The 576,716-nt window shown below is 36.7% G+C and overlaps 2 protein-coding genes and 2 long non-coding RNA genes across 4 annotated transcripts; 1 reads left to right on the top strand and 3 right to left on the bottom strand.

Moving 5' to 3' along the window:
• Positions 1-42,318: 42,318 nt before the first annotated feature.
• LOC309443297 lies at positions 42,319-63,056 on the bottom strand. Its single transcript, XR_014184780.1, has 3 exons — positions 62,948-63,056; positions 51,260-51,389; positions 42,319-42,608 (listed from the first exon to the last, which is right to left on the bottom strand). It is a non-coding gene; the product is annotated as an uncharacterized lncRNA (long non-coding RNA).
• A 6,706-nt stretch (positions 63,057-69,762) lies between these two features.
• LOC309443298 lies at positions 69,763-74,599 on the bottom strand. The gene is made up of 3 exons (XR_014184781.1): positions 74,529-74,599; positions 71,501-71,701; positions 69,763-69,867 (listed from the first exon to the last, which is right to left on the bottom strand). It is a non-coding gene; the product is annotated as an uncharacterized lncRNA (long non-coding RNA).
• Positions 74,600-139,314: 64,715 nt separating this feature from the next.
• CACNA2D3 (calcium voltage-gated channel auxiliary subunit alpha2delta 3) lies at positions 139,315-572,541 on the bottom strand (the record flags this gene model as incomplete). The annotated part of the gene is made up of 38 exons (XM_082060048.1): positions 139,315-139,723; positions 140,519-140,627; positions 141,243-141,353; positions 157,001-157,112; positions 160,567-160,622; positions 162,220-162,272; positions 163,953-164,028; positions 172,977-173,047; positions 176,689-176,751; positions 182,552-182,596; positions 183,229-183,290; positions 216,529-216,609; positions 217,198-217,319; positions 218,598-218,693; positions 220,353-220,446; positions 221,231-221,352; positions 221,503-221,548; positions 223,279-223,346; positions 225,190-225,251; positions 225,480-225,551; positions 231,185-231,268; positions 244,306-244,380; positions 248,491-248,571; positions 249,301-249,372; positions 261,124-261,141; positions 283,334-283,467; positions 290,157-290,235; positions 349,225-349,338; positions 352,773-352,862; positions 366,472-366,546; positions 371,999-372,149; positions 372,236-372,296; positions 373,460-373,591; positions 402,699-402,861; positions 439,703-439,762; positions 481,136-481,252; positions 571,724-571,805; positions 572,423-572,541. The coding sequence occupies 38 exons, from the start codon at positions 572,539-572,541 to the stop codon at positions 139,631-139,633; spliced, it is 3,321 nt and encodes a 1,106-aa protein (XP_081916174.1). The 3' UTR covers positions 139,315-139,630.
• Positions 201,336-207,573, top strand: LRTM1 (leucine rich repeats and transmembrane domains 1). The gene is made up of 3 exons (XM_082060508.1): positions 201,336-201,545; positions 203,031-203,627; positions 206,530-207,573. The coding sequence occupies exons 1-3, from the start codon at positions 201,539-201,541 to the stop codon at positions 206,964-206,966; spliced, it is 1,041 nt and encodes a 346-aa protein (XP_081916634.1). The 5' UTR covers positions 201,336-201,538; the 3' UTR covers positions 206,967-207,573.
• Positions 572,542-576,716: the final 4,175 nt, after the last annotated feature.

Here is a 576,716-nt window from a genome sequence, read left to right as displayed (position 1 = left end):
TTTTTTTTTTTTTTTTTTTTTTTTTTTAAAATAATGTCAGATATGCTTGTGACTTTGTTTCCCCACCATAATTTTTTCTCCTTTGGTTGTTTTGTCTTTTCCTTCACTCTCCTTTTTTGCCTGCACTTTCTATAAAGTTCTTCAATCATGATTTTACATGCCAAAAATTACCTCTTTCTGCCTTCCCACTCACACATATTGAGAAACATTCCAAACTTTCGATAAATTAGACTGGTAATGTTGCAATGCTCCGCATTTTACCATATTTCTTCAGCTTTAGAAAAACATTCAGACTCTTGGGATTGTGCAGCATGACAGTGACATTGCAGGTGGGGGGGAAAGGAGAAGAGATAGGAGGTGATACATTTTTCTCAAGGACCTGCATGTATATATCTAATTCTCTTCTTTTTCTTGAAGAAACTTTTATCTAAAAAGATAAACTCACCTTGCTGCCTCCAGTAAAAAGGTGATGGGTGGGACTGGAAACTGTTGATTTTTTTTTACCACCAGTTTATGTTTATTTTCTCCAAGTCAAAAAGGCACTTGATTTCTTTTTTCTTTTCCCCCCACAAGAATATCATCTTTCCTACTGTTGTTTAATGTTTTAAAGTTTAATTAAGTTCATTCCATAATTTGAAAACCACAAATAGACATTTTTTCAAACTCAAATAAGATGGTAGCTTAGGATCAAAAAGGCCACCACTAGTGCCACCCAATACCACCCACTACTGTGACCTAAAAGAGACTTGCAACCTGTGCACCTACGGTGCCCCAGCTGCTGAATGATGCCTCTGTTAACTCTTGATTTCCAGATTTTTGAACTTGTGAGATGATTTTCCAAGGAGATGGATTTTCAACACTACCAACTTAAAAAAAACCCCAAACTTAAAAAAAGGATCTGATTACTGGCCAACCCTTTTATAGGCAGGTACTATGTAGAAAGAGAATGAGTTATTTAAATTTGTGCTACCAATTAAGTACACAGGAAAGTTAAAATAAGAACCCTCCACATATTCTCGTCTTTTTGCACGTAGAATAGAGTTCTACAAAGTAATAATAATGAATCCTTGCTTTCCTCTTTTCCTGACCAGCAAAAATGCTTTCTCTCCCCAGGGAGACAGACCAAGACACTTAGCCAAGGGTGTGTTTTATTTCTCTCAGTATTTCTGCTGCTCTTTTTTCTTAAACCAATGTGGTATATACTCATGTTTTTTTTCTAAAGTACAAAATATGTATAAACATAGCTGTGCATAGTTACAGTCTTGTGAAGCCAGGTTTCTTTCCAATAGCTTCTGTTCCTTTCTCTTCCACTCTTCTTTTTATTTTTTAATTTTTGTTGGACAGATTGTTCTTGCTTTATTCTTCTTTCAACACTACATAGTAAAGCTTCCGGCCAATTCTATATTTTGCTGAAGATATGTGCATGAGATTCATACTTACACTAAAGAGACAATTAATCGTGCTGACTTCTTTATACAACCATGTCAATACCTCTTATTTCATATTGGCAATATCCCTTCCATATTATGCTTATTCCTTCACTAAGTAGCTGTAATTTTGCTTATTTGCTAAGCTTGGTGATGTGCACAGATGGAGGTAAACATGAAGCATTGAAGAGTATTTCTACTTGTGGTCAAACTGCAATATTCAGAGCTCTTCTGTGCAAAACTGGAGTACTTTGGGAATAAACTGACCAACCAACCAAACTGAATCTTTGTTGTAGTTTTTGTTTTGTCAGGATTGAAATTAGGACTGGTTTGCCTTTGGGTCTCGCTTAATTTGAACTTGCAACAAGTGGGGTGGAGCAGGGAGAGTTATATGAAAGAAGCCCAACTTCGGCCAATTTCTAGATGAAAAGCAAGTGAATGAACTAATGTTCTGCATCAGCAAGTTCTCATATTATCTTACTTTAGGTTTGTCAAGCGCATTCTCTTCTTTCCTCAAATTTTCTATTTGAATCCTGTATTGTCTTCAACCCACCTCAACAATTATATGCCTGGCAGTAACCCAAAGACAGCGGCAGTCTCTCCCAGGATGGGATGCCAGGATTAGAAAAAAAAAAAAAAAAGAAAATCCAAAGATGCAAAGAAAATATTACTATCTTAATGCATGCTTTTTGCAAGCAAGTAACCAGTATTTACGAACAATACTATCTAGATGCTAATACTTTTGCTCTCTTTTTGAGTTGCTTAATATAATAATAATGATCCTCTTCTGCACAAACTTCCTTTGATATTCAGATTCCATTGCAATGAACTGCTCTTTTCTCAGAGAGAAAAGCTGTAGTACCAGATGGGAATGAATAAATACAAATATATACGAAGGCAGTCCTGAGCTTGATGTAATTTTACTAGCAACAAGTAGGAAGGAACACAATCAAATCAGACAAATCAGTATCACTATAGAAGCACCATTAGAGGGAGCTCTGTTACCTAGTCCAATAGTTTATATTAGACAGGCTTGTAACCCAAGTTGCAGATTTCTGATTTGGAATCGGAAAAAAACGTAGGATTAAAAAAAAATGGTCAGCTTTGGCTGTAAGCACAGACATCAAGAGAGCACTCAGAATGTGGTAATCTTTCTTGCTGAAAAAGCACATTGGTTTCACCCTATTTATTTCAGGCTGCTCCATGTAATATAGTAGTATCTATAAAAACTTTAGAACTGCGTCTGTGTCCTTCTGATCTCTCCTCTTCTCCCCTCCCTCTATCTCCATCAAAGTATTGAGATACTGGCTTTAAAGTAATGAATTCTTTATTCTTTTAGAGATGTGCTGTTTATCCCATTTTTTTGTGCACAATGCATGTATATGTGTATATAAACTTTGATCATAGGAAAAAATGGGGCCTGGGACTTGAAGATTTATTCTATAATGTTATCTCTATAGAATGTAGAGTTGAAAGGAAATGAAAACGTATCTTAGAATTAGCTAGTATTAACAAATATTTATATGTAGAGATAGTAGAAAAGAAATGAGAGAATGTCGCTACTCTCCTACTTTATTTATATCCACTTTACAGTGTATGAAGTATAATTCTGCAATTAATGTGAGGATTTTTTAAGCTGCACGTTCCTCTTTCTTGTCTGAATCCTATAAATGCCTTAAATTGTTTATTAATCATCTAAATACTAATCATGTGGTCCATGAAAAGTTGTTCCAGTTGTTTCTTACCTACAATAGCATTGACTAGAGTTCCCAGCCTTTGCTCTACACAGTACTTAATGCTCCTTCTTGAAGGGGGACTTTTGTGTTTTGACTGTCAGTTTTCCTCCTTTCTCATCCAATGACACTTAAACCAAACTTTGCAGAAAGGGGGAGTTTAAAATAGCTTCCATTTTCACCTATTTTACAAAACCAACCCAGCAGAGAAAAGGGACCTGACCTGTGTCCCTACCAAAGGGCAGGTTGCCATGAACGTTAATCTCTTACTTACTTACAGCACATCCATGCAGCAGTTCGGTATCAGGCACAAATTCTTAGGCAAGCAGGCTTTACTGGCTCTGCCGTTAACAGACCAACTGTTATCTCTCAGGGAATTTGCTTATGAAGATACCCCGAGATGGGATCATTATCAACATTTTAAATTCTTGATCGTAGAAAGCCAATAAATTTCCTCTGTCTAAAAGTAAGAAGACACAAGAAGTAAACAAACACGGGGAAGAAAAACTGTGCTCTGCTTCCTATGTGCATGTCTGAAGAGAGGAGCTAACTTGTTTCTGTGCAAGCTGTGCTGGGGCTCAGCTAGAGAACAGGACTGTGCCCAGCGCATATCATAATACAGCACAGTATTTATGTAGCAGCCAAGGATTGCTGAGTGCTGAGTGCTGGAGGGAGGGAGAGCACTTACTGCCTTCCTCGGTGACTCTGCTTTTTGGTGTCATACATCCCAAACCAGGATATTTATTGGCTTTGAGCACTTGATATGAATCAGTGAACCAATTTATAAAATGGAGCAGCCCCCGACTAGTTGCCACAATTGCAATATTCCTTGAGTTCCTAAATAAATACAGGCTGAATGAAGAACATCAGCCATATCCGAGCAAACAGCCATTAGCACCGGTTTTCTTTTCCTCCTCTTGTGTGGCCTCTCTCCTTACACTTGTGGTAGCTTGTCAGCACTTTCTTTAAAGGTAACACAAAGCCCCCTGAATCTCCAAAACAATGAAAAATGAATTACCATAATGTATAATAAATAAGAATCGCCTCTTAAATCAGTCACTGGCTATGTTTGAGGGATCCCAGAGCCTTTTGCATTTCCAGAGCTGGTGTGTGAGTTAGGTCACAGTATCCCCAGGAAGGGTGGCTGGGCTAGAGGGAAAGGAGAATTTCTTTATATATATGTATATAGATTTTTTTTTTTTTTAATTGGGAAGGGATAGAGCAGAAGCATTCAGAGGAATGAGTCATGAGGAACAACTCTGGAGCTTGTGAATAACAGACAAAGCTGTGAAATAAATTTTAATAATAAACAGTGGTGTCTCAAGCTAATTAGTCTAGACAACCGGGTGGCAACACACTAACACCTTGGCTCACAATGAGAACCCAGAAATGTGTATTTCCACTGAACTGGAGCCCTTCTCCTCTGTTGCTTTATTTCAGTCCCCTCCCAGAAATCTGTGGGACTATCTCTGAAGCCAGATCCCATGCAGTGGTAAGATAGCCAAAGTCTTGCCCTTACGAGAAACTGAAGTATTTCTTCCTGAAAGTCCAAGGAGACATGAAATGTGAGTGCTGGCAAAAGTGGGCAATAGCGGGAAAAAAGTTGGATGAGAATAAGAAATTAGTTAATAATACTGTTATTTACTTTGCCTGAATTTCCTCACCCTCTCTGGCAAACCTCTTCTGCTAAAGCAGCTGGAAGAGAAGCTGGGTAACTCGAGACTTCAGTCACTAATGTCCAATATAGTGGAATATTAGTGGCAGCACATTTGTTGTGGAGGAGAACTGATTGCAGGCAATTGTATTGATCCATTCAGCCACTCATTTCACTTTATTGGAAAATGAATTAATTCTGACAGGCTTTGGCAAGAGGTTATTAGTTTGTAGCTTAATGCTTAATAAACTGTCATCTCTCCTTTAATGGTGTTGGCCCAGTTGCCAGCCAGCCTGGGGACACAGGGAAGATCTGAAGACTTCATTCTTCTCAGAAATTAGATTAATAAAAGGATAATATGGGAGTAAATGAGAAGAAATACATACATGAAATAAGTAAGCAAAGCACCCTCTGCAAATAGGAATAAAAATTCTAAAAAAGATAGAGAGAGGGATTGGAATTTAAACCTAAACCAGAAAATAATTATTTCACTGTGGCAAACCTTGGGACATCACCTCCAAAATTTTATAAATTGAGACTATTTCTGGTGATTTCAATGGTATAATTTGCTGTACTCTAGAAGAAGTTCTTAGCTTGTTAATTATCAAGATTTTGTGAATGTTAGGAAAATTCCATTTAAAAAAACCTCAACAAACGGCCTCCACAAAAAAGCCATATCTGCTACACTCTACTTTGCTAAATGGGTTGGCTTGTTTACCTCAATCTATCTACTTTCAGATCCTGAGCTCAGCCATTACTTTGAACAGTAAAAAAAAATTTCTCAGGCTGTGATAAATGCTTTGAATGCAGCAGGATATTTTTTTAATAATTTTTGTTGCATTTTCAGATGTGATTGTATCATATTACGTATGTTCTTCCAGCAAAGCTCTTCATATTAACTTGATGTGCCATCTAAAAAAAAAGGAATGTATTTATTTTGTTTTCTGTGCTAGATTGATAATTCTGCTTCTACATCTATAGTATTTACTGTGTCAGATATTCTGGCCTTTCTGTGTGTACTCTTAGTTTGTAGAGTCTGAAAGTTTTTGAAGGACCACAGCCACAGTTGCTTCGACTCTGGGTAAAAGTATACAAAAGATGGCCATGGGTGGTACATGAAAGGGTCTTGCACAAACATGTGGAAACCCTGTGAAATCATAACTATTAATGTCTGAAGCAACATTTATCTGTGGCATAGCATGGATTCTCTATGCTAGAAAAGATATGGCATTTTGCTGTTCTGGCAAACCTTCCTAGTGTAGCCACAGCTTATACTGGCAAGCTAGTGTTCTGTCTGTATGTAGTTTATACCAGTTCCCTGAAAGAAATGTATTATACTGGCAGACTCCTTCCCTCTTCCACCCACATACAGCAGCATCTACTCTGGCATTCAATATACAGCAGAAGTTTTGTCTATATATCTATTAGTGTGAGAAAAATCATGCTTGTTGGTAAAACAGAGCCGAAAGGAGGTCATGTAAGAGGAGGTCATGTAAGAGTTGGGTAGAAAGCTGTCTTTGCACTGCAGCTCTATGGGAAAATTGTAAGCTTGTGTGCTTGATAAGACAATTTACCAGTGCCACTGGTGGCAGATCAGTACTCCAAGAATTGTACCTGCACTGGTTTGCTGCTACATTTTCCAGGTGGAGAACCCAGAGGCATTTCTTCTCCTGTGTTGCGTAAGATTAATGGGTGAGAAACTACTGCCATTGTTCAGTTTACTCTCACAAATAACCCTCTTTTCCCTTACAAGCCTTCTCTCCCCCCCTCCCCGCCCCCGCACCTCTTTTCCTGAGGGGATGTGGAGTTTGAAATGCTGATGGCACAGAAGTCCCTGTCTCTGTCATCTCTTTTTTATGGTTCTCTTTGAAGGGGAGAATTTCCCTGCCTGTGGCTGAGATAACAGAGAGATGCTAAGTGGTGGGATTTTTCACAGCACTTGACCATATGCAATAAAAGGTCAATTTGGACACACATCCCAGTGAACTTGGAAACATCTGAGTTTCGCTGGTTTAATGTGGAAATCAAAGTGTTTCAATAGCTCATCCAATTGAGCTATTACCTCTTAATTGCCTTTTTCTTCATTTGCCCCCCACCTCTTAAAAGCACAATGCCTTGCTACTTACTTTTAAGTTTAGAAAATTGTGAGTAGATAGACTGGGATTGATTCTTGCCTGTCTCGAACATGAGAACAAGGGCTGACAGATGATGGCTGTGGGACCCAGGTCCAAACCCCCAAGTTCTCCATGAAATGAGCAGAAGAACCTCTGGATCAAAGACATTTTGGGTATTGGGTGTTCACATGGGCTTCAGCCAAGGCTGGAAAGGACTTATGTGAGAAACCCTCTGAGTGATACTGAGCAAACCAGACTGCGTTTGGGAATCAGTGGAGCTGCAAATATTTGGAGACCGTAAGAATGCTCCCAGTATTGGGTGTTTTCAACACCTTTGCCTTTTTTTTTTTTTTTTTATTTCGCTGTGTGCCAGCTGAGAGACTGCTGCAGACTAGATATGGGTTAGATGCACCCCAGTACAGCTCTTCTTATATTCTTGTGTATATGGGGTTAAATCAGCACAGAATTCAATTTTTTGAGCCAGAATATATTAATCTTGTAATGCTCCTACCATTAAGCAGTAGTTTGTTTTTTGCAGAAACACTCAGAAATTAAGGTTCCTATCCAGGTACCTCCTTGATAAAGAATGCTTGGCACAGTTAAAATGTTCAGGTTTTGAGTAATATATTGTTAGAGCTGGAGAAAGCAGCACACAATAAATTGTTTTTTGGTTTTGGCTTGGCACCTAAAGCCAGCTGACTGAGGCTCGGTAAAAGGAAATTTGGCATTGCTGCTATTTAGGACACTGGTTAAACGTGAGGATATGGAATATAAAAACCAAATCAGATAAATATTTCATCTTTCTAAGGTGGTCCCTAGGCTCAGTCCTGCAGCTTTTGCTCATGCAGAACAAATTTCTTATACAGCTTATTCACATTAGGGGAAAAATATCATGATTGGTCCATTTGCTTGTCAGATTTAAAAACATTTCTCTAGCAGGAAGGGGCCCCGGTGCATCCTTCCTTGCCTGCCTCCTCTGTGCTGTCTGGGCCAGGTGAAGTCACAACAAATTCATCAGCCAGGAGGCACAGAAGGCCGGGCTGCTTGGGAACCATGGGGGAAGCACAGCCAGGGCTCTCCCAAAATATGCCCGAGCCCATGTGTGCGTATAAGCCCTTCTGCTCCAGCCTATGTTCCAGTGCCAGGCTGCCTGTCAGCAGCACAGTTATTCATCAGATTCACTCTCCAGTTTCTGTTGCTTCATTGTTTTATTGATACTTATTTAAACTTTTGTCTCTTTTCTTTGTTCTGCCTTCTCACCCATTCTTCCCTGTCTGTTCCCTCACACCCCCTCCCTTTTGTCTGGTTTTGTGTTTTCCCCTGTCTCAGGCAGGGGACTGGGCTGTGCCAGGGAGGCTGCACAGGGCCAGGCATGGTGCAGGGAGAAGGTGGAAGGGTCCCGGGAACCCCTGGCCTCCTACAGTGAGGGCAGCTGCATTTTGGCTCTTGACTTGCTGCTTCCCGGCCTCAGGGGAGGGAATGGGGCTGGGCGCTTCCTTGCTGCGAGGCTTTTTGTGGCCAACAAGTCCCTTGGGGACAGCACAGCCTCAGTGAATACTGGTCCCCCTCCACCCTCAGCGGGTGGGGAAAGGGCAGGACCTTTGAAAGCCCTTTCAAATGGCAATCAGGACATTTGAGGGGTTGTTCACAAGTGGCCATGATATTCCTGAGTGTTTGTGCTTGGTGGCCACAGTGGTGCTGGGTGGCAGGGGAGCCAAAAGTGAGGGCAGCAGCGCAGGCCTGGCCCCAGCTGGGCAGCCATGTCAGGGCCTTGTGGCTAGGGAGTGATGCAGCTGCAGGGGCTGTGGTGAAGCAAATCGAGTTTCCATTTTGTCAGCACAAATTGTATCACTTCTTTATTTCTGTGCCTCTAAAAATATGGGTTGCCTCAGTTTGGAGGCTACCTTGCCCTCAGCAAGTAAATAAATGCCAACTAAAATAAAAAGGAAGCACAAAACAATAACAAGGCCTGCCACATGCCAGCTTTAGCAGCCCCTTGAGGCTGATGGGAAAGCAGAGGCTAAGGGCCGAATCCTGCGCTCTGCTGCTGGGCTGCTGCGAGGCCTCTCCACCCTGTGGCTGGGTTTGCGTGCTGCGGGGTGGCCATGGCCAGAGGGTCCCACGGGGTATGGCCAGCGAGAGCAGGCACCATCTCCAGAATGGGAGCAAAGGTGCCGTGGCCGTTGGGTGTACATAGGCAGTGGTGGTGGACAAGGATTTGGAAGTAAAAGCTGCTGCACTGCATCACTAACGTGCAGAGAGGGCAGAGGCAGACCAAAGTTAGAATTAGTAAGAATCTAAGATTTTACGTACTAAAATCAGTAAATAAAAGTAAGTAAAAACCATACATACAGTGGTAATCTCATTTAGATCCCCTTTGGCTTGCAAATTGCATATGAATTTGCCTAACTGAAACACCTGAAAACTGAGTGATAGTTTCATTTCTTACCTACCATTATTTTGCAGCATGTTTAAGGGTTTTTCTTTTTTTTTTTTTCCTGTTAATCTGTAAATGAATGTATATATCACAAAAAGAAAAAAATAAATACACCTTACCATTGAGTGACAGGGGAATTTATTGGAAAATTCTCACAAATATATTTTTTTCTAAATAACATATTGCTACTAAAATAAGTTATAGAAAATAAGAATTACTTTTTTTTTTAAGCACACCGCACAGTTAAATATTTAAGTTCCGAGTAAACTGAAGGAGATTCCACTATACATGGAAAGAGCCTGAAAACAACGTTAATGGGACATTTATGTGTGAAAGAGGAGATATGCTTTGCATTAGCCACAGGAACGACACACTTGTTAGGAAAAAAAAAAAAGTATATAGCAGATTTCTTACCTCTGAAAAATTTACTACATGTGCTTTCCCATTAAGATGGTGGTAGGTTAAATGCATAATTTGGTTTTGCGCTATACTCTTTTTCTCTCTGATGTTTCATGCCAAACTGCTGTGGTAAAAGGAAGTCGAATATATTAAAGATATATATTTTAATTAAAAATATTAGAAGAAACATATTAGTGTTCCGTTTTTCTTAATAGCAGATTGTTGGCCAACTAGGCAGCAAAGTTATTTATTTGGAAGAGGTATGTTATGCTGTGGAGTAATACTACATACAAGTAGGGCATTACATCTGATAAGTGGTTCTGTTGGCAACCTGCTTCACTTCTGCTGCATTATGGGAGCACTGGGCAGATCCTCCCCTGGTGCAAACTGGCATTGTCCTGCCAACACTGATAGGGTAGGGCTAGTTTACACCAGACAGGTGTCTGGCCCTTAAGTCAAAGCTATCGGTATGACCACATCTGATGTGAGCAGAAAGAAATCACTTCTGTGATGAACTAATTTAGGACTGTTATCTGTGAAGTGGTCAGAAGAAAATAAGGTAATGACACATCGCACATGCCAGCTTTTTTTCTAGGGTTGAACTAAGAGCTTATTTCCATAAAAGTTGTTTTTCTTGTAACTTTTTAATAGCTTAGGTGACTAAACAAGGCAAGAAAACTAGTGAGTTTGGTCACAATAGTATCAGAGAGTATCAGAGAGAATTATAATAAAAGAGGTATTACCAATACAATCTAGGCTATTTTTATCATTTTCTTCTCTTCTTCCCCATCTTTATCAGTGTGTTTTATGCAAACCTGACACATTTATATATGTGAAACAGATGCAAAATGAAGCAGTTTTGTCTTCAGTTATGACCATATTTTTTCAATCATGGACATGATTTATGGAAATGTTCTTTGCTGTAAAAAAATTCTTTTAAAATCCAAACCACATTAATTATAAATCTAACATCCAATTTCTTTTGATACTTTTGGCAACGTGGGGAAGTAAATTTTAAATGCAAATAAACAGTTTCCTTAAAAAATAAGTATTCATTAAATGTTGAGATGAAACCTGAACAAGACTTCTCAGTGAAACTACTAGAGAATTCAATTAGATGTTGAGAAAATTAGCTCTCTTTTTAGAAAAATATTATGTGTCTCAGATTTCTATCTGCTACGGTATATTTGGCCCTCCTGGGGCCAACCAAACTGTGAAAAGCTATTGATGTTGGCTCCGTGGCTGATCAGCCCATTCAGGGTTGAGCTCAGTTTACTGTGGAATAAACTCTAAACATTTTGGAGTTCAGAAGAGTTGTGCTGAGGTGTAATAACTGCCTGAGACTGAGCAGTATCACCAGTAGAGACCAGGAGAATTTGTAAGGTCAGCAGCTGGAGAGAATGTTTTTCTCCTGGACAAGGCCAAACTATATAATATCCACAGCACTGCCAGCTATGATGACTTTATCACATCTTTTTAAGGCTTAAGGTTTTTCTTCACACCTCAGCATTTGAAGCATGTACAAATCTCAGTTTCCATTTTTTAAATAGCAGGTTTCTAGTGTTTGTGATTACAAGCAGAAGCTTGAAATCTTAACCCTAGCGGCTGAACACCCAGAAAGTAAATAAAACAGTCATATTTGCTTTAAGTGGCACTTTAAAGCCGATCTCATGATTTTGGAGGTCTCATTCATAATTTCTGAGTGTGTAGGTCTGGCTGTACTGAATACGAGGAAGCTAATTCAGTTTTACAGAATTAAAGCCTCCTGACGGAAAGTCTCTGTGGTCTGTGGTGCTCTGGTGGTCTGTGGTGAACGGCTACTTCTTTCCACTCCCTATTTCCACCTGCTATTTCTCATTAAAAGACAGCTAAAAATAGTTGGTGTGTTTTCACTATATTCCTGTTGCTTACAAGCAGTTACAGTGCATTAAGCACTATTCAGCACTGTGGGAGTGGAGATTCACATGTTCATCCTCTCCCTACCCCTTCAATTGTCTTTGGGATATTCTCTCAACTTGTATTTCATGCAATGAAGTATTTTTAAGGCATCTGTCTCAAGATCATTTCCAATGTCAGTATTGTGATGTTAAATTTCTTCATTAAAATGGGAAAGGAAGTGATTTTTGTCCAGTCTTTTCAGAGCAGGGAGTGCCACAGGTCTTTTTGACCTGAGCTGTGTGAATGGCTTGTGCTTGGATTAGCTTTTTATGGAAGTTATTTCCCTAGCTCGCTGGGCTCCGACGGAGATTGGCTCTCTGCTCTCATTATGGCTTCTGTGTAGCTGAAAGCTCTAATAGCCACAGACATGACGGGGAGGACAAGGGAGATTGGTTTCTGTGGAAGAAAAGAAGGAAGCCACAAGTCCTGGTATCTGTGTAAAACAAAAGCAGCATCCTGGAGTCTACAATTGATCCCCCAATAAACCAACTTTGAAAGCCCCGGCTTCCCCTGTTCCCCTCCTCCCTGTCTTCCTTTGATAGGAACAGGAGGTAGGAGCTTCCTAGGAGTGTGAAGATGTCTGGTCTGGGAAACATGAAAGAAGAAAGCTTGTGTTTATGTCAAATGCCATAGATTTTAGGGCTAGAAAACTGCTCTTTTTTTTTTTCCCCCCTTCTAATTAGAAGATAATATCTTGTTAAAAAGTATATGTTTTGAAGCTTTAAAGAGGGGAAAAAACAAACCAAATCCTCCTCTTGGCCCATAAATGCAGTTAGAAAAGCTACAACAATTCATTGAAGTTTACTGTGATAACCTGATTGTGGCCTCAGCCTAGAAGATTTGGGAATTGTAGGAATCTTGAATCTCCCTGGCAGACTGTGAGAGGAGAAGTATGAAAGCGTGGTGCAGTGCTGGCGGGGGGGTATGCAGCATTCCTGCACATCAGCGGTGTCAACGTGTGGACTTTATGACTGCTGTTTCTTTCTCTTCCATCAGTAAACACAATCTCTTCACTCCCTGAAGTTAAATCAAACCACTGTAAAGCAACTCATGAGTAACCAGGGTAAAGTTTCCACTGAATTAATCATATATCTGGTCCAAAATATTTAAGATATAAACAAAAGAGGATAGAATAAGACCAGCCATGCTTGTAAACATTTCCAAAGTGGTTATTTTCCAGATAGTATTTGAGCCACAACTGGTGAAAAACGGTGGTTGCACAAAGCTAGCTTTGAAAGAAATGGATTGTCATCAGTTTACACCAGCTGAGGACATGATCCCACGTATTTTGTGACTGTCTCTTTAAAACGTATCCAAATGTCCCTGGAAAATATTTTTCTGTTGGAAAAAAAAAAAGGGCAAAAACATATCTATGAAAAAGTTGGGCAGACTTCAATAGACGTTCTGATGAAAATGATCACACTATTTTTAAATAAAAGGAAGGGGCTTTAAGTCTGCATCCAGTATCCTTATCTGGCCTTCCATATATATATGAGAACAATAATTTGTATGACAGTTTCCATTTTCTTCTTTGAATGTGTAATAAACATCATAAGGACAAGTATTAATAAATCAGATCAAAACCAGAGCTGTTGAAGAAGCTAAAGACACAGTGATTTGGGAGAGACTAAAATTCCAGACATTTCAGGTGTCATTCAAAATCTTTATGATCCATAGCGGATATAGTGCAAAAGGTGGGGAGGCAGCAGTTCTTACAGCAAAAGGGAAAGTGGGTGACAAGAGACAATAGAGTAGGTCAAGAGTGGAATATTCTAAATCCAAACTTGGGATGGTGTACATTATCTCATTGTATCTAAAATCCGGATGCAGACTTTCTTTGAGAAGTTTGAACTGTATTTTTGCACAGCACCATTTTCTAGCGTTGTGGGACATGAACCCAGACTGAAGTCCCAATGTCTTTCCTGCTTCACACATGGTCACCTAAATTCTGTTCAAATAATGAGCTTCAGATCAGCGGCTAAGAATGTCATTTATTGTTCTCCTACAGCACCTAGAAGAAGAAAGTGCATTTAATATGTTAAAGTTCGAGGTTCTTCCTCAAGGCACCTGTTAAATATTGGTAGTGTGCAACCTGTATTCATATTTATAGAAATATTTGTAAGAGTGGCTACAATCTATAGTTCTTATAAAGTTTTTGTCTGACACAGTTCCTGTAAAAGCTTTGACTGACACAAGGGCTGGGAGACTTTCTGACCTGAGCTTTGGGTGAAGGGAACATATGGAATGGTATAGAATAATGTTTCATGTAAATGACTTTGAAGTATTTGGAAGACAACTACATAGAATACATATTTTCTTGGTTGTATTTTCCTTACCAGTCCATTAGCCATTTTTTGGTTTATTACATGCATTTTTCCCATGGTCCTGCAGGCCAGTTAGGGACTGATTGTTGTGAAGCGTGACTTGTAGTCAAACCAGAAAATCACCAACAGCATTTTTTGGATTAAACACTTTTTGAAAGAGTCTAGAGAGTTGCAAAGGACAATTTATCAATTTTTACTGCAGCCCTGAAAGTTCAGATGAGGTGATAGGGCTGAACTGCTTGGAAAAGTATCTCAAAATTAATTCCCTGCCTCAGGTAGCTTCATTCCCAGTTTTTTTGAAGGGACACGTCTTACACTGATAAGATCTGAAAAAATCCCAAACAAGTAATTTTTCACAGTGTTTCTCTAGCCTAGTAAAATATTTTGCTGATGGAGAACACAAGTGCTCCTATGACCTCTAACCTGCTGGTATGGGTGCTGGATACCAGAACTGAGTCCTTGCTTGGCCTTGGTTCAGAGCCAGGATCTACAAGGCAGTCTTCTGCAAGTCTGGCAAGCATCCTCAGCTACTAGACTATTTGTTATTTCTGGATGTGTCCCTGATTTTCATTTTGTAGCTGTCCTGCTTTGTATTAGCTAACTCTTTGTTAGGCAGGGAGGGAAGCAATAAGAGTTGGACACTCCAACCCTTGGTTTTGTCACTCCCTTGGTACATTAGCCAGAGAAACTCCTAAACACTGGCTTACAAAGTTCCGGATAGCAAAGCTGTAAAGCTCCAGCTGCCAAGATCAGGAATTTGTCTTCTCTCTGTTAACTTCAAAACAATCTCCTGCAGACACAGGACTGAACAGCTTTGTGTAGTTTAGCCCCCAGCTGTTTCCTCTTGGTGAGGTGGTGATACTGCTCACTTCCTGCTGTAGGTTGTTCATGTTACATAAATATATATGTTGGGGAGCAAGTCCTTAAATGCCACCATCAGAAGTTAGTCCAGATTGAGTGTTCACTTCCTTGTGGCTATGGGAGGGGGTGGCGACTGATTTTTAGGCCAGTCTTGGAGCCTGGACTGGGACCTGACTCCAAGTAGTTAGGCAATTATCTGGAGCTATTTTTGCCAGCTTTGTACTTCAAAAGGTAACACTTTGAAGTTTCATTAATTCTTGTTTCATAAGATCATGCCTCATTAGTGCATGCTTAATTAGTTCCTGCTCTTGTAAGCTGATGCTTTGAACCTTTAAAAGCTCATGCCTTTTTTTAAAAATTTTTTTTTACTATGACAACTAACAAGTCTGTTTAATTGATATTGTACATTTTGTCGGTTCCCATGGCATAACAGTTGGTGAAACCTGCAATTTTATTACAAATTCCTGAACTTTTAAAATGTTCCTTCTAGTTAGTTCTCTATTCACATCCTTTGGGCAAAACAAAATGCTTCGGTGTGGTAAATAGCGAACATTTGAGTAAACGTAATGCGCTCGAGGGAGCTGATGCAGTTTTCTATGATGGTTTTAAAGATACCTATGCCAAGTCATACTCAGTTCCATAGGACTAGTGAGTTGTCTCTGGAGATAACGATTGAAATACAGGAGGGGCTGCCTCTGGGGTGGGACGCCCTTTCACCATGAAAAGCTGCCAGTTGGAGTCCTTCAATGTGTCCACTCGGGCAGGAGAGCGGATGTTGTGCACAGCCCTTGTCCTCAGCCTCAGCAGAGCAGAAGGCACCAATCACAAATCACTCCCCTCATATTTGTTTTCACAAAAGACACAGTCTAGCACACTTATATAAGTACCGATAAAAAGGGTGAAGCTAGCAAGTTATGCTTTAAATGACTGGTGTGGAGTAGTTACATATAGAATGATTAATTTTTTTTTAGAGGAGCCAAGGGCTGTCCTTAAGTTTACAAGAGACCTCAGCAGCAGGTGGGAGCAGACAGCAGGTGAAGATTCATATGTCCCTGCAGAGGCTGAGAGCTGTCAGCAGAGCTTTCCGAACATTAGCGTTAAATGAGTATTCTATGCAAATAGTACAATTCCTTCCACCAAGACTTAAGTAATATATCTGGCACACTACCTGCAGATGACAATGACTTGTTTATTTTATTAGATCATGTGCTATGCTCCCAAACTCAAATAAGTTATTCATTTCTGAAGAATGTCAACAGCTAATGAACGCTTGAACAGTTCACAAAAGCTCAGTGCTCTCTGGAAGGCTGGATCTGTTATTACTACAAACTGGTGCATTTAATTTGGTACATAACATATAAAAATAAGGGCTATTTCTGCATCATTCACTTTTGTAATGCTTTTCCTTTGAGCTGGCTATAGTAAAGTATATATCAATTACCATGACCAATGATAAACTTAGTCATATACACTGCAAAATTATTTACTATATTTTTTCAAGGAAGAGAAGTCATTGCAGCCCAGACTTGGTCTGTAGTTTGGATGGCAAGATTGCTTCAAGCTTCTGGCTAAAAATCTCGAGTGGGATTGCTTTGTTCACTTCTAAAGTTTGAGTAATGGATCAATTTAACTAAATCAGACAAAACACTCAAGAAAGATTCTAGGTGCTTTTTAGTTTTGTATTTTCTCTTAGTCTCTTATACACTAATTGGGACTGTGAGTGTTACTTCACCAGATTGCTTCTAATTGTATTTGTTTGGATAACAAATTATCTTTCTGTAGAAAATATTTGCTTTTATGTTCTGAAGCATGGCTCATTTGAACTGTGAAAGCTATGCATAGATTTTATTTTTGTTCTTTTTAATAGGATGAATTTGCCATGTCTGCAAAGTGATTAAACTTACCTAATAAGGACATGAGGACAGAGATAATATTTTTAAAGCTATGAAGCAGTTATTGGAAAAGAGAAATGGTCCTGAGTTTTTCAGCAGCTCTTCTAAAAAAGCTACACAGAAGTCGAGGTTCTCTTTTCTTAAAGGCAGAGTAGTTCTGTGTTTCTATATTTTTTTCCAGTCAATTCTCAAAAGTCCAAAGACAAGCATCTGTGCATCATTGTTCTTACTTGGCAGAGGGGAAGCCTAAGGCAAAGTAGAAGACTTGAAACTTGCCAACAGCTTGCTGTAAAGCCACCAGAGCTGGGAGAAACCAGCAGGGTTTATATTTCTTCTATACATTTCTTATTATATGATAGAACCAAGCAATATCAAGCTGTACACACCCGTTTCAGTAATGTATTCTTATAAAGAATTCAGGTGTCAACTGAAGTATGAAATGGGAGCCTTTCAGGAGAAGTTTTATCCTTTTCTTTCTAAAGATGTTCAGTCGCTGCAGAAGCAATGGATTAATGTTGCCCAACTCTGAAACCACAACAGTCAAGAGAAAGCCCAGTGACAATTCCACACAGAGATGTGATTTATCACTGATTTTGTATCACCATTGCCAAAGGCACAGACGATGGAATAATAAAATTATCCACACATTTCTAGAAATTGTCACTCTGCCAAGTTGCAGCCAAGGTCTGGCTCTGTGTAGTTCAACTTCATGGCAAATATAGTCCTCAGGGTGCCCAGGTATGTTAAGGCATATTTGCTGATCTGTGTATGACCATGTGTTTTTTTTACTACTACATTAGCAAAAACAGTGGTGCCATGCTCTAGGAATTAACTTTAATTCAAGGAAAAAAAAAAAAAAAAAGAGACCTCCATCTGCTTGAAACACAAACTCTTCTTAATTACAAATAACATGTATCTTAGTGTGAAAGGTGTTTGTAAACTAAGTAAACTTCTTCAATGTCCATCATGAAGACAGAAATTACTAAGTGACACTGTTGCTACTTCATATGTGCCTTTAACAGCCTTGTAGAGCTATTTTTTGATCAACCATTTTGACTAAAATTGCCAGAACAACAAAAGAGTTTTTATATATTACAGAGAATTTCTATTTTTCAAGCTCAGTCATTGTTATTCTTTACATGTTCTGCCATGTATGAAATGCTTGTATGAAGCCCTTAGAAAACAAGAGCAAGAACAAAAAAAGCCCCAAAAAGGAAAGGAATGCTAAAAATATTCATGTTTTTGTAACAAAGCAATTTATTGCCAGCTTATCTTCTTGAATATTCAATAATTATCTGCATTAAATACCATGTCAATTGTATTTTCCTCTCTTGGTATAGAATCATATTTCCAACCTATATATAAAGGAAAGCAAATTTTTAAACTGTGTCTTTCTCCTTAACCAAGTTCTTTCATAGATGAGATACTGTTGTCACCAAAGGCTCACAAACAATGGGGTTTTGGTAAGAAAACCGAGGAATGTTCCAAAACTGGTAAATGTCACAAATGTCAGTGTAGACAATGATTAGAATGACTTTTCATCTGCTGTTTGTTCAAGGCTGGATTATGTAAGTTTTCCCTTAAACATCTTTCCCTGTAAAGCACTTCTAAGACAAGTACAGGTAGGTTCCATAGCTTCATAGTTTTGCCAAGAGTGTGTTCAGTAGTAGTTTCAGCAAGAGTTACATATATTGCACATAACGTTGAACAAAAAATATTCTGATTGCAGACAGGTATTTGCTCTAGTACTGCTAAGAGAGTTATGTGGCACTGAAGAACATCCAAACTATTACATTTGGGAGACTCTACTTTGTCATTTTTATTCTATGTGTTCTTGTTATAGAAATGGGTTTAGCATAAACTAAAAAAGTTTTGTAGCTGAAACACAAACCCAATTCTTCCCAGTGCCTACGGCACAGCCATGTTTCAGCCATCGCAGCCTAGTCTTTCAGAAGAAATGCTTTCCAGTGGCAGGAGCAGATGGTGGTGAGAGCTACACAGAAGGCCATTTTGAGAGAGTTGCACTGGTTCATGCAGAAGGTGCTAAGAGCAACTCTTTGTAGGAGAGAGCAAAGTGCCAAGGTGTGCCTGAGGGCTCGTGTAGCCAGCCGGGTCAGCAGGGTGGAAAGATCCCCAGTCATCAGCACAGAACTGCAGCAGTCAATGTGCTCAACATCTGCTGTGTCTCAGTGAATGCAGAACAAAGTGAAGTAGTGCGAAACTGAAAAACAAAAAGACGACATGGCTGTTTGATGTGTTGGGTGGTGCTTCCCTTACACAGGCTGACAGACAGCTACCTCCAATGGTATCAAGGTAAATCAATTATGCAAAGAGAGAAGGTGATCTTTCCAGAGAAGCTGTGTTAGTAAAAAGAGAAAAAAAATGCTAAATTATTGACTGCAGTCCATTGCATGATGTTTTCTGTAGCTCCAGTCATGATATCAGTGGTCCAAGTTTTGTCCTGATCTTGCGGAAGAAGTAGGAGAAATCAGTGAATTGATGCATTCAACCAGTCTTTCTTGCATTCCAGCAGATGTACATACAATTTTTATGGATTTAATACAGCACACAGGGGTAATGAAGGCAGACTAGGGATGACTTGTCCCTTTTAGAACAGGAAGTCTATCAAAGATGGCCAGTGGTCTGCAGAGTTCTGGACTGAGAAAAATTCAGTTGTGTCTACTGCACTGTTACCTCTTCATAAGCAATAGAGGGAAACCTGGACATAGTGTTACTGACAGAAAAAAGGTCAAACCGAAGTCAGCCTTGTATCTCCTTTTGTCCACTGCAAAATTTATATTGCATACATTTATTTCTACCTCAAAGCCTAAGCTCGTGTGTCTAGCTGCATTTATGTGAGCAACGAAAATATTACAGGAGCCCTGGTTTAGCTGAGCTCTGTAGTCCACCTACTACTTGAGCACTGCATTACTGACATCAATAAAAGATTTTGCTATTAGTGTTGAAGAAGGAAGAAGATCTAAATATTAAGTGGCTGCTTGAGACACTAATGTAGTTAAGAATTAATTTAGAAAGAACAGATGGCTCCTAAAGAAAAATTTATCTCAACTGAGGTGTTAAGAGGATTAAGGATTAAGTAAGCACAAGATGAGAGGCTAGACTAAGGCCAAAATAAACAAATCTATTTAGTCAGGTATTAAAAGAGGAGATCAGAAGAAATGAGAGGAATTAGAAGACAGTGATGATGAAGGTGACTCACAGAGAATATTCAAGATACAGAGGTCACAGATGAGAGTTTCTAAACCACAAACTGGAATTCTTAAATCAAAACCAGATGACATGCAGAAAAACAGGCCATGATGACCAGATGGCAAAATTCTGTGAAGAACTGTCTGAGGACAAAAAAACAAAAAAAAAAGGTTAAATAATATTGTTTTGACAGGTGACAGAGAACCATGATGTGAAAAACTGTAACAAAGTTTGCAGTCACAAAAAGTCAAGGGTAGGAAAGCCCTAGGTTCTAGGCAAGGTTCCCAGGTTGAACGTCAGTACTAGGGATGACTTTTTCCAAGTGGGAACACGTAACACTTTGTATTAATACTCATTCCATTACCAAACAAAAATAATGGGAAAACTAGTATAAACAACATGAAACTTTCTATTATTCCATGGGATCGAAATCAATACTGGCAGCTTTTAGAGAAGGTTTTCAGAGAGGTCAGAGCTCCTCAAAATGTTTTGTTTTGGTTTGTTTTTCCCCACAGACAAATTAATAGTTCGATACAGTCTGGGTGGACTGGCCTGAGACACAGTTTCTAACATTTCATACAAATTTATATTTGCCCATCTCTTCACAATCAGTGTTGTTGTCCACCATCAGCTACAAGATGCAAAGTTATATTTACTAACTTCCATCATCATAAAAACAGAATTACATATCGTATGCACCCAAAAGCTGCATTTATCAAAAAGGAAATTCTATCCCCAGCACTCCATATATTGGTTACCACCGTCTTTCAAACTCTGTGCCAGACATCCATGTTTCAGTAAACTTCGTTTTTCCATACTTGTTGCTCCCTCCCTCGTTAGCACTAAACCAGTCACTAACGGGTGTGTAAGGCTCTCTAAATAGACTTAGGCACTTTAACTTGTAGGTCCTGAAAAAATCCCTCTGCAGCTTGTACCTCAGTTTGATTGCGCTCCTACATGAGTACATTTCTAACTGCAAATATCCCTGAACACCTAAAGAGCTGCTTCTGAACATGGGCAGGTCTTGCAGGTCCTGAGAGCCAGAGCACTCACCTCATGGCTGTTCAGAACAGCCCCTGGGAACAGGTGGGTGCATGGCCTGGTCTTGCAGGAAAGGGCCTCACACAGAGCCAGACAAATCTGTGCTGGTGAAACCTCTGGGAAGGGAGGTAAGGAGAGGAGAGAGGTCCTTTCACCATTTGCCCAGAATTCAGATAACTCAGTTTCACTTCCTTAAAAGCATCAGAGAACACAAGCCCACATGCTCATGTTGCAGATGAGCACTTTGCTGGAGGTGCTGTGGGTTTTTGCCATTTCCTTCTCACTTAAAGATGCGAGTGAGTGACAGCTGGTCCCTGAGCTGCTGAGTCACGCTGCCATGGGAAGAAGGTGGGGTTGGGGGCAGATCTCCAAGAGGCGGGTGGTCCAGGCACCAAAGAGCAGGATTCACTACAAACATCCTAAGATAACTATCTGGCTTGTGAGTCAGAACTCAAAGACACCAGGATTAACAAACTTAAAAGCAAAAGACTTAGCCAGACAAAGCTTGTGTATAATCCAGTATATACAGAAACTCCTCTTACACTGCCCAGCCGGTGAGCTGTAGTGCTTGGAGGGGACTTGTTAGTGGGAAGTGACTATTTCTGATGGTTATGAGAGATGAGTTGAAAGAATTGTGTCTATTTTCTTGCTTGTGAAACTTTGCTAGCTGTTTAGAACACATATTTTTAACTTAAGTAAAATGGAAATACATTGAAACACAGAGGCACAGGTCAGGGAAGTATGTCCAGAAAGCACTGGAGCCAATATGAAGTATCTATGCAATAATGCATAATTATGAAATATGTAAGCAGTCAGTGTGTAATCCCAGGCCAAACTATGCTGTCCACTGATGGCAGTTAGTGCAAGATCATATCTTTACATGAGCAATATCCAACTTTTAATAGCGTGTTTTCAGGTAGGGGAGCTTCTTCCTTCTTTCTTAATACACCTGCTCAGAACCCATGAGTTCAATTTCTTGCTGATAATGCAGCATGTTAGGTGATTTTGGTAATTCTAACTTGTAGTTTAAAAAGACGACAGATCTGCTTTGTGAGCTGTGCATTATTTTCTTCTTCTCCAGCTGGGGAAAGAAAAACATGTCTCTTTATCAAAGAGAGAAATGAAGCAGCAATGAAGGATGTACTTGATGGTGAGCTTTTTTTCCTTCAGAGAACTATCCTTTGGATTCAACTTCTTTTCTAAGATAAAGGATTATTTAGATTTCCAAATGCCAACAAACACTACTTTGTTAATTAGAGCTATTTCATGGGTACTTGTGTCACTTTATTTCCTACAGAGAAGTGTCTGGGGGATCATGAGAATTTTCTCTGGCAATTTGCTGTTTTATATGTAATCTGTACTGCTGTTTTTTGCTAAGGAATACCATACATCTACCGAACCTATACCATTTTATTATTTACAGCAAGACTATGCCTATAAGAAGATATTGCATGTGATGAAAATCCTGGGAATCAGGATTTTTCTGGTGCTACATCATATGCTAATTAATTGTTTCTAACTCTTGGCACAAAACAAGAAGAAAATCCTAAAATCAGCATATCTGATTTGTAGCAACCCCAAGGTGTAACTAATATTAGCATAGTATTATGGTTCAAGCAGGGTGGGGAGAAAATAAATTCATAGCTGAGCCTATTTAGGGGGAAAAATTTTCAAATTTAATATACCACCCACAAGGAAGCCAGGAGCCATGTTTGCTGTTGTTAAAAAACAACAAACAAAGAAAACCCAATGCGTGCTCACCCTTTTTGGCACTGCAGATCAGAGCCAAGGGATAACATCATGTTGTCACACTCTGAGTGAGTGAAATCATGTTAGCAAGTGTTTTTATCTGAGTGTTGGTGACACCTAACAGATCTTCCCCGGGGCACTGACAGGTCACGGGTTTGTTAAGACTTAGGGTATTTGCTTTCCTGTAAAACTGTGATTCCTAATGATATGTAGAAAAATGAGTTTTATGAATCATTTTGCTGGTGTTAGGTCACACATACACCATCGTACCTGATCTGCCATTCAGACACTGGGTCCTGTGCTTGCAGGTGTAACTCATAAATCGTAATGTGGGAGTGAAGCATTGCAAGCCCCAGGAGAAGCACAGAGAAGGGTGAGAGGGGCAGGAAGCAGGGCAGCCTGTCACACGAAGTCAAACGGGCAAAATGAGAGTAGGAGAAGGAGAGTGCCCAGATAAGGGGGAAGAGGAAGGAAAGGAAAAGAGAATTAGTGAAGAAATGTTCATCCTGTATCCTGTATCCTCTGATTTCTGTCCTTTGGAAGGGTAATTGCAGTTTTCAGATAAAGTCATGATGACACGGTGCATTCTGAAGCTCATCTGTGGTCCTAGGCCATATCCAAGAAACTGCATAAACCCCCAAATGATCTTGCACTAGTGCTTATTGGCAGAGGAAAGGATCAGTGATGATATTTCTGTCAAGAAATAGGTATGAAGTCTTCATATTGCACTTGATAGCTGTACTCCTGCAGACACAGACTGAGCAGGAATGGAGAGGGGAAGGAAAAGCTTGAGAAGTTGTCTGGCAGGTAATTGTTTGGTGTAAAGAGCTCTATTTAAACTTTCCTTCACTACACTTGGATGCACTATCACATTATATCTATATCTGTCCCTGCTAAGATGTTAGCTCTAGGGCATAACTTTTGAAATGGGTCTCTTTTTGAACTTAGTGGAGCTTCTTCCACGCTTCAGACTAAGCTGGCAGGATTGGAGGCCTGGTGGTGTGACAAATAGCAAAGGACCCCTAAAGAGCTGGAAAGGCCAGATTCCAGCTCTCATCAGAGGGCACCATGTTGCTGCACAGAAATAGAGGAGGGTTTGCACTAATTCTGTGATTTCTCCAGCATGGTTCATGTCTCCTGCCATCCCCAAAAATAATAATTAAAAAAAAAAAAGCAAATGAGGAGAAAACAATAGCAAAGCACATCTCTTACTGTGTTTGGGAAGTGCCAAGCAGATTGCGGAGGCTGCTTGCGAAAAAAACCTAGCAAATGACAGTGATGAGAAGTTAATGAGGATCAGGACACTTGGCAGTAGAGGTTTCTGGGCTGCAGGAGGGAGGGGGGGGCTCTCAGGAGGTCCCGATAAGCATTAGCAGTTTTGGATGCTCAGCCAAAACTTTTGTGGTTTGCCTGTTAGTACTGAATCTCTTTTTTGTTCAGCCGTTACTTTATACTGTGCGGTCTGGCTAGCAGTTGTACAACAGCATTTAAAATATACAACATGCTGTGAGACAGAATGCAGCTACCTTGTCAAAGATGCCAGCATTAAATTACAAAGAGGCTAGTATGCACCATATATAGGATATAGCCATTTTGCCTGTAAAAGACCAGATAGCCAGTTTCTGTTATGGTTGAGTTTAGGATGCAGCAGCTGCCTTGAGTACAGCAAGGGAGGGTGAGGGAAGTACAAGGAAAGGGAAGTGGATGGTCCCAGTAGGGTCTGGCCTGGGAGAGCCAGAAAGAGAAAAAGTTGGTAATCTTGTTTTGGAATGAGTAAAATGGAAATAAAAGTTTTTGTATAATGTTTCCATAGTGCTCATGACATGAAAGTGCTAGGGTTGTTTGTAGGGTGAATGTAGCAGAGACAGTGATTATGCTTTTTGAAGTGAAACAGTGAAGAAGCTCTACCTTTAAGTGTGGGGTTTGACTTTCTGTACATTGAACATTACTGACTTTGAGAGAAAATATATAGAGTAGGGCATTTGAACAACAATATTGCTGTGACACATCATAATCTTTTGTGCTCTGCAATGAGTCCTCCTTTTCTTAGTAGTAAACTCTGTATTAGTGAAAATAAGTTCCATATTCGTAAAGGAGGTCGAACTAAAGATGCAGCTACCCCAGAAGCTGTGTAAGAATTAAAGAGGAAAGCTTAAAAAGATCTCATAAGAAAAAACAAAGACACTGGATTAGCTTTGAACCTGGGAGTTTCCCACACCGCAAATCAAGTGCATTGTCAGAAAAAGCACAGGTGTACACCACATGTACAGGTTAAAATGTGGTCCTGAGTGGTGTGATGACAGTTCTGTGTTCATAATGTATATATCCCAAAGAGTACTTGTGCATCTGTTATAAATTCAGGCAAGATAGATATAGGAAAGTTTCTTTCTAAGTTGCAATATTGTAAATACAGCTTTGCCTATTGGTATCAATGAAATTTTTAATATGTGAATTTGGCCCAGAGGTTTTCATTTTCATTGTAATAATAGTTTTGCAGACACTGGTATTTAAATACTTATGTATCTCCCTCACATTAAGACATGGAGAAAGATTGTCTTGAGAATTTGCTGTGGTTTGATAAGAGCAGTGAGGAATTCTCTGCAGCAGCAGGTTTGTACTATGGTGAGGAAATAAAATAAAAGGGCTGAAAAGCCCTTGGAGGTTTCACAGCTTTCTAAGTGACTAAAACAGCATAAATGGTGGAGGTAGGTTAAAAATAGTCCAGGAGTGTGAAGAAAAAAAACAACAACAACATAAGCTGTTTATGTGACATTGCAAAAAGAAAAATGTTTTTGCATCAGAAACAGGTAATTTTGGTAATTATGGAAAACTGGTGAGTTTTTTGGTTGCAGTTTTGCCTCCCCCCCCCATTTTTGGCTCTGTGGCACAGCTTTAGCAGGGTCCACATTCAAGGTTGGCACATGATCTAGCTTCAAGGGGTGAAGAATTTTGGAGATGCAGGGTGGAGGGGATTGAACCCTTCCAAAAAAAAGCTCTGATGCCTGTGTTTGTGAAATCCACCACCTTGGCTCCTGAAAAGAAAGGGGGAAAATTTAAAGAAGGAGAAGAGGTGCTATGCCAACTCCATAAAAGAATCGCTTTGTTGTTTTTATTCATAGCGTGTACTTAGAAGCCCTGAGTCAGCTCCAGGCCAGTATACTAGGCACTATATTCCACACATAAGAAATAAGGTGACTGCTGTCATCAGGCTCATACTGGCCAAAGAAAGGCTTGCCAAATTGTTCTCCCATAGGAATGCATTTGTTGGCCAGGCTGGAAATGAGAGAGAATTTGATCAAGACCCTAACACAGGTTTTGCATCAGCTCTGGTTAGTCCAAGCAACAATATTACTTTAAAAAAAAAAAAGAAAAGTGAAAAGGATAATGACCATTGTGCTTTAAGCACTTTTGGGAATTAAAATATGTGAAATGGTTGGAAATAAGCTGTGTGAACTTTGCTAAAAACCCAATCAATATTTACATAATTCATGCATCCCACCAAGTGAGAAGCTGGAAGTCAGAATAGCATCACTTCTACACAATACTACTGCAACAGGAAAAGGAAAATATTTTCTACATCCCGAATCAGTTATTTAAGCTGTCTCTACCTCCTTGGGAGTATGACAGAATCGATCAGCCGAACTGAACAACACTGGCACTGCAAACATTTATTCATCCCATCTGGTACAGAGTCAAATCCAAGTAACAAAGGTTTTTACTTTCCCACAAAGGCTGAAGGTTACATAAATGCTACCCACATACTTGTGGCATCCCAACATGTTATTCTCACGTGCTTTAGAGAGATTGACAATTCCCAGACAAGAACAAGACAGCCAGCTACAAAGATTCCTGCGGCACAATTGCTCACTAATACCACTAAATGTACGTTTTAGACCCCTTGAAGAGCATTAAGTTCCCCTTGTTCCTTATTGCACAGATAATATACATGGCCCAACATGACAGGCAACATCTCCAGTGTTTAAATGCAAGTGGAGTAGTGTTGTTTTTTTTTTTTACTTCTCTGGGATGACCACTTACTTGACCTCACTTCTGGCTCTGTTTCATTCAACTGCTCATAAATAAGCTTGGCATACTGAGCTCATGAAAGTAAATACATATTTGATGCCTCACCAGTGTATAGTCAATCTCGCTTTTTTTTTTCATACATTAGGATGCCCACATGAAACTTGTTATCCTTCATCATAACTATAAATATCCTCTGAATGGGTTTAAAGACCTAAATGTTTTTAAGGGGTTATGCAAAAAGAAAAGTTTTGAAAAATACAGACAGCCTTTCAGAAAGTTTAATGATGTGGGGTAACCTGTTTAACAAATTTATTTATTCATAACTTCGATTTCAGAATCTGGTGCACCTTATTTACAGCCTTACAATTAAGACATTTATATGAAACAGCTTCAGGCTTTTAGGGCACAAAGATAAACTGAGATCTGAAACTTTAGTGCATTTGCTCACCTGCTGCTGGTCTCTCCTATTTATAAGATGTTCTAATGAGCCAACTTCTCTAGCAACTCCTGCTCCGTGCAAGGAGGCACATCCTGCAGGCACAAAGCTGCCAAGGAAATTTTATATTTGAGCAGTCAGGAAAAGAGACCTGGTCAGAATTGCTCTTTTCCTGAAGGAAACATTAAAGGAAAATAAAAATAAAAGCAGGAGGAAGGAATTAATATATTTCTTTTCCAAGGGAAAAGAAAACACAGGTAGAAAACTTTTTTTTTTTTTCAGCAAGTAATTGAAGTTTTTGACATGACGAATGGAAGATGTGTTTCTCCAATGCATCATTCATGCTTCTATTTTCATGATGTTTTATTCAGACTGTATTTTCCATGAAAAACACAGAACATGCCCATTCCTTCCTGAGGCATGTGAGACATCCTGAATCCCTCTGAATAGGAGAGCATCAAATAAAATATTATTAGGGAACATTGGCTGCTCCTCTTTGATGGGAACAGGATTTTAACCACAAGGCCGATAGGATCATCTTGATATGGGAACTCTATGCCCTAGCTCTAAACATAAATCAGGGATGTAACATATACCACTGTTTTTTGGGGTTTTTTTTGTGACAAAAAAAAAAAAAAAAAAATCCAAAATGTAATTCCTTATGAAGCTACTGAGATCAGCTGATGGTGGTAACAGAGAAAATGGGAAAATCAGGATGAGATACACTATATCTTTCCAATAATATTTAAAGCTGCTTCTTTTAAAGCTGAGCTGTGGCCACATGTGAAAGCTTTCTATGCAAACCTGGGTTTAAGAAGCTGCTATGGAAATTTCCATTCTTAAAGATCACGCCAAGCTCAGCTCTTGCTGTGTTCAGATGAAGCAAGATCTGCCTCTTTTGGAAAAACTATTAATGTCTCAATTATATGACAGTATTGTCTCTTAGAAAACAACTTAGGAAGACCCAAACCCTGATACTGTCAGAAGCTTCAAGGGCTTATTGAGGAAGAAATCACTGTATATCTGCTCTGCTTATATATTTATTTTCTTTAGCCGGTCAAAGGTAAAACATTATGTTAGGCACGTCTCAGCCACAACCAGAAGCATGCTTAATAGTTTGCGTTTCATAATGGCCCACGGCTTTCTAGGGCAGGTAAGCCTGGGCAGCGCTGGACACTTTATGGATGGTAAGGGCAAATGAGACTTTGACTTTTCTTTTGTACCAACTTTATCTTGATAGAAAACCTCCCACTGTCTCTTAACCATTTTATTATTTAGTCAGTTAAATAATGCAGCTGGCAAAAAAAAATACCTAGTTTATCCTTCTCTAACTGATTCCCAGTCACCTAAGAAAAGAAGCTGTCAAACAGAAAGCCAAATCCTGTGGCACCTACACAACAGAAGAAAGCAATGTGAGTGTTCCCTGGGAGATCAAATAAGGACTCGAGTGTTTGATTTCTATGGCAAGAATAGTGCACAATTTCCAGATGTTTATGACTTTGAAGAAAAACTGGTTTAGAGATAAGGATCTTACAAGAGCTCACACTGAGCGCCAAGTGCTGTGCATATGAGATGTGCGGTACTTCAACTTCTCATCCATGTAATAAAGGACAAGACCTTCATTTAAGGCATCAGACAAGACTGTCTGTTGGGCATGTAACTCAGAAGTGTCTTAATGGCATAGTTTCAGAGTTCTGCCAAGTGGAGAAGAAAAAAAAAAAGCCCAGAAAACACCAGTCCTTTCCACTGCCATTATGAAGCAGCGTGGTCAAAAACTTAGCATTCTTGACCCTACTCCCAGCTTACTCTTCAGGACACCACCAGGTCCTACAACACGTTTCATAAAAATAGAACATTTGGTTTGTGATCGTATACTGAATGAGCTGAAGAAAACCATTCTGATAATTTCAATTGTTTTCTGAAGATGCTGTCAGTAGATAGACTAAGGTTCAGGTATTAGGGAAGACAGCATTGGACAAAGTATCATTATTGCTTTCAATGTTTCTATTACCAAAAAAGAGAAGAGTTTTGCAAGATTGGGATAAGAATGATAAAGAAAAAAGTGTTTTTATTAAAAAAACCCACCTTTTTGTGTAAACAGAAATTGGGGTGGTTTTTTTTTGCCAGAACACTCACAAGCAGGAAATTGATAACTTATCTTTTCAACTATTGTGGCACTTTTTTTTTTTTTTTTTTTTTAATTCTCATTTGCCATATAGATGAATGGTAGGAATGTCGTATTTCCTTGGTACTCGAGCTCTAAACCAGAGGCATCTCCCTCCCTAGGTGGAGAGTTCATAGACAGCACTGCAGAACTAAACTGTAGGATCTGATTTTTTTCAGAATATTTGACTTTTGTGTCTGGAGTTTGATAATATCAGTTAATTATGAAGGAATCTTTTATCGTTTCTCAATCTAATTGACTCTAAATCATGCAGTTAGGCAAGAAAAGAGCAGTTCTCATAGTCTGAAATGAGAAATAAAACTAGTAATCAGATAGAGATTACTATCAGAGAGAACATTTGGATTTAAACTAAATTACTTCATATACTTGTGTTTAAATACCATGAAATGTAGCACACACTTGAGTGAATCGATTATTAATCAGGCCCTTGAAATAGGCCCTCAAAACAGACTTTAAGGGTTATATCCTTTCTTCTCCTAGCAATGGTAAGTGTGTTATTACACTTACTAGACTGAGACCAGCTTCACTAGAATACATGGAGGCTCGTATCTAGTTCACTAGATGTGCAAGTGCCAGGGGCTAAGAAGCTTGTATAGGAGAGAATGAGGCTTGTTGAGTTTCTAATCTGACTGTAACACTTTTGTTCACCAGACTATAGAGCTAATATTTTAAAATATTGAGCTCCTTCTCTCCCTGTAAATCTACAGTTTAAAACAGGCATGACCTTATTCAAAGCTTCTCTAAGAAAGAGATTCTTGTGTTAAACATTTATGTCTCACTGCTAGCTTCAAAAATTACTCATCTTTAATAAAGTTGCCACAAACTGCACAATTTATTTTTGCATGAGTAGTCTATCTTTTTTCTCTTTCCAGAAAGTATATAAAAACAGGTGGCTAGATTTCCTGAGAAAAATCTGTTTTAAATGTTTACCTGTTTTAAGCTATATTTGGAACTTTTAAATACTCTTAAGAAAAGCTTTTTATTAAGTCAATTTTCAGTAGTACTTTTTCTTTTCACCTGCAGTTCTAAAAGTTTGCTAAATCGACATCTTATTTCATGTTTGTGCTGTTTATATATTATATTCAGATTAGGAAAAAAGTTCTTTGAATAGTGGCTGAGGACAACAGCATGCAGTAATGTTTTTCAAGTAGTTTGTTCAGTGGTTACAGTTCATAAGGAATGCCTAAATACATGGTGATATGGCTTATTTTAGTTTTATAATTATTGTAAACAATTGATTCTGGAAACAAATTGCAACATCTGAAAGGCCTCCAGTGGACACTGTAGACAAATGCACTCCAGCCGTTTTTTGAAGTGTGAAAAAGAGAGTGTAATAGGTTTCCAAAGTATTTTCTTGTACTTGCTTGTTTGTTGGTTTGGTTTTGGGGTGGTTTTTGTTTGTTTGTTTGTTTTTTGTTTAAGGATTCTGTATGGTAAAATATGGATCAGATGAAGGGAAGTTTGGTGTATAAAGCAATGAAAGCTTTTGAATCCATATTCTTAGATGATATCATAGTTTCACAAAGAGGTCTTTTTCCTAGTGAACTTCACAAATTAGTTTTTGTTACTGGTTATGTTGCCATTTTTGTTAAGCTAGAGTTTTATGAGCTTTTTTGGCTGAGCAGCCCAATAAATCTGAAATAGCTTTGCCCTCACATTTTACCTCCCTGATACAACCATGGGACAACACAAAACGTTGACAGCAGTGATGGCCTTTTCCATGACAGCTTCCCTGCAGGTGGACGGCCCCATGGTACTGGCAGCAGCTCCCAGGCAGGCAGGGATGAAACAAGATGCTGAACAGCTTCAGCAAGTGCTGAGAGCTCCCGGCGCTGCTGGTTTTGTTGGGATTTGAAGGCATTTAACACCTTTTGGTCAGTCATGTCAGGCATTGTGGGCCCGGATCACCCTGATTGTGGGGACTTCCACTGCCTGAAAGAGCCACTTTTACCTCTTGAGCCTCTTTCTGGTTTATGGATTTAGACAGACAGTCACAGACTTCAGGATGGAGGGATGTTAATCCATGATCCAGCCAGAGTGTTAAGGTTTGCCTGATATTCCTGTTATTGTGTTAGAACCCCTGTTCTCTGCTATTTCATTAGTTGGTGTGTTTATGAGTGCACCATGCCACACTACTACCAGGGGATTTTTCCTTCATCATGTTGCTATTGCAAATAATAATCTACTGAATAGCTGAGAGGTATTTTATTCCTTTTATTCTCATGAAGAAACAAATGATCAGATTTAAATCAGGAAATTCCAGCACAGAACTGAAGTAGTTGTGGATGGGGTGGGAGAAGGTGAAAGGCAGATGAAAATTTATTTCATCTTCTTTATCTGGAAAGATGCCACGAATGTGGACTGCATTTCTACGTAGCAAATTTGGAAGAGTGTTGTGTAACTCGTGTTCAAAATAGTAATTGAAATGTATAGTGTTTATTATATTCTCATATGTTTGTAATCGAGGTATAACTCTAGTGGATGGGAAGCAAAAAGCTATAATTTGCTTCTTAGCATCAGAGCTGTTGCACATTCATTTAAATAGCTTTATTTATCTTCTTCCCCATAAAGAACCTTCCATACTGTAAATTTATTGAATGGTTAATGGCTCAAAAGTATGGGGTTCATTATAAAATGAAGTATTTATTGCAGTGTTAATTAAATAAAAGCATTGTAATCTTTCCAAATTGAACAATTATGCTCATTTGAACATTTTAAACAGAAAATCTTTTATATACTAATTGAGTTGCATAATGAAAAGCACGTGTAATGGAAATTTTAATCAAAACAAATACTGAAATAATTTGAACACTTTTTACAATATAAAATGTCTACCTCAGTTTTTATTAGAAATATTATAACAGCCAGATTAGTTTCAGAACTCATGACCTTTGAGTGCAGTATATTATTTCTGAGCTGATAGGCCACCCTCACATACCAGTTGGCTAACCCCTTAAACATCAAAGTTACTGCTTGGCTACCAGCCTCAAACCATGACAGACTGGCTGCGAGCCCAAAACCTGACAGCCTGGCGCTCGGCCTGTAGCCTGAGTTGACAGCCCTTTCTGCAAGGGGCTGATGAATGATTGCTGGCAACTTGTGCTGCGCTCTGACTGACTGGGAGAATAGCATTCGATCAGAAAAATGTGCACAGAACCTCCATAGGTCTGTCAGAGATGGCACTTTGCCGAATGCCCAGATCAACGGCGTGTTCACACCCAATTTTTTTATTTATTTCTTAAATTTCACCAAGCAACCCTAGAAGATTTGCCACTGCAATTATGTTTCAAATAGCTCAGCTACCTAACATCTAAATTTTATTCAAAATTCAAGACTACTCTTTTGCTTCTCTCTGTTTCCTGTTCTGAACCCTTGTAGGCATAGCTGGCTTTGTTTTTTCATTTGTGGACAAAAGCTGAATGATGCACATTCATTTGTGAGCCTGAATAAAATTCCTGAAAGATGAAATTGCATGCCACAGAGCTGCAGCTGAATTTTTTCTGTTCAGAGGAAGGCATGTAACCCGGTCTCTTTTATTGGGAGTTTTCTTGTTTGTGGGCTGGCATTTTCTAAATTCTATTCCCATTTAAGAATTTTATATTACTAAATCGAGGAAAAAGGAGAGGAATCGTTTAGATAATTTTTGTTGCTTGATATAATTGTACTGTAAGGGGAGTGGTCCATTAGCTGACATCAAGATTTTGCTGGGATTATCAAGAGATTTAAGGAGAAATCATGAGAAATAAACCCCAATGTAATTAAAAGGTATCAGCACTAAGCTGACAGTATATTGATGAAAATGCTTTGGAAGCAAATTCCTACTCACTTTAGCCTTAAAGAGAAAAATTATTTGTAGGAATATGTAATAGTAATCCCTTGCAATGACTGAACATAGAGGTTTCTATAATAAAATGGGCGTAATTGAATACAAGTGAAAAAAATGTGGTATTATTAGGCAAAGGAGCTGTATTTTACATTTGAAATGCAACAAACACTATGGCCATGAAATACATGTACAACAAGGGATTTTAATGGAGGTAAAAGAATATCTCAAATATAAAATCTCAGGTGTGGTGAAACTTTTTGTGATGGTGACCTTTTTTTTTTTTTGTCTAGTGTACACTGACATAGGCACCAGTGTCTACAGATAAAGCATGTTATTGGTAACATGAAAGTCTAAAGCATTAGTATTCTTTTTCCTGTTACACAGTATGTCTTTGTAGCTGTTTGAGCGACAGGTTGCACGTTAACCTGGAGAGGCATTCATGTGATACTAGTAAAGATGAGTGACTGCCAACACATTGTGACACTGATATTTCTAGATTGTTGCTAATGGGATATGACAAACCCTAGTGAAGAGTCAGCTGTAGCGGTCTTCTATATTTCAATATCCATTTTCAACCCTTCTCCCAGAAAGTCTGAGTGAATTAGGAGAGGAACTTCTTGCAGTGAAAACTTGCTCTTATTTTTCTTGTATTAGTGTGGAGTAGATATCCTGCCGTTCAGAGTAGAGAGTCAGTGCAAACACGAGGGAATCTAACTGTAGGCTACCTGCAATTATACTGTCATGATCTAGCAAGCTAGCTGAAAAAAAATTAAAAGCTATAAATGTGAAACAAATATGCAGAAAAATATACAAGCAGATCAGAAAGCCTACTAATTTTTATGCAAAGAGAGGATCAATGCAATGGATGGTTTTTAAAATATTACTGTGTTATTATTTATTATACATAGCCTTTTCCACCTAAGACACTGCAGAAAACTTTCTTCTTGGCTGGGTTGCAGAGAGAACATTTCCATCCCAAAGAGATTTGACTGTTTAAAAATCCAGGTGAGCAAAACTAAAATGATTTAACTGAATAGTTTAACATAACATCCAGAGTATACTTCCTAACTGGGATATCTAAGATTCACTTAAGAAACAAAAAGAAGGGTGTTTTGTTGCCTTTTTTTAAAGCAGGGAAACCATTTGCAGTCTTATTGTAACCATCTGTGAGAGACACCAAGACAAATGCACTCAAGTTAGAAGGAGCAGCAGACAAGACATCACTGTGTGCACCCACCAAAAAGCACTTTTGAGAGTTGAGCAGCTCATAGTTCCATCCAGGGTGCTGGGAGGAGGCAGCAACTGGTGGCCCCTAAGCAGCCTGGGCTGTGGGCAGCCTACAGGGAGGGTGAAAGAGGACAAAGCACAACTGTTGAGAATTGTAGTTTTTGCTGGTGAAGGCCTGTAAAGCATGACAGTGAGGACATCACTCCTGGAAGAAGAAACTCCTCCTTTTCTGAGTAGAAGCTGCTGCTCTGCAAGCTGTGTCCTCCCACAGGGCAGCAACCACCTGGCTTGCCAGCACTGGCATGGTGCAGGTGTCCTGCCTTCTCCAAGGTCTTGGACAGGAAAATAAGATTGTTGCACCCAGGTTGAAATACCAATACACTACTGATGAGCTTTTAGAAGTGCTTTTCATGCAAAACAGAAAAAAAAAAAAAAAAAAAAAAAAAAAAAAGAGCCATTTTTGCCAGTAAGAATGAAAATATTAACTATTTTACTGCTACTAACTACTACAGGACAGTATGGGACCTGCATTTCCATGGACTGTCCATGAGCTCTGGCAGTGGGTCCTGCAGGTGAGACCTGTGCAGGGTTTTCCGACTGCTCCTTTCACCTCCATCCTGTTTGAGCAGCCATCAGCTCCTTCCTCTGCTGGACCATTAGGGCTGGAATCAGATTTGGACTTGCTGGAGCATTTCCTCCTGTCCTTCCATGGTTATTCACAAGCATAGCTTTGTTTTATTGAGAATGAAGAGGTAGCCCACATATTCCTACTCTTTGTTCTTTACTGACTCTGTAGGAAGGTGATGGGATAAAGAGAGGATGCAAACCAGTACTTTATCTGTTAAACTGTTATTTAAATTGTGTTTAAGCCTGATGGAGAGCCGAGACACTGCAAGGACTTTCAGAGTGTTGATAACTCAACTCATGGCTGTAAGAAGAACTATATTTAGTTATAGAAACAACTACAGAAATCTCTCCCCCAAAAGCTGAAGTCCAACAAGATACAGGAAGGAGGAATAAGGGTTACAACATGTATCTCGAACATATTAGCAGGTGTTGAAGGAAACTGAAATTTGCCTTCTTCCAGGGGCTATTTCAGGATTATGAAAAAGTAACATAAAGAAGGGCTTTCTCCTGTGATTATCTCAAATTAATCATTTAAATCTTATTCTTACATGATGTCTCATGTTACTTCGGATCAGGAGGTAAATCTCCCAATTGTTCCCACTAGCCAGTGTGTTTTCAGAGTGCAAACTCCTGGGTGGTGTGCTCCAAAACACCTCTGGGTCTGCTGCTGTCACTATGAGTTCAGGCCACAGGACTGGCCCAGAGCTAATCCCTTTCCCTCCCCTAAAAAAAATGCAATCAGTATTGATTTTGGGTCCACAAAATGACTGCACTGCTTAATTACTGCTATAGATATAGTCCTGGATGTACCAGTACAGAAAGAGTGGGAGCCGCAGCCTCGCAGTCTCCTCTGCCCTCAGCACCTTCAGGTAAAAGGGCTCACATGTGCCTGGGGCTGAGCCGCTCAGTTTCTAGGCAGGAGCAGAGGCTTTTATAGCATCTTCTGTACCTTTTATAGCACAAAGGTGTTAAGTTTAGATACTATTTAGGGGTGTGTCAGAGTCCTGTTGTTTCAGTTTTACCCACCTGCCCCCCCAAATGGGAAAGCCATTTTGCAAGCATTTGTCTTTCAGATACAGAATTGAATACAAAAATGGGAAGTGTTGGCTTTCCACTGGTGCCACTACAATTGCTAGATTTTACCATTTATTTGAATTAGATTAATTCAGTTCAGTAATTCCTGGTCTCAGTCACGATTAAGATCTACACTGCTGAGCTATGTACAGATTGAAAGGCAGGGTTACATCTTAGAGATCTCTTTTTTAAAGTACATGAAAGGAAGTGAGTTGAAGGAGGATAATGTTCTTAGCAGAAGTCAAGTGCAGGGACCTGCATAGTATTTGGGCATCTGGGTGGTAGAATAAATCTCTTGCTTTGTCAAAGCTGTCTAATGTGATTTGTTTCATCAGTCACTTTGGTATGACTCTTTAAAGACATTTAAGACTTAATTCTCATTCATTTTAGTGAGAAACAGGCACTCAGATATTCCTGAAAATCCCACAAGGCATGCATCTAAATTTTTAGCTAATCAGTTATAGTTAAAAAAAGTATTTGCTCTCTGTTAATGGAGAAAATACCATCATGACCGAGAAATTTGAGGTTAAAAAAGACTAGAAGATAGTAAGATTATTGGTTATTGCAATAATGAGAATCAGCTTTAAATACCTAAAATGGATCCAAGGGACACGGGTTCTAATGCTGGACTGCTAGTCACCGGTGTGGTCAAAATGGGCCAAATTCTACAGTCATTACTAAGGCAAAACTCCCATGAAAAATCCATGTGAGGTTTGCCAGGGTAAAGATTTGGACTTACAGTGGGTGATTGCTTAGTCTTTTATCATTTGTTAGATCAGCAAACTCTTCTCAGCATGCAATGTGCACACAGGATATAATTTAGACCACCTACAGAACAGCTTGTCTGATTCCTAACTGCAAGCCATTAAAAACTAGAATGTAAATATGATATTTGAGCCAATAGTGCCATAACATAGAATGGATTTCTGCTTCAAAATCAGAGGCATGTCTTGCCTGACTGGATTTCACAACCACCACTTGCCTGTGAATTGTCTTCTTGAGACTCTGAAGTTAAAAAGACCCCAAGCTGGTAACACATTGCTGATTTAAGAACTATAATTAGATCAGAATATAGCCTGGCTTAGGTTTAGCTGCAAAAGCACAGACAGAGCAAAGTTTTTCTCAGCTGCTTGCTGCTATAGATGAAGAGCAACTCTCCTGACTTCAGTTCCTCAGTGCTGCAGAAGAACATGAACCTGTGCCCACAGTGCCCTACATGAAAGGTTATTTTTCTTTAGTACTAGAATAGGCTTCAGGAGCCAAATAAAATTTAAGCCCCTATTCTCTCAGGAGCTGTACACATACATGCTAGGCCTTCAGAGCTAAATAACCAGAGTGACAGAAGTATAACAACAAACACTTCAGGGGCTGGAGGGAATCGACAGCCAGAGATCTGAAGCAACGTGTGTGTGAGGGCACAGGGGAAGGTGATGATGCACCCGGGAACAGGAGCCCAGGTAGCGATTAATGCCCCACATCAACTGCAACAATCTGCCAGCACTGCCTTGGCTGCTCTCATCCTTGAATGGATGTTGTGTACATTATTCTTATGGTACTCCTGGTAGTTTTAAGCACTCTAGAGTCATAGCCATTTATAGCGTATGGAATTTGAGTGGTGTTTATATTTCCATGTGAAAACCACTGATATGATGACTTAGTCATTTATGTAACATTAGGGGATAGATGAAGATGGGGATCCTGGCCTCTTTCCATCCTAAAACATGTCTTGTGTTTGTAACATTATACCACATTTGCTTGGATGTATTTTTGCTGCATTGATGAATTTGTGATTAATGAGGTTTTATCATAAAAAAAATCTGTACACAACTATAAATTACATGCAATTATATGTGCAGAAACAAAGTAAAAAATATTTGGGTTGGAGTGTACAACTTTGATTTGGCCACATTTACTGGTTACACGCAACTGAATCTAGTAGTTTTCCTTACAAAAACAAAGTAATTAAATAACAGTAATGATACTTTTGCATGCAGACTGAGTGACATAATGTGGCTTCTTAATGAGAACAACAAAGAACAGTGGGATTAAATGTATCCCTGGTGTAACACAGTTGCTAAAAATCAACGTTACCACTCGGACTAATTCAGTCTAAAATGGATTGTTTCCCACAGGATGTTACTATGTGAAATCTTCTTAAATATAAGGAAAAAAAGGAACAATAACCTCACTTTACATTTACTTTCCTTTGTACTTTCCTGTTTCCACTGGTTTCAGTGTGATTGTACAGATAAAATGGGGGCATGGTTTGATCCCACCATGTTAATAGATACAAAATTTAACCTCCTACTGGAAAGACAGAATGCTTTGAATCTACCACTTTTCAAAGAGTTTGCAAACAATATAGCTATAACATATTAGTCTAACTTAAATGTTTCCAGAGGTTGTGTTAAACTGGTGAGCCTTAGACAGGAAACATTTTTATCTGAAGGATAATGAATTGCTGGAAGCTCTGGTTATACCTGGCAGGATGAAATGACTAGGCAGAGTTTTAAAAATAACCCTTATTTCAGATTTCAGAGACAAAAGATGAGCCCAGATGGCCTAATGTCATCCTGATTGTGGTCAGGAAGCAATCTCTGTAGGTACAGGGTAACTGAACAGTCAAACATGCCCATGTTTGGGGCATTAACTGATGCTTGTCATTGAATTAATTGTGAAATACTCACTGAACAGGTTGTTATAATGATTATCAGTGATAAACTTCTTAAATTCAATCTGTTTTGCTTGCAAAAGTGTTGCTGTAATTAAGGCCTAATCCCACAGTCACTGTAAATAATTTAATTCCATTCTGGACAGAAGAGCAATTCTAGTGGCTCAGAATTAATGCAAGAACTCTGTTGATAAAACTCTATGCATGTGTGATACAGGAAAAATAAATTTAGAGAGGAAACCTTTTTCAGCTTTAAATTTCTAACAAGTAACTACAGGCAATAGTGACTAAAAATAAATTTTAAATTATGAAACATAGGTTGATGGTTTCCACTTAACAATTTTAAAAATAAATATATGCATGGGAGAATTAATACAGAACAATGACACTGCACTGTCATGAAGGCTAGAAAATGAAAAAGAATAATACATCAGTGTTATACTGAGACATAATACTCTATACCTTATTTTTTTTTTTTTTTTTTTGTGCAGAATAACATATTTTCCTTGGATAGAACAATTTTGTGTCAGCTCTTAACCATGTTACAGTTTCTTCTGGCTTCCAGACTTGGGAAGCTAACATTTATCTAGTTGGATTATTAGCACCTTGCAGCCCACTCTGAACCTTTCTCTAGTCCCTCTACTAAATAAACTTAACAAAGAGTCTGGGAATCATAGTTTTCTCTTTAAAGATGCCCTTTAACCTTCATGACTGTTCCTAGCTACATATTTATTTACATAAAACATAGTACTTCTGTGAAACACTAGACTGCCTACCTCTACAGTCATTTCCTACAGAGCAGGAAAAAAGCAAGTTTGTCGATATGCTTCAGTTTTCATTTGCCTCAATGTAATCATCTTTTGTGATTGAAAATCTGAGAATATGTTGATCTTGATTGCACTGCTGGTTTAAAGGAATGATAACGTATACACAGCCAGCTTTTGGTGCATGGATTGAAGTAATGTTAATTTTAATCTAAAAGGAATTTAGTGCCCACTGAACAGCTTGAATTACAAACTATTTTAGCTATGGGTGCTGATGATAGTTAGGATGGTGTTCAGGAGAAGCTAAAACTACAGACAGCTTGGCTGACTATTGAGCTGTTATGGTTTTCTTCAGTGTAAAATTAAGTTTGGAAGTGTCTTATACAGGATCTGGACATGGCAGGACTTTTAATGGACAATCCCCCCAACTCTAGATAAGAGGACATTTGTCAGACTCCAACATCCATTTCTAGCAGGCCAGTCATTAGGGCATCAGAGTTTAAGATTACCTACAAGTTTTAAAAAAGTGTTTGAAATACTAATCAGATTTTTAAAAATTCACATACCATTTGGTCCTTGTTGCTTTAACTTCAGCTTACTCGATCTGAGTCTCCTCTTACCCTTATGTATTATCAGATATTGCACTGGTGCTTCCTGACCAGCACTTGCTTGGTCATGGGCTTTCTGAGAGCCTGGAGGTCACCACATGCGAGGGGCTCCGGGGAAGGGCTGTGACCATCCCGTCCTCCTCTGCAGCAGCTGAAGGATGGCTTTCCAGACATGGTACCTTCCCTTTTACAAAAATCTATGTCTGTTTTATCCAAACCACCAGAAATCATAATAACTACCCTCCCCTCCTTTTTTTTTTTTTACACATAAATTTACTATCATTCCTCCTCATACTTGAATGTTCTCCCACCTGTCCTCAATTTAATCCGTGAATGCAAGCACATAAATCTTCATGACATTTTGGCAGAAAGTACCTATTTTCAGATGACTCCTTTAGGAAACTCTGAATCCAGGTGTTTGTTTTTTGCATAGAGTGTTGCAAAAGGGGAATTTTAATGTGACCATACAACCAAAAAACTGGTTACATTTGAAATTCTGTAAAAGGGTGGGCTAGCATGCGTGCAAACTTTGTGTGTCATCTTTTCCACACCCTAAGTTATATTCAGAGAACTAAATTATAATTACTGCACCATCTGCAATGGGAAGGAATATGGGATTTTACTGCTGCAAGCAGGTGATTACATGAACTTTTTTATATGTAATGAACATGAGCTGGATATTTAAAAGTCCTTTATCACATGTGACAAAAAGAGATGAAAAGTGGAATCTTGATCTCAAAACATATTTTTGGGACGGGTGAAAAAAGAAAAAAGAAAAGGGAGATGAAACAGTTGGCTATTTTTCTTTGGCCAGATGGTTTCTAAACAAAGATCAGAATCTACTTGAAAGTCTGATCATAAGGTCCACACTAAATAGTTTTGACATGATCTGAAATTTGAAAAGCCTTTTACCTTTAGTTACTATGGGGTCTGTAGGAACCCTAGCTTATTTAAGGTTGTATGACAAATTACAACAGAAGTGCTCACTGTTTGCTTTCTACCGGCTGTTAGATACTGTGTAGGGAACAGATTTCTTAGTGCATGCTGTTCTCCAACCCTTGGGGAAATAAAGAAAAAAGCAAACCCAAACAAACAAATACAACAACAACAAAAACCAAAACCAACAAAATAAAAAACAAAAGCACAAAGTTACTCTTTAAAAATAATTTAAATTTGTCAACAAACTGACTATGGTCCCCAAATAATTTATCATTAAAAAAAAAAAAATCCTGTGTACCGAAGCACACATGTATGGATATCTTATTAAGAACATATTAAAAAATCCTTTGTTTATAAGGTGATGATGAGAGTGTTGTATTTTGCAGTCCACAAGCTTTTACTTTTCTCCCAAAGGTGAGATTAGCTGGTGTGGGTGTTTTTGATTATTAATGGGACAGATAACTAACTGGAAGAAACTTGAAAAGGGAATGAAAAGAAAATGCTACCAATAAAAAAGAAAGAAAGAAACAAACAAAACAAAAAACAAACAAAAAAAGAAACAAAGAGGAAACTCAGGGAATTAGTTGGGTTTTCTTCCTCTGATATAAAACCTTAGCACAGCCCTCCCCCTTCTCTAAAAAAAGTCCTCCAGCAAAGCAGATCTACCTCTCACACACACCTTTTTCTCTTGAGAGAGGACGGAGGAAGGACCACACAGGACAGCGGTTACGCTGTATCTCTTAGCTCACGCTCCCGGCAGGCAGTCAGGTGTGATGGAGATAAGGGCAGTCAGTACAAGGACTTAGGCAGAGGATAGGAGCATGCATTGTTCCGGTGTTGATATTCCCCACTATAGACAGATGATTTTTTTTTTCTTTAAATCCCATAATCACTTATATTTTGCAGAACAACAAAAAAAACCTTTCTCCTTTTTGCTTCTAATGAATTAATCCTGCAGAAAGGCTTGGCTCTGAATTAATACTTTTCTATAGGGCCACAATCTCTTTGCTAGTGAAAAGGTTAATTCAAAGGCCTTTAGCCCAGGCCGTCGGCCGGGAGTGCTCCTGAGGTGGAGCACAATTGCGGCGCAGGAGGGGAGAGGCAGCTGCGTGCCCACGGCTCAGTACCCGCTCCCTGCGCCCCGGCCTTGCTGGAGTTGGCTGTGGCTCTGGGAGCCAAGATAAGACACCAATGTAAGGAAGATTGATGCATTAATTGTGCTGCGTGAGACCACAGTGTTCAGCTGCTGCCGCTACCTCCTTGTGGGGTTTTTAACACCAGCACCAGTCTCTCAGGGTTTGATAATACAATGGGGAAATGATGCTGTGGTTGGGGGTCCCAAATGAGATGCTCGACATACCTGCTGTCACTTCTGTGGTTCACTCTTGTATCACATCCTTAAAGGTGAGCAAAACCAGCCCCTTGCACTCTGTCTCCTCAGTGTACCTTTAGCGAGAGAGAAAATAGAAACTTGGATGGGCCGGTGGTGTTGGCTGTTGTTACTGCTGCTTTTTTGGCATCATCAGAACAATCCCTTTAAAATCCCAATTTCCCATGAACTTACCCATTCTAATCTGAATTTCGGGTGCAGGGATTCCCGCTGTCCACCCTAATCTCCTGCCTGGGCAAAGGATTCTTTTCATGCTGATGGCACAAAGGACTTCGTGGCAAGTTTTACACAGCATGCGCAAATGAACCAATCTTCTGTTCGCAAGCAGGAGGAGAGCTTTCTTTCTTTCTCTCTCTCTCTTTCTTTCTTTCTGAGAATTCAGTTCATAGAGGTTTGTTCCTTTTATTCACTAAAGCTATCCCATGGTAGAGAGTGAGTTTCTTGCCAAAAAATAGAAGCATATTCCACTTATGGGGTGGAAATAGCTTTACTGTTCAGAAATAGCACTTTACGTTTGCTCAAGCAATCCAGAACAATTTATAGAGAAACATTATGATGCTGATAAAAACAATTTATAAGGTGAAGTTATGCCCCAGGTTCAATGGGACTTGCCCAGTACTTTGCACAGTACTTTGCTGCTGGATACCAATACCAGCTGTAGGAGATATTCCCAAGTAGAAAGTTAGTTGTTACTATTTAAGGTAAAGATAAACTGAACAAGAAGCATTAAAATTAATCTCAAAAAAAGAACAAGAAGAAAAAAATTGCTAAAAATAATATTTTCTTGTAAAGGAAGGGTAGATATTTCTGATGTCCAACTGGGATTGTGTCTTGTAGAGGAGCTGATCTGATGTCTCCTTTGACACCAGAGCTTTTTGTACAAACTTTGATCTCATGATACTGAAGAGAGGACTGTGGGGTTTTGGTGTTAAAGAGTGCATGATTGAAATCACACGTTCTTGGTGCTGAATTCAACTTTTAATTTTCCTGAGTAGAACTGCCAGTAAATGCAAGGGTTTGAGCCCAGTTCAAGCATTTCCTGGGTGAATGTCCCACAGATTCCTTCTTTCATTAGAAAGTTGTGTTTTTTTTAATAATCAATGCTAAAATGCTAGTTGAGGGAGGAGAAAAATACCTAGATTTTTCACAAAATTATTTCATTTTGCACCAATGATTAAGTATTTCAAAATTTCTTACTATAAGAGAGGACATGTTTTGGACAAATGTATTTGTATTTTCTCTAGTGCTTAGCAGCTCCAAGTTTTCTTTCCACTGAAAAAGATGAAAGTTGGGTTTTGCATTTTTAAGATCTCAGAACTGTGTAATACTCACAGGCTGTTTCAGCATAATACTTCAAAACTGCAATGCGGTTTTCATCTTTTTAAGTGCTTTAGGAACTTAAACAGTAGTATTAGCAAGATTTGAAGCATAAAGCAAGTAATTACAGGAGTATAGTCACTATTTCTCACACCAAGAGAAAATTAGCATGGTAATTAAATTCGTGTCTGCTTTGTATTTCAGCTGTATTTTTGCTAATCTAATCTAATAATCGGGGAAGGTTGTAATTACTTGTCTTTTAAATTGCATCTACTAGCTGACATGGTATGGCAAGCACAACTGACATTTGGTTTATTATAATCAGTCGCGTTGGAGTGCAAAGCAAAAAGAATCACCACTGAGGTCAGCTGATGATCCTTGGTGGGCTTTGAGTGGGGTTTCATTTTCAGGAGAAAAGGAGAAGAGGCTCAATTTCTGACGCTGTTGCATCATTACTACATGACTTTGGGCATTCTATTTGCTCTGTTCTGACTTCTTTCATCTCTAGTTAATGTCACTTTAGTTCCTAAGTGGTGATGTACTTGAGAGTAAATTCAGCTGAAGAAAGTTTCCCCATTTCTGAGCCGGACAATATAGGGTTTAGGCAATTCTCCTGTTCACCAAGCTGGTGAGTTTACCTGGTTTTAAACCATTTCTCTGAGAGCCAGTACTGAGTAGCAGCTGACAGGTCTTCCAGTATGTTATTTAGCTGGCCTCTTGACCGAAGTATGGCCATAGGTATCTGTGGACATTTCTGCTGGCTGCTCACTCCTTGCCCAGAGCTGCCTTGGGTCCTGAGTGAATGAGAAAGCCTCATCAGCCCTATTCCTTCTGTTAACCACAGCTGGGGTCCCGTGTACCCTCTGGATACCCAATGCACTTCACCTAACTCTTCTTCTTAGGTCCAGAGGTGTTTTCCAAGATGATTATAAAAATAGCACTGTTGAAAACAGCAGCAGAAAAAGCATATCTTATTTTTATCTATGTTGCAATTGTCTCCTATTTATTAATCAGAATTGATTCCTGTCTTTAGGAATAACATTAACAGTTGCCAAGTGAGTGGCTTTATTGTAACAAAATGAACCTTTTCTGCATATCTCTTGATTTTGCCACCTTGCAAGTATCTGTGCTCTCGTACGTTTGGACTCACACAGAGATGCTATGGTGATTTCCATCCTGAGCACGGTGGGGTCCACTATTTCTCTTGCATTGGAGGGGAGAAATGATAGATGAACCTCCACCGCTCTGCAGTGAGCAGCTCTGTGTAAAAGTGACCTCTGTGGCTGAGGTGGATGAAGTATTTGGAAAGTCTGTTTTACCAAAAAAAAAAAAGTCTATTCAGGTCAATAAAAGCTAGCCAAGCTAGCCAGAACTAAGTTCACTCAGAGAATAAACTAAACCCTAAATACTTCAGCTGGAATGAAATACTTGTCTGGGCCCAAAGAAAGAGCTTTATCGAAGTTAATTCTGGCTTGTTTGGGGGTAGCTGAAAATTCAGTCTAAACATCTGCTCACTCTCATTATTTTCTTGTTTTGCCAGCAAACTGTCTGTCCAGTTCTGCCCACAAATTTTTGTCGTTCTTCAGAAATGTTAAATAAAACCCCAACAACCAACAATAACATCAACCCCCCCAGGATTAATCATCTGGTTTTCCAGTCCTCCACCTCAAACGCCCACTGAAAACAGGTGTTAATAATACCACCTACAGACCTCACCTGTAATCTGGGCTGCTTGAGCCAATGGGTGTGAACTACAAATTTAGGCTTCAGCACATACTTATTTAAATGCTTATTATGTTTTACTGGACAACAGCAGATGTGTTCAGATCGCAGATACGATGCAGTGTGTGGAGGTGTGTAGTCCCGTCCCTGCACCCGAAATGACCACCACTGATCAGAAAAGCAGCTGAAGAATGTCACTGAGAAGCAAAATTCCAGTGTCAGAAATGTCAGTGCAAACTGGAAATGACTCAGCTGAAATCACTCAGATTATTTCAGATATATATGTACCAGAGGGGTGAAATTTGATCTCTTAGTTATTGATAACTTTCATAGCATTTTAGAAAAATCTCATTTGTTTTTCTTTGCCTCTGCAATGGTCAGGCTTCACTGTAGGAGGGGGAAAGCTCTGAATTTCTGAGATGTAGTTTGGGATTTAAAACTCCAACAGCATGATATGCAGTGTTATGCCCATTTGTGCTGTATAAATAAATATCCCAAAATGTTTTCTAGATTCTGCCTTGTCTATTACTGAAAGCAAAAGCATTTGTGCTTCCAAAATGGCCCTCAAAGAGTTGCTTTGCATTTACAGAGATTTTCAGATTGGCAGGGAGCCACTGGACAAATTATTGAAAGCCACCGAAAGCTAGAAGCAATGTCTGGGTTAGACATGGAAGCACAATTTCACAGATATTATAGGGCCAATTCAGATTTCACTTACAGAGGAAAACGAGGGTAACAATAAAAAACACTTCATTTAAAAAATAACCATATTGTTCCAAAAAGATCCCTGTTACTGCTTCTACACCTAATATAATTCTTCCAGATTAAAACAATCCTCGAAAGAAAAAAAACTCAACAATTCTGCTAGTTGTTGAGTACAGCTAACATGAGGAGTGCAAACACCTAGCTATGTGATTCACTTTTGCAGAGGTTAAAGATGAAAGTATGAACTCTGATTAACAAGAAGTTCTTTTTTTATTCTCATATTTAGTTTAAATTAAACAGTCTATTTCTTCAAAATTACTTGCTGCATCTTCAAAATATTGTTTTGCTTTTTGAATAGTATACAACGATTCACTGCAAGGGTTCACTATTCAAATGTCAGAAGTCTCAGCGTGATTGGCTTCTGAAGCAATGTGCTATTGTTTCTGGTTGCTGATCGGGTGATTTATGCAATCCACTGAATTGCAAATTGCAAACATAACAATAGAGAATTAGCACTATCTTTGAAAGTCTGACTCCTCATCCCTGTACACCTCAAATTCTTCATTTATAAGTGGTGATGGTAGCATGCAGCACACTGGAAGGATATATGCTTTTCTGCTGAGATGCTGTGGGGACTGCTGGATGAGATTATGTCTTTGGTGAGAGCCATCAGGGAGAGAGAGTCACATGTTAGGTCTGTGCCCACACCTTGTGCCTGAAGAGGTGCTGCATGCTCCTGTTGGCTCCTGTTCTGAGGGCAGGGGCAGGCAGCATGTGTCCACAGCAGCCCTGCTATGCTGGGGAGCACCAGCTCTGGGGCAGGCACTGTGGTTCCTCGCCATGGCTGCAGGCAGCTGGTGGGGCTGGGCAAACCCCTCACTTGGTCCCAGCAGCTTACTTAGAGGACCATGCAACCCTGTACACCCTGCCTGTACCTGCCACCAGGACACTGCACACTGGTCCCAAACTATCCCTTTTTCTCCTCCTGGCACCTCACTTCTGTTTCTTTATAACCAGAAGCATATGACAGCTCATTAGTTTATCAGCAGAAGTAACATACTTGGGAATCTCATAAATCCTCAAAGATGAAACCATCATTTAAATTCACTTGTTTAGTTCATAATCTCAGCGCCCAGCTGGGAGGTAGGCAAGAGGTGGCTTTGAGAGCAACAGCTGCCCAGAGTCAAACCTTGCAAGTGAAACTGTCATGCTGGTGCAAGGGATATGCTTTCCAAGGACACACATAATTATTTGGGCTCTTTCAAGTAACATATTTTGTAACAATAATTACTCTTTTTCTGAAGCACAGCAGATATGTTTTTTGCGTCAGTGCTTGGCCAGTATATAAGGAAGCAGGTAGAGAGGGGAAAGCACCACCAATTATACTGGATTCTTGGTAATTTTACCATTAGTTCTTAGAGGAAAAAGGTGTCCACATCAAAAAAGGAAGTGGACACAACAACTATATTGGTATACTGAAATGCACAGGACTACATAAGGGACAATTAGTGCAACAAATGCACTTGAAAAATAATTCTACTACAACTGATGAAGCAGTTTCAGTATTAGTATAACTAGATAGAGGTGTTCTAAATAGGGGGCAAATGCTTTCTAAGGACAAACGAACCTCTGACTCTCATATATTACATGTTGTAGATCCAAGAGGTGTGTTCACAACACCTGCCTGAAAGCTGCAGATTGACAGACATGCAGTATGCATGGTGGCTTTCCTGGGACGAGTTTGCTTGTAATCCTCTGGTTTGGCTATGTGACGAGAGTTATGTTTCTGCATTAAACTGAGGACACTAGATTTGCTTGGTCACCAGCATTTTGTGCAGGGAAGACTGTATGCTAAACTGACTTTTGGCAGGGTGTGGAGAGAACAGCTGTACAGGCAATAATTAATTCCATAATTGCTTTAACCTAGACCAAAACTGAGACAAACCGTAGACAGGAACACAGTGCTGCCAATGCTGTGATCAGCTCTCTGTGGAGCCAGGAAATGCTAACAAAATAGCTTCAGTGACATCAAGAAAGAGCTTAGCAGACCTGAACCCCGTAATTAGAAGTAAGATTTCCAACAGGTATCTGCAAAAGTTAGCTCCACATTAACTGAATAAGCCATGTAGGGAAGAGATGCACATTCACAGCTGTGTCCCTCCTGGGAGAAGCTATTTTATTGCCCATCTTTTGCATCTGGAAGCCTAGCAGTGAATATAAACATTATCTTTCCATAGTTTCTGCCTGGATGATTCATTCACTCAGACTGCGTGGATGTTACCAGTCCCTCAAATGAGGCTGAACTTCCTCTGGACAGAGACACACCAAGAAATGGATGCACTTTTTTCAGTATTTCATTGTTTTAGCTATTTCTGCTAAAGTTGTTTCCAAATGAACCGATGTCAGTGGGTGGCATGTGCATGGTTTCTGATCAGCTGTGCAAGTCCTTTGCATTGTCATGAATATCGTAACCCAGCAATGATATCCATAGCCTTTTGCATAAGCCTGGGACACGAGCAGTATTTGTGGGGTCATACCTTCCCCTCTCGATCCAGACCTGCAAGGATGCTCTTGTGCTGCTGCCTCCCAGGGACACTGGCAGACCACACACTTGAGGTAGCTCTTGCTGAGCAGCTCTGGTGTCCCCTTACACCACCTGCTCACCATGGACTATTTTTAAAGTTTTGGGTGGGATTTTTAAACTACATGTTATCAGCACAGTGCAAAGAAAACATATGGCCAAAGCTCCATGCGGTGAACTGAATACACAGCTGATGGTGAGCTGAAGATCTTGAGCTCAGCTATCCTGTCCAGATGAATACTGTTGGTTTAGCTATGCAAGGTTTTCTTATGCAATTCTTTAAATAACTGTATAAATAAAGTAGCTAACATATTTTCTCAATGCCTTTGGGTATCTACCTTGGATTTTAATTTTCTGCCTCATAGAAAATGATGTTTGTATATTACAGTGGTGAAACATCATCAAAATATCTTTACATGATACAGAAAAAGGAAACCATATAGCAGAACAGAGCAAACCATCAGTAACCGCAATACCAACTATACAGCCTTTCATTGCAGCGCTTCTTGCCAGTAACGGTGCCTTGCATGTATAATTGCTAGTTACTAAATGTATTACTGGCTTTCAGGGGGAATTACTACAGAAACAGTCCATAACAATTTTTCTGTATTACATTTGTAGAAGTTCTGCAAGCTTTGCCCTTTCTCTTTGCTGTAAAATCCGAGGAAACTGCTGGTCTCCCACTGAAAAAGTGAAGGCACTCATGACCTGAATCTGAACACTGATTAAAGTGCTGTTTCTGGACAAGCGCTTGGCATGAAAAAAAACCCAACATATAAAATATATTATATAATTTCTAAAAATAAAAATTATCAACAAGTATTTGCAGTCCCTCATTATTGCTGCCAGGTGCACAATACTGCCATGTAAATGCCTGCTGGCTACTGTGGAAAGGGTAGAACCAAAAGCGGAACTGTGACCATATGACAAGATGAAGAAAAATTTCTGCCTTACAATGAGAAGGTGGCATATTTGCTATGGCTGTCTGCCCCATAAGTCAGTCTCTCCTTGGTAAGAATCAATAAAGCTTAGTAAACATGCATTACCTTTTAATTTAAAGTCTATTTAGTGCACTTCAAACATGTAAGCTTGTGAAACCAAGCCTTTGGGTTTTGCCTCTTCTGACTAATTAAATGCATGTTATAATATACTTAAAGGAATTTAAAATACTGTAAACAAAGGGTCGTTCTCTTCTTTGACAGTATGAGTCTAAATGGAGAGTAAGTTTCAGTTTCGTTGACGCTCTTCCCCCTCATAAATAGTATACATGAGCACAGATTCCATCTTTACATGATATAATCCATGAAGTATTGTTAATTCATTATCCAGTGGACTAATGAAGAACAGACATTTAGTTCTTGTTCACTACTACTTTATATTATGTTTCCCAGAAGTGAAACTCTTTATTCTAAACTAGACTTTTGGAATTTATTAGTTTTTCTTCTTGTTTCTGATGACCACAATTATTTTTCATAAGCAGCCCCATTTCTTTACTTTGAGCCAGCTATGGAGAAAGGATAATGGAGGGAAAACAAATCACAAATATGACAATGGTAATAGCTGGCATGAATGTCCTTTTCCAAACTACTGCTTTTAGTTCTTCCATTTTTTGCAAAAAGTGCAGGTGTAATACTTCACTGGAACAGGTCACAGCAAAATTTGCTATCTAGTAAAAGATGAGAGACATCTCAGAACAGAAATGTTAGTAGCACGACTACTACTACTGTTGGAATACAACGATAGCTTTGTACTGCTAATTCAGCAATTGAAGTCCCTGTGCCCTGGGAACTGCACACAAAAAGTTTTGGTCCCTAACTTCTATTCCTTTCATATCCTTTCTATTTAAAGGGATCTTTTGCAAACAGAAATATAACCATTTTATACTCTGCGTGGGCTAACCATACCAAGGGAAACATCACCTCCAGTCACCACTGAAGGGATTGAACATTGTCAACCACCTTCTCCCAAACACCTCTTTTTTACCCAGTGAGGGCTGTTAACAGAGTTAATAACATGGTTACTCACTGCAAGCAAGCTTAAAATTCAGTGTTGGAAATTTGTTACCGCACCTAGTTTGGTTTTCATGTTTCTGTAAGATACAGTATGACTAACACATTCGTAGTGCTTCTCGTGTGTTTTTTATCCAGATGCATGATTTGGGCTGAGTAAATATTTGTATTTCCCTTGCTTTTCCTGTTAACTGCTTTTAGACTAACTTGTTTAAAACAAATTAGTAAAAATGAAATCTCATTAATGAAACAGATGGGACAGGACATGCTTATATTGAGATTCGTGTCTGCTTGCATAAAGAAGAAAAAAAGTCTAGCTACAGTTTTACACCAACTCAAATCTGGAGAGACTGCAGCTTCAGTTTCGACTCACCTCAATGATACTGGCATGGAAGGCAGAGTCCGAATCATGTCCTTGTGCTTCCTGTGAAACATTTGGGTTTCACCAGCTCCAAGTTAGGGTCCAGTCCTGAGCTTTTTCTCCAGGGGGATTCCCATCACACCTGTGAGACAATTAAGCTAAATGAGTGAACTGCACAGTTAGCATATTTATTGATTTTTTTTTTTTTTTTTTGTTTTTTTTACTAAAGAAAGCAGTAGGCAGATGTCTATAAACACGTCCAGGCTTAATCTAGTTGGCCACTGGATGTCACTGATGGCCTCAGAAATACAATGGTAGCATGTAAAAAAAATATGAACAGGTATTAAAAGAAAACCCTCTACATCATCTATACATTTGAAGTGGAGATTAACAGTGTCTCATTAGCTTTGAAAGACATTACTACTGGAGTTTTTAAGTCCTCGGTGTAAATGTGTGCAAAACTTTCTCACTGTGGTAAAAGAAAAATGGTGTCTTCATATAGTAGCAGAATAAAATACCTACCATTTCCATAAGCTGATGCAGAAACTCATTATGATCACAGATAGCCAAACTGGTAAGAGATGAATTGTATCTGAAAGAAAGCCTGGTCAAGGTCAAACATTCTGAGTAGTTTAAAATGCCTATTTTTTTATTTTTATTTACTTCTTTTCTTCCTGCTTGTATAGTTCCCCTTTAACTCTGAATGGGAACAGCCCATCAGTCAAAAAGAAAGATCACATCTGAGCAATTACTGAGCCAGTGTGAAGCAGGAGGTGCCAAAGGTCTGGTTTTGTTGGCTTGGGAGGTTGGGTAAGTCGGAAAATTCTCTGGCATTTTGGATGCTCATCCATGCTGAAAGGAACTCCTGCATTTGGGGACATTTGCTAGTCATCACTGCCTTTAGCTAATGTACCCTAAACTGACAGGAAAGAAAATAGTTGTTTTTTTTTTTTTTTTTTGGTAGGTGAAAATGTGTCTAATGCCTTAGTCCTCTAGTGAGGGCAAAGAAACTCCCCATGAAATCAAGCGTTGCTAAACATCTGTTGGGCCTGTTAGTAACTAAAACTCATTTCTGGAAAGAACAAATATGATTGTTATTTCCCTACATTTTCTTGGGATAAAAGCTGAATGAGGTTGCATGAGGCTGAGAGCAGAGTTACTGCTATGAAGTGCCTCAGCAAAAAGAAGTGACAATTGCTAATGGTGAGTATGTGAAAAATATCTTCATTAAACATTTGAACAAATCCAGTGTTGGCCAAGTTTTTTTCCAGAAGACAAAACAGCCATAGGCTGAGCTGAGTTCCTAGCAATACTGGGAAGACAAGGCTCCTGAGTGCATACTGAACAGCTAGAAGGCTGTTGAAACCAAAAATTCAGGGGTTAATTTTTGTACTAAGCTCACATTTAGAAAAACATGAAACAGATGTTCATATCAAAATCTGGTATTTTTCCGTAAGAGCCAAACATGAAAAAGAAGTGAAGTGAAAGCATGCATGCTAATAGCTCCTTTCAAATAGTTTAGTCTTTTTCAAATGCAGAGATGTTCAGAAAATCTCAGTCTAAGCAATTCTGGGTAACGTAAAAAAAGTCTCTACTGGCTTAACCTAACAGAGTTGCTGCATTATCTCAACAGGAAAGAACTTTTCTCTTGGGGTCTTCTGTCTCACCATCAAATTCTTGCACTAAATTAACTTATTAATCGGCATGTACATATGTCTCTATGTAAAAGGATAACATGTGGCAAACAGGCAACCTGCACAGGGAAATACTGACTGCACTGAGGCTGCTCACAGAAAGAACGATGCAAAGCATAGTTAGAATGGTCCTTCTATGATCAAAGCTATAGCAATAGTCAGACATGACACCATAAATGAGAAATGTAGCACAAATAATACAGAATCAATGATATATTGTACTCAACATTTTTCCAGCAATTTGCTGTATTAGTACTTTGGTCACCTGACACCAGGGGCAGCCCCTGGGTCATTGTAGGCTCCACAGCTGCTGTGTTCACTGTAGCCCACCAGACTTTCGATGCAGCTCAGGTGGCTGCATGTGTGAATCCCTATATGTACATCTAGCTAACTTTGGAAAGACACTGTAGAAGTTTGGATCTGGTGCTGCTATTTTTGTAGATCTAGAGAATAATTAAAAGTAGAAAAATGCATAATTATTTTGATTAAAGTCAGCTTCACACTAGCAGCTCAGTGAATGATACCGAAGATACTGCTTGTGTAAGCAAGCACATTCTTGACAATGTCCACTAAGAACTGCTCTAGTTTAATCTAACCACACTTCACCACTTCTACTGGCTGCAATTCTTTCTCCAGAACATTTTCTACAACTGTGTTGACTGTCTCTTTCAGAGACTGTGAATATTTTCTCTCCGTTTACTTCTTCCTACTTGGCCTGTTCTTTAGGCTTCCTTCCAGATATTCAAGGCCATACAGATCTAGCTTCATGAAGGATTTACACATGAAAAACCCCAACAGGCAAAGACTGACCAGAGGTCCATCAAGAGCTGCATTGTGTCTCTCATGTTGCTGATACTCTGCAACACTGACTGGTTTTTGGTACCCTTTTCTGCACCTTTTCTGGTTCTACTGTTTTCAAAATGTAGAACACCAGGATTGTACCTGGTATTCAAAATATAGGTATAGAGTGATCCTTAGTTTTGTTTTTCTTTCCTGATAATTCCTTATGGTTTATATTGTCTGTGAACTGATGTTCTCCTAAACACATCTATTATGGTTCCAGATCTCATTCCTTGGGAGTGCTAGTAAGTACTTCAGGAGTACGCCTTCCCATGGTTATGAAGCCATTGTGTTTTTAAGCGACTCAGGCTGAACAACCTAACTCAAGATGCTCCAAGATCTGTACCAGGACATGCTTTTGATACATTACAAAGACACTAGTCCAAAATTCATGGCATTGGGTTCTGGCAGGAGCAGCCAAGACAATGTGCAGCTCAGTTCAGGTTTGCTGCAGAGACATTACCCAAGCTTAAACTGCAGTGTGGGCGTTTGCTAGGCACAGGGAAAGAGGCCATGCATTGGCACAGTAAAAGTAGTGAAGTCACAGGACTTGCGCACACACAGGTTGGGAAAATTACTAAAGATGGGCAAGGGGTAAGGAGAAAGGACAAGGGACAGTCTCTGGAAGGACTAGGTTGACGTTGAGAGCTGCTTCCTTCATTTTATACTGTAAATTGATATTACTAACACGGGACTAAAGCACATCTCATTTACTTTGCTGTGGAAGTTAAGACTAAAGCAAGCAATTGAAAATCTATTTATAAAGTGACTTTTTTTTTTTTTCCTACTGGAGAAAAAAAGAAGGAAAAAACAGCTGATGGTGTCTCACACCAGCTAGCACTCTTTTAAGAGACCTATTAGTGTTATGGAAGAATGCAATGCTGTCCAAAGTAACTGAGCTTGCTCTGAAAGAGTAAGGCTGGGTGCCAGAAACACCACAATTGTTTTGGAATAGCTCTCAGTCTGGCCAGGGCACCTTTGCTTGCCCGTGTCATCTTCCATATGCACATCACTATTCCTAATCTCCTGAATGAAATATCAAGCCAAGTGCCTTAATCTAAATAAGACTGTTAATAAGAATAGTAATAAGCAGGTTAGAGGTCCCAGTCCTGGACTTAGGCCAGGCTTCCACTACAAACTGCAATATCAGTCAAAGAGTATTATCCCTTCTTATGTCAGCAAAAGTCCCTGCTGTCGACTGTGTTATGACAAAACTGTGTATTCACCAGGGTAGCTTATTTCACCCATATTACGCAGCAAAAGTGTAGTTTTGCCAGAATAAACATGCTTACGCCAAGTGCTAGGACAGTTCTCTAGAAATAGCTGCACTGGGAAAGCTCTCTGCTGTGGCCCAGGTTTAGGCACAGGGAGATTGTAGGATTCTGCCCTAGCACAGATAAGACTACAAGGTCAGACAGTGAGAGACTGGGAAATGTCCCAATTCCTAACGTTACTGTCTCCTCGCCTTTGTAGCAATGAGATATTGGCAACTCGAGACAAGCTGCCTCATGCAGAGCAGCTACAGGCCAAAGGAAGCTAACTATTTCTGTCTTGTTGAATTTGTCCACTTAAACAGTTAATCCCTTTGCAATGTCATTTCTTGGCATAGATACCACATCTGTCTATTTCTGAAAAGATCTTTTTACTAATGCAGGTTTTTAATATATGAAACAGTTTGCATCAGATTACAGTGCCTTAGCAGTAGCAGACCACTGTCTGTAGGCATGCATACAGACAGACAGATGGACATATGCATCCACACATGCACATTACCTCTAAACATCTCTGCTCTGCCCACCTCCTGGTTCTTCTCTGTGATCTTCGTTTTCCCTCTTTGCTCCCAATCAGAAACAATGAAGAACATGCCCCAGGCAAATTGTATTCCTGTGTGCTAAGGCTTCATGTACAAAATCCAGGGTGTAATAGGTTATCTTTGATATTTTTTAATTTGCTCATCTTTTTTATCTTCTGCTTCACTGACGATGTTGCTGCCTTATTCAAGCATGCTCTGTTTTGCTTTAAATCCACTCTTACTTGCAAATTCTGGGCATACTGGCGAGAGATGGGCAAAGGGCCATGAAGATGAAGAAGGGACTGGAGCATGTCTCATATGATGAAAGGATGAGAGAGCTGGGACTGTGCTTATTTAGAGCAGGGAGCACTCATGGGAGACCTCATCAGTGCATATAAATACCTGAAGGGAGGGTGTAAAGAAGATGAAGACAGGCTCCTTTCAGTGGTGCCCAGCGAGAGGACAAGAGGCAATGGGCTCAAACTGAAACACAGGAGGGTCTGTCTGAACATCAGGAAAAATTTTTAACTGTGAGGGTGACCCAGTACTAGCACAGGTTGACCAGAGAGGTTGTAGAGTCTCCATCCCTGGAGCAGTTCAAAAGCCACCTGGACACGGTCTGGGACAACTGGCCCTAGATTGCCCCACTTGAGCAGGGGGATTGGACCAGATGATCTCCAGAGCTCCCTTCCGACCTCAACTGTTCTGTGATCCTGTGAAACAGGATAGTTGATTAGTGTTTGTGTTAGGTTCAACATGATGTTTATCCAGCAAATGAGCTTTTCTTCTTATTTTGTAAAAAGTTTGTGACAACTGCAGGGCACACTGAAATAATTTAAACTTCTGCAGAAACAGCCACTGGAGTAGCCGGTATATAAGAAAATGACTTACATAATTAATATCAACATGCACAATCCTGATGCTGATGAAGCAGCATCTGTAACTAGAAAACCAGACAAGAACAGCAGTGGATTTCTCTTCCATGATTCTTCTATTTATCCTTGCATGAAAGTGATGAAATGTCAAATGTTTTTACATGTGTGAAAAGATCTTGCACAGAGGACTCATGTCTAAAATGTGCACGTGGTGTTTTTACAACAAAAATAATGTTGGTTTGCAATGCCTAGGTATATAGTATTTTTACTAGAGCAGTGAGAGTTTTAAAAAAAACAGCTGAGAAGACATGCATGTGTGTGTATTTTTTCTCCCTTCTCTTCTAAATAATTTAATTTTAATCCATTCAGAAATAAGGAGAAAAAGAGGAATGAAAACTGAGCATAATATAAATAGGAAAACAGAATTTTACCTGCACCTTGGAGTTATTGTGTAAAGACTTGTGTTTCCAACAAACTGTTGTTTTGTTTTGCTTTTTTAAGCACATACAAATAATGGGCCATGGGAAGGTTATGGAGTAACAGAGTAGCTAGAGTCAGCTGAAAAGACATTTAATTTGGAGCTTGCCAGATACGCTTCTGGTAACTTAATATTAAGGTTTTTATGTACTGTGGGGTATATCTGGCTCCCTGGGTCAAATTTGGGTGCATTTTTTTGGTGGAATGCATTCTGTAGCAACTGAGACATACTCTGGCTATGACTTTTGAAAGTAAAAGAATTGGGCAAGAAAGGTGTTTTGAGATAAAATTTGAATGGAGATATTGGGCTTTAGACAGTGAATATGGAAACACATTTTCAAGGGTTATAGAAGACAACTTAAAACAACTAATCTGCAAGGCAGAAAAAAATGAAAACTGTTATTAAATTATTATCAAACTGTTATTGTAACAGAAAACTGTTATTAAACTTACACTAGTCAATTTACTTTCTAAAAAAATGTATGTAAACATTTCAGTATATTTTGTGTTCCCAACTCCAATGCCAGACTGAGTATTTATATGTACATTATAAACCAGGTGTATTTGATATGTCATTCACTAGTCTGTGTTGATTTATTGTTTGGGGTCTAGTAATAAAAAGATAAATTCCTTACAGTTTGACTTCAGTTATTCTATTCTGGGCTTGTTAATATGTTAGCTGTGTATTCTGATTCCAATGACTTAATAGTTTCTATTAAATGCTGAATAAAAACCCCTTTAGGGAAGCCAGCTAGAAATGCATGACTTATTCAGTGTGAGGTATCTGCAGATGATTGACTAAAAAAAAAAAACCCCAAAACTAAGCAGTTTTGGACTGAGGCAGAATTTTAAATCAGTTTCGTCTCCAAACATACAGTTGAAAACCCATTGGATTATTTTAGACATCAGTGAAAATGTTTGTATGTGAAACTAACTTTGTCTTTATTACACATTTGTATCATAAATTAGAAAAAAGATCTAAGGTAAATGTTCAGCTCATCTGGTTTGTAACAGAAACCATGACTATGGTGGATAGGGTACAAAGATGAGCTCATTCAAGAATTCTTCTGAAACAGCAATGTATCATCTAGGTAATTTTAAAGGTCCCTCATGTCATTGCAAGGGTGGTAGAAGTAAGCCTTTTAAAAAAATATTCTTTGTAGTACCCTATTAAGCCAATGCCTAAAATTGAGATTTCACTAATGAAAGACTTCCCATCTTGTAAATATTGGGTACAAATTTTCCGTATAAAAATCTGGACTGAAATGGATCACAGAAAATTGTCTCTTCTTCCACTAAACAGAGATGACTTACAGTATCATTAGCAACTGTTCCCAAGAAGATTCTGTTTTGTATTATTTTATATATACAATGGGAATTTATTTGAGGTTTCCCAAGTTTACTAGTTCCATTCCCATGAGCTAACAGACAGTAGATCAAGTGCTTAACAGTCAAGTATTCCCATGGCAAATATCCACCAACGTCCCTTTCATCTGATGCAATGGCATAGTGCCCATTCTTCTGCTTCATCATTCTCCTTCAGTGCGCATAGTGTTCCAGGAAAGGGCCATATCATGTATTAGACTATGTGGGAGACATTAAGCCTAATCTTTAGAACCTTATGGTTCTGTTTCGTTTTTTGCTGACCACTGGAAACAATTACGGCACAGACAACACATGAGAATGCCTGACAGCTTCTTCAGTCCCTTTGCACTCAATCACTTAGGAGTCTTTAGGTTTTAATTTATTATAATCACAGTCCAAATCCTATGTTTGCATCAATATCCTGAAAGTGAGCAAGAACCAGGCAACTGGTGATCAAGGTGACTGTCATTAGATATTGATCAAATAGGTAAAATACACTTTTAAACAGACATTTTCTTATTTCTGTCGTTATGCCAGGCAATACATTAACAGCTCCTGATACCCATTTATCTGCATTTTTTGTGCTTGCCATTGCTGAAAGCTCGTAGCCTTCATACTGATTATATTCATCATAACTGATAGCTGCTACTGGGATTTTTTTTTTCATAATCTTTGCTTTGCCTAACAGTTTTCAAAACAAGATTTGGGCATCCATAGAAAGTAGATGGAAAATAGATGGAGTTGGTGACATTATATGCAAGACTTCCAATGGGCACCATGCATTTCAGTCTAGAGAAGCAGAGTCTCTACGGAAGATGCCTTCACCAGAATGTACAAATGCCTTAAGAGAAGTTGTTAGGTTCAGAGAATTCATGAGCTTTGGAAGTACAGTTTGAAGATGAAAGGCTAGAGGTTGTGGAAGTGAGAGAGATGACAACTGAACAGTACAGAAAGAGGATTGGAAAATAAAACAGCCAATCTGGAAATCAAAGCTGATTGAGAGACAATCAATTTGCAGGTGATTTCTTGTAGGAAAAGGGAAAATGATAAATTAGGACAGTATTTACTTTGCAGACTGGTTCCAAACCCTGACTAGATACTAGATATTATTGGAGATTGTCTCACCTACAAGCTACTGAAACTGTCACCAAGAAGTGTACTGCTGTTGGCAGAGCTCAGGAATAAAGCTTATGAGGGCTGGATGCTTTTAGATGTATGCCATTGGCTGGAGAAATTCTTGTCAATGGAAAAGAGAAAAATCCCAAAACCCTCAGATCTTCAGACACCTTTCTTAATTTTTCTCCACTGAAAAAGGGTAAGAAACCATAGCAGCATGTTTATTGTTGACCAACACATCAAAACTAATGAAGATGATAAAGGGATGGAGCTAACTAAATTTTTTAAATTGAGCATACAGTGAGCAGATATTATAATTCTACCTAAAATAAGACACAAACAAGACTCACGTCTAACTGTTTCCTTAAGTTACAATATGTATGTGCCCCTAAATTTTCCCATAATCTTTCTCTTGCCCTGGATACTGGGGATGCTTTACATCTCTTGTGAGACTGGCAGGATGGCATCAAATGAGGCCAGCCATGTGGTGGCTAAACATGATAAATGCTGAACAGAAAAGTAGTCTCCAAATTTAGTAACAGGGATAGTTGTAAATGTACTTATAGTGTGCTTTTCAAAGGTTTGGTCTCTGTTTATTTTTAAATAAACAGCCTAAAACGTCACTACTTGCTGAGACTTTTGCAAACATCTTTGTTCTAAAGTGACATGGAATGCAAAGAAAACTCAGATGTTCTGCAGACGTTATTATTGATGGCTCTACTTTAGGCTTTGACCCCATATATATTTTATGCAATAGTTCTGTCCCACTCTAATTGACATATAAAAAGGCAAAATCAAAGAAACATTAAAACCCCTGAATTTCTTAAATTATAAAAAAATATTGGATTTCATTTGAACCTTTTGTTCAAAGGTAGTTTGGTTTTCATGTTCCCTGAATCAAAGAAAATTTCTTTTCGGATGCATTTTTTAAAAATTAGTTTAATCAGACTGTATTCTATATTCTATACCCTTGATCTGATGTGCCTGTGTCTGCTTTCTTGAAATACCTCATATATAGAAGCCTTTTGATGCTTTGAGAATTTTACTTGAAATAACAAACATATACAGCTAAATTAATGTGAAATCCTGTTCTCTTTGAGCATGGACATTGAATGAGACAAATAAAAGGTCTGCTATGTCTGTAAATAGTATTTCCAGAATGATTCAAAAAACCACTACCTTGCTATAGTTGCCCAAGACCGTCCTTGTATTATTTCTTTATAAATATAGCAGATTTTTGCAAAAATAAGCAGCAATGTTCACCCAGTCTCTTAACATTCCTTTCTACCTAAGGTTCCAGGTAGTCCTATTACACTCAGCAGCAGAATGGGCCAACTCTAGAAGTAATTTAATGTTTCTTTTGCATATGTGAATGATGATCCATTCTTGGCTCGAGAATAATACAAATACACATTCCTCAGAGGAGAGATGAAGGATTGACGTGGATTTTTCAAGGATATTTTTTAAAGAGGACATCTTGTTGAAAATGACTGAAATAAATTACAGTAGGTAGGTGTGTATTCTGTTTCTATCATTCAAATGTCTGAATAGTGACTGCTGTGAGTAGGAGAAAGAAGATGGCAGTTTTTCAGGCACTGAATTCATATGCTGTTTTTAATTACTCACACACTGTAGTTCTTAAGAATAAATTATGACAGTAGAGGTTACCATCATGCAAAAATAAAAGCACACTAAGCACCACACATATATAGCAATCACTATTTTGCAAAAACTTATTTTACTACAAATTAAGAAGGACTCACTCATGTCTCTTATTGGTCTTCAACAATTCACAGATTGTTCATGCTTAACTACATACTCCCAGGACTGGTGCTGCCATACCGCAGTGTTTGGACTGTACATTCATACTCCATTAGGATGCCTGGATGGCATGGCATTTTTTTTTTTTCCCATGGCTCCAGGCTGTTCAGTCTGGTTATGGCAAAATTATTTTATAATTTGGATAGTGCAAGAAATGCAATGAGAAATGCAAAATCAGAAGTCAGCTGAATGTATTTCATTCCTGTGATTTCTTTACTTCACTTGGAACATCCTTGGGTTTAGGAAACCAAAATGCTTCCTCTCTTCTGGTCCACACAAAGCTTCTCCTTCAGAGCCTGGCATCAGCCCTTACCTTGAGGCTTTGCCTCCTGCTTCACTATTTGTCTCCTGTCATACCAACCTTTCTGTTTCTCTTTTTTTAAAGGTGGTGAGAGACTGTGTCATTCTGAACTGCCTCAGCCCCTCGGTGAAAAGATCAAAGCTTCCCACTTTGCTCCGTCTCCCTTTGCTCCTTTGCGTCCCCTACTTCTTTCTACCCTTCTGCTCTTTTAGAGTTCAGAGATGAAAAAAACGGTTTTCTCCTAAGTGGAGCAATCTCTTTGCATAAGGAAATTCTCTTCAAATGGTAGATTCACAAAGTTGAATGGCCCTCAAGTTTTAATCCTATACCAAGCATCAGAATTTCTTCTGTCACCAACTTCATAGCTTAATTCAAAGCAAAAACAAATACAAATGATTCACTAATAATGTCCTAGTCTCTGAGCGGAACATTTGATCTGACATTAATGTAATACAAAACAGAATGCTTAAATTGTACATGGAAAGATATAGTAAATCATCAGACACATGAGGTTTTTAAGCCCTGTGGATCTTTTCACCTGCATCTTTCCTGCATGTTGGTACATCATTTACTGCCTTTTTTTTTCTTTCTTTCCTGGTGTGTGGAAGTGGGATAGCATATTTTACCCAAAAGTGATCTTAACAGAAAACATAACTGCATTTACATGGGATTTCCAGTAAGAATTCAGACATTCCTTAGCTAATAAACTTATTTACCACAAGTGGTAATGTGCAGGTGTGCATTCTTAAACAAGCAAACATCAGTTCAAAATGGGTTACACAAATCCTGTGAATACAAGATGAATCTTGCATACTGTGAACTTTCATATTTCTCTCTTTTATTGTTCTGTGTGTCTCCGTGAGTGGAAAGGAATTATAGGTGGTTGTTTGTCTACTGTACCTAAACTGTATTTTGCATTTGTACCTTCTTCTTCTGTTTGGCTTTTTAAAAAGAGGTGGGTGCCTTTTGATACCTATTTTTGGACACCAACTGACTGGAGACCAAAGCCATTTACCTGGCCCAAACATCATACCATGAGAAACCCAGTGATGACAGCTAATGCACAGAAGAGACCACAATGCAGCAGGGGTGCTGTTAAGGGGGTAACAGGTATTCACAGCTCTACTCTCCTCCTTCTGTTGGTTCAGCAATTCTGTCCTGGATATATGGGCTGCAATGCCATATATCAGTAATGGTTTGCCCTGTCACTCCCTTCCCAAAGCAACTCAGGTTCAGAAGGCCTTAGCAGTGTCTTCACCAAATCAAACCTGGGATCCCTTGGGTAAGACTAGACTGAGCTACATGGCCCTGAACTTCTGTTACCTACCCTTGAATCTATGAAAAGCTGTGCTGAAGGAAGCATGGTGGTTGTGTGCTCTCTTTTATAACTAACACATTTCTCTTACGTACAGGACTTACCTTCACTCTAATGTCCCAATCTTGGCCAAACCTGTATGAATACGGATGTGAGGCCAGGAGGAACGCAGCTTATCCTGCAGTAGGGTGCGGCTCCCCACGGGTCCCCATGCCCAGCTGCTTCTGTGGTCCTCAGTCCCACGGCAATTCTCCAGCAGGCAGCACAGAGGCAGACCTTCCAGGTGGCAGCATCTTCCTCTTGTAATTCCACTTTCTGTTTGAGAACATGCAACATCCTGGCTTAACAGTGTGCATGGAAGTCAACAGGAAATAAACTAATGGATAAACTTACCACAGAGGGTAGCAAACGATCACAAACACAGGTCTGCTTGCAGGCCCCAAGCTATATCACAGCTTGGCATTCTTTGATCATCAGTGGGAGATCTGACAAATGTTAAAGGAAAAAAAGGGTTGGTTAAATACTTGTGAGAGATTTCATTTCTCTGGAACCTGTTTATCTAAACCAAAGCAAACATTATCTTCAGTGACTTATGCTTGTGACTTATTTCCCATACACACCATAGATTAGTAAAGCATGTTTTTAGATTTGTTGACATTTAATAAAAGCTAAACACTCCAGGGGAAATGAAATAGTTTTTATTTTGTAGCCATAGCTGAATTTCCTTTTGGTTGGAATCTTAGCTGGGTGCTCCTAGCATTTATATTCAATTAGAATCAAACACAGCCAATATAATTTAAATCAAGAAGCATGTTTGTATCTGTGTATGGAGACCATCATTCTGTCATATTCTCACATGCATTAGGAGAAGAAAATACATTCCTGTTAATTTTACTTGTATTACAGTCTTAAGGAAACCTGGCAAAAATATAGATTTGCATGAGTAATCAGAACAGTCATTTGGAGGTTTAGAAACTGAATCATTGACTTAATCCATATGTTTCGGCTTGGATCTCTGAAATGTACCATGCTTGTTCTGAGATGAAAATAGAGCAGTTTTAAGAAAGTCACCTGGAAAAAAATATAACTATGTCAAGCTTCAAACCATCTGATAATAAAATATGAAACAAAATACATTATGTTTATTAGTGACATTTGAAAGACAAGGTATGTATTGTGAGGTTATGCTAATGCTATTCTCTTGAAATTTTATTTTGCACTTCATAAGACTGAAACCGTTGGATCTAAATGTACAAAATTATTGATGGAAGACTATCACAACAAGCATCACCATTCCACTTGTCTTTGCATTCAGCATTGTAAGGGTTTTAAAAAAATGACACTTAAGAAAGCTGTAATACTCATCAGCAAGTCCTTCCACAGCTTTCAGGTCTGGCCAAACAGAAGTGTTAAAACACATTTTCACCTAAGATCATTGAAGTTAATCACTTAAATGCAATGGGAGGGATCGGAGAGGGGATTAAAGTATTGTAAAGTATGACTTAAAAATGTAAAGAATTATCAGCATTTAGTACAAGAATATGTACATACATGCACACACACTTATAAACTTTCTGTATTTAATGTTAATTTCAGAAACACTGAGTAGAAAATATCTTCCCCTTTAAGTGGTTTATAAGGTTCATGTGCCAAATAATATTTAAAGTATGCCTATTAAACTGAGAATGTATGCTACAACTTATTTGAATTAGAGTTGCTAGTGTTACTTCTTGCTTTACCAAAACTTGAGAACTTATCTCAGATTTCTATTCTATTTTACTCATAAGGCTTTTTTTTTTCATTTGCATTATCCTGTGAGCTGCTGCAAACAACAAACTGCACTTACTACTGCTAAAATAGGCTCCCTGTTACATGAAAAGACAGTGCTGGTAGTGAACTAGATATGAAAGGTTTGTTCTAGTAATAAAAAACCTTTTTCTCAGGACCATTTCTCCTTCTGTCTCACAGTGATGGGAAGATCAAACACTGTCTTAAACAGAATGGTTCTATGCTTCGTCAACAAAATGCTACTTTATTATGTAGAACCAATAAGAAAATGAGTCTGTTGTTTAACAGTCTCTCTGAAAATGATTTGGCTTCTTCTCTCATCTCTGTGTATAATGAACTCCAAATCTATGCCCTATTACTTTGCAAACACAGCCTCCCCCACACATCTTCCCACCATCAGACAGTTGGAGGTCCCAGGCTAACAGCAGATCCCCAGTGGTAGTACATATTTCCCTGAGATTTGGAAAAAGCCTTAAATAGATTTTCATTGGTTTTAAAAACAAGGTTATTTTGTGTTAATAATGGGCATATATTAGGCTTTAGATAATTGCTTTATGTAACTTCAAGTTTTGCCTTTCAGCTAAATAAACACTGTATGTGTTCACAGGTGTATTGTCCTCAAGGGCATTCTGCTTTTCAGGGTGGCAGCTGCTGCCAAGGTGTTGCTGATACAGCTCTGTGTATAATTTATTGGAAACAGGTGCCTGCTTATGATGAAGATAGACAGGAAACTAAAGCAGACAACATGTTTAACCACCATTTAAAAAGTTCAGGTTCAAAAAGACAATGTGTCTGAGATGTTTGGTTGATGTTGCCAGCATCTTAGTGAGAGTTTACAAGCTCCCAAAAATCACCATAAGGAACAGATTGTCCAGGAACTGCAGGAATTGCATTCTAACGAGCATTGCATGCGATGGCGCCAGTGCTCATTGATTACACAAATCCTGTCATTTGTAACTAACACAAATTACAGTATGTAGTCCTGGGCTGATGTTATAAATGACTCTGAAAAAAGGTTAGTTTCTAAAAGACCTCAGGCTGAGTGATGCTGTGTGGTACATAACACCGTTACGTGCACAGGCACACTGGGACATTTGAACATTTTAAGGATTCTACAAGTTTCCTCTTATATTTTACTGTATGAGAACTCCAATGAATAACTGGTAAGCACCAATAGGTCAAGGCAAAAGTGGAAATCTGATTCCAAATTACAGAGGAAGGATGGACACACCAGAGGAGAGTTCCTCTGCCACCCGTAACTTACCCCAAACCCACGCAATGCGTACAGCAGACTAGTGGGTCAGTGTGTTCTGTGAGCTCCTGCAGCCCATCAGCACAGCGCAGTGAGGGAGCAACAGAGCAGAGACCAGACCCAGTGCACATGGCAATTGGTGGAAAGCCTTCTTTTGACCTCAGTGGGCTTTGGATTAGATCCCAGGAGAACAAAATGAACTTCTTTATTTTCCGTGGCCAAGTCAAACCATTAAACTGACTTAAACATTGCTTTTTCCTCCCCCCTTATTACTTCCTTTTGCTTTTATTGTAGTTTTAAAGAACTTTTTTAAAATACAAAACTTTCAATAGGAGTTCATGAGGATGTTTATTCATGGACAGCAGTTTGCATATTTTAGTGAGTAATCTCCAGTTTAATCTCTAGTCTCTATAAGATACATATGTAGTAAATATGCATACTAAATATTTTTAAAAGAAGTTGTTAAAGTGTGTGCACAGTTCTTAAACCTCAAACCTTAAATATCTCAATGATTTACATTTAAAAAAATACCCAAAGGCATTAGACCACATTATGGACTAAGAGCCTGCCAAAACTCGTTTTTTTGGGGATGTTTGAGTTACAATATATGAGTGTAAAAAGGCAACTGAAACAACAAAATTTGGTCAAGAAAATATTGACCCCAGGCTGAGATCTTGTATGCCAAAAATGTTGACAAAACTTTATACCAACCCTAGCAGGCATGTCATGTTTAATATTGGCAGTATATGGGAAAAATATTTGGCAATTTAATGCTTGTATTAATTTGAAAAACTTTTATGCAGAGGATATAAGCTTTTACATTACCATTCCTAATTTATACCAGCCTTCCTTTTCTTTCTCAAAGGATAAATGATCTACAGTAGGGAGAGAGGGACATGGAGAGAAATCCCCCAAACATATAAACAAACGAAGCTGTTTGCTGTACCCCACCCAAACCCACATACCTGACTTGCAGTGATCACCCCTTCCATCTGATGGATAATTCAATTTTCATGCCATTTACACTTCTGGATTATTTTTTCACATATTTTTTTCATAGGAAAGCAAATAGTTGAAATAAAAATAAATCTTTTTAAAGAAATACATGTAGAAAATCTTTATTTATATTGAAACCTCTTCAAATAAATATTCTGTTAACAAACTTGTGTAAAGAATGATAATGTTTCATACCCTACCAAGTGATGAAATACAATGCCACAAAACAAGTGGAGAAATTTGATGATTGATTATTAGACTTCTTAAGCAAATAAATGTGCACTAGTTAACGATAGTTCTTTGTGATGGGAGTTTCACTGCATCAGTGCTCCATAAGGAAGTAAATGAATGGCAGCAATTGATCAACTCTCTAACCTAATGCTTTGTATTTTAGAGATCTACTCTCTACCAAAAAAAAATTCTGATAAATGTGGTGGCTCAAGCTCACACATTGTTGTACACCAGTAATTAAACTGTGGTGATCAATCTGCAAGTGCAGCATGAAACAAGGGGTGAACATGCCCTCCTAGGTTATGCTGTGATCATGCTTTTTATAGTCAGTAGGAAGGAATTGTGGTGAAGCCGTGTGTCATGACCACATGTGAACAAGTTATGCCCTGATGATTAAAGAATGACTAAAAAGGCCCCTGCTTGTTTACTAAAACAAAACCAAACAAGCCCCACAGGATCAACACTGTGGCAGCTGAGAAGGGGCAAGGCAGCCCTTTTCCCAGTGTTAGATTTGATCATTTCAAAACACGTATCCCTAGTTACATACCTAGGTGATGTTCTAGACGGGTACCAGAAATAATAATAATTTTTAAAAAAAGGATAATGCAGCCATTAAATAACTGCAGCAAACTTCTACTTTATGCCCATCATTCATAATTTTATATTCAAGACATGAAATCTGCATGCTCCCTGCACACTTTCATGCCACTGGTATGTAAAATTCAAAGCCTTCAGTCCCAGTAGAATGAATGAAGGCAGCTACTTTCTTTCTTTCTTTCCTTTGTTAAACAGGAAGATGGTACATGTAAAAAGATAAAAAAAGATTGGAAACCTGTTAAGGAATCACTGAAGTTCTATAAAGCCAGGCGCAAAAGGTAAAGTTTTTCAATTATTTTAGACAGGGACAGTGGAGTGTGGCAGAATTAGAAGGGTGACTTGTGTTATCTCAGTGAAAATGTGCAATATCTTCCTCCTCCTCAGACCTGGTGGAATTTGTGCCAATGGTCACAAGGCCTGACTGTGACAAACCTCCGAAGGCATTTCTGAAGAGTGAGAAAATAGTCATGCCTGGAAATGAGTGGAAAAGTCAGTCACTCCCAGTTGCACTTTGAAAATCTGACAGCAGACAAAGAACAGGCTTTGAACAACACAAAGCAAGAGGTATGGACTTCAGACTTCCTGGAATTTAAATAAGGTTACTGAATAATACATGTTTATCTTAGAGATCATTCTTAATTTGCCTGATTCAAACCTTTTTGTTCCATTCCCTGCCCTGAACTGCTACAGAAGCCGGGAACCCCCCTCAGAAGCATGGGTGGCTTTTCATGATGTGTCAAGCAAATGAGGAATACTGGAAGAGCGCTTTGCTTCACATATCAGCGAGTGCTGTGCAGAAGATAAATGGGAATAAACAAATTTGCAGTAGGCAAACGTAACAACCAGCATATTGTCTCCTTTCACAGGGACTGAAGACACAAAGGGATTTTTAATAATGTTAAGGCTGCCTTAAATAAAAAATTTCATTCATTCATCTCACTAGTAAATGTTGACATTGCCATTTTCCTCAAGGCAGTTCTGGTATCTTAGAGGTGACTGCTTGTCTTTTGTGGTTGAGATTTGCAAATGAACTGCTTCAAATACCTACACTACATTTGCGACTGAATTCAGAAAAGTGCTCTAGGTCTCTGAAGAATAAAATCATAGGAGAAAATTAATTAAAAGATGCATTTCTAATGAAAATTATAATCACTGTTAAGATTTATATATTTTAACAACTATTTCTTGCAGAAAGGAAAGTGTGTTGCCATTCTCCATCATAACAGAAATCCACCAATTCACCCTCATATCTCTTATGGCCATGGAAATTATAAAATGCTACCTCTGTATTTCAATAGCAAAAAAAGCATTTTGCACTGCACAGTGAAGTATGAAAAATATTTACTTCTTGATTTGTGCGTACACAGTAAGTAGCTACATGTTTGCAATAGTTCATTTGCCTTAACATGTCTGCAATGTGAAACTCGTGAATTATGCATATCACAGGTGCCAGCAGTCTTAAAAAGTGATTAAAATTCTGAAGTTTATGTCTCTAGAAACACGACTGTCTCTAGAAGACCTGCAGAAGAGGCTTAAATCTGAAGATTATTTCAGATCTACTGGATTAAATTATTCTGGACCAAATTCAGTGATGGCATAAACAATGCGAATCTTTTTTGAAGGCAATGGACCTGCTTATCCTACAGCTCGACTTACTTCTCTGTGCTTAAGATGCTTGAAGAGGAATTCACATTTGCACAAACACTGATGATCCTTGTAATTTTAGTGTCTTACTTTCATGAATCTGAACACATGACAGACATCTTGATACCTAATTGGAATAGTTTACTGTTTTGCATAATGACCAAAACACAATTCCCTCCACTTCTCCCATCCCTCCCAAGGAATTTGTGTCTATTTAAGACAGGGATAAAAACTTCGGTACTTCCCGTGGATATCTTATACATTAGACACAATCCTCCTAATGATTTTCGTCAGTCTACCTTGTTGGCATTCTAGAATATAAATATAAAAGCAGTTTTAATTTTTTGCCTCCTACCTGGAGGTATGAAAAGAAGTACTTATAACATTTAAAGAGTAAAGATAATTGAATACATACCAACTCCATTTTGTGCTAAGAAGGATGACAGCATTCCATAAGTCTCAGTTCATTTTGTCCATACAGAAGTTATGGTGTGTACTCCATGAGTGCTTATTTATCTGGAAGTAAAAAAGGTCAGACTTTTCAGAGGATCTGTCCAGATAAACACATTATGTTTTAAGCACTTGTAAGACTTACTTTGTGAAACAGAATAATTTCTTAGAAAAGTGACAGAATAAGTTGTCTAATTGTGCACCTATCACATACAGCATGTGAAAGGATAGAAATTCCTATATTATCCTGAGTTCATATCAAGTGAGTTTTCCTTATGTTACCTTTTTATTATCTTATTTTACTGATGGAGGCTGGGCCAAAAGGACCAAAAAGGAGGGCAGTAGAAAGTGGGAGAAGGTGGCTTAATTCATGGTCCACCAAATTTTCAGGCAGATCTCTGAGCCCTTCTCTTTCCATTGCAATGGATGTGTGAATGATTTACTCAGCTTTTTTGTTCAGGTAGGAACAGTAAGGCGAAGTCCATGTTCATCTGTTTTGTAGCAAATGAAGCATAACTCCATACAATCAAGTCTTTGATATTTTGAATCCGAGAAGAGTGGAGCAGAAGGTGGTACCAGGGTCCAGAGAGGCAGTGCCAAGGTTGGAGCCTCAGCATTTCTGACATACAGATACATCACCAGCACAACGGACACTTGCAATTGTCTCATACTGAGGACATGCCCAGGGAAGTTCAGAGCTGTACTGACTACCTCATGCTCTCAACAGCTTAATAACAATCCCTAGTTCTTGATTCATGCTGATCTACAAAGCTGCACGCCTCCTGTCCTTATTAGTGGCTAAGATATTTCCTGGAAAAACCTATCTTCAGTGTTCAGAACAGGACTCTCCTGTCTGGAAACCTACTTTTTGGGTAGAGTCCACAGAGGTGGCAAAAGCTGCTTTAAAACACCTCTCTGATGTCTCATCTGGAGATGCACTGGGTCTTTTCTGGTTGATTTGGCAATAGCAAAGAGAGAACCAACCTGAAATTACACCAGCAGGAACAAAATTCTCCAGGGACTATTCTGCTGACAGATCTGTTTTGAAATACTGCAAATTCTGGCTGTGTCCCATCACTCTCCAAAAGCTAAAAAGAACAGATGTCCTGAAGTGGCTAAGCAGCACGATGACTCCTCTATACCGCAGGATCACCAGATGTCCTCTGCAGGCAGCTTAAAGATCACTTCTCAATGCTGGGCCAGAGGAAAGAGCTGAGGATCGGGCATGGCTTTAGAAATAATTTTCCTCATAAGTGTATCCTGTGGTTTTTCTTTTCTCCAAAACCAGAGTCCTGTTTGAAAATAAAGCCTTTAAAGTATACAGGCAGAGATGAGTGTGCAGCCTCCCTTTATTTCAACAATTTCCAGGGCTGATCCTTCTGCAAAGCCAACAAATTTGGTCCCTAAACTGGAAAGATCCAGTTTTCTCTTTGCTGTCTGACCCAAATGTCATTAATTCTAGCTAAAAGTGCAAAGACCTTGGAGGAAGGAAGACAACAATACCTCTAAGCAACACAGTCCTGGAAAACGAAAAGAGGGCGGGGAACCGGCTTCAAAGGGATTACAACACAAAGTGAAAAAAGAGTTGAGACAAAGAAGCTGTAAGACATTATCCTTGTGAGACAGTGAGAAATGGAGGAGAAACTTAGCTCATTCTCAACAGATGTTGCTCCAAAAGCCCTGAGAAACCTTGCCATACCTGGACTCCTGGGCCTGGACCTTTCTGTCAGGTAGGCGGCAGCTGCCCCGCTCCCGCTGCTCTGCAGCCTGGGCTGACGCAGAGCAACACACACCATGAGGAAATCAACCCTGAAGTTTTCTTTCCAAACACTGTCCTGTCACGTCCGTCCATCTTCCCCACATGTCAAACATTATGTGTAAAGTACTGAAAGAAAGCAACCTGTGAAAATAATGAAATCCATGAAACTGTGACTGATAACACAAAAATACAGCATTAGCTGTGACTGTCCACAATTAAATTTTCAAAGGCTTGACTGCTGACTGAAAATATTATCCACTCATCTTCTCCCAGTTTTGTTTGGAGTGGATTTGACAATTAGCGGTGATATGCCTTTGTCAAAATAAGCCTTTTGTTAAGTATTTAACAGGCGCTCTAGGTATTGTGGCAAAGTCCTAATGTTTTATACAGTTTATCTGAAGTAGAAACCTACATTTTATCAGATGATGCTGTAAACTGAGATGAGAAAAAAATTTACTCTAGATTTTTCTTTTGTTTTCCTGATTCAAGAAAACGGTGAATGTACACACATTATAAAGTGAATCTAAACAGAGAAAAAGGCTTAAAAATTCAGATTAATGCTAGAAAAAGGTTATAAATATACATATTTAAATACATGTGTGTATACACCCCAGTAGGGTTTTTTTTAATTGTTTACAAATCCTACAACATTTACACATTACTACATAGAAGATTCATATACCTATATTACAACAGAGTTCAAAGACACACAGGACAGCATCTCATGCTGACTATGGAAGTAGGAAGAAGCTGGAGGCTGGTCCTTCTGCAAAGCCCACCATACCACAGCATTTCAAAAGTATACTACGCAAACAAACCCAACATAGACTTGTAACTTTGGAGTGGAAATCTGCTTAGGGTAGAGATGAGCATGGCCAGCCTGTCAACTCATTTGGTTCCTTCTGGATCTTCAAGTGCTTCGGCAGTACCATGTGACATGGCTTTCACGCCGATATTTTTTCACAATGTCAGTTTCCCCAGAAACATTAAAATATGGCTACTCTCTGGAGCACAACCACCTCCAAAGTAAAAAAAAATAAATCCAATGGGAGCTCCACCTCTGCCTTATACATGGTACAGTAAATGAGTGGCTGTTCTTGTCAAAAGGGGAACACAAGTAGCCCTGAAATCTTTATAGTGAATCAGTTTCTCAAAAAATTAGTTTTAAAACCTGTAATTACAGACTCATTTAACATTCAGTTAAAGCAAAAGGTACTTTGTAAACATAGTTCTGATGCACAAGATCATCACAGGAACTATATGACTGCTAATGATTATTTTAAAGACAGCAGACCTGTTCTTGGCGTAATAACAGGGCACCATGTATAAATAACCCATAACTTAATTTCTGCAAAATATACTAAGAAGGTCAAAGTAATATTTTTTCCTCTCTGTGAATTGAGTTTGGATAGGCATCTAAATGAAATAAAAACTTCCCAGCAGTCAAAGACACTCTTTTTTCTTTTATTTTACTTGATCCACCCAAGAAGAAATATGGAAAAAAAAAAATCTTAAAGCAGTTGTCACTTTGAAATTTTCCAATGTTTTAATTAAGTTACAGAGTCTGGCAAAATTTGTCAAACTCTCCCTTTGAAACTAAAGGCAGGTTTAACCTTCAAGGCAATTTCCCTAGTTTTCTTAATACAGCTCTAACCCAAAGTTGTGTCAAGTAGAGAGGTAAGACTGGGTGTGCTTCACATCCTTTTGAAGTTGGTGGAAAGACTCTTATGGTCTTCAGTGGGCTTTGACTCAAACTCATCATCCTAAAATTAAGCTCATTTATAACTGTCCCTTTCCCTCCACTAACTGCTCCATACTCCATAAGTAACTTTTTGTTTGTTTGTTTTTAATCAGAAGACACAAAGGGAAGTATTACACTCCTTTCATTTATAATCATGATTAGTTCAGGAAAAACACCTTTTCACCACCTTTTGGGTAAGACTACTTATTTTCATTAGAAGAATGAGAAAAAGGCCAGGGGCAAACAAAAGCTGAAATAAAGCTGCAGAGGGGACTTACTGGCTGATGCAAAGGGAGAGGACATACACTGGGACAAAGACAGAATGAAAGACAACAGAAATGGCAGCACAAAGGAAAATAGGTCAAAATTCAGAATTTCATTTCCTTAGAACATTATTGAAGTCAACAGTCTTGCACTAGACTTAAATTAGCATAAAAAAGGGCAGAATCTGACTAAGATTGAGACTGGCACACTGAATTGTTAGTCTAGCCCTAAACTGTGTCTTCTGTGGAGTTTTAAGACTAAATCCCTCTTGGTTTTGACAGTCCTTATTCAGGAGTAAGAGATGAGCCACAAGCTCAGGAACTGGTTTATTCTGCAGAATCTAGTGGGAACATTCTGTGGCTGTTATTTCTGGAGATTTGCTTTCTTAACAAAGGTTCTCTTTTAAGAATAATACTTGAACAGGTCTGATGTCCTAAGAAAAATTGCCATTAAAAAGTTGATGTTGTGTTTTATTTTGATGCAACTTTCAAGGTGAGATCTACATTACACCACGTGAGGACAATAGCCCAATCCAGGTTTCTAATGTGATTTGGTGATGCAAAGCTGCATATCAAGACTTTACTTCTTGGCTGCACATGCATTATTACACCCAGTGTCCTGAATGAGGAAACAACTGTGATGGGTTTGGCATATAGAGGTTAGAAAGCCCAAGTGACTGGAGATTCCATAGATAAACCTACATCATCTACAAAGGGAAAGCCTTTGGCATGCTAGATAATATTTGAGATTAATTAACAGTTTATTTAATAAAGTTGCAGCCAGACACCTTTAATCCAAACACTTTTGTAGAGTACATTTATATGCAGAGCTGTGGGCAATTACCAAAAGTATTATTCCATAATAAGAAAACAAAACTCATTTATGAAATAATATACATGTGTTAATACATGAAAACAAAGAATAATATACGCTTACATATAACATAAAAATAACTGTACATACCAGACTCCTTTGACAAGATCTCCTGGACACTTAAGAAGCACAATAAACATCTGTTTCATATCTGAATGCCAAACCTTAAAAAAAACCCAATCTTTTGTTAAAAGTCGAGCTCCTTATTTTAACTAAATTACCAGGTGTTTATAAAATAGCATTCTCTTGTGAAGCTACAGTAAACAGGAGAGATACAAAAACCAGTAATCAAGAATGCGGGCTTCAGTTGCCAAGATGTCATTGGTAAGCTTCAAACTGCTATGTTGGTATGCATTTGTGCAGTGATGTAAGTGTACTGACTATTTGAAGCAAAAGTGAATAAGTTTCAGAGAATAAGTAGAATTTCCAAACAACTCATGTTTAAGCAAAGGAAAAACAAACAAACAAAGGACAATGGAAAAGGAAACAAAGAGGAACTTGAGTTGAAGGTGTCTTATGATCTTTACTGAAACATACTAGAATAAATGCTTTGGGCTGTAAAATAACACTGGCACAGAATGGATTAAATTAATTCTGAACAATTTTCTGATCATTTCATTACATATGAGCAGTGTCAGTGATTATGTCTCTTTTTTAATTTTTGGCAGAAAAAACCAAAACCTAACATGACATTGCTGCATAAAATGGAAAACCTTTTCTAGCTTGTATATAAGAACATACACATATATCAAATTAGTCAGTGGTCTTCATAAATTAACAATGAAAAAAATATAGAAATATGATAAAGAAAGTTAAGAAAATACACGTTGTTAGGAACAATAAGAAGGTTTTTCAGGACTATACTTCTCTGCTGGAATTCCTTAAAACAGTATGAACACATTACTGATGTGCTTAAATCAACAGTATTGTTCATAACACAGATAAGACAGCAATAATATATACTGTATATAGACATATGCAAACACACACACACTTTCCACTGTTTAGTATCTGAAGAGAAAAAAGATGATACATTCATATGACACAATGGTGATAAACCCCCTTGCAACACATTGCCCAGGAAGTCACTGTTAAAATATTTTAATTAGAGATTAATATTTTTATATCAAGGAGCCCGTACACTATAAATCCAAAGGTTGCTAGAGAACAGTAGAAACACGTAATGTTGCCAAAAGCTGAAGAGAGGAAGCAGAATGATCACAGTAATTACAGGTCAGTTAGTCTGGCATCAGTCCCAAGCAGAGTCATGGAAAAGCTGATAAGGGATTCAATTAGTATAAAATTGAAGGATGACAGTATAATTGGTGCTAGTCAAGACAGTTTTATGAAAAAATAAGCCTTTTCAAACAATTTGATGAAGGTAACTACACAGATGTAAGACTTGTAGAAGACTTAATACCTCGCTATAGCCTGACTAAAGCATTAGCTCTAAGTCAAATAGTTAATGGGAAGAGTGGAGGATAAGGGTAACACCTGCCTGTGGGAGCACATGCCAGTTTCCCGCCTGATGTTGCTCTTGCTGACTGTGTGGGGTCAGGCTATCCATTGTCAGGTGGAGCAAGCAGGAAAGGACATGAGAAACAGTCTGTCACCAGAGGACAACGGCAAGAAAAAAGCAAGAATCAGGAATGAAATCCTGAAGGCAATGCCAAAGCCCCACTAAATTCAAGAGGGATAGTTTCTCATATAAGGTTTGTAAAGAAACGAAAACCTAGGAAACTTCTGCAGAGTTAGTCTTCAAGTAGAATATGTGTTATGAGACATGTACTTAAAATCTGGATGCAGATCAGAGTGTCCCGAAATCTGAAGTTCAGTCCAGAGTAACGGACAGGTTCAACTCCATTACAGAAATACCGTTTCAGGGATTTGTGGCAAAATATATAGACCGATTCCTTAAAGTTACAACAGGAGATCTGAATCATAGTGCATTCCAAGTCCTACTGAACAATTAAGTCTAGTCCCAACAGATTTGTGTATGTACATCATGACACAGATGCTTTCATGTCTCAAGACTCTTGAGAACACTGTATGTCTTGTCTGCTTTGTTTCTTAATGATTTGCAAACTTTTGAAACTTGGCTGTGTAGCTGCTTTGCTTGTGGGTTCAAGAAAAGAAGAATCCACAAACCTTTGATCCACATGCTACAAATGTACTAGGAAAAAAGGAAAAGAACAGAAAGCACAGTGCTGTCAACAGGAAGATATAGTGATTGGTTTGTATGAATAAAGAAAATTAGTTCCAAGATACATGATATGGGATTTTTAAAATTTTCTTACTGGAAAATATATTTCTTTGTTAGAAAAAAATTTTATGTCAAGTATTTTAGAGAACATTTTATATCAGATTAAATCACAAATATACTTTTTCTGGTCTCACCACAAAACACATAAATGATGTTGAATTTCATGGTTAGCTGCAGGAAAGAATTTTTTTTAAAAAGCAATTAATGTTTTCATTAGCCGTAGATTTATTAATCTAAATGATATTAGATCTCTTAACAACTACATTTTAAATTATCGTATTTCAGAAGGTATGGGCTATGATTTTTGTACATCTCACTATAAGGAACTCAGCCTGCTCACATGAAAAATAGAAAAGTTGCACACAGAGGCAGCTCTATTTTAAGAGAGAAGTTTACCCAGCAGAACACGCTATTGTGCAACAGAGAGCTGCAAAACCAGCTGGCCAGCCAAAGGGTGGGAAGTGACTATCTGAGGATGGCACTTTTCCTTCACCTCATCTGGATGCCTTAGAATTTAATTCTAAATAAAACCTGGGCTTGTGGTCCAAGCCAGTTGTCTTGGCTCCCTCTGTAGATGAAGGAAATAAACAGGCACTTCTGGATGGCAACTGATCTCGTCAATACCAGCCATCTTTCTTTGGTGGAATGACACATCTTGATCCCTGATGACTAAAGAGGGAACCTCAATGAGCAGCTCAGACTAGAACTCAAACCTTCAACCGTCAGCACCAGGTGAGATAAATTATAATGAGTTGTACAACTGATACATATATTTAAATCCAAAGTATAACTGTGCCCATTAATTTAGTCATGTGGTTCACATTTCAAAAATCCAGATAAGCACTTGAGATTTGACTAAAGCTCTATAAATATCCATTTCATATTTGAGTCAAATGTAGCTATAAACTGAAATGTGAGAACCTTATACATAAAGAGGAGTATTATGAAAATCACAAGCTGAGAGGGCAAAATGAGGTGGGTGCTTTATAGCTTTCCCTTGACTCCATGGAGTGAGCTTGCAGTTTGCATTTTGTCTACAGCCCTCTCCAAGAAAATGGGAGGATGGTTGTTCTCAGTTGTCCAGCTTTTGTGCAGGGTCTGTGCAAACTATAATTTGGAAGTAATTGTGGTAATTGCTGTAACTACAAAAGTTAACACACACAAGCTTAATTTCGTTCACATAAAGCTGTGTCACCATTCATCATTTTCTGTTAAAACAGTAACAGGTGTTAATCTCCACCCAGCAATGGGTGCAAGGCGAGTGAGCAATAAGCAAAGTGCCAACAAAGAAAAACCACTGTCAAAGTTCTCTGTCACAGAAAAACAATTTCTAATAATATCTCTGTAACTGGACTCAACTGAAGAGTGAAGAATTATTTGACTTTACAGTGACAGGGATTGTTAATGAACCCAATTTTTCTCTGCCACCTTGATTAGCTTTCTGTGGGAAGATCCATTTGAGCTCTGTACGATGTAGTCTGGAGTAACAGAGACCCAGCAGCTGTAATCTTGTCAGTCCTCCCACACTTACATAAGAGTAATTTTTTTTTTTCCTAATTTTCTCTTTTCTTGATAGGCTGCTGAACTATCACTAGGTTTTCAAATATAATGGAAAACAGGGCAGAGTAGAATTTAAATAGGACTTCAAAAGCAATTTTGCTATATTTCTACTTTTAATAGCAACCTTATCAGATTTTTAAATGCCTTGCACATCCTGTCCTTGTGGGCACATAACGAGGGTTCTGGATGTTACTTGTGGGAGACCTTTGGCACTGTATTGTTGGGTCTTCTCCTCACTGCCATACAATGCCTCCTTCCAGAGCAGGAGGACAGCCAAAATCTCCGGTGTGTTTTGATTGTGTAAACTAGTTCATTCAGCAGCACTCAGTTTATCTACACAGCTCATTTCAAGCATGCAGCAAAGCATTTCCCATTACGTGTCCACACAATCAGACTGGTGTACTGCACTGCTAGTTCACGCCATGTAGTTGAGAAAATTCAAGAGGTAATGCCAAGTGCCTCTGCCTGGTTTTCCCTGAGTAAATGAGTGCGTTTGTGCTTCCCAATGCCCACACTCCTGTTACCAAAGGCGTGCTTCTAAGTGTGCACAGCCAAGGGACATTTTGATTCTCAGTGCAGCCCATGATCCTGACCTCATCTGTCCTATGGCACACAATGCAAGAGCATTTGGGAAAGAACAAAGTCAGCCAGATGCTCTGCCTCTGGCTCCAGCTGAAGGGGGTACTTACAGCCCTGTCTGGAGAAGCTGTGTCAGGTGAATGCAAGCATGATACATACTCGTCAGAAAGATGAGGTGAAATGGTGAAGAGTTTTGCAGGCTGGTAGAAGCCTCAAGGTATGGCAGCTGAGTCAGCTTTTGGGTAGCTTCATGCTTCTGAGAGAGAGCCTGGTCCTAGAGGACTCGGTGAATAAAAATAAAAATAATAAAAATAAAAATAGCGTGAAAAGAAAGACCAGAACACAGAACAATCTTTCATAATCATCATAAGTCGATCTCAAAGTACTTTAAATGGAAGACCTGTCTTTCGCCCTTTTTCAAAAAAGAGAAAATTAAGCACAAAGGATATGAATGTATGTATAAAACATGAACTAAATTCTTCAAATTAAAAAAAAAAAAAAAAATCCTCCTAATATTGATGTTGTGCTTTCTACAGCTGATCAGAAATCAGAACTTCCAACTCAATGACTCTTCCGGAATAAAAAATAAATTATTGCAAGGCATGAAATTAATGAAACATTAACATTGACATGAGATTGAAAGGTGCAAAACATTGTTACAGCCACTGAAATATTGTATTTTGAGTGTTCTTCATCACTGTGTTATGTTACAATGTTAAACAGATATAATTAGTAATATGGTATAAAAATGAAATAAGTTTAATTAAAATGATGAAACGTTTCTTATTGTAACATATTTCTTACTAAAATGATATTAAACTAACAGCATAGTTTTTTCTCCATTGACATTTTTGTTTATACAAGCATGTTTCTGCAAAATAATGTGAAACACTGTTTTTTTTTCATTGAAAAAGGTTCTGTTTAAACTTTGTCTTAAGTCTTGTGTGTGTTGATATTACACTGGGTGAGTTTTGTGCTGTGGAATTGCTGTCATGTCCAGTGACATCAGCATAGACCATGTCATTAATTTAAGGGTTCACCACTCAACCACATGTTTAACTTTCTGGGTTGAAGGGCTGGAGAAATTTATTCATCATGCTAACACAGGACAAATGGAGATTTAGGCTGTTGAAGCGTAAGTGCTGTTTGGAAAAGATGTGCTATTTACATTATACACAAAACTATCTGATATACAGACATACGAATGAATGACTATGTATGCATCTGATATAAATACACCTCATTTAAATGTTGCATGCTCCGTACGTACTTGTCAAAATGAGATCTTGTAAGACAAAATTTTGGGTAACAATTATACACAAATGCTCTAACCAAGCAGTGTGCTTTGAAGAATAGATTTTGTCTTAGGTGGCAAAAGGAAGATGGCTCTTAAGAGAGGAGCTATCATTTAACTGAAGTTGCTGGAGGACAAACTAAGCCACATACTTGCTGTCAACTACTTTGGTGTCAAAAACACATGAAGTGATGCAGAAGCAGAAGGGAGAATCACAGGTGGCTCCAGCACAGCTGGTACATCCCTGAGAACCAAAACTCCCCCCCCGACCACACAAAGCTCCTGGTGCTAGAGAGGACAGAGTACACAGTGCGAAAGGCTGGTAGCTACTTATCAGCAAATGAGTTAGGGATATAAGATATTTACACATATAATTACATTTTCTTAATTCCCAAAGCACAGGCTGCTGGTGCACAGAGATCTCTTGGAGAATTGGGAAGGAATTGTGTGGACTTTCCAACTGTAGGATGATAAAGCTGACGGTCACAATTATGATGTTTGAAAAAAAAAATCACAAATATGGCATATAGTTTGGGAAAAGTCTGATAGAAAATTTAAGAAAGGAAAAAGAAAGTATTGAGGTGGAAACCCATTTTTGGAGCAGAGGTTAATTAACAAATATACCCAGTTCTCTCAGTTTGTATTAATGCATGTCTCCTAGCCATACCTAGGGATTGTCTTCAACACACCTAGGGATACAATTGGACGTATTATTACAGAATCTCAGAAACACAGACTGGGTGGCGTTGGAAGGGACCTCTGGGGATCATCTAGTCCAACCATCCTGCAAAAGCAAGTTCACCCAGAGCAGATAATTATTATCAATGAACCTACTGACATACAAAATATATGTCTAACGTGTTTCAGTTATCAAGATTTCTGTGTATTGAGAAATGGAGACATTTTAAAAATATCAGTTAAACCAACCTCTGTACAGCATTGCTTCTGGTGTGAAGTGATGTGACTGTGCCGGTGCCAGTGAAGGTTTGCCCGTGAGGAGCAGCTGCCAGGTCTAACCTTCATGCATGGTCTCCCCTTGATTTCATTGGATTTGGGATCAGCTGCAGAGAGCATATGTATTTGGAGAATGGATCAGCCTCATTTGAAATTTCAGGCTTTGAGAAAGACCAGCAGCTGAGCAGCACACCTGGAAACTTTAGCAGGAAACAAAATCTTTTGCAACACAGAGAAAAAAATGTGCATGGGTTATGTTTTCATATGAATATAATTTGATATTGTTGATATTCCTCCACCTCATTGGCTGATTCTTATAGATTAATCAATGAGTGAAGGTTTTACCAACTGATCCTGTGCCTTTATTTATTTATTTATTTATTTATATTTAAAAGAACTCTGCACTGTAAAATCAACCCACATCTTCCTTTAATCATAGATCTTATTTAAAACCTCTTATAAATACTGGATATTCTAAAAGGAAAAAAAAAAAAAAAACCAAAAAAAAATAAAGAGTTTCTTATTCTGTTTGAGATAATAATTAAATGTAAAAAAAATAAATCATGGAGATGACCTTAGTGCTGACAAACAGAAAAAACCCAGGAAATTTAAATGTGAAATCCACATTCCTTGTCAAGAAAGGAAACCCAGAAAAGAAAAGAAGAAGGGATCGTTTTCCCCCCAATACTCTATTAATAGAATTGCCCACCTGTGAGATAGTGGAAGGATGCATTTAGAGTGGTAGCACATTATCATATGCGCTCAACTTTTATCTTCATAATTATTTTTAATAAAATAGCTTTGAAATACCTGTAATTTTAGCTGTTTATTTCACAGTTTGCCTACTTTTTCTTCTGCTTTTCAACTGTTGAATTTATTCTGCCAAATTTTTTTTTTAATAATAGGTTTCTATGCACAAATAGATTAAATAAAAGAAATTATGTGTGGGATGTGAGCTTTCATTGTAGAAAATGTTTCTATCCCTCTGGCTTTAGAGATAACTTTCCGAACATAAATTGCTTCAGTAATTAGTTTTCCTGAATATATTACATAATATTGCATAAATTTCTGGGGAGTTGTATTGTCTAAAACACAGAAAACTTATACAGAGAGTCCTAGGATAAACAGAAACGTTTAGTTCAACTTAAAAACCAAACCCAGAAAACTAAAATAATTTGTTATAGTTATGAAGCTTTTTGATTAGCATATGTTTTAATGCTGTACTTGTTTTACAAGGCTCTTTAAGTAATCTTTAAATTAAAAATAATTAAGCATTACTTACATATTTCTTTATGCTGCTGTAGTTTACCTCCTCAAATAGGGTAGTTCTAATTCAATAACTAATACGGTACTGACTTTCCTTTACATGTCTCAGGACATAAACACAATTTTACTTCATTTCTCCTTTTACCATTTGCAGCTCTTTGGTGGACCTGAAACTAATGAAATTAACAATAAAATTCTCTACATTATACTCCGATTAATTTTCAGATGTTTAGTTATCAAATGCACATGCCATATACATGGAAACATTTTTTTTTTCCTTTTATTTTGATCACTGCACCATTGGTTTTGGCAGAGTGATTTTTAAAGCTCGACCTAGAGGACGTCTGGTGCCACGTGGCTGGTTGCAGCAGCGTGCAAAAGAGCAGTTGCCCATAGGGCAGTAACCAGCTGTGGAGCCCCATGTTGGAAACTCTGCTCTGCCTCAATGTTTCAAAAAAGAAATCAATAAACTGAGATAGAGTTACAGATAATTTGGTGATATGAAGGAGGAGGTCACTAGATGAAGAAATTTGAGATAGGAAATGGAGTAATAGTGAGGATCCTTATTTAGCCTTTTTGTGTCAAACGGTGACCCTATAAAAATTCATAGTATCTCTTCCACAGCCTTGCGTGGGGCCTGGATTTCATCTTCTACAGCCATACACAGCAAATATTTTTGTCCGTGAGGATAGAAAAGAAAGAAAAAAATGCAAGAATTCCTAGCACACACAGTGAATGAGTTAACGCCATTAAATCCTTTAGAATATAATGAAGTCCTGTATTTTTATTTTTGAAAACAGTGCAATCATTCGTTGATATGTGCAGCTACGGCTTTTTTTTTTTCTTTTAATATTACATGATGACATCACTTAACGCTGCATCACTTCTCAGGGATTCTGCACAGAATCTTAATGTTTACACTAACAAAGTAATTTAAGAATGTATCTTATGTAAATCCTTGAATCTCCTAGGGTCTAGGAATGAAATGTAATGCTAATTTGATTTAGTAATTTGTTCTCTCTCCTCAGAAACACACAATTGCTGCTTTTGAAAGACTTTTTTATTTTTCCATCACGCTAGGACTAAATTGAAAGTTGAGTCGGCAGCAAAGCCCGGGCTGGGAACGCAGCAAATCTCTGCTACTCAGCCTGTTACCAGCCAGACCATACAGTGCAGAGAGATTTATTTCTGAAAACGGAATGTTCATTATCTCTTTTTTTTTTTTCTTCTTACAAAAAATGGAAACAAAATAAGCCTTCTTGAAATTCTGTACTAATGCTCTAAATGTGAAATGTGAGCTGAAAATAACATGGCTGTCCATGTGTCTAGAAGAAGGAGCGGTTGTAGCTGTGTGCGTGTCTGTTTGCAGGAGCAAAGGGGGAGGTTGTGGATGTGTGTGTGTGTGCAGTAGTGTAGAAATAGTTCATCAAATGAGTGGTTTCCTGTCCTGATCTGTAGATTTTCTTTTTTCCATGAAAGGAAATGGAAATAATTGATCTTACTTCCATCAGCACATAAAAAAAAATGGTTGGCAATTTGTTTTCTGCAGGGCTACTTAAATATCTGGTGACACAGCAAGCAGAAAAGATCACCCACAAATTTCTGCAGCAATCACAAAGACATGGTGGGCACACCCAGGGGACTGATACATTCTGTCATTTGCAAAGTATGACTTTTCTTTCTCTCTCCCTTTTTTTTTCTCCTTTAAGGATACACGATGTCCCTCCAGGTTCTGCAGTCTGGGTTTGATTAAATAATTATAAACTTCAAGCAGCAGATCTATCATTTACATTCCTGAACATGCCAACATGTGCCTTTTGTGGGGATGCCAACCAATACCAAAGCTTCTCTCATTATTGTCATTGAAAATACAGTGGTTCAATGTTTGTGCTATTTCCTGGATTTTGGCGATATAATGTTGCCCAGCAATTTGCTGTCAATGCCAACAACACTAAAGAACTTCATAATAAATCCTTTCTATATTTACTCAGTCCACCACTGTGTCACTGAAATTAGCATTTTATGATCTTATGCTCCAAAGCACCTATTTTCTCTCTTTTAACTCCATGCTATTATGAATCCTAACAGAAAATCCATCAAAGCATGGTTTGCTTCAGCTTTTCTGTATAATGATTGTTGTCAGTCATGTTTGTTTTCTGAAAGGATGTGGAGCTTGCAGCTCCATGGTAGATGATCCTAAAGATAAATGAAAGTAACAAACAAGACAGAGTGTTTAATTTAGAGATGTTACAAAGAGATTGGTTTTAAATGTCAGATGCCACGACTTCAGGCAGGCTAAAATACAGAAGACAAAATTTATTAATAGAGAAAGATACTACAAAGTAACAGGATCATATCCTGCTCTGAGGTCCAGATTGGCCAGCTCTGCTTATCTGAGTGACAGGCAGAGTAAAGAGAGAGGGTTTGACTCCACTGAATGAAAATATCATGCTAATGGAAGCAAATAATAATCAGTGCAGAGACTTCAGCAAAGGTCTGTTCTCAGGGATACTCCAGCCAACTCGTCACAAAAACTGTGAGACAATTTGAGCTCAAATACTGTTGTATATGGGTAATCCAGCCTTTTGCTTAAAATGATGTGTAGGAGGACAAAACAGTGCTTTTTGCACTGAAATCCTCAGAGGGGCACTCCTGGGAACCCTGGGTTTGGGGTCCTGGCCAGGTGGTTGATACAGGGCCAAATTCCACTCAGTTGTGTTCTTACCAATGGATGGTGAGACTGTGGGCTCTGCGCACTGGGAAAAGGAGTAGGGTGGTCCATGCAGGGGAGCAGCTGGTATTAAAAATGTTGAGGGGAAAACGAGAAGCAAGGATTTTATAGGAAAAGGAAGAACAGATTACATAGAGCAGAGGGAGATAGCTTTGTTTTTGCAGTGGGGGAAGTGAAACCAATGCTTTCTAGAAAGAAGAGGATGACTGGAGAAGAGGAGGCTTGTGAAGAGACACACTGTGGGACCCACAGTAGTTTTATTTGTTTCTTACTGAAATAGATGGCAGTTGGAAATTCTTTACTAAGAGTAAGAGCATCTTTCCTATCCTCTCATAACCTCTGCAAAGCTCAAAAGATTTTGCTGAATGTTCTGGCATAAAGCAAGTCCACCAAAAAAAGCTTCATCACCCAGAACAGAGTATTTTGGAAATGTGCATGTACGTGCATATGGAATCACAAGGCTGGGGAGAAAACTGCTCTGTAATCTTAGCCCTCATGGCAAAAACAGCTCCCACAGCTCCGTGTGATGTGGCTGCACACAAGCAGAGTTACACACTTTCGTGGACACAACCTACTGTTAGGAAAATCTCACAGCAGAAGCCATTTAACCTGTCCTGTCATGCCCCATTACAGTGGTACGAATGCCATGGTTGCACCAGTGACTGTCAAGCCCACTGTATAGGCTCACAAGAAGAGGACAAGCTTTGTAGGATCTGCTCAAGCATTTTCATTAATCATAAGGCATTTTGGATAACAAGGACACTTGCAAGGAAAATAAGCTACTGCATGGCAAGAAAAAAAAAAAAGAAAAAAGTACTATCTGACTATCTGATTTACAAAATGAAAATAAGGGTTATTTGGCTCAGCAGCTTACAGTACCTACAGACCCCCCTTTTCTCAAGGCCAGACCCGTGGGATTTGCAGCAGGATATCAGCCACCAGAGGACACTCTCATTTCTCCAGGAAAACTGCTGTGGGCAGCACAGAATTATGAACAGGCAACCAAGCCGAGAGGCTTATAAAGCTGAAAACCAATCTGATCTTCAGCAATTTTGTAAAAAACTTCCAAAGCATAATCTATGTTTTGCTTTTCATGAGAAGGGCTACAAAACAGGATTTTCTTATATTGGATTGTATAGCCTTGGACAAAGCCACTTATTAAGCTGTTTGCTTAAGCGTGATAATGAGACAGGCACATCTGATTACATGGAGAAAATGTTCCAGCTCCTTGAATTTTTAGGGCAGTAACCCAGCTTTTTCTCTGTTTTGGAGATTTGTTGCATTCATGCAGCAGTAGTGCTTATCATAACTTTGTTTTAAGCCCCCACAGGTGATGGAATGGTGTGGACAACATTAATAAACACAGAAAACAAAAATGTTCATGTAATGCTGCTTGCATACATAGATAGCTGTGTAGATGCATATGTGGTTAGCTGTATTTCAAATGTCATACATGCAACAGTTGAAAACATGGGACCAGGTATCTAAAAGTACCCAGTTTATGCCTCTGCTGGGGCCTCTTCCCTTGGTGGAGACATTCAAACTTCTAGAAACTCTGGGAGCTTAGCATACAAAACAGTAAAATGAAATAGAAAAGAATCTAAACAACAAAAACCACCCTGATTTTATGTTTCTGATTTTTCTACTCTAGATGTATTGTTCAAATTCTTTCCTGGTTTAAATCTGTTGAGTTCAGTGGGTCAGTGCTAGAATTTGCATGGAAAGGCATTTCTGTTATCATTATAAAACACATCAATTTCTGGAATAAAGAAATCCCTTCCAACATGACACACTATCGTGGCTGTATTCTGCTTACAGAAGGATGCATCAGCTCCTTCCTGTCAGCACTGAGGACGCAGGTACAAAAAAGCGGAATATGGATTGTACATCTGGTTAGAAGTAACCCAGGTGAAGGGGCTGGCACAGCTTCCAGCTCATCAGAGCAACTCCACTGAACTGAGCGATGAGCCTACATATTTTATGAGTTTAAACAGTAAGTAGAGACTGAGCCCTAATTCTCTAGACTTGTGGTGTGACCAGAAACCACCTCTTTTTCTGCTTCTGATTTTCCTCAGTAGTAAGGAAAACTGAGCTACAAGAACAATATTTCACCAACAATTTCTTCTAAAAGTATTCTAATAAAACCATCCTGAAACTAGCATTCAGCTACTTCCTTTTAAAAATTCTTTTTTTTTTTTTTTTTCTGAGTTTTAAGATGGTGGTTTAAACCAGTGGTTATAATCTTAAAGAGCACAAAACAGAGTAAAAATTGTTACTGAAAATAATAAAGAAAAAGTTTTGCCATCTGACTTATGATTAAATTACTAGCTCAATTAGTTACTGAAGTTATAGTAGTCCTTCCCTCAATTTGTCATTAAATGTCAGGGAAAATATCTATTTTAGGCTTTTAAAAATCTGAATGTAAGCAATTGGAAAAAAAAAAAATGAGTGACTTTTCAGAGCCTCCGAGATACTGGGGAATACAGCAGATATCAACATTGTTTTAATTTATTTTGTCTGCTTCCATCTGTGCACACTGCACTGTTGGTTTGTTGTGATGCCTGATTTGTTATTTTATACCTCTGTGTATGAAGGTCACTTACTCTACTTATGTTTTCACTTATGGGGCCTCATTCATTTCACAAACCACTACTGCTAGGATGATGGAAAAGTCTGTTGAAAGATATGAAATCCCTGTGATACAAAGGTGGCAGTGATTATTCTCACACTGTGACCACTGGGATGAAATTTCCCTGGGTTGATTCTGGACACTGTGCTCCTGGATTGGCATTTCTGGTAGATTAGCAGTGATACAGGTTGCACTCTACAAAAAGACCTTTGTTAACAGTGTGCAAATACATTTTTAAGTCATGGGATTTCTCTTTCCATCACCTTTGATGATACTCAAGCATTCCTATGTACTTGTATGCTAAAAAGGGAAGCAATGGCACCAATAGACGTTATTAAAAGCAACATCAAAAGGAAGCAGTAGCACCAGTAGACATTATTTTCAGTTAATTTCAGTCTTTGGGAATTGGATCTGTCTCACGCCATTCTCTGCCACATAATATCCAGATGCCATACTGTCACCATGGGCCCCTGGCTTAGTGCAGTGCAATCCTGATAGGAAGTCCACTCACATAGCTCAGTTATGCAACCCAAGGACAGCTGGGCAGAAGAGTGTTGCCTATTTCTTAACTATAATCCCTTATGTACCTGTCTTCACTAATCTATCCATAGTGCCAATTACTATGTCCCTATTTTCCACTTCTAGCACCTCCTGAATCCTTGTGTTCATGCTTCATTACTGGCATAACTTTCTAGTCTGATTCTCCAAGTCCCTTCTTCCAAATTGCTCTTTTAGAATCATAATCTCAAGACTGGCTCTAATAAGTGAATTAGGCAACTGTTACTATAAAAATATAGTTACCCTCTTAGAACTGCTTGTATCTTACCCTAGATATTCATGAGCAGAAAATAGTGCAAGTTCTTTTCAACTTACATGCCTGTCCTTAGCCATGTTAGTCAGCTCGCATCTGAAAGTGAAGCAGAGATGCATTAGAGGCCCTGACCTTTGCTTTTCCAGTTGTTCTCCTGAGCATTTAGTGCTCCACTGTTGCTTTTTTAAAAAGGGCTTAAAATGAATGCAAGATTTAACAGGACATTTTTAAAAAAAAACAAAAAAAACCAAAAAAAAACAACAGGACTTTTTTTTTTTCCCAAGTGTCAAGCAAGAGTCTGTTTGACACTAGGAATTACTTCTGCCATGATCATCATTAATTTATATTGCTGCAAGCAAAAAATTACATTGTGCAAACCAGTTAAAAACAAAACAAGCCCTTTCAATCCCTTAGAGTTCTTCCCACAATGTTTTCTCCAAATTCATATGCTCGTGCTTCAGGAAAGTACTGTAAAAATCTGGTTTGCTGGGTGGGTGGGGTCTTTACTGGCACTGTGCCAGGCCATGCATATGGGATTTTGCTGTGTTTGCTCTTTTTTTTTTAATCAGGTAAAGAAAGGAAAAAGTGGAAGGCAAGAGTAAATGCCATCCTACAAAATAATCAAACTCCTTTCCATCATTAACCTTAAGAAAGACAACTGGATGTAAGAAGAAGGCAGCAGTGAAATAGATCACAAAGTATCTGTGATTAAAAACATCGCATGCAAGAACATATGCAGTCTAAGAGCCATTAGAAGTCTCAGTCTACTGATGGATGCAGCACACAGTATTTGTGGGCGTAAGTGGAGAAAAAATACAAGTTATGTTGCAATTCACTGATTTACAGGAAAACATCTGTTCAGTATCACAGTATGTTTGGGATTGGAAGGGACCTCAAAAGATCATCTAGTCCTGCTGGAGCAGGAATGCCTAGGTGAGGTCGCACAGGAACATGTCCAGGCGGGTTTTGAATGTCTCCAGAGAAGGAGACTCCACAACCCCCCTGGGCAGCCTGTTCCAGTGCTCTGTCACACTTACTGAGAAGAAGTTTTTTCTCAAATTTAAGTGGAACCTCTTGTGTTCCAGCTTGATCCCATTACCCCTTGTCCTATCATTGTTTGCCACTGAGAAGAGCCTGGCTCCATCCTCGTGGCACTCACCCTTTATATATTTATAAACATTAATAAGGTCACCCCTCAGTCTCCTCTTCTCCAAACTAAAGAGACCCAGCTCCCTCAGCCTTTCTTCATATGGGAGATGCTCCACTCCCTTAATCATCTTTGTTGCCCTGCGCTGGACTCTCTCCAGCAGTTCCCTGTCCTTCTTGAACTGAGGGGCCCAGAACTGGACACAATATTCCAGATGTGGTCTCACCAGGGCAGAGTAGAGGGGAAGGAGAACCTCTCTGACCTACTGACCACCCCCCTTCTAATACACCCCAGGATGCCATTTGCCTTCCTGACCACAAGGGCACAGTGCTGGCTCATGGTCATCCTGTTGTCCACCAGGACCCCCAGGTCCCTTTCCCCTACACTGCTCTCTAATATGTAATTTCCCAACCTATACTGGAACCTGTTTTACCACATTGCTCAATAATTACATTGATTCACCTGAAATACTAGTTTTATACCTTTATTTTTCAACTATGCCAATGAGGGCACCAGGATAGATTAGAGATGTGCCACTGTATAGCCTCAACACTCTTTAAGGCACACAGGGCTGTAAAAAAGTGCCAAGTGTGGCTTCCCTCACCATGTGGCTTTGGAAAATGTTTTCTTCTGAAACCACCTAGTCCAATGGAAGAGTCTATTACCTGCAAGTACTCATGGTAACTTGGCTGTTAGCACTTGCTGTACACTTTAACATGGGCTTTCTAACCTGTTTCTGCCTGGTTTAAATGAATTTTCAGAGACCTACTACGTAAAGTATTTCAATGTACCTGGCTTATTTTAGGACTATCAGAATACAAGGCTGAAACAGTACATTAGGTCTTAAAGTCCAGTCACCTGAGACTACAGCAATAAGTGTCTTGCACACAAGAGCCTGACGAGTATTTGTCTACAGAGTCCATCCACTGTAGACTGCAGTGGTTTCTCAACACCTGCTAGAAAACCCAAGAGGTAAAAGACCAAAGTTATTATGAACTTGATTAAGATGTCAAGCAATCAATGACATCACCAAAGACCTACCTCCCCATGACAGCAGAGAGTTTGTTAAATGCATATCCAAGATCTTTTCAGAAATGGCTTGTATACCATATCACAGAAGAGATATTTTTTAAACGAAGCACAGCTCCCAAATGTACAGCCTTGCCTGCCTGCCATGGAGGGGAAACTTTCCCCCTAACTCCAAGTGAGGAGGCTGGTTCATGCCCCAGCTGAAGGCACCAGTCAGGTACTGGGGAGTCTTGTGTGCCTGAGTTGCTTGCTGGTAGTTACCAACCTCCTCAGTACCACCGGGTACAGACAGCAAACCCCAAAACATTTGTGAGAAGCCACATAACTCATGAAGACCCCTGTAGGTGACCAGCATAAGCATCATTATCCCACAACCTCAGAGGCAAGCAGAGTGCAACGCAAGCACATGCCAGCAAGAAGGATCCAACACCTGACCCTGCACCAGCCCAGCTGGTGAGGATGAGGCACCGCTCTCCGACAAGCAGGCATGTAGGAAGGCAAGGCTGAAACATGATGTGTTCCAGTAATTTGGGTTGACAGGGGAGACATTGCAGGTTATTACATCTAGCACACATTGGAACTTTGTTTTGTCTAACTTGTGCAATATTCTGGGGCTCAGTGCTCTCACCCCAAACTCTAGGAGGAAGCATGGGGGGAGAATAAAAAGGTATCAAGAAAGAACAAAACTACTACTATACTCACACTGGCCCAACATAGAGACTAGGCCACATTTGGGACTAATTTAGAAAACTATTTGGCAGCATCTGTGGAAAAATAGAAGATCAAATGACACCTTTCTCTAAGTAATTTCTACAAGTTCAATATGAAGCACCCCAATCAGCTACAATGGTAACCCTTCTACTGTTGATCCCTTATTGTCTCTGTTTGTGCATGTGGTGGTATACATCCATATCTAATTTTGGCCAGTTGGTAGGGCCTCAATAATTTCAATATAAAAATCCTGGCTAGAAAATGTGAACCTATAAAAAAAGGTGGGACATTTTAGGTATTTCTGGAGGCCCACTAGTGCTAGTCATTGGCACCGCTGTCTCACCATAAGCACCTGAAAAATAATTGGGTTAGAAAAAGGATATCAGACTTGACACCCAAGTTAGACATGAAACACCGCTAAGCTCTTTGGTAGGACTGAGCAGGACATCAGTGGAAGAAAGACTGTTCCTTGAGATACTATTCCTCAAATACCATTCATTTACTCCTGTTGTGGTGACTTCAAGTGAATATTCTGAGACAATTGTTCTGATATTGAAAGAATACAGGACAGAGAGGTATTGCTGTCCCAGTGCAGGACAGGGCTTTAGCCCATGTGTTTTTATTAGAGTTGAGAGATTTTTTAAAAACAGCCCTGTAACATGCATGTCCCCCTGGTGAGTGTATGCATGCTCTCACAGCTCTAATAAAAACATACGATGAAGGTAAATTAGGGCAGATGACTGCTTCTGTCAACACTGAGCAAACAGCATCTTTAAGGTTTATGTGTGACTTAGAATTCAAGAATGCAGACTTTGTGTTTCATTGATGGGCTTGTTAAATAACATACTTTGATAGTTCCAGAGGAAAAAGAAATTATAGAGAAATGTGAAGAGATTAAAGCAAAGAAAGAACCTTGACATCAGACGGGAGCTTGTTTGATTAGGTCACCCTATAGACTAGAAATAATTAAAAATAAAGAAGACAGATGGAGGATGTCAGGTGCTTAAAACAACATCTCGAGTTTACCAGTGCTTGTGGTTGTGCGAGCCAAGACTTCAGGCTTCACAGATGTCGAGCGTGTCTTTTGGCTGAGGATCGCAGGAGGATGAGGAGAGGCATCAGAATTTAGCATGAGCAAAATAGCGATTGTGCAAGTCTGACAGCAAAGAACATTTGCTGCTATGAACAAGCAGAGTAGGAGTTTCCCATCACTGTTCTGGAGCAAGCAGACAAGCTTGCCCTCTAGTCTCATTCCCTGTCTTTTGCTCCTCACCTGCTGCTAATTGCTCAGTCTGCCTTTGAATTAATGAAGGCTGTTTGCCTTAAGGAGCAACTTGTTCTAGTCCCAGGGGAATGGCTCCCGCCTGTTTGGTGGCTGCGGCAGCAATGCCAGCAGCCTGGCAGGTGGTGGCAGATCAAAAAGAAATACTCCCACAGAGCTTCTGGGGATTTCCTCACTAATATACTGATACATACATTAGTTGACTGACTGACACTGCCTAAATATTTGCCCTTTACTGCTATGTTTGGCCATGGTTTTATAGCAACTTTGGTGGTTTGCAACTTAGCCCACTTTATGCGTGAGCTCCTTTGACTTTTGCTTGTTGCCCAGCTGCTGATCACCACTGCAGGATTAGAACAGTTGACATCAGGCTATTTTTGTCTTTTGCAGTGAGTTTTGTCTTTTGCAGTGAGAAATGAATGAGTTTTCACCTCTCACCTAAGTGCTGCAGACAATAATGGTACATTAATGGACTTCGACAGAAACTAAGGAAGTCTATTCTCATATAGTTACCTTGCACAACACTACATACATAGTCCAGAAGCAGGAAGGAATTCTCAGTGTCTGGACATGCCTCCAGAAGGTATCTGCATGTTTTCTAAATTCCCATTGAACGAGGAAGCCTGGAAGTGGCACAGATATGCTACTGTTTCCCAGCCAGCACCAGGTTCACCTGCAGCCAGAGCCGAGGGTTGCTCCAAAAAAGACCAAGATAGCCCAAGACTGTTAAGGGGAACCAAACCAGAAATATCTTTCTTTTCACTGTAGACACTTGGAAACTTGATGCTTGACCAGGAGAGAAAAACAGGTAGCATGACTGTTCAGGTGAAATACACATCATTTAAGTATCTTCCCCAATCTCACATTATTTAGAACAGATACCACTTGTCCTACTATGTAAAATGAAATAGGTACTTTCCTTTTTCTTAAAGTCAAATCAATAGGATCAGGCACGGTATTTAACTGCAGTGATAAATACATATGGTTTAGGAATTCAATTATATTTAAGTTCTTCTCTAATAAAGCTGGAACAGCTGGCTGCCAGATCCTCGGAGTGCTTCAACTTTGTCAGGAGCATCCAGCATATTTTAAAACCATCTCTTGACCCTACAGAGGAGGTCAATGTTTCTCCTGGCAGCCTGCTAGTTATTTTTTAAGTGTCTTGATTTTTTTCTGTGGCGTAATGCAATTTTACTCATTATCACTACAGATGTCAGACCAAGACTAGCAAGATTACAGCAGTAGCTGGAGCATATGGTTGAGTCATATGAATAATAATCATAAATCCTTTTTGACATTGGCCCATTATTACATCCTGATCATGTCCCCTTGGAATCTCTTGTTTGGTGTAATGTTTAAGTCATTATAAGGTATCTCTGGAGGTCTAGATTTATAGAGATCTCTATTGGAGAAACACAGTATTAGCAGTATGTTTATACAAACATAAAACACATGAATATTATATACCAATATATCTACATGAATTGTTTATGGAGACATATGGGAGAAGCAATTAATGATTGACAATCACTAAAAGAAATGTTTCTGATGACATCTTAAAATCACAGTGCAAGTCAGGATAACAGTGACATTGCCTCAACTGACATTAAAAAAAAAAGCATATTCATATAAAGAAAATTTAAAAAGAGAGTCTTGAGAGAGAGTTTTTATAGCTTTAAATGGCAACAGTTTTCTAGCTTTTACCTTTTACTTTGGGAGAAAGAAGGGTGGAACAAGCTGTGAAGGTAGCAATAGGAGTAGGGTTCTTCACATCTCACTCAAAAATGTTTGCTCTTTTCAAAAGGATTTTACAATTAGAGGCCGCCAATTACTTGGCCATCTGCAGCAGGCAGCAGTGATTGGATCACAAAATCCTTGATATGAGAAGTCCAAATTATGGGGGAGTTTTGATCCAGATTTGAATACTGAAGTATCTATAATGACCTGACAAAATATGCTATATCAAATCCCCCAGGGTTTTAAAAAATCCTGAAGTTAAGTATCATAATTACAAAACTCAAGTCACAGTAATGTGACAAATACTGAGAAACTTTCCTAGGGATGAATTCTTGTGGTAGGAACCACTGCCACAGCTACAGTGAAAAGAGGCTCATTTAAGATTAGTGTTAAAGCAGCCTCCAGCAACCCCTGTCTGATGTAACAAGGATACCCTAAAACTGAGCCTTTTAAGAAAGGAAGAGTCTCCTCTGAGATACCGTGTCATGGGCTGTCCAAATATTTACATGCTAAACCTGTAATAGCAACATTGGCTAGCACTGTTGACTAAAATGTGTTGAAAATTACCTTGTTTTTGGTAAATGACATTTTCTCAGTCACAGCAGGTTTCTTTTTACCAATGCCCACCACTCTGCTGTTCCCTCTGTATTTGAAAAGCCATGGTAGCTGCAGAGCTGGTCTCACCCGATGTCTGGGGTGATACCCAGCGATACCAGCCAGCACTTGGATGTGCACTCAATTTGTTTTCTCTCCCATTGTCTCCTTTCTGCCCCTCTCTTCTGCTGCTGTTCTGTTTTTAAAGAAGGGAAATGTGTACAGGAAATTTGTAGTGTTCAAAAATTATTCAGCCTTATTTTGCAGTGACTCCCCCTTTTTTTCACTTAACCCACCGTGCTAAGCATACCAGCAGGCAGCTGCAGCATTCATTTATTTTCAGCTGTACCTCAAGTGCCTGTTACACCAAATTTTGATGCAGACCTGTAGTTTTCTCCACAAGACTAAAACCCAGCTCGCTCCCTGCCCAGGTGTGTGCTGCCTGCACTCAGCACCCACCTGCATCTGTCCCGCACAGCCCCGGGGAAGGACTGCTCAGACAGGTTTGGTCCCTCCTGCAGAGGAAGCCTGGTGGGATGGTGGCCTCAGCAATGGGAGAGGTAGCCTACGTCTCAATTCAAAAGGGCTTTATTTGGGAAGGACCCCTTTTTTTTGTTCCAAGTACAAACGCAATAAACAGAATAAAATGAATCTAAACACTACAATGTAATAAAAGTTGATCTCCAGGCCTGACCAGCTGTCCTGACCTTAAGTGGAAGATAAACCAACTTGGTACAGCTGTGATCATTAAACACACCAAGGCAAAGACCTGAGTGCTTGAAATGATGCAACATATTTGTGTTGAAAAAAACAGCCCTGCTCTTGGATTAAGTGCAACAGTGTTGTGGTTTTTTTTCCTTTTTCGTGTCGTGGGTTTTTTTTTTTTTTCTTTCTTTCTTTTTAATAGAATACTTCTTATTTTTGGGAACTGATTCCCAACAGCCAGCATGCTCTATTTTTGTTTCTTGCAAATAAGTGAAATATTTTGGTATTTTCCAATTAATAGGGCTTTTGAAACTGTTTCCTATTTGAAGAAATGAAGCAGATTGTGCTATACAGAAGTTATCCAAGAGGATACTTTAGACAGATGCACCAGAGATGACATCTTTCTTGTCATCAGCAAAATGATACAGAGCATATTGCTAAGTTATTCAGCAATTTCCAAAGAATCCTCTTTAATGCACAATAAGAAACAGATCTTGCTTGTCTTTTCATGGATGTCAGACTTAAACAAAAACACAGAATGCACTTGCAACCATTGGTGTGAAAGGGTACTTTCAAGTACAGGCCTATTAACTGAAACATTCTGCTATAAGATATCAAAAGACTGCCTATTTGCCACAAACTGCACAAAGTTATACTCATTTTTCTTAGTGGCAGTAAGTGGTTTTAATGTAAGTAATGGAATTTAAAACCAGAAAGTCCTTATTACAATTCAGAGTGCCCTTTGTCCTTCGATAATGAACACCACATTAGTGTCTTGAAGAAAAACCAAAACCTTAAAACAGGATATGTTGTTTCAGCATTTTGAACTAAGTGACCAAAATTTTACTGCTCGATGTTGATTGCATTTAGTTGCACATAGACAAAAATCTAAATACAAGTTCCAAACTCTCAGTCATGCCAAAAATTAGGAAAAAAAGGGAAAAAAAAAATGGACTAACATATTATAAATTAGAAAAATATGCCAGAAAGGGACAACCTTTGCCAAAAAAAGCCATGTGATATTTGGTGAAAAACAATAGTATTTGCTGTACTAGAAAAAGACAATGGGGAAAGGAAGTGAGGAAAAGGCAAGGCCAGGCAAAGAAGGGGCTTGCATTGCATGAAATGCATCCCAAGAGGCTGCTGGAACCAAATGTGTTGCAATTTTAAATATTCTTACCATAAAACTCACTTGTATAAAAAATAAAAGTAAAATGTCAAACTTAAAAAATATTTCAGCTGTAGATGCAGAACAGGGAAATTCCATTTTTGGTATGGGTAAAACTGATTATCATACTTAAACACAACAGTATTTATTTCTATAGTGTGTATAGTGTTTAAAAAAGGCTTATGAAATTCTAGTTCAATATTTTGTTGCTGTAACTTGCTTGATAAAATCTCAGCAAGAAAAAATATTCTAGAATGAACAAATTTTCACTAAGATTTTTTCTTAACCTCAGAATATTTTGAAATTTCATGTATAATCTCAGTTCTTCAGGCAGAGATTTGAATAATGCTCTTTTCTTAATTTTGAGTTTCTGGCAAGTGAGCAGAAGTATGCAGTGTACAAAGTCCTGATGCCTAATGACACAAAGTAATCACAATCGCTGGCTGCTCCTTAGCATGGACTAAAATACATTACACAAGGATCAAGGGTGAAAAGGAAGACATGAACCTGAATTCCACTAGTCCTTTTAGCAGTCTTAGGACTACTTTAAGGGGTTTGCAAAAGATGAGAAATTGGAGCAAACTCATTACCTGCTGCTGCATTTACTGCTCTTTAACTTTTCCAGCACAGCTCTGTTGAGTTTAGGACCCTCGTTAACCTCTCAGCACCGCTCTGCTCTGGACCATGCAGACACACCAGTCACTGTGAAGCTTCTCCTGCTGATGTAAAGTGCTCTCAGGGGTAGTTAAGGTATAACCACTGTGAATGGAAGGAAGATAAGAAGTGTTTAATCAAATGAGCACTTTTTTTTCCTTAATTTTAAATGAGCAGACCATACTGATCAGATTACTATTACTACTGTTGTTGACATATCACAAACTAGGAATAAAACTGGCTTATAACAGCAAATATGTTGCAAAATTATAAACATGCCCAAAGATTGAGAACATGTTGCATAATTCTGGAATAAAAATGCTGGGGAAAACTCTTTTATTTCCAGAATTTTGGTTGTATATAACATTTCAAATTTTGATTGTATATAAAATTTCAAAAATTCTGTGTTTTTATTTCAGGTCAGAATGGGTTAACCTTTGTTAAGAATTGGGCATTTTGAATATTAAACATTTCTTAAAAAAAAACTGGAAACTGTGAGTACTGGTTCACTTAAGAAATGGAAAATGTGAACCGTTACCCACTGAAACTAGTTTCAGATGAAAAGTCTGAGGCAGGATTATTCTTGAAAGTATATTCTCCTTTGTTTTGTCTACTTCACTCATAAATCAGTGAAGCAAAAACCTACTCAGCCCATCTATTTCCAGATCATTGCAGTGTTGCATCATCTCACCAAATTGGAAAACTTCCCCTCACTTTATTTCTTACTGCTCTCCTGATTGAATTCATCACCAAAACATCCATCTCCCAAAAAGCTGTTTACCAAAGGCTGCCAGAGGTGCATGGAGGGATGGGGATGAAGGTGAAATGCCACTGCAGCACACAAAACCTCCTCACAGGGAGTGTTGCCATAGTCTTTGCCACTGTTTTCTAAAGGACTAAAGCTGCTAAGGAGAAACAAAGTGATTTGGGGAACGAAATTCCAACTATTAATAGCTGTGATGAAATCTCATTTCAATGGTCCCCAGATCATATTTAGGTTTCCCCGAAGCAATACCCTGCTGTGGAGGATGACAGAGTTACAGGGAATAAATGTCACAGTTCCCTCAGGTTATCTCTGTGACATAACCCTGCTTGACTGCCAGGAGTTAAATCAAAGGAGGCTGCTGAAGCAGAGATCAAATGAACACACTCACACACACCCAGCACACCACAGCACAGATGCTGCTACAGTTTGAGGACACTCTCTAAGTCACATTAACCGGTTGCTACCATGGTTGTCAGAAGAAATAGTGACTGCAGGTGAACCTTTTGCACAAATATGAATAGCAAATTATTGGTGACAATCTGGAAAAAATGGGCATAAGAATAAGGGGAAACAAGCCAAGTTATTGCATCAGCTATAACATCAGCAGTGAGAAGAGAACTAGATGCAGCTTCCTGTGAAATGCCCAAAGCTGTTATATGTTTAATAAAATGATATTTACTGGAAGATTACATTCTTCTACCACCATCTGGATTAATGAAAATAATGTGTGTTTGAAGATTTACAATTAAGTGATAAAACAATGTTTTTCTATGAATTAAACCTTACCTTTGATTCTCCTAGCAAGATGATGCCATCTTACCATGGCAAGATTTTCAAGTGATCATATAATTTTCATTATTATCCATATGGACAATGTGTACAAGATCTCTGAGAAGAGTATAGTATATATAACCAATGGGCAGTACTATTACCTGTAGGAACTAATATATCTTTAATAGCAGTTGAAATATTTATTGCTAATCAGCTATATATGACTTTATACTAACTTGAAAGACAAGCCAACTTTGTACAGACACCACTAAAGGTACTAGACAGCTTTCTTGTCATCAGCAAAATGATATAAAGCGAACTATTGAATAATTCAACTAGAAATGCTCAGAGATCACCTTTACAAAATATGAAACAGAACCCCAAGTCTTTCTTTGATGTTAAGATTTTACAGAGCAACAATAATGCACTCCGGATGAAGAAGGACATCGCTTTGATAAAATATATGATATTCAGTCCTACATACCTTTTTGGCCATGTAACACTGCATTCTCTTTACAAGGCTATTTTTTTTTTAGTACTATAGACACTTCAGAAGAGTAAAAATGTGATGTGTAATAAAGTTGTGACACACAGCAGAGTAGTAAAAGACTAGTCTATATTTCCTGGCCCCAGGCAACTGACAGGGTTAAAAAGGTTAATACCCTGACACAGGACACCAGCGGCTACTGTTATATGGGAAAATCTTTTATTTTTTATGTTACTTGTCATAAGAAAAGGCAAAGAATATCTCAAAGTTCTTTACAACAAGCCAAGCATTATCAAATAAACAAATCAAAAAAGACCCAGATCTAACGGAATTATTTATTTCTCTGTGTAGTTTAGAGCTCACTGTTCATTGAAAATAATGTTCTAAAACTACTGTAAGCTATTCTTGTACATGATACTTGATGGTAACATGTTAGACTTTGGACTTTCTTTTTATGGAGTTTTAGATAGCAGATTTGTTTTCATACACATACTGAGGAACGATGGTTTGCATATTCATTTTTTACCTTTTAATTAAGAAAAAGTTGAAGAAATTTGAAAAAATCTGAAGAAGTTCAGATTTAAATGAATTATAAATAATCAATATAAAAATTTATATTTATGGTCCTAACTTCCATTTAATTCCATAGGATTTAGATGCATGAATAATGTCAAAAATCTTGAAGGGACTTACATGTCCTTAAGCATAAAAACTTCAAATTATTTACACAGAAAGTAGCTTTTTTCTTTTTTTAACATTATGTAATATTAACTTTACATAAAGTTTGAAAGATGCTAGTTACTAAGATTTGCCATTTGTATGGAATATTCAGTAAAATTTTCACTGGAAGTTATGAGCGTTTGGCTTCAGAGACATAGCATTTACAAGGATTCCTTTTCTAAGAGAAATTCCAGCCATTGGTCTGGTAATGATATAGCCTTTATCTCAAAAAACAGACTAAGAATATTTATGTTTGAGGAAAAGACCTTCCTGTGTAAAGGAACATTCAGTTTTTCTGTATTCACATTTATAGGATCTCTTGAAAGATACTCTGGAATGTATTATTGGAGCTGGAAATAGAGCCATCAGAGCTGAGCCTGCTTAACCCTCCTCACTGCAGAAACATCATTTAGAATTAAATCCATCCACAGAATCCTAGAAAGTGCTTTTTGGTGTTTTTATTTTTTTAATCAGTCTTAAGGCATCTGCGTTATCTGAATAAAAATCTTTATATTTGGACAGTATTTTATAGAAGGTATTTTTAACTTCTAATTCAGGTTTCTATTTACAAGGGAAAATCTTTTGTCAAATATGTTTAGATGATATGAACTTCTAATGCATGTTCTTGCACATATTTTATATGTAAGTGCAAGCATTCATATTATGACTGAGATCACTGGTATGTGAGTAACAACAGGTTGTGCCATATACAATAAGGCATAAAGCCTTCCAAAATGCTGTACCGTGATCTACACATCAGCTGAATGTGATCATCTAATCCTGCTGTGGCTCTATCACCCTTACCAAAGAGACATGTGTGACAAGCAGGATAGTCACCTCTCCGGTAATTTACTATTCATGAGCTACATTGTTTCTTTCTCCAATAATAAAGCAATAATTGTTAATAATTATTTTATCCTTTATTGGATTTCCATAGGGGGTTGGAAGAAAATCTCCAAAGAGTAAAATCACAGAGAATCCAACCCAAAATTGCCAAGAATTGCAAAGAAAGAATTGCAAAAATGGCAAAGTATTGCATTGCAAAGAAAGTGTTCCTGCCCGGGCCAGGGCTAACTTGACCCGGATATACCAATATTAGGGTTAAACTCAAAAGCCAACTGAGAAGTGGGGGCAACACGGGCCACCCCGAGCTGCTCGCAAGAGCGGGCTGCGCTCCGCACGGACGGTCCGCACCCGGGTGGGACTCGGTCACCCAGAGGCAGCGCCGGGACCCGTCGGACAGCCCGGGTGCCGGAGCACGGCGCAGCAGCGGGTCCCGCGCACCCAGCCCGCCCCCGGGAGGGAGTTCGGGAGTGCGGGGGCGGGAGCCGAGGCGGGTGGCGGGTGGGACTCCAGCGCCGAGCGCGTCCCTCCCGCTGCGAGGACGCGGGGCTGAGCTGACCCCGCAGCCCGGCCCGGGGGGGCAGAAGAGCCCTGTTTGCACGGTATCTCGGTTAAGAAATCTGCCAGATTCAAGTGCTCAGCGTCCATGGCAAAGATAATCCTTAGACCAAATAAGAGACCATGGCTAATTGAGATTTGACAATGCAGCATTATTCACTTGAAGTATAAACACCGTATATTTATTCTGACTTGTACCTTTAGCATAGTTCAAGATATTGAGATCCTGGGAGTAGCTTCTGTGTGACTGAACTAACTATAGTTAGCTTGTCCTTGTTAATGATGCATAAACCAACCTGAAAAAAATCAAGAACTGCTTAAACCTTAAACTGACACTCCAGCCAAGCCAAATATTTTCAAGTATATGTAGCTACATCGCTGCTCTGAACTTTTTTTTTTTCTTTTTTTTTGTCTATGCTGCATCTTTCTGCAGTCCTAGAACTAAGGCCAGTTTATGAGTCAAGGTAACTGTTGCAGGTGAGGTATGAAGACATCTGTTTTGCTCTCTGCCATACACTTTGTTTCTTTGCTTGCTGCTGTTAATGTTTGGTTCTTTACCAGTCTAATTTTGAAGTCACAGACAGCGTAAATCTGAGGTTGGATGGTTTTAGTATGGAAAAATATGGAGATATATATATAAAGTTCACTTTGGTGATAGTCTTCCAGGAAAAATGTATTTCAAATAACAGACTATTTTTTCTAAAATCTAGTTTTGTCTGTTTTTATAATCAGCAAGGAATATAACACATCTAATACACATTTGCTTAAATAAAAGCAGCAGTAAATGCTAACAAAAACTAGATCTAGCAACAATTACTCAAAGTTTCCTCCAGTACCATAAGTTTATGGGGATTTTATTTCCCAGGTCTGCCAATACTTCTTTTGCATCTCTTGGACCTGAGAGACCGTAATTTGTAAATATGTTGTGGATGTGAAATGAAATGGTGCTTCTGCAGCCTTGTAAGCACTGACCTGATTTATGGGGAGAGGAAAACAATGCTCTCTCCCCAAAACAGATTTTGGATGCTCCAGCCACTGATTTTTGATCAGTCTCTTTAAATCTGAATGATCAAAATAGAAAACTAGAAAAAAGGCGAGTGGGATACTCCAGGCCTGGTGGAAATGGCAAAACTTCTGCTTTAGTAGAACAGAAGATCTTAAAGTAGAAAACTGTAAAAAGGGTTAAAAAGCCAGATGCCCCATGCTTGCTGGAGTTTGGCACAGCAAAGGCAGGAGTGGTAGACAGAGCTCCTTTTAAAATTACTTTTCATTCGATAACAGTTTAAAATAATCCTTGTAAATTTTATGCAGGTGAAAATCCCCAGCTCATTGCCAATGCCTCTGGAATCAGTCACTGTCACAGCAAATTAGGAAGGGAAGGTGAAATGGTGACTTACCCCAGGGGCATGGTGCACGCGACCCCACACAGCATGCAGGAGCAGGACCGGCACGAAGAGCTCCAGAGTTTGGAGACTAAGGAACCGATTCCAGAAACCGATTTTTTACTATGTCGAAGTGACCCTGTGTGTATGTATTTAACAGTCACGGAAGCCAAAGCAAGCAAATTGAAGAGTTAATGTGAAGCCAGACATAAAGCAAGCAGCAATGTACCATTACAGTTATTCAGGCTCCCTGCAGATTATTGCCACGCAGAGAAACTATGTCTTGTGGTTTCCTGACGAGTTTTTTAGTGCATGATCAGGCTCCAAATGACTCCAGCCATCATGATGCCAAAAGCAAACCCTCTAGAATACACGGCAACCTCCAAAAGGCTGTTAGTGCCTAAGGAACCCACCAGCCTTGCACAAACACACTAACGCACCCTGGAAAACAACAGCCCTTAAACAATCTGCAGATTCAGATGATCCTTTGGGTTTCCATCACAGACTATCCCTTCCCAGGTTTCCTCAGCTTGAAAGTCCTGAGCCCCTGTACAGGATGGTGTGGGCCCAGCTCATCCCGATTGCTGTAAAGGAGGAAGATTGCGCAGGGTGACAAGTGTTTTTTCTCTTCTTTCTCCCAATATTTCTGTCATCTTTAGCAACACTTCACACTGTTATATAACACAGTAGGAAAGAATATTTTAATGATTTTTTTATCCCATCAGGAAGGTTTTATTCTGATCCTCCTTGTTTTATAGACTAGTTACAATAAAGCACAGTGAAGGAAGATCTAATGGCAATACAATGTAGGAGGAGCCCTTGCCTTTCTAGCAGGTAGGAATGAGGAAGGGCTGCTGGCAGGTGTGGCTGCTCCCCCTCCTTGCAAATACTCACTCAGAAGCACGCAAGGAAAGCCCTTGCCAGCCGCCCAGCAACAGCATCTGTGGGCTGCAGATCAGACCGTTCCCATGAAGGTAAACACGGAGATTTCTCCACCAGAAGGTGATGTTGCAACTGCTCCCTGGCATACCCACTGACACTTCAGCGTCTGGCCATCGCATCTGCATTCATGCTGCTGGGCTGAGTTCTTCTGAGAAAAGGGGACCGTGCACCTGCCCGTCACCTTGGAACCCAGAATCACTAAAAACACATTGATTCCCCTGACTTGACAATAATTAAGTAGATGGCTACAGGTGGCTTATGTTACTTGATAATTAGTTTCACTAGAACTGAATTGAATGGATTTGACTTTTTTCTTTTTTTTTTTTTTCTTTTCCTCCTCCTTTTTGTTAAAGATGTTCTCCTCAGGGGACATTGTGATTACACCTGCACTAGGGGGACAGGAGAATCTGGGGCAGGAAAAACAGAGAATGACAAAGAGGCCAGGACATTCTTGGCTCTTTCTGGCAGTCATACTGCTCCATCACCTCAAGAGGTTCCCCTGCAGAAGGCCCTTGGTAGAGACTATGCACTCTGGGGATATATTTTGCTTTAAAGCAAAATTGTGGTATTTATCCATGTCCCAATATTGAGATCGTTGTGCAAATCTGCTCATTGCACTAAAAAAAAAAAAAAACAACAAAAAAAAAAAAAAAACCAAACAACATTTGGTTTCTTTCACAGCCTCTGCAAGGCTCCATGCTCAACCCGCAGGATGCTAAAGCTACACTATCGTATGGATCTGTAGTAAAAGTGCAAATTACCCCTGAAAGTGGTAGATACTTCAGTGCTCAGAACCACAACTCCAGGTGAGGCCATGCTGCCTGGGACCAGAGTGGGAACCTGGACAGTGCTAGTCTTGCTATAGCACAAAATGAGAAAGAAGAATGAGGAAAGAAAGATTCCACAAACATATACCCTGTATATTCCACAAACATATGGCCTGTTAGATGAAATCCCACAGAAAAATGAAGAAATCATTATACTGTTATGAAACAGTTCTGGAATTGGTATGTATGGACTTCACTTAATACTGTCCAGTTGGAATGAGAAGAAAATGGCTTCTGCAAAATTAATATGTAAAATAAAGTTTTACAGTTTCAGTGTATTAATGTTACTACAAAAACTAACAAAACCACAAGGTTCCTGACATATCACCCATATTACTCCTAGCGTAGCAGAAAAAAGTTGCCCTAGAATAAAGTTATATGGCTTTCCAGCTGTAAGACCTGCATTTTGTGGGCTAGTACTATTCAAATGTGTTATTTCTTTTTAATTACCTTGCCAAGAATAATATTTCTTCCATTATATAACATGCTCTTGCCCAGGGAAGGAAGAATTCTTTGTTACATGTGTATTTACTTTCTCACACATACTGAACACATTTAAGCTCAGCAAAATTCATAGGAAAGTGCTTAGAAGGACATGCTTTTTGAAATCTATGGTCTGCTTCATGGTTTTTACCGGGGAGTGACACACATCAGCAGGAGAATAAAGCATGTCATGAAGGCACTACCTGAAAAATACAAATAGGTGGTCATTCTTGGAATACAAAATTAAGGGGAAGGTTAAAGAGGATTATATGAAAATTCCTCTGTAGAAATCAATCTTGTGTGTATTAGAACTTTAAAAAAAACCATCAAAACTAGACCTTGGCTAGTTATCCAGGTCTGATATTTTGTATGACAGTCACAGCCCCTTTCTTGTTAGCAAACTGTTTCAAAGTCAATGGGCAATATTTCAAACTCTGTGTGATAATTACTGTGCACCTGAGCCTCATGCTATCACGCCTTCCCAGACTGCAAAGTACCTAATTCAGATACAGCATCCAAGATAAACAGACATAGAATTGTCGTCTAAGTATTGTGTCTATACATATTTAGAGCCTTTATTCTTACTATCTCTATGCCCACAAACGATAATAATTTTAAAATTCCTTTTATCAAATTTTAAAGAAAGTAAATGAAGTAGTTGCAAATACCAAAATAAACCAACAGAATTACTCAAATCCTCTCTCAGGCAGTATTAACTCTGCTTTATTTAAAGAGTGTACAAAGAGGAAAATGCATTTTGACCAAAGTAATCTACACCAGAAATTAGAGAATAAGTCATCCACTGAAAAGAGGAGTAGAGGCATAAAAGCTAGTAAAAACAATTACTGTAGCAGGAAAGGGAGAAAAAAGATGACTGACACTGAAGGATGACTCCTACCATGAGTGATGGCTCCTACCTTTTCTGATGAGCAGTGAACATGGCAGCATGACCCAGGTGCTCTTGGATCTCTCTGACTTCTGGACTGGGTCTAGTAGCACCGGCACTGCTGTGCTGAGATGTCCCTTTGTGTATGACAACAGTTTTGAGGAAAGCATTGCTATTTAAAAGGGAAGATTTTAAAAAATATGTTAAGACAAATGACATATTTCATTTGTAAGGCTGATGGGGGCACACCTTGAAGCTTCTCAAGCAGGATAGCAGGATCCAGAGGTGCCCCGACAGCAGGAGGCTGCAATGCTGCAGCTGTGATTCTGTACAGCCTGGGGAAAGCAGTCACAAGTTGTCATCAGCTTTGAAGAGGCAACCCTTGAGAGATGCAAACATTAAGGCAACGTGTGACCTGCTGACAATGCAATGAGGCGATCACAGCGAGGCTTTGGAAAACAGGGTCTTTAGTACCTGTCTGTGCCTGTGGATATCTCTTGCTGTCGGGTGATCTAACAGTGTCTCCAGGAGTAACAGCAGGGCACAGGGAGGCAAAGGCAGAAATGGAGCCATGTCCGTCATCAAGGACACTTACATGTACAGAAAAAGCACTGTCTAAGGCAGCTCCTGCAGTGCCAGTGTCAGCTGGTGCTGGGGAGCCACCGTATTTCCTCAGAATATTTCTAATGGCTCCTGCTGCTCCATGCAGTAGACATACAGGATATTAACTTGTCCACAAAATGTTGGGTTACTCTTGGGTAGCTGAATACTCATGCACAGCAATTTCCTTCCCCAAAGCCTCTTTCTGTCATATGTCCTCCTCCTAGGAGTAACTGATGACTCTGAAAGTTATTATCATTTTAATACTTAGAAAAATATACAGTCTTAAGTGATCTATGTTTTTGTTTGTTCTTTGGGGTTTTTTTCAGGCTCATTCAGGAAACTCTGAAATAGGTAGGAGTTAAACATTTTTAACCCTAATAAAATTTGAAAACAGTACATCTTCCAGAGAACCCATAAAAGTAAGTAGAAATTAGAAGGGATTTAGCATTCTCTAAAGATATAATTTCTTTTAATAACTTTATATATTTTAGCAGTAATCCAAAAGGACTAGAAAAAAACAAGTGGCAACGTAATACTACAACATAAAATGAAAACACAGAATAATACCAGAAAGCTACAGACTGGTCCTACTGAGATTGTGTGAGGAAGTCTTTGAAACTATTTTCAGTGTCTCCAGCTTTTTTAATTTATGGGAAGTACTTGGAAGCTGACATTGAAAATAAGTTTTGCAAATTCTCAAATACAGAATCTACAAGAGCAGTAAATAAAGAAAAATGTTGTGAGATTAGAATCAACAACAAATCCCCCAAACTTTTGATCTTTAACATACATTGACTAATGGATGAGAAAGTGACTTGCAGTTTAGATAACATGAGCCAGCTCTTTGGATCAAATAAATGCACAAAAGGAAAACCAGAGCCCTGTCACTAGCTTGCAAGAGACAACAATAAAACTCAACTAACTGCAAAGGGGAAGGAATGTACCCTTGAAATAGGCAACAGCAGAAAAAACAAAGGCTTCTCAAATAATGAAAAAACAGTAACTTGACTGTTAGGTTGCATTGCTGTCAAAATACAGAGTATAGAGAGAAATAGGAACTGAAAATGTTGCCTGCAGAAAAATCACAGTTCTTGTAATGGTGCTTAAGTAGCAAGAACAGAGTCACTTTCTAAATTGTCAAAAAGATAATCAATATAAACAATTAAATCGCTCACTCAAAAACTCAGTTAATGCACTCTGCAATTTTAAAACTTACCAATGAATTAAAAGACTGGCACACTTGAGCAGAGTGCTTACAGTAACCACAGAGATAGTAATAGGCACCTTCCTCAGCTTTGCTTCATTATTCAAACACTTTTTTTTTTTTTTCAACACAACAATCCTTAGTTGTCTTCTGCCTTTGTTCATGGTATCTTTCTGTCACCAAAAGCAGCACAGACATAGATTTTTAAGGCCAAAAAGAGCCATGACAACAATTTCCTTTATACTTCTATAACACGGGCCGTACATTTCATTCAGTAGTTCATGCTTCTAGGGCAGAAACTTGTAGATTGAACCCGAACTCATACTTTGGAAAGTCATCCAAATTTGATGATAACACTCTCAGTGGTATAAAACCTATGACAGTCCTTTCGTAGTCTGTTCCAAATGCCATTTGTTACTATTCCACGTGCATGATCCCTACATTTGCAAAGAATATTTAAAAATAATATAAGAAGAATTTTATAGTTATGTGCTTGCATCTCAGACAGAATAAGGCCTGCTTATTGGCAGCAAGAGCACCTCTTCCTATTAGCATAACTAACCTGAGGTTACAGGCCTGCAAAACATCTTCACAGTGATAAATGAACACCTGAGAAAACACGGGCTTGTTAAAAAATGAAGGTGTATGGCTCTGTGGCCTTGTGCCAACAATATGGAAAAGCAACTCCCAGCACCTGCACATGCATGTACAAGTTTTGATTTTAGCAGATAAGTGAGAGTGCATGCCAGCTATTAAAGTACTAGAGAAAAGCTTTCATCCCATTGACATCTTATATATATGTGTGCATGTGTGCATATGTGTACTTACTATATAAATTAAAAGGTGTTTTAATAATTGATGTAGGAACCTTCTTTAAGATGCCATTTTCTTTCCTCAAGATTTTTGTGTTTGTCACTTACTGATACGTAGGATGACTGAGAAGTTAAGAAAGAGGAAGGGTTTGTAATTTTATATGCTTTATTGAGCAAAGCACCTGGAATGAAATGCTTGCTCTATCAAAATCAGTGCCAAAACTTCCACCCATTTCAGCAGGGCCAGAATTTCAAACCCAAGTCAAAAGGTCAGCTCAGGTGCTGAAAGTTAAACATCTGCTTAAGCAGAAAAGAAAGTTCCTTCACTGTTGGCTCAGATGTGTGGACAAGACAAGTTAAGACACAGCAGATGAGGCTACATAGCAGGGTGAAGGTTTATTTGTCACTGTTAGAAATACAACTATAATGAACACAATACAATGTCCAGGGAGTGACTGAATATATGGTTATAAGAGACAGCAGAATCTCTAAATAATTATTTTTTAAATATAAAGGTTTATGTTAATTGAACCAATGGATCTGAAGGTCGTCTTTGCCTCCAGCATTTACTTCACCTCCACAGCTCCTGACCTGCTGCAGCCTGGTCTGCGATGCAGAACCAGCCAGCCCCCAGAGCTGCACTGAACCCATCTCCAGAGGTTTTAAATAAACTGACTTCTTTTGCACTGTGGAATATTAAGCAGATACTCTTTCTACTTTAGCTTCCCTTCTATGCTAAGAAGATGAGGGGCTAGGGGGAAGAAGGTTCAGCTTTTACCAGTCTTGGCAAAACTGTTACTACAGATACCTTAATGTTCAAAGCTTGATTACACCCTTTAATGGTGAGAACACCGGTCTCCAGTGATCACTCTCACCACAGAAGTGGGGTTCCTTCAGTGGGTTATGACCTCTGTGATCTTCTGCTTGCCTCTGCATGTCAGTTCCTGCCTGGAATAGGAGGAGAATCATTGATTTGAGAACAACTCAGCCAAATGCCCCAGCTAGCACCAGAGAACGGAGCAACTCAGAAATGACTCCTACAGAATCTCTTTTATTTATCTGTTAGCTGCATATCCATCCTCTACACTATGTTTCCAAAAGCTTAAGTCATTAAACTTTTAAGTGTCTCAAGCAGAAAGGCTTCCACAATGAGTTTCCATACTCTCAGCTCCTCCTTTTAGTTTTTGTTCCAGAAGCGCTAATGCAGCTCCTCAATTTCAAGCAATCTGCCTGGAGAGCAGAAAAAACAGAATTCTTTGTCAGGGAAGACTTAACATTTAAAGTAAGAAGGAGAAATATTTTCTTTTTAGGGGTACGACTTTTTTTTTTTTTTTTTTCTTCTCTATGTAGTTAATTTCAGGGATTAACACAGTGTATCTCCAAGTAGATTATATAAAAAAAGGCAAGAAACAGAGTCCGCTTTTCTTGCATAGCCCATTGCTTCAGGTACTTAGGCTCTGATTCAGCCAGCGAAGCAAGCCAGCTTCTCTATGTAAATTTAGTCCCTCACATCCAGTAAACTCAGAATTTTAAATTTTAAAGCCCTGATGAGGCTACCCCTTTGGGCAGTCTCTAAACTACTCTCTTTGACCTGAACATGCAACGGGGATGCTTTCTTATCTCTTTCTTACCTCTTTCAGATGTCTATTGCACAAGCACTCAGGTACACAGTGCATAGGTACTTTGGGAATGGACTTGTTGTTTCTTTGCTGCCCTGTGTAGCAGGGGCTGGCTGGCCTTCTCCCTGTCTCTAGACTTATCCCAGCTAATGAATTCCCCATGAAGTTGGTTCAAAAGTCAAACTCTACAGTTCTCCTTTTCAGAGACACTTGATACTAGATGGAAATTAACCAGCTTCACAAAGTAGTACAAGATCTCACCTCAGCAACAAAAATATGTACACATTTTATCCTTCAAGATCCCTGACCGTTTTCAAGCAATTTTTGCTTAAGCTGGAGTTTTAGTCCCTTTCCACACAGTGCTCTCTCATCAGACACCTGTGGCAAATCAAACCAAACTTCTTTCTCACTGTCTTTATTTAATCCCATATTTAAAAGAAATTTCAGGTCCAAGATTTCAGCATTTTTTCCACCTCTGAACGTACCTTCAATTCCTTGAAATTCTCAGTATTTCAGACTATATTTTCCTCCTCCTTTCCAATGATTTTTCCATCCTTCAGATTTGCTATGAACAGGTGATATGAGATGTGGCCATTCCTTTACTCTAAGGAGCTCACACCTGGATGGAATTTGGGAAGGTTTAATGTGTTTCATGATTTCCAGTGTGGGAAGATCATGTGTCATGGAGCCTTTGCTGCAGTCACTCAATTCTGTTATTCAGTTTAGAGGCTAAATGCTGTAGTTTCAAAAATGTAAGATTCCTTGGGACATGTTGTTGGGACAGTGATAAAGCTGCGCAGGTGACACTGAGAGAGACTTCAGGAGGCACTCTTGCTGGTGAGAAGGACAAAACTATAATCTTGTCTATCTTAAGACCAGTCTAAAGTTGGATAATTGGAAGAGTTTTGTCCATTTGTAGGAGGAAGAGTACAATTTCATGGATGCATATAATTTTTTTGTGATATTGAAGCAATACTTGTAAAGAGAGGACACAAAGCAAATTTATCAACCTTGATTTCAGAAAGACGTAGTGCAGTATTTTTTCAGACTATCGAAGACCAACTGTTGAACTGTTATTCACTGTAAATATGTATCTGAATATGTATCTTCAGAGCTGGAAGAAAGGTTCATGGCCAAAAGAACATTTAAGTCAAAAGAACTTCCTTTTACCCTAAGTAAACTTAGTCAAAATATCTAGATTACATTCACTAAATTCTGACCTCATTTAAAGTCAGAACTGAGAAATTAATAATTCATTTCCACCGTCAGGTTTTCACTGCTTTTAAATGTACTTGCTGTACCTCCATAGTTTTCAGTTTGAAGAAAAACAGGGGAAACACTGTCATCTGAAAGTGGTTAGAACTACTGTTTTCTTCCAATTGAAAGTTGACTTTTTCCCACAAAAAGACCATATACCTTTCATTCAATATATATTCAAGGCCAGCATAAAATATGAGCAAGACAGTGCATTTCAGAATTGGGATGTTGGGCTCGGAATATCTCAGTATATAATTTCCTGCTTCTGTGCTTTTTTTAAAACCAGAAAATCAAGGTACATGAAAACTAGAGGAACTATTTTGTCTTTTTGTCCTTTTACAGATACTGCTTTTCCCTATGCCCTTCAATCATTTTTGTCTACAATTTCTTTACCTCTTGAATGAATTGATTTCGTCACTCTTAGTGGACCTTTCTTTAAATCTGTTCAATATGTGTATTTCCCTTTGGATGAAATACAGTAGTTTAATGTTAAGTTCCTGTCTGCTCCTAATTTCCTAGGATGTACATTACATCATCTTGTTTTTGTGTTTTTGCCAGTGGGAAAAATTTGTCTAGGTCAATTTAGTCAGTCTTCTGCATATGAGGAAAAGCATCAGTTAGATTAGTGTAATGTCTCCCTTTCCCTAGTGACAACAACCTTATTTTCCTCAACCACTGCTCGTTACATAAATCTTCCTGTTTTGCAAGTGCCATGGGTTTTAACATTTGATACAGAGATTTAGATCTCATCACAAAGTCACATGGAAAATTTCAATTTGTAGATAGCAGCAAGAACTTCAAAACTCATTTAAGCAGCACACAATTCTTTGACAACAACTGGTAACTTTTGCTCCCAAAACAGGATTAGTAATTTTCCTATCTTGAATTTCATTGAAATATCATGTAGAGATTCTTGAGGTAAATACAATTAATCTACGATCATATTGTAGTTTGAAAAGTAACACATTAAGTGGTACTGGGGGTTGCCATGTTTACTGCCTCTCTGTGGCTTCCAGATTAAATTTGGGCAGGCAATGAGATTAACGAGCTTCCTAACCATGTCCATTGCAGGTTTTCTCTCTGAAATTAAGGCTCTAGCTGTAATAACGGTCTCATAATTACCAATATATATAAAACTAAAAAAAGAAAGCAAAAAAAAAAAAAAAAAGAAAAAGTGTCAAAGGGAAAAGGGCAGTTCCATGATCCACATTTGCAATGAGAAAAATGCCATTCAGCATCTCTTGAAAGACAATGAAATCAGGAGAAAGACATCTTGAAGAAATGGAAACAGGAAATACAGAATGGATTTTTCTACTCAGGAAGAATTTATTTTTCTCTTCCACTGGCCAGCTGAAGAAAAAAGAGAGACAATATATTTGGCATCCTTTTCCGTTAGTAATTATGATATTTGCCTCAGTGTTGTGGCCCTGTTTAAGTACATCTTACACAGAAGGATGCATCCTTCTTAGCTGCTTTCCAAGCTTGTAGGATATGAGCTGGCTGGTACAAAAGCTGTGTAGCTGCATTAACCTGGCACTGATCCCAGGCTCGTCAACCCTTCTGTTTGCACTTCTCAAGTGTGTTAAATTTCTACTAATATTCTGCAGAAAGAGACTTCTAGCAGAAAGATTTGCTGATACAGCTTTCAGAAATGACCACTGTGGTATTGAACCTTAATGCTGCACTCTCAAGTATTTCCAATAGCACTTGCGTACCAAATACCATGCTCACGCACCCCATCAATAAGAACTGACTGCATAACCTCTGTATCATGGGCTGTGCAAAATTTAACTAGAACCAAACTGGCAATTATGTGTGCATTTATTTTAAATAGCAAAGCTATTTGATCACATAAGCTGTCCAGTACGTTAATGGCATAGTAATATTTCTGATGTAACTTCAGGAACTTCATCTGGGATAACAGCAAAAAGAAGACTTAAGAAGCTCAAAAATTCAGAAGAACTATGAACATGTTCTTATTTAGTAACAGTATCAAAAATTACTCTGTTCTTGGATTGACTCTGTATCTAGCTTGGAGTTGAATTCTTTCTGTAGATCACTACTATTATAATTTTCTTATGTGAGATTCACTCACTATTGACATATTCCTCTGTCCCTGATAGATTCACATGTACATTTATGTATATTTTATCTACCACGGGCATTATTTTTATCTACCCTGATACCATCCACAAAACTAAAGTCAGCTAATATATTGCCTCTTTCTAACTTTCTTTAACTATGGTTAAAGGATTTTCACTTGTCTGAATGTTTCCTTACTTTTGTAAGGCTCCCCATTATATTAGTGAAATGTTCTGATTTGTAATATCCGTGCGCTCTCAGATGGGCTTTAAAAACAGAATAGCAATAGCCACTTTGCAGACTGAATGTACTTTCCTCAAGATAAGCAACAGTGAGTGTAAAATTACGATTCTTTTAAAGCTTTTGTAGTGTACATATGGTGCACTGGGGGAACACAAAGCTCCCCATTCACATTTATTGCCTTCTCTGTGTCATTTCTCACTTACCAGGGCACTTCTTGGTGCATTTTGACAAGCTCTGTGAATTTAAGCATTTTTAAGAATTCGTTCATCTGCAAAGCAGTAGTTTATCTCTTATTTTCATTCTCTCAAATTGAATTTTCATTAATCTCTCTCATTTTTCTAGGTTAATGCTTGTATTCAGAGGCAAAAATGCCAGGGTTTGTTTGATGAGTTAAATAGTCTCACTGCATGACAGATCTGTTTGATGAAAGTCACCTTCCTTCCTGCCCATGCAATACTTTTCCATATTCAGGAAGCATTTTTAAGAGGAGACAGCACTGAGGTAATTCTGCCCCTACTTAAATCCCGTGACACCCATATCCGAAACTTAATACACGTAGAGCTGAAACTAAGAGCTCTTTAAAAAAAAAAACTTCAAAAATTACACACAGGCAGCATTTAGCCCTTTTGCTTGCATTTTTGTCCTTCTCCTACCACATGCAGCAGACAACTCTTTTCTCTTTACTCTGAGCAATGAAGTGAATGATATAGCACTAGAAGTATGCATAACACTTTTTCACTGTTCCTTTTTTTTGGTGTGAGAAAACAGACAGTAACCCTGACACATACAAATAGAAAGCTGTAGTTTTGAGCTGTACAGACAATAACCTGCCAGATAGTTATGATACAAATATCAAGGAAGAATGAAAAAAGACAGATATATGTGAAATTCTGGCTCCGTTGAAGCGGATGGGAATTTTGCCATTGATTTGAATGGAACCAGGATTTCATTGCAGAAGCATTGTTCAGCAGTAAGAGCTGTCACTTTTAAGTCTGTAGACCCTTGTGCAACCAGTCCCAAACTCCTGATGAAAGAATTTGTAATTTTTCATATTGCCCAAATATTTCTTTTAACATCTGACCCTTTCTCTTACTTAAACACAACCTCCTTCTCCAAGATACGTATTGAATGCTTTTGTTGATTTTAATATGACTTTTAGCAACTTTCCCACATTCCAGCAAAGCCTACTTGAGCTATTTGCTTCCACTCAGTTCCTCTTCTTGTTCTTTTCACTTGTATTATAATCACTGCGAACACAACTGAAACTAACCAAAAATAATACAGAACTTGGTTGGACTGTGGCTTCCTGATAGCAGCAATATCATTTTGTCTGCTTTTGATCTTGGCAACACATTTAGATAAACTACTTATCTACTGCTGTTATCTTTATTATGCCAAACACTTAAGTTACAAACATAGAGGTGGATGTTTGGGGAACTTTTATGTGGTTGTTTCATTGGGGAAACTTTTTGCTTGCTATCTATACGGTCAGTGCATCTGTCTACCCTCATGCTTGACTTTTGGAGTTCTAATTCCAATGTGGTTCAAAGAGGAGAAAGTAGAGGGCAATTATTTTATATTATATTTAATATAAAATATTCAGTGATGTAACTTGCAATAATGTAACATCATGTGACTTACACGAACCATTAAGAGTTCATAGAAGAAAATGCTATTACGTTATTCAGGACTACATATTATCTGATAAAAATAAATAAATTACCCAAACCAAGCAAAAATAACCTTAGACAAAATAGCAAACATACAAGCAAAATATTAGTACAGCAACAGTGAAGAGAGCTTGATCCTGGGCAGATGTTGTGGGTCAGAGAGCATGTGGTGCAGCTGTGAGAACACCAGCAGCAGTGCCCTCACCCACTGACAGCCGCTGCTCTCCCTGCAGGACTGAGTGACCTGGGATGGTTTCCCTTTATGTGCCAGACAAAGAAAACTCTCATCCACATGAAAATGATAATCATTTGCCCCACTTGGACACTGAGCCAGCACATAGTAGAGGAGCAAAGTGTCCACCTAATATGAGGAAGAAAGCAAGCATCTGTGCTGTGTGTTTCCTGCAGGCAGAATGGGTTTGGTGGGTTTTAAATGGCTGCATAAACCAGCACTGAGACCCAAGAGCAGCCAGCTTTTGGCCGTACCTGCACTTCCAGGATCTGCACCACATTTTGCTGTACCTTAACACTACAGCACTGATTTGATCATGCAAGGCCTTGCAGGACCCAGCTCCCAGTGCTTGCTGAGAAGCATTCTTGTACAGATGTCGGAAAGCTGGCGGCAGCCACCAGGTCCCATTTACCCCAGCAGGTGAGAGGAAATAGAGAGGTTTAAGGGTTCCTCCTCCCACCACTCTGGCAAGCAGGAGCTGTGCCCAGCAGTGGGTTTGCAGCCCCAGGGCTGTGTCCTCCAGCCCCCAGCGCCTCTGAGATGAAGCAATGCAGCTACTGCCCAGTCTGCTGCTGCGACTGAAGGCTGAAGGCAGTTTTGCCAGTGAGACGCTCAAAGGGAAAGCTGTAAGAGTATGCTTCCTAGCTATATCCAACAGAAACCTACACTGAGAGAAGGTCACGTGAGTTTAATAAACACATCCTTTAAATAGTTAACACTCCTACTGAAAATCTTCCAGTTATCCTAGCCTGATGGAAGTCTCATTGGGGGTACACCTACAGCTGTCAGGTTTGCAATATAAAATCAAGCTAATCTGCTTCAAATCAAATTTGAGGAGAAAGAGGGTAAAAATTTAACACAATTGCTTTAGAATGAAATGGCTACTTTGTAGTTCTTGACCCTTTTATTTATAGTAAATATTTGGCTTGCCTTGGAGTAATTTTTATTTTGAATGTCTGTAATTAATGACATGGTTCATTAGTTGTAGGCAAGCTAATGTAGCTCTGCTATACAGTAGTTCACATAATTGTGGGAGGTAACTCATTCCACATGCTTGAACATTGTAATTTCAAAATATTTTCCTAATAGTTCTCAAATAGAAATATTTCTAAGTGTACATTGAAAACTGCCTATATCCAAGTAACGTTAACAGAACATAGTTTAAGCATAACATGCCAAGAAGTATTATTTTTGGCTGTAACATAATTGGTATCACATGCTGTTGCTATTTTATATACCCTTTTCCTTTTTGACTTAACTTCTATTAATTTATATGGGCACAGGTATTACCTGAGGGTTACTTTGCATAATAAAATATAGGTGCATACTAGGAACTGGAATTTTAGTGATTTCATTTTCTTGTTTCAAGCTCCAACAAATATATGAAGCAGTGAAAGAAACTCATCTAGCAAATATTTGCCCTTACACTTGGCAGAATAAGCAATTTTAATATGGTAATTTAAAAATTAATTTAGATAGGAAAGTGAAGCACAAGGTCTAGAATAAGACTGAACCTGGGAAAAAAACGAACACACTGAACACTCCTATAATTCTCACTTCTATGTAGAATTATTTGACTTTCATTTTTTCAACACTTTTGTCCCTCTTACCTGTAAGACCTTTGGAAGCCTGCTAACTTGCAATGTATATCCCAGTGGCCAGAGAGGTCCTTACTCAGTCTTTAGGACACATCAAACACTCATCTTCCACCCTGTAAAACTTTTTATATGTGTTTCCACTTAAGGTCCAGTCAGTCAATGGGGTTCTCGATAGTGTGTGCCCAAGCTGAAATGCAACTAAGAAAAATCCCAATAGTGAAACAGATACAGGAGATTATTCCTGTTCAATCCTGCAGCTTTTTAATGGGGGAGCTAGGGAGAGAGTAGATATGGCACAACTAGAAATGTGAAATATTTACCTATGTTTACTGTCACCAACATTACATAGATGCGATAATGTAGATGTAATAATACTGCTGTGGTGATAGTGGATACCACTGGTTTCATGGGTACACAAAAGAAACTTGATATGCATTTCTTTTTAAAGTAACAGTTTTTAAAGATTTTTAGGATACGCTTCCAAGTTTTAAAATGCTCTCTAGCTACTGAATCAGAATTATTTGCTTCCAACCCTCCTAATTAAATAAAATAATCATGTGACCTGATCAGCTTATGTTTTAGTCTTCCATGATCATGCAACAAATGCATTAACCACACAAACTGACTCAAGATTCAATGATTGCCACACTTAGAATATTTAACATTTATGTAAGTAACCAAACCTGAACTCCATACTTCAGGTGCAGGTCTAAATCTCTATAAAGTCTATAGGAACATACCCATTGGTTGCAACAGCATTTGGGTCGACATTTTCTGGCTGATGGCAGAGTGTATTAAGTGAGTCCTGAGCTCAGGCATTTTCCTGGCTGTGACCCAACTACAGAGATGAAGACAACCTGGTGTCCTTGGGATGGAGCTGAGGCACGTGGGTCAGGCAGGGATCTGGGCACTTGTTGAGATTTCATGGTCTGGCCAAGTGGGCGACCAAGACAGAGATTGGTACCTCAGGGGTTACCTGCCCTGCCATGTATACGTGGCCTCTGGAAAGAAGAGCATATTCACAAACCTGAAGAAGTAGCAATATGCTAAAATACTTTAAATTCACATTTTATATACACGGTTTCATTCTGGAAAACTTAATATAGAAGTGCTAAGTGTGGCTCATGATAAGCAGGTGTGTTATGTAGGCAATGCCATTTTTCAGGAAACAGGACTGGGAGAAAAACTATGAAGAAGTAAGAAGTGTTTGTCCACTTGAGGAAAAAAACAATCAGTTATTTCACTATTTTTAGGTCTTAGCTATATGTCAATAGGATGGAATTGTCATGCTTAATGCTGAGGATCTGTAGTGATCCTTCCTGTGGAGCTCTGTTTCTACTTACTTGTTTGCACATTCTTATTACATCCTACCTAAAATATTATGGCATGTTTTTCACATTGGGTTTTGATTTCAGTAAGTATTCATAGGCAAGTTTAATTCTGCAAAAGGGAAAAATATTTAGATCTTAAGTAGCCATATGCAAAACAAAAAATCAGTGCTATTTGCAATGCAGACTTACTAATCAGAAAATTAGCCAAAATGTTTTTATTTTTATAAACTCAGAAGTTAAATATAAAATTTTCTTTTCACATTGGTGTGGAGTACAAATTTATTCCTAAGGGCATTTTAAAACATGTATAACTAACAAGAAAAATCCCAAAATCAATATTCTTTTTTTTGTAGTAGTAGCAAAATAGTGATATTTAAATTAGAAAATAACAGGGAAATACAAACTATTGAACTGGTCATTACTGAGAGCCTCCTCTCCAAAAGCTTGTTATCAAGATTAGTTTCATGATAGGAATTACTGCTATTGTGATTTCTTTATACGATCCCCAGCCAAAAGCTTACTTGCTAGTATGAGGTACTAGAGAAGTTTTTTAAAAAAATGAATAGTCAAAGCTGCAAATATTGCCTCGGTTTTGCCATCGCCATTTGTGCCACAAGGGAGGGTGCTAATTACATATCCTGGGAAACACCCCTACATTTTACACCTGCATCAGCAAATTAAGGAAAAGCATAACTCACATGACATTTACACTAGTAAGTGCTAGTGCACTTACACTAGCATTTTTCAAGGATTGTGTACATACCTGTCTAAGCGACTCCCTCACTTGGCTGGGCTTCACACTGTGAAGCTGTGGAGGAATCCAAGGTCTGGATGAACCTGAACTGGAAGATGTGTTCCAGAAGCCCCAGTTGCTGTTGATGCGTGATCTACCCAAGGGATTGGGCTAAAACTTGCCTGGAGTTAAAACTCCTGGCTTTATCCATATGTTGGGATGTCAGATACTCTGCAGTAGCTGAATCATCTTCCAGACTTTCTCTTGCTGAACACATAGCTTGCTAATGTAGGTACAGTGTATGTTTTTCAGACATAAATGATATAGTTTAACTAATTACCCGTAATCTGTTTCCAGAAAGTAATGTATTTCAGCTTCTACAATGCCTGGTAAAGGGAGTACTTGATTCAGTAAGAGACCTATTTTTGTCATGATGATGGAATTTATTTGTCCTACATTTGCCATAATACATTTTTAGGTGCTCTAAATAGCACTATTAAAAAAAAAATAATCAAAAAACCCCAAACTCCCTCAAAAAATTGAGATGGAAAGACGGTATTTACAATGGAGGAAAGAGAAGCCTAGCTAGATTATGCCTAATTCACCATGATTTTTGGTTGCAACCAAAACCCTTTGATATCAGAAACAAAAGTTGTAGTACTTATATCTGTTTTGGATTGGGACTTTTATTACTTAAAAGGAGAGTGCTAAACCATGGTGTTTCCTAACTCATTTAAATCAAAGGGTTTTTATTATTTACCATATTTGAATCGGCAGTGGTGAAGTTAATGGAACTTTGTCCTTGTGCTCCATGTGAGCTGCTTCAATGGTTACCATTAAAAATGTCAATATAAACCCACAGATACTTCATAAGTAGTAACAGGGATTTGGGACTTCTATCCTAAGTCATACATAAAAAAGCATATGAAGTTCAGAGATAGCATTGTTCAACCATTGGGAAAAGATTTATACATATATGCTCGTTTGTTGTTTTTGTTTTTTTTTTTCCTAATGGAAGTCACTGTGTAGGACATCCAAAAAGTTGTCTTCTTCTTATCCATATTTATGAAGGAAATTATCCATTTTAAAGTTCCTGCTAGAATCCAACCATTTGAGCTAATTTTAATTTCAGAATGGATTAGGCCTGAAAACTTAGCTGGCTATGCCAGAAGAACAGACTTCCTTGTATTTCCCCCACACCCTCCCAGATTTGGATGTATTGAACATAAAGCAAGACAGGCAGACAGTCATATTTACTCGTAGCAGAGACACTGCCAAGTTTATAGAAACAACCTTTATCAAAAGTTTTTTTGTCCATTATATTTCTCTTCCAGATACATTTTGAATTTTCATTTCTTTTCATATTCCCTTAGATACATTGTTGATTTTTCTGTCTTGGCAACACAGTCTATCATTATATCTTGTTTTAAAATGTGTTGAGTGATTAGAGAGGAGTCAGTGCAAAAATAGCAACAGCCGTGACTGCCTGTGCCTGACTGAAAATACCCAACCCTGTGCACTTTCAGACATATTGGGCTGGTGAGGCCACCCTATGGTGGTAATGTCCACTCAGAATTAGGGTCACCAAAAGCTGTATAACAACAATAACAGAGCATTAGGCAAATTAGGTTTTCTGTCTCTCCTTATTCATTTCTCTTGGGACAAAATATATCTATTTACTCAGCCTGGGTAAACTACACGTGACAAATGCAGGTCTTTCTTCTATTCTCTTCCTCTAAGCCTCTATTCCCAATAAAAAAAAAAAAAAAAAAAAAAAATGGCAAGCTCTTGAATCTCTTGTAGCTAACTTTGTCTCATACATATTTCCTATAGCATATGTAACCACCACCCTTCTTGTGGTTTTGGTTTTGATTTTTCTTTCAGAGCAGAGATGGTGTGTTTCATTTTTTCACAGAATGACTCGTCATCTGGAGACTTACTCTCACTCTTAAACCATCATCAAAATAATTAATAAACACCTATCCATCTGCACTCTGATATTTTCACAGTTTGAACTGGTTGAATACCTTTCCCTCAAACAAACCCCACCAAAACCAAACCAAAAAACCCTGCACAAAACAAACAAACCAACCAAACAGAAAACAACAAATCCCAAAACCCAACACAATCACAACTGGGCTTTTCCCACCAAAGCCACTATGACATACAGGGAGCATTTACTTCACATGTGTATAAGCTATCAGTCATAACTTCATTCCCACCCTCATGCCCGCAATCTACTACCTTTTCTGCCTTTAAGCGTATTTGCTGATTTTGTTTTATTCATCATTTTGTGTCCCTTTCACATAATGGAATTCCTGTCATGGTCTTTTTACAGATTTTCATGATAAAAGCAAACCAACTACCATATTTTCTTGTGGACAAAGCTTTGTGTCTTGGCCAAAAAACATTTATAGAAGGAATACATCAGTTGGAGGTCTTCCTCTCCAGTCTAAATGAGAAATTGCTCCTTATGTTGTCTTTCATCTTTTAAATATGTTCCAATCTGATCTGAGCAGCTATGTTAGATTTATTCCTTTGCTTGTTCACTGATGTTCCCCTCTACGCTAATCAGTCTTCCTTTGTACATCTTGAACATTATCTTCTTAATCAAGTTTATTTTCAGACCCCATTTCTTGGCTTTCATGATCCAGTTCCTTCATTAATTCTTGTAGATTGAGTTTTTAGACCAGCATGATATCTGACAATCTGATTTATTTAATATTTTTTTTAATGCTGGGTGTTAATTTCTCTCATTCTAGGCATTTCTTATACAAAATTGCTATAGAATATCTGCTAACAGCTTTAAAACAGTAATGTCACATAGTTTCATTTCTCTCTCTCTTTCCTTACAAATACACACACACACACTCAAATAATCCCACACAATTTAAACACACAGTCGATATTTCACGTTACTTTGTGCTTCCTGTAGACACAAAACACTGTAAAATTTTTATGCGCTTAAGCTTTTCAAAGCTCTGACTTTTGAGTTTTTCTCCAGGCCATCAGCTATGCTCATGCGCTTCATGAACGCCATACAGAATAAGAGTTAGGTCTATACTTGTTCTCCAGTAACTCATTAATCATTTGAGTATCATCCGTTACAAAGCACTCAGAACAAAGCCCATCTGTTTTCATTGTTTAACCAGTCACTATAGTGTGGCAATTTCTGTAGGAAGTATCTTTACACATTTAATTTATGAAAGGCTCCCAGCCCCATCAAGCTTAACAGCTTCTGGTCCAAGGCATCATTGAAACTGTTTGCAGTCCACCACGACTTCAAGTTTTAGGGCTTTTTTTTGCTACCTGATTCCTTGCTGGTTCTGCTTCATCTTTGGGATTATAGAAAATGCCTGTAATGATCACACAAGGGAAGTCACTAAGACACCAAAGGGACTCCCCAAAGCAGCAGGCAACTACTTCATTCACTCAACTGCAAGGCTGAGGGTGCCTAAATAACCATTCCTCCTGCGTCTCATGCCAAGTTGAAAGGACTACAACCAAAGAATCAAGATGGTAGTTTGCCTTGCTTCATCCTTCCGCCAGCACCATTTTTCCCAGAAGAAATAATCTTCCTGTTGTCTATCCGCTCTCTCAGGCAAAATTTCTGTAAGATTTTAGGCAGGGGAGAGGATGGCCAATGGTGCCCTCCCCTCCACCTCAGCTCCACACCCAGATTTGACCAAAGGTGTTCCTGCTAAAGGGATGCAGATAGTATAGCACGGTAAGCTTACACTTTCTCCCTACAGTGCTGAATCCTTGTTGCCAAAATTTCCAGATTCTGAGAACAGGCTTTACCTACTGAGCAGCTCTGTTGCAAAATTATGTGATAGTACAGGCTCACTGAGCAACTCCTCTCAGGCCACCATTTACTACTTTCTCCGTACTTCTATCTTCATTCAGGCACTCTGCCTCTTTCCCCAGACACTTTAATTCAATGGAAATTGTGAGGGAAATTTGTCTCTATGCCCAGGACCCACAAAGGTCCCATAAACCATTTTAATTTTATTGCCTAATCCTGATTATTGAGTGTTTTGCCACTTACCTGTAGTTTGCCAGGGTTTTGGTCCAAACTCAAGGCTTAAAGAGTATATCAGGCCTTGGAATGGAAATGAGCTTCTCCTTTTCTTTACTGAAAGTCCTGACTGCTGCCACTAATGCCTGTCACTCCCCTGACATAAATGTGCAGTTCATAAAAAATTCTTATCTTCCAGCAAGACCATGCAAGTCACTGCTTTTATAAGGGTACTGAACTACATGATGCTATAACAGAGACCTCCAAAGTATCTTAAAATAAAAAAAAAAAAAGAACAGGCTTTGTGACAGCTACAAGCCAAACTCAGTGGGTGGCTTTCACCTATTCTGCTCTAATGCCACAACAGGATTTATGGCTGATTCCCTTAATGGCTGCAGCTCAAGGTGCTGTTCTCCACTTTCACAGCCTGGGAGCTGTGTGCTTTGACATTACCAGCCTGCATTCTCCTTTGATCTGTGATTCCAGATCAGAGAGGGTATACAAAGCACAGGGGTGTCTGTCTGAGCAGATTAGCTGAAAGCACACCCAGCACCAACACTCAGTTTCTTACATGAACCAATAGCATGATGGTCAAAGCCTGGTCCATGCCCACTTGCTTCCTTTATGGGGAGAGTGTTGGAGATATCCATGTAAAAGGGGACTTTGTTTGCCTCCATTGAACAGCATGGGGAAACACATGTTAATGCTGAAGTTCCATTGTATTTTATTGTGGGCTTGCTTTGGTAGTGTTCAATTACACATGTGAAAAATAAATAAAACCACACAAACACATGTCTGTTACAGCTCAGGCCAGCTAGTGTCAGGTCCCTTGTTTATTTTTTTTTTAATTGAAGATGCTTAGGCATTTAATAGTTTGAGACAGAACAAGGTCCCTCTGTTGGCTCGTGTTCACATCCACATTTTGGAACAAAGAACCCAAAATGAGCACATATTTAAGTCAAGAGATGCATCAGTCACTGAGCATGGCTCTGGAACATATTGTGCATATAATCTCACAGAACTTGGTTTGTAAAGCACTGTGCTTCAAGGGGGTAAAGTCTCTCTCTAAGTCAGGCTCTGCTCCAGCAGGCATTTATGGACGTGCTTAATTTTTAGCAAAAAAGCTGTTTTACCACAGCTGATGGAGCTGTGCATGAGTCTGAACAAACCTTCTAGTTTAGTGCATGTTGGATCAGGGCCACTGACTGTTAGAGTGTGATATGAAGGGGAAAACATATTGAACAGAGATACCATTTGCTTTTAGGAAAGTGTCTCATTCTTCATCTGCTTTTCCCAAAATTAACAATCAGACAGATCTGAATTATATTCCTATTCAAACATGTTCCTATTTATATACACTTAAAATTTTATGTAGTTTTTCAGCTCTCAAGTTAAAAAAAAAAGGAAGAGGTAGTCAACAAGATAATATTTGCCATTCTAATTAACATTTTGACATTAAATTCAAAATTGCACACTTCCAGTGGAACAGAAACTGTTCACTTTGTTTCATAATATCAGGTTAAAGTAAACATTTTTTTAATTTTTTTTTTTTAAGAAAATAATTTGTGGGTTTTTTTTCCCCCAAAAGGAAAAAATATTTTCCATGGAAAGAAAAAGTTACAGCAAAACCGTACTAAAACATTTTGTCCAAAAATGTTGACCATGATTTAATTCAACTTAACAGTTAAATGTCTTGTTGTACAACTGCCATCACTTATTTCTGTGGCATGCAGTCTTTCCTCAAAATCTATCATGTCTTTTATCTGTAATGTGTGTAAATGATCTCTTAAGAAGTAATGCACAGTGACAATTGCCAAAATACAAGAGTATTTAATATGCCATGACCTTTAAAAAGACTACAACCATTTCTTAGTGAGGTACTGTAATTGTTTTTCAGAATGAAACAGGAAATATAATGTCAAATGTATTATACATAATTGGTCAAACATCAAAATGACCAAATAAGTTCAGGACTCACCCTGTGCGTTAAACACATTAAAGGAAGTGGCATAAATTAACTAAGCTTCTGTATTTTATTTTCATTTCAAACCATATTACCAGAGCTGTTAGAGCTTGGGAAAGAAGAGTCTGGCAGTACACACTTCTTTAAGGAGTTCTTCAAGCTGTAGAGCCTTGGGACAACTTCATTAAAGCACCTCGCTATTGCTTTTACATATGCCTCTGACTTTGCTTCAGGAATACTTGCCTCTCTATGCCAAAAGTCGAAGCAGGCATTTTTAAATGAACAGTTAAAAACATAATAATTGGAAATTACATAGCACATCTCATCCCAAAGGATCCTGAACACTTTACAAAGCTATCAGACTAACTCCACTATTCTCTCACATCAGCCAAATTTCTCCTACCTTCAACTGCAGATTTCCCTCTGCAAAGACATTTAGAATTAGGCCCCACAATCGAGTGAGGAAAGATGGAAGTATGAGAAACTATTATAACTAAACTTGTAGCTGAGGAATGAAACAAAGTTCATTGCTCCCTGCAGAACAGCACCAGGTATCCCAAACAGTGGAAAATTTCTCGTTGTAGAAACGATACACAGACACTGATCATCAACTACCCAGACATTTCTCAGTTAAAGTGTTACTGGGAAAAGCAATAGAGTCAAATTAAAGCATTTGCATAAACCTCTGTAATTCCTCAATTGTGTGTCTCTCCTCTCCGAATCAGCAGAAGATGTGTGCCTGATTTATCAGCTGTAGATTTGATCTAAAAATGTTGCTACAGTTTTTATCTGATTTCTCCAATTCATTACTTACTGTCTGCAGCACTAGCTGAAATGTGATTGCAAATCCTTCCCTTCTAAATCTGTTAAACAATTTAGAGGATTTATTCATTTTTTTTAGTGTCTTGGAGAGCTGCAAAGCTATTTTCAGTGGCCAAAGTCTAATATTAGAAAAACAAGGTTAGAGTTCCAAAAATACACAAGTCCTCTAGAATTTTTTCCCATGCTCAGTACAATGCTTGCTCTTGAACACAGATTGATTTGTTACTATGAAAAAAAATCAAAGGGTTTCCCATAACAGCTAGCTCTCTAAGTGTATATAATTTCTATATACAGTTCCTTAAACTATTCTACCTACAACTAAAACATAACCAATTCTGAGTTCAAAGGTTATCAGTGCATCTGACAGTATATGTTTAAATATTTATAGAAATTGTCACAAAGAATGAGCACTTACCCAAAATCTTTCTGTACCTTTTAAACCACCCAGACAAGATTTAGATATTCACATCCTTCCTTAACAACCATTGGGATTAAGCCTGTGCCAAACTCCCCCACCTTCTATCCCTTACAGAGCTTCAATTTCCATCACAACACATAGACTCCAAAATTCATAGAAAAGGATCTATTTTGCAAAATACCCTGAAGATCGATCAGCACACTGAGGTTTTTGTAGTAAAGGATAACATTAACAAAGGATTTATAGACACCTGCCTCCTCTCTTCAGAGTGAAAGGGGATGCCTTTGCTATTTTTAACTACACAAGTATGGTGCTGGAAAGTTATTCTCTCATATAGGACAGTTCAAAGCTGTTTGGAAGTTTCTAAATCAAAACTAGTGTCTTAAATTCAGTCTGGGAGCTAATACCCGTAGATGACAAAGCAGCAGGACTCTCTGTTCTCACAACATCATCTATTAGGCAGGCGACATCCTTCTTTATCAGCGTGCTCTCCAGGAGTTATGCTCTAATCAAAGATGCACTGCAGCAGCCTCATCTGGCAGTGTCAAAGGCTGCTGGTTCACACCAGAAAGAAACAGTGAAGCTCTTTGCCAGGCACAAATCTGACCCAATAAGAACCCTGACCAAGCATCCCTAAAAAAAGGTGGGAAATGCCAGAATGGTCTCATTGCCTTTCTCACTCCCTCTCCCTCCATATCTACAGCTATACTTTCAGTTATATTAGAAACAGGTTTCAGCCCATAAAGGTCCCCCTTAACATCAGACTTATCCTGCACTGAATGAGGCACAAAACGCCGTGGCTGAACTGGACAGAGTGTTGTTTTAAAGCTGGGTGGCATTAGCCAAGTGAAAACCTTTTAGCCTATACCTCCTAATTAAGGGCTTCTCTACACTGGAAATTTACCAGTATAGTTATAGAGGCTTAATTATAACTGTTATAATTGGGATATAAATATAACTCTCCATTTGGACTTTCATATAAGGACTATGAGTGCTTATCTCTGGTTTAGCTTATGTCACTTTGAAAGCTGCTTAAGGAGAAAAAGATATCTTTATTCAATACTAAATATATCCAAAGGAGGAGTTACACTGGCCAGACTGGTGTAATTACAACTGGTATAATTACAGCACTATAACCAAGTCAACAAATATTCTCCTGCAGACAGTCCTTCCTGGTAGACTCACATGCATGTTAAGAGGATGAGAAAGCAGAAGGAAGCCTGTGGAGTCCCACCTGACAGTCTTCTCGGGAAGGAAGTGCCCTTCAACACTCGCTGAGATTGTGCAGCAGGCGATAAAGACTGACAACTGAGCACCATCTACAAATACTTCAACTTGGCAATTTTGTTTGTGCAAAGTGGCACCATTCAGAAGTGATCAAGAGCTCTAATCACTGAATGGTGAAGCAGTAGCACCTGTAATAGCTGACCAGCACTGGCTGGGATGAGGGAAGCATGCCAGCTGCTCAGTGCTCCCTGAGAGACCCTCATGCAAAAACATAAGCTTATACAGTGTACTTCAGAAGCAGCTCTAATATGCTACTTCCTCTAGTTAGGAATAATCTACAGTGTTAATCTGGCATTTCTATCACTTGTTTCATTAATAAGCTCCTGACATGTCAGATTCTTACACGCAGACACGGGCATTCAAATATTCATTCCAATTTTTAAAGAAACATGCTTAAACTAACATTTCACTGGGCATTATCCCACAGAAAACCAATCAGAAATAATTGCAGTAATAGTTCTAAGTGAATTCAGAAGAATGTGCATTTGTCTTTATAAAAAAAATGATATACACTTATAATATGCCTTACACAAGAAAAAAAAATCATTTGCTGTCAGTTAGCGAGATAGCTTTAGCTCTTTGAATGTTTCTTGTTATCCCGCTGGACCAAACAGATCTCACCTGGTAGAGAGCTGTCTTCTACAGACAGAAGATCAGCTAGACTATGTTTTCTCAGCAGTAGATCTTCTGAATCACTTTAACAGTTCTGTTCAAAAGCCTTTTGCTTATATTTGCATAATCTCAGTTGCTTTTGATTGCTAAAATTTAAGAACTCCAACTTAAAGCAAATGAATCAACCAGACAGAAACCAATTCCACATGGAACAGGGATAAGGAGCCCATGGCACGGGTGAAGATAGAATGACATATTGCTAACTTTGGAAATCCAGGAAATCATCTCCTGAAAACTCAGGAAGATTTACGCCTTTCTAATCCAATCATAATTCACTTCCACAAAACATGGAATGAAATCCACAGAGAATCATCCAGGGAAATTCTTTGAGCAGACATATGGGGAAATTCCTCAGTAAAGGTAAAAGGTCATATATTAACCTGAGACAACTGAATAAAAAAAGAATAATCATGATCTCCAATCCTTATAAGAACAGTCATTTTCTGAGAAATGTGTAGGTGAAAGAAAAGGGGGAAAACACAGCAGCACCACAAGTATAAATAGCATTTCTTCTTGCAATTGTGTTGTCCAATAGGTTAAATTCGCTGTGGTTGAAGGAGTTCACACAGGAGTGAGCTTGAACTGGAAGTTCTTAAGAACAGCCAGGAAGACAACACAATCTAAAACTCTACTAAGAAAAATAAACTGTAAGTTGCAGAAGCCCAGAAACAGGAAAGTTCCAGTTGCCAGTGGATACCTCAAAACACCCATATGCACTTTTTCTTCCTGCTGAAATTGCTGTAAATAGGTGTCATAGGTCCTCTTCAATAAAGCTTCCAGGAAACTCAGTGGAAGCAGAAGGAAAAGCAGCATTTTGTAACAGTCAAGCCTCAAGATAAATCCAGAGTATTTTCTTTCCCTGAAACTAAAGGAAAGATGAATTGACAGGTAAATCTTAAAGCACTATACTCAATATTGCATTTCAGAACATGATTTTAAAGTGCACCGTGGAATTCATTTACCTTTGAATGTGGTTCTGACGAACCACTTCAAGTGGGGCACAAGTGCTAGAAAACACATTATGTGACCATATAAATAGGAACGGAAATGAATTCTCTCCAACAAATTCATGAAAAACAAGTGAAAGCAAACAGAACTGAAAAAAATACTGTCATCTGAGGTTTCTCAATAGATGTTCTTTCCTAATTCTCCTCCCCTGGCCCATACATTAGACACTTTAGAGACAGTGCATGTAGGGAGGACAGATGGAATAAAGCGTAGGGAGTACAACTGTAGCTGTGCAGTGCATGGATAGAGGGAATGTTGCCGTACTCTTCAAATTCATCGGGGAGGGAAAGGAGACGAGGATTTAAATTCTCTGTTGAAGACTGGACCAGGAGACTGTGAAAGAGTTATGCTGTCACTTGAGAAGCCAGCTTGAAATATATGTGCCCCATAATATTCCATGAATTATTGCACTCCGGTGCACAGGTACAGACTAGGTTAAGAGGGTGTAATGAGAACCAGACAGTAAGGATGTTCTAGGATGACATGTTGCTTATCAGTATCCGCATAAGTAAAACAATGCTCTTTACAACATAACTTTTTTCCAGAACTATAATGTATACAAGTATACATACATGTATACATACATACATGCAGAGATACATACACACACACATGTATTCGCTATAGTACCATGAAACCGATCATTCTGGTTCTAATGGTAGCAGTCTACATGAAAAACTCCAAAAAGATTAATTGAGCTCTTTATCTTTGATGCTAGGGCCAGTGTTTTGTAGAGTGTTTTAGGATTTTTTTCAGAACTCATGGAAAAAAAGTAAGTAGAAATAGAAACACAAAATGGAAGAATTTAAAAGGACCGAGAGCCCTATAACCTAATAGCAAAAAAAGATCCATCATGATAAAACTATGGAGAAGAAACAGATGTGGAGTAGAGCAGTCTCTAAAGACTGGAACAAAGAATGATAGGTCAATTTTATATCCATTTGCTTTCTCTTTTCTTCTTCATGAATGCTGTGATTGTGATTCTTCAGTGATTATTCGGTTCTTAAAAAAAAATAAACCAAACACAAAACTTGAACTACTGATATGGTAAAGCATTGTCTGTTTGATAAGCACCTGTTTTTTCATTTATGTGAGAGGCAAATCTCATCCAGAAGACAGTGCAGGTAATAGAAACTCATGTTTCTAGAAGTCCAGCTATGTTAAGCTATGTTAAGTCTTTAAGAACAGCTTAATAATCTCTTCTTCTAGAAAGTAGACTTTTTAGGATATTACATTTCAGGTCTTATAGGCATTATTCAAGATTTCTCTCTGAGAGAAAATGGGACTTCTGATAAGCATTATAAATGTGATATACTCTAAGACCTGTTTTTCAAGTCAGCTTATTTGTTTCTAGCACTCATCTTAAGATAACAGATATTTTAGATAAAAGACACTATATGCTCCAAGCCCAATTTCACAAAAGATATAGGAAAGATACCTGCCACTATATCCCTGTTATTTCTATTAAAAAATGGATAACACTTCACTAGCATTTACAACATATATTAGATTTTTCACTTGAATTTTTATACTCTGTTCATTTAAAAGATCAGTCTACCTTATCTCAGGACACTGCAGTTTAATAGGCTGAACATGAAACTGGTAGGTAAAACTCTTTGGGGCATTATCTTTATCCCGCTTGCACACAACTTACTGAATGACAAGGCTCCTCAATTTTAATTCCTGATTTGACCAATGTAGCATTTCTGGGGCAAACTATTTACAGCCCAGTCAAGTCAAGCGCTAGACTACTCGTACTTCTTGACTGAAATACAAATGCAAAATTCTCAAGGGATTCACATCCTGAGCTCTCTGCTTTCCCACTTCTCCGACTATAAAATGAGGACAACACGAAAAAAGAATTCAAGAGGAACCCTCTGCTGAACCAAGACCAAACCTAGCTCCGTGGGTAGCTTGTCGTTCTGTTTTTCTATTTTTCAGAATATACTCGGAGCAAACTTCCTTCCCCTGCTCATCTTCAGCTGCTTCAGCTTTGAGTCTGTGCTGTCCTTGCTTGTGCTCATTCTTCGATAGCAAATGAAGCTTCGCATAAGATGCATTGTTCATCACAAATACAAGCATGCACCAAGTTGCCTTTTCTGCAAGCTGTCACTGACACACTGCCACTAACAATACATGGCTGTGTCCTGCATAAAAACTGCTTTATACTAAAGCCATGAAAATGCTATCTAAACAAAATTTTGTTTTGTTCTCTAACACCTAAAAACATGACTTTTATATGCTGTACCTGTTCATGAGTAGTTTTACCAGTAGGGTCTGCATAAAAGCAATAATATTGCCAAGAACGTGGTGCATGGGTATTTCTATTGACTGTTACAACAGGACAGAAGGAAAAATGTGTCATTCTTCCCTTTCAAGAGGCCATAATCTTTCCTTTCTACTCCTGCCATGCACAAGGGATTTTTCTTGTGTAAGACTGAGGCAAAAGCTGGAAAGGCAGGGAAAGCAGTATAAAGCACAGATGGTTTTTTCCTGTTTATTTTGCTCATAGAGCATTTCATTTTTTTTGCATTAGGGTATCCTTCACTAATCTTAAATCTGTCAGATGCTAATGAAGATAGGGTTGCTGTATTTGGAAGGGAATGGGCAGGACAAATTTCCAGGTTTTCTGCCATGAATATCAGAAGGATAAAGCCGCCTTCTCTCAAGTGAAACAGTTAAGAAATTCATGGTTTGTCCTAATCTGAAACAGCATTGCCTAAAGGTCCCAAATGTAGAGCTGAAAATACGCAACAATCCTTGGTGCATTAGGAATTGTAGATCGTTTACATGCTTGGCGAGACAGTTTAAGATCATTGTTTACTGTTAAGAAGTTCTCAAGTGTTTATTGAAATATATGTTAAATGTGAAATAACTTCTATTAGAAAAAAATATTTCAAGATAGACAGATGCAAATATATAATGACTGCCATATGTCAAAAGGATTTCACGGTTAAAAAATTGACTTAAACAATGCTTCTCTAAGTTCTCATAAACCCAAGTTTTAAAAGTTTTTTCTTTTAAATAAAATCTGGAGGTCTTCTGCCAAGAAAAGTTTTATCAGTGGAAAATAACAATTCTTGACCTCCCTATATCTCACAGAAAATTTATCTTCCTACGGAGATCTCTGCTTATATCATTACTAGTGGACCTAAAGGATATTAACGAGACATCCCTTATTGAGTCCATACTTGTATGCATTACATTAACTTCAGGTTCTAAGCTGAATTCAAATACTCTTTGTTCACCAGTTATCCAGAGGATATATTTCCTGGGAGTTCTTGAAATTATCTGAGTTCGGACTTTAAAAGACTGAAGAAGAATAAGCAGGAAGAATGTCTGCTTTTAAAACCAAATGCCTTTCTCAAACCCACAAAGATCTCATGACGGGAAGTCACAGTCTCCATTAGGGTCTTTATCACTAGGTTTTGTGTCCTGCTTTTTAAAGTCTGTTAGAGATAATGAAATTACAAATTAATTGTGGCTCTGTTTTGGTTTTGATGCTTAGAAACTAGCATTGTAAGTAGATTTTTTTTTTTCCCTAAATGTTTCATTCACATCTGTAGACATGAAACAGATGTACCTAAACAGCCTCATTAAATATAATGGATAATAAAATATTGACAGGAACTTGGGATTCTATCTTAAGTATTGCACATATCACAATAATGTCTCAGAGGTGGTATTCGAAGATGCAGGAATGCAGCTGGCTGCTCACAAATTAATTCTACCTATTTTTTTCCCCACAAACAACCTGGGCAAATGAAAAATAATCTTTCATTTTCTAGCTAAACCCAACTGACCAGTGCCAAAACACCAATAAAGAAATGAAACAAAACAATTCTTTATTTCCTGTCTCAGGAGCCATCTGCACATTTGCATGTCTGCCAAAAGCATTCTTGATTAGTTCAGCTATCCCAACTAGTCACAACTAGCTTTCTCTACTAAACATTTAGCACTCTTCCTAAGACATTTAAATAGCTGATTCAAAACACTCCTTGCTATGAACTGAAATCTGATCTTCCCTTTCTCCTGGAAGTGAAATACCCAGCGTGTTAAAGCTGCAAATGAAATCCTAACATAGTCAAACAAACCCAGCATTAACCACTTGAACTTCTGGTGTTAAGGTTCAAATTTGACTCAGAATTGTCAAGTGTAACCTTTTCTTACAAGGCTGCTTTAAACACATGTAAGTGCAGTTCAAGACCGCATCTGGAACAAAACCGGCAGCTTTTGAGTTTGATCTTAGAGAGGCCCTACTAGCTGTCGACTCCTTATAACCTTTCGATAAAAGAATTCAAGGAAGAGCTAACCAAACTCTGCACTACTTGAATGAAATAGAGCTCACCTCTTCAACAAGCATCTTGGATTCTGCAGCACTCTAACATGATAAACAGAAAATTCAGTCTCAACTGCACTTAACATAAAGATAGCAAAGGGCTTTCAATTAATAATGGAAATATCACAGGGAACACAGTAGCTTTTGTGCCACCTACCTTGATACTGCACTGTTGTGGTTTTTTATTCTTCAATAGTATTTTGTCAGTTTGGGGTGAACTACCTACAAATGTCTGCATAGACAAGGTGCCCCATTTGCTGCCAGAAACTGTTAGCAGCAGAGCAGAGAACAAATGCAAGCTTTTAACACCTGGTGAGGTGTTAGAGGGTAGCTTGACATAACGCAATTACCTGGTTATTTCTGCCACAGTGATGAGCAATCAAATCTGTTAAAGCTGTTGAAACTGAAATTGTCTTTTTAAGGTTTCAGTATCTCATCACTTGGATGGGTGGTTCAATTCACAGTTCTACCAGCTACTCACAAGTAAGGCCACCTTCAGTCTTCGGAGAAAATAATAAAAAAAAAAATTAGTTACCGCCCTTTAATTATTTTGTCTGCTTAATTAAGGGTGCCACTTAAAAAAATACAGAACCAAAGTAAGCCTCAGTAATTAGATATTTAACATATCCGTACATGGTAGTACAACGCTTTCATAATGAAAGTCCATGCCTTGTTTACACTCATTGCAGTTTCAGTTTTGTTAATATTAGATACTGAAGGGCAATATAGCTTTGTTTTGCCATCTGCAACCTGGATCTAACTCAACCATAATGAAAAAGTGCCTCTTGTTCCAACTCTAGTCCAATGAAAGTCAATAGGTTCTTCCTAGATGAACAATATGCTTCAAAATTCTTCAAAGCATCTGCTAGGCAGAACTGGACTTTAAAATAATTTGTACTGAAATTCCAAACAATAAAATAACATTTGCTTAGTTGACCACAGTTACTATGGGAAGAAGAAGGAAAAAAAGTCTGAAATCAGTTGGAACATATCCTCCCACTCACAGCATTATAAGAATCCACTATGACTTGGTATATCCAAGTTATAACATCCAGCTCCAAAAATATAATATTCTTGGGAAGAAACATAGGACTGAGTCTTGAAGATGAGGTAAATCCTCCCAAGGAGCTATTGCAATAATAATATTATATTGGAAGAAATATGATCTAAGCCCAATAGCCAAAGGCTAAAAATGAGAGAGAAGAAAATTGCCTTCAGACTGGATTGTGATAAAGTCCAGTGAGATCTTCTGAAGATTCTGTATATGGGAACTGTATCTCTCTCAGAAGATACATGGGAGATGCACCTGTCAGAGGGACTACAAGTCAGCTAAATATATACTGGAAACCTTCAGAACCATGGGGAAGAACTTGGACAAGAAGTAAGAAACATACTAATAGAAGTATCTTGGACAGCTCAGGGAAAAGAATAATCAAGTAGGAAAATTAAATATTTTCACAGATGCAAGATTTTGATGCACTCTTCTGCAGAAAACTTACACTTTGTGAATGCTTATTTACATTAAAGTTGCACTAGTTTGAATTTCTGAGGCACAGAAAGTCCCAAGATGTGAAAGCCCTTGGAGGCCATAAAGGGCTCAGGAGACAAACGGAAATAACTGGTGTCTTCCAGCCACAAACCTTCTGAGCCAGATTTCTGTCTTGCCTTCTGAACCCAAAGGGCTAAACAGGCCATTGCCTTGTTCTGAGGCTCTTGCTATCAGAAGAAAACTGAAACAGTCTCTTGAAGCCATTTAAGTAATGAAACAATCACTGCTGCTTTTAATATCTTCTTGCCCTAGGCAACCACCTGTTTCGTCTAGCATATATATTGCAGAATTGGCCCTGGCAGCAAAATGCAATGGGTCAGGCAGTCTCGGTGTCACAAAAACAATGAGAGGAGATAGCACAGCTGCAGAAACCTGCCTGAGGCTCTCTGGCTTACAGGATTTTAAAGGAGTGTTTGCAGCACTGACAGTTATGGGCAGACAGTTTTCCCACACAAAGCCATTAGAAAATGGTGTGTCCATGGCCAGTCCTGAGCCCCCAAACAGCTTTTGCTGTATCAAGATTAAAGAAAGACGAGGCAGCTGGGGCTAATAAGTTGAAAATCAATGCCATTAACAAAGAGAGTAAAAAAGAAATAAAAAAAATTCAAGCCCTGCTGAATCTGAAACTTCTAGCTAGGCCTCTGGCTGTGTGGAAACAGATTGCACAGTTGTCCTGATTCTGCTTGGAATTGGCCTCAGATTTAGGAAGATAAAAAATACAGATGATGTACAAATTTTCTGTTTATTAAAAATGCATATAGTTTACATATATGCAGCTGTATGTATGTAAATGTGTACATCTATGTTTTTCTATTGACTACTTTGGGCTTCAGATCAGACCTTGTGTGTTATTTTTAGGATTTGAGAGGATTAGCACCTATGATTAGTGAGGTTATGAAATTTAATTACACCTTCCATGGCCTGCCACACGTTATGGTATGACAGCACAGACCCACTTCACAGTATCTTTGCACCTTCTCAGTGTTTCAGGGCTAATGATGACATACAGAATTATAAACTTCACAACAGTCAGGAACATTCCTATGCATTGGAATGAGATCAGCTTTTCTGTAAAACTGTTTCAAATAGCCCTTGGCATGCTTTCAGTCTGTGTCAGCTAGCTCTGTCCCATAGAATTCATAATCATCATTTCTATTTGGACGTAGGCTGCTCGCATTGCAGTTACTCTGTTTTGGGGACTGAGCGATCTTACTGGCACATATACATGCCACTCTGAGCCAGTTGGCCTCGGTGCCAAGAAATGTTTCCAGACACACTCACTTTACTAGTATAGATGCACCCAATTAGTTCAAATAAATAGAGATCTCACAGCATTATCACTGGCCTACTGTTGATCTGTTTCATGCACTCATGATTGATGTCTGTAACTCAGAAAAAGGAACATGAATGTCAACAGCTGAACGTACTCAACCGAATATGAGGACCAGCATAGGCAAAGATCCACAAATCTGAACCCAAGGCAACATCTCCATTTGTCCTAAACTACTAGATTTATGAACCTGTATTCAAACTGCATAAATACAAAATCAGAAAGACATCTTCATTTGCAAAGAAATGGCAATTCATAAAAAAGATTTTTACACTTAGCAACATACCTGGATTATTCCGTTTTACATAGTAACTTGTTTGTGTACACCGATATGTTCTGCTTTATAATTTAGTCTTAATGTGTGAAAATGAACTGTCACATTTCTCTGAGCGATATTAATTTACATACCCATATTTTAATATTTTTCACAATATTAATTTAGACTGTAATATTTTAATCTCTCTTGTCACTCCCTGGGCTCCTTTCTAATTTCAAAACTGTCCACCTCTTTCCAAAATTAACAACGAATTGTTATTAGGCATTTTCATTTTGTTTCAGTGGAAATACATTTTCTCCTTTAATGTATTTCTTTTCTTTGTAAGAGCAATGATGATTTATACAGCAGACAGGACAGGCATTTGTTTGCATAGCTTTTCAATGGCTCTAATGAGAAAGATATTTCTTTGAATTTTTTGCTGACAAGGAAAAAACACCTGGCCTGCGTTGCTTCATGAATATTTTCTATTTAATATGCACTGAGAAAGAACAAGCATCAGATATACAAGAGCATTACGAGGCTGCAGTGTTGTGCGTTCTGGAAACTTATAAGGAAAAACAGAAATTAAAATGTTTTATTTATAAATTATTGAGATTAAGTTTAGAGAGAATGATGAAGGTTAAGGGGAAATAATGCTCAGAGAAAAACGAAGCAAAGAACTGCAGGATATCTGTGTTAGTCCAAGTGTAGAAAATGCCTTGAATTCCCAATTAGCTTAGTAACTGGAGCATGTTGCTAGGACAACAGATTCACTGAATGTCAGCTGAAAAATTATTCCCATAGTGAGTGATTTTGAGACCAACAAGGAAGGACAGAGAAGTTTGCAGGAAAACACAAAAAAAAAGTGAGGAAAAGAAAATCGTGAGTCCAGACAAAGATCTGTATGGTTTCAGAACTAGAGGAAGTATCAGTGCATTTGAACCCCTTAAAGCATTGAAGTGGAAATTTTATTTTACCAGCTCTTCCTCTTACAAGCTGGATAGCATTCCTTAAAACAAAGCTCCTCTCAGTGGCTTAGCTCCCCATTCTCACCAAGGATACACAGAAAATCTGCTTAGCATTTATCTAATGCTAAAAGCATACTTACTCCCAACCAGGAAAGCGCAATCTTCAAGCACCAGATTTAGAACAGTGGCATTTTATTTTCCATTTGATGTATTATATTGTTAGAAGGTCACATTATTCTCTTGATAGCATTCTACTTTGCATAAAACTCCAAAGATAAACTGAGAGATTAACATACTTCAAAGACCAAGATCTTCAGCAAACATCCACAGCAGGGACATTCCTACCAATGACCACAGGAATATACTCATTATACTAGGGGTAGGGTAAATATCTCTCTTAGTATATGGTTTTAAAAGACTCAAAAATCTTAAATTGTCTTCTAATTTCCCTTACAAAGAAGAACGTATGGTCTAGAATAAAAAAAAAATGGTCTTGATCTTTGCCCACTGAGGGTGAGCCTCAATGAATTCTCAGTGAAAACCATGAGTTCTGCTGTTGCAGATGTGTTGTAAGTCAAACTTTCTCTGCTTATGCATTTCCTCCTAATGAGCTTCTCCAAGCTGACATGACATCTATAGGGGAGAACACTAACAGAAGAGTATCATTCTTTTATATAGGTTATCATACATACCTTCCCACACAGTACAACAGATGAGAAGTATTTAATTTTGCCATCCACAAACAAATCAATCTAAAGCTTGCCTAAGTTAGGAAAAAGGCTTTAATCAGGCTTTGGCTCACTTTCTAAATGTGGCCAAGATGTTTTATAGCTATTTCCAGAAACCAAACCTTCACTATAAATCAGCACAACGTATTACCTGCTCAGCTTCATACATGCACATGTGTTTCCTTGACTTGTTAATGAAAACTCTTCTGCCTTATTCTAAAAGTTAATTCCACATTTTCTTCTCTGAATATTTTCAGAAATTGCCTAACAGCACAATAAAACATCTCCCACTTATTTTATTCTCTCCACATCATTAATTAATGGAATATATCATACTTAAAACACACTCTGAAACTGTGATTTTAATATACTTTATTGAAAAAGTACACAGTTTTAAATTGTTTTCAATGGGAAAAAGCAATGGTCACCTCTATCCACCAAGTCCTTTTTTGATGAATCATGACTACCATATGCCAAATTCACATCTGCATGACTTGCAAAGTAAAAAGATAAATCTTTTTTCAACACATCTATAAGAACTTATATCACCAACAGTTTAAAATCATGAAATGCTGATGCTCTGACTATATTTCATGTCCTCTTTGTTGCACCATTTCCCAGATCACAGTTTATCCATGTATTAGCATGCCAATTGAACACATCAGTCAATGTCACCTTGAGAAAATCATCAATAGCAGAGGAAGGAGAACAAGAGGAGGTTTAGCACTAAGGCCTGAGACACCACCACATTCTCGTGCATTTTCCTAAAAAAAAAAATTAAAAAAAAAAAAAAAAGAAAAGGAAAATAAATACAAGCCATAAGACTCAATTATGATAAATGGTCATTTACCAAAATACACACGCAGAAGAGGACTGGTGCAAACAACAAAACCCATGAACTAAATACACTCAGGAAGTAATACAGGTACACATTTTCATTTGAACACAGGTTTAAATTGTAGACTGAAAGTGTGCATGATCAAAAAGCATTAAACATTCCCTCCATGCCATATAATAGGTCTCATTCTGCATTGCATTACACCAATTACACCATCGAAGGTATGTTACTCCAGAGTAAAATGGTGTCCATGAACATATACTGTACAAGTCACTGTAATCACTTTCCCAGTCTCTATCAGATCTCCTTGGCACCATGCAAATAAGAGTACTATGCAGAACACAGAGTAGTAAATATGTGTAGTGGTCCCTCCCAAGCAATACTATGTGTAAACATAATGACTAGAGCATGACAGTTGAGATACTGAAGCTAGTTACTGAAAAAAACATTAACAGTACCAAGTTCGCAACCATCTCTAATGAGGAATCTTGTGGTCAGTGCTTGAGCCAGACTAATTTCTCAGATATTCCTTTGTATCTTCTAAGATACAAAACAGCCTACAAAATCAGCAAGTCAAGACATCGAGTACAGGTACAATATTCTGACTGTTCAGAATATTTCCTGATGTTTCACTTCAGAAGTTTTGTGTTTTTTTTTTTTTTTTTAAGAAATAAAACATCTATCGGAGTCTAAAAGCAAGGAAAAGTAGGAAGAAACTTACCTCAGGGTGAAATCCATGACAAGATTCTGGGCGTCTTCTTATCTTCTGAGATTTTAAACGTTCACATTTAAGCGATTCATTATGTACAAGGCAGTTAAGGAGAGATCTTCTGAGCACTGAATTTAATGTTCTGAGTTTATATGAGTGTTTTGAAATGAATATAGTGAAAATCTTTCATCTCCTTCAGTTCCTCTCCATCACAAACCCAATGTGGTCAACACAAGAAAAAGAAGGTAACCCTAGTGCTTTCTCCTCAGTGATCCATAGTTTGGACAGTATCATTTACACTTACACTGCTCATCTGTCTTTCCATAATAAGTCTACAATAAAAGCACAATTCAGGCTACTTTTGATAACTTCCAACTTATGTGAAAAAACAAATCTGAACTACAGAACAGTGCCACACTAAAAGTGGGGTAACTAAGAATCAAGTGATATATTTTTATATTTTTGGAAAGCAGGATTCTGAAACATTTTTCAATACTCCAGTCCAACATTAAAATAAAAAGATTTCTATATTGTTAGGAGTTTTACATGTTTCAAAAAAAGGAGAAATCTCCTTGAAAATAACTAAGAATGCATTCTCAGCTGGCTTAATTTCAAGTAGCCCCAGCACTTTATAATAGGTAACAATGTGTTCATAAGTCATGGTACATAATAGGAAATTTTTCAATAGCTACATCTTGAATATCTTTCTGACAACTTTGCAAATAAAAGGATATACCTTATTTCTATTGGTGCCATGGTAATTGGTGGGATAGAATCACAGAAGCATTCATTATCTACTACCACCATGAAGAGATTGCTGCTTGGGATTTGCTGGATAACAAAAGACCTGCAAATTAAAAAGAAATCAAATAATGGTGAGATTATCTGCATTTCCGAGCAAGAGGTTCTGTTAGGGTTTTTTTTTTAACTTGACAACAACACCTCTACTATAGCCACAAATATCACTGACTTCATATACCATAATGTATCTCCACAGCCTGTAGAAGTACAGGGCCTTGAGCAATGCCTCCCTCAGTTCACAGAATATGGTTGTCCATGGCAAGATGTACATGATGCTGAGAGGTACCCAGATGAAGCAGAATGGACAGGCTCACACTGCTGATGCATTAATGCAGAGACTGAGACACGAGTGAATTACCACAGTTTATCAGATTTCTCTTTTTCAGATTTCACTACTGAATCTCTGCTCTATTAGGAATATCTAGCTATGTATTTATGATCTGGAATTCTTAAGTATATGTGAAATCAATCTGTAAAAATAATGAAGGTTCTTCTACAGCCACAATGTGATAACTCGCAGTTCCAAACTTTAGCCTCTACAATCACATTAAGGCATTTATTCACTCTGGGTCTTGCATGAAGCAACAAGAACTACTGAGAAAGATCTCAGCTTTCATCTGTCCTCTTGAGAGTAATTTTATTACTGAGCCAACAAAACAGAGATTAAGCTTCAAAATCTTCCTAAGCGAGGAGATTTATTTTAGAATAATGATGACTATATGGTGCAAATATGGTTATAACTCAGCACCACATTCAAATTAAGACAAAGCAGGCAACTCAAAAGGAGAGTGAGAAATAAAGACGTTGCTTATAAGAAGGAAAGCACCCAGGGGAGACCAGGGAAGGAGCCTGTGGACACTATTGAATGATCCACATAGTTACAATGAGCTGAACTCCTAAGCACATACCAAGTAGAAAGGGGGGAGGAGGCATAGCCAAACAGGCACTGTTTAGCCTTTTCTTGGAAATTCAGGCCACAATACAAAGAAACGCTTTAAGGCTCAGACCCAATTCTTAATAAATTTTTAAAATAAACTGTCAGAATGTATATATCATATCAACAGAATATCTACCATATTGAATATCATCAAAATCTGGCAATTCCAGGAATTAGGTGTTTTTCAGTGTGGTATGCTGGTAGATGTACAGGACATTAAGTGAGGGTTTGAACACCAAAATGATGTGGAGAGAAACATATTTTTCCTTAGACATCTTTATTTGAAATACATATTGTCTTACTAAAATAACTCTCTGCTTTTTCCAAAGATTACAAAAGACGAAATAGTGGAGGGGGCAGGGAATAATCGAACCTAGCCTCAAAAAAAAAAAAAAAAACAACCTTTGGAAAACTTACTATAAAAATGTTGCCAACGGAAAGATTAAACACTTTCAGTATTTTTTAAACTCACTGAACCTCCATTAAAATTACACTTGGAGTGATCTGCAATATGTTAGCTTTATGTTTATACATGAAATATACATTTATGGCATAATGTAAAAGGCTGAACTTTATAAATGTACCTAGCAAACAGCTGGAGCATGTAGCAAGACTGACATCATTGTAATGGAGCATCTGTGGCTTTGTGGATTTGTGTGTGGGAGAAATGGGGCCAATAATAAAAGGAAAGGAGGGAAAATCTTTAACAGACAATAACACCAAAATTGTACTGCATGAATTTCTAAAAACAGTTATGAATAAATCAAAGCCTGAAGGACAGGAAAAAAAAATATTACTTTTATTCCCAGAAACTGGCACTATTTGAGTTTTGTGCATCTGAAACTTACATTTATTTTATCTTTAAAACTAGCTCAGAAAAGGACCTGAAGGGCATAAAATGTAGCGATTAACTAGATGCTAAATGATTCACTTCTCTTTCTGATGAGAATCCAGTAATGACTCTTCTGTTGTACATCTGGTGTACCTTTTGTGATGGGTCCTTTTCACAGAACCCAGGTGAATACCCAAGCCCCTGAGAAACCATGTGCCACATATCCAGGTTTAAAGGTGCCATTTCATGAAAGATGGGCACATTTCCCATTTCATTTCCTCTTTCATTCACTTCTCTGCGGTGGTATAAGGGCTGGACAGTATAGGCTATTACTTCCTCGAAGAACAGAGAGGGAGAAAAAAAAACGGGAGCTTTTTCTACCACTTCATCTAGCTGGAATGAAAAAAAGGAAAGTTTGAACCAGAAGAAAGCTTCCATTACAGAACTATGATACTGAGCAAATTACCACATAGCTTCTCTGACAAAATAGCCAAAAAATATGAAGGTTTGTAGAAACTGATACAGAAAATCTTGCTAGATCTGGTAATGTGGGGAATACAATACATACACAGATTGATGGAAATAATGGATTAAAGGAACTGCAAAGAGCAATATATTAGGTTAAGTCAAAAGATCTTTCTACTTTAGGGATTATGTTATAGATGTCGACGAATAACACTGGTTCAGTTTAGCGAACTGAATATTCATATAAATCTACAGTCTGTTTATCTAATTCAGATGTTTGTTAAGTGTATAACCTTATGGTGACTGCCACAGAACATGTGACTATCATCTAAAAAGCCATAAAAAGATGAAACTTTTGTCTAACTGCAGCGTTTTTCTCCATAGTGCACAATAATAATATCTTAACTAATATACTGCCAAATGGAATAACTAGCTTTTCATTCACCATACTAGAGGTAGATTCAGAAGAAAACTTTATCTTCCTCAAGCAGTAAATGAATGTTTTCCCTTTCATAATTGTCAAACAATCCTGAAATGAAGTTGTAAAGCCAAGTGCCTGTCCTCAACAGTCATTGCCTTGTGAGGTCACAGGCAAAGGATTAACATATCAACAAGTGAAGATAGAGGACTGAAGACAGAGATTGAGTTGAGCAAATAATTAAGGGCAAAAAAATATTCATGTCCAATTTAGCTTTCCTGTCTATTAATAGAATGAGCACAAGCAAATTAGACTTCTTTCAGCTGCTGTAATTTAAGATCATTTTGCAGTCATGAGGTATTCTTACCCTCCCTCGATCAATAGCAAATTAGTTTCTGCCAGTCATGACCACTGCAGTTGTTCTGTGACTATCTGGATAATTCACGTGGCACTGCTTCTGTGCTTAAACTGGATAAAGCAGACAATCATCCCAGCAGCAGGTCTTCTGTGTGAATTCAGCTTTCAGTTTCCATGGTGACATGGACACGCATCTTTGAAATTCATTTTGAGTGAACGTTCATGCCAGTAAGTCTCAGGAACTGAACATTCACAGAAAACAAAAGGTGCATAAACACAATCAGAACAAAGGCTTTCAAATACTGAAATATTCCACAAAAATGTTTCATTGCATATGCTAAGATTCAGTTGCAAGGGAGAAAAATCTCTAGCAAAACAGCTTCCATGACTGCAGTGGGAAAAGTTGCTGACAAAGTAATGAAAATGGTCTTGTCTTTTGAGTGAGCTCCACTGTGAGTCTCTAAAGTTTATATTACAATAAGCATTTCTGAACACCTGCTGGCTTAGGCTGTCATTCGTGTCACTAGCAGTATGGGAGCCAACTCCCAGTGACACAGGAACAGTTTTTATTGAACTTAATTGCTGGTGTGACAATCAAAAGAATGTTTAATAGCCTATGTTTAATATTTATGGAGAATGTTTCATGTTTAAAGGGTAAATATCTTTTTCTGTTAAGTAATGAAAATCTTTTGATTTGAACCTTTTCCCTTTACACCACTATCATCACCATCATTCGACAGCAACAGCACAGAAAAAGCCTTGCATATGTCTCCATACATAAAATGTAATAAACTGTTGGGGTTCCTGTTAAGTTGAAGCCACATTGAGTCAATAAGAGCCTTATTAATCATTTCTTCTCCATCTTTCATCCACTGAGGAACTCGTTTGGTTTATTTGATGTGCAGGTTCAGAGCTTTAAAACAGACGTGAACACAAACCTCTTCTTCACTTTGCAGGGAAGGAGAGGAAGGAAGAAATTTAATATTTGAAAGGGGTAGAGAGAAAAGGAAGAAGAAAATTTAGTCATGCATAACTATTTTGTTAATGAAGAAAAAATAAGAACAGAGAGTAAATCTGCAAGAAAGTCTTCGAGTCAGAGCATTACACAACACTTTTCTCATGTTGCACATACTCTATCTGTTCCTTTCTTACCTATTTCTGTATTGGCCCAGATAAAAACAGCTGCACAAATATCATACAAATTAACCTTGAAAAAAAATCAAGAGCTTTGTGTTTTACTTGGAAATAGTAAATATTTGCTCAAAAATGCAAGTATTTATTAGTATGTTGCTTGAAAATTATTTTTTCGTTGTGGAATAAAACAGGAAAAGACTGAGAATTCAAGTATTTCTGCATTCATAATTATACTTGCTACAGTCATGCTTATGAAGGCATGATGGGAAAGCACACTTTTAATGTGTGTCTGGTGGCTAAATTATTCTTCCAACAGACAACCAGTTCTTTCTAATTTCTTAAGATAACATGATTTGGAAAGCATCATAATAGGATTGTAATGCAAATCTTGGAGGGTAGTCACACCAGCTGCCTTCACACATGTAACTCAGGTTACATGACCTCCACTAAGATGGAGGGAAAGGTCAGGGAGGAGAGGACAAGCTGTGTTGGTGGGCTGTGGGAAAGGGGCAGAGGGAAGAAGGTTATCAGTTGCTGCAGCAGGTGGCTTTGTTGTGGGGCCTCTGAAGTCTGTCCACTTTGGGATTTCAGAACATGTCCCACATTGATTAAAACAGGAACAACTGTAGCAAGGCAGAGCTAGACCCTTTTTCTTCCTGGCTGCTGTAGTCATGAAGCTGCTCTATCTCCTGAGGTAAGACCACCAGTTCACTGGCCAACTTGAAGATTGCACCCTTCTGTAAGTCACTTATTTCCTTGTCTAATGCAGGTCATCGCTTCACTGCAACTACCTGAATCATAAGGTGCAAACTCTGTCTGTGGTAGACTTAACATCTTGTCTCTGAAATGCTGCTGGCTTCAGCTTTCCTAACACGGCTGGATCAATAACAGGCCAAGCTGAGGTAATTCCATTTCAAACATGCAAGAGACGTGTCCTTTCCAGTTAAGCAAACTTAACCTTTAAGTTGTTTACTCTCTACTATTTGACGATAATGTCTGCTATTAAAGGAAATTGATACTAGTGTTAAAGAGTTTAGTCTCTGTGTTTCCACACAGGAGAAGTAATCTATTTTTCCTGTCCATCGATGTCAATTTTTGGACAGGATGCAAACTGACCACAGACCTGAGGCTTTCCTACTAATAAGCAGCCACTTAAATAGTCCCAGACACAACCAATGTTAAGGAAACATATTGATAATATACATTCTAATCATAACAGCATTCAGAAATCTCTGATTTTCAGATTGATTTCCCCCTTCTTTCTTCAGACAGTTGCAAAGATTGGAAAGTGTTGGAGGGAACAAAATAAACGACAAGCAACATGGAACTTTGAAGATACTCACAGGATAAGACTACGTGTAAGGAGTAAAAAAATTTAGAGAAAATATCTTCCCATTATCCTGCAGAATTGAAGATATTTGTAATTTGGGGGTCATTTGCGTACAGCGCCAACACTAAAAGCAATTCCACTCATTTAAGAGCAATGCTGTGTGTTAAAACTTAATTTTTTAATCACAGAAATACTGTATTATTTTGCTCTTTTTAAACCACGCTTATTAGTAAGTATTATTGATCTATGTGGTGTATTTCACAATATTTTTTATTTTAAAAAAATTTTACAAAAATGTGCTGCGATTATATCTGAGCACACGTCAACAGATGCTATGCAGAAGAGTATGTGGTCATGACAAGCACATTGCTTAGCTGGGATTTTAATGTTATAAGCATTTAAATGGCTGTTCAGATTCAACTTTAATTTCATGTTCAAGAGCCTGATTCGAGGGGAAAAAACTCCGCATGTGTATTTTTTCATTTGTTTCCGTAATGACCATAGGAACACTTTAATGTTTAATTTTAATGTTTTCTTTAATATTATAGTGATGACTGTAGCACTCACATTATATCTAGAATAATATTTCACGGTTTTATTAGCGTATGGCACTCCCATACATAATTATATCAATAATTTTAAGGGGGCAATAGAAAAGATCTGTTTAGCTACCAGTTGTTTTGCCCATGCAGATGAATCCTACAAATCATGGAATAATTTAACTGTGAGTAGTTTGAACTGAAATAAACCGAGGGTGATATTTTAAAATTGTCAACCTAACACATGCACAAAGATGTGAAAAATTAGTCTGAATTTCCATGGTACCCAACTCAGCCCCCACTGGGCGCTCTGATGCTTGTGCATCTCTGTAAATTCAACCATTTGCCTCCAGGAGTTTCAACATATTTTTTGAGCGCAAACTTGCATTAATAAAGTTTGAGTATTTTGGATTAAGATTAGTCATTACTTTGAGATTACATTTCAAATCTGTCAAATTTGATCTTTCCCTATTTTTCTGAGAGAGAAAAAACATGCCAGCACCAGGGTACAGTAAACGGAAAATATTGTGCATTCTGCACTCAAATATGTGTTACTCACATAACTGTTGGTTGCAAATGTTCAACCTTAATGGTCTGGAACGAACTTTGAGCATTCAGCTGAAGTGCAGATATCCGCTGTGCTGTTTCCCAAGTCCTATCATGTGTTTTCCAGGCTGCTGGATACATTTTCAACCCACATTTCTCTTACTTATCACATTTTTTAAATGAGTGAATGAAATGTTTATATCACAGTCAAATTAGGCTACTTGGGTTTTTTTTTCAAATAAATGATGATTAGAGAATGGAGTATCTTTAATGCAATTTATAAAAATAACATATATGCCAATAACAATATTTCTGAGAGCTGGAGCAAAAAGAAAAAGCAGCTAGTGGTTCTCTCGTATGAAAAGAGACAGATACACACTCAGCCTCAGGCCTGCAATCTGACCCCATGCTAGCAAAATATTGCTACCACATATAGCCTGACTGAACTTCAGCACAATTTGGTGTCAGTATAAACATACCTACTCAAAGCAAAGTTTAGAAAGAAGGATTTAAATGAATAATATCATCCTCACTGTTCCTGTGTCTGCTAAGGCTTGCAACCCTGGAGAACTGTGGCATGGTTGGTAACCACTTTATTCCAGATAGGAAAGCCCAGAAGTGCCTTTCCTTTTTCATTAGCAATCAGGGGATGCTTTCTCAGATAACTGATGCTCAGATAAGGTTACCTTACCAACTGCATATTAGAAATGCTTCAAACATTGTTCCTGTATACTCAAACAGGTTTGAGTATACAGAATTTAGGACGAAAAAAGAACTTTGTGTAATGAGGAATTTGACAATGCTCCTAAGCTTTCTAGTCCAGCTGCCCACTCTTATGAGGATGTTAAGATAATGGAGAGTTCTAGATTGATAGGTTTAAAATAGACTGCAATTTTTTTTGCAAAGAAAACAAGCTCTAAAATCCCACAAACTTTAAATATGAGTCAAAGTTCATACCCTAAACAAACTTGAGTTGAGAATGTAGCATAAGTGGGTCTTCATAGGCAGAGTGGGTACCTAATTCTAGGACAAACTGCTCACTATGAACAACAGAGGACACACAGAGGACACAAAGGAAATCACATCAGAGGCCTCCTAAAGCTTGGACTTTGCTTTTTGACAGTAGCTCATGGTTAGCAAAATGATGATCAGGAGGTCAGAGAAGTTATCCAGACTGGAAAATGAAGTTCTACTACAGCATGACAGCCAACATGTGTTTTTAGCAGAGTTTTTTCAGCCCTTCTTAAGTAGCTGTAGGTTGTATTGACAGACATCCTAGACAATTATTTTAAAATATTAGATGATGTCCAAACAAGATTCTAAATATAATTTAAAGATTAAAAAGCCAGTTGGTTTCCTCTGATTTAGGAAAGCTCACAAATACCACTTGACACTGTAAAAGTAACTTTGAATTTCATGATTTGGTAACTGCTCTTTTCCACAGATTTAGGTCTAGTGTACTCTACAAAGGTGATATGGCTCTAGTAAAGACCTATGCAACACAAACTGGAGTATAAAAAGGAGGGATGATCAGAAGAGTCACATCAGAAATGTAATAGATCCTAGAACTGAAATGGTCATTGAATGTGCCCTCAGTTTGCTTTGCAAGGATGTTGTTAATTTATTTCTGTAAATATAAACTTCAGCAATGATCGAGAAGACCACATCTGAAAGAATTAAGTACACTGCATGTTATCTTCTACATAGCTGGTTAAAACAGTGTAATATTTTAGGTAATACATAAATATTCCCTGTGTGGCACTCAAACCTGAAGAATCATGTTCTTCCAAGTTAGACGTTATTAAATATCTATTAAGCTCTCAAATAATTTACAAAGTGAAGTGCTAAATGTACAGATGCCTAAGTCATGTTTGCATTGTTTCTGATCAATAGTAATATAATATAACATGAACATATTATAAAATAAAATGAATTGCCTAGTGATAGCAATTCTTCACAAGTGTGCCCAGCTTTGAAAATTCACTGCATTGTTTTCCAAATTTAACAATTTTTTTATTCCAAGCCTTCTTTGATATATATTCATATTTCAAGTGAGCTCAAGATTTTATGGCATTCATATAGCTTCTTAAATCTCCTGTCATTACAAAGCATCCTTTCATTGTGTCAGCTACTATCTATCATTTGGTTAATATTTGTGACAGCTTGTTTAAAATGTAAAATTACATTAACTTTTAAGTAATGGTAATATTTACATTTTATAGCACTACTGAGTTTAACTATGAACAGTGGATGGGTGGAGATCACCACCTTCTCATGCAGAACGTTTATTTATAAACTTCTCAAGAAGCTCAGCTCTAGGCTGATTTGAAAGACATAAGTAGGGAAGTGGGTAGTTAAGAGACAGCACATCCTGTTCTAGAAAAAATCTACAGAGAAACTAATGACAACATTAATATACCGAATTGCTAGGCAGCTGACCCATGGATCTCCAGTACTTACAGATGGAACATATGGTCAGTACTATGAAGTCTCCTAATGAAAAATTTTCACACATCTGTCAGGAAAAGACCATTCTATATTTCCTCATCTTTTACACAGGCCCCCTCTCCATCGATATATATTTCTTGCCATTAAAAATGCCCTTTGAAAAAGATCACTATGGTCAGAATGGTTTTTTACATTAAATACACATTTTCTTCTTTGATCCATTGTGATTCTTACATTCTCTAGCATTTTTATGATGATTACAGTGCCAAGTAAATTGAGAGACAGAACCTGAATACAGATTTGCATGGTTTTGCCAACTAAATAAACCAATTCCAAGGTTTTGATTTTTTGGGGAACACTCTGACATAGAAACTGAGAATAATAATTAAAGACTATTTTCAGTGTAACAGGGCATTCTGTGTATAAGCATCTATCACACTCCTGAATTCAACAAGCACACTAAAAAAGTTCTGAAAAAAAATACTATATAGAAAATCTTCGTATATTTAAAAGAAAAAAAAAAAGGGGGGGAGGATGGTGGTGGCAAACAAAAAAACCCACTTGAAAACTGCCCAAAGGATTGTTAAGCTAATAATTGACAGGCACAGACCTGCCTGGTAACTTATATATGTCTTGCCCTGTTATTTCATATACCTATTTCCATAAATGAAAATAGTAATTTACAGCGTTTCCTGAACTTGTCATTCAAAATATACATTATCAAAAGGTAGAATTAAATTACCCATACAGTGACTTTAAATTGCACCTGCATGACAAACATTATAATCATTGTTGTCTTTGGAGTGAAGAGGAAGTTACTCAGCATACAATTGGAGATGTGTGGGTAACACACAATATAGGATTTCAAACTAAGTATGAAGACTTTTAACAAATAATTCTAGCAGTTTAAATTGCATAATTTGATACTTTTTACAAGGAACGAGAAGGGGAAAAATCTTTTGGAATCTTCCAGAGTTTTGGGGTTTTGGCTACTGTAAGTTTCTACCAATACTGCTGTTGCTACAAATATAAGTGTTGCCACACTCATAAATGTTCTGCAAACCTGGAAGATCCAGTTTTCAAAACAGAGATGCAAGATGACTCTATAGACTAAGATTTTGATTCTTGAGACTTCAAAAATTAACTCCTGGGTACACAAAACACGGAGTTTCTCTTCAAAGTGCTCCTCGACTTGCACGCACATCTGAACAAGCTCTCAGCGATCAAGTGTTCAACACCACCCAGGCCAGCAGTGAGCAGTTTGACTGTAGCCTGTGACTCAACATGGGCATGGGCCAAACCATTTATATGCACAGTATCAGATGGGTACTTAGCATGGTTGCTGAAAAAACAAGCATGTACAAACACACAGTCCAAGCAAAATATGCTGAAATACATAGAATATTTGGTTTTCTTCAGGGTCCTATAAGATGGATACAGTAAAATGAATTCAACCTAAAATGTCTTCTAGGAGACCGACTGTAATTTACTGCCCAAATTACTCCAGAAAATCTACAGGGGTATTCTGATGTACATAGATAGAGCTCCAAATGAGAAGAAATCGGGCCTTCATGCTTTGCTTGTTTTATGTGGCAAGCTGATTTGTTTAGAAGTAAACTAACTGCATCTGAAAAGGCAAATGATTATTTATTTCATGGGAAATTGAACTGTGTATTTATTTACACATTTTAAACATGAACAAGTACAGCAGTTTGGCAAGCTTCTACTGAGAAAGAAATGCAGAAATATTTTAGCAAATGGTGGTATGTCTCAAGATTAAGCGATTTTAAAAACCATTACCATTTTAATGTCTGCAGATTGCACTGTTCCTGACACTAATATACTCATACCCTGAACAATCTGAATCTAATTTGGATTGTTATTTATCTGTTACTGCCAAATAAATCCATTCAGTGGACAAGTCTGAACTTTGTCTTTATAAATCCACATGAAGGGTTCAGTGTCATCCTGGACTATAATTCCACTGCCATTAACCTTTTTTTATTGACAATGAACAGTACTCCATGCCCAGTCTATAAGAAAGCAAGAGAAGGCATTTGGTTTATGGATGATTTTCCCTGTTAAGTAATTGTCTGGTTACTAACACTCCAACGGGCCAAGTATATAACATATTAGACAGTGTTCAATCAAATCAGTAGTTCCTATCAATTTAACAGGTAATTTGCATGTGATGTACAAGAAAATAAAGGGAACACTTACTTTCATCTTGCATAATTAAAAGACGCACATAAGTCTTTCCCAGGGTTAGGATGATTGTAGCTACGTACTTCCTTGCTTCCCTAGTGAAAACATGGCTCTCTCATATTTACTTTTCTTTTTATTTTGTGTCTTAAGACTGTGCACAAAGAAGCAACTGGGAACAAAACAATTTCTTTGGGTTTTTGGTATTGACCTTGTGGACCCATGAGTACTGCAATTAAAAGAAAAGGGGGCTTTTCTCCCTGGGTCACTGGAAGTAAGGCCAGATTTTGATCTGTGTCCAAGTCCAGTATGTCATCACACATGAGCAGGAGAGGTTAAAAGGGCAGATTTTTAAGCATTTGACTGTGCAACTGCTGCCTGACTTGTACACCTACAGTTTCTACAGTTGAACATGCAAATTTGGCAACTATGCACTCAAACAGTTACTTTGAAATTTAAAAATATATAATTAATACAAAAATAGCCAGATGAATATACCCATAGTCAGAATATCTATACCCACACTCACAGCAGCCCGAATTAAGGCTGAAATTAATGGAATTTTCCTAAATGAAGATAAATGAAAACACCCAATTTTTTTGGGCAAAACCAAGTTCTGCAATTAGAGATGTTTTGTTTATTTGTTCTATAAACAGATGAGTGGTCAAATATCATAACAGCCATTATCCTTTCTAACAAATTTGTCTTTCTAAAGATGCTTTTCTTAGGCATTTTTAGTGCTTTTTAAGTATCAGCAATTAAACTTTGCAATGTTGAGATCACCAGAAAAAAAACCTGGTAATGTAACCAGTGAGAACTGCTGAAGAACTTTGGTTGACATACTTACTTGTATTAAAAATTGGCCAACATATTGGGGCAATACCTCACAAAACTGCAAGCAGCATTGAGATGCTTATTTAGCTGAAGACTTCAAATTTAATGTCTAATCAAAAACACATCTCCGAGCAGCACAAGACCTTTCAAACCCATACCAAGTGCATTTGGCATTAGTCTAGTTCTGAGTCAACAGGAGTGTCAGTCAACATTGACAAAAAAATGTTTCTCTTTAGCAATTAACTATTTCCAACATTGAAGCTACCATAGAACTTCTCACAATTTACCATCTCAGTTTGCAGAATTGCTGATGCCTTTTTCCCCCCCCCCCCCCAGTTTTTGGCTATAAAAGGGAAGAGCTTACTGGAAAATATGAAAACATTTCAGATTTTTTAAAAATCCCAGTTTTTCTCTCTTGTTGACAGTGCTTAAAAATGTGGGTTGACTTGTTTTTGATTGCTGTTTAAATAACAGATTAATATAATAATCGTTGGGATATTGAATAACAACAAATTATGGAGTGGGACAGCCAAACCCTAACCCTAATGACATTCTTATGTTAATTCTTACTTTCTTTTAGGCTCCTGCTTTCTTAATAAAACCTATATTTTTGAAAGTTGTTTTTAAACATTGCAAATTATCCCAAAGTAGCATTTAATTTTTGAAAGCAAAAGATAAGTTTACATACAGAGAGTGTATTTTGTATGGCTCTATACATTTACCATCTGACTCAAAGTCTGCTTAAATGTACAGGTGCCATACCATTGATTAAGTTTTTGGAGGTGGTTGAAAAGCTGAGCCAGATATTTAAAAAAATAATTAGCATGTAGTCCTTTCTGCTGTGTGAGTTATTTGTGAGGATACTTTGATTTGAATCCAAGCACCCATGATTAAAAATTATGATTGGAATGATTTTTGAGAACAAGTCTTAGTTTTCATAACTACAGTTAATAACTGTTCCCCTTGCTAACCACGAAGTGTGGAGTGTTTCTCTAAGGCCAGTAACAGCACACCCAGTATGGAATAAGACTGAGACTGTCGCTCTGTGACCTTGTTGACTACAACTGTGACTTCGTTAGCAATAAAACAGTATTTGTGATCCAAAATGTCTTATCTAAGTAACATTATATGGTTTCAATTAACATCAGTCATCATTTTTGCTTCTACTAAGAGACTGCTTTTAGTCTCCTTTTCCTGACAAGGGCTCTAGAGTAGTGCTTGACACTGTGGGAACAAAAGACAGGGGCTTAAATGAGTAAGTCGGGACACAAATTTTCTTGCAGTAGAGTATTTGCAAAACTTGTTTGCAAACGTGTTCACAATATACTGAATTTTCCACTGTCTTTCAAATAAGATTGCAATAATAGAATGGATGCATATTCAGCTAAATATTTATAAATATATTTTTCTATTTGTAATCAAGATTTGCAAGTATATATCCCAAACAGATTAATCTATAACTGGATCCAAGATGGACACAAAATAATCCCACTGACTCAATGCGATCTGAATCAAAAGCCCAGTATGCAACAGATGCCATGCAGATTTAAGACTGAACATAGCGTCATAGCGTCCGTTCAAAACTCACTGCATATAAGGTTGAACCTTAATTCTGTCTGCTTGAGCCCATCATTCTTAAATTACAAGTATTAAGCAATACACTTGCTTGTAAAAATATTTATTGGTACTGAGGCCATGAAACAGAAAACTGGGTCAGAAGATGTAGGTCTACAAAGGACTTTGGGTCAAATTCCTTAGCTGTTCTGCGGGAAAGTGTCCTGGGTTATAACAAAAATATTTGGAATCCAGTGCAGTCTGCAATCTTAGATGCAATTTGTAGATTGCTAATGACAGTGGGTAAACGGTATAACGAAGAACTTTCCCATGAGAATCTAATAGTTCTTCTGGATTATTTCTTTAGGTTTTGCCATTGCTTGTGGAGAAAAATAATGGGTGCCTTGAGATCAGTTTGCAACTTAGAGGGTTTTCTTTTATTTTTTTGTTCCACTGCGGAACACAAAATGTTTTTTCTATGAAAAAGATCTTAGCGCATTATTTTTGAAATACTATAATTTTCGCTAAACTCAGTTTCCAACTCAGCGCTGTCCAAGTATTGCAGAATTGTGTTATTTTTGAAAGCTATTTCCTTTGACCTGAAGTTACCTAAGAAGACAGACTCAAATCTTCATTCCTTTGAGAAAACCTGGTCCTGTTAAATTAATCTTTTCATGGAATCATGCCTGCTTGCAATATTTAAACATAAGAGATGTATGATAATTTGTTGCACAACTTGTCAGCAACCTTCTGTGAAATGATCAAAAAGTAAGGCTGCTTGAATTCTACAGTGCTGGCATGAAGCACTCATAGCAATGTAACATAGATTGTATTTGATATGTCAAGTGGAAAAGTCATGGCTTGATTTTGTCAAGTTTGTACTTTTGAGGCAGTGGGACCTATTGTTACACTTAAAGGGCTCCTTAGAATTGATTTACAAAGCACTTTCATACTTCTATCCCACAAAGCAATATAAAAACAATTATTCATACTAGACACAAATACATTCCTTATAATGAAAAGTTAGTCAACAGCAAATTAAAGGTGTATATTAGTATGCAAAATAAATCTCCAGTGTATTTACTCCTATTTCCTGTTTTAAAACAATTAAGATATCAAGGGGAAAATTCAGAAGCAAGTCCAGAAGCACAACTATTGACTTCAAAGAGAAGTCACCTTTATTTGCTAATCACGTATTGATTTAGCCTGGAAAGGGAGAGTTGTAACAATTTTTGTTTGATTTATACATTCTTCTTGTCATTTATATCAATAGATAAATTATTACTGTAAATACTCATCTCCTTTGTGATGATGACTTCTCAGCATAAAGGACAGCCAATTAAGAGACTGAAGTACAGAAATGTGCATAAACACCACCTATGTAATTCTTCAATTACAGTGTACCATAACTATAATAAAAACATCACTGCACATACACACTAAATGCAGAGAAAATACATTTTCAGTATGAAGGAGGAAAGCTAGACTGATGTTTTTCTCTTCCTTTAACCCCAAGAGGGACAACTTACAGTAGCACTGGTAGAACTGACACAGTTGCAGCACTGACATGTGAGGTTCGTTACTACAAACCCAGCTTCCCAACGCTGAAAGTTTGCAGGACAGATTTAATCCTCTCACACACTTTCAGCCTCACAATTCTAAGAAGGAAACACTGTTTGGCATTCAAGTAAAACAACCGAATCTCACGGTACCACAAGGGAACTTCTAACCTATCCAGCAGGATTTCACTCTGGTATAGGAGAGCTAGCAGCACTAACATTTTTGTATCTAAATCTTTACCGAATATTCCATTAGAATGCTGCCTGTGTCCAGGAAAAGTCTTAAAATATTCACTATTATTTGAAGTTAGCATAAAACTCTACTGGTTTTACATTTTTTGGTAGAAAATAATAGACACTACTTTAATTTAAGAGTATCGAACTTTTAAAGGATCTCTGTAAGAAGAGAAATGACACCCTGACAGAGGTCATTACATAAGATATAACAGACTTGTACATTTTTCAACATAACCTTGAATAAATCAGTTTTACTGCTTTGTCACAAACAGTTGTATAAAAAAAAATTGAAAGGGCTTACTTGAAACAGTCATCGCAAGCAATATTCCCCGTGGTCTCCTTTATAGTGCGTTCGGAAACAAAAGCTGGATATTCAGTATCACAGGGCTCTAGGGTTTGTTTCAACCTCTGCGCTATAGGCACAAGAAAAAATATCTTGATGTTAACATGGGAAGAATAGCATGCAAAATTCTGAACAACATGAGATGCTGCATTATAGAGCTCTCAGAAAACGGAAACATTACTCAGCTTCTGCCACCCTGTGAGATTTCCTAGGCAGTGCATAACACTATTTTTTCAATTAAAAAAAAAAAAAGTTTATCCATGGAATGTAATTTTGGAAGACATAACTTTTAAAGTAGTTATTCATGGTTTAGCCATTACCAACCTACTTTACATCTATGCACAAGCTTGTATTTTTTTCTCTGCAAATTCAAAACGGACTTACTGTTTTGATTTCAGCGATGCTGTGCACCTCTAATGATTATATATGGGGGGTTACATTTATTTGACAAATAATTTGTGGTACATTTTACTGAAGCCGAAACAGCTTTTTGGGATTACAGCTTGGGGATCTTTGCAGAATTTCATCAGTTAGAATTACTCTGTGGGTGAGGGGCAGAAGTGTTACTTGGCCCAGAACTAATGCTTGCTGTCTGCTCCTAAAACAGTAAAGATTAAGACTGCATAACACTTTTAATCAGAAGCCCTTGCAGTGCAAGGGAAAAGAAAGCATCACTATTTACATCTTAAAGACTGGGAAACTGAGGTACCAGGGAGCAGTGAGACTGGTTCAAGGTCAAACTACAGGACAGCAGCAAAGCTGGGAACTGAAGGCAGTTGATGACTTTCACACTGATGTATCTGTTGGATGATGTCTCTCCCTCATTCCCCTTCTTTTTCCTCCCCACCCCTTCATTCTTCCTTAACACAAAGGAACACTTGCACATCAGCATGAATGTTAAGCCTATCTTAAACTAATTGCTAAGTGAGAAAACAAGACGAGGCATGACAAAAATAGATTACACTGAACAGGCTCTTGGACTCGACAGATCTTCCATTCAAGATAATCTGTTTCAGAGCCGGTGGAGTATCTATTGCACAGTGCCAGGGGAATAAGCAAAACTGCATTCACAATCACTCACTAGAATATGCATTTCTGAACTGTTAATAATTTTTTTATATAATTTTAAAATATTTCCTGAAATGCACAGATCTCAAGGAAGATACTAAAGTTGGGTCAGAAAAGTTCTGTTACTTCTGATATTTTCACTGTAGTTGTGACATATTTTACAACTTAGCATTTTCTTAAGAATTGTCTGACTAGCTCTACTGCACCTTCACCCTTTCTCTTCTGTTCTCCTTATCTGTTGCCAAGAATGACTGAAATTTATCACATGTATTCTGGGTCTACCCTCACTTTTATCAACATATGGCTTGTGTAACAAAAACACTGCCAGAGATCCACGGGTCTCAGATTTCCAGCACCTTGATAGAGTCCAGAAGATGATGGGGTTGCCCAAGGTTTAGGACAACAGTTTCTTCTCTCTCATTTACAATGTGATTGAGATTTTTGGTAAATTGGCAGGTATGTGGGGACCCTCTAGGATCTCTGTAATATGTGGTGTTCTATTAATGTCACAATTAGAGCAACAAGCAATTTCTCCATTAGAAGAGATGAGTGTTTTTTCTGAGCTTCATTAAGCATTGTTAAGTAAAAAAAAAAAAAAAAAACAAAGGTGCAAGATCATTATTTTTAATTTAGTGAAGTGCAGTCATAATTATTACAACTCTTAGTGGTAATGTCACATCTACAGAAAAACATACCTAGGAACTTGCTTTTCACTCTTGTGAAATCTCAATTGCTTTTGTTTTACTAACACACGTTGGTTTCTAAACAACTGTACCTAACCAATTTTGAACTGGGCAAGCAATACCAAAGAAATGATGACATTCAAATGAGCATGATGAGGGAGTATTTTCAACACTCTTACTCATCAGAGAAATGGAGCAAGTGAATTATGTAGTTAAAACTTCAGCTAAAACATGAATGAAAATCCCTCAGTCACAGTTGTCTGTCATAGTGCTGTAATGATAGTTTTGTCTTCAAGAAAATAAAGGTTGCAAGGTATTAATTCCTATCTTCTGTAGTTAGTACATGTTTAAAATACAAAACAGACATTCATTTTCATGCGATGAAGGAGAAATGCTGTCTGTAAAGGATAGTTTCCCTGATATGCAATGCAAGTACCACTGGCTGTTTCATGTCATGTAACAAAAGAATTGCCTTTAGTGTTGCGATGCAATGTACCCTTTAAATTAGCATGGGAAAGGCTATCCACCTAAATCTCCAGAAGGTTCTTATCAAATCTTCACTTCCAGCAGACACTCATCTCAGCCTCCCCTTGACCCTACGCAGCATTTACAACACGTTAGGCAGTAGCCTGATGTGCTTGGCCACTGACTGTCGTACTTTCCAGTTGCTCCAAGATAGACCCTTCTGCTAGAAGAGCTCCAGTATCTTCTTACTACAGAGGATGTTGGAATATTCGAGGGCATCAGTACATTCCATTTTCCTGATACCTTTAACTTCAGACAATATTATTTTGGCATAAAGACAGCCTAGTATCCAGGCAATGCAAATATAAACAGAAGCCTAAAGCAGCAATTTTAACCCCTGCTTTGCTAAGGAATATACAAATCTGCAAATATGAGACTGAAGAATGCAGTTTAAACCATTATACCATAAACGACATGCAGCACACTTCGCCTATGAAACAGCCAATTGAGGAGCACTGCTTTTGTAAGTTAGCTTTTTACTTTTGAGCAACACTTCTGAAATGCCATAAAAAGTCTGCTAAAATACAAGAGACACTTGACACAGAAAACTTCAAATTGTTATGGAAATTGTTAAAATTTCATCATTATTTCAAATGAAGCATCCACATTTCAAAAAATCATTTTGATATAAATTTAGTTTTAATTCATCTAGATTTTATTACTTTAAAAAAAAAAGTCTTGTTTAAAAATAAATGCATAAAAATTACTATTTAAAGTCTTAAAAATATTTTTATAGGAAATTATATTGAAACTACCACATTCCTGTGAACTTCTGTTGAAATGGCATTTTCCAGTACAATAACCCCCTACATATTACAGGTGCATTAGAAAAAATGTAGTATATGCAGAAACAGACTAGTATAATTGCCTTATTCACAAAGACTGTGTTGGTATGAAGGTGAATATTAAAAACAAAACAAACAAAAAAACCCCAACCCACCCCCACAACAACAACAAAAAAAGGGCAAACAAAACCAAACAAAGCACCACAGATTTAAACACTGTCTACTATTTTAGCTTTTCCATGTGTACTGTATTCCTAGAGTACACACAAGCACTATTCATAGAAGATCTTAATTATCTCATGTTTTGGGAAACATTAACAAAGACGTGGATGTTGACATGGTGAACATTGTTATCAGACACCTATTACTTAATCTAAAACATTTTATACACATTTGAATTTCAAAAATCCAATTTAATCTCGCCATTTCTAGCATTATAGTCAGGAAAAAAAAATACACTTACCTTTTGCTGTTAGATCAGAGTGCCACCAACTGCATAGATTAAATTCCACAAGGAACCTATAGAAATCATTAGAATTTTCATATTATCCCACAGAATGTTTTCAAAACACTAAGCTGGCAGTAGCTTGATACCATTAAGCCTATTTTAAACAAAAGCTAACACAGAACTGATATTCATGTTACTAGCATAACTCTGGGATTATCAACTACTCCTATTGTCATATTTTCACTGAGTAGTATTTTGCCACTGAGAATTCGTTCTGAAAATAACCTCATGAATAATTAATAGATTTACCTGTAATTAACTTAAATTATTGATCTTATTTGAACTGTCCATTAAAATTCTCAACGCATGGCAGCATACAGTATTTTTTCTGTTGAAGATTATTGAACTTTATTACTTCATTACGCAGGGTATTTTGACTCTAGTAAAGTACCATTGAATGATAACTGTCCTGGCTACAGTACAGAAGTACACATAAAATACTTACATTACATTCTGGAACTAAAATAATAAAACTAATTTATTTCTAGGAGAAGAAAATATTGATTAACCAGTGTCTAATCTGTTCTAATTAGATGTGTAGATAATGCATTCTCCCACTAACATTAACTGCAATTTACCTTGAAGAATGGACCGAAATGTGGCAGTGTGTCAGTTATTGTAAGTGTAAAGAATGTGAAACCAACATCCAGGTTATCATAAGGACATGACACTACAATACTTAAAAACCAGAAAGTTTCTGGAAAATTTTCAAGCTGTTATAGCTAGCATCAAAGTCATATTTTAACATGATTTCTTTTCCTGATATTTACTTTGAAAGCTGCATTTAAGATCAATCTCTGCCTTCTGGCAACAGCCACTCTGTTAATTCTTCTTAAGTCTTATTCCAAACTTTGATGAAAGCTCATATAATTTGCAATTAAAACAAAATTACTACAAGAAAAAATCAGTTGTATTGCAATAAAGATAAAATTCAGTTAAATCTGCAATTCTGCTCTCTGATAAGAGCAATAATAAAACATATAGGTTAATAATATAAGATACATTTAAAGGTTTCCTATTCTCCATATGGTATTTCTTTGTGATTTCTTAGGCAATCTCTCTTAAGGAAATACTCATTATTTATTAACTTGAAACGTTAGAAGAATTAGGCCACGTGAAAAAATTCAGCAACATCCAGAGTATACGTTATCTGGCATATTCTGTAAAAGGTCCGTCTTATAGAAATTCATGAAGTGGCAGACAATACAGTGAATCACTAGAACAACTTGCTATATTGACAACTGCCCACCCAAGCAGCTTTACAAACAGCCAGACATTTCTGTAAAATTTAACAGTAACCACAACAATAAATTTGGTTTGTATATTGCGATCTGCCAGACTGACTAAGCAAAGACATACGAATAGAAGTGAAGACCATGAGTAATGTAAAAAGTACAACCATGCAATCATAAAGCCAAAACTTTCTCAGATTTTAACAATGAAAAATTTGAAAGAAAAAAATAATAAATATTACTATAATAAAAATTATATAATAGAAGCAGCACAATGTATGTAAAAGGCAAAAAGTACAAACATATATTCAGTATTCAAAAGTAAAAATATTCATTAATCCATACAAATATTAAGTTCTTGATAAAATTTACTTACAAGACAAGCTCAGTCATAATCCATTTTATTGCAGCAAAGAAGGCATTATAAGGCTGAAGAGAAGCAACTAATTTAATAAAAAGGCAAAACGTACAGTATTTATATCTTAACAGAACTCTTCATGTAAAGACAATATTATGGATATTCAAATACATGGGTAGCATGAGAAAAAGAACAATTTCTTTTGCTTATGAAGAAGTAAATATTACTATATTGAATATTAAAATATACAGTAATGAAATTTCCTTTTAATGTGGTTGATCATAAACACAGATTACCAGTTGGAAAAGGAAAGTTTTGCAAATGATTCTTAAATCTTTAACCTCTAGGGGTTCCTATTTCCCAGGCTATTGCTGGAGAAACAGCTCTGGTAGATAATATGAGCTGTTCTTAGGCTGCAATTGACAGGCTTGCCCCTCTATAATGTAAATCTCTATTCATTACTTCAGTCTAATTAGACTAGGAAAAGCTTCTGGAGTTTGAATTTACCTAAATTATCTGTGACATATTGAAAGCTTAGTTGTCAGCACTTCAGTAGCTTGTAAGATTCTTCCCTCCTCCCTCCATTTTTCTGGATCACAACAAATATACAGCAAATATTTAGAAAATCCTGTGTTTATAGTACTTCCACTACATTGCGAATATTTTATTTTTGAAAAGAATAGCAATAGGAGTATTCTTTTATGAAGGTATCTCAGGCAGAACAGTTAGTTTCCAGAAATTTGTAGCGGAATCTGTCCTTGTCTAACTCATTTGTGTTAGGGTCTCCTAGTAGCACAACATTTTGCAGACTACTTAGATTCCATATCAACAGAGTATTTTAGCACATGTAAGAAATCACATTGACTTTAAGAGAACTACTTGGATTTCTAAAACCATGCTTAGCCATCCTGAATCAGGACCTCAGTGAAGCAGTGCCCTTTGCCACAGCAGTAAATGGCCATTTAAAGTTTGCAGAGGTCACAAAGATTATTTCTGGACAGGGCTGATAATGCATAGAGCCAATGAACGAGTGTCAGTCCATAGCATGCAGGCTGAAATAGCAAGCCGGCAGAATGCATAATGCCTGAGAGAGTAAAGATTTTTGCCTATTAAGGACTGTCTTATAAAAAAAGATAAAAAGCTACAAGTCTTTCCTAGAGATGAAAGGAAAGCAAAATTTCACCCCAAAACTTCAGACTCGACTAGGCCTTGCAAAGGGTCAGGATTTGTATTCAGATCTGAAAACAAGAGTTTAAATGCATTGAAATTCTACTTTAAGAGACAACTTCCTTGAATACTAAGGAAAAAAAATGTGTTAAAATCACTGATGTGTATGCCTTGCCAATTAATCAATTTATATATATATATGTAAAATTCTCCATTTTTACTTTGAATTACATTTCTGCATGTATGTGTTTACACACAAAAAAGGCATTTGTGATTCCAGTCCCCCAAATAAAGCACAATCTATTGCCAAATTTACAAAGTCCTAAGAAGGAGGATTCATATGGTGCAAAGAATATTCTGACAGAACCTCAGAAATCGTGGGTCACCAATAAAAAAGACTGTGTAAGTATTTGAGCTTTAAAATGTTTAACACTTTGCATTTTTTTATAATGAACCATTCCTTGTATGCAAGAGCTGTAAGCATTCCAAATCAAAATAATGTGCTTACAATGGCCATGAGATATTTGCAACAATTTTCTTTGATGATTGCATGGAAAGGTGCTCAGAAAATTCACTATACTTACGTCCAGTAAGCTCTGAGCACTGTCGCTACTCTCTTTGTTTGTTCTACACATGGCCTGGTAGTCATAAAGTGTAATTCTACAGAGAAGAACAGAAAACTGCTTGACTAAAAGAAGAAAACACAGTGGAATAATAATGACAAAGTGGAAGAGTCTGCCCACAAAGTAGACAGGAAAATAAAAACTGTAGCAGCAGCAGGGAAAAGAGGGAAAGGGGTCATTAAAATACACTTTACACAAAGGAGAATAAAGGTAAGAAACACTGAAAAAATTGTAAGGATTTTATCAGACTACAGAACAAAGGAAAAGCATAACTGGGAGAAAGCAGGGAAGATAGACATACAGTGTAACACACAATGATATAAACAATGCGAGGAGAATACACATTCATCAGGATGCTTAAACAATTGGTTCTGGACTAAGATTGGCACATTTAGCCCCAGAAAGCAAAAGAGCCTATGCATTTGAGAGGCTTCTCACAACAGACCACTCTTGAGCTCCAGTAAAAGCAGAAAGACACTTCTACAGTTCCAGCATCTCAGTTGTCATTGCCAACTAATTTGTAAAAAAAACGTGTTGCTTCCAAAGAAGAGAGAGGTGGAATTGCAGTGTATTCACAGTACAGATAATTGAAGCAGGATGCTTTATTTTTCGTTCTTTTCATGAGGGCAAAATATTCCATGTCAGGTACCTGCTGTAATAAAAACAGGCTAGAAGCCTCCTCAGATGCATAGTAAACAGGGAAATTTCTTTCTGCTTGTGATTTTACTCATCATTGATACACTTCAGAGATCTAAATGTAAAATCCAGAACTCAGAGATAGCATGTGGAATTGTGATTACTTCTCTAAATCTGTCTGTCCAAAGAACAATTAATTAACCATATTCATCCACATAAAAAACATATAACATCTATAGCAGATGTAAAGAATCTTTAGCTGATAAGTTGCAAAAAGTGTAAATATAAAAGTTACTAGTATTGTTTGAACATATCCATTTGACTTTTGCATCATCAGAGAGACAAAGGAACACAATTGGACATAGATGGTTTATAGATGTATGAGAAGGGACTTCAACATTTTGCATTGTGTGCCTTGCTTCTAAGCGAAGAGAAAGGAGAGCACACAAATTCAGCTACAGAAAGGATGTCCCAGAAGCTGCCAAAAACAGGTCATGAAATGCATTCAGCATCACCATGAGGCATTCTGCACTGCATGCCATGAAACACTGCAACCTGTAGCAATAATATGTTGTAATCCACTGTGGTAGAAGCTGTTTATAATTTTTCTGATCTAATTTTGTGACAGCAACCATCACTAAAAGCCTCTTCATTATGCCTACATTTTCTTTTTGGTTTACAGGCAAAATATCTAATACATTTGATCTCGCAGCTTCAACTAAACATTCAGCACATAGTCATACCACTTACATCATTAATTTTCTCTTATATTCAGAATAGAAATGGCTAGGAAGCCCTTGTTTTGTGGACTGGCAGATAGAGTCACATGGTAGACAAACGCATAACTAGAGACCTAAACATGGGTGTAAGTTGACCACTGACCATATTTGGCAGAATCACGCCCACAGCCAGATCCGCGCACACAGATCTGCCAAGACAAACAGAGCAGTACATGGTGTAAGCCGTGCTGCCTGTATGGCATGCAGTAATACACCACTTTCCCTAGCTTTTTATTTCCTTTGTTTTTTCCCCCTTTAACAATGGTCAGAATCCAGCCCTTGCAAGATAATCTCTACAGCTCAGCCTTTCCAGTCTTGTTGGCTTGACTATTTTATTCCTCTAAGGACCACGTTACACATCGAATTGGACCTCCTAGTGATAGTGGCAAGTAATAAGTGCAGACAAGGGCAGCTTACAGATGTTAATGTGCTCTCTGCAGAGTAGTCAAGGAATTCTACACAGATGAAATGGTCCCATCCTGCTTCATTCAATATCTAGCGTTACAAGTAGAATAGCATTCAGTTTTGTCTTTCTTCTTTGCAAATAGCTTTTTTTTGTGTGTTTGAAAGTGCAATAAGTTTCTCAAGTTTCAATTTTGTATTCTAGAACTGTTTGGAAAATCTGTGGACTTCGTTATTCTGCCAAGAATTCTTAATTAAATACTATTATATCATGTCACGTGGAACATCTGTTATAATTTGAACTTCACTTCAAATTTTCAAAGAAGCCTTTCCCCTCTAAGTATTTGTACTTGTATTACATTTCTCATGTAATTATTACATTGTACTAGATGTACTAGATTCTTTAAATGCTCAAAGATAAAAAGGCACTAAAAGCTGAAAGATGTACTCACAAATAATCTGAAATATAATTAGTATTTTGCCATGACATGCTACATTTTACTTTTTGTAGATTGTTGTATTGTACAGGGTACACAACAATCTAAGATTACACTATGAGCAAATATTAACATTTATGTAGTTAAAAACTCCCTTCATTTAACAGGCAAAGAAATACTAAACTTTAGAGTAATGGCAGAGGGGAAGAGTTGTAATAAGCAACCTCAAAATCATTGTGGAACACTGCAAAATTGTTTTTTGGAAATGCTTGAATATCATCCATGGATGATATCATGATGAGTTTCGTCTTACTAAATATATTTGACGTAGATTTCTCAACAAAATCTGGAGCGTGTTCTGGTTTTTTGAACAACACATTTCCATCTCATTAACTTTCAAAGTTGGCAGGTTTGACACCTATCTGAAAGTTTCTAATGATGATTCAAACAACTACCACACACACAGGACGTGCCAAACATAGCAGCTAAAGCATTACTGCCAAATGAGCTTAAAAGCCCTGATTCTTCTGCACTAAGAACAAATGGGAATTTTGCAAGACACTTCAAAGATCAGTGGATGAAGCCCATAACCACATTGAAATCTGTGCTGCTTCTGTGTCCAGGTATAATTTCCAGAGCATTATTTTATTGCTAATGTCTTCATGAGATTTTAGAAAATAATCTTTTTCTTACAAAGACAGACATAATTCAGTGTTGCAGAAAGAAAAGGCTTCCGGATTGCCATTTTTGAAGTGATTGTACTACACTTTTAAATAACTACATCTAACTGTATCCTGTTGAACTGACTATAGCTAGTGAACATAACTGCCTGTTTCCCATGATCTAATTTTAAGTCCATCTAGATGCCCAAGTCCATGCTATGCATGACAGCTCCTCACAGGAGAGCTTTGCTCTTGCTACAGATAATGTGCTTGATACTTTATGACATTACCCTGCTGTTAACTGCCCATATTTCCACACCTGGTCACTGAAGTCTACAGAGCATTTGTTTTTAACATCAGTCATAGAACAAACATTAACAATGTGCAATCATCTTTAACAAATGGAAAGTAACTTACCAAAAACTAAGTGTGCACCTCCATCATATATAACTTCTGGGGCCAAACACATTTTAGTGAAAATTTTCTGCTATAGTAAATTCCAGTCTTGTACTTTGCAATCTACATATAACTGAGTATGAATCTGGTTCAAGAAAATTAAACTTTTAAGATCTACCAGCAGCACAGGCTACAAAACCAGAAACTCTGTTGCTTTCAGATAGATTTTCAGCACACCGATGGATTTCTACTTGGTAGCGTAAAATAGAATCACTGACAATTATAACAGCTGAAAGAACTTCAATGCATAAAATTTCAAATGTTTTGTCACCAGTTCAAGATTTGGGGGTTTTCATATAATGTGTGGGAATAATAAGCTTGTAACTATGGAATCACAGAACGTCCTGAGTTGGAAGGGAGCCACAAGGATCATCGAGTCCAGCTCCTGTCCCTGCATATGATAACTCCACAGTTCACACCATGTGTCTGAGGGCATTGTCTTGTCTCTTCTTGAATACTGACAGGCTTGGGATTGTGACTATCTCCCTGGGGAGCTTGTTCGAGTAGAGTAAATGTCAAGTCGATAGAAAGAAAAGAAAAGGAAGAAGTGCTCCAAAGAACCAAGCAAAGGAAATCAATAACACAGGAAGCCCTAATTATGGAAACTATTCTTTACTCAGCAGTCTACATAAAAATTAATGGTGACTACAGCTCTCTTTTGGTGGAAAGATGTTTGTTAACTCAGACACAAGATATGCAGCCTGTCTTACATTCTCACAAGGAAGGTAAGGAGGGACAGTGTTGAATGGTATGAAGAGGAAACTAGTGTCTAAAGTCTAGAAAGGGTCCTTGTGAGGACATAGCAGGACACTGTAAGAAATCTCATGCTGTTGCTGCTCTGGTTCTGTCACCTTCATTGTCAGACAGATTATTAGTATCAGAAGCTGTCAGACTAATTCCTTTCACCACTAAGAAAATCAATGAAAAGCATAAAAATAAATTACAGCATTTTGACAAAATAAACTTGTCACCACATATCTTTGCATTTATTATTCAGCTATTCCCAATTGCCAAGGTGATCCAAAGCATAACATGTATACAAACAATAACTCAACCTGTACTTCTATCTTACAGAATGACAACTGATTTCCATAGCATACATGCCCGTGTTTCCTCTTAAGCAGGCAAAACGTTTCCCATATACTAATACACTGCATTAAATTAGTGGTAATATCTACAGATATATAAACTCTAACAATGTCCATGCTCAGTTTTAAGACATTAATTTTAGATGTCACATGGACAAAAGATGAGCAGAAAACATACCACGCAGCAGTGCGGGAGTTTTAGAGCACAGGTACCAGATATACATCTGGTAAATGAAAATGAACCAAACCAAACCAACCAACCAACCAAACAAACAAAAAAAACCCCAACAAACCAAACAAAAAAAAAACCCACAAAAAACTACACAAAAGTAAACAAAAAACAACACAGCAGAACATGGCTCTTCTTGTTGGTCATGACAAGGAAGAAGTGACATATTATTTGGTTCTTTTGTACCTAGTTCTAAACCCGTACTAGACAGTCTGCTATAATATTGCCTTTCTGACAGATCTTTTTTTGAAGAAAATGGAATATCATTCTCCAGGGAAGTACAATTACATACTATTCATTTAGAAATTCAAGATCAAGGGTGCAGGCCTCATACATGCTCTGCAGTGCACATGACAGCTAATATAGAAGATAATTATTGGAAACAGTCTGCTCATTTCCCTACCTTGAATGTCTTCTGCCTGCCCATACAAAACATGCCTATTCATCTACCTGACTATTTTTGTGGCATTTATGCTACCCTATTTTGAGCTTACTTTTTCTTTTACTAAATAAATCATCACTAAAGACAGCAAAACTCTTTATAATATAAGAACTGCTACATCACAGTTGCATTTGTCCAGTTGCAAATTCCACTAACTCCAGTTCGAATTGTTCCTTCAGTCTGTCACTGATCTTCTCCAAAGTGCACATCTACATTCAGAAACACTGCCAAATTAATAGAAGGTCAAACCAATGACTGTAAAAATCCACATGAAAGTAAACACAGTTTTAAAGTATGTGTCCATTTAACACCTTCATCAAACATTCAAGAATATCTTATTAAAACGAATGCTTAAATAAGAAAGAGTGGCCTAAACTAAACTGAAAAATACCCTTCATTTGGAGGCTCTGCAGCCTCAGTGGCATTAGTGTCCTGTTGGTGAGCAATTAGTTCTTGTTTTCATGGTTTGGTTTTAGGAATGTTCTGCTCTTTGCAAGTAGCTTAGTAAAGAGTTCTGATTTATTTAATAATTTTATAACCTGGAGGCAAAACACTTGCTAGGTTTTGCTTATAAAGCAAATCAAGACAGAGAGATGAAAGTCTGCCTCTATGTGCACACATTTGGAGAACATAGGTGAAGGATTGAGGCCATACCGTGCCGTAAGGGCAAAGGCAACACGTGTTATTCACTGGGGAGCAGAGATAAAGAAACAGAGCAAGAAAAACTGAGAAACAAGAGAAACTCTTGAAGAAACAAGAACCTATTAGAGTGAGCTTTAGCATCTGGGAAAGATGGAATCCAGGGGTGTACCATTTCATTTGTATATCCTGACAACATGATTAAATACCAAAGCATAGATTCTTCTTCAGAGGCCAAGAGTGTGCCTGGTGGAAACAGAACTGTTAAGAGGAAATGCTGCTGCTTCCGTATTTATCCTGCAGAATTGCTTAGTTTTCCTCCTGCTGGAAAGGATGAAAGTGTTTTGAAGTCAAGAGATATTTAATTTTCTCTTATAGATTTACTAAGTTCATTCCTTTGGGGATCTGATTGCTCCGATAGCCCTTAATTTTTCTGAGGTTAATGTGGTGTTTTTTCTATTTTCATGCTTTGAGAAGCTGAATCTACTTCTTCCACTGTTTTTATGTAAACAAAGTGCTGAGGAAACTATAAAGAAACTTTTTCCTAAGTTACATGAAGCATATACTTTTCCATAAGCACATCCTAATCTATTTAATTATGAATTTAAATTATATTTAAATTATTTAACTGTGTGCAACATTCAAGGTATAAGATAAACATCATTTTGCTAAATGAAATCATAGAACATGTCACGTTGCTGTGGAAGCACTGAGATAATTTTTCTCCCTAAATATAAACCCCATAAACTAAGAAAATATACATACATACATATGAACACATTATTCAAAAGAAGTACTGAGTATAAAGAAATTGAGGTGGGAAGACGGTATTTAGGCTCACTTTAAAAAATAAACAGCGAACACAAAAATTGAATTTCATCCTGCTGCAGGTTGAAAAGAAATACAGTCAGCAGCAAACAACCCTCTTTTGTTTAACACTTCCAGCTCAATCCTAAAAAGAACTTCTATATCCCTCCAAATTAGTGGTAGTTGAGAGAATGCACAAAGACTTATTTCATTCTTTTTGTGGAGAGGGAGCCTGAAAGCTGGCATGAATCAGCGAGGCGGTAGCACATATCTGCAGTGCCATTCAGGTTACTGTGCAAAAGGAAGACTTTCCATGCCCACGGTCACTGCAGATGTTACTAAACTCTTCTGCAGTGAAGATCAGGAATCATAGAACCTTCTACTTCTAATCTAAATGAAAAGGAGCCAGAACAGATCAAACATGGCAAAGTTATGTAATTCACCTGCTAGATGGTAGGTGCCATATATGAAGCAAACTGCAAGAAGGATGGCTCTGGATATTGTGAGAATGAAATGCTAATGAACAGCGCTTGCTCTCTGATTTAGTCTCCATAGTAAGAGTAGTAATGACAAGCGTAATGCATGCAATATCTATATTGTTGTGCTCTCAGGGAAACAGTATTGCTAACAGGTTTTGCCACTGCATCAATTCAGTGGTTTTTAAAATTTTTCTTCTTATTCCATAGAAAATAGATTTTGGAAAAGCAAAACACAACTCCACGCAAACAAATTAATAATCTTAAAAATATGGTAAATGTGTCTGGGTACTTTTCATGAAAGCCAGCAAAGATTTCTTCTTCATATTGCTGGAATAATTTATTTTAAAGGCCTCACCTAGCACAGCTCATAGAGAGTTCGGGCTTGGCTTTTTTGTTGTTGCTGCACAGAGCTATCTGCTGTACAGCAGGTGGCTCATTTAGTGCAATTACACCACTTTGATTCTGTCCCATTTTTAACTGATTGGCAGTGGACAGTTTATTGTGCTTAAATAATTGGCTCATTGTGTTTACATTTTCTTTAGCATGCGGCTCAGTTGCACTCATCTAGTGACTTCATTATCTTTAACTCCGTCAGAGCTCTAGACCAGCAAAATCATAAGCCAACGATCGATGCCAAACTGGCACTCACTGCCATTTAGATGGAATGCTTGAGCCATGCAGCCTTTCTTTTCTCAATGGTGGTACCTACCACCATCAATTGTTCAGTAGATATTCTGTTTGAAATGCTTTGCTAGGCAGGACAAAACAAATTGGGACAAATTAAAGCATTATCCCTTGAATTTGACTGTATGTTTTTGTTTGCATCTAATGAAATGCTCCATTTCTTGTATAAACAGATCTTCTCATTGTAGAACCCATTCTATACATATGAATTACTTCACTTCCTTTTACAGCATATGTTAAGAATGTAGTGCTAAACACAAGAAGGTTGCCACCCTCAAAAACTTGGGATGATTCAGTGAGTGCTAGATCTTTCCATTTCAGGTCACTCATTTACTGGGAGTGGTATTCAGCTACAATGTGCAGAGGCAGCATGGAAAGCTTTCTGCCTTTAGGAGAGTTGGTTTACCAAGGAAGCACGAAAACTATCTGTTTTGAGAGCCCCTATATACACCCTCACTAATAACTAAATTCAGCAGTTGATGGGACCAGTGATGTGTCTTTTTTTTAAATATTATAAATGCACAGGAAAATAAAAGGGAAAAGTATAATATAGATAGTCTGCACTTCTTTCATGCTAGGAGAGGACAAAGAGGTAAGGAACAGTTCTCAGGCTGCGTGAAAGCCATGGAGACTCCAGTGTTGTGGTACAGGTTAAAGCGAAAAGACCTTTCTCACTTCCCCAGGATGCACAATTTATTTCAAAGGATGACACATAAAATCACTGTTAGTTTTTATTGTCATCATGATAGTAAGATCAGGTCAATAGTCACACCAACGTTCAATGGTGAGTCAGCATGCGAATGAAAATGAACTACTTGTAGAACTCTGTCCCTTTAACAGTTGGGCATTTTCCATTGTCTAGTTTGAGCAATCTCCAACTTTTTACAGGTCAAAATGTTTAATGTTGCATCAATGATTTGCTTTAGAGCCATTTAAAATTGTTCAGTAGTAGATATGGCCCAATCCCGTCCCCACTTGAGCCCAGCAGGAACAGGAGAGGTGAACAGTTTTAACATCAAAGTCAAATAAACTGTTCTTTTAACAAGAAACGCACTATCAGCTGTCTCCAATATTCTTGACATTCTGCATTCATGGCATTGAGTTACACTCAGATCATATGGAAAAGCGGTATCATGAGAATCCAGCCACACTGCCAGTCTTGACCATCTTTTATGTGACTGTGGGTTTGTTTTATTTTGTTTTTGCAACATTTTTTAAAAGATAAAAAGTCAAGTTAATTCTTACCTCTTAAAGGAGCCCATTGTAAGTAACTTGTTCATCACAGCCCCTTCAACCTCCCCAAAAAAGTAACCAGTCTGTAAGGGGAAAATGCAAGAAACTACCAAAAGTTAGATAAATGCAAAACAACGCAGGATGCAATTTAAAGTGGCATATTCTAGGATCTGACAAGAGTGGCTTTGACAGTTACATAGATAGGTTTTCAGGACTACCGCTACATAAAAACTGAAGAGGACTTCACAGTCATGGCAAGTTACAGGGATTACATTATTACCCCTGAGCAGATGTGAGAGCTTATACAATATATTGAGGTACATTATATAACATCTAATATCAGAAATAAAAGCAATCCAAACCTAAAGCTTGTAAAGAAAATACACTAATCTGATCACAAAGCCTTGTGATTAAAATATGACTTAAAAAAAAAAAAATATAAACAGGTTGTGAGAGGATTTCATAAACATTCATAAAAAAGCATTGTTTATAATTCCTGCATGACCTGTTTAAGGAGCTGGAACAGTACATTTCATCAATCCTATAAATTTTAACTCCATTCAGAGTCATTTAATACTTAAAACCACTCAGCCTGATGAATTACTCATTTTTTCCTTGTTCAGTAAATGTGGACTAATAAAAATAAATCTCTGTTGAGAAAACAAACATTCATGTTATGACTATGGTATGTAATATGGAAGTGACTCCATCATCCACAGCCATTCATATGGCATTGGAAAATCTTGCATGTACAGCATTTTTCTAGCTTGGGAAGCCATTTTTTATTTTAGAGCCTCAACTCCCAGCAGGATTGGGTATGTTCTCTGCATTGTTTAAAGGGAGAAATCCCACAATTTATGGGGGGGAAAGGGCACTACACTCTCAGATTGCATGGATTCCATAGGTTTTGTATGAACTAAACCCCAATTCCATTACAAGGAACTTAGCTGACCTCAAGTATGCACCTGGGAGCTCACAGGCAGAAAAGTTACAGCCCTAGCCAAAAAAGGCAAAAAGGCATTCCTCCACCTAAAAAGCAAGTATTGCTTTTTTTTTTTTTTACTTAGGGGAAACTTGGAACATTTTCCAAAACATGTGGGTGTATAAAGTCTCCTAGAAACAAGAGGAACATTTGTAGTTTATATGACTAAAAATACTAGCTTCAATAGCCCTTAGCTGACTGATGAAGAAAGATCATCCTAACCATTGGAGAGGCAGTCAATGTCAAAAAGCACAAACCATAAATGACTAGTATAACCTTAGATAGCAATAAACCTGATTTATCAAGTTGTGCTTCAGTCTTATAAAGACATTTTAGTGACAGTTCTCTCCACAAAAGCTCCATTTGTAAATGCTAGTTCTCCCTCAAAGCAGTAACATCCAGATGATACATATATATATATATATATATTTTTAATACATTAGAATTTAGTTGCAATTCAGGTGAAGAATTACACTATGCTGAACAGGATTCTTGGAGCAGTTCGGGTCATTTTTGGAAAGTCCATAGTGCAGAAGCAATCCCAGACAGGTGAGCAATTGATAACGCTTCATCCCACTTCCCTACTCCTTTCCCTATCCCCAATATATATAGAGTGTACATGTACATACACATATAAAATAAATAAAGATATCACAATATAATTAACATCATATTACTCTAGCATTATAAAAATATGGAGACAACTTTGTTATTCATCTTAGGCTTAGATCTGTCATAATTAATGGTTGAGCTGAACAGCAGTTAAACACATAAATATTTTTAAGGAGCTACCAGTGCTGAATATGGCAGAACCAGGTATGCCAGGTAGGGCAGAACCACCCATTTGTCTTGTTCCATGAAATGGTAAGAAGGTTTCCTCCTTATGTGTTTTAAGAAGCAGTGGCATAGGAGCAAGAATCTGCAGATATTGCCAGTGGCTATTTCCTGACCTTCCATCAGCACCATGTGATTCTTGCTGGTTTTCCCCCAGCACCCAGGAAAGAGTAGCGCAAGCAGAACCTTTGGACTCACATATGCTGGATGTTTTATGAATCCATAAGTAGGAATCAACATCTCTTCAAAGAAATTAAAAACTAGGTCGTAACACATTTCTAGCCTAGTTCTGGTCCAACAGTTGTTCATATTATCACTATATTCTTCACAGGAATATGTAGTAGCTAGTATCAGGTAACATACCAAAGGGAAAAACCTCTTCCAAATCATATTTAGTGGTTGTAGTGGGTGTAGTGGTTTGCTACCAACTAGCAAATCAGTTACACAAATCACAGTTTAGTATCTGTGAATAATAACAACAACAGGGGGAATAATGAGACAAAAATGTTTCAAATGTAACAAGATTATATTCTACAATGAATTTGTTTTTTTAGGTCATTGCTCAGCTAAGTAGAAAATAGAGATTCAATAGATACAGGGGAAAAAAAAACCCAAAACAAACAGCTGCTTCTAACATAATGTAGTTAATATTTAAGCATTTTTAGTTCATGTTATTTTATGTGTGCATCCTGGAACTATATTCAGAACATGACTGACATTGCAAAGGGATGGAAGCAATAAATTTAATAAAGTAAAACAAAGTTAGCCATTTTAGTGCTCAGATTTGTATATAAGAAGACATCATGAAGAATGACTACCACATGAGACAGTCCAGCATGCTTAACAGTTAATGCTCTAATACCCATCAGAAGGATAATAGTTTCAGAAAAAATTGTATTTCCCTTGTACATTAGTTGCTAATAAACTTTTCAAAGTCTCAACCAAAATGGAGCAGGAGAGGGATCACAAGGAAACCTGCAATTACTTTTGTGCTGTGCAAAGGTGAAAAGTATCTGTCTCTTTTTACTTTCAGAATTGTCAGATATAAAGTTGCGATAATTAGAGCTTGTAAATTAAAAGTAAAGCTCAGCTTCGCTTCTTTTTTGCTATTCACTTAAAGTTTTTATCTCCTCTTCAGTCACTCTTCCAAGTCACCCGAAGCTCTTTCCAATAGCTGTTTCTCAGTAACCAGCCCAGTCATATCAAATTTAATTCACCAGAAGGCTAAGTAGGAGTATGGGTATTTCTATTCACAATCCCAACACATAAAAGAAATTCAACTTCATACAATGCTGGCATAACTGGGGCACCATCCCAGCAGTTTTCAGACAAAAGTTAAGGAAAATGGTGGTGGTTTCTTCGTAAGGTTCCCAGGATTGACCAATTATATATTCATTTTTCCAGTATTTTTTTCCATAAAGTCAAAGAAAATTAATGTTTTGACTTATCTTATTAATCACAATCCTTGTCCTCTCTGTTGTGATGCTGAGTGCTTAGTTTTAATCCTTCAATGACTGTAATGCACTTCAGAAAACAAACTCCTTAGCTAACAGCTCCGTAAAATTTCATTATCTCAAGTTTGAACATAAAAGCTCTGTGTCCCCAGAGTCCTCCCTCCCTCCCCAGCCCTTCCATGTGGCAAAAATGTCACAGGGAATATTTTTCCTTGGGGTAAAAATGTTTATGGAAGACAGACAACTCTGCAGCAAAGAAAAGCCCTTTAAGAGAACATTTATGAGTTTCAGAGGAGAGCCTGCCCCAGCATTCTATGTTGATGGATTTTGTTTTAATTTTATGTTACTAATTCCTTAACATTTTAAGATAGTGGCCTACTTAAAAAATAGGTAAGTTTAGATAAATAAGTTATATGAGTTATATGAGAAGATTAAATAAAAATCTTTCACTTACCTGTCCATAGTCTTCAGACACTAAAATAAACCCATTGTTATCTATTAGATAACAGTTGATTGCCTGAAAAATAATATAATACAATTTTCATTTGTTTATTTTATGATATAGCAAAAAGTTAATTACTTAATTTACTCTAATTCCAAGTGACTTCTAAATGTGTAAAGCCTTCAGGATGTTATAATGGCTTACATAACTTCTAAGTGAATGTATTCTCAACTTATAGGATGTTTTCTTATTTAATTTTTATGCATTTGATTAATGCAAAAAACTCCCAAAGATGTGCACAGAAAGGGAGGAGATATAATTATTATTAAAAAAAAAAAAAGAAAATAACAAGGTCAATGTTTTTATAATCCGTAAGTTTTCCTTATAACTCCATTTCCAAAGGCACAGGACTTTGTTGCTCCTGATGGCTTCTCCTGTGTTTGGGGAAAAACATCAGCACAATGTCATTACCCTAATGATGTATTAATGAAAACACAGTGTCAGCCTGGAGGACCAACAGGGGATCAGGTAATATTTTTTAATTTGTTCATTGGGGGATGGGACCAGAAACTTCTGTAAAACAGGCCCCACAGGTCTCCTAAAACGTTTCAAATTGTGTTTTTAATTGGGAACTGGATTTAGAGGTACAACTGTTAGCTTTTCGTAGGTCAGACATACAAACTGTATAAAACAAGGTAAACTCAAATCAGTGCTTCTCTCCATAGCTGCATGCACTGTTTTAACCTCAAGCGAATTACTTGCTACAGGCAAAGTTTTAATTACTGTGCTTCAGAATTTAAACATAAGGTTCTACTCAAACCGTGATATAACTGTTTCTCTTCAGTATTGCTAAATACCTACCTCAGCGTTAAACCTTTAACATATTTCTATTGTTGGTCTAAATCAGCAAACATTTTGTAACTGTTTTTTGAATTTTCTGTAGCATTTGTGTAAAAAAATGTAGGATGTCTTCCAATATAGGAATCATCATGGCTTTAGTTTTAATTCAAAATCTTTCCTCCTGCAAATGGACTGCACAGAGAGAAGACAAAATATGTTTTCTGCCACACTCTGCAAATCTAGCAAAATCTCTGCAGTTATAGAGAGGAAAGCAGTTCTGTGGCATAGTAGGTGTGCATGATGTTGTGATTTTTCATGAGATGCCCAGAGGTGTCTGATTCTCATTCTGGTGATGTATCAGTACTGTTCTGTGGGGCTGAAGAAGAGCAGAGAATTGCAGAAATTATGGCTTGAAGTTTAATTTTTAAAAAGGCCAAGAAGCCCCAATCAGGCAAAAGTTTGGGATGAACATCGTTCCCTAACACAAAGTCATGATTTTCATTCTAATAGAAGAACCTAAACTACAGGCACCCCCAGTGACAGAAAACTCACCAAAAATGAAGTTGAAACAACCCGTTTCCAACCTTTGATCTGCTAGAAAGCCAAAAATTGGCAAACACAATGTGAAAAGCCGACGATGCTGGCAAAGAATCGAGGAGAGCTAATGCATTCGGAAGAGGCAGATACTTAACCTCAATGCTTTGTGAAAGGTGGAATTTCAGAAGCAGACTGTAATGCCAGAACACTGCTCTCCCCAAAGTCAATCATAAACCTCCCACTAACTTTATTAGGAGAGGAGCTAAATCAATACAGAGCTCTTTTGAGGATACATATTTTCAGTCCTCATGCATGAAACATATCTAAAGATAGTGCTTTAGAAACAATATTTCTCCACAGTGCAGAAAATAAATAAAAGTAGTTATGCTGGACAAGAAAGAGTGTAGGCTTAATTTCATAGTTTATGGATTATATGCAGCTGGGAAAACACTGCCTCGGTTCGATAACTAGTGGCCATGTCTCAAATTTCTAAGCCATAGTCACTCACTAGCATTGTTCAGAATTTGAAAAGATACTAACATTTTAGCATTATTATTGGAAACAAGCATAACACAATAAGAGGAATCTGTATCTTTTTTGAGGAATGTGAAGATAACAGGGTTTCTATCTCAATCTGTTTAAGAAACATTAACAAGGGAAAAATTTTCATTCAGGACCATTCATACACCTACTTGCCAGCAAGATAAATAACTTTCAATATTAGCACTACATTAAGGAAACAGTTTGTAAATTAAACTTAGCACTGACAAAGGACAGTGGGGTGCACTTCCAATTGGTTAGCAGATCTCAAATGGATGATTTCAGATACAAGATTATTGCATGGGATAATAGCATTTGCATACACTAGAGCTGTGTGAAAGAGGTTTAATTCACAAGGTTTCACAGGTATTGGAAATGAACTATGCACAGGTTTGCCCAAAGGTTCAAGATCAGTGAACTTCAGATTTCAAGGGGAAAGTTCCATAGCTGGGTAGTCCCTGAGCTTGTAAAACAGAGTAGGCATGAACTCCAGAATAAACACAGCAAGAATGTTGACTGAGGTCTGAGAATACATTTGAATTACAGTAGCTTTGATCCAGTTCAGTTTCTCTATGTATTTTTCACAGCTCAAATATATAATAACAGTAATGGAATGTAATATCGGTTAAGAAAGCAAAAACAAAAAAGAAAGAAAACAGAACATTAAAATAAAAAGTGAGACATCAAGAAGACAAGAAGAAATGAGTAAATTCAAAGCTCTCAAAGGAAAAAAACAAAAAACAAAGGATAAACTAATTCTCTGTATGACTATTGTGCCAATCTATTTGCATTCATGTCTTAAAACTTATAAATACTTTAATTTACACCATAACTGTTAGCAGATATTTTCTTGCCATTGAGAAAAGACAGCTGCGAAAGTTAACAGACTCAACAGAGGAGCTGGGACATTTGATTGAGTCCTATCAACAGTATATTCTGTGATTGAAAATAAAAGTTTGGAATCAAAATCACCAAGGTTCACACCATTACTAAATATCTCCATATTCTTACATGGCTCCTGCTGGTATCAAGTGAAAGTAGCTGAGAAACTGCATTTTCTTTGCATGTGGATATAATAGCAAAAGAAGTTCTGCATTAATATTTAGGAAAGTATATGACTAGTATTATTAACTGCCAATGTGATAAAGAGGAGAGTGGATTGTTTCTAGCTGTACCCTCTTGGAACCTTTAGCAGTGTGTACTTGCTCCTTAGTAAGGACAGACCAAAATCATTTTTCAGTAATGATATTATGCTTGTTTTGATGAAGTAGTTGGACACTTTGCAGCATAGAACGTGTTTAAGACAATAAATTACATAATATTACTATTCTATCACAAAAACTATTCCAAATAAAATAAGTCATCTCTGCCTAGTTTTTAATCCCAAAAAGCTTGGCAGCTGAGGCTAAACAAGGAGGAGATTTTATACAGCACTCTAACTCTACCCAGCCTACCTCCTCAAGTTGTTTGGTAGTGACTGGAAACTCACTGACTAAAATATTTAAAGCTACTGTAAGTAATTCAGGGTAAAGCTTACATGCTAAGTCTATAGCAAGCTACAGTAAAGCCAGGCCACAAAACTTAGGTAATTAACAGATCTATTCTATAGATCTTTTTCAATAGATGCTTGATCACTGTTATGAGAATGGGGTAATAAATGTTATGGACTCACCTTAACATTGGTTAATATGCAAATGACAGCCTGGAATTTGGGCTCAGTAAGCACTTTCATGCACACCTAGATGGAATCTAGTTTGTTTTTCATTACTTCATATTTGGAAAAAAATTACTTAAATGATACAAGCTTCAAATGGAAGAGTCTGTATGTTGTTATAGCTAGAAATGCAAGAGATATGTTGACTCATATGGTCCATTTCATTGCCAAAGATGGCATGATCATCAGGCCTTTGTGTTTTGGCTCACTGCAAATTTTATGTTCTATGATTTATTACTATCGCTATCTTCGAACTATTAGATCCCAGAGTCCTAATAGATGAATTATAGTTTCTTGTAAGTTTTGCTGATTTGGTATGCTGAAGAAGTTAGTGTTCCACTCTTACAATTGCTGATGTTTTAAGTTCTGCCTTTCTCTCTGGAATGTTTTTCATAATCCAAGTCTCATATAGAGCAGACACGTATTTTTTAAAAGATTACCACTGCACCTATGTCATGGACTCACTTTTCAATAAAACACATTTCAATGTCACAGTATATGAGGTTGTGAAGTAGAATCCTAGAAGTGAGTTTGCTAGGAATGATGATGTACCTTTTAAACTTGTAAATTAATTTACACAAAAGTAACAAAAAAATGAAATAACTTTTTTTTTTGCCTTAAACAACTAAATCTCCAGTACAATAATGGTGAATGTTAGAAAGCACTTCTCAAACACATTGGTGAACATTTTTTTTACCACAGTTATTTAAAGTTTTGAATTACCTATCCTCAGGAAATCCCAACTCTGTTAACTTTCACTACAGGAAACATAACACAATACTTTATGCAACTATTATTGTTATTTTTTTAATGTCCTGAACAAACTTGGAAAACTTGAAATACATTAACACAGGGCAAGCAGCACCTCTGTGATAAGAGGTGGGAGTCTATTTCAAATGCTGTGACTGTCAGAGAGTGACCGGTAGGGCAAGACTGTAAGAAAGATGAGACAGCAGAGAAGACAGAAGACCTTGGAATACCACAAATAATGTATGCAGGTCCCTATTGTAAAAAGTAGCAACACAAACTTTTGAGAACTTGAAGATACTCAGAAGAAAAGGCTTCAGAGAAAAAGAGACGAAAAGGCATTGTTGAAACACCAGAGTCTACAATGGTGGGGGTAACTGCTCAGGTTTTCATGGTTTGCTGTGAGTACTATAAGTTACGCTTTGTTGAAAGGGTTGTAAAAACTAACGCTGCACTGTCTGCTGACTCTTGGTGATACAGATACCAGCTTTCCGGAAAACAACAAAGCATGAATAAAACATGGAATAAAACTGTATTAAAAGTTTTTAACTCTATAAAAAACACGCTATCATATTTTAAAAAAGATCGCAAAAACATTGCATAGGCATGAATTACAGAACCAAACAGGGTCTTGACTTTTATGTATGTTTTGAAGCAATTCTTCTGGCCACTTTATTAAAAGTATCATACAAATACTGCCTGCAGTGTTTATTTCCAGATGTATGAGTTTACATTTTATCATAATTCATATAGTTTGTTCAAGCACAGATTATCAGATGATCCAGATCCCTCCACACCATTCATTCAGCTTAGAGACAACACACATGTTATCAGTAATATTTTTTAAGTCACTAATAAAAACTAGATAATACAATATCTCAAATCCAACTCTGATTTTGTAGAACCTTGTTTGCCTAATTCCTATCCATTGTGGTCTGTGCTTTGTCATGCATGTTTTAATTAATTTAACCTGTAGTACATTGGTTGCTTAACCAAAATATCATATGGTATGTCAAACTCTTTGCAAAGATCTATTCATAAGATATCAAACCCACTATTTTTATCTACCAAAGTAAATTACATAAAAAGCTACTTTGGCAAGTTCAGTAAGTCAAATTAATTGAATTTACTCTTTTTTGAAAAAATTTCTGAAGTGCTATTTATGTATTAGTGCTGCCTAGATTGAACTCTGAATTCACATCTAATTCTAGCATGAACTTGAAAGATTAGCTTCTAAAACAAACAAAAGAGTAGTAAAAAATTGCCTTAGAACATCTTCAAATGGTTTCCAAAGTTAGATTCACAAAGCACAAGTCATCACAATGAATCTATGCAGTATTGTCAACCTCACTATCTAAACAGTATAATATCATAGAAAATTATTTCAATTTACACCAGGAGATTAATTTAGTTTAAATATCTCACTGTACATTATTATCAGCTTTAGGTTCTATTGTAGTAGAGATATAAATGGGATAAAATCTGTTACATACTTACTTCATCATCACAACTTATCGCACATCTGCCATCGAGAGATGCACACTAGAGAGAATATAAAAAAATGATAAAATAATTTAATTTCTACTTTGATGATTACAAACTATGACTTTCTAAAATTAAACATGAACACAATTAAAAATAAGCTGATATTGATTACTTTTTCACGTGACAGAAATTGTTCTAAAAATGACTAGGAAAGTTTTAAATTCACTGATCCTGTTCTGCTCCTGTCCGCAGAGAAAGGGTACATTCACATGGCAACAATTTCAACTGTTTTAAACACCTTCATCTCCCCCCTGTGTTGGAAGCTTGAAGACCATTTGTAGGAACAAATACATGATTTTCCAAAAGAGGAGGGTTAGGACCTGCATTTTAAGGGTTAGTCTCTGAAACAGTACAGATCCAATCTATTCCCAAATTAGGGATGGCATCTCCTAATCCTTAGAAAGTACATGATTATCCTCTTCAATGACCACAAACTCTATATCTTGAACATTTTAGGTACAGTTTATTGAAGACCATAAATGCCAAGCAAGATTCTGTAATCTAGTTTTGTTAATTAATCTATATGATACTTCACTTACTGAATGTTAGAAAATATGCATATAATCACATGAAGAGTTGGAAAGCTCTTGTGGATTCTATGACAAAGAAAATTTCAATTTAAAATATACCTGTCTGCTTGCAGTCCAAAATTTCCTCTGGAAAAATTCAAGTTTCATCTGGATACCTACAGCTGGGAAACACACAAAAACACTGTGTTAATTTTAAATAATATTTCAAAGGAATTTTAATCAGGAGAAAAAGAGACCTAAAATAAAAATGGAAAGTAAGCCCAAAAAATAACAAACCACAAATAATTAACTTGAAGACATCACACAGTCACATTTTAGATAATTTACAGCTTCGTTAAACATGAAAATATTGCTAATATAATGTGAAGAATACACAAGGCAAACACTATTCAAATAACATATATCTCCATAACTAACATAAGAGAAGCGCAAACTGCTCACAACTACATGAAGATGTGCTGAAACTATGTTAAAATGTTGGTTAACATTTCAAGTCATCATTTGTTATTTGATCCGTGTATCATCCATGAATTATCAGTGGGATGCAAGAAGCCTATTTCAAACATCAAAAACTTTAAAAAACTGAAATTAAGAGCATTATGTGCAATTATGTCAAATGAAATTATCTGAAAACTGTGACAGGTTTTATTTTATTTTTTTTTAATAAAGGACAATAATGATAATAAATTGTATTTGTTTTTAAGCATGATTCATCAAGATATCCCTGGTTTAAATTATATATTTTTCATTACCTCAGTATTTTTCACTACCTTAGTAAATCTAAACTACAAAATACTGGTACAGAGCCATATCAATATATTAAAATACAATAAATTCCATTACAGAATCACAGAATGTTAGGGATTGGAAGGGACCTCGAAAGATCATCTAGTCCAATCCCCCTGCCGGAGCAGGAACACCCAGATGAGGTTACACAGGAAGGCGTCCAGGTGGGTTTTGAATGTCTCCAGAGTAGCAGACTCCACAACCCCCCTGGGCAGCCTGTTCCAGTGCTCTGTCACCCTCACTGAGAAGAAGTTCCTTCTCAAATTTAAGTGGAACCTGGTTGTCACCGAGAAGAGCCTGGCTCCATCCTCCTGACACTCACTCTTTACATATTTATAAACATTAATGAGGTCACCCCTCAGTCTCCTCCAGGCTAAAGAGACCCAGCTCCCTCAGCCTTTCCTCATAAGGGAGAAGCTCCACTCCCTTGATCATCTTTGTTGCCCTGCGCTGGACTCTCTCCATCAGTTCCGTGTCCTTCTGGAACTGAGGGCCCAGAACTGGACACAATATTCCAGGTGTAGTCTCACCAGGGCAGAGTAGAGGGGGAGGAGAACCTCTCTGACCTACTAACCACCCTCCTTCTAATACACCCCAGGATGCCATTGGCCTTCCTGGCCACAAGGGCACAGTGCTGGCTCATGGTCATCCTGCTGTCCACACTTCAGTGATAAGTCTCCATAATTTAGAGATGATTTGATATGCCATGGCTGGCCTTTTTAAAGCACCTGTCAAAGCAACTTTTGATTAAGCATTATTTTTGTTCTTTCAAACTATCAACAAAAGTGGAATAAACATTAAGGAAGAATTAAAACTATTGTTGTGCCATAATGAAGTTATGTGCATCTACAAATTTGAGCAGGATGTTGGACTAGATGACCTCAGGAGATCCTTCCCAATCTAAATGATCTTATGATTCTAAGATTTAAGTGTAAACGTTTTATAGAAAAGTGCTAAACACAGCCCAGAATCTTCCTTAAACAAAAAGAAAGTGAATATTTACTGAAGGTTTTCTCATGTCTGGTATAAAGTCCTTACCACATGAAAGAGATTCTTAAACATTAACAAGATAATTATGACAAAGCTCATCTGTAAAAGATCCCATGTGCATGTTTTAATGAGTTGTACAATGGAATGCTGTAATATAAAGAGAATTGAAATAGGACTAATGAAGATGCACTTCATGAAGATGAGAGGAGGCAGGCAGCTGCAGTTCTGTTTTCATGGTATTAGCTCTAAGAATTTTGATGTTTTCTTCGACAGACTGTGAGGGGAAATAAAAGACAGTAAGAAATAGTGGGCTTACTCCCACTAGAGCAGATTCCCATGAATCCAGCATTATTAATTTAGTTACTGTCTTACTTACTTATTAAAAAAAAATCAGTTTATTTCTCTACCTAACTTTCAGAAGAGCTGTATCACTAACCTCTGAGGTACAACAGAAATGTATCTTAAACTTAGTATACTCCAGTCAAGATAAGACAATGTCATAGTGGCAAAATTTTAAGCATAGCACACAAGAGATTACCTATTATATTTCCTTTGTGAAATATTTCCTCAATTAGAGTTTTGTAATTCTTTCATTTGTTATTCAGTAATGAAGTGCTACATGACAGTTGGACTCGATGATCTTAAGGGTCTTTTCCAACCTAAATGATTCTGTGATTTGTACCTATGTTGCAGGACAGGAGGAGAAAACACAGGTCCTATAACCATGGTATGCTGAAAGCAACAATAGACATTTTCTTCAAAGAGTTGTATCTTAACATGAGATTTAATCTCACCAGTTTAGTTTCTTTACATTTTGTTCCTTGCACAGTTCCAAATAGGAATGTCCCTGTCACTGAATGAGTAACTTCTAAATATTCTATATCCTATGTAACGTATATGTAATAAACGGCAATTATGAATGTTTCCTACAATTCTGCTAGTAATTATTTGAATGGCTCTATATTCAGAAGAATTAACAGCATTAGTGTATGGGAAAATAATTTTCTTTTCAACTTCTGAGGTGATACTAAAGCATTTTTGCAGACTTTCTTTCCCTGAGCTTTTCAAGAACATTGTAATGTGCAGGATATTTTTTGGTTGGGTCATTTAAAGCCTTAAAAACTATTCAAATGCACTTTTAAAGGTTTTAGAACCAATACGTTCTTCTGAGCAATCCCTAGTCCTTCAGCATTTCAGAACTTCAGAACGAAAAGACTGTGCTTTGAGCTAAAGTAGCTTTGAGCTTTGAGCTACTTTAAATTTAAATCTATTTTTTTTTACAAACTGGCTACATGTGTAGGAAAAGGAAAAACTTCAGAATCATATATCCCATGTGACCAATTCCTTGTTTAGCCTCCCGAGTGTAATAGCGCTAAAATTTTTCTAAATATTGTTCAGCAAGGTATCTAGATAACACCCACATTTTAAATTAAAAAAAAAAAAAAAAGAAATGCAACAAACACTATAATTGATCTCTATATGAAAAATACTTTTAAAATTATGCTTCAACATTTGTAGGCTTGGTTCAATCAAAATGGCCAAGGGATACAAACTATTTTTCTTCAGACAGGAAAAAATGAGTAAGGATGAGGAGAAAAGGTTTTGTCTTCACTGCTGCATTTCCTTCATAATGTCACTAGAGTGGGTGGGCTGGACCTAGAGATACATAGGAGATTAACTAATGTGAGCTGACAGAGGGGTATAAAGGCTCTTTCTCCATGTAACACAAAATATATCATTTCAAATAAAAATTGCAAATCTAATTTCTTGTTTCAATCATATTATCAAATTTACTTAGGTGATTCCAAGAAATATCTTTAATGCTGCCTACAGAAAATGATTATTAACTCCCTGGGATTTATTTCCTTTGTTTAATAAAGTGGCTGCTATTGTGTAGTGTATATCCTATGAAACAACAGATGCTTGAGAATTACAAAGTTAAATTCTTGGCTCAGTTATAATTTTTGTTAAATAAGCACTTTACTTACACATTGATTCCATGGCTGAGGGTAATACTTCACTTTTTTAGTGAGATGCTTTGAGGACAGAAGTATTGGAAATTACTCAACTGCTACAGAGCTCAGGGCTCCTTAGTATCAAGGCAAACACGAAGGAAAACAACTACTCAGAAGAGATTAGGATTGTTTGTGCTCATTTCAAGATCTCCATGGATAAGCAAATGGAGAGAAAGAAAAGAAAAACCTTCCTCAACAAATTACTTCTGTGCAGAGGATTACAAGAGCTCTTGGGCTCTAAGTAAAAAGAATCATCTCCTACTTAAAATAAGAGAGGAAAATAGATTAGACTTATTTATTATATTTCAGGCAGAAGAGGAGCTGAATCTCCTTATAAACCTAGAAGAAGGATTCCAAATAAATAATTAAGGAAAAAACAGTAAAAGCTAAAAGGATTTCTATTCTGTGAAATATCTATAGAATGTTAGACTTCCAAAAAGCACTAGATAAGCAACATTAGAAAAACATCTTAATGTCTCTATTCTCTTTTCCCACAAAATACAGTGCAGACTAAGATTCTCATGCATAGAAAACATTCAACATTTGAAGGATATTTGAGCCTCCTATTTCTGATGGAATTATCTTAAATGAGGTTTAACTTGGCTTCAAAATAAGAATCTTGGAGACAGATTTGAAGAAGGATTATTTTTTTAATCTATACTACCTTTGTGTATTAAGCTTAGACTCCTTAAGATTCTCTTCTTTCTGCCTACTCATATTACCTATTATTATCTTTTAAAATATATAATAACTAAATGTGAAATATTCCAGAATACCTTTAACTACTTTTAAAAACTTGATTGCACTTCTTTTTGTTTATACTCTAAAATCTGTTTCGGTTCAAAAATCTATCTTCAGTTTTTAGCTTAGCTAGAGAATGAGATGCTGAACGTTACACCCCAATGTATAATACTGAGAAATAAACACCGTAACTACCAAAAAGTACCTCTAGTACAGATAAATGAAAGACTTCCACCACCAAAGATGATGCCTTTAAAAATACTTATTAAAGATACATTACATACTGCGATAAAAAAGAAAATATACAGACTTTTTCCCCCACTCAATTCCAAGAAGTCTTATCTAATAAATTAGAAGTATTCCAACACCCACACTCTTACAGTTATATAGTTATTCTCTAGTATCATCTAACATAGCTATATTCCCAGTGACAGCCATTCTTTCATCTCATGCAGGATACATAAAAAATATGAACGAGCATTCATGAAGCGTGCGCTTCCCAAACTGCTACTAATCCCAGTTTCAGTTTACTTGCACAGTAAAATTCAGTTCTAACCTTCCAAACTTCACACTTCATTCAGTTTCCTTCTTGATCTCAGTGATCTTTTCCATTCTACCCATAACTTACTCTTCTCACTCCAGTGCGTTTCTTCACTTGTTCTCTTCAAACAGAAGATCATAAGAATTGTATTTTAACATGAAAAAACATTGGTTTTATTATCCGGAATGTCTGAACCTGATTCAGACATCCAACCCCCAAAAATTTCATCCTAACAGTTTAAGTCTGGCTATTTTTTAATTTACTGAAAACATGAGCTTATAATTGGGAGTCTTGAGAAACCTCAATACCTAGTGGTGACACCAGCCATCTTCATAATGAACTGTTATAAGTAGCCTGCGATAAAAGAATAAAATTGACAAAAAGCTGTACCAAACTACTGAGTGGTTGTGCATCTTCTTCTGTTTTTCTTATAATGAAGCATAGCTCCTGCCCCAGTAAAAATAAAATATCAGTTATGCAATTGGATAAGATATTATTATTCACAAACTGTCCTCTGCAATATGGTGGTTTGGGTTTTTCTGCTGTTGTTTTAATATATTTTACTATTTTATTTGGTGAATATTTCTAATGTTCTTTACAACTTTTCTTGTAGCTTCTCCAACATGAAACCTTGTCTAACCCCACCATGTTTCTATTGTATATTTAGGTACCCTTAGACTGAAGCTGAAGCAGAAAGGGAGGAGATGTTGGGAGCCTGATGTGAGGCCAAGCTGAAAGGGGAGCAGGATGATGATTGCTGGGAGGCCAAAGTTCATCCAAACTCAAACCACTAGGGAAAGCTGACAAGCTTGGTTTGCAGCCAACCCCTGACAAACTGAACTGCAGAGGGCATTCTGTGAACATCATCATAAACCAGACTCCCTTTGACTCCCTGACACATATCTTCCTTGTCAAGGACTAATGAAGTAGCAGTAGGAGCGGGAGGAAACAGAAAAAGGATATAAATTGAGTGAAAACATAAAAAAACATAGATGCTGTTGACTGAAAGTCTTTTCAGGAGGCTTCACTGAGGAACTTGGAGGGAAACAGGTTATCTGTAGATTATCATTCAGACAGTTATGCTGTATTTCAAATTCTACAAGATAGCAGCTGATGTGCTGCCAACACACCAACAAAGGGCTCTCACAAAAATCTACTCATTTACCCCGTGATAAACTTCGTGTACCAGAAGCACAGCTCAAGGGAGCTACTTGGGAATCCATTTGTAATTTAAAAACAAAACCAGCCTCCTATAAACTGGGAGGGAGGTAACCACTTGGCATGCAAAATTACACTAAGTGCACTTTGCTGGAAAGATATTTACCTTGTTCCTGAGAAATACAAGGAGTACATTGATAGTACAAAATAGTGGTTCAAGCTGCATGATTTGAAGGGGGTGAGGTGGGGCATGGTGAAGCTTTGTCTGGTGTCTGGTGTATCCTCTCCATGACTTTTAGAAAATACCTGACACCTACTGACTCCTGGTTCATTCCATTACCAAAACAAGCAAAAAAAAAAAGCAAAGCAAAGAAAAAGTGGGTTGAGTAGTGTTTTTATTAGACTCAGAAATGCTTCAGTAGCATGCAGAAGGTAAGTCACAAAATAAGGAAAACTGTGCTGGTGGTAAAAATTTTAAAGAGAGTTCCTATGAACCTTGAGCATTCTTCCAGCATTCCCCTGCATGGCAACTAGTTTGACAAATATTTCTGAATTCTGATGGTACAGGAAGCATATGAAGACTGAAATCTGACCATAGTAACACTAAAATAATGAAGCAGGGATAGTATTTTAATAACTCCCTAACAATTTTTTAGTTTTATAGGGTTTTCTTGCTCATTTTTTGGCAATATTTAAGCACATGCCATGACTGAAATGAAAAATAAGACCAGTATATGTTTGTAATCACATTTATAAATCTTAAAGGAGGATCCATTACTTGTCAAGCTCTCAAGAAAAGTTTTACTTCTTACAGTTGAGGTCCTAGTTTACCTTAGCCACTATACCTTTCACATCTCAGTCAAACGCTGTGGTTTCAACTTTGCAATTAATGAATCCTAAGAACCACAAAGTTCAGACAAATATCCAGAAATTAGGGTACTTATCTGAACTCTTGGAGATTGTGACCAGATTCTCTTAGGAGATGTCAGGCTTTCTGCTTCCACTTTTAAATACAGCACATTTGAGTTTTGATAGTATTTTCCTTTTTTCAGACTTGTTCCTGGCTACTACCTAATCATGTTGACAAAAAAAGTCCATATCTACATATTTCAGCATTGTAGGAAAGGCTGAGTTCAGAAATGGGCAAAGCTTCTATTGCTCTTATTTCCAAAGAAGTTTATACCTCCCAAATCCAAATCAGGTCATAGCAGAATCTTAGCACAGAGAGGAGAGACTTACAGAATTCAACTCTTCCCACCTCCAGAACACACTGACTACCAACTGTTGCTCTATCCAGTTATCATTGTGGGTATGTGCATGCACACCAGGTCTCTGAATATAGGAAATCTCATTAGTCAAACCAGCCTTAAGACACCAAGTGAGAAAACATCAACATTTTATCAAATCACATCATTTAGAAATAAATCTTGGATCTCTTATTGACTGAGTTGTAATAATAGCAGTGACTTTCTCTACAAACTGTGCTATACCGTGATAAGCAAATTACTATGAATTATGAAAAAATATGAGTAATGTTATTTGAAGTCAAATAATACATCAGAAATACCTCAGCATAAATGCAACTCTCTGCAACTCTCCAGCCTTTCAACACCACACCTATTGGATATTTTAGAAGTCAAATACATACTACAACGTTCCAGAATAATTTTCATGTTTTTATTTTTCTAAGATCATGACTATTTAATCATGTTTTATGCTGTATAAACCACATGGTGGTAATCTATAAATGGTACAAAAAGAAAAAAGAAAAGAAAAAAAAAAAGAAGAATGTGACCAAAAGACTCAATGCGCACATATTTATCTGTTTGAAATAGACATGAACAGTTCCATAGTATTTTGCAGTTGTAAATACAAAGAAAATAGCACTGGTGGATTTGAAATTAACCTGCATTATGTTTGTGTCTTTTATTGAGCAATTTTAAAAGTAATAGCAAAAGATACAGACATTATACTTTTCCATGAACACTATCAGTTGCAAAAGCAACTTTGTCTGCTTTTTTTCATTTTTGTATCAAAAATGCACTTTTATTGAACCTCTGTGTAGAAAGGAACACTGCTGCCTACTTCCTCAACAAAAATAAGAGCCAGTATTGAAGCTGTCAACTTTGCATTCTTGGAATATCCTGAACTAGAAATTAATAAATCCTATCTGCATGTCTATAAGGGAAACAAAGACTATCTTCTCCACTCTTTTAAGAGTACAGAGATGTTACAGCCTAGCCTAAGGTACCCTCTTCTCCCTTTCATTAAAAAAAAAAAAAAAAAAAAAGAAAATCAAACACACACATCAGAGATGTATTTTAAGTTCTGATATTGATTTTTGTATTAAAAATGGTACAATGGACCATAGAAGGAAAAATAAAAGGGTCCTGCACAAATTTATGTTTTTATGTGCAGTTAGAATGCATGTATAAGTATGGAAGAATATGACTTCTGCATGTGTAGAGATACTTCTATACTATGCTGACTTCATAACTAAGACTCTTTTTCACTTAATTCAGTTCGATTAGATTGTGGTACTGATTATGATCATATCCACAAATCAGCATTTTAACTGAGTTTCCACGGAAACACTATATGCTCGCATTTTCTTTTCAGACAAGGCTGTGTCTGTTTAACAAGTTTGCAGAGGACAACATGTTTTGTTTAAATTACATTAACTGTAGCCATTATTTCCTAATTACATTACCAGAAGAAACATTTACAGCAGTACTTTTAACATGGGAAACCCTCCATTTTTCAGCCCATCTTAATCTCTGAAAACCAAGAAACATCAGCATTGCCATTGCTTAAAATGTGTTAACTGGTCTTATATCTATAAAATAATCTCTTCTATTAAATGACAACATTGTTTTATGATCTTTATATACAAGGACATTATCCCACAGCATCTGGATTCCTGTGCAACTTCCATAAGAGAACATCTGTCTGTGAAGACGGGGTGGTCCAGTGGCTAAAGCACTGAACTGGAACTGGAAGGCCTAGTGTCCATTCCTTGCTCTGCTGTTTACATGTTGTGTGACCATGAGCAAATCACCTTACTTTTCTGTGCTCCATTTCCCCATTTGTGCAATGGAAGGCAAGATATTTCACATTCTGTGAAAAGTTATTTAAATTTTACTATTAAAAGCAATAACAGTTTTCTTACAATCATACATAATAGATTAAGGTGCAATCCAGAAGGAGGCATGCCAACTTGCATGAAGCAAGCTTGGGTGACCTTTAAAACTGTAAGAAAAAATGGGAAACCTTTTATCCAGAAGCGAATGCCACTCTCCCAAAAATACTGGACCTACTGCTTTATAATAAGTTAGAAAACAAGAATCTTTTCAAGGTACATTCTCATCAATTTTTAAACTACAACTACAGATAACAGAAATAGCCTGTAGCAATCTTTTTTATCTCCCAAATAGCGTACTACATAAAATCACATGGTGGGTGTATACTAACTCTAATAGAAGGTGATCACAAATAAAAGAGGGTGGTTTCCTAATCATGGTTCCAGAGAAAAGCTTGAAAGTCTTAAAGATCAAAGTCTGAAAAAAAGAGACAACACAACAAATACTCTTTTTTTAAGTTCCAATTTTACACCTTTGCTCACAACACTGGTAGAAATAAAGGAAGTCCACTCATAAATTCTGTCCTCCTTCTAAAGGCTAACATTGCCTACTTGTCTTGCAGAAGTACTGTGAACCCACAATGAAGAGAATTGGAGATAAACAGGTTTTTGACTACTGTAGTGTAAATCTGTGCTATACTATGATGCAACTGAAATGGTGTTCTGCATGACTGATTTCAGCCAAGTTCTGTTCAGATGAATTCTTACGGAGAACTGAGCATTATGCAGCTCCTTCAGATAGGCTGGTGCCTACTTCTTTCTCAAAACTGTTTTCACGTTTTCAATTTAAGAAAGTCTGCAGGACTGATCTTCTAAAATAGGTATCCCTTAACTCCAAAGTTAATGCAACATGTAAAGGTATGACTAGCTGATGGCATATAGTAGACAGTCTTTAGTTTCCACAGAAAAGCCTGTATTACAGCTCCTTTCAGTTGCATGAAATACAAATATTCACTTAAGTGCCTATGTTTGGAAAATGACATCTCCAAATCATCACAAACTACAAATTACAGAAGGAGCTCTCTGCTCTTTCTTCTTCCTAAAGCATTTATAGAAAGGAAATTTGCAGCAGTAGCTAAGGAAAACCTATTTAAGATCTTACTGACACTAAAAAACACAGGTATGGAAATGATTAGTTTCACCAAACTAGGCATATGATGCATAACTTCATCTTCTAAAAGAAGTTAGCCTACTTCTCTCAATGAGTACTTTAAGAAACAGAGAAGCCAGTAGTACTGTTTTTTGAACTCATCTATTCTAACTCTGCTGAAACACAGAGATGCAGAGAAAATGGACACTGAGCAACTACTGTCATTCTGAAAAGGAAAAATGATGAAAATTCTCAGCCAAATCATGAGTAGCCAAGGTCAGCCCTGCCATTATGTTCCAAAATAACATGTAGCAGAAGCGAATGAAAGCAAATAAAGAAGTTCAAAATATATCCATTTTGACGAAAACAGCTACAGCTATGTGGACAGAGGAAGCTCAACTATGTTGGGAACTTCTAAGATCATGCCTTAAATTAAATTAAATACTACTAAACCAGAAATGCCTCTGGATAAAAAGGGATTCTGTTATATGATAATATGTATTACCTGTATACTTTAGCATAATTCAGTGATGATGAAGCAAAAGTCAGATATAAACATTGAAGACAAAAAGATGTAGTCAACATTTAAATGTTGCCTGAACTTTAGGGCAATAATCTATTTTTGTACAGTATTTTTTCTTCATACTTGCCCACAGGCATTCCAACTGCTGTTATAAATTTGTTATCCTCTCAACTAATGCATGTGCTTGACCCAGAAAGTTCATCCTTCAAGCATCTTAGGGGACAGTAAGGTAGAAATCACAGTTAAAAGCTTGCAGATAACTTTGGTTAGTACAAATAAAAACTAGGCATGGCTCAGTATTATGAGTAGTATGACTTCATCATTTATGACAATCTTAAAACATTTTCCTTCTTACTTAGCAAACAGCATGTCAGGCATTTGATACGTTGTATTGAATGGCAGTAAGCAATTTTCCTTTTTACTAAGTCAAGGCAAATATTATACACTGCAGATACTCTGTAAATTGCAATCACAATTTAAAAAATTAATTATTTATTAATTATTAATAAGAAAATAAATAATAGAATTAGGACCTTTTGTGATTCTCAGCATGAAAAATATTAATAGGAAACAAAACCAGACATACAGAACATATAGTCAAAAAAGACATGATAATAATGAACAGGTAAAAAAGAGTGTAGTGGAAACACGATGTTCCTTAAAGATTTCAATCTTTAGTGTCCTTTAGATGCCATTACGTTATCCCAGTCAAGTTGCTTCATTACTGCGGGTATAAACTACAGACCTATATAAATGGGGCTTTCATTAAAGCTTCTTTTTATATTCCATAGCTATAACTTTGGGGTCAGTTTTTGATATGGCGCTTTTTTCTGTTGTTGGTGGGTTTTTTTTTTTGGTTGGTTTGGTTTTTTGCTTGTTTTTAATTCTTTATTTAAATGACTTTTGTTTTACTCCTGCATAAATTTCCTCCCAGGGTATCTGAAAACCTTAATCATCATCCCAATATTTTGCTCCCACGTTACACTTTGAGAATCAAGTTCCGTGACTTTTAAGAGTTATGCTTACGTCAGAGGGATCAAGAGGTTTAAATTTCAGTACCTATTAAAGGAATTTAATTATCCAACCAGTTCCATTTGGATACACTGTTACTGTTCTTAGCTAATCTATACCAGATTTTCCAGTATTGTAATTATCATTAATAAAACGCCCTCTGAAAGGGTTTTTTTCTTTTTTTTTTTCTTTAAAGATAAAAGACCTCTCAGTGGCCTATTTTACAAATCTTGAACAGAAACATCATTATCCTTTATACCAGCTAAGTTTCCCAAGAATTTATCATGTCTGAAAACAGCACAACTAACTAAACTTGAGTGACGAGAAGTTTATCTATATACCTGGCTTACTCTGTTACTTCATTTAAAACATTCTGTGGAGTAAAGGGTATTTTAAAAATACACTTGGTCTTTAAAACCTGCTTACAGTTTAAAAATAGGAGAGGGGAAAAATGAAGGGATAACAGCATGCCATGTGACCTCTAGGATGTTGTCATATACAGAGGACTGTTGGTGTCTGCTGCTGTAGGAATTAAGGTGGTGGAGATGACACAGAAATACAGAGATAATAAAGAAACAAGAAAAGCAGTAAACTGTGTACTGCCTTGTAAAACTAATCTGCTATTGAAATGAAGAACTTCCTCAGCAAGTGTAGGTATCAGGCTCATTCTTGTTCACTGGAGTCATATGGAAAATGTTTACAATATCCTTACTCCACCTGTGAAATGGTCCCATCAGCAATGAACAGTGATATTCCAGTTTCTATTCTTCTGTCATGTTCAGGGGCCTGCTAGCTACACAACTGCTACACACCAGTGTTGAAGAGGGTTATAGTCTGGTATCATGCACGCTATAATGTTGTTGGTAGATGGGCACATCATGCTTCACCTACAAGAGACAATTAAGACTCCTTCAGGAGTTACAGGCTTAAACCTTTTCTTTTATAAAAAAACTCCATCAAAGGGAAATACTCCGTCAAACTTGAAACCAAAGGTACTAAGCACATCAATCCATATCCAATAGAATACTTAAGTATATGCTGACATTTAAATCCACAAAAATTACATATTTAATGTTTATCAGCTGCATAATTTTAATGTCAGGCTATTTAGTACCTTGCTTAAATTAATGAAAAAAAATCCATGGCTATTTCCAAAGTGTTGGAAGAATTACAGAAGTTTAGTTATTTGACATTTTATGGTAACAAACGTCACCCCTGCTTCTGCAAGTTCTAGTGTTCAAGTGATTACTGTGCAGATACCAGTGCAAAAAGAGCCCTTTTGAGCCTGTAAACACAGGAATTTCCAAATTTAACACTGAATTTTACTTAACTATTATGCTGACACATAATCTGCCCCTTGCTGCAACTTCATCTAACTTGCAATTAAGGTACAGAAGCCCAGCCACTCTATTCACTGTGCTTCTCCTCATTCTGAAGGTCTTGCATTCTTTCTAATAAATTTTCTACCTACTGAAGCATGCTGTAAGGTTAGTGCTTGAGCATTTTGCAAGTAAGCCCATCTCAGCTTCATATATGTCTGTTCATTTAGTTATGGGAAAAGGAGTAGAAGCCAAACCAACTCCTAACTACATTATTTTAGAGTTATGATGCAACAACAAATTTCTGGCTGACCTACTTACTGTTTTGAAAGTCTTGCATCACTTTAGTGGAGCAAAACAATGAAAAAAACTGCAGACAAAGGACTGAACCAAACAGTGGTCTGGGAATTAATAGATTTGTGACCTAAAGTGAGAAGGTGCTTAGCCAGGCAGCCCCAATGGTGCCCCCTGAGCCTCCAGCACACACCTCACCAGTATGCAGCTGGCTGCAACTAGCAGGCTCTACGTCCCCCTCAACTACCCCTTCCTCCAGTGTAACTTTCCACCTGTAATGCAGCGTATTCCAGTTCATCTAGTCCACTATTACATCTCACACACTGGCCTCTTCTAGAGGTGTCAGAGAGAGGTGTAAAAATTCCCATAAATAATAATTATGGAAAAAAACCCAGCTTACAGGAAAAGGTTTTTCTCCATAACTTGTGTCATTAGTGGTTGATTAAAGGCCTTAAGAGTGAAAGTTTATATCCTTTCTAAATTATTTTTTGCCCCATGAAGTAACTATGGCTCCAGATTATATATGAATCCTACAAATCTTTTGCCCTAAGGATAACTTTCAACAATGTGTTTCATAGATTAATTATGTATTGTATAAATAAGTACCAGATGTATCTAAGGCAAAACAAGCCACTGAGAAGAATAAAACTGAGGTCTCTCCCTTGAGGTCAGAGATCAAAAATACAACATCACAACTTCTACCCTTTTCATCGTTTCTAGTGTTACAAAATATTGTTTCTCACCTTAAAGGGATATCACCAAACAATTCATAACAACTGCCAAGGACAGACCCAAACGACTTTTTAGATATCATGGTGTCTCCATATGTTTTGTGATAACAAAGATTCAATGTTATTAATCTCTAGCTGGTACTGCTCTCCCCTTGCTCTACAACTAAGGAATAAGATGTCTGAAGAAATCCATGCACTGACCTCTTATGAAAAATATGGCCAACTTTTTAAGGTAGAGATCTAAGGTATAGAGAATTTGGTTTAATGCACTGGCTTACACTTCTCTCGTGAAAGGTAGGCAGAAGTAAGATCCAGGGCCTTCCTCTAATTTTTATCAACATTTGAAAACATAGTACCCTGTCAGGCCAAAGTTGAGAGGGTTCTGAGCTTTTAGAGTACAAGGACTGACTTTGTAGAAAGAAGAACATGAAGGATTCAAGGGTTTCTTCTATCCTGTCATCCTTATTTGCACTGCATTCTGACTCATAGCTGGGAAAGGACAAGATCTTTCTCCATGATGCAGTACTGTAACAACAGAGCTATGGACAATTTCACTAAAAAATGTGAATTACTTTTTGTCCTGAACCAAAATGAGAGGACCTGCATTTCCCAGAGTTGCATTTGGGGTCTTCAGCAGGAGTGTAGGTGTTTCACCAATCTGGAGACACAGGTTAGTAAGGAGAAAGAGCATCCTATTTCCCTGTAAGTGTTGCAGTTTTAATACCTTCCCATGCTTCAAAAGCATAAGGCAAATAAATCTAATAAAAAGAATGTATAGGAATTGTCTGCTGTGGTCTTAGGAACACTTTTTTATATAACTATGTCTGCCTGGATTTTATATACAGTGAAGAGGAATCTGAATGCTGTAGCCTCTAAATATTTGAAATATTTAAATTGTTTCCTGTCTGCTAGAATTTAATTAACATAATGTTCTGTAAAAGAGATGATTCTTACACATGCTAGGCCTTTAAAGCTATTGGTAATAACTGATGCAAAAAAGCGTTTGCTGGCAAAGCAAACACTGAACTGCCCCCACCAGCCAACAGGGACAGGGTATTAGTGCATTGGGCTGCCTTGCTATTTGCAATGGGAAACGTATCTTGTTACAACAAGGCACAAGTTAAATTAAGCAGTCACAATAACACAGTTGCTGCACCACATCAGACAACTGAAAGGAATCCTGCTGGTTGTTCAAAAGGCCAGAAGTAGAGTAGATTTCATGGTTATTCTGTTTCTGGCAAATCTCTACCTGTGTCACAACTATAATTTTCACCACATCAGACTTCTGTGTCATAACCAAAGTATTATTACTGATAAATGGGAATAGGACATGGATTACAGGTTGGAGAAACTTCTGTTTACAAATTATGTGCATTCAGAGTTCTCAATCTAAGGAAAAAATAGCCACATCTACATGAACAGCAAATCAACACATTTAATCATATGTTTCCAAATCTGTACTCTGCATGAAGATTTTTAAAAGTAATAGCTTCTTATACCACAATTCAGAGCACATAAAAGAACATTTGCATTATTGTTGGAACTGAACCTCCCACAGTGCTTGACTTTCAGTGACCTGGTTCTATGAACAGCTCTTTAATATGGTGCGTGCTGAAAATAATACAATTATAGTAGCAAAGACTTACCTAAAATTAGAGAGGCAGTTAAGAAACATTCTTTAAGCCCTTCATTAGATGACACTAACTGCTGTGGGAGCTTGAAAGCCCACCTGGTCAGCAAACATTAGTTAAGAAGGAAAAACAACTTAAAAAGAAACCCTTTGAATTCATCAGTTAAAATAAAATTTTAGACAACAAAGAGAATTTAAAAGTGTGAAAAAGTCTTATCATACCAGAAAACAATAACATAATAGCTAGTACTTCCTGCAGTATGATCAAAAGTCATGAACAGGGCTATCATACAAGTGATGAGTTCTTGAAAGGACACAGGGATGTCATCTCAAGCAACAAGTACCTAAGGTAAATTTGTTCTTCAAAAAAGCAGAGTATCTGCAGCTAGCAAGGCTACAACTTCTAAGGATGATGATATTTTATAGTAGCCCTTTTTACATTTAGTTCTGTCTTCATTAAAATGATTCACTGGTATTATTTAAGATAGATCTGTTTATGTGTTTGTATACGTGTGCACAATAATGAGTTGGGAAAGGACATAGCAAATAAATGTATTGTACAACAAAAGTTAGAGAAGCTTTTGTTTTAACCTGACATTTATTTAAAGTACATGACAGTAGATCCTTAAGCTTATCTCCCTTTACCATTGTAAAACTGAGTTACTTAGTATGACTATAGTACCAGGTAATCTACATCTACAGTATTCCTCTACAATACGTTGCAGACTTTCATCCTGTATCAGGATGATGTGTCATTCATCAAAAGTGTCAACAACAGTATGGTCTGCCATTCATAGCAATAATCTTAGAATCCTCAAGATTACCAGTCATGTTTACTTTACAGAACGTCAGTTGTTCTGCATTCTCCTTCACTGCTCAGCAGCATTCACTATTCCTTTGGGTATCTCGACCGGTGTCAGAAACAATTCAGCAAAGCATACAACAATAACAGTTACAGTTCCCTCTTAGCGCATGAGGGTGGCAGAGATCGAAACACGGACTTTCAGTAACTAAAAGGTAGCTATGGAGAAGATGGGGTTACTTTCCTCACAAGGAAGCATGGTGACAGGACAAGAGGTGAGGGACACAAGTTGCTTCAAGGAAAACTCTGTCTGGATGTAAGACAAAATCAGTGATGCTAAGAACAGTAACACACTGGAGTAGGTTGCCCAGAGAAGTGATGAAATCTCCCTTGCTGGAAATATTCAAATCTCAGCTTGACAGGACCCTGGGTAACTTCTTGTAAGACCCCGCTTTCAACAGCAGGTTGGACCTGATTAACTCACTTTTCTATGACTGCTTCCATAGCATTGCATATAGCACATACATTTTGGCCTAGAAAGTGAGCTTTGTGTGATCTTTTCAAAAGCACCTAAAAGCAGAATTTGAACTGGAAAGCTATGATATATATAAGAATAGGTCTGATAGCTTTTGATTGCACTGTTTCCCTCTTCATAGGACAGCTATCAGATGGAGTGATCCTATGGCCTTAACTGTATTATATACTCATTCCTTTAAACATCTTTGAGTTCCTTCATAGTCACAAGTCATTAATCCTTTTATTGTTGTACATGGTACAGCATGAATGAGTTATACTGAAGCAGTAACAAAGAGAGAAGTCAAGGCACCATACAAACACATAAAGTACAATTTTAATATTGTCTGCCATTTCTTTCCAGTATCTTTGAAAATAAATAAATCTGTTCAGTATTCTTGGTGACCACGCAAATATGTATGCCATTTTTATGGAAGGAGCCACCAGTCCTGTGTTCCCATGGAAGAAAATCCTGTCAGCGCAACTAATGGATGTCAGATGGATTAGCTTAGAAGAGCAAACAAGTGCACTGTCAAAACCATGTCATCAACCCACAGCCTATTCGTAGTGATATTATACACTCCACTGCTTCCCATCACAGCCCAGGACAATCACAATTCATGTTCAGAGTCATCTGGTCTTGCAAAAATTGACACAGCATAGCTAATAATCCACTAGAATTCAGAAACTATACTGGATTTTAAAAGGCAGCTTTATTTTTGTGCCTTGCATTTGAGGCAGATTAAATAAATCAAAATGGGTCATTATTTGTATGTTACAGCTGTCCAGTTAGAGTTGACAGACACTCTGCATGGCCTGTCGACTGATTAAGAGGCAGAATAAGTCTCTCAGAGTCCTAAATGGGTGAGGGAGGTGTAGGGGAAGATTGTGATAAAGTAAAAAATCAAAGGCTGATGGAGTAACTCACTGGAAATAGTTGCACTTCTACACAAGCGACAGATACCATCTAAAACCAAACAAACAAAACCAAAACCACCAGAAAACACAGGAAGAAAACTGGATGAGCAAGTTACAGATTTGAAGTGGAAATCAGAACAAACTGTCACTGTTCTACATCAGAAAACTGGACTGAATCTTCTGCAAGGTGAAGAACAAACAACACACAATGAAAGGTGAGATATTTAAGCATTCAGATTAATAACGATTTTTTTTTCTGTTCTCTAAGCATTTCCTTTCCAAGCATAATTTATTTTAACTCTACATTGGAAGCTGTGTCTCAGTTTCTGAAGCCAACTGTTGCAGAACAATGTAAGGAAATGAAAATATTGCTTACCTTGCTTACAAGAATGCTCAATTCTTTCAAGTGAATTCTACAACATAGATTTCAGTTTGCAAAAGTTTATGTATAAATATAAATACAATTTCATTTTCAAGTGAAAATCAATGAGTCGTTTGTGACAAACTGTAGTGTCAAAATAAAACCTTCATTTATACATTTGTCATATTCAATGTTATAGGACTGCTATTCCTTTTATATAGTATTCCCCATTACTAAGTAATGTTTGATCTTGTAAGCCAATACTCAGTATGTCCTTTCATTCCAAAAGTTTCGATCAGTAACTAAAATGTTTTTCATTTTGAAATAGTAAAAATCATATGAGGCATCTCAGAAACAATGTTACAAAAGGATTTATCATTCTGACTGTCTTTCGTCAAAGGAAATCTAATTATTCAACATGATCTGGTTTGGGGGTTTTTTTGGTCTGTTTTTTTTTATTGCATGCAGTGCATGCAGAGCTTTAAGTGACACCTTGTTTTCAAAGTAAGATCATTAGCAAGAGATGAATGGTAAAAACTGGTTGAGATTTTTTGTTGTTGTTTTTGTTTGTTTGTTTGTTTTCAGTTAAAACTGACCTGAACATCAGGGAATAGAAGATAATTATAAATATTAAAAATTACTAAGTACTCCCGTCAACTAATTTTTCTTTTTAACAGCTTCTTGACAAATGTTTGCTGATTGTGTAGAGACTTGTATCTATGGGAAGTACAGTTGGCATTCAGATAAGGGAGTTAAAGCAATAAGTATAAACATCGATATTTTAAAGAACAAACTTACAGAATCTGGATTGCTGAAAAAGTGCTGTTAACAGTTTATATACCAATATCTTTGAGGCTTGTTTTTCTTTTGATGGCATATTAACTTCATTCTTTTTAGGTAGTACAATTAGTAAAAACATAGAAAAATAAAAGTTGTACTTGCAATTCTTCTGACACAAGATTCCTCAAAGATGTTTACAACCACAGAATGAGAAACATTCCAATTTAATATTTTTAGAAAATCTGTCACGTTCCCTTCAAAAACATCACTGCTTTGCTGATAGCAAATCCTCCTAAAAACCATTTGTACTTAAGATAAAACCATGGGAAGTACTTCATTTTAAGACCACGGAAGCACTAACTTCATTCTGCATGGTAAGAGTATTTCAATATTATCTGTGATTTACTGATGCATTGTAAAATAAATGTAGTCTCTTTATGCTATCTATGTTAATGCCTATTAAGAAGCTGTATATCCTTTAGCCACACTAATGATCTGTATATTGTCAAAAAACTAATATTCTAAACTAATTTAAATTCTATTTTCACTTGTGATACAGGTAACAGGCTTTTGGTCTTGAGTGTCACCTTGTTAATATATGCAGCTCATGGATGCCCTGATAAATGCCTATGCCATACAGCTTCAAAGACTGCAGACTGCAAGAACAGAGGCTTTACTGAAATTCCTTCCCGTTTACCTCCTGAAATTCAGATACTACAGTTGCAGAATAACCGTATTTGGAGAATCAACCAAAATGCATTCACTGGAACACCATTGCTCAAAATCTTAGACTTGTCTAATAATTCTCTCTCAAGTTTGGCACCGGGTGCTTTCCAAAAATTACGGTATCTACAGGTTCTAAACCTAACCAGAAATTTGATTCATTATATAGAAAACAAGACTTTCAGTTTCCTCCCACACCTAAAAGAACTGGACTTGTCATCCAACAGCATTATACGTTTGCCTGAGACTTTTGGAAACAGCACAGGGAATATAACATTGCTGTCTGTGAAGCATAACAAACTTCAGAAAATGGAAAGAGTTCTGCTGGAGTCACTTCCAAACTTGAAAGTGGTCCTTTTCAAAGATAATCCCTGGCAATGTAATTGTAATGTCTTTGGCCTGAAACTGTGGCTGGAGAGCTTTTTGTACAGAGGTAAGGAATTCTTCTCATTACATACAATGCACACGAGAACACTTAAACAGCATCTGCCTCATCTTCACTATTACAGCTTAACAATTTACCACACACCTTAGGTCATCTCCTCAAATAAGCACACTATAATATATTCTTATGCATAGGTCAGAAAACAGACGCGTTCATAAATACAGGTGGCAAACTAGAATCACAGAGGAACTTTATATTTGCACAAAGAGAAAGAAAGTAAACACACATGGTCATATAGTATGTGCAGAAAGATTCTGGAAATGTACATGTGTTGCATGTGTATGTATATATATCCATATCTATATATAACAAATATACTTGTACATATAAACTTCCTTTAATTCTACCAATACATTTTTGCTAGAAACTAACCTACTGTTTAAAAGCTTTTAACCTAACGCATGAGGGTAAACATCAAGACAGATATCAATAAGAATTTAACTTGAGAGAACTCGGGATTCTAATTCCTCTAGAAATTTTCTGGTAGTAGCTCTTTAATATTGTAAGAATACTTTACCTAAAAATGTATATCACACTTTGAAAAAGTTTATTCTTGTCTAGTATTGCTTCCTAATTTGTTGTTATCCAGAAGAGGTACTAAATTCACTGATAATTTCCTGACAGAAAAGTGTAATGCCATCAAATGCAGAAAACTGAATTTTATAAGTAAAAGTAGCCTCATATTTTGGTCACACCTGCTTTTAAATATATTCATCAGTTATGCTGTAGAAAAGATAATATGATTTAACTCTAAAGGAATTAAGTATTAAAGAAATTAATATATTTCTCCCAGGAGACATGGTCAGACTCTGAGAATTCAGAATAGCAGGGCAATTCACTTTTCTCTAAATCATGTTTGGATGCTTGCATGTGATCAAACTACTGATCATCTGTCTGTATACGGAAACGACCCACAGTATGTTGCAACACAGTGTATGTGAAGATGGTCCATGTTGCCTGTGATGGAATGGAATGGGGCACAATTAGTACAGGAATAGTTTCTGAGTGAGGTAAAGCCATTGCAAGAAGCAACCTTTTAGAAAAGAAAAAAGGCTTTATAGTCAAAATCTTGATATTTTGAATTGGTAAAACATTACATTATCCCAGGGCTTTAGCCATATTATGCTGGAACCATTCCCCACAACAAACTTCAGCAGGGTTTCTGACTTCTCTGTGCAGAAGAATGTAATGATCCAAGATAAACATATCAGATTATAATAATTACTTTGCCAGCAGCATAAGTATTGTAGTTTATTTCAAAACCCCATGTTGATTAGATATTCAGCGATGCCCTTTCATTTTCCCAAACATTGCGCAGATTACCTAAATCAAGTTACATGAAACTTACACATTCATTTTAGCAACAAGTTTTAAAGGAAGCCCAAATACTATGTTCTCTTCTCTGTTTATGTTCACTGAAATTACCTGTGTGAATCACATAAAGAAAAATTAGTTACATTGCACATTAATATTTCCCATTACTTGTATACTTAAGATAAAACAGTACTGTGGCTCTACAGATATTTCTTGCAAGTCATAACAAAACATGGCTAGAGATGGAATTTTGTCTGAATTTTAAAGTGTTGACTGTTTTGTCCAATATAACTGTAAAAGACTTCAGCATTTTTAGCTGAATCCAACTCAGGCAATTGACATTTGGTGCATATTCATAAATAATTATAGAGAATTCTTCAGTTCAGGTGGGACTCCATTCTTCTATTCCAAGCACACATATTTTACTTAAAACCATGGAAGGATCACAATTGCAGGATTTGGAGTTGTAGCTATATCCGCATCCAAGCTAAGGCATTGAAGGCGTCTGGAATCATGCTTTGGGTTTGGCTATTAAAGACCAAGAGACAAGCTGCTGTGCTCATATCTGGCTTGAAATGTCATCAAAATTTGTGGAGTAGTCTCCAGATGTCAGTTTGGGTCCATTTGTATTCACTGCTTTCTCAGATAAAGTCTTTCCAGGATGAAAATTTCTATGCTTGGCTTTAGCTGAAAGGCGGATTATTTTGGACAGAGAAGAGGAAGAAAATTCAGCTGATTTGATTAGTTATTTTTTTTAAATATGTAAACATTGGTTTTGGCCTTGTTGACAGACTACACCCCTAAAACCATGGTGTAGGGACTAATTAGAAACCTGAAGGCTACACTCGCTGTGTGTTCCTCTATGCACTGAGGAACAACTGTGTGATTTACCAAGACTGAGGCTTCCTACTTCATTTCCTGTTATACTAAAAACATCCTTGGGGAGGGAGCAGAAACTGGCTCTAAGCAATCATTAAATTTACCATATGAGCAAGGTAACAGACTGATTAATCTTAGCTCCTTTAGATCTCTGTATATTTTCTTACCATGAACCTTGCCTCAAAACATTGCTCATGTATACATACAACTTTCTGAACTTTCTCTTTGCATCTTTACAGTTAGCATAACATGTCAGAAGAATGAGTATTTCATGGCATATTTCAATCAAGTGGGAAATCTTTACTTACAGTATATTGTTTCCATTTCTCTTTATAAAAAGAAGTAATAGTATGAATTTGAATCAAATTAATTTTCTGTTAATAGTACCTCTTTGTTTTCATCTATGCCTTATTTTTACTTTTAAGCCACTGTTGTTTTTCACTTTTTCTTCCACAAAAGCATAGATAACTTAATTCCTGATGAATTGCTTCTTGCATTGATCTAACTGGAAAAAGGTCTTAAAGGTATAGTTATAAATTTTTAAAAGTATAGAGTGAAGTCTGATGATACACTTCAGTTCTCTGTTAAATTTATATGAAGATAATTCAGAAGCCACCGAATTTTAAGTACATAAATCTGTTTGGTGGTTTTTTTTGGTGTTTTTTTGTTTGTTTGGTTGGTTTGGTTTGTTTTTCAGGAGGAATAAGTGATGGCATTATCTGCTCAGCACCAGGGATTCGGAAAGGAAGGGACCTCCTCAAAGTTCCCTATGAGCTCTTTGGGGCATGTCCTCTTACAACAGCCCACGTCCATCTGGCCAGTGCCCACCACCACAGCTTTGAGCACAGAAGTTCTCCGAAGCACGCTCATCATCACCACGAGCACGGGGACAGCAGCCGGCCAAACTGCGAACCCAAACCAAAGCCAAGGCCTGTTAGCTTGCGTCATGCAATTGCCACTGTAGTCATAACTGGAGTTGTCTGTGGAATTGTGTGTCTAATGATGTTGGCAGCTGCTGTTTATGGTTGTGCCTATGCTGCAATTACTGCAAAATACCACAAAGAACATTTGGCCCCAGTCAGACAGCATGGGACTCCTGAGGAAAAAGAGCCATTTGATAGTTCCTTGGCTTGAGTTACTTTTGTCTTCAGTTTCTCGCAAATAAAGCCCTCACTTCTGTTAAAAAGCCTGGAATCCAAATAGGATTGATTTTATAGTAATTACTGCTTTATTTTCCTGCTTTTTCATGCTGTTTTTTAAAATGTAAATATATATGCCTTGGAATATATATTTAGACTTTATTTAGAAGCTTGTAAGTTTATTTATATTTTGTGTGTGTATATTCTGAAGCCACTACTTGAGGTTGAGTGTTTGAGATACAGAAATCTTGATGCACTTTAACAGATTATATTCTCCATTACCAGCTTCTGATGTAATATAGTACAACATATCAGTTATGGTGCAGCTACAGTCAGCAGCCAACATGAGTGAGCTTTCTGCAAAGAAAAATACAAAGTATCTACAAATGACTGACTATATTTTAAGAACTTAAAATAGCTGGTATGTATCCAGAAATAGAATTCACAATCAGTTTTAGAACGGGCCAGCCTATACACTGACATTGATAACTTGAACATGTGCTAAAAATATTTCCAAATACATATTTCCCCCTTCCAATCTGTCCTGGAAGAATTAAAAATGAAATATATTCTCTGATTTAAAAAAATAGGTGATACCTTGTTAACCCTGACATTTCATTTTTAAATTACTTAGCAGGGAATAAAGAAGAGACCTGAAAAAATGCTGAAGAATAAATGCTGCCCTGTTTCTAATACAAGCACTGAAATGAGCACACAAGCACACATGAAGAGACACTCCCATTATCCTGTTGGCATACATGCCTGCTACAAACGTTTCTGAAGCTTCTTATTCCCAAATCCACACACAAGTGTTCCATTTTGCAAGTATCATGACTGCAGATGCAGCTTCCGTCACAGTGCTGCCCTTCAGTACAGAGGATAATATAAAGTTGCATGTTTACACATTCTCACAGAGAAATCATTCAGCTGAATTCATTCAAGGGTCCACCCTAACTTTCTGCCGTGCAGTTTTGCCATCAGAGGAAATCAGAGCCAAAACCATTTGAGTAACATAAGTTTAGAACAGAAAAAATATTTTGAATCTACCAAAGTATTTTTAAATAATTCTTAGAAATTATTTTAAGGCAACCAACACAGATTGACAACCCCATCTACCTTTTCCAAGACTAGATAAAACACATCTAGGCTATTTGTGACAGATGTCTGTGTTTTTTAAATGTCTCCAGCGACAGGGTTGAAGGCCTGTCTAGGTAGCTAATGCAGAAATCAATTACGCCTATAGTCTAAGAGCTTTTAATTGCATCTATCCTAAACCTTTGGTGCAAATCTTGCCAGTTTATTCCACTGGTCAGAAGACTCAGGGACAACAGCTGAGTAACAGTCTGCAATAAGGGCAAGAGGGAGCTGCAGTGGCCTTCAGAGACCTCCACTCTCCATCCAACAGATGGATTCCAAGATCAAGTTCTGTAGCAATTCTAATAACAGCCTCAACTGAGTAATAGGCTATATGGCAGGAGTCACGTAACCCTTGCTCTTATCTACTTAGTAATAATTGCAAACTAAATATATTAAAGCTCATTCCTACATCTGCACTTACTTTGATGTCCAGAGAAAATTAAGCATCTCAGTCTTAATCTAAATCTAGCAGACATTAGACATTGAAAACAATCAATTACTGCCTGTTTTTTTGTTAACTGCAAAGTACTTCATATTATTGTTAGGCTCTCTTCATTCTTTTCTTTCCTGAACTATATAAATCAAGCTGTTTCACATTTTCCTGTAAGGTCTCATTCTCCAAACTTATTTTTTCTGCATTCCCTGGAACCTTTTCAGTTCTTCTACATTTTGTTTAGAATGTAGTTCCCTAGATTGGACACATTACTTAAGCTTAGACATCATCAGCACAAAATTTTTAGAATATTTATGTTCAGGTTTTTTAAATCTGATCTTTTGATCATGCATCTCAGAAGAAAGTTTGGTACTTTTTTCCTTCTAAATATTAGGCAAAACTTACTGAATAATATATTTTTGGAGATAAGTCATTCGAGCGTGTAGATCTACATTTTCTACTCTTTTATCCACTTATTGGAATAACACTTTGCAAAGCAAAATATAGTTTTTCAGATAGAGAAAACTGAAGTAGTACAGGATAGCATCTTATTGCCCAGGGACTGAAAAGGGAGTTCAAAGCCATGCCAAATTGGTGCATTTCTACAGTGACCACCTAAAATAAGCACACTTGCACTCAAATTGCAGATCCTAAGATGAAACCTAATAAACCTCTGACCTCCAGAGAGATTTCACTCACAGTGTTTCTAACAGGCTCTGATACAGCAATGCAGCTTCCACCACAAATAAGTTCACACTTCTGGTATCTTCAAGCAAAGGAAAAACAAGAACTGACTTGATTTTTCATGGTCATAAATAACCAGAACATCTTCCTAGTCCTTAAAAAAAATGTCCTGTCAACAAACACCTTTCAGGCTTTCCTTACTGTAAGATGGTAAAAAAAAAAAAAAAAAAAAAAAAGAAAATGGTGAGGAAGAGGCAATGAAAAGCATGACAACATTAAAAGAAATTTTGTCCTTGTCACACTTAAGATTTTCATGCACACATAAGGCTGTAAATTGGTATGGAGTTCTGCCAGAAAGTAAATTATTTTGCATTTCCGCTAGTTCACTCTGCTATGGGAGTGCAGCAAGGCAATTCATGCAAAATCCGATTCATACTTTCTAACCTTATGTTTGCTAATGAAAGAATATTAAAAAAACCCAACAACAACAAAATCTCAGAGAACTTTTTCATGTAAGACAATATATATTTACAAATGTGTTTGCAATTAATGAATTTCAGTTATTGATCATGCTAAGCTAATAGCAGACGTTAAACAGAAAAGCATTGATTCAGTTAACAGATGCAAAATTATTTATTTTTTTGGTAGAGGAAACAGAATGTCTGACTACTGAAAAATAGAGATAGAAGGCACAATTTTTTGTCCATAACAATTATTGACTACAACAAGTGGACGACTGGATCTAGGGACTCCCCACAGAACTGCCCTTAATATGCAAAGCTTAGCAATGGACATCTGCTGCTAAAATAAGTTGTCACAGATTTATTTTTCAGATAAAGGTTCCTGAGAAAGCTTTGTTGTTTTTTCCAGCAGTCTCATGAGAGGTATTATAGTGAGCACAGTATTTTTTTTCTAATCTCTGTGAAAAACACTCTTCCCTCCAAAGTCAATGAAATATCAGGACACACTACTCTGCAAGGTATTTACAGAGACAGAGAAAGAACACATATTGTTGTATTCTTGTCTTCCATGTAGAAATTCACCACACTGTTTTCAGAAAAAAGAGGCTTTATATAATTTCAATTTAGAACAGAGATTAAAAACTATGATGCACCAATGTGCTTTACAGAAAATGCCTTTAGTATCTCTATTGGAAGAAACAAGTTCAAACCGAAACATACTTGCTTGCTCTATGTGTCTCTCCATCCAAAGCTTGCAAAAAAAGCCCATCGAAATTCAGCTTCATTATTCCCTAGCAATACAATGTCCAAACAAAATCAGGATCCCTTTTCTTAAATATTGAAGTAGAACATTTAGTGACATTAAACATAGTTTATCTATCATTAACAAAAAAATGCCAACTGGTGCCTACTAATAACCATCTGTCTTTGCTGGTCAGAGGACAAAGACACACAGGCTCTAGTTGAGGATTTGGAAAGCATCCCTATTTTTATGACTTTGATCTTTGAACTTGGTTGAAAGTGGCATAGTAACAATAATAGTGAGTCTTGGTACTTGCCGGGTTTATACTACCCAAAATGGGACAGTATGCTCCCCAGATGAGACAGGCAGCAACATCAACCATTCGGATATGGCAGTAAGTCACAACAGGGGAGAAAGAGCAGGAATAAGAGACCCATGATAAACAAACCAACAACTCCCTACTTCATAGCTCTTCAATGAAAGCTGCAGTTGCTCTCTCTTACTGATTACAGAGGGACCCCCAATGTTTTAGGGCTACGTACACTGTATGTTGAACATTTTGCATAAGGCTGCCATCCTCATTTCAAGACACAAGAATCACATAAGAAAACACTGCTAATATTTGGAAATATAGTCTGTTGAGAGGAAAATAAAGTAGTTAATCCACAGTACTTAAACTGGTATTAATGTATTAATATATTGTGTAATTGCAGTTTCATACTTGCATAGCATCATTTGTATTTTTCAGAAGGGCCTCATGGCTGCCTTGTTCTGCAATCAGGGATTTATTTTGCTAGCAGAATTATATAGCAAAATGCCTCTAGAATTTGATTGTTATTAGATCACGAGGATCTTCCTCATACCCCAATTACATAGTACTTAAACCCAAGCAACCAAATGAAAAATCCCAACAGTAAGGCAGAAGTGCAGAAACAAAGAGCAGAATGCTCTATGCAAATTTGTGACATGTGTTAATACTATATATGTTGGGATGTTTTTCTAATTCACACATCAGAGCCCAGATTCTCTGAGAACAAGTGGTGAGGAAAGACCAAAAATTAGATAAATAGGGGGTTAAATTCTTAAGCTGACAGTAGCAGAGAACTGTCTTTAAAAGCCCTGTTATTCAATTATCCCACACATTAATTCTGTACAGTCAAATAAATTGGGATTAAATACAAAGGAATAAAAATGTGTGAATGGTTGTAAACGCACCATCTAACTTCAGATTGTTCAGTCAATGAAGAGACGCAGGATTTTGCCACATGCTCTGAAGCATTTTGTGGAGGAGCTTACCTCTCTCCGAGCATTACCTACAAACCATCTTTCCTAAGTTATGGTTGCCAAGCTAAGTCTGTGAGCTGTTCAGTGTTAGACCATACAAATTCACGTTTTCATTTTCCTGAAACTGAAAACATTAGTCTATACACTAATATTAGATTTACGAATACAAAGATAATATTCAAAATGAACAAGAAACTCTGGAAAAACATAAAATAGTGGTTTTCCACCAAAGCATGAAAAGCATTTTGAGGGATTTACTAAATGCTACTGCTGAATATAATCTTCTGTGGCTTATAATGTGGAGTAAAGATTAAGTAAATCACTGTCTTGCCTGACAAGGAAAACATCTATTTTAGAACGTTTCAAAAATCTGGTTGGTGTGTCATTATGATGACATATTCATTTTCCCTTAGGCCTCCATACTAAAATGCAATTTTATAGATGGTATCATAAATTTTAAGGACTATGTATGACAGTGACATTTGCTTGAATGCTTTTAATAGTATAGTAATACCAAAGCAATGCAAGTGAGACAAAAAGGCCAAAAAAAGGTATAAGCAGCACAGAGCAAATGTATTTACTCTATGTGCTATTCTGACAACAACTGATTTAACTATTTGTGAACCATCTACAATATCTGCCACTCACAATAATAATTTTGATAAAATTATTTGGAGTCACTTTTTCAAAGCACATTCTGGGATCTTGTTCAAAGAGAGATGTGCATTCAAACACCATTTTAATTTGCTCAAAGAAATACTGAATGGAGCATTGCAGTCACGTATATACAATTATTAACACACAAAAAAAAAATGGAAAAAAGGAGATGAAGAAAAAAAATTTGTATTGTGAAGGCGTTAATTTTCAGATACAATGTGTACATTTTCCTTCATGAAATTATAAAATAGTCTTTCTTACTTAGAGCCTGGACCACAAGAAGCTTTGGTTACTGGAAAACTGGTATATTCACAGAGAACAGGGAGTAAGCTCACGCTTATTGCATCCTCATGTTATGGTACCATCTACTAGGGAATTAAATGTACCTGCCATGCATTTAAGGACAGATTCCCTGGGACCTTCTGTGTCAAATAGCTACACAAAGACAAGACACAGTATAAAGATATGAATAACGGGTGGTAGAAAGTATCTTCCTTTTTTTTTTTTTTTCTTCAGCTTTAGTGTTTGGCAGCAGCAAATAATGGTTGTGATGAAAATTTGGCCATCCTTAATCATTCTAAAATTAACAGCAAATCTATTATCTTGAAAGGACTACAGACAAAGTATAACTATTGTTCAACATGTTCATGAACGGCAGAATCTGACCCTTATGGGTCCAGTATTCTCACAAGAGCTACAAACTTTTTGGGAATCACCACAGAAGACTCTGAGAGTGGCTGATTTTCAGGCCATCTGTATGAAGAATGCTTAATACACAGAAGAAAAACAAAAACACCCAATCAAGAAGCTTGCAACTGTGAAGAAAAAACAGAGTTCCTTCTGCATTGATTTTTCTATTCTGTCCAAACAGGAATTATTGCAATCATTCTTTTTATGTAGTTTCAGCAGAAAAGAATGAGTCAGGGTAGATTCAGAGAGCTATGGCAACGCTTGAATGCACATCCCAGGCAATCACTCTTCTTTGATAAAAAATGACTGTATGGATGTTTGTACATAAGAACAACATGGATTTCTTTTATTTCCAGAACAATGCTGAACAAGAGAAACCTTTAGATTACTGGACTACTTTCATTTCTCTCTAATTTAGCTACAGTGAGCTTCCATTAATTTACTATTCCAGTAAAGTTGATGTAAAGCATAAGCATTCTGGTCACTGAAAGGAACACTGATCTTATATGAACATCATGGAATTTCAAGGCTAGGGTGATTCTACAATTTTTGGATCTGAAACAAAAAAAAAGAAAAAAATTCTACCACCTTTTATTCTCCTTCACATTGTAATATGGACAGTTTGAAGAAACTTAACATTTCAGTGTAAACTTGATATATGAGGCATGTTCATAGAGAACACTAAAACAACGCAATTTTGAGCATAAAGGTGTTTAAATCTAAAATTTCATTCATTACAGTATTGTCCCTTTCTCTCCTGCAAATAAACTGAACTCTGTATCAGCAGTAATAATATGATGCTACCAAGGAGACTTATCTCCTTCCACACTTTCTATAGAAATTTGCATTTATTAAGGCAAAAAAATAAATAAATCACAATCTCAATTTAAAGAGGCGGGAGGGATTTTTAAAACAAATTACATGTTTTTTTTGCCAATAAGCAGACACATTCTGACAGTGAACTGGTATTAGTAGGTAGAGATGGTGAAACAGCAGCAGTGACACTCAAGTTCTCTGCAGTAATTCTGGAGACTCATTGATTTTAGGATTTTCTGCCTACGTTAAAAGCTTGAATCTTCCCTACTTGCAATAAGCCTTAGTGTAGATTTGCATATGAAGAAGTCTGTTATAACTAATGTTTTTCTACAAAAACAGAATTAAAAAAAAAAAAAAACCCAAAGAAAATAGAAGAGACTGCAGATTTTGTATTAAGAGCTCGTTTTGTTTCTTTTTTTCCCCTTGTGGGCAGGTATAACTCAGGTTTCCATTTTATAATAATGTTCTCGTTTCTCTCTGCCAGTTTTAAACTCTTACAGTGATCTGTATTAAACAACATTCTGGTACAGCTTAATTTTCAGTCAAATCCCTCTAGGGAACAGAGTGATTTTACATGAAATGTGTATCCCATCGTGTCGCTTTCTGTAATCCACGCAGACCAAATGGAGATGAGGAATACTTACTTCACACAAATTAAAATGAGACGTTTTGGCCAAATTCAAACTTCAATGGAGGTATTTGAAAATGTTTCTCATAATCCTACTTAGTCTCCCAAATCCGGATAATAAAAACTTCAAACTTCTCCCATTTACCAGTGCTCCAGTTTCTGCCTACAAATCCATTGTGCTTAAAACAGAGTATCATCGACCTTATAGTAAAACCTAAAAAATTATGCTGGGTACTTTGTCGAAAGTTTTCTGATGGAAAAAGTAGGACTGATAAGTCACATTGATGATCTCCAGCTTAAAGAGGACAAGAATGATGTTCATCTCTGAATGGCTGTAGTTGGCTGAGTGATACTTCCATGGAACAGGGTTTGCAGAGATCCAAAGAGGCCTCCCTATGTGTACCTCTCTGCAAAAATCCTGAAAGCATGGAACCATGCAAGAGGGTAGGGACACACGATTCAAAGCAAATTCTTAAAAATTTACAGAAATAAAAGTAAACCACCACTGATGTGCTTTAGAACATAAATACACTGCTCATGTATTTCATACCATTATGCATTTACAGATACAATGGAAATCTTTTACATACTTTGGTATTAAAAAGCTTTGAAGACCCTGTCTTTATTTTAGATAGAAAGTATGGGACCCAAGTAATTTTGGATGTTCGATATTAAACATTATTACTGGGGAAATGGAAGCAACATCTGCCTCTCTCTTTTACAATTACTGCAAAATACCCCAAAGCATGTTGACACAGTATATAAAGTTGGTTATGTGTGATGCCTCCCTCAAGCCAACACTAAATTGCAAGTACTAGTGAGGAAAGAACAAATTTTAGGATGCCTGTTAACCCTGCACTTTTTACAGATGATGGTAAACTGCACAATGACCCTTTTGCTAAGTCCGAAACATGGAGGATTCTAGAAATAACATGTCAACCCTCTTCAATGTGCAGAGAAAACTCTTTAATATATCTTCAGCAATTCGCAGGATCTCCTGTTATGTTATGGAGTTCAATAACTTGTGAAGAATGTTTTCACGTAAACTGGAGTCAGAAGTGCGCTTTCCTAGTGACCTTATAAAATCTGCTATTATCAGAGGAAATATTCTGCATTTGAGGGAACAAATTAGAGATTTGCCAATTATTTGGTGTATTCTTGTTCTTTCTGACTGTTGTTTACTGTATCTTACTGTATTTAAAAGCATATTTTACAGATGATAAAAATAGGGTGGTTCTTGCTTTGTGCGGTAGGTATCTAATTTTCCCTGAGATGAGAGAACTTAGTTTCTGGCAAGATAAACAATAAGACTTCTCTAAATTAATTCTTTCTTCAAAGTCAGTAACCATTGGAAACTAGAGAAAACTTTTCAGAAAAGTGTTTGAACTTGATGGAGCAATGTCCAACAATTTAAAAACTAATAACTCACATTTTTAAATCTGTATGTTTTATCTCTAATCTGTAGTTGTTGAACTTCACCTTTTGAGTCTTTAGGTACTGTTATACTCTTGGCTGGTAGACTGTAGAGTTTTGCTATTCAACGTAGGTGCTCTGATCAAATCTCATCTCTGATAATCTAGACAAAATGGCCACTTTATGTTATTTGTTATAGCATAGGATTTTCAAACCTGAAGACCTGGTGGAACCTTTACATATCAGATAATCCTTTCTTATATTTCCTTTTTCTTAACATAATATATTCTGACTTATGATGATATAGAATTGTGTCTACCAAAAACTCCTCACTGATAATGGTTATTTCCATTAAGTCAGACTCCATAGCTTGCAGGGAGCTTGGAGAGTCAATTAATAAAGGATCAAGTTCTTAGGGAAAAGAGGCATTGAGTCTTTTCTACACTAAGTTGTTCAATTATATCTTAGAGGTACAACTGCATCTTTCCCTCCTCCTCCCTTCTCAAAATGTGATATTCCTACATTAGATTCCTGCTAAGCCAAAAGAGATAGTGAAGAACTCAGAAACTGACTTTAAAAATGAACAAAACAAATAAACTACAAAAATTTTACCTGCAACAACCGGAGATTTTCTGTCATCCAAAAGCTGAATAGCAGTACTGGCTGTCACTACATTGCTTTTGTTTGCTGTTTCTGCAGGGTGCATTAAGAAAAAAAAAAAAAAAGTGAATTGAAGTAACATATTGCAGAATGAAGAAATTAAGCTCTTTTCCCTTAGTTTGAAATAACAGTCCATGTGGATTTAGTGCTCAGAAAATTAAGGTAATAAGACAGCCAACATCATGTTCTGTGCATGCATGGAACATACAGGCTCTGGCATTTCAAAATTCCCCAGCACCCCAACGGCAAGCTTAAAACACTGAAATGAGTAATCAGTTTTTGCCTTCTCTGCTAGAAGTGGCAACAAAGGTGACAACTGGTAGGGCTTCTCATTAATGTGGACACTTGGTCTATTGGACTTGCCTTGCTTAAAATACTAGGCTGTAAGCTCAACCTGTGCAAACATTAAATAAAAGATGTTACACCACATCTTGGGGTTTTTGCTTAGAGCCCTGTAAAAGATGCACCTGGTCAAAGGACCAGTAAATTAGCTGCAAATTTCAATGCATATTTTAGATTAACATTTGAGATTAGCTACAGAGCCCACTCAGCACTAACATACTTGGATACCTTTCAGCATCATCTATGGCTTAGCATATAGAGAATGACAAAATTATAGACCTGTACTAAATGGGATTGAATAGACAAAGCTCCCAGGTATTTGTTCAGCAGCTCTTCTGTACCAGAGTGGAAAATGGTCTGCATTAAAAATATTCTCCTTATCTTCAGCTGTCAGGAAATCTCTTGAGAAAGAAGAGAGAAAGAAAATACTTGTTGCAAGGCACACAATAGCTTCTAGCTTTGAAAGACAAGGAAAAACAAAATGCAATCTTTTGGAAATGGTTTTGGACAATTTTTTTCATATCACCTTTTCAACAAAGGAGTTAACTTTCATAATTATTTGTGACACGGTTGCAATTGCTGTTGTTGTGCAGGATAGAAAAAATAGTAAAAAAAAAAAAATAGTGCTTCTAAGTACCACTAAAATATTTGTACTGATATGTACAAATAAAAATGCTTAGTCTAAAAAGCCTTTTTCTCTCAGTGCAACACAAGAACAGTGAACTATACAAAGTGGAAAAGGCACTGGAGATTTGATAGTTTGCTGCCACTGGCATTCAGTCTCAACTTATGAAAAAAAAATTACCATCCTACTTTCCAAATAATATGTAAGGGCTGGTAATGGACAACTACATACTTTCTTCTTAATAGTTTCAGGGAATGCTGACAGAGGAAAGTTGGTGTCAGTGAAAATAGCAAGTATGGTCTCCATGTTATTGTCCTGGTGTGCTGTCTGACAGTGACAAATCAAAGTGCTCTGGATCTCACCTGTCATGCTACAACAATATTTTGTTGTCAGATAAGCACCATATAACTTTATATTCAATAAACTTAGTTTATTATAAACATCAAGTGCAGATTTTCTTTTACATGCATTTGCCTGACACTATCAAACTGCTGCCTGAAAAAGTCATTAATTATTGGACCTTATTTTATAGCTCTCTATTTTAAGAAACCTGTACCCACATTAGATTACAATTTCTCCAGGCAAAGTGGGAAACTCTTGAATGATGAGATCTCCTGATTACTCTTTCACCCAGTCCATTTCTGTCACTTGGCTTAATTTCAGCACTAAAAAAAAATTCACTACAATGATGCAAAACCCTTGAAAAAGCCTACCAATATTTGTTTTGAGATGGGATAGCAAAAAGAAAAAATAATTATCTGATTATCTGCAGATGTAGCATATTCATAATTCTGATCTGAAGAATAAAGATGTGAGGCTAACCCTAAGGAAGTGAGAGGACTGTAAATATATGGGCTACAGGTGCAAAATAGCTCATCGTTCCAAATCTTTCAGTTGAAGAAAGACTCTAAGGGATCCTACAAAATCTTTCTTACTTATTCTATTTCAGAGCACCAGCATAAAACACTGAAAGAAACAGTAAATGGGCTTCCTAAAATAAACATCTTTTTTCCTCCTTTCTCACATGATTGACAAGCACAGCTTTGTTACTTACTGATTAGTAAGCTGTTCTGGACCCACAAACAGGTTGATACGAGATAGTCCAGTCCGTGTTCCAAGGAAGGCAACTTCCACTCCCTTGTCAGAGTTTCTGAAATAGAGCAGAACACAAGCAAAGATAATGTTTCCAGACAGTAAACAGATAAAGCTATATTATTGGTCACAGAAAGTACAAGTGTACACATTTCTGATAATTACTATTTTAAGCATAGTTCCCTTATTTTTTCATTTTTAATGCTATTTTTTTAAGCTAGAATCATGAAGGTTTTGCAATACATACTATGTAGAAATGCTACTTAGATCAAAAATCACTAAAAAGTCAAAGACAGCAAATTTGGTAGGACTTGTGGGGAGGGACTTTAGGGAGGCCATAGGATAAACATGTGTGGCATAGCTATACACTAACTAAACACTGGCACCCAGCGATTCAAGATGGGCAGGAATTCCAGATCTTGCTCCCAGGCCATCTAACACTTCTGCAACACATCTGTGCTTCAAGTCACAGGCGTGACTGTTGCTCAAGCAAGCACAAACTAAGCTAGATTTAAACCAGCTAGCTCAGCGTCACATGTAGCTGCCATCAGGACAAGCTTCAGCCTCTAGACCTTAGGAAAAAAATGTGACAGGTAGCTCAGGCTGAACTCTGTTCCTGCACTGATATCAGTGCCAAGCTATCTACTTTAAAACTGGTTCTCATATGGCTGTAAGAACTTCAGTTATATCACCACAAAACCAGAGAGCACAGTCTTGGCCAACTTACCGTCTCATACTTCATTCTTCAATAAATGGACCATCTCGGTAGTGTAAGTCAGGATATGAAAGGGGATCAAAAGTGTCTCACTAGCATCTCCCCACAGTTGTCTTCCTTGTGTTTGCTGGATCTGTTATTTAATTGTGTAGGAGGACTCCAAGAAACTTTGTGCCTCTATATAAATTCATCAATGTCTATAGTATCTTAACATGCAATGATTTCATATGTTTATGTTATAAGAGGGGTCTGGGTAATCCTTAGTTTGATGAATCAGATCTCATCACGTTGATTTTACTCATTCGGCATGAGCATGTGCTTTACAGCAATATATTTTTTCATTTAACTTTTAAAACTGGTTCAAATATAACGAAACCTAATCAGGATAATCTCCAGAATTTCCCTTCAATCACAGTATTTAATTCAAACTGCTAATTTTGACACATTTTCTCTAATATATATATAACACCTTGTTGCTTAACACCTTAGTAGATCATAACATAAATGAAGTAAAAAAATGTAAACTCTAAAAAGGACCAGCTAATCTCCTGATTATCTGTAACATGAACCTAGATCCAAATTAGCTCTAGAAAACAAACAAAAGATTAAAGAAATTATTTATTTTACCAGTGCAGTTTTTTTCTGTATATAACTTGTTCTGAGATAAACTACGAATTCCATCAAAAATTTTGGTAAATTTTGCACTGAATTCCTGAAGTACTCTGAACTGTTTGTTAGGAAGACTCAGAACTGTAAGTTGTAGTCAGTATACAATTTCATTAGTTATACTGTAAACCTTGATTAACCTTAGAACTCATCATCACGATGTACACTGCAACATAAACACCTAACACTGCATTCAAAGTTGGTGGTATGTAGGATCAAATGATTAATACAATATTTTCATGAAGATCAGGGGTTGTTAGGCATTCCACCACTTCATGAACATTAACTATTAAAAGTTCACCCATTATTATAATGACTGACACAAAGCTTACTTACTCTGATTTATTTAATGCTAGACTGGTCCAATAAGCTTCAATTGGTGCACTCACAACTGCATCAAACAGAACTTCCTGGATCAATTCTTTATCACCTGTTACAATATATTAAAATCAGTAAAGGTGTATACAGAGAGAATTTTTTTGTTAGATGACTAAACAATGGGGTTTTTTTTACAGTGTACTATATTTTATCTGTTATATGAATTCCAACATTTTGCAGTATTAAGCTTTTATTATGTAATATTACATGGTATTTTACCACAATGCAGTTTTTCATATATCATTTCATTGCACTAACAACTTCAAATTTAAAACCAAAAAATGATTGTCCACTCCACGTAACACATTCATGTACACTATCTAATTCTTGCACTTCACATGACATAAGGTTAAAACAATTAGTTGTACTATCAGTCACAAAAGCTCTACATTTTGAAAATACACAAAACATGCACTTATCCATCTGATTTTTTTTTATTCTGCTTTGCAGTTCAGAAAAGCTAATTGTGTACATATTCTCCCAAAAATACTAATGAAATATCCAACACATTCTTTAGAGGTGTGATCCAAGGACTGATTCAGACCAATCCTGTTTAATTTTAAAACCCAATGGAACTATAATATTGCATAGTATAGCTACACCATCTGAATAGAAACTTGAATGTTTGGTTAAGGCATATTTTTTTCTGTAAAAGTCAGAAATTTGTATTGCCAATATCTTTATTGATACCTTGGAAAAAGATCAAACCAAAATGAAATTCCAAATTGACATCAGCCAAGCAATCCAATCTCAGTTTATCACAGGTTAAACCAAGTAGCTTTGCATTTTGTAGAAGGTTGCATACAACAGTTTTTAGCTGGGGTAGAGCCTACTACATGCATATTTAACAAAATACTTGCATTGGAGCAATGGCTCTTTTCCTGTGAGGTAGCGTCTAATTGCTTCTAACTGACTCATTTGACGGTGCTCAGGGTGTAAGTCAGTGTTGCAATACGACCTGTGAACACGTTGTCAAAACATAAAATTTTAATATGTATAAGCATGATCTCTCTTTGTCTTTGAACATAAAGAATTGGGCTCAGCAAGCACAAACAATATGAAACCAAGAAGGGTAACAGACCAATTTCATGCTTTGTTTAAGGCTCACCATTCATCTGCTAAAGATACATCAGGGTGTTCTAAATCATGTAAACCTGTAACAGGAATAATAATGGGTTATTTAGGGAGCAGTCTGGGTAACAGATGGTTATTTACATACACTCCATAATATAAAGCCATCCTTCTTGGAAAGTGCATTATTACCTCAATGTAATAAATCACAGTAAACTATGTTCAAATACACTTTAGGGTCTACCAAACTGGCAAAAGCCAACTAAATCAGATCTAAAACTGGAAAAGCAGGAAAAGTTTTTTTTGTGCTGATATGTTTAACTTATACAAATTACTTCTATGATATGTTTGAAGTTAGAAGAAAACTTGAGCAAAAAGAAATATAAAATGCTAGAAGACTCCAATTCATACTTGTTCTATACAACTACTGAAGCTTTTATGTTAAAATCTGTACTTCTTATTTCATAAGAGTTGCTCTCTTTAAAAAAATATATATATTTTAAAAGAACAATTCCCTCAAAACCAAAGCACACAACCCATGAACACAAACAGCAATTTACATGATTGTTGAGAATAAGTTTATTGTACTAGCAGGTCACGAAAATGCTTGTAAATAAGAACGATATTATTAGTTATATAGCACAATAAAAATGTACTTTGGCAATTTTAAAAAACTCTTAAAGTGCTTATCAATAGACAATAAGAAAACAGGGTTCAGAAGGCAGGGTCTGAGTTTAAACCCCTTAAGTACATACTAAACAATGACAGAGCTACAGTGGTTAAGGAAAATAAGGAAGTCAAAACTAGAACTATAATTACAGTCTGTGGGGAGGACAGTGAGGGGTCAGTGACAGAGAATCAGTGAAGGTAAGAGTGGAAGAAAAGGAAGTTAGTTACGGCTATGTTAACATTTCTGGTGATGCATCTGGGAGGCAATATCGGACAGACTGGCTGAGATGTGTGGCTGGATTAAAGAAAATAGGTGAGAGATGTGTTGGAAACAGTTTGGAGAGTTAGCAGCTCCAGGTCTCCTGCCATGCTCTCTTTCTATCTAGACATGTATTTGCTGTGCAAGTGTCTCAACTTTGATGCATTTCTTTTTACAACTCTCCCGGGAACAGGAATAAATTAATGTCCATAAATACAGCTGAGGAACAAAGGGCTGAAGAAATAAACTATCTTGTTTAACATCACTGATGCAACAAGAAGCAGAATTGGACATGGAGAATTAAGCATAAAATCAGAAAGCATTCCTCCACTCTTCTGAAATACCTCTACTCTTCCTTCATCTTCGAGAACCTTTTTGACAAACAACTTCATCACCACTCCTAGTTGACTCTTCCACTCATTTTAGTTGTTGACTTATCAAACAGGGAAAAGAAAGAAAGAAAGAAGAGTTCTTCCCCCAGTTACTTCTACTGTTATACAAATGCAAAATGTAAATCCCTGTAGACAATGCCCAAAGCACTTATAGCTCTGAAAGACTTCATAATGTATAGTCTGTGAACAAAAAAGCCACAGCCATTACAGCGCTCCCAGTGGTTACTTCATTCAGAAACCACCACAAATAACTAACTTTGGACCCTGAGTGATTCTCTGGAACATTGAGACAGGAAGGTGGAAGATGATGCCCATCTAAAGAAGATTCACAAATGGTCTGTGCTTAATATAAATGAGGAAAAAAAAAAAATCTCATGAAGTAAAAGAAAATCCAGTTCTCTCATGGAATCTGCAGAGAAACATAAAAGCTTTAGGTCTACCAAATCAACAATAAAACTACTGTGTGAGCAATGTAAGAAGGTAGGTATCTTACCTTCTTCTACAGTTACATTCCCTCTGAAGAAATATTTTCCATGTCCTCTAGAGAGAGCCACACCTAAACTGTGCAAAGAAATAAAGCAGACCTTGAAATCTGTGAGACAAACAATAGCAGACAGAGCTATTTTCATCTCTAACAATTCCAGCTAGTGTACTATGATTACCTTTAAAAGTGTTTGTTTCCAAATATCGTATTTATTGTTCAACTAGCTGCTTCAGTTCTGATGTGTCTGCAACAACTGGCTGTATTTATGTGTACTTGGAGGTGCAGTAAACCATTATTCTCTAGCAATCTAATAAACAAGCCCCTCTAAGCCCACTGCTGTTCACGCAGCATGAGATTTCTTCAGCTGAGCCTTGAACATGCCCGTGGCCTCACGATAAAGGAGACAGCTCTTTGTAAATCAGACAAAGCTGCTGAAAAACTATGTAAGTATGGGAATGAATAGAGCTACTGGGAGGAAAATAATTTCATGTGTAACAACAGCATAATGAATCCTCTTGGATTAATTTTTCAGTGATTCATATTTTTAGCTAGTTTAACTTTTTTGCATTAACTTCAGCTTCATAAACTCTCAACAGTTACGTAGCCAGTTCTAGTTTGGTTTTCAGTCTACCATTTAAACTATTTAAGTTTAATGATCTGGTTTGGGTATCCCATGCCACTCCCTATTGAACACATACACAGAATACCTTCTGGCACTCATTTGTTTATTCATTCAAGAGGATTATATCAGGCTAGGAACCTGCCAGTAATCAGTAGGACTGAAAATGCATGGCCTGACACTTTAAGTACACGTAGAGGCACCAAATCCAAGAGCACACATGCTGCAATCAATAGCTCAATCTGGAAATAGGCTGAACAGTAAACATCTTTGACACTATCAGTGTTCATTTTAATAAAGGTTGCCCTTGCTGTCTTCCCAAATCTATACTCCTACCCATCAAAATGAGATACAGACCATGCTGAAAAAGGCAAGACAGTTTTCCTACTGTATTTCTGTCCTAAGAATCAGAACTCACACCCCATGCATATATGTAGCCCCATATCTGTTTACTAAGTAGGGCAAGAATGACAGTGCCACAGAAAACAAACAAACCAACCAACCAAACACTGAATTTTGCAACTTATGTGTGAATTTTAACAAGAATAAACACATGCATTAGAGATCAGAGAAAGGTATCTATATTTTCTGTATGTGGAAATGTAGCTCAAGCTCTATTAAATGGTTCCATTGAAGAAAATTTCAGTTGAGTATTGCAACTATCAGCCTCCTGCTTTAAGCATGAGGTACAGCTAATATTTTTTCATTCGTAGATTATTATTAATTCAAATATGAGTATTTTTAAAGTGACTTCCTGTCTTTCTTTTATTTTCTTCTTTTTTTTTTTTTTTTCCCCCCTCTTGAGATGCATGCCAAAATAACATGGATGACTTACTCAGCTTTAGTTATACAAATACACCGAAGGTAGTTCAGAGAAACAAAATATCCAAACCTCAAATTGGAAGTGAAATACTATCTCATTTTACATTACATTTTTGTTGTGGAAAAAAATCAAAATGAGACTCAATATGTAGTTACTTAAATGGATTATAGTATTTATAGCTCTCCGAGTACTTGCGAAAGCCTTTCGTTCAATGTAAACCTCAACTGAATATTTTTTTAATGAAACATAAGCCATGACAAACACTGAGACTTTGCCTGGGTGAATTTGCACAAACTTTCCATCCTTGGAAAAGCTGAAAAGAATGCTGGTAAGGTCCTTTTCCTTGCTATTTTCAGCATTGTCCAGGGATATTTTATTGTCAGCTTTTGCTGATGAGCTTTTAATGCGTTCACAAGCTCTCTACAAATGCAAGACCAATAAGTCTGATGAAATGTTCATTTATTATGGTCGGCTCTACCTGAATGGAGTACCCTTGATGTCTGTATAATAGTAGTCATTTGTCATCACCAATACCCGCTTCTAGATTCAGAACAAGAAAGTCAGAAGGGGAGGGGGGAAGAAGTTAGTCTGCTATAAGAAATGTATAAAAGATCAAGTGATTAGTCACTGATAAAATTACAAGCAATGTTTACATTCAGTGAGTGAAAAAGAATATACTGCAGCAATTCATAATTATGGCAATCTTAAAAACTGATAAAAAATTAACTGCTTGCTTTAAGCTTAGTTCTAATATTTTACACATTGTACCCCTTTGTCCACCGTCTTCTTCACTTCCATGGAAAATTTTCCTGTTTTCCGATTCACCATTGCATTTCGGAGCTGAAATGAAGGAAATGTGTGTCAATTGATTTATTTGCATTTTCTGTAATTCTTTCAACTCTGAGTTCTCTGGTACACTCATTTGGTCTAAGCAGTACTTAATTTTCTTCATTTCTTCATTTTCAGTAGTTCTGCTACACACTCAACAACCTCCTTACAGATTTTATTGTTGACCCTATAGGTCAAGACACCTGCCACACAACTTTGGGCAAGTTGCTGAGATACGTAAGATAGGAGCTTTCAGCATTCTTCGTAGTTAAATAGGTTTTTGTGTAGTAATCTGGATCTCATGTGGGATAAAGAGTGTAACTGACTGACTACTATTCTGCAGTCACTGCATACGAAGATAAGGACTAGGTTCCCAGCTGGATTTAGGCACAGTTGTTTAAATACAACAATTATACCTATAATAACAAAGCAAAAAAGAGAAAACTCCACTTACCCTACACTATCCATTCTGCTTCTGCTTGGGCTGCATCCTAATTGAGCACCAGAAACTGCATCCTAACTGCACCAGAAATCAAAAGTAGCAAAAGAATGACAACCCATTTAATCAGTAAGCTGGTTTAAGTGGAACAGAGAGCTGCAGTGCTCTGTGATTCCGTCTGGTTATCCACTGGTGTCCAGGTACCCCTTCCAAGGTAATACATTCTGTCTCTGTAATAGAAGAGCAGCCTTCCTCCCAGAGGTCACCCGCTGACACAGCCTCTCTCTCAGGTGAACATGCCATGAGGATGAAGAGTGAAAAAACCCAACAATCAGGTCTATAAGCCAAAATGATCTGCAGTGTCCTGAAAAAGGAGTAGGCGCTACCCTGACACGGCCAGTCTGAATGCAGGGTCTCTGGGCTGAAACTGAACAATGACAAGACATGGTTTCTAAGAAATACTCAGCATTAGAGTTCTGAATTTGCCTATTTATCAGTTCAGGACTTTAGGGAAGAAATAATAAAGTTTCTCTTTAGCAGTTATACCATCCATATGTGGAAGTATTTTATTTGAATGCTCTTAGATTTATGAATGGAAGAAGAAACTTCTTTTGCCTTATATGTTTAATTAATGGCACAGATGAAGAAAGTTTAAGCCAGTTGTTTCAGGATATCTTCAATTACAAAGTGCAATTACTATACTTGTGGGATTATTTGCAGAAAGAAGCACCTATAAATCCTTCACAGCTGTAATTTCATTACTATAGGAAAATTTCACTATTACTAATCAATTCACACTTGCTCTTCAGGGATACTCAAAATGTAGACTAATATTGACAAAATGAGCATTTTTATGTCTCTTCTATTGCTTATCTATCTGAACACAATTGTGGACATTGTGTTATTGCTGAATAAACACCTCCTGTTCTCCAGTACCTCATGCCAAATTGGGCAATTCAGTCAGATTTTAGAATCATAGAATCATTTTGGTTAGAAGAGACCCTCAGGATCCTCAAGACCAACCATAACCTGACACTAGCACTAAACCATGTCCCTAAGAAGCTCGTCTAAATGCCTTTTAAACCCCTCCAGGGATGGTGACTCCGTCACTTCGCTGGGGAGCCTGGTCCAATGCCTGACAACCCTTTCTGTGAAGAATTTTTTCCTAATATCCAATCATTTTAATGAATAACTGTGAAGATAGTCATATCAACACACTCTTCAGGATTTCTGAGTTAGTATGGAGTGAAAAGAGAATGCCCAAACTTGCCAGTGAAATATCTGGTTTTATTCTCAGAAATAAGCTGAGCATGGCTGACCTATCAAAAACTGCAAACTTTGCAGCTCTTTAAATTTAATTCTGGGGCATCTAGATTTGAATTAACAGTCTTACTCTTCTGTCATTGAGTGTAAAAGAATAATTTTTAGCTAGAGGCATGTATAAAATAAGGCATATATTTTACCGTAGATTTTTTTTTAACAATACATAATAGGCAATTCTGGAAATATTTTCCCATTTTAAGTTTTGTGGTTTTGGACTTGGAGAGCTGGTCTTAATTAACCATCTACTTTCGAACATTTACAGAACAGTTCCATTTATCTTTAACATGGTTTTCATTTTTCTCCTATTGGTGCCTGCAGTTGTCTAAGACCCATTCCTCCCACAAGCCTCAGGCAAGTCATAGATTTACTAAAAGGGCCTCCAAACTCTCAGTAGTGTTTAAGATCAAGTCTGCATGTGGGATTTGGAGTTTTAGTTTCCTTTTTTTTTTTTTTTTTTCTTGCTTGCTGTGATTACATTTCTTGGCTTTGTAATCCGGTTTCTCAGCTCTTCTGCAGTTTCATCTCCCTCCTCAAATGCATAAAATAAGTACTGCCTCAGTTGGCTTCAAGCCCCAAAACATTCATTCATGGTCTTTTTTATTCGGAAAAAGAGATTTCATTCAGTTAGAAATTATAACAAAAGAATTTTAAGAAGTGAGTTAATAAGAAAAAGGTTTCCGTCCAAATTGAAACTTCTTGTCTTTGGTACTGCATATTCCCAAACTTTGCTGGAAGACAGCGTTAGTTTAATAAACTGGTGTTAAAGATTTCTATTTGTAATAAAATGTACCAACAGCAAGATAGCAGGTACTGTTAACCTGGAAAATAAACTGATGAATATATATTTACACCAACTCTACTTACACCAACATTATTTCACGGTGAAAAAAATTCTAACCTTAGTTACCCCACCTTTTCCATATTGTATCACTAGAGAAAACCTATTTCTTCACCTCTTCAGAGTAATACACACTATTACTTCTTCAAATAATTATCTTCCAATCAATTGCTAACAACCCAGTTTCACTGCTATAGTATGAAATCATTCTGTGTGTGGTAAAAAGTAAGAAAATGTCTTAATCAGCTTCCACATAAGTGTCTCATGACAGCCAAATTTATGGGTATGCAGCTATTTGAATACATTAATTCTTTCCCTTTACAGTTGAATAAACAACCCAAGTTTGGAAAAAATCAAGAACATCAATACTTACCATTTTGACTCAAAATTAACAATATTAAGGAACTGCCTACTACATAAGATCAACAAAAATAACATGCACTTTTTGGACACTCATTTGGATCTTTACATCAGAAAAGCTGCATAAACTGATGGACTTCATTGCAATAATCTACAGAACTTCCTTCAAATTCCATTATCATTCTAGCCCTAATGCTAATAATGACCCTGTCTGTAGCTCCAATATGAATTTGTTTCATATATCCTTTTCCTTCATTCTTTTATTAGTATTTCTGACCATTAGCCCTTCTGAAGGTCTTAGTAACATGGCATAAATTACGTACATATTATTTCACAAAAACATAAAAATCTTGTAATTATATACCAGCTTACTTTTAAAAATAGCTGTAAAAATATTGTTGTTTGAAGTTGCATTTTTTCCTATTTAGATGCTTGCATGAATGCCTCCACTTGAGTGTGGCACTGCTGAGGTATTAGGACAACATTTGGAATGTTAATACATTTTTCTATAATATTTAACCCGCTGTTTTTTCAGAAAACACTTGGTCACTAATCATCAAACAGTAGACGTGTAGGTTGTTTTACAAAACCTATCTATTGGGGGATTATTTATCAAAGAATGCCTGCTTATTCAGGCATGCACTAGTGAATTATCAGCATTGATGGATGGGGTCATTCAAGGAAGTCACTACAACACACCTGTATTATATGTGAGTATTGCTGCTCCAAAGCTACAACAGAATATCTAGGGTTTTTTTCTATTATGTATTAAATATATATCTAAATTAATTTCACTTATAATTTATCTCTTTTTCACTCTTAGATATTGGGCAATGGACCTGGATCTTTTTTGCAAATGTACTGATCACTTTAGTCTGTTTGTAATGTAGATTAACTTCTTTTCTCCTTCAAATGATGAAACAATTTGAAAGGCTGTTTGTTTCTATGTTACAATTAAAAAAACACTTTTTAACTAATTTCTTTATAGGAGAAAGGGAAAGAGATAAAACGTACGTATCTCTCATCAAAAGGTGAAATAAAACTTTTTGCAAACCAACCAAGCAAATAAACACAAACAAAAAGCACTAAAACCATAAAAGAGAAACAATAATTAAAAAAAAAAAAAAAAAAAAAAAAGAAGTTTTAAAAGCTGTACTTAGCTACAACAATAACACTTGAAAGAGAAGAGGAAAATTTAAAAGGCCATTTGGAAAGGAATGGTTGAGTAATACATGATCCGAGAGAAGAAAAAGGCAAGGTACAATATATGAAGTCAATGCGATTGCCACGATTGCAGAAGGCTGCTACAGTATATGAAAATCTAATGAGGAAGCCTTGAAGAGTGTATGCATAGAAAACTGCACAAAGCTATACAAGAAACATTAAAAAATGAAACATTAACTAAGGCAGGAACATTGCCTCCTCAGAGAGGATAAGGACAACCAGGACAATCTATCTCCTGATAAACCAGACATCCCTTAAAACATAAATGAACTGTTTCACTATTCACAAAGGGGGTGGAGAGAGGGAGGAATGCAAGATGTATATTTTTAAGGGAAGAGAAAAAAATAGACTTATGTCAGAACAGGGATCAAGAAATTAGTACATCTGAAGACTGACAAGACTCCAGGGACAGCTGTACGTGATCCATCCCAGATTTCAGAAGGACATGACAAAGTAAATATGGGAGCCTTCAGTGGATATGTTCAAACCCTCTCTGGAAAAGTAGAGGTATGAGGGACTTGAGAGAAGCTAACAGAGTACTGATATTTGAGAAGGGATTGAGGAGACATGTATGAAAATACAGACATGCAGTCGTGACTTTGGCAGTAGGGAACTTATGGGAAAGCTAAATTACAGGACAGAAAGGGGAACACCTGGAAAGTTACGATTTAATTAAGGACAGTCAGCATGGATTCACACAAAACGAATCATGCCTAACAAATTAGATTTATTGAGGAAGTAACAGTAAGACCAGGCAAAGGTTAAGCCATGGACATAAGGAAAGCTTTTGATACAGCACTGCAGAAAAGGCTAAGTCTGCAAGGCAAGAAAGAATAAGATAAAGAGTGAACTACAGAGAAGATGGGACACTGAAAAATGAGTTTAACTGAAAGGATTTTGTGCATAACAGCTGATAGACATAGAATGCATGCTTCTGCAGCTACCCATATGCCCAAAATTAGGAGTTTCGAGTGAATCTGTGCACTTAACAGAGGTCAAAGAATCCAATTTTGTTTATTCATCCGACATTTTTTGATTTTGTACATTAAGGGAAACAGCTCTCATTACTTTCATTAAGGAATGAGGAATCTCATGAAGAGAAGTTAAACTCATTCCTTCATTTCTGAGTTTCAGCAGTTGTCTGGGCCAGCCCTAAAGAGCCTATTCCCTTCTCTAGCACTACATGTGTGATCCACAAAAAGTACATGACAGGATGCATGGAGAATGCAAAGGTGATGAGGTTTACCCAAGATACAAAGAATCTGTGTTTGTGGTATATGCATATGTAAGGGAGAATCAATACAAAACAGTCATAAAATTCTGAATGAAGTAAAAGGGGCTATTGTCCTTCCCTTCCTGAGAGCAGTCAGGTGGCCTCTCTAATGACTACTTAAACAGTTTCCAGGTACAGCAGGGGATGCAAAAACATCTTCTGACAGGGTTTTAAAACACATCACTTACCACATCATCTCTGTCTTCCCACTCGACCTCAGAAAGATCCACACTACTGTAGTTGGGCTTTCTTCGTTTCTTCCCCTCTTCATACTGGCATAAAAAGAGTGAAATATTTAGCACATCCTGCTTCATTTGCAGAAAAATTTTGTATTAGAAGATTTTTTGAATTTGCTGTATGCGTGCTGATTGTATGCGATACACTTAGCAGTATGTACAATTCATACAAAGTGCACTGTGTTGATGCATAAATGTTGTCTGTGAACCAAAAACCTAAATCACTCACAATTATCTCCATGATCTCATGACACAATACAAAGCTTTTCTTGATGGACACATTGGGAAGTCAAACCCAGCAGTTGTACTTTCTTCTCCCCATATGGAAAATACATGAAACCTCGATCTTGTAGTTTATGTTAAATGTCTCAAACTAGCTCTTTCAGCTGTACAGGAGGTTATATTTACTATAAACTTATCAACAAAATGTTTACCCATTTCTCTTTAAACAACATAAGATGCAAGTCTTGGGAAGCATGGTGTCAGTATTTGCTGATACCACATTTTATCTACAACTTCACGGGGGGGGGGAAAAGCAATACAAAATATAAACTGTCATTATTAGTGTATCACTAGTCACTGCTACACTGTAAATTGCACATTTAAAACAAACATTCTAGTTACAAATTGATTTGGCACTGAGATGTTTATAATGTAGGAAATTCTGCCCTCTGCTGAACATTCAATATCAGAGAGCCTACTAGTGGAAGAACAAAAACTGCACAGTGGAAGAGAAAAACTGTGAATAAAGAATCTAACTGGTTAAGAAAAATTATGAGCATATATTCCAAAAACAATTAAATCTGTGAGAGGATCAGCATAATGTGAAATCTGGTCTTTTATCTTTTATGATGTGTATAAGTGGGAGAGAAAACCACAAGTCTTTCTATGAAATATGACAGAAGACATTAGGAAACTGTGAAAAATCCCCAAATTGCTTTTGTGATTCCCCAACAATAGCATCACAGAAGGACAGAAAATATACCTGTAAGGCAGTATATATAGTTGATTCTCCTCCCTCAGGGCAGGACCAACTATACCATAAACCAAATCTGTCAGTGCTTGAGACAGACAATTCATCACTGGGGCCAGTGGTGCAGGAGCTTTCACTCACATTCTGCAGATTACAAAGAGACTAGAGAGGCCAAAGAAAAATCTTGCTCTCTGAGTATTAAGAAGTTTATTCCCATCCTGACTTTTTCCTCTCTAAATTAAAAGATTCACTTGCGAATCCCACAGTTGCTTTTGTAGACCACAGTATTTAAAAATAGGCATGACAAAAACTTCCCAAAGAACAGCAAATTAAAAAAAAAAAATATTGACTACTGAATCATAATCACAAAGAGATTTTAAGATATTAGTAGCATGGTAAAGTATCTTCTAGCACAGGCTTCACTGAGCCTCCTTAATTTTTGCTCATAATAACTTGGACACTCCCAATTATTTCTACTGATTATTCTTTTGGGAAACTATGTGGGAAAAAAATAATCCTGAAACAATTCTCATTCTTCTTTTGAATAACCAAAAATCCTAGGAACTCTGTTGGTGTAAGTCTTATACTAAGTTCTGAGAATTCATACAGATGCAATTGAAGAGGACTTTCATGTGCTTTTCTCTTCCATCTGTTAGAAGCCACCATTCTTGTAACAGCAAGGTTTTCTACATCTGCGCTAATGCTATTTCACAGATGGGTAGAGAGATGTAAAGAATTTCTGCTTTCAGCACATGCTTGTACACCAGACTGTGAATTCAAGCAGCTCAGTGCTGTGATTCATTCTTCCTGTGTGATAGCTCTGATAGCCAAGGAGATAACTATACCCAAATACTGAAGTACAAAATTTGCAGCCAATATAGTTAAATCTCACAATAACAAAATATGAGAGGATGGCATTCAGTTCATTACCAGTGCTTGATTTTTGTAGCTTTCTGTGTTTTGCAAGTCTTTCATTATGGCTGCAGCTATATCGATATTATCTTTAATCTTTACAAGGAGTAACTATGTCTAGTCTTTGTGGCTTCACCAATTAACCAGGAAAATCTTCGATCTGATTTAGTTACTCCAGTATAGAAATATTTACAATCAAACTCTGAAACACTGAGCTCAGAAGTGTTACACAGAAGTTAGCAGGGATCATTTGAGTAGAGCAAACAACTCCTGTACTGCTTCCAATGTTTAATTACATCCTTATTCACAGATGTTGAAGAGCTTCTGGGCTATACTACATTTTCAGACACATGTGCAAAGCCTCACTTATGACAATAGGAGTGGATCTGGTATATCTGACAGGAGAAGTAGGCTTGAAACACAAAGCAAACATTTGCATCATATTGATTATGGGGTCTGTACTTATTTTAATAATATAGATTCCACACCTTTCACTCAAAGAGCAAAACCAAAATCAAATGAAGAACTGCATGAAACATTCAAAGTTCTTCAGCAAAGCCAAAATTGGAAGCATTCATACCTCAAAATTTCAAATAAGCAGAAACAAAGCCAAAATACCAATGTTCAAGCAAGTGTTAGGCTCTGTAAGCACTCAAAGGACCTGAAAGTTCTTAAACACATTTAGGAAAGGAACTAGTGAAGTACTGAGATGCCTAACCCCTTGTTCAGCTCTTACACTTTAGGCACTACTGCTTGATTGCCTACATAGGAAGCCAATAAGTGAAGAACAGATTTATGTTACAGTTCAGAAAAGGAAGGCAGAGAAAACAAAACCCAACACCCAGTAAGGACAAGATATCATAAAATAGCAAATATTTGCACATCTGTGTCGCTTTGCTTACAAATCTAATCTTCATTAAGTTATTACCTTATTCCCAGTAATAAATTTACATATCTTTGTGCTTATGTAACTAGGGCCTAAAACATAAATGCAAGTAGATCAAATTTAAAATACTTCGTAACACTACTGCTCAACTGGCAATTCTTCTCTGGCTTCTTGCTAGTTTTACTGCTTAACTAATTTCTTAGTAAAACTTATTCATGGACACTGAAGTAATTCACCAGCATTTTAAAATGGCACTCATCTATACCTTTTTGTCTGGTAGCAAAATCAATCTAACTTTTTATCTCTTAGACTCATGGATGAAGTAAAAAACGTTGATTAAAGGCTGAAGCCAAACCCATCTGCAAGATTACTGTAAAGCATTGAAACAAATTATTAAGGGACCCACTGGGAAAGACAGAAACTAGGCGCTCTACCAAATAACTCCAATTTGAGTGCATGAGGAAAAGAGCTAGATTTAAACTGTGTGCTGTTAATCTTCTTTGGTCAGTATAAAAGTATGGTGATATTATATTGTAGTTAATACCGGGGAGGAAGACACTGAAAAATTTTAAATACCTAGACTAGAATACAAGAATCTTCTAGTCTGCTCAGAACTACATGATAGATCCAACATATTTTTGTTTGTGGAAAGAAGATAGGAAATTATTTTGTTTGGTAATCAGAATGAGCTTTATCTTTATCTTACTCCATATCTTTTATTTGAGGTTTGGCCAAACTCTTTTAGCACTGGATGATTCAAACAACATGTGATGTGTACTGTTTAAAGACCAAATGACATTTTTTCACCACCCCGTACACAACAATTTACATGTGCCATTATTAATGTGTTTGGTTTGTTTTTTTTTTTATAACACAAGCAGTCTCAAACCATCTGCATTGAATATGACCTGCCACATGTTTATAAAGTCAGAGTGTAGCAATCTGATCACGAAGCGAGCAAGCTACGTCTTAACAGCTGCAAGCCTTGGGTCTAAGGTGATTGGAATTTCTCAGACATTTTCCATCTGGGTAATGGGGAGGTAGGATAGACTAAGTTGTTGTGATAGCAGCCTTGGAACTGTCAATAGATTTTAGCAAGCTTGCTTAGCCACACTTGTGGAATCATCTGTGTGAAATTATTATAGCAGGAAAGTATCCACTAAACTACAATAAAAGCTAGAGAGGTAAAATAACTTCAAATGAAAGATCTTCCTCTCCAAACTACTATCCTATGTACAAAAGTAAGGAATCAAAAACAAAACAACTCTTTAAATTTTAAAATGCAGCATCAATTGATTAGGTTTAATGTTTTTGGATTAGTACTTCAAAACTAGGATAATTTATTAATCTAAACAGGACTTGCCAATGATCTCATTTTTTTTGTTTAGAGGAGACAAACTTGAACATATACAAATATGTTTTGTTGAGCTTAAACACACAATACAATTGCATGTAAAACTGTAATTTACATTAAGTCACCCTGTAAAGATATTCTTGTCTACAGTGTTTGATAAGAAAAGCTGAATGAACAAATATCAGAGGAAAAGCGTCATTAAGTAAAATTACATGCTTCTCCATATAGTTTTAAATAAACACACACAGATTGAATACACTGTCACTACTGTACTTCCCTGGTCTAGGCAGTTATTCAGATCCTTCCCTTGTCTAAGATGCTGGACACTAACGTTACCTCTTAATTACTGTCTAGTATAGCTCTGATTGACATAATGCAAAGACTGCAGCTGTTTGAATGGAAACTGCACTGAACTTGACTTTACTTGGTCAATACGACAGCCAATACCAAGACCTTTACCAGCTGTCCACCCTCACAGAAGCTGCTACCGAGTCACACCATTCCTTATTGACACAACTGTGCAAGGGGAAAGCTCAGTTTACACCAACTTAGGAGAATCCTCTGATTCTGTCACCAGACATTCAAAGGTCTCTTCTTTGCACAGATTAAGGCAGGAATATATTGATGCTTCCTTTCCTGGCTCCAAGGTGGGGTACGTCCCTGAGTGAGGCACTTCTCCCAAAAGAGCCCTGTGGCCACTCTGCTGTGTAAAGGTGCATGGAAAGGACAGGGAGGGCAGTGCTTCGTCTCTACTTTTCAGCAAGGATTGTAATAATTCCAAATTCTGTTAACTATGGATTAACTCCTTCAACATTAGCCCAGTAAGGAAATAAAGCTTCCATCATAAAATGCTTAAACACTATGGGACAAAGATAAGGTAATGGAAAATATAGTGGAAGGTTGTGAGAAGACAGAAGAAGAGATCACTTCAATAGACTGATTCATACTCGGACATTAAAAAAAAGAAAAAAAGTAGTGAAAAATTCCCTTCACTGCTTCACCTGTTTATATAACATGACCCGCAGTGACTGAGCTTTCATTCACCACACGCTACATCGCTGCAAAACATTCTGCCTGAGCATACATGTGAAGCAGCATCCTACCCCAATGTAAATCACTACTGTTTGGCTTTTAAGCTCATTATTTCATTTGGATTTTTTTTTTCTGCTCACATGATTCTGTTTTGTCTTTTCTGATACTTGTATTTAATGATCTGCATCTAGTTTGCAGCCACAAATGGTATTTTATTGATCTGCATTTAATCTTGAATTTGTAGAACACTCCTAGGTGTCCAGTCAAAACCAAAGTTGCTTTCCATACAAAACTCTTTATTTTAATATTTGAAAAGGTAACATCTTGGTTTTCTTAGGAAAACAGGAAGAACAACTTCCCTTTCCAAAGAGAGACTTTAATGACAAGCCTATTGTTTAAGATGTTAATCCAGAAGTTCCTAGGTTTGGGTTGGCAGTAAAATGCAGTTATTTTAGACTGATTTTTCTTGCCAGATGGCAGTGAAAAACTGCCACACTATAAAATTTGCAGAAATATTGCAGAGAAAAGCTGACAACAGGAGCCATGTAATTTCCCAGGGAAAAGAGAATAATGTAATTCTAAGTTTCCATGCAGAGAAAAAGTAGGAACAATTAGATGCACACAGAGGAACCCTCCAGCAAAGTAATAGAAGAAAATTATTTTCATGCCATGTGTATTTAAATTACTCACTCTACTTACACTTGTAACATGTTTGAATGACAAATGGTGCAGTAGTGTTTAAAATGATGAAACAAAATATGGAAATGTGTAAGGTGAGTAAAAGCAAATACAAAAACCCAGCTTTAAGTCACCTACAGACTGGATAAAGAGCATATTGGCTAAGCTCACATTTTCAGGTGGATTGTCGTTGTTAGGAATGTGATGTGTATGCGATTTACTTCGCTGAAAAAAAAATCAACCCCTCTCTTTAGGATTTTATTTGCATTCTCAGGACCTTATAATTTGGGATTATGTAAAACTGGCAGCTGCTTATAATTATTTGGGGTTTGAGTAGAAATAATTAAAAACATCTGCCTTTATCTTAGTAGTACCAGACTTAAACCCATGAGTTCGGTTATACCTAACTTCAAAGCTGAAAGCAAGGAATAAAAGAAAGCTTCACATATTGCTAACAAATTTTCAGTGATTCATTTATATGTACAACCAGTTATTCAACAGCCTTCAAACCTTTAATTATCTTTTAAATATATGTAATTTTGCACTTCTAATTAGACAGCAATTTAATGCTCTCACAGGGATTCAGATGGGCTGTCTTTTTTGAAATGTAAACTCCAATAGGAATAATCATTGGCATTCAAGTGATTGAATTCTTCAGTTATTTAAATGAACGTGAGGCATTTACACTGTTCAAATCATTTAAATATTCTGCTGTCAGCTACAGCTGTAGAGTTTTATGGAGTCGCTGAATAAAGCAAGGGTAAGTGTAGGTTATCTTACGTTCCAGGCGGGACTCCCCAGAGAGAAATGAGATTTGCTGCTTATGAAAGGCTAACACTGCTTAAGTGGGGCATTAAAGTTTCCCCTGAGACTTGGATTTCTCTGTTTTTCTATATTAGGAGAAACAAATTTTCCCAGAATTTACAGCTACAAAAGACTTGATACTGATCTAGCAATCTTTAAATATTCCAGGTCCTTTAGCTTAATATGATATATCGGGACAGTCAACATTCTAAGTTTAAAATGGTAATTTACTTAGGCAGTAAACCACCAATATATTTTGGTGAGAATATTCTGATATATACATGGGCTTTGATTTCAATGTGTACTTTTCCTTATTAAGACTAATCAAAGTAATTAACAATATGCATCATTTTAAAGAAAGCAATTTATCAATTGAATTGGTTTGCAGTGATAAACAGAGCATTCACATACAGCCATTTGAAAAATTACCATTACTAGCCTCTCAGAGCTTATACTGAAAGTACAAATATATACCTAAGTCTTCTCAGATAGAGGATTTTGATTTAAATTCAGAAATATTACAAAATCCTTAGTCATCATGGATGTTATTAGATTAATTCATAAATCATAACACATTCCTAAACTCACATTTATCAAAAAAACAGCAGAGTCAGAATAAAAGATGCAATCTGATTCTATAACACATGCATTTGTCCTTAAATGTGTATTTTATTTAATTAAGAAACTTGAGCTTCTTGTTCAAGAACTTTGAGTATTCTACCTAAATGAATGTAATAATTACTGAAAACAGAATCCCTTTTTACTCCCTGAACAAAAATACAAATTCCACTGCCAACTATGAATCAAAAACACCACAGACTTCACAAAAATCTAGTAGCAATCTTGCTATTATTCACTGAAAACCACACAAATATTAGGATTGAGAGACAACAGTACAAACACCCAACACCAGATAAGATTCACAAAGGTGTCAATCCATGACTATGGCAGACACTCATCTTTCAGTAACATTCTTTAATTTCTCTGTAATCCCACTACAATCTCCAACGACGGCATTTTTCCCCTGGCACCAATGTTTAACAGACTTCACAATGACAGTGACAGTAACAAGCAACCAGCCCACAGGAATATGGTGGTTGTTTTTTAGTGTGTGTAAAAATACATATTGTTTGTTTATTCCTCTTCCTTTATATTCAGTAATCTCCTTTCTTTGGCAAACTGTAACATCATCATTATATCTTTTGCATTTTAAAATTTAATGTAGTAACACCTGGCACACTACAAGTGCTGACGGGATACTGAAAAGCTGTTGCTGAGAAAAACTTTGTCCTCATGTACACATTTCAAGCATGTGTAAGGAGCCTCAGAAACCAAGTTACTGCCTTGAAAATATCAAAATTCAATTTTGAGCTCCCAAACAACTCATTTTTTTCCTGAAGTTTTAAACTATATATAGCATTCAAAATTACACCATACAATTTAAAATATTCCCTCATGCAATATAAAACATTGATCTGTAAAAATATCGACTTTTTGTCAAAATGCAGCATATAGGAGGGCTATGGTATAGCAATAGTACAAAAAAAAAAAAAAATTTAAAATCATTACCATCAGTTATAGTTTCTTGAATTACCACTTGAGTATTTTTGATCGGAAATGCACGCTAAAAAGTACGTAACATGTAAAAACACCTAAAACATACTCATTCACTATGTGTTGGGTTTTTTAACATAAAGGCTTTGAAATACAGCAGAAAGATGCAAAGGTTTTTTTTTTAATTTAAATTCCAGTCGAGAAGAGTCTCTGGCCCCGGTTTGCAGCGCAGACCCCCCTGCACGTCCCTCGCCCCCTCGGCGGTGCTGGGGCGCCCCCTCATGGCCGCTGCTGCGCGGCGCAGCCACAGGCGGCCCCGCCCGCCCCGCCCGCAGCCGCGGGAGCCGGGGGGGCGGCCGGACCGGGCGGCTGCGGGACCCGTGTGGGCAGCGGCGGGGGGTCACAGGCAGGACAGCCGGGCACTGCTGGGAGAAAGGGACCGCACGGCCTGGGGTGGATTGAGGAAGAAAAGGGCAAGGAAGGGAGATAAAATCTGTTTCTGTGTATGTGAAACATTTGGGTAATTGACACTCAATCCTTTAATTGCCAAGGCCTCGCAAAAGATCTCTTCTTATTCGCCAAAAGGAATTTCTAAGGGATTCCTTATACCCTGATGATCATGATTTATTAAGTTGTTTGTCAAGACTCATGGCTCTAGTAATGTCTTTTAGAGAAGAATGTAACCAAAAAGTTCTTTCCCATCCCTCTATGGCAACAGCCACCCATGAAAACTTCCACTTGGAAGTCTGGGGGCTACTTGAGCAACTGCCATAAAACTCTGCAAATGCCTTCAACCTCAAAAGCACTTTCCTCTTCTTCCCTCAATTCCTCCCAGCAGCTGCCCATGTGCACGCAACCCGTCATCCTAACTGAAATCCAAGTTTATTCAAAAAACAGCAGAAGAAACGAGAGAGGAAATCTCCAAGAAAAATATTTTTAAACATAAACCCAATAGGATAATCAGCACAAAAATGTAGCTAGCTTAATGATTAAATATACTGGTCAGCATAAGATAAAAATCTGGTACAACAGGAAGCACTCTTCCTCTGCGACTGTTTGCTATCCTGCCTGTCTGCTCAGTGTCCCATAAGACAATTTCTTAAAAAGCAGTTTGTCAGCTTCAGAACTAACAGATATGGCCACTGGGGTTAGTAACTCAGAAGTCTAGTAATATTCTAGCTTTACATCACTGTAGGAAAATATAGCAGCAATATAAACCAGTTTGGATGAAGTCAGTAATCGATGTAACTAGAATGTAAACCCTAACCCACCTAAATAAGTTTAGATACTGTCTTCGGTGAACTAATTCCAGTTCCACATGCCTATTTTCACATATTTACTGTCACAAATTTCATGGAATGTTTTGCCACTAGTTACAATGGTATCAGGATTTGGGCTGCAATATTAATCTAAGTGCCCAAGCCAGCAACCACTCTCAAAATCTCTGCAGTCCACAGCATACTCCCTTACACACTCCTGACAGAACCCAGAGGTAACAATTACTCTTCTGAAAAAATGAAATGAACAGACCACGAATATCTCACAATGAGTTCCCTGTAGTTGACAGCTTATGGGCTACTGCCCAACATTTTTATTTTAGAAAGAAAGACTGTTGTATAGGTAATGAAATAGGTGTCTTCAGGATTTACACTGGGGCAAAGGATAGTAATAGAAAACCACCTTTTGCCTCATCAAAACATGCCTCCACAGAAACAAGGAAAGAGAATAACACCCATTGTCAGTCTAACTTAAAGCCACCTGGATGTCATTACCTTCTATTTATGAAAATATCTATTCTGTAATTAATAAATACTAATATTTTTGAATTAATTAATTTGCCAGAGAAAAAGGGACAGCACATCAAATGCATGTGTTGTCAAGCTCTTGTGATATAGATAGGGAACTTTCAAATATACTTTCTTATGACTTGCAAATATAGGCTGTCACATGTACCTGTGATACCTGAATATTTCAAAAGCAATTTTAGAAATCAGAACAAAGTCATTATTTCAGTATTATGAAAACTGGAGAATGACATAAAAACATTGCATTTATATCCAATTTAGAACTGGACATTAAAAAAAATCCCATGGATTTTAACAGACACAGAAATAAGGAAAAGTACTGTGAAGGTAGTGGCCAATCATGAACTAGAAACAATTCCCTATCACATTTTCCTTTGCAACAACTAAAAATTTTGAAGATAACCTCTCACCACACTGGCATTTCTCACAAATACATGTATATATGTATATATGTGCATATGTGTGTGTGTATATATATATATATATAAAGCATGCATTAAAACAGAACAACACATATTTTGTTGTTTTAACCACTGGGGACAATTAACATAACTAGTCTAACATAAATGTTCAAATAGCAAACTGTGGGAGAAGATACAGAATGCTCCAACAGTCCAATTTTAGATCTAGTCAGTTTTCATGTAACTTTGGCTCTTTTAAGTAAGTTTTATATTGGGTCTATGATGCAGCTGGATGTGAGATGAAAGCAAAATTACACAAATAGTCACTTGATGTGGATGAGCTAGCTGAGGTAATAAGGCAGTGAAGATGCAGCAGAAGAGACCTGAAGGTGCATTAAAAATCTTAGTATATAATCCACGTGCTCTAAGGAGGTTTGTACAGCCTCTTCTCTGCTATGGCTACCAAATATAGCTCAGTAGGCAATCTCAGGCAGAAAAGGAAAGAAAATGGAAGAATGGATGATAAATAAGAGGTCAGAAAAATACAGAGAACATGACAACAAAATACTGAAATGCAGAAAAGTAAGAGAACTAAAACATTAAAGCAAGACTGAAAACGTTGGTTGCTTACTGTGATGAGAATAGTCAATGAGATGACAATCACATATTACTACACAAAGTAAGGAATATAATATAAATCCTACTTCTAATGAAGTTTAAAAATCAAATTCAAAATAAAAACTGTGCATAAAATGGTTACAATATGGAAAATCGTTACTGTAAGTCAGACTGGCAAAAATTAATATGTTAGTCTGGATAACAGAAATAGCCACTCTAATAAGTATAATGTTAAAATATCAGAGTCCAATGTTTATGAGCAGAAGCCAATCTAAAACTCTTAAAAGTTATACTGACTGCTGTGACATTGTCCGCATCCTCTTGCTTAGTTTCTGCACCTTCCTCAGGAACAATCTCAAGTTGGAAATGTTGGTAATGGGATTCTGGACCAGATGGGTCAAGCTCAGATGAATCTCTCTCATAAATCCTACAGTTAAATACTTGAGAAGTATGTACTACCTCACAGAGACAAAACACATTTTGACTGAGAGGCAACATGCTAAGGTATTGATTTAGAGTTTTCTGTCTTCCCTAAGAGCAAACTGCTTCTACTACTTTTGGAAGTTTTTCATTCCCTAACATTTATATATTTGGGTAGCAGAGATCCTACTTCCCAGAAAACAAGAAGATACAAATTATGAGAAATCATCTATGGGGAATGTAGAGGTGAAAAAAAAACAGTCACTGGAGCACGTTAATTTAACTGACTCGAGCCTGAGCTGTCTATACCTGGATATATCAGCTCTAGTGTCTCACCACTGGAATGAAGGGGAAAAAACAAACAAACAAACACCTACCACCACAACAATGGATTAATTTGCAAGAGCTGTTTCAGAGAATTATTTTGCTTATTTGTCAATAATTTACCAAATTCTCTACACGTATTTTCTTCCTTTCCACTGTTGTTAGAAATTCTACAATCCAGAAGCATGGGTGATATTTTTAGACTAAAAATTTCCTTAAACCATTTATTTTAAAATTCCTTCCGAGATACTATGATGTCTGCTTTGCCATTAGATTGTCTGTCCATTTTACAGTGAAGTTACCAAGAAAATGTTCAGTTCTGTTGAACTTTTCGTAAGCTCTACTCCAATAAAAAACAAATGTGAAATAATAAATGTAAATATGAATGTTAAGTGCGTAATTCCTGGCCCAGATCTTAGAAAGACAAATTCTTTAGCTGAATGAAAACATCAGATATGCTAATGACTTAATAAATCATGATTTTCAGTAATTTTATTTGTATATGAAATTATCCATCCAATTAATATTTGTTTTCTCCTAAAATATTGTTGAAATTGGACATTACTATGACATCCATGTGTATACAGTGGTGGAATCATTAATACTGATGCTTTGCAAAGTCTTGATAGTGACGGAACACTTGCAAGTGCTGTTCCTAGACAGTGATGCAATCAAGAATGTACCAGTTCTCTAGGGTGTTAAGTTGATAAACATTTGCATAACAGGCACTTTTATTGTTCTCTCTGTGATTAATGCAAACAAGATGATAAGGCAAACTAAAGGTAAAATTTACTACTATTTCTCTTTTCATATAAAAATCCCTTTATGCCTCTGTTTTCCTCAAGAATTTGCTTTATTGAAATTTCCACACATATATTAAATTAGCTTTAACACTTTAACATGACAAATAGAGGTTATTACATAGCAATAGAGCATTCCAGCATTCCATTTCAATGTAGAATGAACATAATTATAGCAATTTTTGCCTTTCCCATTTTGCAGTAATGGAGTCCTTTATTTTTTGCAGTAACAATTTGTCTATTTATTTTCCTCAATTTTTTTTTCATGCTAACTTCTGTCTCCAGAGGTAAATTTACCAAGACTTATAATGTATTATAAAGCAAAAAAGCAGCTGCTCTGATGTACTTATTTTTTTAACAAATATTACTTTATTCACAGTAAAAAAAACCCAACACACATAAAACCCCACAAACCAACCAACCCACCACCACAAAAAAAAACCACCAAAAAACACCACCACAAATGCAACATATGTAGCTAGATAAAATTGATCAGTAAATAGTATTCTTACCAAAGGCCTAAGTTCTGGATGAGTCAGAATATATCCATTGTTGGTAATAGCAAAAGCATATCCATGAATACCTAACTGTAAGAGTAAATGAGAAAGAAATACTAATGAGTATGGTCCACTAAGTTCTTACACAAAAAATCAGGCAAGAATTTAGTCATCCAGGGCTTAAAGCTGGCACTTATAACCCTTATCCACATAGTATTTCATTATAACATTTGCAAAGCTCTGATCCTTGACATTTTGTGAAAATGAGAACCTGTCACTGTGATGAATTCAGCATATAGCACAATTTTAAAATGTCACACACATTTTGCTATCTAGGACACTTATTTCTATGTGCTTTAAAGTGAATTAGATATACACATGTACATGAGACACTGTAGCATGTGTCATACACCATAGCATGTGTCATGCAAAGGGATACTGGAATTTAGTAAATTCACATATTCCCAGCAGTGGCTGGGCTCAGCTTGCTTCAGTTGTTCAAGTGATGTTGTCAAAGAATCATTTAAATCAATGGAATTGAATGCACAGTTCTAGTGAGCAAGCAGTGGCTTGTCATATACTTACTTACCAGTCTTAAAGGTATTTTCCCTTTCTGTTAATTCAAGTTCTGGAGGCACAGACAGCAGCATATTTCTACTAAAGAAACTCTTGTAGATTACATATTTGTACCAAATGGAGCTATGGGAGATTATCTGAGAGCAATGAAATGATTTATGAGGCCTAATGGTATATGTAATCAAATTTGGCACTGTACTTATTTAAATAACAATAGTACTCTTTTAGCAATATGCCTATTACACAGTTGATTGCACCCACTGAATGCAATAAATGTATCTTCAAGTCACTCATGTGGTCATTCAAACAGCCCTTAGCATAAACGTGCTGCTATAGTAGAATCTTCCTGCAACCTCAATATGTAACTTTTCCCATGCAGAGAGTATATATCTCACTATAGTTTCTCACCCATTATTTTTCAATTCGGAAGTAACACAACGTAATGTCCTATGTATCGTTATTTAAGCATCTTTACGCACTGAGATATTAAAAACAACAAAAAAAACAATGAAACCCAAACCAACAAACAACCCAAACAAAAACAAACATGCACCAACCAACAAAACCACCAGACCCCAGAACTATCTTTCTCTTGTATTTGCTTTACGTTTCTCACTACTAACGTCTTTTTTTTTAATTTTACTTCAGCACAGTCTTAAATGCTTTGGTAAAGTAGGTCCTTAAGGAATTTGTCTGGCATAAAGCAGCATAAACAAGGTTAACAAGTCTGAATAATTTCTAAGATGTGCATAGGACAGCAAGTCTGTTGGCTCCTGTAATTTTCTGGAAATATAAACCAGTGTATGGTATTATGGCAAGGTCATTGAGAAAACATACCAGGTAGATTTATACCATGTCTGTGAATGATTGTATATGGTGAACTGTATCTGTCATATAGAAGATTGTTTCATAAATTAGCAGTTTTCCTAAAGCAATAAACTTCAGTGAAAGTAATAGAAGGTGATACGTTCTTGGCATCTCTTCATAAAAGAGGGATAACAAAAATAATAACAGTGGACATATTTTCCCTATTATAGTATGACAAGTGAACTAGCTGTTGGCTAAATATCAGATCTCAAGTATAATTGTCTGTGTTGATAACTGCAGAATGACATTCAAGCAATGAAAGTCAGGTAAGGAAACAAATGTGGGTGGCATACTTCGCAAGAAAAGAAATACTTGCCTGTTTGAAGTATACCCAGATTCCAAGGGTAGTATTTTACTGCGTGTTGTGCAACATGTAAAACTGCATACTCTCTGCACTTAAAATGCTTTGGTATGAGAGATACTACCACTTACAGCACTATTACCATTTTAAACCTTGAACTCTGTCTCTAAATGACAGATTCAGAAATGAAAAGAATTTTTTCTAACTGCTGCAAAATGCCACATCAAAACTAAATATTACTAAATCCAACCCTACCTTATTCACGAGAAACTGCCACTGACATCTGGGTAAGTTTAGTCTAGATAATGACAGCTGAAAATAGCTCATTGTTATTATTCATCTTCCCCAGCATAAAATCCATCTCATCCAAGCTGAGAGAATTCCAGGTCAGCAGAATTCTATTTCTAACCAATCATTTTATACCCCTGTGTGAATTTTATTTCACATGCTGCCTCTACAGGAATGGGTCCCTGGGGTGATTAAGCTCTTGCAATTGCATGGTCTTTTTACTGTTCAGAAATGTTTATGGTATGTGAGACTGGAAGTTATAACTCAAGTGATTTCACTAACCTAACTGTATTGCATTATATTGGTGCCTCCTGTAATAATCCTCTCTTGCATTGCATCCTGCAATATAAAATGTATCTTCAAATAAAAAGTCTAATATTCAGAAAGAGGATCACATATTGCTTTGACAGAAAACTAAGTCTTAAAAAATATAGTACCATATGACAGAACCAGAAATTTCAGTTTTCCTGCCTCTCTTCTCCTTTTCTGAATAACACTAACTCTGCTGCAATAGCTGTTAATCAGGCCCCACACTCTCTCTAGTTTCTTGTATTCAGACTATGTCCAAATCTTACAGATTACTTCTGAATAATATTGCTGTGATATGGTCTTTTCTATCCAGCCATGCACAGCCAGGTTTTCATTTCTGCAGTTACTACAGCATTGTTCTTCCTTCTCATTACAAATGAAATTTGTTCTATTCATAGCTCCCTAGAAGGCTGCTCCAAAGATGGTTTCCATCAGTCCAAATCTTGCAAAGGAGTAAATTTTGCTCCTTTCTCTTCTACTAATTCTGTATTTCTGCATACACAGAGATATAATATAAGCTGTGTTTAAATAACTTTGGTGGTTAGTGTGCTGAGAGTGTTCTCTGTTATTTTCTTGACCAGCACTGTCTCTGTTCACTATGTTCTGATACCAGTAAGTTGTCATCTGCTGACTATTCGCATAGACTGCAAACTTTTTTCCAGTTGGGACAAGCTTTCTGTTCTGTCTTACTATCTAGCCTAGTGGGATCCAGGTCCCGCAAAATTACTCCAATGCACCTTGTCAACATTATTGCTAACATTTTATGCATTATTTTAATCAAACAGTCATTGAATTTAAACTTCCTAGTTATTGCATATTGATCTACAAAATCATTTGGTACTCGCTAATGTATTCAAATTAGAATTCAAATTAGAATTCAAATTCATAGGAGGATTTTTTTTTTCTCCCAACTACAATTTTCTACAAAAACATGGAATATACAAAGGCATTCACAAGTCAACTTATTCTTCCACCCCCTTAGAAATCAGTAAATGAGAGTATGGTAGCCAATTAGGAGGGAAGTATGACATACAAATTTATGCTCATTACATGTACACATCAAAATGTAACTATTCAAATAACTGGCCTCTTTAGTAAAAGTTGCCTATGATATTATGTGCTCATTTTTCTTGCAAAAAGGCTCTGCTAGGAATTAACTGGAAAACATTAATTTAATTTTCTTATGTGAATAAAACAGAATATAGTAGAGTATTTCAGACATAAAGAAGTTGTGGAATACTAATGTATTGTATCAAATTTAAATGAAAAGTAATTATATCTTTGCTTTTGCCTGAAACCTATTTTTACTGAGTTACACATGTTTCACAATGGATGAAGTACATCAAATTTTGTAAAGTTTCATTATAACTATTATTTTACAATATAGGTATCTCTTACTTTGACAAACTAAGTAGAGGGAAATACCTGGCAAATACCGTGTATGAGAGAAGGAACCACTAGTCTGGTTACGCAGGAACTAAAGCCATGTCAAGGACAGATTTCTGTACAGTTTCCATACAAGGTTATGCAGGTTTTCAGCATGAATTTCTGGTTATATTGTGTGCTTGAATTGTTTCATTGATTTTATTATGGACAATACTTAATATTACCTTCTAGAGCACACTGCGATCTGCAAAAATGTGAAGATCAATCCATATAGTAATTTTAGTATTAAAACTGCACTGGATCTCAGGACCAATAACATTTAGCCACCAGACAATGCAAAGCTAATGCTCCTGAGGAAAGTGAGTGAAATAATGGAGCTATATCAGTATAAATGATATTAACATGCCAAAAAAGATATGTTATATTATAGATATACTGACTAAAAAGGACACACAATATCATTTGTATATTACCTTATATTTTGGAATAGTTTTTAAAAGCTCTTTAACTGGAACATCTGTGCCAACTACTCCCAGAAGAATCCCTTTAGATCTCTGAAAAGAACAATAAAAGATGCACTTGAAACCGCAATAATAATGAACATTTTCACCGCTCATTTCACATTGTAGCTACTCTGCAGACATGAACAGATAACAGACAAATTACTTTAAAAAGTGGAGAAAGGAGAGGTTGGTACAACTAATCTAATCAAATAGTCATTTAATCAACAATATTGCTCCTTTTTACTTTATCTGCAATTCACATAGAAAAGGCATGCAAACTTTTGATAGCTGAGTCCTTCAACAGAAAACTTCCTTATGCAAAATGATTTTTGAATGAAAAACTACTGTCAAAAATATGTTACTCCCTTCTTTCCCAATATTTCCTGCCATTTGATAAACAAAAGAGAAAGATTAAGCATTGAAGAGGAAAGTACATGTAATTTTTAAATAATCTGTTAAATTAGTAAAGATAAACAGATATATACATAATAGACATATGACTAATTAAATTCTGAGTCTATAAAATAGAAGCAAATCAATGCAAAGAAAAAAAGCTATATATTTTCTCTTAGACATAGGGTTTCATATTTTACTATGGTTTCTAGTGCATAGTTATCTGGGATTATTTGTCCACATTTTTATGCTAACAAAGGGATACTAACTGCAGACAAAATAAAAAAAAGAACAATTTTTAGTGTAGGTTAAAACCTTATTAGGCCCCTGAAAGAAACTTCACTGCAGGCACCCTATTATCACATGAGAAATAGTCTGAGTACTTACAGTCTCGTTTTGCTTACTAAATACTGGCATGGCAACAGTTGTCATCAACACCAATCCCTGATCGTCAGCAAGCTAGATTTGAAAAAGAAATACTATCTCTAAGAACTAAGGAACAATTACAGACATGTGATTGCATATTTCAATTACATCCTCTTCATTTTAAATGAGATAAGACAGCTTATCTAAATGATGCTTATGAAGTTAGACTTGCAGTGAGCACAGCCCAGCCCAGCCCTGGCCCATCTCAAGGACCCCAGCGCTGCCCACACCACCCTCTGCATTGGCAGGAAAGATGCCTCATCTTCATTCCTGTTGCCATCCACCATGAGAGATTAGAAGGGGCTGAAATGCGGGTTGTAGAAGCAGCATGAGGAGTAGCAAAGCAGCTAGAGCTCCACCTTACATCTTTCCCAGTGTCATCTTTGCCAGCATTGCCTCAGGCTTTTTTCTCCCAGCAAGGAACAAGAGGTCATGAGTTACATGCACTTTGTTCGTGGTTCAGACCAACATCTCATCAGCTAACACAGCGGCAGAAAGGAGGACAGCCAGTCAAGATCCCAGGAGCATCTTTGCTCCGTCCAGTTTCAGTTTGCCAGACAAAGAGGTGGCATGAAGCATTAGCTGATTCTGCACATCACATATTTCTTCAGTTTAGGGAGAAAACAGATCTCCTGACCTTGGTTCCATTCAAGAGAAACATGTAGAATGCTTATCATTGGCCACAGGAGAGGGACATTGCTCAGACTACGGTATCTTCATGCCTTCTGGCCAGACTACACCTTTGCCACAAGGCCAGGGGTGACTGGTGCTCAAGATGAGCACTGCTCTGTGTGCCTGCAGATCTTCACCATCTACACAGGAAAGACAACTCGAGCAGGAAGTTTAGAGTTACTGTTAAATTCTTTCTGTCCCTATAATTTGGGAAGATGTTTGAAGTTGAAAAGGCTTATCCAACATTTAAAAGCATGACAAAACCAGTTATCATCACAACCGGAGATTTTGTAGAACACAAAGTCAGCTTTGTCCCATCTGTGTTTAGCCAAATGGACAAGGCAATAGAGATGATCCTGAGAAATATTATACATGACAGTCATGCCCAATTGCACCTGTGATATTCTCCTACTACCCCTACATCAGTGTCACATTTTCTGATCTCAGGCAGTATTTCTAATACATACTTTGAGACTTGCTGCAATTTTAAATTTTTGTTAACTAAGCTTGTGTTATTAACGAAGCAACAGCTACCAACTCTGCAGATTTTCAGAACACAAGTCATTTATTATGACCAAGATATTTTATTAATTATATTTCATATTATTAATGTTTCCCATCAGAAAATCAGACAGATAAAATCTAGAATATTGCATGTCTTGCAGATCCCAGTCTGCATCAATAGGGTCTCAGTTTCCCAAACAAGTATACTTCCTGAAGCACAGCACTATCTCAAGGTGATGAGAAATGTTTGCAGACATCAGACAGGAACACAAGTGGGGTTTAGGATCAAGAAAGTTTACAGGGACAAGAAGTAGAAAAAACTTGATCATGTTTGCTTTTTTTGTTTTGTTTTCCTTTTTAAAAAGGAGTGATATTTCCAGACCTAATGTAATCCTTGATTTACCAAGCAACAGTAACTCATTAAATAAAAAAACAAAACACTGAGAGTTCAGAGGTTGCACTGAATGCAAATGCAGCTGAACTAGCCTAAGAATTTACTGTCCTTGGCCGGAGTAGTAGAGTCAAGCATGCTGACATTATTTGTATGGAGAGAAGCTTTCTGTGGTATGACGGTCAATAGTCCCAAAGACATGTACACCAGGAAGTGAAAAAGCATTCTGCTGGTTATGGGGTGACATCTTGGAGTGTTTAGAGATTTTATATGATTGCCCAGGGATGTTCTTCTCTGACATTATATATTTGTCAAGTATCAGTATGGTATTATCTTATGAGTCCACTTGCTCTTAAGAGATTACTAGAAACAATTTTTTTGATAGGATGCCAAGCAAGAGACTGTCAGTTAAGTTTTAGGTGTTTGGGATTCTTTAAATGAAGGGGAAAAACAGCCTGGAGTTCCTGGGAAATTCTGAGAGAATAGGTCATTAACTCTCAAAACAAACTATGGAAGCAAGAAGAGAATTATTGAACTGTAATTATGACATCTACAAGTACCACTGAAGGTTGGCTGCTGCCATCATTTCTATAGAAGTGCAAACTTATAGTGCAGCCTGTTTTGATTTTTGTTTGCTTGGCAGATGAACAGGTTGTTGGCCACTTCCATAAGTGGAGTCAGCAAATAACCAGATGACAGATGACTTGTATTTGGGATGTTTCACTGAGTCACCAACTCAAGCTGCAGTGTTTGCTTCACAAAAATTGTTAGACTGTGAGGAATTAACTGCTGGGGAGAAGCACAGCTTTATTCCCTGGGCAATGACATTTTGGCAGAAATACTTTGAAATAGTAGAATGTTAGCCACTGGGTATTTCTGCTAAGACACTTAATGCTAGAGTCCATTAAAAAAATTGCAAAGGAAGCCATGATCTAGGTATTTCGCATTGTTGCTTTGGAAGTCTGACAATTTCTTACATATAGCAGAACCTGTAACAGCTCATGCAAGTGTTTAAAAAATTTAGTGATTCTGAGAACAAAACTCAGAAATATGTTCTCTAATGACTGCTAAAACTTCAGCTTATATTAGTTATATTCAGAATGAACATGTACCACTGTTATCCTCAGGACTGGGTAGGATTTTTTTTAATCATCAGCAAATACTTATTTAGAAGTTAACACTTAATGAAAAACGTTAAATATCCCAAACTCAGAATAACAAAATCATTATATAATGATAAGTTTCTGAATGACTGTACTAAATTTAAAAGTTCAGGTTATTGTGTAATGAATAATAAACACTTTGACCTCTTTGGTTACTCAATTATCATATGTAGACAATCCTCATCATTCCCAAACTCATCAACTGGGCATCACAAAGTCACAGGCTCACAAAATACTGTAGTCCAACATTTCTTACAGGAAACATCTTGAAGAATTTGTTTTGTTTTGTTTTGTTAAAGAAGCACAAAATGCATGGTTCTATGCAGGCAAGAAATAACTTGGTTACACATGGAATCAGGTGGGGTTTTTTTAGTGTTGTTGGCTATACAGAGAATGATACTTATCCTAATATGCAATAACACCACCAGAGAGATGGTTACTAGTTACATACAGTGAAGAGGTCTTTGGGAATGACTGAAACATGAAGGACTATCAATCTAATCTCAATCTTTAAACAGGCTGTACCTTATCCAATTTTGTCCTTCTGGTCTCTTAGGAGTAACTAATAGGAGTAACTAATGCTAGTAGTTACTGCTATTTTTACAAAGGTATGCTTTACGTGGCTTAATAATTCCCCACAGTCTAATGATTCAAAACTGTTTAAAGTTACAAGCTAAGTTTACCTGGTTCATCCTTACTAACTCCTACATATGCTGGGGGATAGCAGAGCTCATGGGAAACAAAGAGTAAGGTTTGGCAAAAATAAATTCACACAATATTGTTTGTTAAGTATATGGTTTCTGCTGAAACAAAACATTGCTGGCAGACCAATCATGTTCACAAATAAGAAATCATTTGGACCAAACTTCACCCAAATGTTGGAATCTCATCTAAATATACATACAGAGCCACTAATAACTTTCAATTCTTCCAACATTCTGTTTTGAATTCTTGTTCTATTCTCTGAGAAAACCCTCTATTTCTTTTCTTCCCCTATATATTTCTCTTCCACTATACTGTAGGGAGGAGGAGTTCCCAATGCTTAATAATGCCTCTTTACACATCAGTCTAAGAATTAACAAATCAAACTCTTTTCTATTTCTTCACCCTTTATATCCCTCATGAGCATCTAAATATATTCTTTACCTGGGGCACCATATTAGTTGACACCCAGAGGCTCTGACTGACATTAAAGCCCTGTCTCTTAACCTATTTAGCACCATATCAATTACTGTGTTTTTATTTCCTTCAAGTGATTACATTACATCAAGAAAAACTCAAGGAAACAAAAGCTGCTTCATCCCCAACCCTCCAGGAATATAAAAATTCCACTGGCAAGCTCCAAGACTTGAGGCTAACAACAGATGTGAACTAAGGAAGAAGTATGTGCTTTGAAGTGCCTTTTGAAATTTTTTTTTACACAGTATTTTTAGCTATAAAATTAAGCAATATAAGAAGCAGCATTCAAATGCATCTAAACACTTCTCAGATTAGTACAACATCCTGCAGGGCATAAGATGGAACCAAATCAAAATTGGTAGAATCGTACAAAAATAGTGTCAAATCATGTTTTTGTTGGATATGGCTGGCATTTCCTAGGGAAGAAATTTTTAAAGATGCTTCAAGAAATTTAGTTTCCATATCCCACTCACCTTTGCCAGGATTTGGGCATCTAGTTTCATTAGGCCTCTGAGAATTCTAGACAGCTCTTAATTGTTGTTGCCTTTTTAGGAATATTGGCAAAACATAACCATAAAGAGATCACTCAAGAATGATTTAACTGTTTTACGGCAGTGATAGTATCTGTGAACTTAGAATTTTGCTCTGCTTAAACATATTTGCATAGACAAGCTTGTCAAGGTACTTTGCAATTTTCGAAGAAAGTAGTTCCTGGTTTCAGAAGTGGATGCAAATTCCAGTTTGTTCAAAGTCTTGGGTTTGGATTACTGGAAACAGAAGGAGGCTAACACAAATAAAATATAAGAATTCAAGAGCAATGCTTAAGGCATTGTCAGATGCTTCAGTCAGCAAATTAATATTAGCCAAATGAAAATGAAATGAGAAAATAAATGTCAGGGTACAAAAATTTAGGACAGAAAAATAAAAATGGAAAAACTTGCGATAAATTATTCATGGCTTTTAAAAGGTATTACAGATATCAAAGTCACTTTCTTAGAGAGCATTTTCTTTAAAAAGGCAAATGGGGTCAGGCCCATATTTTTTATTTATATTTATAGAACAAATATTTATTTACGTATACTTTCCTATATTTACATATACTTCCTATATTTAGATCTGTATTTCTAATAGCACTAATGATCTTAAATGTCTGACATTAGCAAGCCTCCACTCTTGCAGAGTAAGTCATCTTCATGCTAAACAATATAGAACTCTGATTATATGCAGTAATGCACTAAATGCCTGACCCTTCAGATTTTCCTTACTCTGTTAGATATTTATTCTCCATAGTATAGCAAGAAGTTCCTGCTTTTTCCAAAAGCCAAATAAGCTTGTCTATGTGAGCCTTATGCATTTCAAAACAAAACCCTGAGTTTACCTTATTGCAGGAATTCTGCAAAGACATTTTATTCAAGAAACTGTTTATCCATCCTAACATTGGAATGTTTTATTTTGCATGCATGGAATGTAATATGGGGAAATAGGCTGTCCCATAAAACACAGTGGTCTCTGGTTAGGGGGGTGGGAAGGAGGGAAGAAAAAAAATAAATTAAATAATAACAAAAAAAAATTACTTAAAGTTTAGTTCAGTTTGTTCTGCTCCAGTGCAATTAACTTGTTCTCCAACTGATTCATTTTGATTAAGGACTGCAGCTGATGAGTGCTGTAATCAGCATCCCCCTTAATGAATCAGGAAGATACTTTCATGACATGAAACACAGACTGTCTATGCCAGTTCACATATGAGGCCATCTTCCTTCATCGACAGTCTGTGCTTCCTCTCTAAATTCAGTTCCCTCAAACCTCAGTAGCCTTCACCATTCTACTAGTCAGACTAATTTATTGACCAGTATTGGTCTGCCTGTTTCCTCACGCAGGACAAGATCAGTGAATGTGTCTGGAAGTTCCCAACGATATATGGGATGTGAGTGGCTTCTGCTGTCTACACCAGTGGTTTGATCTCAAATGAATTCTCCACAGTAATGTGAAAGCAGCATGAAAGCTCATTACAGCCCCTCTTGTGGCAAAGGCACACTGTGGACTGGATCTCCTGAGCACAGGCAGACCATGGATACACAGGCAGGGTTCTTTTGCAATAAGGTATTTCTTCATAATCAAGTTTCTTCTCTGAAAACAAACAACTAAAAAGAAGGACTCCTTGCTATGTTGACTGAGCATCTCTTTTTCAGTACTGCCAGTGTACAATTAAGTTTTCATATTGCAGCAGTTGTTGCTCCACCAACCATTTAAGAAATTCTTCAAGTTTCTACCTTTATGCTGAGCTGTTAATTTTTGCTTTAGTTCTCCTTGCTGTACAGGGTCACCACCCCTCAACACAATTCCAAATAAATCTCAAGAAACAACAAGCATCCACTTATTCCTCACACGAAGCATAACAACCAAAGAGAGTTTAGCTTTGCATCTAGCACTAACATCTGTTTCCCAGGACAAAGATTAAGGCAGGCTCCAGAATTACTCCAGAAACACATAAACAGGAAAGAATATCACTACAGAATAACTGTAGTGCATTTCCACAGAACAGGATACCTGTTGCAGCAAACAGTAAAGTCAGATTCATCTCCCGCTAATTCCAATTCATGAAAACTATCAGATAACCACAACAATGACCAAATTTGCTCATAGACTAATCTCAAGTCTAATAATATTCCTTTGAAGTCTGATCTCTCTGGATCTACAGTATTCCTGGTTGATTTTTCACCATACCACAACAGGAGCTTTGATTTCCACCATATTTAAATAAACTACCAACAGGTTGAAAAGCAGAAAAGGTCCATAGGCCATTTTAACTAGCAGACGGAGCTTAAAATCGGAGCAAGCATTCTGAATCAAAAAATGAAGCAAGGTTTGGAGGTGTGATGGGGCTAAACAGTGGCACTCGAGCAACTGTTTGAGGTGGGCTATGCTGACACAGGAACCTTTGGTCTGTAGAAATGGAATATAATAGAACTTAAGGGACTTGAGTGAGGAAATAAGTCAAAATGAAGGTCTGCTGGCATAGCTGATAGAGCCTTGTGAAAAAGCAAATTGAAAAGTAGAGGACAAATATTACTATATTCAGAGAGACTGAAAGTGGGGTGAAACTGTAGGGCATGGGAAAACCACGAGCACTCTGACAAAGCACTAGTGTGGAGAGTGGTTGCCAGAAATGCTGCTGCTGAAACCTTATGCACAGCAGACAGCAGTTCTGTAGGGATGTATCTGAAGAATGAGGTTCATTCTGAAGCTTTTGATTTTTCCATCACTACTGTGTTATAACCCTGCCACCTTCTGAACCCATCCCCTTTCTTCCTTTCCCCAAACCACATAGGCTTCCTCCATGAGGTGCTGTCTTCTTCCGTGACTACTGTGCTTTTACGGGCTGAGTAAAGTCACAATGCAGCCTGGGAGCATCAGAGAACTGGAATTTGAGCATTTAATTATGTTTTATATAAACTACAAAAATAAGGAATAGCTATTATTTTGGCTCAGATACAAATTATGGCCTGGGACAATATAGGAACCTCTGTGAGTGTATTTCTGTGAGATATTTCTGTGTTTAGCACATAGAAATTAAAAAAACCCAACCCTTACATTGTAAAAAAGCTACTTAGAGTGTGCAAAATGCTGACTCAAAAATGTTATTAAAAGTCAGCTTGCTTGTTAAGGACTGTGAGACAGAAATTTGGAAACTACATTTAAGATTGTGATTACGTGTAAGTGAAAATTTTAATGTACTTTTCTGAATGGACACTCAACTTAATTCCAAAGGAACCAGTGTCAACATGTTTACTTCATTATTACCTTGTCCTTCATTAGATTCAATTTAACTCCTATAATTTTATAAAATGCTAAAATCTCTAGTCATGCACTTCAATGAAATAGTGGCTTTGCAAATTTTCTGTCTTCTATTCCCAGTGACAGTTAATTCAACACTTCAAAGTATAAGAAGGTAAATGATGCAGGGAATGACAAATGATGCTCCCAAATGGCTGAAAGATGATAGCATCAAGATAAAAGGAGGGCAAAGTACTACTTACAGAAATTAAGGGATAACACAGAAAGAGAGAAGAAAGATGTCAGGAACTTTTGAGCAAAAAATATAATCAAACATTTCTGTGTGGAGGAGAAATATGATTCTGTCCAAGAGAAAACAATGGAAAAAAAATCCTAAATGTTCCTAAACACAGCTATCTGCTTCTGGTTTGTGTGCCTAATTTATTCACTTCTACCTCTTCACACAAGCTAAGTAGAACAAAACATCACAGCAGGAGTAGGACAACAGATTTTGAAACCTGCTGTGTTTACTCAAGAAAGCAAGTAAAGCTTTCCTACTAGGAAACAAAACACCTTTTTGAGCTATTAAGGAAGAATAGTTTTGCTCATGGATGAATACAAAAGCTGCCTCTCAAAAGTGTTTCAAAAATAAAGGTCATTTTGGAAGCCAAACTGAAAAAGTCTGCAAATTGGTAAATTTGAGTTATTAGCTAGTTTTGTTACTATTTTAACAGCCCCATGGGACGGTTACCTAAAAGTGTGCAGAAAAGCAACTTAGATGACATACAAAATTCACATTAATTTATTTCATTTGTCTGGATAGTGGGTCTTTCTTTTACATACATTAGCTCTTCCTAGATGTATTTTCTTCTGAGAGCTACACAACCATATTAAATTGGCATCTCTACCACCTGAAATGTTTGTTTGTTGTTTCTCTGTGTGTTTGTTTGTTGTTGTTGTTTGTGGGGTGGGGGGTGGTATTTTCTATTTTAAGTATGGGGTATATCACAAAGATCTTTTCCAGACAAATATGATGTTGCAACAAAAATCCATATTAAACTCATACTTCATTTCACCTGCATTCCAGTTCTGAATTTGCGACAATTTGATTTACAGCAGATAGCATAACAGTAACAGGTTTTAATTGTTATTTAACTGCTATAGACAGTTGAGAACCTACAAGTCTTCAAAATTAATAGCTAATCACCATAGAACATTGATTAAATGCTGAGAAGACTGTAGCTAAAGTGTTTCACATACAAGACATAACACATTTCATCAAGATGACCAAGTATTTATAATGGCTATAAAATACTAAAGGTAAACTTGGAATGCCACATTTTTCTTTTAGATCACTCAAAGATTAAAGTGAACATGTTTAGAGAGACATGACTGAAATGTTTATAGAGAAAAAAATTGCAAGATGATGCATAGATTCCCACAAAAATACAGTACAAGTTCAGACACCATCTGGCAAAACATGTACACTAGTGACTAAATAATTCATGAAGACATGCATCAGCCCTGTGCTGCTTCCCTTCACCTGCAGATCTTGCAGATCACAAGAGATTCTCTTGTTTTGTTCATAAGCTATCAGGCCACGCTTATGAAAACACTTATTTCTTACCTGAAGCTACCAAAAGCCCTTGTGGATTACTTGTCTCTGTCCTCACTCCCCATCTCATTCCTTCCTTTCCACCCCTCTCCTTTCTCTGCATGAAAGTGGTATACTGTCAACTAGAAATTATGCATATATACACAAAATATGTGGCTTTAGTTCTGAATTAGTTTGCTGTGAAAATTACAGTATCACAGTATCACAGTATGTTTGGGATAGGAAGGGACCTCAAAAGATCATCTGGTCCAATCCCCCTGCTGGAGCAGGAACACCCAGGTGAGGTCGCACAGGAACATGTCCAGGCAGGTTTTGAATGTCTCCAGAGAAGGAGACTCCACAACTTCCCTGGGCAGCCTGTTCCAGTGTTCTGTCACCCTTACTGAGAAGAAGTTTCTTCTCAAATTTAAGTGGAACCTCTTGTGTTCCAGCTTGATCCCATTACCCCTTGTCCTATCATTGTTTGCCACCGAGAAGAGCCTGGCTCCATCCCCATGGCACTCACCCTTTATATATTTATAAACATTAATAAGGTCCCCCCTTAGTCTCCTCTTCTCCAAACTAAAGAGACCCAGCTCCCTCAGCCTTTCTTCATAAGGGAGGTGCTCCACTCCCTTAATCATCTTCGTTGCCCTGCGCTGGACTCTCTCCAGCAGTTCCCTGTCCTTCTGGAACTGAGGGGCCCAGAACTGGACACAATATTCCAGATGTGGTCTCACCAGGGCGGAGTAGAGGGGAAGGAGGACCTCTCTCGTTCTACTAACCACCCCCCTTCTAATACACCCCAGGATGCCATTGGCCTTCCTGGCCACAAGGGCACAGTGCTGGCTCATGGTCATCCTGTTGTCCACCAGGACCCCCAGGTCCCTTTCCCCTACACTGCTCTCTAATATGTAATCTCCCAACCTATACTGGAACCTGGGGTTGTTCCTGCCCAGAATTGGCATTTTTGACCTCCCATGAAAACTGTGTGCTTTTTCACTAACCTTGAACTTGAGTAATTTGAACCAGAACATTATTTAATAGCTCTGAATTGTGGACATCAGAATGTATAATAGAGCACCACATTATTCAATCTGGTAAAGAGTCTGACTGGTTAGATCTTGCTGCACCAGCATATTATAACATCACTCTGTCTCCTTTCTGCAAACTGCTAAGAGAAGCATGTTGCATAAACTTTTAGACAAGTATGTAAACAGGAAAAAGCCATAGTTAGGCAGTCTAGCCAATCTTTTAGTCCTTCTACTTTTCCACAAAGCTATAAATGAAAGATTTCTTTAAACCTTCTATTTCCAGAAGAAAAAACAACAACAACAACACATAAAAACACACCACTAGTTTTTTTTACCACGTCACATTTGATTTGGTAGGCTCTGCAACTATTAAAACACAAGAACAACCTATGGACATACAGACAAATAGCATATTACCTGTGGATTTGAAAGAGAAATTTTCTGAGCTGCACAAGCAAGGACATTTCAAATATACATAACATCATAAAGCTAAAAGCTCCCATGCTCATATTTCTTGCTTTTTAAATTTAAAAGTTGAAGAGCTACATTGATTAACCATTTTAAAGTTTTGAGTTCTGTGGACGCCCTGACCATTCTGCAACAGATATTAATTGAAGATCACTTAACCTACAGCTTTCATTAAAAACTGAACTACTATCATCATCCAAGACTGTTAACAACAGTGACATTTAACTGATTAATTGGTATAACATTTCTTATGAAATGTCCTTTACCTAGGTCAATCAGCATGACTTGGATGAGTATTGCTATTTCCCATTATATTCCATTCATTTTTTAATTTTAATATTTTTCATTGTAAACCACAAAATAGCATTTAGATTTTCTGTTTTCTGGAAGCTTTAATTATATTTGTGAACTATACAAGGAGGATGCAACAGGCATCGAGCAATTGAATTTGCCACAATCACTGTGCTACTATGATGTGCAGTGGTGACCGGTAGCATATCATAGTGATGCAGAAGTTCAAAGACAAGAGCATATAATACAAAAACTGTATGCAACCTATTAGAGAAGTCGAACATTGGACATATTCAAAGGTGTGTTGACAGAGACAGTGGGGAGCAGTGAAAGGCTACCAGCCATACCATAGGGTCTACAGTCTCTGCAATAGAGACAAAATGATCCAGAGATGTTCCACATGGAGTAATGGGGTGAATTTTTTTTACTGTTCCTATTATTTCAAATTGTTGATAAAATAGCCTCCCTGTTGTTTTAAAGTTGAAGGCTACTATATGCCTATCATGTTAAAATAGCTCATATGTTTGAAGAGCTGCTCTCAGCAAGTACCTTAGCTGGCTTTGATGTCAGCAACCCTTCTTGCTGCACAGCTCCAGAGCCCCCATTACAGTGAACTGTTTCACTGGTCACAATTGTACCGCACTCACAACACCATGGAAATATGAAGGACTGGCGATTACTTTGAATGACTAAGATTTTATTAAAATATTTTACCTTTTGAGCCTGAGGGAGCTGGAAAACAACAAAACAGAACAAGCAATCATTATACATTAAATTAATTTGAACAGCTACTTTAGCTGTTGTATTTGTAAAATCACAAACATAATATAAAACAAAGTATAAAGGAAAGAAACTAGAGAAACTAGGTTTACATTGCCAATTGATTCAACTTATTGAGGGCTTATTATCTTAGTTTATTATTTGGAAGCTTCTCTACTAGATATTACAAAAGCACCATGCAATTCTTTACTGAGATACTCAGAAAGGGACTATTTTTTCATCACATATAGTATCACACTTGAACTGTGAAGTATAATAGCTCTATCTTCCTGTACAACACAAATATAATTCAACATAAATATAGTTTTAGTTCTAAAACCAGGCATTCTTGGTTTGTAAATATCTAAACCTACACTTATTATGAATGAAATTGACATTAAGAGAGCTTTAGCATATTAAATAGAAGGTTTTATTCTCTGTGGCACAGGAAAGAATACCAAAATGATAATAGAAAGTTACTGACTGCTTATGCAAACATATTATCATATATACATAATATACAATAATGTATGCATAGAACAATAGATTTCCACACTGCGAACACAAGTATGATTACATGTACATATATGCAAGTGAAAGTAACTGTTTATGCATATATGCATATTTATATCACACAGATGTTCTCAGACAAGATTAGCCATACCTGGTTGCATGCACGGTATTTACTGTAAGTAACAACTCACATAAAAAGGCATGAAGAGCAGGCAGTATGCTCCATTACATATAAAATACCTTATTTATCAAGAGTTGAAAAATGGGTTCTGCTTTCACTTTAGGAAAAAGAAAACCCATTGTAGGTAATGGAGAGGAACTCAGAAAAATAACCTATTATAGCCACAGTACAGTTTTCCTTTTTTCTGATTTCTTCTCCTCCTACTTTCATACCTGTAAAGAAATTCACCATACACAGCTATTTAGCCTTGTGCTACATCTACCTTCTCAGAAAATTTCTTTTTCCAACACAAATTGCTTCTTTAGTCATCAGGTGAACACGGAAACAGGCAGGTGAATCAATACCAAATGCAAAAAGACCTTCAACATTTCCAGTGAGCTTCTGACTGACCTTTTGTCATTGCTCTGAATTAAAGCAGACAGAAAAAGCAACTCCCATAGAGTACACTGCTAGAAGTTAATGTCCACATTAGAATCTGTCATAAGAGAGAATTCTCACATTATCTCTAATTTACAAGTACTGAAAGCAATAAGCCACAATTTCTCTATTTTCACAATACAAAATGTAACAAAATCCAGGACAGGAAGAACTGCTGCAAGTAAAATACTTTCATCCTAAAACCTGAATAATCCAATAGCAACAGACGAGCCACGATGAATTAAAGTATGACATACATGTGTCTCCTGAACAAGATGTCCAGCATACAGCTGGATAAACACACACTGCAGTGGGTGAGCAATTGGCTGACGGCCCAGGCTCAAAGGGTTCTAGTAAATGGGGTTATGTCAGGCTGACAACCAGTCACTAGTGGGTTCTGCAGGGTTCTTCAATATCTTTATAAATGACTTAGATTCTGGACTTGAAGGATTACTTAGTAAGTTTGCTGATGACACAAAATTGGGAGGAGTTGTCGACACTCTCAAGGACAGAGAGGCCCTGCAGAGGGATCTGGACAAATTGAAGAACTGGGTAATCACCAACCGCATGAAGTTCGACAAAGGCAACTGCCAGATATTGCACCTGGGACATGGCAACCATGGCTGTACACACAGACTAGGGGACAAGAAGCTGGAATCAGCTCTGCAGAGAGGGATCTGGGGATTCTGGTCGATGGCAAGTTGAACATGAGCCAACAGTGTGTCGTGGCAGCCAAGAGGGCAACCGTGCCCTGGGTGCATCAAGCACAGCATTGCCAGCCGGGGGAGGGAGGTGATTGTCTCGCTCTGCTCTGCACTGGTGCGGCCTCACCCGGAGCACTGTGTCCAGGTCTGGGCACCACAGGATAAAAAAACATATTAAGCTACTGAAGAGTGTCCAGAAGAGGTTGCGAAGCTGGCGAGGGATTTGGAGAGGAAGCCATATGAGGAGCCGCTAAAGTACCTTGGTTTGTTCATCCTGGAGGAGACTAAGGGGAGACCTCACGGCAGTTACAGCTTCCTCACAAGGGGAGGAGGAGAAAGGGTAGGTGCCGAACTCTTCTCTTTGGTCATCAGTGACAGAACTCGAGGGAATGGCAGGAAGATGTGCCAGGGGAGGTTTAGGTTGGACATTAGGAAAAGGTTCTTCCCCCAGAGGGTGCTGGAGCACTGGAACAGGCTCCCCAGGGAGGTGTCACGGCCCCAAGCCTGACAGTGTTCAAGAAGAGACTGGACAACGTCCTCAGACACATGGTGTGAACTGTGGGGTTGTCATATGCATCGAGTTGGACTCGATGATCCTTGTGAGTCCCTTCCAACTCAGTACATTCTATGATTCTTCAGAAGCCTGTTTAAATAATTGATTATACAGAACCACATAGAAGAGTTCCTGTAGAACTTGCAGATACTTGATGAAGTGTAAATACATAAGCTAAATCCTGTATAACAGGCTAGAGCACTAATAAGAGCAGTTTAAAGCTTTTCTAAATGTTAATCTACTTAGTCTTGGACTTGGTTAACTACTTTGATTCTAATAACTGGAAGCTTTTTCTTCTTTTCATTCAAACAAAAGGAGAAACTTTCAATCTGAGTTTTCTAATTCCTATTGCAGCACTGAAACTGGTTTTCTCTGTAACACTCACTTATTGTTGGGGTTTTTTTTACTTGTTTTTAATGCCAGCTTCTTGTTAAACTCCTGTAAAAATTACAAGCATCCTTTCATTGGTATCTCCAATAAAGACAGATGCAGGAAAGAATGATGTCCAAATGTCCACCTTTGAAATAACTCTACAGTGTACCCAAGACCACTACACACAGCAAACTCATATGTTTTCATAATGATCTAATTGGTATGCCATATTCTACAAAACAGTACTTTTAAGTACAGTCAAGGCATCCAAGGCAACATACTAAGTATTAGGTACAGAAATATTATTGGAGAAATACTTCCTTCCAGACAACATTCAAACTAAACCAGAAAGCTTATAGTCCACAAAGAGACAGGTTCATGGAACGGGTGGTGGGAGGTAGGAAAGAACACTGAAAACCTGAACAAACACAAAAACTGAAACCACAATCGCATGTTCACACACAATGTTCTATTGAGAATTCAGTTTAAGTTGAATCCTTATACAAATATTAGTACTCATTGATGTAATTTTTATTATTTGTTTTCAGATCTTGAGTTGCCTCCTATTTAAGCACATCCTTTCAGCTAAATATGGTTTGGTCAAGTTTTACCATGTGAGAAATTAAAGTCAGATAGAATGCAGGAGGGGATTTCCTAGTAATAATTACCACACAAATGAGATGCTACACACTTTCATATAAGAAACTACACCTATTGCTTTTACTGACCTTATTTTTAAGAGCACATTTAGTTTAGTTTTGAGTTTACAAATCAGATTTCCATATTATCTGTTGCTCAGTTTGGTTTGTCAATCCCATTTATAGCCTTTATAAAATCAAGAATATTTCCTTGCTCTGAAATATTCACAGTGAAAGCCTTGATAAGGAATAATAGTGTCAGCAGATGAGATTTACATTCCATTATGCTTTTTCCTGGGCTGGCATTCTTGTCAATTTTCTTCTGCACTTCATAATGCAGGTTCACAGCCTTTTCCATTAAAAAAAAAAAAAAAAAAACAACCCACAAACACAAAACAAAACAAAAACAAACCAAAAACCCAACAACAAACAAACAAAACAAAAACCCCACACCCTGCCTTTGTTACAGCCAGACAAACCTTCATGTTGTTGCTGACTTGAAAGTTGGCTATTACAAGATCCTATATGTCAGTGATTCAGTTTAATAATTGCTACGAATTCATTTGAAATAAACTACGGAGATTTGTCTGACATTACACCTTCTGGGAGGCCATAGGAAACAAACCATTTTCCTGACAATAACAGTAATAGTCCTCAGGTCTGACCCTTTATTACACAGTCTAAGAACTGCCTGTCTCTGTGTAGAACCCAGCGGGTACCTCTGATTCCTGTGGTTTGCTTTATACACTGCCAAGAGGCAGCTCTGCAGTAAACTATGTGATCTTTCCCTGGCCCTCAAAAAGCACTGCAGATCTTTCTATTCTACTTGCATCTATGGGAAACTATGCTACACTGGTGTCTTTATTCAGCTCCACCCATTCCAAGGTACCTCCTGTTCCTACCTGTTTCCCTCAGTGTTTCTCCCTCTGGTGATTGTCTTTAAAGAAGATACATCATAGTGCACTGCAAGGACACAGTAAAGACAAGGGAGGGGAATTTGTTTTCCAACTCTTTTCTTTTAATCTATCCCAGAAAACCCAAATTTTCTTTACCAAACAAATTTTCCTATTTAATTTTTATTGTAAAAAAAATGCCCTCAAGTCCCCTGAGGTTCACTGTGCGCTTGATTCCAGTAAGGCACGTTGAGATTCCCACCTATAAATTCAGGTCAACCTGGGGTCTTGTCACACAGTGTAACACAGAATAAATAACTGTAGGAGGTTTTTCAGCACGGTTGTTGCACACAGGGTTTTGCTTTCCACATTTGCAAATAATCTAGTGTTGTTTTGAGCCCTTTATGGAAATGTGTTTGGTATTACCAGAAAAAGAAAACTTACAGACACCACTAACATGGTAAGGCAAACCAAGATAGGCAAAGGAGCCTAACGTCAAGGACGTTGCAGCATTTCTTGGATCAGAAAACTGCAATGCCAACATGAGCAAAAGAAACAAAACCATAGACAGATGTGAAATACTGTCTTTAGAAGCAGGAGGCACATGTCACAGGACCAGTAGTTCTGCTAAGTACTCCATGCCAAATCTTATAAAAGTCTGTCTCCTTTCATGCTTAAAAAAAGAAATTCATAAAGACTGATTTTGTAAATGACTTCATGACAGTGTCAAAACAAAAAGGCCATGCACTTCTAAAATATTTTATAGCCTTTTGAACAATTTATTAAAAATATTATGTAGGTGTATGTCCTAGATTTCCAAGAAACCATGTACAGAAGTCTTGAAGGAAAACACATTACAATTATAAAATTATTGTTCTGTTGGATCAGAATTCAACCTTATGTTTCTTTGAAGAATAGAAAAAAAAACCAAGCAAACTTCTCCTGCAAGACTCATTGACTCACAGTTTCTTGTTATACCAGAAAACTATGAGTTCTATTATTAGAGAAACAGAAATTACTATGAAATTAATTTTATATTTTTCTAATTATGATTGCATGAAATTATCTTTGTCAAAAAGTTATACTATTGCAATGTGTTTCTGTTAAAGAATTAGAAAATAAAGAAATATCTCTTCTTTTACATTAATTGACCTCATTTCTACAGTCTCATTCTCCTCCCAACCATTTCAATGTCACCAGTCTCAGAAAAAGGCTATCAGCCCTATTGACTTGATTGTTCCATAATCAGATACAACACAAATCAATAGAAATTAAGTACAAACATGCCAGTAAATAATCAATGAGTAGCAATTCAGTTTTGATAGTACAGCCATTTCTGTAGTTTCTGGGCTGCACCAAAATTAACAGCTCTGCATAGCGAAGTTTGCGGTGGTTTGAAATGTTCAGACTCATCCTGTACATGTCACACGCTGACTCCAAATTTGGTATTGAATGTATTAGAACTTCTACTTTTTGGAAATAATCTTTCAGAAAAAATATGAAATACTGTGGCAAGCATGCAGGTCCTGTACTTCACAGCAAGGAAGAAGGTGTCACACCTATCAGCGAAGCTCCTCAGAAAAGAGTGAGACAAAAATAAAAGAACACTTAGCACCCACATGTGCCAGTTATGCTATAATATAGGTTGGCTGGTTATGGCATCATATAATATAATTAAATGTAGAGGTAGGTAATGGTTTATTTAGGTATATAAAGAAATGCAAAGCATTTCGTACATTGCTAGACAGGTTTCCACAGCTCTTCCCCAAAATGACAAAAACTTGGGAGAGAATAGAGAGAACATTCAAACTCTCATTTTGTAGCAGAAAATGTAAATTTTCTTATTTAAAATCTACTTACTCAGTTGCTGTAAGATACAGCATTTAAATATTACCATTTGAGCAATTTTTCTTTCACAATCTGTGCACTTATTCTCCACTTCCTAGAATCATGTAAGTACTAGAAACATTGTAGATAATTATACGCACGCATGGAGGAAGAAATAAAATGTAGCCTCCTACCGGGTTGTTCCTGATGCTAAGCTTTGGGCATAAATATTAAAAGAGTGACATTAACCTGTATCTTACTGAGCCAACATCTGTTGCACTTGATTTTTCAAGGGATTCAACACCAAATCCTTCTTTGTTCATATAATTGTTCTACTGTGCTACCACATATTTTGCAGTATCTACAGCACACAAAATACACCAGTCAGAGGAAATGTAAACGTTGCTATGGAGAAGAGAGTTATGAAATGCAGATGAAAACTACAAGTCTAGATCTCACTTTAAAAATAATTTTATAAAGATAGCAGGAGGGAAAGAAGTTAGCTCTTGTGAAATATGCAAAAGAGAAAAGGCAGGAGCTGCAAAGGTATCGGATTGGAATTAAGAACTAGAAAAGCACACTAAAAAAATTACATAACATTCCAAATGTCTTTGTGACAAAATGGCTTCACCCTTTGAAGATTTTACATGTTTTCTAAAATACATGACTGTTTATTTATATAAATGACTGAATAATTTCTAATGCACTGTCTAGTAATCTTGTTTTTAAAATGAGAATCAACAACAACAACAAAATCTAAATATGATCAACTTTTTAAACGGTTAATTAAGTCATATCAGTCTGCATCTGCTCTACAAAGTTTGTGTTGAAGTTACTGGAAAATAAATCCGTACTCATAGGAATATTCTTCCATTTTCAGTGTAAAAGTGGTTCATTTACATTGCACATGGGGTTTTCTTGGTTGTTTGTTTTGCACTACTCTTTGGTTTTGCTTTCATATAAGTAATAGGGTCATGATATGACTTTAACAAAGTATAAGAATTATCTGTGTCTTGACAGTGTCCCCTTTTCTTTTGCCAGTTCAAGATCAAGATGAATTTAAACTTACATTATACCACCAGATCACAGTTTAGTACAAAGGTGAGAACATGATCTGATCTACAATAAAGTATCTAATTTAAGTAAAATTTGGAATATACAGAAAAAACAGTATTTTAATATTTTTCTCTTTATTTTGTTCATTTATTTTAATGTATTTACTATGAAGCTCCTTTTACTCTGCTTGCTTTTAGCATTAGTTGATTTGCTAAAGCACCACTAACAGTTCAGAAAGCTCACAATTTAAATTGCATACATTTTTATTCAAAAGATCAAAAATTATCAGAATCTCTGGATACCAAAAAGGTGTAGATAAGTGGATTAAGAACTGAGTAGGGATTCTCAAATGATAACAGTTCTTTACAACTTTTGTAAGATCAGAGTTTTTCAACTCCAATTTATAAGCAAATATATCTTGAATGTTTAAATAATAGCCCTTCCAAGAGCTTTTAGACATACAAAGAAAATAACCAGAGAAGCCAGAAGAAGGTGCAGAAGTGAACGAAGGCAGAAACTGAGAATAAGCTTCTGATCATGCCCATAAAGTTTGGTAAAAATAAACCCTCACACTACCCTCCAGCTAATCGTGTACTATTCAACCTTAAGAGCACGGAAGAGGTTTCACATTGTAAAAGTAATCATACAATGTCCATTTTGTCTACACACACAAGGTAACTGGAAACGTTACACCTATATTCTAGACAACAAGCATTCTTTTCAGCCTTATGCTCTTACAATATCTAAAGGAAAAGAAATTTCTAAAACTGAACATCATTGCACATAATATGACAAGATTCTGGTTCTCATCCATTTAAAACAGCATCAAAATATATGGTTATGCTCTTTCTCCTTATATACCCTTCATACTCTTTAGTATTTATTAGCATTTATACCACCTCTAGAAGAACAGGCAGTATCATTTTAATTATTACTGATGCTAATTATTTCTAAATAGGACATTTAGAAAGATTGTTAAGAAGGTGATTCATAATGGCATTAGAATCCTTCTCAGAGAAATAGCTCCAGTAAGAGAAAAAAACTTCACTATAATAAAACAAAAAAAAAAAAAACCAGCAAGCATACTTGTATTTCAAAGAAAAGAAAAAACAAAAAACAAAGACCAAACACAACAACAAACCAACCAAAAAAACTCCAAACAACAGAAAGCAGGGTCTTTGTACTGTAAAGACTTGTTCTGAATCAACAGGGAGAAGGAAAGGAGGAAGAGAAAAAAGAATCAATCTCAGAAGATTAGGTGCATATATACATACTAATTCGTTTATTCATCTATTCTCACATAAACTCCCTTTCACATTTGGAAAAAGGATAAATTCTTCGACAGTCCTAGAAATGAAAAAACATTTATTGAATCATAAATCCTTGTAGGAGCTAGACACACATCCTCTTTCTCCCACAATAAACCACACTGACCTCAAAGGAAAACCAAACAAAAGCCTTACCCAGTACCCATTAGAGTCAATGAGAGTCTTGCAATTAGTTCAATGGGTTTTTGATCTTGTTCTACATACCAGTGTAAGACCAACATTTAAAGATAACCACTTTCTGAGGAAGAGTGGAAGTGTATTTGACTTAATGAATGTGTAAAACAATCTAGAATTTCTTCTAAAACTTAGATTTATTAATTGTGATTATTAGAATGTTACTCTGATTGTATTAAATGGGATCACACTTCTAGGACAGACATACTTTTCTACAGTCTATTTTTTAATCATCCATCACGGTCTAAAAAGGGAATGGCTCTAAGAACATGTGTATCTGAATTACCCAAATCACTCTTTTCTCCATACTTTTTTCACAGGGTACCATTTCCTCTGCGTTTCCAGAGTGCTGCCTTGCCAGAAGAAGTGAAGGGTGTCACAAGACTCTGCTTCCATTCCCTTACTCTCTGTCCCTTTCCTTTACTCTCACAATCAAACCAAGAATTTTAGGGGTACAACTTAGAAATATGAGAATCCTTTCTCCCTTGCTGCTGTGAGTATTCACAACCACCATGTTGAAAGGTTTTTATATTAAGCACAATTCGTACCAGACATGCAGTTTAACCTTGTGGAATGTACGTTTAATAATGAAGAAGGATCTTTTGCTGACATTTACTCTGTTACATGTAAACAGCATGATTTCAAGAGCAGTACACTTGGGACTCTGACCACAAAACATGCAATGGAGAAAACTATTGCAAATTACCTAATGTCTAGCAGTTTCCTGTAGAAGTAAACATTTTCTTATGTGCAGGGGACACTATTTAGGGGTATGAAGGTGAAACTGACCTACTAAAAGGTTTCTACATCATTCTGTGTCAAGGACACAGGATTAAAAATAAAAATATTTGTATTCTGTATAAAACCTGCCCTGACATCAATGGATGACAGAACGTACTTAAAATATTTAATTCAATATTATTTTGCTTTCCATTATCTTTATTTAAGCTTCTTTTTGTAGCAGTTGTTAATTTTTTTACTTTATGATGAAAATGACAAACTTCTAATGGAAAAACAAAAGCTTTGGCTAATACTAAAACAAAGCAAGGTACTTGCAAAACTACTGTGGAATGTTTAACACATCAACACAGGGCAAAAAATAGAGAAAGTGTGGATTGACTTCAAATGACTGAAGTTCTGCATGCAAGAACAAGACCAGAAGAATCAGGCATAGAGAAAAAATCAGCACTGAGAATCTCATTGGTAAGACTGCTACACACAATAAAAGTAATCTATCTGCTTTTGATAACAGAGAACTAAATTGATCTTGTAAGAACATGAATCTGTGATGCAAAAGATTCTAGGAATGTCAAAGCAAACAAAAATTGAGCTGAGTTTGGGTGAGGGGAGGTTGCAATGAACTGGACAATTTTTCTTGCTTACTTGCCTAGAAACAAGGTCTTCCAAAAAAATTTTGAAATAAACTAGTTGATTCTAGAAACCTGATGCAAAGACTGGAACCAGTACAGGCCTCTAAGTTCTGGAACCAATTATCTTTTAGAATTAAAATATTGAATATTTTTATAGAGGAAACAATCTGCTTTGTTAGTTACCTAACAAACATTCATAATAATAATTATATTTTATTATTTTATTTTCCCCCCAATTTATCACTTCTAAATGAGCAAAACTCTTGTACAAATTTTGTATTTAGCTAGCACTTGAAGGCAATGTCAGAAACCAATGGCCCAGAACTGCTCTGAATGGAGCAGTATGTTGAAGGCTATAAGGAGATAGATACCATATGCTCATAAGATTATTTGAGCTGATAAACAATAGGGGATCAGAAGGCAGGTTTAAGTCTCTAATTGTTACAAACATTATTTTAAAAATATATTATGAAACTAAGAATTTTTTTAAAAGAAGTTTTAAAAATGTTTCATTGTTTAATATTGTGAAATCTCCTAATCTAACAATACATTCTCTTTTCTATAATATTTTTGTATCAGTTTGGGGGTAGGTTGGTACCACAGATCTGGCCAGTACCACCATTATAAATGATAAAAATAGCATAATCAATGCTGCTGCTTCTTCATTAGATGTGTTTTGAGGAACAGGTTCTGTCTTCATGCCCTTCTAATAAGTACGTGGCTAATGTATCTCACAATTCTAGATTTACACCGACATTTTATAGCTACACTTTACTAAAAAAGCCACTCAGCATTTAATGGACTCTTCACACTACAAGTTGAATTCATCAGGCTCTATAAAGATTCACTTGCTCTGTAGGAAGAGCTACATTTCTCTTGGGGGTTTGTTTGTTTGTTTGTTTGTTTTTAAAAAAGCTTTCTGTTGTCACTCTGAACAACTTGAAGGATCAGAGCTTCCTAAAAGCCAATTCAACCTGATGGCCAATACCTAAGACTGATTTGTTGGAGGATCACGAATTTGAGAGCATTTCTAGATTATCTAAGTTAATTTAAAATATGCAGTTTCTCATTATTTAATACAATGCTTGTAAAATCTAGTTCAAGGAATGGTTTTGGCCTAAGGCTGTGTAAGTTGTATTGTTCCTTGGTATTAGTAAACTGTTTCTAATGTGTATTCTCTTGAAATATTTATGCGCCTCTAAATACTAATAAATACTACTGTAAAAAAAAAAAAAAGTTCTGTGAAATAAATTCTTAAATGGAATGTCCCTATAGGCTCCTTGTGTCCTTAGAGATTTTAATGGTTTACCTAGAACTAGGCGATATAAACTAATATTTAGGGTGATTACATTTTCCTCACAAAAAATTCTGACATTGCTGTAGGTGAAATGCCTTTTATGAATTCCAGAGAAAACGCAAATGTTCTAAGCTTTCTCTGGCTGATCCTTATGCTGCTGAAGATCATGCATGTACCAGCTGGTTAGATTACCTTTCAACTAATCATTATGGAAAATGCCTGTGTGGAAGGATCTGATCTGACAAAACACAATGGTGTGCACAAAGGTCGTATGTCTTGCTGTGAAGCAGCAGGAACATCAGTAGTAAACATCCTGTTATTCCTTGGGAATAAAGTGTATTTCTGAATATTTTCTCCAGAAATTACTAACTTCAAAGTAAATATTAGTCATAATGACTGTAATAAACTTTAATGTGTATACTGTATTGTGTGCATGACTGAGTTGTATGTGAAATCTCCAGTCTTTACAAAAAAAGAGAGCTGTAAATAACTAACAACTTCAGTATCTGCAGAACAATCGACAAAATACATTATTTCCTTTTGTTCTTTCTTCTTCTTTTCCTTTTTGCACTGAATCCTGCCACTGCAGCAAAGCTCGAATGGCACCAATAATTTAATGTCTTTCTTATTATTTCAGGTTTTTACTCCAGCAATGCAGATAAAGTATATTTCTTCTTCACTGCCCTCTTCCAGAAAGTCAATTACATATATGAATGAGATCAAAGAATGGAATTCTGTACATTATACTAAACTCATTGCTTTCCTACTTTATCATTTACCCTAAAAAATTCTGTTTTGTGAAAACTAAAGACAAAACAGAGAGGAAAAAAGGTAATATATCTGACAAGATAGCTACAATTTCCTTATAATTAACTCAATTTCACTCAGAATGGAGACAGTAAGATCAAAGACAAACAGTTATCAACTGTGAATGTTTTTAAGAAGTTATTTTCACTAAGAATAGACATATCCTCCTAAATGCTGGATCCACCATAGCATATAGAGATCTGGAAACAAATTCTTCCTGTAGTTAGTGATGTGTCACCTTTTGATTTTATTTCTGTGTCACAACAAAACCAGAAAATTCCCTGTGAAACAAGCTGGAAATGAAAAGCATTTTCTGTCCCCTCACCTAAAGGCACTGTATGCCAATGGCAGACGGCAGCTGGAAATGGTCCCAAGCTGCTCTATCTCCAGCGTGCAGGTGTCTGCAAATGAGACCAGTACCCTTTTGGCATGAATATGCCTGTTAAATCAAATTCAACAGCAGAGCAATTCTCTGTATTTCGTATGTAGTAACTGGTGGGAGAATGTCCAGCAAGCAAAACCTACAGACATTTGTAATTCTATGGATTCTTTTTCACATCCATCCATCCAATCAGTTTTTATATAAGAAGAAACAGTAATTTGGTGCAAAGCAATCATGTCACAAGACACACCATGTCTGCAGCAAAGAAAAAAGCTTAACAATTCACAACAAAGTCCTAACATAATGTCATTGGACTTGACAGCTCTCAAAACAGCAAAACGTGTTCTTTTAACATTCAAACCTTACCAAATTTTCTGATTTCCAAAATTGAATCCCAAGATGTGTTTTGTGAATGTAACAGTTTTGAAACAGTATTAGAGCTGTAAATACTGGATTGCCCAAATACTTCCATGAAATTAAATTTAACCAAACACAAACAAGGGCTCCATGATTCTTAAGACCTGAATAAAGAACACTTCTGTGGGAACCCTGTAGAACACTAGCATTTGAAGGAAACAAACATACATTTGTGCATGTTTTTACATACCGTCCTTCATACTTGAGATCTCTTGAGATCTCCAATAACTGCCTATTGCGTTGACCTCTACTGTCTTACTGTGTCCTTACACTCTCTGCCCTTGCTAAGCAACTGGTGATTCTTACCTACTACTCTGAATGCAAATTACACATGTAAGGTATCATTATTTAATCCTGTCATCATACATCATCTACCGAGGTAGGACTTCAGTGGTTTATTAGAATTCTCAGGTCTTAATAATAGTATCAGCAATGGTCAGTGACAAAACTGAAGTCAGTGATGTGAAGAAGGGTAAAATCCACATTAAAATGGTCAGTAAAACCAAGAGTGACCTTAGAAAACAGTAAAAGATTGTGTGGATAGTCACAGCATTCTGTAGGAAAGGAAATGGAAACAGAAGAGCATTACTTGAGAATTACATTGTACAAGAACAAGCTGATACATTTGTTGGGAAAAACTGGGTTATTTTTTGATAAAAATTGTGATCAAATACGACAAAGTTTGTAAAATGTAGTTTAGTTTAAACATCAGAATATGTAAATGAAGAGGTGGAAGAATGTAAGAAAGATGTCAAAGCACTTAAACATAGTAAATCTTCCTGTTCTCCTTTGAAACATGATTTAAAATCAAAAAGTAAATAGCACTAAAATATTCCTTTAGTTATCAAATTCTGCAAATACTTCAAAAAGACGTTAGTTTTCACTCTGTTTAAAGCAATGTGTCTGTAGGAACTACTCTGATTTGAAATTAGATACTTAATCTCTCTGTGCTCCAGTGATGACAGATGAACAGAGACCAAGGTCAAAATGTAGTTACCCTATCATATAAAATATTAGAAAAGAGAATCAATATATAGCTAAAAGCCAAGATGTAACAGCGTTCTGATTTCACGTCTATGGTTTAACATAATGCTTGTCTTATTTGCACCACACTGTGAGCAGAGCTGCTTAAGACCTAGCTTTGCTGTGGCATTACAGCTGCTTGCTGATGTCGCAGGAAGAAGATAAAAATAAGTTCTATATCAAAGCCTCCAAATGCAAAGAGCTTTAAAATGCATTTAAAGAAATCAATTGCATATCTCAAAGATTGAAAAAGTAAAATTTGCATTCTGCATTTCTCATGTAAATGTACACTAGGAAAAATAATTATAATAGTAATCCATTTCAATGGAAATAAAGTACTGTAATATTTATAGTCTGTGCCAGAGTTATAATGACTGTGAGGCGAGAAGTGAAGTGTCTCAGCATGTTCCACATGTTTTTAACACTGTTTCGAAAGGCTCTGGAGGCTATTAAATTTAATGAACCCATCTGCTATGAAATAGAGGTCCAAACATAATCAGTTTTCTCAGTGCCATATAATACAGATGGCATTCCATGTTCCACATCCCCAGCAGGAAATTTTATGTTCCTCTTTAAGTGCAGGACTTTTGTTTTTGTTTTTGATGTTTTAAACATCTTTTTGATGTATCACATATAGCATTTTATAGTGCAAATACCATATACAGCAATACACATGAAAAGTGTTAATTCATCAAAATAAAAATTGCTATTTCCTTACAACATTTTTTTCTAGTGACTTTGACAACTAGCAATTAGCTCTCTGTAGTAATATTCTTTGCCTAATGCAATCACTGAAAATTGCCCTAATAGTTCCAGCACTAGCAGTGGAGTAAAACAAACATGTAATTTATCAAATGAAATATACTTCGAAAGCTGAAAGTTACACATATACATACATACATGCGCATAGGTGCTATCTTTGCTTTGCATGTCCTTATTTGTATATGCTGTGTTTGCATGGAACAATGCACAAGTTCTTATTTAAAGTATCTATATTCCCACTAAGTCACTATGAACTTTGTTTTCCTTCGCACATCCCAATTTTCATTTCAGGGGTCTCAATTTGTGTGTCTTATTGAGACGCATGGCACCGTGACTCTTGTGCTGGTGTGTGAGCAAGAGCTCTAAGCTCAAATTCAAGTGGCAGAGCATTCCTTGCACTGTTAGCACCCTGCTGCCTAACCTAAGTAAATCAGATGTGCATTTTCTAACAAAAAAGAACAACATGCATTGTTACTTTGAGCTGCATGTGAAAGATAATGAGAGTGCATTAATTCTATTCAGTTGAGAGGTTTATTCATTTACTACCTTGAGCGCTCATTATGTTTTGGCTTTTGACACAGATCTTACTGCATTTGAAACACTTAATGTTGTTAATGGTATTTCATTTATTCTACAGTCAGCAGTAAAACAAACAGATTAGAACTGTTTGGGACAAAATGAGAACACTTAATTATGGAAACTGGAAATTTTGGCCACAGAATTCATAAAAGTCATGGTTCAAAGATTTTTTCTTTTTAATTTGACTGTCAATGAAGATTTCCACAGGCAGCCTGCTAATCATCAGCATAAAAAGATGTTGCACCTATGTATAAATATGTGCATAATCTTTTCTTATTGTATGTACAAGTAGCTGCATTGATCACCACTGTTAATGCTTCAAGCACTCTCCCAGATCTATAAGATCCCAGTGCAAATACAGCAGACCATAATTGCTAGACCAGATGGTCTGCAACTTCAAACTGCAATCATTCTCTTACAGAAGTTTTGGAAAAGATGAAATGGTCAGAGCTGTTATATATTTCCAGGAAAATTAATCCAGACTGAAGTGCTGATAAGAAGGCATTCCTTGGGCTACTTTTTCCTTTTTCTCCCATATCAGAGTCTTCAAAAGATCACTGCACATTTGTAGGAGACAAAGCAGAGCTTGAAGAACCTTATTTTAAGAAAAAAACTACCTGAAGGAAAGCCTGATATCCATGCATGGGATTTTCCTTCCCTACCCCAATTCACTTAAATGTCAAAGCAAGAAAAGGAAATTCTCATGGGAACCTCAGAGTCAGTCAGTGGTGATGACATGCTCTGATAAAGAGCTGTAAATTATTAGAGATTAAGAGATGCTGGTCACAAAGGGACGGTTAGAGCATGTAACCAAGTCCAAGTGGGACTGGGAAAAAAGTAGCACAGATTTCCAGTTTTTATAACATTAAAGAAAAAAACAAACAACCAAACCCTGCCTGTGTGTAAACCTTCTTTTCACAACTGCTGATTAATGACATTTCCTGACATTCAGTTCTGCAGTGATTACCAATATTTACTTGCTGTAGACATACATGAGCATTCTGAACACTGATGCATTTTAGTGCACTCCAGTACTACAATCTAAAAGTTAGTTTTGAAATAGAGGCCCAGGGAACATTTTACTGTGATAAAAATGCTAACTATACCCACTTATTATAATAGCACAATTAACTTGTGCCACCAAAAGTATTTGAAGAGATCTCAGGGAATAGAAGCTAGTGGAAATGGGGTACTATTTAATTTTTGTTACTTCATAAAAGCTCTTCTGTGCATTGAACAAAAAGAAAACTGTGTGAATGGAAGAAGCACTAAACAGCTTTTTTATACCACACCAGAAACTCCTGGATTGAAATCATGTCAGCATAATAGCTTTTAGTCTGTAGGACTTGCTGTTATATCTCTGTATATTATACACAGGATTTCATGCATACAGCTTCTCTTGCTTCTCTGGAACTGGCTCAGAATTCATCCTTTGAAAAATAACTGCATCCCAGAATCTAAATTTCCATACTTAAAACATTTGGATTCTGATGTAATAACTATCTAAGAAACGTGAACTTCCTGTACTTCCTACTGAATTTCTGCAAATAACCTGAACCAGAGTAAAAAGTATGCCTACATAGCACTTGATTTTTTTTTAGGGATGAAGATCAATAAATTGAAATTGTTTTACCATATATGTAATAACATTACTGTAACATCCATCATAAGCATTTCAGAAGTACTTAGCCTAGGCTTTAGCTCAGTGGAGCTACCTCAATTTACTGCCTCCATAAGGGGAAAGAAGGTTCTTGGACAGGCTGCCTAACTAGCACAGTATCAGCCTCTTCGTCAGAAAATATTTCAAAAATAATCCTGCTTCAAAAAAAGAAAGGAGGGATATAATTTTTTGGGAGGGTTATGTTGTTGCTTTTGTTTGGTTTGTTTGTTTTTTTAATAGCAATTGTAGAATTGAACTAGAATCCATAAATTAATATATGTCTATGAGAAGGTGGAGATAATGCAAATGAAGAATCTACATACAGTACCTTTAACACTGAAGAAAAATATAAAGAGTAGATACCACTTACCATTCATATTATGACAGATGATGACCTGTAATGACTCAGAACACTTTTTTCTAAAAAAAACCCTAACTCTTAAATTCTGAAAGTACTGGCCAGTCATCTCAAAATATTAAATGAAACAATAATTTGCTCTTTTTATGTAAAGGAATCTTCTGAGATAACATGGTAACATATGCCTGAATCTGTTCACAGCTTGAAACTAATAGCCTTAAGGAGATGAACTCAATGGTACATTAGATCCAGATAATATATTCAGGTACATTTATGAGAAAAAAATTTCACCAAGAACAGTCAAAGGTCCAAGTAGGTCAAATTATATTCTCCAATAAACAAAATCTCAATCACAAGCTTTTAAACAGAGGAAACTCAGTAGTCAGTCCAGTCTTTTTCTCTTCATTTCCTGCAGCAAAAAGTAACGTTTCTCCACATTCCACATGTTAACAAGAGTTAAGGGCTTCTGTGCTTTATAGATGATTATCTATAATCCCAAGGGACTACCTCTATGTATTATTTCACTTGACTATTCTGATGCTCAGGTAATTTTCATTTCCCCCACAGTATATTCACTTGTATTGAATTACTATAGATATACATATGTTTAAAAGAAGTCTTTGGTTCCCTCTCAGAAATACTTTCATACTTTTAGAATTAATATCTAGTCAGGAAAGAGTACATTTGGAAGCTTTCATTTAGAATTCCAACTCTGTTTTTATAAGCAGCCATTAAGGTATTTTCTGAAGCATTATATACTTGCAGGCCTTAGTGATGTTGAAGCAGCAATATCAGATCCCAATCTGACCTGCTTTTGAGGCAAAGAAGTTCCATTGAGACTAATTTGCAGGAGTGTAGTCCAGACCTCACTGTCTATGCCACACTGTGCACAGGTCCCATCTGCAACCATCCAAGATGGCCCTTACAGCACCTATGGGCTACACAGCTGAATGCAAACATAGTAAGACAATCACCTCTCCTGTCCGACTCCACAATCAAGAATCGTCTGCCTGTCTCCTCACTCTGGGCAGCCCAAACACCCTTTCCCATCTAACTGCACAGATCCAACAAACTTACTTCTAGCACGTATCAAACTGCTTACTATAGAAGCACAAACGGAAAAGAGACCAAGCTCAAAGAAAAGCGTGGAATTAGGGATCAGAGGATGCTGAATCATAAGACTAGACACTGGATGGCATATATCACATACTTCCATCCCAACATTTCAGGCTAAAGGTACAGGCATCACTTAAGCTACAAGCCTATTACAGGACTGGCACTCCAACCACTGTGAAGCTGACTTTACAACTTAGCCCAAGATAAGACTGTAAAGACTATTTCTCAAGTGAATGACTAAACCAAGTACAATGAAGAATCACCCTAATTTTCCACAGACCTAAATTGAAATTATTTCAGAAATCCATAAGGTTTCTCTTAGAGTCAGTGACACCTCCTAAGATTACATCACTTGTATGTCAAAAGACTTTTTTTTTTTTTTTTAAAAGAAATGAGGCTTTGAGTCACTGATAATGTTTTCAACACGAAATTCTGGGTTTAAGGGAAGAAACATGAAGAATTTTCTGATGGAGGGTAACTAAAACTGACCCAAGGAGCTGGCTGGTTACTTCTTCAAAAAGGCAGGAAACTCTGGAGAGAACAAAGTCTAGGGGCAGCAAAAAAGAAGCCAGTTCAGCTGCTTGTGAAGCAAGGAGTCATCCAGAGAGGTCTAGTCTCAGTTACTTTATAATCCCTTCAGCTATCAGAGGTGCTATCCTAACAGTGCCAAAGGCAATACAGACCTGACGTACAAATAGGTTCCTCCGTGTTACATTTTCTGCATGTGGTATCTTGTCAGGGATTTCCAGTTCTATAAATGCTTTTTTTTTCCTAACAGTAAGGAAGCACCTCAGAGTGTCAAAGCTAGGCTGAAGAGGCAGCTGTATGAACATTTTGCAGACATCCTCTTACAGGAAAGGTGAACAGATGCAGGAATCAGACGCCTTGTTTTAGTAGCAAAATGCTTCTGGGAACATTCCTAAATGGTATCAAACACTAAAATGGCCTAACTTCTGACTTTCACAGATGACTTTGTCCTGTACAAATACTGGATGAGAACAGGCTGGGGCATCAGGGGAAGTGTTTTGTATCCTAGGACTATTCCTGTCCAGCTTCTTTCTGTCTGGCTCCTAGTATGTTCCAGCCTCATGTTGCTTGCTCGGAAACAGCCCAGCTGGCCAATTAGCTCTGATATTTGGTGAGAAGGGAATGGGGAAGTACATTGCATCCTGTTAGGGCACAGTGACACTGATTACAACCATTTATATATAGTCCTGAGAATCTAGCGATGACTGTTCTGACACAGCTGGATGACATTTAAGTCTTCTGGAAATACAATCCTAACCTGGCAAGGTCCAAGCAGCAGCAGCCATGGTGAAGTGGGGACACAAACTGTTTATGAAAATCAACAAGTAACGTGATGCAGAGGATTATTTAGATGGCACTTCCAATGCCAAAACACTAGAGATTGCCAGGAAATCTGTCTCTGAAAATAGCTCTCAAGCAGCTTTAGCTGAGGCAGAAGCACATCTGGTTTGTTACAAGGTTCCCTTCATTGCTATTTCCAGAGTTTTGTATGTGACTACCCTAATTTATCCTGTTGCTTTGTCTATGAGTTTTTTTGAGGGGAGGAGGATGGTAGAGGGAGCAGAAAGGTAGTTTGCAACTAAGCAGATCACTGTATTCTATTTTTAAATCTCTTCCTACAGCATCCAGCCCACTAGGGTCCTGAGTGGAGTTGTCAGAACCTTAAAATATGTGCGTGCATGTGAGTATGTATGTGTGTGTGTATATACATGTGTGTATACTGACATTAATTAGCCTAGTCAAGAGAGTGATAAAAGAATAGAAAGAAGAACCTAGAAGTATCTTATTTTGATTGCAGTAAATCAGCTTTTGTTTGGATTTAAACAGTTCCTTTATTCAAATATGTGAGAGCTCCATTGTTTTTTATTTTCCCGTTTTCTGAGATTCCTTCTCTATGCTCCCTCTAGTGTTCTTAAATTCACTTGCATTTACTTGCCCCTGCTGTATCCATTTAGTATTTCACACCACATTAAGTTCTTCATTTTCCTTAGCCTTTCCATAACCTGCAGGAGAATCACTGAAATGTAGACTAACTTTTCTGAATATTTTTCTCCCTGCAATAATCAAAGAAATACAGATTAACAGATGAAAGAGAGAATAAAGTGTAAAATTAATTGTGAAACAGCATTTTGTACTTTGTTGGTAGGGAGGACTTGGTGGTCAGAAAGGACAAAGATTTTGTTTGCAACATTTTCAGTTCAAGATTCATAGGTGAATGACAAAGAGGAGATTTGCACTAAAACACCACTTACATGGATCTCTTCCTGCTACTCTCTCTAGCAAATACTCAGGCTCCCTTCAACACACACACACACTGATTACTTTAAGCATATAAAAGCAAGAAGTGAATAAGAAATAGGTTTTCCTAGTCATCTCCTCATTTCCAGGGATGCTCTGAAGGGACAGTGATAATAGGTAGTTTCTGTTCATCTCAACCTTATGTTTCAGTAGAAGAGAACAAAAAGGAGACTGGATTCAAATGTTCTTTAAAAAAAGGAAATAGAAAAGTAAGTTCACCCTAAAGCAATATTTCGAAGCAACTTTTTGTTTTGCCTTCATAACTGCAGTTTTGGTATTTATTTTATGCTACTCTACCCATGGCCACAACTGAAAATAGAAAAGACCTAATCAAATGTGAAAATGAAGCAAAGCTCTATTTGCAGATTGGTTTTTTTTTCCTAGAATATGTTTGTATTGATTTAAAACTAAACCTTCTAGAAGCATTATAGACTCAAAACAAAAGAAACAAAGAAACAACACCCCCTAAATATCAAACTGAAGATGATTAGATTCTCCTGTCTTGCCCCATCTTCATGAAAGTAAAGATCTAAAACAAAAAGAAACAAACAGCTTTGCCTCCAGTCATCTGTAATCTTGCATTCATTATATTGAATACTTAGCATCATTCGTAATAAGTGAGAGATATTTTCTACAAACTCTTGTTCTATGGATAATATACAAACCAAAATATATTAATTGGATTGAAAGAAACATAATAAGAAAAAGAAAGTTCATTAAAAAAAAAAAACAACAAACATTTCAGACCAACCAATGAAATTGAACAACCTTTATCTGCAAATCTGATGATTTACCACAGCAGATACAGAAGTATCATGAATGCTCAGTCACTGCATAACAATGTTCTGTTCCAACTCTAATGTTTCACAAGAATGTCAAAATTGGACATTTACGACAATTTTGTTAGCATATCACCCATTCAATCCACTTTCAAAGGCAGGATCTTCTCATTATTCTTCCACAAGACTCTACAGCTGTCCCCTAGATGCTGACCCAACTTCATGTACTAAAAATACTGATTCTTGTCAGTCTATGCTTTTATACTGACATATTCATTGACATGTTAAAACATTAGAAAAAGTGGTTACTCAGTCTAAACAACCTCTCTTCAATGCCCATTTTTGATTAATAAAAGTACATTCAGAGGTCAAAAATTTTAAATTATGCTGTTACTCATGTTTGTTTAATTATTTTCTGTATAATTCACAATGTATAAATATCTGCTAAAGTTCAGTAAACTTGAATTACTTACTTTTAACATAAAGATATAAAGTTATGACTCTTACACTGAATTATCACATTTGAGAAACAGAAAGCAGATGCACAATTAGTGTTTCTACCACAATAATTGTGCTCCTAATTCCTCACTATATGCAGTAAGCCTATATTAAATGCTTTATCATGCAGACTTACAGTGCTGTCAATATATGCTTCAGTCCATACCACATCATGCTCTTGGTCAATAACCTTAGGTCGGCTAAGAACGTGGAGATATTCCATGACATTCTCTTGAACATCAGCTAAGGTAGAGATCTGAGTAAAAAACCCTGTGAATAGACACAATTCTAAGTTATAAACCAGGCAGAACAAAGTAAGGAAGACTGTGACAAAGAATATGTGGTTTGTGTTTGTTATGTTTTCTGCTTGTTTATTTCCAAAGAAGAAATGCAAAAAAAAAAGGAATGTTTCATAAAAAGCAGCCTTGAACAGTAACAATTGGTGAAAACACAGAAGTCTGTTAAACCTTTGGCCAGTCTTGAAGGACTGAGTTCCCAACAATGCTATGAACAAGTGCATTGCCTGTCCTAAGCTCTTTATTTCAAGAAAACTTTGTTGTTTAATGGTAAAGAAGCTCGAGGGTAATTTTTTTTAATGCTGCACACTTTAAAAGTTAGAACTGGTATTAACTTTGTCCGACAATGTCTCATTCAGTTTGTCCAGTTTCAAGGAACATTACAGATTAGAACTACAGTAACAGAAAAGTAGTTGTGTATGCTCTAAAATGCTGATCCTTATAGGATATGGCTAAACATCAGATAATAGTAATAAGTTATTTACAAATGGCAGGTCTAGACTACAACTAGAATTGCTTGGTTTAGTGATCACAGGTTTGTTAATCCTTTAAAACATCTACAACCTGACAGCACTGACAAGAGCAGAGGCTACAGCTATCTGAGCTGTCACCACTTCCTTCTCAGAGCTTAGATATCAAGTATCTTTATACATCACAAACTTGGCACCTGGAGCCCACATCACGCAATGGTGACGAAGGAGTGACAAATTTGAAGGCTACAGTTTCATCAAGCCTTATTTAAATGCATCACTTCCCTTTCATGTACTTTCCTTTTCTTTAACAAGAAAAGGCCAATATAGAATTTTCATGAAAGAAGCCTTGCTGCAATTTAGTGTTATGACAAGATCACAACTCCTGTGGAGCTGGAATAGGGCTTCAAAATAGAGCTATTTTCTGTCTGAGGTTCTGAAAGCTTTTTCAGCTGTACAGTAAGTTTAATTAGGAAATCTATGAATTGTTGGCTTATAACAGTTATGGAAAAAAAGCAATGTGTAGATTACTCTTTCTGAAATGCTGCCTGCTCCAATTTTGAGACTGCTCAGTCTCCCAAGTCAAAGTATGTTTTTTCCTTCCTATGAGTAATAAGGGACACTTCACTATCTAGTCCTTTTAATTTGCTCTAAATGTCAATACATAGTCAAAATATGATTATTTGCCATATGAGCTATTCATATAGATAATCTCATAAATTATATATATATGTATGTATATATGGACACTCTGGTTTATAATACTTTTAATCAAGGATTCAAAATACTTCAGAACTGTGTGGATTAGTCATTTTATAGGTGACTTCCTACTTTTTCCTAAAGCAGTTCAGAGTGCTTGAATTTTGGTATGTCTCATTTCAGAAAGCTTAAAAGAGATCGATATTCAGAGGCCATATTTAGCACTGTTAACATGTTTCAAGTTACATACTCAAAAGCACAGGCCATTCAGAAATTCAGAAAAATCAAACAGAAGTACAAATACACTAATCTCCCTTTTTCCTTTCTTCTTCCATCTTAGACCAGCGTACAATCGCTGTGAGGACTAACACACTAAAAGGAAAGAACACACCAACTCTGATCATTTCCCTGTAGATTTAAGGCAGGGGACCTCCACGTATGTTCATCTCGCCTTTTACCAAACACATACTTCCGGCTGTCCTCACAGACAAGTTTTCAGTTGTCCTCAAGAACAGACTTAATGACTGCTTTTTTTCAGCTTTTTCTATGCAGTCTTGCCTCATCACTCCAATACTATTTGTTGAATTCATGTACTTTTCAGTACATGTTATGCCTGTATTTGCACTTCTCTTACAACAGTGTGCAAAATTACAGTTGGAGCAAAGATCGGCTTGCACTGAGTTGTGTACAGTGAATAAGACACCACCTGCACTTAAACACTAACATATAAACATAGTAAATAATGCCTGAAAAGTCAGAGTAGATGAACCACCTGAAAAAATCTGTATTGTATCCAAGGGGATAGAAAGGTATTTTCTTACCCTTACAGGTTGAAATCACATTAGTTAACAGTTTTTAATGTCATACTTCATTAAAATCAAAACCTTAAACATTCATTTAAGAAGCTCCTGGATGTCTATGCCTGGAAAATTCTTTAATCACAGACTATATAAATTACCTCTGCATTCTGATTGCCTCCTGAAATGTTTTAATGTCAGTTTTTCAAGTGAAAAAATTTAGCTAGATTACACAAACAGCAAGAGGGGGGAGGGGAACAAAAAAAAAAAACAAACGAACAACACCACCCAAACAAACAAAAAACAAACAAACAAACAAAACCAAAAAACAAAACCACAAAACCAGAACAATCTGAAACACTTCAGTGTTGCACCAATACAGGTTTAAACATGTTACAAGACACTGATAATACTACTGGATTTAAAAAAAAAAAAAAAAAATTTCTTCTTTTCCTTCATTTAGAAGACATCCATCTGGACCAGGTACACCCCACATGAGCAGACACACCTACTTGAGCAAACGTACTTGCAAACCATATCTCTTAACTGCACAATAAACAATTTTTAGCCTAATTTCCTAAAACTAAGAGATTGTAAGTCTGAATCAATTTCATATAAAAACAATTTTGTATTAACTTCACAAAGAATAAAGGTCTCAAAGACAAGTGAAAATTTGTCACTATCCTAAGACAGAAAGAAGCGACATTGAGCATCCTATTTTGGAGCAGCCAGATGGTAGATCAGAGCACGCGGACTGGCATGCGCGTCATTGCGGGCCAGCCGTGCAGTGCTCCTTGCCCAGTGAGTACGACAGCTGACCAAGTCAAGGTTAGCAAGTGGAAGAAAAGGGATTAGTGTGAAAAATAATCCTATTTTTTAATTGTATCTGTGTTTCACAGATTTATTCATATATCAGGCTGCAACAGATGAAAAGTTGAAAGAGTGTGTTAGAGACTTTATTCCATTTAATCAGGTTGCCTCAAATAACTGAATTCCGTGAAATGTAAGAATTGCTGCTAAAGATATATAAAAGACAAGACTTAGATGAAGATGGTGTCATAAGATACCACCATATGGATTCTCTCTAGGTTTTTTATAATGTGATCTCAGAGTTCGGTTTCATTTGTAATTTCTGGGAAAAGTTCCTTTCCTGCAATGAAGATTTTGTCTGTTTAATCTCTTTATGAATAATGTTTGTGTTCCGTAGCTCACTTTAGAAAAATCTACAATGATTTTTTAGTTTCCCCATACTCATGTAATATGAACAATTAACAATCTAACTTCTATGAATTTCTGTTTCATTTATTTACTATGTTTCTACAAAAAAGTTGTTGTACTTAAGTTTTAAGCTGCCTTTAAAACAAAGCAAAAAGAATTCCGAAAGCTACATAAATTATTTTCCCCATATTTTTAACACCTGTTCTAATATATTTTTTTAATCTTCTCCTAATGGGAAAACTCTACCAAAAGTTACTATATTATAGCTAGGGACAGCGTTAGGTTACATTCCCTTAGTTAATTTTCACTGTATATTTAGATCTTTTGATGATTCATGTTTGTATCTATGTGCAACAAATGACAAATCTTACAAGAATTAGCTTCCTACACTGTTAAATTTCTCTTATCTAGATATCAGAGGTATTCCATGGATTTAAAAACTTTACTCTTTGGATAATCGGGTTTAATCATCAGATAAAGATGCTCTGAAGTTCTTGAGCACAGCTGCTGAGGCCACATAAGCAACAGCAGCAAATCCATGCTTAAATTTTTGCATTCTAACACCTGCTTCTCAGCTCCCTGGTGTGTGAATTATGCTACCTTACAGCCTCCTACCACCAGAGCTACTTTTTTTTTCCTCTCCATCAGGAAAAAAAAATGTGAAGGAAATGGGTAAGTTTCAGTAATGACAAGCATGAGATATGTATAATATGTGGTTAAAGACAGACGCTTATGCTCTGCAAGTGGGCTGCCTTTCCGTATTACACAGTCCTTACAATTGTTTCAGAAGACTTGTTTTTCTCTAAAATGTCCAACATTAGATTCATAACTTTTCAAAATGCCTCCTGTGGATTTTTATATGGAGTGCAGCACTTTCATTTTCTGGACACTGTATAAAATAGATGCAACATTCTTGCAACTAATAAAATATCAGAATTACAAAAAAAAAATCTGCCTTGAGTAGGGACTAAGGAGAGAATTCATTGTTTCACTGCAGCTGTAAAACTCCCATGGAGATTCCCCCCTGCCCCCCCACCTAAGAGGCCTCTCAAGCAGGTGACCAGTGTCTGTAACTGGCTGCCTGCCACCCCCCACCAGAGCCCCAGTGCAGGAGGCGCTGGGGTCATGCTCATAATGGGAATGGATCTGACTGGGGCTTCCTGTGTGCAGCTTGCCTGCCCTAATACAATAATCTATAAACTGCTACAGCTGGGGCACCATTTGCCTCAGGGCTGATCTGTCCTCTGCTGCAGTTACAGCCGCTATCAGACCTCCGACAGGCAAAGTATTTCTCTCTACATCGCTTTCTCAGCCTCTGCTCCTTTGTACTGATGAGCCCTCTCCTTTGTCCATTTTACAATATGCAAACCACAGTGATGATCCATAATAAAAACTTTAAAAAAATAATAATAATTAAAACAGAGACTGTCACATTACTAACGCGAAACAGAATTTTACTGAAAAAAAATAAAAAAAAAAACACGTTTAAGCCTGGCTGTTTTGTTAGTAAGTAATGCATTAAGTCACATCTTTACAGCTTTCTGCTGGAAGTGACCACTAAGGGAAAAGGTAGTACCTGCTTACTTTAAAATCTGGCACATGCACGTTGAGTGGTAGGAAACTTTTACCTTAGTTTACTTCACAAAATTAGTTGGTTTTTTTTTTCTTTTTCTTAATGGGCACTTGCTTATGATACAGAAGAGTAAATTGCTTCAAATTTCTCAAACCGCTCTAGAGGGACTTTGAGGTTCCTGAGTGTTTTAATGTATTTAAAATGGTATGGTGTTTTGCTTCATTAAGCCAACTCCCTCTAGATATGTCCTACTTATACAGAAAAACATGCTCGGGGTTTTCAAGGTTTCACCATCACAATCTAGAAGCTAAAGAATTTTTGCAAGGTAGTATGAATTTCCCCTGTGACCCATCTCGAAGGAAAGGACTGCTGTCCACTGTCCAGTCAGCTGGAAACCCTGCAAGCAGCCTTCATCTGTGTTGTGCTTCCAAGGGGAAAATCACTGCAAGGAAAATTGATTTTAGGGTCATTGACCTTCAGTGACAATGACACACTCTGGCCCACCCATGCAAGTAGCAAACTGCTGTCCAGCCATTCAGCCACTCTTTAGACCAGCTTTCCTGCACTCCTCATCTGTCTGTGCTGCAATCCTTTACTTCACTAAAAGAAAACGGACAAGATGTGGCTGAAAACTGTAAGAAAAAGCTCTAAATCCATACTGCCTGACATAATTACTTATGCTGTTTCCAAAGCTATAAAAAGGTATTTAATTAGTGATCAGAGTAGAAGATTTTTGCATTGTAAGCTATCAGAGAGCAGGTATTTTAACTATTAAACTGAGAGTAAAAAAATCATAGAAAAAACAGTCATTAAACTGTTTAGCTGATTCGTATGAGTAAGATTCTAACTCAAAGCACCATGGCTCTGAAAAGAACAAAGTAGTCCTGAAGAATGACAAAGGTGACCACTTTTCCCCTCTGGGAATAAGGAAGACATGGACCAGATGATCTGCTAAGGCAGTTTCTATTGCCTGGTCTTAATTTGAGTTGCTGTACTTAGATCTTTATGAATCTGTAGAGCTGGGCTAAAAAGCTAAAAGATTTTGTTGATTAAATTGTCTTCAAAAAGATGCTTCAAAGGATTCTTATACTATTATTTAAACTAAATTATGGTGTAATATTAGCTGATTAAGACAAGACTTCAAACTGAGTAATTTCCATCAGCTGGACATAACAGTAGTTAAAGAAATAATGACTAAATGGATAGCACCTGATGCAATTCATCATAATGTAATGTGGCACGAAGGAAAAAAAAAAAGAATTTTCTTTTTCCCAAAAGGAAAAGAAAAACCTGAAGATTAATTAGGGCTTCTTTTTTCTTTCTTTTTATTTATTTTTTTTTTGTGTGTGCGTGTGTGTGTGTATGTTGGTTGGTTGTGGTTTGTTGTTGTTGGGTTTGTTTTGTTTTTGTTTGTTTATTTGATCAATCCTTTTACTATAGCATCTCAGCATCTTACATGTTTTAATGCTCCTTCCTTAAGGAATATAAAACCATTTTTTTAATTACACTGTCAGTTCCTCAAGGGACAGGATGTCTGGTGTTTTGTTGTGCCTAACTCAACAGGACTTGTATTCAATGGTCTCAGGAATCAAACTAGCTCTGAGTAATAACAGCTATAATAGAACAAATGCTTTGAAATTAATGTTTGTTCTCTGAAAAAAAAAAAAAATCACATAGTTTAAATGCTTCATATATATTTTAAGAGAAAAACACATTTCAATTTTTTTTTTTTTTTCTTCTTAAATTGTATGCTCCAAGATAAATCAGTGTTTTCCTTTCCTGGAAAAAAAAACAAGCCATCCTCTCTGATTAGTTGTCAGTGACACCTTATCTATAGAAGGGTCAGATACAAAGGCTTGCTAATAGGGTTTTGAGACAAGACTTTCACAGTTGAAGGTTAACGAACCTTTGTTAGCACAGGCCATCCACTTCAGGTTATCAGCAAAAGCAGCTTCTCTTCCAATCAGATAGGTAAAAATACGAACCTGAAAGTAGAATGCAAAAGATGAAAGAAATTAATACTGCATTTAAAACTTATACAGTGGAACTTCAGATACAGATGTGTAATGCATACAGATAGGTCTCTTTTGAGAAAGTGGCCCTGGTTAACCAGCACAGAAGGTTAAAGAAATCTCTCTGCTAGTAATGTCTTCGTTACAAAATGTGACTTGTTCTATGTAACAGAATGGCTGATCTCCTTGGATATTCTAAATATCTGAGATTTAACCAAAGTTACTATCAAATGGTTAAAGTACAAGTGAGAATAAGCTAAAACCATTTGGGTACAAGGCAAAACTGCATGTTTCATACAAATTTGTGCTGCACTTATGAATTCAGAAAATTGCTATGGTGGGGAGGAAGAGGCAGTTAAGAAATACTTCTGCAGAGTTTTAGCTAGATAAAAAAGGAATGAGAAAGGAACATGTTGTCCAGACCTTCCTCTACCCCACTAACACAAGTTTGCATGGTATTCACAGCCCACTCTGTTCAGGCTGTGTCTGGAACCACGTGTGTGTGTGATGAGCAAAGAAATCACTGACCTGGGTCCCAGCATATTCCAGCTAGAAGCCCCACACAGTACCATACCTTCTTCATGTACCATCTGATATAGCTGGGTGACATAGTGAGCCTCACTTGATCGGAGGAAGCTCCCAGCAAGAGAAATGGGAATAGCACCTGACAGCTGCAGCTAAAGCCCACGTTCTGCCCACTGCAGCCATTGCCACGCTAAGGTTTATGCCTCTCATTTCACGTGCCTAAACTTCCACAACCATTTTCCTATTCCCTAATGATTTGTCCAGGCAAAAGTGGCTGAGTGAATACTGGACATATTAACAAGTCAAACACAAAGTGATTATTTCTCTCTATTCCATTGTAAGACCACATCTGCAGTACTGAGCTCAGTTTTGGATTCTCCCATACATGACAGATGCTGACTAGCCAAAGAAGACAAGACTCTTCTTGAAGGTGGACTCTAAGAGGACAAAAGTCAGAAGTTCCTAAACAATTCCAATTCAATATAAGGAAAAACATTTTTATGGTAAGGGTGATAAAATATTAGAAAACTTTGCCCAGAGATGCTGCAGAACCTGCATCCTGGGAGATATCAAAAATTAGACAAGTCCCTGAGCAGCCTCACCTAACTTCATGTGCTCTGAGCAGGGGTTCTTTTCAGCCTAAATGACTGTATGAAATTAGCAATATTTTACAGAAGAGACTCAAAATGTCACTGATTTTGTAACAGAATAACTTGTTTTATATTTTGTCTATTTCAAAGGCAAAACAAAAAGATTAAATTAGGGCTGGAAATTAGCAATTTGTACATGTAAACATGGTGTTATTGTTACATATGGGATGAAAGAAAATGATTAATTCCATACTGTAACACTAAAAATTGCAACTCAATCTAACATCAGATGCTTTTATCAGTATGCTTAATAGAACCATCATTATCCAAACTTTTTTACAGAAACTCTATTATTATTATTAAAAAGCTGTACACAAGAAAATATGCTCCAGAACATTTTATTCAACAGCTAATTGGATCTCACATTCACAAAACAGACATGCTTCAATTATACAGAAAGCTGATTACACAGAAAGAAAAGTCATGATGTGAGAAATTCATGAAGACCTCTAATTCATTTGCAATTTACTTAAAAATCAGAGAATTAAATTCTTTATAGTTTTTTTTTAAGTAGCACTTTTATCTCACAATGAGAAATTATTTGTGGAATATACCCCCTTTATATTTTTTTTTTTTTCATGGAAGAAGTTTTAAAATGTCTTTGAAAGTCTTCCTCTTTCCTGTCAGTTGTGATACTATATTCCCTCACTGCCCTTTTGTCCATTTTCTTAATGCCCAGACCTTGTTTCTAGGCATTTATGGTGTTTTACATTGTTATCATGCCTAGAGACCACATTTCAATCACAAAACTTTTCCATCTTTCAAACAGAAAACGTACATAGAAGTCAATCATGATTCATATCATTTAAATGCTATATACACTGATTGTGTAGTGTTCTTAATTAGTTTGAATCAAACAGTATGCATGATCCTACTCTAAGACTCTAAAGAATGCAGCATTAAACAAAAGAATGGTACTTTTATCCCTTGTTGATGGCTACTGAAAGTATTAATAAAGAAAATCTTTATTCTCCAAACACATGTGGAAGCACACAGTGACATTTATACCCTCAAAATACAGCATAAATCACTGTCACTATTTATCTTCCTGAAAATGATGCTTGAATATAGCCTATGATGAGACTGAACACATCTGAGAGATTTATATTTAATGATCTGCTTTAATCTATAAAGAATCAAACTGCACTGTGTTCCTAATAAAAGGAGACCAGCCTTATCTAAAAGCATGAGCAGTAAGCATGATTATAGGCTTAGGCAGCAAACAAACTGCATTAAACCTACTAAAAAGAATTTCAACAAATCGGTATCATAGATCATCATGAGGAGTGGGCTGCCTCTGTGATACTGTTGCAAGGACTTTAATGATTTTTCTCTGAGTACACTTTATGCATATAGTTTAGAAGGTATCTTCAGTTTCACTAGGAAATATTTTAACCATCATAAAAAAAAGCACTGCTAATTCTTTGGCATCACTTGAAAAAATAAAAATAAAAGCTAGAGAGAACTAGCACAGAGGATGAGTGAACGGAGTTTATTAAGTGATGCTTCCCTTCCCTCTCCCAATGAGCTGTGTATTTTTCTCTATGCACTTTTCACTGAGTATGTTATATAAATGATGTTTACCGGTATCAACATGCAGTATAACATCTTTTATAAAATGAAATATAAAGTAAACTATAATTTTAAAACACTATTTCTATACTGCTCGTTACTTAACAGAATGACTTACTATTCACAGTAGCTTCATAAGAAAATAACCCTGTAAGGCCACAGGAAAGTATTTTAGTTAAAAATAACGCTACTGTTACACTGAAGTTTTTATTTCACATTGACCATAAAGATACATTAATAGCTTTTAGGAATATTGTTTAATACTTTGTTCAGAACAGTGAGAAAAATCCTCAAAAACAGGTCTGAAGGCAAAAAATTCTGACTATAGCTCTACTTCTAAAAGTTTCATTTGATCATTTCATTGAACCTATCCAGTGTAAACTTAATTCACTATGAGCCTGCAGTGGAAAACACTCATGAATGCCCAACCATACACTGTAAAAGTAATTTTTTCCAAACAAATACTTGCCGTATTATTGTCTGCTTTCAGAGATTACAACAATGACTGAAGTAATAAATTAGTTGAATTGAAACTTGCCTGAATAAGTCTATGTTCTAAATGACATTTTTCAAAACAGACTTGGATCCTCATGCCTCTTTTGCACTAGGTTTACTCTTCTGGATTAGTATTTTATGTAATAATTCTAGATGTGCTGGTACCATTCATAGTACAATACCAATAAACAGGGACAAAGTTACTGTCGTCATATACCAGTTTTGTGCACCTAAATAAAAATATAAGTCAATACTATAGAAGCATTACATTAATTTAGCAGGATAAGTTCAAATTACTTCAACTTCTGCGTGTGGACAAGACCTATGCAGTGGTGGGCTATATGTCCTGCAAAACAGGACATGCTGCATCACAGTTACCACTGTAATTGTCACTATAAATTGCCTAGACAGGTTCCAGATTTAACATCCATCCATATTCTCAGAGACTATATAAGATAAATGTTGTTAGGTAAAAACTCTTTATAGCCATCACCAAATTTTCTTCTCTGTCTTTCTGAAGTACTGAATGGAAAGTGTGTCAGAGCAGTTCTGTTCTGCAAAATGATTGCATGAAATGTCTATTTTAATCAAACAATCCAGATATAGCACTACTTTTGTACAGTCTACTGATAAATATGTATAGTACTGAGGCATATGATTGAAATCTCCATAATGTATACTAGCTGAGGCAGTACAAATTATGTCTCATTCTGTGGATTGTATTAGACCTTAAAGAAAATAACACAATAGAAACTATAAGCTTTAATGAGTGTATAATACCCTGATACACATATATCGGTATCTTACGGTACCACACAATGTTAGGACACCAAATATTCATTCACGCCCATATGAAGAAAACATTTTAATCAAGGCAGACTGAATAAATTAAAAGTTGTTATGGGCCAGTCCCATAAGATCAAGTATCAACATTTACATAGTCTACATATGCTCCGGCTAACTGAGTATAAGCCAAATGAGAAAAACACCTTTCAATATCCACACACTGAGACTGAATCAAGAGACCATTTTCGTCTGAGAAGGAATCTGCATCAGAGGGAGTAAGTACCTCTCTGGCAAAAAACATATGACAGAAAGAGAACCCTTCAGTTCTGGATAATTTTGAAAGGTTTGTAAGATATTTGAGAGAGATACCTAAATCAAAATATTTTCAATGTCTGACCTGTAAAATATGATAGCAACCATATTGAGGCTTAACATGAACTGCTGGATTTGGAGAAAGGAAATACTCCCAGGCAAAAACACTACTCTTGAATTGTTATACCCTATCTACAAAGCTGAGTATTGTAGATGTTATCAGATTCACTGAATGCAAAGCAAAGCTAACTCCAACAGCAAAACTTTCAATCTTTCAAACTATACTTGCTATTCCTGCACAGTATGTAGCTCCTACCTATGTGCCATAGACTACTAATTTTTTAAGCCAACATTCATAGAAAATGGAGAGAAAGCTTCACAGTAACATTACAGAAAATGAAAGGACAGTGGAACCATAATCTTTAATAGAGCTTGTGACTTTGTCACTTCATATATTTCTATATTTTTCTAAAGCGAGTGCTGAATGTCAAAGAATACCATTTGAGATTGATGTGTTTAATTATCTTTAAAACAGCAGCTGTAGAGACCTTCCCTATATTACCTTGTTATTATGTCTCATTCCTGACCTAGAAGGATCACCTCAGGGAAAAAGCACTCCAGTTATTATTCTTACCAAAAGATTGCTGTAGAAACTCCAATGATTCTGAACTGTCGGTTCATATTCAAATTAAGCAACAGACTAATTTCAACAGTGAATTTTATGATGATCAGCTTCTATGTGTAAGACTGGGAATTCTGGTCCAAACCACTAGGTTCATAGTGAGCTAGTGAGAAGAAGCACAACATGTCAACAGCTGTCACAAGCTTTTTTTGGCAACCTCTCCCATGTACACAGCAGAATTAAATAATATTAAGGCATTAAGCCATCAACATCAGTAGTTCATACGAAACTAAATACAAACCTTATACAGAGTAAAACAGTCAAATCAACAGTAGATATTTAACTGCATTTATTATGATTATTTTAACCTGTTTTCTCTCTGGTTTTCCAGTCTCTTTGTTTTACACTTATTGCTTTACCTAGGCACAGATCACAGTTTAGATTACACAGGTGGTTTGCTCTCTGCTCTTTGTTGTACACCCTCAAATTTTGAAAAATAAGAAAGTATTGTTAATAAGTTTCTTGCTTTTACAGCTAGGGAATATTCTGAAGTTTGAACATTTAAACTCAGGACAGACAACCTATATAAAATCTCAGAGACGCATACACTCAACCATTAGTGAGGAAACCTAAGAATGATGATTTAAATGACAGCTATTTCAGTGCTAACCACTTCATCTGAAATATCCACTTAACAGGTTCATCCATTACGCATGGACTAATCCACAGTCCCTGAACTGTCCTCACCTCTGAAACTTCATTTAACTAACAGCATAGCAAAGAGAACAAGGACCTTCTTCTATCTATGTTAAGCAAGACAAGTCAATCTGCAAGATTCTACACACTGGAACTGTGAAGTCATATGTTCATGCCAAACAGCTGGTAAAATAGTATTTCCAGAAACTTAAAATACCGTGTGGGAGGGGAAATGGGACTTGTTCTTGCAGCTGATAGTGCAGACCTCTGTTTGCAGCTGCAAACTATTTCATGGACACCTTCAGCAAAATAGTCTTTCCTTTCTGGCTCAGCAAGAAATAAAAATAGTCTTGTGGCAAGAGTTATGGAATTTGAGTTAAAAGTGAGATATAGGGATTAAATTCAAGTTCCCATAGTTATAAGTTATGGTGATCCAGGAATGCCCCAGCTAGTCTCTGCATGGATGAGCAAATGGTCTGATTCGGGACAATGGATAAACATGAGACTAAGTGATGGTCTCAACTCCTAAGTAGCCTCACCACAAAGAATTGGCTGAATTCTTTCAGGAGCTCTCAAGGTGGGAATTGCAACAGTCCTGGAGGTTTTCCCAGGCAACTCATGCTATGGCTAGACCACATGATAGGCACTACTAGTGTATTTCAAAGTGTTAATTAACTACTTGGTTGGAGAATCTAGCCATTCCAGAGACTTCTTCAGGCAATTCCTGCTGTAGAATTGACCAAACCGTATTGAGAAAAGACACCTGCATAGTATCACAGTAGAAAGCCTGAGGAACAGTCGCATAGGAGAGCCTTTTGAACATACTTAAGATAGTTAGGAAATGTTTTGTATGTAATTTAAGATAATATATAGCAATGAAGCATTCCTGTGCTGGAGTAGTGAAATACAATCACAGGCTAGCTGGTAATAAAGATTCAGCAGAACAGCAATTCAGAGCACCTCACTGAATACAGCTGAGGCCACTGTTGCAAGGACCCCCTTTCATCTGACAGCATGTTACCACCTTATTCAAGATGCTCGATTCCCACCTTGAGTCTTACTCTATCCAAAGACCCTCCTAAATGGTTTAACACTCTGGTCTTTGCAACGGTCTCAGTGGGGCACTGATCAAAGCACTTCAGTTTTCATTGATCAATAGCTAAAAAGTGACAGTAGGAGCAAATGAAACTAAAGCTGCTCGAGATTTGATTTACATGCTGTAATTCAAGATTCACAAAAGCAATACTCTAATTGCCTGAATTTTGTGAACCTAGTAATGAAAAAGCCAGGTGCTTCTACTCTAAATACAACCTCAGAGCTACATTCTCAAAGTCTGTTACTGTCAAAAAGCAAAGTTCTGGTTTACACTCTGAATATGACTAAGAGAGCATAAGTGAAGAATACAGGAAAGCTTAACAGTGCTTAAGGTAAAAAGAAAAATGTTAATTTTGAAATTCTCATGTGGATCCCACTTCCAGGCAGATACATTTTTCTATTCAGAAGAATACCATTAGGGAGGTGCCCCATTCTTTGAAAATCTACCAAGAGGTAAAAAAAAAAAAAAAATAAAATGGGGAAAAAAAACACACCATCCCAACCCAAAAGGTAACTTTACAAGCTGTAATTGTTGGTGGCAGAACTGACAATTACATCACATTCTAAGTTGCCAGCATTAGCTTCTGATTCCATTCTTCTGCTCTATCAGTTTTATGTTGTAAAGTACTTGACTCTTCAAACCAGCTTCTCTTTCTGTTAACTATGACTTTTTCATGCTCTGTTTCTTCTTACACTTTGTTATAGTGGAAATATTCTTAAAATTAGTTACTCAGCATAAGCTTACAAACTCTTCATCCTTTATGCCTCAATAACTGGCTTCTCTTCCTTGGGCTCCTGCTGCTTTATGGTTTTCTGATGTGTTTTTTAGGTTCAAACTCTGAAAGTAAGCTAATCTTACTTCCAATTTAGAAAAATCTTGAGGTTTTATTTATGCTTCCTTTGCTTCCCTCCCAACATTACATTGTGCCACTTCAAGATTGGTCTTCAGTATTACTCCTTACCTAATCTCATCCTCCTTTTCCTCTCTCTCTCCAGCATCTTTTTGTACAGCTCTGCCTCAGAAGACACCAACAGGAAAAGGGGACATCAATGCTGCACTCGGTGCCTGTTTTAAGGAGATGGCACTACCCCACCACACGTTCCTGTGAAGAGCAGTCTTGATGCTTTCATAAAGGGTTTTGAGAGTCATACTGGATCCATTCAGCAAGATCAGCAAGATTCACATTCAAAAACATCTAAGCACAACTAGCCTTTCCAAATCTGAAAAGGGAAAAATTGGGAGTTTGTAAAATGTATCAAATTTTGAGATGTATTATACCTTCTAACTTTAACCTACACACACACAAAGCAACCCAAAAATAATACACAAATTTCAAGTATCCTCCAGCGTATCTGGTTGTTGCAAAGGGCATAATATACAGGGCAATGAACAGGCAAAGAAAAAGAGTAGAAATACAAGATCATGCTAGAAACTTCACCTTATCTCTGAATGTCTTCGTAGCTTTTTAAATTTTAGTTCTTTTTTTTTATTATGAAGCAGTGAAAAAGGAGCTAAGGATGTGTTTGCACTGATAGGTTAGCAGGAAATTCCATTAAGACAATGTTTTAAATGAGCACAAAAAAATTGTACTGATCAGGGCTACAAAGCTCAGTGATACAACACAAGGTAGCACTACTACAATATCTTCTACCCTGTTAGAGACCTTTGCCTATAAGGTGCTGAAAGGCTCAACTTACCCTGCACTCAGTGCAAGGAAGCTATGAAATTGAAGCAATTACCTCATGAAAATGGAATTCTTAAACATTATGTTACCCATTCTTCATTGCTAATTTTTCTCATGCAGTATTTTAAAAATGTCTCTTGGAAAAGTTTGCATTTATGCATTTCCTCACGTTTTCTCCTCCCTGCAATTGCACACTGTACCCAGACAATTTTATAACTGTTTTCTGTTATAGTGATATCAAAAACACTGTGCATTGTACCCTAAATACTGATGGGACAGTTAATGGAAACAAAGCTCAAATAATTAATAGGTCTGTTTACCTGGAAAACAAGAGGTTGTAAGCAAACTAGTAACAAATAAAACAGTCTGCCAGGGATCACCAAGCAGCTGAGCCCTGCTTTCTCAAACATCCACATCCCCAACAGTGCTTTGTATAGACCCACCTCAGAAAATACCTGCAGGAAAAAAGGAAATCGATGCTGCAGTTAATTGCCTGTGGTCAGGGGACAGATTTACTCTGTCACTCTCACCTGTGAGGAGCATTTCTAGATCCACCTTCTAGGGTTATGCTATTTTACACCTTGCCAGGATACAGCATGTGATGAGAAAGTGTCCAACACCATATTAGCACAAGGCTTATTGCTTCCCTACAGGAGTCTAATGGTTGACACAGTTTTGAAAGGAACAAAACACCTCAGACCTTTTACATGGGACACAAGTTCTAGCTGCTTTATACATCCTGAATTATTGTTCAGAGAACTGAGCAAGATAGTTCCCTTGCAGGCAGATGAGCTTCAGGTGGCACAGAAAGAGTACAAGAGTTCTTTAGTGATAAACAACAAATCCACATTTATACCCCACAACAACAACAACAAACCATACAAACACGCACATAAAAAAAAAAAAAAACCACACAACACGGCCCTCCCCCCCCAAAAAAAAAAAAAAACAAAACACAAAAGAGATCTAAGAAGCATCTCCTATTTTCTTACTTATCTTTCCTGCTTAGTGTGCAGCATGTATTAATGATGGTAAATAAGCAACCAATAACATACGAAGTGTAATACAACACTATGTATCTTGAATGTACTAGGTTCTTCTTAGCAGTCTAACAGTTAATTCAGCAAAGAAAATTTCCAAATATTTTGAGAATATTAAACTATTGGGCTCAGACCACGTGTAGAAAATTACATCCTAGAAAGTCCTTTTCAAAAAGTTATGATTATTTGGAAAAAAAAAAAAAAGACAGAGAGAGGGATTACCAAAAACCAATTTGTTACCTTTATCATAACTTTTACTTTTAGTACAAGCTATAATAGTTCTCCGACCTTTACAGATTACTTTGAGACCAATGGGTCCAAAGGGTGAAGTGTGTTATTAATATTTCAGACATATCTATTAGAATGTCAACAAAGTCTTTACATGGCACCTCCAAATATTGTGTATATACCACACATTTTTACTAAAGAACTACTTTAGAAATATTTGACTGAGTTTTATAAAAATTTATTTATTGTATTTTTTATATATTTCTATTAGTAAAGTCAGCCATGGCAGAATGAGTTTACCTATATGGGGTACTGAGGGAGAGGAAAATTTTAACTCACACTGTTATAACTTTTAAAAATTACCTGACATCATTCTTCTACCATAACGTTACTATTTCAAAGTAAAATATGATACTATCTATTGGAACTAGGAACAAGTTCTATGCTTTTATCAGAAAAACTAAAGAAATATTTGTTTCTAGTCCTGATATGCAAAATTCCAGATCAGTCATTACAACCCATTATCAGCCAAGCCTAGATGAACTACTTAAGGATAACTCAACTATACCTATCATTGCCATTCTTCAAAATGCGGGCGGATTTGCTGAAATGTAGAACAGATATTTTCTTCCTTAAATGCAAAATATTAGCCTAGGCAAATTAATTTGTCTGAATGGAGAGGAGGGGAAGGGATTAGAGCACAAAGCATGACATAAACAACTTTCTTGGATCTAACTGAAGCTTCTGTGGAAAAAGTAGGCTCATACAATTTCTGCTACTATATTACTTAGATTTCTTGTGCAACAACTAATATTTTTTGCAAGAATCCATGAGAAAAGAACAAAATCAGACTAAATATTAAGTAACCAAATACTGCCAACATACTCCACTTCTGTTATTACATAGTTCCAGGATGTATCATAGAACAATGGTAACTCATTTGCAGTATCCTTCTCTGTGCATGGTGCAGACACAGATTAGAGGATGACATAATGGATAAAGTACCGGTCTTTCGCCCTTGGGATTTTGTCCAGCCTGCAGTCCTATCAGATAATGGGTTTGGCAATCTCCACTAGTCTCTTTTGGACACTAATCCCCATTACAGAATCTCTATAATTCATCATATAATTTAATACACCTGGCAACCTTACCACCAGTTCATTCTTTGTTACGTAATGGCCCAAAGTGAAGTCAAGGGTGGTTAATGCTCTGACAACCAGCTATTATCTCCCATAACAGCTGATTTCGAGGGGATTATTGCAGTCATAAACCATTTTATAAAAATTGGCAACTGGGAAAGCAGTGTAACAAAATAAGGTGATATTTGGAAGTTTTATCACTGATTTTCTACCAGTCTGTAATGGAGTTTCTAGCATCCAAAAACGCTGGAAAGGAAACTTGAGATTAAAGGTACAGATGAGGAGCCAAGAATCTGAGGACTGAGTAAGCTCATAGCCAGAAAAGCTTGGCTATTTTGAGGTTACAGATGCTTTTTTGTCTTCCCCCTTCCCCCAATCAAATAGACAGCATATTTCTTCAGTATTTTAACTCAATTGTTAGTTCACCTCTTCACTTTATTAGCATTCTTCCCTTTTCACTTTGAAGTATTTCACTACTTGTTCACAAATGAACAAGGGATTTCATTGCTACGGGGATCAATTGCTGGGGATATAAGTGAGTGTTCAGGCAAGAAAAAGGGGAGCTGTACTCAGTTTATGGGATAAGAAAACAACTCACAAGCTCTGGGAAAGTCTAGGAAGAAAATGAGCAGTTGAGACTCCAGTCTAAATCACAATGGCATTAATATATGAGCAAAAAGACAACAGTACCAAGGTACTCGCAGTCAAACTAATTAGCATGCACAATTCCCACTGGGAATAAGTTCTACAAATTTGTAAAAAAGCTTTGAAAATTTCACCAGCTAAAATCTAACAGAATGTAGTTGTTGTCTGAGCAGTAAATTCTGTTACCAAAGGCAAAATGATTTGGTAGGTATCAAGATGTGGAAGGATATTTGAAAAATATATCAGATGCAAGGTCCTTCTGTGACTTCTGGTAGGTCCACCCAGCTGCAACTGTGAAATGTATCATTTTATATAGTATAATAGCATTAGTTGGATGTTGTATATTTAATCAATAGAATTGTTTCACAGAATTTTGCACAATGAATAAAACCAAACAACAACAAGAAAAAAACACTACACACAAACCCCAACAACAACGAAAAGAAAATAAAAACAACAACAAAAAGTAAAACGAAGGCAGAAAAATTTGAACCACCGCCACCCCTGCTCTGACTGAGAGGCATTACTAAAAATGCCCAGTTGAATAAAATGTGATTTGTTTCATGGAAGCTTTACAGCATTGAGTTGAAGTGAGCTTCTGTATTTCATGACTCAGAAAATACTATCTACCTGTATGTTTTTCATGCAGACTTGACTTGAATAAGCTCTCCTTCACTACAAGGAGATGTAAATCCCTGCCTGTACTTCGAACAAACTGTTTTAGGCAGAAGTCAATGTTGTGCTGAGCTCAACTTTGCAAGCCTATATTTGATTCCGTACAAGTGAATTTTATGTTAGTTTTTATACTAACTTCAGTGGCAAAAGGTTCAAGTTCTGGAAATCCAACCAGCAACAGGAAGTTTTATAATGTACCACAGAAAACTGTAGTGAGGTTTACTCACAGAATGCAAAGAATTTTTGCAAATTACAAGCATAACAGAATAAAAGTGAAGGCTTTATTTACAAGAACAGGGGAAAAGTTTGCACATGGAATTTTAATATTACTTTAGTAATTCATTGAAACAAAAAATCAGCCAAAGCAAAAGCTGCAAATGCAGATACTGCTCTGACAGAACAGCAGACTCACTGTTTGGCAAACTCTGGTAGGAATATGTGTTTATTGATGGACTTCCTGCGAGTAGAAGCACTGCAATTTCTTTAAGAAAAATCTTTCTGAAAATGCTGAGTTAGTGGATAGAAAAATAAATGAAATTTTACATAAAAACTGTCTGCTATGATGAAAAACATTTAATCCTTCACACACTGTGTATATACACCATGAATTGTTTGAACCATCAAAGTTTTACAGCAGGGACATTAAATAGACATCAGATTCCTTTATCTTGACTTTTCAACCAACTGAAGGCAATTGCTGCTCAGACTGTCATAGTATTCCAGTCAGTATTGAAATTACTATACAGCCTTTATCTTTGATTAAAAAATTAAATTTGGCTCTACTTTATCATTTTTGCAGCCCTACAGCATCCCTGTGTTCTCACAGTTAAGTCAAACTAAATATTTAATACATTGTTCTAATTAGCTACAAACTATTACCTGATTTAAGTCTGTAAATGAATGTGAAAAGACTCTGGAGGCCTAACGTTAACCTTCATCCACTCCAGTTATATGAGAGAAATTACAGCCTCTAATTAGACTCTTCAAACTGCAAAGAAATAGAATTTTCATAACCAGCTTATTAAAAAACGAAGGCCCCCTTGGGACAGGGCAAATTGCTTCTACCCTGATCCGCTTATCCTTGTACAACACCCTACAGAAGACTCATGTTGTCTGACTTACACAGCTCATATTTCTCCCAAATTAATGAGCGCTCAAATTATTCCAGCTGCCCCCTTGGCACGGGTCAAAATTGAAAATCCATGGCTGCCAAGTGACGTGTATAACCCAGCTGCTAAATAAAATGTGCTTAAGGGGACACAGCTGTTGAGGTGCCTATTTACATTAAAATAAGTCCATGGATACAGAACAAATGCCTAAAGACAGCAAACGGTGCACAACACTTTGTTTAACCCCTTCATTAAACCAGGTCACAAAAATTTGCAGCATCATTTATAGGCTTGACGTAAAAGCATGGACTTTTCACCTTATGATTTATTTCTTCTAATTTGTCTAATCTTGGAAACTTCCTGATTTTCTTCTGCAGAACTGTTAAATTCAGAGGAATCACACCAAACAGTACAGTTCACATGTCAGAAAAGGCATATGATTTTGCAAAACAATTCTACTTGGGAAAAATACAGAAAATTTAACTTAATTCCCTGCTCTCCAAACATGTGTGCCATGTTATGATCAGCATTATCTTTGAACAGCAGAACTTCTGAAAATGGTACTTGCAGAAGATTCACACAGACTTGTAGAGTCAGACCAAAAGGAGACTATTACATTTTTTGTACCTTAACCTACACGGGTTGGCAACTCACTTCCACATGAAGGTGAGTATACTACGTATCATCTCTAAAATGCTACATAATATAGGACCTTTTCTCCCTTAGAATTAACTGTCTTCTAAACAAATTCATGATGCTGTGGTTCATAGATCACATGTTTAACATGTTTTATAAAACACTATTGTAATCCAACTGACTTGAAAATTACTGTGCCAGTTGTGGAGCCATTGAAGTAACACGGGCCAATACATTGTTTCTCTTTGCTAATCAGGAATACCTGGCCAAAGGAAACCTTGGATATAGCACCAAAATCCAATATGAAGTTCTCATAGTCAAAATGTTTACTTTATTCAGTAAGTACGTATGAGGTCCAAGCCATAAAAAAGCATTTATGCAAGCTAACTAACAAGAAGTGTACAAAAACCAGCAGATAAGGTCCGAGAAGGTTCAAGTAGTCAATGGTTTATTTATTTTAGCTTTCACCAGAAAATTTACCTTGAGAAGTCACTATGACACAAGTATTTCTAACTATGGGATTAGGAGTTGAGGTCATATTTGGAAAAGAACAGTAGATAAATGTGTTTAAATCAGTCAAGTGTGATAAAACTTCCCATAGAGTATTCAAGGAACTAATCAAATGAATCTTTAAACCATCAATTAATATTTTTGAAGACCTGTGGGCAGGAAAAGAAAGGACAAGGGAAACATTTTCAAAGCCAAGAAAAACGAAAAACCTGCAGGATTACTTCCTACATTTAACTACCCAGGAAGACACTCACAAAACTGACTAAACAATCAGTTCAAAAGCATATGCAACACAATAAGGTGGGAAGAAATAGCCAACATCCATCTAAGAGCCATTCTGTCAAATCAATAATTTCCTTTTGTGACAAGTATCTTTTGTACTGCATAGGAAAAAAGAGGAGGAGAAAGCTATCCTGGTTAAATTCTGTATTTTTAGGAGAAGTGTGGCCAACACCAATCTAGGACTCATAGGCAGCATAACATCCATGAGAGCTTCCAACAGGGACTGACAGAAAAACAAGCCACAGCATGTTATCCACTCAGTGATGTTGTCTACCTCTAAGGACTACTATAGCCTAATGAAATGACCATAAGGTGAATGCTCTTGTCAGTCATTATTGTCAGATTAGGAAGAGAATTTGGAAATTAATTCAGTTAAATTCAGTTCAAATAAGTATGCAATTAGGAATGATGGTTCTAATATATCAATAAAAGATGAGGAAAATGTTTGAACACCAGAAAAAGATTTTAGAAAGAACCACGAATTCATGTGAGTCAACAATGATAAACTACTGAAATTAAACAAATATCACTTGCTGCATGTGGCTGAAAGAAATAGCAATGCATACTTTACATGAATGAAAGAAAAGGGAAGTGGTGGTTATTGGGCTGTACCTGTGAGAAAGAAAAATAGAAAAGAGCTTTAAGTACACTTCATGTTCACTGTTGGGCCTCAGACAGTTAGAAAAGTCTGTGATGAAGGAGGAACCCTGCATGTCCACGTGGACTTTTTTTTTAGAACAGAATCATAGAATATCCTGAGTTGGAAGGGACCCAGAAGGATCATCGAGTCCAACTCCTGCCCCTGCATATGACAACCCCACAGTTCACACCATATGTCTGAGGACATTGTCCAGTCTCTTCTTGAACACTGCCAGGCTTGGGGCCGTGACACCTCCCTGGGGAGCCTGTTCTGGGTGAAGAACCTTTTCCTAATGTCCAGCCTAAGCCTTCTCTGGCACATCTTCCTGCCATTCCCTTGGGTTCTATCATTGGTTGCCACAGAGAAGAGATCGGTGCCTACCCTTCCTGCTCCCTTGAGAGGAAACTGTAGCCGCCATGAGGTCTCCTCTTAACCTCCTCTTCCCCAGGCTGAACAAACCAAATGACTTTAGCTGCTCCTCATATGGCTTCCTCTCCAAACCCTTCAGCAGCTTCGTAGCCCTCCTCTGGACACCCTCCAGTAGCTTAATATCTTTTTTATCCTGTGGCGCCCAGAACCACACACGGTGCATATGGCTTCCTCTCCAAACCCTTCAGCAGCTTCGTAGCCCTCCTCTGGACACCCTCCAGTAGCTTAATATCTTTTTTATCCTGTGGCGCCCAGAACCACACACGGTGCTCCAGGTGAGGCCGCACCAGTGCAGAGCAGAGTGGGACAATCACCTCCCTGCCCAGCTGGCAATGCTGTGCTTGATGCACCCAGGGCACGGTTGCCCTCTTGGCTGCCACGACACACTGTTGGCTCATGTTCAACTTGCCATCGACCAGAATCCCCAGATCCCTCTCTGCAGAGCTGCCTTCCAGCTTGTCGTCCCCCAGTCTGTATGTACAGCCATGGATGCCATGTCCCAGGTGCAAAATCCAGAACTTGCCTTTGTCGAACTTCATGCAGTTGGTGATTGCCCAGTTCTCCAATTTGTCCAGCTTCTTATGAGCTATCCTAGCTAATTTTATAAGCACTGTAAATCAGAATGTTATCCAACAGTAAGACACATTTCTCATAAGCCTACATACATTGTAACACAATGGTCACCCTAGTTCAAAAACACTAAATACAAAAATCAGGCTAGCTTCATCATAATTGTTAGTTGTTTTCTGCATCCTGAACAAGTCATGTAATGATTTTACCTCTGGCTGACTTCAGGTACTGTGGTTACTGAGCTAGACATTGATATCTTTCTATTAACCCTTTTGCAATGTTGAAAAAACACTGGGGGTTTTTACCTGCCAGTTTGAATTCATTCATGTTCCAACAATTGTTTAACATCAACAACAGCAGTGAAGTTGTTTGAAAAGAACTATTTTGACTGTTGTAAACCTGGTACTAGAAAGAATGAAGAATGAGGAGCAAAACTTCTTTGGACACTAAATACGAACAACAGCTTAGGGAGGTCCACACTTTGAGATCAGAACTACAGTAAGTTTGCCTTTTTTTTTTTTAAAACATGACTCACAAGCTATGCTCTCAGTTTTATAGTTAATTATAAAAACACGCTCTGTTTTCACTGCTGGTTTTGCATTGTCCAAACCATATAAAAGTATGCAGTGATGTCACCATATGTACCATGGACAAGAAAAACAGATGAATGCTCTATAAACACTCTCTGCTCTTAGAACATGTAGCCTAAACAAAGGGCTTCCTCCTCCTTTTAGAGAAACATAGGAAGAATGAGAACTGGGAAACAAAATGAGGACATTGAGCATCAGCATGCTTACATTTGACATCAAGAAATTCAATAAAGTTAAGTTGGTTGTGCAAAATGAGTATCTCCCAAGTTAGGAGATGAAAATAATTCATTTTGCTGAAGGAGTTTTGACACCGAGCAACTGATCTCTTAAAAAAAACTTTCTGTCATTCTATATCACTGTATGAATTTTTCCTTGTGGTAACCTTTTTAAGAAAATAGATTATTGTATTCAAAGAGTACCTTTTCCAGTTTTTTTACTGCTTCCATTATTATGCCAATTACAGGATTTAAAATCAGATCAGTAATCCAGAACTTCGGGACACTTTTAACACATAGAGTTGTTCTAAACATCTAAAAAACTCCTAAACCTTCAGTAATTTTTAATACAGTTGTGTCATGATGTCTTTGGGGACTAAATACAAATAGAAAACATTTTCCACACAAGTAGACTGATAATGGCCTGCACAGAGGAAATATTTTCAGAAAGTGACTGTCCCTTTGGCACACAACAATATCCACTACACATGAGTAGTAATAAATCTGTCTATGAGGGATGATTTCATAATTCAGCTGGACTGGAAGCTTGAATTCAGGTCTGTGTTTTGAAGAGAGATTAGATGCAGAGGAGATGTGGAACTCTCACACAACAGCTTTCCTATATGACAACACGGTGCAGGAGATGGCACCCTCTTTACCCGAGTGCAGAGGGCAGTAAAATATTACACTTCCCAGGAAACAGTGAATTGCTGTGTATTCTAATATCACTTCTACATTGTAGGGTAACATGAGCTAATGATGGAGGACATACTATTGAATTTCAAATAAGCTTTCAATGTGCAAAATGAAAACCCAAGCATATCACATCTTGCATGATTTCCTTAATGAAGTGAATTTCAGCCTATTGTTATAGATGAGCCAGAACACCTACAAGTCTTTTGTCTCCAGAGAAATCATGGCTGAATTTTTGGAGAGACAGTTGTCTGTACATCATGAATTTGTCCCTGGGATCAATTATCTTGAGTAAGGGATAAAACAAGTGCTTAGCATTTAGTATCACTGCAATCACATAAAAAAGATTTTAGAAATATTTATTTAGAAATAAAAAAGGAGATAAAAAAAAGAAATTGAGCAGAAAAATAAGACACTATTGGAGTAGGGAAGTAAAGACAAAAGAACAAAGTAAATGCTCTCAAACAGAAGACAAGAAAAGTAAGAATGAAAGAAAGCTAAAGAAAAGACAGCAGTAAAGAAGAATATAGCTTACAATAGAAGGAAGACAGCACTTTTGAGAACTGTAAAGGGCAGAGTTTGCTCAGTAGCACAAAACAGGGAATTTCAGAAAAATGGGGAGTTTAACAAACTAACAAACTGCACTCAAAACTAGACATTGAGACCTCTTAGTGTCATGAAATAGAATAAACGTCCTTAATGCAATGTCAGGCAACACAGGGGGAAAGTGCCCAATTGAGACACGAAGGGAATGTATAATAATAATAATAATAAACATTAGGAAGAGAGGATATGAGCCTAACATCATTATATCTTATGATCTAGTAAGAGGAAATACGTGACTGCATATAAAATGAGCGCAAAAAGACAACAGAACACACAAAAATACAAGAGAGAGAACACGTGTGTGTGCAAGTTCTCTCTGTAAAAAGCGTACCTCAGGAAAGGGAAATCCAATGTGCAACAAATTAAGACAGATTTTACTCAACCTTTTAATGAGATAGCTAAAAGAGAAAAAGGGGTTATTCAATCAAAGGTAGAAGTAGGTTAATTAAGCCAGACAACATTTGACACACGGAATTAAATCCCTGCCCACCTGAGCCCCTGGGCCCAGCAGGGGGACAGCTGTCCCACAGGGAGGGCACAGTCCCCAGGACTGACTCTTCGCTCTGCCCGAGGGAGTCAGGGCACGCAGGTGGGTACCAAAGAAAAAGGAGCGGCCAGCTGGGGGCAATGAAACTCCAGAAATCCTGGCTAATGCCAGAGAGCAAGAAAACAAATGTAGTTCCACTGAAACTGCTTGCCTATCTGTCCATCATCTCCTTCCTATTCTTGTGTCCAACCCCACAGTTCCTTTGGGCTACCCACTGCCTTCCCCTCCACAGGAAGAACATTTGGTGTCTGTACTATTTCCTCTCACCATCACACACAACATTTATGGCCTGCTATATTTAACGACTGATCTGAAATAAAGATACGTGTGAACTGAAACACAACATCTATTCCTGAATAAATCCATGAGTAGACACTTTAATAGAGAGTACAAATGCTCAAGTTCTTATCAGTTTGATCTGTTTGGAAGATATGAGGATAAGAATAGCTGCATGTGGAGTTCAGAAATATTCATTCAAATTCTTAATAGATTCTTCAATATTGCTGTGCATAGGCTATAACATATGGTGTTCTCTGTGCTACACAGATATGAGATATACTTGTATAATCCCACATCTGACCACTGGAAGGAAAATTAGGACCTGGACAGAAAATAACCTTTATTATTTAGCGGTCCCTTTGTAACATTTACTCTGACATAAGTTGATTTTTATTGAAGTGAAGCACTACAATTTTGTTAATATTAGCATTACTGAAATTAGAATTTGGTTTCCCAGATACAGGAAAGTTCTAGAACATCTTCTACTTGAAGATTAACCACTTTATTAAAACTTTATATGTCTTTAAACCACATACAAGACCTCCACCATATTGAAATCTGATGAGATGCAGATACCATGTTTTTTCTGAATCATAGTGCATATACAGCTAGCTCTAGCTCAAAAATCTCACAGAAAAATAAATGCACCTTTCAAATAGTCGTGCATTCATTTGAAGCAAATAGCATGCAAACACTATAATGTCTCTGTGTACAGCTGTCAACTTTGACACTTCAGATTTCACTCTCAGATCAATCCACTGGCCCTACAGATCCAGTTTAGAATGGACATGAACAACCCTCACTATTCAAGCAACACCTAATGCAAATACAAACACACACCAATCTGCAAGTACATTCCCATAACCTTTCTTCCTAGAAAGCTATTTATGAGCTTTTACTCCAAAATGCTTTGTCCTACCACTTTCCTGAATCTGAACTTCATTTCTATTGATAATATTTGGTATATCTTTTATTCACTGCAAGACATTCTCTCTTTTTAAGCTGAGGTATGTTCTTAAAATTATGTAATTTCCTCTTCTTCCTTAAGCAACCTTTTTCCTAAAGCAGAGTGATAAATTGTACCAGGTTTTTAAATAAAGCATCACTATAAATACATAACACATATACATGTAAGACACAATGTTTTCCTTAGACAAAGACAGGTACAGTTCTCTGAACATCCAGAGATGTCAGTATTTCAGATGTGTGGAGCTGCACATGGACTTCTACAGTGCTCTTTCTTTTATTTGTTCTCACTTATTGTGCATATGGAGTCATTAGTCTCAGTCAGCCATCTCAGTCTCTCCTCATCCAGCCAGCACTATTGATTATCTGGGCCACTGTCAGAGGGATGTTAGGATAAGGCTGACAGCTGGCTGATGTTGAATCAGGAGAAAACTCAAGAGATGCCAGTATACTTGAAGGAAGAGGTCAGCTTATACACTGAACAGGATATCTTCCCTCTTTGTGCAGCTTGTATTCCTGCCATTTGTTATGCACATTACTAACATGGGAGCTGCATCAGATCCCCCAGCTGCTCTGGAACCAGCAGCTGAGCCCAAGAAAGCTTTTGAAATGGGCAACTAGCCAGGGAATTGCAACCATTTATTTCAGATATCATCCTTTCTGTGATCACTCTGTCTCAAAAACAGGTTATGGCAACATATTCCACACAGAAATGTATCTTGATTCAATTCAGAAATATAAGACAATACAGAATATAACTTCTACATTAACTTCAAGATGCAGGTTGAATCTATCAATCCCAAATAATGTGAATTACTGGATTACTCGTAAAAGTATTGAAGCTGCCTTCTCTTTAACTTAAAATAGTAAGGCACTAAGAGCAATTTCCACTAGAAACTCTTTGTCTGCAAACAGGTTGCACCATCTGCCTGAAATTGCCCAGAATCAATGACCTTCACATAAAAGTAATACAAGAACCCGCTTTTTATAGAGACTTGAATCAAAGCGAGTCCCTCAACAAACACACATATAGAGGAAAAGAGTTTGTTGTTCTGCCTGTAACTTAATATTGTTTTGGCTGTTTTATGCAAGGGTGCCCAAGGCAATTTACTATTATCTCTATAATAAAAAAGTAATAACAAATTTATAGAAAGTCCAATAATTGGATAGGTGAATTCATTAATATTTTGCCTCAGGAGACACTGAACTTTTACATCACTGAGGAAACTGACTGTGGCTGTTACCCAAACAATAAAGAATAATGCAGGGATCTAGGATTCAAAGGTTTGAAATCTGTTCCTTTCTCAACTGTAATGTACAGCAAGAGTCTTTGTATGCCTGCCTAATATCCTATCTGCAGTCTGACTGCAGTAACTGAAGACCACATTTTCCATTTCAGGACTTTTCATATGCTTACACATCATAACTAATACCACAGGAAAAACAAAACAAAACAAAACCCAAACAAACAAACAAACAAACAAAAACAGAATTTCCTTGTGCCTACCAGGAACGTTTGTGACCAGAGCAGCACGTTAGTATCAAAATGAATATAACGAATATACACCAGTTAGAGATTACAAGAGAGATCTACAAAAAGTTGCTGTTATTTCTGGCTTACCCTATGCTATGATGGCTCCACTTTCATGCACACTGAACAAAACCTAATTAATAACTAATGAGATTTTTAAATAGCTTATTTTAAAATTACAGTGCTAGAATTCTTCATGGAGCAATTAAAGAACACAGTTTCACTTGAAAGGATTTCAGTCAATGACAGTAGCCAAGGACAAAAGCACTTCAGAGTTTGAATTTTAGTCTGACAATTTATGTCTAGATACTATTACAAAACTCAATACTGACCAGTAGACGTATGTGTGAATTTTCTATACAAAAATTAAAATTCCTCTATACTATATTACTTCGCCAGCAATTTTGTCATGAAGTCATGTTACTTTCTTACTGAAATTTGTTACAGAACCAAATAGAGCTACTTTAGACTTCAAGCTATCTAATAAAGCAGAATTGAGCTTGCTGTCTGATTGTATGCATCTATGGTATTTTTATTCCACAGTCTTAAAAATAAGTCCTTAATTCACTCTACTTTTCTTACATTCTTCAGCCCTTTGTTTATTTCCAGAATCTCAAAGCAGACTTTTTAATCTCATCCTGCTTCTCTCTTTACAACTTTGCTTTTGTCCAGACATTCTACATAAACTATTACATCTAATTTTGCCAACAAAGAAGGACTTTACAATTACTGTACTTCTTGATTCGGTTGCTGCATTGATCAGGACAGACCCATTTTCTTCATCTTTGTTTTCGCTCTAGCTCTATTGTTTCACCTGCCTAAAACCTTTGGGGTTTTTTTTCACTAAAGTAATTCTTCTCTGTTGGCATTTGGGATATTTCTATCAATGAGCACTCAGCAGGATGACCTTTCTGCTCAAGCGATTGCTGTGCTGACCTGGGTGGCACAACACAGTACTTCACAAAAATCAGGTTCTAAATAGGAAAATCACAGCAGTACAGTATGTCTCACACTAGAAAACTGGTCAAATGTCCTAAGGTCTTTTAGAAGTAAAATTCACTGTCAAAATTACAATTCCAAAAAAAAATTTTGAGATTGCAAAAGATAACCCAAAGCAAGATTATCAAAAGTTAAATTATGCTGATAAAGCAGAACAGGCAATAATTTTTCAAGTGTATGCTTTCATGCCAAATTTTACTTTATATCCTCTGTATGAAAAGCATCTCTATTATTCCAGAAAACCAACTTCTTCCATATTAAAATATCCCTTGGTCAAAATTTCACCTTACTAACACACTTTAATTTACTAACTCCAGAGCCACTTTACAAACAAAATGTCTAACAGCTGATTTTTACTCCAGGTTTTACTTTTGATAAAACTACTAAAACATGGGAATTGCACCTGTAAGACCTAGAGAAAATAATGTAATTACTCTTAGTTTTTCTCTTGTCAGTTTCTTGCCTTTCTTTAAACAATAAACCCTTTTTAACCTTTATTTTTTATTCAGGAGTTCAGGAATTGGAAAGGTAAAATACTATTTCTAGTTAAGATTACAGTCCAACCAAGGCATTTTGCCAAGATTTATTTATTATCTTAAAAGGATTCAAAATGTGTTTGAATAAATCAAACTTAAACTGTGTCTGATCTGAAACTGAAAGAAAAGCTACATCACTACATCTCCTTACAGTCTATAATTAGCAGGGGAGAAGAATGAATTTTAAATGCTCAACCAATTCAAAAGCTACATGGTTGAAAATAAATGAATTGCTGAAGACCTGGGAGAGTCTGTTTCAAGTTTGATTCCCCACCAAGAACTCAGTGGGTGGATAAAACTTCGCAATCTCTTGTGATTAAAATGTTTAGGTTATGTCTTAACTTACAAACATACATTTTAAAGCATCCTGTTCTAACAGATTTAATTGATCTGTCCTCTGTCCAAACAGCAGTCTCCACACTCTTGCATACTTTGGCACAGGTTGGGGGTGCTAAAACAGCACCTTTCATGCTGCTCTCCTCAATCAACACATAACCTATTATAAACATCTCAAAGTCCAGCCTGGCAGTTATCCCAAATCCTCCAAGCAAAGAGATTTTGTTCAGGTTTATCCATTCAGTGTCAGGTTTATTTTTTTTTTATTTTTTGGTAATTTTTGCCTTCAGTAGCTGTAGAGACCCCAGAAACAAATGGACCACTAATCTAAACTTTATATCCAACTATTTATGAATTTCCGTATTATATTAAAACTTGTATGCGAAACTTCAGCTACACTGAAACAGATTGCATATACCATTTCATTTATAACAGGACAGACCCTCCAGATATTTCTCATTCAAGTAGGGTACAAAGCAGTTAATTAAAATGAACTTATGCAGATTGAATTGCAAAAAATGTTGAAATTTAGTGGGTTTATTCATCCCTCCATTTAAAAAAGCCAAGACATGCAAAAGCTCCAGGGGTCTAAGCAGACAGTTGTCCTTAAAACAAGGCAGGAATAGAATTCAGGAGATCTCATTTCTGAGTCATAATCTTCAATGCCTTTTATTTATGCCTTTTATTTCTTCAAATATAGCATGTTTTAAGCATAGAGTAGATTTCATGCACTTGAGCTCTACATTAGTAGTACAACAGTGAAAAATGTTAGAATTTACTATGCGCAGTTTGGGGTATTTGCTTTTCTTCTGCCCTATGCAAGTCTGCATTATTCTTACTCATTGTCAAGGGAGCAATGACCCCTATCAATTTCTCACTTACTGTGATGGCATCATTGCCAGACACCATATATACACTTTCTAGATTACAGACATTTTCAAAGGTTTTCTCCAACAAAAAGAGAAATAAACTGTGCAATGGGGCAGCAGACCATAAAATCCCAGTCTGGCCTATATGCATTTTTCTAAATGATGACAGAAAAACAGAAGCTGGATATTACATGGTGGAATATTATAGCACCTACAGAAGCTAGTGGAAACTACCCAATCAATACCTTGACAGTTGGAATGCTCAAGGCTGCTCAGCAAACACAATGTGCTGACTAGGGAGCATTAAAAGGTATTCCTTCATTGATCATCAAATGCCTGACAGCCTCCTCTCAAGTATTGCTTGTTAGAGTTTACACTGTTCACTGACATCAACTCAAATTGGACTGAGGCAATGCATAGGAATGGACTGTAAATCAGTTAGAACCATAACGTGTTGCCCAGCTGCAGCAGAGAAAACTTTAGGCTTCAGTTTAAATCACTGCCACACTACATGCAAAAGTAGTGAGACATATGCCCACTCTGGGATCCCCCATTACTGCTATAAATAAGCAAAATACATAAACCCTCCAAACTTAAAAATGAAATAAAGATAAATCGAGCTTTACAGAAAATTCAAAACACTGAAACCCGACAGAAGTACACTCTTAAAGCATTTGGGCTCAATTAGATTTACAGCTATAGCTACCCTATGTGTTTTTAACAGAAGTAAATGGAAAATCACCTGCCCCTCTGTCATCTACCTACCTTTCTTCTAAAGTAAAAAGTCAACCTAACAATCAGGAGTGGAAATAAAACTTTCCCTGACTATATTTATGCTATAGGCAAAGGAGAGAGAGTCGCAGAATAACAGAAATACTCAAGTACTTTTTAACATGGCAAGATCAATGCACAACAATAGCAAAGAGACTGGTGGATGCACGAATGCAGACCAGCTGTGCGATTCAACCCTCAACTCCTCAGGGGATTTGTATCACCTCGCTTTGCTCAGCTCTTCAAAAACTGCTGCAACACACACAAGCTCTGTCAGGGAAAGGCAGCATTTAACTGGCCTTTCACCACCTGACTGCAGCATTGCCATTGCTGGCATCCTCACAAAGCATCACAAGTTCTCCCCTGAACATCAAAAGTGTCATGGCACGACACAAGAATTTTAAGTGGCATCAGTGCCACAACAAGGAAGCAGCTGACAAAGTCAGAGCCCTCCCATCGCCGCGACGGGCCGTGCCACGTTCTCTCAGGGGCTCCATGAGGCCTTGGCTGGCTCAGGTGGGACAGCTGGTAGTGAAGCTGGATCCCCCATAATCACAGCTATGGCAAAGGAATCGCATACCTCATGATTACTCCCCTCTGCTCTGAATAGTTTTTTGCAGCTGCCACAGAAATATCTTTGTGCAGATATATGCTTCATCACTTAGTACATGTAAGAAAGATTGCCAGTGTTAATGTGGATTTATTAGGCTGCAGGGTTTGGTGAACTATAAGGCTGAAACCGTAGAAGTACACATACAAGAAGGAAGTTTCTTATAAGTAACATGTTCACTTAAGCAGCTATACTGTCTTCTAAATAGTTTTCTTTGTTTTTTAACTAAAACTGTAGTTATGTTTTATATTTACCTGTCTTATTGTTGTACGGTCATTACAAATGGGATCTGATCCTGGCTATATTACCAGTTTGTGAATTCTGAACAAATAATTCTAACTCTCTGGAATTCATTTTCCCCATCCATAAACACGGAACAATAAGTATTTTGAAGACTTCAGATACAAAGCATTCCATACAAGTGAACTGTTATTCATTATTATCACTATCATCTGGTCAACTGAAAAATTCAAAAGCAATCAAAACATCTAGAAGATGTTTTAGAACATTTAGAAGTTGTATTTTATGAAGTTTATCATAAAAGCCTAGAGTGAAAAATGTTTCTAATAAAAATGTATAATATGCACAAAACTTCAGCTGTAGTCAGAATATAATTTTAATTGATCCATTCCAGTGCTTTTAAAAAAGAAAAATGTCTATGTGACATTCAGAACCAAAGAATTTCATTTTAGTTTTAATTTTGACATCGCTATTAAAATATGAAGCATTTGAATTTTACCATTGATATGCCTCTTACAATATGTTTCTCTTTTAACGAATGTATATATATCAAACAGACAAAATCAGAAACATGACAAAGAACGATGGTGAGCCAAATAAAACATATGCTGGTCCTGAATATAATTGTAACATTATGAGCTAACGAAGAACAAATATGAATTGAAAAATTCTTTGACAGTGAGCAATGTTCCAACTGTCGTGCAGAAAAATGCATCCAGAGGCAACGAGGAGCCTGCGCCTACAACTTTGAGCACCTCCCTCACGAATCTAAACTAAGTTAGGCCAATACAGAAACAGCTCCAGCAAGAAACTTCAAACCAGGCTACTGACAAGGACATGCTGCTTTTGGCTAGTTGCAACACTTGTACCCTTTTGTTGTATATGACAATAACCCAAAACCTATGCCAAGAATTAAAACCACTTTTAATTTAGGAACCACAGAAAGGTGTCAGAGAAACAAATCAATGTTTTCTGCTGCTGCGGAGAGAACTAGAAATAAATTTAAAAAAACCCACTTTGAATATATATACATACATATTCAAAATGTTTTATAGATAAAAATTACAAGAGTAAAATAAACTATTCAGTCTTGTAAATTAGAGGATATTGTAGACTTGCAGTCTGATTTACCAGAACAGTATTCCAGTTAAATGCTTGTGTAACTCAGGTGATTTCTAGCCAGTTCCTATTCAGAAAGAACAGACAAGAAAATTTGACAAGTTATGATTTGTCTCTTCCCTTGACTACCCATGTATCCACTACAGTCTCTTCATTTTAAGTAAGGATTTCTAAATTACAAAAATAGAATGGTGAATTATTGACTTTATTATTACAACTCTGCATCTGCACTAGTGTAGAAAGATGTCTCTCAATTTTCCTTGGCATTTCTCTTCAGTAAATGCTTTCTGTCAACAACCTCACCTTTTCCCCTCCTGATTCTGAATAATAGAAATTTCCTGCAACTAACGTGTTTTATTTTCTTTGAAAAGGTTTGTCAGGAAAAGATGGATTATATTTTTAAACCACGAATTTCCTACATCTAGTCTAACCTTTTTTTTTTGTGCACATTCAAAGTCTAGGAGGAGGGTGGGAAAACATTATCACACTGAGCATACTCTTCTAAACACAATTCTCATTATATAATTCGAAGGCTTTGGTGATTCTTAAACAACTTTTTACCACTAAACATAGCAACGAAGTGAGTAGAAAGACTATGAAAAAGATACATTCTGTTGCATTCTATTATTTTTGTAAGACAGTCATTCCCTTCAATATCTTCCAAGGCAAGCTGAGTTGTGACTCATCTTAAAACTACCCCAACTCCCCAGGACACCTGTGTGTCAAAATTCAGCTTCTCCTTTCATGAATTTCTAATATAAGAAGCTATTGAAAATAATTTAGCTATTCCCTCTGGTGCTCCATTAGTTCAGTTTCTGATACCTTATTGTTTATTTAGCTTACACCTACCCCAGTCTCCAGTGAGGTTCAAATGAAGAGACTGATAAATTCTCATTTTCAGTAGATGGCAGATTAAAGTTATAGTAATACATTATGGATGTAACTGTTCCTATAGAAATTAAGGAACGAAACATGACAATGTCAAAGTAAATCTAACACTGTAGGTTACAGAAATCTAATTTGTTGCTGTAGTACAGCATTGCATAGTAAACTATGCTATTAAATCTATAGTATTACACAAATGGTTGCTTACTTCATTAAGAAATATGATTTTTCAACATAGAATTTTTTCCCTATTCACTTAAGCTCAGTTTTGTTCCTACAAACAAAAATTGCAGTTAAGAATATGAAAATATGTTAATCTAACAAGTTCACTGTTATAACTTCAGAACATTTATCAAAATACCACCCCCACTTCTCCTCTTGTCCTCCAACAGTAGTTCTGGTATCTTTTAAAATGTGTCATGTGAGCAAACAGAGAATAGCTCTCATATATTCAAAATTAATTTGTTCGTAGGAATGCATGAAAAATTAGTAAAGTCTGTGCTATTTCTGTTCTTGAAATCAAGAGCAAACGCATGCACGCACACAAACAAACTATTTTAGGAGATACTCAAGACAACAGGTCAAAGGCATCACTCATGCTGCAAAGCTAACCATTTTAATTCTGTACCAGGTGATATTTACTCCTCAGTGAAAGCTGGTAATGACAAATGTTCACCAGGACCCTCTAGAAGACTTTTTTGCTAAAGGACTGAAAGTTCTTATTAAATTTTACATGTGGTCACAAAAATAACATCAGAAAAACTCCCCCTTCAACAAAATATATGTAATTGCTTCAAGTCGGCAAATCTGGGAAGTTTTTAAAGGTTTTATATTTTTCTTGGCTTTTCAAAATGCAATTTAAATTAGCGGTATAAGAAACAGTGCGTAGTGAGGTCTTCAGGTGCTGCTGACACACAAACAATGGTGCTTAGCTATGGTTGTACAAAGGTAGAATTAATCCTTGCTGTGGTCAAAGTCAGTCCCTAGACTCCAATCAGAGTGCCAGAAAGGAATATGAAGACAGGGTATGTTCATATATATATGGAACTAAAAACTTTGCCATTGATGGTTGCAACAGAGGATTGTACTGCCTGTATCAGCCAGTTTTCTCTTCGGTAAGAAAATCTCTTTCAATCCTATGACACGCTGACACTCCACCTAATTGTGAGACAAAGATAAATAAGCAAATAAATCCTCCTGGAAGAACTACAAATTTGTGCTGCTCCACAGAATAAATCCTTTACACATTATCAATCCTTTACCTGCTCAGATTTCTTTAAAAATAACAACTAATTATTAACAAATACTAACAATTAGTAACTAGCAATTTCTAACAAATTCATATGAATGGTAACTTAACAAAAGGCCAGCTAATGCCATTTTGTTTAAATAATTCTCTGGTTTACAGATGGAAAACACAGATACTGATGGCTTGATTTTCTATCAGAACTAAACGAAGTCTGGCCATAATAAAATGGAGAATAGACAGAAGGGAGCTATTTTAAGCTGCTGGCACTGATAATATTACTGTTGCAAAATCTCATGCTTGTCAAGAAGTGTATGAAAAGGAGCTGTACTCTGTCACATCCCTCTCACTAAACTCTCAAAATTTTCATGGCCTCCTATTTTTCTGCTCATACTTCGTTTCACTGACAAAAAAAGTTATTTTCAAGCACCACTTTTGCACTTCTGGACTCTGTGCAGTGGTTGTCCACAGAGTCCAACCAGGGGGATACAGTGCACTGATTTGCAGAGAAACACACATGTTAAAGTAAAAATAAAGGCCTCTTTCTTAATGCATCTTCTTCTAGGATTCTTGCTTTTTCTCTTGTTAATGCTGCACAGATGTGACAGCTTGAGTGGAATTCTTTCCTGGATCTCTCATCGTCAACAACGTGATGACTATGCGTTCAATTCTTCTTCCCTTCTAGTCATGATGACTCTCTTATTCCCTTTTTTGGATTCTGCTCTCCTCTCTTCCCATTTCAACACTTCTTTCAACTTTCATATAGCATGTTTAATGGCATGCATGTATTTACTATTAATTTTAATACCTAACTTCCTACACAGTAGATCGAGATAAACCCCAAAACAGACCACAAGTCAAAGAAACTCTAAATATTTAAACACGTGTATTATTAAAACAGCATGTGATGAGGTGCAGGACTTTATAGTATGATGCTTTTGCAAAAGGAACAGAAATACACTGCTGTCAATTAATACATTATGTTCTAAAAAATGCTAAAGTATGCAGAAATTCTAAAGCTGCAGAAACTCAAAACATTTGCAGTTAAAAATACGTCAGTGTCTTAATCCTATGGTATGAAAATAAAGGGTTTTTTTTTAATTTGACTTACAAGAGAAAGATGCATGGGTGTTAAGATTTCACCCTCTGAATGAAGAACAGCTTTATAAAGGTACCTAGAAGTACACAGAGGTGAGATTGTGACTCTCAAAACCAACATCCACTGGGCAGAAGTCCTGAAAATACCACTAAATACACATTAGAGTACTAATTAGTCACTGTACTGAACTCTGAACATGTTTAGCTTTCATAATTCCTAAAGACTGCATTCTCTGCACCAGCATAACTGCTGTGCATAGTACTGCTGGGCAAGACTGTCCCTGGGCTCGTTAGCCCACGGCTCTGAAGAGTCAGAGAGAAAATACTTCTGTTGCTGCCACTCTGTTCTAATGCACCAGAGGGAAGTGAGCTTCATTAGGAAAAAGGAATAGGAGTAAGTCAACACTGTGTCACAGCCTTATTTGGTGTACTTTTGGCTTCTGATACCTAAACAGACACTGAGACGCCTCAACCATGTTAAAAATCTGATCAAAACTTAGAGCAGTAAGATGCTGCTCTTGACATCTCCATTATATTACAGCGATATCACAAAGTATTCTTCTGCAGCTTGGATTGAAGCTTTGTGTAGTGAACAGAAAATACACAAAAAATCTATTATTCACTTTCTTTCGAGACCCTTCTTTGCACATTGGGAACACACTTCATGGCTAAGTCTGTGCTCTATATTCAAAAGCAAAGCACTTGCCAAACACAACAGAAATCAGTTTGAAAATTAAGATAAGGCTACATACTGAGAACCAGGAACCTGTCATCTCATTTCCTAGACTTCCAGACATGTACTGCGTAGAAGTGCTCTTACAGAAATACGCTCAACAGCCATATTGAAGATTCTCACACTGCACAGTGGCATTTTAGTATGCCGACATCTAGAAGTCTCTTACCACTTCTCTATGCATCTTCAGTTCCAAAAACTGAGGAAAATAGAAAGTTTGAGGACTTCCCTATTTAGGCAATTCTTCATAAGCCTTACAGATGGCAGATAAAAGATAATTCTCTCATGTGAAGAGATCTAATATAATTATGATGATGTATTCATGTGTATTATTTCACAGCCAGTGTACTATATTTGAAACCCCTGGCACTGGTTCCTACTCTATTTTGTTTTATGACTGCGCCTAGTTCCAGTGTTGAATTAAATGTCTGTCTCACAGAAGATATAATCAAAATAAATTGGAGCCAAATTACTGATTATAACAAAAACTGAAAGTGAAGACTTTTTGTGCATAAAACTTTCCCCAAACTTGCATGAGAGGTTACCACCTAAAAAGAGAAGTACCAACTGCATGCTTTAAGATGCTTGCTCTCTACAAATGCTCATCTGAGCTAACACGGAAAGGTGGTGGCAAGTCTTCCCCTTCATTAAATATGAAGTACTCCAATAACATTTCCAACATATTCTGACATGAGAGGAGAAATGACAGAACTTGTACATCTGTTATGATAGATGTTTTTACATTCTTGAGAGCACCTGTCCTGGACATCATTACCCATATAAATGTCACACACACACTAAAAAAAAAAAAAAAAAACAACACACCAAACCACTAATGAAGCTTATAACACTAGCATGATCTTTTAATGTATATACTGAATTATTTATTGCTCAACTTAATTTTTCACTCTAGCATGCATCACTCATGATGATCATGAAGGTCTATATGAAAAGCAACCTAAATTCAGCTAAAAAAAAAGTCAAACAAAAATGCTGTTTGCTCTGAAAAAAACATGCAAGAAAAGAGATGTACAAAAGCATACTTTAAAGTATGCACATATAGGTAATGCAAGAGTAATTGTACTTCTATTAAAGTTAAACCAATGTTTTAATTAAATAATGGTGAGATGCAGATATAGTCATCTCTTTCAACCAATTAAAAAAAAAAAGCTTTGTGAGGGTTACCTGAGCGAAAATCAAATCAAATATGAACATTAACATCTTAATGTGCATGCAAAGTAACTTATTAATATGTTGAAATTTTAAAAAGCTGATCTAATTAGATACAGCAATAAGCCATCTGATAGGCAAGGCAAGTGGTCCATCTGCCTTAGTGTATTAACTCCTTCTATTAATGCGGTTTGAATACATGCTTTGAAATTGAGATTATGAGCATTGATTCTCCAAAAAGCTTTCTTGAAGAAATGTTTCTAGCTTCCTACTGTTGTATAACAGTAATCACCAAAGAAGCTTTTCTAGCTGAATACTACAGTACAAGTCATGCATCTTCTTCCTTTTTATTCCAGGTGTTTTTGTAAAATTGCTCTACTGATCGGGTAACTTATCTGAGAAACGCTTCACCTACCTGAGGTCATATATCAAATGACAACTCAGGGAATATGTGGCTAGTCAGACACTGGAAATAAAAGACTTTGATGCTTTCAGAAGTAAAGTTGGTAAAGTAGGGCTGCAGGATCAAAACCTAAAACAGCAGGCCATGTAGAGTATCACACCAACTACAAATAGTAAGCTAACACCTAAAATACCTCCAAGTAGCAGGTGATGATGCAAACTTGTCTTGATGACAGGTAAAGATAATTTCTATAGCTCTCACATTTGTGACACCTTGCCATGTAAAGACAGTTTTCCTCTGAATTAGATCTTGCAGTGTGGCTTTCCCAAGCTAAAAGACAGCTTCCATCTGCTGCCCACAGGCACCAGCATCTTCACATGCCTTCAGATGCTGTCACAGCCCCTCATTTTTTGAAGAGCTAAATCAAGGCTCACTGCAGTACAGTTGAATTCTGTCCCTCATTCTCACAATTCCATCGTCAGTACTTCAAAGAAGGGATAAGGGATAACAACACATTGTCTCTGCAATAGGGGCACAATCTTTCACTGCAAAAGAAAGTCTCATTTTTGCCCCATTTTGGAGTCTTTTCTGTCTCCAGTCTGGCAATAAAGGAAGCAGAAGACTCCTCCTTGTAATGTCTTACTTGATTGCTGATAAAATTTATTATCAATGGATTTATTTAATCTTCTGTGTATTTAGAGGTGTTTTCAGAATTTTTTTAAGATTTGTCTTGGGATAAAAGGATTTTTTAAAGTCATAAAACATCTCTCCAACTTGACAAAAATATATAAAAGAAATCCAGAAAAATCATGCAGTAAAAAGAGAAAAAAGTCTAAAACTAAATCACACTTTGGAGAATGTATAGTAGTAGCATCTTATACTAACACCTAATGATTCAGACATCATTTTCAAAGCCCAAATTCAATTTGTAAGCTTAATGGAACATATATGCATTAAAAGGCTGCCAAAGCTACAGAAACTTTCAAGGATTCTGAATGCTTTCATCAGAGAGCATGTATTAAGAAACAGTGAAAAAATCCTTTGTATTTGTTCTATCCTAGAAGTAGTAGAGGTAGACAAGTTTAGTTTTTTTGCAATGAAATATCAGTTACAGAACTGTAAACACAGCAATCAATGTAGTTATCAGGAGAATTAAACAGGGAAAAGGAGAAACATTTTTAGGTTGCCAATATTTAAAATTAATCATCATTTGATCTCAGCTTTATTGCAATTACTGCTTTACCTGCTACTAATTTTCCTGTGAGCTGGAAAGTACAGCTGATTTAAGCTACTGAGTTTTTTTGAGATTTCTGAAGTATACCATAATATAAAGAACATTGCAAATATATATTAAAAAGAAGTCTTGCCAACATGCAGCTCTGAACACAAAAATTTTTCCGTGATCTAGCACGATTAACCTAATGCCCTCAAACCACATTTAGAACATGTGTTATACCAATGCATATTTTAATTGCACTTTTTGCATGGGTGTTTGTTGCTAAGTGAGTACTGACTTCCTGATCTCCTGAAGATGAATGGAATGGTTTTTCTGCCAGCAGGCACTTTAAATACAGTATACAAATATACTGCTGTTGTCAAAATCTTTGCATACATTTCCAAACATTCTTACAGTGAGACTTTTGTTAGACATCTGCTTTCTAATTGGGAATAAATATCTCTAATAAAGACCCACTTAAACCAATGCATATTTGAAAAAAACTAAAATATTAGTACTAACATTTCATAACAAAGATTAGTACAGTATAAACCTCTTTCAGAAGGTCATATTGAATAAATCCTACTAATTTAAATGGAAATGTTATCTTTGAACTGAGAAATAATTTGGCTTGTGAAACCAGTATACTCTCCAGTTAGTATGTAAATTTAGTATCACATTCACTACTAAGGGTGAACATACATTTTGAGGCACATTACCGTATAGATACAGCCCAGAAAAATCAGGTTTGAGTGCCTTGTTACCCTAATGTCTGAGAGCACCATACTTGCACACTGACAGTTGTTTCTGAACTTATCTGGGTATGCCTAGGGATATACCTCATGTATATCTTCTAGGGATTAAAGATGACTCCTAGTCAGCTATGGAAAAACTTGCTTGTCTGCTGGTAGTAGCTTCACAAAGTCACTGTATCTAGGGATGATATAGTACCTAACTGTCCTGAAGCTGGCTACCTTCAACGCAGGTTGAACTCACATCATAAACCAGAAGGTTCTGCCTAGGAAGAGGGGGTGGGCCCTGGAATCCAAATATGCTAAAATTGTGAACAGTTATGTGTGTTGGTTATAGGAAGGGAATCAGGAATGAAAAGCAAGCAAGGAAATTACCTGGAAGACAATCCTTAGACAAAGACCACCCAGAGGATAGAAACAGTCAGAGCTGTGGGACTGTACAGGGTCAGTATAAAAGGATCATACTTTCATTTTATTTTTTAAAATATATTTTTTATGGCTCTGCAAACTCTGTATTTCTTTTAAGGAGCTTATCAAGTCAAATCAGTTTTTACAAGGGTACGGGTAAACAGCAGTTAATAAAGACATACAAAGTGCAAGTGCACAATTCATGGTTAAAACATTTATGAATGGAACACAAATAGGAGACAAATTAAGATTTAATGCTCTGTAGCATTCAATAGTTTCACATTTCCACTCCACTCAATTTAGTCCAGAGAAATGCAGCTATTCACATGTAAAGTGCACTAATTGACAGATAAGTGCAACCTGAGGAGGGTGGCCAAATCTCTCCTATCAGTACTGTTTCTACACTTTATAAACAATGACAATATTTCTTGGAGACTGTACATCTTGGTCTCCCACTTTCCAGTCATATGCCATATCATTAAAGAATATCCGGACACATACGTTCTCTTGTTCTCTCTCTTTTTCTCTTTAATGAATTATTCATTGTCTAAAAACAAAACAGCTTTAGCAGGGAAGATTCAGCAAACACTATACTTGTGTGGTGTCTAGTCCGTACTATACCAGTGTTAAATTAGAGACCTTCAGTTCAAAGTACCCAGGATAAAAACCAGTCACAAGAATAGTAAATAATCTAAATTAAGAGCGTTTCTCTCCCACACATCACTTTCATATATTCCTGCAAACAGTTTCAGCTTTGACTAATTTCACTTTGTAATTTCTTAACTACTTCATTAGTTAATTCCCTAACAAAGCTTTTAAGGTAGCTGAAAATACATCTCTCAGTGTCAAAAAAATGTAAGGTTTCTATTTTTACTTTCGGGTTTTACAGCATAAAACATCTTAATGCAACAGCTGGACATAACATTTTCTTAAGTCAACATGGACATTATTAACCTTATCAGCAGACAATTTTTCTTTTCAAAGCCATAGTCTGCCATGAGTAACAACACACTCAAGCTCAAGGGCATCCGTTATACCTCAAATGGACTTCTAAATTATGATGCATTAGTTGTACACGAGACTAAGATACTCGTCAGCTTCCCTTCTTTCTTTAAACTTTTATACCATATTTTATTTTAAAATGTGCTCCTTCTTAAAATGCAAGTGTACTAACTAATGTAAGTTTATGAATGGGTACATTTGGGTCCCAAATGTGACTGCGAAGGAATGTGACTTAAATGAGAACAAGATCAAGTTGGAATCAATATCCCTTCCATTAGAAGAATCTTCACCCAACTAATAGCACCACACAATGGCATGGCTTTAATCTTCTGGTTTCAAAGTTGCCAAGCTGTATATTTCCTCACACATGTACTTTATTCAAGAAACTAAAAATAAGTAATCTACACAGAAAGAAACAAACATGAAAAATACCTGGTAACGAATCAAGTTATTTATACTGAAATAATTTTTGTTTATTATCACACAACCTAAAACATGCTGCCCCATTCTCTTTCCTTTTTTTTTTCCTGCCATTCTTTTTCTAAATTAATACTGGTCCTCCTTTAAGAATTATTTTAAAGCAAAAATTTTCAGAAAGTTTTCCTTAAATATTTTTTTGTAATAGTGAGTGAAATATATATTTATCTCTGCAATAGAAAGGGGCTTGCCTTACAGCAGCAAAAACTTTGCAATGAGGACTACGCTTTTTCGCCAGGAATATTACTGTCCCTGGTAGAACACACGGCAGTAGTTCTACCAAAAAGTACAGGCGCTTTTGCTACTGAACAAAAAAGCTTTACAATGACCAGGGTTCCTCCTACCTTCCCCTCCCCCCCCCCGTTTCAGTAGAATCTACTGTAGAAATTCTGGTGACCTGAACCCATTAAATCAGTTTAGTTTCTCAAAGAAGACTAAACCAGTGCAACAACCTGGCTGCCACCTTCTGTCTACATTATACTGACTCTGGCTCTCCTCTGACCAACCCCTCACCCCCCGCCAGTGAGACAAGTTCAGCTCTCTAAAGTACTTGCTGCTTTTTGCTGGGTTAATTATCAGCCTGCTCACTCACCTGAACCTGCCCACTGAGCTGTCAGATCCAGCTCAGGGGTGCACACATGAAGAGGGAGCGGGAGGAAGAAAAAGGAGGGTTTTTTTCCTTCAGCAGCAGCAGCAATATCTGCATTAGGCTGCACAGGCAGCTGCCATCTCCTGTTTGTCATTTCTCCGCTCCCTGCTGCTGGTGTCACTGCTCGCCCCGCTCCAGGGGCACCTGCAGCTGGTCACAGCTTTCCCTGCGCTGCCAGAGCAGGACAGAACACACAAATAAGACAGGGCTGGGACTGGGGATTCCAGCCCACTTCCCTCTTTCCTGACCCGAACTCTTTTGAGGTTTGGGGCTTGACCAGGTGACCACGGGGCTGCAGTGGCACCAATCTGCTCTGGCTGGTAGAACACAGCTCCTGGGCACAGCTCCCCTCACTTGCCCACAGATTGTTTTCTCCTTCCCCAGCACTGCCTTGCTCCCCCCACCCCCATTCTCTCACACCCCACACACATCGTTGACAGTTTTAAATTGGCTGTTTGTCTCATGAAACCTCAGCCAGAGGATATCACAATAAGCTTGACACAATTTTAAACCACAGTGCTATGAGCTTATGTTCTTGCCATCAACCATGTGGTTTCATTCACCTTCTTTTTCTTCATCTTTCATCTGATCGGTCTGAGTACGAATCTTTTCTAGGTAGGTTTTTTTACTGTAGTAGGCACACAAAACACTAGTCAGAGTAAAATGGGCATGGTGTGACCATACAGTGGTATTGATCACATTACAGAGAATGTGACTGCAGATGGTACCACATATTACAGTGGCACCATAGTCTTAATCTGGTTTAAACTGCTAATGAAATGGTAACTAGAGATATTCATTACATCTGAGACACAGGCATGTTGGCAAAAATTCCAAGCATAGAAAGTGCAGACTTAAAAATGCAAAATCTGCAGACCTTGAATTTATTCTTGCTACATCATACCAGAGAAAGCAAAATATGTTCACCTCTGATCCAAAAACAGTGACTTCAAGAAAATAGATGAGCTGAGTTAAACTATATTGACTATAAGATACAATATGTGATGAGGAAAAAGATTAAAAACCAAACAAACATGACACCTTTCTCACTCAGAACTTGAGTCAAAAAATGGCAACACTTCAGTGAAAGCCATAGAAGATATAAGACAAAGCAACTGACACAATGCTAATTTTACTTATGTTCTGTGATCCTTCCTTTCAACTTTGTAACTGAAAGAACTAAGAACAAGGATGACTAAATTGACACATAAACTTCATCACCAGCTTATTTTAGAGCTGATGAAATAAGCACCACCAATTCTACACATTTCACAAAGGCCAGAATGGTATCATTCAACCTATAAAAACATATGAATGTAAGAAAAAGCAGATTCAGGCGATAACTGCACTATGAAAGGTAGCTTGTATATCAGCAATCAAAGTTGTTGCCATGACACAAAACCTGTAAAAGTATTTTCCTTCCCTGCATTTCACAGATGCTGGCACGAAGCTATTGGAAGTTTGCAGCTACTCCCATCATAAGGCAGACAAAATAAAACCCACAGATAAATATCTGTCAAGACAGCAGTTGAAAGGTATAATCTTTCAACTTGTCAGTGTTCATGTATGGAGGGGGGAAAAAAAAAGTATAAAACACAAAAAGCATACAAATAGCCTAGGAGTTGTACGTTTGATTCTTAAGGAGAAGGAAGGTTGCCTGAAGCTTTTCAGTGCTTATATAAATTGGGAAAATTTGCATGCTGATACTGAAGAACTTCAGAATACACTTTTCCTTCTATCCTGCAAAAATTTATTTTTCTTTGGAATAAATTTCAATAAATTTGAATACAAATATGATTGTTGGAGGTCTCTGAAAAAGTTGATATTTTAGGCAAAACAAAAAGCAGAGGGAATTTTGGACATGAACTGAATCAGAAAGCACTGCCCACATAGACACAGTAGCAAGGGAGACAGAAAAAAGATAAAAACCACACACACGTCAGAGATTAGGAGTCAGTGTGCAGTTGTGCTAGGCAGAAACAAGATTCCAACAATAAGCAACAAGAAGAGAAGAATGTCAAGCATTGGGGAGTTCAATACAGGGGAAGAATGGGATGAGAGGGCAAACGGCAAACTCAGGACTGGGATGATGAAAGCAAAGAAAAGTTTGCAACCAAAGGTGGAAAGGAGCAAGATCCCTAACACTGTTCCTCATGCAGCACCTTATTCAGTCTATGACACCACCTATGCCACCTCTGTTATGTTCTTGAACACTAGCTCATCTTTTAGAAAAGAGATTACTTATGTCACCACCTAGATCAGGAGTTTTACCACATGTAACAAAAGTATTACAACACTTACTGTACATAACACCTCCACTCATCAGGTTCATTCACACCTACCTTTACTCTCAATTGAATATAATTATTTTTTCTTTTAAAGTTTTATTTTCTTCTGTAGTGAAATTTATCACTTCCTCTTGGAACTGTAAATATGCACCTAACCTCCCCTCATTCTTAGACATAACTTTCATAGTTGTCATCCACTTGCACCTCAATCTCATCAAAATGTACTTATTTCTTTAACTTTATTATTAATATTCTTCAATATTAACACTGCCTAAGCTCCATCTCCAGTTCAATAGTTTATTTCTTTTTCTTTTCTTCTTAGAATTAGCCACTGGAATAGCATTTGTACAAACAAAACAACAAACAAAAACAAACAAAAAAACACCAAAACCAATCAGCAAGAGGCTTGCAGTAGTACATAAGTAATCTCCAGGGATGTTTTACAGCTAAGTTTTCTGCTTTAAAGTTTTTTGTTATAAGCTTTCTACACTAAGAAATTGGCTAGTACTCAGTCTTCTCAATCTCTCGTATTTTTTGGTACTGTGATGGATTTTGTTGTTGTTGTTGTTTCTTATTTTTCCATACAAAATAATTCTCTAAAGAACATAGTCTTTGGTGGCATTTAGTTTCCTCAGCCTGTTCAGTGCCTATGACTTTGTTGCTGACTAGGCTATTGATAAGAATGAGGACTAAACTGAGAGACATCCACAGCAAAAGCACTCAGAGACATCATGAACCTCCCTCATTCTAGCCTGCACTTTAACTATTATATTTTGCTTCCTCATTCCATAAAATTCATGTGTGCATTATTGCCTCAACACCATTACCACTTCTTCACTTTTGTTAAGGCATAAAACTGTGACCTATTATCAATATAATGAATATTGACAGTCAGATGAGTGATAATTAAGTTTTTAAAAAAGAGAGAAATCCCAACACTAGCCAGATGGAAAACAAGCTACAAGTTTTTTCTTTCAATAGAAAAAAATGACAACTAATGTCACATCCAGGGCTTCTGCTAATCACTTACTGAGAAAGAAAGGATGACTTCTACATTATCACTTTTCTCTCCAGCTTTAGTGGCAGCCCTTGGCTGCCAGTGAGAGAGTGGAACAGAGCACAGCAGTACTCCCGGCGGGCCAAAAAAAAAAATAACACTAGAAGGTGTGGCTAGTAGATTAGATCTTCGTCACATCAGATTTGTCAGGACCAGCAGGAACCACCGCTGGCCCCTGCAGCCCACCACGCTGTCTGGTTTTGAGGCTCCTTTAGGCACTGCCACCTTACAGCCCAGTGCTACAGCCACCAGTACAGAACAAATTTGTCTCCTCTCGCCCTCTTCCTGTGAACCGCAAGACCCTGGTATTTCACAGCAAAACTTTGCATTTGTCACAGGATCACACAGACTGCAAATGTGCGTGAAGGGACTACCAAAGCACATATTCTTGTCAATTCTTCTGACCACCTTTTTGCAGCCAGATCTTCACTAACTGTTCCTTCTCACCATTCTCACACTTCATCTTACTCAAAGCTGCTCCTTTCTGGCTCCTTTCCCTTTCCTATAGCTATCCTTGCTTTTATTGACCAAATCGCTCTTTGTCCCTTTCCCTTCCTCTAGTGGCTCCAGCAGGGAAGCCAGGCCACTAAGCCCGGAAGAATTTTTTTAATTTGAAAAGCATGTGACCCAAGCTGTTTCTTCTAGACCTACATTCCTATTTTAGGATCATATGTAGTTTTCATTTTCCATGCTTGCAATTTGGGAGGAAAAAAACAAGGAATACCACAGATAATAAAAGATACAAATATCTTTTGCAAGGGTAAGAAATATAATTTATGAGTACAAATTTGATAGCATTAGCATGGAGCTTTCCAGTTGTTAATAATAATACAATTATGTAAAATTATAAAGGTTAAAAAAATAAAACCGAGTCACTCCTTACCTGTGGTTATTACAGAACATTTGATACTTCCCACAAGCATGTTACTGTGTCCATATTCTGGACAGATTTGTACTAAGGCAATTGCATTCTCACTGTGCAACGTAAGCCTCATAAAATTTCTACCAAAACAGTTTTTTTATTTTACCCCTAAGAAAACCCTATCGTGTCATCATGTTGATGCAGAGTTAATGCCTGCATTCCTGAGATGGATGAGCTATCCCTAAATATACAGCCTGTAAAGCACACTTGCACTTTACAGAACCAATTTGCACTGTAGGTGAAGGGACAATTAGTACAATACAAAACTTGCCACATTTAAATAAATATTAACATATTGCCTTTTCTCCTCTGATAGCTGTTCCTGCTGAGTTATGCCTATAGAAACAACAGCATTCCAGAATTAGAAAAGGCAGTCAAGGCAGAAAAATGCATATAAGCACCTACAGACATTTAAAATACGTTGTGTGCACGAACAAACGGTGAAGAGCAACGAGCAGTGAGGGAGATTTGGGTGACACCTACTTGGTGTCACTTGGTGGCGCTGTTCGGAACGGGAGCTGGCCAGGTTTTCCGTGCTGTAGCAACCTTTTCTTACCGTACCATTTCCGCAGGACTAGCACACTACTGAAAAGGAAGGAACAGGTAATGAAACTGATATATATCTATATATATATACATAGATATAAAAGAAAATAAAGCAGCCCTGAACTCCTCTCCAACAGAAGAAAACCTCTTTTTGATTCTATTGTTTGACACAGTGTAGAAAGCCCAAACTAAGCCAGGAGAAAGTAGTTTATCTTACAAAAGGAAGAAATCAGACATAACAGTGATATCAAGCAGGAAAAAATCAGAATGGTAGAAATATGCTTTAAAATAGAGATGTGGGGGTGCTGTTAAATGTAGAGGTGCAGAGGTCCAGAATGTGGAAGGGGCTTTGTGAAGGGCCCTGGAAAAATCTTCAAGGATACTTGGTGTGTATCCAAGTTCTGCACTGCAAGGACTTTATTAACAAGAGAATAGTATACCAACCAAGTCAGACCTAAGAACTGAGGATTTTGGAACAGGTGGACAGATCACCTGCTCACATACTGGCAAAGGCCAGACAGCATCAACAGAGACACTGGCCCATCTGAGATGACATATCCTGGATTTCTGCCATATGTTCCTAGAGCAGAGCGAACCTGGTTTATCTGTTTGCTTAGAGCCAGTATACAGCATGTTTTGCCAGTTTTTGCTCTTTCAAGGCAGTAAATTTGCAGAAATTATTTAAAAAAAATTACTTTGAGACTTTAATAATACTACTTCAACAGCTGATCAAGCTGATTAAATCAATTTCTGTACAATAACTAACCAACAGCTCTTCAAATAACCTGCAGAAATCAGTTAAGGTAGCTTTTGATGCAAGAGCACACCGACTTGGTAGAAGGGTGGGGAGAACCTTGGCAGCACAGCTAATAAATGTAATTATAATGATAAAAGCTCACAAATGGCTTCATTCTACACTGTCACTTCACAGCACAACCTGCTATCACTCACTCCTGCTGCACACAATGACCTTTGTCACGCTTGAGAAAACAGCTTCCCACTGTGATTTGACTCTTACTGAGTAGCCAGATGGGGCAGTTTTGCTTCATTATTTGTGTCTGTGAAGTGGAAATGCCAACAGAAAGATTCATTACTGTCAAGATCATCTCTGCAAAGCTCCTCTGATTTATTAGGGCATAAACTGCTGTACTGGCTGTAATGAGACATAAATGTTCTGTAAGGCCTATGAACTCAAGGAGGAAATACACTGCCATCAAGAGGCTATGGGCCTAATTTATTAATAGCTTCTGCCAGGACCATTGCAGAAAATCATACACACACAGCATGGACTGCAGCAGTTGTAGGAAAAAGATGTAATGGATTGGTCGATTACATGTTTACATAAAATAATTTATTCCGTTTTCTGAAATTTGTACAGTGCAGTCAGGTGAAATGCAATGGGATGGCTAAATACATTAAAATATTAGCATCCTTCAGATTCTATTAAATTAATGTTGAGATTATGATCCAGACTGATAAATCATAGGATAAGAAAAATTAAGTCTCAAGTTATCTTGCAGAGAAACAATTCCCTGTCCAATTTTAGAATATTCTATTTTTTTTTAAGTCTTACATTTTATTAGGCAGTCCAGATTTTTTATGTTTTTATTTGTACCACAGATCTTGCCTACTTTTGTAATTAATGCACTGTGATGTTCCTAAAATATTACAGCTCTTTATGATGACAGAGAAGTGTCAAAGAAATACTAAAACTGCTTATTTGTGTCTGCCATGGAGTATATGGACTATTGGAACAGAATACATCAGCTACTTCATCCACACTGAGAGCATGTGAAAAGCACTTCACCAACACTGAAATAATTTAATAGGACATTGACAAAGGGCTTCTAGCGTGGCCGCAAAGACACTGCAAAGCTGCACGTACAAGTTTGCTGGCACTGTTCACAGCTTTGGTTGCCAGGATCCAAACTGGTGCAGAGGCTGTGGATACGGTTGGACTACAGTCACCAAAGGCGTTTCTTCTGGCCTTTTCACTGGGTGACCTTCTGTAAAAATTGTGGGATAACTACTAGAAATGGCACGTCTTGCTCTCGGCAGTAAGTGCTGCAGTGACGAATAGTGTGGCAGCTGCATCAAGCTACAAGATCACACAGACTGTTCCAGTGCAAGATCCACTCCTGACCATCACTGAAACTACTCTTTACAGCCCAGCCCGTAGGCTTCTGTATTTCTATCAGTCAGTGGTTGCTCACATAGCTAAAAACAAACAAACAAACAAAAAACCCAAACACAAAACAAAACACACAAAAAGTGAGTCCAAATCTGCAGCCATAGTTAAGTCTCTTTTGCACTTTCAGAAAGTAGGTGAAAAATCATGTTTACATTCAATTAACACATTATAGGATAAGCATAAACACTTGAATATAAATTTACACAGTTTACAGAAAGAATCGTACAAAAGTTCCTTACCGAGATGGCATTAATTTTTTATGTCTCTTCCAAAATTCAGAAACATACACTCACAGTATAGATACTTAAAAAAAAAAAAAAATCATTTCAAAAATGTTGTTTCAGAAAACTTCTTATGAGAAATTATGCCTTGAAATAAGCTTCTTTAGTGGGAAATACATCAGAATCTGAGGAGTTATATACCGGCAATTAAACCCACATAACACTTTTTCCTCTTACAATACCAGCGAAATTAATTAAGTAAATTTGAAATACAAAGATATCTGCTTATGATGACATGGTAACCTTGCCTGTGCTTCTAATTTAATAATCCAGTCTCACTCAGAGGGCAAGTACACCTTGTACTGACACAGCTCCTATGAGTAGGTCTGAGTCTTGTAGATACTGTAGTGCTGTTAGCACTTGATTAAATATTAATGTGGGAATGAACACCAGGTCCTTTTGCCACTCAACAACCCATTAATAAGTCACTCAGGAGAAAGGAGGAAAAGACACATTTTGTTGAGCCATTTTCTTTTCAGAAGGCTAAATCCATACATTAGCAGAAAAAAAAATAGTTTGTTAGTAGTGTTTTTAACGTACCTATATGGCTTGCTTCACATTACTATTCCCTTATGACTACTAAATGTTCCAACATCTAAAAAGCAGCAAACTAAACCATAAGTAAACCAGGCATTTACTCATATATTTCTCCCTAAATGATGGAAAATGATCTAGATTGTTTTCTGCAAATCTATATGTTATTTCACAGGTTACTCTCTGTTTAAAGCTGTATCCTATAAAAGTGATACTAAATACAAAAAATACAGATCATAGTAACACTGAATTCCAAAATAGTTATTAAATTTCCTTCTGAGCCAACTTCATGCTCATTTCTAGTGATTTAATAGAGAATATGCCTTTTCAAAATGCCTTTTTACTGATACCCTGCATCATACATGTTTCTTGGAGAGATAATTTGGCACTAACAGTTCAGTGCAAATGCAAGAAAATAACCAATTTGCCTTATAAGTAAAAATAAATTGTCTCTAAAAGCTAAAAATAACCTTAATTGAGTCTCTTCTCCAGAAGGTGAAATGAAAATTAGCAATCACCCTTTCAGTTAGCAACTCAGTTTTACACTGAAGGTCATCCCTATTTTAGTGTCACGGCTTCCCAGAAGGAGCACCAGTGAGCGTTCAGCTCCAGAGACACCAGAGCTTTCCAGTGCCCCTCACAGCAGAGCAGGAACGATTGCTATGAAATACATCCAAAATTTAGAGCCAACTACTCTGCTTTCCAGGATATTCTGGAGTCCTGTGCACCTGTATAATTAGAGATGGAGCAGTTGCTTATCAATCTTGCATGAAATTTATACAACAAGGGTCAATAATATTAGGCTTGCATGAATGGACTAAAAGATCTTAACCTCACCAGGATGTGAAACCCATCTGCCATTTTCCTCCTCCTGTCTCCACACAAATACAGTTCAAGGATGATTACATTGCCACCGTCCACCATTAATGACTACCAGGAAAACTCCCCCAGAAATAAAACCAAACATTAAAAATACATGGAAGATGGCAACATTACCATCCCTTAGAGCTTGAGGTCAAGTTCTACATTTTTTTTTTTTCCCTCTTTTCAGCAAAAGCAGCTGTGGTTATTTACACAATATGAGCACTTGCCTGTTGTATTCCTCTTCTTTTCCTAAAGGTCCCTGGTGGTTTAATTCACTTAGAGATCATGTCCACCCCTGCTAAGCAATTAGACTTAAAGGTAATACCTCATAATTATCAAAGTGAGCATCTGGCCCAAAGAGCATATCTAAAACTTGCTCTGGTGCAGAGTGGTACAATGCTTACCAGAGTTCCCTAGACAGACTGAGATTATTGATGGAGGGACTCATTTTTAAGAACGGATTTTGCTAGTTCCATTAAAGGTTCAGTGTTTGTCAACCGAGAAGTTTGTTCTGGCTGGTTGGCAATGATTAATGATCGCCATCTCCTTGTCCAGGAGAAGGAACACCATTCTGAGCAACCTTTGTGAAGGCTGTGATGTGTGCCAAGGGGAAAAACATCCCTATGTCCTTGCTGCTATGTAACCAAAAATGGACTAACCTCAGTCTAGCCATGTCTACTAACATGGGGAAAATATGTGAGGATTTTATTGCGAACCAAATTAAGATTTTGAAAATTATGTTCATTATTTCCTATTGCTAATGCTAGCAGAGCACAGCCAAAGACCACGTTTTGAGTTTCACCTTTGAACACAACTGAGTATTGCATACAACACAACCATATGGAAAAAACTCGCCAATTACATTGATCTAATGGCTTATTAGATGTCACTCTTGCTGCACACAAACGTAGAGCCAAGTGCATTTTTCTGCCTGAAATTGCACAAACATGACGTACCACAAAGGCATCCTCAGATGTCTGGATCACTGCTAGTTTCCATACATGACCTTTTAAGGAGAATTTAGGTCAGCCTAAATAAAACAGTTTGTTTCAAAATGGGGTGCCATATGTCAAAATGTACTTAGTCAGCCAGCATAATTTTTAGCCAAAAATTCAGTATTATCAGATATGATGCTAAAATCTCCATACTCACAATTTTCTCATGCTGTTTGTGTATACATTTGAATATTTTGCACAAATTTGGTTTTGGTTGCTTAAATAAATCAAAATATTAAAAAACTACTATCATAGTTATTAGAATCATTCTGATATCATTGTTTGTTAAAATCTTTAGTAATACTGCTAAGTTTCCATTATGCTTTTTATGGACTAAGTTCTGTCACTTTTTTTTTTTTTCTTAAATTCTAAACAGTCCCATTTGCTATGCAGATATTATGGGTAGTACCCACCATGAAATCCGTGATAAGTCAGGGAAATAGTCCCAGAATAGGATATAGCTCCCATTTTGACAGGATTGTACTGAATAACACACAAGAAGGTGCATAAACCACCTCTAGCTAAGAAAAGGAAAACTTATTTCACAAGGCAGTTAACAGGTCCCTTTGTCTTGGCAAATATTCTTTCCCGTGTAGCAGACAAAGAAAGAAGGAAACTTCTATTGGTCTCTTGAGTAGAGCTATTTTCTAAAGAAATTCTTCTAGCAGAGTGGAACATGACAGTATTGTTATACTGATCAAATCTTATGCAGTGTGTGCTGCCCACATGCCAGACTTCAAGGGACAGAACAGCTGAGAGCACAGATTTTCTGGTAAAACAAGGTAAATCCAGCTAGGATACTGGATTTCCCAAATATAGACCCAGTAGAGGCAGAAATATTGTACTCAAATAGCCTGAACCCCTTTGATGAGTAGTCCCCACCAAAGCTATGAAGAGAGATTTTTAGATCCTCATTAATCCCCGCGTGCCAGACAATGGCATGAAGCTGCCACTGGCCATGTTCCCAACACTGCAAAGAACTAATGCAAGTAGCACTGACACTAGAGCATAGGAACAGGAGAAGTGGGAGAACAAGGGGAAAATAACTTGGTCTCAATAAAAATCCACATTAATTTCTGAATACAATATAAACCATAGGACCAGACTCAAATTCTACACAAGAGAACAATGGGAATCTCAGGCTATCCGTACTCCCTAGCCACGTGTCCCCACTCAACATTGCCAGCAGTACAACTGCAAAAATTCTATGCTGATGGTGCTCCCACGAATTGGTGGCTGATGAGGGACTCTTTTTCAATTGCAAGTGACATGAAATGGAAGGACAGAAAGACAATCTAACAATAGACATTTTTACACACAGGATGAAATTCATCTTCCATGAATTTTTGTGCCTATAAAACTTGATAGCATGAATATTTGTTGAAAACTCACCCCCAAATGTGATGCAAACTTAGCCAAAGCAAATGTTTACAGTTTTCACCCATCTTTACCACAGATGTTTCAGTATTTAGACAAAACTCTCATTTTACAAAAAAACTCAGGCATTTCTTTTTCACAGTGAGAGCAAAACTAGTAAATGTATACTCAGCTAATTTCACTCTTGGAGATTAAGTTAATAGAGTAGATGGACTGCCTAGGGATTTTTCCCTTCATTTGTGAAAATAATTGAAAACAACTGCCCACCTACTGCAGGGCAACTGCAACAGTAATTTTCAGGCTGATAGATGTTTGTAGGTACTGCAAAATCAGGGGGAAGTAGGGACTTCGAAAGAGGATTGGAATCTTGAAAAAGTGACATGCTGCAACCAACCTATAACCCAGCACTCTACCAGGAGTACTGCATGTATCGGAGAACATAAGGCACATTGGAAAGGGAGGTCAACTGCAGCCCCAAAATTTATAATCAGTTTGTTAGAAATAATATTTGGAGGCAACACCAGTCCACAGCCTGGCTTGTAACTGGTAATTCACCCGTCTCTGTACCCAGCCTTCCATGCAATACCACAGGAGACTTTTTCCCAGAGGAAATAAATCTATGTAAATAGTCTGAGAAATCCCCTTCTGATTCCCATTTCATTTACTTCCTTTTACTTCCCCCCCCTCTCCTATTCTTTCCATTATCCCCTTTTCCTTGTAATTTTGGGCATGACTTTTTACTCTTAGAAAGTCTAACAAGTAGGTGGGTCTAGAAAATAACAGGAGTTAACTTTCAGATGGTATTCCATAATTTACAATATGTTGCACCTAATCCTTTTTTTGCATAAGTGTTTGGTTTTTTTTTGTTTGTTTTTTTTTTTGGGGGGGGGGGTGAAGAAAAAGTCTATAAGAACAGGAGTTGAAACCCTGCTCACAGCTTTCTACCTGACATAGTGAATATATATTTCAGTTTATTTATTGAAAATGCATCTTTGTTTAGTAAGAGTCAGAGATTTAGACTCATCCAAAGTGACTGAAATATAAATGACTAATTGAAAGACCAGTATTATTAATCTTTTGTCTTTATACTTATGAAACATTCTTCCTGGTTTTACTAACATCTTCTATTATTAAATCAACTAAAAAGCACAGAGACAGACCATAATTGATATCACCTTGGACATTATTAAAAACAAAAAAATTCTCCTTCATCAGAGGCTGAAAAACAGAATTGTGATAGAGACTTCTTGGAAAAACTACTGTATTTCACCATTCCATCATGTGTTGCCCTTACCAAGAGGAATACCCAGAAGCTTGCCTAGCAGTTATGTCTGTTGTCTCCATTCACACAGACTTCCAAACTTTCCTTTAGGCTTAATGACAACAGAGAGCTGATCTGAGATCTTTCTGAGGGTGTTTGTGGTAATTTTTTTCCCTCAAATAAAATGATAACCTGTTTCCATTTATTTTTAAGATAGGTGAACATAAAAACGTTACCAGAAGTTGCTGAATATTTCCAGATTCCATTGAAGCATAAGAGATATGGAAGTTGAATGTGACATTTGCGAGACACACAATTTTTTACAAAAACAAACCCTAAGTGGCTTCTGTCTTGTACTTTCCAGAAAAGCCAGAATTAAAGCAAAACAAACGAAAAAAAAATATTTTGTATCCAGTAGTCTTCACTCTCGATCATTATCTCTCTGTATAAATATGCATAAAAATACACAAACTGACTGGGTTGAACACAGGTATGCTTCTGATATTTCTTCCCCCAAAATGTCCCATTCTAAGTATCATAGGCTCTGTAGATGTTCTAATTTATGAACCTCAATATAATACAAATTTCAAAATGTTTTACAAATAAGTATTTATAGCTCCTTCTATTTTCATAAGGACATGCTACACAGCAGCCATTGGGACACAGATTTTACTACTACAATGGATTTTAAAGCTCTGTACAATAATGAGTCACAGATAATTCAAAATCTTACATGTTTTTTCAAGATATGAATGCCTAATGACATAAGATAGCAGAATAAGAACTTCTGTTTTCTAGGGCATCTAGCAATGCACTAAAGTCAGCTTCAGTGTTAAAATCTAGCAAAGGGTTTCAAGAACTTGTAAGGAGAATGCTCTGTGACTGAGCTTAAAACTTAACAGAAGTCAGCGCACAAGTGTTATCCCAGAGAAACAGAACACATTTATGCAGATGTGCAAACCTCATTCTGTCAGTTTTTGCACAATTACAGTAAGGGCAGTAGAGAGGATTATGAGATGATGGCATTTAGAACCTCATAGAGAAGAATAGGGTTTTATCAGTTTTGCAGCAGATGTCTGCACATGGGAACGGAACACAAAAGTTAAGTCTACAGAGACTGCCATGTTTTCTAGAAGTCTCAGAGTGTAGTTAATGCTGTTATGCCAGTTTAGAAAATGTAGGAATAAATATAGTGAGATAAACAGTGAGCTGTAAATGGATATTCTATAAAATGCAGAACCACTAACACAGTTAAAGATTCAGCCACTCAGAAAGAATCAGCAGACCCACAACAGAGTTCTAAAGATAGGATTGTTTGGATAACTTGTTTAGCTCTTAATTCAGTAAAGCACTTTAATGTATGCCTGAATCCATTGCTTTGGTTAGCAGAGATGTAATAATTCACATATGTAAGCGCTTTGCTGAAATTAATACTAAATTACACATATATGATCCCCTGCATGTAATGAATCTTCTGTACTGTCTTAATATATGTGCATGTATTGTGGGATTGTTCTATAGCCAGACACCATGAAGGATAACAGAGGTACTCTGGGAAAATGGTATATATGAATAATAATTTCATATAAATAATGTCAAACCAGCAGAATTTGGCCTCTCAGAGCAAAATGAGCAAGAAATACCATTTACTATATGTAATGGGATGCCAGCAAGAGAATACTATACCAAACATTTAACTTCCTCCCTTTGTAACATTCCCTTTCCAAACATCTCTTGAGATTTGATATTTAAACATGCAATTTACCAACCTTCTCAACTTAATGTAAATATCTAACAGAAGTTAACTTAAAGCCTCAGCCTGTACCAAAACAGCACACTATGGCTTATGTTAATTCCATAAGAGTCATCTAAAATAGAAGTATATGAAGATGTCACTAAAGGAAAAGTGATACAGGAATGAACTAAGAATGGATACTACAAGCTAGGTAGAAATATAGTTCAGTACTCAGAGGAAAATGTCTGAAAACAGTTATTTTTTGTTCTGGTCTATAGTTTTAAAGGGTACTCATCAATTACTTACAGGCTACTGGAATTGCCATACCTCATTGGACTAGCAATTAATCTAACCTCTTGGTTAGGAAATGACACAATAACCCATTTTCCTATTTGAGCCTCTACTTATATCATGGCATGTAACTGGGAACATTCTGGCTAGCCATAAAAATATACTGAATCCTGTTAACGCTTGTATACTACGTAATATTGTTTCAGATTCAAGCTTAAACTTGCATTGAAAAAAAAGGGAAAATTCAGATTTTATTGCACTGTATTCTAAAAGCTATAACAGAGGCCTAAAACATCACAAGGACAGCTTTTAAAAACTTACTCCAAAATACATATGAAGTTTTCACTCTTCCTCACGTGTAAAGTCAGTGAAAAGTTTTCACTTAGTATCTTGTGCTCTATAGAACAAAAAGCACCCATAGAGCACACAGACTTGTAGATCTATTACACCCTTCTTATTTCAGGCTATAGGTGAAGGAAGCGGAGATGACTGAGCACAAACCTAGTTTTGTCTCTTGCACTAACTTATTTTTCACCAAGGCTCTTCTCTGTAATGGAACCTTTAATATAAGTTCAAATAGTTTCAACTGCTTCCAGAAGCCAAACTTTAAAAAGGTAAGTTAGGAAGACATTCAGTCCAACATCATCTTGAGTTTTTTTATTTGTACTTTTTTTAAAAAAATATTAATCTAAATTAATTGATTGCAATAGTATGTTAGGTCTTTATCGTCAAATGCAACCAAATGGGTTTTATATATTCAGCTACGGTCACCTTTTTGTTGGTCGGTTACTCACAATCAACAATGTACATTCTTGATATTTTACAGACACTGTAGATACTCATCTAAAACAGAACATCTCTGACAGCCTTCAACATGTCTTTTCTGCCTGCTGTTTAAGTAAGAAAATGCATATGTTATAAAGAGAAGTAATTAAAACCAAGCAGACTACAAACTGTATCTTGGCTTTTAGTATAATTGCAGCATTGTTCAGTTTAAACCACACAAACTAAAATACAGTTTTTATAATTCTGTTGAAGAACTTCAAGAAATAAGTGATCTCACTGTTTCCTTAAGTGGATGACATAATTCTTCACAAAAAACACTACCTCAAGAATAGACATAGTTCGCAGAATAAAATGGGCATATTTGTGCAATTACTATGCCTACTTTAACTGTCTTGTTTCTGAGATAATAACTCTTGCTTCTTTTTTTTTAATTAAGACCTTATAGCACTTAAAATATAAGGTCATGTTTTATTATATTCATTTTATGGATTAGTAAACAATCCATAAGATATCAGATTCTTATTTTGATATTTATTTACAATACTTTGGTCTCTCGTTAATAATTGCTTTCAGCCACATATTTCAGTTACATGGACTTTATGCCAGATGCAAATAGTGATTACTTGTAGTCATCTAGGCATGTTTTATGTACACATATTTTATCTTAAATTTTGGATCTCTGTCTACATACAATCCATAAAAATTAACTTCTTTTTTACAGGCTAAAGTAATGATTTTTGTGTTATTGATACTCATCAGTTCCCAAAAAGCACTTTGGACAATCTATTGCAGATCGTGGATTATTGTCCATCTTGACTGCCCATTGTTTATAAGGTACTCTGTATGACTCATGGTTAATTTACATTTGTATCTACATCTGATTGCATGACAAACATTAACAGGGTAATGGCACTTTGGATATACATTTACATTGCGTATAAATGATCATCCCAACGAAAATTCTTAAAACACTCAGAAAGCATTAGCCACTATATGATTCTAGCCAACCATGTAACTCTGCATATGAGAGGCAGTAATCCTTCCGCTGGCAATTCACACACACCCACAGGACGAGTTTCAATTATCTTCACAAAAAACATCTCCCCACTTTTTGGTTTTAAGCACTGAAGAAAGGGTTTCTTCATGGCAAATTAAATTTACATTGGCCAGGAAAACAATTCTTAACTACTTGGGTGTTGTATTAGAGAATACAAGCAGAAATACTAGTGAGCAATTCACAGACAGTATTCCAGTAGTTCTGAGAAAAACAAAACACCACAGAAACCCACCTGCCTCTTTTCTTCTTCAAAAGGGAGAATTAATAACGCAGAAGAAAATAATATTTTTTTAAACATCCTCCCCCCCAAGAAAAAAAAAAAAATAGCAGATGAGGCAGGAAACTGGGACTACAGCATTTCTGTGAGGAGTTGTTTCTCTTTATCCCAAATCAAGAACTTTTGTTTGATCTCATACCCCATCTTTCATCATACTGCAGGGGTGCCTAAAAAGATAGCGAATTAAGGTACGTTATTTCATAGCTTGAAAGGCCTATAAAGTGTCTGGACCTTCTTTTGTTCTTGAGGTAACCAGTAATAAAGCATACGGTTTGTGTATCAGTAATAACATCTGTCTCTGAAGTACTCCAGTCTTTTTAGAAAAAAAAGTCAATTTAATAACATCCAGACAACATTGTACACGAGACATTCAATTTGCTGCACTAATGCTCCATGTTGCCAACATCAGCAGGTTCCTAAGCTACAGAGACTTAGTTAAAAATCTGCAGAATTGTTTGTAACCTTGAAGATAACAGACATGAAGCAAAAGATGATTTGTCACCAATGTGATGCCACAACACAGCTCCCCATTTTCTTGTAGCATGTTTCCACAGCATCCACTTGATTTCATGTTTGTCTTTAGGCCAGTTTTCAGATAAAGAAAATGAAAACATGTCATGGAGGTGAGAAAAACGTTCGTTCCTGTCTTATGGCAAAACCTAAATGTTTGGGGAATTTCAAAGCTCAAATTTTAATTTCACGTACAGCCATTAATTGTCTGCTTTAAACTCAGTAAACAGACTTCTATTTAAAAAAAAAAAGGCAGAGTTATTAAAGTTAAATATTTATTTCACAGATCTCTGATATAAATGAGTGGATTCAAATAATGATCAAGTGACCAGCAGTCACCAATAATGACCAAGTATTTTCTTAAGTATTTAAGATAGCGTAATGCTGTCTATCACTCAATTTAGTACAAGCATTGAACCTGTAAAAGTATGCATGAAAGTCCCACATAGCTGAAGAGTTACCAACTGATTATTATTGTCTGCAAATATATTATATTATGATGAAATCAAATCCAAATTCAGCAAATTTTGAGGTGTTAATCTCTAGATTCAATTATAATTTTAAATATTATATATAGACCCAGAGACCTTCCAGACTATGAAATTTTTCATGTAAAGCAGCTAAAACCAGGTTTAAACACTTAAAAGTCGTGGAACTATTTATTATGTAATTTTAACAGTTCTGGTCAGACAAAGGCAGCATTGGCTCTTAGGTCCTTCCACATCATGATCATTTAGCAGTAGGAATAAAGATGTTATTGCAGTTATGCTTTGTATTCACCCTGTATGAAGTCTTAGCACTGACAGAAAACATATTAAATCTCTGTCTTGTTGTAATGGCTCATGTAATGGTTTTTGCACTAGAATAAGGTACCTGGTGAAATATGTAAGTGTACTGTTTTGCTTGGTTTCTAACAGTGCATTTGGATATAACAGTAGAAGCAATAACATACAGTAAAAGCATGACTGCCTCTGTTCCAACTGACATCAAAAATATATTTTGAGACTTAAAGGCTTCATCCTGAAGTTGGACATTAAAGTAGTATTGCAACTATATCATACCTGTAATTGTAAACAAAACACTGACTTGACACTATTCTTTTTAAATACTTATTTCTGCTACAAGGTGAAAACCTGTATTTTTATATGCCGTGCTCAAAGCAGTTGGATTTACTGTTTCAGATTAATTGTTCTCTTTTTGGTACTTCATGTGTTAGAGCTGTCATGGATGAAATACAGAAACTTGAAAATACTGCAACTAAGTTTCATGAATGAGAAAAATTATGTACATAGCATAAACTCATTTATAATGTGTGAGAAAGAAGCTCCTTAAGGGGCCAGACTACATATACAGACTCATTAAAAAAAAAAATAGATATTAACAATTTAGGTCCTTAGTCATACAAATAAAACATAGCATGGTATAAAAATAGCATCCACTATATTTACATTTCAAGTAGCAGAAGATCTTAAGAAAACATGAGGAATTGGATTTTTTTGGTAAGGAAGATAGGGAGTCATAAAATAAAGAGTAAAATTGAAGTGTTCCTCCTTTCAAGGAAACAGCTCAGAAGATAATTTTAAGTAGTCTTTCCACGGCCATAATTCTTGAGCTCATACACAAAATCAGGCTGACGTCACCTTGAAAAATTCTATCACATAATTTAAGCTACTTTGGGGATTTACTCGGAGCCACACTATTCTGTTTCAAAATTATTGCAACACTATTTTTATTCAAACATTTTCAGAAAGAAGCAGCTTATTAATAAGTTGTCAGGCAGACTAAATCTACAGTGACATGTAATAACATGCTCTTACCCCTGTTTACAGAGTATCTTTTAAAAATATATATAGAGAGAGATGGCTGGGAAAAAAAGAATCACAGAATCACTGAATGTTAGGGATTGGAAGGGACCTCAAAAGATCATCCAGTCCAATCCCCCTGCTGGAGCAGAAACAACCAAATGAGGTTACACAGGAAGGTGTCCAGGCGGGTTTTGAATGTCTCCAGAGAAGGAGACTCCACAACCTCCCTGGGCAGCCTGTTCCAGTGCTCTGTTACCCTCACTGAGAAGAAGTTTCTTCTCAAATTTAAGAGGAACCTTTTGTGCTCCAGTTTGAACCCATTACCCCTTGTCCTATCATTGGTTGTCACCGAGAAGAACCTGACTCCATCCTCCTGACACTCACCCTTTATATTTTTATAAACATTAATGAGGTCACCCCTCAGTCTCCTCTTCTCCAAGCTAAAGAGACCCAGCTCCCTCAGCCTTTCCTCATAAGGGAGATGCTCCACTCCCTTACCAGCTTTGTTGCCCTGCGCTGGACTCTCTCCATCAGTTCCCTGTCCTTCTTGAACTGAGGGGCCCAGAACTGGACACAATATTCCAGATGTGATCTCACCAGGGCAGAGTAGAGGGGAAGGAGAACCTCTCACGACCTACTGACCACCCCCCTTCTAATACATCCCAGGATGCCATTTGCCTTCCTGGCCACAAGGGCACTGTGCTGGCTCATGGTCATCCTGCTGTGCACCAGGACCCCCAGGTCCCTTTCCCCTATGCTGCTCTCTAATAGGTCATTCCCCAACTTATACTGGTACCTGGGGTTGTTCCTACCCAGATGCAAGACTCTACACTTGTCCTTGTTATATTTCATTAAATTTTTACGTGCCTAACTCTCCAGCCTGTCCAGGTCTCTGGATGGCAGCACAGCCTTCTGGCGTGTCAGCCACTCCTCCCAGCTTGGTGTCATCAGCAAACTAGCTGATAGTACACTCTATTCCCTCGTCCAAATCACTGATGAATATATTGATTAATATAGGCCCCAGTACTGACCCCTGAGGCACTCCACTAGACACAGGCCTCCAACTGGACTCCACGCCACTGACCACGACTCTCTGGCTTCTTCCCTTCAGCCAGTTCGCAGTCCACCTCACTACCTGGTCATCCAGACCACATTCCCTCAGTTTAGCTGTGAGGATGCTGTGGGAGACTGTGTCAAATGCCTTACTCAAGTCAAGGTAGACCACATCCACCGCTCTGCCATCATCCTTCCATCTTGTTATGTCCTCATAAAAGTCAATGAGGTTGGTCAAGCATGACTTCCCCTTGGTGAAGCCATGTTGACTGCCCCTAATGACCCTCTTATCCCTGATATGCCTTGAGATGGCACCAAGGATAAGTCATTCCATCAGTTTCCCAGGGCTGGAAGTGAGGCTGATCAGTCTATAGTTACCCAGGTCCTCCTTCTTGCCTGTTTTGAAGACTGGAGTGACATTTGCTTTCCTTCAGTCCTCAGGCACCCCTCCCATTTCCCAAGACTTGGCAAAGATGAAGGAGGGTGGTCCAGCAATGTCCTCAGTCAGCTCCCTCAGCACCCGCGGGTGCCAGTTTGTCAGTGACAAACTCTAACTATGAAGAGTGAAAATGCAAATAACAATTAATTTTCTTGAGATGTGACCCAACTAAGTACAATAAATACCAAAATAGGCAAATGCTGACATTGAATGGAACTTTCTTCATAATATCTAGTTTTACATCTTAACGTATTAATGCAATACCAAACTTCCTAATCCCTTCCACTACACAAAGGCTGGCATCAATTCACACAAATGTATTTCAGCTCTCCTCACAATATGGAAGTACCGGTGTATCTTTGCATTCCTTTAAAGATGACAGACCTCCTAGCATGTCCTGCTAAAAATCACAAAATGGATGAACTTTCCTCTTTTAGAGAAAGAAGTTACATAAAAGGAGTAAGCAAGGTATCTGAAGAGAAAAATAGATCTTCCAATTGCAGTTGTTATTACTCAAAATTCTCTGAATAAATACCTCTTAACCAACAAAAAGTAGAATAGTTGTATACCATTCTTGCTACACAAAATGACAATAATTGACATAGTATTTTCAGAAGATCAGAAAAAGATAACCAATTTCCCATTTTCTCTTGGTCAGTGATTGCTAATAGATGAGGTTTAGTTCAGGTAAACAAGGAAGAACAGAAAACAAATGTAATTTTATAAATGAGACAAACATGACTAAAAACTAAAAATCAAAACAACTCCTTTTTTCCACAGAATACTGCAACCCCAGACAGCACACACATATTAATCAATTAGTTGCTCAAATTTCACTTTGAAGAGCAAGGCTGTTACTTCCACAGGCATATATAATAACATGGCAGGTATCTCAAACTACAAAAACTTCCTAAAATAGTCCCAAAACTTGCTTTAGCAGAAGATAAAAAATAAAGCCTTGCCAACTGCCAACTCTATCCCTCATTCTGCCAAACAGGAAATTTTAAAAACTGAGTACTACATCTGCTCCTTCTCCAGACATAATAAACTGTTCACTGTCGACAGTTCATACCCCTCTTTAGCTTCAAAAAGCATTGAATTATTAATGAGTATTTTGGTAGAAAAAAAAGAGAAAAGTTTTTCTCATTTAATGATGTCTCACAGGGGAAGCATTATATAATGGTGAAAAATGTACCCTGGGGGAAAATATTTCCTTAATATCATCTTATCCTAAGTTCATTACCACAGTAAAAGGCCAACTCTACCGTCAAGCAATATCACATAAGCATCATTTTTGTCATTAGTGAAACATCCAGTTATCCAAAATCATTTTTAGATCATTAGAAAGATTGTTACTGACTTTTCAATAGTCATATACTTTATATTGGATGTGATAGCATACTTACTTTTCTGTCTGGCCAATTATATTTTGCAAATATTGTATCATATGTGTCCACAGCTCCATCAGTAATCAGCATTATTGCTTGGCTACAAATACTTCCTTGTCCTGTGTGATTGAACTGGAAAAGATGAAGATAAATAGGATCACACTGGATAAAAATGAATCTTGTCAAATTTCTATCATGCTTAGAAGTAGGTGAAAAAGTCTCAGGTCAAAAACATTTCATCACAGATATTATGATCTTACTGAATTGTAACTTCGGTTGTGTAACAGAATTGAAATTCGTTATATATCCCTATTTTATCAGCTTGAAAAATAAGAAATGTACACTTCACAAATTAAAAATATATTCCTTTGTTTTAGATAAATGAGATGTATTGATGCATTTACATAGGATTTTGCTTTGATTTAAACAAAATTTTAAAAGAACAATCTACACAAAAAGACAAATGATAATTTTACTGTGAAGTACAGAAGATACAATAAACTGGGGCATTACACACAACTCCTTATAGATTAGGTTAACATTTGATTACATGCTAATGAATGAACAATCTCATTTTTTTCTTTTCCTATATAATTTTCATATTCATTACCAACTTTGAGGTCAGACAAGGCCTCCTCCTACCACCTTTATCTTGGTACTGAAAAAGCCAATAATTACTTTGTCCCACCTCATCAGCCCACCTGTGCTGAATAGTGCCCAAAAAAGGGTGGTCCCATTTGAGAAGTCGTATTTAAAGGGGAATTACCTTGCAGGGACTCTGACTGCTTCTGGATTGAATAAAAGTTATTCGGAATATTCTAGTTTGTTTTGGGCTAGCAACTGCTCTGTCTCTAAGCTTTCTGCAGTCTAACCACAGAAAGAACTGCTGTTCATCGCAAAACTCTAAAAACTTTTTTTTCTAGAAAAAGTCCTTTACTTCTAAAAATGTTATCTTTGTAGATGCGTCTGCAGTAGGGAAAGGAAGTGGATGGTGGGTCCCAGCAGTGCTCTGTCCTCTCTTCTTCTGCCTTCACATTTCTATATCTGAGTAATCACATCCACCAATATCATTCCACAACCATTTACACTATTTACAGCTCTCATGCACATCACTTTCCTTTTGATCAAACCGGAATCTCAGCAACCAGTAATAGAGACATGTTAAAGGGAAACTAAGGTGGGTTTATGGAGTTATTAATAGCTATATTCTGGTCACTGCCTGTGTGAAAACTCTTCATTTGTGATACCTGCAAGGCAGTCCGTCCTTAAAATTCTTCAGTCATAACAGTTTTTCCAGTCTTAAACAGACCCAGAATTATTAAAGTGGGATTCCTTCACTAGTATGATGTTAGGTTGAATATTTTCTCATAAAGATGAAACTACTTTGTCAAGGGATATATTCTTCATAGGGATACCATATATTGAAAGAAACAAAGTATATTAGAAGGAAAATTAACAGAGGGAATGCTTTCATGTATTTATTTTAAAACATTGTTCTGTATGTATCTGCATTATTCTACATAGTTATCAGTTTGAATATTTTGAAGAATGAGATTAAATTCAAATGCTCTGATGAGTAATATCTACTCATATTTGTCTAGATCTTTAATTTTATTGAATAGCAAGAGTGATGAAAGTGTTTTCCATAATAATAACAATGACAAGGGCCTTATGATGAACTACAATTAACTCAGTGATTCATCAGTTAGCAGCAAAAATTTCAATGCATCCTGACATTTACAGCATTTGGCTGTGATTAACAGTCTTTGAAATGTCACAGAATTTTATTTAATTGGCTATGATTTTTTTTTTAAAGGTAATCACTTCAAAGACCGCATTTGTCACCAAAAGAGATAATTGCACTTGTCACATGACATAGTAGGTGCCTCACCACTGTCCCAGGCACTTGCGTATTCTTACAGTGTAAAATGAACACGTGTAAACTGATAATTGGAAAGAATTTGGAAGTGGATTTTTATATGTGCTTTTCAAAGACATCAGTAGCAACCATCTTCAAGTTTTAACAACCTTGGCAAATACTGGAAAGTAATTGCAAGACAAAATTAACCAAGTTTAATTAGTATAACCCCTGAACCATTCTAAAATCCAATCAGAATCTTAATAGACTATTTGTATAAAACAAAGCTTTCTCTTTTTTTTCTCCTCTGTTTTTATTTTTTTCCTTTACCACTTCTGTGTGTGTTTGTTGTTGTTTTGTGTGTGTGTGTTTTGTTTTTTTGGTGGTGGTGGGTTGTTTTGGGGTTTTGGTTGGTCAGTTTGGCTTTATTGCTGGGTTGTGAGGTTTTTTTGTGGGGCTAGGGGGGGTGTTTGTTTTGTGGGTTTTTTTTTTAATGCAGATGAGACATCCTTAGCTAACGTATAATTCACAAGAATAGATGGATGGCACATTAAGTTCACATACTATAGACAAAGTGGAAAATGGTTAGCTGTACTCTTTTAAGGAGAGAGATTAAGTAGCTTTTTTCTGGCCTAGGGTGCTTAACAGAAGCTCCCAGAGACTTTGCCAACAGGCCTGTATATAATGGAAAATATTTTTATGCTGCCAATTCAGTAGGTATATATGTATGAACACTTCAAGCTATTATTCTCCCTTTTATAGTATAAATACAACCAGTCATTACTCCACCTTGAATAGATCTGAACATACATGTAAGTGTGATCGATCATAACCTTATAAATCAAAAACTATAACTCGTCATAGGTTTCATTCAGTACATGGGATGTCAGTTCCCTTCATTCTCAAATCCATCACTTTATCTAATGAGATTTTTATACCACATTCATCATTATAACTTCAGTTGGCTCACAGATTTTAAAACAAAACAAAACAAAAAATCTCATCTTACAACTTCTTGATCACTGTTTGTAGTTTCTCTTTTTTTTTTCCAGTTTACACAGATTTAGGAGACCAGTATAGAACACTTCTTATATTGAGGCTGGTTGCTATTTACTGTTGTCTGTTTCCTAAGACTATATTTAGTGCCCATAATGGGATTGTTAATACAGAAAACAAGAAGGAGGTGGAAAAGGAAAAGGATCACAAGGAAGAAAAAAAAAAGAATATGCTTGTTGTATTTATGACCAAAATATTTATTTGCAGAACAACCCTGCTAAATGTGAGTGACAATGATAAAGTTTCGAAAAGCATCAGTTGGCACAGCTCAATCTTTACTTGATCTTCTGTTAATTCATGAGCTGGGACTAGTTTGTCTGTATTCTTAAAATCCAATCAGGGTCAGTTAGGATACATACTAATTCAAAGCTATGTGATTTTTAAGAGATAGGATCTATTAAGGCTAGATAAGCTGAAAAATAGATGACCCAGGAAAGAGAAACTAAACTGTCTTCACAACACGAAGAAAACTCAAATCAGAATGTGCCTCAATTGCCTCTGTATTAAAAGTAAAAATGTACTTGTTCAACAGATATTATTTTAATGTCATCACATTTCTTAACGAGTTCTAATTTATTATCCTAAAATTGACAGTAATTTCTAAATTGCAAGCAAGGTGTCTGCAGTGGAAATCTGAAAAGCATTAACTTACTTCATTGAGCATGTTGAAAGCTTCATTTAAAGCAATGTCCAGCATCCCAATTCCTTTTGCAAAAAGTTTGTCAAGGTGTTCCCTGAAATGCTGAAACACAAACAAGGAAGTTTTATTTGTCAATATATTGTTATGACATACACGCTGATATCAATGATCAAGGATTTCTGAGTTCTTCTTTAGACCTACTTCTTAAGCTTAAATGACGGATTTATAAACACTAATTCATAAACCAAAGTAATTCCTGATTTATCCTCTTTGAGTCTTGAAGTAACACTACACTAAGGATGTATTAGAACAATAATAATGCAAAGGTAACAGAAGATATGTTTTTGGCTCGTTATTAAATCAAACAATTTTATTTTGGTTGTTTTTTGTTTGTTTGTGGTTTTTTGTTTGGTTTGGTTTTGTTTAGTTTGCTATTTAGGGATATGCGTATCTTCTTTTCACTTCCTATAGCAATGTTTACATTATAACTATTGAGTTTCTAGGTTTTTGGGATCTGCTACTTATTAAAAATAATTCCTTCTGAAATTTAGCTTTGAGATTCTATTTTTTGTTGCAATATCTTCCTGAAAAGATGGCAGACCCTAATCATTAGGGCATTGTAGTTTAAATGTATTTTTTACAAGTAATAATAAATATAAGAATGAATACAAAATAAATGCATCAACCACTTGTTTTACTGTATGTAACTTGTCATTTCACAGTATCTCTGAAATTTAGGTCCAAGTTGATCAAAAGGCACATCAGCATATTCTTAACTTCAACTAAAGCATCCTGGAAATTGAGAGTGGCAACGGAAAGAGGGCAGATTCCCAGACAAGGGCTACTTCACCTGTCAGCAGCGCAACACAGTGTGTTTTCTGTACTGTTTTGCAAAACACAATAACTGACCAACAATCAGATTCAGAGATTACTGACTTTAATATTCAGGGTGACCTGAATATACATGGCCATCAGTTCCTATACAAAGAGATTTACTATAGCACAGGACTGTTATATTCACTAAAGCTATTCAGAAACTCAGAAAACACGTCCATTTTTCAAGAAATACATGAAGTTCATGTGAATTTAATAATGTTCACTGGAATTCTAAAATATATCACATTTATAAAATTCTCCCAGAAACATCTTAACAAAAACAGTTTTACATATAGCTAATATTTTTAAACAGAAAGTGTTGTTAATAGTTGAAAATATGGAAAGGATTTTCCTATTGTTTCATCAAAAACAATTTTGTAACTTCAAAGTTATAGGTTAACTAGATGTTTTAAAGCAGCAGCCCTATGCTGACAGCCTATCTCTCCCAGATACATGGAACAGGGTTAGTTTACCATTACCACAGATGCTTCCTCACTAACACAGGGGATTCACCCTGAAACAAAAGAGTTATCTGAAAACTGATAAAGCTCAAATTTTTGTTTTGGAAATAAGTTTCTAATCTTAACTTTTCATAAATCAGGTATGTTAAAATAAATACTTACTATGAATCGTATTTCTTTTTGGAAGATATTACTGCTTCATAATAAGAGCTATTTTGACATTAAAAACACACTAGCTTATAAAAAAATCTCTGAACAATTCAGAGACAAGTACCATGGAATTTTTATTACAATGCATATACATTATCAAGTATGAACATATAGCATAAACATATTACCCAAAATTACTAGTAAACAGTATAATGTCTAGTCTATAATTCATTTCACATGATCTGTCAGAACAAATTTTTGTTTTGCCATAGCACTATATATATATACACACAGATTCTGAAAAATACTCTGTTGAGATATGAAGAAATACAATAGTGACACTTTGATACAAAAACAGTAAAAATGTTAAAAATCTATTTCATGCACTATGAATTTTAACATATCAATATTTCTTGCCTACAGGCTTCAGAGTGAACAGATGCTACAAGGTGATTCTGCAAAAGGATTAAATAACTAAAATGCATGTGTGGTTTGGGTTTGGTCTTTCTTTGACTGGAGGGAGTTTATAGTGGGGGGTTTTTATTTGCTTTTTTTTTTTTTAAACCAACTCTATTATCTGTCTTCATTTTTTTTTGAAAATTCAGCACTCTGTATGTTGACTGGAAAAATCACACAACAACATGCAAATTTTCATTTCACTGTTTCCCTTCTAATCATACCAGATGCCCTGGATGTGTGGCATTAATTGGATCCATGCAAGAATAAATCACATTCCATTTTAGAGGCAGAACAAAGAATAGCTTCCTCAGATTGTTCACTCTACATCTAGCTGAGGCTGTTTATTATTAAACAACCAGAATGTACTGTTGTACTTTCAAAGAGGCTTTTTTTTTTCCCCTCTTAAAGAGTGCTACCTTAGTCTGACTTCAGAGGGCTCACTATTGACACAACTATTATCTCTCATGCTGTTGTTCTAAGGCAAATTTATTAGAAAAAAGTCCAAATCTGCAAACACTCATTTTTTCCTATTGCACATGTGCAGTCAGTACTGCTTGCCCTGCCAGTCACGCTACAGTGCCCCCTTTATTACTGGAAAAAGGCATTTTTACAAGCATTGTATACTTTTTGTATGAGAAAACCAAAGCTTCAAAAAAGTACACCTCTCAAAATTTCTGTATGGCCTGCCCACACGTGTCTCCAACTGCCACTCAATAATTTTATCCTTTACAAAAGCACTACAAAGCAGAAAAGTATATTTCAAGCCTACTAGTAATGAAAAAATGTCAGGGCAGGACATTAAGCACCAAAAAAAATCAAACAGCTCAATTCCACTTTCCATAACTTTGAGAAACCAGATGCCAGAAGCGGGAGTCCCCAACTCTTAATGATTCAAAAAAGTATCTTTTAATATTTTCATCTTAAACAGCTCTTTTTAGTAATAAACTGCACAAGAAATAATACCGGTTCTTTTCAGCTTTTCTTCACTGTCCTGTTAGAGCCCTTGTAGACTAATATCCAAATTTCCTAGAGTTTGAACCAGATATCTGTCCAACTCCATGCGCAGACATTCACATGCAACTGTATGCCTAATTTCCAGCTGCAATTACTGGCATGTGTAATATCTAATTGTGGACTCAAATACCTAATTGACATGCATAATCTTGGTAATTCTGAATGCAAATTAGGCACACAATTATGACAATCAGACTCTGCTGTCTGATTACAAAATTATAGGGCAAGAGCTCAACAGGAGAAGTTGTGTCTTATGACAGTGAGGAAGCATAGATGTCTTCAGCTGCGGAGGTATCGATGATCCATTTAGAAGTGACTGAAACACATGAGCTGAAGAGTAAGAGGATACAAATCCAGTTGTGCATGCCAGCCAGGAAAAGGTCTTTGATACATACACACAGGTTCAACCTAGAACATCAGCCATGTTACACTTGGTCTTGTACCCTTACATGCTTGCTGGTTTTGTCTGTTTATAAACACTATCCACTGACAAAAAGCAGAAAATCCCAATGATCCTAATATCTGAGAACAGACCACCTATGCAAATCAAAAAAGTTCTCTCTTTTTAAACTGTGTGAACTTTGTTAGGACCCTCTAAGTCAGAAACAAACCAACAAATCTATTTGATGGACCCAGAATCGGGAAATAGCTTCTTGTCCTAGGAATAGTTACAAACATGCCTATTTTGAAGAACAATGAGGTACACTGACACTGTTTATCCAAAGAGCAAAAATAATATTCACAAGCCCATCTCTGCTTAAAAATCAGGTGGCCCAATTTGACTTGGACTATTACAGAATTTAAATGAGGAGGAACATAGAGAGATTTTAATAGTCTTCATATTCTATGCTTCATGGAATGGTTAAAGAGAATATTAAAATCACACCATTGTTGCATATGACTGGTATAATTATACAAGAGGATAAATTTATAGCCATTTATCATGATTGAACTTGGAGTCTCTCTTATAAAAAGATTATTGAAAGCGTTTTTTTGTACACCCAGATGTATTCACCTTTTCTAGCCTCACAGCTCAATCAGCAGTTGTAGGGATTTTGGACCATATGTGGTTAGATAAATGCCTTAAATTTTCAGTCTTCAGCAATTAGGGTAATATTGTCTGGCAAAATATGACAGCAAGTCATATTTCAGTTACTTCTTTTTACAATTACCTTCTTTTTATTTATTAGGGTTTAATACTTAATAAACTTAAATAATTCTAGGTAAGTAATTTATTTCAACAAATCCATGTTTCAGAGATGACACATGATTTTGCAAAGATTCAGAGCACTTTTTCATGATTTGGAACACAGAAGAATGTAGTGAAGTAGAGCGGGCAATCTGAATGCAGGTGACAATCTGATGCTCCTTTCCTAATTTCCGGTCATTGCAGGCAATTTAAAATCTCTTTTGAGATGATGGCCAGAAAACTGTGGAAACTGAATTTTTCCTTCCTAGTAGAAGCTCCCAACTTTGTAGCCAAAATGACACACTGGTTTATCTAGTCCATAGTAAAGCTGAATAATAATTTATTGATTTGGAGGCAATTCTGAAGAAATTCTAGGATGTCTCATTTTATTGATCTCTTATCTCACAGGCTGTTCTAATGGCTTTTCCAGGTTGACTTTCTGCAGTTATAAAAGCTGACTGGTACCTATCATCACAACAAAATGACAAATTTTTACCTTCTTGAAGTGAACAGAACCTGATCACACTCCTAAAAAGTGAGAGAGACCCCTGTTTCTGCACTACAGTCAGGGAAAGTTTTTGGCCTCCATTACACTAATATGAGGACACTATAATCTTCATGGTTTTACCTTTTTTAAACAAGAAAAAAAAAGAGAAAAAAGTACAGCCCTCTTCATTCAAGATCTAGGGAACAAACACATCTGAAAGCAAGTAATGATACAATAAAGCAGAGAACTGAGTTCCAGTTCTCAAATGCCAGGTAAGTGCCATAACAACAATGCCATCTCAGACATATACAAAAAAGAACAAAGTTGTTGACTAACGTAAACGTTGAAGTCTGGCATTCATATTTTTGTGTAACTTTTTTGGCCAAGGCAAATGTGCAGAATTTCACTGATGGATTTTTCCATAACATCATGACAAAGTTCACTGCAACAGTTGCATGCTTGGCTCGAGTTTTAATTGGCACACAGTCTACAAGACTTCACAGGCTGTTTTAATGCATCTTAACATGACACCACCTAAAGCCTCACAGATAGAGATACATCACCCAATAAGTTCAGTTTGCTATGGCTTATAGGCAATCCTTTTTCAGGAAGACCTGAAAACTTGTTTGCCTTTATATCATATTTCTCTACCATTGACAAGATGGAAGTACACTGGCAGTGAGTTTACTGTTGTAAAATTCTGTCTAAATCAAGTCCTCGTCTCTTATCTCTTATCTTCCTACTTAACTAGATAAAGCAGCTTCTTAGCTTCTTTTTTCTCTTTTTTTTTTTTTTTATTTTTAATTTTAGGGCTTTTGAGTTAGCTATGTCCAACTTCCCATTTACACAAAGTTTTCAGCATCTTTATTACAATGAACAAAGTTTTTATTTCATTCTTATTAAGGCAATATGCTACACAGTAGCGTCAGTAACCTGTACAGATACATTTTAATACATTTTACTAGTGATTACCAAAAATAAGGTACCATTTATGATGAGTAGGTATAACCAGATTATATGGGGTTACAGCACCATGGATTTAAGCCTAAGCATACATGAATAAAGCACTTTCCACTGATTCCAAAGAGGAAAGTTACAGTTCACAACTCATATATGCAGCAGAATTTGTACAGTTACACTGCAAAATTCTGATATTTGCTATTAATTTTCTGATGAGGGTGAGCTTCCTACAGAAAATCATTGTTAATGTGTTCAACATTTCAAATTTCTCTGGCAGTTTTAGGGCAAAGTCTTTGCTACTTATAGTATATCATCAGCTTCTATGCATGGTGTAACTCCAAACATTCCTGAGAAATACTTGGCAAAGATTTATCAGATTTGTGAGGATGAACTACATCAGCATATAAATCAGTGGGAAAAAACAAACAAACAAACAAACAAACAAAAAAAAAAAGGAGGCATATGTCTGATGTGTGAGAGTGATGTTGACTGATGTGTCACAGGGAAGTTTACCCACATGTACTGCCAGCTGATAAATACGTGTTCACATCTGCAAAATGCATTTAAGCATCATTCTGTCTGAAGTCCATAGCCAGGACAATTACAGGTTATCTTCCTGGTGATGATTATCTAACCACTTGTGTTCCCTACCATGTTGTGTTGGTAGACTGGATTTTTTTCAGCAAAGCAACCTTGAAAACAATGCTGAAAAAATATCTCAAGATTCAATATACCCAGATTAAAAACAAATTCTTGGTAAGTAAATTAGTTGCCTGGGGCTGCAATAGAAAACTTCAGACCAAATTTCAGTGGTCTGGGGCTAGCTGAAAGCTTGGGGGTCTATAATGGCTAGCCAGTTAAAATGAAAATATATATTTCAGTGAGACTGTATATTTTTTGGTTTTTTAAAGGCTAAGAAATGCGATCAACCATCTTTTTTGGAGATCTGACAGAGATCGATAAATATACACCTAAGTCATTTGCTTAAATAAAATTCAATATGCAAAATTTATATTTACCAACCTCTTATTGGAAATTTCATTCATCTTCATTTCTGAATCAGTTTTCTGGTTATTTAATTTCTGGTAATTGCATACAAAAATAAAAGCTCATTGGAAGTTATACACTATATCTGTCTATTTTTGTCATTCTAATTTACACAGGGGTAAGTCTTCTTTAGTTTGGACTTCCAGTGCCTATCTGTGCATCTAGAAGATGATATATTTCATCTGGAAACATTTACAGAGAAATGTCTCCGACCCATATATAGTACATTAAAACAACATATAAAAGAGGAATGGATATTGTAATAATGTTACTTTAAATCTGGAGTTATATTAAATCAGATTGTCATCCGAATCCTTTGGGGTAGGTAAATTGTAACATGGAGTTTCTCAAAGATGAAAACCTCTTGGCCCAAGAAAAGTAGTATTAAAATAGGCAGTTCCACATGTTTGTAATTTGTGGAGAAAGTGCAGACGGTGACAGAATAGTGTCTGAACTATTTCCCACTCTTTTTTAAATTTGTGTATAGCAAATTGATACACTTCAAGGTAGCAGCTGTTTAATGCTAATGCCAAATTATAAATTAGTCTGGTAAAATTCAAATATATGTTACACATTTTATATTACTAAACCACATTTAGAATCACAGATTCATTTCAACCTCATTTATGCTACCCAATGTAATTATAGATTTAATCTTCATGATGAACGAAACTTGAACCAAGTTTTGCAAATCAGGGACAGCTTACAACATCCTGAGAATGTCTCCACATATCCAAACTGAACCTCCAACGCAGGTATGTGCCAACACAAAAATTTCATGACAAATGCTGGACTATGAAAAATTCTAAAAATAAGTGGATGCAACTTGATACCTGACATATCACCTGTAAATTAAAATTACTCTTAAAAAAATACCATATTCTCCTATTGTAAAATGAAAGCAGAAACACTATATGTTGGAAGAAGTCTCGTACTGGGATGCCTACTTTGTATCTTAGTAAAACTGCTGGCACATAAATTAACACCAGTCACATCACTCTTATTTTGGCCTTTCAGTACTTAAAAGGGTCCTATGAGAAAGATGGCAGGGCCTGTTAGGGTAAGGCAAGGGGCAATGGTTTTAAACTAAAAGAGGGGAGATTCAGGCTAGACATGAGGAAGACATTTTTTACAAGGAGAGTGGTAAAATACTTGCCCAGAGAGGTGGTGGATGCTCCATCCCTGGAGACATCCCAGCCCAGGCTGGATGGGGCTCTGAGCAACCTGAGCTGGTTGAAGATGTCCCTGCTCATGGCAGGGGTTGGACTGGATCAGCTTTGAAGGTCCAAACTGTTCTATGATTCTATGATATCTGAAGTTTTCTTTTATAAAAACATAGGCCAAACTTGATTCAATAATGTTTCTCAAAAGGAGTGTTCTGAAGTTTCATCAGACAACTTCACTGTGCAGTTAGATGCTCATTGCTTTGAAAGTTACACTTAACATAAGCTTTTACAGAAACAACAATTTTGCTGGGGAAAAAAAAAAAACAAAACAACCACCAACCAAACTTGATCAAGACCCGTAGAAATTAGTTCTTCCTTGTAGGCTATTGCTAGCGGTAGAAAGTAAAATGAAGATTTACAATTCAAGACTGCATTACTGTTCTTGAAGCTGGCAGGGAACAGGTTTAGATGCTTAGAATCATCATTCAACGTATCCTGACTCTTTCTTAAAGAAAAGCAGGTTACTTGATCAACATGTTGGAGATTCAGAGCTGAAAACCTGTTTACTCCAATCTTCATTCCCTTCCCATAACAAAAATACATTAATATGTTTAATGTTTAAATGCTTAATTATATTAAAATTATTTGATGTCCTTTAAAAATCTACTGTAATGCACCAGACATACTTATTAGTGCTTAAATCAAAGAAGGAATGATCTTCATCAAATCACGCCCAGAAGTATGATGAGGCTTCTGAAACAAAGAAGCAAACATTCCTGCCTTCACTATGCCAACTGTCATGAAATCTGTACCAGTCTTCAAAACATGCATTTGAATAAGTTGAAAGTTGCAAAGGTAGAAGTACTTATGCCATTTTTTCTTTTATTTTAAACTCCTCTTTTTTTTTAACAAAACAATGCCAGACCTAGAACGTTCAGCTAACTTGGGCTCCAATTTCATATAAATTAATAAACCTATCTTGCCACCCCTTACTAAAATGGCTGTGAGAAAAGAGATCTAAGATATCAACTACAGGAACAGGGAAGTAATAACATAAAATGCAACCAGAATACAGACCGAACATTATAGAGGAAATAAATACAGCTTCATCAATAAAATGGGGTTGTCATTCAAAGAAAAATGCAACTTCCTTGCTCTGTATTCACTTTGTACAGATTTAGTCTAGTGTCAGGCCCACATCCCACCTGAAAGAGAGAAAAAAGGAGTGGGGAGGGGTGGTATAGCAAAATGTGGGCTTTATATCATCTTTCCTGACACTTGGAACAGAAAATCAAGCCACATTACTCAAGGGGGAATGTCACCATAGAGTGGATAAGAGGGTTAACAATGCTTTAAATGCTTTTTCATACTTTAATGAGTGCATTTTTTTTCTTCTAGGTAAGTAGTTCCCACACTGTCGTCCAGAAAATAACAGTAAGTGGTCTAGAGCCAACATGTGGAATTAACACTGTGTTTACAATACTGTTTCCCTCCCCACCCACCCAGGAAAAGCCCACAAGAGTCACACTGTTTCATTGAGAAAATCTGTAAACCAGACAGCCTTTTTTTTTTTTTTTTTAACCCCCAAGACTAATTGGATTTTATGAAAGTCTGGTTCTTTGGAAGCCTGTTGCATTCCCTGTGCATTATGGAGAATTCCTGCAACCAATCCCTGAATGTCAAAAAAGCATGTTCATTTGCTACCCGGAATCCCATCGAATACTCCTCACCAACACCATTAAGAACACAAATTTCCCAGGCTGCTATAAGCCCTAAGGCTCAAGTAGTTTCCTGTATCCTACCAAATAAAACTCCTTATGCTCCATTCCCTGAAGATGCTCCCAGGTTTCATCTTACCTAGCCAGGCTGTGCATGGGAACAGAATGGGCCCTGGCTGCAGCACAACTGCCCGCGGCAGAAGACTTCTGCAGGCAGCAGATAAACTGGTTTACTTAGGCCTGAGCCTTTGCCAGCCAGGCTTGTGCAGGAGGGGGATGAGCCGGGCAGTGTCTTGTCCTGGCAGCAGGGAACCCTCTCAGCAGAAGCAAACACCACACTCTGCTCACCCCAGTAGCAGACCTGATCCCTCCCCAAGTCCAGCCCTGGTCCATCTGCCCCAAGTCAGTAAAATTTAACCCTATTTATTCTGCTGAGAAGCTGGTTTGCCCTTTAGCCCACTGAAAATAAGTGCAAGTGATAAATACAGCCTAATCTTCTTTTCTATTTCTTTGTTTTGTTAATGTTCAGAGATGAAAGAAAACTTGATTCAACAACAGACGTTCAGCATGCGTAAGTGATATCCTCTGAGCAGAAAGATTCTATTTGAAAACATCTGAGCCTTCTATTAAGACAGCAAAGTAGTTCTTCAATAAATACTTTCAAGACAAATGTAGACTGGAGTACTGATCCTATGAAAGCAATTTTTATTTGGAGTTATTGAAACAGCTGCTTTCCTCATGAGATAAAAAGCTCCAGACAAACATCTCAAAGTAATTTCTTATCTCTGCTTTTAAGTACTGTGTTTATTTGCTACATATGATGTCAGATGAACCCAGCAAGATGCAGTTAGCAAGAACTGGGGTGTGTGTCTGTGTATGCTGGGGAGAGATTAATTTTTTTTTTAAGGATCATTTACTGTGAGTTTTTTATGTTGGCACTCGTATTAGGGGCTATATTTATATGTGTGTGTATATATATAGATATATCTATTTAAAAAAAAAAAAAATATATATATATATACTGCTAAAATGGTTGAAGTTAAGGTTTACTCAGCATAAATACCTTAGTATAATAAAATGGGTTCTATGCACACTTCCAGTAACAAGTGCTGCATTAAGAAATACCTGTCCTTAGTAAGGTGAGGTGCATACATAGCAATATAAAAGAGAACAGTTAAAAATTCAGTCCCTACAATCATCAGCAAGATACATCTCTTCTTTCCAAATACAGGAAAAGTATAGCAATATGAAATACTATCACAGCAATTTCTAATTGTTTCTGTTCAAAGTTTGCTAGTTAAAGAAAAAAAATCCCAAAATATTTTTTAAATGCTTGCATTTATTTTGGTGCTAATAGGGCTTATATTGATAGTAACAGATGTGGTCATCCCTGTTCCCATTCAATTGAGAATATTTGGCGTTAAAAGACAAAATATAAATTTCTTGAAGCAATATATAGTTACATCTTCAGACCTATGCTGGGGTCCCAAAAACCAGGTATGTGTATAAACATATAAACTGAATCAATAGCATATATTTAAAAACACTGCCTGTCAACTGCCTGCTCTACATTGCCAATACAAAAACTTACAATTATATGTTGATAATAGCTGTTTGAAAAAACACAATAGTGTTTGTCATAATATTTTTCTTGTTTCTATTGGATCAATTAATAAACAAAAGAAAGGCTATTATTACCACTGAACATGCAAAAGACTATTTACTTAGTAAGACCAGTTGAGGAAATGTGATTTCATCTACTTTCATCTGATATTAACAACAGACACTTGACATTTACTCCAAAAAACACTGAGAGAAACCTGGTATGTCCGTCAGACTCACTGAAATGATACTAACAGCCCAAGTGACTGAATTCTTACAATGAGTTCCAAAAGACAACTAAATACTCCAACAGCTCTTGACCAGTTTTGGAATGCAAATAGTAACAACACTGTAAGACATCTTTTTTCTATAGACATAGCTGAAGGAGTTAATTCAAGAGGAACTTTTTCAGGAAATTAAGTGAGTTTTTGATGAGGCACCCAGTTAATTTTCCTGTGCTGGTATATTCTAACCACACAGTATCAGGCCTTACAACAATAGCAGACAATTCAGAAAGCTGTTTGTAACTGTGAATGCAGAAGCATAATAATTAAATTACTTATTTAGGATTAAGTGGTTGTCCATCTTGACAGTTTTTATACTCTGATTTATACTTGGGACAGCGGCACTTTTGGGCCTTCCAGTGTTTAAGCAAATAAATTATTAACTTCATTACACAAACTAGAAAAATACTAATAACATATAAATTCACAGAAACTAAGAAACAAAGATTGACAAAGTCACAGTATATAAAAATACATGGAAATATTACATGCTAGCTATGCCAAGTCTATTCTCTAGTTCTGGGCTTTGAAGGAAAGAACAGCAACTAACTCACCAATATGAACAACTATAAAAAAGGTCATATTTAGTTATTGTCTGAAATCTTGACCTTATTATTCAACTGATAGGCAAAATAAAGCACAAAATTATTCCAAAATTAAAAAAAAAAAAAAAAAAAGCTAACCAACAATTATATTGAAGCTTACTCTGGAGAAAAAACTATTAAATTGTACTTAACTATTTTGAATAATAGAGCACTGTTCATAAAATCTGAGCATCATCTGGGTGGTCTAAAAACTTTTTGATCAATTACATTAAAATGAAACTGACATTAAGTACCATATGGGTGTATGGTAATCTGCATTTAGATCAGCTGCAGAGTGATGGAAACGTTAACAGTAGGATTAATTCCAGACAGTACATCTGGGCAATACACTTGAATCTTTAGTCTTAAGTCTAGAACTTGCACAGCTTTCGTATGGCTCATTAGATGCACCCATAATTAAGTGCTCTTTTAGAAAACTGCATCACAGTTCACAAACAAGGGCCTGCAACACTAAATGATTAGACACAATTCACGTCATTCCACATAATAAACAAAAGATATTTAGATAAGCTAAAAATCAACAGTAGAGAACATCAAGTACATTAAGAAATCAGCCCATGAAGATTAATTCCTTTAGAATTTAGGTATGTATGGAGGTAAAATGCAAAGAACTCATGTGAATAATACAATGCAGTAAAGTTCAGCATAATGAGATTAAATTTATTTTGTCTTGGTATACAGAAAAAAACCTAACACAGGCACACTTACAAGTGTACTTTCAGAGCTTCTTCAGGAAAAATTAACTACTGCACTGAATTTTAAACAGAAATCAGTGCTGAGATGAAATTTGTCTGATTTGCCTTTAGTAAAAAAAAAAAAAAAAAAGAGAGAGAAGTATTGAAAGAAAGATGCAAAGCTGCTGCTGTCTCCAGCCATAAGCAAGACTCAGCGTAGGCATAAAAGTCACTTTGAGAAGAGAGGAAGCTGTAGCAGGAAAGGAGTTCTATAATAACACAAATGGCTTATTTTAACAGGCCTTTCCCTCTACAAGAAGCGCAGGACTTTCCAAATGTCTTATTTCGTAATTTTACGTGGCACAATCTTACCTTGCCCTTCTAAGACTTGCGATGGAGTAATGCTCACACAGAGCAACTGCATTTAGATAGGAGATAATAAACTAAACTTCAAGCTCCAAATTCATACTGCATTCTCCCTTCAAATAAAACTTTTGCTGAATTCACTTTTTTTTTTTTTTTTTTTCCCAGAAAATTGCCAGCAGGATGAAATTAATTTGAACACTTTCACAGAACTTTCTTGAAGGCATGCATTATTATTTTGACACACCTGTTTGGAATGCTAATTTTTTAATTCACATAGTATTATATCTGTTTGCATTTGGTTTGAGATTTTTTTTCAATTTTAGTGTTAGTTTGATGGAAGAATACAATCTTTCCCTTGCTAATTTTGGTAGCAGAATGGTAGTTCAATTTTAAGCAACTGAAGCATTTTACTTAAAATAATTACTATAATTTATTAATGGTATATTTTCTCATTAAGTTTATTCAATCAAATTCACTTGGAGGTTATTTCTTTTTCTTCCTACTGAGTCACATAAGACTCCTTTGAAATGGCATAAGGAGAATAATTAATAAATTCTAATAATGGAATGCATTGTACTAGGAAAAGATCATTATGGCACATTTTTATGCACTGCATCCTATCTCTCTGCTATTCTGTTCCTTTCATTCCTTACCTCTTTGTTGGCTCTGTCTGCTTGAACTAATGTTCCATTCAAACATGGCTCTACATAGTGAAGTTCTTCATTATACTATAGAGAGAAATAAAAAGTATGATGAAAATTTAATTAAAAGCTTTGAGAGACACAATTTAATTTAATGATTTAGAATAACAGTGAAACATGCACATAAAACAAGAACAAAAGGATTCGGTTCATTTTTTAAAACTGTCTGTTGTATTTTTTCTTTTTTACATGTTTCTTAATGTTTCAGAGGCTTATACTTTCAAAAAGAAGCATTTAATTGAATGGATGCCAACACTCACGTGGAGTTAATGGGTACTCTAGACACTAGCTGGCATAAATATCCTTCAGGTTTAAATCTGGATAGTATTAAGAGGTCATGTTTGATTCATCACAGTCACAACTTCCAATTCTTTGCTACATATAAAAAAGTCCTGACAAATATTTGAGGCATTGGGTAACATTTTGGAAGGTTAATTGTGGAACAGCTACACCAAGAAGCCTGTAAGCTTGAATCAATCCTGGACATGACTGACAATAGTCAGAATGTCAGTCAACCCGAATAGCTTATTATACACTGAATCATGAAGCTGTGACAGATCTTAAAGGAATCATATGCTTATCTTGCAAGGTCTAAGTAAGTGGATAGCCCAGTCCTATTTTCAGAAGCATCTTAAGCAATGAAAGAAAGTCTCAATTGCAGTCAGTAGTAGATCTTGCAGTCATGGATGCTTAAGTCTTGTAAACCTTTCAACACAGGTCAAATCAACACACAATTACCTTGAGAAAGTCTACACTTCCGGTAGAGACACAATTTTAACTTAATTCCTCCTCTCATTAATACAATATACTCTAGAAGTTATCTCAGATCAAACTATAAGGCCTTTGCATTTAGGTTCTAATCAGTTTCGCACTTTCATAGGCATTAAATGTATCAGAACAACAAAACAACAAGATACAACACATTAAGTAAAATATAATCCAGAAAAACATTTCATTAGATTAATGTACGCACCTACTCCCTTCATCCTGTGCCTCAGTGGGAATGCAAAAAGCCTTACAATGACTCATTACAGAACACTGCTTGGACAAGGTTCTCTGTCACTGCCAATTTTCACCCGCTGTGTCTGTCTGTAGCTTTGATTTTTTTCTACTCTCTTCAAATTAACATCACTCCTTTCTCTACACATATGTCTACCCATACCCTGCAACCTGTTCCACTTTGGACACTTGTCATCATTCATTTTAACAGTGCACTGGTCACCACACTCATTAATTACATCATTACCGTTTGCATAGGGAAGAGTGTTTAATTTTAACGGCATCAAGTTATTCTTGAGGCATTGTGTTAGACTCAGCCCTCAGCTATAAGGAAATATAAACCTGCAGCAACTCCACTTACTATTGCTGGTTGTATAGACTGTTTACATCAGCAACAACATAGTAATTGGTTGGTTGTATAAAAACAAACATAAAATTTCCACGATTTCTGCAGCAGATTTACACGCTTCCCTAATTATTTCATTTCCAACAATGTTATTCCAATATATGAGAGCCTGTGGACATGTTTACTGCTCCAAAAGTATTACAAAAAACAAGGCAAAGATTTCTGGAATGCTTAAGAGTCGCTGGAAATCTCTTGTGTGCATCTCTGTGTCATAACCATCTATTGATCTGATAAATGATGTACTTTCCCCTGTAGTTTCCTTCTTCAAACTGCTTTCCAACCTTTCTTCTGACAGTCACTGCAAAATAATAATGTCAAATCTACACAACTTCTCTTATTATAGGCCAAAGTCAAGACCACGTTCCATTTTACTGTAAAAAAATTTTGAAAATCTGTAACAGGCAGCAACACACCAGCCCTTATTCTCAAGATTTTTTCTACCTTCACAGTTTTTTTCAGTATGTTCTTTAATCAATACACTTTCCAGTCAGGCATGTTCTTTGCTTTATATCTGTAGTTGTCATTGGAAACTATATTAACATACGTACTTTTCTTTATGTGATACCAAGCACAGTGTCTGTAATTAGCAAATGTGCAATAAAATACTAAAGTCTACCTGTGTCCCAGTCATGGTCTCAGTTTCAAACATCTGTTTGTAAGCAGACTCAGAATTCCCTAATGCTATAGTAGTATCACTTTTCTTCTTTCCAGGCTTATCACCGCCACCAAATAGATGAAACAACCTCCTAGTCTATCAGACCTTGCATATAAGTAGCATAATTTTGGTCCATTCGATTTCTATAAGATTTATTTTAACTACTCTTCTGAGTAATTCTCTTTACAGGCTGTTCCCACAGACATGATCATTCATCACAGAACCTGATCATTCAGGTAGGCTGAAGAAGTTTATCCATAATCTATTCTGTATGAACTACAAGGACTCCAAAGAAGAGACTACACAGAAACAAGTTATAATGGAAAATTCTACATGTTAAAAACAGGTAACTATACTGCTGTGCTTTGAATTAACAAATACATTTATTCTAATGGATTTTGTTAAAATGGTGTGACTAAAGCACTAAAAGTAATTTAAAATTCTTGGCTCAGTTAATATTTTGTTAATTTAATCTAGAGTTTACATTTTTATAAAAGCATTTTAAAAATTTCAGCATTCGGCAAAATTAGTACTCATTTTATGATAATAGTTAATTTAATGCATGACTTAGAATTATACTTCAAAGTGAACTGGAAAAATATGCCTTTTGTCATGTTGTTGCAGGCACCTCTATTCATGCATCAGCGAACTGACCTTAAATTTTAACACAGGCAGCACGAAATAGCTCTTGTATTTCAACAATTTTTTTCAATTCAATCATCTAGTCCATCAATTTCGAATAGATTTTTCAGTGATCTACCCATGAAAGCTAAAAGTATTTTTTTTAATTATCCTTCTATGTTTAGTCTCTGGAAATACCTGCACTGAATTCTGCTTACTGCCATATACACACATAAAGTTAGAAGTATGTTTCATGAAAAATCAAATGGATACAAAACAACCCAGTTTTTAACTGTTAGTATGTAGTGACCTAGTGCAATTAATGAGAATGCTAAATGCCTTTTTATGTGTGGAATACTGGAACATATATTAATAACAACTACCTGAAATGCAAAGTTTTTAAAACTTTTTGTACAGTGAAATATTGTAAAGGGAGAATAAAAAACTACCAGAGTTGATGACCACAAATTTTGCACAAATGCTTTTCAGACTTCACTTTTTTGTCTGCTAAGTTCTGTTTCCTCTTCTTTCACTGACATAAGATACTGGTTTTCTCAATGCTCAATTCCTTTCCATCCTAGACCCCCCACTGTCACCACAGAGCCCTGTCTTACGCCAGTCCAGTTTATGAACCTGTTGGAGACACTCCAGAGGAGAGTCATGAAGATGATCAGAGGGCTGAACCACCTCTCCTATGAAGACTGAGAGTTGGGGTTGTTCAGCCTGGAGAAGGCCCCAGGGAGACCTTATTGCAGCCCTTCCGTACCTAAAGGGGACCCTCAAGAAATCCAGAGAGGGAGTTTTCACAAGGGCATGTAGTGCTGGAACAAAGCATACTGGCTTTAAGCTGAAAGAGGGTAGCCTTTGATTAGATCTAAAGAAATGCTTCACTGTGAGGCTGGTGAGAGTGGAACAAGCTGCCCAGAGAAGCTGTAGATGTCCCATCCCTGGAAGCATTCAAGGCCAGCAAAGAACGGCAGTAAGAAAAACCACTAAGCACAGAGCTGCTGACAGAAACCTATGGAGGACATTGACCTCCTGCAGCATGAGGAACAGGGAGGGACCCAAACCAGCAGTGAAGGTCAGGGCTGCTGAGACCAGGGTGTGGGCAGGGAGGGCCTGGGCAGAAGTTGAGCCTAGGCAAGGGGAAGGAAAGGCTCAATTGGGTGTTTCTTTCCTTTTCTCTCAATACCCAAATCAGTGATCAGAAGTTTGTGTTAACCGGCAATAAATTACTCCATGCTGGTTGATAAACAGCTAAGTTAGTTTTTGATTAAATTTTAAATTGCAAAAAATTATATTGAGTTATTTCATACTTGTTGGGGTGTTTTTTTAAGTATTTACATAGTATTTCTGCTGTAATACTTAGGCAAAACCACTACTTTGGATTCTAGCTACATAAAATCTTTACATTATTTTGTTATAGATGAGCCTTTTGGTTTTCCCACAGTAAAACAACTTCACTTAAAAAAAAAACAATACTTCCTTTTTCTTCCTGCACCATTACAGTAACTGTCGCAACTACTGATAAATACTGAGATTATACACCAAAAAATGGCTGGTCAAGTATTTTAACAACTACTTAGTTGAAACATTCTTTCAACTTACAGAAGTTATTTAGATTATGGGTAATCACAATTTTTTTTGAAGGACAGTAAAACTTTTTTTTGATACAGTGTGTAATTATGTCTTTCTACTACATGAGTTTCTACTAATTATGCAATTATCATGCAAAGAGATTAATCTCAAAGATATTCTGAACTAAACACTTGCTATCTGCTAAAAATACAGTAAATGCACTTGTACTTCAGGCATATATACTTCATTCTCCATACAATCTCAGTGACTTGCACTGGTTTCACTGAGGTCATTTATTTTAGCACACAAAGTGCACTTCCCTTGTGGCAAATATTAAAGAGTTTGGAGACATTTTTAAAATTTATGCATATGATAAAGCCACATATTTATAAAGTATCAATACTACCAAAAGAATATCAGTAAAGGAGACTTTACAAAACCACAATTTCCTTCTCCTTCTCTCTCTCCCCCCTCTTCCAGCCAAACCATAGTTTTCATGTCAGTTTTGGACTTGTTAAAGCCATCCTTACCTACATAATTAATCCCATTACTCTTAAATAGTGTAAAACTAGCCTCTTGTCATAGTTTCAAAACATGTACCTGTGGCATGGAAAACTAACTACCATACAGAACTAAGAGGAACTACTGATGATCTAATGGGTCGCTGTTAGTAAGCAGCAGTAGCACCTCTCCACAATGTATACATGCATATATTTCAGATTCACACTCAGGAAAGCATGAACAACAAGGAGTTATGCTGGCATTTTATCATGTCATAAAAGCTTCAGCAAAAGCCAACATCTGAGTCTATTATTTCTAATGTATTAACCACTTTGCAGTTCGCACCGTACTGCAGAAGCTGTGAGGGGAAAGACCTGTGTGTGGGGATGAACACAGCATGGGACATATCCCAAAATTAAAAACTAAAGTAAAGTAGAAAGTTCAGACAAACTACAAAGAAGATTAGTATTCTTTGTAACTTCCAAACTCAAGGCAATTTATTTAAGGGGTTTCAGATTGCCACTCATAGAAAAACAGTTTGGAAACACTGTCACCTAAAGAAGCTTGCATGGGAAAATCAGTGTCTGTCCAGTTGGTTCAGATGTCATCTTATATCCATCATTTGCCTGCAACGTTTTTCAAGTGTATTGTGTGATGTAAAACATGACAGCAACAAATGACAGAAGAAAAAAAAGGAGGAGAAATTCTGAGACACTCACAGCAATTATATTGAAGAAGTCATCATCTCCAAGGGTATCCAAAATAGATGAAACTGTCTGTTTTGCAATAGTCAGGCGAAGCCCTTTCATGCTGCCACTGACATCAACTAAAATTACCACATCTTTTGGAGAAGTTGCTGCCTGGATGTACCTAAGAGAAGAGACAAAACAACTTGGTATTTTAAATACAGAACATTTATTTCTTTCAAATTTCTTAAGTATTCATCTATTGCGTACCATTTTCTATTTCTGCAGTCAAATGCAATGACTCCATTCTCATCAGGTTCCCACTTAATTCCTGTTTAAAAAAAAAAAAAAGAGAGAGATAAAAATATTGTGTTACACAATAGCTGTGGTCTTGGGGCTAAGTAGCACTTAATGAAGTTTCATACGTTAATCTAACAGGAAATGGTATTATGACATAGGAAATAGCACAGGAAAAAATGAAATAAAATAGAACCACCAGAAACAATTTTTTTTTTCCATTCCTCTTTAGCCTACTGTAAAGTGAAAATCTCTTCAAGCCTTCCATGTTCATCATATTATTGTCATGAAAGTAGTGTCATACTAGGTCATTGGTGATGGGCAGCTTTATCACAGGCTTGCCAAGCCCCTTTCAAGCCTTGAGTGCTTACTACTTACGGCTGATCTCAACACGTCCTTTTATAAGGATTAACATTTCTTCTACCCTTGAAATGCCACGGAGCTTGAGAACTGAACTATAAACTAAAACTACCACAGTTGTAGTAGCCATTACTTCCAATCACTTCATGGGTTACTAAACCATGTCCACTAAATGAACAGGTCTAACTATGGGCCTGATACAAAGTTACAGAAGCTGAGAACTAGTTTATGTAATTTTGTAGTTTATTTAATATGTAGTCAGTTTGGTACATGATTAAGCATAAAACTTAATAGGTAAAAATATATATTTTAACCTATTTCTATAAAAATAATACAAGTGATCTAATTGCAATCTATTACAACTGGTGGGAAAGAAAACCTTAAAACAAGTTTTTGAAATCTTCAAATATGAAGATGTCAGGTTAAGTGGAAGTCTAAAAACTGAACAATATATTACAATTAAGTCTTACTGTGTGCATTGATAAAGCACATTATTGAAGTTAAGTACTATATGAAGGGTTTAATTTTTTCCCCTCCTTCTCCACAGTCTGTTTCAAAGTTAATTTTAATATATGTGTACGTATGTATGTATTTCTAAACATAAATATATACAGGTACATGAGTTATCTTGAAGGCTTCACCTTCAAATGAAAATTGATAAAAAAACCTCAGAACATTGTGAATGTTGATTAGAAATCTTTCTACCTGAAAACTAGATAAACTAAAATCAAACCTATAAGAACCTGTGAAAGTCATGATTTGTGACAATGCTCAGTGGAAACGTGCAGCCATAGAATTCTTTATTGTATTTTAAGTAAGAACTTGTATTATTCTTACCTGGATATTGTCTGAAAAATCCTTTTGCACTTCCAAAGTACTGCCAGATGAGAGAAGGGTCACGATCAAAATTATCAACAAACACCTTATTTAAAGATTCTGACCAATAAACTCCATTTACAATGGCTGGATCTGGGGAGAGGAGAAAAATTTAAAAAAAAGGAGAGATAAAATTATTTTTACCTAATAGAATACATTGAACTCTATCATCTTCAGTTTATTCAGTATCCAAAAATCTAGCAAGTGCAAACTACCACAGAACACCTTTTTGTTTCCTTTATCAGTGAAGTGATTCAAAATAAATTATACGCTTAGTTAAAGTATGGTTAAAATCCAGAATAGACACCAGGTACATTTTTTAGATAAGTTAAAATTGTCATCTGCCTGGAACTACTGTATTGCTTGTTCTGGGGTACACAAATGAGTCAATCTGATAATAGATTATTTACTCAGTTTACCTTCCCTAAATGCATGGAATGTCTCATGGCAATACTTAATGCATTTTTTTTTTATAATCTTCAGCTTGATAAGACTGTTCTCACTATATCTGAAAGCTTATGTGTGGAACAGAAAGCGAAATATCTTTTATTTCACATTTGGATGAATTATGACATACATACAAACACAATCTCATAACAAACAACACTAATTGTTATTTGGGAAACACTAGATCCAGATTTCACAACAATTACCTCATTGATTTTGATTCACATAGAGAAATAAAAAGCAAATTATTTGTGCTGAAAATAAACTATTTCTGTTTAAAATATCCCTGTGTATCAACTCCTAAAAACCCAGGCTGTCCAAGTATGTCTTTAAGCTTCAGATTTGGTTAGATAGTGGGAAATCAGAAATAAATGAGCATATCTTAACAAGTTACTCGATTTCAAACTGAGTTTTGAAAGATGAGAAACAATCAAGATACGCTACATTCCCAATTCCGCCTGTATGTGAAGTCAGCAGTACAGAAAGGAAAAAAGGGAACTAAAAATCGCAGATGTATTATCTCATTTGTAAAAGTGTGCACACATGAATACACAGTAACATCCGCTCAAGCATTTGAAATAATGCTTCCACTAGCCTGCAAAATAATGTTGCTGTACTGATTTCAGAAGAGTGCTTAGAATGTGATTTTAATGGAGTGGAAAAAAGGTGAATTGTTATCTTTCTTTACATTCATCAAGAAAAACAGCAGAAAAGGGGAAATGTCTCAGCTAGAAATCTTTGAACATTGCTTTCATCTAAATATTTAGGTTTTTATAGATGGCCTGCTGAAAAAGCAACATCAACAAAACAGATGTCATTTTTAAAACATGTCTGCATAGTTAGGTGTTTCTCTAGAAGATGAAATAGACATTTAAAAATCTGTCCAACCAGACACATATCAAGCAAACTGATGTCACTGGTCCATCGGTACTACTTCAGTTTTGCCCAGGTGGCAAAATCCATTGTCTGTTTTTTTCCAAATCTGCAGTTACTCCAATAACGAGCTGTGATAAAGACATCACTAATTAACTGTCAAGACTGCCTATCCTGGGATCTATCATCAGTTTGTAAAAATCTTCTCCTGTTTCAGTGCCCCAAAATTTTGACCCATTTTACATGAGGAGTGAAGCACAAAAATGAGAATTGTATTCTCGGTCTCCTGGCACTTCCCAGATCTAGCTTAAATGTTGTTATTTCGGTTCTGCTCCTATACACAAGTTCTGGTGTAGTGTCAGAATGACAGAAAAGCACAGTAGCATTATTGAATCCACATTACAATATTTAGATAAGATTATGAGTTTAAGTCATCTTCAAAAAGAGCAACATAGTTCAGGTGGTTGGTTTTGGTTTGTGGTGTATGGTCTTTTTTGTCTGGTTGGTTGATGCACCTCTGTCCACATGCACCATCCTGAATCCAACTGTTCCTGACCATATATCCACACTAAAATTTTACGGTCTCATTTTTTAATAACCTATATGTTAAGCTTGTAGTTCTGGGCAACTTCCAATTTCAGTAATTACTCTACACTGCTTAAATTGCCCCCACTGATTAATTTAGAAATAGTATTCCGAAGTTTTTATATTACTGGTGAATGTCATCTGCATCCCCAAAATAGCTGTATGTCAGTAGCGGTAAATTAATGCCTGTGAATATCCAGGAATTTGAGGAGGGAGAAAAAAAATAAAATATTAAGCTTAATAGAAATGCAAAATCTTTACCATGATATTATGGGACTCAAAGACAATAAGTGTAAACAGCTTCTGTCACAACTCTTAAAACATAATTTCTGCCTTTGCTTCCTGGCAGTAACAGCTAAAATATAATTAAAATATTCCCTTTCCCTCACATTTTAGATGGGTTGGCTTGCAATTATATGGGATTTTGCACCACTGCTGTTTGTGTAGCTGTTTCCTGGGGTTTTTTTGCTGATATTCATTTTAAAATCAACCTGCAGGCAAATAGGTACACTGACACAAATCTGAAACATAATTGCCAAAGAACAGTACAAATGCATGTAGTAATTAAGTTGCTGTCACAGATACTGCTGACCTGAAGAAATACATCTGAATTCTCAACAAAGGCAATCAAGGTGTGCAGCTTGAAAGATGTGCAACAGCATGCCAAAGGTTAGCACGATAATGGAATGTATTTTAATTCACAGAATCCATAAAAATATCTGGAATAGAATAGGTCTGTGGAACAAAACTAATACATAAATGGCAAATTTTGCTTTCTAGTTATTCCAGCAAGCTTTATAGAAAATAAGGGAGACCACTGCGGAATTTAGTGGCTGTGAAGAAAATGCAGAACACTTCTCATTCTTGCCATACTCTGCTTTATTACCAAGAAAAAAACGTTACCAGTGATCCTTAGGGGTTTTTTTTCCCCCATCATATTAGCACTGCAACATAATCATTAATTTCTCCTGGAAAGCTGTCGAAGATGCTGGCATCCAAAACAGTGTTTCTTCCTGTAATACCTGGTGATCTCAGGGCAGCCCGCACCACTGCAGAGCCAAACTGTCACACAACAAAGCCGTACGAGCACAGCCGACAGGACCGAGCACTGGGAAAGGAATGCAAAATCCAGCACCCCTTTGGCTCAAAGAAAGCAACAATATTAGCTTAGTTTTCACGACACTGACAACATATTTAGTCTGGTCATATTTTAAAGAATAACAAAATCACATACTTTGCTGGGACATACACCAACAATCTAATAATTACACTACTCAACACTAATATGAATGCTTTTCAGGGTGGTCCAACATATTCAAGAGCTGGGGCTGGATGCCAGCTTTGGCAACTGCCTTTGCTTTTTTCTTTCCCCGCCCCCCCAGCCTCCACTGGATACTGTGGATGCATCAGCTCACAGATCAAAGCATCTGGCCATCTGTAGATGCAAAAGAAGCTGTTTGTCCATTTTGCTTCATGTGCTGAGAACCATTCACCAATGTCAAATATCACATTCCCGCCTAATAAGCATATGAGGTGGTAAAGACTTCAAGTGTGTGTGTGACTATGTAGAGGCACAATAGTAAGCATTCAGTTGTTTCAGTTTCCAGCATCACCCTAATAACATTCCCCAACTCCTCTGAAGTGACAGCAAGAATTGTGTTTATTTTCATGCTGAGTTTCATAAGTGGGTTTGGTTCTTTTTTCTTGTTTGTTTTATTGTTGTTAGGATAGTGGCTTTTTATGAACAAGGTGGTCTGTGATTCAAATTTAGTTCTTTTGGAAGACAGACTTACAGCTGTGAACTCCTCATTAACACCATTCTGGGACAGAGATTCAGTTCTGACTCTGCTAAGAGCTTGCCACCTAATGAATTATAAAAAATGCCCTGCAGCAAATCAGTGTACCTTCAAGGTCACCCATTTGACTACTGACCCAGTTTGACCCCGCTTAACTGATATAATAGCTAAAAGCAACCAGTATGTGGGTAGATCTGTGAATGGGTTAGAGCAAAACTCTAGAAACAGCATATAAGCAGGATCTATGAACACAAAATATTACTTTAAAATGTTACTTTTTTTTTTTTTTTTTTAATTAAAGAAGGAACTTGGAGCAAAAGTCAAAGGCCTCCCTTACTATAGTATCCATCACACAAAGAAATAGAAAGAAGTTGCCTTAATAGAGCTGTTGTCACAGAAGCAAAGCATGTAGGGCAGTTACACTTGTAAGAGTTTAACAAAACAGGATTACCTACCCAGCAATTGCTAAAAGGCCTTTAGCTGAGAAAAACTGAAGTGAGAACTCAGTAATCCCAACATGTAATCACTCCATAAATTAAAATGACCATAGATCCCAGGATATGTCTGTATTTTCAGAAAGGGGGATATGAACTGAAGACTATGAAGCCTGAAAGACTGGTAAGCAGATACCACAGCACACAACTCTAGAATGCCAGGGTGTGACTGAGACATGGGGCAAACAACATGAAAAAACACTGCTAGAAACAGCTTTACTCAGAAGATAGGAATTAGCAAAATTAAATAGAGACCCTATATGTACTTCAATATCATCACAAAGCAAAATTAGTCTTGAATACTGACAAAAGAGCCAGTTCTGACACGTGGCAACAAAAAATTTCTGCGTAGGCTGATGGAACAGTGGTTACCAGCAACCAGGCAACCTAAACCTCTGCAAACAGCAGGGCAGAAAAAAGCGTCATGACAAACAATACAGGAAGCCAGTGGAACATACTGCAAATTAGAGGAAAAGAAAGCAAATGTGACTGCTGCTAAATGAAGCCAATTGTGCCAATTGTGTTGTATTTAGCATACAACATGCCAAACGGGACAACTTTAGCAAAGCTCTTATCAAAGTGATAGATAACAAAGGCAAGGCACAGTCTTGGAAGTGTCATCCTTATAGAAACTTATTAAGGATGGACCTGTTCACAAATCTTGACAAAAAACATTTAAAACACAAGATCACGCAAACTTGTAAACGAATGTTTTACAGTAAGTGTCTAATTCCTATTGCTCAGATATTCATGGACAGACATGAAATTACAGACACAGGCCAACTTAGTTACACAACACAGTGCAGTAAGGACCAACAAAAATGCTTTGAACAGGAGATATTAAAGACCTCCTAGTTATATCAACACATCATGCCTCTGGCATACAGGAAATGGAGGCATGAGAACCTTTAGAGAAAAATAGTTTAGCATTTAAAATGCATTACAATCATACTGGGCTATAATAAGCTAAAGCTCTACTGCTGCATTCGAGAGTATCAACATAGTATGAATGCCCAAGTATCAGACATGACAGCATTTATCTATTAGCACAAGTCATTGTCTCTCAGCATCTCAAATCAATGGTTCCTTACTGCTGTTGTGCTTTATCATCCTTGTGTAGCACTTCTTCCTTGCACAAAAGACCATTTGCACCGTTTGAATAGAATGGAAGTTTTACTCTAACAAATAATAGTTGAAAAAAGCCTCACAGATATGAAAATGTTCAGCTGGTTCAAAACCTCTGAAGCTAGTATTAAAACATATTGAAAACACTGAGCAGATGCACACATCCATCTTGAGATGAATACTTTACAAAATCAGTTACGGATTCTCAAAACACTATTTGCTTCTTCAGGAATGTGCCAAATAAAAGCTGCAAGAAAGACACCTAGATAAACAAAGGACAGTGTAAAAATGTCTTTGTAAGTTTTTAGCCAAACAATATTTTGAAACAGTTTATATTTTAGCCGAGCATGCTAACACTTAACCAGAAGAGCAAGTCTTCTTTTCTCCTCTTCACACAACACAGACCCCCAAAAAATCAAAAAGGGTCTGTGTTATGTAGCAGGACAGAGAGACAAATTATTACTGTATTCAGAAATAGCAGACAAAATGAATAAAATGTATCTTAAGATAAACTTATATGATTCTTTGTCAAATGTCAATCTTCTCTGCTCCATACCAAAGAAAGGCTACAATTTTTACATTTGCCATACAACCATTTAATCAAATGTTTGTGCATATTCAATCCTAAATGTTTCCAAAAACCCAGAATGATTATTGATTATCACTACTTTTACATATTAAGAATGCTTTTCCAATATGGTTTGTGGAGAAAATAAAGTCTTGAAAAATCTTTAAATAAAACAAAATAACCTGAAAACCAAATAAAATTCCCCAATGCACCCTTGCATTTAAATTCAGCACACTGGAATAATTTTTTTATCAAATAATGAGGTGGTTTTCATTAATATATTCCACACTGGAAGATACCCTTGATACTTTACCCTGTTATTTTAAGCCAATAACAGAACATACCCCAGTTCCCAGCTTGTTTTTTCTCATTAAAATAATGAAATAAACACAAATAAGGAAAGCTGGCACTTTAAAAGAGAACAAATGAATTATAATTCATTTTCATTATTTTTTAAATGTATATTACTATGGGAAAAGAGGGAAACAGTTTGCACACACTAGCGGCTAATGATCAACAAAAGCCTCCAAGAAATTGTCCACATGCACAGACAGAAAGTGGAAATAACTGCTCTCCAAGAATAATTAGGCACATAATACCAATAACATGTCTAGTGTATAACGTATATTTAAACACATCCCTTCCTATATATAGCTGTAGATAATAGATGTACAGTGGTTTGTTTGGGAGTTTTTGATAGGCTCAAACCTTTCTTTGGGTTATACAGTAATTACACAAAAATAGAAGAGAGCACCGAGAAGATCTCAAAAGCAATCTTTTTCCAGACTCACAATGCAGGGAACAAGGTAAGGAGGTGGACGCTTTGTATGTTTAAAGCAACTAAATTTCTTTGCACTTGGTGCAAGACAAAGGCAACTGCTTTGGGGAGAGGATAATGATGCCCTAAAAGATGTTTCTCAAACCTGCTTGGGTGGAATTTATTCCTACTGCTGCTGAAGGAAAAAGAATGAATCTTTTTGCAGACACACACATTAAATAAATAATGCCTGGCTTTGGGCACTAACTTCTACTCCAGGTAGGAAACTGAACCACAAGGCAACAAAAAAAAAAACAACCACATTTCAGTCTCACAAAAAGGAGGAATTATGTTTATAAACTATTTTTGGAGAAAGTGAATTTCAAAGTTGTCCTAAATTATAAAAAAATGTGTGTCTAAATGACAGTTTATATTATTTCTTTTTTATCCTACAATATAATGCATATTTCATGTAAGAACTTCTCACCACTGCATTCCAGACTGACCTTTCAAGCAAGCAACACGCTACCAACACATCTTTAAAAGCTAAATTCAACTGGATGAGGCAACACTAATTAAGCTAGTCCAACACTTTTAACTGTCTCCTTACTGGTTCTGCAGTTGTGACCGTCTGGGGACAGATCCCCTAATTTCAGTGCTGACATACTTAAAGTTTCCTTTCATTCAATCATGCTAATTACAAACAGGTAAGACAATTTGCTTCACTTAAGGGATGCTTGGGTAAAGCAGGTAATCACCAGGATAATAAAAATGGAGCTGACATAACTTATTCGATTTCTATTCAGGTAAGCATCCCAAACAAAACAGGCCTCCAAATCAGAGGTGTTGAAGGTAGGGACAGTAACAGTGCTTTAGTTAAACACAATTTAAAAGTCTTGGTTAACTGTAGATTAAAATGTACCCTCTTCAAGTTCAGTAAATCCACTCTACTTCAAAAAGAGGTTGCCGTTGCCTTGCTTCTTATTTGTACTCTTTGTCTAGTGATGCTTTTGTCCTTCATTTACTTCACTCTTGAACATTTTGTATTTGTAGTCTATACTCTTCCCCTACAGCTCAAAGCGTTCACATGCCACTTCTCTCATTCACCATTCCAATATAATATCCCTCAAAGCAAAACAGGTGAGTTGCAACAAGCGAGGACAAAATTCAGTTTGAACATACAAACCTGAGACATCTTCTAGAGAGGGACCCAGTGTGAACTTCTGCTCCTGAAACTCGACGAAACAGAGCTCCCTGTGTTCACACAGAGCCACTTGCACATCCCCAGGGAAGTGTGGGGCAGGACCAGGCACCCAGATACTGACTCCAGCACTGGAAGTCACAGAGCTGAACTAGCACAGGAGCAAACATAAGCTAATGAGGACACTTATAACAAGATTCATTATCTGCAACTCTACATTCTGCAGTAGCCTTTTCATGCTCTCAGTTGAGCTCTGGTGTGTGCTGTGGATGTACATTTACACATTCCTTACATGGGTTACCTAGTACCCAGGCCCAAGTGAACAGGAATTAACAGTATTAAACAGCTGTTGCTTCCAGCCCTTCACAATGGGAGCTGAAATGGTGGCTCCACCGCTTCTAATCAGTCATCAGAGAAGTCAATACTCATAACAGACAATTAGAAAGAAAAAGGAAAGATTAAAGACGAGATAGAGTAGAATTCTACCATTATAGGCCAATGATAGATTATTGTCACTTTCTTGCCATGGAAACAACAAGGACACTGGGGAGGTACCAGGCCTAACAGAGGTGTCTCAAGTCAAAAAGCCACTTAATGTTATACCTGAGATCGTGTACATTAACAAACCTTCACTGGCTGACATTTGTGAAAAGGTGAAGCCCAACTCCAAGTAACTAAGCAACAGCAGCTGAATAAGGAATGGTAGACAGTAGAGTTTTTTAGAAGATAAAACTTAATGTTACTGCTTAGCCTGTATCTCACATCTAGTTGCCATGGTGATGTGGATGTATTAGAAACATACAGATTAGATCCACAGCCAGAGACAGACAGACTAGGATACAAGAAAGATAAAGCACAGTACACATCTTGCGTGGTGATGCCAACATTTCTAAAAGGCTGCTGTTAAAGACAGAGAATTGAAAAAAAGAAAAAAAAATAATCTGTGGAACTAAAGCCCTTTGCAGGAGCAAAGCAACAGCCTGAGCAGACTCTGGGAATCAGATCTGAGGCAGAATTTGAGGAAAACCAGATGGAACAAGTGGAGAAGTCTGTGCATCTTTGTGCAATAGACAGTAAGAGTTAAAACAAAGTATTATGGAAGATAGGAAATTCTCTGCAACCTTGCCTAAATCAGTTAGACTAAAAAAGTTCCTTTTAAATTAAACAATGACCAAAATAAGACGACAGTACAAACACTGTCCTAGAGATCTTAAATGTGAAGACAAACAATTCAAGGGAAGGATTTCAAAACATAAATATAGTGGCCCAGGACAATATGTGGCCATGACTATTTAAATAACAACTCCAGGATGTTGAATTTTCAGAAGCATAGTCCATAAAATCTTACGCAACACTGACAGACAAGATTTTATTTCTTAATTTCACACCTTGCAGGAAAAAGGTTTTACATATCTGCTAGTTGCAGATTATAATCTTTCTGCACCACTTGAGAAATGAATTTTTTTGGTTCTAATATTCTAGAAAATGGGTAATCTCAATTTTGACAGTCACTTGGAAGGCACTGATAGGAAAGTATGACTGAATGATATTCATAGCTCTTTTTAACTACCAAATTGAAAAAAACCTCACTTAATCAAAAAATGGTTGTGGTTCATCACATTTCAATATCTTTTAGAGAAGGCTCTATTACATGCAGATTTTTTTTCTTGTGCAAGCAAAACTTTTGATTAGGGTCTGCATTTATTGACTTGTAGTGCATAAACTCATCTTTTAACATGCAGTAAAAACTCATGCAATGGAAATGCCATTTGACACAGGTGATATTCTTTACCAGTCTCTAAATTGTTCAAGCAAAACTTAATTTGTGAAGTCTATTATTTACTTTTGAAATATTTCCAGCATTCAAGAAGTAAACGTGGTAGGCAGAAAAGCACAGACTAGACCTGATGCTTTTGTTACTAAAGACAATGAGTTCCGAATTATTCAAAGCTGTATTGCATTCACACTATTTGTAAATTGTTTCTTAAAGTATTAGTGATGGATGGAAGGAAAAAAGTGAACAACTGCAAGAAAGGAAAAACACATCTTGAGATAGGACAAGGGGTAATGGTTTTAAACTAAAGGTTGAGAGATTTAGACAAGATATAAGGAAGATATTTTTTCGCTGAGGGTGATGAAACACTGGCCCAGGTTGCCCAGAGAGCTGGTGGATGCCCCACCCCTGGAGACATCCCAGGCCAGGCTGGATGGGGCTCTGAGCAACCTGATGTGAGTGAAGATGTCCCTGCTCATGGCAGGGGGGCTCAACTAGTTGAGCTTTGAATGTCCTTTCCAACCCAAAATTTCTATGCTTCTATGACCTCGAGCCCAGAAAATAACATAAGAGCACACAAATAATCAATTGGCAGCTTTCTCTAGTAGTAGTAGTAGTAATAATAATAATACCACCACTACCACAAAGCTTTTAAACAAAGGATTAAGTCACTTGATAAAAATCTATACTTTCAAATGCCAGTAAATGATAGGTGACAATAGAGACAGAAAGTCACAAAAGACAGTACACATGGGCTACAAATAATCATGTCATGACCAAAGCTATAAGAGAAATAGATAAAGCCTGCTCCTGCAGAAGGGTATTGTAAGCTTGTAAAAAAAAAAAAAAAAAAAAAAAAGATCAAATCAAATATACTAACTCATTGAAGAATGCTAAAATCAGTCTCTCCACATGGAAAACAATTGAAATGTGAAAATAATGAAAGGAATAATAAAAATTGAATTTAAATCCATAGGAAAATACTGGATATTTACAGCCATCTTGTCTCTGAAATGAATGAAGTCCAAATATACTTCAAGAATTGTAAAATACTTTTTAATACTGTCTTTTATCAATTCATATTTACTCAGGGGGATTACTGTTACAGAGTCAAAACAGTTGCTAATACTTGAACATATTCAAATCCAATGACATGGAATTAGTCTCAGTGTGGTATTACTTTAAGGAAAAATGAATTTAGAGTACTATTAGTGAAGAATTCTTTAACTTTTTACATATTATTGAACATTTAATTGTATTTTACATTCATGGACCATTTTTTAAGAAACATGATGACAGCTTGAGACTCTGAGCAACAGATTGTGTGCCTTATGTTTGTTAGTTGAGTTGACATAAACCATATCTCCTGTTGACAGAAACGCTTGAAAATATTCATGGACTGCAGCATCCACCACAGAAAAACTCTGCAGTTATGGAAAGCACTGATAAAATCCCTTCCTGTACTTCAAACACACCAGAATAGCAGCTATACCACAGTGTAAGGATAGAAAGAACAGAAGACAGTCAGACTTCTCTAAGTTCAAATGTATATTATTGCTTTTATTTTTTGGAAGCAGCAGATTAACTCTTGGACTGTAGAACACTGATCATCAATTTTTATTTTCTATTGTGGTTCTTTTGCTCTGTCAGTAGACACAGAAACATCTTGCACTTCATTATATAAATATATCCGGATAGATATCTGACAATCTGCAATCCAATGTCATATATTTTCTTCTTTTAACACCTCAAACAAAAATGATTTGGATAAATTAATTTTTCACCTGCCCATGCTCATGCTATTTCCAGCTTCCTTAAAAAAAGATCTTCTGTATAACAACCCTATATTTCCTAATTTAACAGAGGACAAGGCCTGATGACGTAAAAATTTAAAAGTAATTTACTAAGGCACCTGCCAATTTCTGATAGCAGAGATTTTATATGCTAACCACTCTCTGGGCTGCTGATAGTTTTTTTGCCAAAGACAAGCCAATCTGATAATAAGAAAAAATCCTTCCTAGTACCAAAATGGCAACTTATCAGGACACATATATCACAGTCTAATGTCAGGAGTAGAAAAGAGGGAACTGTTATTAAGGAGAGATTTTTAAAAGTCAAGTATGATTATTTGATTTAAACCATGTTGTTCACTTGCTCCCCTCTCAAATACATTATAGCAGGGAATGAAGACTTAGTCAATTACAAAATTCACAAAAACATGACTGTGACCTCAAAATATATTTCCAAATTATGTGATAGTACTATGAAATATAACTTGCTTGATATAACAAAGGATGGGAAAATTCAGTCTTCTATACTGGTAGACAGAAATGAAATGTCAGATAAAATTGTAAGAAAATGCTAAGAGAAATGCATTCAGTATAGATAATGTCAACATTAAAAAGAAAACAGTGTCAACACTATACTGAAAGTTCATGTAATTTCCTTAATTTAGAACATACTCATATAAGGAAAAAGTGGAAAAATGGTTCAATACTATAAGCCCTATTCTCCATTATAAATGAAAGATGAAGAATAACTTTCTAGACCCAACACTTCTGAGGGCATTTTATGCTTTGTTTTGACATATCATTATTAAAAACTGTAACTGATTCTAAGATATTTTCTTCTCCCTGCACAGAGCATACTTCCTCCCCGAAACAGAGTCCATCACCCCTTAGACAGGGCAGATATTGATACCAAGTTTCTAAAAAAAGAAAAACGCATTTGAATAACTATCTGCACATGCCCAGACACTTCTATTTTAGTTCGGCTTGAGCAACAAGTAGGAAAGTAGGACAGTGCTTCAAAGTGCCTTCCTGAATCAGAAAGCCATTTATGGAAGATAGTTCTTATTGTAGCCTTTAGTGTATGTACTCATGTTAATATCCTCCTTTTGTGCATTACCCACTATATCCTGTTCTTCCACGTACCACTCAACATTTCACCTTGGGCACTTCAAAGACAGTAATTAATTCTTTTCACAGAGTCTAAAAATTCTTCCAAGCTAAGAGCAGACATTTCCATGTCTAAACTAATTTGAACAGACATCATTGTAAATAGAAGCAGGAAGAAAAATTTCCAAAACTGAGTCTGTTCAGAACAAGTCTATTCATTTGGACCAGCATGGTGCTTCTGCTTGTGTGCACTTACAATGACTGACATTTAAGTGTTCATGTGATATTTGCCTCAGGATTTATTAGGAGTAAAGCGCAAAAAGCCCAAACAAAAGATGTAGATGTCAGTTCCACAGAACTCTGAAGCATGGGCTTCAATCTAATCTCCCCACACAGAGCACAGTAATTCAGCAAGCATTAAAGTTTCAAACCGTTAAAAATTAATGGAACGTAACTGTTTGTGGGGAGGTGGCAGGCACTTGGTGCTGTGCTGAGGAGCCAGGTCTAAAACTCTTCAATAGTCACAGAGTTTAAAGTGAGAAACTGTGCCTTGGGCTATACAGTGGAATCCCAATGGAAATAAATGATGAGGAAACAAGCAAGCACTAAAATACTGGTGTGCGAAAGTAGCATGTCTCTCAAAAGCTATACATCATGTGCTGCACAAGTAGAAGACAGTGCAGAGCTGCAATCTAGATGGGAAGCAAAACAGAGACATTAACCTTGTGCTGCACCTTAATAAATTAAAATTCTTCTGATCTAGGACTTGACAACTTATCTGCAGAACCATGGTCACAAGACTGTTTTGCATCCATAACAGTTCCATGCAATACTCCAGTGAATCACACATATATGTCAACATCCCTTGGGATAAGAACAAACTGCACAACTCCCCACCTCATAGCATAAATGTGCCTGTATATCTTTTTCTCCGACAATCACTAGTGAAGAAAACAAAAATACATTTAAAGTAATTAAGAGCATTTAGAATTTGAAAATCAATTGTTTATCTGGTAGTAAGTTTGGACTCTTTGCTCAATGACTTTTAATAAATACGAAAAACTCAATGGATAACTAAGTCTTGCAAAGCTGCAGAACGCATTTAATTCCACTGTCAGCTGTGTTAATAGGATGAAGGTTTATGCCTTAGGAAATATTCCTCCATTATAAAACTTAGCAAGTAAAACAGGATTTTATATATATACATATATATATATGTATATAGTAAACTAGAAAAAACGAAGGAAAAAACTCTCATTAGTTTAAATCAACTTATGTAAGCCTACTTCCTTTCTACTGCCAAGAGAAATTATTTTTCTTCTCTCTCTCTCCCACAACAGCTTATGACAACTGGTTTGAATGGGACAGTAATACCCAGCAAGCACAAGAGGCAGAGGACAGTAATTTCTTATCCCCCAATAACCTGCAGCTGACAACGTATACCCAGTTGTGCATCTTGAGACACTACACAACTTCTTTATAGGTAATTCACCTCCAAAGAAAAGGTACAGAAGGCCTTGACATAATCATAAGCACAAAGAAGATCAAGAAAGAACTAGCTCATACAGAAAATGGAGATATAAGTTCAGGATAGAAAATAGGAGAAAGGTTTTGTTAAGCAGGAAAAAAAATGTAATGAGAAAAGGAAAATGATGTGCAGTTGTTAAAGTGTTAGTGTAGGCCTAAATGAGAACAAATAAAATAATTGGTACAAGGATAAAGCCATGCAAGTTCACCTAAGAGTTACTACAAAACTAGGCATGAGTAACCACATTCATTCTTTGTGTTGTCTTGGGAAGACAAAGAAAAGAAATTGAGGCAGCAGATATCCAACTAGGAAAGTAAAACTGACTACATTCTAAAAGGCATTTTTATTTTTTTAAGAACATTTAGAAAGGTTTACTTTGTGTGTATAATATTTTAGTCCAGACCAAATCTGGAAGCAGAACTACAGGGAAGATGTTATGAGACATATTTTTAGAAATAAATATTTTTATACGTGAAAAAGCTCTCAGGCACAGAAGTCTCTCATTAGATCTAAATTTCTTACAGCAAAGAAATTATTGCACTGAGCGCACTTACACTAGACAGAGATTCAGTAAAGACAGATTAGAACCCATTTAGGTGTGTTATTGTTTCTGCTGTAGAAGGCTGGTAGCACTCCCTTTTTTGTTGTATTCATTTGTATCTAGAGGTCTAAGTGAGCTATTGTTTACTCATGTAAAAAAACGAATTATTCAAGGCAAGCAAATGACAGTACATACTACCTGAGAATCTTACTGTCTACCCTTGATTCCCAACCAGAGGCTGTAGAAACTGAACATCTTAAAATCCAAAGTTCTGGCTACTTAATATTTGTAACAACAAAAGGTAGTTAAACAAAAGTCTTGATGTTTTTTGAAAAAACATATAATGCATCAACTGTCCTTATAAATCGCTACAAATTCTTATACTTTAGTTATTCTAGAAATGATCTGCAAGTTTAAGTCCCAGAATCATTCAAGAAGCACTGGAGTAATTCCTCAAAAAAGGATTTAAAAGTTTTCCAGATGCCTGCTGTGATGCATTTAAGTAGCTGTCTGTTTGCATTCCTGGGGTTGGAAGAGGCAACTGCAGTCTAATAGTGATTTTACATCAATAATGTCATTCACTTCAAGGAGTCCAACCCTCCAGTTTGCACTTGTACTTGATAAAGAACAATTTAGTGACAGGTAAATTAGTTAGTCAATTATGTTAGTTAGTGAATTAGTCTAACTCTTTTTAATGACTAAGAACACAAGAAGAGAGACTAAAATTTGCAAAATACAAAAGCCCATAATTCTGAGGACCTAGAAGAAAAGCAAAGTTACAATAGGAAGATAGTATGAAAGGCAAGGAAATGTGCTCGGACCTAGAAATATCTGAATTCTTGAAAAGAAGAGAACCTGGGCTTTTCCCCTTTCTACAAACTGCAACTGTAAAGTTTACCTTATCATATAATCAAAGACTGACTGCAAAAATCTCAAGAATGGAAGTTGTTTTCCTTTGATATTGAGATAATATATTTTAACAACATCCTCTTGAATTTCCTAGATTTTATGCAACGCTAACACAAGCAGATGAGATCCTGATGTGTGCTACTTCTGCCACTGTACTATGCTATACTTCACTTTCCAACAGGTCCCACATGTTATAACTGCCTGAGTGTATGTCACCAAGACACATAGTTTGGATAAAGAATGCAGGATTTTAGGAAGTTAAGATTTCTCACACTAACAAAAGCTAAAATGCAACTCTACTTTTATATGCTTTCAATATCTGTAAGATCAGACTTGGGTGTTCTGAAGCCTTCTTTTATCATCTCCATTATGGAATCCTGCTTTTTCCCAGTGGCAATAAACCATGTTCTCCATGGACAGTTGCCAGAAAGTCTAGCCCACATTCCACCTGCCTACTTTTTAATTACTATATCCATTCCTGGGCTCTTCTAAACATACTACTAGCATCTCAGAAAGTAATAAAACAAATATTAAAGCTATGTAAACTTTAAATCATTAGTAATTTTTCATTGTTATTCATCTCTCCCACAATAGCTATTTAAAATATATCAATTGATATGTAGAAAGGCATGTCTGAGTCTCTTTGTAAGGTGTACCTATGGAAGTAGATATGCAAGATATGACTGAGACAGTAACATGTTCCTAATCAGTTACATTCTAAAATACTAGGAGATTTAAAAAAACCCCAAGATATATGAAAACTCACTTAGATGCTGATATATGAACCATGTAAATAAACTTCATTTAAAAAAAAAAAAGCAGCTGAATTAGACAGTGTCTTGTGCACATTTATTCCCATACCTGGACTTCTACCTTGGTACTGTATTGTCCAAACTGGACTCAAATTGATTCTGTACTTTCCAAAATTAAACTTTCCTTTTAATATGACAAAAGTAACTTTCTTCCTTTTTCATGTATGAATACACACTTATGATTAAGTCACTCAGAATCCTTTTTCTTACTTCTGTCAGAAATCTGTACACAGCTGATAATTGCCAGTTACCAAGTTTGTGGATGGAAGAAAGAACTATTGCTTGCTAAGACAGTTACCACAGAACTTCTTAATCTTAATTATTTATTAATTGTTTAAAAGGATACTGTCTTGCAAATCCTACGGCTACAGGCAGTAAATACACTTTGTGCTAAAAGAGAAGTAAGAGAATGCACTGACGGATTTAGAATCCTGATGTGTGCTTAAATACTTCAAAAGCAAAACATTATCGTAAGCAGTCATTTTCAGGAAAAATGAAGGAGCCCAATTCCATCAGAGTTCTGCAGTTTAAACAGACTGTCAGCCTTGCTGGGAAACAGCCTAGAAAGCACACTTATCAGTAAAGTACAAGGATCCCACCTTTTTTTCCCCCCTGTGTTCCTTCAGTATACGAACATTATAGGATTGCCAAAATAGTGTTTTCTGTGCCCTGTAGGCTTTATATTCCAATGATCAGGAACTTTTCTGTTTTTAACATTAATTGATGTGCACTGTAAGATACAGAGAAACCAAAGGACAGGGGCGTGCAGAAAAGGGAATGAAAAGTATAAGAGCACATCAATAGCCAGACCAGCTCTTTATATTTTACAACTATGATCAAGAGTACTGTAAATGCAAAACTGTGGCTCTCTATTAAATTCACTAATTTATTTTTCCTTCTGCATTTATAGTAGGAATATGCAATCTGTAATCAAAAAGGAGGAATGGTGGCTCCACCGCTTCTAATCAGTCATCAGAGAAGTCAATACTCATAACAGACAATTAGAAAGAAAAAGGAAAGATTAAAGACGAGATAGAGTAGAATTCTACCATTATAGGCCAATGATAGATTATTGTCACTTTCTTGCCATGGAAACAACAAGGACACTGGGGAGGTACCAGGCCTAACAGAGGTGTCTCAAGTCAAAAAGCCACTTAATGTTATACCTGAGATCGTGTACATTAACAAACCTTCACTGGCTGACATTTGTGAAAAGGTGAAGCCCAACTCCAAGTAACTAAGCAACAGCAGCTGAATAAGGAATGGTAGACAGTAGAGTTTTTTAGAAGATAAAACTTAATGTTACTGCTTAGCCTGTATCTCACATCTAGTTGCCATGGTGATGTGGATGTATTAGAAACATACAGATTAGATCCACAGCCAGAGACAGACAGACTAGGATACAAGAAAGATAAAGCACAGTACACATCTTGCGTGGTGATGCCAACATTTCTAAAAGGCTGCTGTTAAAGACAGAGAATTGAAAAAAAGAAAAAAAAATAATCTGTGGAACTAAAGCCCTTTGCAGGAGCAAAGCAACAGCCTGAGCAGACTCTGGGAATCAGATCTGAGGCAGAATTTGAGGAAAACCAGATGGAACAAGTGGAGAAGTCTGTGCATCTTTGTGCAATAGACAGTAAGAGTTAAAACAAAGTATTATGGAAGATAGGAAATTCTCTGCAACCTTGCCTAAATCAGTTAGACTAAAAAAGTTCCTTTTAAATTAAACAATGACCAAAATAAGACGACAGTACAAACACTGTCCTAGAGATCTTAAATGTGAAGACAAACAATTCAAGGGAAGGATTTCAAAACATAAATATAGTGGCCCAGGACAATATGTGGCCATGACTATTTAAATAACAACTCCAGGATGTTGAATTTTCAGAAGCATAGTCCATAAAATCTTACGCAACACTGACAGACAAGATTTTATTTCTTAATTTCACACCTTGCAGGAAAAAGGTTTTACATATCTGCTAGTTGCAGATTATAATCTTTCTGCACCACTTGAGAAATGAATTTTTTTGGTTCTAATATTCTAGAAAATGGGTAATCTCAATTTTGACAGTCACTTGGAAGGCACTGATAGGAAAGTATGACTGAATGATATTCATAGCTCTTTTTAACTACCAAATTGAAAAAAACCTCACTTAATCAAAAAATGGTTGTGGTTCATCACATTTCAATATCTTTTAGAGAAGGCTCTATTACATGCAGATTTTTTTTCTTGTGCAAGCAAAACTTTTGATTAGGGTCTGCATTTATTGACTTGTAGTGCATAAACTCATCTTTTAACATGCAGTAAAAACTCATGCAATGGAAATGCCATTTGACACAGGTGATATTCTTTACCAGTCTCTAAATTGTTCAAGCAAAACTTAATTTGTGAAGTCTATTATTTACTTTTGAAATATTTCCAGCATTCAAGAAGTAAACGTGGTAGGCAGAAAAGCACAGACTAGACCTGATGCTTTTGTTACTAAAGACAATGAGTTCCGAATTATTCAAAGCTGTATTGCATTCACACTATTTGTAAATTGTTTCTTAAAGTATTAGTGATGGATGGAAGGAAAAAAGTGAACAACTGCAAGAAAGGAAAAACACATCTTGAGATAGGACAAGGGGTAATGGTTTTAAACTAAAGGTTGAGAGATTTAGACAAGATATAAGGAAGATATTTTTTCGCTGAGGGTGATGAAACACTGGCCCAGGTTGCCCAGAGAGCTGGTGGATGCCCCACCCCTGGAGACATCCCAGGCCAGGCTGGATGGGGCTCTGAGCAACCTGATGTGAGTGAAGATGTCCCTGCTCATGGCAGGGGGGCTCAACTAGTTGAGCTTTGAATGTCCTTTCCAACCCAAAATTTCTATGCTTCTATGACCTCGAGCCCAGAAAATAACATAAGAGCACACAAATAATCAATTGGCAGCTTTCTCTAGTAGTAGTAGTAGTAATAATAATAATACCACCACTACCACAAAGCTTTTAAACAAAGGATTAAGTCACTTGATAAAAATCTATACTTTCAAATGCCAGTAAATGATAGGTGACAATAGAGACAGAAAGTCACAAAAGACAGTACACATGGGCTACAAATAATCATGTCATGACCAAAGCTATAAGAGAAATAGATAAAGCCTGCTCCTGCAGAAGGGTATTGTAAGCTTGTAAAAAAAAAAAAAAAAAAAAAAAAGATCAAATCAAATATACTAACTCATTGAAGAATGCTAAAATCAGTCTCTCCACATGGAAAACAATTGAAATGTGAAAATAATGAAAGGAATAATAAAAATTGAATTTAAATCCATAGGAAAATACTGGATATTTACAGCCATCTTGTCTCTGAAATGAATGAAGTCCAAATATACTTCAAGAATTGTAAAATACTTTTTAATACTGTCTTTTATCAATTCATATTTACTCAGGGGGATTACTGTTACAGAGTCAAAACAGTTGCTAATACTTGAACATATTCAAATCCAATGACATGGAATTAGTCTCAGTGTGGTATTACTTTAAGGAAAAATGAATTTAGAGTACTATTAGTGAAGAATTCTTTAACTTTTTACATATTATTGAACATTTAATTGTATTTTACATTCATGGACCATTTTTTAAGAAACATGATGACAGCTTGAGACTCTGAGCAACAGATTGTGTGCCTTATGTTTGTTAGTTGAGTTGACATAAACCATATCTCCTGTTGACAGAAACGCTTGAAAATATTCATGGACTGCAGCATCCACCACAGAAAAACTCTGCAGTTATGGAAAGCACTGATAAAATCCCTTCCTGTACTTCAAACACACCAGAATAGCAGCTATACCACAGTGTAAGGATAGAAAGAACAGAAGACAGTCAGACTTCTCTAAGTTCAAATGTATATTATTGCTTTTATTTTTTGGAAGCAGCAGATTAACTCTTGGACTGTAGAACACTGATCATCAATTTTTATTTTCTATTGTGGTTCTTTTGCTCTGTCAGTAGACACAGAAACATCTTGCACTTCATTATATAAATATATCCGGATAGATATCTGACAATCTGCAATCCAATGTCATATATTTTCTTCTTTTAACACCTCAAACAAAAATGATTTGGATAAATTAATTTTTCACCTGCCCATGCTCATGCTATTTCCAGCTTCCTTAAAAAAAGATCTTCTGTATAACAACCCTATATTTCCTAATTTAACAGAGGACAAGGCCTGATGACGTAAAAATTTAAAAGTAATTTACTAAGGCACCTGCCAATTTCTGATAGCAGAGATTTTATATGCTAACCACTCTCTGGGCTGCTGATAGTTTTTTTGCCAAAGACAAGCCAATCTGATAATAAGAAAAAATCCTTCCTAGTACCAAAATGGCAACTTATCAGGACACATATATCACAGTCTAATGTCAGGAGTAGAAAAGAGGGAACTGTTATTAAGGAGAGATTTTTAAAAGTCAAGTATGATTATTTGATTTAAACCATGTTGTTCACTTGCTCCCCTCTCAAATACATTATAGCAGGGAATGAAGACTTAGTCAATTACAAAATTCACAAAAACATGACTGTGACCTCAAAATATATTTCCAAATTATGTGATAGTACTATGAAATATAACTTGCTTGATATAACAAAGGATGGGAAAATTCAGTCTTCTATACTGGTAGACAGAAATGAAATGTCAGATAAAATTGTAAGAAAATGCTAAGAGAAATGCATTCAGTATAGATAATGTCAACATTAAAAAGAAAACAGTGTCAACACTATACTGAAAGTTCATGTAATTTCCTTAATTTAGAACATACTCATATAAGGAAAAAGTGGAAAAATGGTTCAATACTATAAGCCCTATTCTCCATTATAAATGAAAGATGAAGAATAACTTTCTAGACCCAACACTTCTGAGGGCATTTTATGCTTTGTTTTGACATATCATTATTAAAAACTGTAACTGATTCTAAGATATTTTCTTCTCCCTGCACAGAGCATACTTCCTCCCCGAAACAGAGTCCATCACCCCTTAGACAGGGCAGATATTGATACCAAGTTTCTAAAAAAAGAAAAACGCATTTGAATAACTATCTGCACATGCCCAGACACTTCTATTTTAGTTCGGCTTGAGCAACAAGTAGGAAAGTAGGACAGTGCTTCAAAGTGCCTTCCTGAATCAGAAAGCCATTTATGGAAGATAGTTCTTATTGTAGCCTTTAGTGTATGTACTCATGTTAATATCCTCCTTTTGTGCATTACCCACTATATCCTGTTCTTCCACGTACCACTCAACATTTCACCTTGGGCACTTCAAAGACAGTAATTAATTCTTTTCACAGAGTCTAAAAATTCTTCCAAGCTAAGAGCAGACATTTCCATGTCTAAACTAATTTGAACAGACATCATTGTAAATAGAAGCAGGAAGAAAAATTTCCAAAACTGAGTCTGTTCAGAACAAGTCTATTCATTTGGACCAGCATGGTGCTTCTGCTTGTGTGCACTTACAATGACTGACATTTAAGTGTTCATGTGATATTTGCCTCAGGATTTATTAGGAGTAAAGCGCAAAAAGCCCAAACAAAAGATGTAGATGTCAGTTCCACAGAACTCTGAAGCATGGGCTTCAATCTAATCTCCCCACACAGAGCACAGTAATTCAGCAAGCATTAAAGTTTCAAACCGTTAAAAATTAATGGAACGTAACTGTTTGTGGGGAGGTGGCAGGCACTTGGTGCTGTGCTGAGGAGCCAGGTCTAAAACTCTTCAATAGTCACAGAGTTTAAAGTGAGAAACTGTGCCTTGGGCTATACAGTGGAATCCCAATGGAAATAAATGATGAGGAAACAAGCAAGCACTAAAATACTGGTGTGCGAAAGTAGCATGTCTCTCAAAAGCTATACATCATGTGCTGCACAAGTAGAAGACAGTGCAGAGCTGCAATCTAGATGGGAAGCAAAACAGAGACATTAACCTTGTGCTGCACCTTAATAAATTAAAATTCTTCTGATCTAGGACTTGACAACTTATCTGCAGAACCATGGTCACAAGACTGTTTTGCATCCATAACAGTTCCATGCAATACTCCAGTGAATCACACATATATGTCAACATCCCTTGGGATAAGAACAAACTGCACAACTCCCCACCTCATAGCATAAATGTGCCTGTATATCTTTTTCTCCGACAATCACTAGTGAAGAAAACAAAAATACATTTAAAGTAATTAAGAGCATTTAGAATTTGAAAATCAATTGTTTATCTGGTAGTAAGTTTGGACTCTTTGCTCAATGACTTTTAATAAATACGAAAAACTCAATGGATAACTAAGTCTTGCAAAGCTGCAGAACGCATTTAATTCCACTGTCAGCTGTGTTAATAGGATGAAGGTTTATGCCTTAGGAAATATTCCTCCATTATAAAACTTAGCAAGTAAAACAGGATTTTATATATATACATATATATATATGTATATAGTAAACTAGAAAAAACGAAGGAAAAAACTCTCATTAGTTTAAATCAACTTATGTAAGCCTACTTCCTTTCTACTGCCAAGAGAAATTATTTTTCTTCTCTCTCTCTCCCACAACAGCTTATGACAACTGGTTTGAATGGGACAGTAATACCCAGCAAGCACAAGAGGCAGAGGACAGTAATTTCTTATCCCCCAATAACCTGCAGCTGACAACGTATACCCAGTTGTGCATCTTGAGACACTACACAACTTCTTTATAGGTAATTCACCTCCAAAGAAAAGGTACAGAAGGCCTTGACATAATCATAAGCACAAAGAAGATCAAGAAAGAACTAGCTCATACAGAAAATGGAGATATAAGTTCAGGATAGAAAATAGGAGAAAGGTTTTGTTAAGCAGGAAAAAAAATGTAATGAGAAAAGGAAAATGATGTGCAGTTGTTAAAGTGTTAGTGTAGGCCTAAATGAGAACAAATAAAATAATTGGTACAAGGATAAAGCCATGCAAGTTCACCTAAGAGTTACTACAAAACTAGGCATGAGTAACCACATTCATTCTTTGTGTTGTCTTGGGAAGACAAAGAAAAGAAATTGAGGCAGCAGATATCCAACTAGGAAAGTAAAACTGACTACATTCTAAAAGGCATTTTTATTTTTTTAAGAACATTTAGAAAGGTTTACTTTGTGTGTATAATATTTTAGTCCAGACCAAATCTGGAAGCAGAACTACAGGGAAGATGTTATGAGACATATTTTTAGAAATAAATATTTTTATACGTGAAAAAGCTCTCAGGCACAGAAGTCTCTCATTAGATCTAAATTTCTTACAGCAAAGAAATTATTGCACTGAGCGCACTTACACTAGACAGAGATTCAGTAAAGACAGATTAGAACCCATTTAGGTGTGTTATTGTTTCTGCTGTAGAAGGCTGGTAGCACTCCCTTTTTTGTTGTATTCATTTGTATCTAGAGGTCTAAGTGAGCTATTGTTTACTCATGTAAAAAAACGAATTATTCAAGGCAAGCAAATGACAGTACATACTACCTGAGAATCTTACTGTCTACCCTTGATTCCCAACCAGAGGCTGTAGAAACTGAACATCTTAAAATCCAAAGTTCTGGCTACTTAATATTTGTAACAACAAAAGGTAGTTAAACAAAAGTCTTGATGTTTTTTGAAAAAACATATAATGCATCAACTGTCCTTATAAATCGCTACAAATTCTTATACTTTAGTTATTCTAGAAATGATCTGCAAGTTTAAGTCCCAGAATCATTCAAGAAGCACTGGAGTAATTCCTCAAAAAAGGATTTAAAAGTTTTCCAGATGCCTGCTGTGATGCATTTAAGTAGCTGTCTGTTTGCATTCCTGGGGTTGGAAGAGGCAACTGCAGTCTAATAGTGATTTTACATCAATAATGTCATTCACTTCAAGGAGTCCAACCCTCCAGTTTGCACTTGTACTTGATAAAGAACAATTTAGTGACAGGTAAATTAGTTAGTCAATTATGTTAGTTAGTGAATTAGTCTAACTCTTTTTAATGACTAAGAACACAAGAAGAGAGACTAAAATTTGCAAAATACAAAAGCCCATAATTCTGAGGACCTAGAAGAAAAGCAAAGTTACAATAGGAAGATAGTATGAAAGGCAAGGAAATGTGCTCGGACCTAGAAATATCTGAATTCTTGAAAAGAAGAGAACCTGGGCTTTTCCCCTTTCTACAAACTGCAACTGTAAAGTTTACCTTATCATATAATCAAAGACTGACTGCAAAAATCTCAAGAATGGAAGTTGTTTTCCTTTGATATTGAGATAATATATTTTAACAACATCCTCTTGAATTTCCTAGATTTTATGCAACGCTAACACAAGCAGATGAGATCCTGATGTGTGCTACTTCTGCCACTGTACTATGCTATACTTCACTTTCCAACAGGTCCCACATGTTATAACTGCCTGAGTGTATGTCACCAAGACACATAGTTTGGATAAAGAATGCAGGATTTTAGGAAGTTAAGATTTCTCACACTAACAAAAGCTAAAATGCAACTCTACTTTTATATGCTTTCAATATCTGTAAGATCAGACTTGGGTGTTCTGAAGCCTTCTTTTATCATCTCCATTATGGAATCCTGCTTTTTCCCAGTGGCAATAAACCATGTTCTCCATGGACAGTTGCCAGAAAGTCTAGCCCACATTCCACCTGCCTACTTTTTAATTACTATATCCATTCCTGGGCTCTTCTAAACATACTACTAGCATCTCAGAAAGTAATAAAACAAATATTAAAGCTATGTAAACTTTAAATCATTAGTAATTTTTCATTGTTATTCATCTCTCCCACAATAGCTATTTAAAATATATCAATTGATATGTAGAAAGGCATGTCTGAGTCTCTTTGTAAGGTGTACCTATGGAAGTAGATATGCAAGATATGACTGAGACAGTAACATGTTCCTAATCAGTTACATTCTAAAATACTAGGAGATTTAAAAAAACCCCAAGATATATGAAAACTCACTTAGATGCTGATATATGAACCATGTAAATAAACTTCATTTAAAAAAAAAAAAGCAGCTGAATTAGACAGTGTCTTGTGCACATTTATTCCCATACCTGGACTTCTACCTTGGTACTGTATTGTCCAAACTGGACTCAAATTGATTCTGTACTTTCCAAAATTAAACTTTCCTTTTAATATGACAAAAGTAACTTTCTTCCTTTTTCATGTATGAATACACACTTATGATTAAGTCACTCAGAATCCTTTTTCTTACTTCTGTCAGAAATCTGTACACAGCTGATAATTGCCAGTTACCAAGTTTGTGGATGGAAGAAAGAACTATTGCTTGCTAAGACAGTTACCACAGAACTTCTTAATCTTAATTATTTATTAATTGTTTAAAAGGATACTGTCTTGCAAATCCTACGGCTACAGGCAGTAAATACACTTTGTGCTAAAAGAGAAGTAAGAGAATGCACTGACGGATTTAGAATCCTGATGTGTGCTTAAATACTTCAAAAGCAAAACATTATCGTAAGCAGTCATTTTCAGGAAAAATGAAGGAGCCCAATTCCATCAGAGTTCTGCAGTTTAAACAGACTGTCAGCCTTGCTGGGAAACAGCCTAGAAAGCACACTTATCAGTAAAGTACAAGGATCCCACCTTTTTTTCCCCCCTGTGTTCCTTCAGTATACGAACATTATAGGATTGCCAAAATAGTGTTTTCTGTGCCCTGTAGGCTTTATATTCCAATGATCAGGAACTTTTCTGTTTTTAACATTAATTGATGTGCACTGTAAGATACAGAGAAACCAAAGGACAGGGGCGTGCAGAAAAGGGAATGAAAAGTATAAGAGCACATCAATAGCCAGACCAGCTCTTTATATTTTACAACTATGATCAAGAGTACTGTAAATGCAAAACTGTGGCTCTCTATTAAATTCACTAATTTATTTTTCCTTCTGCATTTATAGTAGGAATATGCAATCTGTAATCAAAAATGACACTAGAGGTGCACGTGTGCTTACAAATTATGTTGGCAGCCTTCTTTGGCACTTGTTTTCCTTCTCAAAATGTTCCATGTTAAATTTTAATATCACAGTTTTTATATTGATGGTATTTCAGCTTTCTTGGTTTCATCATAAATGTCATGAAATTGGCTTTTGCTTTTTATTTTCAGATTCTAAACTTGATGTTTTCCTTAGAACAGAAATCATTTAGTCCTGTTGTTACCATCAATATTTTTAAGCTTTCCTATGCAGAGGCTGAAGGAGCCAGAAGATATGTAAAGAGTAGCAATGTATTTATGTCCCATGATTTTGAAGCCAATCTCATTTAGAGCCTAGTTAGGGACTGTGAATATTCACTCTTATTGATTGACTATGACCATGCAAACTGACCAAGCCAAATTTTTTCCATAAACTAATTCAGGCTATGTGTTATTTCAAAAACAAAAATAATCTTGTCTTGATTAACTGACATGCAATGACACCTGTAATAGGCAAGACAACATCGTCATGAAAATAATTTTTAAAAAACCCACAACACACACAAACCCACACACCACAAACAAGCCGATCATGCCTTAACTGTGCAATTCACAAAATAATGGAACCCAATTTCAGCCATTGGATCTTTTTAAATCTTTGGTAACTAGATTACAGAGCCTGGTTTAGTAATTAACTAGGGTTCAACTAATTAATCCTTTAATCATCTCTTGAAAAAGCTAAGCGGACTGAGCTCTGTAGGCATTTTTCAACCCTTTGATGAGTTCCTCTGACTCCTGTCTGAATCTACTGCATATTAGCAATATTTCTGCAACTAAAAACCCAAAATGAAGAAAAAACCTTACAATTAGCTAATGAATATAAAATGCATTTTTTAATGCTGACTTGAGAGTCCTGTGTTTGAATATTCCATGATCATACTTGCCTGTTTTCAACTGTGGGTGTAGGCTCTGGTTTTGCCTAGTAATTCTATAAAATAAAAGAACCTGGAAATGAACAACAGGCATTTTCTAGAGAAATGGTGTTGTGCAGACACTTGCTTGTAAACCTATCAGTATCTACTGCCTTTACCCTTAGGCTGGGATTTAATTAACTTGTTATCACCCCTCCGCATTACACAGCTGAAGAAATGGGCAACAAAAAAATATAAGTATACAGGCCTCTTCTTGGCAAGAATAGCATTTCCAGACACTGTCAGTCTCCAAGCTGAGACTATCATGTCCATGTGTAAGGAAAATGTCAGCAAGAAAACAGATTTCAGCAGTTGGAATACATTTAAATGATAAAAAAAATGTTTTTCTGCAGCTGCATAAAGTGATGATTTTGGCTGGTTTGAATTAGACAAAATGGAAACAGGACTCATCCCAGAGCTCTGTCTTCCCCATTCCTATGGGCAGACCCTGCATTAGTGGCCAGAATAAGATGCCACAAGCCCTTTTACTTGGGCCTTTAACTGTAATTAATCAGCATACAAAAATATATTCTATGCATTGTAGTACTACATATAATGTAACTGAAGGTCCTTTAGTTTTACTGCTCTCACTAACTACTCGGGTTAGTTTGCTTTTTCCAGAAGAGCATCATTGCCTGACCTCTTTGCAACCATACTGGGGTTTTTTCCCCCCCTCCTTAACAATTCTGGAATGGACTATTTTACAGACAGGCTCTGTTACATAAATATTAGCACTTGCAAAAAAAAAAAAAAAAAAATTGTTTGGTAGCTTTAGAAGTTTCAAGCACTTTCCAAATATTTTCAAAATACCACATATTAATCATTTCACAATCGTTCAAATACTGTCTAGGAAGTTTTGTTATTTTGTAAACCCTAATTTAAGACGCAACTGCACAATTTTTGGCTTCTCAAGATTCACAAGTCTGAATCATAACCTTGATGAGAAGCTGTCATATTAATTGCTTCTCTTACCAGCCCAACCTATCCAAATGAATTCTCCTTCCATTTGTGATTACACAATATCCTTGCATGAATTACCACAGTTACCAGCCTGGAATGTATTATGAAGAAAGCATTCAATGTATTTTTAGCTGTCTTTTAGTATAGTTAAAACAAGGAAGAGGAACCAGATGATGAAATTAGGGAGCTCTCTACAGACCAAGGACAACCACATTGTAGACCTTGTTCAGAAACTTTGGTGCTTTCTTATTTTTCTTTCATTACTGGCTTGAGAAAAATAAAGAGATGGGAGCTGCATAATCACAGTAAAATTGCAAAATTCTGCTGTCTAATCAGAGGGAATTGGCAAAAGGAAAATTAGTAAGCATGCATCTGAGTTCAGTTTGCATTCCACATTTTTAGACATAAGTCCATCACTCCTAATATCTAATGTAGCTATTTTGTTAATTCTATGTGCTATCCAGCACCTATGACAAATAGCCAGAAGAGTAGAAATTTTCATGTAGTTCATTCCTCCTAAATATCATCCGAAAACTCTCAGCATCTGCGTATACAGTCATATACAGCTAGAATTATTCCCAGAAACTTCAGAGCATAAATCTAGTAAAATATTCCCCTCCCATCTCCCCTGTATCTTTCACCTCTAGCTCTCAGAAAAAATAGACTGCAACTTGTGATGATGTGAGATCTGTTCAACTGAATTGGAGAGTCCAGAAAATAATTCATAAGAATAAATATATTCTGCCATAATCTATGTATTCTATGGCAGAATTCATGCAAGTTTAATACGCAAATCATTGACCATATTGCATATTGCTAAATTGCCATAGAACAAAAGGTATTACAAAACTGTCATATTTTCACAGCATTCTTCCACTTAAATATCAGTCTAATTGCAAACTGGAAAACACACACACAACAGGTAGTTAACCAACATCCCCATTTTAAAATCATGGAAATTCCGAATTTATGTTTGGCCAGTGCAACAATGAAATAAAGCAGCTCTTTTCTTACCCTTGTTATACATATTGGTTGGTACTTGGACATCACTCAGACTGATGTTCACAGGCAAGTTATTGAAGTGGTCATTTGGCACTAGAATGAACTCCTTCCCCAGCTCCAGATAGTTTCCTTCTTCATCTCGTTCATTTATGAGCACAGCATTGAAGTATTCATACTGCAACAGAAACCCACATTCAGTATTCAGAATTTACATTCAGCATAAAAATGGAGTTTGAATATTTCTGCGTATCTATCAATCCATTGATTAATGTTTCCATGTATCTCCAAGTAGAAGAGAAGAACAAGGCACCCTTATCATCTCTCACGTTCCCTCTATACTCCTCGTGCAGGTACATTTCTGAAACCAGCTTTATCAATACATTTCAAGAAAATCCAATGTTACCTCAGATCTCTGGCTGCCCTGAAAATGTCAAGGGCAGTTCAACAAACATTCTGTACTATTTTTAATACAAAGCCTTCTACATTTAAATAATTCCCTGGATAATTATCAGTGATGATGTCTCTGTTTAGCTTATTTCCATCAGTTCAAGCAGTGGTATCAGTGCTGGACTCTGGCCTTGACAAAATAAAAGTGGTTTTACTTCACAGGAATATTAACTAAAGCTGGTGTTGTTTACCCGATGTGTACCTTCTGACATTTCTTAGAGAAAACTATTTGCTTTATGCTGAATTTTACACATGTATGTCATAGTAGGTTTGTAAAATTATGCATACTTTAATATGGACACATAAACTTAGCAGTGACTTATTTTGAACAAGAAATTGTCTGTCTGTTACAGATTCCCGAGGAGTATTTGGCCTATTTTTAAAGAACTATAACTAGATAAGCAAAAGTAATTTAGATAAAAATATTGATTTCTTTATGACCTAGTTTAACCAGAAATTCTATCAAGCTTTGAAGACAACAAGCAACGAAGGCTACTTTTTAACCTCTTAAGTAACCTCAACCCTTGGCAAATTTGTGATGCCTTTCTTAATTGAAAGAGACCAAAGTTTAGTGTGCTTGAAGAATTTCATTAATTTAAATCCAAGTCTCTGCCCTAACTATCCACTTGAGAGTAAATCAATATAAATATTTAGACATAAATCTATGCATTCATAGATCATAAATATCTATACAATTTGTAAAAGGATAAATATATTATACCATTTACAAAGCTAAAACAGACCAGCAAGTACAAAAAGTTAAAAGGCTTTTTACAAGCACTGAAAAAAGAAAAACACAATAGTCTTTTGGTCTGGTGTTTTGGTTTGGTTTTGATTTTTTTTTTATTCCCCAGGAGCTACAGACAAAAAAATAAAATAAAAAAGTAGATATATAATTTGTCTAAAGCTGTATTTTCATTAACTAATTAATTCCAAATGTTATTAGAATTATCCAACACCCATTTGAGGGATGTCACTGTTACAGATTTGATTCTTCTCATATCAAAACCAAAAGGATAAAGAAACGTGATCATTTCCAAGAAACACCAGTTCTGATTCTATTTGGGAGAAACCTTTTCTGTCCCTGCTTACTATCCAGGTTTATCACGAACCATTAACTGCATGGCGTGCCTGCCGCCCACATGTGACAGCAGTTATTTCAGTTCACCCTTTCTGCAAAAGCCAGAGACAGTTGGCAGAAGACTTAAAGCCCAACTCGTATTTCCCATCTTAGTGAGAAACAATATTCCTTCCAACATTAAGCCATACACTAATGACTGTTGTAAAATGCAATCCCACTCCAATTCCAAGCAAGGAAGAAGTAAGATGTGTAACTTTTCCATGATAGTATCTAAGTTGGTAAGAAAGGCTGACATTCCAACCCTGGGAGTACAGTGATACATAGCATCACATATTTCATGCTCCTTTCTTGTAAACCACCTTTCTCTTCGTGCCCCCTGGACAGCTGAGTTCTAGCAGGTTGAAGATTACTGTCTCATCTTGTTTCCAAATCACTTGTTTTCTTGTACTTAAAGACACAGTTCTGTTTTGGTTTTGTTTTTTTTAACTGTTGAGCATGACATCTCATCCACCATGGCTGGAGCTCCAGACAAGCCATCATGTTGCTTTCATGACACTTCTTGGCTTTACAGGTCTCATCAGTATTGTCACAGACACATCAAAAAGGTTTTGGTTTTTGTTTTCTTGTTAACACCACCATTGAAAGCATTCACATACAAACTCCAAATTTTAACACAAAAGTTTTATTTACATATTACACTTTAAGCAAAAGTTACATTTCAGTATGTCCCAAATACATTTGGGGATAAATGATTCTGTAGTAAGATACATAGGAATATACTGTTTCCCTTTAATTGAATTTAAGTTATTAATCATGGAACAATTTCTACAATAATTCACAGACAGGCTTAGTGATTTCAGGGATGTAAGTCTACCTTGCCTATGGGTTTTATAATACTCTGGAAATGGTAGGAAAAATGGACAAAACTCAAAAAAAAAGTCAGAATATATATGGCAATCACCTCTAAAAGAACATGATTTCCTTTCATACAGTGAGCTATTTCATTTTTCAAAGGAGTTAATTAGTAGACATCCTCCTTCATCATGTTCTGTAAGTAGCAAGGTGAGCCACGTATTAAAATTGGCTATATTCTAAATCAATGAAACAACTGATTTCACAATTAAGTGTATTTAGGACTGATTGTTTCTTTCCTTGATTTTGTATTCACTGATTTATTGGTCTGAGTTTGTATTTTCTCTTTTTAATACTAAAAATGTATATACAATATTATTTATGTGGGGTTATTTTGTTTGGTTTGTTTGGTTTTTTAAAGCAAATGGTAGCATAAAATAGTTATTATGGTATTACAGATAATTAATATTTTCCTATTTGTTTTTTTTTCTTTTTGACTTAGGGTGTTTGGTTTGTTGGGTGGATTTTGCCAGTGAGAAGCAAAAATAACATATTTAAGCCCCTCCTCCAAGTTCTAAGGATTAAAAATCAGGTAATATACACAGCTCAAAAATATTCAAAAAAATCAGCATTTAAGCAGAGCTGGTACACATTGGCTTCTTTTGGGCACTCTCCTGCCAAGTAAACTATTGACTGTGACAGCTGAAAGGTGATAGAAGGAAAACTAAAAACAAAAATTGGAGAAAAATATGAAAGTAAATCCACCTGGAATTCTGACACTGCTTTCGAGATGATACCCAAGGGAAAGAGGATAACGTCTGGTTTGCTGACAACACAAATACTCTACCTGCTACGCTGCAAGAGAAAATTACTTCAATTTAATCTTGCCAATAGAGGTCGATCTTTGATGTAACCTTAACTAGGTGAATTCTTAGTGTGCACAATATAACGTGCCAAAAAGTTATTAGTCTAATAAATAACAAAATAATTATTCAGGTTGGGAGCACAGTCAGGCTCTACTGTGACTTGGCCAACAGATGAGTTTACACTGCCCTTACATACAGACTTGCACGGTGAGTAATGAACTAGAGAAAAAAACAATCAAAGCAAATCTCCTTCATGTAATCTATTATAAGCATCTCAAGATCTAAACATGAACTTGTATGCCTTTGTGCATTTAAATTTGGTCAAGTAAATATATTGGGCTTTGTTTGTTTCTACATTCCTTAACAGCATCTGCATAATTCCGAATATTTGATCAACCATTTTGAAAGCCCCCACTGTATCATAATGAAGACTTAGAGGAATTCCATAAAAGTTCGAGGCAAATGGGAATCTCAGCTTTCATGTGACCCTAATGCATTTTAGCCTTGTGAAGAAAGCCTTCCCACTGCAAGCCAGTAGAAACTCAGCAGTACTGTGCTCAATAGAACGACTAGATGATCTCCAGAGGTCCCTTGCAACCCCAACCATTCTGTGATTCTTCCTCAGCAAGGAGCTGATTGTATTTATATTTGAGACATCCCAAAGAATCATATTGCTAATAGTCTGCAGAACCCTGGGCTGCTTTAGCATACTGGTAGTACAGTAGACAGACTTCTGGGACTGTTAGGAGACTGATCACAAATTTGTTTTATGAATTCATTCAGGCTGACTAGCAAAGGTAAGACTTGTTTTAAAACACCGTAAGTCTCAGCCACAATGTAAGAGTCTGTGCTGTACAATCTCTTAGGATGGCTGCCACAGACGTGTTAATGATGATAAAATTAATACAAAAGGTATCATAGAAAAATTGTGGGGAAGTGCAAGGTTTTTGGCATGCAATGTGAACCACAAGAGCAGGTTGCAGAGGAGAGCTGATCTGCAAGGCAAGAAGGAAACTCTGAAGCTATCTGTTCCAGTTTAGCCACTTATTTGGGTAAAATGCCTCAACTAAACAAGCACCTTGATTACAATGGATACTTTGCTGAGACAAGACAGTGATTTAGATATAATACTGAAAAACATTGCACATGTGCCGCATAATTGCAGCACTGTACAAACTGTAGTAGATGACTGACATTACTTCCATTACATTTATCTTATTGTTAACAAATATCTTGTGATGCTTAATTTACCAAATATTTGTTAACATTGTAACCAGCATTTTATTTAAATGTAAATATTTACTGTGCAATTTAAAAGAAACATAGATTCTGATGCATATTGTCTTTGCAACTTACAGAGCACTTGGCACATAAGAGTAAACACATCAGTTGGTTTCATCTTATTTTAAAATGAGGTATGTATTTTAATGGTATGAAACAATGCAAGCTAAAATTTTAGTTTGATATATTTTTCCCATAGTATCAAAATTATTTTTACCAGGACAGCATTAAAAAAGTCCCATTCACAGAGCTATGAGGACTAGGAACATGTAAGAACACAAGGGGGGATGATTTGCACTAAAGGTTCAGCACTACAGCAATATTGGGGCTACACTGATCATTTTTAACTACATGATAACCATTTTCACAGTGTTTCCACCACCATACAGCTCATCTAAAGACAAAGCTGGAGGTCCCTGGAAGACACTAAATCAAAGTAAGTTTATGGCATTTCCATTGAAAATCAAAGTACTAGAGCATCAGAGAGAAAATGAACAAGTAGCAAATAACATTGAAAACGAAGGACAAAGACAAATTCAGCATTAAATAGCAGAGACAGCTAGAAAGGAACAATAACTTGAATATTCATTGAAGTTTCAGTGAGATAAAAAAAACTAAAAATAAACAAGGAAAACTTTCTTTTCTCAAGACTCTGACAAGCAGGACACATCACTGAGAGGGCAGAAATTTTCATGATATATTTTTAAAAAAGAAAAAGAGTTATCCATTCTGAGGGAGGCTTTCCTACTACAAAACACACTGACAACAGCCTCCGCTCTGGTATTTGTGTGTTAACAAAGAGGCAGATGTCTGAATGCGTATTGGTTTTAAGGCTCAAAAAAGTCTCTTCTGACAGTTGTCCAGTGAGGAGAATTTATGTTTTGAAGCACGTGATTAAAGCTCTCATATTCAAGTGCTTAGTTTGATGTTTAGTGGGTAAGTATAAAAGGTCATAAAAGCAAACTGCCTCAATTCAATAAAAACTGCTCTGAACTTTAAAAAGCTTTTAAAATTGAGAAAACTGGCACATCTTTTTGTGAGATACAATCTTCTGATTATTCCCTCAAAGTCCTTACTTACTCCTCTGTAGGAACTTCCAACACCTCCCCACCCCTTTTCTTCATGTCTTTATTCAACAGCAGGACTCAGAAAGCACCTGGGATCTGCAATGTTGTGATCAGTCCTGTTCTGAGTATGGAAGTAGCACAGAAATGTTACTTGCATCCTTACAAAAACTACTGCTCTGTTTTCTATACAATCAGATTAAGGTGAACTTTCCTCAGGCTATTCATTCCCTCCCAATATGATTACCCTATTAAAATTGTCTTATAACAGGATAAATAAATGATACTTTATTACAGTATAAAATCAATTATCCCAGCATGTAAATTGATAACACATCAAGGTCTCAGAGGTGTTGTAAGGATTAACTGATTCACTGAAAGTGGCAAGTAGTAAGTAATTATGATGGTTCATTTTAAATGATCCACTAAGAGAGTCACTTCAGGTCACGTGTTTCAGCTGAAGCCTCATTTTCTTTTACAGATAACTAACTTCAAAAATATCTATTTTTACATACAAAAGCTCTCAGATTCTTTTCTTTGTCACAAGGCTGAACAAAAACTAGTAAAAACAACAAGGAAACAGAAAAGGTGTCCATAAGGGGCTTTCAGTTTGACATTTCAGACACCTATATAACAAGCCTTACTGGAGATCTAATGTTTTTGCTGGTCTTGAAATGAAAGTGTGCAGTGTGTTCATTTTCATACACATAAAAAACCTCCAGTGAATACTTTCTGCTAAAGAGGAAAACAAATCCTGACTCCGGTGGCACCGTAATTTCTCCCTTCTCCTGATGGATGGATGTTAACAAGGTAGCAGTTACACAGAGGAGTAAGTTCAGAACCAGTTATCAGGCTCCTACAGAGCTGGAGGGAACCACAGAAATTTCTAGAGCAACTTGAATCAATAATTTTATGTCTTAGGTGAATCATCTCATAACCAGAATACAACAATGGTAGAGTCTGTGCGTTTGTGCAGGTTGAGCATTTCAAAACCACATAATTACCACAAATACCAGAAACCCCATGTTCCAGGCAATGATGTGACACTTCTAATACTGTGAAACAATAAAAAGATGAAAATCCTCAACCTGGAAAACCTACCAATACAGCAGTGTGGCCCTTTGAGAAGGCTTATCATCACCTGCACATATTGCGAGCGAGCACGACGGGAACAATTCTGGGGCTGGGGCAGCCCCTTCCCGGCTGCACCCCAGCCCAGGCTGAGCCCGGACTGAGCCCCGCACCCCGCGCTGCTGCTCCCTCCTGACAGAAACAGTGGAGAACTCGACACCTAAAGCTTCCAATTCAGAAATATACTAACAGAAGAGGCTTGTTTTTCTCGCTAATAAACATGAGAGGTCTGTTGGGTTTTATTTAAACCACACTTTGGAAGAAGCAGCAATTAGCCTAAAACTTTTCACCCCCAAAGGACAAGCTTTGTGCAAGAGCAAAGAAAACAAGGGAAGATTAATAAGCATTTCTGAACTCTTGAGGATGTTAAAACATTTTTTGAACACAATTGTGTCAAGCTTGCCATTGCTTCCCTGCTACAGTAGTGGTGATCTGCCCTTTTCAGACTAGGAAAACTGAGATACAGTGTTACACAGTAATAAATTAATACTTTTCAGAGCAGTGAAAGTTCTCACTATTTGCTTTTCAGATTAAAAGTAGTGTCCCATGGATATGGGTATGACCAAAAAGCAGATGCAAAATACCTAAAGCAAAACACATGCTGACAGGTTGTCGGGATGCCTGGGCTGGAGGGACTGCAACATTGCTGCAGCTTTGTGGAGCAGTTAAGATGCAAAAACATACACTGGAGAAGACTTTCAGCTACTCTTCTATTTTAGAGTCTTAAAGACAGAAATATAAATGTAGTTTGATGTATAACACAAATAGCACCTTGGTTTTAAAATACCAAAAGCAAAAATCAAGTATGTGTGATTTTTACAAGGTTAACTACTGACTTCCACTGGCCATAAGGTTTGGCATATTTTAAACTTGAACAGCATTATGAAGGTACTTGTCACATTTAAAAGGTGAATCAAGTGTAATTCAAAGTTTGTTGTGTTTATACCCTTAGAGTGTTTCTAAAAAAATTTGTCTGTCTCAAGCCAACAATCAATACATTTCTTCCCTCTGAAGTCTACTAACTCAAATATTCCCAAAACCAGTTTTATGTGGCTGACCTTTTTAAACAAATTATTTCATTTGTATATCTTTATACATGCATAAAACCTGCAAGACTTTGCCTTATAATTAATACCATTTCCATTACTAGCTAAAACCACAGGACTCCTTCATTTCTCTTTAAACCCCTGTAGATCATATCAAGCTAGTGAACAAGCAGGATCAACAAATTCTACAAAATAATTCTGTAAAATAATATCTGTAAAAGAAAATAGCAAAATTATAGAATCGCTTCAAAATCAATGCAGTAATATTTGCTAAAGTTTTCCATCTTACCATAACGTAATCAACTAATGGCATTCAATATAGAACATTAAAAAAAAAAAAAAAAAAAAACCAAAAAACACCTCTCCATACAGTTTAAAATGTGGAATAGAAATAGAAAAGCAAACCACTTCACAAATAGATAAGCTGAAAAGTTTTAAAGTGAAATCAGTGCAGTTCCATGCATGTTCAGCTCATCTGACACATTCAGGTTGATGACAACCTCAAGGCTGCTTCTAATTATCAGTGGAAAAGTATCTGACTTCTTTGTGCCTTTTTACAATCATATGCCCTAAGTGCCTCATTCCTACTTCCAAGCAGGAAGAAAAAATATTTCTCGAGCTCTGCATCTTCTCTGTCTCCCATGAGAAACAACTCTAACCCAGAGACTTCACAGTTTCAGGCATGCATTAATGCTGCTCTGTACTCAGCAAGCACTGGCCTATCTTCTCAATAAGAAATGCTCAGGGACAGTAGACAACCTGTATATAGTACTTTGCTGGGTTGGGGGTTAATAACTATCCCTAATAAAACAGAAAGTAACAGGCAGTTCATATCCAGCAGTTGATAACATTTAAACACTAACTGTGGCTCTGAATGATGAATTAAACATGTACTTTACCAGATATTTTTTCTTCATACCAACAGGGGATAATCAAAATAATTAAATACTGAAGAACTAGAACAGAACAAAATTTCATGGTGCTCACTGCAATCCAAGGTTTGTTTTGTTACTCCCAACCACCCACCACACACACGGGAGGTTAAATATTATTGACTACACAAAGGAAAGCAAAAGAACACGTGCAACATTATAGAATTTATTTGGGAGTAAAGTGAGAGTTAAGCAACTGAATGTATATAAATCCTCTTCAAATGATTAATGACTCTCTCATGCAATATAGCAATTTGGTCAGCTAAGCCCACAGTTGAAATAACAAGACCACAATGAAGAGTTAATTTAACAAAAGAAACACATGTCTCCAGAGTCACCCAGCTTGGGAGGGTGGTGGGGGGAAGGACAAGGGCATCTATTTTATTCATAATATGCATCTGAAGCATTTAAAAAAATCTCAAAGAAAATAAAATAGTCATGAGAATAATTATCATACAAAGGGAAGAGGGGAGAGAGAAAAACCCTAAAATTAAGACGATATTTTTGCAAACTGTAGTTATGCGCTAATATATTGGAGTATACAAAGAACATACTTTTACACGTCATACTCTAAGTCTTTCCTTAATTTCATTCTACAAGCATGAGTCCTAGATATAGAAACTCAGAATATGCATAAACCAGCTGAGACAGATTTGCCTCAAATACTCACTGATATTTGGCCTGGGAGCCAGGCTAGTGAGGGAGGCAGCAGGGATGGAAAGAGAGGCAAGTTAAGAACTTGAATATTGCAAAATATCTATGTCTGTAAAATGAACACCTGCATGCTATTCAGTTCCTGAATTTGTGCAATAAGTGAGTGGTACAGTCCAAGAGTAAAGATCATGAAATTTAAAAATGTTCTCTTTATGTTTTCAACTTCTAACCATTTCACACATCAAGCAAGGACAGGCTAACAATAATAAATATAACAGTTGCAATAAAGGAACATGTTATATAAACTGAACTTGTCAGAGCAACATCGTGAAACTATCTGGTGTCTGTACAACTATTTCTTCACTATATTAAAGTTTTGGATACTCATGGAACAATTTACTAATGTGCCTACTAACCTGTAGACCGTGTTGCTATTGTACTCCTGCACATAACTTCAGAGTTACAGTTCAGAAATGTTACCATTTTCCCTGTTCTGCCTGTAATTTATGTAGCATTTTTATCTATTCTGAATTCAAACAGATAAACGCTTTTAGAAAATACGATCAGGCAAATCAAGGCAACCAAAGGAAAAAATCTAGTTTGAAACCATCTGGGTGATGGGGTAACTGGTAGTTCTATGGATTATCCACCCCACAATCCAGCTTGCTTCCCAGTCGTGTTTACAAGCATTAGAAGTGCAGGCTAAAGAGGTGGGAGAGATAACATCTTCCAAAGACTCTAAAGAATCCAAGAAACATTCCTTCAAAAGGGCCTTATGTGAAGGGGTCCACTGAGAACTAGGGAAGTCACTAGTGGACAGTGGTGAGTCCAGCCTGGGTACAGGATGTTCTGATGCATTTCACTCAAGTCGGCAGGAAAGATCACACACGCAGAGGCCCCTCAGTCATCTAAACAAATTTAAAACCATTTTGCAGCTCTCTTTAGTTACTCTCTCTAAACATCCTAATTTCCTATTTCCCTACTCCCTTCCTGTCTATGGTAAAGAATAAATTGAAAACAACACGGCATGAGAGGGAATACAGTATAATTCAGTCACAAATGAGTCTGAGATGCTCATCTAGTAAAAAACATGAAGAACCCTTCATTCCCACCAGATGTTTATCTGAGATTCTGCATCTTTTGTTACCAGAACATCATATAAGGACACACATACAGTTGTTAGGGTTTGGGGTTTTTTTGTTTGCTTGTTTTTTCTTAATTGTCACTATCCTCTTAGTGGAAAATATGATATACAGATATATAAATTCCCCTGCATGTGTCTACATTGAAAGAGAAGAGCTGAATGTAAAAGATTATATAAGTTGTTAATTATGATTTGCAGGAAAATCCTACATTGTTTTTAAACATTTATTGTAGAAACAAAGATTACTGCAAATGTAAGGTACTTCTCTATAGAAAACATTCATCAGTTTTGAATATGTTGGCTCTGAGCTTATTCCCACACCTAAAGCAATATTCATCAAAATATAATAATACTTAATGTTTTTAAATTGTTATTTTAATGTGTAATTACTATATTTAATGTATCTTACTTCCACGCTTGCTTCATTTCAAATCTGGGACAAAAGTGACATATAGTGTCAATAGCCTTCCCTGAAAAATATAGGTCATAAGCCATCTAACCACTCCAATTTGATGTTTTGAACAAATGGCTTAACCAACAGGAGAAAGTATTTGAAATAACGAAAAATTTGTGAGGCTGACCCAGAGGTTATTAATTCAGGTTTCCCGGCCATAAGTTTACTACACAGATGACTTACTACATGTGGATTCCAAGGGAGAAATTACACTAGATATTGTTACACCAGCCTTCAACTGCCAGAAAAAGATACTCCCTCCTAAATAAGGTGCCATGAAAGCACTTCATTAAGCAACCAGCTTGTCATTAGCTATTTCATTGAAACTGTATATAGAGTGACTAGACCACACAGGGATCTGAACAACAATACGTACAACATATCATGAAGAAACCCTGAAATGTAATACACTTCTCAGTAAATCTGTAGTTTAAACAGAGACCTAACACAGACTTCTAAACTTTAGTGACAAAAGTATTTTCAAAGACAAAAGGGCTTATGCTAATAGATACTTTTCAAAATGTCTAATGTAACACACATCATCTTCAAAAAGAAATACAACATGGATAATTCCTCAGCAAACATTCAGGTCCTTAGAGTACAAATATGAGCTTAGGTTTACCTGAGATATATGCTGATGCTGAAAATTTGCAGGGTTTTTTATAGTAAAGCTGATTGGGAATAATGAAATGGCATCCTTGAAATCTCTTCAATTCCTGTTCTGAATATCACTGTATTTAGAAAGAGCTTTACAACAGGAAGACTTATTATTAATACAAGATTATTTTCTAATCAGAAGAATGTCTCTACGTACATGATTTTATATCCTGTACTTTCACTGCTTTACAAATGACTTGTATATTTGTCAGCATCTTGGGTTCAGTTAGACAGTGACAAGCCCTAAATACTTCAAGAAAATGAGACATTTTCAATTAAAAAAAGATTCTCATCTCTGTTACAGCTATGCAGAGACTTTGAAGTCAATGTGAATGGTGGTTGCTGCAGCTGAGAACAATAGCTGTTGCTTTATCTTGAAATGTATACATGACTAAGGAACTAATCTGATACGATACCACTCTTGTGTAAAGAAGAATTAAGAGTGTTTCCAGCTGCACACTTTAATATCCATTCCCCAAATCCTCTGTATGAGTGTGCTTGAGAAGGTGAAATAATTTTGACTTTTAGTGCTTGTTTGCAGCAGGAGCTCTTAACAGCATTTGCAGAGTCAGCAGTGGCCAAAGAGCAAATCACCTTTGCACAGTCAGCAGTGGCCAGAGAGCAAATTGCCTTCTGGGCCTTCACTAAGGACATTTAGAAAGAGATCAGCAGTGCTGACAGTTCAACACCTACACACTCAATACATTTTCCTGTGCTCCCAGCTCAAAGTATTAACGCACAACACTGGCATCTTCCAAAGTTCAAGTGTTCAGTTGCATTTTCTCCTAGCTGAGCCTCACAGTAACTACTGAAAGCCAGGGCTTTGTCAGTGCGGAAAAAAGACAGCTCTCAAAATACAGCCAGCCCTCTCCATTTCTCCATGGAAAGCAGCAAGATTAGCTCACCAGCATTTTTCCTGGTTAGCTCCGATATTCATGTTTCTCAGATCTTCAGAGTATTTCCAATGACATTATTTGTACAACCCATCATATGTTGCCCAATGCTTCAGCAGACCTGCTGAAGAAGTGTACGATGACAACAGGTGAAGAGCTTCACCCTTTCTCTGTTATTCTATTCATTCTTTGTTTCTTTCAACTCTTCCTAAATCTAATTTATATGAAACGCAGATGAAACTGAAGCAGTAAACGTATCTATCACTAGGCTGTCAGAAGTAGAAACTTGAGCAAATCAGATAAAGTGAGAAACTTACTTTACTCCAGACTCGCTGGAGTCTTACCATTTGAGACTCTGCTGTTAACTGCAAATTAGTAGGTTAATGAAGTCCAAGCAAGAACTGTGAAATTCTAAATGTTGTTTCTGAAACTCAAAGTCTTCTGTCCCACTTCAAGACAACAGCAATTTTACTTCGGATTAGAAAAGTCAAGCATATCTACATATTTCCATAGTAAAATCTTGCTGAAAATTATTTTTTCAATAGATGCTGATGTTTAATCATTTTTTTAAAAAGTGCAGAAAACCAAAAAAGCCCCAAATCAACATTTTGTAACTCTCATGGGAGGGATCAATCTTGATTTCTGGGCTGCAAAACAGGAATTATCACATTAGTCATTCTTGCAGGACTGCCTGAAAAAAATGCTCCACAGCATTACTAGTCCTCCAAAGCATATCCATATCAACAGAACCTCTATCCAATATATAACTAATATATACCACCAACAATAATGGAGTGGTGAGCTCCAGATTTCCTACCTAAGCGCTTAACTGACCATAGTGAAAAAATCCTGTTCGAACTTGCCATTTCTGCATGCAGCACCTGCACCTCATGATCACACTAATTCAAATTTCTATCAGGTTCTCTTTGGATGAAATCTTCACACAGAAGACACTAATTCAGTGAACAAAAGAATTTAGTGCTCTCTCCGATTTACTTGTTGAAACAATTTCATCACCGGAGTCAAGCCATAGTTCTATTTTTAGCAGCAACAAAATAACTACCTGCCTGTATCTTAAAGCCTGGAAGAAACTCTTCATTCGGCCTAATGTTTACAGGCAAGCTAATCGGGGCATCAGTAGTTCAGAATGATAAACAATAAGACAACTTCCTAATATGCTGCTAATATTTATGAATCTGTCTTGCTTGTGTGGATGCAGGCCAGGAGACATCCCAGAATAGCTAAAAAAACCTTACTTTTTCCATTTACTACCAAGCCAATAGCTTAAGCATCACCATGAGTCACAGAGGTTGACTAGCTGGTGACAATTGTGTTGAAATTATAAACGTCAAAAGGCTGTGATTCACTTAATCAAGCGCCTGTGTTTAATTTACTTATATTAAGCTTCCACATTTCTGAGACATGGTTTCACCAAACTACTTCCCTAGGCGTGTAAATCACCATCGGAGTACAGAAGAGTAAAGCTGCAGAACGTAACTGGGTTTGAATATGACGCACAGCAAACAACTACAAAAGCACATATACGGGTTTGTTGTTAAAGATACTCCAGCCTTGGAAATGTCTTCACATATTTCCACAGTTTATGCAGGAATTTAGAATGTTGCAAGTTTATAATTAGTATTAGATGTGATTAATTCATATTGTGGGAAAATACAGAAAGCACCACAATAGAACTCTATGGATCTCCTTTCTCTCCACGCAAACTGCATCAAGCATATGCCTACTCAACTCTGAACATACTGCCAGAACCCAATTCTGGGAGCTGGCTTTTTTCTCCTCTGGCTGGAATACTGAATGTTTCATTTTTCAGTGTCACACTATTTACCACGCACATATTTTAGTCATATCATTTCACACAGTATGGTTCTGGGGCTGGTTGGCTCACAGCTTCTTTGTACCTATTTTCCTTCATTCTCTTTCTCATTTGTTTCTCACAAGGCTGTTTCATGAAGTCTTATTAGCCTATATTTGTAAAATAAGAACAAGCTATTTGCAGTCTTTTGAAAGGTACCTAATACAGAGTTCTGTGAAAAAAAAGCTGCAGGTTTCATCTGCATTGCTGGAATCAGGTTTGATTTCTACTCTGGTTCACTCTGAGTTGTGTGTCAGGATCAGATCTAAAAATCTTCAAAGTTTACTTGTAATGCTGAAAACATGAAACTCCAACCTTTTTTAGAGTTTGATACAGAACAATAAATCAATCCTCAGATTACTGCAATGGGGCTCAAATTTGCTTGAAGAGTTCTGTGAACTTTAGCAAAAATCTCATGAAAATCTAGCTTTTAATGATAGCTCAAGTCCATTAATGCTGGGCATGGTTCCACAAGTTTTAACATAAGGTTTACAAAGCTTTGGCAAGCACACACTTTCACTGATGTTACTTACCTGCAATAAGCAGGAGTAACACATTCCTATGTATACTCAGTTTCTGACCTTGATGTGTATTTCACCATGTGGAAATTAAAAGAAAGCAAGACAACAGGAGAAAAAAAAAAACCAAAAGTAATATAAGGAATACAGCATAGGAAAAGAAATTGAGACTTTAGTCCTACTGTACCCAAAATTGCATGTACTGCCTGAAAGATGTGAAATGGAAAAAAGTAATGCCTGGGTGACTTAAATATTTCATTCTCAAATCTTCCATTTGGCTTTAAATTTGGTGTGACCTCTGCAGTGTTTAAGGATAACTATACTGTACAACAGAGCCCAGGGCTCAATTCAGAGGCTTAGAGCTGGAAGCTGTATTACCTTGCCTACACAGTTCTATGCCTGATCTAATGAGCATTATTAGGAGAAGAGCCTATACCATCAGAGACAGCCTTGTACTACACAGACCTTCTGCATTCCAGACCGCAGCTCACAGCCTCCTCATGGCCCTGGGTTTGGCCACATAGATCAACCAGCCCCTTATATTGCCTGCATCACAGAGGATGGTCCAGAAAAACTGCACTCAGGTGTTTCTAATAATTTTACCCAACAGTTAGTCATAAGGCTACCTTTAAACTGTCCTGGAAACTTAGGAAAAATATGAATAAACAAATTATGATATTATAAACAGCATATCATAATGCTAAAATTTATTTTATAACATATTCCTAATTCTAATCACAACTTCCTACTCTGACAATAATTACAATTACACCAATTTTAATATAAAATAACTCCCTGTTCTCTAATAACTATGTTATTGCTTGTGTTAGCAAAAAAATCCTATAGATTGTTGATTATATACATAAGCTCATCAACTATCATATTTGTGTCATTCTGTAGTAAATATTTTTAACCAGGTTCAACATCTTAGAGGGTGTAAAAACTCCAAAAATAAAATCTGGCTCTTAATCATATTTGTTTGTATTTTTAGCCAAAGTTCATCTGACACTTACTGGCCTCTGAGTTATATGCCTGCACTAACAGGGGAACAAACCTAATTGTCCCAGTATTTACTCCAAACCACCCCACATTTGGACATGCACTCTCCCTTCTCTTAAATTTATTATGTTGTACTTCATTTAGGTCTGTTTATAAAAGCTTATGTTCACTGCAAATTCTAAGTCTTGGAACAGACTTTATTAGATTAAAATTAATTTCCTTCAGAATGTCTGCCCTTTTACATCTGAGAACATTCTGACTTAATATTTTGAGGGGAGGGGCAGAAAAACTAGTTAATTAGGGAGAAAAATATGCACACACCCCTCATTCTGACAACAGACTTTTGTCCTTGTATAGCACAGTCTTCTCACACCCCGGTGCTCCCTACAAGCCGTGCCCGAGGTTTCCCCAAGGAACAGTCCAGCGTTGGCCTGGCCCTGCTACCTCTGCTCGCCCAGGAGCAAGGCCACTGAGCCAGCCCCATGCCACAAGCCAGTCCCTCCTTCCTTCTGCCCACCAGCCACAGACTGCAAGAAATATTGCAGGGATTTGTATGCAATTATAGATTCGAAAACTTCTAGGAAGGTCTGTCCCCCTCTCCCTTTCAGTTGCAACAAAGTGGCATCAGCAAGGTAGTTTATTGCCAAACTGGAAGTTTCCTGACCTGGTAAACAGAGGATCTCCACTACAGAAAATAAATCTGTACTGGTTACCTAGATTTCTCTTTTCCGTTGTTTTTGTTTGTTCGTTGGTGGTGGTTTTGGTTTGTTTGTTTTTTCTCTTTTTGTTGGGGTTTTGTTGGGGGTGGTGGTTATTTTGGTTTGTTTGTTGGGGGTGGGGGAGGCTGTTTGGTTTTTGTATGCTTTTGTAGCATATGAACTGTTGCGGAGCAGTAAGGGGTTGCTGCAGGCAGGGCAGCAGTGCACAGTCTTACCCAGATGAGGAGCCACAGCTCTGGCCATCCCTGTCGCTGTGTCCACAGGCACAGCAGGAGCTGCTTTACCCCCCTCAGAGCAGCAGAACCATCCCACAGCCAGATGTGCTCTGGCTGCTGCAGAGGCAAAGAAGGACACAGCGGGGAGCAGGCGCTCAGCTGGGGACAGATGCTTCTTGGGGAGTGCACAGGGTGAGGTTCTCCTCACCAGAGCCAGATGGGGTGGCAATGGGTTTGGGGAGCCAATGGGTTTGGGGCAGGGGTCCTAGTGTGGGAAAAGCGAGGGGGTGCATGTGCTGCCAGGAGCTGCTGCCCCTTCTGCAGGTGGGGGCTCTGGAGCAAAACTGGCATCTGCAAACCCTTGACATGCAGTGGTGGGTACAGAATTACTCTTGACAAAGGGAGCTGCCAGCCATCACTCCGTGGGGAGAGACACACCAAATGCTTCCTCGCGTTTGTGTGAGCCAATACGGCTTTGTAAGAGATTTATTTTCTGCAGGTAAACTACACAAAGACATGCTTTAGAAAAGCTGGTACAAACCCTCTCTTTTCACCACCATGACTTAAATATTCTTAGGAAAGGGAAGTAATTTGGAGTTTATTGGGAAGAAATTATAAAGATCTGATAGTAGGCGAGTACAGCTCTACAGGCTGACCTTATAATAAATAACTGCTATGGTCCCAAGTGAGCTAATAAAATTGCAGCCTAATTTAACCACATCCCCTTAACTTGCCCCTCAACAACTTCGTGGTCAGGACAATGTATACAAACAGAGAGGTCAGCATTTGCTAATGAGCACAAGAAGCTTCCTCACTGGGTATTGCAGACAGGATGCAGTTTGGAGACTTGAGCACTGAGTCACGGACTATACCCTTCCCTACATATGCAACACATTAAGCGTTCATCACAGAAACTTAAATAAATTAAATCATTCCATTGCAAATGACAAAAAGGGAACTTTCAAGTTGCGCAGTTATTATTCGGAGATATGGAAGCAATAAAGTTAAGGTTCTACATGCATCCTCAGCTCTATGCTTTGGTCTACAGATAGTGTGGTTGTTAATTCCACAAACCACTAATAGCTTTTTTTTTTCCTAAAAAGAACAGAATAATGCTTTTTTATCTGCATACCGTCTATAAACTCTCTAGAAAGATAGCTCTATTTTTATTTAAATAATCCAGTCACCTCTTTACCGATACATTTTTATGCACGAATATCTTTTTCCTGTACTTATACATTTTGATGTTTCAATCACATTTCTCTACACATTTCTCACCCCATCGACGATCCTTGCCTCTATGAATCTGACTGGGCTACAAAGTGCTTTCTCAATGGATCTATCTCCCTGCATTTTTCTATCAATCCATAGCATTCCACAAACCCCAGAAAGTACTCAGATAAATCTAACTTATTTGAATGTGCAGGAGGTCTTTACATGCCTATAAATTTTCATTAATCAGTTACTCAGTCTTGTTATTCACAGGTTACTTACAAAACAGATTGTATTTTTCAAGGAAGTGACTTCCATTGACCACAGTTCACATACAAGTAGTTTACAGTATGTAGAAGCTATCTCACATATTTAATGCTGCAATAAAAATATTTGATACTACATGGAAAACAGAATTAAAATCACATAAATAAAGGCTATATCAATTCACACAAAAGAAAATAGATTCAGTCTTACCAGCAAAAGAGGATATATTTATCTATACCATTGATGTTCTCAACATCTGAAGCTTCTTTGCTCAGTGTTACTCACATCGTAACAAATTTCTTTTGGTTTTCCTTTTCATGTGAGACAGACAAGTTTATGAACCATCTTCTTGATGAGGTTCAGTGATCATTTCAAAACAAATTCTAGAATACGGAAGTATTTCTCTAGAAACAAGTGACCACTATATTCCACATAGTTTGCAAGATACAAAAAGGGGTAATTCTTATACAAATATTCAGAACTCCACTGTATATGCTTTAGAAGATAAAAATGAATTTGGAAGAAAAGCTTAATTCCTTAACTGTTTAACCATTTGGGGTGCAAATGGATATTTGTAGGAATATTTTTCTTGAGCTTTTTCTGTATTGTCTCAAATAACTTCAGCATTTTTGCACTTATTTTATATCAACTACCTTGCTAAGAAAATCCTGAAAGATGTAAAATGGAGGATAGGCTTCTGCAGCCAGGCAACTCACATGGAAACACCATGACAACTGTGGTACAGAGGTTGCCAGTAGTAAAAATGGAATATATAAGAGGTTCCTATTGTATCTGTTGCAGAAAAAAAAAATGCAAAGGTGAAGTTCTTTGTGGAATTTTTTTAAAAATACATATTTAGTGCTTCTTGCATGATAAGTGGTTGGGAAATCAGTCAGAAACAGATTAATGCACATGCCAGAAGTTTGTGAATTCCACCCAAAAAGAAAAATGAGACAGAGTACAACATAGGTATGCAAGAGGCCTGTGACAAAAACACTGTCTAGGCATAGCTTTGAAATATATATAAACAAGTATAACATTACTGAGGAGGGAAAGAATACTATAAACAACAGGGTCATATTGTAACTGTAATTAAAAAAAAAAAAAAAAAAAAAAAAGGTTCAACACCAGAGGAACATCCTTAAAGGAGTTTTGGGGTGGGAGGGCTTAGTTGAGTTTTTTAAACAATCACAAATACTCTCAGCCTTGTCCTGGGATGAGACAAGACTGGCATCTAGTGGCTCACAATGTTATGGTCCTTATTGCCATTGAACAGCTGTGATAGGTTCCAGACCTGCTTTTCTACAGTATTCATTACAATCGTCTGGGCTGTAATTGAGTATCTGGTGAGTATCTTGCTAGCAAAGCTTGGGGTGGGGAGGGGGGAAAGAAAGGTTAACATGTAAAGGAATAAGTAAAGAGGAATTCTTCTGTTTACGCTTTGTTAGCAACTTAGCTTAGAAGTGAGTAGATGGTTCTTTTTTGTTTTTTTTCTTTTTTAACTGGGGAGAAAAAATTGCACAGTCTTTAAGAAAATATTTAGTGTAGCTACAGAACTAATAGTGATCTGTTCTTTATGTATGCACATCTTCAGTTACCATGACTTCAACTATATAGAATATTAACAGAGCACTTCCATACATCAAATGCATGTTGGTGACATTTTCCAAAATTTACTTAATACTCTTTTATGAGTTGCATATTTTTACTGTGAAAATATTGGATAGAAGTTCCCCAATTGGTAATGTTGGAAATTCCTCAGGAGGGGAGACAGTGTATTTGCAGGAACAGATTTCCTGAGAGTCATTCAGATCCCCTGGGGCAAGATCACTTTGTCTGCCAAGGAAAGGGTACAGCATTATGGTATTAGGAAGACTTGATGAGTTCTTGATCCAGGTTCCATTTTAATTACGTATTATTAATCATTTTGCAGTTGGAAAAATCCAACATTGTCTATGTGTAACTAATTAGGAAGGAACTCATGTTTTTTAAATTAAAGAAATGTGTAGAGGTTTCTTTTGCAATGTGGGGTTGAGCTGAGAATATAGAGCACTAGAGCATAAATTTTACTTCACAGTTCAGAAAATGTTCCCCTGGAACACCAAATAAACAGGAAATTAAATTGTGTATTATATTCCAAAATTAGTGTGAGATACTACAGACATTCCTGATTCTTCAAATATCACCACTGAAAGACCATTTAAGTAACCTAATCTGCTTTGGATTTGCAGTTCTTAAGTTTTTGAAACTGTTCTCTGATAGTTTCAGATAAATAATTTCTCTGATAATCCCTTCACACTGTAACCACACAAGTATAAGTATATATTAACTGATATTACTGTTTATGACTAGGATGGCAATGAAAGTGAATGGTACAAATGCTGCTATTAATATTACTATCAGCAGTTCAGAACAGCATGCAAGGAAGATTTGAATTTCAATCAGTGGCACAGACAAAAACATTAAACTAAAATTTATATTTAACCTATATTTAACAGAATTGAAGTACTGAATGTTAACACAGATATAAAAAATGACAATTTAAAACATTTACAAATTTATTTAATGTAGAATTAAATATAAAAACTTTGTGGTGGTAATTCATCACTTTAAGGACCACTTTACCAAAGTGTTTACACACCTCAGAAGTTATTCTTTTAATTTTCAGATTTTAAACTGAAATTTACATCAAAAGTTTCCATTTTAAAACTGAAATAAAAGTTATTGCCGATTTTTAGAAAGTACTTATATTCTTCCAAATATTGACATTCACCAAGTCCAAACAGCATTTCGCACCCCCCCCGCCCCCCATCAAACTTTTGGTTAAGAAAGCTCACACTGGCTTAATATGGCTGATAATGTGAAAACTTGAATTTAAATCCCTGGAAAATAAAGGATTTTGAAAGTGTAACCCTTACCGTCAGCTGACTATTCTGTGTACTTCTATCAGGTATTTCTAACATACATCATCAATTTTAGATTACTATAATGTTCTAGCTATTAAGTTTCCTGTATCTGTCCTTTGAGTATTTAGAAGACAACAGCTGTATGCTTTTTGAAACACTCAGAATAATAAAAATTCAAATTAGCTTTCAAAAAATTATTTCTTTTTCCCATGTAGGCCAGCTATACATGCTGAATCACTCATCAGACCTTCCCTGCAACATTTAGGTTAGGACAGGTCGTTTGTCCAAGAGTTAAAGCAGAGCTAGGTGCAACTGAATTGCAGTATCCACTCGTATAAGTAAAGAGCATTCAGGAGTTTGAGTCACGGAACAGGACTCTGATGTACAAACTGCTGTTACAAACGCACATGCAATTTCATGCATGCAAAGTAATTCCTGCTGCAGAGGTTTCAATTTAAACCCACGGGAAGAGATTTATACAGATAGGCAGGAGACATCAGTAAATAATTAACTAATACTGATCATGAAGATAAGCAACACTTTCAGATCATCGACCACCTTATTTGCCATCAACTATTTGGGGTGGGGGGGAGGGGATGGGAAGAAGTAGAGAGGATCATTAGTTGAAAAGCATCATCAAAAAGAAAAAAAAAAGTAATTAATGTGAAACATTTGAAATGTAAAACCAGCCAACTCTCATCTGTGAAACCCAGAAACAATGATTGCACAGATCTCCAGCAGTGTTGTCTTTTGCCAGCTCCAATAAGCTGAAGGAACTGACCATCTGCAGACACATGTACAATACCTGCCCTGAATGTGTGAATGACCACTTTTGTTGAAGATGTGAAGACATGTTTTTAGTTAATGCAAGACAGTTCAACTGGTAAAATGTTACTAAATCAATTGTATATCAATATACATTCTGGTATCACGGCAGTTACAGTTCAGCGTGTAGAGTAACAATAATGGAAAACAGAACTTGCCATTATGTATCATTAAAGTATAATCAATTACAGGAACCTGTTAGTGCTTTCCTTCAGAGAATCAATCACGAGGAAACACAATCTACTTAAATGTGCAGATAACAAACGGAAATGATTTTTAAAACAAGGTGATTGGGTTGAAAACATTTTTAAAGATAAACTTTAACAGATTTCCTGACCTCATTTTATTAATGCAAAAGTCAAAATAGACAAAAATGCTGGCTTTATATTCCAAGAATGGAATATGAAAGTTCCTATTAAATCTGGGCCTGGAGCATGCATTTTCCAGCCAACATCCAAGATTGCATTTGCTGTATTCATCATTATATATTTATGTGTATATACAATGATGTCACTGTTTATGACATTATAAAGTCCAATGCAAAAAACACGGTTCTTATCCTGTCTTTCTGAGGTTCACTTACAGGCTGAGGTGCAAGACCCACTGAATTCACAGGTTAGTGTCAGGGCTTCTCTGGAAACCAGAGGATAGAGGTGCCCATGCCCAGGAGTGCGCATGCTCGTGCACACGAGGAGCCAGGCAGCCCCGGGAAAAGTTGATGAACCATCAGACACGTCCTTGGATGTGCGCATGGGGATTTAAAATGGGTCTGTCTCCACCTTGTATTGTTCACTGCCTTCCTTCAGGGGAATCTCCATAACTACCATTTCTCGACAACCCCAGCAAGTCCCATTCAAGGGGAATGCCGGTGCTGCCAGTATGTAGAAAGGTCAAGGTCTGGAACATCATTTGGAGGAAATATATACAAGGTATTTACCAAGAGACCACAAGGAAATTTAAAAAAATAATAACAATAAAAAAATTTCTATGGGAATAATTGCAGATGCTAATTGGGCTGCTAGTGTACGGAGTTCAGTGCAGAACTTGGACCAAAAATGATTAACATCTTGTGGATCTGGTATTTTAATAGTACATACTATAAGTTCTTATTTTCTGAATGTCAAATAATCTTTAAGAGATTTCCCATTCTGTAACCTGTAATAGATTTCAGTGAATATAGATCCCATAAAATCTGCAGAAAATTGCAATCCTGAGAGATGGAATGTAGTCAGGAAGGGGAGCAGATATAGAAATTGAGCAATTTTTGATAACACCACTATCTTAAATTTCACATCCTTACTATGCCTTCTCATATTATTGACATTTTACAGGTAGTTAAAGCCTGAAAATTCAGGTCTGTCTAGAAGAACAGTAATCACTTAACCTCTAGAGAGCTACTTCAGTAGCTATTAACCCATACAGGAATTTCAGTAAAAATTAGGATAATTTTCAGAAGGCAACATAGGGTTTACCCCTTCACTGAGAAGCGTGTACTTAACTTTGAACATCCCTACCTCCATCATTCATCAGTGACACTAACACTGTGATACTTCACAGGACTATTAATTTCCTAAGTGTTTGTGGGAAGCAGCTGGATCCCCAACTACTACATGAACGCACGAGAAGACACAGTGCTTGTGTCGGGGAAAGATTTACAGGAATCTGAAGTGGCACACAGTCTTATGAAAAACAGTACCCAGCTTGCTATGAAAGATCCTGCTGTAAGAATGGATAAACCAACAACCAGGCACTGGCCTGAATACATGCAAAAGTGTCCAGGGCAGCAGACTGTCTATGTTGCCAACGGCAAGAGAGTGAAGATGAGTTAGAGTAGCACACGCTCACAGAGCGGATCCTCTGCCTGCCTCCACAGCCCTCTGCTGCTGCGTCCACAGGGGCAGAATTTGAAGTAGAAGGGTGGAATTGAGCTGGGCACCCTGGTGAGAAAGGAAGTGTGACAGAAAGGAAAGGAGACCATGCAGAACATTTCAGAACTGCGCTATGGTGGCAAGGTCTACCAGTGGGCTGGGGAGAAAGCTTTGGGAAGCCCTTGGAGTCTCCAAGACCTCCCACAGCCTATCGCAACCTCAGGTGACCTCCATCCAGACCATTTTACCTCATCACAATTCCATATATCCTTTCAAAAAATCACAAACCAAACATAAGTTCACACAAGCCCTACAAATTGTAGCAGATCTCACCTCGCTGCCAACCAGCTGGCCTTTGCCTATGCCCAAAAACCTCCACTGTCCCTTCCAATATAACACACATACCCCAGCTGAACTCATTTGCTGCAATATTCTGTTTTGCATACGATGCTGACTTTGTCAGCAGGAGCTTCACACAGGCACAGAATAACCATTAAAGCTTTCATTAATATCTTTGATAGGAACATTCTGGATCCACAGTAACATTTCTCTGCACACGTGCTCCTCATTTCAAAAAGGTAACTGGACACAAAATAAGATTTCAAGTCCCTTCTTGTTTTTTTTACATCTAAATTGAATAGTCCAAAAACTCTGGCTGTATAGCTCTCAGTTTAAATCTGAAATATGAAACACATAAAATGTAACATGAAATCAAATTACTATTATTGTAATGTTGCTTTTTTTCCTTTTTTTCATGAACCACAAACAAACACTTATTTAAACTTGGCCTCTATAATTTTTCAAGGAACATACCATCATTTTTCCAAGCTTTTCCCACAGGCAAGTACATTATCTATTTTGTATTTCGTCTGTTCATCTATTTATCCATTGTACCTTGTTGCAATATTCATGGCCCTTAACTTAGACATGATCCTTCACCAGAGGAGGACTTTGTTTTGTGTTTTGGTTTTTTTTTTTAGTTGTTTTGTTGTTGTTGTTTGATTGTTTGTTTTGGAGTTTGTTTGTTGGCGTGCTTTCTTTCATTTTGTTTGTTTGGAGTTTTTTTTGTTTGTGTTTTTTAAGCTGGACATTTCCCACAGCACGACTGATGAAAACGGTGATAAAGATGTGTACATTTGGCAATATACATAAGGTTGAAATGAAGACCTTTGAATAAAATTATTAAAACATAAATACTAACCTATAAATGCATATAAATATGCATAACTATTTCATACGATCAGTCATGCTCAAAACTGTATTAGTATGTAGAGTATAGCACAGAAAACTGTACTAAGTCTGAAGTTTTTACACTTTATCACAGAAGTGTCATATTTTGAAAATTTCAATTTTTATTTTAAAAAGATCTGAAAGCATAAACTGTGGCCTTTGACACTGCTCTGCCTGTTGTGTTTTGTGCTATTATGTATTCCTCAAGGAAAAACAACTGTTTTTTTTTTTTTCAAATAATTTTTAAAAATCCAAGTTTAAAGTTTACCAGTGACTATTTAACAAGCTGGAGCTTTCAGTTAACCATTAAACAAATAGGAAAGTGTATTTTTAGGATTAGAAAAAAAAAAAAACAAACCCATAAATCAAAAAACAAACCAACAACAACAAAAAAACAACCCATAGCTCATTGAATTCAAACAAATCCTGCATAATGTGAATCGACCAACCACATGATTGATGAAATGATGCATGAAAATAGAGGCAGAGGCAAAATAACCTACTTGAACCCAGAAATTTTTCAAACAATAATCATTACCAGCTTTAATTAACTTCAACACAAAAGCGGGGGCTCCTTCTGTTTCAAGTTAATGAAGCTCAACACACAGACACTACAATTAGAGACAAAGTGTAAGTCTAAAGCAAGTTGTATCTTAGGATTGAAATAATGAGCTTGGAATTTTAATTTTGTAGACAGCAATTATGTGAGATTCAGAAACAAGGAAAGAATACATACAAGTGAAATGTTAAGGTACAAATGTAGCTCATTTTCAATATCTCTGTTGTGAGCTAAAGGCAAAAAAGTAACTTTTTTCCTACCAAAAGCAGTACATACAATACCCAGGAAATATTTCTGCTATGATCACCTAAGATTTATTCACTTTCATACCACGCAAGTCAGAAATGCGACCTCATCCAAAGCTATGGACTGCTTAGCAACTTCTATCTTGCCTTTCTCATATATATTCATTAAATCTTTATCTATAATACTGTTATTTCCATTTAATGTGATTGTTGTATAGCAAAAAGCTGCTCTCCTGCAAAAATGAATAAGCCTAGATTACTTCCACCCTTTTCAATAATTTGCCTATTCCTAAACACCAGGTTGGAAGAATATATGACCTTAAACTTAATCTCATCACTAAGCACCTCCAAAAAAAAAAAAAAAAAAGGCTCAAAAAGAGAAAAGATGGTCTGCCATTTATTTCTCCCATTTATAGTTTATTAAACCTAAAGATAATAGGAAAAAGGTGGAAAAAAGCAGAGAATGTCTGGGCTGTAGTATCAGATATCACTGCTTATTACTGGCTATCTGCCTAGTAATCATAAATCCATAGGGTAATATTCTAAAATCTTTTGCTTTTCAGGTAGGTGTGAGCCAAAAGGAAAAAAAAGTTTAATTTTCTACGAAGAGCAGAAAACAGCAAGCACAGCACAATTGGGTACCAGGATGCATAAATATTCCTGATTACAAACCCTTTCACATAAAGCAAACAGGAAGAGTTTGAAGCTAACAGTGTGTACATCATGCAAAAGGTATCTCTGTCCCAAAAGATAGATATCACATAGACTATGAATGAACTGCCTCAATAAATTATATTATTCCTCAGAGGGGAAAGGAGAGCAATGTTATAAACAGCGACTTCAGAAAAGTGAGAACAATAGGGCATTGAATTTTGCAAGAGTGAATTAAGGATCTTTTTTTTCCTGGAGGAGAGCTCAGTATCATTGACCAATGAGGCTTATAAATAAAAACATTAACTCCAGCACTGCCTGCTCCTCCAAGCACCTTAGCACCTCGATCTTCCAGCATACCAGAAACCAAATGTAGATACAAAATACATACGAGTACATACAGAATTAAATAGATGTTTCAAACAGACTCTTTATACTTTTCAGACAGTTCAGAAAGCATATGATTCTGGCAAAATGCACATCTCAAACACAAAGCTTTGATGACAGACTGTGCTGTGTATCTTTGGTATAGGAGTCTTGTCAAATCAGAAAACAATCTCTGTACCTCATCTCCTTCCTTGTGCTGTCTGATACACACTGAATATCCACAGATAAAGGAGAGCTAAGCCAGAGCAGCATTTTTCAAAATGAAACTTGATAGGATCAAAATCCTCAGAGCTGTCACCTTCCTTTGGCACCACTAAACCCGATGAGAGTGGTTTTGTTAAAACATTCACCAAGGTCTTGACAGAACTAAAGGAGTCGGTGTGACGGTCAGTGTGACGCTGCTAAGCGCTGAGCACGCAGCTACTGCGAGCCAGGCAAGAGGCAGCCAAGCAGCTGAGCAGCCGACCTTCTCTGCAGCAGAAAGTTAAAAGGTAATTAGAAAGCTTTTTCAGAAGTTGACAAGCTCTCTTTTTTTTTATTCCTGAGGGATGATCACTAATTTCTAAGCCACAAGTCTCAACAAACAAGTCAACTGCCCACTATGAAGTGATTTTCAATCCCAAATTCCTGTTTGCTATCACCTTCCATGGTCATTTCTCCTTTTCTCTAGCTCTTTAGGTGCTTTCTTGGTTAAGTTAGAATTGGAACTGGAGAGTCCCATAAAAAAAACCTCTACTAGAGACAGGTTTCAAGCATGTCAACTCTGTCTGCACTGACAATGATGAGTTTCTCTGAGGTTTATACTAGTCTAAAGAACCACACATCTTTCAACAACACCGGGATATTTTTCCTCCTCTCCTACGCAGTGTTCCTCCCTCACTCCCTGCACACACTTGTTTTGTCAGACTTCTCTGAAACCCTTTTATAAAGGTATTTGAATGTTACCTATTCTTATTTTCTATTAAGGTTTCTTTTGTTTTATACTGAAGCCAATGCCAGGCAGCTTCTTACTGTTTATATAATTGCCTGACACAGAGAGAATGGAGGAAAGAGGTTTTTACTCCCCACCTCACTCCCCCCTTTTTATTTTAGTAGCTGCAAATGGTTTCTCCAGTTTAGGCTCACTATAGGCAAAGGTAATGGTTCAGAGACTTGCAAAAAGATTACTGTCAGTACTCTTGAAACACAAAGATATTAACACTTCACAGCTTTGCCTTTACACATTATTTAGTTATTTCTCCTTTTCCAGCATACTTTCCTGCACTTTACAGTCTTCTGACACCTAACCTTTTACTGCACTGTTCCTGCTTTCTTCTGTATCCTCCACAGTCTTCCTTTCCCAAACCTCAATTTCCCCTTGTGTTGTTTAACTTCTCCTGCCTACTTTGACATCCCATCCCTGCCCAGACCAGCAGACCCGGCGTCCAGGGGGTGCTCATCTTCCCAAAGGACAGTATGCTTTGAAATGCAGGGCAAGTCGCTGAGTTCTCAGTTATAAATTGTGGCATGCATGGATCACATGCTGGTTTGACCGTGTGGAAAGGGAAATGCATTGGCAGAAGCTATTTCTGGTTCCGGCATTTTTGGAAGGGGTGCCAGACATTTTGAAAGAGGAAATTTTTTGAGGCGTCAAGTGAAGTTCTTGCAAGTTTACACTAACTCCCAGCTTGATGTGACAAATTTTAATCTAATTTTAAGCCTGCAGCATTAAGTATTTTAATTGATTTTCTGCTAAAAATTTATTTCATAATGTCTCTTCTTCTTCCCCCCCTCCTCTTGAAAGTGACCATATCTGTTTTAATTTGACTGGCTCCTTCTGGTACATCTTTAGCCCTTTATCTGAACAATACTAGCTTATTCCTCTACCTGTTCTGTTGGAATAACTTAGATAATCACCTTGCAAAAACAATAAAAGAAAGAATTCCTCATTGCAAACACACCGAGTTTTACCCTTATTTTAATGAGAACTTATGGTTTTTATAACCTTAACCTGTGAAATTATGTGAATATGGAAGAATCTCAGCTTTTATTTCTTTTAACATGTCTCCAATTCTTAAAAGATGCTTACAAAGAGCATAAAAAAGCAACCTGGAAATACTTAATGATTTGAGTATGGGAAAGGAAAAACTGTACATATGTATTATACGTATGTTAAATACTTTCTGTTCCATCTTGTTATTGTTATTAGACCTGACCTGTGATTCTTCTTTCAGAATTTTTCTTTTTCTTTTCTTTTTTTTTTTTTTTTTTCAGAATTTTGCCAGAGAGGAAAAGTCGTATATACTGCAGATCGAATCTACTCTGTGAATCAAGCAGAAGAGAACCTCAGACTGGGGCCTCTGAGGTCCAAAGCGACTGCCCCATCCCTCAGGCTTTTCTGAGCTGAGTGTCTCACAAACTTCTGCTGCAGTTGTTTCACATCATATAAATAATTTAATATTCACTAGAGAAGCAACTTGAACAGGCTTCTCATATCCTGAGTGCCCCACCTATTTGATTACGAGTTGTTCCGAAGCAGAGGTTTCTCTTGCTTGGGAAAAGCTTTGGAGTATCTCAATGTTTAATCAGAGAACTTGAAATTTTCAAAACACTCCTGGGATGAGAAAGCTATTTCCTCCTTATTTCTGGTAGCAAGCAAACACAGTAAACGGACAAATATACATAAAAGGAAAAACTCCAGAAGACAAAATTATCTGCTCAGTCATACAGTTCTTTGACAATTCTGGGCTTCAGATTTCTGTAATTACTTACAGCAGGTATCATCAAGCAAAAAGCACTGTGTCCATATTCAATGCGTAGAAATGAATTTATATTGTGTTCTTCAGTATTCTTCAGTACACATTTCACACGCGTCAGACAGCAACTGCTACCGCAAGAGGTAGGAAGGAATAGATCCAGAACTATCTGCAAACTACTTCTGGTCACTCTTTAATGAGTCTAATCTGTTAAAGGTACCAAACGAATGAGTCCTAGAACTGTAGTTACAAGAATAAATCCCAAGAACTCCATGCCAAACTTTCTCAAAGTGGAGTACATTATTTGCAATAGCAAATCCAGACAGCAGCTGCCAGGTTCTTTGCTGTCGAGCCCCATCTAGACAGAATAGCTGGTCAACTAAACAGCCAAAGAAATATTCTTCTCTTTTGACAGCTCCCTTACCTAGGGCAGTATGGCACCAAAATGCCAAAGAATGATTTAAAGGAGAGAAATTATTAATTTGCTGAAAAAAAAAATCAACTCCTGCATCTCTGCTTCTGAGACAGTGAAACTCTATGCATTTCTGCGCTTAGCCATTGAACTCATTCTGTGTCAACAGAAGCCACGAACACACATAAAATTGGAATAGTTACAGCAATTTACACTTGATTCATTTGCAGTAAGAGAACTTAGAAATTCTTAGAAAGATACAAGTGTGAAAGGGAGAAAAGTATTGAAAAAGTTTCCTCAATTCTCAAAAAAAAAAATTCCATAAAACTCCAAAGTGAAAAAAACTAATGAAGAAGTTAATCTTCATCATTAGAAGATGAACTAAAGTATTGTTTGCCATATTTTTTTTCTGGCTTCATAAAATCTCATTCTATTTTTCTCTTCACTTGCCACAGAAGCAGAAAACAACTAATAGCTTGGAGATTAAAAGAACCCAAAAAGTGCACGGCCCCTCTTTCTCTCTATGCTCTCTGTCTAATACTTAACCCCTGCCACGCATGCAGAGTGCAAGTAATGTGAAAGTCTTCCTCTGAAGGTTACCTTTCATGTGCATTGATTCTAGAGAATTCTTAACCAATAATATTTGAATTCACTGATACTTGACAGTTCCATCCCAACCTCATCAAAGAAATAGGAAAGAGTAGACAATCTAAAGGGCTCTCCACTGAAAAGGCTTGTCCTTAGAGCTAAAAATCTGGAAGTCAATTTGTTGCAGTTCTGGTATTAGAGTAGTTGAGAAGTCCTTAGTTTGAGCTCACAGAAATCAGCAAGAATGCTACTCAGCCAGGAATGGCAAAGGGAAGTGTTTTTCTTTTTCTTTCAGAAAACAAAACAAAACAAAACAAAAAAAAAACATGAAGGGAAAAGCTAAAACTGAATAAAGACTCTAACAGATGCTTTTACCATTTAAAATGTGTCCTGTTGTGCCTTGTAGTTTACTAACTCCCTTTTTCCTTCCTCTTAGCCCTCAAACTGCAGTGCAAATCTGAAGAGTTTAGGGCTTTGTTGGTGGTTTATAACATTCAAAATTCTATCCTTCCTGTTTTTATCTCTCTTGTTTTTTAATGAGTACTGAAAACTCTGAGCTGTTCAGAAAACTCAGTAACAAGACAGAGCTGCATCCAAATTATGCCTTCAGTTGGATGCATGTAACCACACAGGAGAACCCATTGAAATATCACAACTGTTAGAGGAACACAAAGATGAACCCGTTGAGAACAGATCCTGTGTGAGGTATCTCAGGAAAGAGGTAGGATTTTCCAGCTGAATAAACTAGAAGGTCTCTGGGGTTTCTAGCTACTTCTGCAAGAGCTGCCCAGCCAAAGTTAACAGTTTAGATTGGTGCTTGTTAAGGATCTCTTCCTCATGCCTTCTTATAAGCTACAGGTCCATACGCTGTCCCTATCCCATTCAATACAGCCGAGAGCACTTTGGTCTGCAAAATATTTCAAAGAAAGTCTGTAAGGAATTTAGGCTGCCAAATCTCGTATTGGGTTTCCATGCTTAGAGTTTAGAAAGATTGATTTCTGATTTAGAAAGTAAGCAGCTTGGATAAATAATGCAGCAAGCACATCAAATTTAGATGTTTGACTGCTACTCTAAATGCACTTTTCAAAAAGTCATTTCAGTCATTGGTCCTGAGTGCTTGAAGTCCAACAGACTTCCCTTTCCATTGTGGATGTTCAGAACCCCTCAAGAGCTGACTTCAGTCTTGTGGACATTATTCTAACAGCCAGAAAAATATGAATACCAATTGACGATAAATCTAGTTATTATGTGTCTCTTTCAAAATTAGTGAGATAATAAATATGCAAACAGATTACTCTGTAGTACTAAGATGAAAGTAACGCATGTGTTATAATAGGAGTTTAATAAGATTAGGTAGAATAGCTAGTCTTAATTATCTTTTATCCTTATATTTTCCAGTAACTGACATCAATGTAATTGCCATCTATTTGATTATATTTTAATTAAATACCTAAGCATTTAACAATCCATTATTATAAATTCTTGCATGGTATCATTATAATAAATAAACACTTAGATCAGAATTTAGAAAAAGTAGCAGCAATTTATGCTTTTAAGTCTATATTTAAGCTCTGTATCTAGCAGTTGAATATCAAAATTACTAGAAGTCAGGTAACTCAACAATAAACTATCTAGTAATATCAACAGTTGAAGGATTAGACTCAGAAGCTGTAGAGTTTGTGAACTGGACTAATTCTGTTGCCCAGCCCTCTTTTACTATTTGTCCTTTCTCCTTAAACCTTTGAAGTCTCACCTTTTGTAGGCTTTCAAAAATCATTAAATATGTACAAAAAAAAGTACATCGCTCACCTGTGTAAACCACTGGAAAAGCCTTAGCTATCCATGTCCTGATTTCACAAGATTTTTTTTCTATCACAAGTATACATACTCTAAGAGTAAGGACGAGATTTTTAGGGACACAAAATGCAATTAGGGGATAGCAGCCTGCAAAATCTGGCAGACAGGTACCTAACTCTGGCATAGTTTGAAAACCTCTTCCTTAAGACTCAGCCATATGTTACAGATTATTATTATTATTATTATTATTATTATTATTATTATTATTATTAATAATAATAATAATAATAATAATAATAATAATAATAATAGAAAGCAGCCTTATACCATTATTCCTTTTTTATCCCAATAAATTAACTTTAATAGCATTCTTAAAAGAAAGCAATCCTTTCCTTAAAACTATTTGATTAATCCTCTTTTAGTCTTGTGACATAAAACTGAAATAAGGTCAACCATCTTAAAGTATTGGCACCTGAACCTCTCCTATCTTGCACAGAAAGTGAAATTACAACAATCCTAAAAGAAAACACCTAGTAATTCAGGTGACATCAACTATGCACTAGCCTTGATTTTATTAAAAAGAAATAGCCTTGCATTTTTATTATCGCATCACACACACGCAGAGAAAACTCAGCTGGAATATAAGGCGAGTGAACTAATGAACTTAATTAACACATAGAAAATAAAAGAACTTCCCTGCAAATGTGTATATAATGAAACCATTCAGCAAATGAACCAGTAGTCATAATGAAATTGTGTATGACTTCCTCCTGTCGTTGGTGTCAGAAGAATGAAAACTGGGTAGGAGCCAAGCATTATAAATCTTTACTGATCCTAAAATTATTTCTTTTTAAAGTTTTTAAGAAACAAAGTGTGAGTTACTTTTGCTGCTCCACTGAGAAATCCAACATCAGTTCCACTGCTGAGCATCCACCTATTGAGATTATTGAAAACCAGAAATAATGCAACACTTGTGTCCAAACTCTGTTCAGATGGTAATAATACACATTTCTATCCTAAGAGCTCAAATACAACCACACACGTAATATGATATTGTAGAGGACTCAGGTGCCAACACAGCCCACCTGACTGCAGATTAAGTGTGCCTCACCACCTCACTACTAACTGAATACCAGCAGCTGGGTATCACATTGGTGTATTTTACAGAACAAAATCTGTCCAGTTTCTAGTGGTTTGAGGAAATGTGGTGGGAGGAAAAAGCTCCTAAACCTATTTGGCTGTATTGGCTGCGTATGCAACAAATTCTCAAGTATACAACAGCTCCAGGAACGAGTTTTCCACTTCAGAGCCTTTTCCAGGGTTCTGAACACAAACACTACCACAGCATTTCTGTGACTGATAACAAGCCAGTTTATATCTTAGGAAACATACCCAAACACAAAGGAAGTGAATGATTAGGAAGCCAAATTTCAGTAAATGACAATGATTATATTTTATTTGAAATTTCTTTTTAATAGATTGCCTCTTAACAGAAGATGTTACCCTCTTTTTAGTATTTCCCAAAACATTTTTCTCTGGCAAACAAGTAAGTCAACAAAATTAAAAGATGGTTGTGGCATCACTTAAAAAACCTGTAACATCCAATACTCTTGCTGGGTCAGTGCTTGACAGTTGGCACCTACGTTGATTTTTGCATTGTGTTAAAGCCACAAAATCAGGAGGAATTACTTAATTTTAAACAAAGACAAGCACAGAGACAGTGTCCCAAATAAAACCAGGTGAGCAATCTTTTAAGACGACAGAAATATTGTGACAAGGCAACTTGCTGTAACAATACACATGGTAATTTATCTTATATCCCAAAATACATTATTAGTATTATAGATAGCAATTTAACAAAGCAACAATTTGAAAAGAGCCTTTAATAACACAGAATAACTTGAAACCACACCCAGCCAGTGAGAAAACCCTGGACTGGGTTCCAGGTTCAAGTATAATTAACATTTAGAAGGTCATTCCCTTTAACTTATTCTTGGTTCACATCCCTAACAAAAAAAAAGAATCTCCCAAAGCCCAAACACTGCAGGGTAAACCTTTCAAGTTAGCTCTCACCATTTCTTATTTCAGTCATTACTCAAACATGCAATATATAATGCTGATGAGTTAACATCATATCACCCATTTTGATTTATTTCTTTCAATTCACTGGGAATCTTATTTATGATTATAACTACAAGTGTTCTTATTGGTGGTGCCAATAGATTAAGTCCAGGGATAGACAGCTGAGTGCTTAGACCATTATACAGCATTACAGTTTATGAATTAGAATACAATCATAGAATAACTAAGGACAAAACTAATAATGTTACTAAGAAAAATGCCCAGAAGTGATCAGGTCTAACCTAACCAGATAAAATAGTTTCAGCATTGCTGAAGAGAATACCAGTAGTCTAAAATATGAACTCTTCCAGTTATTATTTTCTTTAAATTGGTGTTTTTTCACAGTCAATAAAAATATTAATATAATTTTATTTCTCCCTTATATCATTTTTATGTAGTGACATAGTATTATCTATACTGTCCTCAAGACATAGAAGGTGACATTGTTCCAATAAAAAGCACAAAAGCACTTTATTTATGTGCTTTCTGAATTTCCAGAATGTCTGAGCACAAAGAGTGCAGACCGGTGCTGTATTACATACCACTAACTCCAAGCATTGAATTCTGCTTTGCACACATTGGTCAAGGCAATAAAATGCCAAAAAATTCCTCTTTGATAGCAGAATCATATACACTGTATATTATATAAACCTTCTGTCCCCCTCCACTTGAATGTACACAATCAAATTATTCTGGACACTACTTTATATTGAGCAGATGGTATTATGAGATTTTTGATAAAGAACAACAATCGCCCAGCAAGGGTTGCAAAGGGGTCGCTGAAACCAAGATTAACAATTGATTAGCTTTAATGGACCGTGACAGTAATAAACAACAGAGTTCTACACAAAGATTTGATTGTCCTGTTAATGCTGCTGACACAAATGGCTTTTAACTGGCTTCCTGAAAGTGTTAATATCTTCCAAGCCTCGGCAAATGAAGGACATTGTCAAAGTGAGAACTATCCTGCAGTAAAGAGGCATTTACTGCAGACCTCTAAAAAAATCTGCAATAAAGTATGTTTCTGATTTATTCAGACAATAGCTCCTATTTCTCCAAGGTTTAAAGTTCAATAAAATAAAGTGCAGCACACCTCTGTCATGCTGGAATGTAACAGAACTCTGAAGCATGTGAACCCAGAAACCAGCATTCATTGAATCCAACGATATTATATGACTATTTGCTACACTTTTCTGGCTAGAATAAAGTCTGCTTTGGAACTTGTTGTCCACCTAAAATTGACTTTTGGGGTGCCTCCATGACAATACGAATTATTACTTTCAAAGTGCTCATTTTATCTTTGCTCCAACATGGGCTGACAGATCTCAGTATCACAGTCTTCTAAACTCAACTTTTTTATCCTTAGCATTAAAAAGTCCACTATTTTTTTTTTTCCTTTATGCACAGAAATCAGTTATTTGCATCATATTTTCACTAAAATAAAATGTTTTGTGATTACCAGATGTAACCATAGTAAATATGAAAATAGAACTTACAGACCTGTGTATTTCTTAGAGAAATGTACAGGAAAGAGTCTCTGTTTCCCTAATGTTTAAGCTCAAAATTTAAATGGACATATGGCAAGTATTCACAAAAGGTTTTAAAAGTAAATCTAGATAGCTAGACACAAAGTAAACAAAACTCTACCTAACATGGCATTCAAGAAACTAAGGACATAAGAAGTCATGAAAGGTAAGGAGGTATTTCTTCGTGTAAGTATTGAGCAATGCTTTCTATTAAACTTTGCATTTTAGGTTAGATTACTTAGTTTCTAAATAAACTTTTTTTTTTCTTTTTTCCCCAATTATGTGTCTTATTTAAGCAAAGATTTTTCTTTCGAACATTTTTAACTGTGAGCTGCTACAGTGCTTCTCCCTCCCGTGTTATTCCTAAAGGCAACAGTTTGAGACAAGAATTGTGTCGCTCTAAGGGCTTCCAGGGAAGAGAAAAAATGGTGCCTGCTCCAGACACAGATCCAAACGCAAACCATTTGCACAAATCAAGGTCATACTAATCCCATCCCTACGGGTCCCACCCCATCTGCAAATTCAACTCTCTATAGAACAATTCCTTGCCAGTACACTGCAAAGATGAAACATCCTGCTAATTACTGTGTTTAAAAATCTTGACCAAGCAGACATGCAGGGAATTTAAATGAAATCTCTAAAAAGAGCAAAATCCACCTGCTTGGTCTCCCAACACACAAACACTAAATGCGTAACCTGTCAAAATACCAAGCTAGGCTTCATTAATTACATTTTCTGTAATCAGCGTCCTTTTGTTACTCACATGCTTGCCTTTCAGCCGCAGTTCTTCAAGCAAATTATTGTATAAACCATTATAGCATACTCTGCTTATAAATATTTAAGAAAATAATTATGCATTACCTGTAGGTCAGCGTCAAACTCATGTTTCAGGTAAGCATCTTCTGCAGCTTCAACGAGACGCTGAAAAAAATAGAAAAAAAAGAAAATAGGTGTATTTTTGGAATAATAGATAACATCCTTAAATCCAAGTGTTTCTTCCAGTATAACAACAAGGATTGTTTGAGAATTGTGTAATCCATTATGACCACATATCTGCTATGATGCTTTATAGAACAGTAATAAATGATCCAGACTTCAAAACAAAACAAAACAGATTTTTAAAAATCCTCAGCATCCATGATTGGTGGGGCAAAACTCTCAAAACAGCTCAGTATCCCGCTGCTCCCATTTTGAAAGAAAACAAAATAAAGCTGATTTCACACTGGGCCATAGGACTCCTTTCCAAATCTTTCTTAAAAATAAAATAGGAGATATTTCCCAATAATGCACTCGATTGCAAGCAATTTAAATGAAAAGCAATTTCTAAATAACATAGCAAATATAAAATATTACAGAAATAGATTAGTTTTGTTTACTCAGCAGGTTTGAAGTGTCATACATACTATTTTAACACAGTGTATATTTGCAAGATTTTTCTGGTATTAGAGAAGAAAAAAATTACTGAATTATGGCAATTCAGTAATATTTCTTTCCTCTTAAAAACATTCAGAAATCCCTGTAGTAGTTATTGTTCCTAACCAATATCATCTGAAGGGAAAAAAAAAAAAAAAGAGGTTGTATTAAAACACAGCTACTTGAAAAATTTAACTCATATAGACATTGCTGTAGACATTATCTTGTGAAAACATATTATATCATTTCTAAAGTTTTATTTATGGTTCCACATAGTTCTGAGTATTAACTATGGAAGTAACTCTCTAATTTTTATTTAATCAACCTGAACTTTCATACAAGTCCAACCTATAATTAATCAAGGAATGATCTGTCACATGATACTCAATTATTTTTATTTTCTTTGATCTATCAGACACTGGTACACATGTATATTTTCAAATACTTTGTATCACAAAGCAAGTGCAAGCTACAGGCTCTCACTCACGATTCATGGAGTGGACACTGTGAGGACTTTTGCTTCCCTTTTCATAACTGTATGCACTTCTAACAAGTCTTCGTATATAAATCAAAATGGAATTGAAATTCACTTCTATTGCTATACACTTTGAACTATAATGGAAACTGAACCAAGAAAAATATTTCTGGTTGCCAATTCAGAACAAATGCTTCCACAAAAGCCTGACAGTTACAGGGAGCATTTGTGTTCACTGAGCTCTGCAGCGCAGCAGAATGTCACAGCCTTTCCTGCCACAGCTCTGTCTCACCACATCGCTAACCCACGGGTGGACACAACCCTCACCAAACTGTCCAGCCCTTGCTGGGCTTCTGCACCTTCCCCACAGGCCAGCAGGAAGGGTTTTCACACTTTTTCCTCAGTGCAGCCTTACAGATCTCAAAGATGTGACAAAACGCTGGCAATACTACTGGTGCGCAGTGGAGGATGAAGTCGCCTTCCCAGAGCCCTGTGCTGCACGTACACCCCTGTCATTCCACTGTTTCCACCTTCAATAACCTTGTCTCATACAAAGCCAGCTGGTTCTTAGCAAACCCTTTTGACCTAAACTGGAATTGAACTTGAATGGTTCAGACCCAGGGTAAATCAAACCAGAACTGAACTGAAAAACGTCCCAGGTCCCCTTCCCACATGCATGGGTAAAAGGACCCAAGAACTAATGATGCATCACAACAGGGGATATGAAGGGAAGCCATAAAAAATATTTATTTTAAAAAGTAAAGTTCTATGGAATTGTTTCTAATGTTCCTGTACTGTCTGAACAGCAGTAAAAACAGACGTTGCAATTTGAAAGCTTATCAAACATTAATTTGACCCACATTTTTTTTGCATTTAGAATTTAAGAAGAGAAGTAGCATAAACTAATTATTCTGAGGGGGAAGCCTCGCAGCAACTGAAATAGATTCTTAAATATTTGAATGGTCTCAGAAGTCCATCTTTAGCATATTACTCACCTGCTGAAGGTATTTTAGAAATCTATGTCTCATTTCTTAAGTACAAAAAAGGCACTTTATGTGAAATAACTACTCTAATTCAATACATTTCTGCAGATATGTACTTCTTTATACTAAAACCATAGTTGCATTACTACTCTGAGCACATCTAACAGAAAAGATCATAAGTGATAAGTTTGAGAGGAAAAAACTGGAAGAAGGGTAAAAAAAAAAATAAAAATCTTAATACAGAAATGAATACAGAGAAAAGAGAAACATGTTTTTCCTTCTGTGCTGAAATATTTACTTACTCACCGGATGAAAAATTATTATAGTATTTCATGAGATACCAGTACCCAGATATTAGTACCTAGTCAGCTAGAAAAATAATTCATGGTTTCATATATAGTTTGTATTGATCCAAATGTTTTTCAATTACATTTTTGCCTCGGTGAAATAAATTTAAACTAAGATTTATCCCCCCATGTAAGAAATAGCTAGAGAAGCATAAGATGGGTAATAGTAGAAACATCTGTTAAGGAGAGCAGCTCAGAAATGAAAAGTACTGATTGATACTTCATTGATTTACTCGCTAAATTTTCAGATGTTATATTTGTTCTTTAAAAAAAAATTACGTACATTTCAACAACATTTTCTACAGAACAACAAAGTGGACAATCTACCAACACCTATTTTTCCTTGAAGAGGCAGACACAAACATGCATGCACACTACGTGCTTCACTTCACAAATCTAATCAGAAAATCAAAAATTTGGTACATTGAATGTAGAGAATACACACATAACACGTGTTCTACTTTAACAGTCCTTAACCAAAATTTAAGTATCTCAAGGCCATTATGAAGGACTGTGAGAAATCTGGGAGAGCTATAGAAAAGGTGAGCTAGTAATGAGCCTAAATCCACAAAATGACTTAACAGTGGATATACACAGATGCCATCAAAATGAAGAAATGGTAGAAATGGTATACAAATGCTGGGGGCTTTATTGCTGTTATTTTTGGTGGGGTTCGTTGTTTTTTTTTTTTTTTGGGGGGGTGGGGCTGTGTTTTTTAGGTTTTGTTTGTTTCCATTTGTTTGGGTTTTTTTGGTTGGTTGGTTGGTTTGGCTTTTTTGTGGGTTTGGGGTTTGTTTTTTTGTGTGTATGGTTGGTTTGGTTGGTTGGTTGGGGGGTGTTTTGGGTTTCTTGTTTGGTTTGGTTTTTTGGTTGTTTGGGGGGTGTTTTGGGTTTCTTGTTTGGTTTGGTTTTTTGGTTGTTGTTTTTTGGGTTTTTTTTGTTTGTTTGTTTTTTTGTTTGTTTGTTTGTTTTTTAAGTCCTCAAGGAGGTGAACCATGGTGGAAGAAATTCCCTAGCACCCTGGAGACAAAAATATAAAATCCACATGTAATACTGGAACATTTTTATAGTGAGACCAAAAATCCCTTTACAAATATTTTAATGACTGAACAGTTATCTAGCAATGATTCACTACATTAGCATGATTAGCGACTTTAACTTAATAGTTTATAATGACACTCTCAATACAAATGCCAATATATTTTCATTTGAGTAAACACACTCTAAAATCATTGCTGTAGAAAGTAAACGCTTACCAATCTGAGGTTATCCTGAAGGGAACTGTGAGTGATCTATATGCATTTCCATGGAATTAATTATGAACACTGAGTGAGCGTTGTCAGAGTTAGACTAAATTTTGAGAGTATTTAGCTCTACATGTGGAAAGGTGTTTGCATGTGAATGCACAGACAATTTTCACATTCTATGGCACAATTCAATTGAGGTTCCTGCACTTAAGGAACTAATATTTAAATTTGCCAAAACATGTAAGTATGAGAACAATTAACTGACTTATCCAGCATATCAGAATTTAACATGGATAAAAACAGCACAAGAACCATGAGACAGAGCAAACATCACACCCAAAAAAACCCCAAAATGGTCACCATGACACAATGTCAATGTTTGGTATTTTCTGTAGTACTAGTATCACAGATAAAGTAGAGAAGGCTGAGAGGAGAAAAAGAAAGCTTTGTTTCCTCTCAATAACATGAAAAAATAATTACTGAGCTAACTCTGAATAGGTTAATTTTATTTAAAAATATTTTAATTTCAGTTAACTAATATTCTGATATAAATTCTCATTCAAGTTAGGTTGCTGTAGCACAGGAAAGGTGAAAGAAACAGAATGAATGAGGGGAAAAATATTCTAGAATTCAACAGAAAGTAAGGGGAAAATAGAACAGATGGGCAGAAAGGTGAAAATAAATGAAGATAACAATTTCAAGGAAAAACATCATGCAAACATCCTGAGTAGTGTCTGAGATGTTTACTCTTTACATGTACCTTGTGTCAGTTCACTTTCTATGATTCTTCATTAGAATCCCATTTTGAAGTTAGAATAAATAAATTCAAAAGCATAACAAAGTTGGAAACAGCTTCTGAACACCTGAACTGCAGAGGGTCACCAACCTTTATCCATAAATGCTGAATGACGTTATGTTTGTCTCTCTCTTCAACTATCAAATCTTGAAGAAGCACATTTACATTTCATTGTTTCCTTTGTATTTTTCTAAGATAAACCACCTGCTACACATAAAACCAGAAAATGCTGCTAGAAACTGCTCTTCTCCAAACCAAACTGCTACAAGGTTTTAAGACAACTGCTCTACCTTGATTATAACTAGTGCCAACTATGTACTCGTATTATCTCAGTCCACAATACTAATAGTTTATACTTCACAACACATATTTCATATGAAGAAGAAAAACAAACATGCTTAAACAGAAAATGAAAGATCTACCCTCTCAATTGTAGATGCTCCTTTACTCAGCCCCATGCTCAAGCCTCACTACTAAAACAATAACCCAGAACAGTTTCAGTTCTTTGAGCTTGTCAGCAGCCCTTCTACTGACATCTTCTTCCCCAACTTGCACAGCTCTGCCTGAACATATTTCTTTCAGTACGATATGTGAGCCTTGTCGGTTTGAGCTGTTACCTCCGTATTGTCCGTCACAATGTAGAATTATAATTTGAGGTCTATGAGAATTTCATGCAGAGAACATCCAACAAGGACCACTAATTCTGAACCTGCTCTGAGCAGTGGGAAGTCATAGTCACTACAAAAAAAGCACAAATAAATCTGTAGGAGGTTCTTACATCCTAGCATCTGAATGTATTCAACCAACTGCAAAAATAGCCCTCAAGCCTAACAAACTTTCTCATTGCTTTCCCATGGCATTAGATCTGTTTGTGGCTCTCCTCCTAGACAAACATCGTATTCGTCATCAAGGTCAATTTCCAAGGTTTTGGAAATAAAAAATAATTAAAAGCCATTCTTATAAAAATTTGGCAAAAAGTCTAAACCAAAGAAAATCCTATTAATATATTGCACTAAAAGTTTGTCTTGAAAAACAATGTTAATACTATGTAAGAAAAAAAAAAAACACAAAACAAACACACACAAAAAAACCAGGAATACATGTCAGCTTAAAAAGCCCATCTCCCAGACTCCTACAAGTGGAATTATAACAGGGACTTCTATCTTAATCAAATGTAAACAAACTTTGTCAGTCAAGACGTCAGGTAGGAAAACAATGGAAAACTAATCCCTATTTTTAAGAGCTTATTTCTTTTGTGTTTTGTAGAACGTTTTCTGGTACACTACCAAGAAAAAAACAGCAGTATTGTGTACACAGAAAATACTTACAACTACTGATAGTTACACTTCTTCAGGTGAAATACCCTGTGCAATTTTAATAAACTTACTATTGATCTGAACATCTAATTTCCAATCAAAATTATAGTAATTGAGCTCTGAACATGCCAAAAATATTTCTTAAAGTGCAGCCAGATAGCTATTTAAAACAGCTCAGCAGTTGAGTATATTCCTGGGAGAGAAACCAGAACTTGTGTTTCAATCATCAGAGCAATTTTCTTCACTGGCTTCTTCATGAGAAGCCCATGCTGTGCATGTGGGAGTACTCAGTAACAGATTACCAATCTCCAAAAACATTACCCAGGTACCTTCCTATGACTTCCCCATGTTGGTGTTCATTTCAGAAGTGAAAAAAGGATTTCCTTTCCAAGAAACCTGTAAGGCTGCAGGTGCTTTGAGAACTTCTGAAAAGGTTGGGCTGTTCTCTGAGAAAGAACAAGATTTATTAGCATTAAGTGAGCTTAGGTAATATTCTGGCATGGCTGATAATTCTGACGCAAGTCCTCCTTACTTCCATCTGAGTTCTGGAGTTTGCTTCTTTCACAGTTCATTTAGTGGAGAAGGTAAAGAAGCCAACAAAGAATATCTGATGTTGTTCATCAGTATCCCCATTATTTCTTATGCTTGAAAACAGCATCATGTAACGTGGCAATGAATGCACCCACGTGCAAACGGGCCTCTAGGTCTCACTATTTTATTGCAAATAGCTTTTCACATTTGCTGTAACCAACGAAGAAGCAGTGTAGATATCGGAGACTGATGCTGACCTTGGAGGAATATTTGCTACCACGAGAAACACATGAGTTTTTGAGGTTTTACACAGGCCAGGGACAACTGACTTGCAATTTGGCTGGTTTTATCCCTGAGCTTGGGAAGGGGAGAAGGTGGGGCATGGGTAAGACACATACAGCTTTTCTGGAAAGTCCAGCAGCATATTTCATTTCCCACTCTGTCCTCCTCAGCTACAAGGTATTTCCTAGGAAATTCTATCACTAAACCTGCTGTTGCTGTGGCTATGATGCATTGAAATTTATTTAGCTTCTGTTATCTTGATATTAGAGTTCCTAGAGCTTGTAGCTTAAGACAGATATCAATCTTGAAAGTAATACCATGCCAAAAATAGCTGCTCTATGACTACTATCAAATTCCACTAAAAGAAATCACTAGACAATGCTCAGTCACGGTAAGTGCTGCATCAAAGCAAAAATTATAAATAAAAGATAAAAATAAATTAAAAGCCTAGCAATTATTGTAAATAACTTCAATTATCCACTTATATTCATTCAAGACTGGCAGATTTTCAGGTTGATGGTTGTTAGAGAGCTAAGCTGTTTTTTTGAAGCAACATAAAGAGATCAGCTTGGCAAAGAGCTGGACAAACAGAAATCAAACCATAAATGGATTAAAGTACATGAAAAGTACATGAAAATCACACATTGTTTCACAGTGACTAAGACAATCCTGGAGAAATTACATACATTTCTAACTTAACTAGATCAACACTATATTTAGTTTTAGCATCCGGAGATTGCCATGGCATGGAAGGAAGATTGCAGATGAAGAAGGTAACACATTCGTCTTGAGTTCTGCTATGCTGAAGGCTGTGCAAAGCCAACATATCAGATGCAAAATAGGCAGATTATCAAAACTGCTCCTACCATGTTATTATGTCTACTACAGAGCAGAAAAGAATGACGTCTTAAATAAGGTTTTATTTCATACTTTTAATTCTGTATGTCCCAGCCATGAAGGAATCGGTTCAACTGCAAACACAATTTAAAGCTGTTTCAGGGCTATTTGAGATGTGATTTGCCGGCATGGGGTACAGCAATAACCAGCTCCTTCAACCACCTCTCCTACCCAAGGGCCAAGGGGAAGGTCCTTCAGCATTTCACACCAACCACGTATTCATCCAAAGCTGAGTAATTCTCTGGAAACACCTTTAGGTATCTTTTTAATTCAATTTGGAACATGACAACAAAATTTGTAAAGTTTTGCTTTCAATTAATAATAATGTGCAACTGGTATGTTGCTCTCTTCCACATAAATTTCAAAATATATTTACAATGTTACTCTGTAAAACACCTTCCAAAAATCAAAAAAAGCTGTCTGTGAATGCATCTAAATATCCACCTGTGTACACATACATTTATGTATATTTATCCAGTACTAACCTATAAGTATCACTAGGATCCTTATTCCTGTCCCCTGTACTGAAATCACTAGATTAAAACACCCGATTTATTAATCTTTTTCACACATTTAGACTACCACAGGTGACATTCTTTATGTGACTGTCACAATCACTATCCTGTTTGGATAATGCCAGGCTGTCTTTCTGCATTTGAGTACAGTGAGGACTTACACAATGTCTGAGCAAAAAATAGTCTGCCCTCTGCTCTCAAAACCATTGCTGGATGCTTGGCAGATATTGCTGAAGAAAGATTTGGGATAACTGTTCTCATGCCAGTTCATTTAATGCAAAATTCATCACTGGCAGGATTTCTCTCAGCTATTTCAAAGTCAATCTCTAACCCTCTACAAGTTAACTAAAAGTTCTTCATATGTAGAGACAGAAAACTCCAAAAGTGCTGCTTGTCCCATTCTAAAATAGCTCATAAGATTCAGGAAGAACTTCGGAGCTTTTCCTTCCCTCTTTTCTTCATTAGATGTTTAAGTTCATATGCATGAAGTTAAGGGAGATGAATCCCACGCCATATGTGCAACATAAATGACCTAAAGAGAAATGGAAATATTCCCATGCTCTCTCAACAGGGGAAAGGAGTCCCGAGGCAACACTTTTTCCTGACAGCCGTCCTGGGACTAATTGAGGTGTTTCTGCTCTGTTTACATTTAGAAGCACCAAGTGAAACCAATTGTTTTTGCTTTGTTCCCTCCCTCAGCTTTTTCCTCTCCTCTGCACTAAGGCTCAATCCCCCAAGTTAATTCAAATTCAGCTTGCAATTTGTGGTCCAGTTCAACAAAAGCAGCTATGATATACTGTCCTTCTTCTAGTTTCCAACTAGATTACTATCACCCAACAACAGCAAAAAAACCTCAAGATTTATTACTCAAAACAAAGGTCAGTTCCAGAGTTTGCAGGGACTTATTTCCGTTGCCTAGCCCAGCACTCAATCACAAGACACTGAGACTTGTTTTTGCTTTCAAACCAAGCCATGAAAACAGTAGGTATTACTCTCTCACAAGTAAAGTCAATTGGGCCATTGTTTTTTACTTCCCACAAGGTCAGGATTTCAGTTGCCTATAGACTAAATTAAAGGGAAACTTTTTTTTTTTTTAAGAAAAAGAAAATAAAACTCTGAGTTTTCTACTAAAACCTTCGCAACTCCCTATCATAATTGCAACTGTCTAAGCTAAGTACTGAGGCATGTAGAGTATTGTTGCAGACATGTGAAGAAATATTTCATGAAGAGGGTGTTATCTCTTCAGTATATAGCATCACTTTAAATGAGGATACAGTGAGGATACTGTAACAAATATTCTATTCTCTCACAATAACTTTCCTGAGAATTTAAACAAATCAGTACTAGCATTGTTAAATTTATATAATTTTACAACAAAAACATTACGCTACAAAGTCGAAACACTGTTATGGATGCAAAGCCAAACTAAGACAGGAAATGCCAGAATGAACTTGCGTCTGACTTCAGTCCCTAGTATTACAATATTGTTTTTTGTCCATACAATTTTGCCTGGTTAGAAGACTGAAAAATACCATCTAAGACCTTTGCAGTCCTCACGAACAGAGTGATGGTAGTTGGTATACATTTCTGTGTGTAGCAGTAACAGGTGCCACAAGCTTTCAACCAAAACATAGAAATCCAGTGTTATGTCCCAGATTATACGGGTATGGATTCTTTGGCCCACTCCAATGCAGCAGCAACACCCAATTCTGCCCTCAAACATAACCATGGCTAATTCCCTTTCCTATCTGACCACAACCATAGACCTACTAATTCTTTCCTATCCCTCTCTCCACATCCTGAGTTCATTATGTTCATATTGTGTGTCCCAAACTCCAGTGCTAAGATTTTTTCATACTACTCTCCACCTTTTCTCTAGCACCTACCAATTATTCTTCCTTCTTCGTATCAGCCTTAGCATCCACACTGCCAAGCATGTTAATGACCAGCTTTTTCCAGGTACCTACCAATACCTCAATTCCTCACGCTGTCAACCTGTATTTCCAATTTTCCCTATTCCTGGTACAACCTTATTGACCTCACCTAGAATATCTTGTACCATTTATATTTCTAAATCCCAGCACAGTCCAATGCTCTTCCCTTTGTCTTCTTAAACCATTTCATTATTCTCCATTCTCTGTTCTTGTGCCAGTACCTTCCTCAGCCTCACCTAAACCCAAACTCCCTTAGCCACTGGCACTTCCATTTTCCAGTGCCCTAATACGAACACAGACAATAAATCTCTCTCCTTAATTCTCCTTAATCTCTCTCCTGGGTCTGGAAGGCACATGGATGCACTGGCAGTGCCTCAGTAGAGAAAGACTTTGTTTCCCCTGCTTGTTGCTGGCTGAAGCCATAAGAGGCTAATGATGCAATTGCAGGAAAGCCTTGTTCAACCACGTACTGAAAAAAAACGCAGTGCAAAGAGTTTTCGAAGATTTCACTTACAAGCAGTTTTGCTCCGATATGCTTCTAATGGCCATATGCCTTTATGTGCAGACTTTCCAAATGATAACGACTTGATCCAACTGAAACAGATTTTCAAAGAAAGTCTTATGTCAAGGCCACATCCCTGCCAATTTCAAGAGCTGGTTCCCAAACAGAGCAATGCTATAGAGTCTTCACAAAAAGAACATCAGTATTATTTTTAAAAGGAGTAAACCAATGCGTTTTCCTCTAGTTTCTTTCTTGGAAACAGTTGAAGTTCAAAGATAAAATTCCAAACTTTTTGGTCTCCTGGACCATACTTTATCATTCCAAAGACTTGATTACTGTTGAAGATACTGGAATTAATTACAACAGCCACTTTCAGACTAAGTTATGATTTTTTCAGAATTTTGTATATTTTGGCAGGTCTGGTAAGGAGAAAAAAAAAAAAAAGCTACATTGAAACTCACTGCATTGAAACTCTCTGGGTTCTGGTCACACATTTATCCAGCTGATTAATTCTGGGATCTTATAACCACACTTAGTAACTATACACTAGTTCCATACACCTAGAAAGATTTTCTGGTATACTGTGAATTAATGCTGAAGTCACAGAAAAATATAGGGACATTACTCTTCTAAAATCGTGTTTGTATGCAGACTTACAAGCCTATATATATATTTATAGGTACTGACTCCATCTCATCTAGAAATTCAGGGTTTTTTAAAATAAATCTTTTTGTAATAATAGTCAGTGGTTTTCGCTCTATCTTAAGAAAAATATTAAACTGTCCTTGTAATTAAAGGAACATTTGCAAATTCCCAAACCCAAAGGAAAGGCTGCAATACATAGTCAAAACCTTATCTGCTTTACTTTGTAAAGGTAATGAGTTCAAATCCAGTGGGTGTTTTGTTTTTTATTAAGAAGTGTCTTGGAACTTGTATTCTCCTAGTAACTAAAAGATTGCTATACTTACACCTCTTAATTAGTTTTTATCAACTGAAATGTTCAGCATTTAATTATCATGTGCAGGTTTATTTGGAAAACAAAGTAAAATATGCAACACGGCACCTAATTTCCATTAAGTTTGACACAGCTCTATATTTTGCTGTGACCTAGGGAACTCATTTCATAGAATACCCTCATTTTTCTTAATAATTTTTCCTCTTGACTCTCAAAGTACTTCTAAAATGCACTTGGGGAGCAATATCAGTCTTCACATAGCTAGCTAACACCTGCAGGTTCAAAAAGTGACAACCCAAGACTGCAACCAACCTGACAAAAACTAATACCTTATGTTTGCAGATGCATTGAGTAAATTATAAAAATACTTTTCCACTTATTTTGGATTTTAGGAGAGTAGTGAACCATCCCACGCTGCTGGCTGAATGACTCCCTCACCCACCACCACAGGTTCTTCAGCCACACATTCATCTACAACCAGCAAGTGTGCTCCAACCTTCCAAGCCCTAACAAGGACAAAACCACCAAGGTCGTTTACGTTGCTAAAGCAGTTTTAACTCCCAGTCAACTCTGATCCTAAAAAACATGTGCAAAACGCTTTTTTTTTTTCCTCCTAACAAACCATGAAGCCCTAAAGAGCCGTAACCGCTGATGCCCCTTACCTTCTCAGTTTTTCCAATCTAAAATCCACACAGTAATATAGGAGCATTCACAAAACTGAGAGATGCAAAGGAGAAGGGAAGATCTAAGCCAGCACTCTGGCTCCATATGGAGGAAGATTTCCCTTTTGTTAAATCCTAATTCCATGAAGCTGCTGTCACTTTGCAGGCTGAAGCCTCCGTGCACATCTTGATTTGTACACTCTAAGAAACTAAGCAGGTGCTGGTAATAACATGGCCAAAGCCAGTTTTGAGAATGGGTGACTTTTCCTACCACTCAGGGTTTATGTGGTGATGGCAGGAGACTGCCCTAAAAAAAAACTTAGGGCCACTCTTAGATATTACCTTTGTGCAGCCCCACTGATGCCAGTGAAAGGGGTTTATGACAGACCTGGTGTATTTGTGCAATGTAAGATTGTGAAATTTCTCATCCATGGGTTATTAAATCTCAGACAATCTCTCTTATGTATTAGACTTGGCTTTTAAACAGTGTCTTTCAAGCCCTTTTAGTAATTATAAGCCATTCCAAAGTAATAAACTGATTAAACGGATTTGCAGTATATGTCACGAAAAAATATATAATACTATTGAAATAAAGATTAAATGAAATCTATTTTCTAAAACAAAAATATTATAATTATTGTTTCTACTACACCAGGATACAAAGATGAGTCAAACACGCTCAGTAATTAGCTTTCATCATAGACACTTGAAGAAATAAACATTGAATTAAAATGAAGTACACTTCTGGGTAACACCAAAATGGTTCAGAATGAATTCTTATCCACTGGATTTTTTTCTACTTCTGATACATGACACAGTCCATATAAACTATATAAGTAGCAATAAATAGTAATTAAAAACAAAGGAACAATGACTTCTTGCATCTGAAAATTTCTCAGTGGTCTACTGTAACAACTTGTAGAAGATCTGAAATGAGAATTGACTGAAAAGCATTGGAAGAAAGATTCAGTGTAATTATATAGTGTACAGAGATGGGGCATATATAATAAACACAAATATTTATAAAAGAAATTATGGTTCACTTTACTCTCTTCTTCCCACAGTTCTGTACAACCTTCATTGTTTATGAGCAATTTGCCTACCACACTTTAGAATTCAAAGTATTATACTGGTAAGTTCCCCTAAAATTTCAGGAGTTAAAAGTGAGGCAAACTAGATAAAATTAGATCATTAACAAACACTGGCATGTTACTAATTTTCCCAAGCTTTCCAGACCACTCGGATATTTCCTGAACTAACTAAACAAAACCCATGCTTTAGTACAGGTCTGACAGAGTTCTACCAAGAGCCCATCCTCTCTACACAACTTGCTTGCCCAGCATCTTTCCGGCAGTTTATTCTTTCTGAGGAGGTTCCAGTACAACGTTACCTCAGTGCAGAGGATTTTTCCAAGGTTTGCTCTCCCTTGATCAGTTCTTAGACAGTTTTTCCATTCAAAGCCCATCCACGGTCACTGTACCACAGCAGGGCTGCTGTGAGTGCTGTGGGAGGAGCAGGGCTGAATGCAGACACTGGGCCACGGGTGAGGGACAACAGGGTGACTGGAGCCTCAATAAGGCAGCAAGTGACACAGATTTGTGTCCTCAGCTGTGGTCGCTACACAAACGTGGTGTGTGCAGTTGTTTAGGATATCACTGCCCTGAACTCTCCCCAAAAACATGCTGCCAGTTTTACCCATAACCATAAAGACAACAACAGTTTCACATCAAATTTGGTTAATTTCTAGTCAATGGTTTAATAGAGTATTTTAGATTTTCAAGTGTCTGTATAGCTATGAATAAAGGTAGCTAAATACAATTGTAAGGTTGGAGTCTTTCTAAAATTAATAATTTTTTGCTTGATGCCCTCTCCAAATATTTTTTTTAAATAACCTATTATTTAAAAATACAAAATACAAAGCCTTTGCAGGTATTTAGCAAAGGTTATAATTTATCATCAGATGCTTTTTCTACACTAATTTTTAAGGAGATGAGCTGTGATTTGCTGGGATCTAACCAAATGTTTGGAAAGGAAAATCAGCTACTGCACCACGAATTTTTGTGTAAGTAGATTATTTCTATGCATTTCGTGTTGTTTGATGAACACAGCAACCTAGTGATCTAATGGGCCAGATCCTAATAACATCTCCAAAGCCTGAAATACTTAAAGCCCTAACTGAGCCTGAAATGTAAGTAGTTCTTGTTCATTAGCGGTCCCTTGTGAAGTGCTCTTCCCCCATCACTGCTCTCTTCCAAGCCTTGCTAATTAACATACCACTGTCAAAATAAAACTATAGTTACGTCATCCTTAAACTTTCAAATAAGGGGTTTTTTCCCTCTGTGTCTACTTAACAAGTAATTTTTATTACCTAGCATAGCTAGGAATAAATTATGGTTGCCGTACAGAACGTTTTCTAGACAGCACAGAATTTTGGGGACAAAGACTGCCACCTTTTGGCAATAGTCTATAACAGAAAAACACCTACTTTCTTATGCAATTAATACTGTTCTAGTAAACATTTTTATTATATCATTTTAGCAACTTATATCCAGGAAACAAAGGGAAGCACAAAACACAGGGTTCAACTGAAGCCAATCTGAAAAAAATCCAGCCTTTAGGATTCCTATATACAAGGTTTCTTTGCATAAATCAGAGCTATGTTGGTTGTTTTTTTTTTTTTTCCTGGAGTACTATGAGTAGACAACCGCGGCACATGGTGATGAACATTACACAGGAAAGACTCATTTGTTTAACGATAAAAAGATGAAAGAAAGCACATATGAATTCTTTTATGCACAATTTTCTTTTCCAGGTAGCACTGATTTAAGCTTTGAGTAGGTCTGCTCTGAGCATTAAGTCAGAAGACCTAAAGGAAAATGATTAGAAAATTAACAAGTGTATCATAATACAAATAATATACTGCCAACCTTAACTCTGTTATTTGACACATTTTCTGTGCTTGACTTTGAAAACAATTATTTTCATTTGAGTGTTTTAGTTTTTGAGAGCTGAAATTAGAAGTGGTAAAACTAAATTCCATCATATATCAAGACAGTTACACTGGCATGGTTTCAACAGAAAGACCTTTACATCTAGTAACATCTCTGATGGAAAAGAAACATCAGGGATAGTTGAGTCACCAATCCCTGGAGACATTTTTTAAAATGTAGACAAGGAGCTTCGGGGCATGGTTTAGTGGTGGATTTTGCAGTATTAGGTTGACAGCTCGACTGGATGATGTTAAGGGTTTTTTCCAACCTAAACGACACTATGATATCAGTATTTTGACAGTGGAGCAAAATAACTGTAACAGCAAAAGACCAGACCAGCATCAGAAAAGGAAAGAACAAAATGGATTTCCTAGTCACTTGCTAGTGGCAGAGGAACAATCAGGCATTACTACCGCATTCTCACTAGAATTGTTTTGTCATACTTAAAGGCATGCACATGAACGTGCAGAGGTACCCTGAAATGACATTAGTATTACAGCTGAGCATATATCCCATTATCTTCGACCAAAAGATCTTCAGGGTGACCAGCCCAATGCACAACTACCATCTTGACAGAGCAAGGGGGCATTAACAGAATGGATGAGACTTTGATTCCTCCTGAGAAATGCAAAAAGATACAGGTAGAATTCTACTTTATAGACAACCTAAAACATGTACAGAAATTCTTGGGGATTAATTAGGAAATGGACTGAGGCTTTAAGAGAGTACACAGAAAATGCTGATAGCAAATGAACAAGCCAGCTCATGTGTACGAAATATGCTGAGAGGTCCAAAAGAGATAAGAAATATAGAGGACAAAGGAGGACCTCAGAAAACTTTAAAAAGTTTGTACCACAAGATAATGTAAAAGCCAGAACTTGCACAGAATAGAAAAGATGACCTAAGACTGTACTAATAAAGAAATATAAATTTATAAGGATATCAATCTGTGAAGAAATCATATTAATAAGTTAAAAAATGAACACAGAAAATCAGATATTTTTGTTAAAACAAATGCCATTATAGAAAGATCAAAAGAGTATTTTACTGAGCTTCTCAATGCTGAAATTCACAAAAGCAAACAACAATCGGCCTTTTTCCAGACAGCTGAGCCATTTGTAAAAGAATGAAATTGTGAAGAGCTTCAAGAGGCAATCAGAATACCGAGGAGTAACAAAAGCACCAGGTGTGAGTAATCTTGCTACTGAATTATCAAGAACAAGAGGGGAAAAGGAAGTCAAACACTTTATGGGGCTATTTGGTTGGTTTGGGGAAAATTTTCAAGCATAAAAAAAAAAAAAAAAGGAGATATATACTGTATTCCAGTTTTAAAACTTAAAGAAATAAATCTACTCATGTTACATAAAACCAATCTGATTTTGGAGAATAGCATTTAGAAGCTTTAGTTTGAAATGTTATTTTTAAAATCAATTGCATTAAACCAGCATGTTAAGTATGTACATATCTTCTACAAATGTTGGAGGGTGTTTTGTTGTTGTTGCTCATTTTTAGTTGTATTAAACAAACATAATCTATTAAAACCAGGAACTTAAATAGAAGTCTACTTCTGATTTTAAGAAACTAAATATCTTCACGATTAATAGCACACCCCCTTCAAAGGTTAGCTGTTTTAAAAACAAGATATTAACCTCAGGCCACATGGCATGTCATTGATTTAACAGAATTTTAGCAGTATAATTCTGCCTTTACTAGTGGGAGTTATGAAAGCAGATGAAGGGTAGAGAGCACAGCAGAGCCCACTACCTGTCTGGCACCATAGCCACCCTGCACAGATGGCAGAGTGATATGGTACAGGCTGCCACATCAAACCATTTGCAGCTCTTGGGAGCAGCACGGCAGTGCCAGGCAGTACATCCAGCTTCACAAGGATTTTGTACCGGCAGCAGGAGTCCCATATGGGGACTGCCATGTTCCCACCGCACACCACACCACTTGCTGAAGAATGTGCCATTTACAGTCTTCGCAAAATCATGTCCTGGTGGTTGGGCTTAATGTCTTTAATATCCTTCCCTTGAGAGTTTTCAGATGACTGAGGAAGTAAATAAAAACATTTTTAGGACTTTTAGATATAAAGGTTAAGCACAGTGGTCTAAAACAGTATAATTATCTTGGTAGCCTCAGCACTGAGTTTATTTTGATGTTGGGTTTTGGGAAATTTTAAAAAATTGTGGTTTTTTTTTCTGGGGGAGGGGCGTTTGTTTGGGGGGTTTGTTGTTTTTGTTTGGTTTGGTCTTGGGTTTGAGTTTGGGGTTTTCTTTCAGGATAGTTTGGGGTTTTTTTGAACATGCTGCTTTGTCTGATTCTCATGAGTTATTTAAGCCTATATTTTCCAACGGATGTTTGGATTGTTTGGAAAATGATGTTCAAAAAAAATATGTAAGATGTTTCCCACAAATCTTTAAGAAGTACGAATGACGGCTAAGTCATAAACTAATAAAACTTGCAAGGTCTAATGTGTAACAGATCATGTAAATGGTAATTAAGTCTTCAACTTTTGGAAGCTGTGATATTGCTTTCTTCTTCAGGCATTCAGTAGGGGTTTTGAAAAACAGACAATGAAACCTGGATATAATCCTGAAATAGCTAGGAAAATATTTCAGTTCCTCAGTAACACAGTCAAACAGCAAAACAACAAAGGATAAGACCTTATCAGTATAATAGTAGAGTACTAGTAAGTACAGTAATGCAACATTCTCATCTATAAACATGGGTATTGATATAATAATTCAGATCACATTCTGATACAAAGGCTGCACTGACCACCATTACACTTAACTGTCTGATGAGATAAGGTACATAGAAGAATAGCATAATGTCTTAATTATACTTCATAGACATGTGTTGTATATATTAACTTTTAACATCTGAAAAAAAACAGTCATGGGAAATTGAAACTCCAACTCGCTTGCCCCCTACCCCGTTTCTGCAAGCATCATGCAGAGATCTCCTTGATGACCTCTAAAGAAAGTTATTGTCCCATAGTAATTTACCAAGCACACACTTCATCTTTAAATCTACTTTCTTGTTCTGATAAACTGAATCAATGCAACAAAACATCTTAAAAGAGTTACTTTGAGCAAGATAGCTAGGTTAGAATCCAATAGAAAGTTCCAATATGATAATTTTGAACATTTTCAGTCTTATCCTTACAAGCAGTTTCACAGACAATTACTGCCATTTATGCAGACTATCCTGGTTTGGGCTAGTTCCCCAAATCATTTACATTGTGATAAAAGTTTGTACTGGTTTTAAAATAGAAAAGAAAAGAAAAATTTACCACAGCCAACATAGTAATGATATTGTTTTGTTTATGACTTCCATCTCTATTTTGCTTTTTGTTTACTGTTTTTCCTGATGCCATGGAAGTATCAAAGGGTATGCTAATGATAAGCCATAGTGGCAGTGACAGATACCACTTGAAAGGTGAAATGCATAATTCTCCAATAACCTTGGTAGCATTGTCACCTTCACTGAAACACAGAGTGCAAAGCCAGTCTTTTTGCATTGCATCACTCAGCCTCAGAAATTAGGAAATAAACCTCAGGTTTTAGAGCTTTTGTTGTTTTGGTTTTAATACATCTGTGTGCTAAAACTTATTTGGCAATGTTGCTTCTACAAAATAGATAGTATTTTGTTTCAGGTTCAACCATTGAAAAGACAAAAAGGATACCTTAGCCATGTAAGGCAGCTAATTGTTTTCTGCTGGTATACTGGTAAAGCTGCACAAAAATATCTGTTCAGCCACCTTAAACTGCAGTATTAAATTATTGTGTTTTGCATGCCAATTGTTGTATTCAAATATTGTTTATGTATAAAGATCAAACCTTGAAAAATTATGTGGCTTGCTCTGCTGAGATGTCTATCTATTTACATTCCCAAAGTAGTTCAGAGTCATTCACTTCTCAGCTCATTTAACAGATTTTACACAGATTTCTTCCACCTCAATTAATATTGCCTAAAACATTACAAATTGTGAAATTCTTTCACATTAAAGAGAAAACAAATATTAGAAACATTTCCAATCAATCTGCATCTAACAACTATCACCTTTATGTTATAACATGAAACACTACACTCTCTTCACATCACTTCACATTTTGTAACCAGAAAGCATACTTTATTCAGTCTATTTTGACTTTGCACATTATTGTAGGCAAATGTTTTAAATAGCTTTTCTCTAAAAGTTCAAATGTAGAGGAGCCCTGTGTTTTCAAGTCATATATTAACATTATTACAGCACAGATTTTTTGAATGACTGCAAGAATGAGAAACTTACATATACTGACCAACTTGTTTTTTAAAAAAAGCAAACAAATAATAATAATTTTTATATATATATATATATTTATATAAACTACAAGAAATGCTAATAGGTAGAAAATAGCTGAATTTCAAACATGAATAGGCTTGAGTTGCACATTTCAAAGCTGAATCAGGATATTATACCACCTCTGACTCCATATGGGAGTGTCAGCACATTCAGCTCCAACAGTACACTACCCTCCCACTTATCACAAATAGAAGCTTTTCCTCTTCCTAAAAGATGATACATATGCAACAGTTTCTTTTTAATTTTAGTGATGTTCCTTGAGTTGGTGTTGCTTTTTAGCTGTCACTTTTCAGTCATTCACATGATTTTCTTAACCTACACATTAACAGTGAACTCAGAGGAGAGAGCAAGGACAAAGGAATATGCCTTGTACTCGGAGTGGACAAAAGGTAAATCTGAGGCTATTTGCCATACATTCCTGGTAGAGTCCATTCTACTCTTGTAAAAGGTAAACCTATCTCCCACCGGCTTTTATGTTGGAAAGTTCCACTGCACAACAGAAATGAAGCCATTAATGGCAGTTTTCATACTGGAATTGCATATTCGTTCATATCCATTTGCCAATCTCCAGTAGCAATTTGAAATCTATTTTTCCAGAGTCCCCACACGTGGAATTCACTCGGGGATCTCTCTGGAACAGTATCTGGCAGAATCCAGATTTGTTCATCCTAGGAGTTCAAAAGTAGTAAGTGGTCAGTATCAGCTACAACACACATTCATTCAAAAAGCTTGAATTCATCTTCTGTCCAAATCAGGATTTGGAAGTTTGGAAACACCAGACAAAAGATGCCCAAGAATCTGACTACCTTCAGTTCAAGAGAGTCAGTTTTTTTTACATCTGAAAATTTAGTCTGTTTCAGTCAAGTTCCCAGAATCAACTCCTTCACATTGTTCACATGGCCTACAAATTGAAAGTCCACTGGGGGAAGGCAAACGTAAAATCACTTTCTCAAAGATGACCATGAATCTTTTATTTTTTAAAAGCTCCAAATTTCTGTAGGGTTACAGCAAAGGCGTTTGCCTGACCCATTAGCAGACAGGTCTGTGTCACCAGGGCTGCGCAGTTCCTGGGCACGTGGGAGTCAGCACACAATTGTCTCTGTATCCAGACTGCTCTAAGGCTTTGTGGAGAATTCTGTGTTGATTGGGTTGTTTTACTTCATTTATTTTGGTTACCTAAGGAAGTACTAAGTAATAAATATATAAAGATTTCAGAGTATTTTCTCTGAGCTACCAGGGCCAGTTACAATAGGACAAGAGGTGATGGTTTTAAACTAAAGGAAGGGAGATTCAGGCTGGACATAAGGAAGAATTTTTTTACAATAAGGGTTGTAAAATACTGGAACATGTTCATCTGAAAGGTGGTGGACGCTGCATCCCTGGCAACATGGCAGGCCAGGCTGGATGGGGCTCTGGGTGAAGATGTCCCTGCTCATGGTAGGGGTTGGACTAGATGAGTTTCAAAGTCCTTTCCAACCCAAACTACTCTATGATCCTATGATAATCATCTGCACAGATGCTTTAACAGCACTGAGAGGAGCCAGTGCTTTCAGAGACATGAAAATCATTCCAATTCCAATTTCCAGTCAAGTGCTACTGGAGGACTTCAGAGCAGGCATCTGTGACCCAGCCAGCACTGCCCTGCTTTCAGAACAACTTGCCTCCTACGGAGGGTCCCCTTTCCCAAGCACTCTCTGTAAATCTCTTATTCAGAATACAGGTTTGGGGACTTCAGAGCCAATTAATTCTGTCCTTTAGTCTAAAAGAAAAATCGCAAAGCTTACTGTCACTACAGTCTGACTATGGATATAGGCAAATAGAACAAAATCAAACAAGCTGTTCCTTCAGGTAGCAGAGAAGGTGCACTGTGGAGGAGGAAGGTTTAAGAATAGTATGCCTTGCTTATTAAAATGTAGGAAGATTAATATCTCACGTATAAATTCTGTAGCTGTATTCATGGAATTACCAGCAACCAGCTAAAGAGCAAGCGCAGAGATCTGTAGGACCTCCCTGGGTCTAAGAGGGCTAATATGAGTCAGGAGAGAGCTACAGAGATGGAAGAGACCACTGCTCACCAGCCTCCCTCCACAGAAGGCAGCTACCTAAGGAAAGCAGCAGGGTTAGGGGAGGGAATGCTAATTCTGGGCTGGGTTATCATCTGCTTGAAGTAATGAAATGAACCAGAGTGGCATTTCATCCTTGAGGTTTAAGGTTTATTTTCAAATCCAAAGAAAATGAAGTTCAGGGTTACTGTGAACTCAGACTGACAGATTTCACAGAGCTTACCCCAAAATTAATAAATGCCTTGGTGGTATTCCTTTCCTTCTTTTTTAATTAAGTGATTTCCAGATAGAGTAGATCAGAGTATTAAAATTGAAGGCTATATCAAATCTTATTACTAGTTTTGCTGTTCTGCAACTCCAGTGAGAATTTTACCATTTCTAGAAGCTCTTTATATTTCTGCTTAGTTTTTGTCTTGTTCTGAGGCAAATTCGATGCCAATTCCAGAAGATGGGGAAAGTGCTATACAGAATTAATTTCAGCTGCATTTCCTATTTCAAAGTATCTCTTTGAAGGTAGTACATGCAGCAGATTTGATATTCTCAGAACATATGCATCACTGCATATCTACTTTGCCTGACAGTTTAAGTGAGACATTTAAATATTCTCTCTTGATTGCAGTATTCCACATTTCACCAAAGTTCCACAAAATCCTTTGCTGTCTACATTTCCCTGCTATATCACACAGTACCTTATGACGACCCATTCCTAATTGTAAAGAACATCCCTGAGAAAAAGTACTAGGTATGGCCTATGGCAAAATTCTGCTTAATTGCTAAAATGAGAAAAAGGTCCAAAATACTGCCTGGGGACCACTTTGCAACAGTATCTCTTGCAATGGCCAAAGGCAGGTTTCTGGGGAAGAAACGGTCTTTTACAAACTGATGAAACTATCAGTACAAGAGCTGCACATACATCAAAACTACAGAAAATAAAACAGCCCTCAGGTTTAAAAGCACAAAGCTGATTCTGTCAAAAATTAAATTCAATTAAAAACTTGTCAGGTTTTTGTGTGTGTGCAAGAATAGAATGCTATTTCTAGAAAAATAAAAGAGACCTCTGAATACATGACAGCCAACCAGCGTGGGCTCTCATCCAAAGATCCGGGAAACTCCGTTCATATATTTATATCTGGGCATTATGGATTCTAGATGGGAGCTGACCTTTAAAAAAAAACACCCTCCCTGCAACAGAAATTGATGAGCTCTCAATTTTTCTTCCTTCATTTTATTTTAACTAGTTTTCTGCATAGAAATCTATCTCCTTGCTAGCAAGCTGCTGAGTCTGGGCTTTGCAGGCTATAGCTATTCCAGAGCTAGACTATCCACCTCCCCTCCTACCCCTGAGAGCAGGCATGTGCACTCAGATCATGCAGTCCATCTAGACTGGCACTCAGCATCAGAAGGGGCTGAAAGAAGAAATCAAAGGGAGCACAAAAGACCAATGTAACTCTACATGATAATGCTCCAGAGTAGCCTGCCAAGCTGACAGTCTGCAGCTCTTGCACTTCGTGAGAACTGAGCATCCCACTTAGGCATTATGCTGAAAAACAGAGGGGCCCCTCACTCTCTAATTCTTCACACCATTTATGACATTACTGACTCCTTTTACGTAGCCCACTCCTCAGTTCTCTTTTTTTTCCACATGTATGGAATCCACTTGCAATAAAATCATTCAAAGCTGCTATTGCCTTTGCTTCCCTTCTCTGAAATTTTTAAGTTCGTTTTTGCCTTCCTATGACAGAAAGACCCAAACCACACACTACTGAACGTACAGCTGTACTGTAAAATATAGGTTTCCTTGGTAGACAGCTTACACAGAAAATTGAGAGTTCACAGTGGCCCATATCACACCCAAATGCATGAATTGAAAAGCCTCAGCATAAACCAGAACACAGCTACCAAATCACAAATGAGGCTTTGAGGTCTGAAACATGATCATATAGACTGATGAGATGAAGTCTGAAGCTGTCCATGCTGCTCTTCTTGCTGGGACCAGAAGACCTTGGCCACCACTAAGCGAAAGCTTATTATCTATTATGTTACATCACTCTTACATCATGATGCCGTTCACTCTAGCACAATATCTTTCACTCTACCTACTAGAAACATACATGTTAAAAAAACAAAACAAAACACAACACACTGTGTTGCAGAATTTCAAATGTCTCCCAAGTTTCTACATAAATGAGAAATATAAAAAGTAACTTCTGTACAGAATTTTTTTTAATTTTATCCCTAACCCCCAAATAAAGTTTGACAACCTCTAATGCAAAATGGGTACCCTGTTACTTCGAAGGATTTTCCCAGTCTTTTCATGTTTTAAAAACTCATTTAGCTTTCTATTATCTAACATCTCAGAATCCCACCTTTTTAAAATAAAATAGTTGTTTTCTATGCTGCCTATTTTGACATCAAAAGGAATTACAACAGAAATACTGAAAGTGTCACTTGGCATTAATGGGCAAAGAGAAGCAGCAGCAACAGGGGAAAGCACTCTGAGGCAACTGGAGCCCTGAAAAGCTCCTCACACCCCATCAAAGGGCTGGGGAGCTCTTCAGCGCTGCATTAAGATACTGAAAAAGTCATGGAACTGAGCTCCCTTTTCAGTTGTCATACATTTACTGAGTCACATAGGACATGTTAGCTTATTCCAGTTTACAGCTTAAAAAATTAAAATATCAGTTTTCTATTATCATAAAAAAATCAAATAGATTGAAATCTCTCAGGTTCACAACAAACCTTGAGGTCTTTAGGGATGACAGAGAAACAGGATTTTAGCAGAATGAGTGAATACATTACAAAAGCCGAGAACATCACCTTTATCAACAATAAGATTATATTACATTTACAAAGTTTGAATCTAATGCAAATTTTATTTGACATTTATAGAGCTTTTCCTCAAGACCATAAACACTGCCTGACACCTGTGGCATGAGGTCTTAGTGGGGCACAGAATTGCTGTTGGGTTTTTGGATTTCCTCCCCTCTTCCCACTGCCTCCAAGAAGCACAAAACCACATTTTATTACGAAATTGCCAATACCTAGGAAAGACTAAGTTTATTTATGCTGGAATTTGATGGGACAATGGAGCACTTACTCAGAAACTGCCACGTTACGATTCACTAAGCAGAGTCAAGGTTAGACCCAGATGCCAATAAAGATTCATTAAGTATGAAATACAATATCAGCAGTGTCTTTGTAATGACCTGAACACTAATTCTGGCTCAGAGTACTCGAATTCCGCAGTGAAAGAAAGAGGAACGGTTTAACAGCTTTTAACCACAAATGTGATAACCTGTAAAACGACTGAAAAGACACTGGGAGCTAAAGAGAGAGTAGGCAAGTCATATACAACATTACAAATTAATAGTGTTTACTCCGTTGTTTGTTTTTGGTTTTTGGTTGTTTTTTTTTTTTTGTTATTTATTATAGTGCAAAGAATTATTCATTTTTCTAGTTATTTTAATGTTATTATGATTACTGCACCAAAACAATACAGTAAAATTATTTGCATCATCTCATTCATATACCCATATCATACCAAAAAACTAAAACTGTTAGCTAACACAATAGCACCTAGACAAAGGAATAAAATTCATGCGTAATTAGTCTATTCTCAATTCTTCATAAATAAATAACAAAAGAAATCATTAAGTAGTAGAAAAAGAAGGTTGGATTTTCAAAATAAGCAGAAAGTGAAGAAATAATGAGGTTGATATGCCCTTTTTAAAAGGAAATGGAAACAAAATAAATAAATCAACAAAAAGAAAGCTTACGAAGTCAGTAGATTAATAGCTTTGTATTTTTGTTAAATTTTATGGGCTGATTCATGCCAGTAGGTTATACTTCTTTGTCTCCCAAGAAGCACTATAAGCAACAAATAGTGCAATCCGAATGAAATTTCATCCTGGATAAAACTTTATGTTCTTTTAGTTTATACTGAAATCAAATTTTCAGCCCACTTTAGATCACAGTGCAATTGATTTCTGGAGTAACAATCACCGTACCACTTTCTCATTTCACCTTTTAAAGCATTAGTGCTTCATAACACAAATAAGGGAAACTGAACAACAGACATTTATCATAGATAATAAAGCCTTTTCTCATCCAAAACACTTTCTCAAATTACATCCCATTAGCAATCATTCCAAGTTACCACTGCAGGCTGGTCAAAAATCCCCTGCGAAATGAGTTGCTGGTCCTAATAATTTCTGACTGGACAGACACTCATGTTGCAGTTAGTATGACTTGGTAAATATGTCAGCTTTGGCAGGATGAATGCAGAGGATTAATTAGGCTTTGATACCAAATTAGTCTTGTCACCATATATAAAGATCATAACTAAACCCAGTCACATTTACAGTCTGAAAAGATGTTTCCTTGATACTGGCATTAAGAATAACATGCAAAATATTTTACATGATTTAAAGAAAAAACACTTAAAATATGTATGTATGTATTTATTTTGTGGCAGGAGGTGCAGATGTTAATGCTAGGGGGGCTATCTGGATGATAATTTTTATATATGGCATCACAGGTTTTTCTACTCTGGAGCTTTAAACCAGCTTTTGCAGGATCGCAGCCAGTGCATGTCTGTGAGCTTAAAACTGTCTTGGAAGAGTTTTAATCCAACAAATTAAAAATAACCAGAACCTTAGAGCTTATGATTTTTATTATTCCAAGTTTTTACCTCTTCACGCTGGACATTTATATGCCATGCAAGAAGAAATAAAGTAAGTATCATCTACATCAGTACCCAGAAAGACTCCAGCCCATTATGATTTGCATGAACAGCATGGATTTGTCTTGTATGGGAGCAAAAGAAATGCAGGGAGATGCTGCATGAAGCTTTAACACAGGACTGGCACAAAATTCTCCTATAGAAACGCACAATGTTTATGGCTACTTATAAATTCAGGAAAAGTACCTGTCCTGCAAACTCAGACACTAAAAGCAACATGCACCAGAAGGGCTTACGGCCATTGCTTCTTTAGCAAACAGTACACTCTGACAAGAAGCATCCAAAGAGAACTTAAAACTATTCCTGGAATTTCACCTCAGGGTATTCACAAAATAATCACTTTGTGTCTTCCTTATCTGTTCACAACAAACAGAAAATTCTAATAAGATATCTTATATTCATAAATACTATGTACATCTGAAAGACGAAATAAGAAAGGCAATACTATTTCATTAGGTTTACAATGGCAAAGCTAAATAACTGGATCATTTATGGGAAAAAGGGAAAGGTACAGCATCATGGTTTTAAAATATCGAAGGAGCAAGGCAGTGGGCAAACAGATTGCAATGTAAGATGAAGCATCATACGATGAAGTAACGCAGCAGTGCAGACAACCTAGACTTCAGTATGTTTAAGAAAACATAGTTCAGAGGACTGAAGATAAACAGGGAAGAAAAATCAACAGGTAGTCCAAGACAAAATCTTCAAGAAAATAATCAGAAAAGCAAAAGAAGTTCTTTAAAAGGTCGGAAGCGCGTTGGCAAGAAAGCAGCCAGACCACAAAGGATTATGAAGAAAGTGGCAGACAGCATGATACAGCATGGAACAAGTTAATTAATTGCCTCTGAGGTTGGTATAAAAGCCACAAAACAGTGATCAGACTTTTTTTTTTTTTTTTTTTTTTAATGAGCACATACACTTGAGAAAGACAGAGGGAAGAACTCAGGTAATTAAATAATTTCTATGAAACTCCAAAACCAAGAGTTATAACAGCTGTTGGCTTAAGGAAGTTTATCAAGGCACTGATAATTCCTTTGGTACAGCCTGTCACTTGGAATAGCCTAAAATAATTAACTAATCTCCATTCCTACAGCTTCCCAACTACACACATCATCTCCTTAGTCATGAAAAATGGCAAGCAATTCTGTGAAGTGTTTATGTGATATATTGCATTACAGTAATCAGGAGAGAAATGGAGTAATAAAATGTATTTCAACCACCAATTAATCGTGTCCTCAATGGAGAACAGGGTACTGGGGAAAAGTTTAAAACTGTCACCTACAGCCACGAACAGAATATAAGATACTGCCCATATTCTCACAGATGTGTAGATCTGGCTGAAACAGGTGAACAATTATTTTATTATAATTAGAATAAAAATATACCTCCTTTTCATCTGCACACATCCATCAACGCTTATGGTACTATATGTAGCAAAGCTGATGTTTAATATCCAAAGAGAAGATAGGAGAAGAAGAGAAGACTTAAAAACAAAAGAAAACAAACCAAACCACACACACCACACGCACACACCACCACAAACACCAAAAAAAAACCAAAGTCCTCGGAACACTTAGAACCAAAAGCAGCTCTCTGGTTTTATGTTTCTGTTTTTATATCTTGGGGATGTGTTGATCTGTTCTGAGGAACTTTTCCTTCACTCTTATCACGCAACACCCTGAGTTTCTCCTGCACATTGTTTTGGGTTTGCACAAAGCAGCCAAGCCCATGACACCTGCGCAGTTCACTGCTCTCTGGGCAGAAAAGGGAAAGCTGACAATTCAGCAGATGGTTGTGTCTGACACCATCTCACACTGATTTGAGATCAGAAAACATGATGATGATGAATGGAGATAAGACAAAAGACAGAAACACACATCATTTTGTAAAATAAAACATGACTTATGAATTTAAGACGATATCAGCTCCCAAAGAACTGTATCGTAAGCTCAACAAACTACTTCATCTTTCAAAAGCACAGTACCCGTCCAATAACTTTTTTAAGCTCAGCTTTTAAGATGTTTAGAGAATCACAGCAATGACTCCCTGTTCTCACACCATATGACGTCAGCACAGAAGAGATGTAAGAAAGACAGCTCCAAGCCTCCCTCCAGCAGTGCAGGCTGAATAACTTAAGAAACCATTCCATCTTATGGCAGTCAGTGTTTTATGGGCTTTGTGAGTTAAAGGTTGTCCATCAGTATATTAATTAGCCACCTATGGACTCATCTTTTATGAATTTATCCTATCGTCTATTGAACTTCAGTCAAAAATAAAGATCAAGAGGTTAGTGATTTAATTTCTACATCACGAGCATGGAATTATCTAAAAGTAAAAGGGAAATAACTATTCCCATTTCTATAATGATTCATAGTGACATTTAAATGAAAATTGCTTAATTCATTAATCAAGGCAGTATTTCCATTTTTATATGTCAAAAATATTTGCATTAAAATAAGATAATTTAGTCTTCTTAGACCCATCTCAAAAATAACACTGTAGTAATATTTTTCAAGTGTAAAAAAGTAAAACTCCATAAATACCCATAAATGTAACACAATTAAGATAAATGCAAAATTAATTACTCTAGAATTACTAATTTACCGGCACATTTACAAAGTGCAAAATTACCATCTCACCACAAGATAGGGAAAATTAGTGATAAAAATAGGATTTTCCTGACAAAACTCTTTTATTTTCAATATAATGAAAAACTACAATATAAGCCAACCTTTTTTAATTACAGATTTTATTCTAGACTACTCAGTGTGTTAAGGAGGACAAAATCCCTTCACTGTGCTAACCCCAAAGGGCATCAAAACCAAATACCCCACTGTTGAAACAAAGTGAGGTATAAACTAGCAAATAAAAATGTTTACCAGTGTTCTCCCTAAAGTGCCTCCTGCCTGTGCCAAATATTTACCAGTTAAAATGGTTTTAAATACTGTCTTATCCTCACACATTAACCTCAGATATTCCATACTTTTTTTCTGACACATATAAGAAGTTGTCCTGTAATCCTGTTGGGAAGGCTGCAGTGTACAGCCCATGATATCATACAGGTGGGAAGGATGATGTGAAGATAGATGAAATTTCTGAGTGCTTTTCTCTGCACTATGTCTTGCTTCTCCGATTTCAGCTTGTTTTTCAAACAAAAACTCACAGGGACAGAACAGTTATTTTCTTTTTTCTTTCATGCAATGTTTTCGTTGCATTTTTTCATCATACTGAAATGACCTGACAGAAATACAGGGCACAAGATTTTTCTATAATGTATTTCTGTAGTGCTTTGTGCCACAATGATTGCTGTAATTTAATCATTATAACAAAAAATAGATGCAGCAATAAAACTTCAATTTATAGTATTAGTTTGGGACTGTTTATTTCTTCCATGAAACACCCTTTTTGTAATTATATACTCAAACAGTTTGTCCTGCTGGAGTACTTGCACACCATTGCCAGAACCAGTCATCCAAGATATGCTCTGCTAGCTGAAAGGACAGAGAAATGTGTTTGATCCAAGAATATATTGCTATCTTTATTTAGATCAAGAGTAAAATAAAACACAAAGTGTTCCCTAGAATTTATTGTTTGTTCCCTTCAGTGTAACTCATTTTAAAACATATACAAAAGTTAATATGGCATAATTACTTGGTACTGAAATCAAGATGCTATCTGAAATAAATGACTATACTGTTGTCACTATCACAACGTTCAAGAAATAGACTGAGAAGTTTGAACGTGAGCTGCACAATATTCTCCCTTCCAAACTTAAAATACTATAAAACCAAAAAAATCACACTTCTGCTTTCCCACCCCCAGGGATTTTTAACTTTGCATCATCTCAAAATAGAAAAGCCATCTCAAGCACACACCTCACTCTGCATTTGTTCTTACACGAGTGCACTGCAGCTGTTCAGAGCTGTGGTCCTCAGCTGTTCTTCCCACAAATCCTAATTCTACAACACTAATGTTTTAAGATCCTTTTGTGTACATGGGAAGAACTGCCTGGACATTTTCATGAAACCTCACATTCAGAGTCTGTCTTCAGAACTAATTTAAAATCCGTTAACATGTTATTTTTAAGCACACCTTCATCAGTAAAACTGATGAACAGCAATGCTATGTTTGGAGTCACATTCTTTCCACCCTTCCTATGACTCTCAAGCTGGTTGATCTCCGATGTCAAAGACTAAAGTACCACCAGAGTTGCAGCATTATGAGATTCAGGCTTCAGCAGGCTTATGTTGTCCCTGGGATGTTGCCCTTCTGCATAGCAAGTGCCCCAAATCTAAAAATCTATATGCACTGTATGTGAGCCAGTTCACCTTATTCCCTCAGGAAACTAAAGTTCAAACCTTGGTTTGGTTTATTTGGTTGGTTTTGGGGGTGTTTGTTGTTTGTTTGTTTTTCTCCCGAAGCTCTAGAGATTCAGTTTACTATTTGAAATATTTTTGATCAGACATCTACAGTTTGAGCTAAAGAGACCAGTTTTCTGCAGCTAACACACATAATAAATTTATTGTCTACAAAAAGATTAGAAGAGGAAATGTCCACCTGCTAGTGTGGGATGCAACAGAAAAAAAAAAAAAAAAAAAGAAAAGATTTAGCACAGTAACTCATAGAACATCAGATCTGAAGCATCTCATTTTCACACAAGTGATTAGACAATTTCCCTGAACAGCTGCACAATCACCACCAAACTTTAAAAACATCCAGATAAACAGGAAGATGGTTTAATATGGTTTTCAAGCCATCAATGACACTCCCATAAGGAAAAAAAAAATAGCAGTGTCCGTAGTATGATCCAACTCATTCCCGTCTGCTGTCTCTCTCCTGTGCTTTGCTTTTACAAATATTTTTCATCTCATGCAATGAAAACAATCTTATTTAATCCAAAGGAAATAAGGTCTCTCTTAGGTTTTTGTTTTGGGGTTTCTGGCCTGGATAATTCTTCAGTCTTACAATTCTCCGGCTTTACCCTGCATGGTCACACAAACACTTGCCACAGCGTGGTGGAAGAAAAGGAACGGGGATGGAAGAAAGGGAGAGGAGCTGGTAAAAGCTGGTGGGGAGACTTCTTTTTGAACAGCCCATGCCAGCTCGTGAGCCCACTCAAGTACAGGCAAGGGCAATTCAGAAGTCTAACACTAACAAACAAAACCGGAGCCCTTTACTTGGTATTCACAAAATGAAAATTAGTTTTAAATATTTCAAGTTCTAGTTGCAGCATCAAGACTGATGCTTTATTACAGTTCCATTTCACACAGCTGTTAAAAAACAGTTCAAAACAAGAATGCTAACTAAATGCCTCAGTTAACTCATTCTCAAAAAAAAACATGCTTATCCAGGAAGCAGCATTTCACCTCACTTTTAATCTGCTTTTATCTCCCAAAAGTGTTTCATGTACCACTAGGCAAGTCATGATGATCCTGCGCTCTTGCTTTACTCAAGCAGAAATTGTGACCACCTAAAATCAATGCTGTCATGAAGAGGTTCTTTACCCCTACCCTCATTAGAAGCTGTCTAGAAAGATTAGAGAGCCTGTGTGCTTAAAAAGCGTATTGCTATAGAGTCTATTTCATTTTTCTAGTCTTAAAGAAACTGTTCAGCAGGAGGAAAGAGCATGATTTATTGTATAAAAAGTATAAATCTATTAAAATAAGACGATAAAAGTAACTATAGTGTCCAAAGAAATCGAGATGAGGCAGAATAACTTTTGAACCAGTAAGTGTTAAAAATCCAAAAGGTGAGAAAGTAACTGTGCTGACCAGCACTGTGTACATTTGGAATACATAATTAGCTGTCAGATGACAGGACAAGTGAACCAAGCTGACAGTATTTTAGATTAAGGAGTCATCTTGCTAACTAATTATACTGAAGTCAAACTCAAGAAAAGTGGGAGTGAAGAGGACAAATGGGGTATTTGCCCTCAGTCATCTGTGTAGGATGTTCTTCTCTTGTAATGGTGCTCTGATGGCAGTTTAAGCTAAGCTAACATCTCTGGCCCAACGTAACACCCGCTGGAAGCTCTAGCACAAAAAAAGGGCAGAGTGAAGACAGAACACTCTTAAAAACACAAAGAACTCACCTCACCGCTCTTTTCATTGAAATGCTTCTGAGCGCTTTAAGAGCTACTACGGAGGACGACTTGCAGCACACCTAGGTGGATGCAAACCACAGCCAAACTGTTTTGCCACCTGTTTATTTCCAGTTTGGCACGGTCACCTTTAGTGCAAATAGTTTGAAACCCAGCACTTGGGACCTGATGTACATCCTGACCCAGCTACAGGGTGAGGCAGGACAAGTGGCCATCTGTGTGTCTTTGAGAGGCCAGCGCCAAACCGCAAGTGCTCCCCAGAAATAGCCAGCCGAGGAGTGCACTTCAAAACCCTCGCACAGGCAGGGCTAGATGGTTTTGTTCATTTTTCAAAATGAAGAATCACACAGAGATGATATTCTTCCTCCTACTCAAAATACTGATAAATGACTATTCACTAAATCCCTCCAAGAGAGCTATGGGCAGGCTCCTCCTTAGCGCTGCTCCTAACACTCCCTCATGCTCCACAGACCCAACAGAGCATTTTTGCATCATTCATGGAACCAGAAAAGGAGACAGAGGCTTGAAAACACACTCTGTACAAATGCAAGCTATGCCAAACTGAGCATTCTGTTTAAGAGGACACCCTTTTTCATTATCTACGTATTAAATTGAATGTACACGAAATTTTGGAAAACAGACTAACTTTACATGAACAGCCAGCATGCTATAGTGAATTTTCTCAAGAGACTATTTAAAGTAGTCAATTAACAATAAGTACCAGTAAACACTCTAAAAGTGAGATGAGACTGAACATTTTTCATTCATTTTTGTATCATGAAAGTACCACTATTTATAAAATTTGAGAGTCATATTTGTAATTTCAGAAACAGATTTAATGATATGTATTTACAATATGAAATAAGAACTATAACTGAAAATTTGACAGGTGACAGTTTTGCAAATGGAATTAGATTTTAATTATAATCCATTACTATTTGAACTAAGTACTTTAAAGCACATTGGAGAGTAAGTTGGGCAATATTACTATTTTTGTCAAAATAATTAATGTTAATGTAAAATATTAAAATATGCTAATACCCTAAACCAGCAACAAGAAATAAGGATACAAGAGGCTAATTTATCCTATTTCATTCTTTGAAAACTACTGTTTTCCTTTGCCTGTGTGGAAAGCTATTTTATGCTGTTGATGATGAAGACTGAATGTTATGTACTTTTGCAATGAAGTCTAACACAAGAATTATTCTGTGAAGTGGATGGTTTGACTTTTTTCTCCCTGCCTGTATTTTCAGATAAGTGTTCTATATTTGAATGTGCTATCTTTAAATACTTTTCACTTATTTTCTCAGCGCTCAAGATGAACCATCATAATCGTCTCAAGCAGAAAATGCTTTTAGGTTTTCCCTAAAAGTCTTTACTTCCCGCCTTTTTTTTCTTAAGAGTATTTTTTTCTTTTTACTAAACTTGAATGTTCAAAAGAAATTCCACACGGACTAGACTTTGCAGACTTAATAAATAAATAAATAAATAAACACCCAATAACAACAAACAAACCACATCATACAAACATGCCTAAATTTTAAAGACAGCCAAAATTCAAAGCATAGTTCAAGCTGATTGATTTTTTGTAAATATTTATTTCAATTGAATCATGACAATGAAGGCTCCAGATTTGCAAAGCCCTTAAAGTATGCATTTAGGAAGATTTGTACATACCTCCCTGAAAATCTCAACAAATACAAATACATATCCCTGAACCTCCCAAGCACAATCAACATGAGCTATTGCTCCCTCCTCAAAACAATGTATCTAGCAAGTTCATTTTCTGGATTAAAGTTTTCTTTAATACACATTAGTACTTCGAGACCAACAAGAGAAAATTCATTCTGAGCAGGGAAAGGAAAAAAAAAAAAAAAGAAAGGAAAAGGAAAAGGAAAAGGAAAAGGAAAAGGAAAAGGAAAAGAAAAAGAAAAAGAAAAAGAAAAAGAAAAAGAAAAAGAAAAAGAAAAAGAAAAAGAAAAAGAAAAAGAAAAAGAAAAAGAAAAAGAAAAAGAAAAAGAAAAAGAAAAAGAAAAAGAAAAAGAAAAAGAAAAAGAAAAAGAAAAAGAAAAAGAAAAAGAAAAAGAAAAAGAAAAAGAAAAAGAAAAAGAAAAAGAAAAAGAAAAAGAAAAAGAAAAAGAAAGAAAAAGAAAAAGAAAAAGAAAAAGAAAAAGAAAAAGAAAAAGAAAAAGAAAAAGAAAAAGAAAAAGAAAAAGAAAAAGAAAAAGAAAAAGAAAAAGGTTGATTTACAAAGACTTTAATTACATCACAAGAATTTTGTAATGAAGGCATTCCTGAACTCCTACAAAATAAATGATTAAGCATCAGATGAAATATCTCCCTGCTGCTTTTGTTTTCATTCTGTGGAAGTTAAACACTGAGAAAGTCAATGCATAAGAAGCAGCAAATGAGTTTTTCAGGTTTTGCACCTTCCCCCCACCTCTAAACAACAGCTTTCTGTGGACTCGGCTAACCTGAATTTTCAGGTATGTAAGTTAGATAAAGATTTAATCAATGCACTTGTGCTCCCTGCTATGATTCAGAAGGGTCTGCAGACAAAATCCTTAACTTCCATTAAACCGATCTGTCCACTACACAGGCAGCGCAGGTGTGAGTGAAACTCATTGTACCTTTTCCCTTCATTTCTTTTGTTGACCAGCAATGTGCCTGGGGACAGTCCAAGCACTTGTATTGCAGCTCCGTGATGGGAAAGAAGGCTGAGAATAAGAGAAGCCCATGGACGTTCCAATGAACAGAAAGTTTCCCCCTGCCCTTTCAGAATTCCTAACAGTATCTGTTTACCAACACACACGTTTCTTGGGAAACTCAAAGAACTAAAAAGCAAAGAAGCAATAAGTGATCCACTTGATATCTGCATCAGAATAGGTTTGCTAATCATTCGTCAAAGATCCTAATTTCCACACATTTGGCAAAAGCAATCCTTATGTCCTATGTCAATAAGCAAGAAAAATTTTTGCTGTACCTTTAAATATTTCTCAAACTATGACTGTCAAGGTTATGTATTATGCTACCAAATATTCCACTGACTGTCTGTGGATTGATAACCACCTTTTCATTTTCCGGTGTAATATAATTTGCCAGCAAGTAAATAAAGCTCCTTAATGCTTTGAGAACAGAAATTCATCACTTATGAAAGAGACCAGTAAAACTATGAGCAAAATCCAAATGATACCAAGAGTAACTAGGAACAATTACAGTTAAAATATTAAATGTGAATATAAAAATACTACTGAAAGCCTTTCTTTTGTTGACAGTAATTAGCACTATTGTAGCCATCTTTCTTTTCTTCGTTTTGTCTTTATTCTGTCATTTAAAACTATTTATAGTGACACTGGGTTGGTTCACCATAATATCCTTCTACCCACAACCATTTATAATTTTTTTCTCCACCAATTTTATAAACCTAATGGTATTTTTTTCCCTTTCCATCTGCAGATAAAAAAAATAATATTACTATGTGCAAAAAGAAAAAAAAACAAAACAGGGATCAGAATAGCACCCATTGAGCAGCACAGTTTTAAAGAGTGCATGTGGATATTCATTTTTTCTTCCTTCTAATTCTGCAGATGTAAATTAGCTCAATGAAGGAACAGAGTTGAGAGTGAAAGTCTTCATTCTGTATTTACAAGTAGTGAGCCTAGCAAAGTAATAAGTTTTGACATTTAAGACCTTTCTATCTTCTGTTATATTAGATATGAAATATGAATGATTATTTGCTTCTCTTCTCAAGAATGCCATTCCCAATCTAGCATTGATCAAAGTGATAGAAAGTCAGACTAAAAATACAGTGTAATAAAATACGCAGTGGACATTGAAGTTGGTGTACATTTAAATCAGTCTTTAACAAAAATCAGTTCAAAATTCACCTGGAATATTCTTTCCTGTTGCCTCCATTTTTCTTTAGGCCCTGTGGGAAGCAACTGTTTTTCAATTTACAAGTCAACAAAAGTACAATCTAAATACTAAACCCAACCATGCAAATGTGTTTTACCCCAGTAAATGCTCTTAATTGGCACAATGACATAGCAGCGACAATCTTAGCTTCCCCAATTTAACAGGTTTTACAAGAATCCTCCAGTATGCAGGAACATAAACTGGAGATTACACTGCAACAATTCTTAATTCACAGTTTATATATTAAGAAATGAAAGGTAGAAAATTATGCAGGTTGGTGTTATTTTAAAATCTCATTTAAAACCATAGTGGAAGGAATAGCAAATGGATTATTTTACACATAATAATGTCTGCACCAGAGATACCTGGCTGTAAGAAAACAGAATATGCAATGGACCTAGGACACTGGCAATTGTCCTGTAGTAAATTACATTTTATATATTTGATCTTTGATATAAAAGTAAGATATTTATACTGCTGGGAATTGTTCTGAGCTGTAAGGTGCACAAAAGATCCAAAGCTTTGCAGGTCCTGTCAGTGTTTAGACAACAACAATGTGGTTATCCATGATCAGCTCAATAACCTACAGATCCTGCAGATTAGTACTTCCACTTAGAGTTAAATGCTCCTGCAATATAATATGTGTTAAATGTATTTTTAATACAGCATATTCATTCAAGCCAGACTTCTTTTCAATTTAAATGAGTAAAAAATGCAACACATATGCTGTCCCCTATATTCAGAACTGTAGTTAAATTCCAAATACACCCAAGAAAACAGTAAAGTACTTGTGGGTCATTTGTAAATAAAAGTTACGTTAATTTACTACAGTATTCAATATTATTTCTTTAACAAGCTTTTATGAACAAGTTTATTCAGAGCACTGCAAAATATTCCTATGGAGAAAGAAACTACCTTTCACTCTCAGCTTTGAATTAACCTGCCATGATCTCTGCGTTCATCCAGCCAAGTTCATTTTGCACTCACCAACATATCCCTTTAATACATTTTGGGGTTTTTTTTTAAATAATCAGGACACTAATTTATCAGTATTTGCTTGGAAATGCATGGATGTACATGTAGTTTCATGCTTTGCTTACATACATATGAAAAAAAAAATTCAATAGTAAATTGAATCTGTTCATATTACACATATAAACCTCAAACCCACATGTATATATATATCCACATACTAAATTGTGCAAACCAGATATGTTTATAAATAAGCACAAACATTTCAAACATATACATTACACTTTTTTAACTGTGCATAAACAATATCATCCTAATCGTATCTGAAAATAAAGACTGGTGTAAAAATCTTTGGTGGAAAAAAACATCCATTGCTCTTCATTGCATATGTTTGTTAAATGTAAATGCTGATATTCTGCTCCTTGGAAGAGCATTTGTCTGCATGTGGAATTTCACGATAAAAAGCTTTAAAGTCCTGGGTTACTCTAGATAAACCCCACTGGCTTACTGATGCATGAATGCACCGAAATTGAATTACTGTACAACAGCAATTACTTTTCACAGTAGAGTTATAATGAGAATCAGCTTCACAATGAACACCAGGTAGCTACAGTAGGAAAAGTTAATAAAAAGAAATCTCTTATTTGCATTTTCTGCTGCAGCAATGATAGTTGCCCTAAAGAAAAATAAACCTTAACACTTGATTTACCATCTTACAAGTAAATCAACAATCATTTTTACAGGATTATCTTTACTTGCAAAGAAACACTAATGAAAATAGAAATTTAACTGCATAGCTTAAGTTTTAATAATAGTTTTCTGAACGTTCCCTAATAATCTATTTCTCTTTAGTTTTGCTTTCTTTTTCACCTCCCTCTATCTTCCATTGATTTTTTTTTTTCTTATTCCACCATTAACTAGGAAAAATAAAAGCACCAAATGAGTAGTTTTAATTTCACTTTTTTTTTCCATTATCCAGTTTGTTGGAGCAGTCAATTGTTACCAAGCATTATGCCATTGTGCTCTGTTCCTTTTCAGTTTCAAATTATTGGATTCACAAAAGTATCATAAAGTCTTCTAAAAGTTATAAAAAACAAAACAAAAAGAACCCACACACAAATCACAGTTAACTTCAAATTAAGATGGATAAGCACATTTCCTACCCATGGAATCACTAAAAGTGCAGGAAAATCAACCAAAGCAATGCCACAAGTGACAGCGAGCTACACAAGGCTCTCAAAGGGATCATTTAGGTTTGGCTATAAAAGTAAACCCACTGCTGAACAATGCAGGAAACATTCCCACTTACTCCACCTTATAGGCAGTAAGATTTTTACCCAACTTGAATGTCTTAGTCTTAAAGGCAAATGGATACCATCTACATTTGTCACAGCTAGAAGCAAAGCATGAGCAACATTGAATTAAAACTGCTCTTCTGTGGTTTTAACTTCAAAGATCATAAATATTTCAAAATAAAATCTGAAGTTGCCTCTCTGAAATTTGATCAAGTAGGGCAGTATTAGGAAGGAAATGGTTAACAGGAATATCCTGAACTGACATAAATCTGAGGTAATATTGAACACTGGGGAGGCAGGGTGGAAAAAAAAAAACTTGCTTGCAAGGATTTCCATCAGTAAGTAGACGACAAAAGGTTATATAATTGGTTTAGCACTTCCAGTTTTCCATTTATTTTATGTATCTGACAGAACAAAAATAGGACATTCTGTGATAGGATAATTGCATACTGAAGGGTAATTCAAACAGGGGATGAATATGATAAAAATCGCACTGAACCAACTAATCACTATGAAAAGCAATGAGACAGAAAGATAAAAATTCAACCAGAATATAAAGGGGGAGGATAGAGAAGAGAGTTCAAATGTGATTAGTAGCTTCGAACAAGTTAATGTGTTTGAAAGCATAGAGCAAAACAAAAAATTGGAAGGTCTTTCCAAGCCATCCTATTTCCATATTTCCAGGTCTTTCTTCTTGGCCTCTTCTACAAATTAAACCTTTTATATACTGTAGCATTCTGAATAGTTGTCAAAGATTGTTACATCTGTGAGAACCTGAAAAAGTATGATGATTAAAATATTTTATCTAAACCATATTTTAAAATCAAGCCATGGATTTTTATGTCTACTTGAAGCTAATTCAATGAGCAGTGTAGGCTAACGATTTGGGGTCACACTGAAACACGTTTTCTGAGCACTCAGATTTGAACCCTTGCAATGGTTATCCCATTATTTCTAGTGCTGAGAAATATTTTGTAAGGTACTCTTCATTTAGTATTGGCCCCAAAATTTCTGCCACCATGTCTAAAATATTACTCTGATTTCTAGGTTTCAGTTCTCTTCATACAAGTTTCCATCAAAAGCTTATCTCAAAATTCTATTATTTTAGAAGTGAGGTGATGCAACATTACTCTGCCTCAATATGGAGCAGATGTCTTGGGTCCAGAGGAGCTTTGTTACTCCTGTCTCACCTCTCCAGATGTGAGGAGGGAAGCAGCTATGATGTGTCAAAGGCAGAACTCATTCAAAACCTGCACTGTACTGAAGGATTTTGTACTTACCAGGAAATCAAGCACTACTTACCATGAGAACATAAAAGGTCACTCTTGCAACCAAGACAGACCACTTTATGTAATTATGCAAAAAAATAATAACCTTATTGGAAGGTACACCAAAGAGAACATTTTTTAGAATGTGACCCTTCCTTTCTAAAGCTAGAAACCTCTCAAAGAAGGGTGTTGATTTCAGTCACTTTTTGCAGCACTAAAACCCTTTGACATAATACTCTAGGCGTGGACTAACTTCACAGAATTTGGGCTTGTTTTTACCCTGAGCATGATGGCCTATATTGGTTCTATTTTTTTCCTTCCTTAGACAAAAACAATGTCTGTATGAACAGGCCAAACCTGTTCAAAACACTCACAAACATTAGAAAACATTCACTGCAAAGCTTTAATTGAGAGACAAACTGCCCTTCCCAAGAGCACTCCACTCCAAGGGTACAGAGCTCCACTTTCCTCTTGTGCTGCTTGCAGGTCACTTCCCGCTCTATACAATGCTGCTCCAAGAACAGCTATTTCACATCATTATGATCCCAGGGCAGCAGTTCTCTCTGCTAAGGAATGAGGAAAGCAATCCTCGCCCCAAGTCAATATTCTACAGGCTTATGGAAGCTGTTGCACACATCTTAAAGTGCAGTTATTCTCTGAAAATCAGACTAAAAATAGAACTGCTGGGTTCCATGCTTTCCTGCCAAGTGTGCTCAGTTTACAAGCTGAAACATGTTTTACTTTGCTGCCAACCCAAAAAATTCAACCTCTAAAACATCACCAAATTCCTTCCTCCCTTTTGCACCATAGCAAAAAATAAAAGGCTGACGGTGAAATTGTATCTAGAGTTACACAAATAGAATCCCTGTCCTTGGGTGATGCCTAAAGCTCCACAGTTAAGATACAAAGACTTTCAACTCAATTGAGCCAACAATTCCGGCTGAAATAGAGTAGCTGGTAGTAAATAGCATCAGCAAAATGTACTGTTGTTCTGTTGATTTAGGTGATGTAACAGGAACTACTGTTACAGTCACCTAAATTTCTAGCAAAAAATAATGTAAAATCAAAGCTACAACTGGAAGACCTGTTATTCTTTAGGACATGCATGTTACAGTGAACTCCTATTCAATATAGTATAACACAGAAGGCAGAACTTACTTTTTTTCAAATGGTAAATCTAATCTAATAGGATGCCAAAGCTACTACAAAAGTATGACCAGAAGGGAGACCAATGTAGCTCAATGTAGCTACTTAGTGATCATTAATACACTGCCTTTAGGTGATGTAGTACTTAGAACAATTAGAGGAATTTCAGATTTAGCCCCATTTGAGGCATCTGTATCATCTAGACTTGAACTAAAGGACATTTATTGAACTCAGAAGATTATTTGCAATGCTACAATAGTGAGCAGTGAAATTAAGTTGCTTTAGTTTAAGACTTCGACATCTGACATTTTCATGAACAACCATGTAGAGTTATGTTTTACTGAAAACAAGTGATACCTTACAGACTCATTGAGGAAACTGGTAGTCCAAACCTAGTTAACACTCTCTTGCATTTCTATATTGATGCTATAAATAACTTATATCTATTCTCTTGGGCACTGATCCTAAAGTATTTCTGAACACTTTAGCATTTCCACTTCAACACCTTCAATCACTAATACACCCGCCAGAGCAAAGCCTAAATTATATAGTTAGTTTTTCATCACAGAATGAAATAGCAGATTGATCTGCTGCTTACCCTTACAGCTTCAGACTTTTTGTGAAACATTTCTTCCATATTCTTTGCTAGCTTTTTCACAAGCTGAAGGCCATCAATTTCTTCTATTGCAACATCCTTCTCATATTCTTTGTATTTCTGGAAGAAGAAAAAAAAAAAAAAACAAACAAACACACAAATAAATTAGGGAAAAGTTATTCACAGTGAACCAGCTGAATTTTTGACAACTAATTATTAGTTTCATATTACATTTTTGCTGACATTCTTCCTTTGTTTGATGTCTATATACATGACAGAAGGCTGTTTTGTGCCAAGATGCTGTCACAGGGAAAGAACAACTGGGTTAGAACGTGAACTTTGTTAAGAAAATATAATAGGAATATTTATCTTGTGCACTGTAGAAAAACTGCAATTCCCCTTCGAAATGTTTAAATTGTCCCTCCCTGCAATTGTACAACAGCCCAAAAAAGCAGTAAAAAGCCTTTATATTCCATGTAAAGGTCATTTAAAACTAGTGATATGCTTGGCAATCCACTGCACCTTAGCAATGTAGAATCCTCCTCCTCAGCTGAACTTGTAGATGTGTATTTCATGAACTTTATACCATATTTATATTATGAATATTTATCATACAAGTTTATCTAGACATTCTTAACTTCCCATGCAAAGAAAACCCTAAATAAACCACATAAACACAAATCTTTATCTGAAAGCAAGCCTAAAAGTACCCTGTGTACAATACAGATGAGCATTAGCCTATAGATTCTTTTTGAGGTGTGAACAACTCTCAGACTGACTAAGCACTAAAAATACATTCAAAACAGTTTTTATCCTCTATTTTCTGCATATCAGCATTTTTTATCAGTGTTTACAGTGAAGCTTGTAAGAATATCATATACTAAAAATGTATAATATTATTTGGAGTCAATCTTCAGAACATTTAACTACTGAGAACATCCCTCTTTCCCATGTCATTCCACTATAGCCTGTATTCTAAGAAGTGATGGCTTCCAGCCTAGTTATGGTTTGCTTATCTCTATTTAAAACACATATAAGCTGTGATGAACTAACCATTGCCCATCACCAAACCCTTAACCCAGGGCTGTCAAATTCATTTTCACTGAGGGCCACACCAGCCTTGCAGTTGCCTTCTAGGGGCTGCATGTAATTTTAGGACTGTACAAATGTAGGCTTAACATATTCCCATTATTGTACCTCCATGACACTGTGAGGCAGCTGAAAAGCATACCTGGCTTCTGCCAGCTTTAGCCCTACATGGGGCAGGGGCAGGGGAAATCTTCCAAATCTATAAAGTAAATTCTTAGTGCAACCCACAGCAAAATACCTGAGTCACTAAAATGAGCTGGTATCATTAAAAAAAAATATATATATATATATAAAAGTTTCCTATAGAATTGCAATTTTCTCCAAACTTTATATAACTTCAGAGAGAGAAGAAAGAATAAAAGCATGAAACAGTGGCTCAAAGCACCTGTATAAACACTAAAATCATCAAAACAGTAAGTTAAGACCAGTCATGCTCTGGCTGGTGATGGAAGGAAGAAATCAATTGTAAGTAAATGCCTGCACATACTGTACCCATTTCTTCTAACAAAACTAATTTTTCAAGCAAAGCGACACTCTGGACTTGCTATAGTCTTCATGCTTCTCTGTAAAAACTTGTGTGAATATTTTGATAGGCAAACAATATTTGATAAAATATTAGTTGCAGACAATTTCATAAGAATGGTAAAATACACAAAGTTGCCAGTAAATATGCAGGACACTGTATTTTTTTATACTCTGCAATTTTTCCCTTTTAATAACTATGTATTTCCCACACTATTTCCAGTTATGAGGATCTGTTCTAACTGAGATTTTAATATTAGTCTAAGGAATCTAAGAAACTTCGAGCAGACCACCTGCATTTTGCTCCCTAAAGGCAGGAGGAGAGATTTTTTTTCCCCTTCTTCATCTACATTTATATGCCATAAGCAGAGTTCTGATTTCAACTTTGCAAGCCCATTTATGCCATTACTAAACTTACTACTCTCCACTCTGAAAATATTCTTTTAGCATAGCATGGTGATTTGTCTAAAATAGCAAAAACATTGTGTTTTTTTTATTTACTGGAGAAAATACACAGTAGACAACAGATAAATACACATTATTGTAATAAATACTAACTGTGATAAAATGTCATAAATTAAAAGTCAATTGAAAACATTCCCAGTTAATTAATGATGTCAAAGTCTGTTCACATCCCACAGGATTTGAATCTTTGGTGAATTTAAAGCAGTGAAACAAAATGCAGTGTCATGAACAACTGTCGTATTTATTATGTCAACAGATAAAATACAAATCTAAATCACTTATTTCAAGCTGCACAGATCATGTTCAGCATTGCAAGTTCTGATGAAAATGGTTTCCTTCAGACTTGACCTTTGAGTTCTTCGGAAGTATTCTAAAATGCATCACTTCAAGAGACTGTTTTCAGGTCATCAGATTTATTGATTTAAGCATTGCCATCAAGTGAAGAAAATCAGGAGATTATTCACTGTCTGAAAAGTGAATGGTACAGTTGAAGTCAACAAATTTTCTAGAGAATCATATCGTATAGTCTATTACACTATTGTGAGAACATATTAAAAAGTCACCCTTCTCCATTTTTACTAACTGGTGCTTTTGAAAAAAAATAACAACTTGCACTCAAAATAAATGGGAAAGATGTATTAACTGATGATTTATGATTTTATAATTATACTAGTTCATGCAAATTCATTTTTTCCTAAATGTCAAAGTTCCAATGTTAAAAAAAAAAAAAAAAGATATTCCTTAAGTTATTTTTAAGTTATTTAAAAGACCACACATCTTGCATAGTGCATGTCTAGTCAAATGTTGGAAACCCATTTGCAACAAACTAGTATTTACTTGATCTGCAAGACCTTGGCAACCAAGAGGTTTAAATAATAAGAGGTTTACATAATATGTATTTTACATTCAGTATTTCATTTCCATAAAAATACTTCCATTATTTTTTCAGACATCAATGGAAGGTTCCTAAACAGGAGAAATTTTGTGGTTGGAAAAAACACCAGCTGTTTTCAGAATCCTTGTGCTCTAGCAATTATGACTGGAGGGAAGAGGTGCCAGCATAATCTGTGCATGGCTATGCACTTTCTCATAGTACTCAATGTGCATGAGACTGAGAATTTAGATCTAGAAAGCAGTTGATTTTACAGTAACTATTGATGAAAGAAACCTGAATCACAGAAGATAGTGGGGAAGAAAAACAAAAACAAACAAACAAAATTAAACACACACACATACACTATAAGAAAGGATGTCTTTAATAATGGATTCTCTTTAACTGCAGAGGCTGTCTGACCTCTAGGTTCTCATCATTTCCCTACTACTAGATTTTACATATTAAATTTGTTTTCAATTTAAATAAATTAGCTAAAACAGCAAATATATAGTTCCTTCAAAATAAATTTGAAATAGTTTCTAAAGAAAGTTATTTATTTTCATTAAATGTAATCTTGAGAAAACACCAATGTGCCACTAGGGTAGCAATTCAGCAAAAGGCTACCACAAAACATGAAAAAAAGTCTCGCTTCTGGGACAGTCTGTACTTAATATTTCAGACTTGCAAACTAGCCTGTATTACTAGTAAAGCCTTTGACACCGTATTGCCCTGGAGAAACTGGCAGCTGGATGGCCGTACTCTCCGCTGGGTGAAGAACTGGCTGGATCGCTGGGCCTCAAGAGTTGTGAACAGAGTCAAACCCAGTTGGTAGTCGGTCATGAGTGGTGTCCCCCAGGGCTCAGTACTGGGGCCGGTTCTGTTTAATCTCTTTGTCAATGATCTGGACAAGGGGATTGAGTGCACCCTCAGTAAGTCTGCAGGTGACACCAAGTTGGGTGGGAGTGTTGATCTGCTGGAGGGCAGGAAGGCCACACATGTGGATCTGGACTGGCTGGATCTATGAACCAAGGCCAAACTTAAGAGGTTCAACAATAAAAGGTTGTGAAACACTGGAACAGGTTGCCAGGGAAGTAGTGGAGGCACTATCCCTGGACATGTTTAAAAGACATTTAGACGAGGTTCTTCGGGACATGGGTTAGTGCTAGAGTTAGGTTATGGTTGAACTCAATGATCTTAAGTGTCTCTTCCAGCCAAAATGATTCTATGATTCTATTACTAGTCTGAATGGGTCTTCCAAATAATGCCTTAAACAACCATTTCCCTCCACTGTAAAAAATACAAAGTTGATGATTTTTTTTTTTTTCTTTTAAAAAAAGAACACCTCGCTATTTCTTTCAGTATTCTATAATTTTATTCCAGTAAGAGACACTGGAAAATTCTCATCAACATTTGTAACATACACAGTAATATATTTCTACTGTTATTAGCTTTGCTATAAATAATTGACCTGCATAACAAAAGGGTACAGAAAGTTAGAGTTACAGATGGACATTTCTTTATATAAGTGGATTTCCAATTGTCTAGAAGATCAAGCAGATACAACTTCTGATTTGCTGCATTATTAAAAAAAAAAAAAATAAAAACAAAACTTGAAATGCTGATTCTTTCTGCTTGCAAAATCAGCATTTGCTAAGAAATTCTCCAGAGAGACAAGATCATTTATCATTTGATAAAGCACACAAAAAATACATTATTTCTTCAGTATCTGTTTTGCCAGATCATTTCACATAAGCACCAGGGTAAGACAGACAGTATTTCACTGTCGGAACTTTTAATGCTGTTCATAGATTTAGGCGTGGGGCTTTTTTCTTGCATGGTAACTTATCATCTAGAAATAACACACCAGAAAGCAATCTATACAAAACTCAGGTCCAAAATATTTTAATGCAATCCAAGTATTGGGCACCAAAAAACATGCAGCTTCAGTGACCAAGGCGGGAAAAGAAATACCCTCTTGAAGCAAGAAAATTTCAGAAAGGTACCATATGCCAGCTACAGTTTGAAATTTTACTCATTTTTTCTCCAGTGACAAACATGATCTTTGTGTTTCTATTTTTATTTGTATCTATTTCTGTCAACTTTTATCTAAATCAAGATAACTGCCTTTATGCCATATAAAAATATATTTCAAGTTACTCAGAAGTTTGTAAACAGTCCTTAGTCTCAGTCTTTTGACAAGTCTGGGGCTGTTTCGTACATGTACAGAACAATACAACTATTAATAATGAAAATTATTCCCACTTCCCAGGATTTTCAGAGCAAATAAACTTCACTACCATCCTGATTAATGACGCTTATTTACTCAACAGGAATATTGTAACAATCCTTGAAAAGTAATCTGTCAGTTTGTGTTGCATATTAGGAACTGATATATGCCTTTGAGTTGTACTCATAGCTATAACTTAAATAGTTGCACACACTTTATAAATGTTGCTATTTGAGAGTTTTTGTCTCATGTTAAATATATATATGCATGTATACACTTTTTTGTTTTATAATGAAAAAGAACCAGCATGCAAATGAAAGATTAAATATATATTCAAACTATTCATTTTTTCAATGAAAAAAATGTTTACTCCATTACATTAAAAAACAAACAAACAAAAACACACACAAGAAAACCCCACAAAACAAAACCACCCACACACCACAACACACACAACCAAAGAACAGCACATTAAAAACACTTTCAGATGTTCAAGTCTCAACATTGTAAACATAAACTGAGTTTACAGAAACATACACTTTTGACTAAATTACTAAACTTCAATTTCAATTAATATCAATTGCCCAGTAGAAAGGCTGTGCCATGCATTGCTCGAACTGTTGAAACTTGCTTCAGACACTCTGCCACATCAGTCTTACCAGTGACCCCTTCTGGCACACAAGAGCCACATGAGTTCGTTGGCTTACTGGAATTATTTTGATTATGTGTTTGAAATGTCCTGACAATCAAGTATAATCAACAAATGGGTCTACAAGGTTGCAAAAAACCTGCAGCTAATCCAATTTGCAGCTCTTTAGTTACAGAGTCAAAAGTGACATCAGTCTTAAACAGAGTTCTTAGTTAAGTCTTAAGCTGAAACTCCTGGATTTCTTCATTAATGTTAAGTCTCCAACCCAAAGTAACCTTAGATTTTTAGTTTGAGTTCTTCTAGAGTGTAGGAATCAGAAGGCTGATGGTATATCGAATTTTATGCACCAAGAAAAATGCATTGGGGCTTTTTGTTTATGGTTTTTGTTATGTTGGTTTTGTCATTTGTTTGGGTTGTTTATTGTTTGCTTTGGGTTTTTTGTTTGGTTGGTTTTGTGCTTTTGTTGTTGTTGTCTTTCTCTTTCCCTAATTTATTCCTTGTCACAATCTAAAAACAAAGCTCACATTCATCTTTTATTGTCTTCTCATTGTATAATATTTTTAAAATTTATATGTTGTTAACACTACTGCACAAAATTTACAGCAAATAGCATTTGTTCAGGCTGTTTTAATGATACCTACCTTTTACAGTGTGAATGGTCTGTTTATTTCATGGGTTTTTTTGTTTGTTTGGCAGAGTTGGTTTTGGTTGGGTTTTGGTTTGTTTGTTTGGCAGGGCGTGTTGTTGTTTTGGTGGTTTTGTTTGTTGTTTGTTTGTTTTGAAATTATAAAACCCAAAGCCTACAATATACATGGAGTAAACCGACAATGCAGTCAAATTAAGTGCTGCCTTACACCATTAACAGTTCAATTGAAATTAAAGAAACTATGCACAGTGCAAGGCTTTCCGCTATAATCAAAACATGGCTCTGAGCCTCTGAATCAAGACTTAGGATATAAATTGCTCTTGATGTGGAAAATCTATCACAGCATTTTACAAGACAATTTTATTTTAAAACAATACCCCTGTTCAAATTGATGGGACACAAACTGTGAAAGCTCAAATCTTAGGTGACGCGAGCTCCTGCTCTGCCACGCTTCACACACATCCCTTCCACATGTGAGAGATGGCAGACCAATTCCTAGCAGAAGATTTGAAAATATACAGCACAGCCTCTAAATGTTTCATCAGAAGTGAGGGGTCACTAGTTATATATGCAGTGTTGGAATAAACCTGAATTTTAAACCACATAAAAATCAGCCTCCAGAATTACATGTGCCTGTGAGTGGGATCTGAGCTTCTCCACTGAGCAGAAGGGTATTCATATGGCACTACCACAGCAGAGCTATCAAATACAGATGGTGCCCTCCTCCGATAGACTCATCTGTGAATCTCTCCCAAGTAAAAAATTTTGTATTTCTCATTATCCCATTGACCCTGTACTGGTGTGGTTTGTTTTGTTGTTTGTTTTAAACTAGACTGTTGCTGTTATGTTTTTATTATCTGGTCCTCCTTACCTTAAAACACCTGCAGTGGAGCAACTGTAAAGGTCTTAATAAAATAAGCAATAGTAAGAGTTATTTTTATTTTGTTGTTGAAGGCTGGTGAGCATTAGTAAACAAAATTAATTTAGTTCAGAGCTGATGTAGAATTTTTCAACCACAGAGCTCCAAAGACTTTATAAAAGGAGCATCTATAATCATCTCCATTTTGTACATGAGGATACTGAAATATAAATAAATTCAGTGACATCACCAATGTCACACAACAGTTCAGAACTGCAAAGAGAACGAGGTCTCATGGCTACTCTTCCAGTGCCCTGCCCAACAGACCACAGATAACTTTGTTGAGTTCAGTTTGATCTGCATAGACAGATGAGTCACAAAGGCATATTCCTCCTCACCTTGACATTAGAGAACTCCTTGATAATTGGGAGTTTGTGTTACACCACATTACACACTCCTATTAACCTTTACTGAACCAATTTGTGTTGATGAAATCCATCAGCAATGACCAGTGTGATGGCACACTCATTTTCATTTCTGCAGAGAAATGTTTGTTCACTTCATCAAATGACTCCAAAGACCTCCACATTAGCCTGTCACATTTGAATCTTGTCACACACTGGTGTCCAAGGAATTCCTGTTGCCTCAAACTCCCATTTAGTAACTTCATAAAATACACTGTGAAATACAAAATATTGAAATATTGGTTGCATCCTATTTTACTATGATTTGTTAATCAAAGCTGTACCTGGTATATTATAGCCAAAGATCAGCTATTCTGGGAAATTTATTACCAGCAGAGTTGACAAGTTACTGCTTTCCTTGCTAAATAATTCACTCACAATGTAAGTATCTTACAGACATTGCAAGGGCACCATATGTCCAGTACATTTAATCTTTACAGAGATATTTACTTCTGACCCACGTTTAACTCCTTGCTACATGCAAATGTTACAAAACCAAATCAGTTAAAGCATTAAGCTGAATAGTAATTAAAAGCAAACAAACATTTAAACCTGGTTCCTGACTCAGCAATGTTCCTCTGCTGTGTCTGTGAAACGTTTTCACAAGAGACATGTCCTCAAACCTTTGCACAGCTAGATACGTATGGGAATACCACGTAAACAGCAATAACGGGAAGCCTTGAATATATACCTGGTTAAAACGGTGGAGCTAGTGTGGAAAGATACAAGCTACTCAACCATATAGATTATTTCCCATCACAAAATTTAAAAGCAGCAGTCATTTTGGTGGTGCATGAAGTATAATATTCTCTAATAAATAAAAAGATAAGGAAACCACTCCAGGAGTTTCAGGTGCTTGCTCTCTAAGACTAATTCAGTTTTTCAATTTTCACTGGAAGTAATTAATAAGCCTCCCCATAACAACCATCACCAAAAATGGGTGATTCAAATAACAATCTATTTAGGAGATGTAAGCCTAAGCAGTCAAACAAAGGGCAGGAATATACTCCCACCCTTCCCCTCTAACAGAGTTGTTTTGGGGCAGGGCCAACCTGGGTAACAAAACCTGTTTGCAAATATTTGTCTTGCTGCTGCCTCCAGCCTCCACTGGCACAGGCTCAGGGGCCGTCGGACTCTTTTGCAAAAGAGAGCCAGCTTACCATCTTGGCCAACTATAAACTCAATCCTATTTAAAATGGCTGAAAAATCAAATTACTGTCTTGTAAATTCTTTTAGACATGTGAAACATCTTCACAGGCCAGCATGGGTGTTGTAACAGCCAGTTAACCAAGACTATTAAAAACTGCTTTAGAAATATATTTTACAGAAGTTATCTATGCAATTATACATACATTTGCTTCTATTTTAGAACAGAGCATATAAAGCCCTCATTTAAATAAAAAAAGAACATTCTGCAACTTCCCTGGAGACTCTTTTTTCTGTAAAAATGTACTTGATACTCTTGAAAAAACTTACAGTATTTCACATGAACTGCTTTAAACAATGAAGAAAAAAATCCATAAGTATAAATCTGCAGAATCACAATATGACCCAGAGGACATGTTCATTGAAGGCAAATCCATCAGTCTGTTTTCAGGTGAAAGCAACTGTATCAGCGGCATTTACATCTAATCTGCTCGTCACAGAAGTCTGAAGAAATGTGAGAATGCAGTCCTTTCATCCTGGATAGTTATTCTGAATGGCTGAAGATTCAGAAGTAGGGAACCTGACAATTTACTGTTTCTACAAATATCTCAGCTGGGATGAGCTACTAGAACATCTTCTTTTGTATACCAAACTTCATTGGTCTTCTCTGAAAGCCTTTATGGTAACTGGAAACAAGGACAACCAGAAGAGACAGTTTGCTTTGTGCTGTAAGGTCACAGGATGCATCCACAAACTAATTCTATCAGTCTTTATTTGTAATTTTTTTTTTCTCATTACACTACACTTCCTTTTATCACTGCGTCTCTCCCTCTCTTATTGTTCCATTTCTGCAGACCTATGCCTGCCTTAAACCCAGCTGTTTTTCTGGGTTCCAGTATTTCTATTTACTTTTATCAGACAATGCTTATTTTCCATCTGAGAAAAATTAGATAATTGTCTCCAGAAATTCCATGGTTACTCCTAAATTTAGGTTTTTAGATGGGTATCAGGATACTATGTATCAAAGTGGACTTGTAGGAATAAGAAAAAGCATAACATCTGAATAACTGAACTCAGGCACCTAAATTTCGGCTTCCAATTAATTTCATCACAGAACATGAAAAACTATCTTCTTTTCAAAAATCTGAACTCCCTCCAGTCATATCAAAGCCAGCACTATCATTGTGTTCTCAGCATCTTTGCAAATCAGTCCTCCCGCATGTGGTCTATGTGTAGACGTCCTGAGAAGACCAAACTATAGTATTTGGCACTGCCTGGAAGTGTGTAAACACATTTGTGTCTTTGCCGTACAAGCTAGTGCTTTTCACTTTCATGTGTGATTCTCAGTCACTTATAAACTTCACAAGAAACAGAGAATGAGTAGCCTTTCTATACATTTAAGTGGAGTAGTATATTCACCATGATTTCTTTCAAAGCCTCACAAAACAAACTGGTAAATACACAAGGAAAAACAAAAGGTTAAAGTTTGATTGCCAAACCACATTCAATTCAATACTTAATAACTGCCTTTTAAAGACTGTAGTATGATATAAAATAATGCCCTGTGCAACAGAACTTGCCCAGATCTTTTCCTCTTTGGACTGCTTAGCTCTAATGCATATATTTAGTCTGGTCTCTGAAACACTGGCATGCGGTTAGCTCCCAATATGCTTTTTTCCCCGCAGTCTTTTTCTCTTTTGCACTTTCAAAAACAAATCTTGAAACCTAGTTAAGAAAAAGTCCTGTGCATAAAACAACACATCAAAACCACAGACAGAGCTTTATTTGTAGGTCTTGCTTTGTTTTTCTTACTGAAAATTGGATGAATAATCTACAGAATAATAGCCTTTGTATCTTACATCACCAATACTATACCAAAAGCAGATATTCCAAAAGATAATTGCAAAGAGTAAATAAACACACTAAGATATTTAATATTTTGCAAAGAGTGAAGAATATCAGCCTCAGTTTTAGTCTTCATTTTCCCCCAAAATTGAAAACACAAGACATTTTATTTAAGTGTACATAACTTCGTAATAATAGCACTTTGATCCAAACATATGTCAAAAACTAACCAGATCTGGGCACTCTGCTTATAAATTTGTATCATCTCATGTCTGTATTACAGTCTCTTCTCTTTTTCCCCTCTCATAAGAAAAAAAAAAACAAAAACAAAAAACAAACAAACAAAAAAAACCCGATTAACAGGCTAGAGTAGATTTTTGTGTACTTATGTGTCAGTATTTGATTAGATTACAAACACTTCAAAAAATCACCAGTTTAGTGCTGGTTTTGCTAAATTAAAATCTTTTGCCCAAATTTAACCAAATTAAATCTGAACCAAACCTATCTCAAGTTCAAGTGTAGGTCACATTCTTTTCCTATTATTTACAAAGGTTTCTACATGCAGTTAGTTCTATCACACATACACAAACACGGAGATACTTATTCAGCTTTTGTCTGAGTCTCAAAGAACAAGAAAGTTTTTTGTATTTAGGAATTCATTACATTACCAGAGCTCATCTCACCAAAAAATAAAGCATATTACATATAGCATCACAATAGGTCATTGCCATAGCATAGAGAAATAAACCATCTAACTTGAGAATCTATAAAAGATGCATAACCTAACACATTTATCAGAAAAAGTATGGAGCTTTTGCACTAGAAAGGACCCAGCAACAGCTTTGTTTTGCTTGGTCAATAAACCACTATTAATGATAATGTGTCTATGAATTAAAGATGCATCAATCTGCATAGCAGAGAATAGAAGCCATGAATAATAGCCAAATCAATACTATGAAGTCGTAAAGAATACAATGTGCTCTCCTCCAGGCTAATGGTAATTAATTTACTTTTTCTCCCTTCACACATGAGAGGAAGCTGGTAGAAGAACACTTTAATCACATAAAAGTTGTGAATTAGAAAAAGAACACACACTGTTATCTCCTTACTGTATATTTTCTGTTCATATGTTTATAGCACTAAAAACAAACAAACAAACAAACAAAACCCCACCAAACAAACACCAAACCACCAAAACACACACACACACACACCACTTTATTTGCACACCTTTAGAGAAAACAGCTTGTGTTTTAGTAACATATGCATATACTGGCTGATATTTTCAAGTACTTCAATTTGGAAGTTTGCTTCTTAAATAAGAGATTTGTTTTAGCTAGGATGTTCATTAGTATAAACAGACAATGTCTAAAATCACATATTTGCAACACATACTCTAGTAGGGAATATGTGTATAGAAATGTTTTAAGCCTTATGTGGTTCATTATACCATAATGGAAAGCCGTAGGACTGAAAAAATATTTTTGCTTATGTTGAGGCTTAGCTTATTTGATTCAGCTCCACTAGGTAATTAAATAATGCCTTTTTTGCAATTAAAAAAGACCATGTTTAAGTGTTCAGCATCTAATGGAGGCATTCCTGTCTTAGGAAATAAAGATTTGGTAGTCCTGTTACTTTGAGGGACTGGCCCCAGACCAGCAAGCCTCTGGAAGAGGGAATAAGATAAAGCTACTGGTTTTCTGTTTTTAAAATGAGTGCCTTTGCTTTCTGAAGAACAGAATTTTTATACTCACTGTGTTTGAATTCTTTCAAGTACTATTTTTGCACAAAGTAAACTTCCAATTGCTACAATTAACGACATTTTCACAAAGACATCACAATTAAAGTTTCAATTTTTAAAATATATTCTTCATTATAACATTCAACAAACTGCCATCAGCAGATTGCTATTTCATTGTTTAATAAAAATACACTATTTTGCTAAACCTCAGAACATGGAACAAAGGCACCTGAATCACAGGTTACTGCTAGTCAATCTATTGATAAATCCCTCTCTGCTCACCACAAAGCAATGACCTTCTTGGTGAACTGCGTTCAAGCCTCTAAGACAGCAGAGTAATTAACATATACTTAAGTTAAAATCACAAGTTCTATTGAAGCAGGGAGAACAAGTCAGCACTTAAAGCTACCTATGTGTGAATTAGAGTCCCAATGGTCTTTTCTGATTCTCAACACATCCTCATGTAGTTTTGCTAAACTCATATCACCAAGCTCAAAAAAATCTAACTTCTGAGACTGAGCTTGGCCTTTGGTTGTTTACTGGCAACTGTGTAAAAGATCCATAATGTAGGATCACATCTCCATCTTGTGAGCCATCTAAAAAAGTTTTGCTGTGAAAGAACATAATACACATAACCAAGGGCAGAATACTCTTAATTTCCAACACCAGATTTTGTCACATTAACCTGCTGAAAATTTATAACAATTATTTAGATTCTTATTAAACTCTACCCTGCAATGTAAACACCCTGAATTACTTGCAGGTTTCCTCCTTTCACAAAAAAAATACAATTTGTCCCTTATTATTACAACTGTACAAAGAACAGTGTACATCAATAAAATATAATTGTGGCAACGGGGCGCTCTGTTTGCATTTGGAGGTGCGGCAGAGCCCGTGCTGCACGCACAGGACTGCCAGAGGCAAACATCTGTTTGTGCAGTTCCAGTTCAGTAGTTTAAGGAATGAAGTATCACCTCATTACAGAACTGCCATGTATGAGTGAATTTGTGGAGCTTGCCCTCCTCACAGTCAGACAGTTCTAATCTCCTTGCAAACCACAGTGGCAGCACGGAGATGAAGTGTTAAGCTTATCGGGCCTCATCTGTACCATCACCTACTTAGTTAAGCCCAGGCCATCCATTTCTCTGTCATTTCTTTGTTCCCGAGGTGCCTGAATGCATAATAGCCACTAGCAAAAGATACAAGATATCTCTAAGACTTCACAAGAACACCACCTACATTTTCTTTTAAACACGAACTGAAAACAATTCAGTTTTAATCACAGGTTGCACTACCTGCATTTTTTCCATATACTAGAATTCTACCTTATACTATGATGATATAACCTGCTACAATAAAGCTATTCATTTATTTTATATCGACTTTCAGTGTTTGCATAGAAATTACTAACTCTGAAAAAGCCTGTATTGCTATTACAGTATAACAGGGTTCTGGTAATTGAAAATCTTTTAGCATTATAAAAACAACTTTGTACTCAACCATTCTTTTTTAGCATTTTCAAGCAAACCACTGAGTTTTGTTTCGGTCACAAAATAAGGATTGTTTTCCAGTGCCTTTAAAAAAAAAAAAAAAAAGGCATCAAAAAGGTTGCCTTTAATTCCTTCAAAATAAAGTTCCCTTCTAACCATTTGTTTTTAGTAACACAACTGTGCTTTCAAGATCATGATCCCTTATGGATTTTTATTTCAGGAATAATGTCTAAAACTTTACATACGAGCAACTGCACTCACAAGATATCCCTAACACTTGACAGGAAAAACCTGAAGTGGCCTCTAACGAAGGAGTTTGAGGTAGATAGAAGACTCACCCTCAGATCTGAGGCATTCTGCTGTTTTGAGAGCATCTGAGCCAACACAGTAAACTCTAAGGGGAGAGGTTTGAGGTCTCTTCTTCCTAGGCAATTTCTGGAGCCAGGGGACTGAGATGGACTAACCGTCAAGGTCCCTAGTTACCAGCTGACTATTCCACTCTCTCTCAAGTATGGTGGAGTGATTACTGTTAGAGGTGTGTAAGTACTTCTGAGAGATGCACATGAGGAGACACTGACGCCATTCCAGACCCAACGTCAGTCACAGCTATCAACCGCAAACAGGGAAAAGAGCTATTACGGTTGTGTTCAGCCTCTGGGGTGCTGGGAACAGACAAGCAGAATGTTGCTTATCCTCACGTAACCCTGTACAAACAATGTGGCAGCATTCTGATCAGATTATGTATCAACTACACCAAAACTCATCTAAAGGGATTCTGAAAATAGAAAAAAGTCCTTTTGCAGGAATAGCTCAAGCCTGCATGCAACACTTCACTATTTCACATCTACAGAGCCTGTAAGGATTCCTGAGCATTATTTATGTTTTAAAACTACTGATGGTGCCATCTTACATCTCTACATGTCTCCACACCACCCTAATCAGGCATACATTGAAAGATGCCTTAGTTGAAATGGGAATGTTTTCCAGCCTTTACAACAAACAAAACAAAACAAAAATCACACTGTTCATAATCAGCAATTTGCTTTTGGCTTATTCTTCACAATTTTCCTGTTCCAACTGGAGATTAAATGTCAAACCACAAGAATACTGCCAACCACTTCATCATTTACTCCTTGCAGGTCAGAAAAATAAAATTATACATCAATAAGGCATAGAGAGAGGGAGGGAACATTTATTGTCATTAGATAATTTCACAATAACAGCTTACATTAAAGAATGTTAATTTGATTCCTAACAGTTTTAGAGCTTTCTATCAATACTGCATTTGAAAAGAAGTCAAGGAATAAGCATACAGATACTCCAGTCACACTCCAGCCCATTTATATCCTTGCTTCAAATGAAGAGGTTTTTGGTGATAGTTTTAGAAGAGACCTGTGGTTGATGTAAGCTCATTCCCCAAACAAAGAACAGAAAATTGCATTAATTCACCACTGAAGTAACTATCTACATATGGGAACTTAGGTGCCACAAGGTGCGAAATAGCACACACTACAAAAAAAGCTACTAGGGGCCCCAACAAAATGATGTTACTAAATAGTGGAGCAGAAACTGAAGATGCCACAGGATATCTAAATGTGCTCTTTCTAATCTCTGGTATTAGAAGTGAAAACATGCTTCTAGAAAACCGACCTTTTATCATATATCCATGCTTTCCAGTAAAAAGTAATGATCAGTTACCAGATTTAGAATACATTGGTGATCCTGATAGCTGCGGAAATATCCTCCACTATACGTTATGATCTCTTGCCAAAACAGACTGAGGATACCCAAGTTACCACTATGTATTTTTGAAAAGTGACTCACTCCACCATAAACTGTTTATTTCAGAATTAGTGGTTAAAGGAATGACCCATTCTCTACCACTTCTGGTGAACCATTAACATCCCACTAAGAATACCAGTTCTAGATTATTTTCTTCTCCCCATCTGGTTCTGCTGACCCAGTGTGTAAGATCACTCTCTGGAAAACAAGAGCCACAGGGACAGGATGAGGCACGTTTCTGTGAGGCCCTTGGAAAAGTCTCTGGTTACTGTGGGATGACACGAACAGAAGTGCCAAAGCACACACCAGCACAGCTGCCAGGAAGATAATGTCCTAATGCAACTGTTCCTGGATATTTTACTGTTATTGCTTCTGTAATCTGCATCTCTTTGTTCCGTTAATTAGCATGCAGTGGCTATAATCCTGTCCAGAAAAATCTTTGTTCCTAGATAATAATTTCACTAACAAGCAGAAACATTTTACAAATTCTCTAACAACAAACGAGTCGAGGCCGTAATCAGCTGGTCACCTTTGCTTTTCCTTGGAATTCTTCAGTAATCAAATTTCTAAATTATATCAGTTAACTACTAACAGCGTATGAAAGGATCAATAAATTTAGAAAAGATATCTGGTTCCATGACTCTTAGAGCTTAACTTTAGTATATTGTCTGCACAAAATGTAGTAAATTCCCTTCTCTTCTGATTTAAGAGTCATATATGGACAAAAAGAAATTATAATAGGTCCTCTTTTTTGCACGGTACATTAAGAGTCAAAACAAAGCACTTGCTAAATGACAACTAAGAAGACAACACAAATCTCCTAAGCACTGTGGGTCTCCCTCCCCAGCCTGGCAGCAGTCTTCTGATGGAATTATCTTAACTTTTCTGTGTCTTTATTTCCTCATAAAATAAATTAAACTTGTCTTATAGGAAGGTTTGATGCTGAAACCACCATCATTCGTCAAAATTTTTGTACAGAAGGGATGTATAAAGATTTTAAATATATGATTCATTTACTAAAATTTTTACAAAGATCTTCTGAAGATGTTTGAACTTAAGATCTTTTGAAATAGTTTAAGAGGACTAAGTATTAGCATATATCACAGAGCAAACTGAATTACTAAATATCCAAAAGTTTCATTAAATTTATTTCTACCCCAGTAGGATAACTTAATCAATCAGATCTTTGTAGCTGTATCTGAAAATGGAGTTCCCTTGAAAATATTTTGGTAAATAAAAGGCTAGCTTTTTTTCCTAAAACAGCTCACTCACACTAGATCTACAATATTTAAGACTTACTTAATACTTCTATTTCTTTCCCAATAATTTATAGTAAACACATTTAGACTCCTAATTATTTATTGTTCTTCCAGCTACTGGTCCTGGCTTGTCACCCTTTACAGAGGGTTAAATTGCCAAAAAATCCCGTATTATTCCTAGTTTAGTTTCACAAATTGCATTTGAAGAAATCAAAATTTTGCTCAATAATAAAACAACCTTCTGAACAGGCAGCATATATCCTTTTTTGTTGTTGTTGTCTTGAATATGAGACTTTTAATTCTATAAAATGAGGGCTACAATATAAATGAAGCCTGATATTAACTGTCCCTCTAGAGAGGTTTTAAATTTAAGAACGCTGAACTGCCACATTATTAATATTTTCTTCAGAATTCAGGTTTCCTTTTACGTATAAATATATACTGAAAGAGAGAATAATATATAAAAATTATGCTTTGTAGTTCCAATATTGCTGAGATAAGCATGATCTATCTAGTTTCAGGCAATGCTTGCAGTAAATAATAAAATCATCTGTAATATTAGGGACAGAGGAAAGGAAATCTCACAGAAAAAAAAATCTTACCACTCAAGCTTAAAGACATTTGGAAAAATCAGTCATTTTACCAATAAATACAACCTAATAATAGTCAAGCAGACTTTGCAGAAGCATTTTTAAGCTCCCTTGTTATTTGAGAGCAACTATGGAAAATTTAAGTCAAAGGGATTTGGGTTTTGCAGTAAAATTAGCATAAGTGAAACCCGGAGTTATAATGAAGGCTACAGTCTTAGAGGAAGAATGGTCTGGTGGTTTAGATATTAACCTTGGACTCAAAAGGATTGGGCTCAGGTCCCAGCTCTGCCACTGAGTTTTGCAAAAACTTCATTTAGTCATTTAATTCCTCATTGCTTCTGTTCTCGAGGTATTAAACAATGATGCTAATATTTCCATAGTCAGCTTCACCTTGCTCTTAGGCTTAGTCTTGCAAATTCGGCAGAAAACAAAGCCTGTGAAGAAGCCCAGTAGCCCAGCCCCAAGAACAATTTGTTTCAGGGCTGAGACTTAGTTGCTGTTCTGAACACTTGGCATCAGTCTCTGTGTGGTGCAATCCCAAACACCACCAAAAATCCTAGGAACTACAGTAACGCACGCAGTCAATAATAATAGCATTCCAGTAATAACATTTGCCACATATACTGGATCTGCATAAAAGGCAACGGCTTATTACATCAATTGCTAAAAAAAACCTCCTAGCTAGCTAACTTCAAACCTAATATAAAAAGTCAAAAGGCAAAAAAAAAAAAAAAAAAATAGGGCTTTTCCTTGGTTTTGGTTGGTTTGGGTTGGGTTTTTCTTGCTGCTTTTGTTTTGGGGTTTTTTGTTTGATTGATTTGTGTTTGGTTTTTTATATATTACCATAAGTATGTGTCTAAAAAAGTGAAAAGAATACAGGTTCTTGAGTAAAACTGGAATCTGATGGAATAAAACATACTTGGCGTAATACAAAGAAGATACACACAGACTAAAAAGCAACAGTCCTTAGGCAGGCAAGAACACAAAATACCTGTCATTCTGAAGCACTGTGATACATTCAAACAAACAAGAAAAAAATCTTTGTGTGTTTCTCTACCACAAAATGATTATGCACGTAATCTGATACTCAGTTTGTAAAACTAGTTATCCACTTGAGTGTAAGGTAAATATCTATCATGAAGCATCACAAGAACTTCATATCACTTAAAAATAAAACCAATGCTTTTCAATGCTCTATTTTTATTTCCCCCTACAAAGAGCTCTTAAGAAATGTATTGCATAAAAATATTTTCCAGTCACTACTTAATTGAAAACTGCACAACTCCACAAAAAATAGAGGCTCAAATAATTGCAGTTAGAATCACAAAACACTTATTCTCTATTTAGATTCCATAAAATCATGCACATATTAAGCTAGAATTATTTCTCAAACACAGTGTAAATGAATCTAAGCTGACTGATGGACAATCAACCTTCAGACATTTAAAAAATACAGTCCTAAAACCATTCCAACAATAGCTTGAGTGTAAGTTTGCAGTAGCTTGAAAACAAAAGCTGTTATTGTTCCTATCCATAAGCCGGCAAGAAAAAGAGAGAGAACACACGAGAGAGCCCTCACACTCTCGGTAGGGTAGGAAGATGTAGAGATACACTATTAAGTGGGAAAGGCAGTGAGGATCATGTGTTGAGCACACAAGAAAAAAAAATATCACATGAATTTGGGGTCATAGAGCTTGCACTGGAATCAATTTCTCTTCTGGGTTCCAGTGATGGAGCATTACAAACCACCCAAGCTTCACATTTGAAGTTTATGTCAACAGCAGAACTCCTCAGTGGAATTATGGGTCTGTAATTCACAGTTGTCACTATTTATTCTATATATTATGGTTGCCTGAATTTCATTTGCACAAAGGATGTGCTCATTACCCTGGACCATTATGTAGTTGCATAAATCATCATTTCTTTTCTTCTAAAGCAGAGTGTGCAATCCATCCCAATGGACAAACAACAAAATCTAACTGTCTAAGCAATTTTCTTGTATGGCATATTTCTCCAGCCCAAAAATAATAGAGAGAGAGTCCTACACAAACTATTTGCTTCTACAAGTTCCCACTGAGAAATACAAAGCACCTAGCTATACTCAGCTTCTTGGAAATGATAATAAATATATCAAATGGGGAAAGAAATTTACGTATTCCACCAAAATAAACCACAGTCTTAACACAAACTTTTTTTATTAACCATAGGTAAAAGACTCTGTGAAAACAAGGTACAAAGAAAGATGAAGCTAATAAAACAGTTTGAAAGAAACCATGTCTTTACTAACCAATTTCATAATGCTAACATGGGGGCAGAGGGGAAGAAACAAGAAAAAAAATAACTAGCCTAAAATAATTTCTCTGGTAGGAGTTGGTGAATCTTTTTTTAGGGTTTTTTTTTTTCCTTCATAAAGCTCAAGGGAATTCTGTTCCTTAATACATTAGATGCGAGTGTTCCAAGTAATTTTAAACTCAAAATTTGCATATATAATATGATACATTCCTGCAAACCCTCCATCTACTTGATCAATCTGAAAATCGATGCAGTTCCTACTTGTCTAAATAGTACTCACAGGAGTAGGAATGGCCAGACTAAGAACTTAAAGTTAAAAGCATTTGTAGTCTGCAAGAAATAGTCCAAAACACTGTAAAAGTAGTATTAGTATGGAACACAAGAATCTATAATTCAAGCAGCAGTGAGAATCAGACTTGTATACAATATAAATGCAATGCAATACACAGAACTAAATACTACTACAACTAAATAAAAGCTGTGAGCAGTCTCATATGAAGTCCCAAAACCTGCAAAGGTCCTGCAGCAAAATAGTCCTTTACAGTACTTGGAAGAGGTGTAACAGGAATATTCAATATTGCTTTATTTTATAAACATTTATATTTTACCTACTCTGTTTGAATTTTTTACTTACTGCAGCTTATGGAAAAGGTGAGAGGTTCCAAAATACAGATACTCTGTAATATCCTATAACCTGAGGACAATTCAATATTTATGCTAAGACTGAATGTGCACTAAACAATGCCTTGATGTGATCCCTATCATCAACTTCTAATAATCTAAAAATAAAGCACTGTAGGAACTCTGCACTGCATTATGTATTTTGTATTTGTGTTCTACTTAATAAAAGCATAATCAGTTTTATCACTATTTTAAGAGCTCATCCAACAATTACAAATCGCTAATGCAGTGTATGTTCTTTTTCAGGAACTGATACGGTACTTCCCATTCCTACAGTGGCTCCAATCCTCTCACTGGCAATTTTGTTTGAGGACTGCAGGTCTGAAAGTGTCCCAAACCAGTCCTCTCCTTGAAAATCTACTGAAAATACAGATTCATAGAATTCTAGCACAACAATTTAGCACAAAAATTCAGTCATCTGTATACAGACACTCATCTGTATTTACTATATGGAGTATCGATCCAGATCCAATAATTAACTACATTTTACCATGACAATTTGGGCTATACACTTATAAATCTATTGAATCCAGGAAGAGTCAGTAGTAAACTGGATTTTGGGGGGGGGGGCGGGGGTGGGGGGTGCGTCGGGAATCGAGATGCTTCTATTGCACAGAGCTTTTTCATTCTGTTCCGGCTCCCAGCAGCTGCTGATTGGGCTCCACTCACTGTCATCACAGTGGCAGCCGCCTTGGTGGCTGCTCCACCCACATGGCTCCATCCTGCATCCAAAGGCAGCGCTGGCAGCTCCAGGCAGGTCTGCTGGTGAGAACTCGAGGTAGCGGAACAGCCACGTCCCTGTTGTTTTGATGGATCAGACCAAGGTGAGGAGTTCTCATCCCCGGATCAATGCGTGGAAAGTGGTGCACAGCCAGACTGTTTGTGCCCCAGGAGGTGCTGAATCCCTCCTGCATTTGTGCTACATCTGGTCTCAGCTCCTTTGCTCCTGACACGTTACTAAAAGCTATTAGCTCTAACTCTGGAAAACAAAACATGAATTTTCTAGCATAAAAATGAGAGTGTGCCTTGGATGCCTTTGAGCATATGGGAACATCTGAGAACACACGACCTGCTACGACACCTTTGAGGACCTCCTAAGCAGAGGGACTCAGTCTCACCACAGCTCACAGCACTCCTGGATGAGATCCTACAGCAAACCAGTGCCCACAATTCTTCTTGTAGAGAATGAGTTGGCTGCTCTCAAAGCCCAGAAATTTAGTTCTGGAACAAAACAAATACCTAGTATGGACAGACCTAATGTCATCAGAACACACCAGTGTCCATTAGGCTTTATAGTGCCAAGATGTTAACGTACTCCAGCTTGTCTGGTTTTCATAATTTAGCTTCATTCCCAAAATGCTCTGAGAATAGAGGCACAGAGAAAGAAAGAAAGAAAAATAAACTAATTCCTACTTATACACTAAGCTTTGGGCAGCTAGGCAATTCTAAGCTGACAGTGGGTATTTTGTGGCCACATCAGACAAATAACCAGTACCTGTGTGAGACTGATAGATGGTGGTGAACGAAAGCAGAATTTTGATCCATTTTTCTACAAGTTTTAATCATACAAGGCACTGTATGTGCCTACATTTATATTATCCAGGATTAAAGCAGAAAAACAGAAAGAAAGAAACTACAATTTCTGGAAACTAGCATACACGTGCAGGCATGCAGGGTTTTTAGAAAAAGTCTTTTCCAATTCAGAAACAGACAAACATAATCCTTAAATCTGCTAATCCGATCAAAGCAGTTCTATACTGAGCACTTGCTACTTCAAATATGGCTGTTGGGAACAGAGACAAGTTTCTGGTTTTCAAGGCAGCATTAGGTTCAGTTTCAATAACACACTCAAATTTCATAACTGTACCAGATCCAGAGCATCAATAGCCACAGAACCACCTCTGTCCAAGTATTTCCCACTCAGTAGTTTTCAACTCTGTGTTTTTTGTTATATCTCTCTCTTTCCTTTATTTTTTTTTTACAGCATCTTGCTCCAAGTAGGCAGTCTGTTACACAAGGGTGAACTTCCACTGTGTATCAAAGTGCAAAATGCAGTTCAGATGCAGTATTACCATATAAGAGAAAAAGCAGCCAAAGTCCACCTGCCAAAGCTCTCGGACAGAGAGATTATGTTTTTCTTTTTTATCAATTTGCTCTGGGTAGTACAGAAAAAAAAAAACACCGTATCTCACGGTTTCAGCTTCATGTCATATTTTCCTCATGATCATATTGTAAACAGACAAATATGTAGCCTTCATTATGGAAGAAATATGAAAAGTTTGTAAGTTAGAATCAATGACTATTTTAAGCCTACAAATTTGGGAAATTTATCACATGAAAAGATATTATATAAATATTCCTGATGGTAATTGCACTAATGATAGCTACAAATGATAACGGAATTTTTTACATAGCAATAAATAGAAGCTTTAGGAAAAAAAGGAAAAAAAAAAAGTATGATAGTAAATAGGTAGTTTGGTGAGGCTCAGAAAGTAGCAGGATCTGTTTTAATCATGTCTGAATTTGGTTTTGATATTCAACTCTTAAAGTCAGCCAGTTTTTGTTAAAAATACATATCAACATTTAGCAGTGAACTAATACACTTTTGGGGTATTTTGTGTTTTGTTGTTTTGTTGTTTTTTTGGTTTTTTTTGTTTTGTTTTGTTTTGTTTTTTAAAAACAGATTCCTACTGCTACACACATAAGCAGGCACAAAATCCTATTTAAAAGAGAAACTGGAAGTAGTAAACTAGCTGTGTAACACTCCTGAAATACAAGACCTACCAAAAGCGAGGATCTCAAAGAATTTCAACAAGAAAACTCATTTCTGCTGTTCAGAAATGGAAAGCATTACTTGAAATTCAAGCAGGGGGATATGTTCTCTGCCCAGAAAATTTTTGTCTCGGGTGAAGCTGTCCAGACCGAAGATAAATAGCTCTTTTCTATATCTTTGGGACAACAGCAATATACTCCAGCATGCTTGGTCCTACATAGCTATTATTCTGCCCTGCAACCCTCCCTCCTTTCATCTCTAAAGGGAAACCACGTATTTTGATTTTCTTTTTCTACTTCATGTAGCTGATACTTCTTTCCTACGAGAAACTAGAATTACAAGACATTTATCAAAGCAAGCAAGCTTTTGAATTTCTTCTCCTCACAATTTAATAAAACAAGCTAAAAATCAATACATGTAGAAACAATCTTAGAACTGCAAGTGACTGAGGGTTTATTATATTTGATACCATAGATAAAATAAAACTTGACTGATCACAGATCACACAGCATAATAGCAACAAAGCAGACAGGATTATGGTAATTAAGAAGTAGACAGATCAATAGAATATCTGGTATATTTTGGAAAGTCAGCAAGTAGCAGTTTTTTGACTTTTGGACCTACAGAACAGTCCTATACATTTTCTGCTGCCCCAGGACAATCTATCTTCAGAAAAGAGCTTTGTTGTGTATTTAGCCTGGGGATGAATTAAAGATAAATGTTAGATTAAAAAAAAAGAACTTCAAAAAAAGAGAGCTGGGTGTTTGGGGGGAGGATGTTTGGAGTTTTTTGGTGGTGGCTTGGTTTGGTTTGGGGTTTGTGTGTGTGTGGTGATTTTTTTGGTTTTGGTTGGTTGGTTTGGTTTGGTACTTTTTTCTTTCTACAGAGGGACACTGGTTTAAACAAACCACTTTTTCCAGGGTGTAACATTTCTTAATTCTTCTTGATTCTGTGGACACAGTACTAATCGCAGACCTTTAGAAAGGTACCTCTAGGCTCACGCACAACAGTATTATGCTCAACAAATAGTCCCTGAACACTTGTAAAACGTCTTTTAAAAGTTTTTGGTGGATGTAAAAATAAATATGGATCAAAGTTTTAATTAAATGTACTTTCAAGTATTTGTTTTACTTCAATATTATTTCAAAATTGTATATAATATCCTTATTGTATAACCATTTTAAAGAACCTCTCCTGTTAAAAGTGATAAACAGTCAAAAGACTGACAGGGAAATGATGCGAATGAACTTTCTTCACATATCAGTGAGAAGTTCTGAACTGTTTCTTCAGATAATCACTATTCTGCAAGCAAAAGCTTACTCGGTTATAACTGTGTTGCATATTCAATATTTGGCATTAAATTCTTTGCATTTTATGAATGACGAAGATGAAAACGTACAGCAAGCTAATGCATGTAATGCAATGTAGCTACACACAGTGTAAGTTAAGTAGAAGCCCACCCCATATTTGATGGGATAGCTATGCATCCTCAGTCTATTGTTTTATTTCTTTCATTTTTTCTAACATGAAGTACTATTAACGACTAGAAAGACCAGCTTTGTCGTTAGACAAGTGTTCCATCAATATTTTGTAAACACTTACTTGGGAAATACTTCTCCAGCAAAAGGAGAGATTTTTCAGTCACAAGCAACACCCATCTTGCCAGTAATTTTACACTAGATCATTTTCCTTTAATGAATCCTTGTTAACAGAGATGTCTTTAACATCAATGGGAATAGCTGAGAGGAGAGCACCAGAGGAAATAATAAGGCTCAAGATGTTAACAAGAAGGCAGGTTTAGACAAGGATCAGAACTACTAGATATTATTTGCTCTTATTGAATTTTCTTTAGCATTATACAATATTAATAATTATTTCATCTTTGTCATTACATTCAGGCACATAAAGTTTAAAAAAAAAAAAAAAAAAGCAAAATTCAGCAATACAGCTCTACCAGCACCACCCACAGCACCTGCTCTGTGCTTTGGAACAGACTCTCTGCTTTTATTTTCATTAAGGGCCCTTCCATACACATTACAGTGCAAATTTGGAGTCCAGACCTGAAAACCACCCACATAAGAAAACTACCCCCAGCCTCAGTTCAGCAGTTCTCTCCCAACACTCCCAGGAGCCTGGGCTGCCACCTTCCCAGTGCCACCACTGCCCTTGTCCCAGCACCCAGCACTGCCCACCCTCAGCCAGGTGACAGGCTGGGAACAGGCACCAGCTCCAGCTGCAGGCACCACAACAGTGACAGAGGCACATGCACACCTGATGACTTACTAGGAAAGACAAAGAGCGGAGCTGAATGGTACAAGGTTAGGCCAGACTGGGCAACATGGTCCAGTGAGACACAGTGCCCATGATGTTTGCTGATAGATACTATTGAGGTTATCAGTGCCTAATAATTTTGGTACTTAACACATTAGAACAGCACCACATGTTACTATGCTACTGATCATCGCTAAAGCATAACGCATGAGACAAATGTGGAACACCGGGCATAGATGAGGAAGAAGAGGCCTCATGGGATCAGTATGAGAAAAGCTGCCAGAATACATCCAAAGCCCTTGCAGACCTTTGTTGGGCAAGAAAGAAAGGTTTGTCTGTTAAGTGATATTCTTGAAAAATAAAGCATCTGTGCATCTGCGTAGGGTACGCTAAAAACTGGTTGGTAAGTGTTCCATTGCTGGAAGATTCACTGAGAAGACCATAAGAAATCAATTCAGTTGTAGCATTGAAACATGATGAACAAGTCATTTAAGAAGCATAACCTCACCCCCCACACCATTTTACAGAACATATCTTTAAAACACAAACTACAATCACAAAAATCCCACTGAAGTCAACTAGTTAAGCAGTGTTTTAAAAGATTGACCGTCTGGTGTGCTGGTGAGAGAAGAGTGGCTTTAAGACAGGAGTTTTTTTTCAATAAGCAGAGAGACATAAACCTTTATTTTTATGAAATTAAATCAGGGACTCTGTGCTGAGTACGTCACTTTGGCAAGAAGGTTGTTCCCAGTTGTTCACAACAGAAATATTAGCATCATCCTTATAAACATTTAAATCAAACACTGATAGACAGGATGGTGGACTGAGAAATGGCCAGTGACTTCCACAGGTATTTCTATATTTTCCACATATAAACCAGTTTGCCCATACCCAGTTATGACTTTATTTTGTTAGATTCCAAATTGATACAGTAAACGTATATATGCATAGGAACATGCACACCATGCCAGTTTATAAGAAACAACTCCTGCCTTCCCACTGAAAGAGAAAAGCTTATATAAAGGAGAAAAAAATGACAAAAGAGCATAAAGTTAAAAACATTTAAGTCCTAATATTTTAATAGCACAAATATTTTCAACTAAACCTAACGCTGAAACATAACATCCTTAAAGTATAAGCACACAAAGTGTTAAGGGGGACACAGTTTTTTGAACCGTACTGATAACCATCACTACGTTATCACCATAAACATACTGCTTAGTTTCCATCACTTAATAAGCCAGTTCTCCAACCAACCATCAATAGACCATAGTGGTATGGCACAGTACATCAATATTTATGTTCCTAAATATTTTCTTTTACTGTAGTCTCTATTTTTCCACCACGGCAACTTGAACATTTTCAGTACAAATATCCATTTAAAAAAAAAAAAACAAAAAAAAAAAAAAAAAAAAAACAAAAAACACACTAGCAATGATGCAACATTTCAGGTGAAAAAAAAAAAATCTCCTTCTAAACATTAGCGCACTCTGCTCTACTTTCATATACAGTGCTGCTCCTGTATTTTGAAACCTTTCAATAGCTTGGATCATAAAGCCTATTTTTCTCTTACCAAGATATGCAATTCCTTCCTCAAAAACCTGAAAGGATATGAATTTGGTCAGAGCCCTTGAGTTATGAATTCCTTTGCTTCTGCTTAAAAGGGTGAAAGAACTGATCTCGCAGGTAAAAGACAAAAACCAAAAAAAGCCACACCTAACACACATCAAGGCTGCAGTGTTCCCAGGCTACACAAAGCAACAAATTACTCTCTCAAAAGAAGAATGCAGGTCTTACATGAAGTGGAACAATTAATTTCACGCTTGTCAGCCCAGCCTCAATAGTATGTTGATTTGAATCAGATATTTGTGGCGCATTACTGCATGCAGCAGACAGCCTTGATGCCTCCTGAGCAGACATATTGCAATGATGACTATCATTGTAAAACAATCCATCAATAAGAGTAATTACAGTATTGATCAAAATGGCTCAATGTTTCGTATCAGAATCAATTCTCAGGAGTTGCCAGAAACAGAAATATCTAATGGACTATTCCATCACTGCAGCAACTGAAACAGCTAATATTCTGGAAAGCTCTTAATAATTACTCATTGACTCTAGATTTCTGCTTCAGTGGTTAACTATACCCTACCTACTGCTGCTTGAAAGTCAATCTTACTAGTCGAAATAAGACTCCAATGCAAATTTATAAAGTGCTAACATCCGCAAAAACACTCAAAACCACCTTATATAATTTCACTGTGTTCTGCTAATCAGAGAAACTAATTATATTTCTTATTACATTGTTTCTGGGTGAGAAACTGCATTCTGGATGCCGACAGCTCATTTTACAGTGGCTGCTCATACAGTACTCTACAACGGGCAGGGCGGAATGCATTACGGCTCAGACTGTAAACAATAGTATGATACCATTAATGGGATATTTTTGTGTAAGTGTCACTCACTGAATTACAGATGGTGTTGAGATAGCATCAGCTCTTAATGCTGCACTATAAACCCTAGAAGATATCTTCATAATATGCTCCTGTTTTGTTTCAGATTTGTCTGTCCTCACAGCTAAACTGTCCTACTAGTGAACTGCACGTAATTAAGATTATATTAAAATACATTTGTATGCTGATATAATATTAACTTGCCAATAAAAACATACTTAAATTAATAAACTGGCACATTACACAGGCACTGCAATAGACAATATTATACCATTTCTAATAAAATACTTTTATGTAACACATTAGCATTATCGTCAATTGGAAATCACTAATATTTCCTCTGATGTTTGCTGAAGTAGCATTAATTATGCTCACTTTCTTTTGGTATTCATGTACCATCAATGTAATTAATTTGGAGTTTACTGAAGTGTGAAATGTTCTGCCTGATAATAGATTTCCCAGAACCTCATACAGCGGTCGACCTTAACCATTGCAGTTTTGCTGTCCCTAACACAGAGGCTGAGTTCAATACTACAGTATCCTCAATGGTGAAGCAGCAGCATAGGAAATAAGAGTGATTTGGAAGCCTGTTTGAAAAATATTCTGCTGATCGGAGGTTAACATAAATATTTGGGCATCTCAACAGACAAAAAAGTAAACTGAAATATGGAAAAGCACCAATGCAAACAGCATGATTGAATCCTAACTGCAGGGTGGAAACAGCTAGAACTGCTTCAATTTAGTTTTAACTGCTAAGAGAATCTTTTGCAAACCACTGAATGTCTTAGGACATGGAACATTTTGAAGCAAGGATGCTTAGGGCAAAACAAATGAAATTTTGCAAAGTAAGAAGAGCAAAGAACAACTATTATACTGAATAACAGCCCCTGTTTAGTCTGTCGTAAATTGTAATGAAGTAACTCCATAAGCTTATATAGGATCTGGTTTACACCCCACTGAATTCAAGAGGAAATTTATATTTTTTTTTTACCCCCATGTGCTTAGGATCAGGCTTTATAACAGAGCTCTCCATACATACCAACACAACGACAACAGCAAATCTCGTGTTTAGATATAGAAACGTTTTTCTCCATATTGTTCTATTTATACCCTCTATGTTGTACTCCACTTTATTCCACATTACTAGCATTGCCTTGTTATTTTTCCTCAAGGGGATTACATTTCCACCCTAATGATATCTTCAGAAAGTTAATCTACGCTCATCCAAGATGCTTCGATAATTTCCTGCATCCAACAGCTGGCAAAGTCTGTCAAATGCGATATTAAAAAAGCCTTAGAATCATAGTGCATGAGCCACCTGACAGTACTACTATCACACTTCACTCAAGTTTAATCAGGAAAGACCTACAATGGTTCAGATGCTACCGAACCACTTCTGACAAATACTGACCTTTTAATATGCACTACTGTATTTTTTAACCCTACAATCACAAGGATGAACGAGCAACAGTTTTTATAATTGCCATTCATCTTCCTTCAAAAAAAAAAAAGCTTGGGAAAAGCTTTTCCAAATGGAATGCCTCAAATTCACAAAATTAAGTGTGAAAAATATTCCTTAAAAACCCAGAATACAAAACCAGACAAAACAGACAGTACATCATCTTTAAAGAATAGGTATTTTTCTCTCGTGCTCCCCAGACACACGTATTTATTCTATGCTAAGGGTGCAGAGCGTGGCTTAGTGTAGCAGGAGAAGCTTTCACAAGCTCAGGCTCCAGTTACAGGCACAAAGGCAGCCTAAAAAGATATTTTTATTCTGTAAATGCAGATAAAATTTTATGAGAGTATGCTTTCAAAATATGACAATAAAGAGTGTTTGTGAGGTGGTTATAAATTATAGGACACTTAGAAGCTACAGGGAAACTCCCACAGAGACAGGTCTTCTCTAAACTGAACGCACACACTGCACTCAGGATATACATCCTTACGTCTTTATAATTTATACATTTAATTCATCACAATATTATCTTTTTTTAAAACCCTTCTTTAAGCAAAAGCTATGGGCAGCTGGTGAATGTCATAAAATCCTTGCCCTCTGAAAATAGCTGACAGAGAAAAACGGCTAATGATGCCTGAGGTGTCTGTGTGCCACTGTTAGCACAGAATTAGTCCGTTCTATTTCAACAAATCATGCTTTAAAAAAAAGAAAAAAAAATGTAATTTTAAAATGCCAGAAAGACATCATTTTCTTGCTACGCTGTAGGGGAAAAAAAAAAAAAAAAAAAGGTACAACTTCCCTGCATTGCTTATATCGCTACCATTTATAACTACATATTAGCAAACATAATAAAAATATTGACAGTGGCATTTATTACTGATAAAGACAGATAATGTTATTAAGCAAGAAGATGAACTTCTAATAATTTGTAATTATCTTAACATTTCACTATGATCATAAGCCAGCTTCACTAAAAAGCAGCAAAGGAATTCAGTTTGTTTCAATAGATTTGAAGCAACTACTTCTGACACAGCATTTCCAATTTCTGCTCCTATCAAAGGGCCAGAATTCTTTGTAGGTAATGTTACTACCTTCTGCTAGGCTGCATTTCACAAGAGCAAGAATGTTATAAGGCACTCATTTACATTTTCCTACCTGAATGTTTTACCAACAGATAACAATCCAAAGCCACAGAGGCTACACAGCTCCTTGAAGCCCCCTGTAACATATTGAAGTACTAATTTATGATCTGAGAAGGTCCCACCTACAGTCTAAGCAAAGCTATACAGAATTTGTGACATATAATTAGAAAAATATTTAAGAATTCTTAGAATTTTTGGACAGGTTGTTATTCCAATTAATTGTCTTGGTTCTAGAGATTTTGCAATATAGGTTCAGTTTTATCTTATTTATATTATTGCTTTGGACAAAACAGATATGATTTAATAATTACAATTTTATTTACCCACAACGTTTTGTTGATTTAACCTTTGTTTAATGACACAGTTCCAGTGAAGGCCTGCACACTTATGCTGCACGCTTACTGGTGATTCAGATTTAATGCTGACTAAACAGCAGCTTATTACATACAGAAGAAAACCCACATCACTGCATTAAAGAAGTTGGTAGAAACTGCTTGCTTCCCTGAGGCTCGAGACATACAACAAAATTCTGTCTTGTAGTAAACACATCACGTTTGTCTAGCAAGACATCACATCTGAAACATCTTTGCTCATCCGCAGCACAAGCAACCTTCAAAACTGAGAAACTTGTTGGCGCTATAACTACTGTCAGACCTGACTGTCCTCTTCAAAAACAACAACAGTAAAATGGGCATAAAATACCACCTATACAAGAACTAAGCTGAGATAAAAAGTTAAACACTTGGCACAGCATATATGACACTGTGATATCGGAGTATCTTCCCTGGTCTTGTTTCATGTGTGCAGATCTACTGGACAGTGACAAAAGGGCAAGAGAGAGATCGCGTAGATTAACAATACTAGAAAGAAATAATTAAATATTTTTTAAAACCAAACTTATTATTCAAGTAAGATTGCATATGCAATACCATTTGCAAATGCATGAGATGGAAGATTCTGTTCTTCCAGAAAACTACAAGGCTTGTTCATCTAAAGGCCTATTTAGACATGCAAGTATACTATTTAATGCATTTTAGGTGGTGAACTAATTAAAATAACATGCTTAATTAAAATAACCCAGGAACTGCTTTTTATGTGCCTGGCAGTGACACTGGATTGGGCTGTTCCGTGGCCTCTCTCGTCCCTCCCATTCGAGGCTTCAGCACGGACAGATCTGCCTCAGCCCCCATGCTGCTGCAGGTCCAGCACTGGCAGATGCTCCACAGAGCTGCTGGTTCCTCTCCAGAGCACTTTTGATCTCATTTGCAGCACAAACAGCCTTTTTGACGTGAGTTCTGAGCAAACCTGGGCAGGTATCCCTTATATGGTAGAGATTCCTCTGGGTTTGACATCCTTTTCCTTTCTATCCCAACTGGATAAAAATAAACCTGAACAAGTTTGAGGGGAAGAGCAACGATCATAAGTCTCAGCAGTAACAAATATTTAACCCCTTTGCCACAGCTCTGAACGAGCCCTTTCTGCCACCTGCTTGCCTGACCCTTGCTTTTAAGGATTACTCTTTTTCTTTAACATGCTTAAGGTAAACACTAACAAGAATATTTAGTAAGGGTCATTTACATACCTGGTGCTATAGTCTGGAAGAAGAAGTCTTATTCATCTTTTCTATAAAATTGCCTATGTGGCAGAAGAAACTAATAATTGCTCACAGTGACACATATAACATGACTCTATAATGCATTTAATTGTGATTAGACATGCATGTTTGCAGATTGAACAGGGGAAAGACAGAATTAAACTAATTCAGAACTAAATTTAGCCTTCATCTGACACAGACAAATACAATTTTTTCCAACATCAATAGCACAGGACACTGCCAGCCAAGGCACCTATAAGCACTACGCTGTGAACTGCAGCATCTCATGCATGACAGCAAAGCTTTTCCTGCAAATTATTTTTTCTCCCTCCATATTCAGAGCATTATGTTAAATAAGCTGTTCCATTACATTTACCATAATAAGTCTCTCCAATTCCAGTTTTTACCACGTGTGTTACTATGAACCACACGTAAATGCAGATTAACTCAGCTAGTTCAAAGAATCTCAGTTCTTCTAAAGACACATGAACAGTTTTGTTTATTATCATCCTCTTATCTTCAGACTCTTCTCAACCATGTTGCCAAGATACATACTCATGTTATTTCAGTCACTAATAATTTCTCATTTACTCATCTGACAAGTAATAAATTTACTTGTAAGCTTTAGGACAATAAACCAGAGAAGCTAAATTCATGAATATCTAATCCACTTTAAACTTTGCTTCATGTTGGTGACACAGCTGGTGTGCTGTGACCACCGCTTACTGCGCTAATCACAGTTATTTCACTCATTCCTAGAGTGCCTGCGCTGCTGCAGTGTCCAGCTGTTCTCTCTCACGTTATATTTAGACCGCAGTCTTCTGGGGCTAGAATTGTCCTTTCATTGCCCATATGTAATTACACACAAATGAACTCTGAGATGCTCTAAAACAAACATGTTAAAATAATTCAATAAAACATAGACTGAAAATCATAAACTTTTCATACTGTGTATCTCAGATTTGTTGCCGGTATTGTTATTTGTATTACAGAAGTTACATTAACAATAGACTTTTCAGTTCAATGGCTAAATAAATTACTTCAACTTGGGGTCAAGATGAGTGATCCCCTTCTTGTCCTTTCACTTTGAAAAGGAGATAGAGACGTCAATTCTGAAACAGAATTGGAGACACAGTTCAAAGGTTGAATTTTGACTTTTCCAAAACATTCTGAATATGCAATAATTAAATGCTTTGCATTTTTAGGGCATCATTCCAACACTGAATTAATCATTTTCTGCGTATAGAGGGGAAACAAAATCTGATTTTGCATTTAAGGAAGACAGCAACCCCTATGTTTAGTTTGCCTAAATAAAACAGCTCTTGTGATCTTTCCTATTAGAACTGCTACTGTTTTCTGCAGAAGCCACTGATATTCTCCAAGAATAAGAAAACAGGCTACGGTGTTGTGTTAGTTTTCACTGAGATACTATGTGTTGATAGTATGGGAAGAGTTTCTCCTTCCTTTTGCTGGGATTTATCAGAAGTGTTTTACTTCACCACCCTGTCTAAGTTCACACTAAAAGATGAATTCTGGAGATTTCTTAGGCAGTAGCTACTAAGATCATTACCGACAGCAACAGTATGACCACGAAGGGGCTGGAAACACTTCGGAGGGACCAGGGCAGCTGCAAAAAGGGCCAAGACCCAAGGCTAGAGTCACCCAGGAGAAGCAGCACAGGCCTATGGTAGCCTGATGCCCCAGGTGGCATCCCCGTCCATCTGCTTTTCTAGGCTAATCATCTTCTCCAGCCACAGGCCACCACTATCAGCTCTAAAGATTAAGTACTTGCAACCAAAGCAGCCCTTTTGAACCACCCATCACAAAGGATGTTTACAACTGGAAGGGCAGGAATTTGTTTGAGGCTTTATCTTTAAAAATGAGCAAGTAAAAACCCTCAGGGAAATAACAGATGAACAAACTACATTAAAACCCAACAATTTAGCTGACAAACTCAAGCACTTGTAAACTAAGAAAAGCTAGATTTACAGTTGCAAAAGCAAAAGCATTTGAGCTTGCATATACAAACACTTTACGATGCAAGATTAACTCTGCTTGTCTGTTTCTTCATGCACAGGGTGGACTCAATCTCACAAACTAAGGTCTCAAATGTGCAACTTTGCAATTGTAATTACGCTTTTTATGCAACATTATTATATTTAATTGCTATTTTATTTCTATTCACTTCTAATGTTTTGCATCAAGGAAACATTTCTATGGATGCAGCAACATTTTATAACTCCAGATGTAGATCTGAATCATTAACAGAACCTCAGAAAACCAGACACTAACTCCAACAGCTGAAAATTACTGTAACTAAAGGCGAAAGCTGCAGCCTATGCACTCCTATAAACGTCTCAAGAAAATACAACCCTAAAGAGACTTGCCTTTGCATCTTTGGTTTGAAAAAGAAATGCTTAGTGTTTTGATTCTATCTGTTGAGATAATCTTTCACAACTTAATGTAACTTTCACAGAAAGAACTTTCTACAACCTGTATGAAGGTAAATGAGTTGAATCTTTGATTTCAAAGGACAGTACGCACAACTAATCTGAGAATGTAAAGATGACTGAAAAGTGGCTTTGTGGTCTTGAAATGCAATGCTCCATCTGCAAACTGACAGTGACCTAGTTTCTGGATGCTGTCTCCCAGTTCTGTGAAACAGCTCTGTACTGGTACAACTGCAGAAAATGCAACCTGGAAATTTTTTTCTTGCACAGTACCACAGGAAATATCAACAAAGTTACTTTGGGAAGTATTGATGTTCTCAAGGTACTTTTGTAAAAAAAAAAAAAAAAAATTATATATATATATATATAGAGGTTTATAGATTTCCATCCCACTGACAAACTGACAATCAGCTACAGCGATTTCATTATTTAAACTAAAGCAAAAATCTCTGTATTAATGAGATACATTTGGGAGCTCAGGGTCAAACCCTTTGACGGTTAACACAGCGAAAAGATATGAAACATCACAAAGCACTTGAGGGGAGTTCCTCACAACATTAATTTTTAGCCTGGCAGAATAATACTCATTATAAGATCCCACAGATGAAAACTAATGTACTGTGAATTTTATACCACTTCATTATAATTCAAATGACTTTTTCTTCCTTCTTACATTTTCATTGTTTGATATACTAGAATACCTCTGCTCCTTTTATAAAGCCTAGGAACAGTGTCAATGTTCATCAAATAATGTATTAAATAAGTAATATTCAACAACTGCATATGGCTGAATATTATTGAACTATGTTATGCTACAAATTGTCATTTCACATCAAAACATGACTTACATAGTAAGGCAAAGAAAAACCAAAGAAGCAAGTGTTCTTTTAAGGTGAAGGAAAAAAAAAAAAAAAAAAAAAAAAAAAATCAAACCTTTTATATTAGTCGTACACCATTTTAAAAATTGATTTTTATGAAAAGCATTTCAAAGACATTCTCCAACTTTTAACATTTCTTTTCAAATCCTCAATCTGACCTACAAAATAAATAAGCACAATTCAGTACACTAAGTCACATCCAGCTTTTTGTAAGCCACTGGTAAAAATTAGCCGACTACATTTTAAACAAATTCAAAGATCAGTGTACTGGATCAAGTACTTCTGGATACTCGATAGTTACTCAGCACCTTACTTATTTTCACAGTAAAAAGTCACTTTTGCTGCTGTTCAGAAATCAAAGAGACATTTTAACTATTGGCGTCTTTTCTCTCGTGAGACCTTAGTGTTCAATGTAGACTGCAGTCTACCACAAAAAATATTAACCTAATTACTATAACCATAAAATTAGGTTGACAAACTATTTTCCTATGCTAATTTGCACAATCTCAACCGTTCACTCCCAGTCTCTTAACATTTTATGTGAAGAACGTAAAAGGTACCAAGTTTCTTCCAGTGCTACTGAAAACAAAAGTGTTTCATTATGGGTAAAACAGTTTCTGTGTCAGAATGGCTATTTTCTTTAGTCTCTTAACTTATAATCCTTCATACTCTATCTATTGCTCCCCATTTTACCATGCTTACTGAAAGCTCTGGGATTCTCTGCACAAAAGTAATGCCTTTCATACCCCTTCAACTGTATACAGTAAGCTCTTCCTCGCTTTTCAGGAAGTGTTTTTGAGCCATAAATATAAAATAAGTTTACAAAGGAAACTAAATATAATTTATCCCACAACTATGTGTTTGTGTTCACCCAGATTTTATTTTTTAAGCAGGTCAAAACCTTTTAAATGTGTATGACAGCTCAAACAATTTTCTTCTATCCTTAGAGTCCCTGTAAGTGCTTAACCAAAGTCCCAGTCTACCCATGAATATTTGTCTGGGCAATACAGGATCTGGCCTGACTCTTGGTCAGTAGCACAAGATCCAGTACTTTAAAAGAATTGTCAATGTTTCCTCAAAGAGTCTGCAGAGGACAAGAGGGTTGCAGTTCAGCACTCCAAGTTTGCCTCTAAGTTCCAGCCCCTCTGACCAACACTCTTCCTGCAGCGCTGCACAGTAGCACCAGTTCCTCACCAAGGGCTGGGCTTTACTGCTAGGACCAGCAACATTGCTTTGAGTAGGCTGGCTCACAGGCTGCGTGAAATGTTCATTTACAAAGAGAACAACGGAGTCTGGAGTAACCAGCTAACACAGCTAGAAGAGAGGCTGGGGAGGTAAAGGGACATGATTGCTTTTTAGAAAGCCGTGGGGTAAGCAGCTCAAGAGGTAGTGAGTGGTTGAGTGGAGGTGTGAGATGGTTTCAACAAAGGGCTGGTGGTCTCCAACTTAACCAGACACTGCCGAGAAGAGGTCACACCTCTTTGGTTCACAAATCTTTTAGTAAAATTCATAAGGTGAAGACTTATACCATCAGAATACATGTCAGAATACATAACCATCTAGATGAAAGGATTAAGAACTTGGTGATTTGGGAGCATATCTGACTGATTGGGGAATAATGCCAGTGTTAGGGAGAGCTGGGAGAACAAAGATTCTTTGGAGGCAGTTGATGCTCCCTGTTCTGGCTCACATCTTTGTTTGCGGGAGGAGGGCCGTTTACCTCAGATCACCGAATCAAAATAAGGGGAAGGACATGTAACACAGAGGAAAGATACTGCCAAGAAGCCACAGTGAGTGGAACTGCAAAGGCAGCTAAAGAGTGGGTGGCTGGGATGGTCATCACCGAGGGGAAAGAGCTAGAGAAGCCCAGAGCAGAGGAAAACACAGAGGGCAGACGAGACAGATGCAGCAGTGCCACTGCCAGTCAAAACCCTCAGCAGCTGCCTGTCCCATCTCTCACATGGACTGCATGTACCTTGAGCACCTCCACCCTGATGTATCCGTACACATCCTCCCCACAGCTAACTAGAAATACACCAGCCCCAAAAGAAAGAGCATCCTTTGTGCCTTTTACTTAATGGTTCTCTGGCTGTGCATGACAGAGAAACAACTCATGGAGAAAAAGTTTAGGATTCGATGCCTTGGTGCCAAAATCTCCAGGGAAACAAGTCTGAGAGCACCTGCGCCAGGAGGGTGGACTGCTGTAACTGCTCTAACACCTACGTTGCTACAGCTACCAGTCTGATGCAAGCTGCAAATGGGCACTTTTGAAAGTATCATCTTCTACTTCATAGAACTCCTGTCCTCAAAACTACATTTTCCTGAAAATTCTTGACAATTGCTTTGTTTCAATGGAAATGTCTGCTAGTGACACACAACCCTTTAAAATATGCTGACCATGTCATGAACTTCATTTGCATGTTAATAGATCTCCCTGTCTCTCTCAAGGGATTAATTGTCTTCCCAACAGAATCACACAATCCCATTTATGGAGGTTTATTCTGGCTCTGGGATGGAGGTGGGGATGGGCAGTTCTTTGACTGCAGTTCTATTGTTCCTATATTTGGAATGTATCAGCACTTACCTTTTTGTTCTTAAAACACTTTTCAGTAATCACGTGTAGCATGAAACAGAGATAGAGCTTTTAAACCAAGTTTATCCAATTCAACACTAGTTAATATTCTGCAATTATTAAATTTATTATTTTTAAAGAGCACGGCAAATTAAATCTTTTAATTATAGAATTCTACAGAGTGGATAAATTTCACATTAAAAAGTAATTGATATGTTATTATAAATGTAAAAACTAGAAATTTGACTACAGTGATAACCTAGAACTGCTTCCTTTGCAAAAAGAGAAGTCTATTGAGACAATATGATGCCAGGTTATTATCTCACACAGGACATTCTCAGCTAACATGCTTAATGAGGACACATGTTTGTAATCTCTCCCACAGTAAGTTAGGAGAACATTTTAAAGAACCCTGACATATGCAATAAAATTCATTTGCATCAGAATCCTGGTAACCATAGAACTCACAGCTTAAACTAAGAAAATATCTAGCGAACACAATGTTCACATGTTAAGAGCTCATTAGCAAATATGACAGAGGCTGCATAAAATTTCTAAGTTTTTGCAGTAACCTGCAATACAAGGATCCACCAGGCAGATTTCAGATTCCAAAAGACTCCTCCTAGAGATAATGTATTTATTCTTTCACTAAAAGTGCTAAATAAGGTGAAAGAGAGAGGTGAGAGCCATATTTCAGATCAGACACTTTTCTAATAACCTTGCACTTATTACATAATTATTGGGAAAACCTGTCTTTGTCTCAGTTTACAACCTTTCTTTCCAAAGTATTCAGTTCATCCTTTCTGTAAATAGGTGCAATAGCAGTTCAAACACTTTTCCACATGCACAGGGACAATTTCTAGAATACTGTGCTTAGCACAGCTGGAATACACTGTCTCTAAGGACGTTCATCTCAGTGCGTATTGGGCCCAAAGATATGTATATAATCATAGCAGAAAGTAGTTTTTTTAAAAACAAACAAACAAATGAAAAAGACCATCATCATTGCTGCTGTTCTAAAGCCTCTGTTTGCTATTTAGGGCATTTCAAAGGAAGCAGATAGTCGTAATAAAATTCTCTGCTTCTGCTGTTCTGAAGTTATCAATGAGCAACTTGGACAGACTTCATAAGAAAAACCTAAGATTTTAATTAGTTAATAATGAAAGCTTAGTTGTGATGTGCTTCGTATTTATCTCAGAACCGGGTAAGAATATTTAAGAAAATAAGGAGAAATAAGCATACAAAGAGAACCTTATTCACTATTCTAAGCATAAGTCCAAGCATCCCCCATACAAAGCTCTACAGCTCTTACCATTTAGCCCTAGGGTGCCCCATATGGATAAAGGGTCAAGGACACCCTCCCAACATTTCAGGAAAAGAATGCTTATTTTTCCCATGTGAGAAAATTGAATCAAACCAGGTATCTTAAATATAATCCTCTTTGTGAGCAAAATCCTTTCTTTGAACACAGAAAGAGTCACCCAGAAATCACTATCCTTGCTGACCTCTCCTTTGTACTTTCCCTAAGCACTAGATAGAATCTATCTTCTAAGCTTTCTTTCAGAACATGCCATCTCTCCTATCATCCTGTAACATGCCAACGTTGCAAATATTCTCCTCAAAAACACCAGCTAGTGAAGGTCTCCACCCACAATTTGGAGTCCAGGGACCATGTGCTTCAGCATCTTGCCTCCAATTACCCCTTACCATTAGCCTAAATCAACTCAGTGAGATATAGCGCAATGGACTGGCTTACAAACTGACCATGTGTGGGAAACTACGGTGGGTCTGTGGATTCCCTGAGAGAGGGTATGGGAACAGAGATCAACCTTGAAGATATTAAGGTTTACCCATGAGAAAGAAGGGAGTAGAAGAGTAACATTGATGACAGCAAAATTAGCCAAAGAGATGTTACTACTGTAACTTGTAACCAATAGTGGAAAGACACATGAATTGGTAAAACTGTATAAAAATGCACTTGTGGCAATAAATAGCATCTACTTGCATCTCAGAAGAACTCGGCCAATGTCGTTTGTCCGTCTCAACTGTGACAACCATGCTCAGCGTAACTACAGCAACTTGAAATATGTGAGATGTTGCTAACACCACTTGACAGGATATAAACATCCGGACTTGAAAAGTGGACATTTTTAGGGCTTTCGCACCACCCCAGCCCTCTTATTTGTTAACTGGAATCTGTGAGTTCCTTAGAAGGATACAAGGTTAATGATCCAAGATTCCAGAAGGATTTGTTCCTACTCGCTGTTCAGAGCAGCAGAGAATTTGTTATATGTTTCCTGCCCATTGCACTCTGTTTCAATTGCCATGCTTTGAAGGATGTCTCAGGGTTATTATATGGAAGCAACCTAGAAGTGATTTTATAGTTTTGAAGAAACTTTTAAAATCTGCCTAAAACAAAGAGGAGAATTTATGTTGTCAAAAGGTGTGAAATTTCACAAAGTACTTATTGTTTGATCTCTGGATTTTCCATGAATTAATTATCTGATTTATCTCCATAATTGTAATAGAAAGCTTTTCAATCTGATTTTGGTTGAATTTTTCAAATATCTGTTTTAAGATAAATTTTTAAAAGCTACTTTTTAAAGCGACCTTTGTAAAAAAGAATGCAATTGGGGACAAGTTACATAACTGAGTGGTTATGGTAATTCCACATCATATTGACAGTGCATTTTTGCTAAAACATCTTTATTGCTATTATGAGTTTATGTACTGTGATCAAACTCGATCATCAGAACAAATGCATCTATGTCTTATTTCTCAATTGGTCCAACCACATCTGATTTCACTGATGGGAGGACCCTGGATGTGCTTCAGTCAGCCTGGCTGAAAGAGAACCATGTGCTTGCACCTGATTATCAAGATTAAAATGAAGCTAATTAAAAAAAAATAGGCAAAATCAGTATATCCTGCTGTGAGGCAACGTTTCATTATGTGTGAGACTCAATGTAAAATGCTCTGAACAGCACCCGTCTTTGACAGTTAGCCCAGGAAATTAATTTTAATATACCAATGAATCTCAGAATGTTATACAAAAAACTCTCTAATGAAATAAAATGCAAATATAAAGAAAATTAGTTAAATATAAATCATTACAAAAGACCACTTACAAGAAGTGCGATCTATACTAGAAATATTGTTTTGGGATATTTCCCTTGGTAAGAATGTACATAAATTACATCAAGAGACCACAAGCCAAATTCATACAACCCTTTTTGGCTTTACTGCAACTGCAGCTTTAGTGAGGATTCAGAAAGATTTGAAGCTGCTGATCAAAAAAAAAGGGATTTTAAATCCTATTAAAATGGATTAAGGGAAACACTGCACATTGCTAAAAATATCAAGCATAACTTAAAAATTATTAAAATGTTACCATTCCATTATGCTGACAATATTCTGGGGGAAAAAAAAAAAAAAAATTAAAGAGAGTTGTGTTTCTATTTGAACATATATTTTTACGTGGACTTTATGACATACCTCATCCATCCTACTGTCTTACAAGCCGTCATGCAGTTAATGTTTTATCACCAGCAGCTTCTTTCTGCAGGTTTCAAACTGTTCCGTGATCACACATCAAAGAGTTGTCTAATGTCAGAGATACAAGACTACCCCCTGGCACAGGCACAGGGACCACGTTCTGTCTGGCATTATACTGTAACTTCAGGTACAGCAAATTTCACACAGGGGTCACCGATCAGTTACTAAAAGCTGAACACCCTGGGGAAAGCTAAGGAGTCTGAGATGGATCTTCTAAGAAGATCACATTTATATACTGTTTTTTCTTTCTTTACCTTTTACATTTGAATATTTACATAGGAAATACAACAAACAATTAATAAAGATTAAAAGTAAATCTGTAATAGGTTCATTTTATCAAAATAAATTCAAAACATAGTAGGAAAGATCCCATCTTTTGTTATTTATGTTGCCATTCCTCACAGTAGTTCCTGCACATTTTCCACATGTATTCTCATGTACATTGAACTACAGAGCATCCGATGCGTCTTTTCGGAGAGTGCCTTATGTCTGAAGTACAATTATTTTTCCAGAGTATTTAGATTTAGGGGTTTAGGCTATTTCAGGACTTGTTTTATATTGTAATTGGTTAGTATTCACAGAACAGAGATGCTGTTGTAAGAACTGTCAATGATTACCACTAGTTTTTCTGGGACCCAACACAGAGCTTGATGATGACCCCAACCTTACCATTCCATCAGTCAGCTCTTAACCAGTTTAGGCAATAACCCTTTAAACATTTCTTCTGGGGCCGATAGGACTGTTTATGTTCAGAAAATTGTGCATTTCCATGATTGTTTATGGAACAGAATTTCATACATAGCAGTCCCAATTTTCATCTAATTTAAGGCAGGATTGATTCAGAACGTCTAAAGATTTGCTTACACTAGAACTCTAGACACACTAAATGTAGTTGATCAAGAGATATGCGATTATTTCAGACATACACTTTATATTTTGATATAGGAAAAAAAAAAATCAGCCCTTAAAAATAGCCAAAGGCAAGCTTCACCCTACAAAATACACTGAAAGCACCTAAAAGATGACATTCATGAAATACTGACTTTGTACAGTTAAAGTCAGGCTACCCTCAGTTCTGCTGGATTCTCAAGTTTCTGGAAGAGAGCAATCTTAAAGAGACAGTGCCTCCATACCATCATGCAAACACAAAATCCATTTAGATTGGCACAGCAAACAAAACTTTAAAGGGAGGACTGAAGTGATTCTTGCTTCCAGCTGTCCACTCAGTTCCAAGGAAGGGATGCTGAATGAGACATTTAAATACTCTTAAAGCTCAGAATTTTAATATATGCTGTAAATCAACTTGCACAGAGGATATTAACTGTTATACCACTTCCTCTCTACCATCCTGCAGAAGCTGCAGTTTCTAAGAAAAGCTAAAGGCAGGAGGCTAATAAACATTTAGCAATCTCACTTTAATCTAGCACTGCACACAAGCCGCTCTCACAGTCCTTAGGAAGAGTCTTTCACCTCTCAATTTGATGACATTCCCATGTCCAAACTGTAATTATGTATCTCCTTCAGGATTTCTGTATCTTGTATACATCTACTCTGATGAAGAATTAAAAGTAGTTTTGAGAAAGCAGATTATAAGCTGCATTCTGTGAGAGAAAGAAGTCTGTTGTGTTTTCAACTAACTCATCGGAAAGGCTTATTTGTCCATATTCTTTCAAATAATTCACTACAATCAGAACAGCATGTAACAGGAAAAACATAGCCCTAAATTTCAAAAACCTAAGTTTAAAAAATGTAAAATATTGGAATTATTCTAACACATAATTGCCAAAAGCAATTACAAAATATTATAGGTCGTTCTCCCCTATAATAATGTTTCAAATTAAAATCCACCAACTAATTGGACAGATGCAAATTAGAGAAGGATTGAAAATTATGAAAAGACTTTAAATTTCCTATTTTTCTAACAGTACTGGAATTGTTGGTGAACATAAGTTTCCCCACTTTATAAAACATGTAGAAGCATAGACAGGTGTTTCTCTTTATAATGAAACTATTGAAACAGAACTTGTTTAAAAAGTTGAGGCATTAAGGACTCAAAATGATAAAAAATTCAGAACATTTTTTTCCTGCAAGAGTTATCAGAAGTGAGTGTCCAGCCAGTATTCAGAAGCAGAACAAGGTGTCAAATTAATTTCCTGCTTAATTACCTTTTCTACTAAACACAGCAAATGCAGAAGCAAGTCCTTTGTTTCCCAAGGAAGGATCCCATCTGCCAAAGAAATGGTTTAGTCACATGAACTTCAAGTGAAGTAGGAAACTCCTTCCTTTCTTTGGAAAGGATGGATGTAACACCAGGGGAACAAAGAGCCAGTGCTGCCCAGCTTCCAGCAGCCCTTGCTGTTCCTTCTTCTCAGCACCCAGCGATAACCCACACCTGAGACACTGGAATGATCCTTGGCCTTTTGCTGGCACCACCGGATATCTGCCTGAGCCAGTCTTCCACCAAGGGTGGAAATCACAACTTCAGGAACAAACAAAATATGTAGCTTATTTCATAATATTAGTTTTACGCTGCTCTGCAGGCAAAACATCCTTGCAAAAGTTTTCTTTGAAAGTTAAATACCTAGTCCCATTCATCTCCTAAACATTTCTAGCACTGTTTCATCAGAATGCTGATTAATCCACTTTTTTTCTTGGGATTTGGGCAACTACAACTTATTTCCAACAGCCACCAAGACATAGGGAATATGGCAATTGGTTACATTTGGGCTATATTCCAGATGCAGAAGCAGTCACAGCCACCTCCTTAATGCTGCCATGATTCCTTGAGCAATGCAAGTAAACAAACACGTCGGTGATTATGGCCACGGGAACAGAAAAAGGAGAAAGGCTGTTATCGTCTCCACACAGACTCTTATCAACAGTTCCATTAAAGCACAGTAAACTGCTACCAATGATAAAATTACCACTAAGGAATTCTAAATGCATTATTGATGTACTCTTGGGTGTCTAGAGAGATGTTAACCCTTTATGGAAAGCAGAAGATTTAATACCAAGTTAATAGTACACCAGTAGATTTTTTCTTTTCCACTTAAAATACTTATATTTTCATTGCTAGCCATTTATATGCATGTTTCCAAACACACATCATGCTGCATGCCTTCAACATCTTTTTAAGTAAATTAAATTTGAGAGTAATCACCATCTCATAGGTCATCCTCAGTATCTCACTACATGTGATTTTCTGGGTTCTGGTGGTTTGGGGTGGTTTTCTTGATTGTTTGGCTAGTGTGTGGTGGGTTTTTGTGGTTTTTTTAAGTTGTTTTTTGTTTGTTTGTTTGGGAGGTGTTTGTTTGTGGTGTTTTTGTTTTTGGGAGGGGGTTGGTTGTTATGCAGTTTTGTGGGTTTGTTTTATTTTTATATATATATATATATATTTTAACAGAAAAGCAAAAGACTACACATATCACACATCTTGCAGACATTTCTGTTCTTTTCAGCCACAAAAATCTCATTTGTCCATTTTCAAACAGTACACGCAGTTACTTTTTGTCAATGCAACTGGGCTTCCATTAAAGCACAAATTAACCACGCACAATAAATCACCATTTGTCTGAACCTGTAAATATTGATGGTTGTTTACTTTACAAACCTTACTGTAATTACTACTTGGTGCTGTTTTGAATCACCATGCCCCCTGGGTCCATTACTTCACCATTTAGTTTTAAAATAATTTTCCAGATAAGGTACCTTCTGAACATTTTTGTTTTCCCTCCAGATAAATCATTACACTAATTGTTTATCAGAAAACTGCAGGCTGCAACTGGATTAGGAGAAAACAGAGGGGCCATATTTAATTCTATTTGATAGAACTCTAAGGGGGAGGGGGGGTGGGTCGTGGAATTCAAGACTAGAAATTAGAAACCTTTTCTTCACAGGATCAAAATTTAAAGAGAATAAACGGGGACGCTTTCTAAAATTATTTACTTAACAAAATATATATTCTAATAACCAAAGAGTGAAATGTAACTAATTCCCTTAAAATACAGTATGGATACAAAACTGACATGCTCAGAATACCTAATTTAAACAGTTGTTTGTTTTTTTGTTGGTTTTTTTTTCCCTGTAGCTCACTGCAGAGTGATGATCTAGAAATCATTTGGATTAGTTGCTTTTGTGAAACTAATAATGACATTATAACCACAGCGACTTTTACTGATCAGGATGCACAAAATTCTCTTACCTGATTGTTATGATTTCCAAAAGAGAAAGACAGACCACAAACTGAGAAAAGTAAGCATCCTCACCCCGTTTTTAATTTTTTTCCCAGTAAATTAAGCACATCTGACTTGAAATTCAAAGCAAGCTGGGGCAATAGTATTTTATAGTGGTTTTTTTTATACTATAGCAACATTTGAATACACCTACTTCATGGGTCATCATTTAAAATTTGTAAAACAAACACCTACTTGACTATTTCCACTACCCACCCCCAAATACATGCACTTTGAAAAAAGAACTTAATAAATCGCATGAATAGAGTGACTGACTAATTAGGAAAAAGGTAACTAGGGTCCTCTAAAGCGCTGCTCCATTTCTTTCCTCTGTAATCAGGCTCCAAAAATGTGCTTAAATACAGTGCTGTAAAAACTAATGACTGGCACAAAATCTTTATACTTTGATACCTAAACAAGTAGCATAAGTGACTATAAATAGGCCATCACACCATTTGAAACTGGAATTCAGAGTAGTAGCCATTACAGAGTATTCATTTTTAATTACCATCTCACTAACACCAACTTTTAACCCTGGCTGGCTGAATTTCAGGATTGATATAAAAATGCTTTCTACAGTCTAGTAGGTATTTTATTCTCTATTGTGTATTATAATAGTTCAGGTTTAATAACTACTCTTCTTTATCACATCTGAATTTCAAGTTAGCCAAATTCCTGAGTTTATGAAAAGATCACAGGGAACGTGAAAAATTGAATAGGTCAAGTGATGTGAATATGCATAGACAAATCATTATCTGTTCTTCTCCTATTATTTTGGTGAATGGGTAGGGAAGAAACATAAATCATTGCTCAGTACGTATTCAACCAGTTCCTCTTGATACAGAGGAGACCACTGTCTGAAGAATCATGTGTACAGCGATTAGACTATTACACACCACACTATGGCTACTTAAATTAACTTATCAGTTTAAAGGGTAAAAAACCCAGACTTTGGACCTATTTAAAAATTTATATTAAAATGTAATTAATTTAAATTAAAGCTCCTCTTTTCTACTTTTCCTTGCAGATTTAAATGCTAAGCATTTAGCCCTCTACATCTTTAATTGAATAAAATGCATATATTAACATTACTTACAAAATCTTTCCTGAAATAAATATATAGCTTAGATCTGGACCTGAACTGTATATTCTTCTTTTACAGAATATAAGAATAAACTTTCCAGAAAAATACACCATTTCCCATAATGCTTTATAAATAGCAAAAAATGAAACACTTCCAAAAATACTCATCAGAAAAAGCACACAAAAGGGTTTTCAAACATTTATTTATTCTTGCTGAATCCAAAAAAGAGAAGGAGGCAAGGGAAAGTTAATTAAAAAAAAAAACAAAAAAAAAAAAAAAAACAAAAAAAAAAAAACACACACACAAAACACCACACAGTAACAGCTTTCCAAAATAGCCCAGCAGATAAAGCAGATAAAATTGTCTGATTCTTAACTTGGTAAAAAAGACTGACTAAACAGCTGATGGCAGAACTGTATTATATCCCTGTAATTTCCTAACCAAACTTTTTCTACCTTCCACCAATTCACTTGGGTTTGTTTTTGTTTTTCTTCCAGATATCACTCAGAAACATGGTGAATGCAAACTGGGCAAATATGACAGAACAGTCTTGAATCTGGTTCCAGCATTTCTCCACCCATATGTCTTTTTGTGTCCTTTACAAAATACTTTGTTCGACTAAGTATGGTAAGGATTTTTCTGGAACTAATTCTTCCCAAACTACATCTCATCTCCAGTGTTTCAGAGCAGATTGAAATGTAATGCCCAAACTACAAACAAGTGAACGTCACTGTCCCAACTGAGTCAAAAGAGTAATACAGAAAACATATCAAAATAAATATGAATGGGTATGTAGAGCTTTAAAGATGCTTCACTTTAAATAAATAAGTGGGCGTGCTCTCCGTGACAAATGCAGAATGAGACTTTAACGCATAATTGCTCGCATAGCTTTAAAACTGGTGCAGAAGTACTCGCACAGCATGGGAAATATATTTTGCATGCTAAATAAAAACTGACAAAAGATGTATACGCCCACATTGTCAGCATGTTCCTTGCTGCCAAAAGCCAGTCTGCTGTCAAATAGATTATGTTCATTTGGCCTTTGGGAATGGTGACATCTTAGAATTTCAATTTCCAAATATAATTAGAAAGAGAAAAAACACCCTGCAAACATTAAAACGGCTAGGGGAGGAACACCTTTTACAGAATACTTAATTCAGGATTGGAATATTTTTTCAGTATTTTACTGGAAAACAGTGGAGCAGCTAGAGACTAGAACATACAAAATATTAGGTCAATACCAGACAGACCTGTTTTCATCAGTAGTCAAGTATTTCAATGGAAATGAGGGCAATCATTGTGCAAGTCAGAGTACAAGCTGAAGTACCAAACTCCAGCCACAAACCCACTCAATGAAGAATAGCCATGCATACATGGAAAGTATTTCCACTCATATTGAGGAAATATTAGAAAGAAAGTGAAGTGTGATTTTTCAGTTTCTCCATCTAGGTGATGACAGAACTACAAGGAATGTTGTCTAATAATGTACTATTTTTTTTTTTACCTTAGTAGAGATAAATGTTGAAACACATTTAAAAAAAAAAAAAAAAAAAACAACACAGATGGCTCTAAGTGAATAACAGATTCACTTAACCAAACATTTTATTTCCTGTAGCTTGAATAATTAACAAAAAAAGTGTTTACCAACAATTATATAACAGCTTTTATAGTAACACAAGGAGGGGAAAAACATTTAGCACAGACTATCATAAATAATTCAAAAGGTCTAATTTACCATAATCATGTCTGGCATTTATCTTCAGTAAATAATGTATTAGGCATATACTGCACACTATTTCCTATAGTAACTACTAGAGACCATTAGGAACAAACCCATCTGTTTAGCATTCTGTAAATCAGGCCAGTTCTTGCATGCATAAAATGATTGCTGATGAAGCCATTTACCTATGCAATGGATAAAAATGTCATCTTTTAATGTAAAATTAAATAAAAATTATAGAAACTGCAACACAGATGAGGCTTTTTTTGTATACCATAAATATTCATAGCCTCTAAAGTGACAAAGCATACCTCAGAAACCATAGGAACCACTCTAGGAAAAGAGTTGGGTCTTCCACATTCACTGTGCCACTGACAGGTTAATTTGCATAAACTCAAATTAACATCTCAAAAGCCTTGTCTTTGCTAGCGTTTTCAAGAAATCACCCACCATTACACTGAAACCACTGCAGCTACCTTGGATCAACAGAAATGTGAGTTCTAGTGTCCTCCAGACTCAGGGTGCTTTTGTCCTTTCTTTTGCTGAAAGCATCGCTGTCCCAGCTCCTTCCTTCTTCATCTGCAGTTCCTAACTCCTAAGAAATGGTAGCATAAACCTTAAAACCTGGTTTTGGCTGTGTAACTCTTAGTTTTCAATTATTTCCTAGTTTTGCCTGTTAAGTCTGCAATTTACTTAATCTCTACTGGAACTAACATTTTTAAATAACAGAGAATTTTAATTTATCACAAATACATCTCCCCAGAATTAAGGAATCTTCTCATGCAACTGCGCTCAAATTGGTGAGCCACATCTTTAGTTGGTGCCTCACCTATCAGTAGGAATACAGAACACAGTATACAATCCGCACATGAAATGAAGATTTCCGTTCTGTTAAAAGCTCACTTCCATGTTTTTTTGTTTCATTTCTTTGTTTTTTCCTCAACTTTTTGCAATGTGTTTAACAGATATTCAACATAACATCAGCAGAATTTTCCATAACTCTGTGCACTTCTTCATATGATTTTTTCACTGTTGTACATGCCCAGGACTTCATAATACTTGTAATACAATTCTCACATTCTGGGAAATGTCTACTCAAGTTTAACGTTTTACGTTAATGACTGAAGTGAAATCACGAGCATTGTTTCTCACATAAATTGATGACATTAGGCAGCTAAATTAAGTGATCTAATGATATTTCACACACCTTAACAAATGCTATCCTTGAGATCTCCAAGAAGCCTACATTAAACATGGCATGGAGTACATTCAGTGGGATTTTCTGTATTTTTCAAGCACATTTATGTTGATTTTTTTAGATTAGTTTTATTTCTTTAGAATGTAGTTACAATGCTTCACTTGAATTACAGTATAAATTCCTATATGATCCTTTTGTTGAGACTCATTTTCTGAATAGTATCACTTTATCTTCTATGAAATGAACCAGCCTACGATCATGAATTACATAAAAGGCATTCCAGAAGATAGAAAATGTAGAAATATGTCAAGAACTGTTGTTTGTTTCACATTATTTTACATTACTAGGCCACTGAAGTTACTTTAAAAAGCCAGTACAAATTGGCAGAATATGTTTTTATTTTATAGATATATGTATCTTGAGAGACCAGGAAAAAGTAGAACACCTATGGTTTCCAACTGTCTCTCAGTTTCTTCAAAGCTTAGGTGGGAAGAGGTCACATTAACAGGACTCAGACTGCAAAGAACCAAGTGCCAGAGTATTGCTCAGCTCCGTCACCTAATGAAAGCCACAACTCCACAGAAGGCAAAGCCTCAGGACAGCTAAGTAGGATGGAGGCAGCCTTAATACACAAGCCTGTTCAAATTCCAAAAACAATGCAATAAATGTCCTGCTGGTTATCCTTACAATACCTATCCCCATTTTTTCTGAAGCTCAACATTATATTAATAAATTGTGGTTTTGACATCAAGACAGTCAAGTTTTGTAGGACCACAGCCAGTGTCTCCAGAGGGCTAACACACCAGATCAATGAGAACTGAATTCAACCTAGGTTCCATAAAAACATAATTTTGGCATGTAATAACCTCCAAACAGACACACATTGAATAAAGCCTCCCAGTGAGAGGAAAACCACTGTTTTAATCAGAAGGAAATTCTAAATCCACTTGCTTACTGAAATCTTTAGTTCTCCATATAGAAATCACGGAAGGATATTTTAAAAATGCAAAGAAGTATCTTCAGCAGTAGAATAAATAGAGCAAATTAAATGAGCCTTCTGCATCTTGTCTAGAATCACACCTGCATTAAATACCATGTTGGGAGAGATGTACCCTTATTGTGAAAGAAGGGCCCTTGAGAATAGACAGAAACATATAAATACACATGCTCCAAAGACCAAAAAGCATAAAGGTAATTTACAGAGATTTTGTTGAAGACAAAACAGTTTGGATGATACTATATAATTTACTCACACAATACCATAACACCACTTCCCTCAAAGTATCTTCTGGTTATGAATCTCAACCAGCCCAAAATTCCTGTTAGTTGCAAGCAGTTTCTTAACCCTTACTTAATTTCCTTTTAATTGTCAATGCTGATCAAGAAGCTCCACGTGGATCTCAACGACTAAATATTAGCTTGAAAATTACTACTAAATTTGGTATGAACAAAATAAAACTGCAAATACGTAAGTTAGTACATGTAAAATAGAATACAAATTACATTTGTTCGTCATGACATTTTATTAAGTCAAACTAAGACCTCCGGATCAAAAAAGGAATCACTTTCACTGTAGAATTGCCTGCTGTCAATTTGTCAAGTCCAGATAAAACCTAATTTCATAATCCATAAAGAAAAGGAAAAACATAGCAGGAACTCAACAACAGAAAATGATACTATCAGGATAAATGTCAAGCACTAAATAACCGTGTCCATGAAAACTTCATGCTGTAGGCTGTTGATATCTCTGAGCTATTGCCATATTCTCAAACTGAAAGACAAAGGACAACTATTTTGACATCTAATCAGACCGTAAGGGAATTAGTGCTTGAAGGGCCTTTCACTAATAGACTTTCCACCACCATGGCACTCTCTTAGTACGATTGAACTAGTAAATAAATGGGTGCTGAAATCTCAGAAAGCCAGAAACAGAAGGATGTAGGATTGATCATCAATAGCACCATTTTTGTGGACAAAAAAAGTAAAATAAAAGTCAGGCAAGAAATCCACTTGAATAGTCAGTTGTCATCCTTATAGTTGTCTTTACATACTTTAATTTTAGACAACAGATACATAGCAGCAGCTCATTTTATAGTTTTATAATTACAGATTATTTTTAGATTCTTATAATTGTATGATAACTGATCTTTATCCCTTATCACACATTGGGCATACCTATTCATGCAACAATAAGACTACCTCTAAAATATCCTTTGTATCCTCACGCTCACAGAAGCAGAGAAAATTTAAGATAACCGTCTATAGGCCTTCATGGCAATGTATAAAGACTTGAAGGAGCTCTGATCCTCCTTTGAATCCTTATGAGGGCAGAAAGATCAACAGAAGACTTACAATTGGAGTCTTCAAAGAGTGGGATTTTTTTTCCTCCACAGTACACAAACCCTAAAATTACTTAACAGCTAATCCACACACAACAGCTACTTCTTCCAAATCCCAGATACTTCCTACCTATTTGTCAAACCTATTTGTACCTTCTCTTCAATAGGAACATGCTGTTTGTGAACAGGGGAAGAGTCATGGGTAACATTTCCATTGGAGGTTGCCTTGGACATAGTGATCATGAAGTGATCAAGTTTTCTATCCTTGGAGAAGTAAGGAGGACAGTCAGCAGAACTGCTACTTCGGACTTCCGAAGGGCAGACTTTAACCTGTTTAGGAAGCCAGTTGGCAGAGTACATTGGGAGGCAGTTCCGAAGGGCAAAGGAGCCCAGGAAGGCTGATCATTCTTCAAAAAAGAAATCTTAGAGGTGCAGGAGCAGGCTGTCCCGTGTACCGAAAGACAAGCTGGTGGGGAAGACAACCAGCCTGGCTGAATAGAGAGCTTTCACTGGTACTCAGGAATAAAAGGAGAATTTATAACCTTTGGAAAAAGGGGCAGGCTACTCAAGAGGACTACAAGGATGCTGTGAAGTTATGCAGGGAGAAAACTAGAAGGGCCAGAGCTCAACTAGAGCTGGGCCAGGCTACTGCTGTAAAACGGAACAAAAAATGTTTCTATAAATACATTGGGAACAAAAAGCAGGCTAAGGAGAATCTCCACCCCCTGGCAGGGGGAAACATCGTGACTGAGGATGAGGAAACGGCTGAGGTACTAAATGCCGCCTTTACCTCAGCCTTTAATAGTAAGACAAATTATGCTGCAGATACACAATCTCCTGACCTGGAAGACAGGGATGGGGAGTAGAATGAAGCCCAAATAATCCAAGGGGAAACAGTTAGCAACCCACTACACCACTTAGACACACACAAGTCCATGAGGCCAGATGGAAGTGTTTAAAAGATGTATAGACTAGGTTCTTAGGGAAATGGTTTAGTGCCAGAGTTAGGTTATGGTTGGACTCTATCATCTTGAAGGCCTCTTCCAACCAAAATGATTCTATGGTCATGAATTGTCTCTGCCAGGGTGATCACCAATACCTACATGGAAGCTACTGTACACTGAAAATTTATTTTGAAAGACAATCCAAAACAAAGAAAAGCAGAACTGCCCCCTCAATTTACCTATAATAATATGAACCACATCAGGATTATACCATACAGCTGTTATAAAATACAAGTACTCCTATACCATAAAAGACTAAATTCAAACCCAGAATTCCTCATTGCATTCTTAAGACCTTTTTTTCCTTTTTAGGGAAAATACTGGTTTCTCTGAACTACTTTTTTAGGAAAGCAAACAAACAAACAAACAAAAAATAATTGCCACTCTAATGCAGACTTAAATTGAACTCACATAATATCATGTATTTTTTAAAAGTACATCTGTTTTACTATTCTGAAAGCCTTTATGTTTAAATATTGATTTATAATAAAAAGTACAGTGCAACAAAAACAATAGATTCAAAATATAAAAAACAAATTGCATTCATTTATGCAAACTACATTAAAGAGGGATGAAGTCACTAATTTAAAGGCTGAGAACATTTACAAACATAAAGCAACAGAAAACATTTGGGGAAAAAAACAGCACTCTAGATTCTGAGAGTCGTAAGTCTATATATGTCTTAAAGACTGAAAAAAACCTTCACCTTTTGTTTAATCATTATAACTCTCCAAGATATTGATTGCACTGCTGCTTTGCAGCATCACACACACACACACACCACACATCGCCAAAACATAGTTCACAGCTGTTTAACCTCCTTCAGCAAGAATCATACATCTGAAAAACTGGAGTGACATTCAAAGGTCAAACAATATAACATCTCTGGGTTTACTTTTTCTAAACTAAGCTCTCCTGCAGCACCATAACTAAGTCCTTTATTGTTACCTGTGTATCATGGGCACCCAGCCACTTTTACCAATCCATCTTCAGCTACCTTAAACCAAATATTAACATCAGAATTATTTGAGTACTCCACTGTAAATATTTATAGCTGGAAAGCAAGGGATATATTTCATTTTATTAATCCAGAATTGCAAAGCACTATACAACTGGATTGGAGCATAAGCCAAAGATCTCTTTTATGGGACACGTATGTGACAAATTACGCACACAGATAACATACAAACACTTTGGGGAAAAAAAAAAAAAGAAAAAAAGAAAAAAAAAAAAAACACCACAGAAATGCCCTAAAGGTTAAAATTCAAGTCTATCAGATATTTGCCTTCACCTTTTATCAGCTCTCTGGGAGCTACCCACTAAGTTCTACCTTAGATTATGATCTTGCAATACAAACAGTAGGAGTCTGACAGAAGTAGAAAGAAAATAACAAGACCATGTGGTCTTCTGCCCAACAATGAATATACTGAGGTTTTAAAACCTGAAGTTTTACTTACCTCATAGTAAGTAGGCAAATGTTTGTAACTAAAGGACTGATAATCTCTCATTCCACCCCTTACATGCAAACCACATGCACATATTCAGGTATACTTGTTAGGAGAGGAAGGGAGAGAAATCTGTTTAAATATTATTACTATATTAAACCTATTGTTTATTCATCGTCTTAATTATTGTTTTCTGATGTCAATTTAAATTGTGTTAACCATTGTATTACAATAGCAGGTCATAAGTTACTGCAGACTTACACAACTGAGTGGAAAGAGAGAAGTTAATATTTAAATAGAAAATGAGTTTTGGAACAAGAAAGTATGTTAAAATGTAATTTTAGCAACTATTGCAAACACATAAGATCACAGCTATAACCCACAATATGCCTCTATGCATCTGTAAAGGCTGCTGAAAATTAAGCACATTAACAGTACGTAAAATACCTTGTTCATGTAACCAGAACTCACCACCATTCAAACAGCTCTGCAGATCAGCACTGCAAAAGAGACTATACGTTCTAAATGAGATTGTTTGAGTGCTTGTTTTTATTATGAAATCCAATTTTATCTCTTTGTCCCATTTAACACCAAGTTTTTGACAAATATTGTCAACATTTGTCGTATGGGGAAATATATAAAAACCTGCCTTAACAGCAAGACAGAGCAGTAAATGAAATTACAGAACTGATGCTGCAGTTCTTAGTTGATACTTTGCATTAAACAAGAGCTTCACACATTCTGCCTGGTTGTTTTCGTAAAGATGGCATTTAAATCAGACTGTATTAACCGATCTAAAAGGTGCAAAAAACATGCTCAGAACTAGTGATGCTAACATAACAAGAGGAGTGACAAGGATTCAGTAGCAACATGCTACTAGACATCTTAAGACATGATTTCAAAGAACAAAATTTATGAATTTAATGTTTGCAAAATAGACAGATACTTTTTAGTTTGGAACATAACTCTTATATTCTTTAGAAGTTTCACGTAGCTATGTTTTCAGAAATGTTTGGCATTAAATTAGTTTTAATAAATGCTGTGTTCGAACAGTGAACTCCTAGAGTTTGCATAGCAGAACAGTGCCTGCCAAATTTTCTTATTCATCATTGCAAATCTCAGCCTGTTTGGTGACATTTTAAAGGTTCATTTTCTGGAGAAAAAAAAAGTCATTACATATGAGTAATATATGCCAATTTCACTATTTTAGAGTAAATCCTAAAAATTGGTCACCCTTAGGATTAAAAACTAGTAGGGCCAGTAGGTGCAATGTACTTGTTCTATCTCTAGTACTCAAGTCCATCTCTCATTTTAAGGGGACTGTCTCACAATTTTTGATTGCTTAGGACTGGCACTATTAGCCAAGAAGGATGTATTTCCTTATTGCTTGCTTGGTAGCCTAGAAATAGATCTGATGGGTAGGACAGCAAGACTGGTCAGACAAGCAAAGAACTCAAATGCATATTTTGCCTCTCTCACTGTGAATTTTGAAGCTTCAATTCCTCTCGCTGCTTTTTCAAAAAATAGTAAATCTTTCCCTCCTGAGTGGGCAGTCCCTGGTAGTTTTCAGAAAAGTGCCAATTCTGCCACAACTTGGTTCCAGACAAGCAAATCTATTAGATAACTGATAAGCAGAGCACATTGATATCTTGACTTTGACATTTATATCCCAGAAAAGAGTGCTCAGCCTACTTTTGTACTAATGTTTATGTTATAACTATAAACTGCCTTTCACACACTTTAATCGCATGAAAATAATCCAATTTTAGATTATGAAAATGCAGCAACTAAAAAAAAATTAGACTTTTGCTATTGGTAGTATTAGTTATTTCTTCATGCCCTCTTTGTAGATGCAAATGCATTCTGCTCCGCTCTATTTCACTTGCTAGAGGTAAACTTACTGTTTCTAATGTATGCATAAAAACAATATTAATTTGTTTTGATGCAGGGAAATTTTTAAGTTACTACTTACTTTTTTGATAACACAAAAGTAATCTCAAGCTTCAGATAGCTTATTTTAACACAAGAAAACCAAACCTAAAATCCTTTCAGAATTTAAGAGATAAATTAAGAGATAATTTTTCTCTTCCTTTGGTAATGTTATCACCATATGGTGTTTTAAAAATATCTATTTTGCCTGAGAATATTCTGTTAAATAAACCACTTTTATTTAGCACTTCATAAAGTGGCACAGAAAAGAATATACCCGAGGTTTGCACTTTTCCCCTAAAAGAAAGAATAAATGCAGTTGAGGCTGGAACAGATGCTGACGCTGTGGTCTAGTCTTATTCAGTGCAGCTGTAATTATACAATTTTAGCAATTAATTCTGACTGGGACTTTGCTCAGCTCTGGCTGAATGTTCTGTGGTTGACTGTTCAGAGAGCAGCCTTGCACAATTCATTTCCTCTCTGCAGTGCAACATTCAGATGGCAACATTTGCTTTCAGTAGCCTGGAAAAAGGACAAGAAATTCCAAAAAATCTTCAGGATTCAAGTGATAATTTGAAAAGCACAAGCAAAGCAGCAGCCAGGGTTTCTGCTGAAATCCTGTTTAAAAAAGAAAAAAAAAAAAAATAGAGGACAGTTCTGTATATATCAGGGCAAAATTGAACTTTAGATTTCTGCCACAGCTCAGAGAGTTATCTATGAAAATTATAGGCAAAGGTGAAGCAGATGAACTGAACAGTTTAAATCTCACTATTCGATTTCTGGCATTGGTCATCCAAATAACTATAGTTGGCTAACATTCAAAATATCTGAAATGAATAAAATTTAATTCAAACAGATGAATGAACATGAGAGAATGGCTTTCTAACATTAATCTTGGAGCAAAAGACATAAGGCTGACATCCATACTGTTTTAAGAAGTTATATAATTTCATTAAGATCTTTCAAATAGGTACAAGATTGAAAATATTTTGTACAGCTGCTACTCAAAAGTTTCTTTCTTTTCCATGAACATCAATGATTTCACAACATTTTCTGAAAAATCTGCAATTTGCCAGCAAATTATTTTTTGCAATCTCAAGCAGAACATATTCTTTTCATGTTATGCACCATTTTGACGTTAGAGACTAGTTTGCAGTGGTGCTATGCAGCAATAAAGTACTCTGAGATCTATTGCCTCTACTGGGTTTTCTTGTACTTCCCCCCCCCAACCCCCCCCCCCCCCCCCCCCCCTTTACTTAAGTCAAATTCATTAAGCCACTTGGATTTTATACTGAAAGCCCCAGGAATTACAGGAAGTACAAACAGGATCCAAATGAAGTACTTGCCACAGAACTAATTACAGAAAATTTCAGTAAACTTACATGAAAGTAAATTAAGTGATTATGATGTCTACCATACAGGGCAAACAATGTTAGAAATTTAAATTCTAGAGATTCATGAAACAGACAAGCAAAGACTTCTTATCAACTGGAACACATATTCCTTACACACCATTCTGTCATTTGCAAGTACATCCTTTTCATATTCTCATAGAATGAGAGATTTTCCAACTTCAAAACTAGAGAATCATCTTAAGAATGACTATGAGAAATCTCTGTAAAATATGACATTAGAACTCACAAGAAAGACAGCAAGAGACAGTGAAAAGTCAGTGTGATGCATGTGTTCCCAGAGTATGCATGGCAAGATAATTTCTCATCCATCATACTTTCCATTATAAGTGTTTCTAAGTTAACTTGGCAACATTCATTTCTAGCTGTCATCTCATCAAATGAGTGTTTAAGGTTATAAAGCTCACAAAATCACATATATGAATGTGAACATAAACTTCTGTGGGGAAGAAATGTGCATAAGTTCACAGTCCCTAGTCTATGTTAACTATAGTTATAATGATTAATAGCACCACAATAATTGGTGTCCAGTGTCTATTCATCACAGGGCTTCAATTTCTTCATGGAGTTCCTCTTTATGTAATAAATACAGGACTTTCACATTGTACCTGACAGCTTGATTAATGATGCTACAGTTAGTTTCTCACACAATAAGCATGGCGTTAGTATTGTAAGTGTCAGTTGTTCAGCCCAGTTTCAAGTTGATTTACTGCTCTTCACCATTAACAAAGGGTAAAAGAGGTGAAAAAGGTGTACATATTGTAAAGCATTCTTAAATTAATTCTAGCTGTACCCAGCTCTGCTATTTTAGCTATGAAGGAAAAAAGATGCTAGTGTTATCTAATCACTTAAAGTATATTTAGAGCAAAAGACTACAAACTACACTATGTATCAAAGATTTAACATGTCAGTTTATATTTCTATTTTTCTTTTTTTTTTGTTCTACAACCAAAAAAATAATTCCAAGCAATAAATAGCAAGGAACTGATGTTAAGTGCCACAAGAAGAAACATTCAGACATGAAACTCAAGTCACGATGCCTTTCACAGTGCTTCAGCACACATAGCAGCCAGGTGCAGATTTCCCGTGCAAGTTCATTGCCGATGGAGTTCAAAATCCATCTGCATATCCAGTTTTGCTGGTGAATCGGGCACTTAGTGCTGTCTTCAGTTTTTCAGATGGCAATCGATTACTGTAAATAATTCTAGCTGACCTTTCCAAATAGTCACACTAACAAATTATTTTCTCAAGGAATTTAAAAGTAATTGAACAAACAAATATAATCCACAACAACCCAGGAAAATACCTGAAGAAGCAGCAGTGAGAAATAGTTCAGTGCAGCTGACAGTTTACAGCAAAAAGGCAATACTCGTTTTATTCCTTTTATGTGTGTTAAAGATGCCACATACAGTTCAAGAGATAAGTAATGCAAATAAATCCTTCTTCTAGCATGAAGCGATCAAAGACTACATCTACTGGAATATTACCGAAACTTAGAACACAATGCTTAAGTCATACACTCAACAAGCTAACACACAAGATAAATTTACACAGAAAGCGAAACAGTTAAGTTATAAATAAGAGATACAATGACACACTATGGATTTGATTCTGTTCAGCACAGGAACTTATGTGTAGACTCCTGTATTGTTCACTGCCATGAAGCAGCCACAATTTATGTTGTCACCAATAGTTAGCATAAATGAACATGGTATTCTTTACATAGCCTACAAATAATCATTATGAGCACAAAAATAGTCATACTGAATGAACACAGTCTTCACCAATACAGTGTCCAGCAGCAGTTGCTCAAATAACATGCTGTAAAGATGAAAGAAGTATGTGTAAATAGTCTCCTAATATATTATCCTAGGCATCAATAATCTGTGATGTAAGAACTTCAAGACAAAACAAGCACATGCATCCATTTAAGTTTTAATGCTTTTTAGCAAACTATTCCTCAGTGAACTTGTCTAATTGCTTTTTGAATTTATTTATACTTTAGCATTGGTAAGACCCCATGACAATGAATTACATAGATTAATTATGTCTAATGGAAACAATCTCCTTCATATCCAAATTTTTAACTTAATTTCATATTATATGCTTCAACTCTTCTGTTAAGAGAAACTGTGAACAATTTATTGATCACTTGTTTCCTGCCAACAGTGATTTTACACAGCTTTCAAACTATCCTTTCCTTTCTTTTCATTTCCTTTGTATGCTGGTCTCAATTTCATCCTGCAAAGGTGTCGCATTCATCTCATCATATTAAAGACTTTCCTCTACCTTTTCTCATTCTACTGTAACCTTATTGCTATGGAAAGGCAGCACTGCATATCTTATTCAACATTTGAGTCCAACATGGATTAATAGCATAACATAATTTTTTTTTTCATTCTCTGTCCCATTCCCAGCAATTCTTACTGTCCTCTTTGTGACTTTTGACTTTCACTCTGCATAAAGTGTGATTCTATAGGTCTCAATCACACAAAACTTGCTCTTTTGCTGTAAGTTCATAGGTAGTAAAAGGAATCAGAGGGACCAAAGAGAGATAAGACTCCACATTCTCCTTTTGTGACACTAGTAGTAGTGTATCCCCTTAAGAGAGATAATTTTCCCTGAATTTTTGTAAAGGCAGAAATCAAGACTGACCATGTCATTTGTTGAACCAAATGGTGTTTGTAGTATCAAGCCTGCATGCATCAACGCAATGTTATAAAGCAAATAACACAATTTAGCAGCACATAACTGTAATGTAGTGCACTTGACTAATGTGGTTTTTCATCAGACTCCTGGAATCTACAACTCTAAAGTAGCAGACACGTGAACTAGGTCATAGGATATACTGGTGGATTGCACAATTTCTGTAATGTGCTGCTTTCCAGTTTTAAGGTACATAACAAACTGTACTTTTAAAATTGCTCTTGGTCACATGAATATGATCCCATTTAACTACATTGCTTGAAGGAGTTATTGCTTTCAGTAGTAATCTTAAGCTCATGAAATAAAACCATCCATTTTTTAAATCTCTCAAATGTAATAATATACTAAAATATACCATCCTAAGAAAGAGTACTGTTTCAAGTTAATTTTTAAATATAAAATATGATGGATTTTAAAAATTAGAAGGGCCGAAGTAATATGAAGAGATATTTTTAAGCTCATTTGAAATTCTTTCATCTTTTCATCCACTAACTCATGCAGCTGATCGAACTCAGTGCACAATACAGCTGAGTTGCGAGGCTTGATTTCCATTTCTATAGAGGCATATCTTGAATTCAGAAGCAAATAGTGAAGGATTTTAAATATTACATAAAATAAGTATAATTATTTTTCAGTACATGGTCAACATCTGAATGGATCTCACTTCTAGAGAAGACAATGAAGAAGAAATAAGGACAACATAAAATAACCCAAGACCAGAACAGGACGAAAGTACTATGATTGTGGCCAAATACACATCTGATGTGTGCAAACAGCGCTGCGTCTCCTCCTATAACTTGAATTCAACAGCTGATACAACAAGAGATAAGTGAGAAAGTCTGAAAACAGACAGCTCTTGTTAAATGCTGTTTTAAGTTGTATTGGTGTTCCAATAGCTTGTACACTTCCTTGCCTTTTTCTAGAGATTACATGTTAAAATTTAAGAAACAATGGCAACATTAAATTAAGCAATTAGGGGAGAAAAAAAATATATAGATAACTATATATAGATATATAGTTATGCACACAATTTACTTTTTAAAGAAAAACAATTTGGTCTGAGTTTTAAGAAGGGCAAGGACAAAGTAATCAGTGATTGTCCTGGAAAATATTAAAACCGTGCTAGACTTCTTAGAGAAGTCTCAACTTGATGAGCTAGAAAGAGTTCTCAGATTTTTCAGCTGCAACATTCTCCACACACGTAGCATTAAATGTTTAAAAAGCTTTTGCCTCAGCAAAGATTTGTTAATTCTAATCAAACACTGCAAGCTTTATCAGTTTCTAGTACACAACACAGAGAACAAATACAAGATAAAATGACATAAATATATTTTGGTGAATGATATTTAGGGGAAAATTACTAATTGATTCAAGATAAGTTTTAGGAAGTCCTACTAAAGAAGAGCCTTAGAAGCTCTTTCCATCTCAAATCATCCCGGAACCATGGAAATATAATTTTGAGAACTGCTATCCCTGGCAGAGTTATCTGTACTTCACAAAAAATTGCTTCCATTGAAGTTTGCTCAACACAATCTCTAATTATTACAATACTATCCTCAGAAGTCTGAACTATTTCAGTTGCCATAACAACTTAGCTCAACCACTGTATCACAGACCTTTCTTAGAAATATATAAATACGTATTTTCAGAAAGAATAAAATTCCATTGGCAAATGATGAACACTGACAAATGGAATAATCCAAATGAAGAGTCTGTATTCTTCCCTGCAATTTCAAGTTACATTTTCTATATCCTGTGACTATCCATTTTCAATGCCAACAGCACACTCATGTTTCCTTGGTTCTTCAATACCTGTTAAGTGAAAACTCCTTTTCATCCTGAAGCATCTATTCTGTAAGGTCTCTGATTTAACAGCAAGTACAAATTCTGAAGAGTAAAGTTTTTCTGAGCATTAGAAGTACCTTTCTTACAACAAAAGCCACTTTACAGTAGATCCATAACACTGATCTGAATTATTGGAGAAACACCAGCCCTGTGTTGCAAAATCAGCTCTCTTCCCAAAATATTCTACAAAAATTGTTCTTTAAAATTTAGTCCCACTATATTTCTTGAAAAAACTTAAAACAGTATCTTGAGCTATAACATACACAATGCTAGGCTTGGAGAACAAAAAAGTCATCGCCTGTCTCTAATAACCATGAGCTGCTTTCCAAAGACAGAAAACCAGTATTAACTCCCAGGCAAACTTTGGGTGCTTTTCATTCCCTGCCCCTCCCCAGTCAGGCTTTTCAGTGGAAAAAAGGGCAGAATGTATTCTGAAACATAAAAGAATTAGAAAAAAATATATATTTTTTATATATATATATATTTACAGAAATGTAATAGTATTCATTAGAGACAAGAGCTTTTCAAAATAACATTTTGTGAGAAGTTGGGGTTTAGTTATTAGTGGTAACAGACCCTTCTGTACATTCCAAAATATGAAATAGTGTGTCAACTACCTATGGTGAAAGAAAACTTAATGGCCTAGTACAAAAGACAGTAAAAAATATGGCTAAGTTCAGTTTTGCGAATACAATCAATTTGAAAAGGCTCTTCCAAATTTTGAACCATGTGAAATGAACTGAAACCCTTTGCTACTTTCTCAGAACTGATCCTAACAGACTGCTTTTAAGTTTAATCCCTTTCTAAGACTATGGCAGCGAATGTGAGAATAGTTGTGCTTTATAGTTTTCAAACACCACTTCAATTTTCAGAAAGTACTTTACAAACAGTAATGTGCCCATATCCACAACACAGATAAGGAAAAAAAATTAATAACCCAAAATAAATAACTTCTACAAAATCCTTCTAGCTGAAGCTGGCATCCACTAACTACAATCATCACCGTAATACCAACCAAGAGATTCTCTGTTTTTCTGTCTCAAGACAGAATACATCATGACAAGCAGTCATCATCAACAATTTCACACCCACGAGGGGAGAGAGAAACAATGGCAGGGGGACAGCACCAGGCTACACCTCTTTTGTATGTATCACCTTTCCTCCCCAGTCTTCAAAGCAAATATTAGTTTTCTCTCATGTACTAAAAAAAAAGTGTAAACTCAGAGTTACTATTCGATTACTCAGTTATTCTGGTAAAATAGAACATCAATTGAAAGACAGGTACAGTCATGAGTATCAGAACTCACGAATTCAAATTACGTGAAAGATGTTGCACAGTTTGACAGAAATTAAACTGCAAAAAGACAAAACACGAGAGTCTTGAATTCAAGATTTCATTTAGAAACAAAAGCATTATAATTTCAAATGTAGATTGTTTTAAAAAAAGCAACTTCTGGACCTAAATAAAAATCTAAAAAAAATCGTTTGAAAATATATAACTGTAAAATAATTTTTAAAATAGGTTGCAAAACTAAAATCACATCAAGGCAAACATTTCAAGAACTCTGCATCATAAATTTCCCCAGTTTTCTCTGAAGAGCAAGAAGCTACACAAGCCTAAAGAAGATGCCTGGTTAACATTCCACTGAAGTTGATGTTGTTCCATTTTGCAAACTGTGACGTATTTATTTATATCAAGTAGCTCAGTCACTAGCATGTATATTACTAGCAGATACTTGTCTCCTTTCTCCTTTCATTGTTATATTTTAGGGCACTGTGATCCTGCTGAGGACTCCCACATGCTTGCTGTTTCATACAGTCGCTTCTGTTAAAAGACACAGACTTGCCTAAAATTTAGCTCAGGAAGTAAATGCTAATGAGTTGTCATTTTTAGTTCTTGCTTTCAAGGGAATCTTATAACATGGACTTTGTAGTTCTCTAGTTCTGCTACACTGAGATCCCTTTATGTAATATTATTTATTACTGTCGGAATCTTTAACCAAAAAGGGCAAAATAACCCAAATTTCACTTTCCTGGGATATTGAAAGCAAATCTCCTTATGCTTGTACTTCTTCCAAATATGCTGAAGTACCTCTGTAAAAAAAGAGGCCAATAAGAAGATTTGTGTATGTATTTTTATCATTGCATAATAACTTGCACAGTACAAAGCCATTTTTAGTGAAAGAGTTAGTATAGAATAACTAGAGATTTGAAAACTCGCTCTCTGGTTGATTCCATACTTCTTCACATAGAAATGTCTGGAGAACAGCCAAATACTTTTTTGCTCTATTTCATGATACCATCATGGGAAAAGGGATGAGCTCCCCAACAGAGCTTGTTGAACTGCACTGGTATGATTTGCTAATGGCTGTGATCCACAAGTAAAACTAATGAACATAGTGAAACCACACATAGTTTCTGTTATTCACTGCATAAGTAATAGAAATAATTACTTCCAATTTCTGGTCACTGCTAGCACAACATACAGGTCCTTGAAGATTGCAGACTCATTCTCATGCTGCATCAGCCTCACAGGGGAACGTGGCCACATTATCATTTGAAGAGGCCTAACAATGGCTGGGGGATATATTCAACTGCTACTTGTATATCTAATAGGCACATTGTACAGCATCAATAGATGAAATTGTTCACATTTTTCTGTGAATACAAATATACTACTAGCAAGAATGTCAAACAAATTAGAGCAGAAATAACACTCGATACACAGAAAATGAATAGGAAGGACACGAACCACTCACAGAATAAAATGGACAAAGTAATAGAGTTTGTAAATGTAAATCTGCATAGCAAGCAATATAGTTAAAGCCTCTAAAAATTACTGGCAGCTGGGAACATTATACAGCAAGTTTGCTTAGATCCCGAGCAGAAGCAGAAAAGCGTTATACTGCTGTTTGATGAACTCGCCAGTAGACTCAGAACTAGCACCGATGGCATCTGGAGGGATAATGCAGAGCCTGCTTCAGCTGAAGGGGTGTCTTGGTTTGATGCAGGATTGGAGATTATTGTAGAATTCTTTGATGCTTTCAAAAGGGGCCAGCAAATCCCCAAAGGAAAGCCACTACTAAACACCATAGCATTGATCAAAGACATTGTTAGCTTTGTGGTTGATGTAGCTTTATGTGAGAGGATATGACAACTCTTAGTAGTTTGTAGCAGAATTATCTGCAAGGGCAAATGAAAATCTGATATATGAAAGTCTGCAAGGAAAGAGAGATTACATAGGCAGAACAACACTAAGTGATATATTAGCATATCACCCAAAACTCATGCTAAGTTTAACACCCCCTCACCAGTTCCCCCCATTCTGTTGACAATGCCCTATAACAACAATTCTTACTCCTACAAAAAAGAAAAAAAAAAAAAAAAACATATCTCCACCCTTTGCATTGCACCATTCTGCTTTTACTGCTATATAGCTATCTGGGTAAACAGTTATTTTGCATAATAAATACTAAGATCTACACAGAGCTGACATTTCATATTGAATACCAAAATTCTGCATGACTCTTGTTTTTTTTGCTTGCAGTAATCCCATTCCAAAGTTTTTGCCCCTAAACCAAAGCACAAAGCAAAGAAAGAATAATTTTTGTTTTGTTTTCTTAAGATGTCATCAAGTTTCTCAGAAAAAGAGAGGGAGATCTGCTTCATTCATCCCTGACTAAAAACATCATGGGAAGGGAAAAGTCTGCACAAGAAGACAAGTCTTTTTTTTCCTGTTTGCAGACATAACACTGAAAATGCTCACTTGCTTAATCGGTAAATGCCACAGCTATTCTGGAAGTTGTATAACTACAATGAAAAATGCTGTTTTTATTTCAGACTGAAATTGCTTCCTGCAGGCACAGACAAACCCAGACCGCTCTCTGTCCCCAAGTCGTGAACTGCTATAAAGGCAGAGCACTGTGCCGTGAAGATGCATCCTGGGATCTTTGTATTGAATTTATGTATGGAAAGAGAGAGAAGAATCCAGCCCACATTGCAGAGAGGCAGAAGAAAATGTTTTTTTTCATGTCTCTCGAAGCTGAAACAAGCGTTGAGAGTCCAAATCTTCATTTATAAAGCTCCTAAGTATAATGGTCAAGCAGGACACAAAACCAGCAGAGAATATAATTCAGAGGAAACTGAGGGTGTTAAACTTGGAGAGTTTAGATTTAAGCAACAGAAATAAAATCTGGAAGTATTAGGTCACAAAGAGAAAGCAGCTTCCCTCCATTCATATTCCACCTTTTTAAACCAACAGTTTCAAGGATTAAAGCAATGGGTGGCAAGAAAAGCTGATGCATAATCTTCTACAAATCAGAACATGTGGAGGGGTTTTGATAGATAAAGATTTGTTGCTGAATTAGTCTGGCTCAAAGGAATCTCAAGGCCCCTTCGAGAAGCTGAGAACAGAATCTGCTGTGAGAAAGAGGGGTGTTCCTCAATCACCGGGGTCCTGGCGTGGCGTGAATCATCGGACGTATCATCAGTGAGACTCCAGCGCATGGACAGCCCATGATACTCATTTAGCGAATCCATGCTTGGAGCATGGACACGTGATTAGAATATAGTTGCATATATAAGGAGGCTTGTTTCTGTAATAAATGGCTCTGCATGATTCACATTGAATCAGAATGCTGAGTCCTTTATCGTTCCAACAAGAACACATATGTATGCTTTCAGGAATCACTTAATCTGAAATACAGGTGCTTTTTCAGCTAAGAAGATTCACGGGGTCAGGTTTATTTTTAGAAATGTGGTATATTTTTAAGATAGCCCCATGTTGGGTACAATGATTGTATCTAGCAGTAGTAGCTATCCTAAACAAACTAGTGAGTACATGAAAGCTCTTCCTCAGGACCTGGCGAAACCAATGATCAAATAACTAATTTAAAAAATTAGCTTGGCCTACAAAGTTCTCAGAAGAGCTAAGGTTCCCCAGAGTTAAGGGATCCAGGCATTTGGTTCAGCTTCAGGTGCATGTTTTATGAAACACTCTCACAAGACAGAAGCTTGCAACCCAGTAACAAACAAAAGATTTCCAAATCATAAACAAGCACGATCAAAATGAACACTGAATTCTAATCTGGAAAATAAAAGGCCAATATATGAAAGTTAAGTTCATACTATTCAAAAAGCCTGAACTGAATGGAAACCTCATCTTGCAGATGACTTCATCCCTTCATAGTTTACTATTCCAATAACATGATTATGTACAAGCATTGGAAACAGTCTTTACGACCCAAAACTGTACCTGACCCTTCTCCCTGAAGAGCAACAAAGCTAACCCTGTACAAATCTTTAAAACATGTCAAAAAGGACTCACTGCTATACCTTCTTAGGGTCTTACTCATGCTGCCATCCTGTGACAAAAAACAGTAAATGCAAGAGAAAAGTTCCACAGAAAAACCACAGACCATTTTCAAGATAATTCTAGAATTCCTTCAATTTTTTAAGCTTAGAAGAAAGTCTTGCATTAAACATAAAACTTCAAAATATAATGCCTTAAAGGGCTGTGTAATTGCTTTATCATTTTCACAGTGATAAACTGACGCTTCTCCTAATCTCTATTACAGAAATTGTCACAAAAGGAAGAAAAACTACTAAATAGGTCAAGCTAATAAAAGCTTATTACAGATCTAGAATGGTTTTTTTTGTCTGCTGTAGCAGTGTAACAGGTAACATTTTCTTGAAATACCTTGCCTTGTGGCAGAGCATCAGATTAAAATTCTTCTCCTGACGTGCTGAAATAAAGTACCCATAACACACAAATGACACTGATCAGGGCTCTAAGGAGCATCTACACGTTAAGCTGAGCACCACGGAAAAGAGAACTATACAATCCGTTACTTCAAGTCAACGCTACACTGAATATCCTCAAGGTGTTTTAATTATTCCTAACTGTAACAAATCTTAGAAAAGTAAGAGTTTCAGGAGATTTGGATTTTCTCTTGTGTTGACAAAGTGCAAATTTTATTGTGTGAAACAGGATTTTATAGCGATGCAGGTTACTTTCATGTATCAGCACAGTGACACTAAAACAAAAGGAAAGAGACAAGTGGTTATAAGTGACTCAAACTGTATATCAGGTTTTGTCTGTACCCTACAACATCATCAGAATCTTCAGTGGTTGAATGGGGATCTGGGCTTAGAGAAAAAAAAAAATACAGGTGACAATTTTTGGGGGAACATCAGGACAAACTTCATGACAAGCACCCACCTTGTCTTACAGAGGTCATGATGCCTGACACTCACTGAGGATGTTCTCTGGAGAGTTGACAAGCCCTCAGAACAGATTGCTAGACAGGCAACCTGGAAATACAGCTGGAGAATGCCTTCGGGACCACAGAGGATGCCACCTGACTGAGCACGCCTGGCAGCTCCATCTACATCAGAGTTCAGCAGCTCAACGTGCTGCCCATGAGTTCAGGCTGCTTCCCAAAGCACTCACGTGAATGGGAATTGGAGCACAGACCATGCTGTTCTCACAGCCGCTCTCATGGCTGCCTGTCGTAAGGCTATATGGACATAGTTATTGAATCTATAGCTTCTTTGAGAAGAAAGATTGACAATTATCCTATTGGAATCAGAGCAAACTGTACTGAAGATAGAAATGGGCAAGTTCCATAGCCACTAGCCAGGACTGAAAAGGAAGTAAAAAAAAAAAAAAAAAAAAAAGAAAAAGAAAAGCAAAGATAATAGGCAGAAGATGCTCAGGCAACTGAAGAAATGCTGAAGGCTTTATTTTTAAAAGTTGACACAAGATAGCTTAGCTAAAAAGTCTGGCTTGTACGTGGCACTGCTTACTGAGAACTTCTTGAAAGATGGAATCATTTGCCTGAAAATTTGCATCATCTTAGGAGGAGAAGCATGAGTTATCTTGAGTAGTCAAAATAGATCAATAAAACATTAGAAAATGAAATATTGATCCATTTGCACAAAAAAATGACATTTTGCATGTTTGCAAATGTAATTTGCATGTTCATAACTGTCTATTGCTTATTACTCCACCCAGATGAGAAAGGTTCAATATAGAAACACATAACACAGTGGAATCTGAACACAGGAACTTTTTGAGCAGCTCACCCAGAAAGAAGCAGGGTTGAAGGGGTTTTTGGTCATTAATTTGACTTCAGGTATGAAGGCTTCAATGTAGTGATGTCCAGGTAAGACAGACCGGGCTGGATACCAATGATCCCTGGCTGAAGCTGTCAGTGCTACTGCAGTCAGTGCAACTAAGATTCCCAGAGTCACTTAATACCTTCTGGCACTCCCACAGTTTATCTTCTAGTATCAGCCAAGTAACTAAAAGCCAAAACCATGCCTAGACTAGAGACAAGCACTTAAGTATTAGAGAAAATTCTCCACATGCCCCACAAAGTTCTAAAATTAAAGTCTCAAATTCCTAATGAAAGCAAGCAATTAGAGAAAAAAAAATCCTGACAAGTAAAAAGGTGTTTCATACAAAATGTAATACTTTTTCATTCAGGCACCCGCGTATAAGGTAGATATTGACAAATATCATTCAGTGGATGGGACAGCCACATAAAAATGCTGTTTTAATTTTTAGCAGCAAAAGAAATCTTATTTTCTCCAGCCATATACTAGTAAAATATTTTATATTAATCTGTTTTTTCTGAAGCTTGCACTTACTTGGTTTTCACCTACCCAGAAAAAAAAAAAAAAGTTTGAAGGCTAAAAACATTATGAATTTTTATTTATTTTAACTATACCTCTTTTCCTTTCTCTTCAGAATATTTTGGTACTTGTTAGAGAACAGACTGCCTTAGTTTATTGAATTATTTGGTATACTGCTTCTTACAGAACTTGTTTAGAAACTGCTTGTATAGAATTGGCTTAGCATAAGTTTACTTAGCATAACTTCTGCAAGCTGTGAAACTTTCCACTTCATTAAGTAAAAAGGCTGCAGAGCCTTCAAGTTGGAAGATAAGATGAGCAGCATCCCTGGAGATAAGTCAAGGAGCAGAACAGCATCTAATAGAAGAATGTTTTGGCTATTATTAATAACTTATTTTCTCCAGCTGCAGGTACAAAATAGCAACTGAAAGTCAGAACTTTGATTGACAGCACACCTGACAAAAAGGTAGTGATTCAATGAAGAACAGGGAGACCCCACACTCTCGTTTTGCAGTTGGCCCAGAGTGACACACAGAGTGTAGAGGATTGGACTGTGGAGGAATATAATTGTCCAACTTTTTTTCCACTGAGGGTCCCTCTTCAGGAGGCACCAGCTGGAGCTGCTCTACACCATACCTTTCAAATAAATTATTTATTTTAGAGCAATTTCTGGAATCCATGCCTGAGTCTCTGCAGTGGGAAACCCAGGGCAAAGGAACTTCCTTAACAGACCTGAAAACAAGCCTTAGAAGAGGCTCTCTGAGCTAGGAATGAACAGTCCAGCTACAAATTGATGATTATTACACACACAATGCTCCTCTTACAGAGAGAGTTTGATGTGAAAGTGAAGCTAGGCAAAAATATCAAAAAAATCAAAATACAAAAAAAGTGGTTACTACTCCGTGCTAAAATTTTTCAGAGTAGGAATAATATCAAAAAGGATCACAAAATGACCTACAACTAAGTCAACTTCAAGAGCTAGGGACGCGGAGTCCTTACACAGTCCAAATGTTTCGGCTTATCTGAAATAGATCAAAATAGCCCAACACATTATAGCTCTCAACTACTATGGCAATTCCACAGGAGAGTTTTCCCCCACAAGGTTTGACTCCAAATTTGTTCAAAAATGTGATAACACCACAGCCTACACCTTACTGTGCTGCTATCCTCAGTTTCAGAACAGGCAAGCTGAGGGAATGAGGAACAAGTACCCACTGATCCTCAGAAACACGTTTGACTACATATCTGACACACAATGGCCAGTGTACATCAAAAATACACAATAAGTCATTAATAACGAGCCTTTAACTTAAAATTTAATCTTAATTTGATTAAAATTAAAAAAATCACTTCCCTTTGAGCATTTGCTATATGTTCTGATTCAATTTTTTGCATTTGGGGCAAAAAGACACCTCAGAAGCAATCTCAACAGATTTGCTGATAGAGAGACATGGCCTGAAGACTCCCTGGTTTATAACTGCTCCCCCTTTCCCAGTATTTTCTCTCTGAGGTCAGCTACGCACCAAACCTTAGTAGGAAGAAAATTCCACAGAACAAGTTTTCTTTACAATTTTCTATTTTATTTTGAAATTGTTTAAACTGTGTACAAAGCAAAATGAGAGCTTTATATACCTAAACCCCACAAAAATATACTGGGTGAGGAGTAGACTAAGGGAGCTCTCTTGTCTCCCTCACATTTTTCAGTACTTTCAGCATTTAGGGTTTTTAGTACTATTTACTGCCAAGCATGTGACATAGTATCAGCTCTAGGCTATACAGTTCCCTAGACAGTAGATAAGCACTACTAAAATACCATTTGAACCTGGTGCTTGATGTACATGGTTTAGGTACCTAATCACTACTGTGTTCAATAGTTTAATAAACTTTGGGGGAAAAAAAAGAAAAAAACAAAAACAAAAAAAACAAATGCTGCTATGTAAAGCTAAGATCTCTTTCACAGCACACTCTAGGGAAATAACTTGCCCCAAAGTTTATTTTGTTAGTTTCTTTTCTAATATTTATGGTTTAGTGTGGTTTATTTCAGTTTTAATTGTCACCGAATGAGCATTTACGTACAAGGCATAGCAGCTCAGCAATGAACACAGGAAATATTTCCATAGATTGGAAGGGATCTCTAGAGGTCACCATGAAGCTGAGCTGCACCACAGCCTCATGCCCAACCTGGCCAAGTCATGGTCCTGGCTCAGGAGGCAGCACCAGCCAGATGCAGCACTGAGCACACAGTTCCATCAAAAAGCATACAGATGGTCACAGGTGTACTTTTTATAAAACATATATAGTTAAAGCATTCTAATATTCTTCACTGTCTCAAGGCAAGAAAAAAGGTCAAACTTTTTTTTATCTCTATTGCTAGCACTACCTCTAGAAACTGTTTTGTCATATCAAACCTCAAAATGTTTCTCTGAGCTACTGCTTAGTGAAGTCAGATATTCTGGATTTTACCTTATCCTTCAGCTCAGCAAGTTTCAAATTCTAGTTTTGAAATCATATTAGCATTGGGTATTTATATTTAAAAAAGGGAAACCTGGCTCCACATATTTTAAGCTAACAGAGCCATGCAAAAAAATAAGGCTAAAGAGCCATTGTTATTCGTTTAAAATAATACACTTTAATACAAATTAACTTTATCTCCCAAATGAAACACCATGAATGAGCTAAAAGGTAGAAGAATTTTAAACAATAGATTCAGTATTTTTCTTTTAAGAGGAAGTCCAAATACTTGTATCAAGCTGATTAAAACCTTTCCAGTGTGTTTTAATAACTAGAATGTTTTGGGGGTTATATTTTGGTTTTGGGGGCTTGTTTTGTTTTTTAATCATTGTTAGTTTTGCTGAAAAAGTTTACAAGATTTCAGTGTGCAGAAACAGAAGCAAAGAGAAAACGTTTCCCCATGCATGGAAAACAATTTTTCAAACAGCTTAACTTAAAAATAATCTAATTTTTTAAATAAAAAAACTATGCAACCACATTTCAGTAAGTGAGTTCCAAAGAATATTTTTAAATGCAAAGGAACTTTCCTTTGAAAGGTCAACAAAGGGTAAAGAAGACATCTTAAAGGAAGGAAGGAAAAAAAAAAAAAGCACAAAATATAAAAAAAACCTATTCTGAGAAGGTCAGAGAAGCAGAGACTTGGCTTGTCTAGTACAATGAACCACGGTGTCCAATTTCACCTACTGCCTTTTTCTTTTTCCTTTACTTCCATGTTTCATAATGGACTACTGTTAATACTTACATAGCACAAACAGAGCAAATCTATCTTCACAATTACTCCACGTTCTAGAAAGACCAGAATGAAGGAGATTTTTTTTTTCCATGCCTGGACAGACACCACCTGCAATACAACATCTTGCTGCAGTACTTGGGTATTTTTATCTCTGCCCAGGTAGAGCGATCCTTGAATGTATAATGAGTACTTGGGAGGGCGGGGAATCTGTACAGGGTTGTTTTTCTATCACAGCTTTTTTCTTGTTCTCCAACAATGTGGTTACCCACACTACAAAAATAAATAAATAGTTTGCCCTGTAATCCTTATCCAAAGTTGAAATCATATCACAGTTCTATTATTTGACTTTTAAGGATTATTTAGATGGAGGAAACACATTATCAACAACACTCACTAGTGATAAATTTCACAATCTGAGACAATAAGGTGCATTAAAATGCCTCTAACTTCTTGCATCTTCTTTTTTCTAACCTCATAATGCTTTACAGAGTTCCATCACACACAAATTAATACAAGATTTTCTAAGATTTCGAGGGTTATGGTTTGTTGGGTTTGGGGTGTTCGTGGGTTTTTTGTGGTTTTGGGGTTGTTTTGCATTTTAGGTTTTTTGTTCTTATTGTTTGGGGACTTTTTGTTGGTTTTTTGTTTTGGTTGGTTGGTTTTATGGGGCTTGTGGGTTTGGATTTTGTTGTTGGTTTGGTTTTGCTTTTTTTGGTGGGATTTTGTTTTGATTTTTTAAAGGATAGCATAAGGCCATCATACAACATACCTTGTAAAAATCTTTCAGTCAGTAGCAATGAGGGAAAAATCTAAGATGTACACAAGACAGGTAAATAGTTTTTAAATAGAATTTTAAACATGAAATAAAAAAGAGGCATAAAACTATACAAAAGCCATATTACCCCATTTTAGTACAGTAGTTAGCTCAAGGTCCTTTGATCTGCTATCACTGCACAAAGAAATCAATCTATTTGTTTTTTTAAATGGCAGCTGTGTCCACATAAAGAAAGATAATTTTTATAAGGCTTTACAATTCCACGTTTTGTGCCTTCTCAGTTCCCTTTTCTGCGGAATTCTGTGCTGTTTCTTACTCTCCCTTAGACACCTACGTGCTATTGCAAGAACACTATTTCAAAGCCCAGAAAACCCTTCCATGAGCACAGCCTAGGTTCTCAACTGATCCTGAAAAAGGACATTATGATGTGACAATTCTATTCTACTTGGTTGTGTAAGGATATTCTAATTGCTTTTAACACTCACCCTGAATAAATAATGATGGTTACCCTTCCTCACTTCAAACTTTTTATCCCAACACAACTTTGCAGATGAGATCCAGAAAAACAAGTTCTTTGCAGGAAATAAATAAATAAATAAAAATCTAAGTATATATATATAGGAGGGGGAAAGATTATTTTACTAAGAAGCCCATCTTTCCTACATATAACAAATTGCTTTATTTAAACGTCAAAAAATTCACTATTATACATTGAAACACTTCTATGCTTAACCAAGCACGTGGTCACACAGTATGACCTGTATGCATCAAGAGGAGTAAGAATAAAACAAGCATGACTATGAAGAACTCTTGAGAAAAGTAAATTTCCTACTAGAAAGGAAAAAAAGCAATTCCTCCTACATGACATAATGAAGGAGAAGAGCTAGTGCCACAGAAGGATTGCCAGAATTAGGGAGTGCACATGTCAAAATCACTAGGTGAGAGAATCTTATTTTATTGTTCACCTACAAGAAATGGGATTCTATTCCACCTTTCTTTTTAGGCAATTAAACAAGGAAATTGAAAGCCCTCTTTCAATTCTAACCTGCTGCCCACCAAGGACAAAAAGTAAAAATCAGCAAAGTACATACGCTTTTGCAGGTAAAATAAATTGCAGCTTGACTTAATGTGAAGCCATCAAGGAGATTTATAATTACTCTTCATATTTAAACCGTAACATTTTTCCAGTCTAAAGAACACTGCACCCTCAAAAATTCTATACCTCTTTTCTAACAGAATACAGTCTCATTACAGTTAACAGTCTCATTACTGTGTATTATTACAGTGAATATAAAAGAAAACTTCCAGATTGTATAAGTTGCAAAAGGATTGGATTTGCAATAGTCAGCTTTCTAAGTACTGGTTTAAAGGCTTGCAAGGTGGCATACAATCATAGTAAACACTCACCTACTCATATATACTAGATACACACGGATTTTTTTTTTTTTTCTTTTTTTACTTGCATGTACCTTAATGAGCTGCCAGTCCAGCAGCAATTCTTTTCCTCAGTTTTCTTCTTTCCATCATTTCTCCTCAACAGTTATGACTTAAGCCCTAAACAGTCAACACAAAATCAGCTAGTCTTTTACAATATTGGAGCTAATTAACACATTATGCAAGTACTTTTCAGTAAAGGCATGCATACTGTTACCAAAAATGACCTTATGTGTGTATAAAGCACAAGACTACTACAGTGGTGCCATTCATATCCGTAGCAAATTAACTCCCATCTGCATTTGCCTCAATTGTTCCTGAACTGCTGTGAATTCAAATATTGAGGGAATTAGTTTACTCTTAAATGAGACTGAAATAATAAAGTTAATCCTGTGTGCACCTCGTTCTCATTCAAAGTCTTAAGTCTTCGGAAACAGATGCTATATTATTCAGACTCCAAGACTGTTCTTTTTTGACAGCACTGCTACTATATTGGAAGTTGCAGAAAATGAACCTGTTCAGTCAACTAGATCAATCATTCATCAATACATACTTGTAAGTGATATTTGACATCAATATATGTTTTAAAAAGGCAAAAAAACCCTATACAAACAAACAAAAAAAAAGCCACCCCTACAACAACATAAACGACGATAAAACTAAAAGCAGCCTACAAAAAAAAAGAGCCTACAGAAGCAAATTTTACACACAAGCTGTCATCAAAACTTGTTTTTTTTTTTAAACTGCAGACAGTAAGCATCATTTTCTGCATCTTTATAAATACAGAATCAGACATATATTAGAATTGATTTGCAAAAGGTCAATTAACAGGTCAGGAGCCAAAACAGGTCTGCAGATTTTTTGAAAGCTGCTAAAGCAGAAGGAGCATTATTTAATTTGATGTAATGATTTCAACAGCTAGCCAACAAATATATTGACATTTCAACCAGTAACTAAGATGTGAAAGGATCATCTCTACCCAATTACAGAGTTGTCCAATAATATTGAAAACTTTGCTTTAAATGAAGTTCAAGCAATGCAAGCTACAGTACAATCTGCCCGGATTTGTTGCTCTTCCAGTCATACCAGAAAGCCGTAGGTTTCTTCCTCTTGAGAGGAAGATATCTGATAGGCATAGAGGATTTATTTGAAAAATGGGAATTTTGTACTTTTCACTACACTATTTTTCAGGTTGTGCATTTTACTGTAGATTCTTGAGAAGAGCTGAGTTAGCAGCTGGTTTTGTCTGATAAATGATATTCAGAATAATTAGAGTTTTCAGTTTACAACTCCTGTACATTTATAAACTGAGATAAATAACCAGTGTGCAATCAGATAAATAGGGACATATATGAATAGTTCTATATGTTAACATTTGAATTATACCAACACATAGATAAATGTGTTGGTATAAATCTATAAAATGCTGTTTTCTATCATCCTTTTTCAGACAAAATTCCCCAAACATCTTGTAATGCTGAGGAAGTTCTATTGAATAAACATTTATTTACATTAATAACATGCTTAAGGTGGACTGGACAGTATTATTGGAAAGTTATTAATGTAGTTAAACTCTACTCCTATTACACAGGGTCTGTACAGAATAAAGGATTTCAGCAGAGCAAACAAATTTTAAAAAAGAAAAAAAAAATATAAAGTATTCAAATTTCAAGCACCTGGGAAGACAAATACAAAAGTCAGAATTATGTCATTACCAATACAGAGTTAAATTTCCTGAACTGAAATTTACACTTCTTAGCACATAATTTCCTCTTAATTTTAGTTCTTGGACAAAGTTTAGAAATAATGTAGTACTCATGCATTTTGAAAATAACAAACTTAACTTTCTGACTATGGCGTATATATTTTTAATATGAAAATTATACATTTAATAGATTTGATGAAACATTATTACCAAAATGCAGGTATTGACTGTATTTCATACAAACATATTCTCCAATTTTACTGAGCTACAGAGAGGAGGAGAGAAAAAAAAAATCCACACACACAAAACCAAAAACACCAAAAACCACCACATCACTTTCTTCAGTCATTCTGCTATGTTGCTCTCAACACATTCCATTCCTGCTACTGAGCTCCTCCTGCAATTTGTATCATCAGAAAGATGCTGTAACACTTGCTTCCCCTGCTATGACACAAGATTTCCATTTAAGTTTGGAGGGAATCCTGTTTCACCTGCCCCTGTGCTTCCTGAACACACCACCCAAGGTACAACAACCAAGTACATTGGTTGTTACTGAGGAAATAACCACCTTCTCTTCCCAATAATGTTCACAACATGTAAGGTACACCAGTAGATTCCTAATCTATTTATTCTTCCTTTTAAAGGTCCAAACATCATAGCTCAATGAAAATATGATTTTAAGAACAGCACTTGTATTTGCATAACCTTCCCCTATTCTTATGTATTAGAGTGTTATTAAGCCATTACTCATTTTATTTCTGTATAGTTTTCTCCAGCTGACCAGATCCTCACTGCAGCCTTATGATTACATTTGCTCAAGGCACTGAAAAAATGGTAAAAATTTCCAGAGGGAAAAGCAATGGCTATAAACGAGTGGAAGAACAGAGAAGGACAGAGAAAGTACACATAGAAAATAAATTTCTATGCTAATTGCAATAGACAGAAATAATCAGCTGCCCATAGAAGGATAAAGAAAATTGTCTGATTCCAAATTTAACTGCATTTGACATTTGTGAATTTGACTCTGCAATGAGTTTTATTGGTTGGATCTCACTTGGAAGAAAACCACGTAAGGTCAGTCTGAAGAACCTAGGGGAAAAAGTAACGCAGAACTATGGTTACGTGGAAAATGCATAGTGAGAAAGAAGTATCATGGTGCAAAAAAACATAAGAGAAAGAAGAAAATGTTTGTAAAATTGAAAATTACCAATATTAGCATAGGATATCACTCTGTATTTAAAGCATAGGAAGAATTCGCTTTCTGACAAGAGAAGGTTCAATTTCACTTGTCAGCACAATTTCTTAAGGAGATTTAATCCCAATTACAGATACCAAATATCAACAGCAGAAACAAGAGGGTTTCTATCAATTTTGTAGTTATTCAGGACTGTTACAGGAAACCATTTATCCTTCCAGTAGCGAAAGAAGTCTTATTTTTAAAATGTATTAAACTTAATGCCCCATAGCTCTCAGAGCTGATCCATTCCATGTACTCTACTTCCATATCCATTTGGTAGTGCTGTTTTTTTACCACCTGATCCTCTCTATACAGTAAACACTCTACAAAAAATGTTGTTCCTGATCCAAACAATTACAAAGTTTAGAAATTTAAGGAAAAATGCAGTATATTGTAGGCTCATTTTACACAGAACAATTAGGCAAAGATGCCTCTGTTTGTGGGGAAGAATCCTCCTTGCAATTTAACTTTCAATTCAAAGCTTCTGGCATGCTGGCTGAAATCCTACTACTGCCACAAGTGCCAAATTTGCATGGGTGATATTACAGGTTAAGTTAATACCATGTTTAAGGCCTTCACTGAATTTTGGCCACCAAGATTACATGACCTAAACAGACCATCAAGGAAATTATCACAGACACAGGATAAGAAGCCAGATATATCTGAATCTCAGTCTGCTGCCTTGGTTTTAATAAGAAAATTAAAATCTGAGTTGGCCAACAGAAACCCTTCTGTTTTCTTTCATGTTCTCCCCTCCTCCTGCCACACAGTGTTTTTCATGGCAATCTCCAGCCAGATGTCAGAACTCATCTTTACTTTTACAGTGAAAGTGCATTGCAGTTGATAATGACAGGTGGAAGCCTGAAGTGTGAAGTGAGAACTCAGAGTTGTTGGGTTTTTTTGTACCATACCATCTATAATATTTTTCTTGTTGCACTTTGTTGAATAAATGGCAGAAAACATTGTAAAAGGCACTATGTGCGTAGGGGGTAATAAATCTGTTGGATGCAGATAGTCAATGGCTGCAAGTCATAACATAAAGCTTTACTCTTAGCTTCCTACCAGCTTTCATTATCAGTGAAAATTTCTATTAATGTGATACGATAGCATCATGTACAAACAGCTCAGCAGTCATACATTTTGCACAGCTGTCATAAAATGATAGTCATTTAGCTTCAAGGTAAAGCTGAAGTTTGAATATTCCTGCTTTTCATCCTCAAAGCTTTGTCACTCTAGAAGATAATTATCTAATTTTGTGACCAATGATGTGTTCCCAACACATCAAATTTTAATACCCATAGTATGTAGATCTTTTTTTGTGTCTTCAAAATTAGTGACTTAGATAGTTTGAGAACAAGTCTTTGGACTATATTAAATAGCCAAATATTAAAATATTACCTAGAAGAACAATAGGAACACTATGCATTGTGGCCCTGACCAAAGTTTTTAGAATGCCTTCCAAACAGCATTTTCACAGAGCTTTTATCTAACCGGCTAGAGATGCTCTGACTGCATAATTTTGACTCCTGCTTTTTACTAAAGCAAGTCAAATCCTTGTTTGGGTATAAAAGCATGAAAATCCTTGAGAGCTACTGTAAAAGTAAAAACAAATGATAAGACATAAAAACTTCTACCAGCTGACAATTTCCATACAACACTAAGTTCACTTAAGATACTGTGGCTGACAAAAATAGTACAAGAAAATAGCTAGTGAAGCAACTGAGAGCTAAAGGGTTTGGTTTGGCCCCAGATTAGAAGTGAATTTCCTGTGTTACAACAACAAATCAATCAAAAAAAAAAAAAAAAAGTCCAATTCATGCAATCAACATAGTAGAAATTACTCTTGAGACTTTGTAATTATGAGAACAGTTACATACTCCTATTGTGAGAATAAGAGTGTCTGTGTAAAAAAGCACACTTGAATATTAAACAGCAGAGAGTTCAGTGTAAGAGCCTGTAACTGTAGTGCAAACTATTTTAAAAGAACGGGTCAGAAAAGAGTCAAGAAGCTGATGAAGCAAATAAAAGATGGTATAATATTGCCTATAACTGGGGCTTTAGAGAAGCCTGCCATGACAAAGTATCATGGCTTCCAATATCTACAAGGAGGTTAGAGGGAGGAAGAACCAAGACTATTTATGGAGATGCACAGTAGAAGTGACAGCCAGCAGCCGTAAATTGAAATGGGAGGTTCCATCTTAAGTAACTTTTCATCCCGAGTCAAGCGTTAGACTTGGGTTTGAATATCAGACTCTAAGCAGCCCCAAGAAATCTATTCTCATTTCAGCATTGACCTTCACTTTGAGCAGGAAGTTGAGTTACAAGACTTTCTAAATCTTCATCCAAAATGAAGTATTCCACAATTACAGAAATTATTAAGAAGAGTCCCATAGTGGAGGAGAGTAAGACAGTTGTACAATGGGGGAAGACCAGACTTTTTTTTGTCCAGAACCAGTTTTGCTGAGTCATTAGTGCCAAACACAAAAGCCTCAGTTATAAGAGTACAATTAGAATTTATAAATTCATTATTACTGTATTCAGAAAAACATTAATCAGAGGAGATCTACTCAACTTGCACATTATAAAGGAACAGTGTTAACATAAGATACAATCTGCCAACTGCACGAAATTCAGGAAGCCTGTCAAAATTTACCTTTTGAGTACTCCAGAGGAAAACATTTCATGAGGCCATTAGACACAAGTAATTTCCACTCTTCCCTAAAAACTACACACACAGTTTCAAGAAGGAAACTACTGTCAGTCACACATATAGGCAAGCAACAGAGACCACACATTAAGCCCTGGTACACGGAATGAATCACACACAGAGACTTCTCATGTTATATCCCCAATCTTATAAACTAGATCATATCACCATATTCTTTGTTTTGTTAGTGGACCTGAGAACAGCTTTTTCCTGCATCTTTTATTTCCTTAACTTGGGTGCTCCAAGATCTCAGAATCTAGTTTGAAGGATAAAAAGTAATAACTATCTTTTTAAGTGCCTCCTGTACTACAAACTGATTTATGAAAAATACTTGCATCCATCTCAGAAGAAAGCATTTCCTTCTAGAATACCTGCCCATTTTAAACCATAAAGATTCAAATATAAGATAAATAAGGTGGTTCAGAAAGAAGAAACAAAAGACAACATTTAAACAACATCAAATTAAGGAAGGCAAGAGCAACACACAGGAAAAGGAAGAAGTACTCTGACAAAGATAACACCTTCTGTAATAACATTTTAGAAATTGTTTTGGTCACCTTAATGAAATTTTTTGGTTTAACTCTTTATCGTTCTTTCAGGAGTCTCAACAGAAAGAACAAATGGCTATTAAGCAACCACCTGACACACACGTTTCGGATTAAGAGTCATTGCCAGAACCTATATGCCTTGATGATTCCATCAAACCCATGGAACAGGCTCTACCTAAAAAAGCAAAAATTCAGCATAAGTAGTGCTTAGGAAGAACTCTTTTCAACAGCATGAAGAGTTAAGAACAAACTTTACTAAATACCAACAATTGCTGATAGCAAAGCAATTAGAACATGTGGCAAGTACCTAAGGAAAGAATCAGGAGTTTACATCTAATCAACCATTTCCTTCTCTCATTGGTATGTAACACTGTCTTATGAGCCCTTGTGAAGCTCTGTTACCTATGTACTTATAAAGTGGAGGAAAAGCAAACGAACAAAAAATAGGTAAATTTTTTAAAAACACACTACAACACTAACTAGCCAAATTGTACATCAATAATGACAGTTCTTGTTCATCTACTTTGGATATAGGTAACACATTTATTCTTCTTCCTGGACTTCTGCACGTGAAGACTGTTGCCATATTTCAAGTTTTTACTAGTTTTGCTAAGGCACAGCTTGGCCCATGGCACTAAATCCCTGTCTAGTGAAACAAATCTTGTAGTTCTTCCTCTCTTCCCTCTCCCCTGCCCCATTTACGTTTCTTCACACATTCTTCCTCAGTTTGCAAGGAAATATATTTTTGTCATTGTTGTTTGGAGTTTTTTCCCTTCTCCAGTTTTCTACCTTATTTGAAGGTCTTTGTCTCTTTCACACAGCATACCTGTCTGCATCAGACATTGAAATGAGGGGTTTTTTTAATTCAGGACTGTCCCCCTCTGTCTGTACAGCATAAGAAACCTTAAAGAGTTTCTATAGTTCAGAACATTTCTTGTGTCATAAATATGGATTTGACATATGCTTTATCATATATGAGGTTTCCAGTTAATTCTCAGCTCTCAACATAGATTAAAGATAGCCACAACAGTTATTTTACCAGAAAACATGGCAGAAACAGAAAGCAGGTAAAATGTGTCAGATTGGATGAATCTTTGAGGATAAAACATTACTTATCCTTTAGTATATTCACAGTAGCCACAAATATCAGAAGCAGCAAGAACACCTGGAATCCGTGACCTCCTCTGATGACAACTTCTGTAAACCAGTGTCTTACCACATCTGTAACAGGTTACAATGGGTGGAGTTGATGAGGAAGAGGGGGAGGATTAAAAAGAAAAATCTACCAACAAATAGAAAGAGAAGCAAGAATAACCCCTGCTTGCAATAATGCAAAAGGAAACACTGTAAAAAGCAACACAAGAGAAAAATTTGTGCTCCTAGCAAACAGGAAACATCAAGTATAACAGGAAGACAGTGCAAGAGTTCAGTCTCTCTGAAGGCATCTACACAAGATTGCAAATGTCTACTTACGTAAATTCTTCTAAAAGCAGACGCAGCAATTCTGCCCATCTCTGCCTCCAAAACTCTTGCTAAGGTAATCTGCTTTCTCATAGGGCTTTAAAAGAGTCTTGTGGAAAAAATGCATTTTTCCTGTGTTAGGGATCTTCCAGGAAACAAAACTGAACCTCATGTGTGTGCAATGAAAATCGTACCTCTATACAAAGCATCCAGCAAAGCATATTAAGTATATCTGTCCTCCAACAAGCAGTCACCTTCGCTGCCTCAACCACCATCTCCTTCCCAAAAACTGGCTGGCACTGGGTGTTGCTCAGGCACTCCAATTTTGAAGATACATTTAAAACACACATACGCGTCACCAATAGGCTTGTCCAAGATTTTAATCCAGATAATTTCAAACATACAGTCAGGCACCTCACACTAACTTCACTATGAATTCAAATCTGTTTCTCCCTTCTCAAAGAGCACCAATGATGAAATAGCCTTATTTTACCTTTGTCCAGTTAAACAAATTATTTTCTTCTAAACTTGACTTCTACTGTCAACTTAAGCCCAGATCATTCAAGCAACCCAAGATGCTCTAGCTACTGTTAAGACCCTGCTAAAGACTGCTTGAAGTCAACTCTGACGCAGGAAGGATTTATGACAGCTTAATTCTTGTGCTCTGTATTCTACTGTCTATTTTATTCCCAGATTAAATTCGATATGCTGGTTGTAACATCTGTACACTCCTATGTGTCTGTCTCTCCTGACCAATCACAATCTCCTCATGTCATATACCATCATCCTCAGAAACAGTGCAGTAGTTACCAGCTATAAGATGGATAACTCCATCTGTGAAGTCCTAGGAGATATGAAGGCAGGACTTTTTCAGTAAGTACCTGTCCTTGAAACTTACCACCTCTGGAAAGATCTCCAAGACCTTTCCCAACTTCTCTCCAACTAATATTTAAAACAAACAAACAAAAACAAACAAACAAAAAAAACAATAAAAGCTTTTTGCACAGTCTTGCTTTTTAAATACAAATCTTGCAATGATTTTGTCATTTACTCTAAAAATGCACTAAAGTTTTTACAAATGAACTAAATAACAAATGAACTAAATAGGCTCACGAAAACATCCCCACAATTTTACAAAAGCATTATACATAAAAAACCAAAATGGAACTTCATGCGAACAACATATTAATCAAAGTATTTCATTAAGACCTTGTGTTGAAGCTTCTACAGCAACCTAAAATACAGTCTATCCTATCAATATATAATTTGTGTTGTACAATGTGTAACCACTTATTATCAGCAACAAAAAGTTGTACCCTACAGAACAGTAATGACATTTGAAAGTGTAGAGTATTGATTAGCAGTTGCTTAAAAGTGAATCACCGCTACAATGCGGCATCTATTCAGGGCTTTACATACCTTCACTGTCAAGATAATTTGCATGGAGACTGGCTCCTTTAACCTTGAAATGTAAGCATTTTCCAATACAGGATGTGAAGACAAACAACCATAAATGCATTAAGTAAGGGAATTGGCATTCATTTCCTTTCACGATCTGATGTTTTCCAGTTGGATTGTCCACTCAATAATTTCCATATTAAGACATTATTGAAAGTGTAATGCATGAATTATAAACTTACTGAAGCCATCTCATATTTCTATTCTATATTAACAATAGAACATATTTACTTTCCATAACACAAGTAAGAGAATCATGCTGTGCTTGCAAAACCCAGAAAGACACAGAAAATGCTGCAAAACATAGAGTGCTGAGGAGCACAAATTCACCACAATTTAAAACAGGGTTTTCCTTTTAGTTTAAGAAAAATATAAAACATTATTGATATTCAGGCTGATTTAGACTACATTTTAAAAACATTACCAACACCAAGAAATTATTACTCCTGCCATAACATTCAAACAGAAGATGAGAGTAGGACCATACATCATTCAAGATGCAGTTTTAACATCACCAAAGGCAAAGAAAATGTTCCAATGCCTTCAGAGAAAGCAGAACTTCACTACAAGAAAGGAGAAAAAATTATTCTCCATTATTGAGAAAAAGAGACCACGCTATTGGAAGTTTGATAGCACTGTGATACTTTCCTTTACAGATCAATAAGCTACCTGAAAATTAGTATTGGACCCAGCAGGTTTTTCCACCTAATACAATAGTAACATATGAATCTGTTTGATTATTCTTATCTTGAACAAAGAGAAATTACAATATCTATCCAAAAGAATTTACCTTTATGTCTGCAGATAATAACATTAAATACTTCAGCAAACACACTGAAAAGCTTTGTAACTAGTTCAGTATGGAGAATGACCTTGTGATTTATGTAACTCAAAGATCTGTAAGCTCTACATAATTTACCTGGCTGGTGCTTTTTGGGTTTGGGGGGAGTTGTTGGGTTTTGGTTTGTTGGGTAGGATGTTGCTGGTGTTGGTTTGGGATTTTTGCAGGGAGCGGTGGTGTTAATTTTTTCTTTTTTCATCATAGTCATAAGTCTACAGTTTTCTGATCATTTTTCTCCTAGTTTTGATAGAGACAAAAAAAAAGTATTTATTTTTGCAGTTTTAAAATTTCTCAGAAGGCAGAAGTTTAAATTGATACCTAAGAAACTAATCCATGTCTATACCTTAAACTGCACACCTCAATCTTACTGACCCTTCCTTCAAAGCAGTATTCACCGTGTCTCAAGCAAAGAAGAAACAGCCAACATAAGGCTGAAAAAAAAAAAAAAAAGCAATTAATGTCAAGATGATTGGGCTAAAATTCTAAGAATTTAAGTCACTATTATATGATTTAAAACTAAAGATAGATGTACTGCATGAATCAGATACACCAGCTGAATACTAATTGATCTAAATCACCCTGTTATATTAGTGTGGCACTGACATTTCCATGGTTGTAAGAAACTCACAAGATACAGCACCAAATCTAGTCAGGTAAGACAAAACACAATTCTGAACGTTTAAAAACAGGAACGCTATACTGATTGAAAAACATGCTTTAAGAACTCCTAACGCAATGAAGAATTAGCTGCAAGGAGTAGGCAGATGCAGCTTAGAGGCTGCTCGAGCCGATGGCAGCCGGAGCTCTCGGATCAGCAGAGACTCCCTTAGACACTTACATAAGAAAAACCCAAGAGCCTGAAACAAGCTTGTCTGCCCTAAGAAACCTGTATGGCAGAACTGATAAATAGAAGTTTCTTTGCAGTTAGACACTTTGATGTACATTAGCAATAAAATAGTATCAACTAGTCAGGAGCAAATAAAGAATTATCAAAGCTCAGAGTATTAAAAAAAAGGTAGCCTCTAACAGAATCTGAGAAAGCATAGACCCCAGCACATTTTTAGAGAATTAGACACTCCATACATATTAGGAAAGCTTACTGTGTAACAACAATTATTTTTAACATTAACAGCAGATATATCACCTGCATTTTTTGCTTCCATTTCATTACTGCTCTTATTTCGCAACAGCATGGGACTGAAAACATACTGTTATCATGGACACTGTAATGTGAACAGCAGCATTCCCCAAAGCCTGTTCCTCCAAAGTTCTAATTGTAGCTGCTGAAGTGAAAAATATTTCCCTGGCACCTAACCCTTGCTTTGCATCTTATACAACATAAACAAACAAGAAAAACCCAACACCAAAACCAAAACACAGAACTTTAAAGTGTCAAGATTCATATAGGGCAAATGTCTTTTGGAAGCCTAAGGAAAAAATACAAGCATCTAAGAGACAATATTTGAAGTAATTCTTAGGCCCCCGCAGTATTTGCTAACTAGGTGAAGAGCATGCACGCGTCTACAGCAGCAGGAAGCTTCTTGTACGCTGCCAAATCTATATGACAACTGTAAAACCTCCACAAATCAGATAACTTAAGAATAATATTGTCCTATTTTCTTCTGTAGTGTTTTTTGAACACTGAACCATCTTACTTCACTTTGAAAGTATTATAGTAGAACATTTAAAAGCTATATTTTTAAGTACTAATTTTGCTTATATGCTAGTCATAATTTCTAAAATTATTTAGTGAAATATTATTTTCTGAACTATTTACAGAGTCTGTATTTCATCTAAAGTCAATTTCAGGAAAAATTGTATTTCCCCATATACTCTTAACAACATATTTGGATAAGATCATCACAATGCAATAAAATAATAAAACTTTCAGTCAAGGTAAGCAGTGGTTTTTTTAAAAAAAATAGTTTCAAAAAGTGTCACAAATATTCTCACACATCTTTTTGAAACTCAAGAAGACAGCAATGATGGTTACTCATTTGGCGTTCACAGTATAGCAAGACTTAAGAATTGCTATAACTAAATCAATATTCACAGTTACAACCTGGCAAAATTTTGCTTTACTGAGTATCTCACATAACTTAATTTGCTCAATGAAATTTTAGTATGGGTCAAATCACACAATGTGTAAAATATTTGATCAGTAGAGAGTGTCAGTCATGCCTTTATTTCAAATGCATTCCTTCAGAAGTAGTGTTCACTATATATTCTAACAAAATGAATCAAGTAACCTTTACATTAATTTTTCATTTAGCAAGCCTTTATTAAACTAAATGGCACTACAAAGCCGTTGGTAATTGAGAAATCTATACTGCCAAGAAACATAATTATACGCACATTTTATATCTTCATTTGTTTAACGATGTTTAATTCATAATCAGAAAATACAGATTCCTCAGACTGCTTCTAAAGGTGCAATCTTGACTTTAGGACACTGATTCGGATCACCCAGAGCTCTCAGGAAATACCAAATAGATTCTTGATGCCTGCCTAGTGGGGAGGGAGCAGGGAAGATGTTTGCATTGAGAGCTCTTACTGCCTCCATTATTATTATGACAACTTCTGCCACTGTCTTTGCATGTTGAAAATACTTGCAAATTTTGAAGTTTTTTATCCACACAAGCTTCCAGAAGAATATAGGTTTTAACAATAAAAGAGATACATGTTAAAGTCATCTGTCCTCCAGGCTCATTTGCCATGATGAACAGCAAGAAATACCAAGCTTAAAAGGGCAGAGACATTTTGAATTTTAAATAAAAAGCACTAGAGATTTCCTAAAACTGCTGTAACCAAAAGGGAAAAAAGAAAACATGAATAGGGGATGTGGCAGAGAAATAGAAATGCTCTAAATACCTGACAAATTTGTGTTTTGTCTTTCCTCTTTCATTCTATTATGAAATAACATAACAAAGGAAACAAAACCAAGATAGCTTGAAATGAACATGCACTGCCCACCTTCAAAAACAGGAGCACAGGTTTGTTAGTGAAATAAAAAGGATGCTGATGAAAAGGTAAAATGAATAGCTTCCAATTATCTACAATTATAACAACCAATAGGAAGAAATCTTTCTACTTCAGAGGGAAAAGATCAATTACAGAAGGGATGACAGCAGTATCTACTGTGAGGAGGAGAGGAATTATTAAGGATTTCATACTGATTCTTTGTGGATTTTAGCATCCCTGCAACACACAGAATATTCCATATTTTTCTAGTAAAAGTTAGACTGTCTGTGTCTGGTAGATTTATTTTTTAAAGTCATTCTAGTGCAAAAATGGCTGTGCATGGAACAGTTCCAAAGTTAAATATGGGTACCTGTTTGTTATGCCCAATAAAAAATTAAAGCCTTTTAATAATACTTGATTAGATACTAATCAAAACTGAAAGGTCCATCTGCTTTATAAATTTAAGGAGTTCATACAAAAATGTGATTATATAAATCTATACAGACTTCAAAAAACATGAGCTAGAAGTATTATAAATACTGAACGTCCAGATTTTGAGATTAAAATAGAAGTTTGACCAATAAATTGAAGTGAAACCATTTGATGGCCTTGAAAGCTAGTAGGCAACTTGAAATATTATTTTCTTCTTAACAGCTCCGTATTTTAGGTTAGTGAAGTCCATGTTTTGCAGCCCTGGGCATACAACAATGCAAAGACAAACACTGCTAAGAAACTCTCATGACTTCAGTAATCATTAAGTCAGTTGTCTTCATTTTACGTAGATAGCGTAAGTTTTTTATTTGGACTGCTACATGTACTGTCTGTTACATAATTTTCACACATATACAAGCCTTTCAAAATAAGTGCTACAAGCTAAAGGAATCATTTCCTTCATAAACAGACTGCCCCCCTAAAAAAAAAAAAAAAAATAAATAACATTACTCAGAACTAAAAACCACATCTAAATAAGCCAGCAGAAATTTAACATATGGGTTGAATGAGTTTCTCTGTAGTCAGTGAATGTCTCAATGTTTTTCCAGATTGCATTTTGAGGATCACATATTAAATACCGCAAAAATCGCAGTCTTAAAATCTTTAACATATTATGTTTAGTCCCTCATTATATTTTTTTCAGCAACTGCTGTAAAAATAAATCATCTACGATACCAAACTTTACTATAGGTTGCATATTTAAATTAGAGTAGACACAGTTCCCGATATATACCTAATACTCAAATCTGCTTTCTCATTACCCTCTGCCCCAATTATGTAGACTTATCCCAGTTCCTCAAGTTTTTGCAATACTTCACTAGCTTATTATCCAGCTGTGCAGCTGAGCAAGAAGATAACCACATTCATTCCTCTTATCTGTAATGATGTAATACATCCCAGCACTGGGTTGAGATGATTGGGGGAATAATGGGATTGTAAAAACTGCAGAGATGACAAACAGTGCAGCCGCCTTCTCCTGATACAGTGAATTGTGTACATACAGCACAGGGTGAAAATAATACAATATGCACTAATTCTGCTCCCTGAATGAAGTTAACATTTTTCACGAGAAGCAGCTGTTTCTATACAGAAAAATCATCACCACAATGCAGCAAACAGATTAAATATCCGCAATCTAGGCTGAAGCCTAGACTGCAAGAAATAAAAGTGTTGGAGTTTACTTCGTAATGATATTCAAAAATAATCCAAAAAGAAAAATATCAGTATAATCAAGGACTCTCCAGATAGTGCAGTGCAATGTAAAGAGTCATCAGGGACTAGTAAGCAATACAAAAATAGATCTTGGACCAAAGCATGTTCAGCACTGCTTTCCTATTCATTTAAAAACAAAATCTGCCTCCATTTTCTCTATTAAAACCTTCCTTATTACAACTGAAGAGATCCTTACCTTCTGCAGGAGCTGGGAACCCGAGTACTTGGCTGCAATAGATTTGATCTCCCCACCAAATGCCGAGGCCCAGAGCTTTACACTGTGAAGAAAAAAAAATGAAACAGGAAGAAATGTAATACACATGTCATAGCAAGCAACACAGACTATAACAGCTTCAGCTGCACTCAGAAGGATCCTAGCAATTTTGCATTAAAGAGCTCACTAAGGAACATAAGCACAGCAAAAGATGAGCAAAGCTCTTCAAGTATAGGCACAAACTAGATGCTGTGCTCAGGTAAGGCCTCTGATACGAAACTACCCAACCTGCACTGTTTAAAGAATCAACTTGCACCGAAACACGCTTTTGCACAGTATAGCACACATGGTCACTGAACAGAAAATAAACAGATACAATACCAGAACCGTTCTGAATGATAAATTCTCACATGAGAAGGAGTTAAGATAACAGCATCAACTTTAGTAAGTACAAGCACTTAAGCTAAGACTCTGTGGCCATATACTGCACCAACACCTGCTCCTACAATAAAATTAAAGTACAACTGAGCACATTATAGACTACCACTTTAAACACAGTTGACAGAAGAGCAAAGGTGCCTTGAACAGTCAAATATCTGCAATACAAAAAGATAAGAACTTGAGCAGTCAAGTTCTCATCCTTTAACACAGTCCTGAGAGCAAGAGCATGAAAGCACTTACACAGACAAGGGAATCTGCTGCTCCGATCCAACCACATCCACTAAGGCTGTGTTAAAAGCTGTCCAGAAGATAAAGAAAACCCCCCCAAAAGCCCGAAGAAGATTCAGATTCTCTGGCATTGTGCCTCTCTGTGCCTGGAAAGATTTGGGGAAATATAAGTAAAGCTGAATTCAGCAGCAGTGGGGTTTTGCTTCTAAGCCTCTCCCCACCCTTACCCTCTCCACTAGAACAGCACTGGAAGAAATCACAGCTCCATCCTCATCCCTCCAAAGAAGGACCCTCTCTGTGTAATGGAAAAAGAGGACCAGAAGCGAAGCTCTAATGACTTGAAAACTATTGTGTCCCTGGTAACAGCAAAGCGTTTTCCAGCACCACTGCAGCCACTTGCATGTAGTTCTTTACAACTCCGCAGTCAGCAGTGTGCTGGAGTTACTTCAGTGACCTACTGCTGCTCCAAAGTGCCCTTAGCAGCAAGAAAGCAGACTATTGATTCCAACTGGGGAGGCTGTCTTCTCGCAATTACTGCTCACTTTGCAAATGGAAAGCTGCCTAGAGTTCTCCTTTCCCTCGCCGGTAACCTCCAGCCTTCATCCCAGATCAAGTCAGCCAATGCACTGGTTCAGCAGAGCAGGAGCAGCAACCTTTTAACGGGATAGCACAGAGGCAGAGAGGCAGGCACAGGAGGAGCTGGACCAGAGGGAGGGTGCCTCTGAATGGCAAAAGCAGAGAAAGTCTGGAGGAGCTGAAAGTGTAGTTGAGCCCTTCCAGGAAGGCGAGAAGAGAGCGCTACACATTGCCGGGGGCTGAGCGAGGGAGGGCTCGGCGGGGCTGGCAGGGCGGGGGGGGCCGTGCACACCCACCGGCTCCTCGGCCAATTCAGGCAGGGCACCGCGGCATGACAAGCATCTGTCACACAGCCCGGAGAGGCGCCGGATGGCCGGAGCTCAGCCCTCGGCGCCGGGAGCGCCCAGCAGCCCGGCCGCGGAGCCGCGCCGAGCCGGGCGGAGCAGCCGGGGGCGGAGAGGAGCAGAGCGGCCCCGCCGAGCCAGCATCGCTGAGCGGCGGCTCCCGGAGCGAGCCCCGGGTTTAGGTCGGGCTGGCACATTTAATTGAGTCAGAGATAGCACGTCCTTGTGCATAAAGGCACGTTGGCTGCTTCCTCCCACGCCCGAGCGCTGCAGCGAGTCGCTATCCGAGAGATCGGGACCAGCAAAGGCTTATGAATGAAAAGAAATGCAGCATAAGTAAATCAATGTGGGCTAACGGACTCAAGCCTCTGAATAAATTATTAATTTGTGCTCATAGAAGAATCCTCTTGGTACAGCAGACACAGGATTACGAGCTCCTCCACAGAGAGAGCAGCATGGGGAACAGGAGGGATTGGTCCAGGTATTTTTGTTGTTCCATTTTTAAATCTACCCTCCCTCCTTTTGCTTTTATTCTTCTCCCTCTGTTTCTCACCTTCTTCTCCACTAAATGCACAGACTTAAAATAGCAATTGAACTTTAATGTAAATAAGTATGGCAAGACCTGGAGATGATCTGAGCACGGGCTGAGTCATCCTTGCATCATACGATATAGCTCCAGTATCCACTCCAGAATTCTAGTTTCTTCCCCCTGTAGTTAGAATTAACATCTCAAAATATTCACTTTGCCTTTGTATACTGTTCTTATCTTGTTTAACATTTTCTGTCTTGAAGCTAGATAGGTAGTGCCTGTATTTTTTTCCATGTTAACATTTCTAAGAGCACTGAACAGGTTGCTTTAAATATCAACACCTGACCAATAAAAGCTTTCTGCTTTCTCAGAAGAAACTATAAGTTTAAGGATAGAAAGACTACCTTAGGGAAACCGCATAGAGCAGAGCAGCACGATACAGTGCAACTTTCACCACCCACTGGCCATCCCCAACAGGAATAGTCAAGAGACAGTATTTCTGTCTATATTATTACCTTCATACGAATGTAATAATGAGTTTTCTGAAAAGAGACACTTACTTTGTGTATTAATCAGCCATTTTCAAAGTCCTATTATCTGTGCTGTTACTGAGGATTTTCTAAGCAGTATTTTAAATATGCTGCCATGTCACCAGGTGTTCAGCTTACCTACAGGCAGAAATGTAAAAATGCACATGGCTGACTAACTGTACATAATAAATTATGCACCCCTTTGAACATAATATTATGTAAACAATAGTATATTTTCAGACCTAGGAATGAAACAGGAATGGTGGACTACCTCACTACTTGTACCGTTTAGCTTTTTTATATGCTAAACAATGTCAGGAAGGAAATTCATAAGTTTGAGTCCCACAAAATTAGCCTTAATTTTTACATTAATAAAAAAACCCTATCTGCTTCAATCCAACACAGTGCACTGGTGACAAGTAACAGCTTCGGTCTTTGAAGAATTACTGGAAATCCTGGAAACTTTTTGAAAACACATAAAATGTGCCTGCACTGAATAGTTCAGAGAAATTTAACGTGTATTAAAATTGTCACTAGTTATTGGTAAGGGGGTAAAGTTACTTGTCAGACCTTGACTTTGTTTACATTTATTATAGGCTCAATACCGTATCAGATCAACAATTTATACATTTGGCACGTATAACTGGACACTCTCAGTTGTTTTATATAGAAAACATATTTCTACTCTTGCTAGTCTCAAAAACATTCACTTAAAAAAAGAATAAATTTATACCTAACAGTACAAGGATGGCCACCTCCTTTTGTGTTAACCAACATTTGTATGCATTATACCATAGAGTGCTTTCAGCATCTTTCATTAACGTACATCGGTTAAGTTTATGCAGTTATTTAGTTCCTCTCAATAATTCAGTGAATGGAAAGCAAACCTACACTGTAACAGTGGTTTAACACCTACAAACTGTACATATAAACCACTAGAAGTGACAACACTTTCTATCAAGCTATTGCAGCCTGGCCTGACCCACTACTGACTATTCCTGCCACACAGATCACTGCAGCCCAGACACCAGGTTCAAAACTCATGTTGCCATTTCCCCCATGTTTTCCTCATGAGGAGGCTGCAGAAACTTTCATTAAGTGGGTTTGTGCAAGGACCAAGGAAAATAAACAGAAAAAAGTAGTAAGTTCTACTGAAAGGTTTATGTCCTTCATATTGGGGATATAGCAGTGCTCTTCATCATTTGGTACAGCCTTGTGATGTCCTGGAGTGATGTGAGGAAAAAAAGCTAAGTTTCAAAGCAGCATAGTAACAAACTTGTATTTTGGAAGTAAGTGGCATTTCTATCATTTCCTTATGCTGTTACAGATACCTGCCAAATCTGGAAGAATCTTTAAGTGCTAGTGCCACTAGAAAAATGTATGCATAGAAAACTGATCAGAGATTGAAAATGTTTATGTGCTTAGCAAATTTACGTTCTAAACCCAAAGTGCATTTTAGCAGTAAGTGCAGGTATGTTACATCCCAGCAAGTCTCAGCAGCAGAGCTCATCATACAAGTGTATTAAGTTGGATCACCCTGCCCCTGGTCCCCATTTTTAAGGGATAAAAATGGCATCTAATCTCCTGCTGTGTCTTTGATGATCAAGTACGATGGCACATTTTAGTATCTTACAGAAAATGAAAGCTGTTTTCCCCACAAAAGCAGAAATAAAATTCGGACACACGAATTATCTAGTGTTGTAATAGGAAGTCAGAGGCACGGTGAGAGAAAGCTGATGAATTCCCAAAGCTTTTGCAATGGACCACATTCAGGAAAATAGCCAAGGGACTGGGAGGAAAACAAAAGCAAACAAACCCCCCAAGACCCCAAACAAACAGGTCAAGGACAAAGGGTAACATGAGATGTGACACAAAGGCTGACATAGAGAACACAGACTAAGGCAAAGTCCCGTACATAAATACATATAGTAACTTTACTTGACAAATGAATTCCATTGTTCTTTCCTGTGTCTGTCTCAGATATATTTACACTTACGAAAGGGTGCAGGAACAGGGTCACATTTGCATCAGAGTGTAGTTTGAGGTCTCTTCTGATTAGACACGTATCAAGCCCTAATAAAAATCAATCAAAAGGCATAGAGAGAAGAGACCATATGGTGCAGGGGAGAAGAGTAGGAGGAAATGATATAATTAACACAAATGTTTATTGTATTTCCTTTTTCAGATGCTTCTCTACAATGAGTTCTAAACAGAAAGGAATAAATCCAGAAGGCTAAAATGCTAAAAGCCTTGCTGAAAAAGCAAGCCACCTCCACTGGAAATTAATGTAAAAAAAATAAAAACAAAAATGGAAACACATCAGTTTA

This window comes from Streptopelia decaocto (genome assembly GCF_964273445.1).
Source record: "Streptopelia decaocto genome assembly, chromosome: 8".
Classification (NCBI taxonomy): Eukaryota; Metazoa; Chordata; class Aves; order Columbiformes; family Columbidae; genus Streptopelia; species Streptopelia decaocto.
Note: the sequence above shows the minus strand (reverse complement) of the source record. Positions and strands in the feature narration are given on the sequence as shown.

Bases quoted from the DNA above. Each gene is read 5' to 3' on its own strand.
- LRTM1 (XM_082060508.1), top strand. The intron at 203,628-206,529 runs GTAAGGAATTCT...TTTGTTTTTCAG, and splicing joins GGAGAGCTTTTTGTACAGAG to GAGGAATAAGTGATGGCATT.